Below are 576,716 nucleotides of genomic sequence, written 5' to 3'. Positions count from 1 at the left end.
GACTGTGAGTGATAATGATGTGTCAGTGTTAAGTCCATCCACTGTTACAAATGTCCCATTCTAGACAGGACAGTTGACAACATGGGCAGCTCTGTGTGTGCTGAGGGGTGGGGAGGTGGTACGTGGGAATTCTCTGTATTTTCTGTTCAATTTTTCCGTGAATCTAAAACTGCTTTTAAAAAAAGTCTTTATTTTAGAAAACTGAACACATTTTTAAGAGAGTTATGGCATTTAATTAAGCATGTTTTAATGGGTAACATAATCCCACTAAACATGCTAAAGTAATTTTTACATTGCAGAAAAAATAATTTATTGCCCCATCTAGAGCAGAAATCATGTACAGTGTTTCCATGAAGGTAAGGGACAAAATATTGACACAACTAGGGCCTAAGACATGGTCCCGGAGACCTTAGTTGTGTTTATGGTTGTCAGTTATTCATCCTGTGAATATATATTTTCCACCAGGGTTAAATCCATGTTATAGAATCATTTCCTGAGTCATTCTATCAAATCTTGTCTACTTGATGTACTGTTCCACTATCTTACTGAAATGCAGGTACAGGCTATTTGCCAGTCTAGAAATTGTATCAAAAATTCCTGTTACTTCTCTGCTTTTCTTCAGTGAGCCCATAATGTGGACAGCTAGCTACTAATGAGCACTTTGCTTCTCAAGTCCAGGTTAGGTCAGCAAATGTTTACTGGGGGACAGGCAAGTCATTGTGATCATTGCCAAAAAGTCAAAATAATCCTTATCTTCATGGGAGTTCTAGTCTATTGGGGGCAGAGATAATCCTTGTATTATTAATTCTAGGATCTTGACAGGATGAACTTTATAATCTCCGATCAGTATTTGGAGAGCCACGTCTTCATTTCTGTGTTAAAAATCTGTCTTCCAGGGCTCCTGATCACCTTACACCCCCAGTCCTCAGACCGGACCTACAGACTTAAAGATCTCTTGGATATGCCCTGGGCCAGATGACTTGCTCAGTTTCCTTCTGTCTAATATGGCTAGAATTTCCTCTTGTCCATTTTATTTCTACCCAGTAGGACTCTGAGACATTGACCAAGAAGCTAGATAGGGAAGAGAGGTAGAAAATTTTCTTCTTTAACGTTTATTAACATCTTCAAGCTCAGCCCATCAACTTGTCCATAACTTTCATTTCCCTTGTGTTAAAAATAACTGACAATTAGTCACTATTTTCTTTTTTTTTTTAGTCACTAATTCTCACATCAATTGGATTTAATTTTGACTGAAGCACATTACTTAAAACATCAATTTTTAATTCAACTTGTTAATATGTTGTTTAGGATATTGCATCCTCATTTATAAGTGAAATATGTTTGTAATTTCCCCTTTATAATAATATATTTCCTCCAATTTTAATATCAGGTGTATCCAAATTAAGTGGAATGATTTTGAAGTATTTCTTCTTTTTCTATTGTCTATATGATTTGGCATGATCTGTTTTTTTAAATTATCTTTTACTTTTATTTATAAATATTAGTTGTCTATTTTTTGAGACTTTGGAAAAACAAAATAAGAAGAAGTTAACTGATGACTCCATACTGAACCTCAGAGTCAAAGCATTCTATAATAGACATACTCTTATTTGACGAGGTGAATGTTACTTTCTTTGCATTATCATTATTATTATTGCTTAATATTTCGATGCAGCAATTGTCTGATTTCTTTTCCGAATGTATTTATCTTCGTTTGTTCTTCACAAGGTTTTTGTTTCTAGTCCTTATCTTAGACATTGTTATTAAATTTTAAGCCTTTTTAATTTTGTGAAGGCAAAAAGTGGAAACCTAATAAACACATGTGTAAAATAAATAAATAAATAAATAAAATAACTGACAATACCCCACCCAGCTATCCTTAATATACTCCTGAGCATCAGTTCCTCTTCGGCCTTAGAATTTCTGAAGACATTTTTCTATATCCTTGCCCTTTCAAGGAGAAGGCATATAGGAACAGAGTGTGGGTTTGGTTCTTGGCTATGATGTTTATCTGCTGTGTGAATCTGCAAAATTACTCAATGTTTTTGACCCTCAGCTTCCTTCTTAGGGATGTGGGTATCATAATGATTATGCTGGGTACCTGGTTGTGTTCACTTAAAAGTCAAAACCAGGGACCATAAATGTTAGACTGTCCTTTGAAATGATTACTAAGTTTATGTTATTTCAGCAACATAGTTAAGTTGTATAACAGAAATTGACCTTCACAGCAGCATGTACATAAATTAGTGTGAATCCAATTGAAAGGTAATGTTCTGCTATTTGGATTCCTCCCTTCTAAGATCAGAAAGGCAGTTTTCTTCATGAACATTCTTGGTTACCCAACCCACAAATGGGTTCAGCCTGGGACCTAGTGCTGGCCATTTGAAGAGCGAATTATCGAAACAATGAGGATTGCCTAGGAAGAAAATGTGAAGGAGGTCTGTGAAAGAATAGGAGGGATAATCTCAAATGTGTCTCCCCAGCTAACTAAGTGCAGGGCTCTCACCGTCGGCTGCGGAGGGCAGCTCAGGTTGTGTGGGGGTCAAAGTCACAGGGCCTCAGGTGGTCTGATTCAAGAGTCAGGTGCTGGTGATGGATGGTGAGGCCTGTGATAGGCTAGTTAAGTGGCTTGCGTGGTAAAGTCTGAGGGACCAAAAACTAACTTAGGGAAGGGGGCATTTTGCAAGGATGATTACAACCCCACCCCCGACCCTGATTCATTTATTCTCCAGCCTGGAGAAATCAGAGTATCTTTATATCTGACTGCTTCTTGCTGATCTGGGATGTAGCTGGATGTGAGGAAGAACTAAAGTGTTGGACCAGTGACTTAATCTTCTTGGTATGTGTTGTTGAGCTGCCGCTCTTTCACCACCAAGGCAGAAAAGTATATCTGAAGAAGTACCATGCCCTCTCGGGTCCTTTCTGGGGAGCATTGGTCCAGGCTCCTCAGATGGAATCTCTGTCCAACTTTCCTCTACTTACTCATGAAAACAGTTTCAGGGAGCTAGTTTAATGGGCAACTTCTATCCTGTTATGGACTAAAAAGTAGGCAGTATACTTATTTTTTGTGAAGGAGTAGCCTTAGGCTCTCCAAAGCTCACAAGCCCACTCTTTTTTCTGGCTGCTGAATTGCGGAGAGTTTTCTGGTGGTGGTGTTTTGACATGAGTGTGATGAAGCTGTGGTTTCAGTCCTGTTAGCTGGACTGATGAGTGTGTGGTCAGGAGCACCTCCAAAAGGCTGATCCTATGCAACTTTGGGTGGTCCTGGGATACTGGTTCCACTGAGTTTTAAGCAATACCTTATCTCCTAGTCTCAAGGAATAGAGGGGTACATATGTTAGAAACCAGAGCCTGTTGGAGGCAAGCTCAGAAGCGTTTTATAGAGCTGTTTCACATGTGACTGAGCCTCCATTTCTAGGGGCAAGAGGTCATTGAGTAAATCCTGATTAGAGGCCTTTGGGAAGGGTCTCCCACAAAATGTCAAAGAACTTAGGCGCCAATTTATTTCCAGGAGCACCCAAATTCTCAGCAGGGCAGGGGATAGTGCTTTCTCCCATGTCAAGCTGGCTTCTTGGCAGATTCTAGAGCTCTGTTAACCCACTCTTCTTCACCTTGAGGACTGGGGTCTCCCTGATGAATATAATTCACCATCAAGCCTCAAAATTCATGCTATCTCCTGAGTCAAAAACGGCACCATGATTACTTTGGAGAGTCTAGGGAAGTCCAAACCTGGGAATTACTTCTTTTGAAAGAACTCCAGTGACTTTGGAGGCCTGTTCCCTCCTGGGTGGATAGGACTCCATCCATCCTGAAGGGGCATCAAAAACAAACAGATAATGAAAATTTCTAGTAACTCCCAGTATCATGGTCAGACCTAGTCACTGATCCTCTCCCCAGTGGTTTCTCTTTCTAAGGAGGCAGCTCTGAGTCACCCACAGGTTTGGGTTGTTTCTCACACATACAGGGAAATCCTGGATGATAGACTGAATGGTCCTCTGCAGATGGGCCGAGTGAGATAAGGCTGTACCCACTGTGAGGGGCCTCAGCCTGCAGATGGATTTGCTCAGGTACAGGCTTCATATGGGCCTTGGGAAGGAAGATTCTGTTTTTTAAGCCATTTTTTTCATGGTTTTTAGCAAATCCCCATTTTATAGTGCCTTCAATATCCATTTCAGAATATTTTGGGTCATGATTATCCAACTGTAGGGAGAGATTAAAGACAGGGGTTAGACGATTGCCAGGCTGCTCTTGTGACCCTCAAGTCTGCCATGACATTTCCTTGAGGTATATCTGTCTTCTGTTGCTCCTGGCAGTGCATAATGGCCACCTCCTTAGGAAGCTTTTGATAACTCAAGAACTAATGGTGCAGGTTTAATTTCCTTATTTTCAGACGGAGGTTCCCCTTGCTCTTTCCAGATATCTCCACAAACATGTACCAACAGTAGAGGCATATTTAGAATCAGTATAAATATCAATACGCTTGTTTTTCCCATGAGCTCTTGCTAGTGCAATTAATTCAACCTTCTGGGCAGACATCCCAGGGAGTAAGACTTGTGGCTCAATTACCTGCTGGCTGGTAACGCAGCACATGCATCTTTGTACTATGCTTTGTCCCTGTTCCATAAAGCTGTACAGAGCTGTACAGAACCCTTGTCCAGGTCAGGCAGGGCTGATCAGTCAAAGCTGTTTAATTAGAATACACTTGGTCAATGATTTGCTTGCAATCATGGACTGGGAAACCAGAGTTTATAGGCTGCAGGGTGGTTGGATTTAATGTGGACACAACTTCCAAAGTTATACTAGGATTATTTAACAAAGTTGGGGCAGTGCCTGTGGCTCAAAGGAGTAGGGCACTGGCCCCATATACCAGAGGTGGTGGGTTCAAACCAGGACCTGGCCAGAAAGAAACAGAAAAACCAACAAAGTAACCTGACATTTCCCTAGCCAGCCTGCTATTAACAAAAACGAAAAACAAAAAACACCTCTTTTTTGGTCTTATAGAGGTAACACATCATATATTATGTGAATGGTTTGCCTGAGGGTAAACTTTTCAGCTTCTTATAAAGTATTGCAACTGACAGCTACCCCTCTCAAACAAGGAGGCCATCCTTTTGTTCATCAAACCTTATAGACTACTTCAGCCATGTGAAATATTGGCAAGGATAAGCTGCCTTCTAATTTTTGTACTTTTGCTGAGTATCAAGTATGCTTTGACCAGCAAAGTTTGAGGTAGTCTGCCTTAAGTTTTCAGGGCTCTGCAGGTGTACATCTGTACACTTATAAAATTCTTCCTAAACATGCCAATGGATTCCCATTTACCTTTTGTCTTATTTCTATAAATCCACATTAGTCCAGTAGGCTGTCTGTTTTCAGACCATCAAAGGCGATTGTCCTATTGGGAATGGAGGAGATCCTCAGTCAACGGTCATACAGGAAAGGAGACCATAGCCCAGGTTTCTCAGGATGGCCCTTAGAAGGAGGAGAGCTAAATCAGAGACTTTATTGAGTTCTATAAATATGATAGAAGTTTTGGAACACATACTGATTAAAGATGTTAACTATTTATTTTTCTAAAATACCAACATTCCGAAGTAAACTTTATTGACACGACATCACCTGTCATTAGTAAGTACTGAGTGAGTCTCCAACATCAATCCTTAGCACTTCAAATAACGATCAAAATCAAGGTACTTAAAAAAACCATCTAAATCAGCAGTTTTCAAATGGTGTGCCATGAAAGTTTTCAAAGATCATTAATTAAATTATGAAAGAAGGTCAAAACACAATAAACATATCTTTGTTACTCCCTGTTTTTGATCAACATAATTTAAGTGGGTCATGGAAGTTTAACTATCAGTTCAAGTGTTCCATGATATAACAATAGGTTGAAAAACACCTATCTAAATATCTCAAAACATTTGTTCAAAACAGAATCAAATGTCACATGGACCTCCAGAAGAGCTGCGCCACGACCCACGACCCATGATCAATGCCTGCCCGAACCTCCGGAAGAGCTGCACCTTGACCCACGATTGGCGCCCGCCCAAACCCCTGTAAGAGCTATGCCACAACCCCCAACCAGCGCCTGCCCAGATGTACGTAAGAGCGGCACTGCGACCTATGATGAGCACCTGCCTGGACCATGGTAAGAGCTGCACCACAACCCACGCCCACTAGGCCTCTGCATTCCCTGACCAGGGACACTGGGAGCTACGCAACCCCACATCCTCCCTCCTGAAACCTCCCTGCCTCTACACCGGCCTGCTCATCTGGCCAGGGAATCTGGTAGCCAAGTGCTCTCCAGAGCTCTCCCTGCCACTGAGCAGAGACCTGCTCCTGGCCAGAGACTGCTGGAGCCTTAGGGCCTCTGTGCTAAAGTCACTGGGTGCAAGGCATTCCCAGAACCACGTGTACCACACCCTGCCCTGTTGCTGGATCTGGGTGTGTCACACTCTGGAGCTGCTCCCACAACCAGAACTCCCTGGCTAGGGCAGCCCAGGGGAGGTGCACAGGGTCACTCCCTACAAACATCGAGCAACAATAGAGTGATCGTGCTGGGGTCTAATCTTGAATAGACACCTCCCCAACTATGAGGATGGCCAGAAACAACAGTGAAAAACAATCATGAGGCGAAATCAATGGAAATACTATGGCAATATGAATAATCAGAGTAGATCAACTCCCCCAAAGATCAATGGGGCAGACACAGCACAAGATCCCATGCACAAACAAATAGCTGAGATGTCAGAAATCGAATTCAGAATCTGGATAGCAAATAAGATCAAATTAGAATTCCAAGCAGTAACCCAGAAGATGTCTCAAGAAGATGTCGCAATGAATTCAAAGACCAAATGACCAAAGATTTTGACACATTGAAACAAGAAGTTGCAGCCCTCAAAGATCTGAGAAACACAGGAGAATCCCTCAGTAACAAAATGGAGCAAGCAGAAGAAAGGATTGCTGACATTGAGGACAAAGCTTTTGAACACTACAAACCTTTCAAAGAGGAAGAGAAATGGAGGGCAAAAACAGGGCACTCTCTCAGAGAGCTCTGGGATAATTTGAAGAAAATCAATATTCATCTTACAGGGATCCCAGAAAGCGATGAAGTGGCTTCACAAGGCACAGAGTGTCTTCTTCATGAGATTATGAAAGAGAACATTCCAGACATGCCAAGAGATACCGAAATTCAGATAGCAGTTTCAGAACTCCAGCACGACTCAACCCGAATAAGACATCTCCCAGACACATCATAATGAATTTCACTAAAGTTAATATGAAGGAGAAAATTCTGAAAGCAGCCAGACAAAAGGAAACCATTACCTACAAGGGGAAGAATATTAGAATAACTACAGATCTCTCTGCTGAAACCTTTCAAGCAAGAAGAGGATGGTCATCAACTTCTAATCTCCTAAAACAAAATAACTTTCAACCAAGGATTCTGTATCCAGCTAAACTGAGTTTCATTTATCATGGAGAAATTAAATACTGTAATGACATTCACATGTTGAAGAAATTTGCCATAACTAAACCAGCTCTCCAGGATATTCTCAGACCTATCCTCCATAAAGACCAGCATAATCCTCTACCACAAAAGTAAACCCACCCAGAAAATTTTGATCAAACTCCAACTTCCACAGTCACAAAAGGATTAAAAATGTCCACCAGACTCTCAAAAGGCTTATCAATATTCTCAATTAATGTGAACAGTTTAAATTGTCCTCTAAAAGGCACAGGCTGGCTAACTGGATACAAAAACTCAAGCCAGATATCTGCTGCATACAAGAATCTCACCTTACATTAAAAACATATATAGACTCAAGGTGAAGGGATGGTCATCATACTCCAGGCAAATGGAAAGCAGAAAAAAAGCAGGCATTGCAATCCTATTCACAGATGCAATAGGCTTTAAACCAACCACACTTAAATTACGTTGATTTTAAAAAAAAAGAGTAAAGAAACCAAAAAGAGTATACTTACTGTGCTTTGAACTTCTTTTGAAAATAATTTAATTAGTGATCTTTAAAAATGTTTGCAGCACATCATTGTGCCATGGCATACCAATTGAAAATCACTGCCCTGGACTGTGCTTATAACACCATCAACAGCAAGTTTAAAGTGGACAGAAAGAAAGTAGAAATTGCTAAACAGATTCCATGTTTACATGTCACACACCGACACAGATAAATACTCAACAGAAAGAGAGGTTTCATAGAAATGAACGGCAGTGCCACCTGCTAAGCCTAGGGAATACTAAATAGAAATATTTAGGTCAATTTCTACTATCACCAAAGGTTGGGAGGCTTATCCAATCCAAACAGAAATTCTCAGATTGACAGGGGCATCCCCACCTGTGCAGTATCTTTAAACAGGACTCACCTATCTGGACACAAAAGCCACAATTCAGAGATCCATTCTTCCAAGACAATTGGAGATACATCTGAAGCCAGAGATGGCTGAGCCAGGAGGAGAAACTGAAACAGCCTCCAGCAAAAACACAGCAGGGCAGCTGCAGCGGAGGCTTCCAGAATTCTCCCCACTCTGCTGTCCTAGAGTCATGAGCTACACAATCTCAGGTGAGCCCCCCAGATTGTTTCCCAGGCCACAGAGGGTTGCAGCCTAGGCTCTGTTGCTCACTGCAGCAAGAGCCAATTACTGAGACAAGGAGGATTGCCAAGGGAGAGAAGGGATTTTAATGGGAAAGACATCTGTCAGGAGTCTTTGAGAACTAGTCTCACCCCAACCCATGAAGGGCAGGGCTTCTAGGGTGGGTTGGGGAAGGCAGGTCAGTTGCTTGGGAGCTGAAGTCACAAGGCCTCAGGTGGTCTGATGCAGGACTTAGCTCACAGATGGTGAGGCCTGCAGAGAGCCTGTGAAGTTTCTGGTTCTGAGGCTTGTCTGGTAAATCCTACAGGGACACAACCAACTTAGGGAGGGGGGTCACCTGGCAAGGCTGATTACATTTACGCTGCACTTCACTGGGGACAATCTCAGAGACACAGTATCATAGGAATCAAAGTGAATCACTGGAAAACGTGACGTTCGGAAGAACAGGCACGCCCATTTTCCCAGTTTTATTTGGTTCGTGTTTGTCCCTTTGACAAAGTGAGTCAGAAAATAGTAAATGTAAAGTTCATTTGGGAGCTGTGTGATTTATTTAGAAATGACATACCAAATAACATCACAGGTCTCTGATGACATTTAAAAACATCTTTGTTCTCTCTTTTCAAAGTGAAGGGCGAGAGAAGCGTTCACAGTGTCATCTCATCAGCTGGTGGGGTGGCGTTCCCAGGGAAGAGCGAGCCGCATTCTCATGCTGAATCGAGACCTAAAACAACAAGCTCACTGTCTCTGTTTTTGCCTCATTGTCTTGGCAAGTTAAGTTCCCAGCTGTTTCAGACAATTCCTGCCGTAGGTTGACCTTCATTTTCCCTGCAGTAGGCATCCTTATCAAGATCACCACACGGCCTCCTGCTAGTTTAATGTATTCGTTCTCAGCTACATTTCACTCTGTCACTCCATTTCTGGAGATGTGGCCTCTGTTGATTTTGTTTTTATTGTGTGTACAAGGGTCCGTCAGCAACTGCAAAAGTAAGTTAGTGAGAACCTGATGGGGGGAGAATTTGCAAGTGACGTACTTAAACACCAGAGAAAATAGAAACTCCTCATAAATATTGATTATGATCGCCAAAAAGATAGGATGCTGAAAAGAATGACAAATGATACTTCGTATCTTAAGTGGCTGGTGACATTTCTGAAAGATTACTCTCTTACCCTTCCTTACTTGCTGGAAATGCTGGAAACTCCGTCCTGGGAATCCCATTGAGCCACTCAGACCTATTTTTGCTCCGATGCAGGTCATATGCATGGTAAGAGACATTCTCACCTGCATGTAAGTTCTTCCATCAATATGTTCAATATTTTTTTCTGGTGATATGAATCAGAATTTTTTGGTACTTGGATATGTGCTATGGAAAGAGCCTTGAGAATCTTCTAATGTTCTCGGCATTGCTAACAAGGCAAGTACCTCCCAGAGGTGACAGCCTGGTGCCCACACTGGGTCCTCCCAGAGGTGTCAACCTGGTGCCCACACTGGTACCATCAGGTTCCGATCCTGGTGACTCAGCCCCTCTGTGCTCACTTAGCCTAGTGACAACTCTTCAAGCCTTACTTTTCCTGACAGTAAAATGGAAATGTCCTTGTAGTCTCCTACAAGTCCGTCTCCTGTCCTTGTAGTATGACTTGGATGAGACCATGAGTGGGAAGTGCCTGGCGGGGCCAGCAGAGAGCTGGGTGGGCATTACCTGTGCTTCTGAATGGGCAGCACTTCCTGGTCTTGGCTCAGTCAATGACATCGTGGCAAAGCTCGCGTCCTCCACACTGCGGGCACACCTGTCAGTTTGACCGGATCTGAGAACTGTGTTTCCTTGCCTTTGTCTCTTCCTGGTCTCTTCCAAGCTTTGTTTCAAAAGCCTGTTACCTATGGCACCATTTTAGTCCCTTCTAGTTTTCCCCAAGAGCAGTGAATCTCCTGGCATAGGTAGGTCCTGAAATTCTTGAGGTTATAAAACAGTTATACAGAAATAGCTCACTGTGCACTGGCATTGTGTAGAGAGGGAAGTTCATATCTGCGTTTATTTTTTTCTGTCCCAAATAAGGTGAGATTCTTTCAGCTATGCATAATAGAAAAACCTCAACTCAGTCATTTAAGAAATAGGAATTTATTATTATACCTTATATGACAAAAGAGCTGGAGGTTAGAGGACCTTGGGCCTGGCTCATGCAGGGACTTAATAACATAATCAAAGATTCCCAGCATAACCCTTGCTACTGGGCTCCCTTTCAACCATGAAAGTGACTATAACTCCCTCTTCCCCATGCAGAACCAGGACCATGAAGGCAGGAAAATGACCTTACTGTCTCCTGAGATAGTTGTGACTCCAACCTTTGGGATGCCTTCATTCCATAGCGTCCCTCCTGGGACCCTGTGTACACGTCTACACTAATATATTACAATTATTAAGTTGTTTATCTTGTTGACTGTATGGTGATCTTTCCTAAGGTCATAATCTATGCCTTATGTATATATAAAATCACTTGTCCCTTGCAAAATATAAGGATACCTACTGCCATATAAATCCCTTTTTATAAGAAGAAAGAAAGAAAGGCAGGTGAGAGAGCTTTTGGGGAGATCTGCTCAATGGTTTAGAACTGAGCCTCTGGGAGGGGGAGATTCTCTGCGGGAGAGAATCTCTTTGTCTCCAGTGATTAGCGTCTTACTCCTAAACCTTGACCTGGGCTCCCTGGTTGACTCCCTGGGTCTGGTCCCTACCTTTAGATCTGAGTGTTTCCAGACAGGAGGAGGAGCGGTGTGTTCAGAAACGTGGTTGCCCAGCACAGCCTGCTGCAGAGAAACCTGACTTGGAGCGGCTGCCACAGGAGTGTCTGGAATGGGGTCTGTCTCTGAAAGGTAAGGTGTTCGAAGGACCTCAAATCTTTTTAGATTTGTTTGCTGCTAACATTTTCACTCTTTGTCTTGGATGGGTGGGGGCAAGAGCTTCTCTGCGGAGAAAGTGGTGAGTCCCAAGTCATGCATGTGAGCAGGGGACATCCCTACTTCTGTGTAAATGGGCAAGTTATGTCATCTTCTTGAGCCTCAGTTTCCTATTCTGTCACAAGAGATGGCAACACTCAGGTTTAGAGAACATGAATCACGTCATCTGTGTCAGGTGCTAGAGCATGGCAGGCACCCTCCTCAACATCAGTCCACCCACTCTCTCCTGGCAGGAAGGGGGAGCTACTCAAGACGGACATGCTTAAGTGAGGGGTGCGCAACCCATGCGTGGGCCACAGGTGGCCCAGGAGGACTGTGAACATGACCCAACACAAAGTCACAAACTTAAAACACCGTGAGATTTTTGTGTGTGTGACTTTTTTGGTGGAACTCAATTGTGCATTTCTTGAGTGTGAACTTTGTAGACAACAGTGTTGTCACAATGTCACATAAAACAAAAGTGCTCGCACTCTCACTATCTGTGTGCCTGTGGGGCTTCCGGGGTGCTGTCTTCTAGGCAGACGGTCAAATGAACACCATCAGATGTTACTTGGGCTTGTGGTGACTTGGCAACCAGCGATTATCAATGATATTCCAACCTCCCTTTGCAATGTTAGGCATTTCGTGTTATTTAGAAGTCAGGTGAGCATTCTCCCTCAACTGTTAAGGGACATCCACACCCCAGCACCTCACGTGTCACCCACTGGGCTTTACAATCAGCCCCCACCTCGCCCTGCAATGGCAGCCAAGACGTGCAAGGGCCGGACCTCGCTTTCTATTTTCCTGTCAATTAATTTTCATAATAAAAGTAAATATACTCCCTCATCTAATATTATTTTTTAGTCTCGGCATGGCCTCTACAACGTCTCAAAAGAAAACAACCCAGAAAAAGAAAAATTAAAGATGAAAGAAGATTGTTCAGTGAGAAGCAGACAGATGACTACTTTTTTGTCAAGGTAGAATGGAAGGTGCTTCACCTAATTTGCTGGGAATTTGTGCAAGTTTTCAAAGGCGATAATTTAAAAAAGCATTATATGCAAAATCTTGCTGTCAAATTTAATGTGTATGAAGGATTGTATAGTACGGGCAAAATAGCGCAACAGAAAAAGAGTCTGTCTTCTTGACGAAAAATTTGTTTTAATTAAAACTCAGGTGGATTTCTATTATAAAAGCTATGTGATAGCACTTTTAACAGCAAAAACATCAAAATCATTTACAGATGGTGAGATGATTAGGCAATGTATAGAAAGCATGACAGATATAATTAGCCCTGGAAAAAAGGAGGTATTTCTAAAATCAGTTTATCTCACCAGACTATAGTCAGGAAAATTGAAGAAACTGGAAAATCTATTCAAAGAAGTTTGGAGAATAAAGACGCTAATTTTAAATTTTGTACTTTGGCAATAGATGACAACACAGATGCTACAAATACAGGTCAACTTGCCATTTTTATTAGAAGTATTAATGATGAACATGGCACCAAAGAAATAGCTTCTTTAGTGCCATTAAAAGACAAAATTAAGTCAAGGGATTTGGCAAAGCAGTAAACAGTATGTGATTTTCTTTGTCCACTGTCAACGTATCTGATGTAGTTACTGATGGTGCCCTAGAGATGATGGGTAAAAGAGAGGGACTTGTACAATTAATACAGTATGATGCAATTGCCACCCAAAACTGATGTTTGATGAAGTATCATTGCACAGTGCCTCAAGAAAATTTATGTACAAAAGCTTTAAAAATAGATAATGTCAAGCAAATCATTATCAAATCTATGAATCTCGTAAGGGCTGAGGGATCGAATCATTGCCAATTCCAGGAACTCCTTAAAGTATTAATGCTGACTATAGCAACATTTTTGGAAGTAAGATGGTTGAAGCCAAATGTTGAAAAGATTTTATGATTTGTGACATGTTCTGAAGTCATTTATGGTATCAAAAGCCAAATTTGTGCCAGAACTGGACAATGAAACTGGCTTACGTATTTAGCAATTCCAGTAGACTTAGCTGCTCATTTAAATGGATTAAACATGCATCTCAAGGTGAAAACCAACTTACCAATGCAGTGTTTCCAACCATAACAGTCCTACAAACAAAACTGAAATTATGGCAAACTCAAATATTTTATGCATTTCCACTACATTGGCTAAACACAGTCCTGTGAACAGAGAAATTCAGTCTTTCTTTTTGATTTGATACAAGAATTTGAAAACAGATTTCAAGATTCAAATCAATATTTTGGTTCATCTGCAACTTTATTTTCAGTCAATATAAATATGTTACCTGTCAATCTTCAATGAGTGCATAGAGCTGCACTCTGATATTCAACTTAAAGAGAAGTTGACAATGTCTCTTTACTGGACTTTTATTATAGATCCTATCTGCCCAGAGATAAATATCCCTCCCTTCACAATCATGCCCTATTCATGCTTTTTGGCAGCACACATTTGCAAGCAACTATTTTCAGGAATGAAGCACATTTACAATGTGAGGGTACACAGCACTCCCCGTGGGTGAAGGGCTCAACTACAGCTTGAATTTTACCTTAAAAATGAAAACAATGACCTGGGCATGGTGGCTCATGCCTATAATCCCAGCACTTGGGAGGCTGAGGTGGGTGGTTTGTTTGAGCTCACAGGTTCGAGACCAGCCTAAGCAAGAGCAAGACTCCATCTCTCATGAATTTTTTTTTTTTCATTGCTGGGAGTTCATTGAGAGTACAATGTACCAGATTACACTAATTTCATTTGTTAGGCAAAGTCCCTCTTGCAATCCTGTCTTGCCCCCAAAAGGTGTGTCACACACCAAGGCCCCACCCCTTCCCTCCTTCCCTCTCTCTGCTCTTCCTTTCCCCACCCCTCCCTCCTTCTTTCTCTCTCTCCTCTCCCCTTCCCCCACCCACACCGTGACCTTAATTGTCATTAATTGTCCTCATGTCAAAATTGAGTACATAGGATTCATGCTTCTCCATTCTTGTGATGCTTTACTAAGAATAATGTCTTCCACTTCCATCCAGGTTAATACGAAGGATGTAAAGTCTCCATTTTTTTAATGGCTGAATAGTGTTCCATGGTATACATATACCACAGCTTGTTAATCCATTCCTGGGTTGGTGGGCATTTAGGCTGTTTCCACATTTTGGCGATTGTAAATTGAGCTGCAATAAATAGTCTAGTGCAAGTGTCCTTACGATACAAGGATTTTTTTCCTTCTGGGTAGATGCCCAGTAATGGGATTGCAGGATCAAATGGGAGGTCTAGCTTGAGTGCTTTGAGGGTTCTCTATACTTCCTTCCAAAAAGGTTGTACTAGTTTGTAGTCCCACCAGCAGTGTAAAAGTGTTCCCTTCTCTCCACATTCACGCCAGCATCTCCAGTTTTGACATTTTGTGATGTGGGCCATTCTTACTGGGGTTAGATGGTATCTCAGGGTAGTTTTGATTTGCATTTCTCTAATAGATAGAGATGATGAATATTTTTTCAGATGTTTATTAGCCATTCGTCTCTCTTCTTTAGAGAAGGTTCTATTCATGTCTCTTGCCCATTGATATATGGGATTGTTGGCTTTTCTCATGTGGATTAATTTGAGTTCTCTATAGATCCTAGTTATCAACCTTTTGTCTGATTCAAAATATGCAAATATCCTTTCCCATTGTGTAGGTTGTCCATTTGCTTTGGTTGTTGTCTCCTTAGCTGTACAGAAGCTTTTCAGTTTAATGAAGTCCCATTTGTTTATTTTTGTTGTTGTTGTAATTGCCAAGGCAGTCTTCTTCTTTCTCCAAGCCAATATTATGATTATTTTTGCTTATCTATGGTGGTGGATATCATGAAAATTACAAAGGACCCTTCACTTTTGTTCATCTGCTTTCCTCAGTGTTTTTGTGTTTAATGTGTGGCCTGAGACAGTAATTCTTTTTTTCTTTCTTTTTTTTTTTTTTTTTTTTTTTTTGCAGTTTTTGGCCAGGGCTGTCAAAGCAACCATGAGGAGATGGATAAACAGCTGTGTCCTGCTGACTCAGGGGCTGTGCCACCAGAGCCTGAGTCCCCAGTCCCCACGGCACCTGCATGGCTGTGATCCCCAGGCCCACGATGCAGGCACAACATGGGGCCTGGGGATTGTGTGCCCAGAGCCAGGCACACCCTATGCTTCCCCGATAGGCAGGAATCAGAGGAGCTGAGCAGCTGGTGGCGAGGTCAAGTCCGCATCAGTTCAGTCGTTCCCAATAGGGTATTCCTCTTACCTCATGTGGAATAAAAAGAAGTCCTTGAGATGTGGCTGCAGAGCAGAGCTTGTCCCGCAGGTGCTGAAGGACATCTAGATCAACTCTTTCGGGACCTGGGAACAAGCAAAGAGCCTGCACGGTGTTGGACAGGGTCCCACCAAGCCTCCTCCATGGTGGGTGGCATCCTCATGATTACCTTGAAGATGAGCTGGCTGTACATGGTGCCTGTTCATGGATGGCACTGTGTCCCTCCATCTCTACCCTGCACTGCCAGGGATGTCCTTCCAACCCTCCTGAGACTCCCCGAGCCTGTGGGGGTGTCAGTCAGCAATTACAGGTGATACTTTCCAAGCTCTTACATCTGCTAGACATTGTGTTCAAGCACTTATGTAATTAGATGTCATTTAATTTGTGCAAGAGCACAATGAGATAAGTGCTATGGTCATCTCATTTTGTAGATGAGAAAACCGAGGCTTTGGGGGGCAGGAGGGTCAGTAAATGGCCCAGTGTCCTCAGACAGAACAGCAAACCTCAACTGTCCACTTCCACAGCTCTGAACCCTGGCCGCACATTCACAGGTTCTCTTTAGACACCTGTGTCCGAGTTCCCCTGCCTCTGTGAACTTGATCTTGGCCTGAGCGCAAGCACAGGGAGACTGAGCTCCTGCTATGAGGTCTGGGGCGAGAAGCCTGGTCTGGCTGGTGCCCTCTCCTCACTCCATGCTTCTCTTGACATTCTTGCCTGTTGCTGGTCCCTTTGGCTCTAGCCAAGGTCAATGTCACAGGCCCAGGACAGGATCAGCCTGTGATGCTGCACAGTCTTAGCTAAGCTAAGGAAAGTCAGCCAGAGGGAAATGCAGGCGCCCGGGGGAAGAAAGACATTCACTGTTTTTGTAGCTCATTTTCCATGCCAATTGCAAATGTTTTTCTATTTTCTTTAGAAATTGTCTTTCTTCTCTTATTTTATGGGATCATTGACCCTTTCTCTAATCCAGCTGTGCTGTGTCCTTCATCTAAGTTCAGGACTTATCTGTGCAGTACTTAGCTTACTACTTCATAAGGCAAAGCACGTCTCATTTTCCATTAAATGTTGATATCAGTGTAATCAAACTAAACCATCAGAGTTTTTAATCATCTCACTTTCGATCATTAAATCCCATTCTGGCTCATTGGTGGTGTCAATAATATAAAAGTTACATTGCCCGAGGTTCCAGTGCCACAAGTAAATTCCATCCCACTGTGATTTTACTTTGTAATTTCCATGTTTACTCATGACATAGGTGAATAGATCTGAGTATAGATTTTTGGATAAAATCCTATTACTATTGGAATGTATGCAAACCCATCTTTGAATTCTATCATCAGTTACAAAGTAGAAGTCGTGGGCTGTTCCTGACTATAGAAAACTGCTGATCATATATGTCAATCTGGAGTCGTTTTCCCTCATTAACGGTATTGGAGCTCGTAAACTCTGAAGTTTTCATGATAAAGAAAATGTGACAAAGAATAACAGAAAAATATGAAGAATAATTCTGTGGTAAAATGGTGAAAGACCTAAAAATGATCTCTGACATACCTTGATCCACGAGAAGCTCGTGTGGAAGTTTTAACATTGACAGTAGTTTCAGCTCAATCTTGGATGTAGTGTTAGGTTCACATAACAAAATACCACATTTAAAAAAGAACATTTGCATTTTGGGGGGTCAAACCAGAAGGAAAGGATTGTTACAGAACTCTTTGGACAGCAAGTCAAGCACAACCCAACATCTTACCAACAAATGACTTTAAACTCCAACTGGCTAACCATTACACAGCCCGACCCGGGAGCTCCAATGGGAAGCTGCACAGCGTGAGAATTTGAGATGATAAAAAATGTTAAAAATATCATAGCCAGTGAGATCCAGATGACGAGCCCTCTACTTGCTTCCAGATATTATCTGTGAATAATACAGTTCTTCCAGCTCCTTCAAAACCAAACTGCTTCTCTGGGGGTTGCTAAGGGAGAGTTGAGGGAAAAGATAGCATAGCAACCAAACGACAAATTGATGCCAGATTTTAAACGTGATAAAATTCACCTGTCAAAGGATAAGGAGGCAGAGAATAATGGAGAGAAGACAGTTTTTAGAGATAGAGCACCATGGATTTGCTATTCACTTTGCAAATAGATGCCAGCTTTGCAACAGCGTGCCTGCTTTCTTTCCTCCCTCCCACCTCTCTCCCTGCCTTCTTCCCTCCCTCTCACACTCCTTTCTCTTACGGACATTGAGTGCTGAGGACAGGCACTCTACAGGAGTGGGTATCCTGCCTAAAGTATCAGCGCCAAGTTAGACAAACATGGCGGCTGTCTCATGCCACTCACATTGGAGAGGTGAAGAAAGACCAGAACAAGAATTTAGGAGCCCTGACTTTTATTTTTACTTGTCTCACTACACAGGTGAATGTTTGATTTTTAGCTGAGATTCTTAGCCAACCAAGGCTAAGTTTAAAATTTGTTATGGAGAAAATAAGAATAAAGAGTTGCCAACCTCTCTTAGAGACTCGTTGCTTGACCAAATGCATATGAAATAATGTGAGATAGTAAAAGCTATAATTTGTGGGTGAATCCTGACTGACCAAGATTTGCTCACCTGCTATAAATTAGGGGCAGTGGGAGTGATGGGAAACCAACTCTCAAAGCAATCAATCGAAGCTTACAGGAGGGGGGTTATGTGATGTAACTGGTTATTTTTGTCCCCCCCCCACATGTATCTGTTGTGCTAGGTTGTGGTTTGACATGAAGCTCTGTGCCTTGTTGAGATTCTTGAAAGGTACAAGCAACTCTGCCTTTTAGTGGGGAGAAGGGAACTAGGTTTTGGGCTAAATACAAAAGAAGGCCCCATCCACTGTTGGGAGAAAACAGATGGCAGGAAGATCATACAAATATCCTGTGTCTTGGGCTGTTTTTTTTTTGTGGATTTAAACACTCTGTGGGCATCTTTTGTTATGCCCCTGAGATTGTGCCTACTCAAATAGTGTTTGCCAAAGTGAGGTGCTAGTTCAGCTGAGCATATGAGAAAAGGTATTTTATTTCAATGACTATATATATTAGAAAAAGAGTACCTTGCATGTTAACCCTATATATATTAGGAAAAGAGCAACTTGCACATTGACCCCAAGAGCTCAACAGTACTATTAAATAGAATAGAGCTGGCTGGGAAGTGGGGGCATGTGAAGAAAAAGGGCATGTAACTTAAACTTACAGTGTGCTACTGGTACATGAGCACACCACTTCCAATGCTTCTTGCCACAAGCCACTAAAAGTCCACTGCATTCTGGGTTATTTCATGCAATTGTTTTGGTCCAGGTCACTAAATTCCAGAAACAGCACAGGTGGCAGACACAGGTGGGTCCACAGGTGCCTGGTTTGTCAGGGCAGAAGCTCTGCCTTTGGTGACTTTCTCAGCCCTGCCTTCCTTTAGGCCCCATGTCACTTCAGGCTGACTCACTTCTGAGAGCATGACAGCTCTCAGGGCTCCAAGAGCCACAAGCTTCCTCAGCCTCAAAGACCAAGAATCTTTTCCCTCACTTGCACCAACTAGAAATAAATCTTTGGTCCTCCAATCCTTCTGTTTGGTTACTCATAGCACTTGATGTATCTGTTGCCTAACACCTACATTTCCAGGGTATCTCTGAACCTGGGTGAAGAATGACAAGATCACCCTTTTTGTAGCGGATCCATTGTGACCACCCTCAAGTTGAGAGTGGGGCAGAGATGATGGACATCACATAGCTGGGAGTTTCAGGATGGTAAAAGTTGTGAGGAGTGGAGCAGCTGACATGTCCACAACAGCAGAACTGGAAAGGCTGTGAGGATTTCTGGCCTAAGCAACAGGAAGAATGAAGATGGCATCCACAGAGTAGTAGGACCAGATGTTTACTTAGAGCAGATTTGAATGGTTTTAAAAGAGACCGGGAAGAGAGAAATCGGTAAGACCTGTGTCCAGACAAGTGATCGGCGCCTGCCGGACCTCTGGAACAGCTGCGCAGTGACCCAGGACCTGCAATAGGCATCCACTCTGACCCCGGTAAGAGCTGTGCCACTACCCGTGACCTGCCATCGGCACCCAACTGGACCCAGGTAAGAGCTTCGCTGTGACCCATTATGCCACCTGCCGAACCTCTGGAAGAGCTGCACCATGACCCACGAAACACGATCGGTGCATGCCAGGACCCTGGTAAGAGCTGGGCCGTGACCTGTGAGCCGTGCCTGCCCAGACTTCTGTAGGAGCCATGCTGAACCCAAAACCCGCGCACACCCGGCCTCTGCACACCCTGACCAGGAACTCCGGGGATCGCGCAATCCCACGTCCCCCCTCATGTACCACCCCTGCCTCCATACCAGCCTGCTACTCTGGCCAGGGACTCTGGTAGCTGCATGCCCTTCAGAGCCCTCCCTGCCTCTGCGTGGAGCCCTTCTCCTGGCCAGAGACTGCTAGAGACTTGGGCCCTCTGTGCCAAAGTCACTGGGAGCCAGGCAATCCCAGAACCGTGTGCACAATCTGTGTGTGTCACACTCCAGAGCTGCTCCCACAACCAGAACACCCTGGCTGGGGCAGCCCCAGAAGAGCTACACAGGGTCACTTTCTACAAAGATCGAGCAACAACAGAGTGATCCCGCTGGGGTCTAATCTTGGAGAGACACCTCCCCAATTCTGAGGACAGACAGAGGCAATGGTGAAAAACAATTATGAGCGAAATCAATGGAAATACTCTGGCAATATGAATAATCAGAGTAGATTAACTCCCACAAGGAACAATGGGACAGACACACCACAAGATCCCATGCATGAACAAATAGCTGAGATGTCAGAAATCGAATTCAGAATCTGGATAGCAAATAAGATCAAATTGGAATTCCAAGCAGTAACCCAAAAGATGTCTCAAGAACTCAACAAATTCAAAGACCAAATGACTAAAGATTTTGACACATTGAGACAAGAAGTTGCAGCCCTCAAAGATCTGAGAAACACAGTAGAATCTCTCAGTAACAGAATGGAGCAAGCAGAAGAAAGGATTGCTGACATTGAAGACAAAGATTTCGAATGCTCCCAAACTCTCAAAGAGGAAGAGAAATGGAGGGCAAAAACAGATCACTCTCTCAGAGAGCTCTGGGATAATTCTAAGAAAACCAATCTTTGTCTTACAGGGATCCCCGAAAGTGATAAAGTGGCTTCACAAGGCAGAGTCTCTTCTCCATGAGATTATGAAAGAGAACTTTCCAGACATGCCAAGAAATACTTAAATTCAGATAGCAGACTGTTTCAGAACTCCAGCACGACTCAACCTGAATAAGACATCTCCCAGACACATCATAATCAATTTCACTATAGTTAATATGAAGGAGAAAATTCTGAAAGCAGCCAGACGAAAGGAAACCATTACCTACAAGGGGAAGAATATTAGAATAACTGCAGATCTCTCTGATGAAACCTCTCAAGCTAGAAGAGGATGGTCATCAATTTTAATCTCCTAAAACAAAATAACTTTCAACCCAGGATCTTGTACCCAGCTAAACTGAGTTTCATTTATGATGGAAAAATTAAATACTCTAATGACATTCACATGTTGAAGAAATTTGCCATAACTAAACCAGCTCTCCAGGATATTCTCAGACCTATCCTCCATAAAGACCAGCATAATCCTCCACCACAAAAGTAAACCCTCCCAGAAAATTTTGATCAAATTCCAACTTCCACAGTCACAAAAGGATTAAAAATGTCCACAGGACTCTGGAAAGGCTTATCAATATTCTCAATTAATGTGAATGGTTTAAATTGTCCTCTAAAGAGGCACAGGCTGGCTGACTGGATACAAAAACTCAAGTCATATATTGCTGCATACAAGAATCTCACCTTACATTAAAATACTAATATAGACTCAAGGTGAAGGGATGGTCATCTATACTCCAGGCAAATGGAAAGAAGAAAAAAGCAGGCATTGCAATCCTATTCGCAGATGCAATGGGTTTTAAAGCAACCAAAATAAGGAAGGACACGTCACATTTGTTACTGTATGTGAAGAGATTTCAATTATTAATATTTATGCACCCAACCAGAATGCACCTCAATTTATAAGAGAAACTCTAACAGACATGAGCAACTTGATTTCCTCCAGTTCCATAGTAGTTGGAGATTTTAACTCCCCTTTAGCACTGCTGGATAGATCCTCCAAAAAGAAGCTAGGCAAAGATATTTTAGATTTAAATTTAACCATTCAACATCTGAACCTAATAGACATCTACAGAACATTTCATCCCAACAAAACTGAATACACATGCTTCTCATCAGCCCATGGAACATACTCCAAAATCAACCACATCCTAGGCCACAAATATAACCTCAGCAAAATTTAAAAAATAGAAATTATTCCTTGCATCTTCTCAGACCATCATGGAATAAAAGTTGAACTCAATACCAACAACAGGAATATGCATACCCATACAAAAACACGGAAGCTTAATAACCTTATGGTGAAGGATAGATGGGTTATAGATGAGATTAAGAAGGAAATCACCAAATTTTTGGAATGAAACAACAAGGAAGACACGAACTATCAGAACCTCTGGGATACTGCAAAGACAGTCCTAAGAGGGAAATTGATAGCATTGCAAGCTTTCCTCGAGAAAATTGAAAGAGAGGAAGTTTATAACTTAATGGGACATCTCAAGCAACTGGAGAAGGAAGAACATTCCAACTCCAAACCCAGCAGAAGAAAAGAAATAACCAAAATCAGAGCAGAATTAAATGAAATTGAAAACAAAAGAAGTATACAACAGATCAATAAATCCAAAAGTTGGTTTTTTGAAAAGATAAATAAAATAGATAAACCTGGGGAGCGCCTGTGGCTCAGTCGGTAAGGTGCCGGCCCCATATACTGAGGGTGGCGGGTTCAAACCCGACCCTGGCTGAACTGCAACCAAAAAATAGCTGGGCGTTGTGGCGGGCACCTGTAGTCCCAGCTACTCGGGAGGCTGAGGCAAGAGAATCGCTTAAGCCCAGGATTTGGAGGTTGCTGTGAGCTGTGTGAGGCCATGGCACTCTACCGAGGGCCATAAAGTGGACTCTGTCTCCACAAAAAAAAAAAAAAAAATAGATAAACCTTTGGCCAACCTAACCAGGGGAAAAAAAAGTAAAATCTCTAATTTCATCAATCAGAAATGGTAAAAATGAAATAACAACAGATCCCTCACAAATTCAAAAAAATCCTTAACGAATATTACAAGAAAGAGTTAAAAGATCTGAAAGAGATTGACCAATAACTTGGAAGTACGTCACCTACCAAGACTTAGCCAGAATGAAGTACAAATGTTTAACAGGCCTATATGAAGTTTTGAAATAGCATCAACTATACAAAATCTCCCTAAAAAGAAAAGCCTGAGACCAAATGGCTTTATGTCAGAATTCTACCAAACCTTTAAAGAAGAACTAGTACCTATATTACTAAACCTCTACTAAAATATAGAAATACTACCCAACACATTCTATGAAGCAAACATCACCTTGATCCGTAAACCAGGGAAAGACCCAACAAGAAAAGAAAATTATAGACCAATATCACTAATGAATATTGATGCAAAAATACTCAATAAGATCCTAACAAACAGAATCCAACTATACATCAAAAAAAATTATACACCATGACCAAGTGGGATTTATCTCAGGGTCTCAAGGCTAGTTCAATATATGTAAATCTATAAATGTAATTCAGCACATAAGCAAACTAAAAAATAAAGCCCGTATGATTCTCTCAACTGATGCAGAAAAAGCTTTTGACAATATCCAGCATCCCTTCATGATCAGAACACTTAAGAAAATTGGTATAGCAGGGACATTTCTTAAACTAATAGAGGCCATTTACAGCAAACCCACAGCCAATATTGTATTGAATGGAGTTAAATTGAAATCATTTCCACTTAGATCAGGAACCAGGCAAGGTTGCCCATTGTCTCCATTGCTCTTTAACATTGTAATGAAAGTTTTAACCATCACAATTAGGGAAGAAAAGGTGCTCAAGGGTATCCACATAGGGTCAGAAGAGATCAAACTTTCCCTCTTTGCAGATGACATGATCGTGTATCTGGAAAACACTAGGGATTCTACTACAAAACTTTTAGAAGTGATCAAGGAATACAGCAATGTCTCAGACTACAAAATCAGCACCCATAAATCTGTAGCCTTTATATATACCAACAATAGCCAAGCCGAAAAAACAGTCAAGGACTTTATTCCTTTACAGTAGTGCCAAAGAAGATGAAATATTTGCGAGTTTATCTAGTGAAAGATCTCTATAAAGAGAACTATGAAACTTTAAGAAAAGAAATAGCTGAAGATGTTAACAAATGGAAAAACATACTATGCTCATGGCTGGGAAGAATCAACATTGTTAAAATGTCTATACTACCCAAAGCAATATATAATTTTAATGCAATTCCTATTAAAGACCCATTGTCATATTTTAAAGATCTTAAGAAAATAATACTTCATTTTATATGGAATCAGAAAAAAACCTCGAATAGCTAAAACATTACTCAGAAATATAAACAAAACAGGAGGAATCACGCTACCAGACCTGAGACTGTACTATAAATAGATAGTGATCAAAACAGCATGGTACTGGCACAAAAACAGAGAAGTAGATGTCTGGAATAGAATAAAGAACCAAGAGATGAATCCAGCTACTTAGTGTTATTTGATCTTTGACAAGTCAATTAAAAACATTCAGTGGGGAAAAGATTCCCTGTTTAACAAATGGTGTTGGGTGAACAGGCTGGCAATCTGTAAAAGACTGAAACTTGACCCACACCTTTCACCATTAACTAAGATAGATTCTCACTGGATAAAAGATTTAAACTTAAGACATGAAACTATAAAAATACTTGAAGAAAGTGCAGGGAAAACTCTTGAAGGAATTGGCCTGGGTGAGTACTTTATGAGGAGGGCTCCCCAGGCAATTGAAGCACTATCAAAAATACATTACTGGGACCTGATCAAACTAAAAAGCTTCTGCACAGCCAAGAACATAGTAAGTAAATCAAGCAGACAGCCCTCAGAATGGGAGAAAATATTTGCAGGTTATACCTCCAATAAAGGTTTAATAACCAGAATCCACAGAGAACTCAAATGTATTAGCAAGAAAAGAACAAGTGATCCCATCTCAGGGTGGGCAAAGGACTTGAAGAGAAACTTCTCTAAAGAAGACAGATGCACGATCTACAAACACATGAAAAAAAGCTCATCATCCTTAATCATCAGAGAAATGCAAATCAAAACTACTTTGAGATATCACCTAACCCCTGTAAGAGTAGCCCATATAACAAAATTCCAAAACCAGAGATGTTGGCATGGATGTGGAGAAAAGAGCACACTACTACACTGCTGATGGGAATGTACACTAATACATTCCTTTTGGAAGGATGTGTGGAGAATACTTAGAGATCTATAAATAGACCTGCCACTCGATCCTATAATTCCTTTACTGGGTATATACCCAGAAGACCAAAACTCACAATATAGCAAAGTCATCTGTACCAGAATGTTTATTGCAGCCCAATTCATAATTGCTAAGTCATGGAAGAAGCCCAAGTGCCCATCGACCCACGAATGGACTAGCAAATTGTGGTACATATATCATGGAATATTATGGTACATGTATATCATGGAATATTATGCAGCCTTAAAGAAAGATGGAGACATTACCTCTTTCATGTTTACATGGATGGAGCTGGAGCATATTCTTCTTAGCAAAGTATCTCAAGAATGGAAGAAAAAGTATCCAATGTACTCAGCCCTACTATGAAGGCAATTTATAGCTTTCATATGAAGGCTATAACCCAACTATAGCACAAGAATATGGGGAAAGGGCCAAGGGAGGGAAAGGGAGGGGGGAGGTTGGGGTGGAGGGAGGGTAATGGGTGGGACCACACCTACGGTGCATCTTAGAATGGGTACAGGTGAAACCTACTAAATGCAGAATACAAATGTCTACCTACAATTACTAAGAAAATGCCATGAAGGCTACGTTGACAGTTTGATGAGAAAATATTTCAGATTGTATATGAAACCAGCAATTGTAGCCCTTGATTGCACTAATGTACACAGCTATGATTTAACAATAAAAAAAAATCTGTGAGGTTCTGGCTTGAATTATTCAACTTGGTGAAGTGTTTCATTAACACGTATCCCTCCTTCTAATTCTGGGTTTGGGCTCTTCCAGATTACAGTGTTCTCGCAGAGATAGTTGGTGGGATGCTACTGCAAGGTTAGTTGTGTTTGTCTGTTTTATTTCTAAGAGATGAGCAATTTCCCTTGCTGGAGGGAACTCCCGTCCTCTTCACCATGTGGTGGACAGAAAAACCTGTGAAGAGTCCTCCTTGGACTGGGCTGCTGGGCATCCCTTGGGCTGGACTGTCATTGGTGTCCTGCATGTGGCTATCCCAGTCTGGCCTGGACAGCAAAGCACAGAGTGCCAGGCAGACCCTGGTGTGGCAAGCAAGCTGCGGCCCCAGCCTGGCACAAAGCCTTCTTCTTCTCCGCAGGGACATTGCAATGTGTTTTCCTGCAGAGGACGAGAACACCTGCTATGTTAAGGGTTGACCTCCTGTCTCTCCACATGTCCCTTTCCACAGGCTGTCCTGATTCCCCACTGGAGTTGAAGCCATTGGGATTAGGCTCCTCTTCATTCTGGGAATGAACTGTGCATGCTCAATAAGTGGTTGAATAAATGAATAGCAAAGAAAGAAGGGAAGGAGGAAGGAATGATCGATTCCTGCCTTGATATGGAATGGAAATAGCTCAGAATGTGAAGCCCCATCCCATAATTTGAATTTAAAAAGGAAGGGTAGCATGCTTTTGTAGTCACAGGTGTGTGAGATTTGGGACAAAAAGGACAGGTCTATTAAAACTCAAATATCATGGAGTGGAATTGGGCATAACATTGAATTTTTAAGATAAAACTTCAAAGAAATTTCAAGCTATGTCAGCCTGTGTTGAATTTGATTTCAGATGATTTCAGATCCTGGGGGTTGCCATTCAGATTGTATTTTTTGTTTGTCCTTTATTTTTTATCAAGATCATGCCTGCAAAGAGCCAGACCGTTCCACGAGGCTTGCTATGAAAAGCAGTAACATGCACGCTCTCTCTACTGCTACCATTTCCTGTTCAACCAAATGAAACGAACGGCTTTAACTTCTTTATCAATCCTTTTGATAAATACATTCACATCTTTAACACTCCTGTATTGCTTCTTGTTAACTTTTCACTTTTAGGTGTCATGTGTTAACTTCCTATTATGAAAGATGAGATTTAGTGTTACCCTGACCTCTGTATACAAGGTAACTCTATGCCTCTATCCACCCAACCGGTACGTCATAATTTTGGTAGGATAAATACTTAGTGCCCCCCCATTACCAGGCTCTTCTACAGATTATGGTCAGAATCTTGTTTTTCTCAGAGTGATAATTTTCTTCTCCTGTTTGTCTTTGGTCACTCTGGGATCCTGTCCTGGGCTTTTCCTTTCCCACTACCTGAGTATTCTCATTTCTTCTCCCCTGTCCCTCATGCGCTCTTCTTTCTTGATTAACTCCACAGGTCAGAAAACTGTGGCCCCCTACCTGTTTTTGTGAATAAAGTTACTTGCACACGGGTGTGGATGCTTTCAGCCTACAGAGTTGAGTCATTGAGACAGAGATAGTATGGCCCATAGTGCCTGATAGATTTACCATCATGTTGTTAACAGAAAAAAATTACCAGATCCTGATTGATTCTATTATTTTATATAACATAACTTCCCAGATTCTCTGGAAAATTTACAGGGGAGAGTACATAGATTTTTGAGACATCGTAAGCCTTTGTCTTCCCCCCCCCCCTACTTTCACTGGTAATTGCTGGTTTGGCTGTTAGGGAATTCTAGATTGGAAAATAATTTGCTCCAAAATCTTTGAATAAACATTTTATTGAAGTGATTATAGTGATATGCACTGAACATAAAGTGTAAAGGTTGATTTATCAAACATTCATGTTTGTATAGCCATGGCCCCAGTCAAGATCTAAAATAGTACCAGGACCTCAAGGATTCTCAGGGGCCACTCAGAGAAACCCTCAAGCCATTGTCCTTCCTTTAAAGGTTACCTTTATTCTGACTCTATCCATAATGTTTGGCCTCATAGAAATTTTTTTTTTATTAAATCATAGCTGTGTACATTGATATGATCATGGGGCATCATACACTCGCTTCATAGACCATTTGACACATGTAGTGCATAGTTCTTTGGGTCTGTCAGTATAATATTTGGCATATTTGTCTTAGTTCATTCAGGAAGCTATACTAGGCTTAGTAATTTACTAACAAGATAAAGTCATTGCTCATAGTTCTGGAGGCTGGGAAGTCCAGGCTCAAGGCACCAGAAGATTTGGTGGCTAGTGAGGGGTCAAAGATGATGCCTTCTTGCTGGCTCCTCACATGGTCAAAGGGGAGAACACACTCTTTCGGGCCTCTTTTTTTTACAACACTAAACCCACTCATGAAGGCTGCGCCCCTATCTCCTCCCCAAGGTTCCACTTTTTAATACCACCACAGTAGAATCAGGTTTCAAGTTTTAAATTTGGGGTATAACACACCCATTCAAGCTGTAGCAATGTTCATTCATGATGTTGTGTTCATTCATGATGTTTTCTTCTAAGTTGTGCAACAGACATTGCATTCATGTATCAAACTAATTCATTAATTTTATTTTTGATGGATTTTTAGGTTTTTTCCAATTGGGGGCTGCAATAAATGGTGCTATGATATACATCCTGCACACGTCTTTTAGTGCATTTCTAGGCGTTTGTATTAGTTACATAACTAGCAGGACTTTCTGAGCACTAGGGCTGCACTTTCACAGCTTCAGTAAATGCTATCAAAAGATTTTCCCATGAGATTGTTCCGACTGATTTTTCCATCAGCAGTTTATGGCAGTCCCAGCTCATCTATATTCTCCTAACACTAGATATTGTCCCAATTTAAAAAAATTTTAATCATTCTGATGGTGGTGTTTTTTATCTCATTGGTTTTATTTTGCATTGTCCTGATAATCAGTAAGGTCAAGGCCCTTAGCACATGATGACCATTTGAATACCCCCTTATGTGAAAGATTTAGACAAACTGTTCACTGATTTTTTATTGAGTTATATGTGTTTTTTGTTGACATGGTGCGTCTCTTTATGTATGTGGTAAATTAGATGGCCATTTAGGTGAAGCAGTTTCTGGACTCTGTTCCATTGGTACAGTTTTCTATCTTTGCATTAATCTCACAGCATTTCATTTAACTGCACTTTATGAAAGTCTTGCTGTCTGGTGGGATAAGGGCTCCAGGCTTATTTTTCATTTTCACAGTTGTTTGCCTTTATCCAGCACTTTGGATTCCCACATGAACTTTGGAATCTTATCAATTTCCCCAAAAGAGTCCCCTGGGATGCCAGTTGAGATTTCACTGAACGTGTACTGTAGATCAATTTGAGGATAATCGACTTTTGTTTAAATCTTTCAGTTCTTGAATGTGATTAAAATCAATATTCGTTGTTTATGAATTCTGTATTTGTGAATTCAGCTACTTGCTAAATATTTCTTTACAATCCCAGAATTAACATTTGTGGTCCTTTTGTGGTTGACTGTGCATACACAGAGTGCTGAAAATTTTATGTTACCTGATGGGCATGTTCCTGGCTGAGGTAGAGCAAGACGCTCACATTATATTAGTCATAAATAATTGTCTTTTTAATGGCTTATGCTTTTATCGTTTTGTGCTTTTTCTTTAATATGGCCTCCACATGCACTGCTGAGGGGATGTTTAGAATACCTATGTGCAGGAAAGGCTTGATGCCTTATGGAGAAAATACATGTGTTAGATAAGCCTTGTTAAGGTGTGAGTTGTAATGCTCTTGTCTCTGAGTTCAATGTTAATGAATCAACAAAATACATTAATATGTCTTTAAAACAGAAGTACCCATTAAATAAGGTTTGTATTAATCAGTTGACCAGAGAGCTAACCCTATTTGTCCCTTAGGAGCAATGGTCAGTATTGGCTAATTCAATGATCATGTTAACTTTATAGAACAACTACTGTGAATCGTAAGTATTGACTATATATTTCCCTCTATAAATTTGGGACGTTAGTTTCTCTTAGTAATCTTTAGTCTTTTTCTGTGTGGAAATTTGCTTGTGTTTGTTAGATTTATTTCTAGGTGACTAATTTTCTTGATACTATTTAAATTTTACTTTCTATTTGTTTGCTGTTAATACATACAAAGACCATTTATTTAAGTATATTGGTACTGTATCCTGGGACCTCAACACTTTTATGGATTAATTATAATAGCTTATGTTTTATCCCCGTATTTCATACATACATAAATACACACACACACACACACACACACACACCCTATTGGTTCTGTTTCCATGGAGAACCATAATACCATAGATAGCCTTGTCTCATTCATGATATTAGGGAGACTAAATGTGATATTAATTGTAGGGTTTTCTGTTTTGGTAGGTTTACTTTATCAGGTTTAAAATGTTCTTCTCAGTCCTAGTTTGCTATTTTTTAAAACAAGTTATTAATAGGTATTGAATATTAGCAAATATTTTGTTTATTATTAATTATGGTATCTGTATGGGTTTTCTCCTCTAGCCTATTAATGTGGTAAATTATGATTGATTTTCAAATGTGAAACCAATTTTTTATTCCTGGAAACTTATTCATGACATATTAGTTTTTTAAATATATGGGCAACTTTGATATTTTGTCTCTTTATGAGAAGGAGTGACCATCTCCGTAATGTCTTTGTCTGCAATCGCTACCAAGATTATCCTGGGTCAAAAAATGAGCTACTATGAAACTAATTTAGGGCTTTCACATGAAAGCTATGACCCAGTTACAACCTAAGAATAAGGGGAAGGGGGAAAGCGATGGGAGGGAGTGGGGAGGTGGGTGGAGGGAGGGGGATTGGTGGGATTACACCTGCGGGGCATCTTACAAGGGTATATGTGAAATTTGGTAGATGTGGAATACAGATGTCTTGGCACAATAGCTGGGAGAATGCCAGGAAGGCTGTGTTGACCAGTGGGATGAAAACGTGTCAAACAGTCTATGAAACTAGTGTATGATGCCCCATGATCACATTAATGTACACAGCTATGATTTAATAAAAAATAAAAATAAATTAAAACAATGAGCTGTTCCTTATTAACTCTTATTCTCTAGAAGAGTTTGTCTAGAAGTTTGTTCATATTTCTTCTTATTATTTTAATATCTCCAGAATCTTTATATCAGTATGCCTTTTAAGTATAGACATTAATAATAACTTGCACTTTCATTTTTTCTTGATGAGTGTTGCTTAGAGACTATCAATCACATTAGTCTTTTCTTGGAAAATATTTAGGCTTTCTTATTTTCTCTACTGAATGCCCTTCCCCTCATTTTTCTTGTGACCTTTTTTGACTGGTACTGTTTTTTCCCCTTTCTTTAAGTTTAATTTGTTCTTTGTTTTCTAGCATCTTGAGATAGATGTTAGATCATTGATTTTCAATCTGACTTTGTTTTAGCCTTTTCCTTTAAAAAAATTTTTTTAACCTATAAGATTATCAACATCCCTGTAAACTTACCATGGCAGCGTCCCACCAAGTTTGGCACATGACATTTTTCTTATTACTTAGTTCAGTATGTTTTCTAATTTTCATTCTAATTTAGTTTTTGATACATGAGTTATAAAGTATTGCTTAATCATAAAATGTTTGGGAAATTTCCTTGTTATCTTTCTATTTTTGATGTCTGGCTTAATTCTTCCAAGAACAGAGGCTCTGTACTATATAACTTTAGTCTTCTAAGGCCTGGTATATGATTTATCTTAGTTAATATTTTATGTACACATGAAAAGAATGCGTATTTTGCGATTTGGGGCTATAGTCCTCCATATAAATCAAATAAATCAAGTTCGTTAACTACATCAAGTGTTAAGAGCTTCTGTACCATTGTTCATGCCGGGGCATCATCACAGCTCACAGCAACCCCAAACTCCTGGGCTCGAGCCATCCTCCTACCTCAGCCTCCCAAGTAGCTGGGACTGCAGGTGTCTGCTACCATGCCTGGCTAGTTTTTCTACTTTTAGTGGAGATGGGGTCTTGCTCTTGCTCAGGCTGATCTCAAACTCCTGGGCTCAAGAGATCTACCCATCTCAGCCTCCCAGAGTGCTAGGATTACAGGCGTGAGCCACCACACCAGCACCTGTGTGTTTTTATTGAGCTTTCAGTTGATGGAACTTCTTGGATCTGTGGTGTTTAGTTATCAAATTTGGGAAAGTTTGGACCATTATTTTTTCAACTATTTTTTCCATTCCTTTCTCTTCTCTCATTCTGAAAAATCACGACACAGTGATTAGACCATTTACTATTTTCGTACTGGCCACAGAAGATTTTTTTCTCTTTTTTCCTTTTCTATCTTTCCCTCCCCCTTTTTACTCTTTGGTTTAGCTCCAAGTTTCTAATGCTGTGCCTTCAAGCTAACTGATCTTTATTTCCCTTTTTTTTTTTTTTCCTTTATACCTTTGTAATCTAGGCCACAAAATAGTGGTGAATGATACTAAGCAGCATAGCCCACGGTAGAGAGGGGCCTTTTCTTTATCCTCCCAAACAGCTCAAACTGGTAGAAGTTATTTTAGCCACCTCTCTCCCACCAAATTAATTTGATAAATCCTTGTTTTTTTCAGTGTTTAATTTGCTTTTAATCTCATTTAGTAATTTATTTTACTCCATATTTCATATATTGTTTTCTTTCTGGATGTCCATTTGGGTCTTTCTTATATTTTCTGTTTCTTTCCTAATTATGTTTTCCTTTAAATCTTTAAGCATATTTTAAAAAATCTCTTACAGCTGTTTTAGGGTTTTAATCTGCTTATCCTATTTTTTTGCTGGTTTGTTTTTGTCTGCTTTCTGATTCTGTTTCTAGTGACTGGTTTTTGCTACTTCATAAATCTAACAATTTACTTACTAAATTCTAAACTGTGAATTTTGGTACCACTTTTAAGTCATGAATCTTTCAAAGTCACCACTAAACATCCAGGTATTCATTGAGGGCTCTCTACTTTGGCTGATGGGGACTGAGCACTGTGTAAGTGCTGGGAATTATTTCACTTGGTGCTCCCCAATTTTTTTTTGTTTGTCTTTTTTTTCAGTTTTGGGCCGAGGCTGATTTTGAACCTGCCACCTCTGGCATATGGGGCCGGCGCCCTACTCCTTTGAACCACAGGCACCACCCACTCCCCAGTTTTTTGAGTAGTTCTCCTTTGCCTGACCATCTGAAATTTCATCTTTGCACACCTGAGTCTTTATTAAGCCAACAAATCAGGGGATGCCCTCTTTCCATATTGCTGGAATTTTTCTCTGTTTAGCTCCCCTCTTTCTGGTGCTCTGCCTTGCAGTTTTTAGCTGCTTTGTCTACTGTGAACTTTAATCTGTTTTTTTCTACTCAGGAAGATTACCAGTCTGTTTTGATTCTTCCTCCCTGTTATGCACCCTGAAAATTCCCAACACACAGAAAAACATGATTATCACAGGAGTTGCCTTCTTTCTACTCCCTCTCCTGTCCACGAAAGTCTTTCAACATACTGTCCAGTTTTCTAGTTGCTTATAGAGGGGAGGTAAAAGGGTCCTCCTCCTGTGATGAAGTGGAAATCATACTACCTTTGTGCTAGTATTGATTGATAGATACTGTTTGTTAACATGATGCAGATTGTATTAAAAAAGAAGAAGAAAAGAAAAAGAAAAAGAGAAATTACCACCAAGGCATTCCCAATTGACTTATGAAAAAGAACCTGATCTAGGTCCTGTCCTTCTAGGTTTAAATTTGCTGTCAGAGTCTTTAACCCAGGATTTCCGGGAAGGAGTTCTGAGATTCTCTCTGATTGTACAGGCTCCCTATCTCTGTGGCTACAGGATGGCAGTGTGTTGCACACTCAGAGTTGGCTATACGCTTTGCTCCCTGCACTCAGAGTGCAGAGATGGAAGCCGAGCAAGAAACAACCTTAAGATAAAATTAAATTTGTTATTATTGGAAGGGGCCAGCATGCCGGCCAGGCAAGCAGCAAGTGGTGGAGGGCACCCAGGCCGCGCCTGGGCAGCTGAGTGAGAATGGACACTCTGAGTCACCTGTCTTCTGTAAACCTCCGTTGTCTCATCTGCACAATCCTGGGAACCATGTGCAGATTTGGAGAGTCTCTCCCTCTTCCATTTTTCCTGGTTTGCATCCTCCTGTGCTATCTCCTGAATTAAGACATGACCACAAGGACAGCACTGTTAAAAAACAAAAAAAGCCTCTTTCCATTTCTCCATTTGTTTAAGGGCCGCCTTCTCCCTGCCCCCTGTCCCTTCATCCCCTGGCTATCTGACAGGGCCTTTAGAGGCGTGGCAGCCTCCCACCTCAGGGCGGCAGGCATGCTTCTCCTTTGTCCAGAGCACCTCTCCTTTACCTCTTGGGCAGCCTAACAAGGGTCAGAGTCCCACGTCAGTGCTACTTGTTCAGGAAACCTTTCTTGACATCCCAGTCCTGGCTATGAGATCTCCTTAAAGAGCTAGAGTTGCCTTCTGACTGTCTGCATGTAATAACTTGGCAGCCCCCAGCTCTGATGTTGGCTTGTTTGCTAGGCTGCAAGTTCACCCGTATGACAGGCCCAGCATACGTGCTGCACACACTGGATGCTTGGGGCGTGTCTAGCCCCCAGATGGATTAGTGAGGCAGCCATTGTAGCAGTGAGTGGATTATGACGCAGTGGCTAAGAGGGCAGACTGCTGGCTCAAATTCCAGTCGTGCTGTTTGATAGCTTCATAACTTGGGCGAATTACTCAGCTCTGTAACCCTCAGTTTCCTCACCTGTAAAGGAGGACCGATAACAGTATCCAAGTGCTGTGGGTATTAATTAAACATCTAAGGGTTGAGAGCAACCTGCCTCCTGTCCTGTACTCCGCTGTTCAGGCCTTTGTAGGTGGCTGCCCAACATGCACAGTGACAGCAGACAGGAGCCTGGTGGCCTCTGGTGTCTCCCAGCTCCAGTTTTATTCTGCAGATGGGTGGGGATGCACATTGCTGTGTTTCAACAATGACATAGGGCCTTGTCTTTGTCTCAATGGTGGTCCCTCTACATGGGTCTAAAACTTCAAAGCTCAGACTTGCATTTTACCCTATGTTCATTTTCTCACTTACCACATGTCTGGCCCTGAGCTGGACCTGCACACTGGCATGAGCATGATCCCTCCTCAGGTGGAGGAGGTGGGCGGGTCGGACAAACAGGCCCTTCTCCACTGTGCCTGCATCGGGCAGGTGGAGCCCACTGTCCTCAGGGTACCAGGGCCCTGGTCCAGTGGCTGCTCCTCATTAGCTCTGGCAAAAAGGCTTCTCTAACATTTCTTTTTCCCATGCCATGTATTTAAATTCAGTGCCCACATTTTAAATGACAAATTTGAAATTCTATCTGATAATAAAAATACCTGGATTTAGAACCTTATCCAGTGTGTTAAATGGCAAGGGCATGATTGGACATTTCCCAGCTACACATTGTCGCTTCCATTTTGATGGAGTCTTCATGCGCTCACACGTGCCTGGTAACCTGTAAATTTGGGCCTTCTCATCTCCTTTCCTAACGATTAGGGTGCATTATCACAGTTTGACAGCAATCGGATTTTATGCATCTTGTCTCTAACAACTGCCAAAAGTTTCTAATTTATATTTGATGGCACGTTTCAAAGAAAGGTTTTGGAAGATACAGTCACCCCACTGCATTTGCCTTAAGATTCATGTCACAGCGTAGGCCGGAATTTGGTAGTGACTATTAATATAAATCTACTTTGGAGACAGAGCCAAGTAGCAACTGCACAATGTCAGGGCACTATTTGATTTTGAATGTTTTTTTTTTTTCTTTTATAAATAATGAGGGATGCTGAAGGTGGTTCAGCATGTTTGATGGGATATAATTAAAATCCCAAAGGTTGTGGTTTATAAAAGCTGTCTCTCCCTGTTGCCTGCTGGGATTTAGAGGTACTGGAAAGGTTTAAGGGTTATACTTTGTTTTTTTGTCTCTTTCCTAATTTGTATTTTTTTAGAATAAAATAATTGTATGTTTTAGAATAAAATAATTATTTTTAAAGATAAGGCAATTTTTAATTAAAAAGAAAACACTCCTCCAAGCATGAATGTTTACAAAAATGAGCCTTGGACCCCGCAATACCCACCAGGACTCTCTATTTTCAGCCACAGCAACCACCACAGCAGGGCCACTGCCCAACCAAGGGTGGCCGGTACTGTCCCAGAGCTGCAGGAGAAGCAGAAGCCCATCGCTTGGAGTGCCCATCCAGTCACGTCACAAGAATGAGGTGTTTCAAGGCTTTTGTTCTTATGTGCAATTCAAAATAGTTTCCCCAGCTGCCCATTTGCTGAGCCCCATAACCAGCTGCTTTCCTCGATCACAAACTTGAAATTCGACTCTGTGGAGGACAAGTCCACCAGTCACTAGCAGCTGTGGAGCATCACTGTGCCACATCTGACCCTAGACGTGGTCAAGCCATGGGCAGGCTGGCCCAGGAGCCCATATGGACAGAGCTGCTGACCTTGGCTCTCAGGCAGAGACCCATCGTGCAAGGGCAGAGCTGGCAGTGGTGGAGGCCCCAGAGCATCAAAGGAAGGGCTTAGTGTGAAAAGGTCTCAGAGGTGTTGCCCATTGCTTGTTACCAAAAGATTGCATGCAAATCATACCATTATTCAGGAAATATGTCTAGTAACACTGGGCAAACATGCCCTTTTTAAAGAAAACATTTGGAAAATTCGCCCCTTATCCGTTTCAATGTACTGCAGAATTCGGTCCCAGGGAAGGAGCAGAAGGATGACTGAGGGGGTTGAAGATGTCCTGTGATGTCCGTAACAGCAGGAGCTTTCCCAGGCTCTCTGAGGCCTCTCTCTCTTCCCGGTCCAGGTGCCAATGCGGTAGGAGGTGGGGTGTCCACAGAGGAGGCCTGGGTAGGGGAGGGAAGCATCATGGCCCCTAGATGCTGAAGGGCTTTGGGGGGCGGGGGCAGCTCTCTTGCTCCAGCTGGGCTCTACCTTAAAGGAATCTTGTCTATGGAAAACCTGCTGATTCCCACCAATCCCCACGCCGGCTCGTGTCAGGATTCTTTGGCCTCTTCCCTCTTGTTGTTTTATGAACAGCACGCCTCCAGATTAGTAACTATTTCAGGGATGCCTGCCTCCTCCCTCAACAGAGAGAAGCCTTGAAGGCATATGAAGCCTTCGAAATAGCAAAGGCACAGAACCCTCTGCTGTTATTTTATCTCTGGAGTCAAGAATGTGGCCAGTGTTCGGCAGCTGTGAGCTCTGGCAAGTGCTAGGGCAGGAAGAAGGTTCAAACTATGGGGACTCCAGCTCCCTGTCTTCCAGCAGGGGGTGGCGGGGAGGCAGGCACATGGCTCTTCCCACTCTGTTGTACCCAGAGTCTTGGGTTCTTAAAAATGTCTGGGGCCTTCTACTTGGCCTTTAGTCATGGTCTACTTTGTCTTTCTGGACTCAACGTGAGGACAGGGTCGTCTCAGGCCTTGGAAGATGTTCTGGGTGAGCTGCGTGGCCTCCACTCACTGCTCAGACACAGAGGTATGGCTCGGGGCTCTGGAGCTTCCTCAGTTGGGAAGGGAGAACAGAGGTATGACCATGTGATGGGGCAGTGGCTGAGCCACTGAGGCTGTCCTCAGCCCTGTGGGGCAGGAGCAAAGATGTTGTGATGCTTAAATGGCTGGTACGTAGGTGCAGATCTTGGCCTAGTGACTGGCAAGAGAGGGCTGACTAACTGCTGGCTCCGTGCATTTATTCAGTAGATACTATCCTGTGCTTAGGCACCAGCAAGACTGCACCAGACAAGACAAACACCCAGCCCACAAGGAGGAAGCCTTCCAATAAAACACGCAGACCAGTGAAGCATTCCAGGTAAGCGACAAGTCACATGGTGCACAGGTGCAGGTGGCTGGGTTAGGGTGTGGAGCAGCCCCGGTGACATTAAGGAGGGCAGTGGGGAGAGGCCCTGAGGAGAGATCCCATCTGCACTGGCACATTCCTCATACGAGAAGGACAGTGAAGCCCCTGGACAGTCCAAAGGCTGGAGAGGAGGCAGTGACTGCAGGGCCGCAGACAGAGCTGACCTCTAGTGGAGTTCAGCACACACGTCCCCTCATCTAGAGCCCCTGGGGATCCTGTGGGCATCCATGCAGGACCTGTCCCTCTGGTGGCCCACTAGGGTGTCACTCCACACACTTCTGCACCTCAGTCTGGAACATTTCAGAATCCTGTCGCTAGCTTAATCAAAGGATGAGAGCACATTAAGAATGTTAGATATTTAGGATTTAGAATATGCCTAGGAATCCTTTGTGAATGAAAGTTTTGAGGATATAATCCAGAGAAAAAAATGTTAAAATTCTACAATGCTTGCTGATGTGTGCCATGACCAGCAACTGTCCAGGGTGCTCCTGATGACTGAACATGGAGGAAGTGCGGCAGGGACCGGGAGGCAGGCAGGAGATTATGTGTGGACCCAGCAGGAACTCTTCTGCAGCCCTCCCAAGACCTTCTTCTCCAGCCTTCCCAGACACCACAGGGACCACGGAGAGCTGTGGGTCCAGTCAGAGCTGTGTCATCTATGTTGGGCAACACACCTTGACTGATGAAAAATTAAGAAATGATTCTTAGGGTTCAAAAAGGCATAATGTAGAAAAATGTAGGGCTAAAATTTTAGACAGTTTCAAGACACTAGAGTCAAGTGGGGCAGGAAAAAAGAAAGTGTGATAAGATTCTTATGTCACAGGGAGGGTGGAGGAAATAATCAATTATGACCAATTCTCAACATGGATCAAAAAGTAAAGTCTTAGCTAGGTTGTTGAAATATCATATATAAACACAAGCAAAAAGCATTCCAGGTATCAAAGTGGTCTTTTCTGTTGATGAAAATGACATCAACAAATCTATAAAATTTTAATCACCTAATAGAATGGCATGGAAATCTGCACAACTCAAAAGCTCAAAAAAAAAAAATAAAAATATAGAATATAAAATATTACATTTACATCACATTTCAGAACATAACACATGTAATACACCCAGGGAATATTTATAAAAACGTACAATGTCACAAAGAAAAACTCAACATAAGCTCAAAAAAAGCAGAAACCAAACATTTAAAAAAAATGAAGACAAGTTAGCTAATTATTTAATTAGAAAGGTGTTTGTTTTAAATGAACAACAAAAATAAAACAAAGTCAGGTGTATATGTGTAATAAAACAGAACAGTAAAAATATAATAGACTTTATCAAGAAAAAGATAAGTAAGTTCTTGGAAAGGATCTGTGAAATAGAAAAATCCTTGGCTACTCTAATAACAAAGCTGAAGAGAGACAGGAAGAGAACCACAAATGGTGACTATCAGGGGTAAGAAAGGTGTTTTAGGTGTTTTAGGACAGCAAGAATTTTCTATAAAGAACCAAGTGGTAACTATTTGGATTTGTAGGCCAATTATAGGTCTGTGTCTTAACTACTCAACTCTGTCAGTGTAGCTAAAAAACTGTAACAAACAATAGTAAACATAGGAGCATGGCTATGTTCCAATAAAACTTTATTTACAAAAGAAACACCTGAGTGTGGCTATATTCCAGTAAAACTTTATTTACCAAGCAGATGATACGTTTGGTTTGGTATGTGGGCCACAGTTCATGGATCCTAATTCAATCAAGTGTCTGCATGCATACAACTTGTTGTGTTCCATATAATGATGAGGAAAAAAGAAAACTAAGACATTCAAATTCCAAACAAGATGAACATTTCCATGAACCAGGGGAAAATCAGCAAGATTCCAGGTGAAGCGGACAGATACACAGAGCATTGCTGGGCTGAGTAGGGCTGTGGTAGAGGTGTGCTGCCCTCTGAATCTGAGTGCAGGTAGATGTGGCTGGAAATTTGGGGAATTCCTGCAGAGAGCTGGAATCCTTCCACCTGACATGAGCTGTCTGAAGTGAGTGCTTTTCTTTTTTTTAACTGTGTACAATTATAGGGTACAATGTGCTGATTTGATATTAAGTTTGCATGCTTAAATCAAACTCATTAACATAGCCATCATCTCACGTACTTATTTGTTGTGATAAGATATTTGTACTATACTCATAGTAGTTTTGAAATGTACCATTGCATTATACACATTATTCAGTGAGGTACCACCGAATTCCCTCCCCCTACTCACCCTCCCTTTTTGAACTCTTCTATGGTTCAAAAAGGCATAATGTAGACAAATGTAGGACTAAAATTTTAGACAGTTTCAACAAGACACTAGTTCTCCTCTCCGCTCCTTCTTCCTGGACTATAGTTATGTTTTATCATTTGACAAAACATGAATGTGTAGGTGCTGATATTGGTTTCATAATAGTAATGACTACATTGGACAATTTTTTTTTTCCATTCTTGATATACTTTACTAAAAAGAATATGTTTCGGTTCCATCCAAGTAAACATAAAATTTGTAAAGTCTCTTTTTTATGCCTGCATAGTATTCCATGATGTATATATACCACAATTTGTTAATCCATTCATGGGTTGATGGGCTTTGGGGCTGCTTTCATCCAATTATGAATTGGGCTGCAATAAACAATCTAGTGCAAATGTCTTTGTTCTAAAATGATTTTTGATCATATGGGTAGATATCTAGTAGTGGAATTGCAGGATCAAATGGTAGGTCGACTTTTAGTTCCTTACTAGTTCTCCAAACTCCTTTTCAAAAAGGTTGTATTAGCTTGCAATTACCCCAGCAGTATAGAAGTGTTCTCTTCTCTACACATCGACACCATCTGTAGTTTTGGAATTTTGGGATGTGGGCTAATCTTACCGGAGTTAGGTGATGTCTCAAAGTGGTTTTGATTTGCATTCTCTGATGATTAAAGATGTTAAGCATTTTTTCATGTGTTCTTTGGCCATTCACCTGTCATCTTTAGAGAAGTTTCTGTTCAGGTCTCTTGCCCACAAGGAAATGGAGTTGTCTGTTCTTTTCTTATTGATTAGTTTGAGTTCTTTCTGGATTCTAGTTATCAGATCTTTGTCAGAAACATAACCTGCAAATATCTTCTCCCATTCTGAAGGCTGTCTGTTTGGTTTACTTACTGTGTTCTTGGTTGTGCAGAAACTTTTTAGCTTGATCAAATTCCAGTAACATATTTCTGGTGCTGCTTCAATTGCCAGGGGGTTCTTCCTCATAAAATATTTTCCCATGCCAATATCTTCATGCATTTTCCCTGCACTCTCTTCTAGTATTTTTATAGTTTCATGTCTTAAGTTTAAATCTTTTATCTAGTGAGAATCAATTTTTGTTAGTGGTGAAAGGTGAGGGCCCGGTTTCAGTCTTCTACAGGTCACCAGCCAGTTCTTCCAGAACCGTTTGTTAAATAGGGAATCTTTCTCCCAATGAATGTTTTGGAAAGACTTATCAAAGATCGAATGATAAGTGGCTGGGTTCATCTCTTGGTTCTCTATTCTGTTCCATATTTCTACCTCTCTATTTTTGTGCCAGTACTGTGCTGTTTTGATCACTATAGATTTATAGTATAGTCTGAAGTCTGGTAACATGATGCCTCATGATTTGTTTTTATTTCTTTTTTTTTTATTTATTATTTTTTTTTTATTAAACCATAGCTGTGTACATTAGTATGATCATGGGGCACCATACACTTGGTTCATAGATCGTTTGACACATTTTCATCACATTAGTTAACATAGCTTTTGTAGCATTTTCTTAGTTATTTTGCTAAGACCTTTACATTCCACATTTACTAGGATTCACATATACCCTTGTAAGATGCACCGCAGGTGTAATCCCATTAATCCCCCTTCTTCCACCTCCCTCCCCCCTCCCTCCCCTCCCTTTCCCCTTTCTCCCTATTCTTAGGTTATAACTGGGTTATAGCTTTCATGTGAAGGTCCTACATTAGTTTCATAATAAGGGTGAGTACATTGGGTACTTTTTCTTCCATTCTTGAGACACTTTACTAAGAAGAATATGTTCCAGCTCCATCCATGTAAACATGAAAGAGGTAAAGTCTCCATCTTTCTTTAAGGCTCCATAATATTCCATGGTGTACATATACCACAATTTATTGATCCATTCATCGATCCACGAATGTTTTTATTTCTAAGTAATGTATAGGCTATTTGAGGTTTTTTCCTGATTCCATATAAAATGAACTATTATTTTTTCAAGATCTTTAAAGTACTGTTAAAGGAGAAAATTGTATGAACTCTGCTGCGTGCTGTACTATCCTTGCTTCTCAAAGAGGTGAGTGCATCCTAGTTGTTCTTCTAGAAAATTGGGGCTATTTTTGGTTGCTGTGATGATTGGGGAACCCTTCTGGACAGGCAGTATCGACCTCCTGCCACTCACGAGCCAGCTGTGCACAATGCAGAACTGACCTTTTTTCAAAGTCCCAACAGATTTATATCCATATGTTTATAAATTAATGGTACTTTACAGTAAGATAATACCAAAAAGTTTTTGTAAGATATTATACAAAAGGTACATCAATGTTGGAAAAGATTATTATGGAAAGAAAAGTTTATGTGGAACAAAAATATTTTCAATCTTTTTTTTTAAGTGGCTCAAAAGAATACACAGCTATTTTCTCTTAGCGCTCCATGGGTCAGGAGTCCAGGCATCATGGCTGGGTCTTCTTTCTGGTCAGGATTTCATTAGACAGCTATCCAGGTGTTGCTGAGAATGCTTTCCTTTCTGGAGCCTGCGGTCCTCATCTCAGCTTGGATAGTTGTTGACAAAATTCAAATTCAGTTCCCTCAAAGTTGTGGAACTGAGCTTCCTATTTTATTGCTGACTTTTAGGGGCTTCTCTCAACTCCTAGACCCTTGCTTACTTACGATGTGACAACTTACTTCTTTTAACTTCTTCCAGACAAGCTAAAGAAACTCTCTATAAACTGATTTTATAAAATAAATATATTTTCTCTTTGAAATATACTTTCATCAATGGAACAAGGAGAACATGTGTGCTTACCTTCATTCCTGTGCACAGGATTATTTAGATGACCATTCCTGTGTCATGTCATCTTTTAGAGAATGACTTTGACACTATTCTTACAATATGACCCAGCTCATTTGCGAGACTATCATGATACTTCTTCTCTTTTCACTCCAACCACCTGTATTCTTGATGTGTTTGCATTATTATGATTAAAGTCATTACCTCTTTTCTCATCTGCACAAATAAATGTGACTTCTTTTTATTTATCCTGTCAACTATTACTTATTCTGTGTTTATAGCTCCATTATTCTTTTTCTGTACCACTTATGCAGAAATGGTTTGTATTTTTTCTACTTTTTCTCTCTTTTCTTTTTCTTTTTTTTCTCCCATTCTCTTGTTTCTTACCTAAAGGTAAGACTCTAATTACATGCATGTTATAATTTTTGATATTGTCCCTATGGTGGTATCATTTCATTTTCAATCTTTTTTTCTCTTTAGTTTTAGGATTGAGTAATTTTTTATTCCATCTAAAAGTTATATGAATCTTTCTTTCATTCTGTCTAAAAGTTACATGACTCTATTCTGCCAAAAAAGATTCCATCCAACGTTTTTTTAATTATAATTTCAGATATTGTATTTTTATGTTAGGGTTTCTATTTTAACAAATAATTTCTATTCACCTGCTATAATTTACTATCTGTTCATTAATTGCCATCATATTTTCACTAAAGTAATTGAGAATAACTACTATAATATCCTTGTCCACTGATTTCAATATCTGGGTCAACTCAAGCAGGTCACTATAGATTTTCTTTTCTCTCTTAATTATATGTTGAGTAATTTTGTACTGTAGCCTGGACATTGTGAATGTTGTGTTGTGAAGACCCTGGATTTAATTATATCCCTTCAAAGACTGTTGACTTTTTTGTATAGAAAGCAAGTGACATGATTAGATTCAACCTACAAACCATCTCTTGGGAAGCAACTCAAATCTCAGATGGGTTCTTTCAGACTTGGCTGACCTCTTTGAAGCCTCCCCTGCATGTATGCTTTTGGAGTCAGAGTTTATGTACAGGATTTGTAGCTCTCTTCCTCTGGCTCTCTCCTTCTTGAATACTCTCTCACTTTTCAAACAAAGGCAGTGGTTGTCTCAAATTTATCCTCTGGTTCTTTATTCGAAAGCTAGTATGCAGGTGTTTTCTACTGCAGTTGTAGCTATTCTGTGCCATGTAGACAGGGACCGCCCTCGGGCTAGAAGTTGTGAAAATAAGAAATTCAGATTATGAGGACAGGATGACCTCTTAGAAACGTCTAGTACTCATATCCCCCCTACACACAAAGATGGTCAAAACAATGAATAACCTATTACTTTTAATGAAAATAATGAAGGAGAGTATCAGAGTACATCAAAGGAGTAATGGAAAACCTGGTGAGCACTGACACTCAGGGTGGCCACATAGAGAACAAGAGCAAACAGTTGGCCTCCACCACCACATCCCCCAGCCAGGATCAGCTGGTGACCAGGAGGAACCACTTCCTATGGGAAAATGTAGGCAAGAGGATCCCAACAGGTCCCAACACCTCACATATTAACAGTCCTCTCCACTGGAGACCTCTGCAGTGCTCACACTCAGCCCAGCTGAGGGAGCTTCCAGGAGTCCACACAGCAGTGCCCAGCCCATGCAGTTACTATATTACCCCAACTTGGTACTGGAACTACTGCTGTAATGTGTCTTGCTGCACAGGTGAGTGACCATGGCACCCTTCTATCCCTGAAGCTAAGTTGCTGCCAAACTACCTCTGCTGGTGGCCTGACATCCCCAAACCCAAGCTTTGTGTGTGTAGTTGTTATACATTTCCCCATGGAGCCAACCAGTGGTGGAGCTGTTCCACCTACTCTCCTAGTTATAGCTATGTCCCTGCACTCAGACCAGACCTAAAGCTGTACAATCCCTCCTGGGGAATCGGGCCTTTGTCAGAGCTGCTCCAAAGCCTCTCTTAGTTGCAGCTGTGCCCAGCCCTATTGGACTTAAGGTGAAGCTGCACACAGTCTTCTAGAGAAGTGTGCTTTGTTGTAACCTCACCATACAACCGTCCCAGTCACTGCTGTGCCCTGTGCTAGAGCATAAGCAGGACCTGGCATCCTGGGGAAACCACTTGGTTGCCCAGAGCAGTCATGATCACTTGTACCTCAGCTGAAATTGCTCTCTGCCTCTCAGGAAAACAGTACCTTGCCCTCCCATCAACCCCCCCACCCCACACACACACACCTGAGCAGGCACATATCCCTGGAGGCTTAGTTGAAGTAGCTCCTTGCTTCCCAGGAAATGGTCCTTGGCTGCTCAGAGCAATCACATACCCTAGTACTAAAGCTGAATCCACACACTGAATGCCAGGAAAATGGGGCCGGAGCAACGAAGAGCAGATGCCCCCTGTCCTGAGCTAAAGTGGTACATTACCCCTGGGAGAACTGGTACCTTATCTGAGCTAAGCAGCTTTGCACCCCAGAGGTGAGCTAACATAGTACCTTGCATCCCAGGGAAACAGAGCAGTGGTTGAACTGACATGTTCCACCCTACAGGCTAAACAACTCCGGTACCTGCCCCTCCCCAACACACACACCTTCACTGAAGCTGCATTAGCCTGAGCTGCTAAGATACACCTCTCCCTGGGGAGTGATGTCATTGCTATGCTAATCCCTTCCCCTTAGGACTTGAATGACAGCTGTGCTCTCTTGAGGTCATTGCTACCACTTAGTCTGACCTCAAAGGGTCTAGAATACTGCCATATCCCACCATCCTGGGGTCTAGAATCATCACACATGGTGCCTCATACCCTGGGACACCTATGAGATCAGGTTCCCAAATTGCAGACATATCCTGCTCCCCAACCTCCAACCTCCAGCGTACCAGAGTTTTCAGGACAGGGAATGAAGAGGTACATCCCAGAATCATAACTATAATCCAGCTCCTTGGTCCTGAGTTGCTAGGGGGTAGTCAGAGTAACAGATCCTGGTGTTATGTGGCAATTACAACTAGCTTTGCCATAGAAAGCAAACCTGTAGTCTAAGACTTATGTGCCACAGTAAGTTCATAAAACTCCAACCATAAGATCTTGATGTCACAGCTGCTCTGAGCACCTGCACCTGAAACCTAGAACCACTAAGCCAAGTCTGGCAAAGTCAGACTTGAAGCCAAGAGGAATCCTCTCAGCTAAGTATCCTCATTGTGGAGAAAATAAGAATAGGAGGACTACAAAAGCCCTTGAAATTTAGGACCATGATACCTACACAACTGCCACCACTACGATAAATTTCTATAACTTAGGCCACTGAAGTGCCTGCAGTTATTGCTGATGTTGAACACAGCCAATGAAGCTGGCTGAATATGCCACAACTACTTGGAAACAGAGTTGTCACACTCTTCCAACCAGCATGCTACAAAAGCCATTCTAGACAATTAGAAGAAGTGATTATTTTATCAGATGTACAAGCATCAATGCAGGCACAAAGGAAATACAAAATAGAAAAATAAGGAACACCAAAAGAATATAACAATTCTCCAGTAATGGACATCAATGAAAAAGAAATCAATGAACTGACAGAAAAGGAGTCAAAAATAATGATCTTAAGGAAACTGAATGATATACAGGAAAATACAGATAGCGATTCAATGATATCAGGAATAAAATTCATGATATAAAAGAATGTCAACAAAGAGATAAAAATCATGAAAAAGAATCAAATAGAAATCCTGCAGATTAAAATTCAATAAATGAAATAAAAAATATGATGAAGAGCTTCAACAGCAAACTTGATAAAGTAGGAGAAAGGATATCTGAACTTAAAGTTTGTTGATTTGGAATTACATAATCAGAAGAAAACTAAGAATGAGAAAGAGTGGGACTAAAGCCTACAAGACTTATGGGACACCATTAAGTGAACAAATATTCATATAAAGTTAGTTTCAAAAGAAGAGGAGAAGGAAAAGGCAATAGAAAAACTATTTAATAAAATGACAGCTGAAAATGTTCAAAGTCTTGGGAAAGATATGAACATCCAGATCCAAGAGCTCAAAAGTCTCCAATTAGATTAACTTCCAAATGTTCTTCCTGAGGGACATTATGGTCAAATTGTCAAAAGTCCAAGATAACAAGAGAATTCTAAAAAGGGAAAGAGAAAATTGTCAAGTCATATAAGAGGACATACTCATTAGACTAACAGAAGATTTCTCCAGAGAAACTGGAAGAGGATGGAATAATATATTCAAAGTGCCTAAAGGAAAAAAAAATTGGCAGCCAAGAATACTATTATCCATCAAATCTATCCTTCAGAAATGAAAGAGAAATAAAGTCTTTCAGAGACATCCAAAACCTGAGGGAATTCATTACCATTAAACTGGCCCCAAGAAATGTTCAAGGGAATCTTATATCTGGAAGTGAAAAGATGATGATGAAAATATGTAAAAATTTATAATTCACTGGTAGAGTAGACTCACAGGAAAAAGAGAAAGGAATCCAACTTTATCACTACAGAAAATCACCAAACCACATATCCTCTTTTTTTTTTTTTTCCTCTCACTGGGATATAAATTGGCTAAATGGAGGTGGAGGCAAAAAAACAACAACTATATGCTGTCTACAGGAAACTCCCTTTACCTGAAAACACATAGCAACTGAAAGTTAAGGAATGAAGAAGAATATTCCACACAAATGGAAGCCAAAAGCAAGCAGGAACAGCTATATTCATATCGGATGAGACAGTCATTAATTCAAAAACTATAAGAAGTGACAAAAGGTCATTATATAATGATAAAGGGATGAATTCAGCAAAAGAATGAAACAATTATAAATATATATGCATCTAACACTAAAGCACTCAGATATTTGTTATTTCATCCAATATTATTAGATCTAAAGGGAAAGATAGGCCCTAATCCAATAACAGTCAGGGACTTAAATACCATATTTGCATCATCAGATCATTTAGACACAAAAACCCAAGAAATATCAAGGTTGGTTTGTGTGTGTGTGTTTTATTTTATTTATTTATTTATTTGAGTCTCACTCTGTTGCCCCAAGCTAGAGTGCTGTGGAGTCAGCCTAGTCAGCCTAGCAAATACCCCTGTAAGATGCACCACAGGTGTGATCCCACCGATCCCCCTCCCTCTACCCACCCCCCCTTCCCACGTCCCCCTATTGTTAAGTTGTAACTGGGTTATAGCTTTCATGTGAGAGCCCCAAATTAGTTTCATAGTAGGGCTGAGTACATTGGGTACTTTTTCTTCCATTCTTGAGATACTTTACTAAGAAGAATATGTTCCAGCTCCATCCATGTAAACATGAAAGAGGTAAAGTCTCCATCTTTCTTTAAGGCTGCATAGTATTCCATGGTATACATATACCACAATTTATTAATCCATTCGTGGATCGATGGGCACTTGGGCTTTTTCCATGACTTAGCTATTATGAATTGGGCTGCAATAAATATTCTGGTACAAATATCTTTGTTATGTTGTGATTTTTGGTCTTCTGGGTATATGCCCAGCAGAGGAATTACAGGATTGAATGGCAGATCTATTTTTAGATCTCTGAGTGTTCTCCATATATCTTTCCAAAAGGAATGTATTAATTTGCATTCCCACCAGCAGTGCAGAAGTGTTCCCTTTTCTCCGCAACCACGCCAACATCTCTGGTCTTGAGATTTTGTGATATAGGCTAGTCTCATTGGAGTTAGATGATATCTCAAGGTAGTTTTGATTTGCATTTCTCTGATGATTAAAGATGATGAGCATTTTTTCATATGTCTGAAGGCCTTGCGCCTGTCTTCTTCAGAGAAGTTTCTCTTCAAATCCCTTGCCCAGCCTGCGATGGGATCCCTTGTTTTTTTCTTGCTGATGCGTTTGAGTTCTCTGTGGATTCTGGTTATTAAACCTTTGTCAGAGATATACCCTGCAAATATCTTCTCCCATTCTGAGGGCTGTCTGCTTGCTTTGCTTACTGTGTTCTTAGCTGTGCAGAAGCTTTTTAGTTTGACCAAGTCCCAGTAGTGTATTTTTGAAGCTGCTTCAATTGCCCGGGGGGTTCTCCTCATGATATAGTCACCCAGACCAATTTCTTCAAGGGTTTTCCCTGCATTCTCCTCTAGTATTTTTATAGTTTCATGTCTTAAGTTTAAATCTTTAATCCAATGAGAGTCTATCTTAGTTAATGGTGAAAGGTGTGGGTCCAATTTCAGTCTTCTGCAGGTTGCCAGCCAGTTCACCCAGCACCATTTGTTAAATAGGGAATCTTTTCCCCACTGGATGTTTTTAATTGGCTTGTCAAAAATCAAATAGCGGTAAGTAGCTGGATTCATCTCTTGGTTCTCTATTCTGTTCCAGATATCTACTTCTCTGTTTTTGTGCCAATACCATGCTGTTTTGATCACTATCGATTTGTAGTAAAGTCTGAGGTCTGGTAGTGTGATTCCTCCTGTTTTCTTTTTATTTCTGAGTAATATCTTGGCTATTCGAGGTTTTTTCTGATTCCATATAAAACGAAGTAATGTTTTTTCAAGATCTTTAAAATATGACAGTGCAGCTTTAATAGGGAGTGCGTTGAAATTATATATTGCTTTGGGTAGTATGGACATTTTGATAATGTTAATTCTTCCTAGCCATGAGCATGGTATGTTTTTCCATTTGTTAACATTTTCAGCTATTTCTTTTCTTAGAGTTTCATAGTTCTCTTTATAGAGATCTTTCATGTCTTTTGTTAGGTAAATTCCCAAATATTTCATCTTCTTTGGCACTACTGTGAATGGGATAGAGTCCTTAACTGCTTTTTCAATTTGACTGTTGTTGGTGTATATAAAGGCTACCGATTTATGAATGTTGATTTTGTAACCTGAGACGCTGCTGTATTCCTTGATCACTTCTAGGAGTTTTGTAGTAGAGTCCCTAGTGTTTTCCAGATACACAATCATATCATCTGTGAAGAGCGAAAGTTTGATCTCTTCTGACCCTATATGGATACCCTTGATCACCTTTTCTTCCCTAATTGCGGTGGCTAAAACTTCCATTACAATGTTGAAAAGCAATGGAGACAATGGGCAGCCTTGTCTGGTTCCTGATCTGAGTGGAAAGGATTCCAATTTAACTCCATTCAATATGATATTGGCTGTGGGTTTGCTGTAGATAGCCTCTATCAGTTTAAGAAAAGTCCCTTCTAGACCAATTTTCTTGAGTGTTCTGATCATGAAGGGATGCTGGATATTATCAAAAGCTTTTTCTGCATCAATTGAGAGAATCATATGGTCTTTGTTTTTTAATTTGTTTATGTGCTGAATTACATTTATAGATTTATGTATATTGAACCAGCCTTGAGACCCTGGGATAAAACCAACGTGGTCATGATGTATAATTTGTTTGATGTGTTGCTGGATTCTGTTTGTTAGGATCTTGTTGAATATTTTTGCATCTATATTCATTAGTGATATTGGTCTATAATTTTCTTTTCTTGTTGGGTCTATTCCTGGTTTGGGGATCAGGGTGATGTTTGCTTCATGGAACATGTTGGGTGGTCTTCCTTCTTTTTCTACCTTTTCAAACAGGTTGAGTAATATAGGTACTATTTCCTCTTTAAAGGTTTGGTAGAATTCTGACGTGAAACCATCTGGTCCCGGGCTTTTCTTTTTAGGGAGGTTTTGTATAGTTGATGCTATTTCTGAACTTGATATGGGTCTGTTCAACATTTCCACTTGATTCTGGTTAAGCCTTGGAAGGTGGCGTGCTTCCAAGTATCGGTCAATTTCCTTCAGATTTTCATATTTCTGAGAATAAAGTTTCTTGTAATAGTCATTAAGGATTTTTTTGATTTCTGATGAGTCTGTTGTTATTTCGTCTTTGTTGTTTCTGATTGATGAGATTAGAGATTTTACTCTTTTTTTCCTGATTAGGTTGGCCAGAGGTTTATCTATTTTATTGACCTTTTCAAAAAACCAACTTTTTAATTTATTGATCTGTTGTATTATTCTTTTGTTTTCAATTTCATTTAATTCTGCTCTAATTTTGGTTATTTCTTTTCTTCTACTGGGTTTGGGGTTGGAATGTTCTTCCTTTTCCAGTTGCTTGAGATGTCCCATTAAGTTGTTAACTTCCTCTCTTTCCGTTCTCTTGAGGAAGGCTTGCAGTGCTATAAATTTCCCTCTTAGAACTGCCTTTGCGGTGTCCCAGAGGTTCTGATAGTTTGTGTCTTCATTGTCGTTTTGTTCCAAAAAATTGGCGATTTCTTTCTTAATCTCATCTCTGACCCAGCTATCATTCAGCATAAGGTTATTTAACTTCCATGTTTTTGTATGAGTATGCAGATTCCTGTTGTTACTCAATTCAAGTTTTATTCCATGATGGTCCAAGAAGATGCATGGAATAATTTCTATTCCTTTAAATTTACTGAGGTTAGACTTGTGACCTAAAATGTGGTCAATTTTGGAGTAAGTTCCGTGGGCTGGTGAGAAGTATGTGTATTCAGTTTTGTTGGGATGAAATGTTCTGTAGATGTCTGCTAAATCTAAATATTGGATGGTTAGGTTTAAATCCAAGATTTCTTTGCTCAGCTTCTTGCTGGAGAATCGATCCAACACTGCCAAAGGAGTGTTGAAATCTCCGACGATTATGGAGCTGGAGGAAATCAAGTTACTCATGTCTGTTAGAGTTTCTCTTATAAATTGAGGTGCATTCTGGTTGGGTGCATAGATATTAATAATTGAGATCTCATCATATTGAGTATTACCCTTAACATATATGAAGTGACCATTCTTGTCCTTCCTTACTTTTGATGGTTTAAAGCCTACTGTATCTGCAAATAAAATTGCAACACCTGCTTTTTTCTGATTACCATTTGCCTGAAATATGGATGACCATCCTTTCACCCTGAGTCTGTATTTGTCTTTTAAGTTGAGATGTGACTCTTGTATGCAACAAATATCTGGCTTGAGTTTTTGTATGCAGTCAGCTAACCTATGCCTCTTTAGAGGACAGTTTAAGCCATTCACATTGATGGAGAGTATTGATAAGTCTGGTGGAATTTTGGGTATCGAGTTTTTCAAAGGTGTAGTGGATGTTTTTAATCCTTTCGCCAGTGTGGAAGTTGGAGTTTGATCCAAAGTTTCTGAGTGAGTTTACTTTTGTGGTATAGGCTTGGGTTTTTCATTGTGGAGGATAGGTCTGAGAATATCCTGAAGAGCTGGTTTACTTATGGCAAATTTTTTCAAGATATGGATGTCATTGAAGTATTTAATTTCTCCATCATAGATGAAACTCAGTTTAGCTGGATACAAGATCCTGGGTTGAAAGTTATTTTGCTTGAGGAGATTAAAAGTTGATGACCAGCCTCTTCTTGCTTGAAAAGTTTCAGCAGAGAGATCTGCAGTTATTCTAATATTCTTACCTTTGTACGTAATAGTTTTCTTTCACCGGACTGCTTTGAGAATCTTCTCTTTCATGTTAACTTTAGTGAAGCTAATTATGATATGTCTGGGGGATGACTTATTGGGGTTGAATTGTGCTGGGGTTCTGAAGCTGTCTGCTATCTGAATTTCAGATTCTCTAGGCATGTCTGGAAAATTTTCTTTCATAATTTCATGCAGAAGGGCCTCTGTGCCCTTGGAGGCCACTTCATCGTTCTCAGAAATCCCTATAATTCTTATATTGCTTTTTTTCGAATTATCTGAGAGCTCTCTGAGTGAGTGATCTGTTTTTGCTCTCCATTTCTCTTCCTCTTTGAAAGATTGGGAGCGTTCAAAGACTTTATCTTCAATGTCAGAAATCCTTTCTTCTGCTTGCTCCATTCTGTTGCTGAGGGATTCTACTGTATTTTTCATATCTTTGAGGGCTGTAAATTCTTTCTTCAGTGTGTCTAAGTCTTTGGTGTTTTTGTCTTTAAATTCGTTAAATTCTTGAGACAACTTTTGAATTTCTCCTCGAATTCCTAATTCCATTTTATTAATCTTGTCTGCAATCCAAATTCTGAATTCAATTTCTGACATCTCAGCCAGTTGTTTATGAATGGAATCTTCGATCACATCTGCCGTATCTTTTCTTGGGGGGGTTGATCTATTCTGGTTATTCATGTTACCAGAGTTTTTCGGCTGATTCCGCCCCATGGTTATTTTACTCCCTTTGGTTTTTCCCCTGGGGCTTTATCGAGGGGCCGTACAGTTTTGTGGCCTGAGAAACTGGGGCCCTGTCTTGTGTGGTGGGGCTAAGTGGTTCTGTCTTGTTTTCAGCTGGTTTCTGTTCGATCCTATTGTAACTTTCACCCTGGCTTGAAGTCTCAGCTATGTGGAAAAATGAGCAATTAAGTCACCCCGCCCGCCCACCTCTGGCCCCAGTTGGAAAAGGAGAATCAAACCTTCCTACAACTGCACACCCAGGGCACCGCCTGAAAAGTCCTGTCTATTAGCCCAGTTCAAAAGGTCCAAATCAACTGTCTCAATCGGCACCTGTCTCGGGTGGGAGAGTTCAAGAGGTCTCTGGGAACTGGATCACAGGGGACTGGTGACTCCTCTGACACGGCTCACCCCAGTGCAGCGTGGAGTCAGGAGGAGCCACCCAGCAAACAGAGCAGTCTGGGAAGGTTGACGTCTCCTTCCCCACTTTGCCCCTCCGTCGGACCCAGTCACTGGTATCTCTGCAGATGGCTAACCCAGTTGCCTGTAGTGAACAGACACTCCAGGGGTTTGCACCTGCCTGAATCGCATGGAAGACTGCCAAGCCCCCGCAGACTGCCGCTATCTAGCAGGAGGAGATGGGGCCTGACATCTTTGAGTGCTTGATGCAGGTGATGGGAAGGAGGTGTTCACTCAGGCTTAGCCCAGTCCCTGATGGATGCTGCTAACAGAACAGAACAGACAACTTTGCGGGGTTCTGTCTCTGTTCCTGCCGAAATCGCCTACAGAAGACGGGCTGTTCTGAGTTCAAACGTCTTTGCTGCTGGAGGTTTGTGTCCTCTTTGCTACTGGAGGTTTGCAGATCACCTCTCTGGGTCGGCCCGCCCTGGAAGCTTCCCAGGTTTGTGAGCAGTGTCAGGAAATCCCCCGCTTACCGGTGGCCTCCTCTGGTTGCCCAGGGAGACAGGGGGTGTGGCCTCAGAATATCCGGAATGAGCATTCTTCCGTTAAAGAAAAAACGGGTGTTGATCTACCTCCAGGGAACTGCTGCTCTGGTGTGGGCAATCAGCCGATCCTTTTCTCCTCTGTCTCGCGCCCCAGAGTCAGCACTGAGCGGCCGCAGTTTATGCTGGGTCCACACCCCTCAAGAGATCCCCCAAGAATCCGAACTCTTGGGGGATAGGCCCCAGACCCCGATTGGGGGTGGGGGGGAAGCTAGAGTTTCATTCAGTTTTACGCCCGCCGGGGAGGGTTGTTGCACCGCACCACAGGGAAGTGCCGCCAAGGCTTGATTTCCCCTCAGCAGAGTGCCCTCTCCTTGCTCACGTGTCTCAGAGTCAGCGCTGACCTGACGCAGCTCGGGCACTGTGCACTCCCCTCGAGAAATCACCCAAGGATCCGAACTCCTGGGGGATAGGCCTCCAGACCCCGAGTGAGAGTAGGGGCTCTCAGCTCTCAGCGGGGAAGCTAGAGTTTTATCCAGTTTTGTGCCCGGCCCCGTAATGTTGCCCGGGGAGGGCTGCTGTACCTAATCCGCAAGGAAGTGCCTCCGAGGCATGACTCCCCCTCAGTAGAGTGCTTTCTCCTCACCCGTGTGTCTCAGAGTCAGCGCTGACCAGTCGCGGCTCGGGCACTGTGTGCTCCCCTCGAGAAATCACCCAAGGATCCGAACTCCTGGGGGACAGGTCCCCAGACCCCGAGTGAGAGTGGGGGGGAAGCTAGAGTTTCATTCAGTTTTATGTCTGGCTGTACTGATGCACGGGGAGGGCTGCTGCACCGCACCACAGGGAAGTGCCGCCGAGGTGTGACTCCACCTCAGCCCGGTGCCCTCTCCTCACTCACGTGCCTCAGAGTCAATGCTGACCAGTCGCAACTCAGGGACTGTCCACTCCCCTTGAGAAATCACTCAAGGATCTGAACTCCTGGGGGACAGGCCTGCAGTACTTAGTGGGCAGGAGGGGAGTGTTGGGGATTCAGGGTTGCCGGCAAAGGATTTTTAAAGTTTTATTCAGTTTTATGCCCGGCAGGAGAACGCCACAGCACCCCAGTAGGGGAGGTAGGTCCAGTTTTTAGAACGTCTCTCCCGTGGAGTGTAGTGGGAGGGCCTTTAATTTCCACCCGCTTGTTTAATTGTGGGGCTCTTGAGCCGGTCTCATGGGGGAGGAGGACTCCCTTCTGCTTGGTGGTGGATTTTGTACCTTTTGTTTGCGTCCTTGTGATCACAGCTTGCCTCAGCGGTGTTGATGTGCGTTCTTCAACCTTCTCTCTTGGTGAGGCTCAAGTCCACCAGGATACTTACTAAATTCCTGTCCCTTAACTCTCCTTCTGGACGGGAGCCTCTGTTGAAAGCTGGGTTCAGTCCACCATCTTGTCCTCATCGAGTACTCATTATTTTCATCACCACATGGAACATTCTCCAGGATAGACCACATGGTAGGCCACAAAACAAATCTCAACACATTTAAAAGAACTTAAATCATATCAAGTATCATCTCTAACCACAATGGAATAAAACTAGAAATAATAATAAGAAGAATTTTAGAAACCATACAAATACTTGTAAGTTAAACAACATGTTCTTGACTATTATAATTTCTACAATGGGTCAATGTATAAATGAAGGAAATTAAAATTCTTTTGTATCAAATGAAAATAGAAACATAATACTCAAAACTTATGGGATGTGCCAAATGTAGTATTAAGTTTACAGCAATCAAAAAGCAGAAATATTTCAAAGAAACAACCTAATAATTTGTTTCATAAAACTAGAAAAGCAGGAACACTCCAAACTCAAAATTAATAGAAAGAGATCATAAATATCTCAGCAGAAATAAACAAAATTGAGACTAAATGAACAAAAGATTAAAGAAAAAAGTTGTTTTTTAAGGCGTTAAGTAAAATTGACAAATCAAGAAAAAAGAGAAAAAGTAAAATTAGAAATAAGAAGGGAAACATTAAAACTGATGCCACAGAATTACAAAGAATCCTTGGAGACTATTATGAACAACTATATGCCAACAAATTAGAAAACCTAGAGGAAATTGATAAATTCCTAGACACATGCAACTTTCAGGAAGAAATTTTAAAAGCCCCCCAAAGACAAATTATGAGTAATAAGATTGAATGTATAATTAAAATGTCTCCCGTCAAAAAAAGCAATCCAGGGCATAATGGCTTCACTGATGAATTTTACCAAACGCTTAAAGAAAAAAATTATACTAATGCTTCTCAAATTCTTCCAGAAAATTGAAGAAGGACTTCTTCTAAATTCATTCTGTGATGCCAGCATTGCCCTGCTACCAAAACCAGATGAAGACACAGCACAGAAAGCAAACTATAGGCCAATATTCTAATGAATATAGTTGCAAAATTCTCAATACTTGCAGACTGAATCCAGAAGCACAATAAATAGAAATTCACTATGATAAGGTGGGACTTATCCCACTGATTCAAGAATGATTCAACATATGCAAATCAATAAATGTGATACATTACATCGAAAGAAAGACAAAAACTATACAATCATCTTGATAGAAAATCATTTAAAGAAATTAAACATCCCTTCATGATAAAAACTCTCAACAATTAGATCTAGATGGAATGTACCTTAACACATTGTTGACTGGCGATTTTACGCAGAAGCTATAGCATGTCACTAGCTATTATTCTGTAATTGAATATGAAAGTGAAACAAAGCTGATACATCCTCTATATTGTACCATTGCTTCATCTAGGAATAACTCCTGTTTAGGTACATACAAAGACTGAAATTTTGGAATAAAGTAATCCAAAAGAAGCCTAATTTTATAAAATAAATAACGAGAGGAATTTTAGAAACCATACAAATACTTGTAAGTTAAACAACATGTTCTTGACTATTGTAATTTCTACAATCAGTCAATGTAGAAATCTAGTCTCTATCACTAGATCTAGCTTGTAAATTACTACTAAGATAAAAAAATGTAAGGATTTGCTCAAACCTCATTCTGGTAGTAGTTTTAGGAAATACTGGTGTTTCAAGCAAAGGGTCCATTGAAAAATAATCCCTCCAATGTGATATTTTTGTTTGTCCCATCAATATCAATACACCAAGAAACTTCTTCATATATGACCAGTGGTAACTTCCATCCATGGTAAAATTTTAGAAGAGTTTTTATAAAATTGTTCCATTGTGTTAAAACCTGAATATCTAGAAAAATTATTTTCTACTAATAAAGTGAATGCAACTGTACACAATCAAGAAAGCTTTTACAGTATCCTACATTATCCTGTGTTTTAAAAATTGCAATAGCTAATGGTAAGTGCAAATACAAATTAACTAGTGATTCACCAACTTTTGGGTATGAAAACATGAGTTAACATGTGACCAGTCAACAATGTGTTAACAAAATAAAGGCCATCATCTTAGTCCATTTGTGTTGCCATTAAAGAATACCTGAGCTAGGTAATTTATAAAGAAAAGAGGTTCTGCAAGATGATCAAAAATGAGCATTTGCTTCTGGTGAAGGCTTCAGGCTGCTTCTACTCATGGTGGTGGGGAAGCTGCATATACAGAAATCACATGGTAAAATAGAAATTGAGAGAAAAAAGAAAAAGTGCCATGCTCTTTTCAATAGCCAGTTCTCACAGGGACTGAGGGTGAGAACTCACTCACTCCCATGAGAACGGCAGCAAACCGTTCATGAAGGACTCACCACCATGATCCAGGCACCACCCATCTGAACCCATCTCCAACACTGGGAATCAAATTTCAACAAGAGACTTGTGAGACCAAAAAAACCTTATCTGAGCCATAGCAATCAGACATGACAAATTCACAGCCAATATCATACTGAGCAGGAAAAACTTAAAAGATTTCCCCTAAAATCTGGGATAAGACCAAGTTGTCCACTTTTGCCACTTGTCTTCACTATATTATTGGAAGTCCTAGGCAGAATGATTAGGCAAGAGAAAGAAATAAAGAACATCTATGTTAGAAAAGACAGATGGACTGCTGTTATTTATAGAAAACCTTCAAAGCTCTACCAAAAATTTTTCAGAATAGATATAGTAACTCAGTAAAGTTATGGAATGTAGAATCAATACATAAAGTCAGTATTATTTCTATATACTAACAATGAACTAACAGAAAGAAATCAAGGAAGCAATCACATTTATATTATCTCCCAAATTATCTAGAAATAAACATAATCAATAAATATAACCAAAGCTCTCTACATGAAAAACTATAAAAAAACTGATGAAAAAAATTGAAGAGGACAAAATAAGTGCAAGTATATCCCATTCATGGAGGGGAAGAATTAACATTGTTAAATGACTACACTACCCAAAACAATGTACAGAGTTAATGCATCCCCTTTCAAAATGCCATTCTTTGCAGAAATAGAAAAAAGAAATCTTAAAGTTTATATAGGACCACAAAGAAAACAGAATAACCAAAGTAATCCTAAGCAAAAAGAACAAAGCTGAAAGCATCACACTGAAGCATTAATAACAAAAATGGCATGATACTGGCATAAAAACAGACACATAGATCAAAGGAACCATCAAGAATCCAAAAATAAATCCACATATTTATAGCCAACTGTTTTTCCACAAAGGTGCCAAGAACATTTATTGAGGAAAGGACAGTTCTCTTTAATAAATGTTATACTGGGAAAACTGTATATCCACGTGGAAAAGGATGAAAGCAGATTCTATCTCTCCATATACAAAAATCAACTCAATATGGATTAAGACTTAACTTTAAGACCAAAGACTATGAAATTATTAGAATAAAACAGGGGTAACATTTTAGGACATTAGTCTGGGGCAAGAATTTTATGAATAAGACCTCAAAAGTACAGGCAACCAAAGCAAAAATATACCAATGTGATTATATCAAACTAGAGCAAGAAAACAATCATCAGAATGAAGAGACACCCCATAGAATGGGAGAAAATATTTGCAACTATTCATCTGACAAGGGATTAATATCCAGAATATACAAGGAACTCAACTCACTGATGAAAATTGATTAAAACATGAGCAAATGAGCTGAATAGACTGACTATTCAAATGGCCAACAAATATATAAAAAATGCTCAACATTCATAAATGTCAGGGGAATATAAATCAAAACCACAATTGACCTATCATCTCTGTCAGTTAGAACAGCTGCTATCGAAATGATAAAAATGAATAAATACTGGTGAGGATGTACAGAAAAGGAAACCCTTGTATACTGTTGGTGGAAATGTAAATTAGTACAGCCATTATGGAAAAACAATAGGAAGGTTCCTCAAAATATTAAAAATAGAATTACCATACAATCCAGCAATTCCAATACTGGGTATAGAGCCAAAGGAATTAAGATCAATATGTCAAAGAGACATCTGTACTCCCATGTGTATTGCAGCACTATTTACATTATCCAAGATACGGAATTAACTTAAGTTTCACCCGTGGAATAATTGATAAAGAAAATGTTGTACATATACACAATAGAATACTATTCAGACATAAAAGAGATTAAAATTTTGTCGTTTGCAGCAACATGTATGAAACTGGAGATTATTATGTTAAGTGAAATAAGCCAAGTACAGAAAGATAATTACTATATGTTCTCATATATGGAAGTTAAAAATATTGTTCTCAGAGAAGTAGAGTGTATTTACCACTAGTACAGTAGTGGTAAATAGTGGTAATTAGAATCTGGGAAAGGTAGGGGTTATTCATATTATAAAATGAAAATGTAAGTTATAAAATTATTATAAAATTCCTTCCTTTTATGTTATAGCTATGTCATCATATATATTTCTTTTAAATTATACTTATTTGTAGATTATTTACTGAGAGACATGTTAGGAAAGTAGGGTGGCAATTTAAAAAATAAACTCTATAAAATGGGAGTGGACGATGGTGTTGAGAAAAATTAATGTATGAAACCTCATGCCTACTTATGATGAATAACACCACACACACACAAAAGATAACATACACACAAAATAATCAACCAGCTGTTTCCTGAGTCAGAGATTTCTCTATTATCAAAACCAGCAGAAGTCTTGAACGATCAGTAAGAGGTGTGTTCTGAACGACTGTGGGTCCAGATTATGGCAATGACAAAACTATTAAATGGGAAGAGAGTGAGGAAAAAGAAAAAGAAAGAGAGAGAGAAATAGAAAAATCCTTCCAACTCAAAATGTATATGAAAATGCAAATTTAATAGCCAGGTGTTGTGACAGGCGCCTGTAATCCCAGCTACTTGGGAGGCTGAGGTAAGAGAATCAGTTAAGCCCAGGAGTTGGAGGTTGCTGTGAACTATGACGCCATGGCACTCTACCCAGGGTGACCAAGTGAGACTCTGTCAAAAAAAAATGCAAATTTCGAAAATCATAAAGAAACTTTATGACAGAAAGCTCTTCTAATCAAGTCAACTGGGTAAAATTATCTAGATGGAATAAAAATAATAGAATAGTCTGACAAAGACTTTAAAGTGAGCTTTTTAAAACTCCTTAGAGTATAAATCAGATCTACATTAACAATCCAAACTATGAATAAACCAGATAGAAATGGCAAAAATATTATCACATGCAAAAAAATATTAATTAGATGTCTTGTGAATGAAAAATATGGTTACTGGAATGCTTTGTAATGAAAAGAGATACAAAGGCCGAAAACCCAGAAAAATCTATTAAAAAGAGAATGTGTGTGAAACCCTAACCCTCGTTGTCAATTTATTCCTTGTTATTAATATTTAGAATTTCTGCTATAGCAAACAGTTTTCCCTCGTTAGGAAATTGGTTCTAAAAGCAACCGTCCTTTCCTGAGGACATGCAGCTCAGCCTTCTGTGCAGGGGTATGACATCTAAACACCCTCTTTCACCATTAAAAACGTGGGCTTTGGAGTTGGGCAGACCTGGGTTTGCTTCCAGCTTTGCTTTTTGCTCAAAGCCCAGTTGTGGGCCATACTTATACACACTGCATTTCCTCACTTATAAAATGGGAACAAGGTCACCTGCCATTTAACTTGCAGAGACACGGAGAACCACCAAGGTAATGCACACGAGGCATTCTTTCTCGGAGTTACTTGCCAGGATGCCTTGGGCATTGCCCCCTGCTTGAGGCTTTCATGGGACAGGAATTGAAGCCAGCATTTTTCATTTACCTCTTGCTACGTAATCCAGTCCTGCCAAGGACTCCCTAGGTCGAGGCAGCCAAACCAGCCTGAGAAGATGCCGGCTGAATAAAGCCCTTACCGTCGCCTGCACGGTTTCCTATTGTTTGTACTTTGATAACCCCAAAAGCTCAGTACAGACTTTCCCTGTTTAAAAAGTGCTCTATTAAGCAATAAGAAGTCACATGCACCTTCGAGGGCTGCTTTTCAAAACTGAGAGCTGGCCGTGGGTGTTGGCACTGGCAGTGCAGACGTGGACACAGGTACCTGCTGGGTGGGAGCGCAGCTGGCCGGCCCCTGCTCGTGTGACTTCGTGCAGCCCCCTGTTGAGAGGTGTCATCGCATTTTGATCACCACCACACTGGCTTGGCAGCATGTAAAATAAAAATGTTTTTGCGAACTGGAAAGCATACTGGTGGTTGAAGTCTTCTTTGAAAAAGAAATTCTACAGTGCCTGGAGGGAAGGGACATTTCCAGCTTCCCACAGTGCACCACATTGCAGGGAGAGGCATTTCCCGGAGCTGTGCTGGGAGCCTCAAAGCACTGAGAATGGAGGGGTTTTTCCAAGTAGAATTAGGAAACTTTTATGGCGGGGGGAAGGGGAGGAGTCTGAGGTTACATCCTTGGGCATGAGAGGAAACTTTGAGAAGCCCCTCCACTGACTGCCCTTTCTCAGGCTCCAGTGTTGGTAACATGGACAGGGGTCTTCCCTCCTCTTCATCTGGCTCTGCCAAGCCCTTCTTGGCCGGACTCTGCCTCCCCACACCACCTGGGGCTGTCTGGACTCCCAGAATGTGGAAGAGCTTTGCCACTTGCCTTGCAGAGATAACACAAATAAAATGTTTTCCAAAGCAGACACTTGGGTAATTCTATTGGAACACTTAGTTCATGGTGTTCCAGTAAACTGTTGCATCAGTGGAGAATGACACAGCGCATGAGTGAAAACTCAAAAAAAAAAAAAAACTGTACAAGAGTGAGTTTAGCAAATGGCAGAACAGCGATGGCCAACGGACAGCCACGGGTCAGCATCAGCCTACAGACGGCTCAGCTGCAGAGGGAAGGACGTGTTACGTGCAAGTCTGCCCTGCTGTGCAGACTTCTAGGGGTGGTGTGGATGGGGACAGGAGGGCAGCTCTTTTGCCTACATGATGAAGTCACTGAAAGTCTAAGACATACACAGTGGGACACTCCAGCTCCTCTCCAGCTGGAGGAAAGGACTGAGTTAGATGGTCTCTTAAAATCTTGAATAAACTTACATGGCTGCCCTTAATCAACAGCACAGGTGTGGGGCGGAGCGAAGCAGGAAGTACTGTGCAGGCCCGAGTCCCCGGCATGCTGCAGAGCTAGACAGTAATACCCAGAAGGAGATAGACGTGACTTCTATGGATAGGGAAGCTGGTGTCAACGGCTTGTCCAAGGCCCCATAATTAGTGAGTGACCAGCTGCAGACCATGGTCAGCTTGACTGCCCTGCCCCCGACCCCAGGCCTTACTCACTACAAGGGTGGGTCTGGCAGGGAAATTAGGGCCTGGTCATTTTGCATTATTTGGTTGTTGCAATGGGTTAACACAAGTCTCCCCAGACACTTTTCCAGTACACTTTGTGTGAGGGTTAACAGAGTATCTTTGGATCATTTGAAGAGTCACTGAGTGATTTCTACTTTGACATCAGGCAAAAAAACTTTGATTTCTTGTGTTTCAAATGGAAAGAAACAGGCTAATAAGGAAAGAACATTTCAATCTCAGACCTCTGCTGCCTGTCCGGCAAGTACCCAGTCCCCCTGCAGGCCACCTGGGCCAGCTGTAGGGGCTGTAGGCAGAGCCAGGAGAGCACTGAGGACAGAGACTGGGAGCCAGACACCAGGGCTCCCCACTCTCAGGCTGGGCAGTCTGGGGTGTCACCCCATCTCTCCAAGTCTCCCTTTCCTCGCTGGAAAATGTGAAGTGTATAACTGCATGTATCACCAGGGGGTTGGGAGAGGTGAGTGATGGAGCTTAGTCTTATTCTTGGCCCTCAGCCAGGCCGGGGTATGAGCTCTATTATTAGTGCTGATAATCATATGAGTATTCATATTTACACGGCTGGGGATATTTTACAGCAGCAAATTCCCAATTCTGAGAATACGACCCTCCAGGAGCCCTCCATGAGGTTCTATCCAGTGATAACAGTGGGGCGAAGGTCTGGCCCAGGAACAGGACCAGATGCTACAAAGGAGCACCAAATGCCCTCACTGTGACCCACGCCCAGCTTCAGGCAGGCAGGACCTTCTCACCTCTGCTTTCCACTTTATGTCACAAGTGCCTGAGAGCCCCACCAAGGAGGCCAGGCAGACGAGTCAGCTTGCCCTGTGCTCTGTCTGCAAACCTGTTAGATGGACATCTGGATCCAGTCCAAGAGAGTCCAATCTTGGGTTCCCTTGGCTGACCCCATGGGTCCCACACAGGAGGCCGGGGCTGAGGCTGGTGCAGGGGGAGCTGAAGAGGACTCAGCAGAGAAGGTTTCTGTAGGAATAAAGGAGAAATGGGAAGATAAAGCTCTAATTACGTAACACACGTAATTAGACTAAGGTTCACTTTAAAGACTAAAAGGAAAGATTGGGTGGTATGTAACTTTAAAAGGACACAAATACTTACCCCAATCTCCACATGACTAAAGGAATTCAATAAAAAGTCACAGAATGTGATTAGAGAAAATATACTCTTTATTCTGTGAAAAAAATAAGTGAAAACTTTAAATTCCTTCAACCTGTTGATGAAAGTTGTCCCTTCCCTATGCAGCTTTTTAATGTCCACACTCTCAGAATCTCGGTACATCTTTCTGGGGGTTCCAATTCCCCAAGACTTTGGTAGACTCTGAAGAGGCAACAAAATTCTGACAAAAAATTAAGATATGCGCTAACAGTGACTCTCATTCAGAGGAGTGAGGGGAAAAATATTTCTTAGCACAGAGTAGCATGGGTTTGGGGTATCAGGTTAGGTAAAGATGTTCACTACTCAGATGGCTGCATAGGTGGGGTCACATGGGTGATTCTGAGACTGACTTTTATCCATAACTTTATGGCTGTTGACGCGTGTGGGTGTGTGTGTATCTCCAGATAGATATAGGTAAGCAAAGGCATTTCAACCACAGAAGGAATTCAGTGGAAGGTTGGCTAAGCAGAGTCTTCTCCCAGAAGGGTCCCTTTATATTGTGACTGCCCCGGCCAGGCCTTGCTGTTGGGCATGTCTGAGCTTGCAAAAGTGTGTCCTCTTAGTGACGATTCTTGGCTGCAAGCTGCGGTGACAAACCTTGGGGCAGGGTAGGACCTGCTGGGAGGACAGCACCTAGGAGAACCAGACTCAGGCAGTGGGCAGAATTAGGGTGTCCTGGGGCCTGAGAGCACCAGTAACCTCTCTTCCCAAAGGGTGGGACACAGGCAGGTGAGATCATGCTGCTGGTGGCTGCAGGAGTGGGGGTGGCAGCGGCAAGGCGGTGGCAGGAAGCTGCTTCCACTGCTGCAAGACACCTCTCCTGTTACTGCCCTGGGTGCCCAGGGGAGTGGGGAAGAGGGAGGGGCTGTGTCCATCTGGCTGACCTGTGTCAGGAAGTGGAGGACAGAAGGACCACTCTGCCTTGACCATCGAAGCAGGACTCCACTTTGTCCAATCCCACAGGAAATAGAGAACTTCTCCAGTGAGGAAGATTAGAGGTGATCAGAGGAAAAACTCAGTAGAAGCTACAGGAGGGTATACACCAGGGTGTCCAACCTGCAGCCTACAGGCCACATACTGATTTTGCGGGGACTTATTTGCTTATCTGTACTGTCACACGTCCTGAAACGTATGCACAGATCCTTTTTTGCTAATCAGCTTTCATTAATATTTGTGTATTTAATGTGTGGCCCAAGTCAACTATTACTTTTCCAAAGTGGGGAAGAAAAGAAGAAAGGCTGGACACCTTGGCATATGCCCCAAGTTACTTTCCAATAGTGCCGGGGCATTGGTACAACTTGTGGGTCTGTTCTTTTCAGTATTTTCCAACCTTGACTATGCACACTTCATTTTTCTTGTTTAGGAGCAAGAAGGAACAGCACTCTTCCCCAGTCATGGTCACACCTGGCAATGCTAGTTCCGGAAGTGATGTTAGAGTCTTTTACTTCAGGTAACATAATGATTTTGCCCAACCCCATACTTCACAAATGAGAAGACAGACTCCAGATTTGTCTAAGAACGCACAGGGTCAGAATTACGTTCCTCCTTGTTCGCCCAATTCCAGGGCATTTTTTTTTTCATGCCAAAGCAATGAAAAGCTTGGCACATGTTATAAATGGGTATTTTCAATAACACTTAACATGTCTGCAAAACTTCACCCTTCATCAACGACTGACTCCTTTCTCTAACGGTTTCAGAGGCACGTTATCTTTCGCCTTCTACAGGTTCACAGTGATTTGTGTAGGTGTGGACTTCCTTAATTTTTCTGCTAGGGATTCACTGGGCTTCCAAAATGAAAGGGTTAGTGTCAATGTTGGGTGGAATTATGTCCCCCCGCCAAAATACATGTCCACCTTGAACATTAGTATGTGTCTCTTTAGAGGCCCTATCTCGAAACACTGTCACACTGGAGGATAAGCTTCACCATCTGAGTTTGGGGGTGGCAAAATTGAGTGTCTAATGGGCCCAGAGGGCTTGTCACGATTTGTGTTGCCAGGCACACCCCAGAGTCTCTGAGGCAGGATGTCTGAGACAGGCTCTGAGAAGCTGCCTTTCTGGCAAGGTCCGGGTGGTTCTCATGCTGTTGGTGTGAGGATCCCACTTTGAGAAACATGTGAACATCACAGAGAAGGCTGCTGAGGCAGCTGCAGACAGAGCCTTGGGAGGTGGCAGGGATGTGGCTGGGAGAACAGGCGGGAGTGGACCCACAGCAGCCCTGGGCAAAGCCAAGGAGGCTGGCGCTTTCTTGGAGTGGTACAGGAGACCGTGGAGGTAACAGACATGGGTGCATTTTGCAAAGCTCCGTGTCACAGCCCTATAGAGAATAGATCATGGGGACAAGGAGGCATAGATGGGAAGCTGTGACAAGTTGTCCGAGCCTATGAGGCCAGAGCCTTGGGGCACACTTGGAAGACAGAAGCCCAGGGACTACTGGTTTCCTGGCTGAAAGTGGGAAGTGATTAAAAAGGGAGAACTAAATGTGCGTTCTGGGTGTGGGGCTGGGACGACTGAGCAAATGTGGATGCTTTACCTGCCCTGGGAAGGACTGGCATGGCCACAAGTGTGGGGGAGTCTGGGGACGTCTGGCATGGGCGTGCCAGGTCTGGGAGATCACAGAGGATGGCAAATAGGCAGATGATTCTGAGTCAAGGCTGGAGGGGCTGCTGGGAGGCTCTAGGGAAGGGTCTGAGCAAGCAGGAGCACCAAGGCAGACAGTGATGGAAAGAAGGGCCAGAGGAAGCACAGGGCGCCCAGCAGCGAAAGGCTGAGCAGCAGAGAGGGCCTGGTGAGAGAAGCAGCCGGTTGCAAGGAGGAAAAGCCAGGAGTGTCATGTCAACCAGCAAAGCTTTTCAAGAGGATGGGAGTGGCCAGAGGAGTCCCAGGCCGCTCGGGGACAGAGTGGAACGTGACTGAGGCCTGGTCCTCCGGCTGCACACCAGCAGGTGGTCTGGACTGGCTGGTGGCCAGAAACCTGGGCTTTGGTATCACACAGATCCGTGTGTAAACACCGGCCTCAGTTCCTGCCAGCCACCTGATGGGGGAAGTTATGTAAATGACCTGAGCATTATTTTTAACAGGGAGAGCATCACATTCCCCTAGAAGCAGAGGTCCCCCAACTTCACCAGGAGATTGAACAACTACTAACACCTAGAGCTTTAAAACAAGTGAAATGTGTCCCTGCATGGACTCTTCTCTGGGTTCCAGAGTGTGCCTCTGGCAGAGCTGGTTCTGAGTGGCCCCACTGCTCCAGGCTGCCTCCTTTTCCCAGTAGTGGCTGGATGGGAAAGGGGTGCTGAGTGTCCCCACCTCTGCCTTGCGTCCTGGGCTGTGCTGAGTCACCTCCCCCTAGGCATGAGGCTCTTGGAGGTGCTGCTCCCTGGGCCCAGGCCAGCCCAGTTTAATTGCTTCTCCTCCACTTCTGGAAGGTTTCCAGCCTTTGTTCCTGGGCTTTGGTCTCTGCAGGGAGGCTCCGGCTGCCTCTTTGTCATCAGCAAAGCCACTCAGGCCTCCTCTGCACCCTCCTCCTCCTCCTCGTTGCCAGGTTTTGGGGGACTTCAGATCTCCTTTCTGAAGAAAGCGGGGCTGGGCCGACCTCTGCAGGTGGAAGGCACCAGGTAGGGAGAAGTTTGGACAGCCTGGGGACACAGAACAACTGAGGTCCAAATTGTGAACACTTTCTTCAAACCGATGTTTGAGGAGTGACTACAGAGGCCACTCAAAGGGATGGAAAGAATATGGGGCTGGGGGTTGCAGACACCTGGTTTCAGGCCCCAGCTAGTTCCACCAGGACCTATGACAGAGGACTTCCCCACAGCGATCCTGAGTTTCCCCACCAGGGGGCCAGAATAGCATCCATGTGCAGGCTGTGGAGAACTACAGATGATGCGTGAAGAGCATAGAGAACAAGGGTTGGCTCTAATGGTTCAAAACATGTTCACTTTTTCTGAAAACTTTAATTTGGAAATAATGTCCAAGTTACAAAAGCTATAAAAATAAACATGGTACAAGTACAAGGAACATACCTGTGTCTCCTCTAGACAGAGTTCCCCTTCCTTCTGAGGTCAAAAAATGGTAACTGTTGGTAGGGCATATTTTTAATATTTAAACGATCATGTTGCAAAGTTTACATGGTGAATTCAGGCATGTCAGTTAATGTCTCTGAGCTCATTTCTGCTCATCTGTAAAGAGAAATATTTTAGCATTTGCACTATGATACCTGAGTGTGACTGACAGCCGTGATAATTAATACGCTAACCTGGGACACAGCCAGAGACCCCTGCCAGGATTTCAGGGAAGACCATTTCTCTGCTCTGAAACAGAGACATGTACTTAATGTTTGTCTAAATTAAGAATTGAGACTTAATTGGCTATGGAATTGACTATGTTCCCCTCAAATTCATAGGTTTAAGTCTTAATCCTCAGTATGAAAGTATTTGGAGACAAGGCCTTAGAAGGTGAACAGGGTTAGGTGAGGTCACAAGGGTGGAGCCCTCACTATGGGATTAGTGCCCTTATAAGAAGAGGAAGAGATCTGGAGAAATTACTCCCTCCTCGTCCCTCCCGTCCCCCGCCCCCAACCAGGTGAGCAAGCAGGGAGAAGGTGGCTGTCCATAAGCCAGGAAGAGAGGCCTCACCAGACCCTGACTATCCAGGCAGACTGATCTCTGACTTACTGCCACCAGGGTTGTGAGAAATCCGTCTGTTGTTTAAGCCACAGAGTATTCAACCAGAGCTGACTAGTGCACACTCTCACTGTAGGCCCCTCTCCCTTTTGCTCTCAATGTGCCAGCAGTGTTGGTGGCTGTTCCCACCTCCAAGTCTTCTGCTGACAACATCTCTCCAGTCTTCTCACAGTTTTTTTCATTCTCCTCCTATCACCTCCTCAAATGGATTTCTTTCCTGACCACTTGATGAAAATGCCCCATCATTCTTTTTCTGTTTTCTCCTGTGCAAGTGGCCTCCCAACAGATTTCCTCCTGTAGGTAGGGCACTCTGAGACTCTGTAGGGATTGGCTGGTGAGAGTTCTTCCCATACCTCACCTTGAGCCAGGAGATGGCCAATAGGGGAGCATTCTGGGATGGGGATGGAGATTGTGTTGTTTGGGGCCAAATAGGAAAGGGCTTCTCCTGGGAGGCTCAGTTCCTATGTGGGTGACCCTGGGCTCTGCCTGGGAAGTGTCCACACCCTGGCATGATTCTCTAAGCCTGGGCAGGAGGTGGGGGTGGCAATGTCAGGGCAGGGAAGTCTCTAAGAGGAGGCAAGGTTGTGTGGGTGCAGGGGTGCAGAGGAACTGATGAGGTACTGGGGGTGCAACTCTGATGGGTGCGGCCTGAGTTACTGGTGTCTGCCGTGTCCAGAGCACCTGACCTTCTGTCGCCCACCCCAGAGCTTCTCAAGGTGGCACTTTTCACAGCTCTGCTTCTCTCCTCTCCTGCTGCCTCCTGCCCCCCTCACCTGCACTGAAACGTGCATCCTGCGAGCAGCCTGAGCTCCAACCACTTCTCTAAAAGCCCAGTTGAGGTCTGTCTTTGGGAAGCTAAAATGCTGCCTGGTTCTCAGCCACACATAGGACTAGGAAGGAGCCCTGTGGTTTAGTGCGAAAGGCACTGGGTCCTGAAACAGTAAGTGTGATGTTTGCCCCCTCTCTCGTGTGCAGGAAAAAAAAGTTAAAAGGAAATGGCCCATATTTATAAGCAGATTAATTATCCCTGATCACAGGATGAGGAAGGATGTTTTTCTTTCTATACATTTCGTATGTCTCAAGTTTCCCCCACATATATATATATAAATCATGACAAAATAAATGTCATTGCTGTAGAGGCACCCTGTAGCAGGAGCCAGTCTAGTGTAAGCAAAGCATGGACACCTACCTGCCCTAAGGAACATTGCTAGAAGGAGAAACAGCTTTTCCAATGAGGTCTGCAGAGACATCTGCAGCAGCAGGCGCATAAAACCAATGGCAAATGCCTGAGAGGGAGCCAGGTTTGCAGCAACTCTTGGGTGGGCCTGGACCTTTGCACAGCTCAACGGTATGATTTGAACAAATCCAACAGGTGTCCTCCATCGGAGAGGAACTCTTTCGGGATAACACATTTGCTTCAAAACGTCCCTGCAGAGTGTAGACATCTGGATGGAGTGATCCAAAGAGCTTTGGCTACTTGTATCTTTGCCATGGTGGCATTGGGTGGAAAGCCACAGACACTGTTCAGAACCTGGATCCTTCCCACAGTCACATAAACCCAGAGGGTGCCAGAAAGGGTTTGGGCTCTTCTGCGGGACAAGCAGAGGGCTTTGTGCTGTCTATTCCTAAACACTTGCCATGACAGTTTTTGGCAGTTTATGTGACAGGCATGCAGAAAGTCTAGCTCTGTCATCAAAGGGGAGTGGGCTTAGGGAGACAGGAGAGGGGAAAAAAACTTCAAAACTTATAGAAAATTTGCAAAACTAAAAACAACATAAAGAACATGTGACTATCTTTGCCTAGATTCCTAGTACTACATTTGTGATAAGTGTAATACATGCGATGTACGTAGTATGATGTATAATGTAATAAATGTAAATAATAAATGTTCCTGCTATTACATTTTCCCCTTTTGCTTTATTGACTGTGGGCGCTCTCTCTCTGTATGTGTGTGTATATATACACATGCACACACACACACACATATATATATATATATTTTTTTTCTGAACCAGTTGAGAATAAGTTACATACATCACAGCTCTAAACACTTTGGTGTGTATTGGCTGGGAGTAGGGATATTCTCTGATATAACCCAAAGTGCAGACCCAACTCAATGTATTTAAATCGACACAACACTCTCATCTGCCATCTGCATTTCATTCCTGTCACTGTGCCCCTTTATGTCTCTCTGAGATCTTCCCTGTGGGCGAGTTTAGAGCAGGTGCTGTGTTTTCTGGTCATGCCTCTCTAGCCTTTATCTGGCACATCCCAGTCTTCTCTCCTCTTCTACAGTGCTAACGATTTTGAAGAACACAGTCCCAAGCCCTCCTTTCCTTGTAAATAGGATACTCCTTTCCTTGTTTTGGCTTCATCTGATGTTTCCTTGCACTTGGATTCAAGTTATGCATCTCCCGACACTTCTGGCCCTCAGCAAGAGCCCCCATCCTCCTTCATTGACTAAGTTATTAGTTAATCAGTGTATTTATTATTGGACTGGACTCCTCATGTGCCCAGTGGGCTATGATTCATTACTTACCTGATGGCTTTGAGGATAAATCTGTGATCCAGATTTGGCCATCAGGATCCCCTTCCAGCTGACCCCCATGTCCTTCCAACAGGTGTCCCCCTTCGTTGGAGCACATTCTTACCTTTTGCTATAACAAGTTGTTCCAGACTGGACCTATAATTTCTCCAACCATTTCCCAAGGCAGTGCTGGCTCCTTTGGAGATAAGGATTGGACCCTGAGTGTGTTTTAAGCTTCCTGACCATTTTGTGGGCAGAACCAAGGCCTCCAATTCCAGTCTATTGCCTGGGGTCTCTGTGCCCCTCCCTATTTCACATTGGGGTGTCCTTTTCTTCTTGCACAGCAAGAACCCCTATCTCTTATCAACTCTTCACAGTCATTCCTATGTTCACACCTCTTCCACCCCTAACCAGCTTCAGGCAGCTCTGCACACACCACTGCCTCAACTGCCCAGAACTCAGGTGTGTCTGCAAGGCTGCCTCCATCTTCCCTGTCCATGCCCCCTGCCCTAGCCAGATGGAGAGAAATTTAACAACAAACCAAATAGTGATAGTAAGAAATAGGATACAAGTGGAATATGAAGATTATTCCAATATTACTTCTAGTTTGATACCAATCTGCAGAGAAAGTAGACAGCCAGGGTGGACAATGGCAGGGAAAAACTGGAGATAGGGTCTAATGATGAGCCTGCTCCCATCCCAGTGACACACTGGGACTATACTACAACCAGCACGGGTGAGTTCCTTGTGGTGACAACCTTGTTCTTTATCAGAAAAATAACTGGGCTTTGGTATGGTGCTCAAATGAACAATTTCAGCTGATTTTGTCCAGGAACAAGTACAAGTTATTGGTGTCAGCTGTACTAATACAATTCACCAGCGGGACAAGGCTGTGTGAAAACAGCCTTGTGGATGCCCATGCTGTCGACACAGGTCTTGTTTCCTTCTCACTTCCAGTGCCAAGCTCAAGGCTGTGAGCTGACTTGGGATTTGCTGTTCTCACCATACGTGCCCCCTCAGCTGCCTCTCGATGGGTCTGGCAAACATTCTTAGAAGCGTTAGACCCAGTTGTAACAGCACCATCAGAGGATCCCCAGGAACACGCAGAGGTGCCAGGCGGGCAGCCATTCCCACAGAACAAAGCTTGCAACGTGGCCCTTCACACACCAATCAGTCTCCATCAGGCCCCTTGCAGTCTCAGGCCCTAGAATTTCATGTATTTTTAGTTGAGAGCTGGCCTGTTGTCATTATGGGAGGCGCACAGATGAGATTTTACAACAAAACCACAGGAAGGTTTTCAGCAGGGCAGCTCAGGCAGATACGTCTAACAGAAGCCTGGGGACCGAGCCCCCTTGCCCCACTGCCCCTGGGCCTCTCCATCTGCGCATTCATTCAAGACCTATCTATGTAGGTTGTAGGGTCTGCAAGGCCCAGGCCACATGCAGGGTGCTGAGGGGCAGGGACTGAGTGTGCATTGGGACCCGGAGCCCAGCTGAGTGGAAGATACTGAGCCAATGAGTAGAAAAAGCATGTCCCACAGATGGCAGAGACTTGGGGGGTCACCTTGAGGAGTGATTGGAGGGGGGTCAAGACCTTACAGCCAGAAACAAGAGAGGTATAATCAGTGGCCAGGTGAAGTGCCTGGCGACCAGAACCAGGAGAAGTGTTCCCATGTTATCCTGCTTCATCCTAGGACCACAGGAAGGCTCTGAGGGACTGTGAGCAGAGGCTCGGGGCCTGCGGGGACCTCTTAATGCTGCACGGCTGGCAGAGCCCTGTGGGTGGAGCATGGCAGGGAATGGAAACAGGACAGCTGGTAGGACCCATGCCTGCTCTCTGGATCTGACAATGGTTTGGGCAAAGGCAGGGGCTTGAGGAGGTGGGAAGAAACCAAAAGAGCTTTTGTGGGATACTTTCCAATGCTCATCTGCCTCAGGTGATATATTTTTTGATACAATAAAATAAAAATATAAGTGTGCATTATAATTCTTTAAGATCATAAAGAACATGACTAGAAAGGGGGAATAACTCATTTGTTTTTTAATAGGATTTGTTCTATAAAATTTGGATTCAGTCAAAAGGCTGCACTCACAGATTCTGAAGGTGGCATGTGGTCCCCAGGCTGCATATTCCCCACCCTGCAAAACTCTTATCACCTTACTGATGTTCAGATGTGGATAAAGTTGCTTGGATACAGTATCTTGGGTGCTGCTCTTTCTGGCCTGAAGGCCCAAGACATCTAAAAAGACAGGTGATCTGTACAACATCTAACCAATAGGTAACTGTGGACATGCTCAGGAGAATCGCTACAGTGAATTGAACGGTGGCCCCAAAAGATATGTCCAAGTCCTAAACCCTGGAATCTGTGATTGCGATCTTATCTTATAAAAAAGTTTTTGCAGAAGTTAAGGATCTCAAAATGAGATCATCCTGGATTTAGGGATGCTCCCAAATCCAATGATAAGTGTCCTTACAAGAGAAAGTCAGAGAGATATTTGAGACTTAGAGAAGGAGGCAGAGACTGGAGATTTGAAAGGCAGAGAAGACCCCTAAGCCAAGGAATACCTGGTGCCACAAGAAGCCAGAAGAGACGGGAACGGGGACATATCCCTGCCGACACATTGATTTTGTACTTCTGGTCCCCCATACTGCAAGGGAATGAATTTCTCTTGTTTTAAGCCACCTGTTTATGGTAATTTGCTATAGTGGCCTAGAAGACCCATAGACGTCTGTGAAGACTCTTGTTCAAGTGTGGGCTGTCACTGGCCCATAGCAATTCTGAAATCCAGCTGGGCACAGATCTCCAGACCTTCACTAGGGCCCGTCCTGCTTCCTGGCACTGACTTGCTGTGGCTCCTGGCTCTGCCCTTAAATCATCCTCCCCTTCAGTCCTGCTGGCAGTGAACTAGTCTTTGTAGACAGCGTCCTTACTTCACTACTTAGGGATTCCAAAGTCTTCCTTTCATTATGTATTATGCTATCTCTGGGCCTGTAAGTCTAAGGTGATACAGTTTCATTTTCTTTTTCCAATCATGTCACAGGAAGATTGCAAAGGCATAAAAATATAAATTCTAAGAGTGAGATCTTATCTAGAAACTCAGGAGGTATAAGAGGTAAATCATGATAGAATTTCTGGTAGAAGCTCAGGAAGAGAAAAATTAATGCAATTACATTAGAAAATTTTTCATTAAAATCATAAAAGACTTTTGACTTTTAAAAAATATGGTTAAAATAAATACAACATAAAATGTATCATCTTAATTATTCATAAGTGCACAATGTGGTGGCATTAAATACATTCATCGTGTTGGGCAGCCATTCCCACCATCCATCTCCCAAACTTCTTTCGTCTACCCAATAAACAACAACTCCTTCCTCTTCCTGCTCCATCCCCAGGAAGCACCATGATACTTTCTGACTTTATGTATTTAATTACTCTGGATGCTTCACGTGAGGGGAATCATACAGCATTTTTGACTGGCTTCTTAATATAATAGCCTCAGGGTTTATCTATGTTGTAGAATGTGTCAGAATTTCCTTCCTTTTTAAGTGTGATTAATATTACATTATATGTATATAGCATATTTTGTTTATCCACTTATCCACAGATGGACACTTGAATTGCTTCCACATTTTGGCTATTGTGAATAATGTTGCCATGAACATGGGTATAGGAATATCTGTTCAAGTTTATGCTTTCAATTCTTTTGGATAAATACCCAGAAGTTGAATTGCTGAATCATATGGTAAATCTATTTTAATTTTTTTTGAGGAACCCTTTTTCATAGTGGCACTGCCATTTTACATTCCCGCTAGCAATGTGTTAGGGTTACAATCTCTCCATGTGAAAGACTTTTCAAAAGACTTTGTAAAAAAATACAAATATAATAATTATTTGCATATCTCCATTATAAGATAATTTTCTCCTACTTTCTTTTTCAACAAGAGGCACATAAGGAAACATATGTATTAGGGTTTATCCTGCCTTGCTGTCCTCCAAACCCATTTCCTTAATACATCCAGTGAAAACTAAAAAATTTCAAGTGATTCCTTTAGACTATGTTAATAAAAGTTGCAGTGAAGTTGATGGGTAAGACAAGTTCATGATGATGGTATACAAGTTGGATCTTCTGGCTAACTCATCCATAGTGATTATATAAGGAACATATAAGCTGTTATACGTGATGGTACCCAACACTGCGCTTGACCAGAGGAAACTCTCTAAATATTACCCAACACTGCGCTTGACCAGAGGAAACTCTCTAAATATTATTTCTTATCTCTCAGTACCTTGAACCAAAGTCAAGTAACTCATAGCATTTACAACCTTAAGCCATTGATTTTTAAAAAACTTTATGAGCTAAAGAATGTCACTTAAAAAAATTAAAATGAAAATGGGTCTCTAAAATAAAAGAGAAATAGAGGAAAGAGAAGCTGCTATCATTGCCCAAGAGATAAAGTGAGGTAACGCTCCCAATTCCTTCTCTTACCAGAGAAATCTCTCCAGGATATAGTTTAAAAATTAATGTCCTAAAGACAAAGGTTGCAAGCTATGGCCCATTAGCCAAACCTGGCTCATTGCCGGCATTTGTAAATAACGTCTGTGGGAACTCAGCCATTCCCACATGTTTACATATTGTCTGTGGCTTTCCTGATACAATGGCAGCATTGAGTCATCACAACAGACCATATGGCTCACAAAGCTAAAATATTTACTATCTGGCCCTTTACAGATAAGAAGTTTGGCAACATTATTTCTACTAACTGAGCTCAATTGACAGGGAGATTTATGAATAACCATAATAATCAGAGCTCAAGCTGCAGCTTGTTCAGGGATGTGGTTCTCTAACTAACCAGCTGAGGCACTTGCACTCTCCTGCAGTAAAAGGATAGAGCAGGATATTAAAAGGCCAACCAGGAGCACCTGAAGAAGGTCTCCCAAAGGAAAAAGAGTGCTATTAGCAGAAAGAAAAGGATATAGGGCAAAGTAGAACAAAATAGGGACAGTACATGTCTTTTTAAAAAATAATAGAAAACTAAATGAAAAAATAACCAAATTTTAAAAAGAACAGAAAATAATATATTCTTAGTAGAGATTATATTATCAGTATGACCAAGTCTTTAAAATGGAGGCAAACAGAATGAACTTCGATCTTGACACTGGCAGACACACAGAGCACTTTTTATTTATATTATTTTATTTTTTAGTGTTTTGAAACATCATAGTAGAAAGAGGATATTCAAAATTTCTAATGATTGCTCCAAGAACATATGGTACATATTTCTAACCAATAAAATTAAGATGTTCTACCATTAGGTTGTGGAGAGCAGTAGATCCTGGACTTATGTCCAGATCTTCAGTTTCCAAGTCCTTACTCTGCTCTCCACTATAGCATCACTGAAATGTTTTGCATAAGAAAATTAATTTATCCAAGTGTCATCATGTTTATTCACTTATTATTGTATCAATGTGTGGGATACAAGGTCAATTTTGTGACATGAGTAGACTGTCTGCAGGCCCCATCTGGGCTTTAGAGTGTCCTCACATTTCACCCACTAAGTAGCTTCTCATCACCCACTTCCCTCCCACCTTCTCACCCTCCGCAACCCATTGTCCATCATTCCCCTCTAGCTCTCAGATGCCTGGGCTTTCAGACTCAGTGGTTTTCTCTGTGATAGACACTACCGTCCCATGGCATTCCTTCAGCTTACAGAAAAGCAGGTGGAAAATCAACGGGCTCTCATACTTAGCACTCCAACAAACCACAGCAGATGATGCCAAAATTTGAAGATACCATTAAAAATCTGAAATCCATTTCCATCTTGTCTTGAAATCAGTAACACGAACCAGTATATGATGACTAGGGTTTGACAAAGATTTCTGCACACTTCCAGTTTAAAAAGAAATAAATAACAAGGGTCTCTCCATCTCCACAACTGCTCTTTGTGTTGGCTGATGCTGACAAGGCTTTTTGAAGCTTTCTGGCTCAAAACCCTGCTGAGATCAAAGAGCTTTCAAAAGAATCTGGCTGCACCAGTGACACTTACATACATACTCACTCTTTTCACACTATAATAACCCAGGCACTCTATAGTTTATTCCAGTGTCCCACAGAGTAATAAACATGTTCTGTGGAGATAAAGAGAAATTTGAAATGTTTAATTTATTGTGATATCACTCCTTGATTATGTTCATATTTTCTTCTGTAATTAGTAGTTGCCAAAAGGGATTACGAGGAGGGGACGGAAATGTTACACAGCTGACAGAATGAATTATTCCTTCCTCCAGTGTATGTACATTCAAATATTTATTGGATTTTACCTACAGTATCATTATGGTGCTCTAAAGCCATTCTGTTTAATTACAACACAGCCAGGTCATAAAGGAAATTTAGCCAAGTTTTGAAATAGATTGTTGGGGGTTGGCAGTTGACTTGATTCTATTCCATAGATTGGCCATGGTGACTCGACCGGTCATGGTCAATGCTGCTGAGATAGATGTACCATTCCCACAGGTCTCTCGTGGGCCAGTCAGACTCAGTGCATTGGCCATGTTTAATTAGTGTCACCCATGCCCACGTTCAATCCACTCATTGTCAGATCTAAAGTAAGGAAAAAGTCAAGGGCAGGAAAGGTGTGGGGGTGTGACTGAGTCTGTGCCTAAGCTCAAATCCTACCTTGCTCCCTGGAACCTGGAAGGGCACAACAGCAGGGCTATCTTCACACTGACCTTTAAATGGCCATGAAGCAGCTCCTGGTATCACACACAGACGCTGCCAGGAAGAGTGTTGTTAATGGACATCACCATTCTGCTGAAGACCATAGCAGAAGTTGTCACCACCGTTAGTTATTGCTAATTGGATACAACAAACATACTGGGGAAGAGATTTTTCTCAGAACTACATGATATGTAAGTGTCCTAATTTATTTTCTCACTTCATATTTTATAATACCTTTTATTTAAATATACATTTCACATCATGTTCAACGCCTACAGTCTTCTTTTGTATAAATAAACCATAATTTATTTTACCAATTCCCTATTATTTATTAAACATGTTATACCTTTTCATGCTCTTATATTGTCACTTGAATTGAATTTTAAAAATAAGAAATGCCGAGTCAAAGGAATGCTCATTGCAAGAGCAAACTAGATTTTACAATTGTGATGGAAGGACTGTAAGAATGTATATTTTCATTAGTAGCTACATGAGATGGTGCTTATCTCCCAATACCCTGAGTGTGTAACTTTTTCTGCCTTAAGTAATTTTAAAGGTAACGCTCTTCTCTCACTATTGTTCTCATTTGCATTTTCCAAAAACCCTAGAGAACCAATTTTTCACTATTAACACCTGCAAACGTGGGATTTCCTCAACTGCCTACAAGGTCACCAGGCTTTGATCTCATTTCCTTCCATTGTCCTGCACTCCTCAGGGTGTGAGACTCTGGTCCAAACCTCTGGCCGCTGTGGATTCCTGACTCAGCCCTGAGGCCCCCAACACCCCAGGGGTTGGCATTGTCTCCAGGGTGGTGTGCATGCCCTGCCATGGCTTGCAGGCAGTGCTGGCTCCCAGGAGCAGGCCCTGACACCACGGAGAGCATCCCCGTGAGAACATCGTCTCACCTGTCTTCACAGCTTTGGCAACCAGACCCTTGCTGTAGATTATCTGCATCCTTTGCCTGGTGATCAGTGTTACTGGAAGGTTCTACAAATAGTCCTCACATGTTGGAGAGTTTCTACGAACTTAAATCCTGAGGCTGCCAAGTTCTAAAGTTTATATTCCCCTGTTCCACGCCAGCCATCTGAATTCAGCGTAAACCTCTCTTCTTGTGATGCCCCAGACTTTTCAGTGTCCAGTTCCTCTAAGAGAGGATAGATTGGTAAGTGTGGCAGGTTCCAGTGGGTTCTGTCTTTACCATTGACTGGCCATACCACTTACCCTTCTTTGCCTCTTTCTTCATCTGTAGAAGGCAGGCAGTGATGCTCCCTGCTCTGGGTCTCTTGTGAGCTTCAAGTGCTACATGACCACATCACCTTTTAGCATTATCAACAATATCGATGAATCCCATTGCCTGTTCTCTGAATACGTTTTTTTCTCTGAGCAGTCTTGGGTCTACTTTCTCCCCTTGGAAAGAGGATGGCCTGAGGTTTTGAATGTGTGTTTTCTGCTCCCCGCTCCTTCCCTGGACCAGGGCCCTCTTCTGGGTTACAGCCTCTGGAGTTATCAGCGACACTCCATGAGGATGAAGGCTCCGCCTTATGGAGCCCCAGGAGAGAATGTGGAGAGGTTTCCCGTTAAGCCCAGCTTGAAGAACTCCATCTGTGAGGAGGACAGGGAGCTGCCCCACTGCACAGTGCCTGTCTGTCCAGCTGCACCAGTTACAGCCCACAGTGCTGGCAGTGGGTACCACATGGAGACCAAAAAGAGGGCGCTGCAATTGATTCTGTTGCCCACCATGAAAATGCTGAATAGTAAGGACCCCATCTGGTGACTATGATAGCTTGCTTTAGGGGTCAAATGTGACTAGTTCACAGGGTGCCCAGACAATTGTTTCAACATTATTTCTGAGGGTGTCTGTGAGGGTGTTTCTAGATGAGATTAACATTTGAGTCTGTATTGCCTCCCCAGTGTGGGTGGGCCTCATCCAACCCATTGAGGGCCTGAGTAGAATATAAGGCAGAGTAACCAAGAGTTCTCTTTCTCTGCCTGACTGTCTTCTGGCTGGGATGTTAGTCTACTGCCTTTGGACTTGAACTTGAACTGAAGTTCTACCACTGGTTCTCCTGGTTCTGTACTTCTTAGCCTCCAGAATCCTGTCAGCCAATTCCTCATAATAAATCTCTTTGGGTTGGGTTCATGCTAAGAGCTCAGTAAACCCTGGCTTTTGACGGGAGCTTTACAAAGCACATTAGACTGTGTATTGCATTTTTGAAGACATTACCTCACTGAAGCCTCACTCCAGGAAATCTCCGGCCTCCCTGTCACAAACTTGCCTAGGGCTGCACTGACAGGGCTGCTCAGCGGAATCTCTAACATGAGGATCTTTTCTGACTCAAACACTGTTTCTCTTGTTAGATCAGTGCTTCTCAAAGTGCCGTCCTCACACACACACACTAGAATTACCTGTAGATTTATATGTAGAACAAACATGCAGACTCTTGAATCCCACCCAGACCTACTGAATCGGAATACCTTGGCAAGGAGCCAGGGAATTTGCATTTTTAACAAGCTCCCTGGGTGATTCTAATGCAATTAAAGTCTAAGAGGCTCTGCCTTATGCCCTGCTGAGTCCCCTTACTCCACACAGACATAATTAAGCCTCTTAATTACACTTTTTGCCAAGAATTAACAGAGTCTTAATTATCTGAGAACACTGATTGACAATAAGAGGCAGGAGATGATTTGCGTTTTCTTTTTTTTTTTTTTCTTTTCAAAATGAAGGCAAGACTTGAACATCAATGATGGTAGCCGTCTTGCGGTCCCACTGGATACTGACTTTGTGAGAATGCCCTGACGGTTCAACAATTCTCTCTGATCTATGTGGTGTCAGTGCTGGTGGAGCGGGGCTCACCATGATGCTTCTGTAGACCTCTCAGTGGGTTCATGAGCAGGTGCTTGTTAAATCTTAGTCTCAAGTGAGGTCGGGCATGGTGGCTCATGCCTGCATTCCTAGAAGTCTTGGAGGCTGAGGGGGGTGGATGGCTTGAGCTCAGGAGTTCTAGATCAGCCTGAGCAAGAGAAAGATTCTATTTCTACTAAATATAGAAAAACTAGCCAGGCATTGTGGCAGGTGCCTGTCATCCCAGGTACTTTGGAGGGTGAAGTAAGAGGATCACTTGAGCCTAGGAGTTTGAGGTTACTATGAGCTAGGTTGATGCCATGGTACTCAGAATGCAACTCTGTCTCAAAAACAAAACAAAACAAAGTCTTGGTCTCCAAAACAAAGGAACAATCCATCCCTGAAGTGATATGTATTCGGGCATCTGTAGGTGTGACTCAAGAATTCTGCTATCTTCTCATACTTCTATCCACTGGCTAGTCTGACCATTCAGTCTGTAAAAACCATGGCCCTGGTGAGCAGAGTAATTTTATCAGCCAGTCACATAAAGCCCACAGTGGTGGACCATTGCTGTCATCTTCATTTCACTGGTGTGGAAATGGAGGCAGAGAGAGGTTGAGTTGAGCCTGTAGCATTTTTAAGACCAAAATCTAGGTTTTTGATGCTGACTATAGAGCTGACTGGGCCTCTTCTCCTCCTTAATCTCCATTATTGTCAAGTGTCTGTTCATATTCACTCCAGTCCTTTAGGCCTCACTGAGTAAGAGGCACAAGGAAAAAAATGGGCTCCTTGGATCCTGCTGCAAAGGCCATGGTGTTGGAAGCTCGTCCTCTCCAGAAGCAAAGTACTGATGATCTGCACACTTACCATCAGCAGCCAGCTCCTCTTTACTATCCTGTTATTATCTTATCACCAGCCAATGGCTTTTGACCTCAAGAAGGCAGCTGAGTTTCCTGGGATACAGGCACTAAAGTATTGAGCGTTATGACTTGCTTTGCACATTTTGTACATTATTCTTATTGAATAAATAAATTACCATGCAAGCCTCTTTAAGACTGAAACACACAGAGATTCACTTAATGAGAGCTGGGAAGAGCAAGGAAGGCACTGGTTTCCCTGATGCACGAGTGTAGGCTGCCCACAAGCTGGAGCCAGGGCAGAAGGGGACAGAATGGGGCTAGAAGGTAAGCACAGAGAGGAGGAAACACAAGCTCCCAAGATACCTGCCAATATTCTCAGGGATTCTCCTGGTCTCCCTTCCAAGGATGAACAATGTTGAGGGGTCATTATGATGGCTTACTGAACTTGGGAACATTTTACACCTGGATTATTGGATTATTTAGGTTTCAAACTTGTAATTATTTTTTCCCCCAAATCCTTGTAGCTTCTCTATCTTACGAGGACAATATAAATCCATCAATTAAAACTAACCCAGAACTGATGCAGATGCTTCAATTAGTAGGCAAGGATGCTAAGATAGCGTTATCTATTTGCTATTGTTTGTTAAAAAAAAAATTATCTGCAACGTCAGTTTCCTTCCAAGATGAAGAAACAGGGACTGGATTCATCTTCCTTTCTGAAATTACCAAAAATAAAGAAAAATATACGAAACATTGGTGTTTAATGGTATCCAGCTGAGTACTATGTGTGAGGAAGCTATCCATGTCAGGGGACAGAGCCATCCAGAAGGATTTGAGGAGCAGTACACAGCACTCACAAAGGGCAAGGAATAATACCCACCACCTAGGCTAGAAAATCCCTATATTTACAGGGAAGTAGGTGAAGTAGGAGCATGGTCTTGACTGAGTAGGAAAAAAGTTATTAGTGACATACTTAGCACTCTTATTTCCACCTAACAAGTTTTAAGTAGCTTCTGTATCTTATAAGGACAATATAAATCCATCTTAAAATTAACCCAGAACTGACACAGGTGCTTCAATTAGTAGGCAAGGTTGTTAAGATAGAATTATAAATTTTTCCTGTATGTTTAAAAAAGCAAAGTAGAATCATAAAAGACTATTTAAAAACATTAAAATTTTGAAGTTGAAAAGAAGATCATTTTCATGAACTTAAAGAATAGAAATTATTCAAAATGAGATTTGGAAAGAAATACAGAAATAACAGATAATAAATAAATGTAACAGCAGTGAATTTTGGGACAACTTCAAGAAGCATATTCAATATATATGCAATTGGAGTCCTGAGAAATAGGAGGGAGAATGAGAATAGCAAAAATGTTTGAAGAAATAGTGGCTCATAAAGCACCATAAATCCAGTCAAGAAGCTCAAGAAATACCAAGTATCAGAAACTTGAAGAAAACTACACTAAGCCTTAGCAAAACCAATCATAAATAGAAAACCTATCAGCCAGAAAAAAAAAAAAAAAGACATTTGTACTGAGGAACAAATACATGGATAACAAGCAGATTTTTTTTTTTTTACCACAAACTATACAAACAAGAAGACAGTATGCAGAAGTATGGAATGGGAAAAAAAAACAAAAAACTGGTAACCTAGACTTCTATACTCATGAAAGTGTCTTCAAAAAATAAAGCAAAAGCAACGCCTTTTCAAACATATTATACAAAAACTGAAAAAGGTCACCATAGGCAGATCTGCATTGTGAGAAAGGTTAAAGGAGGTCCTCCAGGTGGAAGGAAGGTAATCTGAGGGGAAAATAGAGATCAACACAAATGAGTAGAAAGTTGTGGAAATGGTGATTATGTAAATAGGTTTTTTCTCCTTATTATTCATCTGGAAAAGATAATTAATCATTTAAACAAAAATGATAATATAGTGTAGACTTTATAACATACATATGTAAAACTAAAATTTATGACAAGAATAGGGAAAGGGTGAAGGGGAAAATGGGAGTATACTAATGTCACATTATACTATATGTAAAAAGGTATAGTAACAATTAAACACAGACTGTAGTATATTAACAATATATATTATAACCCCTAAAGGAACCTCAAAAAAAACAAAACAAAGTGTTGTGGCTAATAAGGAAAAGAAAAGAGAGAATAAAATCATAAAATATTAATTATTATTATCTATTAATGCAAAAGAAGGCAGAAAAAAAGCAGAGATTACAGATCACATAGAAAAGCAAGACTTGGAGAAAGCAGAGCAGGTGCTTAGAGAACTATGAGACTCCATGAAGCATTCAAACATACGGATAATAGGAATCCCTGAGGGGAAGAAGATTGTCCCAAAGGTATGGAAGCCCTACTGGAGATCATCATAAATGAAAGCTTCCCAAGTTTTACTAAAGATCCTGACACACTCTTTTCAGATGGAAACCAAACCCTGGGTCATCTCCACTCTAATACAGCCTCTCCAAGACACATTGTACATCGTAGTGAACCTGTCCAAAGTCAAATGAAGGAGAAAATTCTTCAAGCAGCTAGGAATAAGCACCAATTGACCTGCAAAGGCAGAGCCATTAGGATGATAGTAGACTTTTCAAATAAAACTTTCCAAGCCAGAAGAACATGTTCATTCACCTTCAACATCATTAAATAAAATAGTTTTTAGCTCAAAATCCTGTATCCTGCCAAACTTAGCTTCAAAATTGATGGAAAAAAATAAATCTTTTGCAGATATACAAGCACTGAGGGAATTTGCCACAATAAGACCTGCTCTCCAGGAAATACTTAGACCTATTCCCAATACTGAACACTACAATGGACCACCAACAAAGTAAACACCTAGAAACCAAAGGCCACAGCTTAGCCTCCACAATGGCAAAAAGGATAAAACTATACAACAGACTATTTTATAATAAGATGAATAGAATTCCACCATGGAAGAGGCACAGGCTGGCTTCTTGGATTAAAAACACAAGCCATCCATATACTGTCTCCAAGAGACACACCTAGCCCTGAAGGACAAATCAAGTCTCAGGGTTAAGGGATGGAAAACACTATTTCCAGCAAATGGAAATCAGAAGAAAGGAAGGGTTGCAATCTTATTCTCAGATACAAGTGGATTAAAAGAAATTTCAGTTAAGAAAGACAAAGATGGACACTTTATACTGGTCAAAGGAACAATACAACAAGAATACATCTCAATTTTAAACATTTATGCACCTAACTTAAATGCTCTCAAATTTATGAAACAGACCTTGAGGTGTCTGAGGAATATGATATCCCAGAACACCATAATAGTTGGGGATTTCAACACACCCTCTGACAAAACTGGACAGATCCTCTAAACAGACTAAACAAGGATACAAAGGACTTAAACATGACCCTAGAACAAATGGGATTAATAGACATATACAGAACATACCACCTCAAAGCAAAAGAATATATATTTTTTTCTCATCGGCTCATGACACATACTCCAAAATAGATCACATCACATCCTAGGATACAAATCAAACCTCAGCAAAATTAAAGGAATATAAATTATACAATGTCTCTTCTCAGACCACAAGGCTATAAAGATGAAGCTCAACTCCAACAAAAATATTCATCCCCACACAAAGTCCTAGAAATTAAACAACCTCATGCTGAATGATAATTGGGTTCAGGAAGAGTTAGAAGAGAAATTTGTTAATTTCCTCAAACATAACAACAATGAAGACACAAGTTACCAAAACCTCTTGGATACAGTAAAAGCACTCCTGAGAGGAAAATTTATTGTGCTAGATGCCTACATTCAAAAAACAGAAAGTGAGCTCATCAGTACACTCACAAACCATCTTATGGAATTGGAAAAAGAAGAACAATCTAACCCTAAACCCAGCAGAAGAAAAAGAAATAGCCAAAATTAAATCAGAGATTAATGATAAAATAAAATAAACAAAAATAAAAATTCAGAAGGGGCAGCGCCTGTGGCTCAAGGAGTAGGGCGCCAGCCTCATATGCTGGAGGTGGTGGGTTCAAACCTGGCCCCAGCCAAAAACTGCAAAAAACAACAACAACAAATTATTATTTTCAGAAAATTAACAAAACAAAAAGTTGTTTTTTTGAAAAAGTAAATAAAATAGATAAACCTTGGGCCAGACTAACTAGAAATAGAAAGGTAGAACCTCTTGTAACCTCAATCAGAAATGATAAAGGAGAAATAATAACAGATGCCACAGAGATACAAGAGATTATTTCTGAATACTACCAGAAACTCTATGCCCAGAAATTTGATGATGTGGAGGAAATGGATCAATACTTAGAATCACACACTCTCCCTAGACTTAATCCAGAAGAAATAGATCTCCTGAATAGACCAATTTCAAGTACTGAGATCAAAGAAACTATAAAAAATCTCTCAACAGATAAATGCTGTGGTCCAGATGGCTTCACATCAGAATTCTCAAACCTTCAAAGAAGAGCGTATACCAGAACTGCATAAATTATTCAAAAAAATTGAGAAGGAAGGATTCTTCCCCCACATGTTCTATGAAGCAAACATCCCTCTGATACCAAAACCAGGAAAAGATCCAACTAAAAAGGAAAACTACAGATCAATTTCACTAATGAATATAGATGCAAAAATTCAATAAAATCCTAGCCAATAGATTATAGCTTATCATTAAAAAAGTCATATATCACCTATCAAGTAGGTTTTATCCCAGGGATGCAAAGCTGGTTTAACATACGCATATCCATAAATGTAATCCATCATATCAACAGAAGCAAAAACAAAGTCCATATGATCCTCTCAATAGATGCAGAGAAAGCATTTGATAAAATTCAGCATCCTTTTCTAATTAGAGCTCTGAAGAACATAGGCATAGGCAGCACATTTCTTAAACTCATTGAATCTGTCTATGACAAACTCACAGCTAATATTATAGTGAATGGAGTACTGAAAGCTGTTCTGCTTAGAACTGGAACTAGACAGGGTTGTCCTCTATCGTCACTACTGTTCAACATAGTGCTGGAAGTTCTAGCCAGTATAATCAGGCAAGAGAAGGTAATAAAGGGCATCCAAATGGGGGCAGAGGAAGCTGACCTCTCCCTCTTTGCTGACAATATAATCTTAGAGAACCCTAAAGACTCAACCACAAGACTCCTGGAAGTGATAAAAAAAATAGAGTAATATCTCAGGATATAAAATCAATGTCCACAAATCAGTAACCTTTATATATGCCAATAACAGCCAAGATGAGAAGGAAATCAAGGACACAATACCCTTCTCGGTAGCTTCAAAGAAAATGAAATACCTAGGAATACACCTCACAAGAGAGGTGAAGGACCTCTATAAAGAAAACTATGAAACCCTAAGAAAAGAAATAGCAGAAGGTATTAACAAATGGAAAAACATACCATGCTCATGGCTGGGAAGAAAATCAACATTGTTAAAATGTCTATACTTCCTGAAGCAATCTATAGATTCAATGCAATCACCATTAAACATCATACTTTCAAGATTTGGGAAAACTAATCTTTGTTTTGTATGGAACCAGAAAAAAAAAAAAAAACAAAAAAAAACATATGGCTAAGGCAAGTCTTAGTAATAAGAACAGGGCAGGGGGCATCACCTACCAGACTGCAGGCTGTACTACAAGGCCATAGTGATCAAAACAGGATGGTATTGGCACAAAAATAGAGACAAAGACTTCTGGAATCGAACAGAAAACCAGGAGATGAAACAAAAATCTTACAGCCACCTAATCTTTGATAGATTAGATGGAAAGAATCCATATTCAATAAAGGGTGCTGAGAGAACTGGATATCCACATGTAAAAGACTGAAACTGAACCCGTACCTTTCTCTGCTCACAAAAATTGATTCAAGATGGGTAAAAGACCTGAATTTAAGGCATGAAATGATAAAAATCCTCAAGGAAAGCATGGGAAAAACACTTGAAGATATTGGCCTGGGGAAAGACTTTATGAAGAAAGTCTTTCTTTCATGGCAATCGCAACAACAATAATAATAAACAAATGGGACTTAATTAAACTGAAAAGCTTCTGTACAGCTAAGGAGACAACAACCAAATCTCACAGGCAAGCATCAGAATGGGAAATGGTATTTGCATATTATGAATCGGACAAAAGCTTGATAACTAGAATCTATAGAGAACTCAAATTAAACAACAACAAAAAAGCCAACAATCCCTTATATCAATGGGCAAGTGAGATGAATAGAACTGTCTCTGAAGAAGACAGATGAATTGCTAGCAAACTTATGAAAAAATGCTCATCATCCCTAATTATCAGTTAAATGCGAATCAAAACTACCCTGAAATATCACCTAACCCCAGTGAGAATGACCCACCTCACAAAGTCTCAAAGCTGCAAATGCTGGCATGGTCGTGGAGAGAAGGGTATACTTTTACCTTACAGATTGGACTGCAAATTAATACAACCCTTTGGAAGGAAGTATGGAGAAACCTCAAAGAACTCAAACTAGACCTCCCATTTGATCCTGCAGTCCCAATACTGGGCATCTACCCAGAAGGAAAAAAAAATCCTCTTATCATAAGGACATTTGCACTAGACTGTTTATTGCAGCTCAGTTTATGATGGCCAAAATGTGGAAACAACCTAAATGCCCACCAACCCAGGAACAGATTGGTATATGTAACCATGGAATAGTATACAGCCACCAAAAGAATGCTGACTGTGCATCTTTTGTATTAATTTGGATGAAGTTGAAATACATTCTTCTCAGTAAAGCATCACAAGAATGAAGAAGCAAGAATCCAATGTACTCAATTCTGATATGAAGAAAATTGATGCTAGTATATAGTGTGGGAAGGGCGAGTGGGGGAGCAGAGAGAGGGAAGGAGGGAGGAGGGTGTGGGGCCACAGTGTCTGACACATCTCTTGCGGGCACATCACTGTTAATAGAGGGACTTCACCCTGCAAACACAAGCAGTGTAACCTGGCTCATTGTACCCTCAATGATTCCCCCAACAATGAAAAAAGAAAAAGAAAAGAAGACCTGACTGTACAATGCTGTGGTATAATAGAAATGCATACAGCTGCGCTTCAGTGTTCATGGGGGGTTGGTTCCAGGAGCCCTTGCTGGATACTAAACCATCTCTAGATTACTTGTAATACTTAATACAATGTGAATGCCATGTAAATGTTAGACTGTATTGTTTGGGGGATAATGACCCAAAAAAGAAAAAGTCTGTGCATATTTAGTACAGACACAATCATCCTTTTTTTTATTTACTCCTGAATATTTTTGATTCAAGGTTGGTTGAACCCATGGATATGAAACCCATGAATATGGAAGGCTGACTGTGTCTTGTCCCTATTCCTTGGCAAGAGTGCAGAAAACTCTTGGGATTTCCTGAGTGAGGGGGCTGATAGATGTACTTTTGTGGTTCATTATAAGCCCCTTTCACCATGCCTAGATTTATGCTAATGAAAACTGTTGGAGGGCCCTGGGGAGCTTCAGGGTGTGGGCTAAACCCAGAATGGCCAAGCCTTGATTATACAGTTGGAATTTTCAGCCCCATTTCCAATCCCTGGGGGCAAAGAAGCACCAAAGGTTGAGTTGATCATCAATGGCCAATGATCTAACCAATTGTGGCTACATAATGAAACCTCCCTAAAAGCTCTAAATGACAGGGTTCCTTGAGCTTCCAAGTTGGCAAAGACATATGCTGAGAGAATGTCTCAGCCTGGCTCTACGGGGAGAGCAGTTCCTGGGCTCCTACTTTGCTCTAGGGACCTTCTCGCCTGAGCATTCATTTGTGTCCTTTGTAATAAATTGTAATAGCAAGTATAGCATTTTCCTGAGTTCTATGAATCAAGCAAATTATAAAACCTCACAGTTAGGGCAAGGGGAGATTATGGGTACTCCCAAACTTTCAGCCAAGTCAGACAGAAGTGTAAATAATGTTGGGACCTGGTACTTGTGGTTGGCATCTGATGTGAGGGCAATCTTGTGGAGCTGAGCCCTTAAACTGGTGGAGTCTGATCCTAACACCCTAGCTGGTCAGTGCCAGGTAGGATTAAATCGCAGGACAGAAAGTTGGAGAATTGTACTGTAAAAGATATAACCAGGTGTCACAAACAACCTGAGAGTTGCCTGCCGAAAATCCATGTCAAATATACAGTAGAACCTCTCTCTACATTGACCACCTCCTTAAGTTGACCCAGTTTTCATAGAATGGACTTGTACTACATGTACTTGCCAGTACAACAGGCCTAGTTCCTTATGTCGACCACCTCCACAAGTGGACCAGCGTGTTACAGTCCCTTGGATGATCAACTTATAAAAGCTCTATAAATACACAGATACACAGGTTAAAAGTAAAAGGATAGAAAAAGTTGTATAACACTCATACTAAAAAAAGAAGAAAATTAAACCAACAAAAGAAACCAAACCTGCAATGGCTGTATTGATATTGGCTGAAGTAGGTGTCAGAGTAAAAAATATATGTAGGGATAAAGAAAGTCATTTCATAACAATAAAGAGGTTAGTTTATCACAAACGCATAACAGTCTTAGAATTTTATGGATGTAATAATTGAGTTATTGATACTGCAAGCAAAAACTGATGTAACTGCACAGAGAAATAGACAAATACACAATTTATTAAAAAAACTGTAATCTCCATCTCTCAAAAATTGATAAAAAATTGGAAAAAACAAGAAAGAATACCAAATATTTAACAGCACTATCAACTAAAGTGACCTGACACTTATAGAAAGTTGGACGTACAGTAGCAGAATACACCTTCTCCTCAAGTGCACACAGAACATTTACCAGATGAACAGAAAACATCCCTAAATAAGTTTTTAAAAATGCATGTTATGGATGGCACCTGTGGCTCATTGGGTAGGGAGCCAGCCCCATATACCGAGGGTGGTGGGTTTGAACCCAGCCCCAGCCAAACTGCAATAAAAAATAGCCAAGTGTTGTGGAAGGCACCTGTAGTCCCAGCTACTCAGGAGGCTGAGGCAAGAGAATCGCCTAAGCCCAGGAGTTGGAGGTTGCTGTGAGCTGTGATGCCACGGCACTCTATTGAGGGTGATAAAGTGAGACTGTCTCAAAAACAAAAACAAAAACAAAAAACGCACATTATACAATTATGTTCTCTGACCATAATGGAGTTAACTTAGAAATCATTTTGTAAAATCTCCAAATATTTAAAAATGATGTCACACATTTTTAAATAAAATCTGGTGCAAGAAGGAATCAAAAGTGAAATCAGAAAGTATTTTGAACTGAATGAAAATGAAAACAATATAAAATTTGTGAGGTTCTTCAATAGTGAAATTTGTAGAACTAAAACTAGGTTGCAAAGAAGAAAAGTCTCAATTCAGTGATCTCAGCTTCCACCTTAGAAAAATATTCCCAAAGGAAAAGGAAGAGAGAAAATAATGAACATGTGAGTGGAAAAAAATAGAGGAAATCAAGGAACCCAGAACTGGGTTTTGATACTATCAATAAAATTGATAAACTTGTAGACAGATCAAGAAACAGAGAAAAAACTCCACAAAGTACAGAAATGAGTAGGGGTCGTCACTACAGATTCTACAGATAGAAAAGAATAATTATAGAATATTATAGAATAATTTTATGCCAATAAACTTGACACTGTAGATGAAATTGATCAATGCTTAAAACATAATGAAGTGTCAAAGATGACACAAGAGAAAATATCTTATCTAATTAGCTGTTTCACCTATTAAAGAAGTTGAATTTACAATGAAAACGTCTTCTTTTTTTCTATTTTTTCATTCTTTTAGCCATTTGCTTACCAAGACAGAAAACCTCCATAAGAAAAAGGATCAGATGGCTTCTAGTGAAATCTATCAATCTTTTCAAAAGACATAATAGCAATTCTACATTAACTCTTCAAGAAATTTAAAGAAGGAATATTTTTCTTTTTTTTTTTTATTAAATCATAGCTGTGTACATTAATGCGATCATGGGGCACCATACACTAGTTTCATAGACCGTTTGACACATTTTCATCACACTGGTTAACATAGCCTTTCTGGCATTTTCTCAGTAATTGTGCCAGGACAGAAGAAGGAATATTTTTCAACTGATTCCACAGAGTCACTTTTACTTTGGGGATATTTTTTCCAAGTTATCAATACAATTCTCCTTGTTAACACATTAAAAAAAGAAAAATAACGTAGTAGATAGAATCATTCCTGCTAAAAATTTCTCAGCAGTGTGGGACTAGAAGGTAACTTCTTCAGCTTGACCAAGGGCATCTGTTTAAAAAACCTACAGATAATGTCATGCTCATCATTGAATGACTGATGCTTTCCTTAAGGAGAAGGAACAGTAATGTCCACTGCTATTATTCAGTCAGAGCTGAATAAATATAATACAGTAAAGCAAGATGAAGAAATAAAAGGCATCTAGATTGGAAAGATGGGAATAAAACTATCTTTAGTCATGAATGGCATGATTATCTATATGAAAATCAGATAGAATCTATAAAAATGCTACCAGAACTAGTGAGTGAAATTAGCAATGCTGCAAGATATAACAGCAATATATGTGCCTACAACAGTTACTTGTCTTCAAATATTGTTTACAATAGTAGCTAGAATATGTAATACTCACAGACAAGTCTGATAAGAGAAGTAAAGACACGGATCTTGAAAATTCCCACAAAATCCCACAAAAAAATTCCTGACAAAAATTGAAGAAAACCTAAATAAATGGAAAACAATACCATACTCAGAGTCCCAAACTGACCAAATTGACCAAATAGTTTCAAAATAATACTAATCATAATCTTAGTAATCATATTTTGTAAAAACTGACGAGCTCATTCTAAAATTTATATGGCAAATCATATGACCACATACAGCATTTAATACAAAATAGATCACAGAGAAATGTGAAATCTAAAATGATAAAAGTTCTAGGGGACAAAATAGGAGAAAACTCTTGCGATTTGGGTTAAGCAAAGATGTCTTAGATACTACACCAAAAATATGACCTATGAAAACATAGGTCATGAAAACATGACCAAAGAAAATTAATAAATTCAACTTTATCTAAGTTAAAAACATATGCTTTTCAAAAAAGAAACTTGAAAGAAGGAAAACACAAGACACAGATTGGGAAAAAATATTTGCCAGTTATCTCTGTGGTTAAAGTGTTATATTCAGAACGCAGAAATAATTGGTCAGCTCATTCAATAAGGAAATTCAGTTAAAAGTGGGCAAAAATTTGACCTCACCAAAGAAGATTATTCTAACAGTGATCTAGATGTTTCCCTGAGGGTGCTTTTGGAAGAGATTAGCATTTAATGTGATGGGCTTTAATTAAAGCAGATTGTCTTCCATAATGTGGGTGGCACCCCATCCAATCAGCTGAGGGCCTGAATAAAACAGAGAGACTCTTACAGGAAACTCTTCACACAGGCTGAATGTCCAGCTGCCAGCTGACCCTGCAGACTTTGGACTTGGCAGCCTCCATAATCACACGACCTAATTCTTAAATATAGTCTTTTTCTACATATATACGTGCACAAACATCTTATTGGTTCTGTGTTTATAGACTGTGACTAATACACTCCGTACCACACACATGCACAGAGTGGAACGGCTCTCCACCACGCATGTGCGCGGAGCGGAACGGCTCTCTTAGTGCTGATAGAAAGGAAATGGGGTGCGAGTGCTTAGGAAATCTTTGTAAGTTTCTTAAAAAGCTAAATATACATCTACTGTATGAACCACTTTTTCTATGCCTGGGTACTGAGCCAATAATAAGGCAATCACACATTCACTAAAAGAATTGTACACAAAAGTGTATAACCATGTTATTTATAATCTCCCAATACTTAAAGATCCATCTACAGGTGAATGGATAAACAAACTCTAGTCCTTTATCCACATGGTGATTATTATACAACAAAGGAGACGAAACTATTGCTACTTCATACAATATAGATAAATTTCAACTTAATCACGATGAGTGAAAGAACTCAGACAAAAAATACTGTCTGATTAATTTTATCTAATAGTCTAGAAATTGTAATCTTATTTATAGTAGTAAAATACTAAGCTGGGTGAGGTGGCTTATTCTTGAAATCCTAGAATTTTGGCAGGTAGAGGGAGAAGGGTTTCTTGAGGCCAGGAGTTTGAGATAAGCCTGAGAAATGTGGTAAGAACCCATCTTAAAAAAAAAAAAAAAAGTGTTAGCCCTGGGCGGTAGCACACGCCTAGAGTTCTAGCTGCTCAGGAGGCTGAAACAGGGATTGTCTGAGCCCTGGAGTTCAAGGCTGCAGTGAGCTAGGATGAGGCCACTGCACTCCAGCCATTGCAACAGAGTGAGACCCTGTCTCAAAAAACAAAAATAAAAATCCTGACCAGTGATTGACTTGAAATGTGAATTTCGGGGGTGGTGAACAGGAGGGATTACAATGGACGTGAGGAGAGTCTAGGGTTGCCATCTTTATTGTGATGGTTTCACAAATGTATACACACGGCAAAGCTTGCCAAATTCTATACTTTGAGTCCACTTTATTGATGTCAATTATACCTCATAAAGGAATTACAGATAATACATCTTTCAATTATTGAAACATAGCTGTTGCTAAAGATTAGGTGAGGACTAATAAATACATGCAGACAAATCTAGAGGAAAGTCAATAATTTGAGGAAAATACTCGAGTGACATATGAACTGGACCAATCTTAGGGACTGAACCGAGTGAGAATACAGGAGATCAGAGAGGACAAAGAAAGGAACAGTAAAAAGTGAGGCTCCCTTGCAAGGCGTGCTGGCCTCTGCTCACCCATCTTCCCCACGGCCAGCCCTCCGGCCTTCCTTCTCTGAATGGGACTCACCCCATCACGTGTGTCACAGGTGGCACAGGTGGCACCTTCTTGGTGAGCCTTTCTCAGTCCTGCAGTCAGCAGAGACCACTTCTTCCTCTGTGCTGCCCAAACCTCTTTTCTGGGCTCAGACATCAAACACAACCTACCCTGGCTTCCTGCAGCTCTGTCCTCATTCCCCTCTTCAACCATAGTATAAATGTCTCACCAGAAGGGCAATCTGATCCAATGAAGCCCAATACTCAGGCGAGAGAAGGTGAGTGCAGAATGAATGAATAAAGGAAAACTTCCAGTTGTTTGGAGATTTCCCTCAAACCATTTCCACAAATCCATTATCTCTAGCCGCGGAGAATTTGTTGGAAGCAGATATCCAAATCAGCATGGCTCTATCAGACACCTCACAAGCACCCCTTTGCCAGGCAAGGAAGGCACAGAAATGACAACTTGTCCACAAAGAGCTTGTGGTCTGAGGAAGGAGCCACAGCCTTAACTAATGGGCTTGGTGCTTTGTGCAGCCATGTGCTGCTGCACGCCAGGGAGGCAGGTTGGGGACAGCGCCCTGGCTCTCACCTCCAGGGCCACCTGAGCTCGGCCTTCCTCCAGTAGCTTCCTCCCTCCCTTCTGTGGGCCACAAAGTCGCCCTTGGCCTCCTCTTGCAGAGCTCAGCGTCTTCCGCCAATAGAGGCCACGTTTTTCCTAGCATCATTGACAGCGTCTGTCAAATGGCGCAGCTATCATTTGGGAATGGAAAATGAGACCAGTCAAGGAAACTTAAAATGATGACTTTGTCCTCAAAGCTCTGAGGTTGCTTCCAGGGGCACTCTTGATGGGAACAGAGCTTGGCCTGGAGTGTCTGAGCTCACGAGTACTGGCCCTGTGCCTCTCCTAGTGGGAGCAAAGCACGATAGGTGCTCAGAATCTGTGTGTCGAGTAAGTGGACGAGGACGACAGAAGGAAGGCTGGGAGTCCAGGCGGCAGCAGCCACAGTTAGGCTTCAATAAGGCTTTCTCAATATTTCACAGAATGATGATTAGGGGCCTCTTGTCCCCTTGTTCCCTTCCAACCTGAATAGTGTGTGATAGTGACATATTGTGTATTCTCTTTTTTTGAGACAGAGTCTTGCTGTTACTCTCGGTAGAGTGCTGTGGTGTCACAGCTTACAGCTCACAGCAACCTCAAACTCTCGGGCTTAAGCGATTCGCTTCCCTCAGCCTCCTGAGTAGCTGGGACTACAGGCACCTGCCACAATGTCTGGCTATGTTGTTGTTGTTGTTGTTGTAGTCTTTGTTGTTTGGCAGGCCCCGGGCGGGATTTGAAACTGCCAGCCCCAGTGTATGTGGCCGGCGCCCTAGCCACTGAGCTACAGGCGCCAACCCTATATCGTGTATTTTTATTATTTCTGTCAGTTTTCCTTTAGTGAGGACAGATAAGAGTTGAACATTTTATATTCCATGAGGCTGACTAATAAGAAGTCTTTTTCTCCTGGTAAGATTTTTATGACTTTACTCCCACCAACTTTTCACACAAAAAAAATTTTATTATTTTTTAAAGGTATTTTATGTATAGTGCATCATAGGTGATGGCAGAGAATGATCTTTGTAACAACAAGGCCTATGGCCCAACTAAAGCAGCATCCCTACCTCTAAAAACCATCTACTTAAGAATCTCCTCCTCATTTTCATCAGTTGCCATCACATTATGTATACTTCGTAATGCTGCACATCAGAAGAGGAAAATTTGCAAAAAACATCCAATTGTGCCTGGCATGGTGGCTCACACCTGTAATCCTAGCACTCTGGGAAGCCACAGTGAGAGGATCCCTTGAGCTCAGGAGTTTGAGACCAGCAAGAGAGAGACCCCGACTTTACCAAAAATAGAAAAACTTCGTGGGCATTGTGGCAGGTGCCTGTAGTCCCAGCAACTCCAGGATGAAGCAAGAGGATCCCTTGAGCCCAAGAATATGAGGTTGCTGTGAGCTTGTTGACACCATAGCACCCTACCCACAGTGACAGGGTGAGACTCTGCCTCAAATAAAGAAGTACAATCATTTCCTTCAAAGAGCAAAATGGAATGATGTGATGACAACATCTGACTCAGATTTTAATTAATAATCATATATTTCCATCATATTATCATTCCATTTTAGGCATTCTATTAATGCGCTTTCTCAGGTTGATGGTGTATGTCATCTGAAAGAATTTTCTTGGTGAGAGTCCACTGAAATGACATTTTTCAGATAGGCAACATTTAGGTAATAAATATGGCCATATGTACCCAGATTAATGACAACATTAAAATATCTAACCACTTCATTAATTTCTACCAAATATCAATTCTTTTAATTTTCACCTTCAGAATAAATTATCTGTCACTGTTAGTCTCTTAGGTCAATTATTTTTAGCTGAGGCAAAGATATCTCTAATTCTATTAAAGAAAGAAGAATTTCTCTTATATTCTTTTAGTTGAATTTATAGAAGTAATTACAGGATTCAAATGACATGAGACCAAGAAAGAAAAGTTCTGGGTGAAATGAACATTCTCTGACATTGGTGAACACAGAGCTGGTCTCATTTTGGTAGAGAGTCTGATATCAAACGTGCTTCTGTGAGAATTCAGACACAAGCTCTTCTTTTTTTCCTTCTAATCAAATTACGTAGTTAGTAGGCAAGTTCATTGATTGTGATTTATGAGCCTTGAGGCATCTCTAATGCCTAATCAACGTAATACCTGATCCATGATGGAAGATAAACTACCCACCTGCAGGGAATTTTCAATCTAATGGGAGATAAAATACATATACGTGAAAAGATTAGAAAACACTTTCAGAGGGCATCTGTGAAAGTGAGCTAGCCCTTGGCAAAACCACTTTATAGGGGATGGGAGAGTATCTGACTTTTGTTCTTTTTTTTTTTTTTACAGTTTTTGCCCAGGGCCAGGTTTGAACCCACCACCTCCGGTATATGGGGCCAGCGCCCTCCTCCTTTGAGCCACAGGCACTGCCCTGACTCTTGTTCATTTTTATGGTTTTATCTCTTGTGGGTGCCTCCCCCTTACTTAAGCCAGAGGCAAAGGTGTCAGACAATGCTGTCCATCAAGGTCAAAGATCCTATGACCGAAAGCAGAGCTAAGAGCGCTTTGGAGGGGCAAGTGCAGAGTATACAGCACCAGCCAAACCTTCCTTCCATTAAAAAGTCACTGGAAAACAGTGATAAACGTCCAAGAACTCGAGAGAACATTGTTCCCGTCAGCCACTTCTGAGGAGTCGGCTTGATGCGCTTCTGACAATCATCATAGATTCTGGGGGCGGCACTGACTCCACTGCAGGGCTAAGATTAAATAACAGTGATAGAGGGGACAAAATAGTACTTAGATACTACATGTTCTGATTTGACAACTGTTACATCTAGCAAAGGTGGACCAGGGAGGGGAGAACTTAAAAAATAGAACAAGCTTCCTGACTGCCTCACAGGGATAAACTGGGAATAAAAGCTCATCACACACATTCAGTCTGATCCTGAGAGGAAGGGAAGGAGAACCACACGGACTCATTTAATTGGATTACTGCACATATTCAGGCACCCACAGATAGCGTCAGCAGTGAGGAATGTAAGTAAGCACTTGTCATTAAAGTGAAAAGCAAACTTTCTTAAGTACCAAAAATAGACATTTAAAAGTATTAGAAAACAAATCTACAATAATAGAGCCCATGAGAGCAAGTGTGGCTGAGGACTTGGGCGAGCTGGACTCTCAAGCCTGCCGGTGGGAGTAACATGGCGTTAGCACTTTGGAAGGCAGTTTGAAGACAGTGTCTCATAAAAGCTAAATGTATGCCTGCCTTATGATCCAGCCATGCTACTCCTGGACATTGACCCAGGAGAGAAGAAAGAGAATGTCCGTCCAAGGACTTGCACACAAATGCTTACCACAGCTCTAGCTATAATCACCAGCAACTGGAAGCAGCCCAGACGACCATCAGTAGACAAAGGAGTAAACGCTCCCATGTACCTGTATGGTGCAGTGCTTTTCAGTGATAAACAAAGAATGAGTTATATGCTCATTGATATGCTAGATCATAGATGAACATCAAAGTCATCATGTTGAATGTCTTATATTTAGGCTAATGATCCATTTCAAGTTAATATTTCACTACAGATTAGTTTGTGGTTTCCAGATTAATTATTCCATGCAACTGAGGCAAGAGCCTTTTGCACACTCTACCCAGGATCCCATGAGACGTAGGTTTTAGGGTCTAGCTCATGGGGACAGTTACTCAGCCTTGTGTGGGGGTCCAGTAACGAGCTCTCTAATCCTTTAGGATGGTTCTTGTTCTAGCCTCAGGTAATTTCCTCAATGCACTCTGATTTTCACTCAGCTCAAGGTACAGGCGATTGCACTAATGTACACAGTTATGATTTAACAATAAAAAAAAAAGAAAGAAAACAAAAAGAGGGGCTCCTGCAGAGCTCCGCAGTGTCCTCTGGGAACTCTGGCGGCCTCAGTCTACTTGAATTCTCAGCACCATCTCCTCTACTCAAGGAACCCACCAAGCTCTGCCTTGGTTCCTTCTCTGCTTTCTCTTTCTGGAAATTCTCCCGAAGCCAGAAGCTGGGCAATTATAGGGATCGCCTACTTGTTTTCTTTCTGTCAGGGAATCATTTAATTGCCAGACATGCAATCTCTAAAAAAAAAATGTGTTTTATGTATTTTGTCTGGCTTTTGTGGTGGTTTCATTTAGGAGGACATATCAATTCCATGAATGCATTATATGTAAATGTAAAATACATATTTAAATGTAACAAACCATTTCAAAGATCAAACATATTAGCTGAAATAATAGTATAAACTGACTTGCCTCACAGAATAAAAAAAGGTAGACTAACAAAGCAAAACCCAACTCTCTGTTGTTTGTAAGACAAAGCTAAAATAAAGATTCAGAAAGTTCAAATTAATAGACGATGATGTGCTAGTTAAATAGAAACCATAACCAAATGCTGACATGTCAGCCCCCTGCTCACATCTTCTTGCCCCTCTGCCTTGCTGCACACCACCTCAAATTCCTCTCGTGCCTTTGCACGATGGTTTTCTCTGGCATCTATAGTCTTTTTGTTCCCCATGTGGCCGACTGGAAGTGCTACAGAGTTAATACCCTCTGGGAGCAGTTCGCTGCTCCCAGTCAATGATGGCAGTGGATACAGAAATACCCAGCACCCTCTACCCTTGGATGGAATAACTCTGACTCCGACTGGGATGTCCATCCCAAGGCCTGCAGGCTGCATGTGGATTCTAGGAGGCCTTTTTGGCTTATCTGTGTTGGAAGATTATCATGAAAATCATGCACAGACCTTTCTTTTTGCTCATCAGCTTTCTTAGTGTCTGTGTATTTAAGGTGTGACCCAAGACAACTCCTCTTATGCCAATGTGGTGCAGAGAAGCCAAAAGGTTGGACACCCGGGTTCATAGTAATAAGTGGCTTTGTAATGCACCATTTACTGATGCCCCACCTTCCCCAGATTTTACTTTCCCATCTCCTTATCAATGTTCTCTTCACTTTCCAATTAAACCACTTGTTTTCAAATTCTTGTCTTGGACCTACTTCAAGGGAAACCAAAACAGGAGGATAACAGAAAAGAAAAAATTCAGGTCCCCCCAAACAAACCAAAACACAACAAATGAAACATCAATGATGCTAAGATTAAAATTCACAAAGAAAATGTTATGTCTATGTATTCAGTTTCAGATTGATAACTTTTATGAAGCAGAAACTAGAAAAGACGTAAGGAGAAATAGATTAAAACACTTGTGTAATAGAAAACTTCTCAAACTAAGAACTAAGACAGATCAAGTAAACAAAACATTTGATCAGGATATAAAATAACTAAGCAACAAATTTAGTAGGTTAAGTTCTATAGATATACATGGGACTCTAAAATCAGTCTGTAAAGAATACACCTTATTTCATATACAGATGGAACCTTCTTAAGAATGGATCATATTTTAGGACATATGTAAAAAATCTTATGTAGTTTGAAAAAAAATAGTATTTACAGCATTTATGACAATAATACAATAAAATAAAAATTACTAACAATTTGTAAATGTCTTCCAATAATTTAACAACAAGCACACAGCAGTAAAACTTCCTTAGAATAGTAAGCCAGGGCAATTGTAGAACTCACCCTCTTTGTTTCTTTCTTTTGGGGATTATTTCATAGGCAACTATTAAAAGAATTGTTAACATTTTTTCACGTCTGTAGGCCATGTGCTTATCTTCTTCAGAGAAGCTTCTGTTCAAGTCCCTTGCCCACAATGAAATGGGATTACTTGTTCATGTCTTATTAATAAGTGTGAGTTCTCTGTGGATTCTGGTTATCAAACCTTTGTCAGAAATATAACCTGCAAATATTCTCTCCCATTCTGAGGGCTGTCTGCTTGCTTTACTTACTGTGTTCTTGGCTGTGCAGAAGCTTTTTAGTTTGATCAGATCCCAGGATAACTACGTAAACGAGATGAGGTATATCTTAACCAGTGTCATGTAAGCGTTCCTAATTCTATATGAAATCAGCACATTGTACCCCATAAATGCATTAATGTATACATGATCTATGTGTTTATGATTTAATAAAAATGAAAAATAAATTAAAAATAAAAAAATAAAGAATTGTTGGCTCAAATGGGAAACGCAAAACTAAAGTTTAGAATGTCAAGAAGATAGCAAGAAAGGAAACATATCAAAATCTAAAATTCATAGCAGAAAATACTTATTAGAATAAAATGAAAATATGTGAATAATATGCCAAGCCAAAAAGTTAGGAAAAATCCAACAAAGTAAAGAAAAAGGAGAAAAAAATCTGTAACAATAAAATCAGATTTAAATGTAGGAAAAAACCCACATCAAAATTAATAAGAAAATAAAAAGCTTCTTTTTTGAAAGCTATTACCCAGATTAATAAAATAAACAAATGAGAGAAAGTGTAAGTACACAAAAAAAGAGGTAACAAGAAAATAGCCATGAAAAGAGAGGAAATTAAGAAGTTACATATGTGTATTGGGTAGAATATTCTGCAAATAAATTTGACAACTTAAATAAAATAGGCAACATTTTAGAAGAATATAATTAACCAAAACTGGCCCCAGTAGAAATAAGAAATTTTAATAAGGAACAATTCTCCCCCCCCCAAAATAGAGAAAGTTGTAAAAATGCTTTTTTACAAACAAGTACCATGAGCACATAATTTCACAGAAACGTTTTACCAAATCATTAAAAAAATCAGAAAATTGTGGTGCTACTTAAAATATTTTAGACCTTTAAATAGGGAATGCATGAAGCAAGTATCATATGAATATCAAAACTTAACACATATAACATGAAAAGATATTCATAGGCCAATCTCATGTATTATTATCAACACAAAAATGTTAAATGAAATGGTGGGAAATAAAATCCAGTATCTCCTTTAAATATGAATTCATTGTGACCACATGGAGTTTATTTCAGAAATGAAAAGGTGATTCAATACTAGAAATCTATTCATATAATTCAGACTATTAAAAGTCTAAGGAGAAAAATCTAATGTCATCTCAATAGGTGTCAAAAAAGCATTTAACAAATTCGACACTTATACCTGTGGTGCATCTTACAGGGGTATTTGCGAAACTTGGTAAATGTAGAATGTAAATGTCTTGGCACAGTAACTGAGATAATGCCAGGAAGGCTATATTAACCATTGTGACGAAAATGTGTCAAATGGTCTATGAATCGTGTGTATGATACCCCATGATCATATCAATGTACACAGCTACGATTTAATAAAAAAAAATTTTTTAAAAAGCTTAATGAAAAAGAATGGATAGACTCTTTAAAAAATTAAATAACTCCTGGGCAGCGCCTGTGGCTCAAAGGGTTAGGGCGCCAGCCCCATATGCCGGAGGTGGTGGGTTCAAACCCAGCCCTGGCCAAAAAAAAAAAAACTGCAAAAAAAAAAAAATATTAAATAACTCCTATCAAAAGCCAGCTTCTTTTATTGGAGAAACCTAAGAGGCAGTTTCAGAAAACAAAACAAAACAACCAGGATGCCTACAATTTATACTATTATTTAACATTGTATTGGAGGCATTCAAGCAATGCAATTTGGTGCATAAGAATTCGAAAATAAGAATGAAACTATCTCTATTTACAAGTGACAGCATTATATATCTGCAAAATCAAAAGAATGGATAGAAAATACTACTACAAACAATAGAATGATTTATAAGGCAATATCAACAATCTTTAAATATACAAATAATACTTTTAGCAGATAGATGGAATAGCAAATATGTATAATTTAAACAGCAAAAATTTGATGAAGTAAAATAGGAAAGAATAAACCTAGCAAAGGACTGTGCAGAACTCCATTTTCCAAGAAAATGAACTTGGACAAATAGATATCTGTGTACATCCAGAAGTACATGTATGTATAGCATGACTATTTTGTCCGATTGAATGTATAATTTATTGGTATCTCAATAAAAATGTCATTTTTTTCCTGAAGCTAAGAAGTTGATTTAAAAATTGGGAAAAATAATTGATCTAGATTAACCAGAAAATCCTGAGAATGAAGTGCTGTTTTGGTGGCTAACCCTTCTGTACATTAACATATAATAATTAGTAATTATTAATATCTATAATGAAATGGTGTGTCATTTACGTATAGAGAGACAGATAATAAAACAAAGATGGAAACCCAGAAATAAATACAGTCGCGTGGACATGCCAAGTGTCAGCAGCTGAGGAGAAGAACAGACAAAGTGAAGCACTGTGGAGCCGGGTGAGTGGTGGGGACAGGTGAGCAAACCAGGGGACGAGAGCAAGGTGTTGAGAGTGCCTCTCGGGCCTCTGCCCACACCGTGGGTGGCATGGCCAGAGGTTAACACTGGGAGAAGCGCTACCTCCTATCCCATGTTAGTTATCTCTGGGATACTGGGAACGCAGTAAAAGCTTCCTTACAGTTATAAGAAAGAGTAATACAATAGAAGGAAACACAGGCCATCTAGAATTATGTTAACTGTGTTGACTTCATAGGACAATCAATGGTGCTGACCATCCACATGTATTGATTTCATGATGGGAAGGAAATCTTGTAGCTTGTTACACTTTATCCACCTTGTCTGTTACTGATGCTTGATTTATTGTATGGGATATCTTGGTGAGCCTGTGCCTGTTATAGCTTCTAACACTTTCCAGGTCTCTACTGCCGTCGGTAGCCAGGGACGCCCTCTCACTGTCACCTGGACAAACTGCAGTTTTGCCTCTCTCCCCACTCACTTCCTTTTTTGGTTTTCTTTTCTGCCTCCTTCCTGTTCCTCTGATACATCAGGTATTCTGTGGTCAGAGTGATCTTTCTAAATTAATCTGGTTAACCCCTCCTTGAAGACTTCAGCGAATCTCCATGGCCTTCAGGATGAAGTCCAAGCTTGTGGCTTAGAAGGCTCCAAGGCATTCCTTCACCTTGGAAGGCCCATTTTCTGAAATTTCCTTGCCCTGTTTGGCTCTGGCTTTGATGAATATCCTCTCTCTGTCTAGAGTGACCAGCCAAGTCTTTCCATTCCTTGGTCACCTTCTCCAGAAGCCTTCTCGACATGCTGGGAGTTGGGTCCTATATTCTAGCCTCATTAATACTCTTTGCCCTTCTAACATCTCTGCCACTTCTCTTCCTTCCTGGCGGGCTGAGCTCCTTCCGAGGAGGGGCTATGTGGCTCAGGCGTCTCTGTCTCCAGCACGCAGCCCCATGCCTGGCACATCGTAACCCCAGCAGTTGCTGAATTTGAGGAGGAGGAAGGGTACGGTCCTGTTAATGTCCCATTCCTGTCTAACTTTGCTCAAGACTTGTTCTCTTCTCCCTTCATTCTCAAAAATCTCTTGAGAGTTCCCAAGCTGATTTATTTGTCACATAGCCACGAAATTACTAATTGGAAATAGCTGGTGCCCAATTCATCCTGTTGGCACCTTCTCGCCTGTCCCATTTCAGTCCCTGGAAATTCCACTTGACTAGTGAACCACTATCCTTTGCAATAAAACTGCAATTCATCAATATTCTCTGTTTTTAATCATTTTTTTCTTGGTATTGGGTCATTTCAGGTCTCTACGGGACAGGGACAAAGTAGCTTGCTGAAACAAAATGATTAAAATACGAGACTTTGCCTTTTATCTTCACAGGCAGATGAGCTCACTAATTGCAAAGTAAAGGTGCAGCAGCCTTGGGCTTCTTGGCCACGTGTGGTGTTTAGGAAGGGAAGTGAGTTGCTCTAACTTTCGGTAAACGAGAGAAGTGGAGGCACATTTCCTCTGTTGTAATAAAGTAAGAGGAAAAAGGAAACTGCTAACCTCCAACTGGTATAAAGACAAATTAAACCCTGTTTTACTTGGAAGAATTACAAACTCAGATTGAATGCAGAGGTCACTGGTGTGGTGAATTCGAAGTCATCCTTTGCATCTTGAAACACCACTGCTATGATGACATACTGAGGTTTTATTTTCTCTGCCTTTCTCTCCTTAAGGCACTGGGAAGACTATTCCATTTGCCCTTCCTGAATTTCTTTCTTTCTTCCCCCACCACTCTGCCCCAGGAGGCTGACCGCTTTGGACTGCCTTGACAAGTCCCCTTGCCCTCTGAACTCTGCTGGGGTCAGGGGATCGGGGAACACTGGAAGAGACAGGAGGAAGAAGAGGGGTCAGGGGACTCATTGCAGCCGGCTCGTGGTAATGGCTGTTCCGCTCACAGGCTCTTCTCCTGTCTGGCAGCCTCCTGTACAGATGGAGGAGTTGCTGGGCCCTGGAAACTGCCCCTGCCTTTTCCGATGACACCCTCCTGCTGGCCAGCCCTTGTTGGTTTCCTTTAACCCTGCCCCACCTTAGTAAATAATCTTGGCATTACATTTTCCTCTAATGACCCATTTGAGTGGCTGTTTTCTTCCTGGGACTCCAGCTGAGATTCTCATCTAAGATCATTCTGCCTGAAAAACACAATTCCAGAACACCAGGTGTTTGGAGATCACTTACTACAAGTTCTTCACGTTACAAAGGAAGACTCTGAAGATCCCGGAGAAGCAGTGGGGACATCCAGGCCACCCCACAGCCACGTGCGGCACAGCCCAGATTAGAACCCACAGTTCTCACTGCCTCACACCACGCTCTCACCCTGGTGCCAAGTGCATGAGTTAAACAACCGAGCTTCCTCATTATTAGCAGCAACTACCGAGCTATCCTGGTTAGTGCTTACTGACGGCTCCCACATGGCAGGGGCCGTGCACGGTGGGTGGGTGCACCATCTTCAGTTCTCTCCCCCTGCTGACGTGGTCACTACCCTCAGGCCAATGTGGTAGATGGATCCCACCTGGGTCTTCTTGACCACGTGCAGGCCACTCTGTAGTGTGCTTCTAGCCAGACCCATGGTGCGGACTGAATCTGAAACCAAATAACGTTTAAGCGGGCACAATGAATGTCCTATGATGGTTAAGCCCAGAGAGCTGCTGTGAGGACTGCAGGGGGGTCACTTAGTCCGTGGGCAGGTGTCAAGTTTGCTCCCACCCTTACCACCTCCGGAAGCTCACCCAAGTAAAAACAGCCGTTGCCATGGGACAGATCATGCCAGAAAGTGCTCCCCCCTCAGGTAGGAGAAAACAGAGAAACAGGTGCCAAGGGCTGACAGGGACAGCCCCCATTGAGAATCCCTGGGAGGTGCTCAAGGGTGGCCTAGGGTCAGGAGCCAACTGTAGCCCAGTGTTGGAACCAGGAAACTGTCACAATCGTGAGTACCTGGAATCAGGGAATCCAGGAGCACTCAAGACATGATGCCACCAAAGGCCATCTCTCTCACCCACGGAGGCTTAAAGAATTACACAAGGACAAGTCCATGGCCATTTTTCACATAATCAAATCAACACTTGCTTAATAAAGAAACTCTAGTAGAAACAAGAAGTAGAGAAAAGAAAAAAACTTTTCCAGCTTGGGAATGTCACCATGTTCAGCACAAGAGCTTGTGGTCTCGGACATCCATATCTGGCTGGGAGAAGGGGCTGCCCTGGATGGAGGTGGGGGGTGTCCAGCAGAGAAGCCAGCAGGGGTTCACTGCTGTGTCCCTCCTGGGCCCTCCACCCAGGCCTGCTGCCTCTGGTCTCTGAGGGCCCCAGAAGTCGCAGGGGATGGGGCAGCAGCTCCCTGGCCACACACCAGGCAGTCCTGTCGTTTCTGAGCTTCCTTTTCCTCATTTGTGATCAGGGTGTGGTAGGCTTTGCCTGAGCAGGCCTAGCCACCTCGCCATGCCTGTCTTACAGTGACTTTCTGCGGGGGGAAAAAGCTCTGCAGGGCTGTGACTGGGGCACAGTATACTGGGGTCCCCCATTACCGCCCTCCAGGCCTTCCTCTCATCTCCTCTGTCTGTGGCTCAGCTTGTAGAAGGGGGAGAGCAGGTGTCATGAACCCACACATCTGAGCTCCTGGTCCAGCGTCTTGGCATTTGCGAGGGGCTTGGGAAATGTAAGTGTTACTCAGCTGAACGAATCATCTGCACTTTTAGGAAGCCCCAAGTTACTAGACCTGTTAAGGTGAATTACTCATGTGGCTCTGGTTTGTGCCAAAGTGAGAAATAGCAAAGCAAACTAGCAAAAGAAGAGGCCTGTGCCCCTGTACAGACAAGGATGCCGTGTGAGCCGGGTAGACCCTGGGGGCAGGAAGGTGCCTTAAAAGCCCACCACTCTCATCACAATAGGGAACAGCACCCAGCACAGCCACTCTGCCCTCAGTCCTGTGCTGCTGGAAGGCCTGTGCTCTGACCAAGCCACAGGGGTATCTTGGGTGGTAAATTCTGTCCCACCCGCATTCTGGCCTGGACACATGAGCTCCTGGGCTCACACCATTTGGGACGAAAAGCTCCTATCTGGTTTGTAGGTTGGAGCCTCTCTCACTCATGCACCTGACTTCCCACTGTGCTGTGCGTGGGAGGCCAGGCAGCCTCACTGCTCACAACCCCTCACCTCAAGCTGCTGTCCGCCCACCACAGAAACTCCTGATCCTCTGTCACTGCTTTCTCTGGCTGTTCGCCCAGGCCTGGGGTTTGGCCTGCTGTGCCCTTGGCCTGGAAGCCTGCCAACAGCTCCATTCTCCCTCTATCCACCCCCTGCACTGCAATTTGGAGTCTTTCCAGGGCCTCAGAGATGCCTCGGAGGAAAGCTCTGGCCCTCCCCACAATGGGGCACGTGCTTGTGAGCCTGGGTCTGAGCTGGCCCCTAGGAGTTCTCTTCCCAGGGATGATGTGTTTCACCACCTCAAGGCTTAGCAGGGCACACCTGGCTCTTCCTGCACTCTGGTCAGGTGTTCAGCCAGCCACCTGGGCACATGACTCATGCTGGGGTCCCAGGGCTTGTCCTGATGTCCCACAGTTCACCTTGGGGTCCCACATAGAGGCACGGATGGGGAGAGATGTGGGTAGCCTTGTGGGTGCCCAGCCTGTGCTGGCAAACTCCTCTTAAAAGCAGACTTCTTAGCATTTAGGGTGCTGGTCCAGAAAAACACCAAGGAGCAGAAATGGCACTGCCCTGGCCATGGGGTCCACTTCCCTGGCCATGAGGTCATATCGCAGGTCTAGGAAATGAGCATAATATAGGGAAGGAGGGAAATCAGCTTGGCCTCCCTCAGTAATGTCGTGAGAGGAAAGCAGTGAGCGTTGGTCCCACAGCCCCCAGGGCAGGCCTGGGCACCAGGCTCCCTCTGTCTCCTTTGTCCCCACTCAGGGGAGGGTGGGAGTGGTAAACGGAGCCGTTGCCTCCTGAACTGGAGGAGGCGGCCCTACCAGGCACAGGGGACTGATGGTGGTATTTATCTTTCACTTCCCTCTTCTCTTTCTTGTTTTTGTAATGGATGTGACAACCATGCACCCTTTTATTCTTTCCAGTCCTGCACCAATTGAGAATAAGGGGAGTCAGAATGGTGAGGCTCGATTTACAACACAGCGTAGCATGCAGGGTGAGCATCCCCCAGTGAAGGAGACTTTCAGCTGTGCACAGCAGCCTTCCTCAGGGTCTGTGAAGGCACCTGTTTGGGGCTAACTTTGAGGTCAGTGTAAGGAAGATGTTAATAGTAAGAGTCTTTTTTTTTAGACAAGGTCTCACTCTGTTGCCCAGGCCTGATCACAGCTCAGTGCAGCCTCCAACTCCTGAGCTCAAGTGAGCCTCCCACCGCAGCCTCGCATCTGGGACTGCAAGTGTATACGCATGCTTGGCTAAATAAAACTTTTTTTTTTTTTTTTTTTTTTTAGGGACAGGGTCTTGCTGTATTGCCCAGGTTGGTCTCAAACTTCTAACCTCAAGTGATCCTCCTACCTTGGCCTCCCAAATGCTGGGATAACAGGTGTAAGCCAGTATGTCTGGTGAGACCAAGTTTTCAAGTTCTCTAATGCTCAAGGAGCTGGTATAATGTGAGGGTGATAAGAGGTATTACCGAAGTAGAAGCAATGGATTAGGAAGTGAAAAAATAAGCATTTGGGGGAGAAGGGTGGTTTCATTTGTCTTACTTGCTGGAGGACACTGAGGGGGATGCCCAGGAGGTGTGGGCAGCTGGCTGGCTTCCAGAGTGAAGCCTTCCCGAGCACTGTGGTTTCTGAGGCCTTCCCAGCACCCTCACCCAGCACCTCGGCCGTAGCTGCTGCCTTGTCTAAACAGGGCAGTTCCATTTGCCTGAAAATTTCACGTGGCCTCTTCAATATTGGCACCATGAAGTCCCTCTCTGGGCATCAGCAGGTAGTCTCAGACTGTCCCTTCTGTGCTGATCACACCCACCTTTATCCCTGGGTGGACTTTCACCTACACGCCTGGTCTGAAATTTTAGTTGTCTACAAAATCTTTCACTTGTGTGTTCTGCTGACTTGACGTGTCCAGCCATGACCCAGCCTAGCTATGCAGGCTGTGGGGAGACACAGAGGGCTGTTCCAATGAAGGCTCAATCTCCTTGGTTTGTGGGGTGCTCATCTGCTAGATGGTGCCTCAATACTACTTGGGTTTGCTGAGAAGACAAACCAAGAATAATCACAAAAAAACTCTGCAGAGAGACTAAAGCCTGACCCAAGAGGCTGTAATTATTCCATATTCCACATCTCAAAGCCTAAGGCCTCTGCACAACTTTAGATGCCGAATGTAACACAATTTTAAGCAAGAATAAATTCATTACAAAATCTGTCCCTTCCCTATGAACATCCGTCCACAAAAGTCCTTTTCATGATACTCCAACATGCCGGGCAAAGCCCTGCCTGGGGCCTTCGCACCTGCTCTGCTCTCTGCCAGTAATACATCTGCCCTTGGTGTGACCCTCACTCCTTGCAGGATTTTGCTCAAATGTCACCTCCTTGAAGCCTTTCCTCATCACTCTCTTTGACTCTTCCGTGTTCCTTTCCTGATCATTTTTCTCCTTTGCACTTACCAGCATCTAAATATCCTCAACACTTTGCTTATTTATCTTGTTTACGGTCTGTCTCCATGGGGCTTCTCCTCTGCGTGGCTACCTGCTGTATATGACCCAGTGACAGACCAGAGAGTCGGGAGTATCCAGGAGTATCTTTTGACTGAATAAGTGAATCCCTTTGTCCTATTTTTGAGGTGGGGTATCCAAACAAATGGCAGATGAAATTCACACAACACCTCCAATTTGATTTCCTTTTATTTGTGGCACTGAAAGACAAATAATAGACAGCTGTGATTAAGAGCAATTGGCTGGTAGCTCTGGCCTCACTGAGAGAGGTGAGTAACATTAATCCGAGAGTGGAACAGAGCTTTCATTCCACCTGGTGCCTGGATATGAGCTAATAGTGAACATTAGGATGATCTCGCCATGTTTGTTTTATACTAAGGTAGAGAATTTACTTCATAGACTTCTTGATTTCTAGTACTCATCTTTAAGAGTTTTTTTTTTTTCAATATAACAAAATGTTTTAGAGATATACAGTACATGAAAAATCACTGCTGCAGTTAAACTTCATTATAAATACTGGTGGCTGAGCACCATGCACTGGGAGAAGATGCTATAAACACTAGGGGGCCACTGAGTTGTTGGACGAGAGCTTTGAGACTGAAAAACCTGTTAAACACTCAGCACAACTTTGATCTGAGCTGTGTGGCATGGAGCTCTCAGTAGCCCTGCTCCTGGGCCTATGTGGGGTCTCAGTGGGCTCTGAGGAAAGTCAGCAGGCTCCGCACACAAGCCCCTTCAGGGAGGCCTGCTCCACTTCACAGCCTGCTGGAGAACAGCTGTCCAGGTGGGCGCCAACTACCTACTTGGTGTCACTCTGATCTCAGCCACCTGCCACCTTTGGAGGACTCAGAAATCCCTGGCCACACAATCACGAGTGATTGTTTTCTAGATGGCCGTAGGTGACATTTTAAACTCTTACTTGGTTAGATCACGGTCCCTGACTCTCTGTGAGGTGTTAGTGCCAAATACATGGGTCATTATGAATGTTTTGAGACACACAAAAATCAAGAAACATAAAATCCATGCAGATGAAAACAAATGAAGCCCTCCCAGCAACACTGGTGAGCTGAGCAAGTTGAAACTTGCATGCATGAATCAGAAAGGACACTGTCGACTGTGTTTTTTAGAGGTACAATAATGGACCATAACACAGTCTGTCTCAAAACTTTCATAGTGACCCATGCATTTGAGGAAGAAGAATCAGTAGTTTAATTACCCAGCAAAGTCAGCTTTGAAAAGCCCCACCTCTTTTTATCCTACTACTCAAGCACATAGCATCATGTAACATTCAGATTGCTTCCACTGATTTACATATTTTCTCTCATATTCAAAGACCTTAAACCAGCAAATGGTTTAACATCTACATGTGGAAAAAAAGTCTCAAAGGTCCCAAATCAGTCTAAGGCATGTTTCTCTATACACTTTGCCCATAAATATAATTAAGTGCGAGTGCTGGGCTCCGGAATTTATATTCCCATCAACCTGCCAACAAGAATAGTTTATTGGCAGCCTAAAATATTCAGAGGCAAAACACATTTCCTTGGCACACGAGCCGTGGCACAGCAGCATTTTCCCCTCCCTTTGAACATACTGAAAATCAACCGCATGCGTTTTGGTCAGCTGATGAGAAGGTCATGGCAGATGTGATGTTCCTGGCCACGGGAATCCTCCAGTGTGCTTGTCCTGCAGGTGGGTGCTGCAGTTCTCTGGCCGCTGCTAACTCACACGAGCAAGGGCGTCTGCAGAGGAGAGAGACCCACAGTCACCCAGCGTCAGTCGATAAGCCCAGGCTGGGATGCCATCCTATTAACATTCCTGGAACAACTCGGATTTCGCACAGACACCTATCCCACTTACAGTTCCAAGGAATAACTTTCCTAAAACAAAAACATAATTAAATGTTTTCAGTGACTTGTTATTGCATTCAGACAAAAAAAAACAATGAACAACTGGAGCACCTGTGGATATACTGGCAGGCCCTTGCCATGCTCCCAGAGCCACCCCTCCCTCAGGCCTCCCTAGCTTGCTGTGGTGTCTGACTGGCTTGTCTCTCCCAGCCAAAGTGGGGCCCTCGAGGCGGGTCCCACAGTGGACTCGCCGGCACATCCCCAGTGGTACCCGGAGCTTGCTGGTGCCAGGTATCTGTAGGGTAAATGGACAAGATCCTATCCCATTGGCTGAGAAAGCTCAAACCTTTACTGTGAGTTCAGACTTGCATGGTCCTGTGACTGATGTGTAGAATTCAGGAGAAAATATTCCAGTGTCTCTAAAGGCAAAAGTCAAACCATACTTTCAAGCAAAGGGACAGACATGAAGCAACATAAGAAGGAACGTGGGATTTCTTGCTGATGTTTCACTGAGTTCGACACATTCTAAACTGAGCTGGGCCAGTCCCTCCCCTACCTCCAGAGGCTCTCTGGCCTCCAGGACAGAGTGCAAGTCTCTGGCACAGTGTGCGGGACCCGCGCAGCCAGGTCCCCACTCCCCTTGAAGTCCCATGTTCACACATTCGCAGTCCTTTGAGGCAAACACCCTCACCCTTCTGCACACAGGGTCTCTCTGGGGAGCTGCAACAGCAACCCGTGCTGAGGTGAGGTGACTTGGCAGTGCTGGTGGGGATGGAGCAGGCCAGAGAGAGGCTGAAGGCGCCATGCCCACCACGGACCCTGCACGGCACGCGCTCCACAGGCATGTGGCCTGAGGGAGGGTGGATGGCTATGGCTGTCACTGAGAAATGAAACACAGGTAAGGAGCGGGGCTCAGAGGTGTCGCACAAGACGCCTCTGCTCTGGGGCCCCCTGTGGCTGCTGGCAGGGACCGTGGACCTGAGTCTGAAGCAGAACAACTGGGCAGAGGCAGAGAGTCTGTGGCACTGGCAACTGGGTGAACAGAGCCAGAGAGGAAGGCAGGTCTGCAGTGAGAGGAAGTAGATTTGGGAGAGGTGAGAAGGGAGGCTAAACTGCAGAGGCCACGGGGAAGGGTTGGGGCAGGGCAGACACCGCCTGGGGCCCCTGGGGAGGCAAGGGTGAGAGGGCAGGGTGTGGGTATCAGCCAGGCTGAGATCTAAAAGTGTTATGAAAGTTGGGGAGCAAATGTGTCTTCATGGAGTATGTTGATTACATTTTCAAGTAACAGGCTCAATGTGTTTTTCTTCAGACTCTACACAGCTTCACAGGCCACATTCCTCTGACTTTGACACAACGGTTTTAATTGGTAATCTGACAAAAAGCACAAAAAAATTCATTAAAAGATGTCTAAAATGTCAAAAATAGGGAAAATTACATGTTGGTAGGTTGAAGAACATCATATTGTGCTGCTTCTTTGAAAATGCAGCCAGCATGCTGTCAAAACTAAGTCCCCCAACGTCCCCTGCTTCTTGGAAGCCTGCAGAAAGAAGGCCGAGCCCCGGGCTCAGCACCCCAGCATGGCAGCAGGAGGCAGCTATGTGCAGAACGCGCAATTTGGGCAGTTGTGGGGCTGCGGCACATGGGAGGATGGAGGCCTTTTAAAATACTTCACTGCTGTTACAGTAGAACCTCTGTAAGGTGACTCCCCACAGGACTGCGACAAACCAGGCAACATACAGAGGGCGTCAACGTAAGGAACTGGGCCTACTGTCCTGACATGCGCGTGTGGTACACGTCCTGTCTGAAAATCAGGTCAATTTAAGATGTTACAGGTCGACAGGTGGAGGTCATCAACTACGGAGGGTCTACTGTTATTTTCACAGTGTCATTGACATATTTAAAGTGTAAAATTTGATGTTCTGATAAACGTACATACCCATGAAATCACCATCACCACCACCACATCACTGAGCCTCTTCTCATTCCAAGAGTTTCCTCATCACCCTTTTTAATCCCACTCCCCTCCTCCTCCAATCCCCAGACAACCACTGATGACCACCTATCACTAGAGATTAGTTTCTATTTTCTAAAATTTTATATAAATGGACAAGACACTATATACTCTTTGATTTTGGCCTGGCTTCTTTCACTCGGCAAATACTTTGAAATTCATTTATGCTGTTGGATGTATCAATATTCTTTTTATTCTATGGAAATATTGCAATTTGTCTATTCATTATTCTGGCAATGGGCTCACAGCTGTTTTTAATTTGGGGGCAATTACAAATAAAGCTCCTGTGGACACCGTATGTGAATACGTCTTTGTGTGGACGTGCGCTCTCATTTCTCTTAGCTAAACACCAAAGACCAAAATGGCTGGATATGGTGGTTGTAGGTTTAACTTTTTAAGACTTTGTCAAAACTGTTTTCCAAATGGTTGAGCCATTCTACATTCCCACAGTTGATGAGAGTTCTAGTTGCTCCATATCCTTGTCGACACTCTGCATTGTCATTTTTAATGCAAGTTTTGCCGTGTGAGTGGTTATGTAGGGGAGTCTCACTGTGGCTTTGATTTCCTCTCCGTAGTGACCAGAGGTGCTGAGCATCTTCCTCTGTGCTGTCTGCATCTTTTGTCTTCTTGAATGGAGTGTCTACTCAAATCTTTTTGCCTTCTCTGTTGGGTTATTTGTTTGCTTATTATGGAGTATTGAGTGTTCTTTATGAATTCTGAATGCAAGCTTTTTATCAGATATATGCTTTGCCAGTTGTAGTATGTGGCTAGTATTTTTGTCCTCTGAACAGCATGCTCTTTTGAAGAGCAAGAGGTGCTAATTTTAATAAAGTCAAATTTATCAACTTGTGCTTTTATGGATTATGTTTTTGGTTTCAAATCGAAGAAACTTTTGGCTTGAGCCAAGGCCATAGGAATTTTTTCCTATTTTTTTTTTTTTTACAGTTTTACATTTAGATCTATAATTAATTTTGAGCATACGATGTGATGTATGGATCAAAGTTAACTATTATGCATATTCATGGCTGCAGCACCATTTGTTGAAAAAAAAAAAAAACTGACTCTTCTCCACTGAAATGCCTTTGTATCTTTGTTAAAAATCAGTTCCCATATACGTGGGTCTATTTCAGGACTCCCTAATCTGTTCCGTTGATATCATTATCTAGAGTGAGGTCAACAGTACACGGCCTTACTTACCACAGTGTTAATTATTATAAACACTGAAATCAGGAAGCAATAGTTCACCAATTTGGTTCTGCTTTTTCAAAGTAATTTTCACTACACTAAGCCTCTTGCATTTCTATGTGAATTTTAGAAGCTACTTGACAATTTCTATAAGAAGCTTACTTAAAAAAAAAATGCCTACTGGTATATTGATTAGGATTAATCTGAATAGATAGCTCATCCTGTGGAAAACAGACACCTTTTTCAAAACAAAGTATATATATGTGGACTGTATATATATATATCTACTATATATGTATATAGTATATATGTCCACTTATTTAGGCCTTTTAAGAAATTACCTCAGCAATGTTTCATGGTCTTGCATACCCTTGCTCAAATTTATCCTTAAGTAATTAATATTGTTGATGCTTCTGGTTTTTGTAATTGTATTGCTGTCTCCTGCAACTTTGCCAATATCTCTTGTTAAATTTGGAATGTTTTATAGATTGCAATGGGTTTCCCACTCTTAGGTCTATAAATAGTTTTCTTTCTTTCTTTTTTTTTCAAGCTGAATTCCACCTGCCTTCCTACCTTCCCTTTTATCTGATTGCAATGGCTAGAATTTCCAGCACAATGTTGAAGGGGAGCAGTGAGAACACATTTCTTTACATTGTCTTTGACCTGGGGCAGCACTCACCTTTCCCTCAGTGGTGGCTGCCTCTTGCCACTGATGCTTTTACCAGTTTGGGAACGTTCCTTTCTTTTCCTACTTTATATAGATGGAGGTTGGATGTTGTCAAATGCTTTTAATAGTCAATAGAGATTACCATGTCTTCTCTTTTTTAGTTTGTTAACACAGGGAATTAATTGGTTGTAAATGTAATCCAACCTTGTGATGTTGAAATAAACCCCTCTTGGTCTGGATATATTATCCCTTTATTATATACTATTAGGTTCAGTTTGTTAAATTTCTATTCATTTTTTGGTCTATGATTTTCTTTCTAGTAATGTCTTTGGCTTTGGTATCAGGTCACAGTGAATGAGTTGGGAAGTCCTCTCACCTCTTCAACTTTCTGGGTGAGTTTATGCAGCTGTTTGGCAAATATTATACATTTGGTAGAACTCACTACCAGTGAAACCACTTGAGCTGGAAGTTTTGTGTGTGTTAGGGGCAGGGTAGGAGGATTTTTCACTTACAGTTATGTTTCTTTAATAAATATAGAGCTATTAGATTACTACTTTTTTCTTTGAGTAAGCTTTGTGTTTTACAATTCACAAAGTTTGGTAGTTTGTGCCTTTCAAAGAATCTGTCCATTGCACAAGGCTGTTCACAGCAGCCCCTTATTACCCTTCCAATATCCGCAGAACTGCTGTGATGTTACTTCTCTCTTCTCTGATATTTGCAGATTGTTGTCTTTTTTCCTGGTAAATCTGACTACAGGTTTATCAATTTTATTGGTCTTATCGAAGGACAAGCTGTGGGTTTAACTGGTTTCCCTTTTTTATTTGGTGATCTCTGCTCTCACTTTTATCACTTACTCCTTCTGTTCACCGTAATTCTTGCTCTCCTTTTCCCTCTGAGCCCTTTCCTCTTGTCTGTCCACTTTCCGTTGGTGCTGTGGAACTGTACGCATTTTATGTAGTTTTTAAATTTACATTCAGCTCAGAATATTTTCTAATTTCCCTTTGATTTTTTTTCTTTGACCCATGGATTACTCACAATTGTGTCATTTCACTTTCTAGTATTTGGAGGATTTTCCAGAGATCATTTTGTTACTGGTTTCTAATGTGATGCAGCTGTGGTCACAGAATATACTTTGCATTACTTGGATCCCTTAGTAGAGAGATACCTTCTGTTTTGATACCCTCAGCCGCCAATCTAACACCTCTGTCCATTTGGGGGCAGTTCCGTTGATTTATTTCTAACTTGTAATGTTTCACATCGTTCTCCCTTTTGCTTGCCTGATAATGTGGTTGGAAGTCAGATACTGTCGGTTTCACCTGGGTGGGTGCTGGCTGTTTCTGTATTCCTACAGACATTCTCGAGCCATGTCTTGGAACCCAGTGGAAACAGTCTGATCCTTTCAGGTGACACTTTTAAGATGCGTTGGTCAGCACCAGAGCCTCGCAGTAACTGAGCCTAACTGCCACCCGTCTCCTGCTCCCCGCTGAGGAAACCCGTCTGAACACGCTGTCCAGCACCCCAGAGGCAGGAAGGTTCCAGTCTGGCTATGGGAACAGGCCGTCATCTTGGCCATGTTAACTCTCGCTGCTGCTCCATCTAACCCTGCCAGTTGGTTCTATCCCACCCCACCTGGCACGTGCTCATCAGGACCCTGCTGAACGCTCCAGGCGATTCTGCAGGTCTCTGGAATCCTCTCTGAGCTCCAGTGTCTGCAGACGTTAGCCATCTTGGCCCCTAGACTCTCTGCTCTGCCCCTCAGCTCAGGAGGGCTGCTGGTCTCTGTCGAGATCCCCTCTGCCTATGCCACAACCTGGAGACTGTTCCAGACCTGACGTTGGGGAATCGCAGGCCTCACCCCGTGCTTCTTGCATCTCAGGGATTGTTGCTCTTGACTGCCTGTCCACTAATGCAAAAACCATTGTCTCTTGTATTTTGTCTGAATTTCTGGTTGTTTTAGTTGGAATGGTAAATGAGTCACATAAACTCCGTTTTGGCCAGAAGCAGTGTTTCCCGGGGATAGTTTTTAAGCAGGTAAAAATTGAACCCATTTTACATGCTTGGTTTTATTCTTTCTTTTCCTTATGCACCGTCAGCAGCATTGACTGTTCCATTCCCACCGCTCTGGGTGAGCAGGGCGTCTTCTAACTTCTCCACTCTGCCCAGACTCTCCCTTCGTCAACCTCCTGACACGTGTGCACGTGCACCCCGGAGCCTGAGAGCTGGAGCCCCTACCTAACTACTTCAGGTTCATCCTTCCCCTAATACTTGTCCAAAACCAAATTCAAACTCACTGGTGTGAGACCTGTTAGGAGGGTTCTGAACTTATCAATGGCATCCTTAGGGTGTATTTCACTGTCTATAAATCTGTCTCAGTGTCAACTACAAAATACTAAACTCTAGTAACATGCATACTAAATTACTCAGGAGTAAAGTATATTAATGCTTAAATTGTACTTCAAATATGTAGGAAATAAAGCTTTGCGTGGGTGGGCAGAGGGGCGGATGGGTCAGCAGATATGGGATCAAACCAGTATAACAAGAAGTTATTATAAACTCTTCCTGGGGGTAGACGTAAGGGTGTTTACTGTACCCTTTCCGCTATCAACTTTTCATTATTTTTGACATTTTTCATTAAAAATGATGGAAAAAGTCCTTTATAAAACAGGAGTGACAAAATGGGCTTTGCTTTTAAACTGAATTTATCAGAGTCAGAGCAAGAGATAGTTGTGAGGCGTAGCTGGACTTCCTAGCAGATGGCTTTGAATTTCTGACGAAAGAAACCACAAATCCACCTGGATTTAAAACAAGAACATGTGCATAACAGTTATGAGTACACACTCTGGCATGCGGATCTGTATCCTGGCGGGGTGGTCCTGCAGAGCTGCTCCTCCCTCTGGCCCCTACTTCCTGTGAAATGGGCGTGACGGTGTTCACAGTGCCGTTTCCAAGGGGGCAGCTCAGAACCCCTCTGTGCAGGCTCAGTGGAGCATAGGGCTTGCAGTGTGCCTCCCACATGGCTGGGCTTAATAATGGCTCTGATGAAGGTCTGGGGATGGGACAGTCGACTGCTTGGGAACCCTTGGCTCTCCTAAAGCCCAGCATACTGGGTTAGGTCTCTTTTCAGATGCTGTTATGAGCTACTAGGGCAAACCTCTCAGGGCACCCAAGGATGAGCAGGAGTCTGGGCTGGTGGGGAGGTGAAAGGTTAGACAGTGATTAAGAGAGGGGCCAAGCATCTTCTGCCCTCACAGTAGTGGCCCTGATAAGGAACGGCCTGGCACCTGGGGGTCAGTGCTGGTGAGTATCTGGGCTGGTGGCCGTGCTGAACACTGGAGGGCATGCTCACCACCAACACCAACAGGGCAGCTGAATCCAGGTCTTAGTAATTTAAGAAAGAGGGAAAAGGAACAGTTCTGAAATTTGGCATAAAAAAGGAAATTGCAAAAGGAGAGCCCTGAAAAGATCTGGCCAGGCAACGACTCAACAAAAAGAGGTTGGTGATGCCACCAAGCCCCACAGCAGCACAGACCTATCCTGACACCAGGAATGCTGCCCTAAAGAGCCATGCTGCTAAGTGCCTGACATCTAAACTGAGGAAACAGATAGCTCTGCTGCCCTTACCAGCCTACCAGGATGGGTCTGACCTAACAGGGAGGAGGGTGGGTACCTGTCCGTGGAGGACAGGCCACAGGGCACAGCTTGGAAGCATCGCACCCAGAAGTCCCCTGGCATATAAAAGGGGTCAGGCTTCCTAAAGATCCTCTTTTTATTTTGGTTGAACAAAAAGAAAAATCGAAGAAGGAATAAGGCTCAAGTTTGAGTTTGCTTCCTTGCCTGCCAAGAAAAATAAGCTTCATATGGAAAAAGGTAAAATGTGCAGTGGTGATAGGGAAATGGTGTTTGGGGGAAGCAAAGAAATTGTATGAAAGCACCACCATTTCTGTTTAAGTTCCTGTCTTCCAGCCTGGACAGATTTGATCCCAGGCACTGAAGAGTGGCATGGGGCCCATGGCGGAAGCCTAGAGATGTGCAAAATCTCATCTTATTTCCAAGGAGAAAGGAAGGTGGGTTCTTGGCAAAACTTTATAATGATCATGAAACAATTGTGTTAATGTGTACACGGACACTGAGGTAGCGGGCCTGCAGGTGCACTGGTTGTGCAGCACACACACAAAGCCTGGGCTTGCATGTGCTCTCTCCCCGCCTCTCCTTCCAATAAACTACCCTGGAACACCCACGCTGTGCCGGGGAACTATGTGAGGTGCTGGTGATACAAGGGGCAAGACTCACAACCTGGAGGCCTGGAAAGGAAGGGAGGCATTGGGCAAAATCACAACAGTGTTGAGAGAAATCAGAGCTGGGGTTTGCACGATGAAGGAAGAATTACATGATGCTGTGACCAGAGCTGCCTGAAGCTTTCTGAGGAAGAACAGGATGGTGGCAGCAAGCACACTGTCCAGCTTTAGCCAATCCCCCACTGCGTGTGGCTCCTAGGGTGCCTGGGCCCCTCAGTTCCTAGGAAATGCGCCTGAATAGGCAGCTTGGCCCACACTCCAGGCACTCTAAAATAATGCGTCATCCAGAACAGATCAACACTGGCGGTCAGTGCTGTCCCACCAGTAACGGGACTGCGGGGCTGAGGGAGAAGAACTGAGTGGGTCTGCGCGGGGCTCCGGGGGAGTGGAGGTTCTGGGGGATGGACAGCAGAGCTACACGTGCCCTTATTTGGAGCTGGAAGCTTCTCTGACAGCCACAGACACTGAGGCAGAGATGGGATGATGAAAGCAGAAGGCAGATGAAATAGGAATTGCCTTGAAAAGCGGCAAAGTCACTGCTAAGGTGATCATTCCTCTGCATCACATGCCCCCTTTTGTGTGTCCTCACCGGCAGCACTACGCCAACACAAACCATGTGTGCACGTTATGGGGGGGCAGCCACCACTCCAGTCTGCCCACACTGTCCTGGTTTTTAGAACTAGAAGCGCCGTGTCCTGGAAAACCTCTGCGGAATAACCAGGCACCTCAGTGAAAGGAGGGAACTGTGCTGGTCAGAGAAACAGTGGCCTATGGCCTCCCACCTTGCAGCCCTCACAGCAGCCTCGGGGATCCCCGAGACCGAGGAAATTCTTCATCTGCTGAGCGTCTACGGAGAATCCAACCGACACTGCAGGGGTCGCAGAGCTCCTGCATTTATTGCATTCCTCAGGGGTAGCACAGCTCTAAAAGTCCAAGAAGTATAGGAAGCTACAGAAATAGTGAGAAGCAAAGCTTACATAATTTGATGTTCAAATGCTATAAAATCCACCAAAGTTTATTTCTACAAAAACAGCATAAAGCTCCATGGTCCACGCATAGCAGAGAAGTGCCATCTAACGGAGCTGGTTAGAAAAATTATAATGTATTGCCTGAACTGCATAAGTTTCCCTGATGCCACAGGTCCACTGCTCAACCCAAGTGAGCAGACAAGGCAGGCCGCCAGGAAGGAAGTCAGGCCGACACCCAGAGAAGAACCATCGGTTACACATGAGGCCACATCAGCCCCGCTGTACCTGCGCATCCCTGGGAGACGCTGAACAGAGACTGAGGGGCGAGGAGACCACTCAGTCCCCGACCTCCTGGGTCAAACTTTTTTCAGGTAATTCTGTGATAAAGCATGCAAGTAGGGGGTCACCGGGCAAAGGAGAATTGTAAGAGTTATGGGGACATGGTCTCCAATGTTGGGCTCAGTAACCCTTGTCACTCAGCACACAGGTTCCCATCCTGGCCAGCACTTTATGGCTGTAGTGAACTTTCCTGCAAGCACGCACATGTCCCGGGCACTGCCTCCCCATCAGCACGGCCCTGTCCCCGCTGCCTGCACAGCTCTCCCCACCTTCCTTCCCCAGCATACCTTCCTCTATTCTCTCAGACTATTGCCAAATTTTTTGTTTTTTTCCTTCTGGAAAGTGGAGGAAGGCATTTCTAGAGGAAGAAATCCTTAATAGCAAGGCTTAAGCCCCACCAGGCAAGGAGAAGAGAGGAAAAAGATCCACGAATCCAGGAAATGGTTGCGGGACAAAGTCTGCAGAGCAAGCAGGGGTCCTCAAACTTTTTAAACAGGGGGCCAGTTCACTGTCCCTCAGACCGTTGGAGGGCCAGACTATAGTTAAAAAAAAAAAACTATAAACAAATTACTATGCACACTGCACATATCTTATTTTGAAGTAAAACAACAAAATGGGAACAAATACAATCACACCGCCTCATGTGGCCGCGGGCCGCAGTTTGAGGACCCCTGGTAGGGAGTGCGGTCCTGGTCTTCACACGATTCCATTCAGTGCCACTCAAAGTGCAGCAGTGGCTGAAGGGAAAGACCACGTCGCAACCTTCCTGCGAAGCTACTGAGAAAACCTGTGAAGGTTGCACCTTCATAGGCTCAGACCCCTGAAAACTGACCCAGGACGCAGGTGTCCTGCAGACTTCATAGTGACATACAGCATTAGACTCAGAAACACGCCTGGGGACCCACCAGGCCATCGAAGTTGATGGGGACCATGTTGCTTCTGACGTCTCCAGAAAGGCTTTGAGCCGTCCAGCCCTTGAAATTTGCTACTGCCCCATGTTTGGGGCACAGAGAACGCCCCGCAGCCATGTCCCTCAGACCTGTGCTCTCAGGACGCTTTTGAGCCATTTGCCCCAACTTCCTCATTTCCCCCTCATTGTACCTAAGTACATAAATTCATCAACACATACATTCCATAAAAATACAACAGCATAAATAATGTCAAAAGCTCTCAAAAAATTTTAATTGTCCCCCACCGTCTCCCAAGGAGACAGTGTGACATTTGCCACCATCCCTCCTCTGTGGCTAAGGATAGTCATGTTCCGCCATCCAGGGTAAGGCTGTGCACTGGACGACCTGCTGGCCCCGGGTGATGCCTCAGGTCCCTGCTCAGAGCCACACTCACAGCTGTGTACACTTCACTCCCACACCAAGGCAAGTTCTAGGGGGCTGGAAACAATCTGTCAGAAAGCAGGCTCTCGCTGCCTCCCCATCATTAGCTTAGCTCCCCAAACCCGCAACAACAGAGGGCTAGGCCACCCATTGAGTCATGCTGGAGCTTAACCAGGTCTCAGAAGCCACTGGGTCCAAGTGTCCTTTTAACGTGGGGATCCCAATGCAGGGGACACAGACTCTCCACACTTAGGGACCAGGCGCAGACCAGTGTGCAACTGCACAGAAGGAACCAGGAAGCACCAGCTCTGCCGTGGGACTCGGGCTCACAAGTGGCCTGGCAACATGCACGGGGGAGGAACGGAAGGACAGCGAGGGCCTTTGCATCTGCAGCGTGCGCTGCACAGACTGTCCATAAGGTCCCTGGCACAGCACAGCTGCAGGTGCCTGGCTCAGATTCCCCTTCTGTCACCCAGGAGCTGAGGACCGGGGTGGGCACCTACCATGCGGAGGCTGACTTTGTCACCTGCAGAACAGAACCTGCATGTGTCTCTGGCATGTGTGAGGGACGCAGTGCCACCAGCTCCCCTACCTCATCCCATTGCACCCTACCCGCCTGTGCCCTGCTCCCGTCATGGGCGGGTGCACTCCTGGATCTGAGCTGCACCACCTGGCGCTCCCTCAGCACCCCCGGCCCCCGCACACAGGCACCATCACCTTTCTCAATCTCGCAGCCCCTGTGCCAGAGCGGATGGCATCCATCAAGGCTTGCCTGGCGTCCACTGGGTTGCCGAGGGTGCCCATGTTGAATCTGGAAGCCGTCCTAGATGTGGACAAAGCCTGGGAGGCTGGCGGGGGTGAAGGGGGCACAGCTGGTGGGGGCACAAGGCCGAGGTCATTTTGCGGAGGATTTTCCATGCTCTGCGCAGACAGCGTGGCATTTCGGAAGCTTCGGAGCTCCTCAGAGGTGAAGGATGACACCTGCCAAAGAGATAGTTAAATGGCTGCAGCAGCGGGAATGCTCACGCCTCCCAACACACACGTGCAGTCCTGATGCCCAAGGTGATGGGCAAGGTAAGCACTTGGGGAGGTGATTAGATCCTGAGGGTGGAGCCCTCAAGGATGGGATTAGTGCCCTTACAACATGCAACGAAAAGGACCCAGACAGCTCCCTGTCCCTTACACCGTGTCAGGGCTCAGAGAGAAGGTGCTGCCCATGAACTGGAAGCCATGGCCTCACGGGACGCCACTGGCTGGTGCCCTGAGCTTGGGCTCCCAGCCTCCAGAACTCTGAGAAATAAATTCATATTCTTTATATGCTACCCTGTCTACAGATTCTGTTATGGCACCCCAAAGACTAAGGCAGTGATGATGTCCCCAAAGGTCCTTTCTGAGAGGGCAGGGCACAGCTGGTCATCTTAGCCTTGGACGTGAAACAGTTCTTTTGCAACAAGCCAGGGAAGTTTGTCTGTTCCATGGCTGAGCTATTTGCCCTGTGCTTGGTCGGCAGTCAAACCACTGATCACAGGGACCGGAATTTGGCAGCCCCTTACTGAGAACTCTCTGATCTTGCAACTTTTCTGGCATGTGAGGATAGAAACCGAGGCTGGACATGCACACTCCACCAGCTGCTGAGGGCAGAACACATACTCAAGTTCTAGTGAGGAATGTTCAAGCCCTGTTCCTCAATCTCTGTGGCAGCTGCACTCTGCCTCTACTTCAGGCCACGCTGGCTCCCAAGGGTGTGTGGAAACCAGTACTATTAACACGGCAGCTTCATTCCAGCAAGTGTGTGGCTGGCTACATAGCTGGCTGTCTAGGCCTAGAAGCAACGCTGGGTGTTGAGTGAATTTGCTGAAATGCCCAGTTCCAGGTTCAGGAGGGAATCGCACCCTTCAGAACAGAGTGGGAGTGTGATAGGAGCACTCACTTATCCTTTGCAGTAGCTACAAGGCCAATGTCCCAGGCAGGCTGGGACAACAGATATGAAGATGCTCTTCCATACACCCAGAGTAACTGAACCTTGTACAGCACCCACCCAGGTCCCGGGGGAGAGGGGGCTGGGGCTGGGTGCACTGGTGCCTCTGACAGTCTCCTCTTACCTTCCTCAGGCTGCAGGCCCCGCTGTGCCCGCGGATGGCTGCCAGCAGCGCGGACCGCTCACTCTCTGACTCAGTGTAGGACGGCTTCTTCGGCCGGCCCTCCAAGGCGTGCTCTGCAGTCTGCAGTATTAATAGTGTGAAGACATTTCATGCAGAAGATGGAGAAATGCTAATGCTAAACAGCTCAAAAGGAAAGCAATTCACAGCAGTTAAGGCCCATGGGATCAATTTTACAGTCCCTGGCTGTCAAGAGGTGTGTACAAGGACCAAGGCTATTTGTGTGGGATCATCCCTATTAGTCCCCTTGGTTTTCCAGAGTCCCCTTGGTTTTTCAGAGCTGATATGTGAGCTTAAGTCTTGCAGACCTGGATGAGACTCTGGGCTCCCCATTAACTAGTGTGTGACATTAGACCCTTTACATTCCTATGATTCGGTTTCCCCATCTGCAAAAGACAGGAACTCTCTGCTCATCAGTGTTGGTGCAGCGTTTAAATGACACAACAGTGGCAATGTGTTAAGTGCGAGGAGTGTCGTGAAACGCTCTTGGGCCACTGAAGAATGATAGCACACTACTGCACAAATGCACGGGGAGGGAGAGGCCTTCCTGCACTCTTCACTTGCCCACTCCAGCATGCCGGGACCAGTGCCCGCACAGCCCCACACCCCAGCCTCTCCACTCCTCTGGCCCAGTGGACGGGCAATATTGGCCAACATCTTTCCCACAGGGGTGCCAGGCTGAATGCAGGCACTGACAGAGCGTCGAGTTGGGATGGAACCTGTGTCGACCGCTTGTTATCCTTGGCCCATCTGATCCTATTCTAAGAGTCTGGGCCCAGAGCACCTGAGTGGAGAGGCGTGCAAGGTCTGACCAGACCTCCCGGAAGGGTGCTCCACAGGCTGCCGTGCTCACCTTGCGGAGTCTGTCCTTCCCGCCTGCGGAGTGGATGGCTTCCATCAGCGAGGTGTGCAGGGAGGTGTCTTTTGGGACTGGCCTCTGGACAACAGGTCTGAATTTTTTCTTTGGCCCAAAAATGGATGACAAAGTACTGTCTGCTTCACGTTCATCTGCAGAGAACAAACTGGGCTTTTCCTCTTTTTCTAGAATAATGCGGCTGTTGGTGCCAGACTCTTCGGGAGAGCGAGGAGGCTTGCTGCTGCCAGGGGCCCACGCAGAGCCATTCACCAGCACTCTGCCTGGGGCCCGAGTGTCTGCTGAGTGTGCAGGGTGCGGATCTGTCCTGTCCAGGGGACATTTAGGGTCACACACTGAGCCCGTCTCCTGGTTCTCTGTGCTTTGCTTTCCACTGAAACCACAGCTTTGTCCCACAGAAACATGACACCTCTGGGAAGATGTGAATGGTGGGAAATTAGAGCTTTTGTGGATGCCAGCAGGACAGTCCTGAGCAGACAACTTTCCACATGGGCCACTGGCCTCCCCTCTAGGATGGGCTCCCACTGCCGGCACCTCCCCAGGGCTGTTGGGAAGGGTGGCGCAGGGCTGCTGTGCACCACCATTGCGTCCTTGTGTCTCTGAACGCAGGCTGGAGGCCATACTGCCCTTCCCGCCGAGAGGCTGTCCAGTGGGCATGGGCATCCTGCCTACATAACCCTTCTGGTCGTGATCGCACCCCACCATGTTGGGGTGGGCCTTCAGGGGTCCTATCCTCTTGGCAATAGCAGAGGCCACATACTGGCTGGACGTCCTTCTGTGAGGCTTGAGAAACGAGACTTCTGTGGCGTGGGCTGCCGGCACTTTCGAATGAGAGGCGACTGCCGTAGGTGGCCAACTGCTCCCCTCCTCCCGGTGACTTCCACTCTCTTGGTGGGCAGACAGGTGCGGGGTTGATGCCGGTGTGGGGTCTGCATGGGGCTCACTCTCCACCTGCTGAATCCTGGAAGGTGCAGGGGTGGTGGGGGGCCCATGGGCCAAGGGCTTCTCCATAGAGCTGCGCCTCCAGAACTCCTTGACTGTCTCAATGGGTTGAGTTTCTGCTTCAAGATGGGTTGACAGCAGGGTGATGGTCCTGCTGGCCGGGGTGCTCACCAGGTTCCCCAGCTCATCGATCTCAATGGCGCCTGTGGAAAGGGACACGCCTCTATCATAATGCCTCATCTCTGACTTTGGAGGAACAATTTTGTATGTCGTGAGGCCGTACTTAAGGCCATAACTACCAGCTGGGTTTTGGCCTCGCTGACACCAGGATGGGGTTGCCGAGACAGCACCTTTGTCCCTGTCGCCCTTTTCATTCGTGGACAGGGTGCTGGCCTTCTGCACAGCCTGCGCCTTCTCCCTGGAGGGACAGCCACGCCATGCATCTCGCCCCTTTGTGTCTGCAAGATCTTCTCTGTGAGCATCTGAAGCAAACGCAGTCACCTTGGGCCCCGTTTCCAGCGAGTTCCTGTCCATGCAGGTGTTGGATGAGCCCAAATGTGCTCCTCTTCCCACGTTGCGAGAGGGAGGGCAGTGGGCAGCTGCATCCTCTCTTGTCCCATGGTGCTGGTTGGGCCCAGCCTGAGGTGGTACCAGGTGGGCTCTCCTGCCCACAGCATCTTCTGTGTCAGAAGAACCAGCATTGTTGTTTTTATTGGAAAAAGACCCCAAATCCTCAGGATCGTCTGAAACCTCCCCGATGAATGTTACTGGGATGGTGTCTGCGTTGCTTTGGGGGCTCACGGCATCTTGTGTGCAGAGGCTGGACATGCCAGGCATGGAGCTGGTCAGGGAGCTGGTGTCCGTCTCATAACTCTCTTCCATTTCTGCAAAGAAGGACAAACACCAGTGACAGACTGGCAGCGTCTGCCGGGTTCTCCACCAGTTACTCACTCTAATTGCAGCCCTGACTTTGATCTCCCGGAGGGTACCCGGGACTAAGTTGTTTACATGCATTTTAGAATCTTCTCCTAATAACATTTTAGAATGTTATTTTAGTTTTAATCTACATAACATGCCTGGGGCCAGGATCTCAACTTTCATCACTCAACACAGGAACTCTTCAGAGCCACAGTGTTTCAAGGTAAGGGATCCAGTTACAAAATTTGGCCAACATTCTCCATTTAAGAAATAGATTTCTGGATCCAAGCCGCTAGAAAACTTCTCAACAAAGGAATGTGAAAGTGAATTTTGGGTTTTGACCTCCAGGACTCTCAGGCCCACCAGCAATGCAGCACCACCTCCTCCAGCTTTAACTCCCTGAGGAGGTGGATGACTAAGTCCTCAGTGCCTGGGAATTACCGCGGTGCTTCTGAGTGCTGACTGGGGATGAGGCTGTGTGGTCAGAGCCTGGGGGACACAGGCAGGCCCATCCAGATTCCTCAGCTCTGCCAGCCACATAGTCTGGGGACCGGAAACTGAACAGTGAGTCAGAAAAAACTACTGATCAGTTTTATAGTCTGTTTCTTCCTCCTTGACCTCCTTTTTGTTTTGTTTTATGGATGACAAATATCTAATTTCTAGTTTATTTTCAGTATGTGCCTCAGAGAACATAACTCCTTTGTCTGAGAGACCCTCTTGTTAACTGAAACGATTGCATCTGCCTGGGCCTTCTAGTATTATTCCCTCATTATATGTCGGCAGAATAACAGCACCACGAGACGATGCGTTACAAGGCGTGCACTGTGGGTGAAGGGGAGCACCTCTCATTGTGAGACAGGTCAGATGTTAGCGAGGAAGAGGTGCAAGTCTGAGTGAGGAAACCTGCTTACCCTGGGGCCATCTTTTGCTCCCCTATAACGTGTGCGCAGTGCTTTTTAATGTACAAAATTAGTATTATGCGGAGCACACGGTAAGCAGCTGTCTACACATTTCCACAGCTCTGCTGCAGCCAGAATGAGAAGACGGCAGGAACTGAGGTCACCCGAGAGCTCGGCCCTTGAGTCTGGGCTTTCTCTAAACCAAGTCGTGTTTCCTTCTGAAGACTTCGCACATAGTCACACACATGTAGATGCTGTGACCTCTACTGTCACACAGCATGACACTGAAGTAGCAGCTCGGGGCTCTTACCTTCCAAGTCTCCATCCAGCTCTGCAAGGGTTTCATGGAACTGTCCGGTGAACAGGTCTTCATCATCCTTTGAGGCAGAGGCAGCCTTTTCAGTTCTAGGGAAAACCAAAGAGGAAAGCAGAACACTCATTTCTCTGATTATCGATTTAATGTACATAGTTCCAGAAATATCTATGCATGAAATGGCATACATTAAAATTCCCGCAATCACATACTCACTGGACCGCTGCTGTCCTCAGAGCTACTGAGCACAGTGTGTGTGCACGGGCGTGGTGAGTGTGTGTAAGTGGTGTGCATGTGATACATGGTGTGTATGGGAACCCCAGGTGTTAGCAACACTCAAACCACACACAGCTCTCATTTGCTCTGAAGATCCAAGTTTGAATCCCACTGCACAGAGACAAGTTTATGAGAACACAGGACATGCCTGTGTCTGCAGTGCAGTACACCAGTTACCTGCACCTTCGCCTGGCAAGAAGGGGTGAGGCCACGCAGAGACTAAGCTCACCCACGCGCACATGCCCCACCTCACCCCGCGACGGCGCACAGCAAGCTGCTCCTGAGCACGCAGGGAGTTTGCATGCACTGCCCCTAGGGGCCCAGTAATGAGGGGCAGAGGATGCCCTTGGGGAGAGGCGTGCAGGGCTGTGTGGAGAGTGTTCTCAGAAGTCTTACCCACTTTATCAGCTCAGGCTCCACCTGTGCCCTCCCTAGCAGTGACCTGCCCTGCTAGGTTCAGAAAAGGAGAGATGTTTCACTCTTCTGCAGTGAATGGCTCTTACAGATTCTCCAGTATTTTCCTTTTCTATAGCTTTACTTTGACTTAATCCTTGCCTGGGGTTGGTGATAGAGGGGATAGTGCCTTGGGGGCCTGAACATGCCACCTGCAGAGCTGTGCTCCCTGGGATCTTTAACTGGGAACAAAAAGACAGCAGGGATGGTGACAACAAACATCATACCACAGAAATGCAATAACCTCACCCACTCTCAGCCCTGTGCACATCCCACTGCCTCCTATCAGACCCCACAGGAGGAAGCTCCCAGAAGCAGGGTCTGCTAGGAGACCGTCCGGCCAGGCTCTGGACAGGGCTCTTTTGCACAAGTGATCTCATTACAACTCTCATAGGCGACTTGTCTGGTGGTGTTGCTATTGTCCTTGTACAGAGAGAAAACTTCTCAGAGGAACTGGCAGAGCTGCCCAGGCCGCACTGGCATCTGCTTCCGAGCTCGGGAAGACCAGTCTCGACTGAGGCCAAGAGGCACACGTGGCCCCCACGGCACAGGGCGTCCAGGAGGACGCTGACCTGCCTGGTCAGGAGAGCCGGATCTTGCCTGATTTGTGTCACGGGAACAATGGGATCTGTGAGACAGCTGCTGCCAAAACAATTTGAAAGCTGTCTTTGCAAGGGGCTCTTGCCTCTATTTTCCTATTGTGCAGAAAACACAGAGACATGTCTATGGCAATTGTCTATCTTCAGTGAAAGCTGAAGGTTTGTTTTCAACTTTGTTTTCCACTGTTTGTTCAAATTGAGGACCAATCTCCATCATTGCTAATCAGGCCCAGATAATGATGCATGAAATAAGTTTTGTACAATCCTCACGTAGCAAAGTTTTTATTCTGATAAATGAGTCTTTCTTGCTTGGTGACTATGTCCATTTGGGAGCCAGGAAGTGGCTTGCAGATTAGTCTCAGCTAATGTCCTCTGACAACCCAGACAAAGGCCTCTGGCTGGAGATGTGTGTGCATGTGGACCGATTAATAAGGACCATGAGAGGTCCTCGGCTGTCTCTCTTCTGCTTTTGCCAAGGACTTTAATTATCTGAATGCACTTTACTAAAGTGTTTTTTTCTTTCATGAAATGTGATGGTTTAAATACACTTCAATTTATGTACTTAATAAAACGTATGGCAGAGAAAAAATGGAAAGTGTTATATAAAGTAACAATTTGAAATGGGAAACTCTCTTTAAATGCTTATAAGTTTAAGAGGCTTAAAAATCTCAGCCAAAGAAAATCATGTAAGTATTTTTACTTCAGAGTACGCAAGAGCACATCACTCTAGGAGACAATGAACACAGTATCAATAAAAATTAAAAAATATTATGTAAGATAAAAGTTCCACTGATGCTACCATTTTGTAAATGTTAAACTAGTAAAAAAAAAAATCCCACCAAGCTGATGAAGAGGAGATGAGTCCGTATCACCCACACTTGCTGCTCCTGGTTTTAACTGGAAGACAATGTGAAAACACACACCAAGAAGTAGATAAAAGTCACTTTATCTTTCTAAGAATTTTGGCCCATCAATCTGTCTTTTAATAATTTGCTTTTAGGAAGTAATTCAAAACAAGGAAAAATATAAACACAAGAGTGTTCATCGTGTTCACGTAAAGGACTCTACAAGTTTCGGTGTGAACGTCAAGGGGCATTAAAATCAGTGTCTGTGGTGTCACAAATGTTACACAGAAACATGAATCCATGTTTAAGCGGGCACGTTGGGTGAGGAAGTCAACGCACATGTACAGGATTATTCTGATGATATAAAAATAGCAAATCCTTATAGGCAGGGGTGAGACCGAAATCCAGACGGCAGGTGTATGACACACCTTTTGGGCGTGGGACACAAGCACAAGAGGGACTCTCTTTAACAAATTCAAATATTGTGACCTGGTTGTTTGTACCCTCATTGTAACTTAAAATTTAAAAAAGAGAGAGAGAGAGTTACTAAGACTACCGGCCTCCAAAATGTTTCTTTAGCAAAAAAAAAAAAAAAAAGAAATCCAGACAGTTAACCAGCCAGTGTGATTTTCCTGCAAAAGATAAACCAGGGTAAGAGTGTTTTATCCTTTTTCTTTAGAATGGTGCTTTAGTACAATCTAGCTTGAATGATAAAGCAATTTTTTTTTTTTTTTGAGACAGAATCTCACTATGTAGAGTGCCCTAGTGTCACAGCTCACAGCAACCTCAAATTCTAGGGCTTAAGCAATTCTCTTGCCTCAGCCTGCCGAGTAGCTGGGACTACAGGTGCCCACCACAATGCCCTATTTTTTTTTGTAGTTGTCCTTGTTTGGCAGGCCTGGCCTGGGTTCAAACCTGCCAGCCCCGGTGTATGTGGTCGGCACCTTAGCTGCTGAGCTACAGGCATCAAACCGATAAAGTGAATTTTTAATAATCAAAATTTAAAAGAATATTTTTGCCCTCTAGTTACTAGGAATTATTTTTTGCAAAGAAGTTTGCAGTTTTCTCACAGTGTGCACAGCATGTACTTAATTTTGCTGTCACATGCCTTGGTAGGTCCAGTGTGTGGCATCCCCCTGACAAACGTAAATGGAACAGTGTGGTAAGGTCTGACCCGTGCCAGCCTTTTGAAATCTTCCTCCTACTGGACGCAGGCCTCAGCTGCCCTGTGGTACCCAACAAGAGCCCAGTCCTGGGGGCCCAAGGCTGCATCTTAGCTGGTTTCCAACTGTCCTCTAGTCCAGGCCAGCTTTCTCAAGTCTGGGACCCATACTCTCCCACACTCGGGGTTACTCCCTCCTATCCCTGTCCTCTCCTGCCCTGCAGCCTCCGTTGCAGGCTTTGCAGGTATATCCCTTCTCCGCCCCTCCCCTGGCCTTGCTCCCTGGCACTCCAGGGTGGGGCTGGCTCCTCAGGGCCCTGCTTGCCCAGGAGGAGAGAGTGGACACAGTGCTAGGAGCCCCTGGCCTTGGATGTATTGAGGAGCAAGGGAGGGTGCCATCATAGCAGCCCAGGTCCTGGTGTGGTGTTTTTTGGGAAGCCGCCAAGCTCCAAATAATCTCTGAGGACGGCAAGAAGTGAAGCCTGTAAATGGCTCCTGCAGCTTGCTCTTCTCCTGATGCAACACAGGGCTGTGTTCTGAGTCCTGGATGTTTTCATGAATGGATTATCTAGCAAAAGCCAAAGCCAAGGGCAACATATCAATTTTACTTTCCAATGGAACTACCAGGGAAGAGGTTTAGAGATATTTGCTTTTCTTCCCTCCAAAAGGTATTGGATTATAGACATTCTTCTCTTTTTGCAAAACCACCAGACTTATGTACTTTGTCCCTGGGTTTGGAGGACACTTCCCTATGGGCTTAGCCCTAGGTATGTACCCAGAAGACTCAGCCGTCTGCAAGAAGCATGTGCTCTGTGGGTGTAAAGTGGCCTGCACAGATGTGCTTCCTCCAGGGCTTCAGCCCCATCCCCAACACACCCCACTTTTTAGACATGTTTCTTATTGATAACTGACAGTCTGTTTGGGCTTAAGACCAAGACAATAAAAAGCAAACAAACACAGGCAGACATTGCGATCTCAGGCTCGCATGTGCAGAGTGACTATCACCAGAGCTACCTTCTCACATGGAGCTGGTGATTCTGCAGAGAACATGGTAACATTCAGGCCACTGCCACATAAACTATCAGGGACAAACACAGCACTAGCAAGTTTCAGACCAGAGTAAGCCCAGACCTCCTAGAGTCCAGCACCCTGCGATGCTTGGGGTCAGGGGTGAGGAGTTCCCACCTGCCGGGCACGTGTGGGTGCTGGGCTTCCCCACGCCCCGCTTCTAGCAGAAGCAGGAAGTTTTTGTTAGCTATGAGAAAACAAGAGAAAGGGCTGACTCTGACTCCACTGAAATTTGTAAGACGAGTTCATTGCACATAAAGTCATTTTATCTTTTTCATGAAGCTAGGACAATTTAATGTTTACAATGGTAGAATCAACGAAAAAGGGGGAAGAAAAAGAAGAGGTTGATTTTAGGTAGAAATTCAATGCTAGTAACCACCTAATCAGCCTCTGCAATTTCGGAATGATTACTTGATAGACTAAAGCCAGAAGCCTGGGGAAGTGTGCAGTTGGTGACAGTCACATGTGCTATGGGTATGCTCGGCCCCCATTCAGTTTGTAAATGTGACTGTGTAAAGATTCAGAGTTCTGGAACAATGGTACCCAGTGTAATATGAGCCTCACATATAATTTAAAATCTCATAGTCACATTTTTTAAAAGTAAAAAAAAAATATAGGTAAAATTAGTATAAATCAAATAATTATATTTAACTTTAGTTATTTCTACATATAATTAATATAAAAATTATTTCTCTTGTACCAGACTCAGGACATATTTTACATTGATAACACATTTCAGTTTGGAGCAGCCCCTTGCCAAGGGCTCAGCAGTCAAACATGTTCTGACTGTGGCTCTCCAAGATCAGACATGTGATGACTGTGGTTCTCCAAGGTCAGACATGCACTGACTGTGGTTCTCCAAGGTCAGACACGTGATGACTATGGTTCTCCAAGGTCAGACATGTGCTGACTGTGGTTCTCCAAGGTCAGACATGTGCTGACTGTGGTTCTCCAAGGTCAGACGTGTGCTGACTGGCTCTCCAAGGTCAGACGTATGCTGACTGGCTCTCCAAGGTAAGACATGTGCTCACTGTGGCTCTCCAAGGTCAGACACACACTCACTGTGGCTCTCCAAGGTCAGACATGTGCTGACTCTGGTTGTCCAAGGTCAAATATGAGCTGGATGTGTGGATCTCCAAGGTCAAATGTGCTGGATGTTTGGCTCTCCAAGGTCTTCTGTGAGTCTTAAATGCTCTTGTGTAAAGGTAGTTACAAGGCATTAGGGTTCTAGGCGTCTAGTACACATAACGTGTTTCTCAATGCCCGTATAATCACAAAGTTCTTATGCAGTGGTATCTGAGGGGAGGGGGTGTGTTCGAGCACGCCCCATGGGGGGTGCTCCAGCTCTGTACAAAGTGGCACAGTGTCTGCACACAACGTGGGTGCATGTGCCCTGCAGTCATGTGCTGCACAAGGACAGTTGCGCCAACCAGGAACGAGGGCACAGCACTGGCCCCAGCAGAGCATGCAGCAGGCAACGTGAGTACATGCTGGTATTTGCACAAGAAAATCACCTCATGACTCACTTCTCTGAACGTTATTTCCATCATTAAGCCTGGCATGACTGTAATCTAAGTCATCTCTGGATTCCTTATGGTTCCTAATACAAGCTGAATGCCAAGTAAAGAGTTCTTACATTATATTCTTATTTGTATTATTTCCACTGTAGTATTGTTATTTTGTAAGTAATTTTTTCAAATATCTACATCCACGGTTGGCTGAATCTATAGATGTGGAACCTGCCTATGAGAGGGGCTGGCTGTACTTGGAAGTTTCAGGAACTTCGGGTGGCACTGAGAGTTTCCAAATGCTCCTGTGGCCACTGAGTTCCTGCTGTTTCCAGTTTCGGGGCTTCAGAGGCTGGCTTCCCTGGTAAGGGCTTCTTCCCAGCCTCTCTGCCATGGGCTCTCTGAGCCCCAGGCTACAGGTGACAAACAGCCTCTCATCAAGTACACCTCCAGCCACCCTTCCCACCACTGGCTGACAAGAGGGTGGGGGCAGCAGGCACCATAGGGAGGTCCCCCTGCACTGCAGACCTTTGCCCTTTACCAGTGGTGGCTCTGCATACAAGTTCAACTTGGCCCTATTGTCAAAATGGAAAATAAAAAAGCCTGAAACCCACACATGCAATCTCTCATTTCCTCCTTACAGCATTCCTGCAGAGCTGAAGTTCCCAAAAGCAACTTCAGAACTTAGAGTGTCATGGTATTTATACCCAAATAGATAAACGGCCTGATTATAGCAAGACTACTCTCGGTTTTGGGGCTTTAGAAATACTGCTAGGCCCACTGTCACTCCCGAAAGTAGGAGGGGGCCATCCTGCTCCCTCCCCCTGCCCCATTTATTCACCTATCATCTATTATTCCTTTTCAAACAAAGATGTAGTTTACAGAAGAATATTATCAGAACTAAATATGAATTATGAAGATTCCCAACAAATTAAATTTCTCCCTTTCCTCAGTTACTTGTTGTAATGAACAACATCAACAATAATAATAGTACCAGTTGCCTTTTTAAAGGCAGGGGATGTGCCAGAGACTATTCTACAGTGGAGGCACCATGTATCTCAAAGTCACTGACAAGAAAACTGAACTGGGAGGTGAGCGTGGGCTGTGGTAACCCCAGGTGATTTTCACATCCAGTTGGTCTCCACTGGGCGTGTCGGCCAGGGCCAAACACAAAAAGATGCCTCCGGGAAAAGCTCTGTGAATCGGTGCGGGCCCAGGGCAACCTGTCAAGGAGGAGCTGTGCCTGAGGCACACAGGACCGTGCAGAGGGCCACTCCTGGTGTCCCCAGATTGAGGGGCCATCACCATGGGCAATTTCTCTTGTTCCTGGTAAGCCCCTAGGCTGAATTTTTCCTTAAATAGTTTGTTCTCCAGCTATACTAAGTTTAGAGGAAGACTCTGGGAGTTTGGGTCTCCACTTACAACAAGGTCAGGTTTGAAGTGAAGGCACAGACATATTTTACAGTGAAAAATTATAATTGGACCCAATCAAATGACTCGCTAAACAACATATCCTTTTCAGATTGCAGCACATACAACACTAAGCATGCCCAGCTGCAATTTTAGAAGACATGTATTTCTTCGTGGGCCTCCTGGGCATTGGATGGAGCCCAGTACTGCTGTTAGGGGGGCAGCGGCGGCAGCAGTCGGGCTCAGCCTCACACACCTGCGTGAAACCAGAGCAGTGCCTGCTGCGTGGTAAGACAGCAGAGGACTGTGCGCTCTCCTTGGACAGGTGGCAGGCTCTTGAGGAAAAGGCACTGCCGCCAACTTGTCAGTGTAGGAACCCAGGTGATGCTAGCCAAAGAAGCCTAGATGACTTAGAACTTTAGGGTATGGAGAAAGGAGAAATAGCCAAGAACCCAGAACTTGGCTATGAAGACCTCACATACTTGGGTCTTTTCAGCTGATGGAGGGTCCTACCACAGTTCTCCAGCAGTGTTCACGGAGTACCCAGGTCACAGGGGCAGCAGGATGTGCTGGTCTGCAGCACGGAAGACGATGGCTGAACAACCCTTACTGCAGCGCTCAGTGGCTCCAAGCTGCAGGCATCTGACTGCAGGCACAGCTTCACCACCTGTCAGCATCCGCCCCCAGCCTAGTACCCTTTACTACTCCTGGCAAAGGGTAACTTCTGCTGTGCCTTAACCCCTGGGGTCTGGCACCTCACAGCCTGACCCTGGATTGTTGGGGTTCACCATGTAGGGTGAACACCGGCTCTGGAAACACGACTCGCCACCTCAGGATGAGCTGTAGCAACCAGAATTATTCAGTGTACAGCCAGTAGGCTGGACTCAGGGACTAGGCCCAGCGTCCCTACTTTATCAAGGGGCCACGGGGCCTGTTTGTCGGGGCACAGTGATAAGGGAGCTCTCCCTGCTGAGTGAGGACACTCTCTGGCCTTCGCTCATGCTGCCCATCCTCCCTGGGAGTGAGGGCTGTCTGAAGCCTGCTCTGGTCCCCTGCTTCTCTGGATCACTAATGTCTGATCCTGGGACACCGCTGCTCAGAGTCCTGATACAGTGTTCCTGTGTGGGTGGCCACAGTGCAGCCACGACCCTGAGGACAGACGTGGGTTCTGCTGAATGTCTGCGGTGGGCCTGCTCCATCCTGCCATAGCTCTCTGTCTGTCCAAAGCCCAGTCCTGCCTTCTCTAGCCCCCACTGCCCGCCTGCTGCCCGGGCTCTCAACGTGGTTTACTTCAGATGTGAGCACAAAGCTTGCCCCTGGAATGCACAATTTCCATCAAAAGAGGCAGTTTCTCTGTCCGCGGAACAGCCGCACATCTCTGTACAGGCTCTAAGTGTGCCGGGTTCAATACGTGACAATATTTCCCTAGGAGTGCCATCAGCAAGCTCACCAGAGAATGTCAAGAGACGTCTCACAGAAGATGCATGTAAAGCAGTTTCTATGCTGCAGAATTTGTAAGATCTTTTATTATCTCACTGGGCCTAAGAGGGAAGCTATGATACCCTCCTAAATTTATGTGCAAATAGATCTTTTTCTGGCAGTATAGTACAGTAATTACCAGGGTAGCTGCAACTATATCCCAAAATGAGAGAACAGGCAAGCAGGGTAATACTGTTTTCTCTGCAGGAGTGAGCAAGGCGGCTTCCCCTCAGGAGGTGCAGGTCTGGGGCAGGCCACTTTTAGCCTGCTCATGTGCTCACTTTCACCTCGAATGTTTTAACTGGTTGCCAACATTTAAAATTCACATGAAAATCTAATTTGTATTTCCTTCTTCTCTTCAAAAACTGCCCTACTGGGGTCTGTAATCCGTGAGCAGCAGGAGCTTCTGCCACCCCCGAGGCTGTCACCTGTGTCCTCCCTCGTTCTCACCTGGCTCCCGCCTGGCCCCTGAGCACCCACGTATGCAACCTCTCCTTTGCACCACAGGCACTGATTTTAAGTAAACCCAAAATTTGTTAACAATTACGTATTTGGAAATAAATATGTAATATACCTTGGTGAAATTTGAGTGTGCCTAATTTGTCAGTTAATTCTTGTTAAACAAAAACCAAAAAGGCCCAAAACTATATTCATTCCATGAAAAAGAAAAAAAAATAACTGTAGTCACTGATACAGGGTCTTTTCCTCTGCCAGAAGTTCTGGTGCTTTTTACCTCTTCTGCATTCCTTTCTGTCTAATAAATTCTATCTTACCACTCGTCTGTGGTCTGTGGGTTTAATCTTCGAATCCTCAAGACCAAGGACCTACTGAAGAAAGAAATTCCGGTAACATCACTAAATGACAGGGTAGAGTTGATCCCAACTCTTTGGCAAATAACTTAGAAGACAGGCAGGGCTGAGGGGCTCAGAGATCATCTTCACCCTTGATGCACTGTCCCCATCCTCTAAGCCGACAGCAGCAGTTCCCACAGTCGATACTACTTAGCTCTGCAATGTGCCCAGCGTCCTGCCGCGCCAGGCATTTTGTAGACACATGACAACTCCCTACCTTACCACTCTCCAATTCAGTGGCACCCCAGAGAGGAGGACAGAAAAACATGCCCTGTTCCCTGTTTGGATAAAGCGTCAGGTTCCAAAGACTCAATGATTATCCTGGCTGTGGCCACAGTCAACATTAACTCCCATATTTGGATAGAAATCACCGATACTGCACATCGAGGGTCAGCCCAGCGGAGTAAACTCTGAGTCTCATGGGCCGTGTCCCAAAGGGTGCGGCACTAAATGTGTCTGATTAGTTTCAGATGCTGAGCTCAAACATATACAACCCCGCTGCAAACTAGCAGAGCAGACCTGGAGATTTCAGTAGAAAGCAATTTTTCTTTATGTTAAATGATAACAGGGAAATGCCTTAATATTTCTCTGCTCTCACAGATGCAAACAACATAGCCCAACCCCAGTTATACGTATAATGCGTGGAGTGGAGGTAGAAAGAAACCACTTGCTGTCTTCTATTTAATAATTTCCTTTCTGCTGAAATATCAACTTGGCCTTGGTGTTGTCCTTAGAATTGCAGAGCTACACTTTAAAATTAGGGAGTGCATATAATAAAGTGGGAACGTGTTTATGTAAACTGTTAGATACAAAGAAAACTAAATAAAATATTAGTGACAATACCATTGCATTAACCAGATAAAGGGCTAGGGATTCATACAGATAGAGTCAGAACAAAACATGAAAAATTTAAAAGCATTCATTTCAGTAACGGACCTATGAACTATTTCTTTTGTTACTTTACCTTATTTCGATTATACTTTATACAATGTTATTTGATTAGTTTTTAAAGTTATCTAAAAGGTACAAATAGGACCAGGCATGGTGGCTCATGCTTGTAACCTTAGCACTATGGGAGGCTGAGGCAAGTGGACTGCTTGAACTCAGGAGTTTTGAGATCAGCCTGAACAAGGGCAAGATCCCTGTCTCCAAAAAAATAGCTGGGTGTCATGGTGAGCACCTGTAGTCCCAGCTACTTGGGAAGCTGAGGCAGGAGGATCACTTCAGCCCAAGTATTTGAGGTTGCTCTGAGCTGTGATGCCACAGCACTCTACCCAGGGGATAGAGTGAGACTCAGTCTCAAGAAAATAAAAGGTACAAATAATTAACAGGTTAATGTGAATTAACATGTCTTTCTATGTAAAAGTATAAAAGGAATCACAACAGTGTGGGGGTTAGACACATAAACCAGTGTTGTGGAAAAAGTGTTGAAACAGACAAATGCACACACAGAAACCTGATATACAACCAAGGTGGAAGAAGCCATCAGTGGGAAAAAATAGGTTCTTTCTTCACACAACATTTGAAAATAAACCCCAAGTAAGGGAGAGTGCAAACGTGAGAAAATAACACTAAAAGTTTTACAGGAAATTCAGGCTATCTTTAATCCTTTAGGGTGGGGGAAGAATTTCTCTCTCTCTCTCTCTTTTTTTTTTTTTTGAGAACAACCTCAAACTCTTGGGTTTAAGCGATTCTCTCGCCTCAGGCTCCCAAGTAGCTGAGACTACAGGCACCTACCACAATGCCTGAATATTTTTTGTTCTTGTTGTCATTGTTATTTAGCAAGCCCAGGCCAAGTTCGAACCCACCAGCTCCAGTGCATGTGGCCAGAGCCCTAACCACTGAGCATGGATGCTGAGCCAAGGAAGGATCTCTTAAACATGCATCACATACATTTCAGGAGAAAAAGGAAAAATTAAATGATGTTACATTAAAAGGAAATCATTGTACAGTAAAAGCAAACAAAATTGAATTTAAGCCACAGACTTGGGAGACTCTCCATGTGCAAATGATGCAAAGGCAGTGAAAACACAACTCATAAAGAGACCAGAACTGCTAATCGGCATAGGGCAAGATGCTAGTCCCTCCTAATCAGGATTGAAAACTGAAGCTACAGGAGATGCCCTCTGATGCCTGAAGGACTGGCAGAGCTAACATGTCACTAATCTTCAACCCGGGGGTATGTGGCCTGATGGGACGTGGCTGCAGGCGCCAGTCAGACGGCCTATCAAATGGACAAGTGTTTGCCAGCAATTTGTCAACATTCCACAAAGTGGAAGATGAATCTTTCCGATGTCTAATAATCTCTCTTCTAGAAAGCTTTCTACATGTAAACAGTGACATATATAAAACTTGCTCATTGTTTCTAAGTCCTAAAAAATTGGAATGACCTAAATGTCCATTAAAAGGAAAATGGACAGATACGTGGATGAACAACCCAGGCGTCATTGTGGATAAATCTTAAAAAGAATGTTGAGCAGGAAAGAACACTCGGAGTATGGTACCACTTACGTCAAGAGTCAAAACAAGTGAGGCACTAGATACAGCCTGTACAAGTACCTGCCCCCCTATAAGCAGCACAAAGACACACTGTGGATTACAAACCCCACATCAGAGTGTGGAGACGTCTACGGAGGACCCTGGGGGACAGGGATGTGGCTGCACGTGGCTGCCCTTACCGCCAGTCCCACAACTCACCTCAAATGCAGGTTCTCACAGCCATTCCTCTCCCAGCAGGGGCTCTTTTGGGGATCCAGTTCTGGGGTACCAACAAGGTCCTGGTCACTGCAGTCCTCCTGATCTGTGGCCCACTTGTCTTTGGATTTCACGCTGTCATGTTGAGAATCCAGAGAGACAATATCGGAGGGGGAGCTCATCACTCCCGAGTCCTCGGTCGTGTCTTCTGATGCGAAGCAGCTGCTGACAGACACTGTCTCCTCGGCCTCAGACAGGACCTTTGGTGCTCCGTCCGGGCTGCCATGGCTGCTGGGTCCCAGGGGCAGGCTCACTGGACAAAACACGGCAAGGACAGGTCAGCCCAAATCACTTGGCTTCCACACTGGTTAACAAGTCAGCATCAGTTTATCTGACTCCTCTAAAATTTGAGATTCAGGGTGTTAAAAATGAGGAAAGATCCTCATTCAAACATAACTGCTTCTTCCCCAAACCTTTTAACTCAGAAGAGGCCAGATGTGTATGTACGATTGAGAGCAAATTTTTTGCTCACTCATTAGTATTTGCTTAATTAGCCTTATTAAATTTGTATCCTCTCTAACACTATGGGCATTTAAAAATTCAGAGTAATGATAAATGCAATGGTTTCCAGTCTGACTTTCAGTGTAACTGAACTTGTTTTAGAAAACATTAAGAACAGAGTTTTTAGACATATAAACAAACTTAGAAATAAAGAATACTGGTTTGGAAACCTCTGACAAATGCTCCAGTTACATTTGAAACTGGACTCTCTCCTCTTTCAGCTTCTGGCTCCCCCTCAATTTTCCTCCAAGAGACAGGTGTCCTTGGTGGGGACTCCCTGGCCCCAGAGCACTCAGTGTGATCGGCCATGGAACACGCACGGCCGTCTGGCCGCTGGGGACACACTGAGTGCAGAGAGGAAGTCACAATGTATTTTCTTACAGTCTGACTTTCCAGGTTCTCTAAAGACACAGAAAGCTCTATGCAAGAGCTGGAGTTTGAAAGACTAAAGTATACAACTCTAGGACAGATGTACACCAGAGTTGTTTTTTAATGCAGAAATCGATTTTAAACTTCACGATAATTGGAGACATATGCCTAAGCACTGTTTATGACAGTGTAGGACTGAGGACCTTGTTTTGTTGCTGTCCCAGTGTATTTTGTCTTAAAATCACTCTTCTGCTGAGTTGTTACTGGATGGCCAGAGCAGACAAACGTCTGGTCGCCTCTGAGAACACACTCCATGTAACCACTCACTGACTGGGAAGTGAAAATCCCTTCTTTCTTTTGTTTTGGTTTAGTTGAGATCCCGAACAATAAAACAAACAAAAGAGCAAAAGAACATACATTTCACAGAGGAGTTCAGCAGAAAAGAATAGAAGGAAAAGGAGAAATTGTTCAGAGAAGCACAGAGGCGCAGGTGACACGCTGAATGCAGCGAGCGCTGGTCGGCAGGAGCCGCCACCAGTCCTCCCAGCTTTGGCTGCAAGACTCTTAAAGGACAAATATGGAGAAGAAACCCCGCCCAACACTTCAGACAGCCCAAAGCTCTTTCTGCGAGGGTTGATAAGCTGATAAGCTGCCCCACCAGGGATGGCTGGCCACTGTCCCCTGCCGCAGTGTGCACATCAGCCCCATGATGGCAAACCGCGGCCACGCCCACTTCAGACAGCTGATCCACTGCTGCAGCCACAGGGCACTCCCTGTTCCCACCACTCCTCTCTCCCCTTCCCTCTTGCCATCATCACTGAACAATAAAACCAACATTTTTTTTTAGTCTGTGTGTAAACAAACAGCTCGATGTAGTGAAAAACTGCTTGCAGCTTTCAGGTCACAGAGACCTGGATCCCAATCCTGGCACAGTGCTGTGTCCTGGCAGGCGGGGGATGACGCTGGAGGTTTTGACGAGGGAGGGTGGAATGTCACCGTCAGGTCTCCTCTCTCTCTCTCTCTTTTTTTATTCGATCATAGCTGTGTACAATAATGCAATCATGAGGTACAATGTGCTGGTTCCATATACAGTCTGAAATATTTTCACCGAACTGGTTAACATAGCCTTCCTAGCATTTTCTTAATTATTGTGTTCAAACCCTTATACTCTTCACTTAGTAAACTTCACCTGCACCCTTCCAAGATGCACCCTAGGTGTGGACCCACCAATCACCCTTCCTCCACCCTACCTCCCCTCCCTTGCCCCCTTCCCCATATTCTTGTACTGAGATTGGGTTACAGCCTCTGTATGAAAGCTATAAATTAGTTTCATATTAGGGCTCAGTACATTGGGTACTTTCTCCTCTCCTCTCTTTAGGGCACTGTGCGGGGACTCCAACCCTGCCCTGATGGTCCCCAAGACTGGACCTGGGGATACAGACTTCAATCCAAGTCTCTGGCAATTCACAGTTTTTGCAGGGACAGATGTGTACACAAAGAATGACAATGCCTGACAGTCCTGCCAACTCTTGGTGCCCTTCCAGAGGCAAAGGGGGGAGGCAGGTGCAAGGGAGGTTGGTACACAGCGGGCACCAAATACTATGGAGACGCTTGTCCAGGCTGGTGCCCCCCCCCAATCCCCTGTAGGTATCACTGGAGCGTAAGGCAGCCTTAAGAAATCTGCCCTCAGCCATCCTCTCACCTGCCCCATGAAGGCTTTGGGGGCACCAGGCAAGGAGGTTAGCCTGGCACAGACACCTTGGGGGATCAGAAGGCATCAATGTGAGGGGACTCCAACCCTGCCTCCAGCACTTTTCTATCCACTCATAAGATGGGGGTGCTCATCTACGCTTTTTAGCTATCCCTCAGAAAGTACAAAGCAACAACAACAAAAAAAAAAAGGTTAAGAGTTGGTGGTCTAAATGAAGGCAACTGAGAAGTCCCATGTTCAGCACACATGTGTGACGCCATCTGGAAAACACCTAACCCCAAGAGCTGTCACCAGAGCTCCCTTGCTCAGATGAGCCCCTCCAACCCCCACTCCCATGGCCGTGTGGCTCCATCTACACCAAGAGCTGGGCAGGTCAGTCGCGGCCCTGCTGTCAGGGGTTTAGCAGAGATGAGGGAGGGAGTCGCCCAGGAATGGAAAGGCCACTTGCATACACGCAGCACGCAGCGGAAACACAGGTGTGGGGCCCTCCCACCAAACGCAGCGGAAACACGGGTGTGGGGGCCCTCCCGCCATACACAGCAGGAACACGGGTGTGGGCCCTCCTGCCACAAGGGTGGGACCTTAGCAGGGAAGATGGGGCCAACTTTTCACAAGGGATGCCTGAACCCAGCTCAGAATACATCCCCAACAAGCCTTCCTGACCTGACAGCTGGACTGGAAAGAGCTGGAAGAGAAGCTGGAGTCCCCACACCACTAGCGCCTGAGCCCAGCGGCTGCCTGGGGCCCAGTGAGCACAGGCTGAGCAGGGGAGCTGGGCGAGCAGCTTATGAGAGAGGCTTCAGGTGAGCGGTCAAAGACAGCACAGGTCTGAAAAGAGGAACAGATACTCCTGTGAGGCGCCAACCTGGGTTGGTGTTGGATTTCTGGTGAGTTCCAGTCACTCCTTCCTGCAGTCAGCACCCCGCGGTCAGCACTCCGTGTGAGAACCCTGTGTCTGGAATCAGGCATACCCATGTAACTGGCCCCGCACTGCCCAAATCTCTTTTCTCCTTTTGGTGGTTCCAATGATAAACCCCATGACTGTTGATAATTCTCGAATTAGATCATGGTACAGGAGACTTTCTTTCTTTACCAATTCTAAATGGAAACTCAGATCACAAAAGAAAACCTTAGAGCCACTTTGCTTGACAAGGGTGGCAGCCCATATCCTGTCCCTCTTCAGGCCCCTGTGGGTCCTATTTCTCACCCTTCACACAGCCCCCCGAGGTGCTTCACAGGGCCAGTGGATCCAGGGCCAACCTGAAACCCAGGAGCACCAGCAGAATGAGGCGGACTGAATTAGGAGTCCCAACCCCACAGTCCAGCCCAGCTCCCCTCTGAACTCAAAACGATCCTCTCCCCTTTCTGTAAAATAAACAAGTTGGTTCTAGTAAACTATAAAAATCCCTTCTAGACCTAGAATTGTATCAGCTTTTGACATTCCAAATAAAAATAAAAGATATAAACACCTGTTTGACAACTGACTGGTGACTAATTAGGAATCTGACAAGGAACATGACGTCCCCTTCATCCTTTCTGCTATTTTGTCTTCCCTAAGAGTGTAAGTCATTATTTTTGAGTTGATTAATACATGGGCAACTTTGCTTTTCTTTTAAGGCATGAACAATGTTTTGAACTAAAAAAATTATTTTGCAGAATTTTTTCAAATGTGACAAAACGTACTTAATTTGTCTTCAGCAGAAACCTATTATAAATTCATGATTAAATGTTCCTCCAAATGAATAGCCACAGAGCTTAAGTACAGAATATTAACCCTCCATTGTCCTCCACCTAAATTATATTAATATAATCCCACAATATAGTTCTAATGCCATAATGTGTCTCTAAATGAGAGCTTTGGCAAATTCTCCAACTCAAGTATAAAGGAGAAAATGCTAATGTAGGGCTACTACTAGCTCCTCACATTGGATGCAATCTTTCTCAGTTTGGTACTAGTTCGTTTGAGTTTTATTTTTACAAAGTCTGCAAAGAAAATTTCATCATTACATATAAATAAAGTATTTCCAAGTACTTTTGTAATGGATTCATTTTTATTGTTGTTTTATTAAATGTGGATTAAAGACCTTATATCCTATGATATTACTTTTTTGTGGTTAAGAAAGGCAATTTCTCAAGAGGCAATTTTCACCAAGTTTATGCGGCTTAGACAAAATGTTTCAAAGGAAGACAAAATACCTCCCTACTCCACATTGACGGCTGTGGTTTCCGGACAGTGCTCACAGCCGACAAGCAAGGCTCATCCCTCATCTCCAGCCTACAATGATTAAGTTCTCTATTTCTAGGCCCTGGGAATAAAATAAAGTGTTCCTGAATGAGGAGCACAAACTTACCGGGTGCATTTCATTAAATTTTGTATACATAACTCAAGTAATTTTGAACAACCATGTACCTTTCTCTTTTTAACTGACATCTGAAAATTTCCATCACTAGTTCAGTTGATCAGAACAGATATAAACTTTACTTGAAAGACTGAGTTGTAAATACTAATATTTTTAAAGTAGATGTTTATTTTAAAGATAAAATAAAAGAATCTGGGTATATTAGACTCTTCATGTCTCACACCCTCCATGTAAAAGTGAGTGACCGATTCTTCCTTCAGCAGGCAGAGTGCAGGGCACGGCTCTTTCCCCTGTAAACTTCCTCCTGTTCTACCAACAGAGTCTCATCCTAATTGAACATACATTGTGTTTGAGAGTTTTTAATCAAGATTCTTCATAAAATATGTATATAAATTTAAATTGATTTTTTTATTGCCTCTCACCAGAAGGCAGCAGTATTAAACCCTTTTTATACTCTTGTCATTGTGATAATTACCATGATATTCTGTATATAATGAGCTCCCGTGTATAATGTGTATCCACATTTTTTCAGGAAAAAACTTTCAGGAAAAAAGTCAAATCTTTCTTTTTAATTTGTCGGGAGTCCGGTGGACACTGACCTGGGATGGTAGTCAACAGGGAGATGGCCCTGGAAAAAACAAGAGACTTTACACCAGTCCTCTAGCATAAAGCCATAAAGTCCATAAAGAATCCAGCCTGCCGCCTGCCTCCGACATCAATTGTTTAATTCAAAGTTTTATTTGTTCCTGTAGATACTTGTTTTTTCTATTAGAATGAAATTTTAGCATTTTAAAAAACATACTGTGATACAAGAAATTTTATGTAACAAATAATTACAAAACACAAGAACAGATCCAAGGTACAAGAAGTTTTATGGACTGAACTAATTTACTACATGTATCTATCATGGGAGGCCCAGAGCATCACTGTCTGTGTCAGAAGCATCCTCCCCAATTTCTACATTCCTGGTGTCTTCTGAAGAGGCACTTTCCTCTCCTGACAAATTTCACCGTCCTCAATTCCATCCACAGCACTGATGATGTCACATTTTTTAACCGATTTCATGACAACTTCCTTCTTGACACCATTCCACAATCTCAGGATCCAATTACCAACCTGGGAGTTGGATGCTTTCTTGAGTCTGCTCCTAGGTGTAAAATCATGACCGACTGGACCCACTGCATCAACTCTTTCTTCATTAGGACCTGAAAGGGCTTGTTTACTGACACATCAAGAGGTTGCAGGTGGCTGGTGAGCCCACCAGGTACCTCCACAGGTTGGGTTTTTAAGCCCACTGTGATTGCTTTTGTGTAAACATGGGCTTTGAAGTGATCACAATAAGCAAAGCTGTTTTTTTAAGTCATCTTCCAGGCCTTCATGACCAGATTTTGTTAAACGAGATTTTCATGCCTTCTTTCTTCACCCATCCTTTGTAATGCACATTGATAGTAATTCCGCTTGGCATCTTTTCTTTTGGAAACATTTTTCTTTTAGAAGATGATTATATGTGGTAGCTTTGTCCCATCTGCGTAACAGGCCAGAACAAGAGTGAAGGTTTTTCTCATGTCCACTAGTTTTAACAGCCACGTTTTTTCTCCTCTGAGGTCCACAGTTCTGCTGCGTGGCACACCAAATGTGAGTGGCGATTTGGGACAGCTCCAAGCTGTAAGTCTCTTAAAGACTGATTGTTCTCACAGGCAGCTGGAAACTTGGGGTCAGGTTTTGCTCGTGTACTCGTGATCCAACTCTCTCTCTTCATAACGTCACAGCACCATTTCAGGTGTCCCTGAGAAATCATTCATGTTTTTTTCTTGTACAATGCTTTACCATCTTCTTACATAATCTTAGTTGAGATGGAGATCCCAGTTTGATATACTTCAGGACCCAAGTCTCCGTCTCCTGCTCACCGTCAGCCCTGTGCGGTTTCCCCCACGTTGTGCTTTTCTGTGTCTGCGTCTGTGGACTCCACAGTCTGATGACTCTCTCCGTGGGAGGAGGCCTATGTGTCTCTCGGCGGTTATGTTGCCAAGCTCTTTAGCATATTTCATAAGTGTTAGCTTAAAGTTTGCAGTGTATGAAAACCATTTTGACATTTCCAAAATTTCCAGTAGTTTCTATACAAATATTGGCTAGATTGCTAGCTTCTGTCTAAAGTGTATGAACAGAAATACGTTGCTCTCTGTTGGCCAAAAATGCTTTCATTCCAAGTTTCAAGTTCATTGTAAGTTCAGCAGAACAGATTCACCCCACTCCAGGTATTATTTTGCATAAAAATATTGTTATTGCTTTCTAGAGTTGCACTTTTAATGTATAAACATAAATAAAAGAATTAAAATATGTATTTAGATATGGAATTAGTCCTACCCCTGAAAAATGTAAATCCTCATTTTTTTTTCTCAAAAATTTGGGAGAAAAAATGCACATTATACATGGAAAATACAGTAATAGGAAATAAAAAAAAAGTTGCATAAATATTCCAGAAACTCTGACATTTGTTAAACAAAAAGTTAAAATGACATTGGAAATGTATTTCATAATGAAATAAATGAGGATTACTTATTGCTAGAATGAGGTAGGGTTTGGAACAAATTCATGTTTTTTATTCTTATAGATCTAAGCACCAGAAAACCTTGTTCACGTAAGTAAAAAGAGGCCAATTAAGAGAATTTTGTTAGTTACATTATTCCATTTGTTTAAAAAAAAACAACTTTTCCTCTGATACTTGTCAAAAATCACTTAATTGATCTGTCACAAAAATTATGCTTCATAATCTGTAATCTGACAACTCAATTAGGTCCTTTGTCATTTGGTTGGAAAGAAAAATTGGAAAACCACCTGATATTCAAAAGGTTTCTCACCAAGTTGTTAGAGTCATTTACTGCTCAACCTTGTACCAACATACCAGTATTTCCATTGGTTCTTTTATTTGGTATTGGGAATAATGTTTATCTACCTAAGTAGACTGCACCCCATGGAATTTCCTGACAGGTAAGGGTATGTCTGTCTTTGTGAGGGAGCAGAAGGGCATCTGTAAAGCTGGCACTGGGGATGGAGACTTAGAATGACGCCGGCCACAGCTGCCAGTCCTCTGGCAGATCAGCTCTACGGAGACTGGAGCACCTGGAAATGGATTCCCTTGGAAGCCCTGTGCTCTCCCAGAGGGAAGCATGCTTCAGGGTCTTCCCACTGAGGGACACTGTGTACTTCAAGCAATTTAACAGGTGGGGCGGTGGAGCACACGGAGACCACCACTGAAACACACAAGAAGGGTCACTCGTTCTAAGAGAAAAAAAGGCCCCCATGGAGCTGAGTGCTGAAACTCGCGTGATTTGGGCGGATAGAGAAGGCCAGCTGGATCACAGCGTGCAAAAGCACAGAAGCAGGAAAGGCCGCAGGGGAAGTGCCAGATTCCAGAGTGGCTAGCATCCCCGCTGCCCCGTGTTGGGCAGGTGGCTATGTCTGTGTGTGCACACTAGTGCCCACGTTCAGGGCAGGGTTCAGGGTTAGCCTCTGAGACACTCTCCGCCACCAGCATTATATGGATTCTGCCACAACTAGGAGCCCCAACCAGAGGCACAGTTTCCCCAATATTCACTCCTCTTCAGAGTCGCAGCCTCTTCAGTTTGGTAAGCCTTATTTAGTACTTGATATTAATATGCTTGCCAGAAAGCTCCATAGCCCTGGGCCCCTCAAAGATACTACACGATGAAGGGAACAGGACGTCCAGCTGATTCCAAGGCGCTGCCAGACATACACGGCTACGCATCTTTTCAAGAAGGAAGATAATGAAGATTGAAAAGCATTTATGGATCTAAAAATAGGCCTTCATTCTCTTAAGAATCAAGTAACATATTCTTGGTATCAATCAACCCCTATTTCTTCGCAGTATGAATCATAACTCTAGTCCCAGAATCCTAATGTGCCTGGTAGTGTCTCTGGGCAGAGAAAAATCCTGACTTATCCCATTGTAAGATGGAGCTGTGTTCCAACTGCCTTCTTTCAGAAACATACGGGGAATGGCCGCTGCTTTCATCTGGCCAGCACCATCTCTCTCTGCCCATTTGTGTTAAATGAATTCCGCAGGAAATGCCTATTTCTCATTATCTGGGTGGTCCACCTGCCCCTAACTATGCCTGGCCACAGGACAGGAGTAAGGTGAAACTAAATCTGGTCATTGTGAACCCACAGATACAACAACAGAGCCAAAGATGGGCCTGGGTCTTAAAAGCTGGACCAACCAAACCCTCCACCAGACCTACTATAAAAGGTGGTCTTACTGGGCTGGAATAAACAGACTGTGAGAGCATGTCCGCTGGCTGAGAGGAACACAGCAGCAAGACAGTGTGTCAGTCAGCTCCTGGGCTCGACCATAAAGATTTGTCTCTTGGAAATGCCAGTTATGTGACCTTAACAAACATACACAAACCTTGTGGGTGCAGGACATAGCTATGAGAGGACTCTACCTAACAAATTCAAATATTGTGATTTGGTTGTTTGTACCCTCAATAAACCTGAAATAAAAACATAAATGAAATAAAATATAGGAAAATAGAAAAAAAAAAAAAAACACAAACCAATTTTAAATAACAGGACCAAGACATATTTCTGTTTCTTGGAACTGAAGAGTCTTGTTTAATATAAGTCTAAATTTCCCCTGATTTTAAACATGTACTTATTTTACATTATGGTGTTTCTATTATCTTTAAAGCTATACAGGGTGGACATAAAGTTCGTGTGCAACTTAAAATAGTTTAACATAGTATATTGCACACAAACTTTACAGACTTTAACTTTATTAAGTTTGAAAGAGACATCTGAGCTGTCGTTCCTTTCCTAGATTTACTTTCCATTATTTGAATTATATCCTGAAGCTAAACTGTGTCTGAAGGTTGGCTCCATTTAGTTCATCCTTAACTGGCAGGACGGCTAAATCCAAGTGAGATTCAGACGACAACCCTCCTTCTTCCATACTGTGTTCCTGGCTGTCCTCCTTTCTGGCATCTTAACTTATAGATGAGAACCACGTGCCACCATGACTGGTTTCCAACTACATATAACCTGTCTCTAGATGCTGGTAAGATTTTCTTCTTCACCTGTGCGTATCCTAAACTGTATTTATGTCTTAGTGTGCATGTTTATGATATGTATTAATTTCCAAGAACATTTTGAGGTTTGCTTATTTTTCAATAATAGTCTGTTCTTGTTTTATGTATGTGATTATCTATTGAAATTTTCTGAGGCAATGACTAAAAACATTTATTTTAAAGTTTTGTGCTATTTCCCAAGTTAACTTTACTTCCTCTGGAGTAAGTTCTTCTGACAAATTTGTTGTCTCTCCCCTGTGAATTAAAAATACAGTCTAGTGATTCTTGGCTATTTTTCATGTGTTTAAGTCATGCCAACAATGGTAGGAGGACACTGCCTTTGCACGTGACCATCACCGTTCAATTACCGTGGAGCAGAAAGCCTGACCACAGCAGCCCTGGGTGTGGCTGGGTTCCCTGGGCACAGAGACAGAAGTTTGCTTTCTGGGGTTAAGGCTCCACATGGATAGGGTAGCTCTGTAGCCACAACGCTTACTTTGGGTAACGGTGCTTAGACTCAGTGCAGCCTCCCTGAAATTTTGTTTTTAATGTGCCCTTTTTAGCGAGTAGGTAAATCGGAATCCTCTCCTATGCTGATGTCATGACTTTTAAGACTAGTCTGCAATATTAGACTATTGGCTTGTTACTATCAGACAGTGTATTATTTGAAAGCCACATAATGGTAGCTGGGTTTTGAATTCTGCACTGTTCAAATGGATAATAATTACCTCCCTCTTTATTTAATCCACATGTCCCTGCAGTATGGATATCATTATTTCTATTTTGTCAATTATAAAAAAAAGCCCCAGCCCACAAATTATTTCACCTTTCACCTACCCCTGAGGGTTTGTGTTATAGAAACATACTCTGCCAGGCTCATGAAAGAGGCAAGTCCATTCACAATTAAAAAAAGACAAAATCACTTGTTAGGCAAGTGTGAAATTAAGGTTCTTTAACAACAACAAAAATCTACCATCAATCTTACTGCAAACATCTGCATTTAAATTTTTCTAAGCCAAAAGATTTTCTCTTATGTTCTCACATGAACAAATCTTTGTTCCACTTGTCTGAGCACTTCATTACATTTGAAACTACTTCTTGAGGACGTATCATCTGTCCATTCTTAAACGTTTCTTTGGCTTCACCTTTGAAGGGGGTGGGAAGTACAGAGGATGTGGGACGGCAGCCCCTGGAGAGAACAAAGCTAATCTGTTAGTTTTCATCCTCAAAATGCAAACCCAGTCTCTAGGTTGACTAGTATATTAAAACACAAGAATTACTGAATCAACACCTCAGAAAACTGGACCTTCAGGGGCTTGCCAAAGGACTCGAACTCATCTTGACCATGCGTCGGGCCTGGCATGGTGGGGCAGTCACGAGCAGGCCGCTTCCTCTGCAGACTTCACAGCTCCGGAGCACGAAGTATGTGGCCGACTTCTACTCAACTTCCGATACACTATTTGGTTATTAATCTCAGGCTTACTAAATGAATGAGGCTTTCTGACCCCATGTCCTCTGACCCCTTTTGCCTTGGTTCTAAGGTCAGGATCAGTTGTGTCTTTATTTCTACTTCTGCAGGGATCTCCCCTTCTCCCCCCAGTTCTTCCCCTTTCCATCCCTTTCTGAGCTCTCCTAGTGTCTATTTTTAGCCATTTAAGGAAAATTTGGGTTTTTAAAATAGCATTAATTAATACGTTTTTATTTCCAATCACTTATAATAAAATTTATTCCTTTTTCTGGATTTTTATAATTTGGATAGTACTCATACTCCCAAAAAACTGCCTTGCATCCCCTTTGAAAGTCACTGTGATTTAAATTTGAAATAAAATAGATTCTTCATGGATTATAAGGGAAAGAAAAGGGGTCAGGCCATGCTCTTGCCTGACCCAAGTGTGTGGCCTCACCCTGCAGACGCTGAGGATGTCTGGGGCCCGAGGCCTCTGGCCCAGCCAGGAAGGCCTCATCACGGCAGCCACACTGTGATATGACTGATGAAACCATTAAGGTTTTTAGTATTCAGTAATAGAAAAGAGTCACTCTTTGACAAAATCTGAGAAGCCAGACATCAGAGCCTCACCTCTGTCGTGACATAATCTCAGAGACGATGACCTGGAATGCCACTCTGTAAAGCCAGACAGCCCAGTGCCCATCCCTGTGCCAGGCCCACCTCAATTGCCCCAAAGTGCCCCCTTGACGGTTCTCATCTTCAGGCCTCGGCCCACCTTCCTTTGTTCCACACGGGTGAGGTCGATGGTGACAAACAACGTCATCACTGTTCATGTGTAATACAAGATTTTATCAGGCCTTTTTAAGAAATACTGAAACAATAAAAAAGAAACTTCTTGCTTTTTGTTTTAACGTGGATTGTAACATTTTTATCTTGGACAGTTCTGTCCTTTTACTTCCTTAAAGCTGGAGTTTTCCAGCCCAGAATCACCTAGCAAAGCGGCAGGTCATTTCCAGCTGGTCAGCCCATGGCTCCCAGCTCGGCATCCAGGCTTCTTGGACTCACGTGGTGCCCTGCCCACAGGGCTGGCTGGCTCACCAGTATACCAGAATGTTCCAGCTGAACTGAGCCTATTATAACCTTTTTCTCTTCTGAATGGTTCGTCTAGAGATGTGTCACTTTCGAGGTTTTTCCCTGAGGTTTTTCCCTCCACGGCTTCTCCCTGTGTGGGGGCTGCTGCTTGTTGAGGGTTCCAGCCTCTGCCGCTGGACAGGTCCAGTGCCTCGTCTGCACCTCCCAGCACAGGCCCCTGGGTACTGAGACCAGCCTCACTCTCCTTTGGAGCCCGAGGCCCACCAGCGCGCCCTCATGCTTCCATTTTATGATTTCCTCCTTACTCTCTATGTGACACAATTTCATTTAAAATGATGTCCAGTATATAAAATCCAGTATTTCAAGATGCTTGGTAGAAAAAGGAGTTTTCAGGGCACTTAATGCATAATTTGGCTGTGAATATAAGGAAATGGACCTTACTTTTAACTCACAACATCTTGTTTCCCTTCCAGCCTACCCCGTTTCAACTGTCAGGGAAGGCGGAGGCCCCACCCAGGCTCAGAACCTTTCCTCCTTTCAGGGGCAGTGACTCTGTGAAGCAGCTCACGAGAGCTGCAGGGGACAGACGGAGAACCAGGAGACAGAGCCTCTTAGGCATCCAGAGAAGAGACCCCTGGGGGCTATAAGTTCTTACACAGCCTCTAAGGGCTGGCTATTCCACAAGATCGGCTATGTTAAATGTAGGTTTCAGAACACATCTTCTCTTCCCTCTGGAAAGTGCTCATCTTCCTGTGAGGACCAGGCCAGCCCTTGCTGCCTCCCGAGGTCTCCTCCAGCAGCCTGGCTCAGGATGCCCACACCACTCTCTCCTGCTCAGCACAAGCCTCAGGGCCCGAGTGAACACACACCTCCGAACTCCAAACTCCTCACCCATAAAACTGGATTCCTCTCTCCAAAGTCTCAGTGAAAATTAAAGGACATGGCCTTGGTGGGGGAGCCAGCAGGGCACAGAGGTGGCCCTCAATGAACATTCCTGGCCACAGGGCCTGGCTGGCCAGCTGGCCACAGACTCTGAGAACCATGGTTCTCACACGTGACCTGCATCAGCATCCCCTGGAGGGCATGAGAAACTATCCAATCACCTCCCAGGACCCTGCCACAGGTTTCTGGTTCAGGGATCTGGGTGGGGTACAAGGACCACAAGTCTCTCATGGTCCCAGGTGGCAAGGGGGTTGCGGTCTGCCCTGCAGCAGGCAGCTGTCCTACAGTCCTTGCCAGGTCCCTGGCCAGCGGCTCTTTCTCACCTAGCTGAGCTGTCACTCAGCATCGTCCACATTTAAGCTCTTCAGCCTCATGTGGCTTCTTCCCTCATCTCACTAAAACCTATTCCCTCCCTACTTCAAAGGCAGTAACTTTCCAACAACCGGCACTGGAGCTAAGGAATGGGCCAGTTGGAATGGGCCAGCTTTAAGGCTCCCACTCTGTCCTTGCTCTCAAAAAGTAGGGGTATTTTCCTCCTTTTAAAAGTATCAGATCCCATTTCCCATCTCTATGCTCTTCACACATGTCTCATTTATGGGACGTTACCCCCAAATGCCCTCAAGTTAAAAGTGACACTTTCCTCTAGATGAAAGAAGAGCTGAAGTAATTACTTGTGGAAACTATAACAGAACTGTTTGAGAAAGACAGAATGAGTAAATTACTCATAGAAACAAAACACATTCCAAATGTTTGTAAAATATGCCAAAAACAAGATGAAAAGAAATAATATTGGGGGGGTGGAGCTGAGCAGAGCAGGGGCCCAGGGGTCTGGGAAGAGGTGGAGCATCACAGAGGCGAAAGCAAAATGGGGTCCCAAGACACCCCAAAATGAATGAGAAGTGACAAAGGGATTCCAAACTCTCAGCATCCAAAAGGCTGTGTGATGCTATCAAGAGAGGCTTCTGGAAGTTACCTGGAAGACAGAGTTGAGTCTGAGCCTCCAAGGATGACCTGTCTCATACTCCACACCAGTGACTCCACCTGTAGCTTCAGCCCTGCCAAGGTGATTACTTTTGCCTAATTAATTATTTATATACATTTCCTAAAGTTGGGACGGAATGCATAGCAAAGATTGTAAAGATGACTTATTCAGTTACCTGGGTCAGGAATAGCAAATCAAACATAATATATTTTTAAAATATTGACAAGATTCTCTCCTAATTTCTTGTTCCAAATAATTTAGGAAATCACAAAATAATCACTCATATATCATAAAGCGAACACAGCACAGAGAAGTGACTAGTAACCACACCACGTGCTCCCCTGAGACACACGTGATAAGAGTCCTTACATCCCCTCAGCTCAGGTTTCTCCTTCCTCGGTACCCATTATCAATCTCAGTTTGAAAACATGAACTGAACAATTCCAGAAATGAACAACTCATCAGTTCTACACCGTGCAGCCTTCTGTGTACTCTGATGAAATCCCATGCACCAGGAGATATGTGTTGTCTTGCTCCCACCTGGGCGCGACCTCACAGCAGGCCTGGTTAGCAGGCCGACTGTGGCAGGGTCTCAGCGCCTGTGCTTGAGTAACGCTTACTGCACTTAATAATGACCCCAACGTGCAAGAGGAAGGATGCCGCTATATTGTTACACTTCTATCTTATCATCAGTATTGTTGTTAATCTCTTGTGCCCAATTTATATATTACACTTTATCATACATACATTTATACAGAAAAAAACATATAGTATACATAGGTTTCAGGCATCTCATGGATGTCTAAGGATGCATCTCTCCTGAAGAAGGGGGCTACTGCACCTATAAGTTACTCAACCCCTGTAGAGCCCTTCGCATACAACACCAAACCTGGACACTGCGGTTCCTTCCTTGAGCCCGCCCTGCTAGAATCCAGCCAGCCTTGGGAAAGTGCATCTGCCCAAAACAGTGACAAGATCGGCACCAAGGCCCATCATTTTGGGAAACTTGTATAGAACTGTTTCTAGCCTCATCCAAAGTCAACAGACTACACAGCCAGTAAATTAAACGTTTCACACACAAACCACCTGTTAACTCACAATTATGGTGGCCCAAAATAACTTGTCTTTATTGACCAGAAAACACTCACCTCAGCAAAACCCAGCAACACCCAAAATAACCTGCATGACGTGCTGAGGCCCCAGCCATAGGTTTTCAGGATCAGTCCCCGAGCTGTGAAGCTGGAAACTGGGCACTGGGAACGTGAGGAACCCGCGTTTCTGTCCATTTCACAAAAGGAAAGACAGCTACACCCCCACTGTTCCATTCCACTTAACAGTCAGAGACATCCTTACTATGACCACATCTTACCAGGGTTTTCTCATAGGACTAAAAAAAACCCCTAATTATTAGGGCTTCTAACCCTGAATAATTAGGATTATTTGGATTTTAAGTTAAAGTTTATTACCTTCTTTTTTAGTACAGAAAATCAGGAAAACACAAACAATTGGAATGTGAATCATCACTCATCCCCAAGATAACCACGGTTTACACTTGGTTTCTTTTTTGGGGTAGTCTTTCTTGTTTTTAGCAGCTTTTAGGATAAAGGCATAACAAACTTCTTAAATGTGGGAAGAAAATGAGATGCATCCCCCACCATGCTCATGTGCTTTCTTTATTACTCAACAGACTGAAGACGCAATTTGTGTTTGTCTTTTGTGTTGACTTAAACAATTCTGTGACACTGTGCTGATTCAACTGTGTTCTCCAGCAAAGTCCTGTCTGGAGATTTTGACTTTCTTATTTGAAAAATGGTGAGAACAACAGTGGTCACTGTTCACAGAGCTGCCACAGAGACGGACGTGACAGCAGCATCGGGACAGGCTGAGGACTCAGCAGTGGGGGCTGTTGGGATGAGTCTGGTTATTGTTATTTTGATTTGTTATCAGTCTATAGACAGATAGAGCAGGTCCACAAATAAGCTCATTTCATTCAGCAACGCTTCATCATGACGTTGAGGAGGACAAAAAATTGATTCCTGGCGGAGGCCCCTGTCTGCAAGGAGTCTGCGTGTTCCTGAGAAGCCAGATGTGTGCAGGTTTCCTCCGGGTGCTCCGGTTCCTCGGGCCCCAGGCTGCGCATGTTAGGCTCCCAGTGTGGGTGCATGTAGCGAGCAGGCCCTGTGAGGGGACGGCCCTCCCGGGAACCCCCCCCCCCATACACACACACACACACACACACACACTGGGGTAGGCTCCAGCCACCCGGATCTTGGCCTAAAGCAACAGAATGAAGCATTACCTTGTTTTCATTCTTCTTTCTTAAATGTACACATAGTTCACATCTATTCCAATATTTATTATTAGGAGTGTTTTATCTTTATTTAGAAGTCTGGCAATGTCTTTGCAACCAGACAAGTATGCCATAGGAACTTAACTCTTGTTTATATTTATTTATTTTTATTAAAATGTAACTGTGTACACTGACGCATTTATGGGTTTCAGTGTACTGATTTGATACACAATGTGAAATGCTTACCTTGAACTGATGAACACATCCATCACCTTGCTTGCTTATTTGTTGTGGTAAGACAATTACACTCTTTTCTTAATAGTTTTGAAATGTACCATTGCATCATGCACTTTAGGTGAGGTCCCCCCACTTCCCCTCCCCTCCCTCCTCTTCCCTGCTACTTTCTGGACTATAGCTGTTAGTTTATGGTCAAATCAGTTTCCAAGAAGCTATCCAGGATGTTACATGAGTGCTTTCTGCATAACTATGTTAGTGGTCATGACCTTTGAAAATACTGGGAATTGAAGGACTAACATGAGTACATGGGGTTGGAGAAGCTGCCATCTGAACACTGCTGGGAGCCTTCCCCACGCAAGTGCACCTCCATGTCCCGCGAGTAGGGCGGAGGAGGAGAGGGGAGAGCAGCGAGCCCTGGGCAGCCTGGCGGGTGGGGCGGCTCACCTTGCTGGTCGCCCAGCATGTGAGCCAGTCGCCACTGCTCTGCTGCCAGGGCGGTGCTGTGTGGGCTCCTCTGTCCTTTTCCCGACTACCTGGCCACCTGTTTTTTCACCTCGCTGTTAACAACCACTCTATCTAGAAATACAGCCCAAGATCATCGTCTTCTATTGGCTGTTTTCTCTAGTGCCCAGGAGAGCTGGATTTCCACTGCTTCCCCGCATCGTCCATGGCCTGCTCTTGGCTCGCTGGCCACCCGCCCTGAACTCTCATGCACACCCCCCACCACGCAACCTGGCCGTGTCCTCATGCGCATCCATCTTTGCTCTAACCTACCTGAGAGCCAGTGCTGCCCTCGGTATGTTCTGAGGCCCCTCTCCCCAGGTTGCCGCATACACAAACGCCAGCCGAGTACTCATAATGGAATGCTCAACAAGCCTTTTTCTGCAGGGTTATCAAAGCCCAGGCTCCCACCTGCAGGAAGCAGAACTAGTTCAAGGGAAGATAAGGTTGCCACTTGCTCCTTCATTCTTACCAATACGTGCTTCAGCCAAAGCTCCTGTCTGAGGACTCAGGGATACCTTACTGCAGGCATGGTACTCCTCACAGCTTTGCAGCTGAGCAAGGAACTCAGCTCCCAGCTGAGACTTGGGGCAGAGGGCTCATGCTCATGGAGCTCACTGTGTTCCCCAATATCTGAGGCACTGGTTTGACAGAAAGATGAAATGGCATTTGAAGACACAGTGACAGAGCCAGTGAGGTGGCAATACCTTGCAGGGCTAGGCAAGGCTCCCAAGGAGAGGCACGTTCTGAGTCAACACTTCCATGGTCTGCTTCTCTGGTGGCCAGACGCACAGGCCCAGGAATCAAGGAATACAAACAGGCGTGGCACTGCCATTGTCCCAAGAGACCCACTAGTTAAATTTGGGCTTCCCTGTTCCAGTGACTTTTATGTGCTATTGGCTTAGACATCTTAGTTCTTGAGAAACAAGTGATTCTACCAGGAGACAAGACAATTCCACTGATTTGGGAGTTAAGAATGCCCCCTAGGCTCAGGCTGAGAATCAGGCACCGTGTGGCTGGGGTGGCTGACCTTGAACCCCAGGGACACAGGACTGCTACCGCAAGTTTGGTAAAATGGAGTATCTCTGGGATGCAAGACAGCCCTAAGGTGTCTCCTGGTATGACCAATGCCCAGTGACTAAGCTCAGTGGAAAAGCACAGCCCCCGTCTCAGCAGGACTAGGAACTAGACTGTTCAAGAATAATAGTCTGGGTCACTCTGAGAGATAAAGAGAAGAGTTTTCTCAATGAAAGCAAAGTGAACACACAACAGTAAAAAAAGGTATTATTATACACACCAGCTACAACGATGGGATTAGTTACAGAAATGGGAACTGTAATTGTCATGAATATTTCCTCCTGATGTTACAAATGCATTTGTGTTTATATAAAGTAAATATTGTTTTCTTCTCTTATTCCCTTAACTTGTAACATAATTAACTTTATATCAGTATTTAACTATTGTAAACATCATACAATTTGCAGTGGTTCTCAACCTGTGGTCTCGACCCCTTCATCACAATGAAAATACATCACGGCATTAGGAAGGTTGAGGACCTTTGAGTTAGAGGGTATCAAAAAAAACATCATTTTAGGATTTCACCTTCTCTTCTGGGGAAGGGATTACCATTCTCACTGTACACAGGAGAGTTGTATCATTTTTGTTAGAATTACAACTTTGTTTTTGTCTTTATTTAGGGATTGGGTATAATTTAAAGACAGGCATAGATGGCAAATTGGCAAGTGGCAGACTTGTGATGACAGGGCTAAGTAAGGGACGCCTGGAGAGCTGGTGTCTGCAGCTGCTTGTGGAAGAATCCAGCACTCAAGTGGATGGACTGAGCAATGTGAGTCCACTGTCCGTCTGTGAGGGTCTGGATGGAACAAAAGGGCAGAGGAAGGGAGACTTTGTCTTCTGCAGTGGAGCTGGGACCTCCATCTTCTCCTGGCTTTGGACGCTGGAGTTTTAGATTTCTGAACCTCCCTGTTTGGACACTCTGACTGAATTACATCACCAGCTTTTCTGGGGCTCCAGCTTGCAGATGGCAGATGGTCTGACTTCTTGGTTTTTATCATCATGTGAACCGATCCCTGATAAATCTCTCCCCTCTCTCCATACACATGGCCCCCCGGCTCTGTTTCCCTAGAGAAGCCTGACTGATATGGATTTTGGTATATATGATACATTCCATTAGGGCTACTCAGTAGGGAGGATTAAAACAGCCCTAATTTTAAGAAAAGCTTCATTACCTTTCTCATGCTTTGAAATTCTTCAGAAAATAGAATACATTTGTCAATGGTCTAATTCTTCATTACTCTAAGGCTGCTGCAGATCTAGCATGGATGCTGGGGCAGCCACCACCACAGGTCCTCAGCGCCTCTCCCTCCCCCCTCTCTGATTTGTGCCTGTGAGAGGCGGCAAGGGACACATGTTAGAAAACTTGCTAGAAGGTCCAGCTGCCACTCTGAAGCCTCCATAATCTTGAGCTGTGGGTCAGCCCTGAGTCACAGCACAACGCAGGGCAAAGGCTTAAATCAGAGCTGTGGAATCCCAGCTTGTGGCTGGTCTGTGAGACTCGGACAGAGGCTTCCAATTAGCCCCAGTGGTTTCTCTGAAGTGGCCAATATGCGGCCACTCCAAGTGTCTCAATTTAACTGGACCAGTGTAAGACCAGCACACTGCCTGAAGCGTTCCCAGACAACGCCACGGCTTGTTTACTTCTGTGTTTCATCATCACATGGAAACGTGGTCACTTGCAGATCTGCAGGGGCTGGAGGAGAAAATGATCTTCGCCTTGTCAGCCAGGGGCGCGGCTCAGCTGTCATCTGAGCCAGCTCTGAGGCTTCCCATCTAGGAGTCGTGCCTGTCTGGCACCAAGGATGGCACCTGCGGGTCTGGTAGCAACAGCAAGCCTGATGGTTCCAGCGTGGCTGTTCAGAAGGCCCCGAGATGACCACGGAGGGCTCTGTGGCACCCACAGAAGTAACCACAGTGAAGTTCTGATTCCTATATCTGCATTTGCTCAGGACCTGTGACCCAGCAGCCACTGAAACACCGAAGACACGTCAATGTCAGAGAACCCTAAGGTGGAGGGTGCCCCATTTTTATAGGCTATCCAAGGCCACATTTTGAGAAACCTCTTAAAGGCAATATGAACAGTTCGCTAATATCCTAAGGAAAAGGAAGACAGAAATAGCTCTGTATCACTTGAGTGAGCATATGCAGTAGAAAATTAAACGTTTTATTTAAGCCTTAGACAACAGAATCTTACATGTTTCTTTTGATTTTTTCAGATGAGGGTTTGAGTTACTTTCTCTTTCCGGTTGGATTAAATCAGGAAACCCAAGCTGACACATGTGCAGAGGTCAGGGGGCATCAGCAAAAGGGAGGTGTAGGACCTGGTGTGGCCCAGCAGGGGCGAGAGGGGACCCAGGGTGCCCAGGCCTGTCTGTTTACAGAAGCAGCTCCTAGTGCAACCCTCACTTCCTTTTGCCCAGAAAAAACTAGGGTTGCCATCTTTCTCTAACTTTGTGAAAAAGCAGAAATCAAGATTTTAATGCATGATTTAAATAGTGGCCATTTTCATAATGATAAGATTTGTTGAGCACCAGTAATTGTTCTATATGTGTTTTATATGTATTCGCATGTGTAACTCTCAAAAGCACCATTTCTTCCAGTATAAAGCAGCTCAGGCACACAAGAGGTTAAGCAGTGTTCCTATAATCACCTGTACCAGAGCCAAGACTGAGCCTGAGCAGCCTGGCTCCAGCCCCTTGTTACACACTTCCTTGGACGAGGTCAGGTTCCTTAGCATCCTTTCTTGAGGCCCTTTCCATTTGTGGAGCAGCAGGTTGTCTGGGACACAGACCTTGATCAGTCACTGGAACATGGTCATCCTGGCTTCCTTGCTGATGACTGGTCTGGGCGTTCTGGGCTGAGCTAACAGGTGTGTGGCACTCCCTCGGCCACAGGGAATGGCTCAGGAGCTCACATGTACATGTGACTGACCTTGGGTAAGTGAACCAGCCCAACCTCTACAGATGCAGTCACAGAAACCTATAAATGTCCTTGTGAATTAAGTCAGCTTGAGCTGGGTTTTGCTTGTTTTTGTAGGCAGAGATATACTAACAGATTCACCAGCAATCCCACTCTGGATATGTATCTCCAGATAGAGAGAGACATTTTCTAAGCAGGATCTCAAAGAGATGTTTGCACACCCATGTGCACTGCTATTCCCGATAGCCAAGAGGTAGGAACAACATCAGTGTCCACAGATGAGCCAATAAAAGAAGCTTAGCTACACATATAATCAGGTGTTACTCAGCCTTAAAAAGGAGGGGAATTATGTCGCATGTTACCACGTGGAGGAATCTTGAGGAACTAAGCCCGGGGGGTTTAGTGAGAACAGAGTGGCAGACCCTCAGGATGACGACATCCTAGGGATGTTTCCCTGCATTGCGAATATGCTTAACTCTACTGAACTGTACATTTGGAAATGGCTAGAATGGTACATTTTATGTCATTTTTTGGAAGTCACAATTTTAAAAAAGCATACGATCTGATTCAGCAGCTTAGTCAAACAATCTAAAGAGTCCTGCATATGCTGAACAAAACCAGTCTCAGCAAAACGCTGAGTCTCCCGGGCCCTCCTGCCTGGAAAGTCTGCAACACATTCCGCAGTTAACGGTTAAGATGTGGGCTCAGTTTCCCCAGAAGCCTTATTAGCAAGAAGAAACCAGTGACAACATGGCAGGCTTCAAGACAGATAGAATTCATTATGTTAGAATTGCATAAACAACGCTGATTTCAGAAGGAACATTTAGCAGTCGGTACATATGAAATAAGTTCACAGCACACACAGAGATTAGAAAAGGAAAAACATGAGCTGAGTTTATTATGAATTATCTCCAAAGGCCCCATATTGCAGAGGTAGCTAAGACACAGCCAGGCTTCACAGTGTGTGTGTGTGTGTGTAAGTGTGCCTATGCAACCAGGCTTCGCCGTGTGTGTGTGTGTGTGTGTGTAAGCGTGCCTATGCATTCACAAATGCTTAAAAGATGATCTAAGGGAAGGCTGGGGGGTGTTCAGGGAAATGGGGTAGGGGAGAGAAATGGGAATGCTGTATTTCAGGACTAAAATCACAGTATAGGAAACTGCAGCCCTTGCTCCCCTGAAGGGGAAGCTTGTCTTGCAGGGATTCTCAGCTGTGCCCTGCTTCAGGGACCTGCTCAGAAGTCTTCAGTGGAAGCGGAGCTACTCCACACGTTGTGGGGGCAGGAATGGAATTCAAAGTCAGGGCAGACAGAAAGTGCACAGAAGAGGGGGGCTCACATACATAGGGTTCTGGGGTGGGGGGCAGGGGCCACAGACAGCTTTGGGCACAGCTGGCACAGCCGGCAAGAGAGCTGGTGGGGCTGGGGCGAGAGTCTGGCTGCCAGCTTCCGCTTCTACTCTGGTTCCACAGAAACTCTCCAGCTGCCAGCTGCTGTGGGCAGAGCTGTGTTCCCTAAAAATCCACGCAACGAACTCTGTACCTCTAGTACCGCAGAATTTAACATTATTGGGATAAGGTTTTATTTTTCTTGAGACAGAGTCTCACTATGTCACCCAGGGTAGAGTGGCATCCTCAAACTCAGCAACCTCAAACTCTTAGGCTTAAGCGAGTCTCTTGCCTCAGCCTCCCACGTAGCTGTGACCACGCACCCACCACAATGCCCAGCTATTTTTTTTTTTTTTATGTTATAGTTGCCCTGTTTAGCAGGCCTGGGCCGGGTTCGAACCCACCAGCCCCGGTGTCTGTGGCCGGCACCCTATCCATTGAGCTATAGGCACCAAGCCTGGGATAAAGTTTTAAAAGGTGTTATTAAGTTAAAAGGGAGGTGGCACCATCTAATCTGACTGATGTCCTTAGGAGATGAGGACATGGGAAGAAGTGGCCATCCACAAGCCAAGGAGAGAGGCCTCCAGAGAAACCAGCCCCGCAGACACAGCACCTGGTGGACGTCCAGCCTCCAGGACGTGAGAGAGCGCGGATCTGCTGTTTGAACTGTAAGGCTTTTATAGTGAGATAACAAACATTTTTAGCTCATAGTTTTTCAGTGAGGACTAAGTCAATCTCTCTCTGCCTGCTTTCTTTCCCTTCCTCTCACTGGCAGTCCCCCCCCTGCACGCTCACAAGCCAGCGTGGAGACCAGCAGACCAAATGGAAACGTCCAGACTTCTCCCTCTTCAGGTTTCATCAGCTCCCCTGCAGAACTTGTTCTTTTAGCCCCAAATAGTTCCTGAGTGTCTGGGATAAACAATGGGACATGTCTTCTATCTTGCTGGAGGACAAACAGACATGGCACTCACCGCACCTTGTGAATTCAGCTGCAATTGCCTTTTTGCCCCCAATGAATTCAGCTGCCGCCTGACCTCAATGGCAAACCCTCCTCTTTCCCTTGGTTTGCCGTGCCATCTCCCTGCTCCGTTCTCTTCCCTTCTTTCCCTTCTCTTCTCTTCCCTCCCCCTATCTCTTTATAAGATAAAATAAACCCTAATCTGGCCTAGAGAAATTCTTTCCCATCTGGTGCGTAGCACCTACCCAGGTTCTTCTGCCATCATGAACCACGCGGTCTGGGGCATTTTGCCACAGCGGCCTTAGCAGGCATCGCCTAGACAGCACCTGAGGCTTGAGGGGTAGTAGTAACGTAGAAACCATCCAGGCCTACCCTTGAGGTCCCTGACGCCCTTCCTGGCATTCTTGTGCAGCCCCATACTTGCTCCTGGCTGTAGACTCACTGGGGAGGCTTCCATGTGGAAGAAGATCACCCCCAAAGTTCAAACAGTTCCTCCTGCTGCCCTGCGCGAGGCTTCCTGGCCCAGACTAAGAAAGGCCTGCAGGGAGAGGGTGTAGCGGGAACCCAGCGAGGACTCGGGGCAGTCTTGGCTTAGCTATTAACTTGCTCTGGTCTCAGACAAGTTTCTTATTGTCTTTTTGCTGCCGTTTTCTTATTTGTACAGTGAGGAATGATAACAATAGCCATGACCTCATAGGCCTGTGGTAAAGATTAAAGGGCTGCTCCATAAAAAGTGCATGGCAAATGCAGTATTAGCCATTATCACCTCCTGCTCACACCTGCTGGGGGTGAGTCTACGAAGACTCAGGCCTTTGACCCCTCGCTGGGCTGGGCCTCCCGAGACCCCACTGTGCAGCCAGCACCAGAAGCAGAGGCCCTGACTCTGTGGCAAGTTGCTCTCTGGCTAATCAACAGCCAGACAGACACAGATGTGAGTGCAGACACAGAAAAGTGGAGCTGAAGTTCACAAATGTGGCTGACTTGGATTTCGACCCTACCCAAATAGGGACAACCATCCATTTTAACAATTAATTAACCTCATTCTCCATTTCTATTAATAAGGCTCCTCCTAGTTGTAAATCAGGCACTGAACAAAGGGCCTGACAATGCCTCCTAAGAGGGCAAAGTGGACAAGTTCACAGTCCGTGCAAGCCTGACAATGACTTCAGCACCAGGTTCAGGAACATATATTACGTGGTGGGTGGGAGGAAGGAACGGGTAGCAACAAGGTGATACCACCACATATTGAGCTGACTGCACACCTTCACACACGTGTGCACACAGGACATGTCATGCACATATATAAAGTGTGTACACACGGATGTGTGATGTGTGTCCACAGTGTACACACACATGCAAAAATGTGTACACATGGGCAGCACCTGTGGCTCAAAGGAGCAGGGTGCCGGCCCCATATGCTGGAGGTGGCAGATTCAAACCCAGCCCCGGCCAAAAACTGCAAAAAAAAGTGTACACACCACACACTTGTATACGTGTGTACACGTTTATAAGCACACCAGGTATGCACGTGTGTACATTTGTGTATGTATACAACACATGTATGTCTGTGCATACGTGTGTCCCCCGAGTATACATGCGTGCACCTGTGTGGCTGTATGTGTGCATGTATATATGTACACATTCTTTTTCAGATCCATTAGTCACACCAGTGGATGGGGACTGAGCAGACCCTCCATCGCTGTGTGATCTTAGCCATGTCACCAGACTTCCTGACTCACTTTCCTCTCCTTCCCAACAGAGGCCTCATCCATGACTGTAGTCAGAGAAGCCACACCTGCTATGTGGCTGGGACAGCAGAAGCCACAGGCCTGCAATGCCCTGAGTGCTTTCCTTCTGTCCATCAGTGGGGTGACCCGGGTTCCCCCTGGTGGCTGAAATGGATGGGTAAAGCCGCTTCTAGCATCTGAAATACACAGCCCCTTCTGCAGCACCCTGGCCCTGCGTGGCCCCAGGTAGGTGGCCAGGCTCCTGCCTACAGCAGCCCTCCTGGTCAACAGTCCTGGGGCAGAGGAGGGGGCCAACTTTCCCTCAATTACTTTCAGCAAACACAGCTGATGAACACACCCTGCAGGAGGAGAAAGTTCTGCAATGGAGAACAATCTTTTGTTTCCTCTTGAAAACCTGTCTAGAGGAGAAATGGTCCCATGGCTTGTGTGAGCACTCACACACCGACATTTACATTTCACAAGTAAGACATTCAGATTACTGCTCTGAGAATAAAAACGCTGTGACCAGCCTCCTTCTCCTCAGATTAATATGCAACTTTATCATTAACGTCACCAATTCTAACACTTAATGTTTTCCAGCTAAACAATTTCTTGATTAGCTATAATGAAGCTTTACTTCTCAACTTACAATTTGTTATTAAAAGTTACATTTTCCTAATTTCTCCCATTAGGTTTACAGCAGTGCCATTATATATATATATATATATATATATATATATATATATATATACACTCACATACACACACACACACACATAATTGTGTGTGTTTTATTTCTATTATATATAAATATACACACACATTAAAGACAATTACAAAGGGAAGTGAGGAAACTTTTGAGGGTGTTGCAATGTGTTTATTTATCTTGATTGTGGGTGATGAGTTTCACTAGTGTCAAAAATAACCATACTATATACATTCTTTGTGTATATAGTTGTTTTGAGTGTAAATTGCACTTCTATAAAGTTGTTAAAGATAAAAATAACATAAAACTCACTAATTCCCATCCATGTTCCCTCTACACTTCTACTTGTATTAAATACAGTTGTATAATTACCCTAATAGAGACTGAACATCTCAATCAAAACTTAATTTACTATTATTTATATTCCTTAAACTTAATTAACTCATAGTCTTCACACATAATGTTTTTGTCATGGGGCCCAAAGATTGCAAACAGAGACCATCAGGGCAGGTAGGGACAGCTCTGGCTGGTGAAGCCTGGCCCTCAGTGCGAAACACCGTCATCATGGGACTGCCATGATGGGAAGGGCAGGCCAGGGCCACACACACCACAGGGAACCCGCCTTCCAGAGCACGCCCGGCCCAGCTCTGGGGATGTGGCAGCTGTGGGTGCAGATTCAGGCTCTGCCAGTGGGAGAGGAGACGGGAGGTGGGAGAGAAACCAAGTGTCTTCTGCGGGGTTTAGGCAGAAACAGGCTGGAAGCATAAATATTCTACACTTGCACCCCTAACTACACTTTCTTCTGTGGAAACTGCAGCCCTGTAGGTTTGGGTGCCATTTGCCACTTCTGTCCACTTGCAGGCAGGAGCCTGACAGTAAGACGCAACCAATCTCCCTCTGATTCTCTTACTGAAAAGAGAACCCAGGGATAATGGATTCCCAGCACGAGTGTGGGACATGAGGCTGCTGGGGTATGCGGTGCGTGCTGAGCACCACTCTGTGCGAGGGAAGCAGCCACAGCCCGGCCACACTCAGCGCTTCCCTCAAGAAGCCTGAGGCCACATGGGAGGCCCCTTCCTAGTTCCAGAAGGAACCAGAATTTCACGTTAAATCTGACTTTTACTATCGGCCACTTTACCAGTTAGCAAAGAGGGCACGTGTGTGGGCCAGACGCTGGCAATCTGCTAGCCATTTTCATCCTTGGGTTCAGGATTCGTGAGATTCGGGAAGTCTTTCAGTTCCTGACCACTACTTCTTACCTACACAAAACACACAAAGAGGAGATGCGATTGCTCTCCGGCCCTCATTCTTTACATGCCTAGGAAAAAGTTTGATAGACAGTGGCTATTCCATTCAGATTCAGGTTATATGTTGGGTTAGGTTCTCTCCTCACTTTCTTTCCTTAAACCCCACAGCAGATTTATCACCTGGAATCAACGTATCCAGTCTCAGTAATCTCAGACCCGGAATCAACGTATCCAGACTCAGTAATCTCAGACCCGGAATCAACGGATCCAGACTCAGTAATCTCAGACCCAGAATCAACGTATCCAGACTCAGTAATCTCAGACCCGGAATCAACGTATCCAGTCTCAGTAATCTCAGACCCGGAATCAACGGATCCAGACTCAGTAATCTCAGACCCAGAATCAACGTATCCAGACTCAGTAATCTCAGACCCAGAATCAACGGATCCAGACTCAGTAATCTCAGACCCGGAATCAACGGATCCAGACTCAGTAATCTCAGACCCGGAATCAACGTATCCAGACTCAGTAATCTCAGACCCGGAATCAACGGATCCAGACTCAGTAATCTCAGACCCGGAATCAACGTATCCAGACTCAGTAATCTCAGACCCGGAATCAACGTATCCAGACTCAGTAATCTCAGACCCAGAATCAACGTATCCAGACTCAGTAATCTCAGACCCGGAATCAACGTATCCAGTCTCAGTAATCTCAGACCCGGAATCAACGGATCCAGACTCAGTAATCTCAGACCCAGAATCAACGTATCCAGACTCAGTAATCTCAGACCCGGAATCAACGTATCCAGACTCAGTAATCTCAGACCCGGAAGCAACGTATCCAGACTCAGTAATCTCAGACCCGGAATCAACGTATCCAGTCTTAGTAATCTCAGACCTGGAATCAACGGATCCAGACTCAGTAATCTCAGACCCAGAATCAACGTATCCAGACTCAGTAATCTCAGACCTGGAATCAATGTATCCAGCCTCAGTAATCTCAGACCTGGAATCAACGTATCCAGACTCAGTAATCTCTATCTCTAGTCTCTTTCTGAGGTTTTGTCTTTCATTTTTTTCTTCACTGAAGGCTATGGGCAGATACAGCGTTCGGACTGTCAGAGGGCTTCATTCACAGTGGTAAAAATTTATTTTTTCTTAAGGAAAGGGGAAAGAAGGGTTATCTAGGATTTAAGGGTAGAACAAACAAAGAAGTAATAATAAATTTGGATCTCATATCTTCCAGTGAGAAGAGTTATTCAGTGTAAGGATTACCAATTCCATGTTGCTACTGGTGACAAATAAAACATAGAATCCCAAAATACACAGATAACTCCAAGGCTTCCTTTTTTAAAACTTCACCCTTCGTCTTCACTGAAGTGTCTGAAGTTTGCTTGTTGTTGTTTTACCATGGTGACTTAATAAGGTGCAAAACTATTTTGAGTTTTTGCCCTGCACCACTTTGCTTAGTTGTAAATGATCTCACACACGGAGTTCAGAGGAGGGAAAAGAAGCAAATCCTTCCTAAATGGATTAATTCCTTTTAATTAATTAATTAATTAATTCCTTTTAATTAATTGATTATGGACTATCCATAATTGGTTATGAAGGTGATTCAATACTTCCTCTTGTAATTTTTATTTTTATTTTTTTTGTGACAGTCTCACTATGTCACCCTCGGTAGAATGCCATGACATTACAGCTTGCAGCAACTTCAACCTCATGGGCTTAAGCAATTCTCTTGCCTCAGCCTCCCACGTGACTGGGACTAGAAGCGCCCACCACAATGCCCAGCTATTTTTTGGTTGTAGTTGTCACTGTTATTTGGCTGGCCCGGGCTGGGTTAGAACCCACCAGGCTTGGCTCCGGTGTATATGGCTGACACCTTAGCTGCTTATAATTTTTATCCCTACAGGAGGAAAGTTTGCTTTGCTATGGGAAATGATAGTCTACATGTAGAAATATTCTGAATCAGATTACATGAGCTATGAAAGTTGTGAACAAATTGTATCGTATTATAGATCCCAATTAACATGAAAACTGTAAAAATTAGCAGTTTACGAGCATCACAAACACAGATGTAATATGTGACTGATGATAATGGTTGCTAAAATTAATTACCAGTGAGTAAATAGTTTTAAGATTTTTCCAAATTGTTTTATCTATAGAACTGAGAGCATTCATTTACAACTAAATAATTTTAGAATCTTCATATGAAAAGGTCATAAGTACCGGCGAAGTGAGATGGCAAACGGTGTCATATAAACTAGATTGGTCTTTAGAAATCACAGCATGTGCCACTGTCCATTGCTGACATGATATTTAGGGCAAATCTCTAAGAATTTGAGCTAATTTAGTTGAAAAATAATACAGAGTTAATTTTTCTGTTACTCTAGCATTTGCCATACAATTGGTATTCCCAAGGACTCTGCATCCTATGAGCTTGCACGGATACGGGCCAGCCAGCAGGTTTGTTTCAGAGACTGTGAACCACCATCAATTGTGGGCAGCATTACAGAGGGGAAAAAAAGACATGGATGATAAGGAGGCAAAAACACATACAAGGAAAAATGGATTTTGAGGTGAGTCAGAAATGAGAACCTTTCTGAGATGCTAAGGCTCTAGGGGAAGAAAAGTTTCATCTAATAATTTAACTGATTTCTAGAAGATTCTAAAACCTGTTACAGTGCCAAGTCATATGTAAATACGAAAAATGTGTTCGTCAAATTGCCCTGAGATTTACCTACCCCCGTGTGAGGCCACCTCAGGGATCTGTCTCAGAGTTCACTAAGGTGGGGTATCAAAGCGGAGCCCCATGTTTCTGGCTAGCTTCCCGACCAAGCACTCTGGGAGAACATGCTCAAGTTCTACTTGCCATATAAGCCACTGAATTTGTTTTCCCTCTACCGTTTAACTATGCTCTCTATTATTTAACAGAGTTTGAAATACATTTGCATCACATTTTCTGCCTCTCTAACCAATAATTCTATGTGTGGTATCACATTTCCCTGTTCTCTTTAGCTTCTGCCTTGAAATTTTCAGCGGCCATCTTTCTTCAGCGTAATAGCTACTTCTTACATAAATGCTTATTGCTGTAATTATATACAATCTTCTACAATCTTTAATGTCTGGGTCATAAATCCTGATGCTTTTCCCAACATTTAGGTAAACATTACCTTTTCTTGTTTAGACTTTCCCCACTTAATGATCTGAGGTCAAATGACTGCTACTTATCAGACAAAAGTCCTTTATTTCAATGCAAAAAAAGAAAAAAAGAGGCACTTTCTTTTTCTACATGTCATTGTGAGTGATTTTTCTAACTTTTATGTTTTTTTCACCAACATATAGCACTAAACTGGTTACATATGGCTTTGGCTTATTGGCCTTTATTACTAACACTAACATAAACTGTGAGAATTCCCTCATTGATCACGGAGCTCAATCAGACAACACTACTACATGGTAAGAACACTTGCTGCTGCTTTTTTCTTACCTTGAGCAATAACATTTAAAGAAGTCTTCTGGAGAGAAACAGAGTAAAGCCTATCCAATTCAAAAGTATCTGCACAACAATAAAAGTTAATCAAAGCAAGCAGGAGCTAGCTGACTTTCTATCTAAGCCCTGAATCTTGTGATTATTTTGTGTACTCGGCCTTGAGACAGACACCACTGAGGTGACTAGTTCTTGGCAACAGGGTGAGTTTTCTCCAGACTGCAGAGAGACCTTACACTCAAGGAGGGGCTGGCAGCACCCTGCACCCCGCGCGTCTTTACCGCGTGTACAGGCCTGCAGACTGGCACTTCCATGCGGAACCATCATCGCTTCTTTTCACGTACACGGGAGACACAAGTAAGAAAAATCTGAGGGTAGACAGCACGTGGTGGTCACCACTCTTACACCCCCCAAAGTTGGGACATTGCCGAACGTCAGGTATGTACTCGACCAATGTTCGGGGAGTAAACTGGTGCATAAATGCATGAACAATGCACAAATGAAGTGAAATGCTCCCTCCTCTCCTCTTCTTTTATAAACTACCTAAATGGCAGGACATGAGAAAACCTGAGAAATACAAAAAAGCTGCGTTCCAGGAATCCCTATATGCACAGTCTGTACCCCAGGCTGTGCGTTCCTGCAGGCTGTATTTACAGCTGGTGTGTCAGGCACTTAGTTTGACCAGGTGGACAGAAAATTTCAGTTCTATCCAAATGGGTTACACTGGTCAAGATATGGACACCATCTAATTTTAAAGAAAGTAGAAAATAAACTCTGGAACAGAAATGTCCACTAAGAAAAATGTGAATTAATAATGAATTAAAATAAAGCAGAGTTCTTCACAGAACACAGTCATATATCAATGAATTTCAGACAGGTCAATATCACCAACCTAGAGTTTCCATATCAAAGTCTTTGCTTCCTGCAAAACAAAATGTAAACCCAAGTCAAACAAATCTCTGTTATTTATGCATTTGTGTGTAAATTCTAAAGAAAGTAAATCATGGGTGTACAAATGAGCCCTTTTATCCTGAACGGTGGAGGAATGACAGGAAAACCACAGCCAGGACAGAAGAAGACACAGGAGAGGCCAGAGGTCAGGAAGAGGCCGTCCGTCAGAAGCGCTTGGCCTTACTAGGGAACGAGGTGCAGCACACTGTGGGGGGAATAAATGGTGAGATGTGAAAGCAAACCTTGGAGAAATAAACGTCCACCATTCTTACTCATCGTGAAGACCCTGGAGATTTAACGCTGCGTAGTGAGCAATCTGCTGGCCAAATCACATCACTGTTGCTTCTGGTTCCTTTCAGTCGTTTCCTATGTCAGTTGCTAAAAGTGTCTATTGAACCAGCAGATATGATGCTGTGTCCCGTAAGAACTATTTCATAAACACCACTTTCTCACTGCTGGGCTTTCAAGTTGCCAATAATTATTTGCATTTGTTCTAAAGTTCTGAAGTTCTATAAGCAGAGATGCTAAATAGCTGGTAGGCAAAAGCCACTTCTTAACCCTTTCAAAAAGAGTTCTAAGTCTCCTGTAGAACTCTGGGGAAGAAGTCAATATAGCCTGTGATACCCTCAATTTCAGGCAGTCCAGCCACCCTGACAGTGTGATACTGGGCGGGGATCCCACCTACGCTCAGGAGACTGATTTACGAAGCAGAGCCAGCAAAGAGAAACTCTGTTGTCAAGGCGCAAAGCCCTCCTGAGTCCTTCTGCTTGCTCTAATGAGAGACTGACCCGTGGCATAAGGGGACACTACCGGGAAGTAGCTTGACATCCCTGAAAGCCTGGAGGGATAGGGACTAAGAAGGGCGGTGCCTGAATTCACAGAATCACAGAAAAAGCCCTGAAGACAGACAGTTTACAAAGATGACCATCAGTGAGGGAAGGCTTGGCTCAGGATTCATATTTACTTTTTAACTGGTAAAGTAATACTATTTAATGAAAATTTTGAATGATTCTTGAAATCTGAAGATGTCCATGCTTTGTTTCTGGGAAGAATTTAAATGTGCATGAACCCAGAAAGAAGTTCTTAAAAATGGTTTTCACATCTAACCTGACTTCAAGCTTCACAAGGCGGAGACGCCAGCTGTGGCTGGGTGTCTGGTACCTCAGCACGGACTTGCAAAAACCAAAGAAATTGGTCCTCAGTTTTCTTCAGTAAGTAATTCCATTCTGTTCAGTATCCCTAGGCATGCCTGTTACTCCTCTGCAGTGCTATGCTGGTAAACGGTCAGTAACCTGCTCTCTGCAGGAAAAAGGTATAAATAGATATAATCAGTTTTAAGGATGTAAAGGATGGGTAGCACAAAATTTGTAAGTAAAAATACAATATAAAATACCATTTTTTGTAAATCCTATGTAACCAATTCTCACAGAATGTTTCCTTAACGTTTGCCAGATTTTTTCATTTGTAACTGGCCTATTATTATCATTGACAAATAAGCACTGTTTCTACACAAATGTGTATGAACATTTTAATGTTAAACAGTAAGATGAAAATGAAGTCAGGAAGACGTGTGTTGGAATTTTACTCATTTGTCAGGTACATGAATGACTCTGCTGAACTGACAATGGCTTCTGAAAAATGGAGGAACAATTTAATCTTCTGTGCTATTCACAAAGAACTAGCTACAGATATGACATGTCTTAACATTTAGTCTGCATTATTAACATTGCCCAATCACCATCTTACATCCAGACAATTAATAAACCAAGGCCTGACTTGTAACCTTTGCCACTTTCCCTGGTGTAAATCCTTCCCGCATGGCTGACTCTCACTGCTGACGTCAGCCTCTACCTGTGCTGCCCGGCAGGGACGTGCAGGGACGTGCAGCAGGAGCAGCAAACTGCCACACGGCCTCTCCACTGTTGCACAGGAGGTAAATCGTACACATCCAATGTACGTTACTAGTTTGAAGAACACAGGAATAGTAATCAGGAAGTGGGAGGTTTTTAGGCAGGAGGTTTTGTTGCCTTTGTTTTTAATATTATTTAATTATAAGCTTATACAGGGTGACCATAAAGCATGTGCAACTTAAAATAGTGGGCTAATTTCAATGGCACACAAACTTTATGGATACCCGTATAATACACTTTTTAATAATGGTTCTGCTTAGGAATTGGTTTTCATAATTCCTAAAATTTTAGCAATCTGCTTTTATGAGATGGCATAGTGTAGTCCTGGTCCATCGAGTTGTCACTAAGTTATTCTATTCTTTCAAGTCAAGGACATAGTACCTTGTAAAATAAAAGGCTCATAAATAATTAGCAAAAAGAAGTAAGTTCATAAGTTTTTTAAAAGTGCTATTTGTAGGCAGAGTATGACACTGTTTTACTTCTAAGTAGCATCCAGTCTTTAGTTCATAGTGGGTAAATTTCATTGTTTTCAAGATATATTTAGGCTAAAAGTTCTGCTCCACTTTTTCTAGTGTACTTTTGCATAAGGACAGACTCCGCTCCCATAGTCAACAGTTTCCTTCCATTTTATACAAAGGCCCATGTGCTTGTGATCCGCTTCCTGTTTTCCTGAACCCTGCCTGCTCCCATGGCAGTGGGAGCAGCTGGGAGGCTGGCTCTCCGGCTGCAGAAGTGGAGGGGCAAATAAGCCCCAGCCAAGGGCAGCAATGCTACCCTGGCCTTGCTCTGAGCTCCACACCCCTGTAGGGTGTCGTGGGTGCTTCCCACGACAAACAGGACTCACAGGAGTCTGTGTGTGTCACAAGCTTGAGAACTAACTGCTCTGTTTTGAAACAGGGAAAGTATTTAGTTGGGTTTAATTTTAGAGCAGGCATTAGATGATTCTACAGAGGACTGGTCCAACCTCAGGGGCTTTAGCTGTGTTCCTCTGCTATCTTCTGAGCTCTCTGCTCAGGCAGCATATGAGTGAACATCTGGCCCCTGAAGGTAGGGACCGAATTACAGCACCAAATATTTTCAGCCGTTCCCCTAACATGGTTAGGTTCTTGGCTTTTCAGTTGCCAATAATTCACTGAGTGAATTATTATTAACTCTGCATTGATCAAACTCAAATAATAACTTCTAGTTCAAAATGGATAGCTCATTCCTCCCATTTTATTTCTCTATTTTAGAATATCCTTCACATTTTTTAGAATGGGACACTTGGTTCATAAGTTTAAAATCAATCAGCTAGAAATAAAATGACAGCTGTCACTGGTGGTGCTTAGAACAGGAGAACATGAGCTGTCTTCCCTTTATGCCTTTACAATCTTTTGCCAATTATTTTACATATAACCCCACCCCCCAAAAGATTTATTTGTTCAAGCCTGGAGTAGGAAACTATGTTAGAAAATGATAGTCATTGAATATTTTAATTTAAAAAATATAAAGCAAATTGAGGGTCCACGATTTGAGCTCCATATGCACTGATCTTTATATCTCCAGGGTCTTCTAGTTAAAATATATACTTAACAAATTATCAGTAGCCCACTTATAAGCAGTACTGCAAATCTTGTAAATAAACAATTCAACACAACTAATGGGATAGGCTCCAACACTAGGATTCCCAATACAGTTTCAGCTAAAATCAAAATGTCAGCAGAGAGCAATCTGGTTAGACAGTTACAGGAAGTTACAGGGTTACGGGGAAATGCACACGTGCCCCAACACCCTTGTTCAGACGTGCACACAGCACACCACACACGTGAGCCGAGCTCTGAGGTTACAGGGTTATGGGGAAATGCACACATGCCCCAGCACCCTGGTTCAGACGTGCACACAGCGCACCACACACGTGAGCAGAGCTGTGAGCCTAACAGGAAAGCTTATTCCTAAGATACGAAACGTTTGAAGAACACAGAGAAGAAAGCCATTTTTCTTTCCACTGCTTTTACAATTTGCTAGAAAAACTCAAATACATGCCAAAGCCTGCCTGGCAATGGCTGTTGTGACTTGAGGCTGTGAGAAGTGACACAGTTTCGTCACTCTTCACCCACACACACCCTAAGCATGGATCAGCTCAGACTCTGCAGCTGACCTGACTGTGACGGCGGGAAGAAGCGGACAGCGCGCATCAGGCCACAGGACTCTCGGTTCTACTCAGGTGATGGCAGAGAGCAAGTCCTTCTTCTCTGGCCACACAGAGCTTAGCGTTGGCCCGAGATGGGTTTCAGAAGGTTGCATTTTGTGTACTGCAAACTCACGCTGGAAGACACAAAATTACGCTTTCTACACAGGGAGTAATTTTAAGTGACAATTCCAGATTGTTAAGATTTTTATGGTGAACACAGTTTTACCAGCACTGCTCTGCTACTCTTTTGCTCTTAATACCAACAATATTGGGAAACCAGACCTTTCAGTGCCCGGACACTATATGGGCATATTCTAACCCTAGGAGTGTTTCTAATAGCTGCTCTGCTCTGCAAAGGAGAAGAGAATGAGACGGATAGGCCAGGCCTGAGGTAGCTAGGCCTGCGCTGCCGTTAAGCTGAGCCAGCCACTTGATCTTCAACACTGGCACACCATCCCCTCTCTGCACCTACTTGTAACACGTCTTCTGGCCTCCAGATGACTACCATGCTGAAGGCTGCAACCAGATGCAGTGGACACTGCTGGCCACTGCACATCCCCAGCTAATAGGACTCCAGCACAGACCAGTGATGTGCATGCAGCTCAGGGCACACGGGCCCTATCTGTGGGACACACCTCGCTCACAGAAGGTGCTTCATTCTTGCCAGAGACAGGGCCTGTGTATTGCTCAACTGTCACCAATGAAACTCTTCAGTGGGGTTTCTAGGAAAGGTTTCCTTTCTCCTACAAAACTATTAGAAGAGTTGTTCTCTCTTCCTCTGCTGAAAGTTCCACTGTCTGGATGTGATGCACAGAATAGCCAGACTCCTTGCTACCAGCCTGACAGGAAGTCAAACCCCAAGATGACAGACATAGAGAAAAGATGGAAAGAACCAAGAGCCTACGACAGCGTTAGGCTTCAGACTAAATTAACACAAAGTCCGTGCGACACTGGGAGTCCTGTTCCCAGCTATTGAGGTGGGTTTGAGATAGCTTTCTCTTACTTGCAACTTGTATTAGTTTTCTCTCTCTGCATAATAAATTACCCTAAAACTCCGAGGCTTAAAACATAAAGCTTTTGATATTCCACATTTTGTAGGTCTAGAATCCGGACACAGCCTAGCTAGATGCCTCCAAAACGAGGTCCTTTACAAGGCCGTGCTTCAGGGGCTGGTCAGGGCTATGGTCTCACCTGTAGGCTCCACTTGGGGGGGGATCAGCTTCCAGCTTCACTGGGGTGGCTGATAGCAGGAGGCCACACTCACAGCCAGTGGATGAAGGGCCTCAGCATCTCACCGGCTGTTGGCTGGAGTTCCTCCTTAGTTGCTGGCCTTGTGATCAGCTCTATCTCCTATAGAAAGCAGCTGGCTTTCTTCAGAGTGAAAAGTGTGAGAGAGGGGCCACAATGGAAGCCATGGTCTTTTTCTACTTTTTCTTTCTAGTCTTGGAAGTGAGAAGTGGCATCCCACCACTTCTGCCATATTTTATTCATTAAACATGGGTGGCTACATCTGTCCATGCTCAAGGGACCGGGCTACATGAGGACGTGAATGCCAGAGGTGGGGACACTGGGACACATTAGAGGTGCCCCCCCCACACACACACACCAAGCACATCCTACCCTACAGACCAGATTAGGAAACCACTCAGGAAGAAGGAAGCAAAGGCTCGGTTGCCGAATTCCCAAGATCTTCACGTCTTTCCCAAATAAAAGAACAATAGGTCTCTGAGGGCTGGATCTTTTCAGGCATCCTAAGGACATACTGGAAGTGTGGCTACTAGATGTCCTTTAGCCTCGCACACGTCACAGTTTGACGAAGCTAAACAGAATGGTGTGTTCCACTGTAATGTGATACCTGCAGTAAGATATACCCTGGTGCATTTCTTTATTGAGTACATTTAATAGGCCAGGCCCCACTGTGAAGGATTGATCCTAACATGAATAAGATCTTTACAGCCTGTGAGCAGCTTAGACTGGCGGAGGCGGGCACATCACAGTGCATGTAATATAATGTGGTGAGGAAAGGAAAAGATAACACCCAGGGAGACAGTCACACTGCAGGGGGAGGAGGGCCTGCTGGAGACAGGCTCCTGAGACAGCAGTGGGGTGTGCACAGGGGACCCCTGTGGGCCTGTGGCTTGAGCTGGGCCTCCCAGAGGGTGAATGGGAAACCGGCTGTGTACAGGACCTCATAGAACCAAATACACATGAGTGGATGGTTAGACTACTCTCAGAAACTCCTGGCTACAAACCACACATTTGTTCACAAAGACGTCACGAGCCCCAGGAGCGTGTGGCACTGAGCGGAGCATACAATCTTTTCCATTTTGCCGTTGTTTCGGGTCAGTGTGGTCTTCATACCATGTGCCAAGCAACAATGACAGTTTCAGCATTAAGATGGGAGTGGGGGCTGTGTCCTGGTCCTCAGTTCTCAGGCCACTTGCTGGAGGCTGGCCTTACAGGGAGACTGGCAGCTGCACCGGGATGCCGGCCGAGCCAGCAGGACTGGGACTGGAGCAGAGTCCTACAGAGTGCAGGTGGGGGGTGCAAGAGAAGGGCTGGGGCAGGAGGGCCCAGAGTCGGAGTGATGGGAATCCAGGCTGGAGCTGTAGAGGCCTATTGTGTCTCCTCATCACGTCCTCACATCTGAATGCAAATCTGCTATTCATTAGCTTTTTGAATTGTTTTATGTTCTGAAGGTTAGCTGTGCTTACTGGTTTTCAAGAAAGTCTATTTTATCCTTTTTAGCAGTCTAAGTGGAATACAGCATCTGCTCTACAGACCACGGTGATGCGTCAAAGCCAAACACAGCCGCAGGGGCCTTTGGCATGGCTGGAGAAAAGTACAGGGTGGCTGACGAAGCAAAGTCCCCAACTCCAGACTACCCATTGGACTGCCCGTAGGGGTGAGGCCTCCGTCTCACTGTCCCCATGATGACGGTGCCTGACCCACCCAGCTGGGTGTGGGCCGCATGAGACCTTCTGTGAGATACCAGCTACACCAACCTGGCCCTGGTAGGTGGAAGGTAAGTTCCCACCATAAACCAGCATTTCTTGTTCAAGGAACACAATTTTAAAATTGAACTCAGGGGGAGATATGCAAGAGCTTGCAGCAGGCAAAATTGCTTCTACTGAACTTCCACACAGCCAAAAAGAGCCAGGAGTTTGACCAAGAGAAGGGAGAAGGCTATGTCAGGGGACATACACGCCACCCAGCACTCACGCACCGACAACCTACGCCTCCCTGGAGGAGGGCACAGGAGCCCTGAGATTCAACAACACATGTATGTAAAAATGTAAGCCAATGAAAAGAAGGGATCCATTTTCCTTCACGTGTTTCCGATCCTGAAGGTGAGCTGCACTCTGTGTGCTAGGAGGGATGATCCTAGTTTCTCCAGCTGTAAACAACAGGCAGACCAATTCAGCTAATAAGGTAAAAAAAAAATCTCTGAGCTGGATGCATGGACCCCATGTAGTGGGAAAGAAGGGCAGGAAGCTGGGACGGGGGCATGTGCTGAGCCTTAGGCCTGCAGGGCTCCAGGCCACTTCTGAGAGGGAGGCTGTCTGACACCTCCCAGGGCCTCCCTGCTTCTAACCTGACTGCTTCGCAATCTTGACGGCAGCCCGAGGCCGAGAGAGGGCATAAGGGTGAATTATGCTACTGAGGGCAGAGGGAGTCATAGGGGATGGCAGGGAGAGCTGCAAAAGGCACAGGGGGTAAAGGAGCCACAGGCCAGAAGAAAGTGAGTCTGGCCTTCCACCTGCGGCTTTGCTTCCTCTCCACCTGGACTCTACGGGAAGCCTGAGGGCAGCGTGGGAAATGCTCTCCCAGCACCATGCAGACCCAGGAGGACGAGTGACGTCTCCGCCTGACCAAGGCCTCGGGGAGCACCCCTGCCACACCTCATTTGCAGTCAACCAGCCAGCACTGCTCCTGGACAGTGAGATCCTGGAACACAAGTAGGCCAGGGCTGGAGGCGAGGTCTTGGGCTCTGCATGAAGTCAGGTGTGGGAGGTACAGAGGGCCTTTCACCTGGCTCCTCTGTTCCACACAGGCTGCCACAAAGCCACTGGTCCTGGGGCCTCTGTTCCCTGCGTGCCAGGGCTTTACGCAGCTTCACCACTTCCACTAGGCGCTTTCTCCCTCACCTCTCCCTAGAGAGGAGCTTCTGTGGGAAATGACAGCAGCTGGAGTGCTCACCAAAGCTGATGGCCTCAGTGTGTGGGGCTTAAACCCCATCTCCTTGGAGATGACACAGCTCCAAAACCACCTGGGCTGCGGCCATAGCCTTCATCTTTCTGATAAGCATTGACTCTTAAGTTTTGAACACCCCATCAAAATTCATTTGCATTCAGACGCATGTCTAATGCAAGATGATGAAATGTATGTTTTAAGGATAGAAAAGAAGTATTTCTTCAGAAAGATAAAATGAATCGTGATTATTTCACTGAGAGAAAAATCAAGAAGTAATCTAAGGGTTAATTACCTCCTTTACCAGAGCTGGCGGGCAGCCAGTCATCATTTGCATGGAAGACAGAAAAAGGTAAAGTGGTCCAGCGGCAGAAAGTCTGCACCTCCACCCAGAGAGCTGAGCACACTCCTGTGGGTACCAGCAGGGCCCTGGACTGAGTGCAGAGTGACACTGCAGGGCCACACTCATGTGGTGTCACTGCATAGTGGAGACACATTGAAGGGGGCCAAGCAAGCTCAGGCCTGGCGTGTGCACTTTGCCATGGGAATACACAGCTAAATATAAGGAACTGCCAGCTGCTGGAGGTGGGAATGCTCCGTATGGTGCTTACTGGGGTCCACTGACCCCCCAGGAAACAGCTAGGACAGCCCCATCTCACACAGGGAATGCCAACAGATAGAAACTAAACAGAACTTTAATTCTGGCTAGTGGTACACTCAAATCAAGCTGTTTCCCCACTTCCCGTGCCTCAGTATCCCTCTCTGCAGAGTAGCAGTCCCAATGCCTGGCCACCGGCCATATGGTTCAAAGGCTCACATACAAATGGAGTCTTCCCAGCCATGAGCACAGCACCTCGCAGCCTGCCTGGGAGAGCTACGGGCAAAACCTGCGTGCTGCCGGGCTGGACAGCTGCTACTCCATGGACATTCCCGACTTAGTTCTAAGGTGAGGAACAGCTCCAAGCTGACCGCCTCCACCCTCAAGGCCCGACTTCAGGTGCAGCACCACTACAGATAAGAACAATTAGCTGGTGGAGTCGTTCAGAGTGCATCCTCTGTGCAATCAGACACACTGCAGCCAGCGTGGAAAAAGCAAGCTGAGAAAGAAAGGCACAAACACACAAAGCCAAGAATGGAAAGTCTGGAAACCCAGCCCTGCACCATCAGTGACAGAGACAGGAACGGGCAACACACAGTTGGAGTGGAAACGAGAGGCACGTACGTCTGCGTCTCAGGTCTGAGGCCTTGGGATCAGCACCTTCCCCAGGAAAGCTGAGAGGCTCGGCCTCACCCGTGTCTGTGTCAGGAGGAGGGCAGGGTGGGGGCGGGGGCAGCACCAACTGAGGGGGGCCACGAGCGGCGCCTCTGGGAGGCTTCTGTGGCACCTGCCGTCCACCACCTACACGGGACCAACAGGGAGTCACTTCAGAAGGTTAAGCCAACAGGTCTCCTGTCTTCCCATGGAGGGCACACGCCACTTCTCCTGGGCTCCAAACCCAACCTCACTGGGCACCAACTCCAGCCATTCCCAATACCACAGGCCACGCCCAGCACCACTCCAGCCACACCCTGCGCCACATCCAATCTTGCCCAGCACCTACTCCAACCTCACCTGCTTACCTGGCGCCAAGCACACCCAACCACACTCACGCGTGGACACTGCACATACATGTGTCCTGTCACCACCCAGTTTGTAAATACCTGCTTGGCTGCAATTTGTTTCTGGAAGACACACCTACATACATTCTGGGCTTGAAAACTATTCTTTTTTTTTGCTTTGAGACAGACTCTCTGTTGCCCTGGGTAGAGTGCAATGACATCATAGCTCACAGCCACCTTGAACTCCTGGGCTTAAGCAATCCTCTTACCTCAGCCTTCTAAGTAGCTGGAGCTACATGTACCTGTCACCACGACTGGGTAGTTTTTTTTTTTTTGTTTTGTTTTGTTTTTAGTGAGACCAGTTCTTGCTGAGGCTAGTCTCAAACTGCTGAGCTCAGGGGGTCCACCCGCCTTGGCCTTCCAGAGTATCGGGATTATAGGCATGAGCTACTGCGCCCAACCTGAAAACTGTTCTTAAAAGGTCCCTGAATAGCTTTGTGGAGTTAAAAGAAGCTCCTTTTACTCCTGCTGGTCTTCCTCAGGCTCACAGTTTTGTCTCTTAGCATACTCTTCCTGCCTTTCTATATCCACTGACCTACTGTGGATGGATCAACAATGGAGTTAGCTCACCTCCCTTCAGCCCATTTGTACCTTCAACCTTTTTGGTTGTTCAGGGCTATAGTTTAAGAGTTTACGCTGGAGGGGCAGTGCCTGTGGCTCAGTGAGCAGGGCGCCGGCCCCATATGCCGAGGGTGGAGGGTTCAAACCCAGCCCCGGCCAAACTGCAACAAAAAAATAGCCGGGCGTTGTGGTGGGCGCCTGTAGTCCCAGCTACTTGGGAGGCTGAGGCAGGAGAATCGCCTAAGCCAAGGAGTTGGAGGTTGCTGTGAGCTGTGTGAGGCCACGGCACTCTACCGAGAGCCATAAAGTGAGACTCTGTCTCTACAAAAAAAAAAAAAAAAAAAAAAAGAGTTTACACTGGAGAGTGCTCTGAACTAAGGAAAGCTCTGGGTCTATGCCTAGCTGCAGGTCCTCTCTCAAGCAGGTAGGAACCTTTCCCCTCTGTCCACACGCTGGGATGCACTGACTATTGTATAATAGAAACAGCTTTCCTATGCTCATAAATTTTTTGAAAGTCAATTATAATGTAATAAATGACACGAATCATTAGTGTCATAACTCATGATTACCATTATTCCTTACACACTTTCTTCAAGCTTTACAGTTCTAATAATTAATAGATTTCATGTTTCATGCCCTTTGCCAGATTATTAATAAAAATACTGAGCTACCATTTTTTCATCAAGATATATATCCATTCATTCCTTCTCTTGGTTATTCTCTAGATGTGGAAAAACAGTATTTCCTGTATCAAAGCATCATTTATTTCCTCCAAGGGCAAAGAAGCCAGAATCAGCATGGGCTTGGCTGTCACCACAGAAGTGGTGTCACACAGAAGCCCCCTGGGAGCAGGCATTCAGGAAGGACGGCTTCGCCACTCTTAGGCATATTTTTGTTTATCAAGAAATTTAGGTTGATACCTAAATCCAACTAACTATGATACTATTTTAGTGCAAGTTATAAGATAAACTTTCCTTTGTATAGTTAATGTCTAAATAGAAAAGTCACTCAGCATTTCGTTGAGGGAAGGGGCTACATTCTTCTCCTTTTGTTTTGAACCTAGGGCTTAGACTTCAGTAAGAAATTCTACTGTGGAGCTATTTGTGCACTTTTAACACATGAGGATTTCTGACAGACGCACTCTGACGTGAAATTGCCACCAAGACCTCCATGCCCTGCTCCCCAAAATAATTCACTTGTAGTGAATTATTATTATTCGTGCCTCTGCTCATGTTTCTTGGTGAGGCAATTATTCCTACAGTTTCACTTTTAAAAGATCCACCCCAATCTCCACTGCCACCTGTTGGGCTCCAGTTGACCCTACGTATCCAGGCGGGGTTCTCCAAACACACCAAGCCTGAGGAAAGTCCTCTAGGGCCAAATCAGAGGTCCTGCCCTGGGTTGAAGTGGGTGGTCCAGCCTGAAGGTTGGCATGACTTAACCACATCCATACAGCCACTTAAGTGGGTGCTTAGAATGTCAACTAAGGGTTTCTGCCCCTTTAAAAAGCACAGGGAGAGCCTAGAAGAGGGAGTGGGGGTCTCTTCATGAAACAGAGAAAACTGGGTTTATTTTAATGATCCACTGAAAATGTTTTCTTTAAATTGGATAGCATTTTCCTTTGGCAAAGATGGTGAACTGCCATGCAATATAGGTTATTGTTCCTTAGGGTAATTGATTACCAGGCTGTGAAATGCTAAGACATTCAAAGTGATGTATTGACTAGGGGGGAAAGTGCTGACAAACAGCCAAATAATTCTTATTAAAGTTTTAGATACTGACAATTCAACTGCTTATCCTTGGGAGTATTTTCCCTCCTGGGGCAATACACATTAGGTCAAAGGCAAAACGAGAGGCTGCTAAGTGATTAGGGGGCACTGTGCATGCTACTCTGGTGGCTTCAGCACACGCTGATGCACAGCATTCGGGGGTGTCAGGCTCCTGAGGGTGCGGATCCTAGGCTGCCACCTTCCAAAACCTCTGCGAGACATTTCTATTCCAACTTATGTGAAACGCTAACACTGAATGATTTTAAAGTAACAGTAACCATCCTCAGCTTGTGGGCCTGGGACCTCATCATTCAGTCTCTGTCCATGTCGCCTATCACACAGGGGTGGGGCAGAATGTGCTAACAGGTCTCTTTCTGCTTAGAGTATTATGGGTCCATTCTCTTCCCGCTGTCTGGTTCTCTTCATCTCAATGACTATCAGTGTCTTTGCTAAATACATACCAGGTATACAAGTGGAGGGCAATTTCAAACACGACAGTCAAAACTGAACTGATGTCAACTCATCGTGAATCGCACGGGCCCTGCACTGTCATTCCCTTGCCAGATGTCTTTCAAAGCGACTTCCCTGGATGGCATCCTGAGACCTTTTCCCATCAGAGACGTGTACCACACACTCACGCTCACTCACTCCCTCTCCCTGGTGGCTTCTCCCCACAGCTTCTTTAGCCATTATCCATTCCCCCACCATTCCATCCTTGCAGTGCTCACGTGATGTCCATTTATTTCCAGACTTTCTTTCTTTAGCATTAATAGATTCTGTGTTAATGCCATTATGGACAAGACCACTCCAAGAGTTAATAGCAGGGCCGACATTCCAGGCCCGAGCCAGCCCCCAGCATGAGGACAGCCGTGCCACACTCACCCACTGCGCTCTTCCTGTGCTCCTCCTTGTCCTCCAGGCGGCTGGGCACCAGGGGACTTGGTGGAGGTGGCTGTGGTGACAGTGGCTGCGGTGAAGGGGGAGCAGGAGCCCGCCGCTTCTTCTTCTGTAAATCAACCTGTGACCCCAGACAGACCTAGAGAGTGCAAAGGGAAGACAGGCAGCATTAGGGACGTGCTGGGGGTGGCACACACATGGGCAGTGAGCTCAGTGGCAGACGGTGCAGTGAGAGGCTGGTCCTCTGGAGGCTGGTCCTCTGGTCCAAGGGAGGCAGAGAGGTGAGGACCTGCAGTATTTCCCAAATGAGGTCCTGACATAGCCCCCTGATGCTTGCAGACACTCCCGAGACTCCGAGATGGACAGGACCTCTATATCTTAGGGACTCCAGGTGAGTCTGGAGAGTCAGTAAATCTCCCTGTACCACTGAGGACAAGATCCCTTGGCTTTTAATTAAAGGTAGAAGGGAACCACTCCTCTGGAAAAGCATGGGCTGCCATGATTTGTGATCACACCAAGGAAGACAGGATGGGAGCAGCTCACCCTCACCCCTGCTCTGCAGCGGAGAGGACAAGACTAGCTAAGTGTGCACAGACTGAACAAGCACCCTGTGTCCAGAGCTGCAACAGGGTTCCTCAGTGTCTGGGATGCTAGGTCAACACATGGCACATCCATCTCCCGTCCAGAGCAGAAATCCAGCTCCTGCTCCAAGATTATAAACGGTGAAAAATTCATAGCTTCTAAAATTCACAGCCTGTCAATACCAGTTAAGTCTGTTTGCTGAAGATGAAATCTGGTATGTTTGTATGACTAAATACCCTGATTCCAGTTCTTTGAAGAACTGCACAATTCTCCTCTTTTCCTCTTTACAGTCAAAATTTTTACTTGTCCACTCTCAGTGATTACAATTCATTTAAAGAGCTCTGAATTATCTACAGGACGTGCAAAGGGAGGAAAAGAGGCCCATGGCCTGCTCCTGCCCTCCAGGAGCTCACAGACAAGCCCTGTGCCTCCAGGCCGCGGCCCCCCTGATCTTTGCAGGGCACACCTTGGGGATGGCGCCTACCAACATCACCACTTGTTTCTTCAGGTTCTGACCTTGGGGCTCTTTTGTTTCTTGTCAGTCTTGGCACCATGTGTACCAGAACTGAACACACAGCCCCAGGAAAGACGCTTCTTTTCCTGGACCAGATGTGGTACTTCATACGTGTGTGTGTGTGTGTGTGTGTAGTCTCCTTTTAATTTTTATCAGTAGTACATATTACTGCAAAACTTTAAAATATATAAGTTTAAAATATATATGTGAAAGGAAGAAAATAATCATTTTAATAGTGCTAAGAGTAAACTTTTAACCACTGGCATGCACTGTATTTTTCTAGTCTTTATTTTTTCTTTTAAAAGCAATTTTTTCTTTCTGTTGGCTACAGTGTATTATAACCACTTCCTATACCTTTAAAATTCTGTAACATATTTTATGTTAAACGCGGACATAATGTAAAGTCAAATAGTCCCACAAGGCTTTTCTTCAAAACCAGCCACTACCTGCCCACCACCACCACTCCAGCAAGGACCACTGCAAACTCTTTTCTTCTTTTGGAATTTACTCCATTTTTCTAAATAATAAGTTTACTCTTTCTGGATTTTTCCACGTTTTCTACTCCAGAAGATAAGGATTTAGTTGGGATACACACACAAACACACTTTTCCTCTCCGTTTTCCCAAACATTACAGCAATAGATTTCGTTAAATTAACATGTGCTATTTAGTTATACATAGTCATAATATACATTATAATTATGAAAAATTCTTGAGCAGAAATTTTCTCCTGCTGAGATGCATAATATGTATGATAATTACACTTTCTTTTTAGATTGCCTCTTTGTTTTCCCTGAACTTGATAATTGGATGATTGGATTTCTAACATTTATCTTTGCTGAATTTCTGGTAAATTCTCTTTTCCACTAGTCAGTTCTGATCCTTTGTTCCCTAGATCCTGTTTCACTAAATTCACTCCCTCATTTCCGTGGTAGACTGTCTCCAGAAGCTTTCTGAGACAACTTATGTGTAATGAGGGAGATTTTGAAACCTCGAAATTCTAAGAATTGTTAAATTGTCTTACACTGAACAGGCAGTATGGATGCGGCAGAAACCTAGGATGGAAATAAGTGTCCTTCAAAATGTTGAGCCATCTCCCCCCCACCCCTCCCCCCCCACACATACTACAGGGATGGACTCTCCATGGGATCTGCTTGGAGAAGCCTTTTTTACGCCTTCCTGCCCTGAAATGCTGTGATGGTGACCCTGGCATGGGGCTCTTTTCATCCCTTGTCTGCATAAGCTTCAATTCTGCAGAATTTTCTAGTGCTATTTCTTTCAACTTTTTATTTCCTCTGTTTACTTTCTCTGAGACTTCAATTAGTTGCACTCAGGCATTCTAAATAAATTGGCTAATTTTACTTGAATACTCTTGCCTCATTTTGTTCCCTCTTTCTTGGAAATTTTCTTCGCTTCACTGTAAAACTCATATTAATTTTAAAATGTGTTATTGTTCTTTTAATTTCCAAGGGCCCTTTCTTATATTTTTAACATAGCTCGTAGTCTTGTTTCCTGGATACGATATCTTTTCTTTCCTCACTGAAGCTATTATGTGTATCTTTCTTAAAAAATGTTTTCATTTTCACTTTCTTCAGCAATATGCATGGTATTTTCCTCCAAGACCCTTCTCCCTACACCCCCCTCTCTCAATGTGACCTTTCCTCACATTTCCAGCAATCCTTGGCTGATAGTTCATAATCTTGTGTGTTTCTGTAGATAGGTTCTGTTCACACACCACACACTTGTGAGATTCCCTACAGGAGTCTGGGCAGGAATCTGGCTAGCTCTCTAGGGTTCCCCAAGTACCCGCATCTGCAGGACTTACTCTTAAGTCAGCACCCTGTACATAGGGGAACCAGCAGCCTTGTGCCTGAAGGTGAAAGCTAGTCTCTCAGAGTCTAGGGAGCATGAGACTCCCTAGTGTCACGCAACATCTGAGTTTTCACTATCCCTGTGTTGGTGCAGACTTGGTTGTGCCTGATGTGCTGGGATCTGAGATCTTGGTTCCACCACTCCTGGGTCAGTAATGCAGATACTCGGTGTGGCGGACAGGGGGGATCTCGCGGTCTTGCTGTTTCACATGTAAAGTTTCAGCTAGCCCTTTGTCATCAGCTCATCTCATGCTCTGTTATGCACAGGAACATGTACCCAAATTCCTATACATTATAGGGTCTGATCTAAAGGGCCTCTCCCACCCAGCAGCCAGGTTTCAACTTCATTGTTTACCACAATGAAAATGCACCCTAGTCCCCACAGTGTCTGCTGACAACACTCATCACCTCCCACTGCTGCTCCTTCCCTTCTCTTTGTCACGGTAGACTAACATTTTATGTTAGTGAGGTTCCAAAGGAGAAACATAAATTTGTTTACTAGCCACATTTTCCTATGTTTCTTTCACCATTATTAGGAATGACTGACAAGAAAACACTGTGTATATACGGAAAAATATATATTACAGATGGTGTACAACTGATTATGTAGTATGCATACACTGTGAAATAATCACCCCAATTAAGTTAACTAAAATATCCACCAATTTACACAGTTACCATTTTCTCTTTTTCCTTTTTTGTGGTGAGAACATTAAGGTCTACCCTCCCTCTCAGCAAAATTTCATATACATTTTTAATGGCTGCCTAGTACTCCATTGTACTGATGAGCCACAATTAACTAAATTAACCCCATTTGTGTTTAGTCAAATATTAAGATTGTTTGGTTTTGCCTTTTACAAATTTAATTTCTCTACAATTTTACCTTTTCTCCACATTTTTTCCTTCACTAATTTTTTTCCTCTTTGAATTTCCAATAAATCCATTTATTATAATTCCTCAGGTAAAGAAAATGTAAAATCTAGAGTGAAGATGCCAGATCCTAAAATTTCTCTCCCCATTTTAAGAGTCCTTGTCATGGGGGAGTGACATCAGCAAGATGGCAGAATAGGAAGCCCCAGACTTCATCTGTCCATGAAGGCACCAACTTCACAATTTATAGTCCAGAAAGCATTCACAAGAATGCTAGAGACAAGTTGCAGTACTCTAAGCAAGCTTAAAGCCAAGAACATTGAAATGGGTAAGAAAAGTCATTCCACTTCAATGGTGACAGCCCTTCCCCTGAGCTAGTACAGGTCAACATGGTCAAGAATAAAAATACCTAAAAATAAAAATGCATGGATTCTCCCTTGGGAAGGAAAGAGAAGATGAATATATATCAAATTCCAGCTTTACAGGGGGGCTACCTGAGGGACTGGTTTCTGTTTTTATTGACTGAGAGCACTTGTTGGGAAGTAGCACACTTTGAATGCTTTGGGACCACGGAAAAAAAAGGTCTCAGAAGCTGGTTGTAACACAAAACATCTGGCAATGCCATAGACAAAGATCAGCCAAGCTGGGTGCATTCAGAAGAAAGCACACCAGCACAGCTCAGTACACTCAGGAGAACGTACACACTTTGGATGTCTGGGGCTGTGGAGAACAAAACAAGTTCAGAGGCTGGCCGCAATGCCAAAACATCTGCAGTACCATCGAAAAACAAAAGGAAACAAGAGATTACAAGTTCCTGAACAAGAAATCAACAAATTTTTCTAATTGGAAATTACACCAACAAACCCAGAGAAGATGCATCATAAGAAAATATTTGGGAGGCCCCAAGAATCAGCAGCTGGGCTAACTGATGGCTGAAGAATGTTGTCCTACACTTTAAGAAGCCAGTCTATCAAGGAAGGAAGAGGTGACTGTTTTTATAAACATACAACTTATAGTTAAAAAAAATATGACAGGGTACACAAAGAAACAGGGAAACTTGGCTCAACTAAAGGAACAAAAGAAATCTTTGGCAAGGAATTAAATGAAATGGAAATCTGTGACCAGAAAAGAATTAAAAATAATTATCTTGGGCGGCGCCTGTGGCTCAGTCGGTAAGGCGCCGGCCCCACATACCGAGGGTGGCGGGTTCAAACCCGGCCCCGGCTGAACTGCAACCAAAAAATAGCTGGGCATGGTGGCGGGCTCCTGTCGTCCCAGCTACTCGGGAGGCTGAGGCAAGAGAATCGCTTAAGCCCAGGAGTTGGAAGTTGCTGTGAGCTGTGTGATGCCATGGCACTCTACCCGAAGGGCATCAAGTGACACTCTGTCTCTACAAAAAAAAATAAATAAATAAATAAAAATAATTATCTTAAAGAACTGTAATGCAATGCAAGAAAATACACAGACAACTAAACAAAATCAGAACTAGGCATGATAACATCGACAAAGAAATAGAAAACATAAAAAAAAGGAATCAAACAGAAATTCTGGATCTCAAGAATAAAGTAACTGAATTTAAAAATTCACTAGAGGGGTTCAGTTCAATAGAAGACTTGGTCAAGCAATAGAAGGAATCAATATTAAGTCAAAGACAGATTAATGGAAATTACTGTGTAAAGGAATATTTTTTTAAAAGAATGGGAAACGGTGAGCAGGGCCTAAGGGACTTACTGGACAATACTATGGGAATCAACACTATGCATTATGGGAGCCTCAGAAGAAGAAGAGAGAGATAGAAAGGGGCAGACAGTTGAAACGAAGAAATAATAGCTGACAACCCAAACTGGAGGAAGGAAATACACAAACAAAATCAAGAACTTTGATGACTTCTAACTAAAATGAACCCAAATAGGATCATACCAAGGCTCATTATAATGAAATTGTCAAAAATCAAAGAGAGTATATCAAATTGACATACTGTGTATAAAAGAGTCTTATAAAATTACCAGCAGATTTCTCAGTAGAAATTTTGCAGGTCAAAAGTAGGTGAGATGATATATTCAAAGTGACAAAAAGCCTTGTCAACAAAGAATACTAATCTAGCAAAGCTATCCTTTAAAAGTGAAGGAGATTTATATAAGTATCACCCACTAGACCAATGTCATGAAGCACTTGCACTATCTTTTCTTCTAGTAGATAGTTTTAGGCCTTACATTTACATTTTATACCATTTAAGTAAATTTTTGTATATGTTGTGAGATAAGGCTCCAATTTCATTCATCTGCATGAATATCCAGCTTTCCCAAGACCTTTTATGAAAGAGACTCTCCTTTCCCCACTGTGTCTTCTTGGCACCATTGTTGAAAATCAACTGACTATAAGTACCTGAGTTCATGTCTGGGCTTTCTATACTGTTAATTGATAAATGTTTCTTTTTTTATAACAGTACTATGTTATGTTTACCATTAACAACTTTATGATATATGGCAGAGCCTCCATAGTTGATCATGTCCCTACACTGACTACCTCCTTAAATTTAACTAATTTTCATAGACTGGACATGGCACCACATTTTCGTATCAATACAAGAGACCTAGTTCCTTAGGTTGACCACCTCCATATGTTGACCAGTTTGTTAAAATCCCTTGGGTAGTCAACTTACAGAGGCTCTACTGTATTTTGAAAGCATGGGTGTGAGGCCTTCAGCTTTGTTCTTTTTGTTCAAGATTGCTATGGCTATTTGGAGTCTTTTCTGGTTTAATTTAAGGAATTGTTTTTCTATTTCTGTGAAAAATGACAGTGAAAGTTTGGTAAGTATTGCATTGATTTTGTAGATGACTTTGTATCGTATGGACTTAATAACAATATTAAGTCTTCCAATCCATGAACATGGGATATCTTTTCAAATTTTTGTGCCTTCTTCAATTTCTTTTATCAACTTTTTTCTTTTATCAATTTATCAATAAATCTATCAATTTATAGATTTTAGTATACAGCTCTTTCACCTGCCTAATAAAATTTACAAAAGAAAAAAATGCACAAATACAATTGTACCAAACTAAATAGGTTCTGCACAGAAAACAACAGAGTAAAGAGACAAACCATGGATTGGGAGAAAACACAATACAAACTATATCAAAAATACATAAGAAACTGGAACAGCTCAACAGCAAAAAAACAAATAAATTGATTAAAAATAGCAAAGTAACAGACATTTCAAAAAAGATACAAATGGCTAATAGATTCATGAAAATATACTCAGTATTTCAAATTATCTTGCAAATGAAAATTAAAGCACAAGGAGATATCGTCTCACATTTGTTATCATGCTGCTATCAAAGAGATGAATGATAACAAGTGTTGATGAGAACGTGGAGGAAATGGCAGAGAAAATAGAAATGGTTATTAGTATAGCCATTTTGGAAAACAGCTTGGCTGTTCCTCAAAAATCTAAATGTTTAACTACCATATGATTCAGCAATCCTCATTTCTGGATATTATACAAAAGAATTGAAATCAGCATGTCAAATAGATATCTGCCTGCCTATGTTCATTTCAGCATTATTCATAATCACCAAGATATAGAATTACCCTAAATGTCAATCAACAATAAACAGCTAAACACAAATTTGGTATGAATACTATATAGCCTTTTAAAAAGGAAATTCTATCATTTTAGACAACATAGCTGTAACTGAAAAACTTTATGCTAAGTGAAATAAGTTAGGCACAAAAAGACCTCATTGATACGTAGAATCTGAAACAGCTGATCTCATACACAGTGTAGAAAGTCGATTACCAGAAGCTGGGGGGAGTGGGTAGGAGGAGGGACAAGGAAAGCCGTCAAAGGGTGCCAAGCGTCAGTCAGCCTACAGGAATAAATTTTACTGCATATAGCATCATCACATGATGATCACAGTTCATACTATCATTAATAGAGTACTGCATAGTATTATGCATTCCAAAATTGCCGAAAGAATAGATTTTTACCATTCTTATCACATACACAAAAAAGATACAATGGTGAGGTGACAGATATGTTAACTAGCTTGATTATTTCCATAATGTATACACAGATCAAAACATCACATTGTACTGAATAAATATATTCAATCCCTATTTGTAAATTTAAAATATTTATTTATTGATTGATTGATTTTTACTTTTGGCAAAATATTTTTTAATGAATAGGAAATAAAGATCATGCCAGATAAAAGTTCAACCATCAGTAGACCTGTTATCGTAAGGATTGGTAAAGAGAGTCCTCCAAGTTGAAATGAAGGGATGCTATTTAGCAACATGAAAATGTGAATATAAACCTCTGTTAGAGTAACTATACATACAAATGCAGAATCCTGTAATACTGTAATCAAAGTGCGTTTTAATTCTGAATAGAATTCAGAATTCTGGTATAGAATTTAAAAGATTATAGTATAAAAATTACCATAAGTATATAATTATGTTAATGAATACAAAATGTAAAAAGAAGCAATTTGTAACATCAATAACAAAGCACTGGGGTGAGTGCAAGGGAATAGGCAGTTGTATGTTATGGCTCAGTGAGTAGGGCACCGGCCCCATATGCCGAGGGTGTCAGGTTCAAACCCAGCCCCGGCCAAACTGCAACACAAAAATAGCCAGGCGTTGTGGCGGGCACCTGTAGTCCCAGCTGCTAGGGAGGCTGAGGCAAGAGAATCGCGTGAGCCCAAGAGTTAGAGGTTGCTGTGAGCCGTGTGGCGCCACGGCACTCTACCCAAGGGCGGTACAGTGAGACCCTATCTCTACAAAACAAACAAACAAAAATTTATCCATTTAAAATAGCTTTTTATAACTACTTTTAAATAATCCCTATGGTAAGCACAAAGAAAATAACCTACAGGTGATGCATAAAAGATAAGTGAGAAAGGTAGGCCAGGCATGGTGGCTCATGCCTGTAATTCTCACAGTCTGGGAGGCCACGGCAGGAGGATCCCTTGATCATCTTAGAAGACCAGCCTGAGCAAGAGTGAAATCCTGTCTCTACTAAAAATAGAAAAATTAGCAGGTTGTTCTTGTAGGTGCCTATAGTTCCAACTATTTAGGATGCTGAGACAGGAGGATTGCTTGGGCCCAGGTGTATAAGTTGCTCAAAAAAAGTTGCTGTGGGCTATGATGCCACCACAGTACTCTAGCTCAGGTGACAGGGTACTGTGGTGGCCTAAGTGAGACTCTGTGTCCATTTAAAAAAGGGGGGAGGGGAAAGGAGGGAAAGGGAGAGAGAAGGGGAAGAAAGTGGGAAAGGGAAGGAAAGGAGAGTAGGAGAGAAAGGAAAAGAGAGGAGAGGGGAAGGGAGGGAAGAGAAGGGGAGAGGGAGAGAAGAGGGGAGGTGAACAGAGAAGAGGAGAGGGGAGGGGAGGGGAGAGAAGGGAAAGAGAGAGAGGGAAAGAAATCAAAGTACATAACTATGAAAGTCAGCAAAATACAAAATAGGGCGGCAAAAGAATAAAAGAACAAAACTACAAGACATACCGAGACCAACAAAATACAAGAGTGAGTCCTTTACATATAAATGGATTAAAGTTTCCAATCAAAAGATACAGACTGGCTTAAATGAATAAAAAAACTAAGATAATAACTATACACTATAAGACACTCATTTTAGATGCAAGGACATAAACAGACTTACAATGAAAGTTTGAAAAAAGATACTTCATGAAAATAGTAAATGAAAGAGAGTGAATATGGCCATAATTATAGATAAAACAGACTTTGGGTCAAAAACTACATAAGACAAAGAAGGACACTGTATGATAAAAGGTCCGTTCACCTTATGTTTGCACCTATCAGCAGAGTACTCAAGTATAGCAAACGAGTGCTCAAACACAGCAAACACTGACAACATTTCAAGTAGAAAGAGGCAGAAACAGAGCAGGCTATTACAACACCCCACTTTTAATAATGGACAAAGTGAGACACGATCAGTAAGCCCCCCAGGACTTGAACAGCACTGTGGGACCCAGACACATCTGCAGCTTTCTCTGTCCCTACTATATACATAAATACGTGTTAGACAGTATGTTTTCCAGGAAAGAACACATTTCAGGCCACAAAATAAGTCTTTACAAAATTAAAAAGCCTGAAATCATACTGCGTGTCTTTTCTGACAATAATAAGATGAAACTAGAAGTCAATAGTAAAAAGGAAAACTGGAAAAGTCACAGATACATAGAAATTAAACAACATATTCTTTTTTTGTTTAGTAGGCCCAGGCCAGGCTCAAACTCATCACCCCTGGTGCATTAAGCTACGGGCACCCAGCCTAAATAACATATTCTTGAACAACTAACAGTTCAAAAAAATCACAAAGGAAGTTAGAGAATATCCTCAGACAAATGAAAATAAAATCCTAACATACCAAAGCTAATGGGATATGGCAAAAGCAATTCTAAGAAGATATTTGTAATGATAAACACCTACGTTAACAGTGAAGAAAGATCTCATCAGAAACCTAATTTTACGCCTCCAGGAAATAAAGAAGAACAAACTACACCAAATCTAGTAGAAAGATTAGAGCAAAAATAAAATAAAAAATAGAAAGAAAAAGGTTTTTTTTTTTTTTTTTTAAATCAGCAAAATTGACAAATCGTTACCTAGACTAAGAAAAAATGAGAGGACATTCAAATAACAAAAATCAGAACAAAAGAGGAGACATTACAACTGATGACATAAACAGTAAAAGGATCATAAGAGAATACATCAATAAGTATGCATCAACAAATTGGAAAACCTAGAGGAAATGGATAAATGTCCATAAACATACGTCCTACCAAGACAGAGTCATAAAGAAGTTACGAAAGTGAAAAGACATAACTTGCAAGGAAATTGAATCAAAAACCTCCCAACAAAGGAAAGTCCACAACCAGATGGCTTTAATGAAGAATTCTACCAAAAATTTAGAGAACTCATACAAATTCTTCTCAAACTCTTCCTTAAACACTGATGAGGAGGGAAGACTTCTAAACTCATTTTACAATGCCAGCAGGTCCCTAATAACGAAACAAGAAACATACTACAAGAAAATTGCAGACCAGTATCCCTGATGAACACTGATATGAGACTCTTCAACCAAATACTAGCAAACAGAATTCAACAATACAACAAAAGGATTATACAACAAGACTAAGTGGGATTTGTTCCAGGAACGTAAAGATACTTCAATATACAAAAATCAATCAATGTAACATACCACAGTGAAGACAAAAACCACATCATTGTCTCAACTGCTGCCGAAAAAGCATCTGACAAAATTAAACACCATTTTATGATAAATAAAACACTCAATAAACTAGAAATAGAAGGAAATTGTCTCACCAAAACAAAACCCACATGTACTACATAAAATCACACAGCTAACATTATACTCAATAGTGAAAAACTGAGTTTTCCCTCTAAGATCAGAAATAAGATAATGATGCTATATCTTACCACTTCTATTCAAGATAAAACTGGAAGTCTTAGCCATAACAATTAGACAAGGAAAAAATATATATATGAGGTATCCCCATATGCCGGAGGTGGCGGGTTCAAACCCAGCTCCGGCCAAAAAACCACACACACACAAAAAAAAAAAGAAGTAAAATTACTGCTTTTGCATATGACATGACCCTAAAGATTACACACACGCAAAACTGGTAGAACTGATACAAAAATTCAGCAAAGCTGGAGGACACAAAATCAATACCAAGAAATCAGTAATGTTTTTATATACTAACAATGAATAATCTAAAAAGGAAATTAGGAACATAATCTAATTTACAAGAGCATTAAAAATAACAAAATGCTTAGAAATAAACTTAACCAAGATTAAAGATTTGCACCCTTAAAATCATAAAACTTTGAGGAAAGAAATTTAAAAATGCACAATAACTTGATCAGATCCCATTTACATAGATTTATTTTTGTTACGGCTGCAAAGGGCAGTAAGGTCTTCATAAATTCTTTCCCAGGCTGGTAAGTTTAAGGGTTTTCCCTACACTTTCTTCTAGGGTTTGTATAGTTTTGAGCTCAGATTTAAATCTTTTATCTACCATGAGTTACTTTTTAGAATCTTTCACATGTGGCTAACCAGTTCTCATAGCACCATTTATTGATAAGGGATTATTTTTCCCTGTGTATGCTTTCGTTTGCTTTGTCAAAGATCAGATGGTGATGTGAGGCTAGTTTCATCTCTAGATTCTCTGTTCTGTTCCCTAGATCTGTATCTCTATTTTTCTGCCAATAACACACTATTTTGATCACTACAGACCTATAGTATAAACTGAAGTCTGGTAAAGTGATACCTCCAGATTTGTTCTTGTTTTGTAGAATTGGGTTGGGTACTGGGGTTTTTTTCTGGATCCGTATGAAACATAGAGCTTTTTTTTTCAAGATCTTCAAAGTATGACATTGGTATTTTCATGGGGATTGCATTAAATCTGTACTTTGCTTTGGGTAGTAGAAGACATTTTAACAACGTTGATTTTTCCCAGCCACAAGCACGGCATGTTCTTCCACCTGTAACATCCTCTTTTATTTCTTTTCTCAGTGTTTCGTAGTTGTCTCTCTAGAGATCCTTCACATCCTTTCTTAAATATATTCCAAAGTATTTAATTTTCTTTGACACTGTAGTGAAGGGTACTGTATCTTGGATTGATTCTCAGGTTGACTGCTGCTGGTGTAACCCCAGTGAGAATGGCCACATGGCAGAGTCCCAACGCAACAGATGCTGGTGCAGGTAGATGCAGAGAGAAGGGAACACTCATGCACTGCAGGTGGGACTGAAAACTAATACGGCCTCTAGGGTAGTGGTTCTCAACCTTCCTAATACCGCAACCCTTTAATACAGTTCCTGTTGGTGACAACCCACAGGTCGAGAGCCTCTGCTTTAGGGAAAGAAGTATGGAGAATCCTCAAAGAACTAAAAGTAGACCTGCCGGCCTCACGCCTGTAATCCCAGCACTCTGGGAGGCCAAGGTGGGTGCACTGCCTGAGCTCACAGGTTCAAGACCAGCCTGAGCAAGAGCGAGACCCCACCTCTAGAAATAGCCCCTGGCCATTGTGGCAGGCGCCTGTAGTCCCAGCTACTTGGGAGAATCACTTGAGCCCAAGGGTTTGAGGTTGCTATGAGCTATGACGCTACAACTCCACCGAGAGCAACAAAATGACACTCTGTCTCAAATAAATAAATAAAACAAAATAAATAAAGTAAAAGTAGACCTATCATTTGATCCTGCAACCCCCTTACTAGGTATCTACCCCAAAGCAAAAAAGACATTTTACCACAATGACATTTACACTGGAATTACAGCAGCCCAATTTACAATTGCAAAGACGTGGACACAACCCAAGTGTTCTTCAACACATGAATGGATTAAAACTGTGGTGTATGTATACCATGGGGTACTATTCATCCATAAAAGAGATGAAGACTTGGTATCTTTTGTAACAAGCTGAATGGATTTGGAGAACACTCTCCTAAGTGAAGTTTCATAAGAATGGAAAAACATGCATCCTATGTACTCAACTTTAACAACTGAATATTCACATAAGAGAAAAAATTAAATTCAAGTGGGTAAGTTCCCACCCAGCAGGCATGTTGCACACATACACACCTACACGGCACACTTCCTGGGTGGACACAGCTACAACTTGGACTTGAAGCTTACAAAAGCAAACTATGTGACCTAATCGTATGTGCCCTCATGTCACTATGATATTAAAAATAATAATAAATTTTGAAAATTTTTAGCCATTAAAATATTTGACACATTGTAATTATAAATATTTAAGAAGTGTAATGTGATATCGATATTTGTGTGCGAGGTGGAAGAACAGAATCAAGCTAATGAAGATGTCTGCTGCCTTACATACTTCTCCCTTTCATAAGGGGAACAGTGTACTCTGCTAGCGATTTTGAAAAGTACATTACTATTTTTAAAAAGGCATAGTAATTGAAAAGATACCCCATTTTCATGATTGGAAGATTTAATATTGTTAAAATGTATGATCTGAAGCAATCCACAAATTCTGTGCAACCCCTATAAAATTCTCAAAGTCAGAGTTCTTTCAGAAATAGAAAAAAGAAATCCTAAATTTCATATGAAAGCGCAAGTATTCTGAATAGCCAAAGCAATCTTGAGAAAGAAAAACAAAGCTGGAAATCTCATACTTTCTGGTTTCAGAATATATTACAAAGTTACAGTAATTAAAACAGCATGTGCTGACACAAAGAATGGTGTACAAATCAATGGAGCAGAAAAAAGAGCCCCAAAGTAAACCCTATAATATATGATCAAATCATCTTCGTGCCAACACAATGAAAAAAGGATAGTTTCTTCAACAAATCGTGCTGGGAAAACTGAATATCCAAATGCAAAAGAATAAAGTTCGACCATCACCTTATACCAGATGTAAAAATTAACTCAAAATGGAAAAAACATACAATGTAAGATCTGAAACTATCAATTTCCTAGAAAAAAACATGGTGGGCGGGGGGAAGCTTCCTGTCATTCAAGTTGGCAACAAGTTTGAATATGACACCAAAAATACGGACAGAAGGAAATGTAGATAAATGGGACTATATCAGACTTTAAAACTTTAGCATGGCAAAGGAAGTAATCATAAAAATGAATAGGCAATCTGTAGGATTGGAGAAAATACTTGCAAACCATATATCTGATGGTTAGTATGCAAATATATAAATAACATCTATAACTGAACAACAATAAAAAGCAAATAAGCTGATTAACAAATGGGCAAAGGATTTGAATAGACATTTTTTCAAGACGACATACAAATAATCAAAAATTGTGTGAAACGATGCTGAACATCAGGAAAATGCAAATCCAAACTATAATGAGATATCCCCTTACTTTCATTGGGTTGGCTACTCTCAAAAAAACAGAAAATAATAAATGTTGGTAAGGATGTGGGCAAAGTGGAACTCTTATCCACTGTTGGTGGGAATGTAAAACAGTGCAGCCACCATGGAGAAAGTATAAAGATTCCTTGACAATTTAAAAATGTAATTACCATGTAACAGTGCTAATAGGGGGTGTATATCCAAAAGAAGTGCAAACATGATGTTGAAGAGATGTGTGCACACTCATGTTCACTACAGCCAAGAGGTGGAAGCAGCAGAAATGTCCACTGATAAATGAATACAGAAAACGTGACACATGCAACCAAACCTTATTCACCCATAACATAAAAAGGAATTCTGACACATGCTGTAACTGGGGTGAACACTGAAAAGATTGTGCTAAGTGAAACACTCCAGTCACAAAAAGAAGAATAACGCAAGATTCAGTTTATATGAGTTATCCAAAGTAATCAACTTCCAAGGAACAAAATGTAGAATGGTGGTTGCCAGGAGCTTGGGGGGGAGAGAATAAGAGCAATTATTGTTCAAGAGGCATGAAGTCTCAGTTCTGCAATGTGCAAAAGTATATCTGTTGTGCAGCAAGGTGCATATGTAACACTACTATACACTTAAACGTGGTTAAGGCTATAAATCTTATGTGGGTTTTTTAAATCTCGATAGTAATAATAAAAGTCCTTGTCAGGTGGTTTGTTCACTATGAGTTTGGAATCTTTAGGACTTTTTAAAATACATGCATAGCAAACCTTCCGGTTTTTATTTTTGTTTATTAATGTCTAACCTCACTTTGGTTCACTGTTCTAACTTGCAAGACTTTTCTGGTCCTGGACGCTGTTGTAGTACAGTGACTTTTGCACTCAAGAGTCCTAATGTGGACTTTATGCCTATCAGATTGTTCTTAGCTAAGAGAGGGGATGGTTGGCCTTGCCACCACCTGCCCAGTGCTAAGCCTGCCTCTACTTTCCATCCAGCTTTCTGCTGCTAGCACTGAAAGCTTTCATGCATTGATGTCAGCCCTAACAGAAGTAGGGCTGGTTAGGGCTGACATCAATCTATTAATTAATTGGGGTTATTCAAGTGGTATGGGCTTGCTCACTTGTATTAATTTCTAGTCCACATTTATCAATCTCTTAAGATTATGAGAAACTTTGTTAAATGTCATTATATCACTTATTTCTTCAATTAACCAGCAAATGGTTCTGTAATGGGAAGTACAATAGGTCTGAAGATACACAATACTCCTGAGCTTAAGTTGTCCACAGTCTAACAGAGGAGAGATAATTCTCTAACACTCGCACAATTTTCTAGGCTGGAAACAGTGCCCCAAACTGTAATTTGTAGTTTATTTGGGGATCTGGTTTGTTCTATGGGTCCACACTAGTTAACTGAAGTCCTGAGAGCTATCATTGCTCTCTGTATAAAAACAACATATTCCAGAATTCTGTTGAATGTCCATAGTTAAGCTGGAGATAATTAGGGAACACGGAAGTAGTTCTGGCTTACTCAATCTGAAAAAGCAATTTCACCTGTTGAAAGATAGTTCTGGCTCACTCTTTGTTACAAGATTTGGAGAAGGATTAGACTCCTTGAACCTTTGCCAACATTGCCCAGCTTGCCACTGGCAGCTCTTCTTCCAGAGTTAACAACATCCACTCAACGAACATACACTGAATGCCACAATGCTTTCCAGTCATGGTGCTGCTCCCGGTAAATTAATTAAGGCAATTAATTTGCACTTAAAAGTGTCTGGCAAATTTTGAGACCCTCTGCAAAAGATAAGATCTAGAGAGAGTTTGTGTTAGTGTAAGGTGCTTAACAAAAGGATTCCAGCAGATGCCTTCACAGACTTCAAGAAAATATTAACATTGAAAGCAAGCAACAAAATTTCTTAAATATTTACTGAGGGTGCCAATTGCATCTCACACAACTATCTCAAACTTCACCTTACAAATGTAATTTTACTATTTCTAATTTACAAAGGAAGAATCTGAAGATTATGAAAGATAATATGTCCAATGTCATACAGCCAGTAAGTGAGCAGAGTCAGGATGAACCTTGGTTTGAATCGAAGCCCATGCCCTTAACCTGCTATCCTCATGTTCTCTTCCCTGCCTCAGGCCAACAGGTCAGGAAGACACCTGCATTTAAACGTTTATATCAGCACAATTCACAACTGCAAAGATGTGGAAACAACCCAGGGCCCATCAACACATGAGTGGATTGACAAAATGAGAGGATTAACAAAGTGCATGACCACCTCTTATATTAACCTGGATGGAAATGGAGACTGATCAACACTTACGTGCATGTGTAGAAATAATACTCACTGGAAATCAAAGAGAAGGGAGGAGGAGGGAAAGGAGAGACACCGTCTGGGTGACGGGCACACTCTAACTTTGACTCAAAGTGTACAAAAGCAATTTATGTAGCCAAAATGTCTGTACTCCCATGATATTCTTAAATATAGAAACAACAATAAAAATAGGATGTCACAGCCCACAACTGCCACCGCTTGTCAGGGCCTGGGCCTGGCCAGGTCTCGGCCTGGCTTAACTAGGTTCCCAATGCAGACCACTAAGCTGTTATCTCGCTCAGGAATTGCTCTTAGATGCCTGAGGGCTTTACTTTAGCTGGGAGTGGGGGATGGAGATCATCTTTGAGATAGTAAAGCCATCTTAGACTACGTAGATCTTAGTCTTTAGTAGAGCTTGGTAACCTTCAGCAGAGAGACGCTGTGCTGGCGTTCTGCAGGCAGGAGAGGAGACAGAGTCAGAGTAAGCAGGTCCGTGATAGAATGCGCACGCTCCCGACTGCCTGCTCCTCCAGCCTAATATAAGGCTGATCTTGCGCCTCTCAACAGCACAGGAGTAGAGACTGCCAATTCACCACTGCTCTCACCTCGCGAGCTCTCATGCTTGTTAGGAGAGCTAAATCCCTCTCCATGCCCTTTTCACCAAGGTGTTCCATTATTGAGCTATACAGGTATTTCCTATAACTCTCACTCCTCCCTAGCCATAGGCTATATGGGCTGCTACAATAGGAGGCAAACCAGGAGACAGTGGTACAACAGAATGTAAGGAAAGAGAAAATGAATAAGCTGAGTGAGTGATGAGTCTTACAGCGGCACAGCACACAAGTGCCCACCCTGTCTAGTTCCTTAATTTGACATTGGAGAACTGAAATGCTTGGTTTTCAGAGGATTAGTTTTTTCTTACTTCCTCATAGATTTGGTTTTGCTATATAGTAGTTTATTCTAACTTGTAACTTGTATACTTGTAATGCTACAAGTGACTAAGGTCCATGGAGTTCCTGTGTCCCTCATAGTAAAGCATTCACCTGCTGGGACCCAGACACCAGTCTAGGCTTGAAAATATCACTTCAGACAACATTTTAAAAACCCATTAGTATGATTCTTAAAGGAACACTTAAAATCTAGTCCTGTTAGCTTTCCAGAGCTTGGCACTGTTCTTCTTTCCCTCCCAGAACCAGGAAACACAGTGCCCTCTCATCATGCACCAAATGTTTTTATCCCCCAAAACTCAGATGTTGAACTTCTAACCCACACAGTGATGGTACTAGAAGGTGGGCCTTGGGAGGCGATTTGCTCATGAGGGTAGAGCCCTCTGAACAGAATGAAATGTGCTTATAAAAGGACCCCCTCCACCAAAGCTCTCTAACTCTTTTCTGGCTATGGAAGGACACAGCAAAAAGACAGTTGCCTGAAAACCAGGAATGGATTCCTCATCAGTCACTACCCCTGCTGGTGCCTTGATCTTGGACTTCTCAGCCCCCAGGACTGTGAGAGATAAATATCAATGGTTCAAGTCACCCAGTCTGTGGTGTATTTGCTAGAACAGCCCCGATACCTCTTGGGTTGGTCAAGGCTGATTTTACAATGCTTTCTATCTGGTGTGTGGTAGCAAGGAGCTGTTCCCCACTAGCAGAAAGATAGCTGCAGATTTCTCAGTCTTTTTTGAAAACATTCATTCCACTGAATCTCGCTGTGCCAATTATGTGTAGCACCAGACTCAAGTCAGGAAGGGTCTACGTGGGAGGGAAGTCTAAGCACAGATGTGACTCTCATGAGACACGCAGCCCATGTTCTTGATCCCTCCTTGACCCCACACTTGCTCTGGATGTGGCATTTTGTAGGGACTTCATGAAAAGTAACTAGATGACTATGAGTGTGTATCCCTTGCACATCCCTTTACACCCATCTGCACACGTATGTTATGTTCACATCACTCTCAGGGAAGTAGATACATTCCTCGCCAACTCAGGCACTGAGCTAAAGCAGAAGGCTGTCAACAGAGCCTCCATCTGAAGGTTGTGAAGATGAGCAAGGCTCAGTACCCCGCATCCTCTTCCATGTTCCTTCATTCACTCGTTGGCTCATTCATTCATTCAAACACAAGCGCACTTGGTGCCAAGCTCCATAGAAGACTATGGGCACACAGAGTGAGCTAAAGAAAAGCTGGGTGCATTTCTTTCTAAAATAGTCAGACTCACAGAATCAAAGAGTGGAATGGTGGTTGTCAAGGGCTGAGAGGTGAGGGAAATGGAAGCCGTTGTTCAATGGGTGTAAAGTTTCATTTATGCACAATGAGTAAGTTCTAGGGATCAGCCTCACAGCCTCATTATCAAAGCTCTCACGCATCTAAAAACTTGTTTAGAGGGAAGATTTCATGTTATGCGTTTTTACCACAATAATTTTTTTCAAAAATGTGATCCATGTTGTCAACAAGATTTCAGAAAGGTTGAGTTTATTTTTTTGAGACAGAGTCTCACTATGTTGCCTTCGGTAGAGTGCCCTGGCATCACAGTTCACAGGATCCTCCAACTCTTAGGCTTAAGCGATTCTCTTGCCTCAGCCTCCCAAGTAGCTGGAAATACAGGCATCTGCCACAATGCCCAGCTATTTTTTTGTTGCAGTTATTATGGTTGTTTTAGCTGGCCCTGGCTGGGCTCGAACCCACCAGACTCGGTGTATGTGGCTGGTACTGCAACCAGTGTGCTACGGGCGCTGAGCCAGAAAGGCTGTGTTTAAACCCACATCAACAGCCTCTGCCTCTCAACCGACAACAGCATTTAAAACCATTGTTTTAAAATGTACATATTTTTAATATTAAGATTAGCAATTTTTAATGATTATTGCATATGTTTATGAGAGAAAGAAAATGAATGAATTGTTCACATCCATTAAGGATTTTTTTCCCCTACCATGGTGTTGATCTGTTATCAGCAATATCCTCTAAATTACACACATATTGTAAACATTTTCCCTAGCTTGTCATGGCCTTTTAGTTTTCTCTACTTTACATTTTTAGAAGGTAACATTCTATCTAATTCAATCTGTAAGCCATCCCCCTCCCTGCTTTCTTGGTGTCTAATCTTATGGTGAACTACAAATGGCCTCTTGATTCAAAAATTTAAAAATTACTATTGTTTTTAAAATAAATTCACGGTTTAATTTTTTAAATTTTTACTTTAAATCAACCTGGACTTGATTTTTCTACGGGCCCTACATTTCCTCAAAATGGTAAGTGTATAAGAAATATGACGTTTATTTTATAAATCTGCAGATATGTATATAACCATAAAACATAATATTATGAACAGAACTAGGTATGAAAAACTAGTGTTATCACTGATGTTTCCTTTACTAGCTAAAATATAAAGTGACATCTCATCCACAGAAAAGCTGGTTAGATGGAAATCTTACCTTTTCAGAACTCAGACCCAAACCACGCAGAGCTCCGCTGCCTCGACCCCCTGAACTCAAGCCAGCATGGCCTCCAGCAGGACAACACCTGCCCCGCTCCTGCCCTGGCTCCCGACAGCCCCTGGGCACCTCCTATCACCAAACTTATCTGATTCCATCTTCGCTAATTAGTAAACCCAAAATACCCTGGGGAACAGTCAGGGTCAAATCTGAAAATTCAGAAAAGTTCACGATTCATTTTATAGTGGGAAACCTTAGGGATAATTTCTTAAAAGAGAGGTTCATACTTAAAGGGATAAATGGTCAGTCATCTAATATAGTTCTTTCTTTATCATGTTCTCATTCTCTAGATTACCAGGAGGCTGATGTTTCTTATAATGAGTACACTCTGGATCAAATTTACATTTTAACCCATTAATCTTTTACATAATGATTATTACATGTAATTTCTTTTCAATACACTGGTATTTTTAAGGATAGGACCACAAAGATCATATGCCAGAACAGACTAGAAGAGTATATCAAGAAAAAAGAACACAGTGTGGTGTTAACAGTTGGGCTCTGTAGCCAGACTGCAGGACTTGGGAGTTACGAGTCCACCATCAGCTGAGTAATACTGCACAAGTTGCTTAACCTCTCTGTGCCTCAATTTCCCCATCTGTAAAATAGGAATAAAAAATAGTACTTGTCTTTATTGTTTACTATGAGTAATACAAGAAGTAAAGAAAAGAGCACCCTCACTCACTGCTGGGCAGGTACTCTTCCCATTGTCCTGAACACGCCCCTCTTGATACGCAGATGGAACCCCCAGAATCAGACCTGGGTTGATGCAAGGTTTCTGAGGCTAAATACATTCATAATATCACTCTGCAGAAACATGAGGCAGCCCAGATTCCAAACTAGGCTGCCTTGCCCTGCTACCTACTGGCTGCACAAACTTGCTCAAATACTTCACCTCTCCACCTACTTCACAGGGTTGATGTACGGTTTAAATGAGTGCTTAGAAATGTCCCCAGCTGCCGCAAATGTTTAAAAATGATATATATGTATTTGCTAAATAAGCAGAAATCAAGCTGAATGACATAAGGGATACAAAATCTTAGAGCCAGAATTCTAACTCCTTATTTTGTAGATGAGAAAACAAAAAGCCAGAAATGAAATGACATTTTTAAGACCAACCCTACTTTATTCACCTCCACTGGTAAGAGAAGAGAATGGTAATAATAAGCAAGCTACTGTCTGGTGACACCGATGACGAGCCAAGGGCAGGATCCATCTGGGGTAAGGGGTCACACATCATCAGATCTTGCTGTCTTGTCGCTGTTCATTCGTTCGGGCTGGGCTCTCTCACAATGTGCCTCAGCTCCAGCCTGCACAGTCCGTCCGTCCTCTGTACTCTCTGGATCCTTTCCTAGGTTGCAGAGAGGCCTTGTGGAAACAAGGCTCAAGTCCTAACAGGAACAATGACTTTAATTCCTGGGAATTTAAGGAGGGATAGAAGGAGCTGGTAACATCCTACCCTCATCTTAGAGGAATAAGGTGGGAGCACCTACTACCCTTGCAGGGCTCCCTAAATCACACCACAAAGAACACATCTGGTCACCAGTGAAACATAAAACGTGGTGAATCCAAATCTTTGATTTCCTTGTATAGTCTTAATTTCAAAAGTTAATCTTCCTGTCAGAGGACATGCCCCCAGTTTATTCTAGTCACTAAAAATAAAGTAATATTGATCCACGCACACAAATGCCATATTTGATGGAAGCAATACCCTAGTAAATTTTAATTTAACTAATATGTAGCCATTTCTATCCTAAATATAACACACACACACACACACACACACACACACACACACACGCACAAGTCCTATCAGGAAACAAAGACGTACATACCTACACCCACAGGACATTCCTATCAGCTGTTTGCTACTGTTAGATACATATAAAATCCCATACTTTCTGCTGTGAATTCTACTTTGTTACTTAGACTCCCAAGAAAGCTTGAAAAGACTCCCATCAAATCCTGATGCCTACGGTCAACTAAACGATTCCTTCTGTTGTTTGTATTTCGTTTCCTAAAATTAAAGCCCTCATCACAGGTGGGCACAGGCATGCTGGCAGGAAAAATAATTTCTATCATCACAATCTTTGGTAATTACTGAAAGAAAAACACTGGGCATGTTTCATGCAAAGTCAGGAGGCAAAACAAAAGCTGCTGTGTGAGCAACTTTCTACCTGACTTATAAGAAAATGCCTTAAAACAAGATACTGATGTGCTCCTGTTTTTATTTTTATTTTAAATCAGCAGTTTATATTCATATAAGTTTTGGGGACACAAAGTAAAGTTATAATTAATGACTATAAATGAGGAATAATTAAATCCAGCTAATTAACATACCCCTCACCTCAAATACTAGCACATCCTGTGATTCTGGTTTGAGTGGAGATTTCAACACGGAGGTCTCATCTGATGAGAACTCTTTCTCCACGTCCCTCATACTGTTATTTCAGCAAATATTCATAAGGGTTAATTTTTCTGTTTGAATTATTTTGGCTAGAAATAGATGCAGAGGTTTATAATCCTTTTACATTTTAAAACAATGGGGCAAATCCTCCTTCTTGTAACATTTTATACTGATGCTGTGTCAAAGTTGCCTGCTAGCAGCAATGGCGCACGACGGACGGACCCTCGCCTCTCTGAATGCCGACTGACTGAGCTCAGGCCTGGAGGGCTCAGAGCCCCAGAAGGCCCTTAGAGGCGGGAGCAGCTCCTACCCCACCCTGACCATGCAGGAAGGCCGAAGATTTCAAAAGCAGCCCCTGGAATACAGGGTGCAGAAGCAGCAGGGCATCTCCCTAACAAACGGAGACGCTGACAGGTAAATTGAGCCAGGACACTCAGCAGCATCTCCCACTAGTAGGGAACCGTCCTCAGTCCTAGAAAATAGATTTCCTGTTCTCCGTCCAGCAAGCCACCATTCTCCTGCGGCCGCCCCCAACCTGCAGTGGAAACCTGTGAGACGTCTTCCTAGGAAAAGTGAGGCTCCTCTGCCTGCACATTCCATCCCGTAGAGGCCTCTCATCACGACCGCCTCACCTGAGCCCTCACACCACCAGACTCAGGCACTCCTGGCTCTGCTCTCCTCCTTCCCTGGCCTCAGTGGCCAGTCCCTGCAAGGATCCTCTGGCCAGTGTCCTAATTCTCTCCCGGCTCCAGACAGCAGCTGTTCTCCCAGAAGTGAGAGCCGAGGTTCATTTTCCCTGTCCTTGTGCTCCTCGTAATTATGTCAGCTGCCCCCTCGCCAGTGAGTTTTGCCTGCTGGCCAGGGCTTGCCATGAGAATGAGCCGCCATTTATTTGCCCAACTGTGGAAAGGTCTTCCATTAGCATCCAGTTTGGGGCTGATGTGGGCCCTGCTGCCGCGCTGGGGGTGCCTGGGTCATGGGGTACGTGTGTGGCTACAAGCCTCCAGCAGTCTCCCCAGGTGACTGTTTAGAAATCCCCAGTCTCATTCCTCGGTTTGCTCTCCCCATCTGTGCACCTCCATGGCCCTGCCTTCACTCCCTTTCCTGTTAGCAGAGAATCTTACCACATTCCAGAAAAAGCAGAGGTCCCCAGGCAGAAGCCAGCTCCCTGGACACTGTGCCCCACACTAAGGAAACCTTCTTCCCCAAGCTCACCCCCTCAGGGTGCTGTGGCTGGCCACAGGGAGTCCACCCAAGCTCTGTGTAGATGGATCTCCAGCTCCCCTGGCCCATCACCCCACATCTCCCACACATGAACACCCAGTCCCCACTGGGTGCCCTCCTGCCTGAGCAAGGAGTCTGCAGGCTCCTCTCCTGCTCCCTGTCTGCTCCCCACGGCCGTCCCACTCCTGTTTGTCACATGCCCTGTGCCCCCGACCACCACTCACGTGTGCTGATTCTCACATCCTGCACGCAATTGGGCTGCCTGTGACCTTCAGGTACGATGGCCAGTGCTTCCTCCATACGCCACCTCCTGTAGGCGCTCAGTCCGAACTGGGTCGGATCTCAATCCCCACAGATGTATAGGAACTTTCAGATACAGTGGGACCTCTGTAAGGTGACCGACCAGGGGACTGTAACACACTGGTCAACACACAGAGGCGGTCTGCACAGGAAGTAGGCCTGCTGTGCTGATACGCACACGTGCTGCACGTCTGGTCTACGTAGAAATTAGGTCAACTCAAGGAGGTGGTCAGTGTGGGAGGGGTCAGCTCTGGAGGGTCCATTGTGTTCTTTAAATGCTGGATTTTTCCAGCTACCACTGGCCCTCACACCTCAGTTCTCACTGTGAAAGTTGCAAAGCTGCATCTCTGCCTGGCCCCTCCGCTATTCCCGCCTTTATCCCTGCCCTTGTCAGTCCTGCCTGAGTTCCCTGAAAGGCCTCCTACCTCCCTGTCTGGTCGGTATCTCCCTTCTCTGAGTCAGCATTCACAGTGCCCCTAGGTTTGGTCACTCATTTGTTTACTGAAAATGTCACTATTAATAAATACTATGTGCCAGGCACTGCTGTCCACAGGAGAATCTCAGAAAAGATACCAAATCCCTTCGCTCTGCTCACACACCTCTGTCCCTCTGTGTGGGAAGGCAGAGATAAACAACTGGATGGGGCCACGAAGGGCCACCTTCTATTAAAAATGAAACATGGTAGTGACATGTCCCTGTGGAGTGAGGACAGACAGCTGACGCAGATGATGGAAACAGCAGGGTCACAAAAGGCCCCTGCGTAGCGGATGGTGGACGTGAATGGTGAGAAACATCGTCTGTGCAAAAATACAGGGGAGGGTGCTCCAGGAGAGAGAGAACACATGGCAGCCGCTTGGCCTTTCGTTATTTTTTTAATCAATATAATTGTTCATATTTATGGGCATGGAGTGGTATTTTGATGCATGCCTACAATGTGTAACGATCACATTGTAGGTAGCTGAGACACTCCTATCCTCAAATACTTATCATTTCTTTTCCTGGGGTAGCTCAAATCTCCTCTAGCTATTTTAAATATAGAATGAGTTACTGTTTACTACAGTCACCCTCCTGTGCTAGGGAACAACCTCTTGTGTTCAGTCTCACTGGATGTTTGTACCTATGAACCTCCTCATCCTCTCCTCATCCCCCACCTTCATCACCCTTCCTAGCTTCTGTACAATTCCCAGCTTCTCTCCTGGAATATCCTTCCCTGTATTTTTTCCCACTATTCTACTCTCTACCATCATGAGATCAAACATTTTAGCTCCCATATGTGAGTGAGGACATGAAAGTTTTCTGTGTCTGGCTTATTTCACTAAACATCAGGGCCTCCAGACCTATCCACGTGGGTGCAAATGACAGGATTTCACCTGCTGTACGGCTGCAGTGTCCCATGTGCACACAAACCACCTCTTCTGTATCCAGTCAACCACCAGTGCACGCTGAGGTCGAGTCCATGTCTTGGCTCCTGTGACCAGTGCTACCATGGATATGGGAACCCAGCTATAGCGTCATCTCTGCAACTACCAGCTTCCATTCCTCCCATATACACCCAGCCATAGGGCTGCTGGATAACATGACACTTCTATTTTTAGTTTTTTGAGAAACCGTCCTATGGTTTTGCATAATAGCTGTACTAATTTACATTCCTATCAACAGCATACAGGGCTCCCTTTCTCCACATCCTCCAAAGCATTTGCTATTTTTTGTCTTTTTGGCAATGGCCATTCCAAGTTGGCCTTTCATATACCACAGGAGAAATGGACATCAGGCCACTGTGGTATTACTTGGGCTACAAAGGACTTTGGCTTTCAGGCCCTGTCACTCCCTGTCATAATCACAAGCAGGGTAAGAGCGAGACATTGCGCACAGCACTGCATCCCACTCCTGCACGGCCCCAGCTCTCTCACCGGCCTCCTGCATCTCTGCCTCAACATGCACAGTGGCCCCTCTTACTGAGCTGCCCTGTCCTCATGTTTAGAGGGTTCTGCCTGATTCCTCAGGGCCCCGGTGTCAACACCACATTTCACAGAAAACAAGCTGCTGCTTCTCCCGGCCCCTGGGCGCTGGACGCTCCTGGCCATGTAACAAGGGCAGTCCTCCCAAGGCCGAGGTTACCTGGACACAAGGAGAAGCCGCAGCCACCTGCTGCTGCTCAGGGCACATAGTGGCCCCACAAGTATTCACAAATGGGAAAAGGAATGAGCTCGTCTCAGAGCAGTGACATTGGACAGAAAGGGCCTGCCTACATAATGTGATTTATTTCTATTACTCTTAACACATGTTTCACGGGGATACACGGTAAGGTGTGTTCCTTGGAAGATGTGGAGACTGTGTATCCTCATCAGAAAAATCACAGAAACCCCATTCTTATGCACCGGGAACACTGTGCGTGCCAGGTCATTAGCCTGCATCCCATACAGACTTTCAGATGGGTGTCTATTTCCATTTTTACTAAAAACTCCCACGCACCTAGCACTCAATTGTGCATGGCTTGGAAACCATTCAACAATTGCAAATGTATCAGAGAGAAAAAGAAAAAGACTATAAGGTGGATTTTGTACCCCGAATAATTATCCTGCTAGACATAGCGTGTCTATTCCAATTTATCATCGATGGAAATTGGATAGTTTTCTCAATATCATGTGGATTATTTTTTTCTTCTGTCCCTAGAAACAGTTGGAAGTAAGGACTACAAAGAAACCCTAAGACATGAACCATTAAAAAAAGTTTGCTATTAACATGTAACTTAAAAACTACTTATTGACATGACATCATCTCCTGAGGCAAACAGCACTCCCTGCTCAATGAGCACGGCTTCCTCCCTAAAATCCCCATTAATCCTGGGGTCTAAGTCACAGCATTCACTCTGGGCACACAGATCCCCTAAGGAGCGTCTCCATTCCCCTTCCCTGGGCACCAGCGTCTGACCAGGGCCGGACCTTCTCAGGCCAAACGTGGGGACTGCTTTCCTTTGCCCCTGTAAGTGTCACATGACGTGAAACCACCGGAGCACTGCTTTCAGCCCACACAGAGGGGGCCTGGAGCCCCATGCCAGGGCTTAGGCAGACACCACAGGCATTAAGGCATGTCCAGGCTTGCCCTGAACAAGTTCCTCCTTGGCTTCAGCGGCCCTTATCCAGATCTGCCATGAACATGATAAAAGCACACGGAGGATTGATGCCAACAGCTTCGGACTATCTTAGACAAGCACCCCCAAGCATTATGCTCCCTGCATAGGCAGCCACCACAATCAAAATATAAAAATGCCTAGAACTGAAAAATCCATTTATTACTGTTACAGTTCTTCACTGAGATGTGGGAGACGCAGGCATCTTAACCTTCTGGAGATGATGGGGGTCCTTTGGCACAGGCCTAGGGTGTGAAACGTATTCACTCCATAGTAACAGCCTGTGGGAAGTGCTGTTTCCTACACACACACGCACTCAGGATAGACCCCACGCAGCTGACAGCTTGTCTGGAGTGCTGGTGCCTCATCACAAGCTTATTAATTTTAGGAACTGGATTCTAGCAATATTCTTAAGAAAATGGCAAAAGCAGATGTGGCAAATGAAATGTCACTCAGAACAGATGCAGGAAATAAAACATGTGCCACAGAAATAATGACGACTTAGTTAAACTTATGATTCTATCAACCAGTAGAACTATGTAATGAAAAGTATTGTTTATTAAGTTTCCATTAAGAAATCAGACTCTTAAATTTGTCTAGTCTCTAATAAAACATTCTTTCTTAAGAAATTTTTTAGTCACTGTAAACTTTTAGGGTCAACCAATTCCATGGATTAAAATTACTAAATTGGTTCCTTAACATTTTGTTCCTTGGCAAATATAGAAGGCTAAATAGAAAAACAGAAGGGAAAACACAAAGAATATTGAGCTTCTTTTCTTATAATTGTATCTACCTAAAACGGCAGATTTGGGGGGAAAATTTTTTCTGTGCTTGAGTCCTTTATAAAAAGAAATTAGTCCTTTTTCAGTATTATTTGGAAGAAATTTCTCTTCCATATCAGAAATGTGCCATTGGCTGTTCTCAGCACTTAATGTTTTATTTTAGTAGGAAAATGAAACAAACTTGAATATTTGATGGAATAAAGTGTGCTTATCGTCCCATAAGACTTCCTATTTCGTGTTCATTGTCAAAAACTGATCCGGGGGTAAGATTGGGCTGAAGGATTTCCACCTACCCTAAATGCACACACATGAAGTGCTCTTTGCCTTTGGAGGTTGCAGGCCAAACAAGATATAAAGAGCAGCCTCAGCAAACGTGCATGTTTTCTAGTTATTCCTGCTGGTCTGCCCAGTGCCAATTAGATATTTTTGAAACATGGCCCATACTCTATTTGAAAGATCCAAAACCTAGACTCTGGGTCTGTATAAGAGATGTCCAGCTTGTCATCCCCAGGGTACTTGCTGGCAAAGAGGCTCACACAGGTGTGTCCTGGCCACTCGGCTGGCACCAGGACTGGCCCGTCAAATGCAGGAGGAGGCACCCCTTGTGCAATGGCCACGCCTGCCAACCTGACTCTCCTCTGGGCTCTGTGCACCCAAGGCTGGTCAACGTGAGCAGGGTTCCTCCCGGTGCAGCTGTCCTTTCCTCACCAGCACACACAGCTCTGTGTATTCCAGACTCAGAGATATTAGGTGTTTCAAATTGGGTATTTAACACAAGGAACATTTTCCAAAACAAAAACAAAAATTTCACACTTAGAACAAAATTTTAAATGATCAGGGAAATCGTAGCTATGCAGAACCTATGTTAATACTGTTTCTACAAGACAGTGAGCCTAGAGTCTTATGCAAGGTGATCACGGAAAGATCTGTGTGTTAACTGCATTATGGGGCTCCACCACGCTCAGAACTTCCGTGGGGACCCCGTTGGGTTACGTTTCAGTGAATTTTCCAATTTGCAGAAAATACACAAAGTTGGGAGAGCAACGAGCCAGCTCATAACGTGCCCCATCTCCCTAAAGAACAAGGCCGGACCTAGCGTGTATCAAGGGCATCCACCATTACAGACTGACGGAGCCGTAGCTCCACACAGTTCTCTTGCTACAGAATGAAGTGTGGGCAGTTCATTTTTATTAGAGATGTGGAAGAAAAGAATGCCAATGAGGGACAAACAGGATCATCTCGGTTCTTGTTTTTCATTACACACGTGACAAAAGAAAAAAAATTGACCAACAGGCAGCCTTAAATGGAAAAGTTCTTACAAATGATACTACACATCCACCATTTTGTGTCCTTGAACATAAGTCTGTTCTGACTTCTGGCCTTGGCAATAGGGGTTCCTTAGTTTGGAGTGTTTCCCTCAGATTGTCACCTGGCGAGTTTCTTCTAAGCATTTAGTTTTTGGCATGAAGAAAAGTCCTCAGCCTCAGAATCTAAACTAGTCACCCTATCACAGCACTGTCAACTATGTCCCCAGTTTATTTTTCCTCATTCTTACATCTGAAAACATTCTGTGCATTTGTTTGTTTGCTGATTTTCTATGACCCACCACCAGTGCCACTGGGGCATGTTAGTACACAGCACTTATGTTATTTGGCTGAATGAATAAATGCTTACACTAATGATAAGTATTCACTGCAATTGCATCAACACAATTCAGATTTTTTGGTCAGACTTTTGTCAATTTCAGGAATTTATATTTTTCAAGGAATTTGTCATTTTAAGTGTTTAAAATTGTTGCTTTTAAGTTCATGACATTTTCTTATTATCTTAATGTCCACAGAATCATATTAATAAGCCATCTTTTACTCTTGATATTGGTAATTTACGTCCTCTCTTTTTTTCCCCTCGGTCAATCTAGATGTAAGGTTGATCATTTCAAAGACAGAACTTTGGTTTTACTGATTTTCTCTCCTGTCTTTCTACTTTCCCTTTTATTGATTTCTGCCCTTATCTTTACTCTATCTGTCCTTTGGATTTACTTTGTTATACTTTTTTATTTATTATCTTAAGGTGGATCCTTAAGTCATTGATTCTTAACCTTTATTCTTCTCTAATATGACAGTTAAAGTTACAGATTTCTATAACTGCCTCCCAAAAATGTTAATATGTTCCAATTTCATTTAATTCATTTGTTCCTTCATTTCTGGAAAGTGATCATAGCTCACTATAACCTCATAGACTCAAGTGATCCTCTATCTCAGCCTCCTGAGTAGCCCAGCTAATTTTTTTTGTAGGGACGGGGGTCTCAATGTTGCCCAGGCTGGTCTTGAACTCCTGTCCTGCAACAATCCTCCTGTTTTTTTTGTTTTGTTTTGTTTTGTTTTTATTAAATCATAGCTGTGTACATTGATATGATCATGGGGCATCATTCACTAGCTTCACAGACTGTTTACCAAGTTTCACATATACCCTTGTAAGATGCACCGCTGGTGTAATCCCACCAATCCCCTTCCCTCTACCCACCTTCCCCCTCCCTCCCCTCCCTTTCCCCCTCAATCCTCCTCTCTTAGCCTCCCAAAATGCTAGGACTATAGGCATGAGCCCCCAACACCAGGCCTATTTTCCTTTTCATTCAGATCAAAATAGTTTCTAATTTCCTTTGTGATTTCTTCTTTGATTTAGATTATTTAAAAGTATGTTGTTTAATTATGAAATGTTTGGTATTTTCTTAGACATGTTATTGTTATTCACTGCTAACTTAATGTTCTGTATGGTATAAATCCTTTTAAGTACACTGAGATTTGCTGGTGAACATACCATATTGTACTTAAAGAGAATGTGCATTTTGTAGTTGCCAGAGACAGTATTCTTTACATATAATTTATATGGTAGTGTTGGTCACATCCTCTCTTTCCCGATTGTTTTTTGTCTAGCTATTTGGAGAGTCTGTTCCATCTGAGTTGTGCTGTTCTCCAATATGACTGTGGACGTATCTATTTCTCCCTCTAATTCTGTTGGTACTTGTTTTGTGCATTTTGAAGCATAGGTACACACACAAACATGATTATTTACTCTTTCTGATGTATGAAGGCCTTTATCATTATGAAACATTCATCATTAATTCTGATAATATTTAAGTTTATCTGCTACCTATATAGCCATTCCAGTTTTCTTATGCTTACCATTTACATGGTATCTTTTCCTATCCATTTGCTTTTAATCGGTCTATGTCTTTTTTTTTTTTTTTTTTTTTGTAGAGACAGAGTCTCACTGTACCGCCCTCGGGTAGAGTGCTGTGGCGTCACACGGCTCACAGCAACCTCTAACTCTTGGGCTTACGCGATTCTCTTGCCTCAGCCTCCCAAGCAGCTGGGACTACAGGCGCCCGCCACAACGCCCGACTATTTTTTTTTTGTTGCAGTTTGGCCAGGGCTGGGTTTGAACCCGCCACCCTTGGCATATGGGGCCGGCGCCCTACTCACTGAGCCACAGGAGCTGCCCATGTCTATGTCTTTTTACTACGTATTTAAAACAGGTTCTCATAGATAGCATTTTTATCCATTCTGCTAATCTCTACCCTTTAACTGGAGTGTTTTTAGTCCACTGACATTTAATATAATTATTGACATGACTGAATGTAGGTATTCTAATTGATTTGTTTTTTGTTTGTCCCTTCCATTTTGTGTTCCTTTGTTCCCACTTTACTTCACTTGTACTTTTTAGCTGTATTTCTTGGGTCACTGGCCTAAAGGCTGCTCTGAGGAGTACAGTATGTATGCTTAACTTTTTAAGTCAACTTAGATTAAGTATCATAACACTTCACATAAAATGTGGATACCCTGCAATATATTGTCCATTTACCCTGTCTCTCCATCCTTTATATTACAGTTGTCCTATTTATTACATTTACATATGATAAATCCCCAAAGCAACATTATAATCTTTATTTTAAATAATCACATATACCTGAAAGACATTAAAAGAAAAACTAGGCTTTTACATACGTACGTAACATTCGTGATGGTCTGTGTTCCTTTCCAGGAGTCCAGATTTCCATCTTGTATCATTTACCTTCAGCTTCAAAATTGTCCTTCAGTATTTCTTTTGTGGAGGTTGAATGTCAACAGACTCTTTATCTTTATCTGAAAATTTATTTTGCTTTATCTTTGAAGGACATTTTTGCTGGATATAAAATTCTTAACTGACAGTTTGTCTTTATCAGTATTTTAAAGATGTTGTTCCAATATTAACTGGCTTTTCTATGTTTCAAAATTCTTCTCTCTCTTCTTGAAATCATATATTTTTAATTATCTACTTTCAACTTCATTTTCTTTTTCTTTTGTTACCTCCAGCCTATTGGTAAGCCCATATAGTGAAATTTCTACATCAGCTATTGTGCACTTCCATTTTAGAATTTATACTTGGTTCTTTCATATAGCTCTTATTAATATTATGAGACTTTTTTCACTCATTATAAGCATATTTCCCATTATGTCATTAAGCATAGTTAAAAACAGCAGTTAAATTCTGGACTAATTCCAATGTCTGGGTCATCTAAATATTGGTTTCTGTTGGCTTTTTTCTTGAGAATAGGTCACATTTTCCTATTAAATAATGTTGCCTTAAATCCTTGTCATTATGAACTTAGGCTTAGGAGATTCTACATTCTCCCACATTCCTCCAAAGAGTATTAACTCTTGTTTTACCAGGCGATATGCTAACAGGACTGACACTTAAAATCTTGCTTTTTGGGCAGCAATCAAATCTTAGTTTAGTCCTTTAATTCTTGGCTAGGTGACTTGGTGCCTGTCCCTTTCATGTGTGGTTTAAGGGTCAGCTAGAGGCCCAAGCAGAGTTTACCACAGACTTTATGGCCATCCCCACGTGGCTTCTGCCTTTCTTGTATGCTTCCCACACCTGCAGAGGCTGGCTGCTGTCCTGAATTCTGGCTCTGGTTCTTTAGGTCAGAACGACTAGTGACCACAGGTTACTTCCTTGAGTTTATGTATAATCTACTGAGTGCTGTATTAATTTCCTATTGCTGCACATCAAATTACCATAACATGGTAGTTTAGACATAACACATATCTGCTACCCCCCAGTTTCCATGGATCCGGAGTCCACGCACCACTTAGATGGGTCCTTGGCGCAGGGTCTTAGAACTCTGAACTCAAGGAGTCATCCAGGCTGAATTCTCATCTGATCCTCAGATCCCACATGTCCCCTAGATCCCTATCACAAGGCATTCTTCAAAGGCAATTCATAGCTAAAGGGCAACTGTTCACTTCCTTGAGGTTAGCAGAAGGAGTTCTCTCTGGTCTGCTAAAATAGACTCCCTTATAATCTTTTATAATCAAAGGAGTGACATCACCTTTCCCATATTCTGTGGGCTAGAAGCAAGTTCCAAATCCCAGTTTACTTAAGGAGAGGAGCTCATATGAAGATGTGAACCACTGAGGGGGGATGGAGATCACACTTGGTTACAAAGAACACTGTCCTCTGATCTGGGGACTTGGAAGTTCAATGTCTCCCCAGGGCTGTAGAAGCTAGTGTTGGTGAAGCTGAGGATTCAAACCAAGGCAAAGCCTGTGTCCTCCTACTTCCAACAAGCCGACTGCACTCTACACTGTTGGAGTAGACTGCAAAGATGTTGTGCAAAGAGGTATACAACATCTCCAAATCGATGTTGCCCAACCTTTCTGAGCTGTAAGGGATGTCAGACCTGATGTCTGCAGCTCAGAATAACCAAATATAAAATTAGTTTCCTAAGTCCTAGAGTTGCTTGAAAACACCTTACTTCCTAATATATAATTAAAGTCACCAGAGATTGCATCACATAGGAAAGTTCTACAAATGACACAGTTGAATTCAGAGAAACAAACATCTTAAGACATTCCTTCCAAAGTTACAGGGACATTATTTGGCAAATAAAGATTCTCTAACTTTGTTATAAATTAAGTTTCCCTGGTGATTTTATTATCTTTTGAAGTTACCATAGCTCTCAGGCTATGCGATCTAGGATCTAATCACCACATATATACTAATGGTACATATAGTGACACAATTTCTAGTAGTTTATATCAAGAAGCAGCTCAATACTAAAGGAAACATTGGTTTCATAAATAACAGTTGTAAAAGAACTGTGACTCACAGCTGGCTTATGGGAGAAGTCCCATAACTAGGAAGTAAATAAAGTTTCTAAGAGGGGAAAAAGATTATGTATCACAACTGTGTAGGTCAACTCACTGTCGACCTCAAGTCCCTGACTGCATGGCCCTCCACGTCAACAGAGCAATGGGCGGAGTCTGATATTATTTAGATGTTCGCCACATTATTCCCATGACAAGATCAGTCACTTAAAAAGAATATTCATCTTAGCCACGCGTTGTGGTGGGTGCCTGCAGTCCCAGCTACCTGGAAGGCCGAGGCAAGAGAATTTCCTAAATCCAGGAGCTGGAGGTTGCTGTGAGCTGTGACATCACAGCACTCTACTGAGGGCAACAAAGTAAGACTCTGTCTCTAAAAAAAAAAAAAAAAGAATATTCATCTTTATATATTTGCCTTTTCATCATGAGATTATTCCACTTAGCATAACGTCCTCGAGGTTCATCAATCCTGATGCGCACGTTAGAATATCCTTCCTTTTTAAGGCTAAATAATATTCTGTTGTGTGTAGACCACATTTTCTTTATCTATTCAGCCATCTATGAACATTTGTGCTGTTTCTGTGTATCAGCTACTGTAAATAATGAACATGGATATACAAATACCTCTTCAACTCCCTTCTTTCATTTCTTTTGGGTATATAATCCAAAGGAAGCAAAACAGTTGGATCATATGGTAATTCTAGTATTTCAATTTTTTTTTTTTTTGTAGAGACAGAGTCTCACTGTACCGCCCTCGGGTAGAGTGCCATGGCATCACACGGCTCACAGCAACCTCTAACTCTTGGGCTTACCCGATTCTCTTGCCTCAGCCTCCCGCGTAGCTGGGACTACAGGCGCCCGCCACAACGCCCGGCTACTTTTTTGTTGCAGTTTGGCCGGGGCTGGGTTTGAACCCGTCACCCTCGGCATATGGGGCTGGCACCCTACTCACTGAGCCACAGGCGCCGCCCAGTATTTCAATTTTTTGAAGACCTGTCGTACTATTCTCCATAGTAGAGTAGTTAAGACTGCATCATTCCCTGTTCCCACCAAAAGTGCACAGAGGTTCCCAAACCTCCACGTCCTTGCCAGCACTTTTTTTTTCTCTTGACAGTACCTTCCTTAATAAGTATGAAGTGATACCTCTTTATGGTTTTGATTTACATTTCCCTTATGATTAGTGATACTGAGAATATTTTCATGTGCTTGTTGACCCTTTACTTTCTTTGGAAAAATGTCTATTCAAGTCCTTTGCCTATATCTTAACGGGTAGTTTATTTTTTGTGGTTGATTTACAGGAGTTCTCTGTACATTCTGGACATTAACTGCTTATCAGATGTATGATCTGTACATATCTTCTTCCCTTCCATAGGTTTCTCTTCTACCTGTTGATTGTGTCTTTGATGCACAGCAGTAAATGCATCACAGAAATGTGTGAATCTGGTTGAGGAGTAAACTAAAGGTCTCTAAACATGGAAGTCAGTTGACCACACTGAAGCAGAGCAGCCAGCACAGAAGGTCAAGACGGGACGGCCCTTGGTACACTCTGCACTTGGCTGAATAGAGTCTCAAAGGAATTAGGATCTTTAATGTTATAAATTTAAAATGCTGATTTGTATTCAAAAATCTACTTTTCTGACTGTTGATTATCAAGTGCCTGGACAAAATCATGAATATACCTGGATATAAAGAAGCAAAATGCAAAGGCCAATTTCACCAATTTCCCTTTATAAATAGAAACATACTGTTGACGTGATTGACAGGCAAAGCCAATGTGGCAAAAATGACAAAGGATGAGGATAAGAACAACACATTTAGACAGTGGACATTTAAACCTCTAACACAAAGTCCAGCTTTCCACGTCCTTTGTGTTGTTAAAATGTCAACATACAGGGAAGAGGCAGCTTACCTTTCATTTTGGTTTTATCTAAGAGAACCTCCAGAAAATGGCACACTCTAATGGCAGCTGAAAACACCTAAGGATCTAATCTCCTTCAAACAACACTTGCTGCTTTAACCACAAGTATCAGGGAGAAAACGAGCATAAACAAAAGGTAGATGTTAGGCCGCTAAAATAGCCTTGCTTCCTTCCTCTGCAGGCTGTCCTTGGGAGCTGCCTGCTGTTTCCAAAGGAAGCTCCTTTGCATTGTGGCTGTTTTCACAGGCTCTGCCGTGGGAGAGGCCACAGCTCTCAGGAGTGTTTATGTTGGAAAGGATCCCCGCTTCCCGTGCACCTCCTAACACAATGCCAGCCTCTTCCCCACCATCTCCAGGCTGGCAGGAAACACCCCAAACACCAGAGACAATCTGTTCAGCACCTCCACTTCCCAAGCATTTTTAAAAAGACTGTTCCGTAATGTCATCAATGTGTCCATGAACACACTGTAGAATATACACAAAACCTGCTGTCAGCTGTTTATTACAAAAGGAGTCAGCACAAGCCCAGCTCCCTGGCTTGGCACTAGCTTTGCTTCCTGAAAGGGCAGATCTACTTTAAAGTGCAAAGGACACAGTGAGTTTTAGAACGTGTAGATTTGAAGACAGTTTGGTTAGGTCCAAAAGAATCCTACTTGTTTCTTTTTTTTTTATTTATTAAATCATAGCTGTGTACATTGATATGATCATGGGGCATCATACACTCGCTTCATAGACCATTTGACACATTTTCATCACATTCTTCATTCCTATCAAGACTTTTAAAGTCTCATTATGAAGAGAAAAACAGATTTTTGGAAATAGAGTAGAACCACAAAATAAAGGAGAATCTCAAGAAAAAAAATAGGCAAATATCCTCGTGTAAGCTGCGCTGACAGATGTATTTACAGTGTTGGCCATGACTATAGTGACACTTTGGGACTTCATCCCTTTGAATATGACTCTAATATGATGCCAGACTTCAAAACTTGCAAGCCAAAATGAAGTTAACCCCATCTCCCGAGCAGGCTCTATCAATCAAAGAGTGTGAAACAGGACAAAAGCCAAACATCCCTGGTCATTATCACGCCAATTCTGCTTTATTTTTTTGACAAAAGACCATGTGTGGATGTGAACCAGTTCTATCCTGATTCTCCCTGATGTGTCAACCACAGAGTTACTTCCAGGAAAGCAGGACAGGCTGTCGAGAAAGAGTTCCTTCAAGAGACCTCATCAAGAAACTATGCCAGTGAAAATTCCAAAGACGCGGTAAATGACAGAGCGTGAATACATGCCTCCTTCCAGATCAATACAACTGGCTTTAATCTTTGAGTTTTGATTCTCAAGCAGCAAACAAGAGCTCTGCCTGTCAAAGAAGGGAGCCCTTCCGTTTCAGAGTCTCCATGTCAAACAAGATCATACAGAAGTTAATTGCCACAGCCCTGCCAGCTCACCCGCATCAGCCCTGCAGAGGCTGCAAAGCGGACTCACCCCTGCCTGTCTCCCACTCCCCACAACCCGTGCTCTCTGACCCAGTCAGCATCAGGACTCCATGACCCCACACAGGAAAGATGTCAGACAGGTCTATGTTCTGTTGTTTCCTATGAGCAGCAGCAGTAGCCCAGGGACCTACGTGTAGATCACAAGTCAACCTACTTTCTAAGGGGATCGTAAAGGTTAAGTAGCAGGACAAGGCATGTGAAGGTCCTGGCATGGTACCTAGAGCACACAGGGAACTGAACTGCTCTTGGGCCCCTCTAATTGTTGTTGAGCTTGCCGAGGACAGGACAAAGGCACCTTCCTGCCTGGCAGCCACGGAAAGGTCTCCTACTGGCCAATGGATTCTACGTGTAGTCTGTCTGGCACAACGGCTTCCACTGATTTCCCTTCTCTAACTCATCCAGCAGTTAAAATGTGTCCAGCCAAGATGAAGGACCTTTCTCTGCTTGGACCTGTCCATGAGTTGCGGGCCACCCACTAAGACTGACGCCTTCACCCAGCATCTCTCTGGCCCCTGAAGGGATCAAAGATGACCCTTCCAATACTGATGGTTTCCTTGGCCTGGGGTTAGTGTGGCATCACAATAATTAACATTCCAAGCAAAAGTTTCCTGTGGGGTTGGCTGCTGCCACTGCCCTGAATCCACACACCACAATCCACCCATGAGAGGGCCATTCTGTGTATTTTGGGGGCACAAATTCCTCCAAGTAAATGCTGAGACGTTTTTCAAGAACAAGTCTTATATGTCCCTGAATTCCTTATGACCAAGAAACCTGCTTTGTGCACAGGCAGAAACTCAAATTCTCTTGGTTATGGTCTGAATCTGTGTCCTCCCCTGCAAAATTCTCGTGTTGAAGCCCTAACCCCTAATGTGACTGTATTTGGAGAGAGGGCCTTTGTAGAAGTAATTAACATGAGGTCACTACGGTGGGTTCTAGTCCAACGTGGCTGACCTCATGAGAGGAGGAAGGTACACAGGGAAGCTGTGCCAGGGAGGCCGTGTGAAGACACAGTGAGGACATAGCCATCCGTGAGCCTGGGGCCACCCCCACCCTGCCCCACACAAGAAACGAGCTCTACAGACACCATGACCTTGGACTTCCAGCCTCCAGCACTGTGAGAAATAAATTCTGCTGTTTAAACCACCCTGTCTGTGCTATTTTGTTAATGGCCACCCTAGAAAATTTATACAGCCATTATCTTAACTGATAAAGCAATAATTATGCTGTAACAATTCAGACTATGACTGATTCTACAGAGGCTTTCCTCAACTCTGCGCCTTGCTCTTTAGTTTGGCTAACTGTCATGGCCTTGGGCAGGTCTCTTAGCCTCTCCCTGCCCTCCTGCCTATAAACGGAGTTAGCAGTCTCTATCTCAGGGGGATTGGGGAAGAATTAAACAAGCCCATGTGAGTAAACATTACCTAGGACTGACACATGCTCTTTCCCCATCGTAGCTGTCTCACCCTGACTCTGCCTGATCAAAAATTCTTTCCTATATTTGATTAAAATAAATGTTTTCATAATATCCACATACTGTCCCAAGTTCTATCTTCTGGGACAATGGTATTTTGCCCCAGTGTCTCAGGAAAAGAACCGAAACTTCTGAATGTAATTATCATGTTCCAGTGAATCTTTTTTTCAGCTAAAATATTCAATTTCTGCTGGGTTTTTTTTTTTAATAAGTGACAGTAAACTTGCAGATTTTTTTAATTCCAAGAATGTTCTCCCTGGTACCACTTATTTTTTTTGTCTTAAAATATAGTGCTCAGACATCCACTCACTCCAGGCACAGACTTAACAGCCCCCACCACTTCCAAGCATCACACCTCTGCTGGGACAAGCTGAGAGAATGTACCCTGCCCAGCACACTAACTGGCCGCCAGCACCACCAAAGTCCCTGGGCCTCTTTCTTTAGTGAGGCCCTTCCACTGTGCATCCCTCATCTCCCATTTGGAATCCCCAGGATCCTGGGGTCAGCCTTGGACTGGTACACTGAGGAGACTGGATGGACCTGGCAGGCAGTAGGGTTACTCTTGTAACCTACTGTGATGCACAGTCTACATCACACTGAGCAGAGAAGGGACTGATCCAGAAGCCACTAGAGACCCTGACAGCCTGAAACACCTTCCCTACAACATTTCCTCTCACCAAGCACCTGCCCAGCATATGAACCATTCTGGGTCCCGACTCCACCCCATCTGTTTAGCTTCCAGCCACCTGAGCCTGCAGTCAGCACGTCCTGCCAGTGGCACCAGACACCTCCATCCAGAAAGACAAAGGTTCATCCATCACGACTCGCAGGCATGTCCCGAGCTGTCTCAGCATCTGGCCTGCATCCATCTGGTCATTGCAGGCCCATTGCCCTCCACTGTGTGCCAGGCACATGCTTCCAGGTGGGGACATACAGGGAATGAGTCAAGGTCTGCGTCAGTCAGTCAGCCAAGCTGATGGCAATTACGGGCAGTGTGCTCCAGACTGTGTGCACAGGACGGGCTGCAGACCCACCTGGACTCTGTCCCCACCATGTACTGGTGTATCGCTGCCCTCTGCTAAGAAGTCCTCTGAGACAGGCTCACGACAACAAGAGCAGTCGAGACACAGACACAAAAATGGGAACCACAAATGTACAAAACATCCAGACCCAGGAATTCTGGCAACAGCTCATCCCACCAACGGGGAAGAGGTGGGGGCAGTGGGTGGATGTGGCTCAAGCCCCAAGCTTATTGGACTATTGTTTACAACTGAAAAGCAGAGGATGACTTGTGCCTTAGGAAAGAATTCTGTTAGTATCTTGAGGGACCCATAACAGCAGGAAGCACATCCAGAAGAGGAGTGCTCTGCCCGCAGCAAGGTGCAGCCCAGAGGGCAGAGGTCTAGTGCTTGGGTGTTCTTTCTATAGGTCACCTGCATCCTGCTTTGGACACAAAAAACCAGGGACCTCTCCTGTGGTGAGAGCATGCTCAGCCACCTGGCGTTAAGTCAGACTCTGAAGTTCCCAAGAAAGAAACAAACTGGTTGGAGGTGAAGAAAATTCTCCTTAGTAAAGTACCACAGGAATGGAAAAGTATCCAATGTACTCAACACCAACATGAAACCAGCAGATGAACAATCTCATACCCAAACAAGAGAAAAACTCAACTAAACTCAAATGGGGAAGACGGTAAGAGGAAGGGTGATTGGCAGGATCTCACCTAATGGCACAATGTGGGGGTACCTGGCACATCTGGGGTGAGAGGCTCAACCACAACCTGGACTTTGCCTGACAAACACAAGGTAACCTAACGTCTGCACCTAGATGTTAACCTGAAACTTACAAAAAAGAAAAAGAAAAGAAAGAGACTCTTGCAACAGGCCCCCGAGGCAGAGAAACGAACATAGAATCCAAAAGGTCTCAGGACAAGATGGCTGCGGGGAAACCCCTGAGCCAGCAAAAGCGGCAGCGAAGTCGCAGGGGAGTTTTACTTTGCTGCACCCTGAGAGAGAAGCGGATCCTTCCCGCTCTGCCTGGCCAGAGACAGAACCTTCTGTACTGGGGAGTCACCAGCCTCTGGCAAAGGCGGAAAGGTCAACTCGAGCACGGGTCCTGACCTTCCGGGGGTGGGCAGCAAAACATGAACAGGAAACATGGCCGGGCTCAGTTCCCTGGCTAGGGAGCCTCTGGCAGTTCAGCCTGATTGGTCTGAGACTCAGTTTCCACAACTCACCTGAGGAAGGAGCATCACTGTTAGCAAACTTACCAGGGGAGTATGGGGATCAAACAGTGCATTAAGCATTTTACAAATGGCAAAATAAGTAGGACGTGCATCTGTGCACACGTGAGTGTGTAGGTGTGTGAGATTTTGCAGAAACATGGTTAAGAGATAGTGAAGACCAAACTGGGTGAAGGTAATTTAACAGGACATCCAGACAGCTCAAGGGAACATGTCGGCTGCAGAAAAGTACCAAACAGAAAGGAGAGGAGAGTTCAGAGGGAGGGACAGAGAGAGGACAAAGGCTGGAAGAGAAGAACAAAGAGCCCTGCACTTCGGTTACGCTTCAGTGAGCGCCTCCCCTCTCCCCATCAGGGTGGGAGAGGCCACTGCACCCACTGGACAGACCTGAGAGCAGAAGCTCGCTCTGGCTGTGTAACACGGTGTCAGCGTCCAGCCTTCAGCCTGCCCTGGCTGCTCCCTCCGCCTCCCCTCTGCTATCAGGCCTGTGGCCCTCGGACTGGACTAGACCGCAGGCCTCTGACACATGCCCGTTCTGCTCTTGCCTCCCTAAGGGAAAGTGAAGCAGTGACATGTGTCCAGCATCGTTGCAGGGCCGGCGCTCCCTGCAAGCCTCTGTCTGCACAGCAGGTCTGGTCTACACTGCCTGCAAGTGGCCCACTGTGTGCTTCCCCCCATCTGTCTCTAGGCAGACTGTCCCTACCACCTCCCATCCAGGCCGGTAAGACACACTTTTGTCCTGCACATGCACTATCTGTGACTCATTTTCAGCTCCTTCCACAGTAAAAAATAAAAATCCCAAGTACTGGCCAAAGTTGCAGCCATTTATTCCCTAAATACTTATTTGCATATACAATCTGAAATCACTGTTTTTTACCTAGAAATCATCTCAGTCTGATTTGGGCTGCTGTCACAAAATACATAGAGTGGGTAGTTTATGAACAACAGCAATTTCTCTCTCTCACTTCTGGAGCTGGCAGCCTGTAGATTCAGTGTCCAGTGAGGGTCTGTGCCTGGGTCACAGGTGCTGCCTTCTCACAGTGCCTCACATGGGGGTAGGGGTGGGGGGGTGAGCCAGCGCTCTTCATAAGAGAACTAATCTCTTATCCGAAGTCTCTTCCTGAACAACTTAATTACCTCCCAAAGGCCCCACTTCTCAACACTATCACCTTTAGGGTTAGGATTTCAACATGAATTTGCCGGGGGTGGGGGCACAAACATTCAGACCACAGCTGAGATGAGCCACAATCTGCCTGGCAGCCAGTGCAGTGGCGGGCACCTGTAGTCCCAGATACCCAGAAGGCTGAGGCAGGAGGATTCCTTGAGCTTAGGATTTGAAGCCTAAGCGACATAGCAAGTTCCTTTTATTTTTTGAGACAAAGTCTCAAGTTGTCACCCTGGGTAGAGTGCTGTGGTATGATAGCTTATAGCAACATCCAAGTCGCGCTCAACCAATCCTCTTGCGTCAGTTTTTCTATTTTTAGTACAAATAGGGTCTCACTCTTGCTCTGGCTGGTCTCAAACTTGTGAGCTCAAGAAATCCATCTGCCTCAGCCTCCCAGAGTGCTGGGATTACAGGTGTGAGCCACTGCACCTGGTGCAAGACCCATTTCTTAAAACCAATTTTAAAATATGTGCTTGATAAATCGTGTATATATATATATATATTTTAGTATAGTATTAGACATGGGAGGTACGTCAGTGAGCAAAAAGACAAAATTCTCTGCCTTTCAAGTTTAGGCTGCTGGGCTAGAAAAGACAGGAAACTAAGGAAGGGGCACAGTGACCAGGCTGGAGGTGTCAGCGAGACCTCGCTGTTGCACAGACCTCCAAGTAGGGTGCAGTGAGAGACGTGAATGGGGACACTGAGAGAAGGCTGGAAACAGGGCATGGGCACCGGGGGGGAAGAAAAAAAGATCAGAGATGCAGCCAGCCCAGAGCACACAGGCCTAGGAGACTCAGGTTAGAGCTGGGTTGTACTCAAGGGTAACATGAAGCCCCTGGAGTGACAGGACAGGACAGGACCCTGCTTCTGCTTGGATGTGCAACAGACTCTGCAGGGGAGAAGGGAACAGGAACAGAAGCACGGCCCATGAGTAGCCCACTGCACCAGGAGTCACCTCAGGAAGACCCAGGGTACCTGAGCCAGGGTATGCTGGTGAAGGCAGTGGGAAGATGCTGGATTCCAGATACACTTCAAAGAAAGAGAGTGACAGGGTGAGCACGGTGTGTGAGAGAAAAGAGAGGGGTCCAAGTGTCTTGTCCTCACTGTCCCTGCTTGGGGGCAGGCCAGGTGGGCTTCCGCCTCCCGAGATGTGGCTTAGTGGACTCCTGCAGGGTCCCAGCCGACCTCAGGATCCTTCCTTCTCAACAAAGCACCCCAGGAAGCCAACTGGTCCTGCAGTGGTCCTGACAAACAACTAACAAAGATGAGAGATCTTTGATTAGTGGGAAACATAACTTTTAAAAAGCCTCCAAGCATCACCCACTTTACCAGAAATGAAGTAACCACCAGCAGAAGGCATAAGACGAGAACCCTAAGGCAGGCTGCAGCCGGGAGAAGGGCACGACTCTCAGAGGCTGGGAGCCGCCTTGACCGAGGACATGTGCGTGTTCATCCTCGGGAATAAAAACATCAGTCCTGAGAGGAGAGAGGAGACTGGAGGCTGAGTCCTGCTGCACCCTGCAGATGCCCCCTGTACAGGGGCCGCCAGGCCTCCTCCACCCGGGGTGTCCTCTGAGGAGCAGAGTCAAGGACTTGCCAGAATGACCAGACACGTACGGCCGTGCAGACGTGGACTTCAGTCTGACAGTAGTCAAGTGGACACCGCAGGTCCTGACGGAACACATCTTTGGGAGTCTAGTCGGCACAGTCCTGATTTCCTGTAATGTTCTATTACTAGATCCAGGAAGTGGCGCCAGGCTGAAATGCTTTCCATTACGTTTCTGCCACACACAGCTCATCCCGAGCCTCTGCACAGCACAAAATGCTGCATTACTATGTACACACAGCTCTGAGCTATCACCCATTATTACAGTAATGAATATCAATCCACGCTTTCAAGTGAAGGGCCCTGGGTGTAGCAGCAGCTGTTCACCAATATTTATTGAATATATAAGCAAACTTTTCATAGAAAAATCTATTTGGGGTTATACCAATAACTGATCATAACAGAATCTCCATCCTCTCTCATTTTCATAGCCAACCCCACTAGTCATTTCAGTCCCAATGCAATAAACTTGGGATAATATAGAAATGTACTTACCATCTTGGAATTGTATGGTGTTGAACATAATGAATGCAATAATTCAAATAATATAAACTAAAGGAAAGCTTGAATAACTTTAAAAGACTGTATTTTTGGATTACTTTTTAATCACAATAAAATGGATTAACAGTTGTAGCAGGAGAAAAGTATGTAATGAGATATATTGACTGAATAAATAAATATATGTTTATTATACATTTTTGGAAATAACTAAAATTAGACAACATAGCTTTGTCTGGTAAACAAAGTTACTTATTTTTAATTACTCACCAGAGATACAAAAGTGAAGAAAGTTGCTCTGTAACATGTAAAGTGCTTTGCAAGGGAAGACGTCAGCATGGGTGATTGAGACAGAGTATTATTTCAGTCTTTAATGAGTAAACTGAGTCACCTCAGTAAGGATGACTTGAGTATCTTATTCTCTTTTTTCTTAAACAGAGCATCTCAGAATTTAAAGGGATGAAGCTTCTCTTCTCTGAAAGGTGTGAAATAGTGAGTGGGGTGTTCAGGTCACGAGAGGGGACAGGGCACTGGCACTGTCACACAGAATGAGCCTGTTCCACAGTCAGTGTTTGCAGCAAGTACTGAATTAGATTTTTTTTTTTTTTTTTTAGAGACAGAGTTTCACTTTATTGCCCTTGGTAGAGTGCCGTGGCATCAAACAGCTCACAGCAACCTCCAACTCCTGGGCTTAGGCCATTCTCCTGCCTCAGCCTCCAGAGTAGCTGGGACTACAGGCGCCCGCCACAACGCCCGGCTATTTTTTTGTTGTTGTTGCAGTTTGGCCGGGGCTGGGTTTGAACCCGCCACCCTCGGCATATGGGGCCGGCGCCCTGCTCACTGAGCCACAGGTGCCGCCCGTGAATTAGATTTTTAAATATAATCTGCAGCTTGGTTAATGCAAAATCCTGCCTGGGCCACAGCGGTCTCCCCACTCCTACCCTCCCTTCCCGTCCAGCCCTGCCTGCATCCTGCACACTGGCTCTTCCCGGCCCCCACCTCGCTGCAACTGGCTCTGTCTCCCTCCCTCATGCACAGTCACACCCACAGACACTGGCACGAAGGGCAATCTCAGCCAAGTCTCCATTTCTAGTACTAGCTGAGCTGGAATCTGAACCCAGGAGAGCACTGCCAGGTCCATGCTTTGACCAAGACGATGAACACTTGTCAGTGCAATTCCCATCACTCTCAGTTTACAGAGGAGGAAGGTGAAGACCAGAGAGCGAGGGAGGTGTACCCAGGCATCTACACCCCCCACAGTCTCTGCTGGTCGCATCACTCTCAGTCCACAGAGGAGGAAGGCAAAGACCAGAGAGTGAGGGAGGTGCACCCAGGCATCTACGCCACCCACAGTCTCTGCTGGTCGCATCACTCTCAGTCCACAGAGGAGGAAGGTGAAGACCAGAGAGTGAGGGAGGCGCACCCAGGCATCTACGCCCCCCACAGTCTCTGCTGGTCGCATCACTCTCAGTCCACAGAGGAGGAAGGCAAAGACCAGAGAGTGAGGGAGGTGCGCCCAGGCATCTACGCCACCCACAGTCTCTGCTGGTCGCATCACTCTCAGTCCACAGAGGAGGAAGGTAAAGACCAGAGAGTGAGGGAGGCGCACCCAGGCATCTACGCCCCCCACAGTCTCTGCTGGTCGCATCACTCTCAGTCTACAGAGGAGGAAGGCAAAGACCAGAGAGTGAGGGAGGTGCGCCCAGGCATCTACGCCACCCACAGTCTCTGCTGGTCGCATCACTCTCAGTCCACAGAGGAGGAAGGTGAAGACCAGAGAGCGAGGGAGGCGCACCCAGGTATCTACGCCACCCACAGTCTCAGTGCTGGTCCCATCACTCTCAGTCCACAGAGGAGAAAGGTGAAGACCAGAGAGCAAGGGAGGTGCACCCAGGTGTCTACGCCCCCCACAGTCTCCATGCTGGTCCCATCACTCTCAGTCCACAGAGGAAGAAGGCAAAGACCAGAGAGCGAGGGAGGCACACCCAGGTGTCTATGCCACCCACAGTCTCTGCTGGTCACATCACTCTCAGTCCACAGAGGAGAAAGGTGAAGACCAGAGAGCGAGGGAGGCGCACCCAGGCATCTACGCCCCCCACCGTCTTAGTGCTGGTCCCGGAGCAAGCAGAAATAAAACAAACTCTCTCCCCAGGGAGGGGCTGCTGAAGATCTGGTGTGCAGAGGAGGCTCTGACCACAGTGCCACAGCAGCAAGGACAAAGGGACAGGCCACCTCTGCACAAGACAGATGGGGAAAAGAAAACACCTGTTCAGATGGACAACTCCTTCGTCCCCGCGTAGGAGTGCTCTCGGAGTCCTAGTGGGAAGACATGGAACTCTTTACCATTTTTGACATATATCTTTAGCCCTCAGCTAACTTCATGGGAAACTGAATATCATTAACATTCTGCAGCACAGATTTATTCATTTTTAGGTCACTTTCCGGCTGGAGAATCTCAGCTGAGGAAGGTAGCAGTCTATGGAGTGGTGCTTCTCAAAGTGGGGCTCTCCAGAATAGCAGTGGCGGATGAAACGCAAATTCTCAGACCCGACCCCAGACCTACTGAGTCAGAAGTCTGGGGAGGGGCCCAGTAAAAAACATTTTAATAAGCCCTTTCTGGTGACCCTGGTGCCTGTTCAGATCTGAGAAATGCTGACTGAGTTTACGGTCCCTTGACATATGTCATCTATCAGCCTGTCTGAATGTTCTTCCCAGTAGAAACGACAATCACAGCACTGTGGAAGAATGATGAAGGCCTGCAGGGGCAGTTCTGTCGCCCTCCCGAAAGACGGCACGCCCCTCCACCCACTCTCCTCACTGCTCAGCTGGCACAAGGGCACCTGTCATCTACCTCTGGGAAAATCTCTTTAAAAAAAATAGTTTTAGAAATAAAGGGGGAAAAAAGATCAAATTATGAGTACATAATTAGGCAACAAATACTTTTTTTTACAATGTTTTGGATGAACTGGAAGACAGCTAAAATTATCCCACCTTTAAGACCCAAAAAAATATTCAATTTTTTAAACTAGTCAATAAGAAAAAATACCTTTGAAAATGAGAGAACCTTAGCATTCTCATTTTCTTATAAACTGGTCATGTCCTTGCAAATAAACCTTTCCTCCTCATTCAGGATAACGGTGTTAAGAACAGTTGCACAGAAATAAGGTTTCCCAGACAACCATCTTATCTCTATGTGGAAGGAAGTTCATGAAAAAGGAATTGACGTTCTTCCCCACCAACGACAATACATTTTGGATTCCTTTCCCAGAAATTAGTAAATAACAAAATACCTTTCATTTTACAAAAAAAGCATGTTCATAGCAAATGCTTAAATCTAATCCATATGCCACTCATGTGCTTAAAAAGGGAGACAGTTTCCATGAGCCAATTTCTCCACTCATTCCCTGCCAAGTAAGACAGATTTTAGCAAAAAGCTTTTACTGCCTCAGAGGGAACTCTGTTCATTCTACAGGGTATAAAAGTACTATTTATTCATTCAGAATTCCCAATTCTCTACTTACGTACATTTTCCCACTCACGCAGGCCTTATCCACTGTGGGTAAGCACATTAAAGGCAGAAACATACAACATCTTCCTTGGCTGGAAGAAATTTTTTAAATGCTGGCACAGTTCAGCATCTACATTCTACTGTAGTAAGAAAATGCAATTCTTACTGAACAAAAAAAAGCTTACATAATATTGATCCTGGAATTCATCTTTTTCATTGCTAAAGGAACACCTATCCCAACCCAAAGCAGAAAGACATCCCCAGGGGTCTGTAGTCGAAAATTTATGGTCTGTGTGCTAGGAAAAAGTTCAGAACACACACCCAAGATATCGCAGGAAATAGCTTCATGTTCCATTTACATTATTTAATCATGCAAGTCCAGGCAGTCCCCAGGTTACGAGAATGATAGGTTCTGTTGGCTTGCTCTTAAGTGGAACGTGTACGTAAGTTGGAACAGATACATTCACCTATTAGCTGCTATTGCCTCCATTTGTAAGTACAGCTGTATGTCCGTCAGATGTTTGTACCTCAGGGACTCAACTCTAATGGGTTCCTTTCATAAGTTTGAGTTGTAAATAAATCAGATGTCTATAATTCAGGGACTGCCTGTATATAACAAAATGATCTTCCATTTTTGCATCTGAACGTCTTTTTATCAAAACACAGCTAATGTATGGAGAACTCAAAATAAATGAATAGCATCCAAAAATATTTAAGAGACAAAAAAAATCAAAAATTTTTTTATAAAATGTGCTGCATTTTACACTTTTCAGATAGATTTCTAGGTATATGAATGAAAATGTCGACAGAGGGAACACAGTGGTCTCTGAGACCAAGGGATAAGGAACACCCCTTCCGGAAAAGAGACAGATGACCAGAGAAGCACCAGAGATGACAGACAGACTGATAATTGGCCTAACGAGAAAATTAAGTGAGACTTCTCTGGCCATCGAGATCCACTACTATAACCTGGGATCGAAATCAGGGGTCAAGCCTCAACTTTGGGAGGTACAGAATTAGTGTCTAGAATATTTTAAGGAAAAGACACTTTATGAATGAACAAAAAGAGGTTGAAGCCTCAGACTAGCAGGGCTATAAAACTCTCAGACCTTATGGGGCTGGCACCAGTCACGTAGGACAGAGGCAGCAGCAAAACCCAAGGAATAAAGTCAGGGTGCCTTGAACGCATTTTCTTGATCCTTAGAGCTCTTCCCGTGGTGTCTCCTTGGGAAGTGGGGTGCAAGTCACTCAGAAACATCTCAGCCTAAGGAAGAATAACCAGCCTTACCTTACACCTGCAAGGTGGATCTGAGATCACAGGGGGTGTGCGATGCATCCTGCCTGCCTCGGGGACTTCAGCTGTCAGAGTTGAAACCAGGAGCCCACCCTGGTCGCCCCAGTATTGTTCTTGCCACACCCCACCCAGGAGGAATAGGTTTGGGAAAATTAAAACTTCACACTTTTCACAGTGCCACATTCTAGGCTGGGTAAAGAACAATTGCTGCCAAAAAGTGGCCTGCCCCTGGAAAGGGAGGATTTTTATTTCAAATGATATCTCCAAGGGTCAGCAGGTAAGGAAGGGAAAAGGCCCAGAAAGCACCAGAGAAGCAGCTCATCTGCAGAAGACAATGTCTGTGCTAATCACTCCATCTCTTCTCAAAGGCACTAAGTTGCTCTGAAGATAAACATTAAAAGGATGCTTCTGAAATGCAGGGGCTCCCAGAGTAACTGTTATATCCTATCGCAAGCAAGGTAATGTGTAAAAATATTGTCCGCTGTCCTATGAAAATGAATTTTGGGGGGGGTGTCTCTATATTACATATTATTATATGTGACGCTCCTATCTTAGACCTAAGTTCCAGATTTCTTAAAGTCCCTTTACCCGTGCAAATTTCTCACTAAGTAATCATAATAATGCCCAAAATTTCAGTGCTAAAATAAAGTACATGTTAATCAACAAACACAGGGCTTTAAATACTAAAGGACCAAAACAGTCTCCCTTCTTCAGTAACTGAAGCAAAGTGGCATTTCACCTTTACTTCTAAATAAAGTTTAAATGTTTACCCTAAACATGCTGGTTGCTAAGGCACAGACGCCAAGGACTCTCTGAGGAGTCAACTAAGTCATTTAAAAGGGGCTCTACCTTTTCCGATGCCTTGGCTTGTGCAGGTGGCCCTGAACTGGGAGGAGGCGGGGCCCGGCGCTTCTTCATCTCTGACTTCACAGAGGCCCCCGAGATGCTGCCCAGCGACAAGGACGGACCCAGCATAAGGGAACACGAGTGCAGGGACGGGGAGTTGGGTGTCGTCAAACAGCCCTGCTGGGGAAGACAGATATGAAGGCTGATCAGCGCAAGAAGAGTGCCCAGGCAGGTTCACGCCAACCCCACCAGCACACTTGGAGCAGCCTCTGTTTCCACTGACAGGCTGGAGCGACCTCGACAAAACCATCGCGTGACCTCCCTGGGAAGCTGCACAGGTGACTCAGGACAGACCCTAGACCCATGCTGTAAGGCCTGATGATGAGCAAAGGGTGGGCTCTCCAAACCTCTGAGAAGAGCACTTAGTGGTTACAACCATTCAACCTTCCTTACCAACCTGCAGGTGTGAGCTAGCCTCCTTAAAACGTTAGCCTATCATCAGAGTGAGCTCTTAGGTGTGGAAAAGAGGAAGGAACAGATCAAGGAATATGTTTTCCTCGATTTAACTGAAGTTGCAGTGAGTGGGGAGAGAGGGACGGGAGGAGAGAGAGGGATGGGAGTAGCCCCCACAATGGGCACAACATAAGGGTATATGACACACCTCCTGGATGTGGACACAATTACAACAGCCACTTTACCTAACAGATGCAAACATTGTAAACTAATGATTTGTACCCTCATATTAATCTGAAATTTAAAAAATTTTAAAATTATGTTTTCTTGCGGAGGAGACCAACAGTCTGGCCATCTTGGGGAGGACGTCACCTATTGCCAGGAAGCAGCTTACATTTCTTTTAATTATCAGAAACAGTGAAAAAATGACTGTTGTGTAAGTAACATGCTGCAAAGACCCCTGTGCCCACCCAGGGAGTCGCTAGCCACAGACACCTAGCTAATAGAAAGAAATACAGCCCAACACACTCACTGTTCTGAAGGAACATTTCTACATGGGGAGCGGAGGAGGGGGCTGAGACAGGCTAAAGGACTCATAAATGTCTTCCATCTTTCCCTCCCTAGGATCTGCTTCATAGACTCACGTGTTAGGCAGAAAGAGCATTAGAGAACCCGCACTCTCATTTCAGATGGAAAACTAGATGGCACACCACTCTGTGTCCTGAGCTCGTCCTTTCCCGTCTTGGCAGGTCATCTAACATAGCACGTATAGGCCTGGGCGCCGTCCACACCACGCTGAGGGCACGTAGTAGAGAGCAGAGCCCACAGACAGAAGACACTGCCAGGTTTTATTCCCACCTTTGTCACTTACAAGCTGCATGACCTTGATGAAGTTTACATTTTTCTCTGCCTCTGTTCATCTCCCCTAAAACTGCGCCTGTAAACAACGGTCCTGCATCACAAGGTACCAAATGAATTTAATGGCGGCACAAGAGCTTTAAAGAGCCCTTGGCACCCAGTAAGCTGCCAGCAGGTGCCAGCTGCATGTTAACATCTTTCCCCACCATTAAAATGTGAGCTCCGCGAGAACGCGGACCACGGCCCACTTCTACCCTCCAGCCCTGGTGGAGGGCCCTTGAGCCCACAGCTGTGGTGCGGCAGAGAGAGGAGTGGGCCCAGAGGCCACTCGGCCTTCATGTCCCACATAATGAACCTGCGGGTGAGATTTCATTCCAACTACGGGTTCTTCACATTGAAATACATTTTTAAAAACCTGTCATATAAAGCAATGATCAGTATTAATTGTACTTGGACACAAATTATATTATGTTCTGCCAATTAATACCATCATTTCATTTCCTGAGAAAATTTCTGAGTCACAGATTTTCTTGTGCTTAATTATTTATTAAAGCTTAAGGACAAAGCACTGCACGTGGCTGCTCCCACTGCCAGACCTCAAAGTCATCCAATGCCACGGCCATCAAATACACAGTCTCCACAAGAAACAGGTGAGGGCCTTTACAGGAGACAGCTCGACACACAGGAAATTCATCAATGCCTATTCAGACATACAAAGACATGCACATCCCTCCCCCAGGCTGGAGTTCTGCAGCCACTGCACTCACTGCAAAGCAGATCAGCCAGTGTGGAATAAACTGTTGCGTATTTTCCTCTGCCTTCCATCTACCTCCATAGCAACCGTGAGAGTGCCAGGAGACAGAACTCAGATTCACTTAACCATGCAGGGTCTGGATGACTAAGTACTTGAAGCAAACCAGAAAACAGGTCTTGTTAATCCACGAACCAGCACTGACCAGGTATTTCCTGGGTGGCTGCTCTGCTCAGATACCCCAGACTCAGGGGGATGCAAGCCCCATCTCTCCTCATCATCAGGGCCACAACATAGACACTGGGATCCTGCAAGCTGCCTTGTTTCCTTCTTGGTAAAGCTTGCTGACAGTGTGCGCACACACACATATATGCACATACACGCAAGTGCACGCATGCACACATATCATGGAGGTTGATCAAAGGTGCAGCCTGCATGAACTACATGGCTATACCGCGCTATGCCACTATCTCTGAAGTGCGCATGAGGTTCACAACAACGCATTCCGCAACCCTGCACCCGACCGCCTCTCCTCACTCCACCCTGTCTAGACATAGGACTCCCAGTTCCTCTTCAGTCCTCACCACAACTATGCATGGCTGGCCGCTCGCTCAACCCTGCCCTGAGTCTACCTCTGTCCTCTTGTCTCCCTGAGCATCTCACAGAGCTGCACAGATGCTCCCCTAAAAGTACTCTCCCAGCCCCCCTTTCATGTTGATTCGGGTTTGTATTCTGTGAATTTTTCGCCCTCACAAACCTCCTGATACCTTGAATTAGCCACTCCTTGCAGCAAGGAAGGGGCACATATCTTATGCAGGGACATCCCCATCTGCAAACTGGGAGAAATTCCACTGACTTCAAAGCTGGTATAAGGATTAAACCAAGACCCTTAGATAAAGCACTTAGCATATTTCTGCCGCTTTAAAGCGTCGAACATATGGTTCCCTTCTTTTCTGATAAGCATCTTTTGGTAAGAAAGACCACATCAGGCCCACAGTAAGATGGTATTAAGTAGCAGGAAGCCAGAAACACAGAGAGTGCCCCACCCATGTCCCCTCAAGTTCTGACACCCATTATGGTGCCCATCCAAACAATGGGCTTTTCACATCCCCACACCTGCATCTCTGGAGCACGGTGGGTGTTGTTCACCCATCATCCGTTACTGAAGGCAGCAAACTTCTCCTCCCGCCTCGCCCTAGGTAGCATGCTGTGCCCTCGGCCCCCAAACCCTCTCTGAATTCTGCTGCTCAGCAGTATTTCCCAACCTTCAACCTTGGGCAGCTAAAAACTTCCTGCTGCTCAGAGAATATCTGTGGTTTAACACTTACAGTCCTTCTTTCCCTACTTGTGGAATTTCTGCACAGAATTTAGAAACAAGGCACAGAATAACTGATAGGGGAGGAAGCGCTGTTCAGTGCTGGGTTCTGTAAAATACTGACTGATATTAATACTGAAATGGACTGAGAGTTTAGTACATGCAGTCTGGAGTCAAAAGAGCTTGACCTTGACCTATTACTCCAGTTTCCCTGATTGTCTTGTGCTACCTAGTGGCAATGGGGCGCAGGTCACTGCTTGCCTGTAAGAGGGGTTTGGTTTGCCTTTCCCTGTCCAAACAGGTTGATTTCTTTCTCTCTCTCTCTCTCTCCCTCATCCCTCATCCCTCTCCCTTTTAATATCAAGACATTTTCTCGTAGGGAAGTAAGACATACACTTCTCCAAAGATTGGCACCCAAATTGACAAAGATTTTGACAATCTTATCAGATTTCTTCAGGAGTTGTGAGGACACCCACATAAATCATTAATAAAAAACAATGGTTAGCAGAACCTTCTATCTCAGACTCCATGGGACTTTGGTTGGGGGGGATGTACACTTTTACCGGGAGACTGCTGTTGGCTGGAGGAAAAGTCCCATTAGATACCACTCTCTAGAGACAATACACAATCCTGTATCCAGATCACCACACCATTGATAGCTGATTAATTCATATATTGCATTCAATATAAAATGTCATTGTTTGGGGCCAGACACAGTAGCTCATGCCTGTAGTCCCAGCTTCTCCAGAGGCTGAGGCAGCAGGATGACTTTAGCCCAGAAGTTTAAGGCTACAGTTAACTAGGAAGACACCTCTGTACTCCAGCCTGGGTACAGGTGGCAGCGCGACGCTTGCCTCTTAAAAAAAAAAAAATCACTGATTTGATTGTATCATACACATCCATCTTGGGGGGAGGGGGGAACAGGAGTAACAGGAAACTAATGAAATCTAGATTTGAGCATATGATCAAAATAAAATCAACATACCTGCAACAATAGTTTTGCCACAGGTACTAATTTTATTATATATATATATAAAATATATCTGTATATGTATGTATAGGTGTGTTTATATATATAGGAGTGTATGTGTGTGTGTATGTATGTATGTAATTGGTTGTTTCTATTTGAAATGTCCTCATTATCTTAGCAAGTCTTATTTTCCTTGTATTTGATTTTCATTGAACTATGAAACACTATATTCCTGGCAGGAACAAGGAGCCAGGAATACACACACCTGCAATCAACAACAGGAGCTTCTCTGAGGGGAGTCCACGACTCTCCCACCACAGGCTTACCAAGGAGTTCCGAGCCTCCTAGGAGAGCCCAGAGCTCCCAGGGGGCTGGTGGATGGACTGTCGTAGGCTTGGTCTCCAGAATTAGATGCTGCCCCTAAACCATTCTTGAACCTTGTACAGGCACAGCACTGTCAGAAAAACCAAGCAGCAGGGGCACTCTATGACATCTCAAGTGACCCCGAAAACTTGGGTGCAATTAAGATAATTCTGGGATTCACAGGGAAACATTCACATGTTCTGCAGGGAAGAAGTGTTCTCCCTTACTTGCTGACGTCACTGATCAGAGATCAGTCCTGGACAGGAAGCTGAGTCCAAGGTAAACATTACTGAGTTAGATGACTGCCATGGTCTCACCCCCTTTCCCTGAACTCTCCACCTGCAGCCTCACAGAGCTGCTTTGCAAGCACATACTGAAGATGGCTCGTCCTCATGAGCAGCGAGCAAACAGCCTGACAAACTCGACTCGACTTACCTCCAGATACAAATGGGTGGGTGCTGGACTTGAAACCTTTCTGGTTAAGACAAACTGATTTTTAAGATAGTCATCTTACTTCCATTTCTCAAAACTGTCCATTCTGATGTATAAAACTACCCTGTGAGAACACATCATTTAACTAATTCTACCAGAAGTCTGAGCATATCTTTTGACATGGCTGGTGAAGGATTCAGACACAGATTTTTGTTTAAAGGTTATGCAAATATTTCAGTTGCAACAAGTACACTCTGAAAGAGCTCTCAAGAATGCTATCAGGATAGACTCTTCCTAATTTACTCAGATACTTTAAGGATGGCAGAATGTTTGGCGTTTTAATGGTGAGAAAAACTAAGGCCCAAGGACTGATAGAGCTACTCAGGATGGCTCAGCTCCCTGGTGATGGAACAAACCAGAAACAGGCTCTGGGATCTGTCTGCAGCCTCCTCTCCTTACACAATGCTGCCCCCTTTTGAAAAGATTTTATAGTCTTTTTTTTATTATTATTTTTATTTTTGTAATTCTTTGTCAGTCAAGCAGGACAGATGATTCAGTTCAGAACCTGTCATCCACGTCACCCCACTTTGGATACAGGTGTTGGCAGGACAAGACATAAACAGATCACGCAGATGACACCTTCATCCTTGCCTCTCTCCCCAGGATCTGAGGGGCAGAGATGCCCACCTCTATCACAGCTCCTGATGCAGGTGAGAAAGGGGAGAACACATGGCTTTGGGCAAGAGGACAGACTATTTCCTTCTCTGGAGAGCTGCACTGAATCCCTGAGCCAGATCCCCCACTGTCCTCCCACATCCTGAGACCCTCATCGATTTAGAGTAAATGGCAGGCCCAGAGGCACTACCGGCCAGCCTCATGTGAACTGACCACTATGATGGGCAAAAAACAGAACTAAGGAATCTCAATTCTATTGAGTGAGATGAGTAGGAGCCAGGCATTGTCTTTCGGCCAAGGTCCTCCATGGAATGCCTGCAGCATCATTAGGAGCCTTTAGAAGACGAAAGACGCAGAAGCTACTGGCCTGGACACTACTCAGCTGACGCAACGCTGTCGTGTAAACTCTCTGATGGGTGCAAGTAGCAGAGCGGTTTGGATCCATTTCCCTACTGGAAGATCTTTTCTTAAAATGAGCAAGCAAAGGGTATCCAACAGTGGGCACTGGATTTTTTTCCTAACAAAACTTGACAGTGACACTGAAGGTGAGCCACGCGCTGTATTGAGGGCTTATGAAGCAGGGCCACCTGGAAGGGAAGACCCCTTGGTAGGCACACGAACGTCTGCAATGCTTAATCACAACTGTAGGAAGCCAAGTTTCTGACCCACCAGCAAGGAAAAAGGCTTCCAATTTTTCCACATCTTCACCAATATTTATTTTCTAATTTAAAAAAATTATGGCCATCTTTATTGGGTGGGACCACACTAGTTATTAATGAGAGGGAGCACATTTGTGTGTGCCCATTGCCCGCTTCTGAAAGAAAATCAAGGCTCAGAACCATGGCCTTAAATGCTGTCCCCAACCCCGGACCACCACGCCTCACTGCCCAGGCTGGAGGGGCTCAACATTCGTCCTCTCCCAGTAGTGCCTTAGAGCACCAGCCGCCAGCACCTGTCTAGCCCAGGCTGCAGGATTTCATAGGCCCACATTTCACTGCACAGCACCCACCTCAGCTCTCTGCCAGCCTGATGCGCCAGCACCCCCCCCAGCCCTCCTCGTCCAGGCTCAGAAACCCTCACTGACATGGGAGTGGGTGACGGGGAGGGAGCAGGAGGGGGACACACCACTCTCTCCCTTCTGCTCTGCTTTGTCTCTCTTAGAAATTGAGCCCCATGGGCGGCGCCTGTGGCTCAAGGAGTAGGGCGTCGGTCCCATATGCCGGAGGTGGTGGGTTCAAACCCAGTCCTGGCCAAAAAAAAACACACACACAAAAAAAAAGAAATTGAGCCCCACATCAGCACCTGTTAGAGCCTTCTTTCATTGGACCCTAAGGCACAGCTCCATTAGCTTTTAAGTACAAGTGCCAGCTCTTTTGGATGCCTCCTGCTTACGAAGTTGGGGGCACCCCCTGAGCTGCCCACCAGGGCCCGTCCCCTTCATCTTCCCTCTGACACAGCTACTTCTGAGCTGAGACCCAGAGACGCATCCAAGGTTTACTCTGGCCTCCTTCCTGCTCAGCCAGCAAAAATGCCCTCTGGCTTCCCATGACTCATTTTCAAATCTCCCCAGACCCTTGCCTGGGCACCCTACCAACTGGAAATGCCTCTCCCTCTATAGCCAAGGATAGCTCTCCCTCCCATTTTTCTGGCCCCACCTGTCTGGGACCCGCTCCCCCATGCAGCAGGCCTAGTGAGTGGAGCACTGTGGAATGCTCTTCCCAGGCCCCAGGTCCACCTCCTCTCTGTGTAACACACACACACACACACACACACACACACGCACGCACGCACGCGCGCGCGCACGATAACCTACTTTTGCCACAGAGAAATCTCATCACTGAAAATACTCAAATCCACAATTCCAATTTTAATACAGAAACCATAGCCCCTACTTCTGGATTATTTTTCCAAGTCTCTGAGACAAACTCACATTCCCAATGCCAAGGTTTGCGGCAAACACAAAGCTGAGGGAGTCTGCCTTCCCCTAAACAGCTCCTGCAGCCGTGCTGCTGTTGCCGGGCTTGATTTTGTCTCCACCTTCTGTGAGACGAAGTGAAACACACTGTCTGCCACTTCCCATGAACACACTCATCTCTTGATGACTGTGGGAGAGGCCCCGCATGGCTGTGTTTTGAAAATCACAAAGGGGGTATGGTTTCTCCAGAAAGCGCAGGAGCTGTGGCCGAAGGGCGCCCTCCCCATCTGCAGCCCATCCAGGCCACCAGTTCCTGCACCTCTCTCTGAAGGGCAAGCAAAGCACCACTCACTCCCCCTCTGGCTCTGATTTTCTCTGTCACTTTCTGAGCAATCTTTAAACTGGCTGATACACTTGCTAAAGAGCAAATAACCTGCTTTTTCTTGTTACTTCTAGAATGTCTGGTAGATTTGCTATTGCAGAGATTTGAGCCACTGCCAAATTTATAATTTCACTATTTTTCTCACAGTGTCTAGGAGAGGGATACAAACATGACCGCTCCCTTTTTAGAACGGCTCACATTTTCAGTATTTCCATTAAAACCCTGGCAGTTGGCATCTCTAGGGAGACACTTCCACGCATGCGTGCACATCTGTGGGCATATTCACACTTTCACACAGAAAACAAAACATGTATCACCTACATAGAAATTATAGGCACCAGGGCAGGTGGGGAGCTGAGCCCTAAACGATGAGTGTGTTCACTGGACTCGGTGATCAGCCAAGTGGCCTGTGCACCTCTTAAGCCCTCAGGGGAATAGCCCAACCAGAGGAGAAGCTGACATGTGGGTCTTGTGCTTTCATTCAGCAAGCCTGCAGGCTGGACAGCTTGCCACATCCCTAACACAGGGTGTGGGTGAATGTAGGCCTGAGGGAAAGGAGGGGAAGGTGCCCACACGTCTCTCATGCTTATATCCCACACCAGGACAGCAGGACCCAGTCAACCCCAGAAACCTTCTCCATTCAGCCTTCCCCAAAACTCCCCAGCACACAGAGCTGCCACCGATTATCACGGTTACCTTAAAATTGTCACATTCCCCTTGCTTTATTTTGATCATCCTCAGCATGAATTTAACATTTCCCTTGATTTCCCAGACAGACTGCAGTAGACAGCTTTTCCCATCCTCCAGGAAAAAGCAGAAACTTAACTGGCCTTTCAGTCTGGACAATGACACACTGGTGACAAAACCATAGGGTGCCTTCCAGATAACTCTGGTTGTTTTCACCATCCAGAGAAAAACCACCTATGGCAATGCAAGGCTGGACAGAGACAACAAGCTCCAGTGTCCACCTCTGCCCAGGGGCGCTAAGCTTTGGGGTAGAGCGCTCTGCCTTTCCCAGCACAAAACAACAGAGCCTTACGGCTGGAATGACATGTGCTCGCCCAGACAAGAAGCCCACCTGTAACCTCCCTTTACATGCTCAGTTAGCTATTTTGGAAGAAGAGTTACCCACCAATTAGTACTGGCAATTCTCTTACAATGCTGGTCTGACCACTGACCACCTCAGGGTAAAACGCTGTGAGTCTAGAAGGACCCGGGGCTTATCGTGGCAGACAAAACCAACCGATGTCTCAGATGTTGGTCCTTCAGCCCACTAAAGTCCTTGGCTTTTCCCACATAAACCATTATAAAACCTGTACAGCTGCTGTACATTTGTAAACTTTTCCAATCTTAATGTGTGATTTACATTCAAGTCCTCTGGCCTTGAATTACAGACAACCACGATAGCTAGAAATTTAGCGTGTCCACTGGCATCCCACCCAGTGCTGTGTCACCTGCCACCTGTGGCCTACAAGCATGTCACGTTCCTAAGATGCCCATGGACATCTCTCCTCCAGGCTCTTACAGAGCAGAAGAATACCAACACTGGCCAGAGCAAGCCTGCCGTGCATTGGGGTTGCAGCACCCACCCTTCTCAGAGTTCACAGGATTCTGGTAATTGACTAACACAGCCAAGAACTCTACTAGAAGGGAACTACTAATGTTCTAAAATTTTTTAAAGATAGTTAAGCCTTCTTAACAGTTCAGAGTACATTCTTCGTGACATGACATCCTTCATAAAGCCATACAAAAAAGAGGAAACATTCAGGGTAAACCGTGGCTGAACTAGAATAAAGTCCACCCAGTCCTGTAATTTCTCTGTCCAGAGGACGCTACAAGGTTTAAGAAAAACTGAAAAAAAAAAAAAAAAAAATCATACCAGCAAAAAATTCTGTGGAAGATTTCTTGGCTTATTTGGTCAGAACAGGACTCTGAATCATTTCTTCAAGAACAGAAAAGGACCTGTGGGCCTGGTGCAGGCTGGACACAGCCTCACACCACCCAGTGGACAGGTCAGGATCACTCCACCACCTGCTCACTTAATGGCCAGCACTTTCCCTGGCCTGTGGCTGCTATTCCTTAATTCAGATGTTTTAGCAAAATATTTCTTTAATGATCTGATATTGGATTGCTAGTCACTTCCTAGTCACATATGATCTCAGGACAAGTGATATTCTTATTCAGAAAGTTGTACTTTCTAAGGCACATACTCTGTAATTATGCTTTAAAGATTTAAATACTGGAGTATTAAAGGAAACTGCTAAGATACACTACTCCCAGGTTAGAAGAGCAACACTCCAGGGAGGACTGGCCAGCCACGAGACAAATGAGCAAACATGACAAGTGTTCCAGAGACAACGGTTACTTTCTGATGTAAGAGGGGACCATTTTAACCATTTTATAAGTCAAATAAAAAACAATTACTTTAGCTGGGCATGACAGTTCACCTGTAATCCTAGCACTCTGGGAGGCTGAGGTGGGTGGACTGCTTGAGCTGTGGAGTTCAAGACCCGCATGCGCAAAAGGGAGACCCACCTCCGTCTCTAGTAAAACTAGAAAATTATCCAGGCATTGTGGCAGGAACCCATAGCCCTAGCTATTTAGGAGGCTGAAACAAGAGGATCACTTGAGCCCAGGAGTTTGAAGTTGCTGTGAGCTGTGATGACGCCATGACATCACAGAGAGAGTGAGATTCTGTCTCCCCCCCACCAAAAAATAAAAATAAAAATAGAAAAGCAATTACTCTGCAATACTAGAGAAGTCCTTGTATCTGTAGCTTGTTATCAGCGGGCCTCACTCCCACCCCTCAGATTACCAGGTATTCAGCGCCAGTCAAACTCGGTGCCATGGTTCTCTTTGCTCCCATCCTCTGGGCCTCAGGAATCTCCCATTCCACGTACTCCAATGTTCACATTTGCAGGGATGACTAATTCTTATAGAAACCATCTCTGCCCAGCATTTGTTGTTAGTACATTTGCCAGACTGAAAGCAAAGATATATTTATATACATACGCATACACACATGCACATATGCAACAAAGCATGACTTAAGATTTCCAAGGCTTTGCAAGTGTTCCTCTCCCTTAGGAAACCCACTGCTGGGAGCTTTCTCATAGGACTCTGTTGCTTCCTGCAGCCCTAACTCTGTTTTCTGTTATTAAGGAGGAGTTCATAAGGCATGTAATAATTTCACAATTAGAAGTGGCTTCATACACAAACTAACGGCCAGCACAGACAGGCTGGGAAGAGGCATCTCTGCTTCCCCTTGTCATGTGATCTGCCTGTGGGTTCAGGGGCACCGTGGGGCCAGGGGCTGGCAAGGGTCTTAGGGATAGTCCCTTCTCATGCCTGAGATGGGATTGTTCTGGTTATCTCTGCTGGACATTCTCCAACACAGCTCTTCCAGCCATGGCCAGGCCCTAAGAGTCCCTTGAAAGGGCAACCGCTGAGCCAAGCTCAAGCCTAAAATTGTTCTTTGTGATAAAGACTTTCATTTTCACATGTGGCTAAGAATTACTGATAAATAGCCTAATATTTTGTATTCATGAGATTAAATTCAAACATCGCTGGAGTTTACTCTGGATTCTGATTTTGTCCTCTTCTGTGGGTCCACAGAGGATGGTACAACTCTATTTTTTTACAGAGACAGAGTCTCACGATGTTACCCTCGGCAGAGTGCCGTGCTGTCACAGCTCACAGCAACCTCCAACTCCCAGGCTTAGGCGATTCTCTTGCCTCAGCCTCCCGAGTACTTGGGACCACAGGCACCCACCACAACGCCCGGCTATCCTTCCTGTTGCAGTTTGGCTAGGGCAGGGTTTAAACCTGCCACCCTCGGTATATGGGGCCAGCACCCTACTCACTGAGCCACAGGCGCCGCCCAGGATGGTACACTCTTATCTAGTGTGTGCCCACGCTGGTGAGAAGCTTCAAAGCATGAAGAAAATATGCTTTTTTATTATCACATCTCTGACATCACACACAAGCTAGCCTAGGCCTTGAAGTGCCATGACTTTCATTTTTAATAACATATTACTGTTAATTTTGCTTTGTTGCTACTAATTACTGCTAATAATTAAAGGGATCTAATAATTAATGTTTAGCAAATAATTTTTAAATTACTAAAATAAAAACAAGACAAAATCATCCATACTCTTACCCTAAAGCAACTGTAAACATAAGCTCCCCCAATTTACTTGTATATTTCATCACTGAGATGCTGCCTGCAAATGTGTATTATTTAAATAAAAACAGTGGTTGCTGTTGCTTTGGTTAATAGCACCTCACCGAAGAGCCTACTTCCTCCCGTAGAGTAAAGGGGTGTGTGGCTGTGCACAGCCCTTCCGTAGGTCCTCGCCTTCCTGGCCGCCTAGGAGGACAGGAGAAGGTGGGCTCAGCCATGGTAAGGAGGTCCCAGGGTCTCTGGCCTCACGAAAAGGCCAATGAATGTCAGGGCTGTCATCCAGTCTCCTTTTGACTCTAACATCAGTGCTGTGACATGGTGGCAGCTAAATGCTTTTATTTCCCAGGCTCCTCTGCAATTGTTGGTCACGTCCCGACGTTCTCACCAACAGAACAGGAGGTGATGAGCACGTGGCTTCCAGACTGGCCTGAAGAAAACTTATGGGCATGTCCTTCCCGGGCCTCCCTCTATCTGGTGCACGGCAGGAGCCACGTCTCGGGAGCGCAGGCTGCTCAGAGCCCTGCACCTCCAGTCCTGATGGCAATTCCAAAACCTCTGCGAGGGACCAAGAGCTTCTGGGCTGAGAATGTTGAGGGCTTCCTTGCTACAGCACCTGAGCCCATCCTCATAAATATGGTGGCCAGAGTGAAGGTGGGTTGAGTTCCATGAATAAGAGCCCCAAGCAGAAGAAAGGCAGGAGGAGAAAGCGCAAGGCAGCTGAAAACGTGGCCTGCGGCAAGGCCGCCGGCGGGGACAAGGGCAGCTGCAGACTGGCACAGCCCACCTGGGCACTACAGGAGGGGTCTTGACAGCCTCCAAGGAAAAAGCACCCAGCAGGTACATTTCACAGTTCCCCAGGGGGAGGCGGCGTTTAAAGGGGACAGAAAAAACTGATTTGAAGGATGACTGTATTTAAAGAAAACATCACTGTGACTCAACAAAGCACTGAAGTGAAGTTCTCCCTCCTCTGCTGTGGAGCAGTAGGGCTCCAGAGTCGGCATCCTCGTGGAGCAGCAGGGCCTGGGGTCACTGGCACGTGTGCAGGTCATCCCCATCCCAAACCAAGTGTGGACCCAGCAGTTTGGGGAACAAAATGCATTGACAATTTTCCACGTGATGGGACTGAGCACACGGCTCCTTCTTTCCAATCAGAGTGAATCACCACTCGAAGCTCTGCATCAGAATTTAGGGTGCTCAGCAACTGGGCCATATGCAGCATCGATCCACCTTAGTTTTTCTTCTGTATATAATGTAACTGTGCTTATCCTATAGGGAGCTGTCGGTCTTTAGCATGGGATATGAAGTATTAAATGACTGAACCAGAAATCAATTCTTGTGGGTGGTGCTTCTGAGCAGGTGACATTCTCATGGGGCATGAGCACCGGCAGGCTCCCTGCTCTGCCTGCTACTCTTGGTTATAGGTACTGAACTAGTGAATAGCAGCCACCAGAAATAATAATGACAATGACAATATGGCTCTGCCTTCACAAGGCTGCAAGTCTTTTCTCCTCCCTACCAATTAACTCCGAATGTTTCAAAAAAACCAGGCTGCAAATGCTAAGTCAGGAGACCAAAAGAAGCAGCAGAGGTGGCTTCTGACACAGCCAGAACAATTTAGATGCCTGGACAGAGAGTGTTACACTCTTTACCAGTGTCACACACACTACACAGTATTTAGAAAAATCACAAGTTCTACTTGGTAATAAGAAGTCTTCGCAGTGCCTGAGGCCCAGTTTAGGTACCCCGGGCTTCATGTCTATAGATGTCAACCTGGATATTAAAAGGCAGTATGTGTTAAACAGATTGGATCAGATTTGATGTAGTGGAGCCTACAGAGAGGACACCATCTGCTTAGTAACATTTAAGTAATACTCTTCGAATTGTTTAGAACTGATCTAAAGCATCTACTTTAGGGCCCATTATGATAACTTCTTTCTTTTCTTTTTTTTTCTTCTTTTTTGAGATAGAGTCTCACTCTGTCACCCTGGGTAGAGTGCCAGGGCATTGTAACTCACAGCAACCTCAAATTCCTGGGCTCAAGAGATCCTCTTGCCTCAGCCTCCCAAGAAGCTGGGGCTACAGGCCATTATAATGATTTCTACAGAGGAGAACCTCAATTCTCAGTAATGAAAATGCCAAAATTCACTTCTGCCAATCTGCAAGCAAACAGGATTCATATCACACCGAGAGAGATCAAGGAAATTCAAATGCAAATGAAAATCCTTCCTTTCTGTAATGACTGTTATTTTCAAAGAGATAAGCTTCATGACTATCTGCATTTATAATTTGCTTATATTTTTTGCTACAAAGCTAGAAAATCACATAGAGAATACAGAATAGAAATGTATTAAGCTAGAAGAAAATAAATATCAAAGACAAGACAATCCACTTAGGATATATCACTATGTATTTTTGTAGTTCAATCAAAAATACATATGTATAACATATAAATATTATTTTCAAGCTAGGAAGGTAAAATAATTTCTCTCTTACCCGTTGATTTTTCTTGGTTTTTCTTCCTTTTTTATCAGCCCATAACATCTGGGCAGTAGTTACTGCCCAAGTTTATCAGATTATCTCAGTACACGAAGGTCAGTGCCAACACCTCTGTAATGTCCCTTCCTGAAAGCTCATCTGAGCTTCACTTCAAAAGGAGACACATCAGATTCCCCAGGGGGTCACCCAGCAGAAAGTGTCACCCGAAGTATTTGGGTTTATTGGAGGCTGTAGTTTAAAGGAGTTTCGCTCACTATGTAATTACAGGCCCAGAACGTATCATCTGGGGCCACAGGCATTCCTAGCCAAGCAAATAAAAGAATTCTCTGATCCTTCTCACCACAGATTGAGGGTCAAATATTGGGAAGTTGTAAGTCATTTGTTCAGTCTATTTCTAGATAGACATGTTACTAATGTACAGTCAATAAAAACTGCCCTGCATACACACACACACACACACATTTGCACACACTTCACAAACAATTTAGGGCACACTTTCAAGTCACAAAATAGGACTGTTGAAGAGCTGGAACTTTTAGTTCTAATCCCTTCTCCTCAGTCTCCCCCTGAAACTATTTTGTAATTGAATGAGAAGCACAGACCCGCTCAAGCTGGAGCCCCTCCCTGGCACACCCTCCTCTGCAGAGACCCTCCTCGACCTTCCTCACAGTCACCTGCCCCTCTGACTACCTTGTCACCAGGCTTTAGGCCTCAGTCTCCACAGCTCCCTAGATCCTCTGAATCAGGATTTTAACAAGGACCCTGGCAATGCCTGTGCACTTGGGGGCTCGGTGGGAGGGTGGGGTGTCTCCCGAGGGCAGGAGTTTGGCGGGCTCCTCTATGTCCACAGTACCGCCTCCTACAGGACAGGCTCAGTCAGTGCACAGTGAGTGCAAGGGGCCAGGCCAGGGAGGGGCGGAGGGCAGGGGGCGCCAGGAGCGAGTTATTGAAGAGCAGACACTCTGCTCTTTTCTTTTCTTCTCTTTTCTATTTTCCCTCTTCCTTCTTTTCTTATCTTTTCTCCTTCAACATTAAGTGTTCATATTCTATGTTTCCAGATTCAGACTTCAGAAAATAAATAATCACTTCCCGAGATCTATTTATTGTACAACATGGTGACTATGGTTAATAACAACATATTGTATACCAGCTGATACAGTAGCTGTTAAGCATTTTCACCACAAAAATGAGTGTGTGAGTGAATGGGTAAGTTAATCAGCCATTCACAATGTACACCAGAGCGTCACGCTGTACACCATAAATACACATATTTGTCAATTAAATAAATGAAACAAATCATTACGTACATTGTTAAAAAGTACACAAATGATGTGTACTGTTTATGAACAGATGCCTTTTCCCTACACATACATATCTTAAAATATAAAACCTTCCACCGACTTGCTATTCCTGAGGAAGGAAGGAGAGAACAGGCTCCGCAGGATGAGAGATGCATCTGTGTTGCTGGGCTTCTTAGAAGTTAATAAAAAGATATGAAAGAGAATTCAGCTAACCACCAACATTTGTTAATTGCAGGTGATTGATAGGTGACTATTTTATTCTGCAATTTACTATACACTGCAGCTATGCAAGAATGGTTGCAATTTTGAAAGGAGAAGAGCCCCTCAAGGTATCAAGGTACGGTGTGCGTTTAAGGAGTTGAGCTCCCTCCCCCTGGCGAGACCAGCAGTCCCTTGGCTCACGCCCATAGCCAAGGCCACTGCTGAACAGGAGGAGAAAGGAAGAACGGCAGATCATGCGGGACGCATCTAAGATGGAGAAATCAAGAAACATGGCTGGGGCTGGGAAGAGAGAGCAAAGGCCACCCCATGGGAGGAGAGAACAAGGGAGCCCCAGAACCTTGGGATTCTGGTCCCCAGGGCCCAGAAAGTGCAGCAGGATGCACGGTAACCCTGCCCAACAAGGCCGGAGAAGCTGGGGGAGCCAGCCAGAGCAAGAGCCAGAGGCAAAGGCACATTCTGGGAGAAAAGACTCATTCTAACTGAAATGTGTTATTTTTTGTATGTTATCAGGGGGAGATGAGAAGAATGTCAGGGACGGATGGACAGCTGGCCTTGCATGTGGCTCTGGTCCTCCTGGGGGAAGGATTGGGAATGTGGCCAGAGGTGGGTACAATGGCAGCTGGGGACGTGATGGGCAAATGTTGTGAAATAGTGTGGAACGAGGATTCCATAAAAACCTCAAAGGACACATCCAGTGGACAGTCCTGGCACAGGGAAGCCCACCTCACCATCGATTTCCTTTTTAACAATCTGGACCAAGACACAAGAAGGTGTGTCTAGAAGCGTAGAGGAGGCTACCATGAGAAGAAGTGGGGTCAGAGGGCTGTGCATAACAAGCCAGGGAGCTCCAGGGGGCCACCCCATGTGGCCTGGCCACTCAGAGCCGCATGGGGCACAGGACTCGCCTCCTGGCAGCCCCCCTCCAGTAGCCCAGGGAGCTGGCAGAACCAGCACAGTGGGATCAGGAAGAGGCTTCTGAGAGGGCACCTGCTGGGAAGAGGAGCCTGGGGAGGCCCAGAGGAGGTGACAACCATGGGGGTTGGGAAGTGGTGAGACTGTGGAGGAACCCTCAAGGTGGAAGATATTTGAGTGGAAGGGAACGGACCCCCAAGGTCCCAGCCGCAGCACCCAAGTACAGTGCTGCCCTTTCCCACCTAGGAAAGACGCCTGGGGCTGAGAGCTTCTTGCCCCCTCACTAAAGCGATCCACGTGCAGGCAGGGGAGTGAGAGTCTTTATACTTGGAGAAGTCCATAAAGGAAACTGAGGTAGAAATAATAGATACTCGTGTTTTACGTGAACATTAAAAAAAATCCATTTGAAAGGAACATTTTCTACTCCCAGTATCCCTACCAACACCACATTTCCAAGCAAGAGATTAAAAATTCCTCTGAGAACTAGTATTGGCATTAGGCACGGCTGAACTGCTTATATCATTCCCATTATAAGAATCAAGTGCTTTGGGAAAAAAAATAATCGCCAGAATTTCAAAAACAAAACCCTCCTCTTGTAGTTTCCAGGTTTGCATTAGAAAGCACGTGATAGTATTTAAAGACTCCTTTTAATGGCCAAACGTGTGTGAGGAACCTCAGGATTTTTCTAAATTACACATAAATCTGCTCCAAAATTTATCGAAAGCTTCAATTTGTTTTTACTATTTGATAGGAATTTTATATACCAGGCATAAGAAGGTGCTGTCATTTGCTGCGGGCTGGCACAGATTCAGGGAGACAGGGTGGGGACGCCACACAGCCAGCAGGTGCAGTGCAGATGCACCTGAGAAAGGCTCAGAGACCAGAGTGCGGGCGCCGATCCTGAGAGCATCTGGGTGATTCTCCTGCTCCACTCTTTAAATGTGCCACCTGCTATTTATTTTATGTCTAATTTTGAATATAAAACACTTTCTAAAGGTACAAGCTGCAATTTTTAAAAATCTCTACAAAAGTGACTTAAAACAAAAATTAGTTTTACATCACAAGCGCGTGGCTTAGCCCTCAAGGCACACTTTCCTGGGCTGGATCTGCAGAGCATTCTAGAAAGAGCCAAGCTTTTCTAGGTTTGTCTTTGTGATTCACTTGCTTGTGACAACACTGACACCCCGTGGTGGAGCCAGCCCCACAAACTTCTCTGTATCATTTTAAGCTCTTGGGCCAGCCTGGTGGGTAGGCAGGCATAGGCTCTCTGGTAAGCAGGGGACTCAGGGCAGCTAAAATTACGGAATTTATAGTGTAGTATTTAGCAACGTTCTCTGAAAGTGTCATTTTGCTGGTGGGCTTCCTGTACATTTCTGGGCTCCTAAATGCCTGACCCCTCTACTGCAGCAGCCTCCAACAGAGCCAAGGCTAATCTGTGGGAAACACTTAACCTGGATTCCAGAAACTTTCTTAGGGCTTTTGATACGGAATCACTTCAAAACCCAGTGAGGGACTCTTTCCATACCAAGAAGCCAATGCTGCAGTGAGTGACAACTATTTCCCTCTGTTTCCCCTAAGCAGGGAAATGTCTCCAGACAGCTTTTTGGTTTGTTTTTTAAGGCGGTGACTTTTTCTTAAAACCATTCATCAAAAGACTTTAACTTTATGGCAGCAAGCAACGCAATGGAATCTGATGAAGTGCATGCTAATAAACTTTAGATCGACCAAATACATGGAATTTGCTTTTGTTTTTTAACCAAGGAACAGAGGCCATAAAAGGCAAGTTGCTTCTAACAGCTCATTCTCCAGAGAAAGGCCTACTGCCCAGAGTCACTGAGTAACAGAACCAGGATTAGAACCCAGGCCACTTCACCCCTACATCAAAGCGTTTCTACTGCAGCAGACTGATAGATATTTTTGTTTGGTTGGGGTTTTTTTCTCTTCATTTTTGCGGCTGAATGACAAACCTGCCTAAAACCTTGTTCCGCCAATGTGCAGCGCTTATTAAAACTCCTGTCCTGTGACTTAGGAGACACAGACCTGAGAGCTGGCCCACAGCTCATTCTCAGATCAGCACCTCTCACAGGCCACATGCCCTCCGAGTCCTCTGCTCCAGACACAGGGCTGAGGTAACCGTAGTATAACCTTCCCTGAGCTCTAATAGTCCCCAGGCTGAACTGGAGGGCAAATAAACACGGAGCCAGTTGCCAGTCCCCCACAGCCCTGAAGCACAGTTCCCCTTGTGGATATACAACGAAAGCTTTCTGGAAAACGTGAAATTCCAAGACTACTACTTGAAGTTATTTGAAAGCTCAGTAGAAACCCTATGACTCAAGCATGTTTTGATTAAGAAAATGAAGATGTGACCTTGGAACAGGGTCAACTTCAGTTTCCATGAATTTAACTGACTCCTCCAGGGGAGGTCCAGTTACTTGACCAGCTACTTACTTTAGGATACATTTTTTAAAAATGAAAATCTATTCTCACAGACTCTTTAGGTAACAGACACAGTGAACTGCTTACATTTTCTCAAGAAAAAAATAATAGGCTGTGTGCAGTGGCCCACGCCTCTAATCCCAGCACTCTGGGAGGCTGAGGTGGGTAGATCGCTTGAACTCAGAAGTTCAAGTCCAGCCTGAGCAAGTGTGAGACCCTGTCTCTACTAAAAATAGAAAACATAGCCAGGGTGGTGGGGCACCCCTATAGTCCCAGCTACTCGGGAGGCTGAAGCAAGGGGATCACTTGAGCCCAAGAGTTTCAGGTTGCTATGAGCTATGACACCACGGCACTCTACCAAGGGTGATAGGAAAGAAAGGAAGGGTAAGGAAGGGGAGGGAGGGAAGAAGGAAGGAAGGAAATAATAAACCACGTACAAACATCCTAGCCAAGTTCTGGTCAAAGTCACTCATTTTCAGACTTCCCGGTGGGTTGCTGTGCGCTGGCTTCCCCTCTCCAGACACCCCAGGGCAGATAGAGGGCTGCAGGGCTGGGTGGGGCTCAGCTCAGCACCTGTGCTGGCCTCCCCTCCACTCAGCTCCTTGAGAGGTCCCACTGGACATGGGGCTAGCCTGCTGCCCCTGCACAGAAGCCCCGCAGAGGGAGCTCCAGGGAGGCAGTCACCTGGGGGCAGCGCCCAGCATGGAGGAGGAAGGAAACACTGGCACGAAGTGACTGCCTTTTCTCACTGAAGAGCACAAAGGTGCCCACCCCACCCCACCCCGCAGCCCACACAATGCCACTGAGGGAGGAGTAACTGCCAAGTGCTCAAAGCAGAATGCCACCAAAGCAGCAAGAGGACAGCGTGACCCGGGCCTGCAGACGCTTTGCCCTCCACCTTCAATAAGATTAAGGAGGCACTGGGGTCCACACTTGCAGCCTAGAAGTCAAAGGCTGGGGGATACTTAACAGATGTGTCCCATTGTCCTCATGTTGGTGAAATACCATATCACCAACATGGCTTGATGGAAGAGAGGCTCCTAACTAATTTAAGTGAACATCAACAGATAACATCAACTGACCTTTACAAGTTGGAAATGTTCTGTGTCTACACAAAGAAGATGACATGAGATCACCAAACTCCACTCAGTGCCAAGGACAGACAAGAACAGTAGCCCTCTTTACTAAGGACGGCTGCAGTGCTCAGAATCCAGTAATTCTCGTTTCTAAGCCAGTTACAAACCTATCATATTAAAGCTTCATTTATTAGCTTTGATTTATAGTAAAAGCCACCATTTATTTTTAAAAAATGGAAAAAAATACATCCTAACCAACCCTCCCTATCAGTAAATAACCAGCTTCTTCCTTCCCTTTCACAGCTTCCTGGCATTCAGCCGTCTGGATGCACCATGGTTTCATCTGCCAATTTCCTACTGATGGATATGTGGGTTGTTTTCATCTCTTGCTGTTACAAATAATGCTGCAATAAATCATTTTTGTTGCACATGAATCATTTTATATTTTTGCCAGTGAGTCTTTGGGACAGATTTCTAAAAGTAGGATTTCTGAGTCAAATAGCAAATACTTGTATATAATTGAGCTAAGTATTGTCAAATTCCCCACCGTTCACATGACAGCATTTCGCTAGACAATACATACAAGGATCCTGAGCTTCAGCAACACAGCATACTGAAAAACGTTTGGATTTCTGCCAATCTAATAGATGCTAAATAGAAGTTCATTGTAGGTTGAATTCATTAAGAGTAAGTTCTCTTCCTTTCTTTCCTTTTCGAGAGACACTTTTGTTTTTCCTGAAGTCAAATTCATCAGCGTTTTCCCTTATCACATATGGCTTTTGAGTCACAGGAGAGTATTTCCTACTCTCAGTCTGCAGACGAATTCACGCATACTTTCTGCTAGCACTTACATTGTACATCTAGATTTCTGACCCATGTTATTGTTTTCCTACTATACATTGTACAAATACACAGTTTTATCTTTATGGCTATTCAGTGATTCTGATTCTAGACCAGGCAGAGTGGCTCACACCTTTAACCCCAGCACTCTGGGAGGGTAAGGTGGGAAAGACCCCTTGAGTTCAGGAATTTGAGACCAGCATGAGCAAGAGTGAGAACCCATCTCTATTAAAGTAGAAAAATTAACTGGTGTGTGAGCAGGCACCTGTAGTCCTAGCTACTTGAGAGGCTGAGACAAGAGCATCACTTGAGTCCAGGAGTTTTAGGTTGCTGTGAGCTGTGACGCCACAGCACTGATTCCAATTCCACTCATAAGTTTATTTCCCTCCACTGATTTGATATGTTGACTACATTGTATACCATATTTCCATATCTAATTAGGTCTGGATTTTCTATTTTCTTTATTAAGCTGCCTATAAATATTTGTTTTAATCACACAGTGTTAAAATCTGTTTCAAAAACTAGAAAGGCTTACCCACCCTTCATGTTTGTCAGAGTTTTCCCAGCCAGTCTTGCTTATTTTTCCAAATAAATTTTTATAAACAACTTACTTAGCTCTAAAACAAAACCTGATCGAAACTTTGGTATATATATACAATGGAATGTTTTTCAGCCTTTCAAAAAAGACGGAAACCCTGTCATTTGTCTGACAACGCAGATGAACCTGGAGGACAACACATTAACACACAATGCAGGATCTCATATGTAAAATCTAAAAAAGTTGATCTCACATAAGTAAACACTGGAGAGGGGAGAGGCTGGCCAGTAAGCACAATGTTACAGCTGAGAGCAAACCAGCTGATGCTCCATGATATAGTGGAGTGACTACAGTTAATAATAATGTTAACAATAATGTGTAGTTTATTTCAAAATAGCTAGAAGAGAGAATTCTAAACGTTTCTTCCACCAAGAAATGACAAATGTTTGAACTGATGGATTTATTAATTGCCCTGATATGGGTATATGTGTTCCAACATCACACTGTACCCCATATAATACATACATTTATTAAATATGAATTAAAAATAAAACTTAAGCATCTTTTTTAAAAATTCACTGCCAAATCCCCGTGATTAAAAGAGTAATGAATATAATTGTCATTTGAAAAATCTTAATACAGCATTTTTCTTTTACCTCCCAAAAGTGGGTAACTTCAATATAATTAAGAAACAAATTACTCTGCAAGTCAAATGGCTCCCAAAGTTTAGATATTGACAGATTTGAAAAATAATCTAATTACATTAGATCCTTTATCTATATAAGGGATCATTCAAATTATTTTTGATGGTAAATCACTGTAATTTTTGGCATGTCATCCAGAAAAGCTTAAAAGAATTGAAAGGCACTTCTATAACAAAATTTTCCATTCTTAGACATTGTTCATTTAAAATGTTTACTGGGCACCTGCATCAAAAAAAATGGTGAGAGGCACAGAGTTAATGTCAATAACTAGTTTTGACAATGTCAATTTCTAGTTTTGTCAATAAATCATGTTCATCAATAAATACATGGGATAAATGAAAAAAATGCCTTCAATATTATTAAGAAATGACTTCAAGAAAAATTTAATTTTCCTCCTTAATAATTATATATGAGTAGTTGTAATATATTTACATTGTTTTGCTTTACTTGACAATTGTCCATAAGAATATTTTCTTACAGCTTTATGATCAGATGACGTTAAAAAAAGAGATATTTTTATTTTATATCATATTTTATTTCAAGTCTTTCTTAAAGACTTTTAAAACATAAAATATATATTAATAGAATAAAATTTTATACGGGGAAATGTGAATTCAAGAAAAAAAGTAGTAACACAGGGGCAGCGCCTGTGGCTCAGTCGGTAGGGCGCCGGCCCCATATACTGAGGGTGGCGGGTTCAAACCCGGCCCCGGCCAAACTGCAACCAAAAAAATAGCTGGGCGTTGTGGCGGGCGCCTGTAGTCCCAGCTACTCGGGAGGCTAAGGCAAGAGAATCCCTTAAGCCCAGGAGTGGGAGATTGCTGTGAGCTGTGTGAGGCCACGGCACTCTACCGAGGGCCATAAAGTGAGACTCTGTCTCTACAAAAAAAAAAAAGTAATAACACAAAATTTCTTACTAATACAGAAGTTGCCCATGTAATTTTTAAAAGATGATGGTATTTATTAGATACATTTAAAATGTTAATATTTGTAAGATGTAATGAATTACATTATTTCAAGTATTTAAAACTATGAAGAAACTTTATGCCAGCTTTGAAATATGAGGGCATAATAATCCAAAGCTCTGTCCAGGGCCCCATGAGCAGAGAGCAGTCACAGAGTCTAGTGAGTGACTGAGAGCTCTGCTGGACCACAGGGCTGTGTGGCTCCGACACCTGGGATACTCCTTATAATGTAGGAAGATAAAATCAAGAACTGTAAATTCAACTAACCTAAATGCAGGATTCTTTCGATCCTGTAGACTGGTGAAGAGAAAAGTAGAAACTAAAGGATTCCACATACTCCGAAAGTAGCAAGGGAACTATTAAGGAAAAAGAAGCTATATGCAGCTTCTGAATCTACCCAGCCTACAACAGACTAAACTAATCTGTAACGTCACGACCTGAAAGGTCATGCGAAGCAGTGAGAAGTTCCAATCAATTAGCAGAAGCACCTGCTGGGTGTTAGTACTCACGTTCAAACCCCTTCCCGACACTGACTTTGAAGTGTCCTCATCACTGTCTGTGCTCGACAGTCCGAGCTGCTCAGCCTAGAACACAAGCACGCAAGCCACCATCAGCTCCAGGGGAAAGGAAGTTCCAACAGAAAAGGCTGTCCTTAGCAATCATTAATGCGAAAATGCCAGTGTGGTCAGATTTCAGGGTAGCACACTCCTCACTAAATAGCTGTAATCCATGCCACCCCTCTCAGCATATGAATAACCCCCAACCAAGTGCTCCTTGATTTAAAAATCACAATTTTGAAATCCACTGTCAAGGGAATGAGTCTTCTTTTTCCCCAAACCATCTCTTTAGCTTGGAAAATATGCAAGAACTATCACTTGAGGCCAGGAGTTTGAGACCAGTCTGGGTGATAGTGTGAGACTCCATCTCCAAAAAAATTTAAAAAAATTTTTTACACACACCTGTAGTCCCAGCTACTTGAGAGACTGAGGCAGGAAGATGGCTTCAGCCCAGGAGTTTGAGGCTATCCTCATACCACTATATTCCAGCCTGGGTGACAAAGCAAGACCCTGTCTTTATAAAATAAAAACCAAACAGTAGTGGCCTGAACTGATGGAGTTAGGTCTACAAACCAATTAATTAAGTTTTGAGGATTTCTAAGTTTTAATCACTGCCTAATCAAGTGATTGGGTGTACACAGAAATAATTCACCAAATATCTCACTGCTTATCCATAAAAGAAAAACAGTAACATACTGTTAGCCATGTATCACCTGAGTGTAATTAGAAAAATTCAATTCCTGGGCCCCAGTGTGGCCTCCCAAATGAGAATCTTTGGGGACATGACTCTAAAATCCAATTTTTAAAGTAGGCCTGAAGATGATTCTTGGGTAATTCTGTAATGAGGATAATGTCAAAATGATACAAAACTATAATGAATGCTTTAAAAACATCAAAACAAAATAGCTTTAAAACAAAGAAATTTGCTGTCACTTACTTCAGCTAAAATGATATCCCTTTATAAAAAAGTATATCCTCTATTGAGGTTTTGTATATACACATTCACAGACGTACACATAAATGCATGTTATTTTTTTTTTCCTTTAAAGTGATCCAGTTTAGAGTCACTTTAATTTTAAATGCCTCAATAATTCTCCATTCTTAGTGTCTGTTCACGGAGGCATTTGCAAATAATTTTTAAAATGTTTTCTATTCGTGGATCGATGGGCACTTGGGCTTTTTCCATGACTTAGCAGTGATTGGTGGGATTACACCTGCAGTGCATCTTACACGGGTACATGTGAAACTTAGTAAAAGTAGAATATAAATGTCTTAACACAATAACTAAGAAAATGCCAGGAAGGCTATGTTAACCAGTGTGATGAAAATGTGTCAAACGGTCTATAAAACCAGTGTATGGTGCCCCATGATCGCATTAATGTACACAGCTATGATTTAATAATTAATAAATAAATAAATACAAAAAGAAAAAAATAAAATGTTTTCTAAAATAATTTCTAAAAATTTAAAATAATTTTTAAAATGATTTCTAAAATGCCTCAGTGAACAGACACTAGGAATGGAGAATTATCACTCCCACGGAAAGGGCACATTGGAGGGTGGATGGCCCACCTTCTGGATGTGGGACACAACCACAAGAGGGACGTTACCTAACAAATTCAAATATTGTGACCTCGTTGTATGTACCCTCAAATTAACCTGAAATAAAAAAAGAAATCGTTTTCTCCAATCCTTCTTATTTATGAAGACCTGGAAATCACAGGTGTTAAGCACTGTACAATGTAGATCAGTGATTCGCGGCAGGATGTTGGAAAGACAGGCTGGAGTATGAACTCTGGGGGTTGGATTCTGATGCTTACTTGCCGCATGATTAGCTCAGAGTTGCTTTGCCTCCATTTCTTCATCTGGAAATGGAGCTGGTAATAACCTCTCTCACCAGGAAGAATGAAATGAAGCTATATTTAACACAGTATCTCAAATATTAAAAATGGAAAGGAGAGAAAAGCATACACAAAAATTAATCCAATCAAGTGTGAGCTTAAAATCTTAACTGCCCCTGCCCTCCTACTCCCATGGACTTCTTCTTGGCCTAGGGAACTTCAGAAAAACCTTCAAACCGAGTTCCTGGCCAAGAAGAAAAGGGTGGTAGGACACAGCACAGTTTGGACAGTAAGACACTAAATTAATAGGACCTAAGGCCACGCAGAGCAAAGTTTAAATCACCTGTAGGCCATCAATTTCCTTAGCAGATCACTTGAGTGGGTATACTGTGGCTTGTCTCTGATTAACAGACAACTTTATTATAACTTAAAACACTTAGACAAAGCTTCATTTCTTTATCCAACTACAAACCAAAGAATCTTTAACCCCACCGATGACTTGTAAAACCCCATTTCCAGGTATACCACCTTTTAGGCCAAGCAATCATATAGCTATTTATTTATGATTTTACCTGCAATTCTTGTCACTGTAAGATGTCTAAAACCAAAGTGTAACCTGACCCACTTTGGGACCACTTGCTCAAAGCTTCTCAAGCACGGCTCCCCAGGCCATGGTAACACATTCTAATAAACCTCTTTTAATTGTTTTACAAAGAGTTTGGGGTTTTTTTCCATTGCCAAAGATAAGAAGAAAGAAGAGGTGTCTAGAGTAAAATGCAATAAAATAAATAAGAAAAGTTATACATGAGAAGTAATTCTGGCAAATTCAGGACAGTGAGAAAGAAAATAAACTTTTACTCTAAGTTAATTATCAAACCCAGAGAGGCATTGAAAATATAACAGCAGCGACATCTCACTTTCCTTTGAGCTAAATAATTATCTCTTGAAGACATTTGCTATGTGGGTTCTAGACTTAATTCCAAGTAGCTATAAAATGCTGTACACCCTTGTAGTTCGATGTATAGCCAATCACTAGTCAATGTTATTTCTGTAATCCAGTGAGAATTCCTGCCAAGCCATTTTTGGTCACTCTATTACTCATCCTTTTTTGCCCATAAAAACCTGTCTGTAACAAAGGCTGAACAAAGCACCTCCACCCCACCCCAAGGCAACCTGGAAGTTTGTCCTGGGCTGTAGTCCTCAACACTGGCCCAAATAAACTCTCTAAAGTAATTTTGCCTCAATTCTGTGAACTAAAATAAAATTTTAATCCTCCCCCCACCAACTAGGAATGAATCCTACCTCTTGGCGAAGGGGACCCCAGAAATACCTTCCTTGAGAAGGGAGGCCAGACGTGCCTGCTTATCCCTGCCTTGGAGATGTCCTTTGTTACTCTTTAACAGGCCCAGGGCTTTGCAAGATCACACCTGCAGGTCACTAGCTTCCTGCACCAGTCTCTGTAGGTCAGGTATCTTCCAGTGTCTTGTCTCTGATTAGCAGACTTCCTTAGTTTAAAAGGTTCCAAGCCTGCTAGAGAGCTTCATTTCTTTAACCAATTACTGCACCCTAACACCCACCTATAACCTATGAGCTACCCCTCAAGATGTCCCATCATTTTGGGCCAAATCAATGCCTGCCTTCCACATTCCGACTTAGGATGTTACGCATAATTCTTGTCTCTGTGTAATGTATAAAACTAAACTGTAACTCAACCAGAGAAAGACCACTTGCTCATGGCTTCTTGGAGGTGGCTCTCCAGGTCATGATCACACATAAACCTCTTTATGTTGCTTTACAGAGTCTGGGTTCTTTCCCATCGACAGCTCCTCTGTTTCGGCTGACACACCTGCTGGAAGTTGGCAAGATTCAGAGTGACCCATGACCACCCACTATTTTCTCTCAGATTCAGGGCTGGATCCCAGCATGACCCAGAGGTATCCCTGGACCCAGAGGTGAGCAGGTGCGAGGGGTGGAGCCTTCTTCCTTTTGAGTGAGGCTATACTTTTTTTGGGCTGTTCTTTCCAACCTTTCCATTCCTGAATAGAGCTGTCTTTGCCTTGCAGGCCAGAGATTAGGATTTCAGGGGGAAAAAGAAAACTGCCAGTTCAGCTGCGCCTCTTGGCAGGAAGGTCTGCATCAAGGTCTAGGCGGTTTGTCCGCCAAGGGCATATGAAGTGCTTTCACTTTGTATAGCATGCTTTTAAACCTGCAGCTGCTTTGTGCTGTTTGTAATACAGACTTTTTTTATTTGTGACCATCCTGTTGGTTTTAGACTTGAAAGATGAATGAAGGTGAGTTTTCTAGTACTGAAGTTGACAATTCTGAAAATATTTTTAAGAGAAAGCTTTCCTTTAACTCCCCCTAAAAAACAAAACAAAAAAAACTTCATCTATTTCCCCTAACAACTTATAGGGATTTTCATCCCTTGGAGATGAAAATCTTACCAAATCTTTGAGAATTAGCTAAGGAGCATTCCAGCTGACATCAGGTTTGAAAGACAGCTAACTTTCTTTAGGCACACCACCAATTCCTTTCCTCAATATATACCTTTAGCTCAGTAAAGAAACAAGAAACTAGTCTGAATTATTTGTTTTCACCTTTGAAAGGTACCCATGTGTAGTTCTTTGCAGACGGAAACAGAAACCAAAATATTCCTCTGTAAAGTGCTGGGGACTGTCAAACTGAAGAGGTTAAAATGCAGGGAGACACTCTGCCCCTTCCCCTGCCAGTCCGTAGCAGGACAGCTACTCACAGAGACAAAGGGTTTCCTGCCTGCCTTCCCACCTTTACAAAGCTGGCTTGTCAGCTCAGAGACAGCAGTGTCCAGAGCAGATTTCACTCTTCCCATAAATTCACCTTCCCACATTTTCCTGCCTTTCCTAACCCCATGCGCAGCTTTTTTGTTTTCCTGTTTTACCAACCATCTCTTTAAATCTTCTCTTTGGACTGTGTGTATAAATGGTCAACTGAGGAGCTGAGACCCTAGAGAACCTAGGGCCATATTCCATTCCAGGACAGCTGAACTTTCTTCTCTTTGCTGCCTTTGAGGTGTTTCTGCATCTTGTGAGGACTGAGCTGCACTCTCTTTGGAGATGGCTATTGAGTCCCTGGTTAAGTCATAACCTTGGTTAAGGTTTACTGGTTTTAGTGAGTCACTTGGAAAGGTCTAAAGGAGGAAAAATTTCACAAAAGCAAAATACACAACAAACCACTTGGGTCTGGGTATGCGTCCTATAATTTGTCTCTGATTAACAGACCCTTATCTTAGCATTTTTTTTTCTTCTCAGACTCCTGGTTTATCAGAAAAAGTCTAACTCTTTCTACCAATTGTCAACTAAAGAATCTTTAAACTTACCAATAACCTTTGAGCTGTCCCACTTTTGGGGGCCACACCAATGTACATCTTCCCCATACTGGTTTTAGACTTTACTTATAATTCCTGTATCCTGGAAATGCATAAAACCCACTGCAAGGAGTCCCCATGCTCAAGGCTTCTCGGGTGTGGCTCCAGGTCACAGTCCTCAAACCTGGCTCAGAATCAACCTCCTTATTTTACATAGTTTGGCTTCTTTTCCACTGACAAATGTAAATTCGCTACCTTGTTCCCTAAAACTCAACAAGGCCAGGAGAGACAGATAAATTTTAACTTGTTCTACTTACAAAGACACAGTTTGAATCCAAATGTGGCTAGTAACCTTTTCCTAACCTGTGGCTAAAATTTTAAAATCAAAGCTATAAAATCTTTATGCTTGTCTGCATTTTTATACATATATATGTACATGCCTGTGTTTATATATTGTCTATAAGGTTCCAAAATGACTTATAATTAAATGTATGCACATAAATTAAGTAAATATATCCAAATGTCTTTCAAGTTCATATGACTTTTGATAAAGCTAGTTTTTAAATTGGTGAAATAAAAGCGTCTTTCAGAATTTAATTTAGATATTTTTATAATATCACCTATGTCTACCAGTGAGATAGGTTTAGGCTATCTCTGTTAGATGTTTTAAGGTCATAAAATAGTTGTTTCTGTGACCTTTTTGATCCTTGCTTATCTGTGAGCTTATGACCTAGGTTTTGAACCATTAGCTTCTGGGGTCTACACAATGGCCACAGTAAGACCTGGAACGCTGAGAAGGGGCACTAAGAAAGGGCTTCAAAGGGGATGGGAGGAAAGTCTGGCCTGCTGAACCAGGAAGTCTGGAGGGCCCATAAGAATGTGGGCATGAGGTAACCTAGGTAACCAGTGACTAATAGAGATAATAATCAGTGACCAATAGGAAAGGGTGATACTACTTGGAGATGCAGAGAGACCAAGGAAAGACATGCAACCGATTTCAAACAGAAAGGGTATTTATACCTCTGCACAGCCTTTGCATCTGTCTCTCTCTCACCTTCTCTCCATCATGAGAGGGACCCACTTCCAACTCTCTTTGGAAGTGTTCTATACTTCCTCTTTGTTGTTCTTAAATAAAATCTCTCTTTGCTACCCTGAAACTTGTGTGGGTTTCTTTTGTCTACACGGCTTGTGGCACTCCAGTTTTTTGTTTGCAGTTTCCACTCTCTTTTGCTTATGATTATCACAGTTGAACCACAGTTGAACTTTCTAGCTCAGCCGAGTAATTGAACCAGGTCAACCAGGTTCAGGGAACTGGGACCTGGCTCCCAGCAGACACATGTGTGCCCACCCGACATAGGCTAAGAGCTGCAGGGGGGCCAAGCCAGCAAGTCTTCCCTGGCCAGACTTGTTGTAAGGGTCAAGTCCTCAAGGCACTGTATTTATAGCTCTATCCTTTGTCCTACAATTAAAATGGCTTATTTCCTACAATTTTCACTAAATATTAGGGTTACTGAGAATTAACATTGTAAAAAACATTTAATTAAACTACTAAATAGAACAGAAACAATACTGTATGCAAAGTGTATAAGAAAAGTAAGATGTGTTTTTGGTTAAAGAAAAAGGTTACGAAAGACAAACTTGGCAAACTTCCAACAGCACAGGCTCCAACACAAGATCCTGACGGGCAAGAAATGGGATGTCCAGCCTTGGGCACAGCGCATGAAGTAGGCAAGAGGGCCAAGAAGGTTCGTGAGCAAACAAGAGTTCCACATACCCCTTCTAAATCTGTACAGCTGAAGAACACTTTATTTTTCCTTTTTTTTTTTTCTTTTTGCAGTTTTGGCCGGGGCTGGGCTTGAACCCGCCACCCCCAGTATATGGAGCCGGCGCCCTACTCCTTTCAAATCCATCTAGTGGGGTTGCAAGCCTAACATTCATTGGAAGAGTTTTTTCTTTTTTTTTTTTTTAGTGTCATTTATTAGTAAGAAAAATACTATATATTAGTAAAATATACTTGTCAAAGAGGGATATACAACATTTTCTTTTCTTGGTAGTTAGAAGGCACTTAGAGTTTTGATAACCTCATGACTAATTATAAAAATCTTCATTCATTTTTATTCTGTGTAATACGACTTTAAATCACTCTGTAACATTGTATCTAAAACCTGACCTTGGGCAGTGTCTGTGGCTCAAAGGAGTAGGGCACCAGTCCCATACACTGGAGGTGGGGGTTCAAACCAACCCCGGCCAAAAAAAACTGCAAAAAAAAAAAAAGAAAAGAAAAAATAAATAAAAAGAAATAAAACCTGACCTTGAAGTGTATTTAATAAAGGCCAAAAAAAAAAAAAATCAATAAAATTAACTTATTGTGTGGTATATTCCCTGATCACAGAGGAAGGACCAGAGAACACAGGAAAATTACTAGCAAATAGGCCAGTTTTGGCAACTTTCCACTTCAAAGTCCTCTTAAGCACCTCAAGGCTCCATGTGTTAATTAAGTTTTGAAACTGTAGCTCATTTACAGTGATACTGGCTATTTCATTTAAACTTAACTGTAGCAGGCATTCACTCATTCATCTATACCAACAGTATTTACTGAGTCTCAACCACATGCAGGGTTCTGTGTGTGTGCTGGCAGGAGGCTCACAGCCTGGCTGTCAGGAGCCCACAGGTGAGTGGAACCCCATCACCCGAGACAGCTGATCCGGGAGTAAGTGTGCAAGCTGAGTCAGTCATCTGAGTGCTAATGACAAGCCCCCCCCACTCCTTTACTTGTACGAGCTGATATTCCTAAATATAATTAATTAGAAAAATTCTAATATAGGTTGAATATAAGTATCTCAAGAAATTATTTTTACATTATACAAAGTCGTCTGTGCATTTAATCCATTACCTTACTAGTGCTTCTTCTGTTAACTTTGAAAAATCCCAGAAATTTTTTCTTCTCTTTATCTGTCTCATCATTGCCAAGTGATGATTTTCTAAAAGTTTCTAGAAAAAGAGAAAAAAAGTACTAAGTTATTTTTCAGCATTTGAAACAAGAGATTTAAGTATTTCACTTTTAAAATCTTAATAAAAGAATCTTGTACTCTTAAAGTTCAAGAGTAATTCTTAGAAGAAATCACCCACTATTTCTTTTGGAGCCTTCTGAGCCATGTGAAAGCTTTTAGGCCCATTTAGAGAATTGCTACAGCAGCAGTTCTCAACCTGTGGGTCCCGACCCCTTTGGGGGGCTCCTGTATATCAGGTATTTACATGACGATTCATAACAGTAGAAAAATTACTGTTATGAAGTAGCAACAAAAATAATTTTATGGTTGGGGTCACCATAACAGGAGGAACTGTATTAAAGGGTCACGGCATTAGGAAGGTTGAGAGCCACTGTGCTACAGGTTTTCACACGGACTTTTAGTGATTATGGTGGCATTTTCTCTGGGTGGGGGGCTGTGCCCTTTTAGAGAATGACAAAACAAACACGTCAATTGAAGTTCCAGAGTAGCAACACCCAACAGAAAGCAAAGAGGAATCACATACGTAATTTAACATTCTCTACAAGCTGCATTCAAAAGAACCAGGTGAAATTAATTTTAGTAATAGTTTCATTTAATTTACCTAAAATACTGTGCTATCCCATCACCCATGTTAAAGTCACAGGTGAGACATTTCACAGTGGTCTTGGTGCCGGGTCTTCAAACTCCAGTGTGTGCCTCTTGGCTTTCAGCACATCTCACCCTAGACTGGCCATGTGTAGGGCCCAAGAGCCACGTGTGGCCTGTGGTCGCTGAACTGGACACCACAGTTTTAAGAACTGTGACATTAGTACAAAACATCTGTTTTAAGACTAATGAGCGAGGTACAAATGCTAACTAATAAAATAACTCAGCAACCTCTCTGCTCATTACCAGAACACCAAGTGACAGTGAGCAGCAGCCAGAAGGAATTTAAAACCATCAAATCGGATCTCCCAGGATCATGCTCACGTTTCCACTCCTCTGCTGCATCCAGGACGTTTTCCTCTGTAGGAACATTCTCTAGTAGGGCAATTATTTTCTTTTTTTAGTTCTAAATTCCCGACCTCCTTTTTATGGTGTTTTCATCAGGATTTTAGAACCAAGATGGGTCCTCTCAGGTTCCAAAGACACTGAAGCCGACACTGGTCGGGTGTCTAACAAGGCAGCCAGCGTCTCAGTTCCCAGAGTCAGACAAGGCCGCAGCAGCATCACTGTGAATTTGTGAGAGGTGTGAACCCTCAGGCCCCCCACATTTCCAGAGGCAGGTCCAGTGTTCTGCAGTTTATCAAGCCCCAGGGATTGTTCCACTGAGTCTTGGAAAGAAACACACATGGGAAGCTGTGGTGGGAGGCTGAGAGGAATACACACACGTGTGAGGCATACTCGGGCAAACTACTCAGCCTCTGGAAGCCTCCATGCCATCCCCTGTAGATAGGGTGACCGTGTTAGCAGCCAGGGACAGTGCTCGGGGCCTGGCGCGCACAGCTCCAGCATGACCGCTGACTAATGTCATTCATTCACTGGGGCTTGTGAAGGCCACTCCAGGCCTTTGCCACTAATTCACTCATTTTCTTTCTTCTGAAGCATATAGATATGATGAAAGGGGGGAAATGTGAGTGTTTCGTGGAGGATAAAAATTGCATTTCCCCACTCATCACTGCCACCTGCTGGAAAGCCAGGGTTCTATTCCACTGATGGGAAAAATCACAGACTGGGATTTTACAAACTGCCATCATAATATCAACCTAACAGGCACAGATCAAATAACTCTTTATTTGCTAATATATAATTTCATATCTGAGTTACAGAACAAACAAACGCCAGTGCATTGATAGCATAGTCACAAACACCAACAGTGTCCATCCAACAAACAGAAAATCCAGCACACACATTCCTTCCACCATTCTGCAGGAACGAAGGCTCAAGTTCTGGTCCTGAGGCCCAGGTCTCACACGTACACACACAAGGCTCTGGTGAGGAAATGAGTGAGCCCCACATCACACAGCACCCGGGCCAGGGAGCCCACCTGCAAGGGTGCAGCTGCACAGACGTGCGCACACGCGCACTTCAGAGTCGGTCGGACCCAAACCCTCTATCAGGTGGAGCAATAAGAGTAAGATATGCCACACACGGAGCCCAGCCTTAAACCGCAGTGTGCGCTCGCACGCACACCCAGTACCTACAGTGTGTTTAGAATTGAGTGGTACGTTACACGGATATAAAGATGCTCTTTGACTTACGACGGGATTACATCTTTAACACACCCATAACCCGTAAGTCGAGGAGCACGATGAAGGCTTATCATTTTTGCACCATGGTAAAATCGAAAACTCCTAAGTTGGGAAACTGTATGAAAACGGATGATATTATAGTATCCATAGAGAAACAAGATACAGAACATATTTCTGGGTACACAAACTATATCACATTGACCACAAAAATGATACACTGAGCCTCCTATTCTGGTCACCAGCCCTACAAGACTGAGGCTGGCCGCAGTGATGCAAGCGTAGGGACAGCCCTGGAACCATCCTCTCCTACCCCATGGCAGAGGCCCACAGCTCACACCTCCGAGGTAGGCCTACAGCGAAGGCTTAATTAAAGGCAAACCTTTGCCTCATACTGAGAGGGGCCTCCTACAGAGCCTCCTGGGAGGGCTCTGAGGTTCGGCAGAAGAACTGGCTTGAGAACAAAGTAAGAGGACTTGGTGATGGCATCAGCCAAAATCTTCACAGGATGTCTGACAGTGGTCAGAGTGGCAGAGGGCAGCAGTGCAGGCCCGGGGCCTGCAGAGCACACACAACTGGGATTGAGAATCCACAGTTTCAAATGTATCAGATGTTGCGCATAAAATCCAGTTTATTTGAATTTACTCTCATTTGTAAAAAATTAAAAATTAATAAGAACTTGGGGGTTCCAAATTATAAGAGAGCAGTATTTTGAAGCATGATGAAGATGAATTGAAGGGTGCGGAGCAGTGGAGCAGGATAAAGGTCAGCCAGGTCAAACCACTCACTGGTCCAGGAGAGGAAACTGAAAATAACAGCAGTTCAGTGACTTGAGTGAGATCACCCAGAGAGCAAACAGGAGAGGAGGACCCGGATGAGTCTGCAAATGCAGGATGGAGACATCCTCGCAACAGCAGGTTTTCAAGTTCCAGTCCCATCACTAGACTGCACACACGCAGGGGGTGGAGGCAACTCACTTGTTGCCTAATCTCAGTCAGATCCCCAGATAAAATCGGCAGGGACTGACAAAGCCTTCACGTATGTGTGCACCCTCCCACGTCCCCTTCCTGTGATGGAGCAGATCACCACCAGTAAGGCTCACTGAGGCTGGTCTAGGCCAGGAAATGCCACCCTCCAGCTGTGCCCAGAACAGTGCTAAGTTTTTCTTTATTTTCTGGAAATAATATCTATTGTTAAATATTTAATAAACATGGACAAACCTTTTTGTAAAATACAGACTCGCTGGATACACACATAAATACATACGCACATATATATATAAAATATGGATTTTAATGAACCCTTTGAAGTCTATGTATCTCCAAAATGTTCATTAAAACCCCAGTATATATGTGTGTGTATACAGAGTGGACATGAAGTTCGTGTGCAATTTAAATAGTAAAGTAATTTAAATTGCCCACAAGCTTAGTTTACTATTTAAATTGCACACGAACTTTATGTCCACCTGGGTATGTATATGCATGTGTGTGTCTGCCTCTACATATCTATACACATGCACGTATGTATTGAGAGAGAAAGAGAGCAAAAACTTGTAAGAAATAGATGTCAGACATGTGCACAGGTATCTATTATACAGAAAGGTAAATCTCAAACTCAAATGCTGCAGCATGCGGGTGAGCCCAGGCAGGCAGGCACAGGCAGACAGAGGGAAAGAGAAGTGCCGTCTTTTCTGCACGTACCATGCTGGCCTGTTGCGAAATTCTGACGAACAGAATTTGTTTTCTACAAAAGTCTCTCGTATTTTTTACCAATTAGAGCCACACACTAAATTCTCACACGAAAACATTCTTCTCTGAACCAATCAACCAGGAAACAAAGCCATAACCTTTTGTCATCTCGGCAAGCCCCCCAGGGGTGCTCCAAGCCACACCTGTATTGCCTTGGATTTGGCACACAAATGTCACCTCTGTGCATCTCCTAGCCCAGAGCCATGCAAAGTGCAGCCGCAAAAGGGGGCAGGAAGTCCTGAACACACCATACCTTGGCAGCTCAAGGAAGGCTCAGACTGAGTTTTGGTCAGAAGAACTGGAAAAGGCAGGTGATGAGAGTGTGAGGACCAGCCTGGAGGTCTGCAGGAGCCCCTGCCCCAGGCCTCGTGCAGGCCGGCTGCATCCCTGGGCTCGCCCTCCTGCAGGCCGGCTGCATCCCTGGGCTCACCCTCCTGCACACCGGCTACATGCCTGAGCTTACTCTTCTGGAGGCCGGATGCATCCCTGAGCTCGCCCTCCTGCACGCCGGCTACATGCCTGAGCTTACCCTCCTGCAGGCCGGCTGCATCCCTGGGCTCGCCCTCCTGCACGCCGGCTACATGCCTGAGCTTACTCTTCTGGAGGCCGGATGCATCCCTGAGCTCGCCCTCCTGCACGCCGGCTACATGCCTGAGCTTACTCTTCTGGAGGCCGGCTGCATCCCTGGGCTCACCCTCCTGCACACCGGCTACATGCCTGAGCTTACTCTTCTGGAGGCCGGCTGCATCCCTGGGCTCGCCCTCCTGCACGCCGGCTACATGCCTGAGCTTACCCTCCTGCAGGCCGGCTGCATCCCTGGGCTCGCCCTCCTGCACGCCGGCTGCATCCCTGGGCTCGCCCTCCTGCACGCCGGCTACATGCCTGAGCTTACCCTCCTGCAGGCCGGCTGCATCCCTGGGCTTGCCCTCCTGCACGCCGGCTGCATCCCTGGGCTCGCCCTCCTGCACACCGGCTACATGCCTGAGCTTACTCTTCTGGAGGCCGGCTGCATCCCTGGGCTCACCCTCCTGCACACCGGCTACATGCCTGAGCTTACTCTTCTGGAGGCCGGCTGCATCCCTGGGCTCACCCTCCTGCAGGCCGGCTGCATTCCTGGGCTCACCCTCCTGCACACCGGCTACATGCCTGAGCTTACCCTCCTGCAGGCCGGCTGCATCCCTGGGCTCACCCTCCTGCAGGCCGGCTGCATCCCTGGGCTCACCCTCCTGCACACCGGCTACATGCCTGAGCTTACTCTTCTGGAGGCCGGATGCATCCCTGAGCTCGCCCTCCTGCACGCCGGCTACATGCCTGAGCTTACTCTTCTGGAGGCCGGCTGCATCCCTGGGCTCACCCTCCTGCACACCGGCTACATGCCTGAGCTTACTCTTCTGGAGGCCGGCTGCATCCCTGGGCTCGCCCTCCTGCACGCCGGCTACATGCCTGAGCTTACCCTCCTGCAGGCCGGCTGCATCCCTGGGCTCACCCTCCTGCACGCCGGCTGCATCCCTGGGCTCGCCCTCCTGCACGCCGGCTACATGCCTGAGCTTACCCTCCTGCAGGCCGGCTGCATCCCTGGGCTTGCCCTCCTGCATCCCGGCTGCATCCCTGGGCTTGCCCTCCTGCACGCCGGCTGCATCCCTGGGCTCGCCCTCCTGCACGCCGGCTACATGCCTGAGCTTACCCTCCTGCAGGCCAGCTGCATCCCTGGGCTCACCCTCCTGCACACCGGCTGCGTCCCTGGGCTCGCCCTCCTGCAGGCCGGCTACATGCCTGAGCTTACCCTTCTGGAGGCCGGCTGCATCCCTGGGCTTGCCCTCCTGCACGCCAGCTACATGCCTGAGCTTACCCTTCTGGAGGCCAGCTGCATCCCTGGGCTCGCCCTCCTGCACGCCGGCTACATGCCTGAGCTTACCCTCCTGCAGGCCGGCTGCATCCCTGGGACTGTCCGCAGCCTGCTAAGTGCTGCAGTGTACACAGGTGGCAGCAAAGCCATCCCTTAGCTTTGTCAGGCTGTGACTACCAGGGACTCCAGGAGAGTGGACCCTGCCTAGCAGTGCCTCTTCCTGTTCTCCAGCAGCTACGGGGCTCAGAGAGGGGACACCCCTCCCCTCCATGTATAAACCAAGAGGGGCAGAAGATGGAGCTCCTCCTGCAGTACCAAGCAGGCCTGCCCAGGTCAGCTGCAGGGGAGGAGGGATTCTCAGCGACGTACTCGAAATGAGCCTCTTCCCAAATGCAGGACAGTGAGTAGGATGGGATGAAGGCATTTGGCAAATCAAACACGTCACATCTGGCATGGCACAGGCACGGTCCAGGGGAGAAGGGTGCTGGCCATGGGGCTAGAGCAGAGCTCCCATAGCAGAAAGACTCGTAGGGTCTGGGGGGTGGGGAGAGGAGGGCCAGGATGCCCAAAGCAGTGGGAAGGGGGACTCAGGGCCTTGGGAACAGCTGGCTTACACCAAGGACAGCAGAGCTACAGACCCCAACAGCAAAGCTGGCCGCAACAGTGTGCTCTGGGCTCTGTTCTGCATGGGGATCAGAAGAGCTGCACTGGGCCCTGACCCCACGGAACACTTTATCCAGCTCCTGTGTGCTCACTGGAGACCTCTCCTTAACAGAGATTCAGGTTTACATGACTTCTCCCAGGAAGCAGGTTCAACTTCTACCTTTCAAGATGTATCCAAGTGCTCACATGTCACAGAAACGCTCTTCTGTAAAGCTTTTTCCTTTGTGATATCTAAATGTGGGGCCGTTTTTTCTTTCTTTTTTTTTTTTTTTGTCTTATCCAATGAAAACCATTTCCAAAGAGTCACATAAACCACATATAAATAGGGCTGATGCATCCAGACAGTCCCTCCCACTGCAAGCAGGCCTGTTGCCTGTGGTGATGTTGAGAGTATTTTTGTCTGTATCTTAAAAGGAGACTGTATAAAACACAAGATGCATTATTCTCAAATGTCATAGTATTTTTTGTGAAGGGACAAATAGTCCATGTATCTAAAACTCAATGGACCCAAATCCTCTCTTGAATGTCAAATCAGATCTAGGGCCCAGATTGCCAGGAAGACAAAGGCCAATTAGGGAAGAGGGACAGGGACTCACTCCATTGTGGTCATGAGTCACAATAAATTTGGTAATTAAAAAATACATTTTTTATTGGAAGAAGTTAGAAAAAGAAGCTATAGAAAAATAGGAAAAACTTATTCAATATTTTTGGAATAAATAAACAGAGATAACAGGTATCAAATAAGGCTCATCAGAACAGAAAATTTTTGATTCTAAACTTTTCTAAGTCTGTTTTAATAATTCTAAGGCCAAGAAATATAAAGTTTTCTTTTGCCAAACAGTTGTTTAAATATGCAGTTAGCCCTTTGTATTAATCCAAGAATCTATCTACTTATACAATGTATCAGTCTCCGTAACAACATGGTCTCTGGGGCCACCACTGGGACCAGCGACTGTAGCTGTGATCTCAAGCTAAGGGCCAGATTCCTACCATGAGTGAGATGTCTCTGGCCAACAATGGTGAGAAAGCCTAAGGTGATACTGAACTTGTTCCATTTTAGGGGACAGCTGAATGCCTGCTGCTACTAGTTTTGGATATAAGCAGTGTCTAAAACCTGGGAGAAGCTAATGGCAACAGAAAAGGAAACTCAAGGGAATATCACCTGTGGTTTTTGAATAGTCACGTTAGAGCATAACCTCTAATCTCTGCTATTCCTCAACTCACAAGAGTGTGCAGGGTGACGAGGAATAAAGGACATATTGGGGACCAGGACAAAGAGGCAGAATTACAATCGAGAGGAATGAAAACAGACAAATTTCTTTCTTTGCCTATATCAACACAGTTTGGACAAAATTGGTGTTGCTTTGAAATTCACGTATCCATTTCTCCCCAGAGCTGAGAAGACCTGCAAGGAGAGCTCACAGGTCACGCGTGTGTACATGTGCATGTGTGTGTCTGTGTGTGTGTGTATGGGTGTGTGTGCAGGGTAGGGCGTGTGGGGCACGGCCTGCCTCACCTCTCCTGTTGTCCCAGGCGTACAGCTCCTTTATCCCCAGCTCACTCAGAGACTTGGACAGCTCCAGCTCCTCTCCAGCAATGTTGTCCCTCAGCAGAACCACGTGCTCTGGAGTGACCTCACACTTCGCACAGATGACTGGGAGAATATTCTGGAGAGGTACCTCAGGGCTCACACGCACAACAGCTTTTTGTGTCCGCAGGTAATTCACCACCAAACGCACAGATTTCTAGACGTACACAAGGACAAAGAGAATTCTGTAAGTACACCTTCCCACAATGGCTTCAACTTATATGTCAATTCTAGAATTGAATGTGGCAGGATTTTGTGTGGCCCCAATCTTTCTTCTATAAATTTAGTGATTTATGAGGGAAAATGGCATAATGAAAAGTGAAAAATAAATGCCTGGAATTTATCTCTGATAAATTTACTAATGAACAAGCTGCTAACAACACAGGAAAATGAACATCCGTGAGGCCTCTAAATTTAAAATCCAATACATATACCATCTTTTTGAGGATTCTGGCCAGACATGCACATAAGGTGCTTACATATTATTTTCTAAAGGAAAATAGTTTGGAAGTAGTATGGATAATTTGAAGAAACCCCCCCAAAAAACATGGTATCAAATTTTTGTTTAAGCAGTCAAAATACGCACATAAATACATGAATATCTGTATATATGTACATGTGTCCATATAAACACACGCTGAACAAATGTACTGTACACACATACATAAAGCACCATGCGCACAGACTCATATGTGATTATATATACACTATCAAAACATATTTTATGCTACAAATACAATTTTTTAAAAAAATAGTAGATATACGGGCGGCGCCTGTGGCTCAGTCGGTGGGGCGCCGGCCCCATATGCCGAGGGTGGCGGGTTCAGACCCAGCCCCCGCCAAACTGCAACCAAAAAAATAGCCGGACGTTGTGGCGGGCGCCTGTAGTCCCAGCTACTCGGGAGGCTGAGGCAAGAGAATCGCTTAAGCCCAGGAGTTGGAGGTTGCTGTGAGCTGTGTGAGGCCACGGCACTCTACCAATGGCCATAACGTGAGACTCTGTCTCTACAAAAAAAAAAAAAAAAATAGTAGATATACAATAATCAGAAAGAAAAATAATCAATTTGACTAATGCTGATTCTAAGTGACTACAGATAAAGTGGTCTATCAAAAATTTTAACACACACAGTTTCATCCGGCCAACTTATTCAGCCTTTATCGATCACCCAAATGGTGCTAAGATGCTGCAGAGGAGGTCATGGTAAAGGTGGACTGAACAGGCCTCGTGCTCCCTTCCAGCCTGAGGGCCAGGGCTCAGTGGCCGTGGTAAGGACGTGCTTTAGGACGGGAGAGGGAAGCCACTGCTCCTTATCAGGCCTCTCCAGGAGGCATCATATATACTATACCTAGGCTCACCTGCCACTGGGGCCAGAAGTCCAGAGAAGCCACAGGGCAGACACAAAGTTTTTACTTGCAAAATGAGGGAAAATCCTCTTTGGACATTATACAGAAGGGAAAAATTAGAATCTATGAACCAACCAAACCTAGAAATTCACAGGACATGGACCATTTGCCAGATTACCATTTTTAAAAACAGAAAAATTCATCAGATCTTTTAAAAATCTAAACGAATGAAGTAGCATTTAGAAAGTACAAAAAGGTACTTGAATTAGTTTTAGTCAATATCCAAAACCCTGGAATAAAGCCAGAAATATGATAAATATTCTCCAAATACAAGAATGAGTAAATATTTCTGACATTAATTTTTCAAACAGAAAAGTTCTCTGTGTCTAGATGCTCAGATCCTCTAGAGATCCTCAGCAGGCAGCACTCTGTAACTGCACTGACCCACAGGGTAGCTACCAGCGACTAGCAGCTATTTAAATTAAAATTAATTTAAATTGAATAAAATCTCTGTTTCTCACTCACACTAGCCACATTTCAAGTGTTCAGAAGTCACATGTGTAAATTAAAAATGAAGACAAGAAAAGAGCTGGGAGCAACGGCGTGTGACTACAGTCCCAACCAAGGTAGGAAGATCCCCGGGACAACACAGTGAAAATCTGTCTCAGAAAAAAAGAAAGACAAGAAAGAGAAGGGGGGTGGGGAGAAAGAAAGGGAGGTGGGAAGGAAGGAAGGAACAGACTGAAATTAATTTAAATACTTAAGTTACGATAAACATCCAAAAAAGCACATGTGGCCAGTGACTATCATATTGGAAAATACAGAATTGCAGATAAACCATGTCTACCTTTGAAGAAAGTTTTAGTAGACAGCTCTGATCTAGAGCAATCCCCCTTCTATAATACGTAAAGGAACAATGTTAAAATAATAAATACTTTTAAATGCTATAAATTATCTCCTACAATAAACTCAATCAGTGCCTAGCTTTGCCTAGCACAGAAGTAGAAAGCTCAACCACAGCTTTCTCCATATGGTACTCAAATAAGAGCAAAGCTGGCCTCTCCTTGGTATCTCCCACACACTCAGACACAGCTGTCCATGTGTGGGCACCTACAGACCTCAGGCATCTTAGGTGGCCCAGGCTTAACCTTCTCTTCAGGAACTTTTTCTTTCAGAAGCACAGTGTGCACATTCAGCGTCCCAACCAAAGTATTTGGTTTAAAACTCAAAGGCTGTTGGGTCTCCGAAGACCGAATCTCAAGGGCATGGTGAGATGGATTCAGGTGATTCTGAAGGCAAAGATCTACAAGTAGGTCCATCATTGCATGGCTGAAAAAAAGGAAACAAACCATGATTATTAGGAATGTCTGCACTCTCCCGTCTGCCTAGCTGAACGAATAGATGAATGAGCAAATTAGATGCACTTACAAAGAAAGACAACAGCAGCCCATTTATTTCTTATGCATGATTGTACAGCAATATGGTAACACTCTCGATACTAACAAACACAACACTACTGAAAGAGCAAACTCATAATGGCTGATCAAAATTATAATGGCTTGGAAAATAGCTGTTCTAGTTAAGTCCATTAGCACACTGAGTTAAATGATCTAATGTTTGTTAGCACAAATGATAATTCTTATGAGTGTAAGACATCAAATTTTCAGTTATTCATAAATATAATGTATCTTAAACACTAAGTTTTAAGTTGAAGATGTAGTATAGCTTTCTTTTAGCTAAAAAAAAAAATGCCTTTTCCCTAAGACAAAAAAGTACCACAAAATAATTATCTTTTTCAAATGTCAAAAATTTTCACAACATCCCCCATCACAAGTAATTATTATTACCGTAGAAGGGGAGTGATACTTCAGATTATCCCAAAGAACTAAAAATTTCAGTGACATGTTATATTTTCATGGCAGAAAGTTTTTATATTTAAAACTGACACCTCTTTTCCTACCAATTTCCCAAGAAGTTGAGCCCAATTTTTCTCCTATGATCTTTTTTCTTAATAAGTAACTTGCATGGCAATTACTGCAGACGATAATGATGGTTTCCAGGTGTCACCAAATGGATATCTAAAGATCAGGAACTCACAGGCATGCGTAAACACACACGTGTGACTGACATTAACAAGATGGTGGGTAGAAAAAAAGGCCTCCAGCTCACCACCCCCACAGAAAAGTTCCTTTGTAGTAGGTGTAGAGTCCAAATAGAAGGCGGACAAGTCTGGCCCATACCCTGGAGGAAGGCTCAGTTGTGGACTGAAAGTAGCCTCACAGCCCTGTGGACTCGGCTCAGCCTTGCACTGCTCCCTCCCTGCCAACAATCCCATCTGCCATTTCCCAGGAGGAGGTACAGAGGTCCCAGAAGAAACCTCTCGCAGTTTTTGTTTCTCAGGAGACGCTAGGCGTTGAGTGGAAAGACTGGAGAAGGGTGCTCTCCCGAGCAGAATGTGGTGGCCAGATTGGGGTGCTGTCTGGAGCGGCTCTGCTACGGTTTGGCAACAGGTGAAGTATCCACAGGGGGAAAGTTCTCAGACAGGGGGGCTCCATCCTGTAAAGGACGCCGGTGGCTCCTGGAGAAAGGCCTCTTCCTGGGGGCTGAAGGCACCACGGTCTGAGTTCCGCCTGCGTGTCAGGCTCAGGCACGCGGGAAAGACTGGAGAAGTGGGCACTCCACGCAGAACTGCGGGGCTAGCTCGGGTGCGGTCTGGAGCTGTCCTCCTGTGGTTCGACAGCAGGTGAAAGATCATACAGGGAAGATTCCCGGCCAAGGAGACCCCACTGTGGTGAAGGACGAGGGGCTCGGGTACGCGGGCCTCTTCGGGGGCCAGAGTTCTGCCTGCAGGAGCCAGCAGACCCACACCCGGGACAGGCCCAGGGACTCCACGGGAACAGTTGTAGGCGAAATCTGTGAGACCTGTCTCTGAAGAACTGCGGAGAACTGCGGAACCCCAGGTCTACGGGGGGTGAACGGGCGACCACCGGGAACAAGTAAGCTGCCAAACTGCTCTAAGCCCGGGGACGAGAGAGGGGCCCACAGCTGTGTTGTTTGCCCCTCAAAGTCACAGCGCCACCTGGTGTCCCGGAAGTATATTGCAGCATAAATATATTCCTACCCAAGGTGAGTCCCTACATCATGTATATATATGTGTATATTTATAAATATACATAAATTGTTTTGGTTGTTGCTTTTTTTCTTCATATTTTAATCTTATTTTTATTTTTCTCCTTTCCTTGCCCAATTGGTTGCTGACATTGCTTCCATCAGGCTATTTTAGAGGGTTTTCTTGTTTCATTGTTTTTTAAATCTTGCTTCAACATGCTTTGCTTTTGCCTAACTTCCATTTTTATTCAACAAGAGCAAGGGCTTCTGTATTTTTGTAAAATTTTTTTAATAGTGGTTGCAGAATTTTAGCTTGAATTCTGTCACCCTAGTACCCTCCTCTGCATTCTCTCAGTTAATAGAGACTCTTCTACTCATTTCATGTCTCCCACATAAAGTGCTTCAGCATCAGCTGAGATATTCACCCCTCCCCCACTTTCTTGTTTTTTCCTTCTATTTTTCTTGGTTTATTGCCTTTCTTCTTTCTTTCTTTATCCCTCTTCCCTTACTCTCCTTAATTTGATTCAAATAAAAGTTTAATTTTCCTCTGTCTTATTCTTATGTATATATTTTTTCTTTTCATTATTTTACCACTCTATCCTTGCTGAGGGCAAGGGTGACACAGTGGTGGTCTAGTAGGTAGACCTTAGCAGTAGTCAGCCTCAAGAAGGCCCAGAGAACTTTCTACTGTTGGCCCCAGGAAGAAAGTAGTAGAAATATCACGTAGCAGAACTTTTCTATTTTTCTACCCCCCCTTCTTTAATTTTATTTTTCATCCTTACTCAATTTTTCCTTCTTGGTTTTTGTGTTTGCTCTTTTTCTTCTCTTCTTATTTTTGGCAGAGTAAGAATCTCGCTGTATACAGACAAGTAAGGAGTCCCTTATTTAGAGGAACCCACCCAGCCCAGCTTCTCATAACCCTTGAGCTATAGGGGCGGACTTAGCACCGTGATGAACAATAACATTTCTTCTATCACTCTCATCCTCCTTTCCTGTCCACCTTCTCACTCGTACTTCAATTTTCTCCTGTTAGTATGCCCTCCCTCCCCCCTTTTTGCCTTTCTTTCACTTCTTTTTCTTTCTTTTGCTTATATCCTACTCTTTTCCTCCTTTTATTTTTTTCTTTTTCTCCTTTCTTCCTGCTTTGCTCTAACCTGTCTCCACTTTCTGACCCCATACCAAGAGACCTCTTCATCACCTAAACTCTGAGACAAGCTAACTTGAAGCAAAGGAGGAAGTGAGAAAGGAAAAGGTGAACAAGAAGAAGGCGCACATGAGGAGAAACCGGAAGAAAAATTCAGGCATCATGAATAACCAAATTAGAGCAACTCCTCCAAGAGACCATGAGGCAATTTGTAAAGAAGACTCCTCCTAGAAAGAATTAATGTACTTGACAGAAAGGGAATTTAAAATATGGATAATTAAGATAATAAAGGGAATAGAAAAGAAAATGTAAAGACAGAACCAAAAGTCAGATGAGAGGTATAGAATATAGAATATAGAAAAGATGTGGATGAGCTTAAAGAAATGAAATAGACAATCAGAGAATTTAAAGCAGCAGCAGAAAGTATCAAAATTGATTAGACCACAGAGAAGAGAGAACATCAGAGCTAGAGGATAAAGTCATTCAGTTAACACAGGTAGTTACAGAGTCAGAAGAGAGAGAGAGCAGAGCAGGCGTGTAGAGAACTATGAGATGCTAGAAAGCGTTCAAACATACAGATAATAGGAATCACTGAAGGAGAAGAAGATTGTCCCAAAGGTATGGAAGCCCTACTGGAGACTATCATAAATGAAAAGTTCCCAAGTTTTACTAAAGATCCTGACACACTCCTTTCAGATGGATATCGAACCCCAGGTCATCTCAACTGTAACAGAATCTCTCCAAGACACCTTGTAATGAACCTGTTTAAAGTCAAGATGAAGAAGAAAATCAGGCAAGCAGCTAGGAGTAAGCACCAATTGACCTACAGAGTCAGAGCCATTAGGATGACAGCAGAATTCTAACTGAAACTTTCCAAGCCAGTAAGAGCATGGTCATCCACCTTCAACATCCTTAAACAAAACAATTTTCAGCCCAGAATCCTGTATCCTGCTAAACTTAGCTTCAAAATTGATGGAGAAATCAAATCTCTTCCAGATATACAAGCACTAAGGAAATTTACTACACCAAGACCAGCTCTACAGGAAATACTTAGACTTATTCTCAACACTGAACACTACAATGGACCACCACCAAAGAAAACACCTAGAAGCCAAAGGCCAGAGCTTAGCTTCCACAAACTATCTCATAATAAGATGAATAGAATTCCACAACACTTATCGATATTCCCAACAAATGTCAATGGATTGAATTCCCCACAAAAGAGGCTCAGGCTGGCTGATTGGATAAAAAGAACACAAGCCATCCATATGCTGTCTCCAGGAGACAGACATAGCCCTGAGGGACAAATCAAAACTCAGGGTTAAGGCATGGAAAAGTCTTTCAAGCAAATGGAAATCGAAAGAAAGCAGGGGTTGCAATCTTATTCTCAGATACAAGTGGATTCAAAGCAACTTTAGTTAAGAAAAAGAAAGATGGACACTTCATACTGGTCAAAAGAACAACATAACAAGAAGACATTTCAATTTTAAAAATTTATGCACCTAACTTAAATTTTCCCAGATTTATGAAACAGACCTTGAGGGGTCTCAGGAATAAGATATCCCATAACACCTGAATAATAGTTGGGGATGTCAAAATCCTTTGATCAGAACTAGACAGATCCTGTAAACAGAAACTAAACAAGTATACAAAGGACTTTAGCGTGACCCTAGAACAAATGGGATTAATAGACATGCACAGAACACAACATCCCAAAGCAAAAGAATATACTTTTTTCTCATCAGCTCATGGTACATACTCCAAAATAGATCACATCCTAGGATACAAATCAAACCTCCACAAAATTAAAGGAACAGAAGTTGTACCATGTCTCTTCTCAGACCACAAGGCCATAAAGGTGAAACTCAACTCCAACAAAAATGTTCATCCACACACAAAGTCTTGGAAACTAAACAAGCACATGCTGAATGATAGTTGGGTTCAAGAAGAGATTAAAGAGAAATTTGTTGATTTCCTCAAACATAACAACAATGAAGACACAAGTTGCCAAAACCTGCACTCCTGAGAGGAAAATTTATCGTGCTGGGTGCCTACCTTAGAAAAACAGAAAGTGAGCACATCAGCACACTCACAAACCACCTTATGGAAGTGGAAAAAGAAGAAAAATCTAACCCTAAACCAAACCAAAGGAAAGAAATAGCCAAAATTGAATCAGATTAATGAAATTGAAAACAAAAAAAATTGTTCATAAAACTAATGAAACAAAAAGTTTATTTTTTGAAAGGTAAATAAAATAAATAAACCCTTGGCCAGACTTACTAGAAACAGAAAAGTAAGATCTCTTGTAACTTCAATCAGGAATGATAAAGGGGAAATAACAACAGACGCCACAGAGATACAAGAAATTATCTCTTCACACCAGAAATCTACCAAACCTTCAAAGAAGAGCTTATACTCATACTGGAGAATTATTCCAAAAAATTGAGGAAGAAGGAATCTTCCCCCAACACATTCTATCAAGCAAACATCACCCTGATACCAAAACTAGGAAAAGATCCAACTAAAAAGGAGAACTACAGACCAATTTCACTAATGAACACAGATGCAAAAATTCTCAAGAAAATCCTAGCCAATAGCTTACAGCTTATCATTAAAAAAGTCATACATCACGATCAAGTAGGATTCATCCCAGGGACGCAAGGCTGGTTTAACATAAGCAAGTCCATAAACATAAGTCACCATATCAACAAGAGCAAAAACAAAGACTGTATGATCCTCTCAATAGATGCAGAAAAAGCATTCGATAAAATTCAGTATCCTTTCCTAATTAGAATGCTGAAGAATAGAGGCATTGGTGTCAAATTTCATAAACTGATTGAAGCCATCTATGACAAACCCATAGCTAATATTATACTTAATGGAGTAAACATGAAAGCTTTTCCACCAGGACTAGACAAAGACAAGGGTGTCCTCTATCCCCACTACTATAGTAGTGCTGGAACTTCTAGCCAATAGAATCAGGCAAGAGAAATAAATTGAAGACATCCAAAGGGGGGCAGACGAAGTGAAACTCTCCCTCTTTGCTGATGACGTGATCTTATACTTAGAGAATCCCAAAGACTCAACCACAAGACTCCTGGAAGTGATCAAAACATACGGTAATGTTTCAGGATATAAAATCAATGCCCACAAATCAGTAGCCTTTGCATATGCCAATAACAGCCAAGATGAGAAGGAAATCAAGGACACAATACCCTTCTCGGTAGCTTCAAAGAAAAAGAAATACCTAGGAATACACCTCACAAAAGAGGTGAAGGACCTCTATAAAGAAAACTACGAAAATCTAAGAAAAGAAATAGAAGATGTTAACAAATGGAAGAACATACCATGCTCATGGCTGGGAATAATCAACATTGTTAAAATGTCTACACTTCCCAAATCAATCTACAGATTCAATGCTATCCCTATTAAAATACCAACATCATACTTTCCAGACTTGGAAAAAAACAGTTCTTCATTTTGTATGTAACCAGGAAAAAAACCATATAGCCAAGGCACATCACTTTTATTACTATGTTCTTAGTAATAAAAACAAAGCTGGGGGCATCAGCCTACCAAACTTTAGGCTGTACAACAAGGCCATAATGATCAAAACATCATGGTATTGGCACAAAAAATAGAGACATAGACGTTTGGAAACAAATAGAAAACCAGGAGATGAAACTAACATCTTACAGTTTGGTTATCTTTGATAAACCAAACAAGAACATACACTGGGGGAAAGAATCCCTATTCAATAAATGGTGCTGGGAAAACTCGATATCCACATGTAAAAGACTGAAACTGGACCCACACCTTTCTCCACTCAGAAAAATTGATTCAAGATGGATAAAAGACCTTAATCTAAGACAGAAAACAATTAAAATCCTCAAAGAAAGTATGAGGAAAACACTGGAAGCTATTGGCCTGGGGAAGGACTTTATAAGGAAGACTTCCTGGCAATCTCAACAACAAAAATAAACAAATGGGACTAAATAAAACTGAAAAGCTTCTGTACAGCTAAGGCGACAACAATCAAAGCAAACAGACAACCTATCTGAAAGAAGAATTAAGAATATGATCCCATTTACAATAGCAACAAAAACAACACGTAGAAAGAAACTTAACCAAACAGGTGAAAGACTGGTACACCAATATTACAATACATTGAAGAAAAACTATATCAAAAAAGATACAGATAAACAGAAAGACATTTTGTGTTCAAGGACTGGAAGAATGAATATTGATTTGTTTAAATATCAATACCAGACAAGGAGATCTACAGAGTCAATGTAATTCTTGTTGAAATCCCAATAGCATTCTTTACAGAAATAGAAAAGAAACAATCCTAAAATTCATATAGAACAACAACAAAAAAAAAAAAAAACTGAATAGTCAAAGCAACCTTAAAGACAAAATTTGAAGCACCACACATTCTGGCTTCAAAATATCTTGCAAAGCTACAGTAATCAAAACAGCATGGTACCTGAGTAAAATCAGACTGATCAATAGCACAAAATAGCCCCAAAAGAAATCTATGCATTTAGAGTCACCTTATCTTCACCAAGGAGGCCAATACGACGGGGAAAGCAGCTGTTCAATAAACAGTACTGGGAAAACCAGATATCCACAAACAGAAAAATGACATTAGATCCTTATCTCACTCCATATACAAAAATCATCTCAAAACGAATTAAGACTCAAATGTAAACCCCCAAACCAAAAAATATGAGAAGAAAACATAGGGGGAAATGCTTTATGACACTGGACTGAGCAATGATGTTTTGGGTACGACATGGGGAACCAAGGCACAGACAGACTAACGGGATTGCATCCCACTAAGAACTTTCTGTACAGCAAACAAAACAATCAACAGGGGAAAGGAAAACTTTGGAATGGGCAAAAATACTTGCTAAGCATTTATCTGATAAGAGGTTAATATCCAAAGTCAATAAAGGAACTCAAACAACTCAAAAGCAAATAACCAAATTTAAAAATAGGCTAAGGACCTGAATAGACATTTCTCAAAAAATGACATACAAATGGCCAACAGGTGCATGAAAAAGTGTCGATATCACTATCAGGAAGACACCATAGTATCACTCAACACCATAGTATCACTGCACAGTGGTCAGAATAGCAATTACAAAAAAAGACAAACGATAACAGGCTTCAGTGAGATTGTGGAGAAAATAAAAATCGTGTGCACTGTTGGTGGGAATGTAAATTGGTACAGTCATTAAGGGAAATAGTATGAAAATTCTTCAAAAAATTAAAAATAGAATTACATATTATCCAGCAACCCTATTTTCGAGTGTATTTCCAAAGAAAATTAAATCTGAATCCTTAAAAGACATCTGCATACCCATATTTATTGTAGCATTATTCACAATAGCCAATAATCTAAATGCCCTTAATGCATAAAGGGATAAAGAAAATGTGGTACATACGTACAATGGGATTATTACTCAACCTTAAAAAGGGGAGGTTTCTGGCTAACGCCTGAAATCCCAGCACTTTGAAGCAGGATGTTCACTTGAGCCCAGGAGTTTGTGCTTGCAGTGAGCTATGATGATGCCACTGCCCTCTAGCCTGGGCAGCAGAGTAAGACTTTCACCCTCCCACCTCCACAAAAAGAAGGGAATCCTGCCATATACGACAACATGGATGAACCCGGAGGATGCTATGCTAAGTGACATAAGCCAGACACAGAAAGACAAACACTGCAAGATCTCATTTACATGTGGGATTTAAAACAGTTGAACCCATAAAAGCAGAGTAGAATGGGGGCTTCAGGGGTAGGGGATGATGAGGTGCTCAAAGTGCAAAGCTTCCCTTTCACAGGTTGAGTAAGTTCCAGAGTCTAACAGGGGACTACAGCTGCAACACTGCCTGTATACTCGTAACGTGCTGAGCGGGCAAAGGGTCAGTGTTCTCACACGCACACACACATGCACACACGTGTAGGAGACTGAGCACCAGGCTTATAGAAGCAGCCACTGGTTCTTGAGGGAGGCACTGGGAGCGAAACAATCTCCTAGCCGGCATGGAGATGTTTGGCAGCCCGGAGACAAGACTCAAGCAACTGCGTGCATTAAGGAGATTAAGATCGGTCATGCATGCAAGCAGGTGTTATACTTTGGACATTTGTGATGCAACAGGGTGGGAATTGAGCCCGTGGGGAAGGAGCACATAGGGATGATTAAGCACGTAGCTCCAGTACATGGGGTCCCCACACCTGCTGTATAATGCTTCAATAAAAGGCCACAACAGAGGTTACCCAGGGCTCTCTCTACACCTAGGGGAAGCCTCCCTCTTGCAGGCTTGTACCTCTAATCCGTGTACTGGTTGTTTTTATTTGCACAGGGACAGGGTGCCTACAGTGGGGCCCACACACACATGAACACACACCAGGTATCTATGAGGCAATGGATATGTTAATGCCTTTATAGTTTCACAAAGATATCTGCATATCAATATCATGTTATACACCTTAAATACAGGGTAGCCATAAAGCTCGGGTGCAATTTAAAATAGTGTGCTATTTAAAATTGTCCAAGAACTTTATGGCCACCCTGTATATACAATTACTATTTGTCAATTATACCCCCAATAAAGCCGGGAAAAAAAAAGAAAACAAAAAAAAGCAGAAGAAAATCAGTCTTCCTGATAGGTACTTGAAAAAGGAGCTACTCATTTGTGGTCAATGCAATGGAAGGAAACTGCCATAAAAGTACATATTTAATTCAACAAATTATTACAGGTCACCTACCAGGGGCAGTGCATTGCTAGGGCAAGTGAAATGCTCTGAAATAAATATATCCTTGTCTCTGAACTCAAAACAAGTAAAGCCCTGGTGCCTGCCTGGCTATGGCCCCTCACTCACTCCCCTCCGATGCTGGGCATAAGCTGCTGCCAGGGCCTGAGCGCAGAACAACAGACCCACTGGCAAATCCAATCCTCAAGTATTAGCTAAAGTGCCTTATTCTTCATCTGAGTACTACAGGAAAAGAACATCAGTAACGTTCTGATTGATAAGATGTTCAACGCTGTCTCCATGACAATGTCCAGGAAGTGATTATGAGCAGCACGTGCCAACCAGGAGACACAGGGACCCCTGCCCCAGGGAGCATAGGTTGAGGCCACGCACTCCAGCTGGGCCCTCTGGCTACCAACCACCGTGATCTTGATTCTTCCAGCTCCTGGTTAAAATCTATCTCAACAACAAGGCTGTGAAGCCAAGCAGGAACACTTGAAGACATGTAGCTCCACTGAAAACCCTCAGCACGGCCATCAGACTTCTCCAAAAATGCCAGAGACATCATGCAATTGATCCCACTCACTGTCAACCTGCAGTGGCCTTTCCCAGTATTTTCTCCAGTCCATGTGACATCTGAGACTGGAACGGGGGTCCTCGGGTTCCCACCCAGCTGGTCTGATGCCCCTTACTCTCTCCCTCTCTTCTCCTTATCCAGTGACTGCCTCCACCAAATAACAGATACAAATCAATAGTCAAAGAACACAAAAAAGTATACAGAGGCTCCTAACATTCCTTCTGCTCTTTTAGACCAGTAATCGAGACAGGTGCCAGGAAAGGTGGCAGGTGGGCCAAGGGTCCACAGCTCCTCCCCATCACAGAGAAGAAATCCGCCTCTCACAGCAGTCCTGGCAAGCGTCCAAGACAGGGCCTTCACACACACCCCACATCCCCGATGAGGGGTGCAGCTCTGCCAGGGAGCACCTCAGCATGAAAGCTGTAGCCTCTTCTTCAACAGTCAAAGGTGCTAGTAGTTTATCATCAACTTAACTGCTCAAATTTACCACTAAATTTGCAAGGGGGAGAGAAGGAGGCAAAACCCCCTACCGTACCACACTGTAAGAACATGGTATTGAATAGCAACCTGCCTGGGCTATCATAAATGCTCACATTACTAAAGAGCACAGAACCCAGTCCCCTCCACGCTGGAGGACCACCTGGGACACCCCCCCTTCCTGGCAGCTGGCACCTGCTTCCAAGCCAGAGGGCTTCAGGTGACAGTGAGGAAGCTCGGGGTCAAGAGGGGCTAAGCATGGTCGTGGCACTGCTCCCACACTGGCTGCCTCTGCCTGAGCGCCTGTTGGGCACAGCTTTCTAGCGAGGGCACACAAGCCCGAACATGTGAGGACACGGTTCCAGAAGCGTGGGCTCATCCTACAGTGTTTTCTGCAGAGCCTGACGCTTTGTGGGACCTTCCAAGGCTCACTTAAATGTGGCTTGATTTACCACTTTTCCATTGTACCCTTTCCTGGGCGTGCCCTTGCTCAGCGAGGTGTGAGAGGCACGCCTGCACTCTGCCCCACATCCTGCAGGCTGCTACTGGCTGACATTTCAAACGCCAGTCAGCCAGTTCTTTTAAGGCTCCTTTGATGCTGATGGAGAAATTTACCCAGACAGAAAGAGGCTGGCAGCCCTAGGTACAGTGACAGCACCCACAATGGACAGAGGTGCTGGGTGCTGCCTGCTCCCCTGCGGGTTTTCTTTACAGATTCATTAGATCCCAACTGGCCTCCCATGTCCCGTGAACAAAGCAGTAATGATTCTCTAATTGGGCATATGTGTACCTCTCCAAGAGAACGCAGGGTCCCTGTGTAGAGGGACCACACAGGTGACAGGTGACATGTGACAGCCATGGGCTGGTTAAGGAGCATGCATTTGGGACATTTAACGCCAGAGAGGCCAGGTCCTGTTCCCATCAAGCTGTGGCCAATTAATAAACTGCCCTCTAATTGAGGGGCCTTGTATCTTAATCACAAGCTGATGATCCTACCAATCCTCGGAACTGGGTCAGGGTAGAAATGGACTGACAATTACTCAGTGTCTGTGACCTGGAGGCTGCCAGGGACCCTTCTTGAGCTGCTTGTGCTCATCTCTCCCACAGTCCCCTGATGATACCATCACACCTGTGAGGCTCAAGGACCACATGCTCTCATCTCTCCCACAGCTCCCTGTTCACATCATCACACCTGTGAGGCCTGGAGACCATGTACTCATCTCTCCCACAGACCCCTATTCATGCCATCACACCTGTGAGGCCCATGGACCATGTGCTCATCTCTCCCACAGCTCCCTGTTCACACCACCACACCTGTGAGACCCAGATACCATGTGCTTATCTCTCCCACAGTCCCCCAATCATACCATCACACCTGTGAGGCCCAAGGATCACATGCTCATCTCTTCCATAGCTCCCTGTTCACACCATCACACCTGTGAGACCCGGGAACCATTTACTCATCTCTCCACAACCCCCTGTTCACACCATCACACCCATGAGGCCTAAAGACCACATGCTCATCTCTCCCACAGCTCCCTGTTCACACCATCACATCTGTGAGGCCCAAGGACCACATGCTCATCTCTCCCACAGCTCCTTGTTCACATCATCACACCTGTGAGGCCCAAGGACCATGTGCTCATCTCTCCCACAGCTCCTTGTTCACACCATCACACCTGTGAGGCCCAGGGACAATGTGCTCATCTCTCCCACAGCCCCCATCACACCATCACACCTGTGAGGCCCACGGACCATGTGCTCATCTCTCCCACAGCTCCCTGTTCACACCATCACACCTGTAAGGCCCAAGGACCATGTGCTTATCTCTCCCACAGCTCCCTGTTCACACCATCACACCTGTGAGGCCCAGGAACACGTGCTCATCTCTCCCACAGCCTCCTGTTCATGCCATCACATCCATGGGGCCCAGGGACCACATGCTAATCACTCCCACAGCCCCCTGTTCACACCATCATACCTGTGAGGCCCAGGGACCACATGCTCATCTCTCCCACTGCCCTCTGTTCACACCATCACACTTGTGAGGCCCAGGGACCACATGCTCATCTCTCCCACTGCCCTCTGTTCACACCATCACACTTGTGAGGCCCAGGGACCACATGCTAATCTCTCCCACAGCCCCCTGTTCACACCATCACACTTGTGAGGCCCAGGCACCATGTGCTCATCTCTCCCACCACCCCCTGTTCATGTCATCACACCTGTGAGGCCCTGGGATCATGTACTCACCCGAGTGCCCCCACTCTGACGTGCAACGGCACCAGTGACATGCAATACAGCAGCACCTCAAAGTGTGACAGGCAACCTGAACCCCTCCAGGCTTGTTGGAACCACACTGCCTGGCCCTATCTCAGGGTTTCTGATTCAGTAGGTCTGGAAGTCTGTATTTCTAGCAAGTTCTCAACTGATGCCAAAGCTGCTGTTCCAAGGACTCCACTTTGAGAACCACTAGACTCTAAGTACTCAAAATGTGCACATTTGCTACATACGTGCTGAATGGGTCAGTCACTCAGTACCAAGTTTACAAACTACGTTAAGGTAGCTATTTCCTGACGCAACATCAAAGGGAACTTAATTTGCAAGATCTGTCACATCTTAAACTGGTTCACCACAGCCTAGTTTCTTGTGGGACCAAGGCCAGCAGGTAGCTAAGCTCTGGGTGAGGCAATCTCTAGCGTAACAGAGTTAGAGGAGGCTCTGAGAGAAAGCCTGGTCTGGCTGCTTCAGATGTGATCAGAGAGGCTGGAGAGAGAGAGCAGGCTCTCCACGTCCATTGACACTGTCAAGGCCCCACACAAAGTGCAAACCAAAGAAAGGCCAATGACAAGACAGGTGAGCCAGAGAAGCCTGCTGGTCACAGCAAAGGCTCCAGGTGCAGGGCTGGGGTCTTCCTCAAATAGCCGGGGCTCTAGGCTTGTTGAACGAAGCAGGAGGAAGCAGGGCAGCAGCTAACAGCCTCGTAGCCATAAGGCAGATGCCCAGCCATTCACAGGACAGTGAACCAGGCCAGAGCCACAGCCAGGATGACCACGTTAGAGTCCGGAGCATCAGCCGTACCCTATAAAACCGAACTGCCTCTGGGGCTAGAAGCTGCCTAACTGGCAAGACCTGATGGTGTGAATACAGGGAGACAAGGGCTACTGCGGCCTGGGAATCCCTCCTTCTCTACACGCACTCAGACGTAAAGCTGCTTAAGACCCTGGAGAAAGGAGACGTGTAGAGGCTGGGAACCCAGGAAAACCCAGGCCATCCTGCCCAGAAGTGATGCCATGAGTTATCTGCACAAGTGCAAAAAGGTGATCTCACACGCACGGTGCGAGGAGGCAACCTCACATGCCCAGTATATTTTGGTTGGTGTCAGGACAAAAGGTATCCCTTTCCTGACCATAGTAACGTGTGCTTTTTCTTAACTCTGCCTCTTCATCTTTGGACCTATATCTGACCCTTTACTTCAGAATCTAGATCTTTCTGTGTCCATGAGCAAGTTGTGTTTTTTACATGATTCTCACCTGGTAGATGATTCAGCAGGTACCCTTGGGAAATCTGGACACAGTCTAACTACGTTAAGTCCCCTATAGTGTTTCTCTTTAAAAGTTTTGTTTTGTTTTTTTTTTTTTTTTGAAGATAAGATCTCACTCTATTTCTTGGATAGAGTGCAGTGGCATCATCATAGCTCACAGGAACCTTAAACTCCTGGGCTCCAGCGAGCCTCCTGCCTCAGCCTCCTCAGTAGCTAAAACTATAGGTGTGCACTGCCACACCTGGCTAATTTTTTTATGTTTTTGTAGAGATGGGGGTCTCACTACATTGCCCAAGCTGGTCTCAAACACTTGACCTCAAGAGATCCTCCCACCAGGCTTCTTAAAATACTGGGGTTATAGGCGTGAGCAACTGCATCAGCCTTGCATGCTACTTTTAATATAAAACAATTTTACTCCATGTTTGAAAATTAATACCTATGATGCTCCAGTTGGCTCTAAAAGAGCGTGCTGTGGCAGATGCAATCTCTGGGATAGGGCCACCCCAGGAGTCCAGGCCCAACTTCTTAGCCTAGATTCAAGCAATATTGAACTGCTTCTAACATAAACCAGTTATTTCACAAATGCAATTTATTTCCTCTGCTTGCTGAGAAGTGCTTTGCCCAGTACCACAAGGTACCAAGTAATTCAATATATATTTTGAACAATGAATAGATATTTTCATGTTTTAATACTTCAAGATTATGAGACCTGTCCTATATATGAGTAGTCTATGATATCAGTATCAAAAACAACAACAGCACCTTGTATAAATTTATTAAACAGGGGGGTTAACAAGAACATTCTCACTTTTCTGGGGGCAAAGAGTTTATAATTTATAGCCAGCCCCTTAGCTTTGTCAGCCCTCATGAGAAAGATCTTTTAAGAAAATATTAGAGATTGGATGCTGGCGATCCCATTCTGTACATCACTGGGGGCTTTTTTTGCTAGTGTTTTATTTTTAGCTTCCCTTGGATTGAGCCCAAACAAAGCCTTAAAGAGGCAGCAACAACTTGGGGAAGGTGTGGAGAGGTCATTAGGAATGGTGAGTTAGGACCCAGATGACCAAACTCACTACCTGTGCTGATGTGCAAGGCTGCTTGGTGAGATTCACCTTGAGCTCAGATTACCAATATGGGCTCCATGCCCCAGAAATTTACTCTATTTAAAGGTATTCCTCAAACAGAAACATAAACACAGCTGACTGTTAACCCTGTTACTCAGAGAACAGCCTAGAACCATCTGGCCTATAGGCCAGTACATGGTGTCCAAGCTGCCCATTCTCACTTTCCTCCCTGTCACCCCCTGGGCCAGGAGCTCACTGTGGGAGCAAGGCCACAGCCACTGCCACTTAAGAGCTGCCAGCAGATACACACAGCTCTGCTGACACCTTCAGGGACAGATCAGGGCTGGAGGTCCCTCCTAGCCTCCTTCCCTCACACCTGAAAACAGGTGAGCTTTCTACAGGAGTATGGACGCTCGATGCCTGACACTGTAAATGTCCTGTGCTGGCTTACAAGGCCTGACACCTAAAGCTCCCTGCACAGGACTCAGACTGCCTTTTGTAAAGTGGAGAATTGACCCACAGAGACAGAATGGCCAGACTGAGCATTGAGGGCAATTTCCTCTCCAAAGGAAAGGCCTGTCTTCTCCTGTCCCCAGCCCTAGGCTGTGTGTGCCAATATGGCCATGGCAGACTGACTACGGCAAAGTGACCCCACCTGGCATCTAAAATTCCTGACACCCTCTTACCAGATCCTTTCTGGCTTAGAGCATTGTCTCTTCAAAGATCTTTACTTGTGCCCCAATTAATGGGATGGGACGGTGGCCTCTGTCCAGCAGCCAGGAGGGACACAGCCAAAACATGCCCCGCATTGATTCTCCAGTCTTAACCTATAAGACTATTATTTATGTTTCTAAATTCAAGGGAAGCTTAAAAATATCACCGAATCATCAGCATCCAATTACTAACGTGTTCTCTTTGTGAGAACCTTTCATGGCAGGGAACAGTGTGGGTAAGGGGCTGGCTATAAATTATAAACTCCTTGTTTCCCCTACAGAGCAAGAAACTACACGGACAACATATCGGTAAACCCATTTTGTCAGGAATTTCATGTCTGCCCACTTTTATATCATTAAAGAGTACAACGTATAAAGGCCGTCTTTAAAGAAAGAAGCTGCTGTGTGTAATAGTGATCACTGGAAGACCCACTTCAGGCAGCTTGCAGGCATCTGCTCTCTCTAATCCTTCCACTACGTAGAAAGGATAAAGTTATTTTCATGTTCCATCCCTAAGGTTGTATCTTTCTCAATAACTACACTACAAACCTGCACGGTGGTAACTTCCACTTTATAAAGGGGAAAAAAACCTATAGAAGATAATTAGAAGAATGTGCTCCCTTTAAAAGCAATTTTCAGGATGTTTTTACTTTTCAGCCAAGTGTCCCACCTTCCCCAGTGCATGTGCGAAGCCAGACCCATGTATCACATTATTAATATATAATCCTCAATGCCATTTTATTAAAAAAGAAATGTACCTAGAAATTGGACCAAAATGTAAGAATGGTGAGTAAACCATAATACCTTCGCTGAAAAAATTCATGAGTATTCCAAATTTTTTTTTACTATATGACACACTTCTTAAGTTATAAAATTATGTAGGTAGACCCCACCTTGGCCAACTGCCCTGTAGCACAGAGAAACGGAGAGTGACTCGTGTAGCCCCAGTGTCCGGGGCGTGGACCTGGGGAGGCAGGCCTAGGAAGCTGCCCCAGGAGACAGTGTCTTCCCATGTGCACCCAGGGTAGATAGCTAACTACACCTGCGCCCTCGTGCTGTGACAGGAGGACCCCCACTGACTAGCAACCCTGATGGGTGGTGGCACCATGTCGGAAACCAGCGGGGCCTCCCCAGTACAGTCGAAGGTGGAGTCTCCCCAATCCAACAGTTCCAATCCTACGTACATTTGCAGCCCTTGAGCAACATCCCTCAAGTTTCTGTTCTCACGTCCCCTACGGTAATTCTGAAAACTTAGGTACCTCTTTGCCCATTAAACTATCACCTAGAATTTTCATCATAAATTAATTAATAATAATTAATAGAACAGTTGCAAGGGATTAGGCAATTTCGGGGAGAATCTAAGTACTGGTATTTTAATAAAACTCCTGCAGCATTTTTAAAATGTATCTATGAGGATAAAAGCACCCAGAGGGATGGGATTTCCACCATTATCCATTTTAAAATTACTTGAACAAGCTGCTTTGTAAGAGTTAACTATTTTGTATCATTTCTTATTCTCCTTGTTTTCGTATAAATGCTACTTCTGTTCTCTATACGTCAGAATCACACAATACACATTTATGCTTAATTTTATAATTGAGCGTCCTATCTGACTTCTCTACTGTAAGAACAGGTATAAACATCTACATTTAGCTTTTTTCTTGTGCCTGTTGAAATTTTTTATTACAGATTGAGTTATCAGTAAACCATGAGCAACGGTGGCCCAAAACTGGTCAAACAACATAATAGTATTTAGATCAACATCAAACACAGTATTTGAAACTATATTGGCAATAAATCTGGAAATACTATGATTGAGGGAGGCATTTGCCAATGTTTGGTGGCACCTTTTTTGACATGGCCGGTGACACTTGGTCAAGGCCCCCACACAGGCAGAGCAGTCACAAGAAGTGTGTGTGTGAGAACTGAGGGTGTAGAAGTCGATTCCCTTAAATTAAAAATCCATGCATGGAATTTTATTCCATAATCTAAGCTTAAATTGTTTTCACTTTAAAAGGCCAATTGCTAATAATATCTATCTGCACTTGAACAGGACAGTTTGCAAGTGGACGACGGAATGGCTGACTCGGAAGGCTGCCCTCCCAGCAGCTCCAACCTGGGCCCACTGGCACCTCTGCAGCTGCCCTGCCCCATGAGCATTCTACTAACAGGATTGAGCTATGCAGCCCTGGCTCTCCTAAGGCCAGTTATCCTCAGCTCGCTCCAGGTGAGACAGCTGGGGCTGTCCTAGCGTGTTACCTGGGCCCCATCACATCCAACCTGGATTCTCCTATTACTTGCAAACAGAAGCACCGTGACAGTCCCCAGGAGCCCGCCTCTCACCTGCCGTTGAGCACACTCCGTTTCTCCAGCCCACTGGGCAGGACCACAGTGACATCCACAGTGCTGTCCCTCAGCGCCTCCTTCATGTGGACCAGGTTCTGCTGTGGGCTGAGGGCCACGTCTCGGGGAAGCTTCTGCTCACTGTCGGTGTTTGAGGCAGGCTTTCCAGGAGGGGGGGGAGCACGGGCCTTCATCCTTCTCCTTGAAAAACAACAACAGAGAGCACGGAATGCAGGGGCGGTTTCCACACTTTCCTCAGAATGATTCCTTCTTACCCGTATTATGCCCCTTTCCAGAAATGCTTTCTGAGGGGTTGGCCTTTCATAGTCAGTGTTTTTGGCACTCTGCAATGCTGACAGACACAAGGTCCTCCCAGAACAAGTGAGCACTCAACACGGTAAGAATGACAGAGCAAGCGTTTCTGAAAGGAAGCACAGCTGGAAAGAAACTCCCTAACAACGTGTGCGCCATCTGATAGCAGCAAAGCTTACTTTCCACAGGTCCCCAACCCAGGGAAGATGGGTGTAGCACAGTGTGCGGGGCCCAGCCAGGTGGACGACACATCACAGTAAGTCAACTAATTCACAGCAAATTAGGTGGACTCCACGGTGGTCTGCACGCTCCAGTCTAAACCCTGCCCCAGCTCTGGATGCAGGACCAGTTCTGCGGGTCTAGACTCCCTGCACCCGTGATCCTGAGGATGTGTGATGCTAAATTAGCCAGAGTCCATGCGATCAGCACCCATCAGGGCAGCCACTATGGACAGATGTGGCTGTCTGGCAGGGAAAGAACACAAGAGAGATTACAGGGCCAAACACAACCCCTCTCACGCTGGTTTCCACTTTAGTTCAGACCACGCTTTGAATGTTCAGTCAGTCACCTTGCGGGAGATTTCTAACTACCTGATGCTGAGTCACCTGCTCTGCTGAATATTTTTATGTTCTTATTTTCTCCTGATTAGTCCAGGAAAGCAAAGGACCTTATTTTATATAGATATTTTATTTTAAATATAGAATATAGCATATGTATATGTGTGTGTATACTGTTCACGCATGTGTGTCTATATGTAGGGATATATGTACTTATTTACATAAAAGGACGTTATTTTATATAAGCCCTGGGCATTTTATTATAATGATAGTATTTACTCAGCTAGGATCTAGGCTAATTATAATCTTAGCAAGTCTGCTTTTCGTTCAGCACCCAAAATATTTTACAACTGAGAAAACTGAGTCTCAGACACCTGTAGGTCACCCAAAGGCACACAATTATTTGGTGTCTGGGCAGAGATGGAAACCAGATCCGCTGACGCCAAAAAGCCTGTTCCTGCCCGTCTCCTCCCCCAGACACAACTCTACTTAGAGGATCTAAAAAGAGGCAACGTGAGCCCTCGACACACGTTCTCTCTGCTGCAGAGCCTTCTTGGAGGCACTTTGGCATGCGGTATTTAAGACACGGGAATTGTATTTCTAGAAATGTATCCTAAAGAAACAATCCCACAAGACTACATTTTGGGAGGTTCGAAGATGCTCATCGCAACATAATTTCTCATGGAAAACAAACAAAAAAGTAAATACATCAATAAAAGATAATGTCAATAAATTACACGACAGTGTTACATTGGCACTAATTTAATATGCCCTAAAAATATATATAATTTTATGTGCAAAAATCCACAACACAGACTTTAAAAAACAAACTTTAAAATATTATTTAAGAAAATTCCATTTTTAAAAAGCGGTCTATATAATAACTATAGATCATAAAACAGTCTAGACCAGGTGTCCTCAAACTTTTTAAACAGGGGGCCAGTTCACTGTCCCTCAGACTGTTGGAGGGCCGGACTATAAGTTTTAAAAAAAAACTACGAACAAATTCCTATGCACACTGCACATATCTTATTTTGAAGTAAAAAAACAAAACGGGAACAAATACAATCACAACGCCTCATGTGGCCTGCAGGCCGCAGTTTGAGGACCCCCGGTCTAGACAGATACAGGAAAGAATTAGCCACAATGACCTCTGTGTGGTGTGTGACATGACATGGGTTTTGCTATTTTTATTTCTATACATTTTCTAATTTTTCCATAATAACACCTGTATATGTATTACTTATAAAAGGAAAGAGGCAATTTTAAGAATGCGGGAAAAGAACAACAAATGTCGTTCTTACTGATGTCTGTGTCACACTGGTTAATACGAGACTTTCAGAATAACATTTGGGTCTCACTCTCTGTCATGGCTTTCTTGTTAAAAGCCCTACATTTGAATTCTATTTATAATTTTACGCTATATTCTTATCCATTACATACTTCTTTATTTTCAATGTATAGAATAGTAATATTAATAGTCAACATAATATGGCACCATTTTAAGGTCTATTTTTGAATCCCCTTATTCCCCACTACACCACCACTCTGAGGGGCACTGCTGTTGTCCCATGTTATAGGTAAGGAACGTGGGCAAACCTCCCAGTGCTACAGACGAGCAAAGCTAACACAGAACTCAGGACAATTGGGTCCCAAAGCCTGAAAAAAATTCAAAAAACCATGTTATTCAGTGTCTTCTAGGATGTCACACCATTTCTGAGACAGAAAAATTAGGGCAGAGAAATGAGTCATGGAGTGTTTTAATCAGCCAACCTGTGGTCTAGGGCTAGAAGCTTAGTCTCTGAGCAGCCCATGTGCCATTAGCATTACCCCCAAAAGAGGTGTTCAGCACAAAGAAAAATGTGTTTTACAGTTTTTAGAAAAAGAACACGTCTTTCAATTAGCTGGCTTAAACTCCTTCAGAACACACTGAGTCCAACAGGAAGCAGCTATGATACATTTGCTATCATGTCATCGCCCTTCTCTCCCCACACCACTGTCACCACCCTCTTCACTATGGCACACACGAATGCAGAGTCACCTAACACAGCTCTCGTCCTGCAAGCCAGCAGGAAGCTCTGCACTAATTCTACCACCCGCTTAGACACCTTCCTCCCACGTACCACTGAGAGCCGCCTGGGAGGGGTTCATCTGCTCACACACCCGGCAGGGCCCACTGCAGTGGCCTCAGCTGCAACCCAGTACACTGAGGGCCCCATAGAGTTTGTCTCCCCAGCACAGTCCAGTATGTATGCATATACACACATTTAACTCAGCCAACATTTAAAATATTGGAATCTGTCACACCAACAAAAGAAATGAGCTAATTTGGGAGGGGGGGGGATTTGATAAGGCCCTGAACACTTTCACAATATAAAATAGCTGTGTACTTTCCTTTGGATCCACTGATCACTGGACCCACTGGCTCAACATCACACATCTACCCTCTACAGGGCTGTAGACCATCAAAGCCTCCACTGACCCTTGGTCCTGAAGGGCTCTTCAATCTCCTCCACCCTCCAGCTGCTGATGACTGGTGATTGTTCCTGGAGAGCCCCCACCCCGCCAGCCTGTGCCTCATAGTGCCCTCTGCTTTACATGCTTAGTGCTCGAAGACCAGCTCAGAACAGAGGGTTCTGAAAACCCATTTCAGGGGGCTCCATGCTGAGCACACTGACGCTAAGATCAGTACCACCTACACTGGCCGCACTGCAGAGGATGCCTGTGGGAAGCTTAAAAAATGCCCATGTCCTATCATAGACCAGGTAAAACCAAATATCTGAAAGTTGAGTTATTTTAATAGATTGCAACATTTCATTAAAATAAAGACCCCTTTTTAGACATTAAAATGGTCCATAATTGTAGGTGTAATTTTGTATCATTTGATGAAAGCAATTAATATGTTATTTAAGTCTATATTTAATATATGTTGATACATTTATGAGTTTGTGGGTTTGTTTTTGTTTTTTTTTGTTTTTTTTTTTTTTTTTAGAGACAGAGTCTTACTTTGTCGCCCTTGGTAGAGTGCCAGGATGTCACAGCTCACAGCAACCTCCAGCTCTTGAGCTTAGGCGATTCTCTTGCCTCAGCTTCTTGAATAGCTGGGACTACAGGCACCTGCCACAACACCTGGCTATTTTTTTGTTGCAGTTTGGCCAGGCCAGGTTTGAACCCACCACCCTCAGTATAAGGGGACAGCGCCCGACTCACTGAGCCACAGGCGCCACCCTGAGTTTGTTTTTACTTCACAGAATAACGACTAAATATTCTGTGAGGTACACATGAAATATTTTCATACCAAAAATGAGATATCTGACATGGCAGATGTCAAGGACCTACTAGGCAGCTCTGCGCTTGTGAGCAAGGAAGGGGTACCAGGCTGGGCAGCTCCGCGCCTGTCTGTCTGTGAGCGCAGGGACGCTGGTGGCTTCAGGCCCTGCTGGGTGGTTCCGTGCCTGTCTGTGAGCGCGGGGAGGCCAGGTTGAGCAAACTGCCCCACATCATGCCCTGGACACAGGGCACATACACCCACTTCATGCTCACATAAGCTCCTTACGCAGCAAGGTAGGCACCACACTTCCTAAGCCACCATTCAGCATCTCAGGAAGGCACCTGTATGTACTCTCCGTACACAGCACAATGGAGTTCATGTTGGAAGGTCCGGTCCTGTGCAGCATAGCAAGGTCTCCAACTAGGACAGGCCACATACACAGCAGTGGTCCCCTCAGGTCATATGTCTCCTGTGCCTTGTCCTGTTTAGATATGTGCAGATACACATTGATGTCAGGCTGCAGTGTCCTGCAGGCCACAGTGCTGCCAGGAGCACGGGGCCGCACCACACAGCCCAGGCTGTGCAATCTAGGTGTGTGAGTGTGCTGCATGAGGTTTACACAACCACAAAATCACGAGCTGACACATTCCTTAGAGCACAGCCTCACCATTAAGCCGTGCATGACTGCTTCACAATGCTGACTGGCGATACTGACACAGCTGAAAGTTATAGACGGTTTCTGCCCACAAGACACATTGTGGAGTTTATAAAAGCTTGAGACAGAAATGAAAGAGGGCAGAATAAAAAGTGTTTCCAATGAGCAAAGATTCCTGAGGGAGAAGAAATAGGCCTAGACTTCTACTGCAGGGCATCCACCTCAGGAGGCTGTAAGCAGTCTTAAGATTGAACAGAAATCAAGACAAGAGAGAAACAGGGCAGGGAGAGAGAAGCCTCAGATGGAAGGAAGTCAGACAGGCTGTAACACACAGCCCAGGAGCAGAGGCTACACCCAGGGAGCTGCGCCCACCTGCCGGGCACAGCAGGGGGTCAGACAGGCTGTAACACACAGCCCAGGAGCAGAGGCTACACCCAGGGAGCTGCACCCACCTGCCGGGCACAGCAGGGGATCAGACAGGCTGTAACACACATCCCAGGAGCAGAGGCTACACCCAGGGAGCTGCGCCCACCTGCCGGGCACAGCAGGGGATCAGACAGGCTGTAACACCCAGCCCAGGAGCAGAGGCTACACTCAGGGAGCTGCACCCACCTGCCGGGCACAGCAGGGGGTCAGACAGGCTGTAAGCCCAGGAGCAGAGGCTACACCCAGGGAGCTGCACCCACCTGCCGGGCACAGCAGGGGGTCAGACAGGCTGTAACACACAGCCCAGGAGCACAGGCTACAACCCAGGGAGCTGTGCCCACCTGCCGGGCACAGCAGGGGGTCAGACAGGCTGTAACACCCAGCCCAGGAGCAGAGGCTACACCCAGGGAGCTGCGCCCACCTGCCGGGCACAGCAGGGGGTCAGACAGGCTGTAACACACAACCCAGGAGCAGAGGCTACACCCAGGGAGCTGCGCCCACCTGCCGGGCACAGCGGGGGGTGAGGTGGGGGGGGAGGGTCAAACAGGCTGTAAGACACAGCCCAGGAGCAGAGGCTACAACCCAGGGAGCTGCACTCCCTGCTGGGCACAGCGTGGGGGCGTGTTCCCCCAGCACACTGTTTCACTTATCCTCCTGACCTAGGGGATAAGCCTTCTGCTCTCACTGTCCTGGCCAGGGAACTATGCTCAGGTGGTTCTAAACAAACGCATATGTGGCAAATATTTAGGAAGTGATTTTTCACCAAGGTTGTCCCACCCAGGAGCCAGACAACCCTATAGCCGACAGGAACCCTCCATGACTTGTGAGAACCAGCGCCTAGGGACATATCTGGAGGGCATGAGAAGGACAGGGACAACCAGAGGAGTCAGTGGGAGCAGTCCGGCCTCCACCCCACCGCACGGTCTAAGCTAAGGGAACACTGGCGTAGGAGGACGCAAGGAGAAGCATGCCAGAGGACCAAGACCGAGGAGGGCGGCGGGGCCTGGAGAACAGTCAAAGGGCTTCATGGTGGTGCTGGCATTGTGTCTCAGAGTCTAGCACAAGACTCAGAACAGGGAGAGGACCTGGGCAGACAGAAAATGACCAGGTGGCTTCAGGTGGGTGAGTCTCACATGACAAGGACAACTTCAAGTGGAGGTGAGTGTGGGCAGGAGGAAATGAGATAGCAGAGCACCCTGAGCTCACACTCTCAGAACCAGGTGCCCTGAATATGGTCCTCCTGCATGGAGTCTGGGACTGCTACAGTTGAGGGAGCAGTGCCCAAATGTGGTCCTACTGTTCAGAGTCTGCGTGGACTCCTATAGTTGGGGCAGAGGAGCAGTGCCCTGGACGTGGTCCTACTGCATAGAGTTTGCATGGACTCCTACAGTTGGGGGGGCAGTGCCCAAATGCAGTCCTACTGTTCAGAGTCTGCGTGGACTCCTACAATGGGGACAGGGGACAATGCCCTGGATGTGGTCCTTCTGCATGGAGTCTGGGTGGATTCCTACGGTGGGGGTGGGGACAGTGCCCTGGACGTGGTTCTACTGCATAGAGTCTGCGTGGACTCCTACAGTTGGGAAGGGGGCAGCACCCTAGACGTGGTTCTACTGGGTCCACGGGGCCTGTGTGGACTGGACTCCTCTACAGTGGGGGGCCGGGTGCCCTGGATGTGGCTCTACTGCATAGAGTCTGCGTGGACTCCTACAGTTGGGAAGGGGGCAGCACCCTAGACGTGGTCCTACTGGGTCCACGGGGCCTGTGTGGACTGGACTCCTCTACAGTGGGGGGCCGGGTGCCCTGGATGTGGCTCTGCTGCATGGAGTCTGTGTGGACTCCTACAGTTGGGGGGGGGGGGGCAGTGCCCTAGATGAGGTCCTACTGTCCAGAGACTGAGTGGACTCCGACAGTTAATGGGGGAGGGGACGCCCGGTATGTGGTCCTCCTGCTCAGGGTCTGTGTGGACTCCGACAGCTGTGGGGGAGGCAGTGCCCTGGACGTGGCCCCTGCCTGAGCATAGCTTCTGACTAGTCCCAGGCTGGCAAGCTGATTTCATCCAATTCCACCTCTGTACGGACTACCTAACGCGTCTGGAGCATGGCATTGTCATGGGCTCACAGGCCACATCTGGACTCAGAAAGGAACAGCTCTCCTGACCTGTGTGTCCAGCATGTGCCACCCTCATCATCATTGTTTCAGGTGAGCAGCTTCTTTCTGGGTCTCAGCTCCCACAATAGTGAGAGCAGGGGCTGGACTGTTGGGCCCTTCCTTAAGTCTCTTCCAGCTCTAATGATCTCGATCACAGAGATAAGCAAGTCCAGAACTACCACATCACAGGAAGGTAAACTATAGTTAAGTTAGGATGGCCGCTATTCACAACAGCAGAAAGAACCCAGCAAGGGCTGGTGAGGGTATGAGCTTAAGTCTAAGTCACACCCTCGGGCACTGGGGGTGGGAGTGTGAAATGGAGCAGCTCTGTGGAAAATACTAAGGCAGTTCCTCAAAAGCACAACTACCGCATGGCCTAGCGATGCCACTTCTGTGAATGTGCCCAGAAGAGAAGCAAGCGGGGCCTGGATGTTTGTCCACCCGTGCTCACAGCAGCTTTGTTCACAGTAGCCAAAAGGGAGAGGCCACCAAAGTGCCCTGCGAGGGGTGAATGGATAAACAAAACGTAAAGAGCAAGACGAGAGCTCATTCGGCCTTACAAGGGAAGGCAATGCTGACGCACGCTGACGCAGGGATGAACTTCGAGGATGGGAAGCTCTCAAACAAGCCGGTCCACACCTGTAGGATTCCACTTACGCGAGGGACGTAGAGCCTTCAAATGCACAGACACAAAAGGGAGAGAAGTGGGAGCCAGGGGCTGGGGGAAGGAACCAGAGTCGTCACTCCGTGGGGACTGAGTGTCAGTTCTGAAAGGCAAAAGGGCTCTGGGAATCGGCTGCACAGCAGTGAGAATGTACTTTACTGAACTGCACATGCAAAAATGGTCAACACGGTAAATGTTACGGATATTTTATCACAATTTTTTAAAAATCAGGATTACATTTTCATCCTAACAGTTTTACCAGCTGCCACATCCACACGTCTTCCCGTTGGGCACTCCGGTCCATATGCTTCAGCATCTCCTTCTCAGGAATTCCCCCAGCCTCCACCTCTCCTGCCCCCCACACCCATGTGAGGCTGCAGATGCTGAGCCCGAGGCAGAGGAGGCAGACACACAGCTGAGCAGGCCTAACAGGAGAGGCGAGGGGGCGAAGCCTGCACAGGGCCAGCAGAGGCATGTGGTGGGCTGAGCAGGCTGAGCCCTGCTGTGAGCAGAGCAGGATGGAACCTCGACCCAGCTCGCCCTTAAATCCTCCCTCCAAGGGCGCCTGCCCATACCTTTGGAGTCAGGCCATGTTCGCCATGGAGGCCTCAAGGAAGAAGCTCATGGCTTAGACCTGGCTGGGTCCTACGGCTTCATGGTGCCTGCAGGCATCACTTCTCTGTGCATAAGCACCGTGCTCCATATGATATGGTCACAGTGAGAAACTGAGAATTCCCAGTTTCCTCTACCCATGAGTGGCTGGGCCTGGGAAAGAACTGATGCTGTTCACACAGGGGCCCTGAGCATCTTTCTTTAGCAATGAAAAGTCTACAGTGCCACGAGCAGCTGATGCCTTTCTAGAAGCTCTGTGTTGATACTGCACAGCTGAATCTGAGACCAGGCACAACTTCTGCACCAGTCGAAGGAAGCCACTGGAGCTGGGACCTCACCCGGCTCCTCCTGGGCACACTTTAGCAGGTGCTCTGGCTGGTGGCACTCAGGACAGATGACTCCTCCCAGCAGGAAATGGGCAGATCCCTTGGCCTTGGCAGGGAACGGATCACCACGCTCACAACTCAAATTCCCTTTGCTCTCTCCACATTAAAAAGGTTGGGTATGCCCTGGCAGGAACTCCCAGGCCCAGAGTCCAAAAGCAGTCTGCAGGGTGTTTCTTCTGTCATCCCATTAGAAACCTTCATCAGTGGACCAACACTATCTCACTGTCTAAGAACAGTGGGTTCCAAAGTCTGTGGCTATGCTGAGATCAGCTCCCCTGAATGGCATGCCACGTTCAACATTCTGTCTGGCTGCTGGAAAACAGTGTGTGCTGGGAGGGCATTTCAGAGAAGCCAGGCACACCCCAGTCTCTTGGTTACTGATCCAGCCACAAGGCACGCCCTGGCTAAATGGGTCTGTTTATGCTGCAGGCAGAGGAGTTGCGAAGCCATCCTCTCCCCGAGATTCCCAAGCAGTAGAATGCTTGCTTCATCCATAAGGGAGTCATTCTGCAGGTTATAAAGAAGCTGCCTCTGTATTTGTCAGGGTGTTTGTTACAGTCACAGCTCTAAACAAATCCCCCACACAGGACCCATGACATTCTTACTCATCACTATAGTGAAGTGCTCAGCCCAGAGAAGGTGACATGGAAAACACCTGCATGAATGAGCATGCAAGTCAGGGAAACCACGTCCGCACTCAACTTTCTTAGCAAAGAAACAACAGGAAGATGTCCAGAAACTCAAATAGCCAGCTGCCACTGAAGGCAAGCAGGACAGGTGGGCAACGAGGCCGAGGAGGCGTTCTCCCATCCTGTACCAAGGCCCACATCTCTAAGTCCAGCATTAATCTGGTTGTGATTTTTTTGGTCCTCATTTTCTAAACACCCCTGAGCCAGCTGCTATGCCACAAGGTATCTGTTCACTTCTCACATCATCTAAGTTTGCTCTGCCCATTTTACAGAAGGGACGACTGAGGATCCAACTGGTTAAGTAACTTTCTCAGGACCATGCTGTTGGAAAGACTTGAAGTCTAGCTAAGGTCTTTCTGAGCCTAGGACAGCACCCTAGCCAATATGCACCAAACAAGGCCCCCAGGTACTGCGGCATCCTGAATGCTGGCAGCCTGCAGAGGCAGCTGAGTGGGACAGAGCACCCTCAGCTCCGAAACCGGGTCCCAACAAGGCTTTTTTTATAAACAGAGCTGGGCCCCCATGAACTCCAGTGCCCAAGGTTCCAAGTGGCTCAGATGGGATGATGGGCAGTATGCTCAGCTGCCTCTGAGAACAGAGGGAGGAACGGAGTATCACCGGGAGAGGGAAGGACATGCCCGGGCGGCTGTCAGGTCACTGGGTGAGGTGGGACAGGCCCCAGTCCTGAGGGTTCCTAAACGCCTTCAGGGTCAGAGACGTCTTCGAGCTCCCAATGAAGGCTATGAAGATACTAGGCAGGATGTACCAGGCTCCCTCCTGCACACATGGCTTCTGTAAACCAGGTTGCCCAGATTAAGAATCCCTATAACAGAGCGGTCCCCAACCTTTCTGGCACCAGGGACTGTTTTCATGGAAGACAATTTTTTCCACAAACCAGGGGATTTGTGGGGGTGGTTTCAGGATGATTTGAGCACATTACATCTCCACCTCAGACGGTCAGGCATTAGATCCTCACAGGAGGCACCACCTGGATCCCTCACGTGCCATTTACAGTAGAGCTTGTGCTCCTCTGAGAATCCAATGCCGCCCTTATTGGACAAGAGGCAGGGCTCAGGCTGTGATGCCAGCCATGGGGAGCAGCTCTAAACACCGATGAGGCTTCACTCACTCGCTTGCCCACCTGCCACTTGGCTGTGTGGTTCCTAACAGGCCACGGACTGGTAGCAGGGGTCGGAGATCACAGGTGTAATACATTCTTTCTGAGCTCAGCACCTCCCAAGCTCATGACAATGTTCCTTCTAAGGCAAGAATGATTTCTGATAGAGGAGAAATCAGGAAAATTCTGTCAAAGCTGTTCCTACTATCTTTGTCCCTTAAGAACAAAATATAAAACTAGAGAAACAGTCAACAGAAGATCCAGAGAAGTAAGGTCTAAAATATGATCTATGAAATGGTCAAACTAAGAGGCCATAGTCACACCGCAGTGTACAAGAGAACTATGTCATAAAAACATCCAAAAATATACTGGTCCAATAAACTGGGGAGGAATGGCTTTACCCCCCCGCCCCCAAACACTGCACTTCAGGGCACACAAAGGCACTGTCTTTTGGAAGTCTGCCCCCATGACACCCTCTCACGGCTGCAAACCATCTGCCGGTACTGGTTACATGCTCTAGGGTCAGAAAGAGGGAAAGTCAAACTAGGCTAAGTATGGCCAAGCTCTGCATCCTCCAGCAGATAGCTGTACCAGGTGAGCTACTGTAATTTGTAAGCCTCCGTCTCCCCAGAAGCTGAACAAAAGGAGAGTTCAGTTTATCAGGCTCACGGAAGGACGAGATAAGATGACTCTCACAAGGGTTTCGGAGTGGTGCTGAGATATACGCCTCACTTAGTGACTGGCAGCTGATCACATTTATTTTTGCTATTGCTAGCATTATTATTGTTCTTGGCGGTTAAAAAAAAATAGCCTCCCCGGCTCCAAATAGGTATGGTAAAATAGAAGATCGCTCTTCAAGTTGCCAAATAAAAGCTCATTTATGCAGCAAATGCATTCAAAATTGACTAAGAAATACTATTCATAGTGAATTTCACAGTTTTGACCTGGGGGTGGGGGAAGCTTTTAGTAATTCAACATAAAAAGATTAGCTTTCTAGATAGGATTCTCTAAGACATAATAACAAAAGATATCCGTAACAGTCACCAAACTCTAAACTCTGGGGCCCCTATGTATGGGAACGTAGATATCGTACAACACATCAAGTAAATATTCAAAGAGGAACATTTGAGAGCTGAGTCCCACAGTTATTACCCCGGCGCCGTAAGTGAAGAAAGCCTGCGGGTGTGGGGCACTTAACTGTCGGCACACATTGGTGCTCAGGCAGAGCACAGCTGCCTCTGCTCCAAGTTCCAGATAAAAACACGGGTTACTGCACTGTTGAATATTACAGAAAAAGGTATCTCCTTCCCAAAAGTAAGCAGCGTTAGTTTACTGAGGTTTGAATATTCTTAACAAATGAAACAGAATAAATCAGAGGAGAAAACTTACTGAGTCCCAAACCACCAGGCAATGTTCGCATACATCCCAAGCAGTCCCCTGTCCTTGCCTGCCACAGGCTTGCTTTCCCCAAAAGGAGAGCAAGGGCTCTTTCTACTGCACGTCCAATGCCATCCCAGAGGTAAGGACGGACACTGCTCCCTAAGCGTACCTGGTGAGGAGCTCAGAGGCGCGGCAGGGCCCTGAGAGCCAGCAGAGGCATCTGATCCACTCCAGCTCGTGACTTATTCATCAAGGTGCCACCTGATGCAGGCTTCCCAGCGAGCAGGCAGCCCGGCACTTGCACTCCTGACAAGGGCAATCCCAAGTCGTTTTGCAAAAAGAGAGGGAGTGAACTGTCTTGGTTCACTTGTTCAAACTTATAAGCCCTCTACACCTGGATACTGAGACTGAGGACTCGAGAGTTGGAGGAAGGGCAGCAGCCGCTTCCTTCTCCCCAGGTGTGTGCACCTGCCACCTTCTCAATTCTGCCAGAGTGGGCAGTGCAGACCGTTCCTTGGGGAGAAGGCCTAATTATTACTGGAGAGCCACGCCAGCTCGCTACCTTAGCTAACCGGCCTTGTGCACCTGAGCATCCGTTTAATTTGTATGAACCAATTCTTTTTGCTACCTCCCAGGCATGCTTTAGCATCTTCCGTTCCTGAAGGAGTTTTGATTTTTCCTTTCTTCCCCTCAAAAACTATGCAACCAGAAGCTCAGTATTTTCTTAAAGCCAGTTTCTATGTGGCAGTGGGGTTTTTCAAGCGTGAAAAAGCTATTATTTGCTTTCTACTAAATAGCAGTGTCCCAGGACACAGAGTATGCTACCAACTGATCAGTGCATGCAGACAGACATGCCCATGAGCCCAACAAGCCCTCAGCTCTCCTCTAAGCAAGGGCCACACGTTCCAGTGAAGGCAGGGCCAAATAGGGTCAGAGATGAGGGAGCTGGCCACCCCTCCCCCACACCTCTGCTCCTGCAGTCTCCTCTGTGTGGGCTGCAGTCACCCAGGTTTAACCTCCTTGTTGGCTGGGAGCCCCCAGAGTTTGGGTCAACCTCCCTTTCCCATGGGGGAAGCATGGCCAAACCAGCATTGCCCTCAGGAAGCAAAGACAGCCCCCAGCTGTCCCCTTTAAGACTCAGACCACCTCTGAGCTTCTTTACTGCATGGACACCAGACCGTCACCATGCTACAACCTCGCGCCTGTGACCTGAGGGGACTGCACAGGTCTGCTGGTCCCGGGGCCCAAACACCACCCAGCGAGGAGCTCCTCTATGCATGCAGCTCCTGCCTCTCTCCCTCCAGACAAAGAGCTCATCACTCTCCAAGGCCTCTGCCCCACCGTCTTCCTCTTTCCCTTCCTCCTACACACTCTGCCAAGGCTCATACCTCCCTTCTTCTCCCCCTTCTGCTGCCCCACTGCTGTCCAGCCTGCTGTCCCCTCTCTCCCAGGCTCTCCCAGCAGATTCCAAGGCCCTCTTCCACCATGCCCTCCTTTGAGTACCACGTCCACAGGCTGGGGATGAATACTCCTCCAGGACACCTCCACCAACCACTCTCCCTGTACAAATACCCCTTGGTGATCCCCACAGCCCTCTGGGCCTGCACCTGACCAGCCTCGGACCCCTGGGCAGTTTCTACCCCAAACCACATCCTCACGCCATGGTCCCCAGAGCCTGGGTGTTTCTGCACATGAGGTGGCTCTCCGGCCTTTCCATCTCCTCCTGTCACCCTCCAGTGGAGATCTCCAACCCCCTTCAATCAGTGAATGAAAAGTCACACAACTCGACTGTGGAGGTGTCCCATGGGAGGTGGGAGTCAAAGGGGAAACTGGAGGAGAAGACCCTTGGGAGGTGACCGGGAAAGGGAACCCCAGGGAGCTGACCTGGAGAGGGGACCGCGGGGATGTGACTGGGAGAGCGGATCTTGGGGAGAGGGGACCCTGGGGAGAGGAGACCCCGGGGATGGGACTAGAAGAGGGCACACTGAGGAGAGGGGACTCCAAGGGGGTGACCAGGAGAGGGGACCCTGGGAAAGTGACTGGGAGAGAGGTTAATACTGCCTGGTTCAAATCTCAGCACCACCACCCACTAGCCAGTGACCCACCACAATGTATTTAACTTCCTCTTGACCCGCTTCCTCACCTATGCCAGGGGACAATGACCACAGCTTCCCACGGGGTCAGGCAGAGATGGGGTGTAAAGTCCCAGCCACAGTGTCTGTGGCCTAAGCCTCCCATTAGTACAACTGTTAGGACTCAGTACGGAGTCAGAATGAGACATTCGGTTGTTCACATTTGCAGGGCCTCAGGCTGAGTTGAGGATCCTGCAGGCCAGACACTAAACACAACCCTGCAAGCACTCTGACCTCCAGCAGAGATCAGCAAGGAGATGATGCATCTCCAAGGCCAGTACATCCATGTAGTAAGGACATCGCAAGTCCTTCTGCCCTTGCCTGGTGTCTGTGTCCCTCCATCTTCCCTCCCACCCCCACATGGGGCTTGGGAGGGTGGGGACTGCAGCCCACGAGCACCAGGACATGAGCTAGGTCTGGGGACGTGCAGGAGCTGTCATCGTGCCTATTTCCCGCCTCAGGGGTGCTGGAGGGTGGCCGGTGAAGACGGGCACACAGAGAGGTCAGAAGTGCCCTGCAGCAAGTGGATGGCTCAGGATTCAGATGACCCCAGAGGCCTCGGTGGGATCCTGGGTGCGAGGGCTGCATGCAGGGCAGGGCTGAGCCCAGAGAGGCTGCAGGTGCACCTGGCAAGGCTGGAGGACGGGAGTTCCCACACCCAGACACACCCCTGGGAACTTCCAGCACCAACTGACCAGCAGCAAGGGGGCCATGGAGACCACCAGCAAAGGACAACCTGGCCCTTGTCACAACTCGGGCCACAGAAACAGCATCTCAATGGGAAAGAAACTCTCAGGAACAGCTGGACAGCGGAGAGGGGACCAAGGTGGGCAGCAGGTGCCGGAAGGCGAGAGTTCAGCTGGATGAGGGATTGAAGCTGTGAGTAGGCTAGGCTAGGCTCTTAACATCTGAGAAATGGGACCATTCTGGTGTACGACACAGAACTAAGTCTACAGGGTCTCCTCACACCTCCTCCAGGATAAGAGAATTGCTAGAAACGTGACTGTACCTGCTGAGTCCCACCCACTTGGTAAGCAGGCTGTGGAGCTTCACGTTCATCCTCACCACCATTTCCTTAGTGAAAAGTGGAAGACCCTCTCCAATTCCCCCCCCCCAAAAAAAGAGAAGAAGAGAACAGTAAGAAAAGTGAAGAACCACTCTACAAAATCCAGTTTCTTCCTTTTTACCTTTTCCGGAAGACCACAATGGGAGGGCAGAGTTGTGGGTTCCTAGGACCCATCTGCCTGTGGGTTCTGGAAGGGGTGGAAACAGTCTCATAGGGGACCACAGAGCCTTGGAGAAGCCTGGCCCCCGCTGCACCCCTAAACTGAGATTCAGGCAGCATGGGACAGTCTTATTTCCTTAAGAAACAACAACCAGATATTTCTGACTTTCCCCTGAGTGGTTTGATTTCTCCCTGGGCTGTCCGACTACCAGTAGTCATTTCCCATTAAAGTACAAGAGAAGCTGTGAGCTCACTGACTGAAGCATTAAATAGTAAGAACAGGTAATTATGGAAGTGACAAGGAGTAAATGACAAACAGTCTGCGAGAGGCGTAAGAAAAAAATAAATACAAACAATAGTTAAGTTCCTGAAGGTGATGGAATGAAATTTTATAGACATCAATTCAAAAGACATTCTTTAATGTCATCCCCACATTTGGACGTAGAACAGGCATCTATTTACAGTGACAGCAAGCGCTTTGGTTCCACGTTAGCACTGAGGAGACAGTCTGACCAATGGACGCTGATTTCAGCTCAAAGAACCTGTGGCAAAACCTCCCGTTTTCCCCTGGATTCACTAAAAGAACTGCAAGGGGCAAGAGAAGTCAACAGAAGAGAAACACCAGACCCAGGAAGCAAGAAAATATTAAGGATAGTGATTTGCTTTCAACAGAGCCACATGATATGTTTTTCTTTTTATTCCCCTGCAATGGGAAGAAAAGGAGCAAAGCTATATTAAGTTCCTCCAGCAAAGTGTGAAAAAAGAACCAAACCGCAAAGCAAGGAGTTAGCCAGGATGCAGTGCCCTCTGAAATGCACCAGCCCTGCTCACAGATAAGCCTGGTCTATTTCTATTTACTTTTGTGAATAACTGAAAAGCCCGTGAAATCTGACTAGCCAGCTCTCCACACAGCCAGTAACTGATGGGAACACAGCAGAGCTCTGAGAATTTCTCAGGAAAATGAGCCCAGCTCCCTGTGCTTGGGGCCACAGACTCACATGACATGGTTCAGGGAAAAGTCCACACTGCCCCACCCCTGCAGCTTACAGAGAATGTCTGCAATCCGGCTGCTTCCCCCACTCCAAATGACAAACTCTAGACCGAGTATTTACTCCCTTACCTTGAAATCACCTCACAATCTTATTTCTGCCTCTGTTAATAAATAGAAGTTTCCCTACCTAAAATAAATGGAAATGACCCCTTTTTAGAATGGCATTATCACCTAATGGAAGACACCTTCAGCAAAAATACCAGACAGGCGTGGAGACTTGAAATGTGCAGGCACAGAGGCCCCACTCAGCCTGTTTGGATACCGACGTTCTCTGGGCTGAGAACTCAGTGTCGGGTGCCTTTAAATCTCCCTTGAAAATATGACACTTAATAACCTCATCATGAACTGGTTCTCAAAATAGAGACTGGGCCTCCCAGTGTATCCCTAGACTGGTGAAACCTGAGCTGGGCAGCCAGGACAGGCGCTGACGGCAATCAGTGGTGCGCCCAGCCCTTCCCATCCTCCCAGACCTGTAGCCACTCACCCACCACAGGGCACAGCCAGGACAGGGACCCTGGGCTCAGCCCAGTACCCAAACACCTCCATCCAGAGCTATAAATGGGCCGGGCACAGTGGCTCACACCCACAATCCCGGCACTCTGGAAGGCCAAGATTGTCAGCTCAGGAGTTCCAGACCAGCCTGAGCAGGAGCAAGACCTCATCTCTACTGAAAATAGAAAAATTAGCCAGGCATTGTGGTGGGCACCTGTAGTCCCAGCTACTTGGAAAGCCGAGGCAAGAGGATCACTTGAGCCCAAGAATTTGAGGTTGCTGTGAACTGTGATGCCACAGCACTCTACCCGGGTGACAGTGAGACGCTATCTCAAAAGAAAAAGAAAAGAAAAAATTCTCAATGAAGAACAAACTGGAGAGACACCAGGAAATACCATGCTGATGAGGCCAAGGGCACATGGCTTGGACTTGCTAATCAGTGCGACCCGTGGGGCTTTGAGAGAGATGACAGACCTCCAGGCCTCAGCGACCATTGAAAGAGAAGGGGAAGCCCCAGGGGAAAAGAAAAAAGAGATGGGACCTTATCTCCAAGGCTGCTCCACTCTAAAACCTAAACCTCTGTCTCCTCTACTGATGGGCATTTCCAACCTTCACTATTCTCGTAAGCCTATTAGTTCAATCTGTTCACTACCCACCAACAGGCCATCTTTTTGTGCATCCTAACATGCATTTCCCTAAGTTAATTTCAGCTTCCATCACGGCCCCCCCAGCCTGCAGGAATGGTGGTCCTTGCTGTACCCATGCTGGTCCTGATGTGACCAAGGTGACCCAGGTCTGAGATCAGCAAATTCCGTGTCAGGTGACAGGGCGAGGCTCTGAGTTAGCTCTGCTCGATGCTGCTAGGTGAGTAAGGTGCCCGGCTTTCCTTCCCTGCCTTCTAGGGCCCCCAGACTGGGCCCTACCCAACTGCCTCAAATATAGAAACGCAGTGGTCGGAGGTTTCATTGCACAACTTTTATATGCAGAACTTGTATCGCAAGTCCCTGATTTCCAGGGAGCAATTACATCCCCTCAAGCTACACCCAAACACTTGAAACAGCCTTGGACACCGTGACCTTGAGAGGCCTTCCCTTCACCCACCACCCAGATGTTTCACTGGTCACACCAAACCACCTACCCCCAGGGACAGTTTCTTGTTTGGAGGGGCTACAAGTTTATACAGGGTGGGGACCCTCTTAAGAGAAAAACACATAAAGCACAATAAAACTTTAGAATCTGGCCACGAACTTGGCCCAATACGGGAGCCCCTGGCTTTTCAGCCTCAGCCCACCCGACTTGCCCCCACCCTGCATTCTCCCGGGCCCACCATGGCCTCACTGGGCCTCACAGTCCACCTTCTACCTCCTCACAGGCAGAGCACTTCAGTTTGGCTGCACAAGAAAAGCCACTTAGTTCCTATATATCAGAACAAAAACTTAGCAGAAACTCTGACATTCCCTTCAAAAGGGAACTCCATTGTGTTTCCAAATAAGCCCTCCTTGCTTCTATATGCACAGGCCTAACTTCACTCACTGCGCCCTCAGAAGGAAGGAAATTCAAGCCTACCCAGAGAGACTCAAGCACACCCACGGGCCGGGCCTTCAACAGCAGCCAGGCCGGGAGCTGCCATCCCACTCAACAGATGAGAAAACCGAGGCAAGTGACTTAAAATGTGATGGGGGTTCAGGTAAAGAAATAATAGGGCACCCGGTACAGAGAAATGAAAATGGTTAAGTAAGAGGCGTGTAAAAGGAAGAGACAATTTTCTAGACAATTTTCCCAAACAATGACAACTACAATAAAAAACTAGCTGAGCATTATGGTGGGCACCTGTAGGCCCAGTTACTTGAAAAGCTGAGGCAAGAGAATCGCTTAAGTCCAAGAGTTTGAGGTTGCTGTGAGCTGTCTGACTCCACGGCACTCTACCCAGGGTGACAGCTTGAGACTGTCTCAAAAAAAAAAACAGCATGTTGTACCCCATAAATGCATTAATGTACACAGCTATGATCTAATAAAAAAGTTTAGGGTGGTGCCTTGGGAAAGAGCTTGGGTGCTAAGGGGTCAACTTAGGCTGAAATCCTGGGCCTGCCACTTACCAGCTATCCATGATGTTCAGATTCCTTACCATAAAGGAGAATCAAAACACCCCTACCCAGGTGCAGAGCGCAGTATGTAAAAATAACGTGGTCAAGGCATCAGGCACGCGGATACACTCACAAAACAAGGCCTGTCGGCTCCCTAAAACCTCTCCCATCTCTGTCCTCCCTCCCTGTACCCTTCCAGGCTGAGCTGGCCAGGACCCTGCTGGGAGCCCAGCCTGTGGTCAGCTGGTCCAGCAAAGCATGAGCAACTTACCCTTCCTCGAAGGTTCTCTCAACAACCCCACGCCTTGATGTTTTCTTCCTTCAAATCAAAACATAAATGAAGACATGAAATGCTCCACTCAGGGCCTGGCCCGTGGAAGTCCCCTGACCGTGTGGGCTCTGCTGAGCCTCCCCGGCCCCCACCCCGGGACTCTGGATCTGCCATGCTGTCCCTGCTGGCCTAGTCTGTTTTAACTGCACTCAGCAAAGAAACCTGTAACTCTTTAACAACTCTTACAAGTTAAAACTTAATTTTTTTAAACTCAGTTCTAACCTATTAAGAAAAACAAAGATTTTAGGCAAATGAAGCAGTGCACTCCTCCACAGCCTCACAATCTTTCCACAGATAGTATTTTTGCTTCCTATGTTCAACAGAAAGCTACACTGGAACTTTACAAAAATCATTTTAAAATACAAATAGTATCAATGTTGAAAAGTTAAGTTCAACTACAACATAACAGCTGAATTTACTTTTAGGCTTTGCTAAACATATAAACTCTATCAACATCAAATAAATAACTTGAACCAATGATTTAAAAAAAACCCCACAAAACAGAAGAGGCTACAGCAATAAATTATGCCACATTTTTGCAATTTTGCCTCTAGCTTTTGAAATCAATGTAGTATTACTTTAAAATACAGAAATATTATTATATTATCTCCGTTCTAGGATTCCTCTGACCATTCCTCTACACTTCTTTAAAAAGGAAAATACAAACTTAAAGGAGGGCATTCTAAGAGCCATGGCTATTTCAGAAGGTTGAGCATGTTAGTAATGAAAATAAAAGATGTTTCAGAATAAAGCTACATGGCACAGCAGTATTTACATAGTGTCTTATACGGTCCCCGCGAAGGCATGACAGGGCTTCTGGTCCTGAAGGCTGGGCTCCTCTCTCTGAAGGCTGGGACTATACTGACCCCTCCAAGCCCAGCAGGAGGTGATGCTGATGTCACAGGTGGCTTTGTTGACATCCTTACACGCTGCCAGGGCGAGGCCCCCGTGGAGCCCAGCCACCATCCTGACACCCAGGGGGAGCCCCGTGTGGCTTTGAGGATCTCTCCCAGCCGCCTTCAGGCCCTCAACTGTACTGGTTGGCTCTTACCATGGTAGATTTGGTCATATAACATTGGCGGCTTTTAAAACAAGGAATATATGTGACTTTCACAATTGGGCACATTTGGGCACTCAGAACAAAGGTCACCAGGCCCCTCCGAGAGTCCTTTCCTCCAGTTCTGTGCACATGCTGGGTCCCAGAGGACGGGACCCCTGCCCTTGCCTGGGCTTTCTGCAGGAAGCCCTCAGCAGATGACAGCAGACGTTGGAATGCTCATCTTCCCTGTGAAACCCCTTTGCAGAGTTTCAAAGCGGCATCCCAGGGCAGGTGAGCTGCAATTTGTACTGAAGCGATTCTCCGCCTACCTGCCAGCTCGGGCAAAGTACCTCCGTCCACTCGGCTTTCCAGGAGCCTTTCTCATCCTTGGGAGGAAAATGATTTTCCTTTTCTTCTTTTGTGTGTATATATACACAAATATAAATAGTTGTAACTTTAAATTGCACACAAACTTTATGTCCACCCGCTGTGTGTGTGTGGTTTTTTTTTTTTTAGAGACAGGGTTTCAGTCTGTTGCCCAGGCTGGAGTGATATGGCATCATAGCTCACAGCAACCTCAAACTCCTGGGTTCAAGCAATCTTTTTGCCTCAGCCTCCACACCCACTACAATACCTGGTTAGTTGTTTTTTTTTGTTTGTTTGTTTGTTTTAGTAGAGACAGGGTGGTCTTGAACTCCAGAGCTTAAGGGATCCTCTTGCCTTGGCCTCCTATTGCTAGGATTACAGGTGTGAGCCAGCATATCCATCCTCTCCTTATTTTCCTAAGAGCAGGCTATGAGTACATGTAGCACGCAGCAGGCAGGCCAGCCCTCTGTCTCTGCCACCTGGAGCCCCTTGGAGTAGAGGAGAGGGCTCTCCCCTGCCCACCCCGCCCCGCGTTCACACAGCACAGCATGTCCACAAAATGTCAAAGTGGTATCTTAAGTCAAAAAGCAAAGGAAAGGCTCGGCACCTGTAGCTCAGCCAGCCACATATACCAGAGCTGGCAGGTTCAAACCCAGCCCAGGACTGCCAAAAAAACAATGACAACTACAACAAAAAAAAATAGCCGGGTGTTGTGGTAGGCACCTCTAGTCCCAGCTACTTGGGAGGCTGAGGCAAGAGAATTGCTTAAGCCCAAGAGTTTGAGGTTGCTGTGAGCTGTGACGCCACAGCACTCCAGAGAAGGCAACACAGTAAGACTCTGTCTCAAAAAAAAATCAAAAGAGGGTGGCACGTGGGGCTGGCTCAAAGGAGTAGGGTGCCGGCCCCATATGCCAGAGGTGGCGGGTTCAAACCCAGCCCTGGCCAAAAACTGCAAAAAAAAAAGAAAAAAAAAGCAAAGGAAAAAGATGTCGGTTTTGAATAGACACCAGCCAGTCTTTTCTGTGTTTTTATTCAAGCACTCGGTTTAGGAGGAATCCAGCAGCCTCCCATTTTTACTCAAGCACTCAGTTTAGGAGGAATCCAGCAGCCTCTTGTTTTTATTCAAGAACTCAGTTTAGGAGGAATCCAGCAGCTTCCTTGGGCCCCTGTGGTGCTCAGGCCAGTGAATTGTGTGACTGGCTCACCAATACCCTGATATCTGCTCTCTGCTCTGCAGAGAAGTCTCACCTCTCAATTCCCCTGCCCTAGCCCTAAAGATGCAGGTGGGGCAATCCTTCTCCCATGGCCTCCTCCAGGCCCTCCAGCCTGATGCCCACCTGGGGCCCCAACACTTGATTATGCAGGCTCCTGAGAGCCAGCTATTAAATTTTCTGGAATGTTAGTAACATACTCATTTTTAAAAAGTAATTACATTGCTTTATGATTAAATACACTATCTTAAATACTAAGCACTTATCACTTCCTAGTTATTTCCCAGGCACTGATGCCCTTGGGATTATTCAGACAGGCTCTACCCATGGGCAGAACACCCTACAAGGGCTGAACTCTCCCCCCAGCCCCGCGTTCACACCACTCTGCAGCTGGGTAGAGTCACGGCATTTTCACCATTGAAACGAGCAAATGCTTACCAGGCAGGGCACACTTCATTGGCTTACTGATTATCTGGATCGGGGATCAGCAAACGTTATTCCATAGATAGCTAGAAGTAAATATTTTACTGCTTTATGGGCCATATGGTGTCTGCCAGAGTTACTCAGCAAGGGGCACGAGCACCTGAGGGAACTGGGCTGCGCTCCAATACAGCTGCACTTACAATGAACTTTGAATTTTGTGTCATTTTTATGTTATAAAAATATTATTCCTGTTATTTTAAAATACACTTTAAAATGGTAAGCACCTTTCTTAGATTGCAGGCTGTACCAAAACAGGACCAGTTCAGCCCTGAGACAGGTCACATCCACCGTGTCCTGAGAACAATGCCTGTCCAACACAGGGGCTTCCCTGTCAGGAGCCACCACGCTGTGAAACACACACACACACACAGAGAGAGAGAGAGAGAGAGAGAGAGAGAGAAATGCTCTCCCAGGGCTCACTTCTGACAAAAGGACGACACCCTGACAGGCTGGCCCGGGAAGCGAAACCTCCTTGACAGCTGTCAGAAGCTCCTGGCACTGGGAGGCTGCGGGGGTGCAGCCCAAATTAACAAGAGCACCTGTGACCATCAACTGGCTTTATCAGATTTGCATTACAGAGGACTATTTTATTATGATTTTAAGTATTTACTATGCATCCATTATATAAGTAAAATTTATATTACAACTGCCACTTCTTCAGAGAGTTGATTGTAAGGTACTTCTCAGCCCACGTCCTTGCCCTGCTATAAGGAGGTGACACTGGCCTGTGAGAAGTAAGGGAGTCTCGCTGCCCCTCCTTCCAGGCGGTGAGAACCTCAAAGGCAGGGCTGCATCCAGCCTTCAAGTCCCACCCGGAAAAGGGCCCGGGAAGCCCTGCTGCTGTTCAGGTTGACTAACAAGCAAATGAGGGAGAGCAAAGCATCCCAGTCCTCCACCAGCTCATCATGTAAAGGCTATTACAGAGAACTAACCCAGCCTTGATCATGGAATTATTATATAAAAACACTTCCGTGAATTCTCAACACTTCCCTTCAATAACAAGTAGACTACATGTAAATCTTTAAAAATCATCCTACTAAACGGTACTTAGTGTATATTTATTTGCAGTCTAGCATATTAATCTTGAAGTCCCTGTTCAAGACAACACTTCCAGGTCTAAACTCACTGCAGAACACGAATAAACCCATTGCGGGTGGCTGGGGTGGACTCAACACCCTCAGCAGCCCTGGGAGCACCCACAGGGCAGAACCCGCAGGCCACGCGCCGATGCTCACCTGCTTCCATAATTACTGGCTCACGTTAATTTAAGTGAATGGCTCTGTTCAGGAGGCAAAGAAATAGCCTACTCTCCTATTTTTTTAAAAATAAAGTTAAAAAAAAAAAAGTATAAAAGGGCGGCACCTGTGGCTCAAAGGAGTAGGGCGCCAGCCCCATATGCCAGAGGTGGTGGGTTCAAGCCCAGCCCCAGCCAAAAACTGCAATAAATAAATAAATAAATAAAGCATAAAAGTCACTGTAATTAGAAGAGCAGGTTTATGAAATGGAAGTCCACATATTTGACAAACTAAAGCCTACGGCAAGGAGAGAAGAGACAGGACAGCCTAAACGCCCTGGCAGCCACACACCTCCCACCCCACGCCAATGTCTCCACACATTTTTTAGAGGTAATGAAGTCCTTGTTCCTCAGGGTCCCGGGAGGCCTGCCCTGTACAGAAGTCCTTTAGGATCTTCAGAGAATAATTCTCTCACACAGGAAGCAACAGGCTCTCTCCCTGGACTCATCTCCAATTTGAACAGTGAACTCTGAGGTCACCTTCTTGATGCTATTTAATGTTTCATCTTCAGGTTTTGTAAGACTCACAACCCCTTCCTGGACCTCCCCCAGTAACATTTTGTAGGTATTGGTGACTGGAGTTCATGCCACTGTGCCCCGCAGCAGAGCAGGGGACAGAGCCACAGCCTGACCCCCTGCCCAGAGCAGGTCTCCACTGTGGGGTTGGCAGGAGCTTCCTCCCGGGGAGTCCCTGTGAGGGACTCCACCTCCACGTGGACTGATTCTACCAAAGAGGCACCCAGCACAGGGGAAAGTCCTGGGTCACCACCACCGAGGCAGGCCCTGGCCCCCAGGATGCTTCCCAGGGTCACAGGTACCTGGGAGGGAAAGACTGGATACAGAGGGACCCAGGCTGCAGACTGGATCAACTTTCTACACTTTGGCAAGCCCACGTGGTGGCACCACAGGGATGAGGGCACTGTCTCTGCTGGCCCCACTCAGGACATACGGGCAGAACACGGCATAAACTGACGAAAAAGACCGAGAGTAAAGGGTTGAGCAATGGCAGAGGTGGGGGAGCTGCTCTGGGCAGTGCTCAGCAAAGCATCCGTGGTTCTGTGGCTTTGTGCTTTTCTGTGGGGACTCTGAGAGGTGGGGGTGCCCTCTACCCTCACTGTGCACCCCTCACTTTTCTGTGCCTCAGGTTCCAGGGACAATTCAGGATGACAGTGCAACACCTCTGTCCCGGGGCACTGAGCACTGACTGATCACCAGCAGCCACAAAGGGTGTGCTGGAAATTCAAAGTCACCTGCCCACCACGCAGACCAAACACGAGACTGCAGTGGAGAACAGACCAGGTTCAAGAGAGGGGAGATCACTGCTGCGTGGCCTTTTGGCCAAGATCAAGCAAAGAGAGGTGAGATTATGGGTGATTATTTGTCTTTATTTTATAAACTGTCTATAGTTTCACATGGTTCTTACAATTACAATTTAGCTAAGGTACAATCTTACAAGTCTACAAAAACATGATGCGGGGACTCTGCCAGGCAGTTTAAACTCTATTCACACCCAGACACGGCTCAACAATGAACATGATGCTGAATGACAAAACGAAAAATCTCAGAAGTCACACACCATATGATTCCATGTATGTAAAATACTCCAAATGACAGAAATTATAGGGATGGCGAATAGGCTGGTGACTGTGGGGGTCAGGACAGTGGGGCAGGGGTGTGTCCCAAGGCGCGCAGGGGCGTCTGGGATGCAGGGCAGCTCTGCGACCAGCCACTCGCCGCCAGGCCTGCCAACGTCACACACGCACACAACTGTGCCTGCTGCCTGCTTTTGCTCCCAGAGTTACAGACAACACAACCACGGGGGAAGGAGGGGGAAGGCGCCAAGGACCTCTGTGCTATTTTCCAAACTTCCTTTGAATCTTCAAAATTAAAAATTATACAGAGTAAGCTGAGGAAAGAAAAGGAATAATGAGAAAATGTGTGGTGCTGCCTGCGCCCTCCTCCGTGCGGTGGCTTTCTGACCCCACGTGTGCTCCAGAACAGTATGCCACGCAAAGCCTGTCAGAGATGCCTAAGGCTGCAGTGTCAACCGTGTCCTGGTGCAGAAAGGAAACATGAGAATAAGGCGAACACCATGGACATTCTGGAAGATTCCTGCAGATTTCCAGACTAACTTTTTGAACACTTTATGGCTTCTTGACTTGTTCAGATCACATGGCCTTCTTCTCCAAGCTGCTGTAAGAGCGACAGAAACAGCAATTCATTGTCCCAAATCCTTAATATGGAAATTCTTTTTTGAGACAGTCTCACTCTGTCACCCTCGGTAGAGTGCCGTGGCATCACAGCTCACAGCAACCTCCAACTCTTGGGCTTAAGCGATTCTCTTGCCTCAGCCTCCAGAGTAGCTGGGACTACAGGCACCCACCACAACACCCAGCTATTTTTTGTTGCCTCTGCTGTTTTACCTGGCCAGGGCTGGGTTTGAACCCACCACCCTCGGTATATGGGGCCAGTGCCCTACCCAGGCTTCTGGCCACAGATTCCTAGTGGGACAGTGTCCCCAGACCTCACTCCTCCCCCTGCTACCGCTGAGCACACAGAGGTGCTTTCTCCCTTTCCCATCACAGTGTGTTCAAGTCCTTCAGCCCAGGTCCCTCACTCTCTCCCAACCACAGGCTGGAGGAAACAGGCTGCCCAAAATCAGGTGCAGTGACCCAGCAGGGCCCCAGGTGCACCTGTTCACCGCTGCCTCCCCTTACAGCATGAGTCGCTGTAGCTCTCCCGCGTCCCCGTGATACAGGGTTTCCCAATCAAGGCTGGACAGGAGACCCCAGTTTTCCTAGGCTTGAGCCATTTCATGTAGGGAACCTCCTGACCTTTCGCCCTAATCTGGAAGAACTACATTCATTCCTGCGTCCATAACATTCATTAACATTGAAAACATGTTTCCATCTGCCAAGTTCTGGCCAAGTGTAATTCTCAAGACCTAATATCCCTAGTTAAAGAGCCCAGGTAGAGACTCCCCACTTGGTCTTTCCCCATTCCAGAAGCTCTAGTGCCTTTTACTTGTTCTGTATTCCTTTCTAATAAAATCCTATCTTACCACTGATCTGTGATCCGTGGGTTCATTCCTAGAATCTCCTAGACCAAGAACCAACTGAGGAGAGAAATTCCAGTAACACCCACAGACCTCACCAACATGTTCCTGTCCTGAGCTCGCACAGGGCCCAGGAGTCTGTGCGCGGGACACTGGTCCCCAGGAAAGGCCCAGCTCACATCGCTTCAAGGCTTGGCCAGGTCCCTCTCCTCTCTCCTGTCTTCCACCTCCCCTCCGGGACTGCCCTCGCCTTTTCTCTTCCACACCTCCTGCCATCAAAAGGGAAACCTTGCCCATAGGATGGCCCTATGCTCACTGCCTCAATTTCCTCACAACTTTCCAAAACTGGGGTCTTTAAAGCCAAACTGCCACCTCCCTGCCTTAACTGACCATACCAGCTCTGCAGCTCCCGGCACCCCTGCCTTCACACCATCAGGGTCTTGTGAAGCTGGCCCCCCACCTGGAAGGCCTTTGATGTCCAACACAACACCAGCTCTTCCTGAAGACCATCCCACCCAGCTGCACCTCCTCTCCCTGACCCCGAATCAAGAGGACTTTCTGCACCCTCTAAATTCCAATTCCAATTCCTTGGTTCTGAACACTTTCTCTATAGCTGTACAACATTTTTCCTGGTCCACTCCCTCCTTCAGAGTAGCAGCTTCTGTTCTCCCACCGGACTAGCTAAGAGCTGCGTGTAAAAATGTGAGCTTAACACGTATCTGTTGCATAAGTGAATTACACTCAGAAGAAATAATATAGAAAGAATAGAAAACTCTAAACACAACTTTTCGCATTCTGTAAACATGTATCAGGACCTTACAACTTACAGGGTATTTCCCAGGACAGTTTCCTGAACTGTCTTCCTACAGTTTGTGGTCTCAGATCTCAAGAAGCGAAGAATCTCTTAGAACTGGCAGACACGTAACTATTTACACCAGAAGAAAGCATGCCACAATTAAATATGCAAAAAGGCACTTTGCAAGCCCTAAGGCACTATTCAAAAAACCATGAACAGATTTAATCTGGTATTATGGCAGCATTAAACTATGCAAAACACAGGTGGGTAAGAGACAGTACTGGAGAGTACTTGCAATTTGGTGAGCAAATAATTTTACCAAAAAATAATATATTATTCAAAGACTTAATTTTCAACACAGCAAAGATCTCAGCAAATGCAAAATTAGGTATCTATGAATTATACCATGTGGTATGTATGTGTTAATTTACTTTTACTGAGTAGCGTTTAAAAAATACTTCACACTTGGGCAGCGCCTGTGGCTCAGTGAGTAGGGCGCCGGCCCCATATGCCGAGGGTGGCGGGTTCAAGCCCAGCCCCGGCCAAACTGCAACCAAAAATAGCCGGGCGTTGTGGCGGGCGCCTGTAGTCCCAGCTGCTTGGGAGGCTGAGGCAAGAGAATCGCGTAAGCCCAAGAGTTAGAGGTTGCTGTGAGCTGTGTCACGCCACGGCACTCTACCAAGGGCGGTACAGTGAAACTCTGTCTCTACAAAAAAAAAAAAAAAGAAGCATTTGATGCTTTAATTTAAAAAAAAAAATACTTCACACTTTTTAAGCACTCCATGAATTTTAAACTAAAATAAAAAAAACAATAATATCCTAGCCTTAATGCAGAAAAGCAAGTAAAGTATATAAATTCCCTACTTGAAATAAAAGACTGTATCAAGAAGGTACCATTTTGCCATATAACTTAGACCCAGGGGACAAATGGCCTGCAGCATGACTGTCCAAGGCAGCCCCACCAGCAGGGCTGGTGACAGTTCCGGAGCCCTCTGCAAAGGCCACGTATTGTCAACAGGGCATCAAACAACTTGGGCTTCCCGCTTGTCTCTCCTTCCACCTCCAATCCACGCTCACTCCCCAAAGCTCCACAGCTGAAACCCCTCCCACCCCTGCATAGAGCCCAGCGTCCCTGCTGCCCTCATGGTCAACCTCGGTGGGGCTGCACACTACAGGTTGTGCCATTAGACCAGGGCCATCTCATCCCAATAAAATGCATTAAATGCTGATTAATGAAGGATTAACATGTCTATGAAGGAAGAGTTACTGCAGTCACCACTCTGTCATGTCCCTGACTTGAAGTCCCATCACTTATACACAGACTGTCATCTTGCAGACACCTTCCAAAGTTAGGCAAGAACAAATGGGTTTGTATGTGCACATGACTCCTTTACATTCTTATTTATTTTTAAACTACATAAAAATAAATGACTGCATTGGTAAATTGTTATAATAAAAATTTAGCTGTGCTCCCTGAAGAGCCCAGAGGGAACACCTCCCAGAGGGAACTGAGTCCCGAGCATCAGGGCCCAGCATGGCCCAGTGACTCATCAAAGCCAACTCAGAGGCAAGCCCTGCAATCATCATGCACATCAGGCCTGCAAGCCCAGGGGCCACAGGACCACTGCACACTGTGAACATGGTCTGTACCTTGCTGTGACTGTACCCTCCAGTCCTGAGCCGGGGCATCACCTCCCTTCCATCTCCCATCTACCAGGCTCAACCACAGGCCTGGGTCTTAAAGACCAGAGGCCCTAAACAGAGTTGAGTCTTCCAAAGGCCTCCCAACTGAGACAGGCCCTGACAGTGTGAACTTGGAGTCTGTTCTTCTGGGGCCATTCTGCCCTCTCTGGGGTGTGTCTCTTCATGCTACCAAAGCCTATGGGTGGTGTTCGCTCCTCCTCCTCAACTATCAAAATGGACCTTTGGTACAAGGTGTCCCGAGGTTGTTGCTAGCAAAGTCTAAATAACAGATAAGACTACACTTTCCCTGGGAGAGTCAGCAATTGTAAAGGAAATAGGAATTAGCTTTTAAAATCTTAAAACATTTTTTTTTTCTTTTTGCAGTTTTTGGCCGGGGCTGGGTTTGAACCCGCCACCTCCGGTTTATGGGGCCGGCGCCCTACTCCTTTGAGCCACAGGCGCTGCCAAAAATCTTAAAACTTTTGAGACAGGACTAATTGGCAGGATGGAAGAAATGGTGGCTTTGCTTTTCTTTTGAGGGAAGTGCACAAAGGTAGACACCAGGGCAGATGGAGGGAAGCATCCAGAATCCACTCTCAGACAAAGCCCCTGCAGGCTCCTGCGAGGTCTGCGTCGCTCCGGAAAATAGTCTCCAAGTTGACTTTTGCTGTATTTGACACTACTGTACTTATTCTAAGGCAGACTTGCCCTGAATTACTATTGAAATAAGACCCAAAAGGATTATTTTACTTAGTTTTGTTTTTTTTTTAAGGAGTGTTTGCACAGAGAATTTTAGAGTCCACCACCTTAAGGCATATAAATATACAAGAATTTGATGTAAAGAATGATCTTCCCACTGCAAACCCCAATTATGAAATGGCTCGTACCTCAAAACTCCCTTATAACTAGGTGGCGTGGTTCATGTCCATAATTGTAGCACTCTGGAAAGCCAAGGCAGGAGGATCCCTTCAGCTCAGGAGTTCAAGATCAGCCTGAGCAACAATAAGATCCTGTCTTTACTAAAAATAGAAAAACTATCCAGGTGTAGTAGTGGGCACCAAGCAGTCCCAGCTACTTGGGAGGCTGAGGCAGGAGGATCACTTGAGCCCAGGAGTTTGAGGTTGCTGTGAGCTGGGACTCCCAGCACTCTACCCAGGTGACTGAGGGAGACTGTCTCAAAACAAATACACAGACAAAAGCAAAAAAAAACTTCCTTATAAAGCATGACAGCTGTGTCCCCTGGATTCAGACATGATGTTACCGGAAGAACTCCACTTGTGGTGCACCCTGACCACGGGCTTTGTAGCTCTTCAAGGAGACACCAGAAAAACACGTCCGAGGACGAAGCTGGGCACAGACACCTCAAAATCACTGTCAGTCTGCTGGCTCACGACTCACCGTCACAGTCAGTTAGATGGTCAGGATAGAGGGCGAGCCTCTGAACACATGTATTGTGAATGTACATAACTGCACACATGATTACAGATAGGGAACTAATGATTCTTTGTTGCTGAGACAGGGTCTCACTCTGTTGCCCCAACTGCAGTGCAGTGGTACCACTACAGCTCATTGCAGCCTTGACCTTCTGGGCTCCAGCAATCCTCCTGCCTCAGCCTCCTAAGGAGCGAGGACAAAGGCACATGCCACCATGCCCAGTTGTTTTTTGTGGTTTTTTTTTTAAGAAACGGGGGTCTTGCTGTGTTGTCCAAGCTGACCTTAAACTCCTAGCCTCAAGTGATCCTCCTGCCTCAGCCTCCATTAAGTGCTGGGTTATAGGCAAGAACCACCATGCCTGGTCTAAAGATTATTTTCTAATGACACAAAACATTTTCAGTTTACCTCAGTTTTAGTGATTCTTTTTTTTTTTTTTGTAGACACAGAGTCTCACCTTATCGCCCTCAGTAGAGTGTCGTGGCCTCACACAGCTCACAGCAACCTCCAAATCCTTGGGCTTAGGCGATTCTCTTGACTCAGCCTCCCAAGTAGCTGGGACTACAGGTGCCCGCCACAACGGCCGGTTATTTTTTTGTTGCAGTTTGGCAGGGGCTGGGTTTGAACCCGCCACCTTCGGCATATGGGGCTGGCACCCTACCCGCTGAGCCACAGGTGCCACCCAGTTTTAGTGATTCTTAACTTATTTAGTCTCACGTAAGTATCTAAATATGAGTAGCTGAAACTTAGAAGAGATAGGAAAAATACCTTTCATGACCAAAAAAAATTTAATAAAAATAAAAGAAGCCCCAGACAAAATAACAGTGATATACCCAAAAATGATGACTAGTTATTAGACCAGATTTTTAAGAAGAAAATTATTCAGTCATCCCCAATGTATTGAGAAATACCTCAAATAAAAGTTTAATTAGGGGGAACTGTAGAATCTTTATCTCCCAGACAGAATTTACTTTTTCTGAGCCCAAAAGGATATTACCCATTGGTAATATCCCAATGACCTAAGGATTTTAAAATGTAACTAGAATAAACTGGGTTAAGACTTGTTCTGAACATAGCCTTTCCAAAAATAAAAACAGATAAATTTACACACATCTGCCTTTATACCTCTGCAAGAAGTTTAAAGGTTAGAACTTCCAGGCCCACTATCTGCCTCTTGTCGCTCAGGACTGCTCTGTGGAAGCTCCAGACGGATGGTGCTCCAGGGGGTGTCTGTGAGACCTGGGGTGTGAGGAGGCCCATCCAGGGAGATGCCAGGATATGCAACACCAAAACTGAACCTTGGGAAAGGCAGGGAACGAGTTGTACACAGCACACACACACACGTAATATTCTGCTTCACCTTAAACATGAGGCATCCCTGGACATTCTCTCTCCCTTCCTTCCCACGGGACATGTGCCTGGAGAGACAAACGTGACCTCACTGCCATACAATGGATCAGGTTCCCACTGAGGGCAGAGCGAGGGGTCTAGTTTCTTCATTCCTTCAATGACAAATCACCTGAATTCTAAAAGAAAGGACTCCAATGTCACTCCCTTTAATTATGCCTTTATCAGTGCAATAAATGTGGTAGCTTTTCTCCAAGCAGAGCCCACCCACATTTCTTTGTAACTTCCTCCCATCGCATTTTCCTTTTATTTTACTTTTACTCCTCAAGAAATGCTTTGTTTTTCCACTTTCAGCTCTCTACCATTCTTTAATTCATCAGAATGACACTGAGATTCCCAGACAATGCTGCCAAGAGGCTCATCCTGCCCGGTACAGATTCAGCTCTGTGAAAATTTCCTTAAGGATGAGGAGATGAACACCAAATCCCACAAATAAAATGCAGAGTAGACGCTCCCCCAACCAACCTCAGGGACAGCCGGCCTGAGAAGCACAGCTCTCTCTCTCTCTGGCAAGCAAGGCTTGTGCCCACCCCCCACTATACAGCTCTGCAGTCAGAGGGTAACAGGGCCACAGTCTGAGAACTTTTCCCTCTAGTTGACTTTTACAGATTCCCAAAGCAAAGCAAATTTACCACTGTCAGTTGCTGATATTACTATGATCATATAATTTAATTCAGTATTATGTAAATGATGAAATTCAAGTTTGCCAACAGTTGACGGTCCTATGAAAACTTGGTAAAATGCTAAGGACACATTTAATGAAAAAGTTATTATCTTTATTTAAAAAAAAAAATATTCTTTGATTGGCTGTGGGCCAGAAAAGTATAAAGGACAGAATGGAGCAGTTATAAAATGTAGAGGCAATTACTACTCAGATTTTTGTGCAAGTATTTTTTAATGGCCCGGTAATTTAAAGAAACTGAACCTGAAATTTCTAATTCATATATTAATGAAATGGTTTGCAAAGTTGCTCTTGAAGCTTAAACAGTGGACCCACATATGGCTGGAAGTGGCCTGGGAAAAGGTGGCCATCCTTCAAGTACAATGTTCCTGACTCACGGTGTGGTGAGCGGAGACAGGCCGGACTGCATGCGGCCCACTCACTCTCCTGCCTGGGCTCCCAGATGCCAGAAACCCCAGCAAACCCACAGAGCTCTGCCTACAGCCAAGTAAGGGCCTGAGCCTACATCGGAGAACTGGCCAAAAAAGGTACTCTACATGTTTTCATTAAAATAAAGTAATTAAATCATATTTTATGATTTCCTGCTTTAAAGTACTTTTTCCAATATTTGACTGATTACAAAAAAGCTTACTTGCAATTATTTTTATAATGCAATTAAGTTAACTTAATGACAACGACATTCTTTGTAGTACACATTCCAAATTTTAAATGATTGATAACATTTTTGGGGTTTTTTGAGACATAATCTCCCTCTGCAGCCCAGGCTAGAAGGCCATCGCATCAGCCAAGCTCACAGCAACCTTAAACTCCTGGGCTCAAGCCATCACCTGCCTCAACCTCCCAGGTAGCTGGGATTATAGGCACCTGCCACAACACTAGGGTAACTTTTCCATTTTTATTAAAGACTGGGTCTTGCTTTGCTCAGATTGGTCTCAAACTCCTACGCTCAGAAGATCTACCTGCCTTGGCTTCCCAGAGGGCTGGGATCACAGGCGTGAGCCACCACACCCAGCAATCAATAACATCTTGAGCCATGACTGGTAAAGGAGTGCCAGGGTCACACCTGCTAATTGTAGTACACAAAAAAATACAAAGGAGAGGACACCAAGGAATGTATATGATCAGATGTCTTGTTTCCTATAAACAGCATAGCTACTAACTCTAGGAGCCCAGAGAACAAAATATATCACGCACCATACTAACTCACAACATGCCAGGGGTGAAGCTGGAATAGCAAGAGCTCTGTGTCACTCACCGGGCACCCTGGTGACAGGGGATTGTGTGCGCCCGTTTCAGGACACTGCCACCTACATAGCACACAGCCCGAGTATGACCATTTGTAAATGACCTATGCCAAAGCCATCTAAGCAAAGCTACTAGTGGCTTAAAATAGCTTAGATTCACTTAAAATTTGCTTTTTTTTTTTTGCAGTTTTTGGCCGGGGCTGGGTTTGAACCCGCCATCTCCAGCATAGGGGGTTAAGTGCCCTACCCCTTTGAGCCACAGGCACCACCCAGAATTTGCTTTTAAAAATAGTTGTCAGATAACATCTGTATCATGATCCTTATGTTGAATTCTCCAAAGAAAATGTTGCTTAACATCAAACATAAACTCAAATTTCCTCAAGTGTCCCTAAATCATCTCTTATGGCTTTTTTTGATCCAGGATTCAACAAAGGTTCACGCTCTGGATTTCGCTGTCACGTCCCTTTACTCTCTCTTGTATTTTTGTTCTGTTCTACTGTTCAAGACCTTGACTTTTAACAACAGCTTTATTGAAATATGATTCACTTGCCATACAACTTGCCAGAATATATAGCACAATCCAATAGTTTTCCATATAGTCACAGATTGAGGTCCATAACCACAGTTGATTTTGTAGTATTCTTACCATTCCCACGAGCAATCACTTTCCTTTTCTCTCCCATCTGCTCAGCCCTGGGCAGCCACTAATCTATTTTCCGTCTCTCTGGATCTGCTTATTTACTCTGGACATTTCCTATAAATGGGTCCATGTAACAGGTGGCCTCCTGTGAGTGGCTTGCTTCACTCAGACAGTATCTTCAAGGTGCACCCACGTGGTGGCACAAGCCCATCTTATCACTAAACTATGTTCAGCCGTATGAAGACGCCATACTTTGTTTACCCGTTCAACAGCTTTTAGTCGTTTCCATTTTGGGCCACAATGAATACTGCAGTTATCATGTGTGTAAACGTTTCTGTGTGGACATGCCACCGCATGTTTTTGGGCAGGAGTGACACTGTCGTGCCGTATGCTCAAACACCAGCCACGTTTTGAGGAGCTGCTGAACTGTTTTCCAAAGCGCCTGCATCGCTCTGCATTGCCATGGGCAGCGTAGGAGCGTTTCCATGTCTCGACATCCTCGTCGACACGTGTTACTGCCTTTCCTTCCTATTACAGCCATGCTAAAGGAGCTGAAGTGGTGTCTCACTGAGGTTTTGACTTGGGTTTCCCCCAGGATACTCAACATCTTTTCACCTGGCCATCTGGATATCTTTTTTGGAGAAGTGTCTGCAGAAATCCCTTGGCCACTTTTCAATTGTTTTATTTGTTTCTTTACAGTTGAGCTGTAAGAGTTCTTTATACATTCTGAATACAAGTCCTTATCAGATACTAAATTTGCAAATGTTTACCCCATTCTGTAGGTTGCCTTCCCTTTTTTTTTTTTTTTTGCAGTTTTTGGCCGAGATTGGGTTTGAACCCACCACCTCTGGTATATACAGCTGGCGCCCTACTCCTTTGAGCCACAGGCGCCACCCTGCCTTCCCTTTCTTAATGGTGTTCCTTAAAGCAGGACAGTTTTTAATTTTAATGATATCCAATTTATCCTTGTTCTCTTTTGTCTCTTGTGCTACAGGCCTTGTCTAACCCATGATCAGAAAGCTTTATTCCTATGTTTTCTTCTAAGAGTTCTATAATTTCAGCTCTTACATTTTGGGCTATGACCCATTTCAAGTTTATATTTGTGCACAGTCTAAATGAGGGGTCCATTGTTCTTCTTTTGCAGGTGGATATTCAGTTGTCCCTGCACCATCTGTTACAAAGGCTATTCTTTCCCCTTTGAGTGGACTTGCACCCTTGATGAAAATCAACTGACCATAAATGTAAGGGTTTACTTCTGGACTTTCAGCTCTGTTCCACTGTTCTAAGTCTATCCTCAAGCTTGTACCACACTTTCTTAATTACTTACCTTACAGTAAGTTCTGAAATCAGCACGGAGGAGTCCTCCAGTGTCGCTCTTTTTCAAGACTGTTTTAGCTGGTCTGGGTCTCTTGTGTTAGTAATTCCACACAACTTTTAGGATCATGAAAGTGAGTTTTGTGAAGTCTTCACTGCAGTTGTTTTAAAGAATGTTCTCAATTTGTTCAACCATTTCTTTTTTTTTTTTTTTTTGTAGAGACAGAGTCTCACCCTATGGCCCTCAGTAGAGTGCTGTGGCCTCACACAGCTCACAGCAACCTCCAACTCCTGGGCTTAAGCGATTCTCTTGCCTCAGCCTCCCCAGTAGCTGGGACCACAGGTGCCCACCACAACGCCCGGCTATTTTTTGGTTGCAGTTTGGCTGGGGCTGGGTTTGAACCCGCCACCCTCGGTATATGGGGCCGGCGCCCTACCGACTGAGCCACAGGTGCCACCCTGTTCAACCATTTCTTATCATTCAATTCAGATTAAAAGTATTTCTTGGCAAAAATGCTACTATGCAGTATAGATGATTTCTCACAGCATTACACAAGGAGGCGTGTGTGGCTGGGCTGCTTCAAAGCGGGAGGGGGTGAATTATAGCACTAGCTTAAGAAGCTGGCCTGAGGACTGTGTCATGGTAAGGTTATGTTTTTTTCGTTTCATAAGTATTAGATAATCTGTGGGATGATACTTGAGAATGCATAATACTCAATTCTCCAATATTCTTTCACCCAGTGCTAAAAGCATCCAAACATGATTCTTGCCTAGGTCAAGGTTGCAAAACAGTGATTTTTAAAATGCATTATTTCATAGGCATTTATTGAACTGACGTTTCTTCTTTCTCTCTCCTCTTTATCTGAGAACACTGCACAGATTATTTTTTTGAAAAATCTTTTCATTTAATATATTATCATCTATCACTATGCTTACTCTTGCCAGAAGGCCCTGCAAGTCAACTCTCAGGCCCGTTTTACACCCCCACCACAGGCCTCTGAACACCGTCTCACTTCCTGACACAATGAGCCCCAGGCTCATCTTCCTCTAGACCTGGAATCAGCCACTTCTCCAAAGTCCCCCGTGGAAATTAGAGTGAGAAACGTGTCCTTGCTCTGTGTGTGTGTGTGTGTGTGTGTGTGTGTGTACTCAGAGAGAGAATTCACACTGCTTGTAGCAGCTAAAACTTCGCTTCCCAACATCATCAGTATAATTTGTTCTTCTCTACTATCCTACAGTGCTTGAAAAATAATTTAACAGTTAGAACACCAAAATCACTATTAACTATAATTGTACCAGATAAATCTCAACAGTTTTTGCCATTTTTTTGTTGTTGTTGTCCTTAAAGTATATTCTGCTAAAGATATAAGGTCAGAGGGAGGCACCTGTGGCTCAATGGGTAGGTTGCCGGCCCCATATACGGAGGGTGGCGGGTTCAAACCCAGCCCCGGCCAAACTGCAACCAAAAAATAACCGGGCGTTGTGGCGGCGCCTGTAGTCCCATCTACTCGGGAGGCTGAGGCCAGAGAATCTCAGGAGCTGAAGGTTGCTGTGAGCCGTGTGACGCCATGGCACTCTACCAAGGGTGATAAAGTAAGACTATCTCTACAAAAAAAAAAAGGTATACGGTCAGAAAACTATTCAAAATTTTCAGCACTAAGTCTTTATTCTGGGTAGTAGTGTCATCAACTTAAGGCAGTTAGTTTCATTGTTTCTGTTTGTTTTCAAGCTTATGATTTACTTTTTTCAATTTTGATCCTATTTTGTTCTCTGAATATGTAAAATACTACGGTTCAATTCAGCTAATTTGTGTGGACTTTTACACGTTCCCCCTCTGGGAACAGCCACACATTCCTCTGTCTCCTCTTTACAAGATAACTGTGGATTCAGCTAGAGAAATAATGTGAGATGACACCAAGGGGACCTCCGATGTTTGTCGGGAGACCACCGCCCTTATTCTCAGGGCATGTCTACCATGGGTGAGGAGGGAGTCTGCACTTCCAGGAGGCTGGAGGAACATGGCTGGACGTTTGGCCAGCTGTGGGTTCACCCAGGAAAGAGAACAAATAAGAAGACTGAGCATGTGCTCAGAGTGACCAGTGGCTTCACTGATCGATCCTCCTGCCGAGACCCACTTGCTACTGGCAAAAACAAGGGGTGCACAAGTCCTGTGATGAACAGGAGCGGGACTTGCCAGGAATCATCGCCTGCAGGGAGCCGCACGAGGTGCGTGTCAACGCCCAACATTCTGATGACTACACGACCAGGTGGGCAGAATCATCCCAGGACAGACACAGGAGCAATGAAGGCTGGCCGGGCATGACACCGCCCTGGCCCTGCGGTCTCCCCAGGCTCCACGCAGAGCAAGACGCCCACCCTGTGCGTGTTTGGCTGGTTCTCCATGTCCAGCAGCCTGGACTCGGGGCTCACACATAGCCCTCTCTCCCCCAAAGGTCTGGTGGCTGTTTTGACTCCTTGTTCGGGAGACCCTGGAATCTTAGGCCGCACTGTCACAACAGCTGCACACTAGTGACAAGCACAAAGATGGAGGGTTCCCAGGCACAACCAAGACTCTAGTCCTTTAAACTGACTCTGTGTCATATTGCCCCGAGTACTTTGTATGACCAAGAACAAATGAGCATTCTCAACCTACATATACTTTGGAGCACTACGTTAAGGCCCCAAGTCAAGGCACAAAGGGTCGGCCACAAAATTCCCTATAGGAGCCAACTCCAAATGCTCTGTTCCCAGGATCGTTTGAAAGCTAATGCTTCAGGGTCATGAGCACATCTTTGTGTGTCCAGAAAGCCCACTGTCAGGGCCCTTCAAGCAGTGCCCAATTTTAGAACGCAACAAAGAGGCAGTGACCACACCAGCATGGGTCTGGGCTTTTACTTAGAAGCCAGGATCTCATGGAAAAGCTCCCAAGGAGATGGCTGGGAGCAGCAGCACAGACTCACACCCGTGACACCTTCTGTGTTCACAGCCCAGCCTCACGCGGGGTGTGTGTGTGTTCCGTGCTCACAGCAAACCCAGGGGAAGAGGGCCAGTGTTCTAGTGAAATGGAAGTCTGGAGAAGCCATGAGACTTGATGGAGATCTCCAGCTGTTAAATGATGACATTGGCTCTGATGAGCAGGTTTATTATCTCACTATATTGTTTAACTCAAATGTATTTCCCGTAGGACAGCCTGCTTTCCCCAGGTACTGCCTAAAATACACGAATGCCATATTTTCTAGACACCGGATTTTTACCCATAGCATCAGAACAGAGTTAAAATTTCCTTCTCTAACCTCCCTTCTTCGTTCGTTGCATTTTATATAACACAGACACGATGGTAACACGGAGCAAGGAAGCCCGGAAGGCAGAGGCTGAACCCGTCCAGGTAAGGCTAGTGCACGATGCCAAACCGCTGTCTGCTCTCTATGCAGAGCCACAAGACAAACTGAGCTTCCCCTAGTCCTGGCAAACACGGAAAGTGATGCCACATTCAAAGCTCACAAGTCTCCGGTAAGGACATCAGAGCCCAGGAGGACCAGTGTCCTACAGACCCTCCCTCATGGTGAGGACATGGTGTGAAATAGTGAATTATGTCCCTAACCACATGCTGAAAAAGAAAATACTCTGACAGTTTCCCAGCTTCTTCTTCCCTCAGTAAAACGGATACAACACCAATGTTTGACGCATAGAAGCTATTACATGCAGAGACCAAACGACGCAGGCAGACAGGGAACTCTCTTCTGGTTTAACCTGACCAGGGACAGACGATAGATCAGCTGCAGAGAGTAGAGGGGTGCAGCCCAGTGGGCGCAGGCCCTGAACTGTATACAGCACCGTATGACTTTATAAAGTATGAAGTTAATTTATATATTCATAATACTAAATATTGTTAAGCAATATACATAGGTCACTAGGAAAATTTTGAGACAGACTTAGTTATGGTCCATTTTTTTCACTTCCAAGAAACACAGCCGAGCGTCCTTTCTGATTCACCTGTGCAAGTTCCAACTTGCTGGGCCTTATCAGTGTGCTGGGAGGGCTTCATTTGCTCCAATCCATGCAGATTTTACTTTTCTTCATTTTCGTGTATCTCAAAACTTTCATAATGATCCAAGAAAGATTCTTTCTTCAAAAGAAAGGAGGTTTATGAGCCTAATGTTTAAGGTGAAAAAGCTTTATTTGACAATAAGTTATTTACTTTAGGATTACCTAGATAAATCTACAAAACATACACATACCTGTAAGATGTATAGATAAAATACACTTCAGTTAAAATTATGTTTTTTTAAAAACATTGCTAATATTTGGCATTAATCACACAGAATATGTAAGAAAAGAAACTAGAGTGATTTTAATGTTTAGCAGAATAACCTGATCTAAAGAAAACCAGATGCATTAACAAAAGCACTCCCAATACACTCTAATTTTATGAAATTTCCATTCTCAATTCCTATAAGAAAAGACTTATAATCAATGAGAAAATGTTTTGATTGATGAAAATAAATGTTAAAATGAAGCTCTCAGGACACTGTATATTTGCCATAACTAAGGGAACATTTTATTTATTTACCTGTAATAATGTTCTTATTCACTAATTTAAAATTAGTTCCTTGGAATTAAGATGGCTATTTTTGAAATCTGTTTTTTATAACTGGAAGCAGCACTTACTTAAGATAGTTATAATTTACTACTATAAAAATTAATAAACAATAAACATGTTATTATTTAAAAGTGTGCACTACTTCAACTAACGGTTAAAATTATGTATTATAGTATTTTTAAACACCTGAAACAAATCACAAAATGGATCTTGCATAACTTATTTATAGAACTGCACTGAAAATGAAATGGAAGAAAGACTACAACTTTTCTGCATTTCTTCACCGCTCAGGGACCTTGGCTGCTTCTGTGGTCAGTCTCTGGGACACGTTCTGACCACATCTCTGGGACCATCCACAGAGCAGAGCAGAGCGCCAGAGCAGGCTGGCGCTCCCAGCGCAGGTGCACTGCTGGGAGGGAACATGGGCAAACCAATGCTGCCAACGACATAGCTCGTGATGCAAGAAAGGCTCACACAGGACACCCTGGGAGCTCGAGATGAGAGCATGAGATCTTTCCGGATCAGGAAGAGGGGTGGTGGCCTCAAGGGATGACCCCCTAGGCGAGGGCTGAGCTAAGTGTTGAAAAACAGGACCAGCACAGAGGGTAGACCTGTGTGAAGAGGAGAAAAGGGAAAGGGTACAGGATGTATCAAGAACAGGGGGAAGTGGGAAAGGGGGGGGGGTGGTGGGTAGAGGGAGGGGGATCGGTGGGATCACACCTGTGGTGCATCTTACAGGGGTATTTGCGAAACTTGGTAAATGTAGAATGTAAATGTTTTGGCACAGTAACTGAGATAACGGCGGAAAGGCTATGTTAACCATTGTGATAAAAATGTGTCAAATGGTCTATGAAGCGAGTGTATGATGCCCCATGATCATATCAATGTATACAGTTATGATTCAACAAAAAAAAAAAAAAAAGAACCAGGGTTGCAGGGATGTCTCAGAAGGGCAGCCGTGGACGGGGTACAGGGACCAGCAGCAGAGCCTGGGCCGTACCGTAGAGCCAGGGAGGACGCCAGGCAGGGTAATAACAAGATCTCATCTGCACCGAGCCACGACTTCCCTAGAGTGTGAGGAGGTGGGTTCAGGTTCCACGCCCACTTCAACCCGGCCTGCCTCTCCTTCCACACCACCAGCCACCCTCCCTAGAGGCTCCTGAGGCACTGCCTGCCTTCCTGCCCCAGGACACCTGTACATGCCGCCAAGCACCCAGCACAGCTCCTCTGCACCCAGCCGTGTGCGCAAAGAAACCTCCACCAGGTGGCCCTTCTGATAGTAGCCCTCCAGGCTTCCCTTTCACCTCTCCATCATTTCTTGAAAGGAGTCTGAGAAAGCAGCAGGAAAATGAGGAGAGGGCCCCTGACCTAGGACACCAGGAGGGGAAGTTTCAAGGAAGAGAGAGTTAACTGAAGTCACAAGCTGAAGAGCGAGCAGGACAGTAGGACCGGGTGGGCAGCTTCATGGGTCTGAGACATTAGGGCAGATGCCCCATTAGGAAGGGACACTCGCAGGCAGCCAGGCTAGGGAAGTGCAGAGGACACAGCCAGGTCTCTGTGCCCGTGAAACAAGAGGGCCCTGAGAGTGACAAGCTCCTACTTACCGTCACATGGAAGACTGGGAGAAAAAGTCCAGGCAGTTTGGGTGACAGGGTTTATTCAGACATGCCTGCACTCAAGCAGCAGCACGTGGCCAGCCTGCCCCAGGGTACGTGCTCAGGAAATGCCAAGTGGCGAGCTTGGGAACACAGGGTAAAAAATGGGGAGGTAAAGACAGACGCAGGATAAGCAGTAGCTCACCCTGCCTCGCAGCAGGCCTCAGGCAGCAAGGCTGAGAAGTGGGCCTGGCACCCCGTAGGGGGATATGCAGGGTACAGAGGCACGTGACCAGTCTGCCAAAGAGCCTAAGAATAGGTGTCAGGAGAGAGGAGCCGGTGTGCAGGGGAACGGGGGCCCCAGGCAGGACGTGGATGAACCACACCGAGGCAGGCAGACCTGGCGTGTCGCTGGGATCTGCAGGCAGGGTGTCAGAACACACTGGGGCATTCCTACTAGGAACAGTAGCACATGGAGCGTGGAGTCCCCACCAGGTCACCAGAAGTTCCCCCAAACCCAGAGGGCGGCCCTGGGAGAGGGTCCTGCTGTGAACTGGATCTGTGCAGCACTGGGGAAAAGGGGCCAGAGGTGCGTTCAGACCAGGGCCCCGTGAGCGCACTGCAGTCAGTGAGGCTGAGAAGGAGATGCCTGGCGCCGCCACTAGAGGCAGGATGGGGCTGGGTGCCTGCGCTCAGCCGTTAGGGCGCAGGCCACATGCTCCAGGGCAAGTGGGTTCAAACCTAACCTGGGCCTGCTAAACAACAACAACAACAAATAGGCAGCGTTGTGGCAGGCACCTGTAGTCCTAGATACTAAGGAAGCTGAGGCAAGAGAATCGCTTGAGCCCAAGAGTTTGAGGTTGCTGTGAGCTGTGACCACAGTACTCTACCAAGGGTGACAAAGTGAGACTTTGCCTCAATCAATCAGTAAAAGTAGGTGGCTGTGAGGAGAGGCAGCAAATGGAAGGCCCTCAGCAGGGGATGAAGGGTCAGAGGGGTGTGTTTCAAAAATTATACTTTTGGCAGCAATGTGGAGGGTGGATGAGAACTACATGGGGCTGGACCAAGGAAATCAGATGAGCATTTCAGGAGCCTGAAAACAAGCTTGCAAGAGCTGAGAGCCAAGGCCATAAAAACTGGCACAGGGAGGATGGTGGCCACTCCAGCCTCCAGGAATCTGCTGGGTTGATACCTGTGGTAGGGGTGTCCTGCACGGAGACAGGGAAGGGGGTGGAGGGGCAGCTTGGAGGACTACTGAGAGCCCAGGAGGACATGCCAACTCCCCAGCACAGTCAGGTCCCTGTGCTGTGGTCAGCACCCAGGGACCAACTGCCCATGTGCAGGCAGGTTCGTGAAGTCACTTTACCATCTGGGCAACAAAACCCAGAGGCAGAGCCAGTCCCCGAGGGTGCTGCAAATCCAGCCGTGGGCTCTGGTCTGCAACAGGGCCTGGGTTGCTGCAGCACCCACACAGGGGAGCACGGTCTGCCCTGAGCTCAAACTAGCCACGTGATCAAGACTTCTTCATGACTACAGACTACCTGGAAGCTGAAGGATTTAAGGTTTAAAGGGGCCAATGACAGAGACATGCTGAGAAAATGTCACAATGACATTTATAACTTCTTCATGGGCAAAAAAATATTTGTTTTCATGCAGTGAGGTGGAGGCCCCTACTTTGGTGGTAAGCATGGAGCCCACACCTCAGTGCTTTTGGCTGAAACTCCAATACTGTAAGGACAGAGAGCTCCCAGGTGTGGCTGCCTGGCTCCCTGGTTTCAGGGCCAGCCAGCCTTACTGTAAGTTCAAGGGCTACCCAGCAAGGCCTGGGAGAAGAAACCGGCTAGACCGGTTTTGTTGGGTTGTACTGCCGTCAATGACACAATCCTATGTCACTGAACTTCTTGGCAACTACCAAACATTTTGTAATGATTCCTTTACACAAGTAGTTGACACAGGGAGTGTGTCCCCTCTCCAACAAGGCAAGCAGGTGACTAACACTGATGGAATGCTAGCTATGAGCTGGACCCAGGGTGGACTGTCCCAACCTACTCTTATGGCAGCCCACTTTCACAGACAATGAAACTAACTTAGATTACGTAACTGTCAAAAGGCACCATAATGGGAAGGGGAGGGCTCCTGGACCCCACCCGGAGTCTATCTGAGCTCCCCCTGTCCAAATCACAGCCCCTAGACTCAGAATCACAGGATCAAATGGCAAGTGGGTGCAGAAGGCCATGTGTCACAGAAGCAGAGCAGAAGTAACTCGAGAGCCCCTCCTCGGGGGGCCGGCAGGACACATCCACGCATGGACAGGGGCGTGAGGACATGCTATGTCGGGGTTAGGGCAAAACAAAATACAGGATGATACAAAAGCAGTCCCTAACATGTGAGGCAAATGAAGCAAGTGTTGATAAGTGGACATTAAGTTGGACATCACAGCATAGCAGTCATGTGTGCCGTGTTGCAGGTCTCAGGGCGCTGCCCTCTGTCACAGGCATGTATATGAGACAAATTTCACAGCCGGGCAAAATGCTCTGTGAATAGATGCTAGCTTTTAACTGTGGGACTGGAAGGGGCTTAGACGCCAAGCCCCAGCTTCCTCCTAGTCCCAGAGTGTCCTGAAGGCAGCTGACGCCCCAGCAGGCCAGCCACGCTCTTACTTCTGTGACAAGGTACCTGGCAGCAGCCCGATGCCTGATACCCCTCAGCAGCACTTCTGACCCCTGACCACCAGAGACGACTCACAGCAAAAACACAGGGCATGTACTCTCTTTTTATTTGCTGGTTTGGTTATTTTTTTGAGTCCCCATGCCCACCGTGTTCAGCTTCAGGGCAGTTTCCCAAGGCTAGTGTGGCATTTCTGTCTCTGCCCCTACTTCAAAGACCTGAGAGAGAGGTCAGGGGCCAACAGCTCAGCAAACACAGGAGACAACCGAAAGAACCAGGTTCCAGAGAAACCCAGGGCAGGGACAGCTACCCAGCTGCTGACCCCAGCCACCACTGGGACCACTGAGAGGTTTAAGGCAGAAGGCTCCCCTGGCGGGGGCTGGATGCCAACAAGCCTCACCTTTGCTCCAGCAAGGACCCAGGTGGAGGGGAGGCCGGTGACTTGCAGCCACAGAACAGCACTTACCTCAGTCCAAAGGTCCAAAGCACACGTGCACAGAGAGCGGACCGGAGAACACAAAACTCTGCTGGAACCACCGCAGAAGCCCAGCAGTGGCACGAGGGGCCACTGGCATGGACAGGACGCCCAATGTGCCAGACGAGAGAAGAAGGATGGGGCAGGGAGGGCAGGCCCAACCTCCCTCCCAGCTGCCCATGCGAGTGGCCTGTGTATAGTCTTTCTGAGGCCTTCCCTCCTGCCCGGCTCCTGGGCTCTCAGACAGGTTCAAAGTCCACGTGGATCACCTGTCTGTTTGGATTGGCAGATTTCTTTTTTTTTTTTTTACCATGTAAGAAAGTATACACCCAGTAACATCCTAAATAAACGGCCATCGTGAGATATCCATCACATCTCTGAACACACGACAAAAATTAGGGCCAGATGCAAGTCAGCGGGCCAAGGTTTCCCTGGCTGCTTTTCAGTTTTGTTTTGTTTTTTTGACTCAACCACCCTATTCATAGTAATATATAACTCTACAACTCTCTGGGTTAATATTTAATAATATTCATCAGACAGACAAGTTTTGACATTTTTAAGTAATAGTGATACATGCTGATACAATATTTTAATTTTGTGAGAAATAATCCTATATGCGTGCTAAAATAATTACAAAATGATAAATTATTTCTTTTTTCTTTCTTTTATTTATTTATTTATTTATTTATTTTCAGTTTTTTTTTTTGGCCAGGACTGGGTTGGGTTTGAACCTGCCACCTCCGGTATATGGGGCTGGCGGCCTTCTCCTTTGAGCCACAGGCGCCCCACCCCCCACCCCATAAATTATTTCATTTTCTGCATGGAAACTAAATGTATAGCAAAATACAGATTGAAATTTAACTATCAGTTATGGGCAAAAGCTGCTCTCGTGAACTGATTTTTTATCTTTTTTTTTTCCTTTAAAGATTAATTGGCTCTTAAAATAATGACAAGGAGAGAAACGGCTTTTCCGGCTGCTACTTAAAAGTACTTCTGCATAAATAACATGGTGTGGTAAGGACAGTCTCTAATCCCTGCAAATGTAGAGAAGGAAAAGATGTTAGGACACAACACTGTCGCAGAGGTAACTTACTGACTTTGTTTTTGAGCGCTACAAACACCTAATACCAAGAAACACCATATTTAGGTAACACAGCTTAGTCGTCTCAGGAGGAACTCGGAAGGCAAAGCACGAAATCAGTCCCCTTCTCATAATATTTCCTGTTAACTTGCATGTCAATACCAATGCCCTCTGCTTCTTAAAATTTATACGACTACAAATGAAAAGCCTACAAAATTCTGTATCATGGTCAAGAATTCCAGAGGGGGTTGTGATGAACCCAAAAGGTGTCACAGACATGCTCTTGATTTTTAGAAATCTCCAATCTTCCTCTACACGAATAAAGAGGCCACACACAGGCCAATGCTGGAGGAAAACCCTCTAACAAAAATAATACTTGTATTTACTTATGTTTCATTTTTAGTAAGCAAAAAATTGAAAACATTGTTACTTCCATGTTTTAAATGATGCCAATCCAACTACACTTCCCCAACTCCCTGTTGTAAAACGCTACATGAAAGAGTTCCACCTACCCAGGTGTGTGCTCTGGCCTGAGGGGGACGGACCCTTCTGAGCCACAGACAGGTGGGAGACAAGATCGTCACCATGTGGCCGTGTAAGGACAGAGGCCTTGCTGGCTGGTGAGCCGGGGTGCCCGAGAGACAGCCTCTGCCACAGGGCACCCTCCACAGAGACACCAGCACTATGCCTCCAGTTGTGTGCATTTATTTATAAATTTTATATATATATATATATTGCTGGTATATTTATAACATTTCAGAAATTAAACAAAAACAGAATTTTGGAAAGAATAAGATAAAAAAAAGTATAAGAATTCCCCAACTCACTGGCTCCTGAGGCACACACACATAGGGCCCACACCCCCCCTCTGGAGACCCATGTGCTGAAAACTGCCTGCTCGGGGATTCCTGGAGAAAGACAAGGAGGAGACAGCCTCGCTCCCTCCCCCATGAGCGCAGGGTGTCCACCACTGGGCACAGATCCACAGGTCACTGTTTCTGCCCATACTTAATGAAGAGACATTTTCCGCATCATTCCAGGAGGGCAAGTGACCTGATTCTGAGCAAGTGTCACAGAGCCAGGACTAGAAGGCAGCAGCAGCAACATCCTAGATAATGTTCTAAAAGGAAAACGCAGTAAGTGTTCCCTACAGCACAATAGTAGACAAAACTGCCCCTGCCAAAGCTCCACCTCTGAACCACAAGCTCCTTGGCCATCTGTCCCACTATCATCCTGGAAGAGCAGGGAGCGCCTGGACCCCACGTCCCTCCTCACCAAGTCTATCCTGCCACACCTTCTCGTGACGGGGAATGCTGACCAGAAGGGCCCCACATCATTAAGTGTTCATCCTGTACGAGGTGGTCACGTATGCCTTAATTACTTGAACTTCACAGCCCTACGTAGGAAACTGGTGGATTCTCTTTCACAGATGCAGAACTAAGAACACGGAGTTCTCATCAGTTTCTCCAGGAAACGGAACTTGAGCCATGTGCCAGCTGGGACAGCACCCCAGGAAGAGTTGTAGGGGAGAAAGTTGGACAGAAGGTGGACCAGCATCCCACTGTCCGCTGCCCAGGCTCTGCAGCAGGCTCTGGACTGCTGCTCCATCTCCAAGCGTCGGAGAGGAGGGCTCATCCTCCCAACAGCTGGGTCCTAAGTGACATCTCCTGTCAGCGGCCCAGGAAAGGCGCAGAGACAAGGGAGGCCAGGGCCAAGCATGCTGGGCTGCTCCTCGTGGCACAGGGACTAGAAGCAGCTGTCTCTTGGGATCCTGTCTGTTCAGTGAGGCCAGAATGCAGTCTGGTGGTGGCACCTTAGCGGGACGTGGCGAGCAGGTTCTAGCTGAGGGCTCCACTCTTCACCTGCCAGCCCATCTCTGCTTCCCTGTGCCACTGCTATTCTGTGTAGACACAGAAGAGTGACTCAGCTCGGCCCAGAAGAGCAAACGCCTTGGCTGCTCGGTCTTGCTGTCACAACCCTTTATTTTGTGAAGCCAGAGTCAAGAATCAGAAACTGCTTTCCACAGGTTCCCTATAGATCCTTTTCATCAGTTTGCTGAGTGATTCAGCTAGAAAATTGATGTTCACAGACCCAGCACTCCCCATCCGACAATCTTTGGTCAAGATACAAGGCAAGCTCTGTCTCTCTGCCTGAACTGTGGCAGCGAAGAGCCCCAAAGCCGACCCTGCATGCTGACAGCGGTGCCACCGTGGGCCCCACACCCAGACGTGCGGCTTCTCCTCCTCCTGGCTGAACTTGGTCACGTCAGAAAACTAAGAAAACAGAGGCTCCAAAATGTCCCCAACAGACATGTTTCCATCTGAGTCTATTTATTCTCCCCTAGAATGGACGCAGGCTGGACCACACCTGAGTGGATGCATAGCCTGTGACAGCGGCTGCCTCTGCGCACCTGTCCCAGCACACAGGACTTGGCTGGACCAAAACAAAAGGTACCTTTTAAGAGAGGAACAGAAGGTGTTGACTCTGGAAGGCTTTCATTATATGGACCAAATGTAACAAAACTCAAAGCCGGGACCTGCTCTGAGGTGGCAAATAGTAGTAATGCCTTCTGTTCAAGAAAGAATTCAAAACAAGACTGCCTTCAAAGACGCAGATTCCTGCTTAGAGGCCTGACGGTCTCCAGCATCTCCTTCCCTCGCTGATCTGTTACGTGCCGAGTTCATGCCGGGCACAGCTCTTGGGAGTCTGGCGAAGAGGGTGAGGGAACCCAGAGTGAATTTGGACAGAAGACAAAAACACCTGGTTTCCTTACCCAAGTGTAAGAGACAGTGCTTTACACCGGGTAGACCCCTGCAAATGCAAATATTCCTGGGAGAAAGAACACATTAATGTAAACTTAATAAGCCCTGCCACATCCTATCATGAGACTGGAATTTACCAGGAGGCTATTATTTCTAGAGAAAACAGGGACCAAAGGGGGAAAGAGTAAGTTTTGAAACTAAAGTTATAAAAAGAGAGACCTGAAGGTCTTTTTCCTCAGTAATGATTTGATAGCAATTTACTCAATAATGACCACGTGCCCAAAATACAATTTGATATTCAACTTGATTTAAAAACCAAGAATATATCAGATTTTACAAGTCTGTAAATATGTATGTTTGTTCCAAATACACTGGCACTGAAATATTATTTTGTTTTTGTTCTGTTTAATTTTTTTTTTTTTTGTAGAGACAGAGTCTCACTTTACTGCCCTCGGTAGAGTGCCATGGCATCACACAGCTCACAGCAACCTCCAACTCCTTGGCTTAGGTGATTCTCCTGCCTCAGCCTCCCAAGCAGCTGGGACTACAGGCGCCCGCCACAACACCTGGCTATTTTTTTGTTGTTGCAGTTTGGCTGGGGCTGGGTTTGAACCCACTACCCTCAGCATATGGGGCCGGCACCCTACTCACTGAGCCACAGGCGCCGCCCTGTTTTTTTTTTAAGAGACAGGGTCTTGCTCTGTTGCCCAGGCTAGTGGTGTGACCATAGGTCACTGCAGCCATCAACTCCTGAACTCAAGTGATCCTTCTGCCTCGGACCTCAAGTCGCTGGGACTACAGGTGTGCAAAGCACACCTAGCTAATTTTTTTTTTTTTTTTTTTTTAAGAGACAAGGTCTTGCTACGTTGCCCAAGCTGGTCTAAAATTCCTGGACTCAAGGGATCCTCCCACCTCAGTCTCCCAAAGTACTAAAATTATAAGCATGACCACCACTCCCAGCCTGATTTAGTTATTTGTAAATCAGATGAAGTATGGAGTCCATTAGTTAAGGAAGACAGACAGAGCAATTTCCCTCCTCATCAGCCTAAATCCTACTTGTCCTTCAGGGTTCTTGTGAGTCCTGCTACTCCCAGGAATCCTATTATGGCCAGTCAGGTCTGATTAACTTCTGTGCTGTGTTGGTTCACAAGGTGTGGTGCACTTTATTTTGTACCTAGAAAGCTTCTCATAAATGCAGACTTCCAGGTATATTCTCATTCCCGGATATTTAAAAAGCGTCCTAGGTGCTGCTGAGCACTGATTTGAGACAACAGGAAGCACGTGCCAAGGAGATGGTAGAACAGCTCTTCACTACAGGGCTGGTGTACTTGGTAATTTCCACCTCCTTTCTGGAACACTTAAATCCAGGTATTCAAAGGACTGGGATAGACATTTCTCCAAAGAACACATAACACATGGCCGGGAGGCATATGAATAGATGCTCAACATCACTAATCATCAGGGAAATGCAAATCAAAACAGCAAGCTATCACCCAACACCTGTTAAGATGACTATTTTGGAAAAAAAAAAGATAGCAAGTATCAGCAAGGATCCGAAGAAATCCAGAACGCGCGAACACCATGGGTGGCCCTGTAAAATGGTAGAGCCACAATAGAAAACAGGATCCTCAAAAACTAAAAATAGAAATGCTATAATTAACCAGCAATCTCCCTTGGGGGTATTTACCCAAAAGAATTGAAATCAAGATCTCAAAGAGGTATTTCACGGCTGTATTATTCACAACAGCAAAGATGTGGAAATTACTTAATGGCCGTCAAGGGATGAATAAACAGACGACACGGGTACGGACCTGCGTCACTTAATGACAGGACACATTCTGCGCGATCCGCCCCGTGTGACACAGCAGTGAGCGTCTCCAAATGTATCTAGACATAGGAAAGGCACAGGAAAAATACGGTATTAAAACTGACAGGACCACTGCCATGTATGTGGCCTGCCCTTGACTGAAACATTGTCCGGGGGAACACGACGGTATAGACACACAAGGGAACGTCATGCAGCGTTTCCAAAAGAGGAAATCGGCAGTGTCCCTCGGCAGACAACACACAGGAACCTGGAGGACACTACCCTAAGTGTAATAAGTCCTCACAGAGGGACAAATTACCGCAGGATTCCATTTATGTCCTGCAGGGCACAGGAGGCGCTCCAGGGTCTGCCCCCTCCATTCCTACTTCCCATAGTTCTTTCTGTGAACACTACTAAGCCACTCCTCTGCTCCCTCCACTTAGAGGATACTCTTGCTAGGAAATACCACCATTGTCCCAAAACTGCTCATGCCACCAGTGCTCAATCCTGAGAAAGCACAGAATCATTCTCATGAAACGTTAAGTTAAATGTTTAAGAAAAAGGTGAGTTGCTATAAATAAATAAATGAATGTTTTCTACGGTGATGGAGGGACAATTAAAAAAAGATTGAGCAGGGGCCAGGCCCAGTGGCTCACACCTGTAATCCTAGCATTCCGGAAGGCTGAGGCGGGTAGATTGCTTGGGCTCAGGAGTTCAAGACCAGCCTGACCAAGAGCAAGACCCTGTCTCTACTTAAAGTAGAAAAACTAGCCAGGCATCGTGGTGGACACCTGTAGAGCCAGTTACTCAGAAGGCTGAGGCAGGAGGATCACTTGAGCCCAGGAGTTTAAGGGTGCTGTGAGCTAAGATACCACAACATTCTACCCAGGGCAACAGAGTAAGACTCCATCTCAAAAATAAGAAAAGAAAAAGAAAGAGATTGAGGAGGAAAAAAGCTGTCAGCACCGGATTAATTTTGCACTCAGGTTTCATCAAAATTGTTTAGAAGTCCGTAGCTGATTTTAAAGAAAATGAAACTGAAAACCTTAGACCATAAATTCTGGGTGTGGACCTTTATCAAAAGACTGCCAGACACGTGTGCACGTAGATGCACGTTTTTAGCATTTAACATTTTGAACTAACTCAGGTAAGTGAGTGAGCCACCACTGGTGCACAGCCCCTGCTCCATGCAGCCTGGCAGTTCCCTGTACTCCTGGTTCACGTGTGTGAGATCTGCTCCCGTTAGGACACTCACTGTCCAGTGGGGCCCCTCTCATCTCATCATTACCTTAGGTAGGACAGAAAATTGCTCACAGAGGAACCTGCAAGGTCTGACCGCTCACATTCAGGAAGTCCAACTCCGGGATGGCATCTTCATCCCCAACTATTCTACCATGCACTCCAAAACAGCCAGAACTACAAAATATTTTAAATTATAAGAATTATAAATATTTTGGCCTATTTAACAACCTGTCAAGGGCTAGGCAAGAAAATAAATCATTTAATTTTGGAACTTTAAAAAGGAAAATTCAGATTATTGAGAATAAACACACTCAGGAAAAGAGATTAATCCAAGGAACTGAAAGCTCCATTCCCGATGTGAAAACATCAGTGGGGAGACATCCAAAACCCTCCAATAGACAAACGCTGCACTGTTGGACAAACAGGGCTCAAGACATCCACTCAAACAATGTTTTTCTGATATTCCCACACCAAAGCTTATGCTTTGGGAGTCTCCATGTGTCTGCATTAAAGCCAAGGACAAACTGTGGGCCTGTGCTTCACAATGCAAGGGTCACAATCTGTGCAGGTGCAGACGCAGAAGCCTGGCAATGTAACATCACGGAGGTCTGGCCGGCCACCTCGCCTCCTGACGTCTGTGGTTTCCTCTGTGGAACGTGAAGCCGCCGCACCACACAAACTACCATCACAGAAGCCAACGCTTTCTCAGGAATAAAAGTTAAATAGTAAGCAACTGAAAAGTCACCTGAACATAGAAAGCTTTGTGAATTTCTGATGTGTATTCTATCTTGTTACAAAGATATTTAGGGCAATACACCAGGGCCCATTATCTGAAATTCCCCATTCGCTAACGGGCAGTGGCACTCCTGAGGACAGCACCACGGATGGTGGAGGTCAGGGAGGAGGCCTGAAGCTGCCTTACCTTCTGACACCTGCTTCTGCTTTCGAGCTAAAATCAAACCCCGGCAGTCAGCTCTGGCCTGTCTGAGTGACCCAGTAGCTGCGTGTGCAGCACATTTATAGGGCTAGATCTAGCTAGCGTCTCAAAATCAAGATTCTAAAAATGAGTACGTCTCACCAGACAAGCAAACTAATTTTACCAATTCAGTTAACTTGGGCGGCGCCTGTGGCTCAGTCGGTAAGGCGCCGGCCCCATATACCAAGGGTGACGGGTTCAAACCCGGCCCCGGCCAAACTGCAACCAAAAAATAGCCAGGCGTTGTGGCGGGCGCCTGTAGTCCCAGCTACTCGGGAGGCTGAGGCAAGAGAATCGCTTAAGCCCAGGAGTTGGGAGGTTGCTGTGAGCTGTGTGAGGCCACGGCACTCTACCGAGGGCCATAAAGTGAGACTCTGTCTCTACAAAAAAAAAAAAAAAAAAAAAAAAAAAAACTAGTTAACTTGCCTGAATAGTTTAATACTCAAACATGATTCCCAAAATACATAAATACTTCAATGGTTTTGGAATGCCAACACCCCATAAAACCTATTTTAGGTTTTTATTTTTAAAAGTGTCACTGAGTTATTCCAATTCATGCCTCCAGTACTCTCGGCCCTGGTGCTGCCTCCGGCTGCAACCTGGCCTCCATCGCTGCTCCCTGTAGCCCTCTCCTACCTGACAATAGTATCCTGGCCTCAAATGCCAGCTTACTCACAGCTACGCCCATCTGTGCTGACAGTGGGGCCACCACTCCCCTGTCCAGGGCAAGAGCTCCATCTGCCCTCTGCATGGCCACATGGGCTGCCCCCCTACCTTCCTGCCCCACCTCCCACACCAGGGCTTCAAACTCACAGTCATCACAACACCCTCGTCTCTCCCAGGCGAAGACCAACACTGCCTTCTCATCCCCACATCTGAAAAGCAATCAAGGCCTGCCAATTGTACCACTTCAAGAACCTCAAGGGTGTCCCTTCCTGCCCAGGTGCCCACTGCAATTCTAGCTGAGCTCCTCTTTATCAGATTGCTCCACTATCACAATAGGGCCTGTGTTCCACTTATCAGGTTTTCTTTTTTTTTTTTTGCTTTCAAACAAGGCACCCAAGTAAAGACCATCAATTACCTGTGAAAGAAGGAAAGAATGGTACCTTGTGGAGGGGGGGTCTGGGGCTGGGCAGGAGAAACAATTTTTACATAATTGCAGCGACTTTACTTTGGAGAGCTCAACAGCTCAGCTGAAATACTGTTGCCAGTTATTACACACTCTTTTGTGCAGAGGCTCAAAATTGTTTCACATTTGCACCATATAGGACTTTTATAAAGCAAATGACTTTCAAGTAAAAACTCCCAGCTCACAGATCAGCATTCTAAGGGACTTCTGAGATACTTTTTGTTAAAGAAAATTCTTCGTGGCTCACGCCTGTAATCCCAGCACTGTGGGAGGCTGAGGAGGGAGAATCGCTTGAGCTCAGGAGTTCGAGACTCGCCTGAGCGACAGTGAGACCCCCGACTCGTGAAAAAAATGGAAAAACCCAGCCGGGCGCCGCAGCGAGCGCCTGTAATCCCAGCGGCTTGCGGAGGCTGAGGCAGCGGGGTGCCCGCAACCCAGTCTGAGGTTGTGGTGAGCTACCACGCCCACTGCACTCTGCTCAGGGGCATAGGGTGGGACTCTGTCTCAACAAAAAAAAAAAAAAAAAGAAAATTCTTCTCTGATGCAAATCATTGGACTTTGACATGAGTTCTGTGTGTTTATGCCCATGGTTTTGTCTGGTATGGGAAACACCAATATTAACAAATAAAAGCTCAAACAACCTGGCTGTGCAGTGAATCCAGCTTCCTGAGAGCGTAATAGCAGTGAGAAGCTGTGCAGACCTGCTGAAGGGAAGGGATAGGACCTGGGAATGGCGACCCTCACCAGGACCCAGGTGAGGAAAGCACCCAGCACTCAGTGGCTGTCCACTGGGGTGGCTGGGTCCAAGGAGAGCAAGTGTCACTGGCAGGCCAGGGGAAGAGCCAAGAGCTGACAGGGGGCACTGGGCTGCAAGACTCCTGCCTCCCTCCTGTACAAGCAGCTCTGAACATTAGGGAGAGGCAAGGACCAGGCCAACATTGTATCCAAAGGCGTAGGTCAGTCACAGGGCCCAGAAGTGCCCTTTGACAGGTCCCCCCAGTCTGAAGGTCCCCCAAATCTGAAGGACACAGCACCTTACCTGAATAGCACTAAGCTCCGCCCCCAGGCAGCTGTGCACAAGCTCCCCACAAGGCAGCAACCCCCAGCCCAGCTACCTTCAACATAGACTTCCCCAGAAAAAAACTCTAATAAATCCCTGTAAGAAGGGTTTATCAAACTCTCTGCCCCAAGGTCATTGGTCAAAGAGGGAAACAGACCAGCAACCACACTGATAATGACCTGCCTCTAGCATGAAATTATTTGGCTGCTTTTTGCATCTTAAAATTTCATGGAGGCTAGGTACAGTGGCTCACACCTGTAATCCTAGCACTCTGGGAGGCTGAGATGGGTGGAATGCTTAAGCTCCGGCGTTCAAGACCAGCTGAGCCAGAGTGAGACCCTGTCTCTACTAAAAAAAGAAAAACTAGCCAGACGTTGGGGAGGGGGTGGGGGGGAAGGGGTAGGGTGGAATGCCTGTAGTGCCAGGTACTTGAGAGGCTGAGGCAAGAGGATCACTTAAGCCCAAGAGTTTGAGGTTGCTGTGAGCTGTGACAGACACCATGGCACTCTACCCAGGGTGACAGAGTGAGACCCTATCAGAAAGGAAAGAAAGAGGAAAAGGAAAAGAAAAGGGCAGCACCTGTGGCTCAGTTAGTAGGGCACGGGCTCCATATACCAGGGGTGGCAAGTTCAAACTCGGCCCAGGCCAAACTGCAACAAAAAAATAGCCAGGCATTGTAGCAGGCGCCTGTAGTCCCAGCTACTCCGGAGGTTGAGGCAAAAGAATCACCTGAGCCCAGGAGTTGGAGGTTGCTGTGAGCTGTGATGTCACAGCACTCTACCGAGGGCTGTAAAAGTCTTGTCTCTAAAAAAAAAAAAAGAGAGAAAAAAAGAAAGAAATTTCCTTATTTTCAAATAAAAGTTATAGCTACATTTTTCAGTTTAGTAGTATAAGTGAAAAGGGTTGTTTTTTTTTTTTTCATTTTTCTCTCTGGATAAAATAATATTTATTTTCTTTTATATGTGGCCTTTTTTCCCTTGTGGGTCAGCCGTCCTTAATTAAAAGGACAACTTAATTAACTGGCCCTAGCATATTCACCTCATTGACCTATATGTACATAACTACTTACAAATGACACATGGGCAGACGTATGGAAGGACCTACAGTGTAGACTAACCTTTCTCTACAGCAGTCTCTGCACTGTCAAATGGCTGAGTCGGAGGCTGGCAGGTAGGAATACTCAATAAATGACAGCAGATGGGCGAATAATGTCACTCGCCCAGGCTCTCACAAAACACTTTTTGAACTCCAAGCAATATTCCAAAGCTGCCTCTCAGGAACTTAGGAAGTGAGAGAGGATGTATTTGTCAACATCCCAGGCCAGATACATTCCACGTTATTTACGGATCTCTGGGCCTCCAGGAGTTGCAACAGAGAGACACATCCCAGAAGCAGCTGGCCCCTGGGGACTTTCTCAACGACAATCCTATCTCGGTATCTCGGTACTAAAAACATAGTGGCCAGCCCTGACTGCCAGCGCCGCCAGTCCTAGAACGTAATACCCCTATCAAATGTTAAATAAATTTAGAAGCTCCACATTCACAGATACTCCCACACACACTGGCACCAAACAGGGCGAAACTGATCCGGAGAGGACCCGTGGGGAGCGCGCCCCGCCCCGTCCCGCCGCGCCCCGCCCTCCCGTCCCGCCGCGCCTGACGCGCAGGCGCCTCCCGCTCGCTCCTCCCACCAGAGACGCCACCGCCCTGCACGGGTCCCCTGGGGGCGCCGCACCTCCAAAGACAGGACCACAATAAACAGGGCAACCATACGAAAACCACAGCTATGATTTAAAGAACGGGAAAATAAAAACCCCTCAACAGGCACTGTCTGCTTTTCTAGATGATTTCAATTTGGAGATAATTGGCAACTACAGAAACAGCAGAGCTGGGCAGGCGGGGCACGCGGCTCCCCAGAGGACGCGCGCTGTGCCCGAGCCCAGCGCCCCCGCGGCGCAGGACGGCAGGCCCAGCCGGGAAAGCCTGCCCTCCGCAACACTTGTGGTCCTGATACAGCTGCTGTCATTCTCAAGTTACCCCCAGGCCCCCGCCCTGTGTGCCGGCCCAGCAGGGAGAGATGAATCCCACAGGGCTCAGCTTCTCAAAACCTAATGACACGCGGACAGGCCACGACAAATGTATGGGGAAGGCACTGTACAAATTTAAAATTCATCACTAAGTTTCAGCATCTTGAAAATTATCTGCTAAATCCCTGATAATTTTAGTGAGGGCTATAAGCCCCAAAAATGCATGGAAGAAGCTTATTAAGAGCCATGCCCTAACTACTAAAGAGTGAAGGGAACGGTGGCATTCACACGTACCTGGTGCATTATACTTTGATAATTTTATTTCCTTTCTGTCTTTAAATACCTTGCCAAAAATTTCAACTACATTCACCAAGCCCTCCAATTATTATTTTTTTAATTTTGCTTTCAATTTTTAGTTTTAATTTTTTTTAATTTTCTTTTTATTTTTTTTAATTTATTTATTTAGACAGAGTCTCATTTTGTGACAGTCAGTAAAGTGCAGTTCCATCATAGCTCACAGCAATCTCAAACTCTTGGGCTTAAGCGATTCTTTTGCCTCAGCCTCCCCAGCATCTGGGACTACAGGCGCCCACCACAAGGCCCAGCTCTTTTTTTTTTTTTTTTTTTTTTTTTGTGGAGATGGGGGTCTCACTCTGGCTCAGGCTGGTCTTGAACTCCGAGCTCGGGGCAATCCACTGGCCTCGACCTCCCAGAGTGTTAGGATTACAGGCTTGAGCCAAAAAGGAGATCTTTGGCACTTGCGTGGGGTTCGTTTGTTTGATTGATTGAGACAGGGTCTCAATCTGACCAGCTTAAAGTGCCTTAGTGGTCTTCATAGCTCACAGAAACCTCCAATTCCTGGGCTCAGGAGACCCTGAGTAGAAGTAGAGAGCATGGAGAGCCTGCAGAGATGGAGGAGGAGCAACCCCATCAAGTCACATATGGGCTCCTCATAAGTGGACATCCCAAACTGAACAGGGGTGGATCTTACCACAGGCTTTGGGAACTGAATTAGGAGACAGGTCCAAGTCCAGACTAGCCCCTGGGGGCACAAACATGGGAAGATGTGAATAGCTCTGTAAAGGCTTTTCAAACGTAATTACTATTGAAAGGACAACCAGAGAAGGCTTGGGGAAAATTTAACACTGAGCTCAGTTGCCTGATAAAAGAAAAACTATCAATATTCTCCAAAAAGATGTAAGTAAGAGCCACAGCATCGTTTAAAAAAATAGTCAAAATGGAGGGTACAGTGGCTCATGCCTATAATGCCAGCACTTTAGGAGGCCAAGGAAAGAGGATCACTTCAGGCAAAGAGTTGGAGACCAGCCTAAGCAAGAGCAAGACTCCATCTCTCTTAGCTGGGCCTTGTGGCGGGCGCCTGTAGTCCCAGCTGCTCGGGAGGCTGAGGCAAGAGAATAGCGTAAGGCCAAGAGTTAGAGGTTCTGTGAGCCGTGTGACCCCATGGCACTCTACCCGAGGGCGGTACAGTGAGACTCTGTCTCTACAAAAAAAAAAAAAAAAAAAGACTCCATCTCTCCAAAAAATAGAGAAATTAGCCAGGCATTGTAGTGCATGCCCATGGACCAGCTTTTCATGAGGCTGAGGCAGGAGGATCACTTGAGCCCAGCAGTTTGAGTCTGAAGTGAGTTATTTAGAGATCCCTACACTACAGGAACGTGTGTCAAAAACAAACAAAATACTCAAAATGTCTACAAAACAATTAGACTCATACAAAGAACCAGGAAAGCTTTAATTCACAAGGAAAAAGACAACCCTACTAATGCCACAATAAGATCACCCACATGTTAAAATTGTCTGAAAAAGAGTTTAAAGCAGTGGTTCTCAACCTTCCTAATGCCTCCTTCTTTTTTTTTTTTTTGTAGAGACAGAGTTTCACTTTATCGCCCTCGGTAGAGTGCCGTGGCCTCACACAGCTCACAGCAACCTCCAACTCCTGGGCTTAGGTGATTCTCTTGCCTCAGCCTCCTGAGTAGCTGGGACTACAGGCGCCCGCCACAACGCCCAGCTATTTTTTTGTTGCAGTTTTGGCCGGGGCTGGGTTTGAACCCACCACCCTCGGTATATGGGGCCAGCGCCCTACTCACTGAGCCACAGGCGCCGCCTCCTTAATGCCTGCTGCAACCCTTTCATACAGGCCCTCATGTTGTGGTGACTCCTAACCATAAAATTATTTTCGTTGCTACTTCATAACTGTAATTTTGCTACTGTTATGAATCGTAATGTAAATATCTGATATGCAGGATGGTATGTTCATTGTTACCAAGGGGTCACAACCCACAGGTTGAGAAAATGTCCTCAGACACAAGAGCATGCACTCTTGAAACCAATGACAGCACAGCATGTCCCAGCAAAGAAAGAGGAGACATGAAGAAGAACCAAAAGGAAATTTTAGATTTGAAAATCTAAAACTTGAAATGAAAAACTCACGGTATGGGCTCAAAAGCAGACTCACTGAACTGGAATACTTGTCAACAGAAATTAGGCAATCTGAACAATATACAGAAAAGTGACAAAAATTAAAAAATGAATAGGCTCCAGCGACTTATGGGGCAATATCAAGAAATCTAATTTTCATTATCAAAGGGGTCCTAGAAAGAAAAAAAAAAAACTCATACACAAAACACATTTCAAGAATTAATGGCAGAAAACATCCCAAATTTGATGGAACTAAACAAATGAAATAAACGTGCAGGTTCAAGTTGTTCAGCAAATCCACTCATAAAGTGCTTAAAACTGAAGCCAAGGAAAAATCCTGACGGAAACTAGAGAAAAACTATTTCTTACACGGAAACAATCTGACTACAGAAACTACTAATATAATGACTAGAATCAAGTAGAAGTATCTTATCGTACTGAATGAAAAAAAAATGAACCCCAGCTTCGATATCCAACAAATACACGCTTCATGTATGAAAGTGAAACAAAGACGTTCTCAAATGAAAGCGAAGAGAATTCATTGAAAGTGGGACTATTCTAAAAGAACTGCTAAGGTAAGTTCTTCAGATAAAACAGAAATGATCTGGAAAGAAAACTTAGGACACAAGGAGGAACAGACCGGGTAAAACATCTAGGCCAACAGACCCTTCCCTCCTTGAGGTCCTACAGTGCAGACCCAACACATAAATAGGAAGAGACCTCCATGATAGTAAATTACACTCTACACAAATGGGAAAGGGTCAATTCCAAAGAAACTGTGAAGAGTTTAATTATTTTAACCCCCCACCCCCAAACGGATACGCTTTAAAAAGTACCACGGCACTCTACCCAGGGCAACAGAGCAAGACTCTGTTTCCAAAAAAAAAAAAAAAAGTTAACCAATTTGATGAAAATATTTCAAATGGTATATAAAACCAGCACATTGTACCCCATGATTGCATTAATGTACACAGCTATGATTTAAAATTATCACTAAAGAAAAAAAAATTATCACTAAAGAAAAAAGACATCTACCTAAAACCTACGGCCAACATCAAACTTAATGGTGAAAGGCTGAGTGTATGTACCACTCCCTACGCATGTTCAACTTCTTACTGGAAGTCTGCATTGTACAATAAGAAAAGCCATAAGTTTTGGACAGAGAGAAGTAAAACTACACCTGTTTTCTAAACATACACAGAAAATTCCAATGGATCTGCAAACAAAACAAAGCAAAAATCCTCACAGAATTAACAAACTTAGGAAGGTCACAGGCTACGAGGCAAAAAAGAAACATCAATTATGTTTCTATATTAACAGTCAACAACTGGAAATGAAAACTTCATAATAGAATTAGCAAGCTTAGGAAGGTCACAGGTTACCAGGTGAAAAAGAAACATCAATCATGTTTCTATATTAACAGTCAACAACTGAAAATGAAAACTTTATAATACCATTTACAAATATATAAATATTTAGGCATAAATCTAAATGCTTGATGTGGATAAGATTTGTATGCTGGAAACAACAAAATAGTGTTGAATGAAATCATAGATGATACGGAGGAACAAAGAGACATATATTCATGGGTGGGAAGGCTCAAACTGATTTACAAAGTTAACAAAATCTAAAATTCCCACCATATTTTTTTTTTTGTAGATATAGAGAAACTAATTTCAAGATTTATAAGAAAAGGTAAAGAAATGAGGAATAGCCAAAAAAGTTTTGAAAAATAAGAATGTTGGAGGACTCCCACTATGTAGCTTTATGCTACAGTATTCAAGACAGAATGGAATGGTGAACCCCTAGTTATAAATCAATAGACAGTAAAAAAAAAATACATCCACACAAACATGACCAAGTGATTTCTCATGAAGGTGCAAAGCCAGTTAAATAGAAAAACGATAGTCTTTTCAACAAACGGTGTCAGAACAATCTGATGCCCTGTGCCAAAAATAAAAAAGAAAAGGAAGAGGAGGAGGAACTGGAAAACTTTGACTTAAATCTCACACCTTACACAAATTAACTCGAAATGGACATACATCCATACATCTAAATGGAAAAGTAAAGCCACAAAGCCTTTAGCAGAAAACACTGAAGAAAATCTCTGTGGCAAGAGTCCCGAGACAGGGTACCCAAAGTGTGTCTAAAGCATGAAGTCCAAAAAAACCCCCAAACTGGACTTCCTTATGGTTAGAAACTTGTATTTTTTAAAAGATACTGCTAATGAATGGAAACACAGGCTATGGAGTAGGAAAAAGATGTTTGCCAATCCTATCTATGACTTACGAGTTGTACCCACATTATATAAAGAGCCTTCAAAACACAGCCTGAGAAAACTATACAATTAAACAACAGGAGGAACACTTAAAACAGAGATTTCACCAGAAAAGAAACATAAATGGTGAATACAAAAAAAAAAATGTTCAATGTCATTAGCCATTAGGTAAATGCAAGTTAAACCCATAATGTAATGTTTACACACTTGTAAGAACAGCTAAAATAGAAATTCTTGATAATTCCAAGGGCTGATGAGGGATACAAAGCCACTGGGCTCTCATGCGTTGCTATGGGAAAGCAGAATGGACCCGCCACTCTGCGGAACAGTCTGGCAGTTTGCTACAAACTCTCATTTACCATCTGACCCAATGATCCGCTCCTAGATATTTGCCCCCCAAAATGAAACTTTTAAGTTCACATAAATACCTGTAAAAGAATGTTTAGGTAAGCTACCTGCACACCCACGACAACCGAGACGTCCTTCACTCAGTGGAGGGGTGAACAGACTGGTGGCCCCACAGTAATACTCAGTAATGAAAATGAATGAATTCCTAATACAGGCCAAAAGTGGAATCTCAAAGGCAGTATTCTCAGTGAATGAAGCCTGGCTGAACATGACACATAACCACGTGATGCCTTTCATTCCAGATTCTCGGCAAAGACTTACGGCAGAGGAGACCAGCTCAGGGGCTCCCAGGAGGACGACAGAAAGAAGCGTGAGGGAGTTGGGGGACAATGGGACCGTTCTGTGTCCTTTATGGTGGTGCTGACAGATCTGTACACATAAGAAGTCAACCGGACTCCATATTGGCTTAAAAAATAAAATTTTAGAATTTGAGTGCCAGTCTTCAGATGGATGTGCACGGAACGCTCTCCCCACTTAATTGTGTGCAACTATTCACTCACTCGAGCTGTCCTAGTTAAACAAGAACAATATAAAACCATCAGGGTCAACAAACACTGCTTCCACACAGACACTGGCACACACATCCTGCCTGGGTGAGAGCCAGGAGGGAGCACAGTCTCAGGGAGCCGCCCCCCGCCCAGCGTGCCCACAGCGTGGAGGCTTTGGATCTGATAAGCAACAGAGAGCAACCAGTTGGTTCATGTTAGCAGATCTTTTCTCTTGCAACTGTTCGTCCCACATACAGAGAGACTGCACCATTTGATTATTCTGCAAGCTGTTCTACTCTGCCTTTCTCCTTCCCTCCCCATCCTCTCGTTACCTGCTCTCTAAACCACCTCCCCATGTGACTCTGGGCTCCCTGAAGTCACAGGCCTCCTCTCGGCCCCGCCTGGATCCCCTGTTCCTCCGTTCCCTGGCATGGCCCTCACACAGATGCCAGAGCTGGTTTTCTAAAACAGGAGCTAATGGTCTTCCAGGCTCCTCAGCTGCCTATGGGCGGGGCTTCCAAGAACGGCAGGTGCCTGCCCTGTCCATCCGCACTGCCCCTTCTTGCCTCCCTTCCTGGAGTGCTACCTTGTTCCAGAAATAATTCTCCTTCTCAAATTCCTCTGTGCCTTGCTCCTGCTGTCCTTTACATGGAAACACTGGGCACTCATTTCCTACCTGGAGTTCCTGTCCTGGGAAGGTGCCGCTCCTAGGCAGGTGCACCCGCTGAGTCGCAAGCTCAGCCTGTACCCTGTACCCACAGGAATGTGGTCCCCACCAGGTCCCTCCACTCTCCCAGCCACTGGTCCCACTGCACACACAGGAGGGACGGCATAGGTGCCTGCGACTCACACATGAACACGTCCAGCAAACCACACAACGTACGTGGGCAGCAGTGACCAGAACCAACTACGGCAAGTAATTACCTTTCAGTGCCAGGAAAAACGAAACCTCCTCCGAGGAAGTGGAACTCGTCCTACTTTCATAATGAGAACTATGGAAATTACTGCTTCCCTTCTGCCCGCTTGTCAGAAACATAAAGACCAAATGATACTCGTTCGCAGCACACAGATTCGCTTTCACAGTTACAGCCTCTCCTCCCTGTCTTGTGGGCTGGTTTCTTCTATTTTTATTTCTCTTTCTGCAGACATGCCCTATACCAACACCTTTGGAAAACAGATGAGATACAGAGAAAAATGTGTGTTCTGGCAAACTAAAAGTTCTGCCCAGTCGACCACCAGGGTTCTTCCCGGCAGAGAAAATGTGAAAACCACAGCAAAGGTCACTGGCTTGGGAAAGTTTGTTGACACTGTAAGAAGAGTTCTGCTCCAACAAGAAGCTGAGCAAAGAAATATTAGATTTAAACCTAACCATCCAACATTTGGATTTAGCAGACATCTACAGAACATTTCATCCCAATAAAACGGAATACACATACTTCTCATCAGCCCATGGAACTTACTCCAAAATCGATCACATCTTAGGTCACAAGTCTAACCTCAGTAAATTTAAAGGAATAGAAATTATTCCATGCATCTTCTCGGACCACCATGGAATAAAACTTGAGCTGAGTAACAACAGGAATCTGCATACTCATACAAAAACATGGAAGTTAAATAACCTTATGCTGAATGATAGCTGGGTCAGAGATGAGATTAAGAAAAGAATCGCCAATTTTTTGGAACAAAACAACAATGAAGACACGAACTATCAGACCCTCTGGGACCCCACAAAGGCAGTTCTAAGAGGGAAATTTATAGCACTGCAAGCCTTCCTCAAGAGAATGGAAAGAGAGGAAGTTAACAACTTAATGGGATATCTCAAGCAACTGGAAAAGGAAGAACATTCCAACCCCAAACCCAGTAGAAGAAAAGAAATAACCAAAATTAGAGCAGAATTAAATGAAAATGAAAACAAAAGAATAATACAACAGATCAATAAATCGAAAAGCTAGTTTTTCGAAAAGCTCAATAAAATAGGTAATTCTTTGGCCAACCTAATCAGGAAAAAAAGACTAAAATCTCTAATCTCATCAATCAGAAACAACAAAGATGAAATAACAACAGACTCCTCAGAAATCAAAAAAAATCCTTAATGAATATTACAAGAAACTTTATTCTCAGAAATACGAAAATCTGAAGGAAATTGAAGGAATCACGTCACCTTCCAAGACTTAGCCAGAATCAAGTGGAAATGTTGAACAGGCCCTTATCAAGTTTGGAAATAGCATCAACCATACAAAACCTCCCTAAAAAGAAAAGCCCGGGACCAGATGGTTTCACGTCTGAATTCTACTAAACCTTTAAAGAGGAATTAGTACCTATATTACTCAACCTGTTCCAAAAGGTAGAAAAAGAAGGAAGACTACCCAACACGTTCTATGAAGCAAACATCACCCTGATCCCCAAACCAGGAAAAGACCCAACAAGAAAAGAAAATTATAGACCGATATCACTAATGAATATAGATGCAAAAATATTCAACAAGATCCTAACAAACAGAATCCAGCAACACATCAAACAAATTAGACATCAAGACCAAGTCGGTTTTATCCCAGGATCTAAAGGCTGGTTCAATATACGTAAATCTATAAATGTAATCCAGCACATAAACAAATTAAAAAACAAAGACCATATGATTCTCTCAATTGATGCAGAAAAAGCTTTTGATAATATCCAGCATCCCTTCATGAACAGAACACTTAAGAAAATCGGTATAGAAGGGATATTTCTTAAACTGATAGAGGCCATCTACAGCAAACCCACAGCCAATATCGTATTGAATGGAGTTAAAATGAAATCATTTCCACTCAGATCAGGAACCAGACGAGGCTGCCCATTGTCTCCATTGCTTTTCAACATTGTAATGGAAGTTTTAGCCACCGCAATTAGGGATGAAAAGGCGATCAAGGGTATCCATATAGGGTCAGAAGAGATCAAACTTTCGCTCTTCGCAGATGATATGATAGTATATCTGGAAAACACTAGGGACTCTACTATAAAACTTTTAGAAGTGATCAAGGAATACAGCAGCGTCCCAGGTTACAAAATCGACATTCATAAATCAGTAGCCTTTATATATACCAACAACAGTCAAGTTGAAAAAACAGTTAAGGACTCTATCCCATTCACAGTAGTGCCAAAGAAGATGAAATATTTGGGAATCTATCTAACAAAGGACGTGAAAGATCTCTATAAAGAAAACTATGAAACTCTAAGAAAAGAAATAGCTGAAAATATTAACAAATGGAAAAACATACCATGCTCATGGCTGGGAAGAATCAATATTGTTTAAATGTCTATACTACCCAAAGCAATATATAATTTCAATGCAATCCCTATTAAAGGTCCACTGTCATACTTTAAAGATCTTGAAAAAACAATACTTTGTTTTATATGGAATCAGAAAAAACCTCGAATAGCCAAGACATTACTCAGAAATAAAAACAAAGCAGGAGGAATTACGCTACCAGACCTCAGACTATACTACAAATCAATAGTGATCAAAACAGCATGGTATTGGCACAAAAACAGAGAAATAGATGTCTGGAACAGAATAGAGAACCAAGAGATGAATCCAGCTACTTACCGTTATTTAATCTTTGACAAGTCAATTAAAAACATTCAGTGGGGAAAAGATTCCCTATTTAACAAATGGTGCTGGGTGAACTGGCTGGCAACCTGTAGAAGACTGAAAGTTGACCCACACCTTTCTCCATTAACTAAGATAGACTCTCACTGGATCAAAGATTTAAACTTAAGACATGAAACTATAAAAATACTAGAGGAGAGTGCAGGGAAAACCCTTGAAGAAATCGATCTGGGCGAGTATTTTATGAGGAGGACCCCCCCGGGCAATTGAAGCAGCTTCAAAAATACACTACTGGGACTTGATCAAACTAAAAAGCTTCTGCACAGCCAAGAACACAGTAAGTAAAGCAAGCATACAGCCCTCAGAATGGGAGAAGATATTTGCAGGTTATGTCTCTGACAAAGGTTTAATAACCAGAATCCACAGAGAACTCAAACGCATTAGCAAAAATAGAACAAGGGATCGCATTGCAGGCTGGGCAAGGGATTTGAAGAGAAACTTCTCTGAAGACAGGCGTGCGGCCTTCAGACATATGAAAAAATGCTCATCATCTTTAATCATCAGAGAAATGCAAATCAAAACTACTTTGAGATACCATCTAACTCCAGTGAGACTAGCCTGTATCACAAAATCCCAAGACCAGAGATGTTGGCGCGGATGTGGAGAAAAGGGAACACTTTTGCACTGCTGGTAGGAATGCAAATTAATACATTCCTTTTGGAAAGAGATATGGAGAACACTTAGAGATCTAAAAATAGATCTGCCATTCAATCCTGTAACCCTCTACTGGGCATATACCCAGAAGACCAAAAAGCACATCATAACAAAGATATTTGTACCAGAATGTTTATTGCAGCTCAATTCATAATTGCTAAGTCATGGAAGAAGCCCTAGTGCCCATCGATCCACGAATGGATTAATAAATTGTGGTATATGTACACCATGGAATATTATGCAGCCTTAAAGAAAGATGGAGACTTTACCTCTTTCATGTTTACATGGATGGAGCTGGAACATATTCTTCTTAGTAAAGTATCTCAAGAATGGAAGAAAAAGTACCCAATGTACTCAGCCCTACTATGAAACTAATTTGGGGTTTTCACATGAAAGCTATAACCCAGTTACAACCTAAGAATAGGGGGAAGGGGGAAAGGGAGGTGAGGGAGGGGGGGAGGTAGGTAGAGGGAAGGGGATTGGTGGGATTACACCAGCGGTGCATCTTACAAGGGTATATGTGAAACTTGGAAATGGTCTGTAAAGCTAGTGAATGATGCCCCATGATCATATCAATGTACACAGCTATGATTTAATAAAAAATACAATAAAATAAAATAAAATAAAAAATAAAAAATAAAAGAGTTCTGCTCAGCCTTCCTTTAAATCTTGTCTTACTCTTAAAGTTAGTTTACCCCTCACATAAACACAGATACAAAGACAAAGGGTTCAAGATAGACGTGCACTCTCTTTTTCAACTCAAAAGGAAGCCCATTCCCACCCTGCCTGGACCCTTCTGGGGCTTCCGACTGCCCTGACGCCCTCCTCAGCTTCTGGCCACATGACCTTGGCTTTAGGAAGACTGAACTGTTAAGATGATAACCCTAAATACTGACATGCCAAATCCACCTTCCCCAGATACCTGGGTCAGCCACTCTCTGCAAGCGCGCGCCCTCCCTCTGCATGTGGAAGCTCTGGTGGGCACCACTCTTCCCACAGGGCCTCCCCTGGGGTGCAGCCATTCTCCTAGGCTGTGTCTATAGTAGACATCAACTTCCACTGCACTGCATGGCGTCATGCCTCTGCCCCCTCCTCCTCCCAGGGGACAGTGGCCACAGCTTTAGGTCTCCAGCACTCCACACAGCATCTGCCTCCAGCCAGGGCCTCAGAGTAACAGTTGGGCTCAAATGAGTGAACAGACCAGTGACCAGCCAAGGAGAGCGGGAGGCCCCAGAGGGACATGAGGCACAGCACACATGCCCCACAGTGAGGACAGAGCTGGGGGACCCCAACTCTCAACTCCAACAAGGCCGAGGCACACTGAAACGGACAGGGTGGGTTTGAACGAGAAGACACGGGAACCCGAGGACGCGTTCACAGAGGAAAGGCCCATCTCTTTGTCTTGCACAATCCTAGCCAGAAGTTCCGGCATACCACGGCCCATTGGGCTTCTGCATAAAAATGCCCAAGCCAAAAAAAATAAATTGGGAGGATACAGAAAACAAAATCGGCAAAATGCTACAAATTATTAAAATGAGTGCTTGGGGTTCTGTCCCTATGTTCTCTACCTTTATGTATGTTTGAAATGTTGTGTGATACATTTTTGTCATTTAAAAGCACCTGCTGGATGGAATTAAGTGAATCTTCATATCAATGGCTGTTTGGATTTGGAAAAGTACCTTAAAAGTGATCTATTCCAAAATTACTAAATTTCTAAGAATAGCTTAAAAGAATAGCTCAATTGGCTAAGGCGCCAGCCACATACACCAGAGCTGGCGGGTTCGAACCCAGCCCGGGCCTGCTAAAACAACAATGACAGCTAAAACAAAAAATAGCCAGGCATTGTGCCTGGTGCCTATAGTCCCAGCTACTTGGGAGAGGCTGAGGCAAGAGAATGGTATAAGCCCCGGAGTTGGAGGTTGCTGTGAGCTGTAATGCCATGGCACTCTACCCAGGGTGACAGCTTGAGGCTCTGTCTCAAAATAAAAAAAATAATAATAAAAAAAAAGAATCTGGTCATTTAGAATGAATAATATTAAAACATGAGTAATAATGATATAAAAAAATTACCAAATCAAGAAGGTGCAAAAATATTAGACCAATGTCACCCAACTGTTTTTCAGATGTTCCCTTTACTTTCTTAAGCCAGGAATTAGAAAGTAAACAATAAAACACTACATGGCACCTGCTACTGCAAACAGCATTCCTGCAGCTTCCAGAGCGCTGCTCTACTGGTGGTGCCAGCCCTGAGAGAGACCTCGCCCAGCCCTGCCCATTGGGGAGGGACCTCCAGCTCCAGGACCTTCTCTGTCCCTTCTCTCTCCGCACTCCCGAGCCTGCAGAGGATGCTCTTCCAGAGCCCAGCAGCTTACTCAGTGCCAACTTTGCAGCCCAAGTGGAGAGGACCTGGAGTCTCCAGGAAGGCCAGTATCCCAGGCCCAGGCAGACAGGTACAATGCTGCCCTGGGTGCTGGGATTCCACTACCCGCCCCCTGCCCCCTCGGACCCTAAGTAAGACAGTGAAGGAATTTAGGGAGTAAGTTATTAAATATATGCAATGTCCCAAATCACGACATTTACACTCAAAACGTTCAATAAACACAAAAGATGTGAAGTTGCGATCTTTTTTATAGCTCAATAGTACCCCATGGTACACACAACAGTTTATTAATCCATTCATGGGTTGATGGGCACTTGGGCTGTTTGACTTTACATCTTTCATATTGACCTGGATGTAGTTGAAACACAGTCTTCTTAGAAAGTATCACAAGAATGGAAAAGCAAGTATCCAATGTCCTCAACACTAACATGAATCTAACAGAAAAACAACTATATGCCCACACAAGTATGTTCAAGCGGGAAAAGGGGACAGAAGGGAAAGAGAAAAAGGGGGGCGGGAGGGTCTTGGTAGGCCCTCACCCTGGTGGACACATCATGAGGGTGCACAGCACACCCCCCAGAAGGAAGGGCTCAACTGCCTCAACTACTTTGTGAGGGGCCTGTGGTTCAAGCAGCTCAGGTGCCTTAGAAATGAAACAATGGGCTTGGGGCCTGTGGTTCAAGCAGCTAAGGTGCCAGCCACAAACACCTGAGCTGGCGGGTTCAAATCCAGCCAGGGCCTGCCAAACAACAATGACAGCTGCAACCAAAAAATAGCCAGGCATTGTGGCAGGTGCCTGTAGTCCCAGCTACTGGGGAGGCAGAGGCAGGAGAATGGCTTGAGCCCAGGAGTTGGAGGTTGCTGTGACTGTGATGCCACAGCACTCTACCCAGGGTGACAGCTTGAGGCTCTGTCTCAAAAAAAAAAAAAAAAAGAAAAAGAAATGAAACAATGGGGAAAGCTGTGTGCTGAGGTTGGCAAAGGGACACTAAAGAAACCATCCAGGCATGGTTCTGACCGTGGTGAAGCTGCCCTCCCTACCCTGAGCTGCCTACCTGCACTTTAGGAGGAAAAAAGGAAACCTGACTTGCTAAAGGAGGCTGTCTGGGGCTTTTGCCCTGATTCTGCTGTCTACCTTGGAGTATTTTAATTGGAGAGGCATGCAGTTTCTGTTGTGACTATTCAGCTCTGCCCTGACAGTACCTGGAAGAGTGGACACTGCTGTGCTCTGAAAACATATACTGACCTTTGGCACAGAAAAATAGTCATCTGGGCTTTGGACACATACAGGCTTGGGTTAGAATCCCTGGAATCCCAGCTATGACATTGGCAAAGTGGTAACTTTACTATCAAAACTTTGAGGAAGAGCTGTGCCAGGACCTGTGATCGGCACCCTCCCAGACTCCGGTAGGAGCTGCGCAGGGACTCGGTACCATGCCCACCAGGCCTCCTGAACAGAAACTCCGGGAGCCAATCAACCCCACGTTCTCCGTCCTAGACCCTCCCTGCCTCCACACCGTCCACTCATCTGACCAGGGAATCTGGTAGCCGCGTGCCCATGGGAGCCCTCCCTGCCTCTGCACGGAGCCCTTCTCCTGGCCAGTGACTGCTGGAGCCTTGGGCCCTCTGTGCCAAAGTCACTGGGCACCAGGCACTCCCAGAACCGTGTGCACCAGAAGAGCTACACAGGGTCACTCGCTACAAAGATCTAGCAAAAATAGAGTGATCCCCCCGGGTCTAATGTCAAAGAGACACCACCCAAACGCTGAGGATGGCCAGAGGCAACAGTGAAAAACAATCATGAGGCAAAATCAAAGGAAATACTCTGGCAATATGAATAATGAGAGTAGATCAACTCCCCCAAGGATCAATGGGGCAGATACACCACACGATCCAATGCACAAACAAATAGCTGAGATGTCAGAAATCGAATTCAGAATCTGGTTAGCAAATAAGACCGAATTAGAATTCCAAGCAGTAATCCAAAAGATGTCTCAAGAATTCAATGAATTCAAAGACCAAATGACCAAAGATTTTGACACATCGAGACAACAAGTTGCAGCCCTCAAAGGTCTGAGAAACACAGTAGAATCCCTTAGTAACAGAATGGAGCAAGCAGAAGAAAAGATTTCAGACACTGAAGACAAAGCTTTTGAACACTCCCAAACTCTCAGAGAGGAAGAGAAAGGGAGGGCAAAAACAGGTAACTCTCAGAGAGCTCTGGGATAATTCGAAGAAAACTAATATTCGTCTTATAGGGATCCCAGAAAGCGATTAAGTGGCTTCACACGGCAGAGTCTCTTCTCCATGAGATTATGAAAGAGAACTTTCCAGACATGCCAAGAGATTGTGAAATTCACATAGCAGACAGTTTATGAACTTCAGCATGACTCAACCCAAATAAGACATCTCCCAGACACATCATAATCAATTTCACTAAAGTTAATATGAAGGGGAAAATTCTGAAAGTAGCCAGACGAAAGAAAACCATCACCTACAAGGGGAAGAATATTAGAATAACTGCAGATCTCTCTGATGAAACCTTCAAGCTAGAAGAGGACGGTCATTGACTTTTAATCTCCTAACACAAAATAACTTTCAACTGTTAATACCCACCTAAACTGAGTTTCATTTATGATGGAGAAATTAAATACTTTAACGACATTCAAATGTTGAAGAAATTTGCCATAACTAAACCAGCTCTCCAGGATATTCTCAGACCTATCCTCCATAAAGACCAGCATGATCCTCCACCACAAAAGTAAACCTACCCAGAAAATTTTAATCAAATTCCAACTTCCACAGTCGCAAAAGGATTAAAAATGACCACCAGAATCTCGAAAGGCTTATCAATATTTTCAATTAGGGCAGCGCCTGTGGCTCAGTGAGTAGGGCGCCGGCCCCATATGCCAAGGGCGGAAGGTTCAAACCCAGCCCCGGCCAAACTGCAACAAAAAAATAGCCGGGCATTGTGGCGGGCGCCTGTAGTCCCAGCTGCTCGGGAGGCTGAGGCAAGAGAATCGCTTAAGCCCATGAGTTGGAGGTTGCTGTGAGCTGTGTAAGGCCACGGCACTCTACCGAGGGCCATAAAGTGAGACTCTGTCTCTACAAAAAAAAAAAATAAATAAATCAATATTTTCAATTAATGTGAATAGTTTAAATTGTCCTCTAAAGAGGCACAGGTTGGCTGACTGGATACAAAAACTCAAGCCAGATGTCTGCTGCATACAAGAATCTTGCCTTACATTAAAAGTCAAATATAGACTCAAGGTGAAGGGATGGTCATCTATACTCCAGGCAAATGGAAAGAAGAAAAAAGCAGGCATTGCAATCCTATTCGCAGATGCAATAGGCTTTAAACCAACCAAAATAAGGAAGGATAAGGATGGACACTTCATATTTGTTAAAGGTAATACCCAATATGATAAGATTTCAATTATTAATATTTATGCACCTAACCAGAACGCACCTCAATTTATAAGAGAAACTCTAACAGACATGAGCAACTTGATTTCTTCCAGTTCCATAGTAGTCGGAGATTTTAACACCCCTTTAGCAGTGCTGGATAGAGCCTCCAAATAGAACCTAAGCAAAGAAATCTTAGATTTAAACTCAACCATAACATCTGGACTTAACCGACATCTACAGAACATTTCATCCCAACAAAACTGAACCCACATTCTTCTCATCAGCCCACATAACATACTCCAAAATCAACCACATCCTAGGCCACAAATCTAACCTCAGCAAATTTTAAAAAATAGAAATTATCCCTTGCATCTTCTCAGACCATCATGGAATGAAAGTTGAACTCAATAACAACAGGAATCTGCATACCCATACAAGAACATGGAAGCTAAACAACCTTATGCTGAAGGATACATGGGTTATAGACAAGATTAAGAAGGAAATTACCAAACTTTTAGAACAAAACAACAAAGAATACACGAATTATCAGAACCTCTGGGATACCGCGAAGGCAGTCCTAAGAGGGAAATTTATAGCACTGCAAGCCTTCCTCAAGAAAACGGAAAGAGAGGAAGTTAATAACTTAATGGGACATCTCAAGCAACTGGAGAAGTAAGAACATTTCAACCCCAAACCCAGCAGAAGAAAAGAAACAACCAAAATCAGAGCAGAATTAAATGAAATTGAAAACAAAAGAATTCTACAAAAGATCAATAAATCCAAAAGCTGGCTTTTTGAACAGGTCAATAAAATAGATAAACCTTTGGCCAACCTAACCAGGAAAAAAAAGAGTAAAATCTCTAATTTCATCAATCAGAAATGGTAAAGATGAAATAACAACAGACCCTCAGAAATTCAAAAAATCCTAAATGAATATTACAAGAAACTTTACTTCAGAAATAAGAACATCTAAAAAAAAAAAAAATCAACCCATACTTGGAAGTACGCCACCTACCAAGACATAGCCAGAACGAAGTGGAAATGTTGAACAGGCCTTATTAAGTTCTGAAATAGCATCAACTACACAAATCTCCCTAAAAAGAAAAGACCAGGACCAGATGGCTTTATGTCAAAATTCTACCAAACCTTTAAAGAAGAACTAGTACCTATACTACTAAACCTGGAAAAGCAGAGAGAGGGAAGGAGGGAGAGGGGTGGGGCCTTGGTGTGTGCCACACCTTCTGGGGGCAAGACATGATTGCAAGAGGGACTTTACCTAACAAATGCAATCAGTGTAACCTGGCTTATTGTACACTCAGTGAATCACCAACAATAAAAAAAAAAAAAAAGAAAAGTAAGGAACGGTACCCAACAAATTCTACGAAGCAAACATCACCTTGATCTCTAAACCAGGGGAAGACCCAACAAGAAAAGAAAATTATAGACCAAAATCACTAATGAATATTGATGCAAAAATATTCAACAAGATCCTAACAAACAGAATCCAACAAGACATTAAAAAAATTATACACCACGACCAAGTGGGATTTATCCCAGGGTCTCAAGACTGGTTCAATATATGTAAATCTATAAATGTAATTCAGCACATAAACAAACTAAAAAATAAAGACAATATGATTCTCTCAATTGACGCAGAAAAAGCTTTTGGTAATATCCAGCATCCGTTCGTGATCAGAACACTTAAGAAAATTGGTATAGAAGGGACATTTCTTAAACTAATAGAGGCCATCTACAGCAAACCCACAGCCAATATCATATTGAATGGAGTTAAATTGAAATCATTTCCACTTAGATCAGGAACCAGGCAAGGTTGCCCTTTGTCTCCATTGCTCTTTAACATTGTTATGGAAGTTTTAGCCATTGCAATTAGGGAGGAAAAGGCCATCAAGGGTATCCACATAGGGTCAGAAGAGATCAAACTTTCACTCTTCACAGATGACATGATCATATATCTGGAAAACATTAGGGATTCTACTAGAAAACTTTTAGAAGTGATCAAGGAATACAGCAATGTCTCAGGCTACAAAATCAACACCCATAATCTGTAGCCTTTATATATACCAACAATAGCCAAGCCGACAAAAACAGTCAAGGACTCTATTCCTTTCACAGTAATGCCAAAGAAGATGAAATATTTGGGAGTTTATCTAACAAAGTATGTGAAAGATCTCTATAAAGAGAACTATGAAACTTTAAGAAAAGAAATAGCTGAAGATGTTAACATATGGAAAAACATACCATGCTCATGGCTGGGAAGAATCAACATCGTTAAAATGTCCATACTACCCAAAGCAATATATAATTTTAATGCAATTTCTATCAAAGCTCCATTGTCATATTTTAAAGATCTTGAAAAAATAATACTTCATTTTTTACGGAATCAGAAAAAACCTCAAACAGCCAAAACATTACTCAGAAATAAAAACAAAGCAGGAGGAATCACGCTACCAGACCGGAGATTGTACTATAAATCGATAGTGATCAAAACAGCATGGTACTGGCACAAAAACAGAGAAGTAGATGTCTGCAACAGAATAGAGAACCAAGAGATGAATCCAGCTACTTACCGTTATTTGATCTTTGACAAGTCAATTAAAAACATTCAGTGGGGTAAAGATTCCCTGTTTAACAAATGGTGCTGGGTGAACTGGCTGGCAACCTGTACAAGACTGAAACTGGACCCACACCTTTCGCCATTAACTAAGAGACTCTCACTGGATTAAAGATTTAAACTTAAGACATGAAACTATAAAAATACTTGAAGAAAGTGCAGGGAAAACTCTTGAAGGAATCGGCCTGGGTGAGTACTTTATGAGGAGGACTCCCCAGGCAATTGAAGCAGTATCAAAAATACATTACTGAGACCTGATCAAACTAAAAAGCTTCTGCACAGCCAAGAACATAGTAAAGCAAGCAGACAGCCCTCAGAATGGGAGAAAATATTTGTAGGTTATACCACTGATAAAGGGTTAATAACCAGAATCCACAGAGAACTCAAAAGTATTAACAAGAAAAGAACAAGTGATCCCATCTCAGGGTGGGCAACGATTTGAAGTGAAACTTCTCTAAAGAAGACCGACGCACAATCTACAAACACATGAAAAAAAACTCATCATCCTTAATCATCAGAGAAATGCAAATCAAAACTACTTTGAGATATCACCTAACCCCAGTAAGAGTAGCCCACATAACAAAATCCCCAAACCAGAGATGTTGGCGTGGATGTGGAGGAAAGGGCACACTTCCACACTGCTGGTGGGAATGCACACTAACATGTTCCTTTAGGAGGATGTTTGGAGAATACTTAGAGACCTAAAAATAGACCTGCCATTGGATCCTATAATTCCCTTACTAGGTATATACCCAGAAGACCAAAAATCACAATATAACAAAGACATCTGTACCAAAATGTTTATTGCAGCCCAATTCATAATTGCTAAGTCATGGAAGAAGCCCAAGTGCCCATCGACCCACGAATGGACTAGCAAATTGTGGTACATGTATACCATGGAATATTATGCAGCCTTAAAGAAAGATGGAGACTTTACCTCTTTCATGTTTATATGGATGGAGCTGGAACATATTCTTCTTAGCAAAGTATCTCAAGAATAGAAGAAAAACTATCCAATGTACTCAGCCCTATTATGAAGCTAATTTATAGCTTTCACATGAAGGCTATAATCCAACTATAGCACAAGACTATGGGGAAAGGGCCAAGGAAGGGGAAGGGAAGGGGGAGGTTAGTTTGAAGGGAGGGTAATGGGTGGGGCCGCACCTATGGTGCATCTTAAAATGGGTACAGGCGAAACTTACTAAATGCAGAATACAAATGTCTACATACAACAACTAAGAAAATGCCATGAAGGCTACATTGAACGGTTTGATGAAAATATTTCAGATTGTATATGAAACCAGCACATTGTACCCCTTGATTGCAAAAATGTACACAACTATGATTTAACTTTAAAAAAAGAAATGAAACAATGTAACCTCATCATCTGTACCCACATATTAATCTAAATTTAAAAAAAAAGAAAAGTTCAGTAAACCTCATACATACACTAGAATGGCGAAACTTACAAACTGACCAAAACTTAAAGCAACTGTGACTCTCACCAGTACAACCCCTGTGGAAAACAGTCTTCAGTTTCTTAAAACAGTCCACATATACCCCCCATGTGACTCAGTCATTTCACTACCCAGTATATATTCATAAGAAAGGGAATATATGTCCATACAAAGACATACATTGTTCATAGTAGCTTTTTCTATAATAGCCAAAATCCAGAAACAACCCAAATGTCCATCAGCAGAAGACAAGGACAAGTTACTGTAAATGAATGAGTTCAGCACTGCTCATGATAAAGAGGGGTGGGCGGCAGAAACATCACGATGTGAGTGCATATCAAGATCATCAGAGTGAAAGGACTAGACTGAAAAAGAGTCCTATGTACAATGCCATTGTAATTTATTTTTTATTATTTTTTTTTTAAATAGAGCCTCAAGCTGTCGACCTGGGTAGAGTGCCATGGCATCACTGCTCACAGCAACTTCCAACCTCTAGGCTTAAGCGATTTGCTTGCCTCCACCTCCCAAGTAGCTAGGACCACAGGTGCCCACCACAATGCCCGGCTATTTTTTGATTACAGATGTCATCGTTGTTCAGCGGGCCCTGGTTGGATTTGAACCTGCCAGCTCAGGTTGTATGTGACTGACCCCTTGGCCACTTGAACCATAGGTGCCGAGCTCCCATTGTAATTTAAACATAACATCAGCGGTGGCTGGGCCATGGATTGCAGAGGAACACAAATATTCTTTGGCAACACTGCTCAAAACCACTTGGCAGCAACAGAAAAACTTCTGTGGCAGCGCCTGTGGCTCAGTGGTAGGGTGCTTGGCCTTGGCCCCATATACCGAGGGTGGTGGGTTTGAACCTGGCCCCGGCCAAACTGCAACAAAAAAATAGCCGGGCATAGTGGCAGGTACCTGTAGTCCCAGCTACTCAGGAGGCTGAGGCAAAAGAATCACCCAAGCCCAAGAGCTGGAGGTTGCTGTGAGCTGTGACACTACCGCAGTCTACCAAGGGTGACATACTGAGACTCTGCCTCAAAAAAATAACAATAAAATAAAATAAATAAAAAAAGAAAAACTTCCAGATCTCAATTGTAGTGATGGTTTCAAGGTGCAAACATATCAAAATTCATCCCTGTGCTTACGTGCAGCTTACTGTACGTAAACGTACAGCAATAAAGATGTTTTTAAAATTCAGTATAGTTTCTTAATCACAGGAAAAGAAATTCCTTTTTTAAATTTTGTTGATTTTTTTAGGTTTCCTTTTTTTTTTTTAAAGTCTGAGATGGTGTCTCACCCAGGCTGAAATGCAGTGACATAATCGTAGCTCACGGTGGCCTCAAACTCTCCTGCCTCAGCCTTCCTAGTAGCTAGGACTACCAGGCACACGTCACAAAGACAGATATGTAGATACGGGGTCCAGCTATGCCCAGGCTGGTCTCACACTCCTGGTCTCAAGGGATCCTCCCACCTCGGCCTTTCAAAGTGCTGGGATTACAGGCATGAGCCACTGCACTTGCCCACAAGAAGTATCTTTAGAAAAATGTTATCTTCAAAATAAGGAGATCAGAATGAGCAAGATAATAAATAACAAGTAAGAATCAACAGGAACCCTTGCTAGTTCTTCTGCACCCGCTAAGGGGTGTGGGTCTCACAGTGTTCTCAGCACATACACAACAATTCCGCAGTCCATAGCAATCTGCCTAAATTGTTCATCAGTCAAAAACTACTTTAGTCCTATCTAAACAAAAGTTTAGTAGTTGTCTGTCTTAGCTTCTGGGTGTTTGCAATTTATGTAGAATTAAAAAGTTTTACCGGTATCACGTGTTCAAATTTTCTAAATTGTTTTCTTCTGTTTTCTGCTTTGAGACAGGATTGGACTCTGTTGCTCAGGCTAGAGTGCCATGGGGTCACCCTAACTCTAGCAACCTCAAACTCCTGGGCTCAAGTGATTCTCCTGCCTCAGCCTCCTGAAGCTGGGACTACAGGGCACCTGCCCAGTGCCCAGCTAGTTTTTCTAGATCGCTCTTGCTCAGGCTGATTTCAAACACCTGATCTTGAGGGCTCCTCCCACATTGAACTCCAAAGTGCCAGAATTATAGGAGTTGAGCCTCCACGCAGAGTCATTTTTTTAAATACTGCCTAATTAAATGGAACCAAAGAAATAACCCTGGGGATGCCTGGATGTGCCCACAGTGAGGGATGCAGACCTCTCCTTTCAGACAGGGGCTCCTCCGTAAGGCTCAGGACCACCCAGCAGAGCAAACAGGATGTCCTGGGGAGAATGGGGTATGTGACACCCTCCTGGGGCCCCCCTCCTGTGCCGCTCACTTTCCCCAGCCCTATGGACGATGGATCCAAGAACTGCCACCAAAGTCCCAGCAACTGAAGGGCAACCTCATCTCCTCAACTTTCCTGTTAACCTTGCTGAAAAGCTTCTAGTCCTCACAGACTCACAGATGTCTGCTTTTCCACACCTTTTCACTCTTCTAATTGAGCAATTCTTTTAAAATCTCTATTAAATAAACCCTCACGTGTCTGATAACATGAGCTAACCTTAGCGGGATGTTAACAGACACTCTGGCCTGGCCGTGCTGGGTCTGGAAATACTATATTTAAGAACTGCTTCAGCAAAACCACTTTCTGAGAAGACCTTCCATAAAAAGAAGCTAGACTTATCTTAGCCCCACCCTCCAAGAACGGCTCCTTCTTTCCTGGGAGTCTCTGAAGCACTCTGTACATATCTCCATCCCACCGTCTGATGTGTATGTTTAGAGCGCTGTCCTCCGCTATACATACATGACTTTATTGTATAGCTTGTCCTAAGAGGGTAGAGATTTGATTAAACTAGGGCAATAAAAAAATGGGTTTTTTTAATCAAGCTTAGCCTCACTTGGTCTTTTTTGTTTTCTTCTGATTAATTTTTGGCTTTGCTTTTTAGCCAAAGCATTATTTCATACAAGTTAAAGATTTCATGTCTTTCTTGATCAGCAACTTTTTTTTTCAGGCAAACAAATTGTATCTGCAGGAAAACAATTAGATAAATCACCCTGAAAGTATTTTGCAGAATAGTTTTATGTCACAGTAGACATTTGCTTGGGAGGATTTATAGCCATTCTGATGTTACTGATCACTGCGTCAGGTGCTAAGTATAGCGCAAGAGCTTGGTTGCAGTCTGGACTTGACAGCCTTTTCCCAAAGCAACTTAGTGTAAAACATGTGACGTGCATTAAAAGCACACGTTTTTTTGGAGAGGAAGTTTTTGCACAGAAAACAACTGCACTCTATGTACACAGACTTTTTTAGACTAAACAAAACTTCCAGACTGGCCTCCTTGAGAACCAGAACACCCTCTTGATCAATTCCACTTCTAGTGGGTAAACGGATGGAAGAATGCATCCATGTTTAGTGGACTGGATGTATGAACCACACACTCTGGGAGTCCCACCCCATGCTGGCTCAGTCGGAATCACCTGCGGATGACTAAGGCCTACCTTCATTCCAAAGCTTTCAGGTGATTCTGACGGACCCACAGCTCATTCTTTGTGCTTATTGAGACAGACTCAGCATTCAGGCAGAGAAATCATAGTATTTATAGTCGAGACGGGGCAATTTGATGAGTAAAATGGACATTATTAGGACAAGGTATAAATGGGACTGCCTCAAACTTAGACATGTGGTCACTTTTCAGTACCTAAGGTTTATTTTTAAAAATAGCAAAACTTTCCATTATTTTGAGAATCTTTATATAAATAAGCATACATACTTACATCAAGAAAATGGCCACATGCAGCCCTGGGTACATAAAAAGTCAATCATTAGAAAGGTTTGTAGCAGTTCCACCTTCACTGGAACAAAGTCCCCTCTTCAAAAGCCCTTCGATGTATAGCTTTTTACGTGACTTCATGAGGAGTTTAACAAGTTGGCTGGGAAAAGGACCCAGATGGCCTTGTGATAGGTCCAAAATACGACAACCAATGTTTTATACTCATCTCTTCAAAAAGTGAGCCCTAATTTTTCTCCTGTGAGTGTGGGCTGGACTTAGGGAAAAATAGATTATGAAGCCAGTGACAGTATGTGACTTCTAAGGCAAGGTCACAAAAGGCCTTGCAACTTGCTCCTTACGCCCCCTTCTCAAACACTTGCTCTCCAGAAGTCGAGGCCATGTTGTGAGGACACTCAAGCAGACATAGGGAAGAACACCCCGTAGCAAAGAGCTAAGAGATCCTGACAAAAGTTCATAAAAACTAATCCATCAGGCCGAGCACAGTGGCTCACAACTATAATCCCAGTACTCCGGGAGGCCGAGGCGGGTGGATTGCCTGAGGTCACAGGTGCGAGACTAGTGTAAACCAGAGTGAGACCTCGTTTCTAAAAATTAGCCAGACGTTGTGGCGGGCTCCTATAGTCCCAACTACTTGGGAGGCTAAGGCAAGCGAGTCACTTAAGCCCAAGAGTGAAAAAAAAAAAAAAAAAACTAATCCATCTTCCAACTCTTTTGTGTAACTCTAAATATAGCTATGCAACCTCAACCTCATGTCAGAACCAATAAAGCCATTCCCATTCCCACACCAAAGCAGACGCAAGCAACCCTGCCATGTCCTCCCTGCTCCTCAGCACATGTACCAGCCTCATCTGTAAAGTAGGGAAAGAAAGGCCCGTCCTGCAGGCACGTGAGCTCACTGGGAGGTGCAAATGAACATGCTCGTGTCCAGACTCCACATGAACGGTCACTAAGTGGACTACACAAGCCCTGTGTAGTCGTGTAGTCTCAGCCTCCTTCTGCAGGTACAGTGACAACGGCACCACCCATGTGGACGGAACATGTTCTGTACAACAAGCATGACACTGTACCCAATGGCACCCACAACTGTGAAGGAGTCTGCAGAGGACTTGCTGAAATGCAGACAGCACCAAGGCCCTGGGTCAAATCCATCGGCTCTCCCCTCCCACCCCTGCCCCCAGACACTCTCCTTCCAGACTCTTCCCACCAATTGGCCCGAGAAGTCAAGGAGGCACCATCTGAATGGTAATCCCTAAACTGAGGATGGCCTGGGCCAGGCCAGGGAGGTGACACAGCGCAGCTCCAAAGACCAGCTGACACCCCCTCCACAGAGCACACACGCGCAGGCCAGGGAGGTCACACAGCGCAGCTCCAAAGACCAGCTGACACCCCTTCCACAGAGCACACACGCGCAGGCCAGGGAGGTCACACAGCGCAGGTCCAAAGACCAGCTGACACCCCCTCCACAGAGCACACACGCGCAGGCCAGGGAGGTCACACAGCGCAGCTCCAAGGACCAGCTGACACCCCCTCCACAGAGCACACACGCGCAGGCCAGGGAGGTCACACAGCGCAGCTCCCAAGACCAGCTGACACCCCTTCCACAGAACACACAGGTGCAGGCCAGGGAGGTCACATAGCACAGCTCCCAAGACCAGCTGACACCCCTTCCACAGAGCACACACACGCACACACTCCTCAGGGTGGGGCATGCTGAAGGCAGGAGGAACACAGCGAGGCTGCAGGCAAGGGCCACACACAGCAGTGTCCCCTGCCTGGCTTCCTGGGAGGTAGGGAGCTGGCTGTTAAGAAAGTATTATATTCCAAAGAACTTGTGCAAATCCTTTGCTTCAACACTGCTGTGGAACAGAAAATAGATAAATCAGTGGAGAGCACGGAAATCCAGACCTTGCCTATGTGCTATCCCTTGCTCTCTCTTCCTCTTTTCAAACGAGCTGCAGGATTAATAATCCCCAGTGCACTAGGTACAAGCCTATATTCCAGGGCACGCTGGACCACGCAGATCCAGCTGGAGTGTTCTGAGAGGATGAGTCCTGCAGCCCCGTGCCCAGCAGCAGAGGCGAGCAGGACACAGCACTGCCATGGTGCCAAAGGCGTGGGCTCTGTGACCCTGAGCAACCTCCTTCACCTGCTGAGATTCAGTCCCCATCTCCAATAAAGTGACAATGATGTCACCAATGTACAGGTGTACTGATAGAGTAAGGGCATGATGCACAAAACGCTCTTAGCACCACGGGCCCTGCCAGCTCCCGAAGACAGGCCACCTATGCCCTGGGCAGCAGGCACCTTTGCTGACTGTGCATGGATACGGCAGCAACTGCAAAGTGCCGTAGAGGGTCTGGAAGCTGCTCTCCCCTGCATACTCAGCCTCCTACAGACAGAGCCACAGACCTCCTGGGTCTAGCGTGGCCTTTAGAACTGCGGCCAGCACGGGCCACACGTCTCTGGCCCCCAAACCCCTTAACTGGCCTTGCCTTTTCCCCAGTTTATTGTTACAAGTGTTCACACCTTCAATTTCAGACTAAAATCAAGGTTATTAAAGTATGGCAACCCTCACGCCTAGCCAGGACTGCCCACCCTTCCTGCTGAGCACGTCACCAGATGTGGCAGCAGAGCAGTAGGCCCCCACAGGGCCCTGTTACCACCCATGGGACACGGGAATGCTCTCTGGGGCTCACGGTCCCTGTGGGTCAAATGGGTGGTGCCTTCTCACAGCAAGCTCTGAGGTGAAGTGACAGATTGCCGCTACCGCCTACCCAGGAGCTGAGCCCCACCCACAGCGACTTCTGCTTTCCCTCTGGACACCTGCACCTTTGCCCCCTCGCTCCTGCTTCCTAGAAAGCCCTTTCCACACCTCCACTCACACTCAGAATGTCCACCAGGCCCAGCATCCTCCCCACAAATCCCAAGTTTACATGGCCGGGCTGTAATAACTGGGTCTGCCCCACCAGCTGCCTTCAGCATGCCTCACTTTTAAAAGTGGAGGCAGCCAGCCCCAACCCCAGGGGTTACTGTAAGGAATGAAGGCAGTGGCGTGGACAGGACAGGGAGCAGCACCTGGCCCCCGTGCCACCCACCTCACCACACTGACTGTGGCTGGGCAGGAGGACCACCGACTCCGCTTCCTCCTCCCTTTCCTGCTCTGAGCTTCGCAGGCCACCCCACCTCCTCCACAGGACAGAAGCATCTGGAGGACAGAGTCCTGTTCACTTCCTCTTTTATCCTCTCCTCAATACGCAGCACACTCAATAGAAATATTCAAGGCAATGAATAAGGGAAGACATTTCTTCCAACTCCCACCTGCCCTCCCCTTAGCTCCCACCTTCCTCTCTGGTCAGAACACCAACCCCGCCCCCATTCAGACTGGGAAGCTCATGGCCACACTCCCTCCTCCCATCTGGGAATGATGGGCCCAGCTTCAACGCCCCTTCTTCCCACCCTGCTGCTTGCCGGGGAGAGCTGTTGTCCCCCAGGCCTGGGCCACTGTCATGCCGGCTCCCCCCCAGGTTTCCTGCCTTTGTCTGTTGCTCTAACACCTGACTGATCTGTCAGTTTTCAAAACGCAAACTCTCCCATTGCCGGCCCACGGCAGTGTGGTCCAAGCCACCTGCCATCCTGAGCACCCGCACTGGCAGACTCCAGGCGTGTCCACCCTGGTGTCACCACAGCGTTGCCCATGGCAGTGTGGTCCAAGCCACCTGCCATCCTGAGCACCCGCACTGGCAGACTGCAGGCGTGTCCACCCTGGTGTCACCACAGCATTGCCCACTGCAGTGTGGTCCAAGCCACCTGCCATCCTGAGCACCCGCACTAGCAGACTGCAAGCGTGTCCACCCTGGTGTCACCACAGCACTGCCCACTGCAGAGTGGTCCAAGCCACCTGCCATCCTGAGCACCCGCACTGGCAGACTGCAAGCGTGTCCACCCTGGTGTCACCACAGCATTGCCCACTGCAGTGTGGTCCAAGCCACCTGCCATCCTGAGCACCCGCACTGGCAGACTGCAGGCGTGTCCACCCTGGTGTCACCACAGCATTGCCCACTGCAGAGTGGTCCAAGCCACCTGCCATCCTGAGCACCCGCACTGGCAGACTGCAGGTGTGTCCACCCTGGTGTCACCACAGCATTGCCCACTGCAGTGTGGTCCAAGCCACCTGCCATCCTGAGCACCCGCACTGGCAGACTGCAGGCGTGTCCACCCTGGTGTCACCACAGCGTTGCCCACTGCAGAGTGGTCCAAGCCACCTGCCATCCTGAGCACCCGCACTGGCAGACTGCAGGCGTGTCCACCCTGGTGTCACCACAGCGTTGCCCACTGCAGAGTGGTATGATGACACAGCCATGGGAACAGCCTCTGAAACCCTCCATCCTTCATGGCAGGCGGCCATTCCTTCCTCTCTGCCTCACCACATTTTACCCGACTTTCAACCCCCAGCTGGGTGCAGTGGCTCACACCTGTAATGCTGGCACTCTGGGAGGCTGAGATGGATGGATGACTTAAGCTCAGGAGTTCAAGACCAGCATGAGCAAGAGTGAGACCCCATCTCTACTAAAAATAGAAAACCGGCCAAGAGTTGTGGCAGGTGCCTATAGTCACAGCTACTTGGGAGGCTGAGACAAGAGGATCATTTGAGCCCAAGAGTCTGAGGCTGTGAGCTGCCATGATCCCATGGCTCTCTACCCAGGGCAACAGAGTGAGACTCTGTCTCAAACAAACAAACAAGAACAAATAATATAGTAACTTTCTACCCTCAGGTCAACATCTGACAACCCTTTCTCATCCCCAGCTTCAAACAGCACCAACTCCTCCAGGGTCAAGGCAGAAGCCTTTCCTCTCCAGTACTGTTGACTGGTTTTCAGGGCCCTAGCCCCATCCTTGGCCTGCCTGAGGGCAGCCACCCACTGACCCTGGGATGCACATCTCTGCAGCCTCACCCTGCCTAGAAAGTGCTCAGGAAGCCACTGAGGACTGTCTGTAGCCTTACCCCAGCCTCACCCCTATAATACCTTTGGAGGGGTCATAATGACACCATCATTTCCTAACAGTTGCATCTGGTTAAGAAATTCTACTCTAAGACCTTCCACTGCAAAAGTAAACTATAAGACCATTATTTTTTTTCTAAAGAATAACAATTATGGGAAGAATTGTGCTTTCAAAATATTAGAACTCAACCTGAGTTCGCTTTCACTCCTGAATAATGAGCCACTGCTGCTATCTACACAAAGCACCCAGCACAGTTATCAGAGTGTAAGAGACATCTTACCCCACCCCCACCGACATTTGGGGTGACTCATTTTTTGGCATGTGCTAAACCACTGGCTCAATCTGCCCAATGTAATGCTGCAACTATGACAACACACAGCACTCCAGGGCTGCATTCTTAGACACAAGCTACTGTTTTTATCCCTGTAAGAGAAAATTATCCTCCACAAATTAGAATGTTTTAAAATTCAACCATACCCTGACGGTTTTCCCAAGCCTCATGACTAAGTGAATACAACAAACCATCATTTCAGGTTTAAGCTTTTACATTCACTCGTAAATAATAAATGTAATTACTTTATTTTACTTCACTTGCAAAGATATATACAAATGTTTTATAACTTTTTATAAAGTCTGGGGACACCAAATCCAGTGGGACACAGATGCAAAGTCCATCACAAAACCAGCTACCGTATCACTGTGCACATCTACTTTAAAATGGGTGGTGAGGCGGCCCCCACTGCTGCAGGGAGCAGTGACAGACTGTGTCCCCGGGGCCCCAGACAGAAGAAGCCACAGGAACAGAGGCAGCTTACTTTTCTTTAGCAAAAGTAGACTCGTTCCAGAGGAATTTTCTCAAAGCAGCACAGACATAGGCTGAGCAGCCATTTACAGGCAGGTAATACGTTTGGGGTGAGGATTTCACCAAGCTTTAACTGTTACAGGAGACACACACAGACACACATAGAACTTTAGCCTGTTGACCCATCCAACTCCAAACAGGGAACACGCCATGTCCTCTAGTCTACCGTTTGGATCGTTTCCTTACACTTTTCCAGTGGGTCTGCGGACTTGCTCAATGTTTTATCCAATATCCAGACATTATATTTAGGGCAATCATCCCATGTTATTATTTCTCCAAGTTGTCTGTGAGGCTGCTGACAGAATATGTGGGACAGATTGCTGACTGCACACACACCAACACGGAACTCAGATATTTATTTTCATATTCTATCCCTAATGGGATAAGGACATCCTGCAGGGATGCTGGAGACAACCCAGAGTTCAGAGGGAAGTCCCCACATGCTGGTCCAACAGTCATGAGATCCAGTCCCAGGTTGCCACCAACTTGGTAAAGGGGGCAGGCACACCTGCCTCACAGAGGGACGGTGGTCTTGCCCTGGTAACCTCCTGGGAATGCCAGAGAGCAGGCACACAGCACAGCACAGCGAGGCCTCCCGCTGTAGAAACAGTGAGGCAGGGGCCACCGGGGTGGGGATGATCGCTGGGCTGAGGTGAGGGGCCTCCCGCACCCAGCTTTCTAGCAAAGCTCTTCAAGAGGGACGGCGACCCCGTAGTTCTCCCAGTAGCCCCCACCCATCCCCAACCCATCACATCCTCATTCACTCGACAAGCCTCATCCTGGTACAAGCTTATGTTGACAACACCTGCTCAAAAGCGATTTATGAATACAAGCTATGATTTTTATTATATTTCTGTTTTAAACTAACAGATTCCTTCTGACAACTGGTTTTAGTTTCCTATCAAGTTGACACTGGCTGCATTCCTACCGTAAGAAAACATAATGGTAACAGTAATATTTCCAACTGGAAAGGCCAGGCAAGTCTTCATTAGAACATGTCTCAGGCTAGAGTTTTGTGTGTTTTATATGATCTTGGTCCCGACTGATGGATTATTAATAGAAAAATAATAGGAAAAAATAACAGGACCTTCCATGAGGTGACAGGCACCCTGCTGGGTCCTTCCACTCCTCTCTATCTCATAAAACCCTGTCACCCAGGCCGTCCATGCTGGTCACAAGGGAACTGGCTACGCCACCCTCAGAGTCCCACAGCTCCCAGTGGCAGAGAATGGAGGTGAAGGCCTGGTCTTCTCAAGCCACCGTCCTAAAACCCTCCCCACAGCAGGACTAGGAAACTGCACAGGATCATACCCCTCAAAGCACACCCCTGCCCTTTTTGTGACTAAACCTAGAGGGATACCAGCAGAGCCCTAGAAACTTTTTTTCCACTTTTAAAATAAATGCAAACATATTTTCAGGCCAGTGAATATTTAGCATCATAAAAACACTGCCAGCCTAAGTAAGAATGTTATGCAAGTGCCATACATACCCCTCTGGGGCACAGGGAGGCATCCTGGAAGCCAACCCCACTTACAGACAAGCCAGCTGTCCTTCCCACTAGGCTCTTCAGTCTTACCCCTGACCCTAAGGATGCTGTATAATTTGAACTCAGAAAAGGAAAAAGAAACATCAAGAAAACATTTCAAACATGTAATTTTCCTCTGAGGTTGCCATTCAGAGGCTTGTCTAAGAAGCAGTGTTTTCCACAGACCCACGGTAAGAGAGACAAAAGGTACATTCTACCAACTTGGCACATGTCATTTCCAGCAATGGGCTGAAACAGTCGGAGAGGAATCTGCACAGGTAAAAACACCACCAGAAGGGTAAATCATTTTTGTAAGAGTGATTAAAACCACAGCTTTTTAAATAAAATAGATTGAGGGATGTTCCACTTACATAAGCTCTGGAGGAGCTAAGAACACACGTGGGGCGTTCACAACACGAAAAATTCCACAAGCAGCTGGCGTGGGAGCTTAGCGCATCATAGACAGTGATGCTGCTTCCGCCCAGTGTCAGTGTCTCAGTGCAACCCCAGGCAGGATGTCCGTGTCATAACACCTCTGAAGGGCCACACCCCCGCTCCCTTCTCCCCAAGCTCAGCTATCCCTGCTTCAGACATTCACCTGCCCCAGCAAGCAGAGCCCCCTCACCTGCAGGGAAGAGGCAGTTAAAGAATCATTCAGCTCCCTAAAGAGGTGAGGGAGGCCTGCCTAAGCTTAACCCAAAGAAAACACAATTAGCGAATCTGGGGTCTGGATCCTTGTAGCTTCTACTTTGTTTTTTGTTTGTTTGTTTTTTATTTATTTTTATTAAATCATAGCTGTAGCTTCTACTTTGAAGGAAGCTCATTTATTAGCCCAAGCATTACATTTATCAGCCAAAGACACAGGGGGCTGAGTCAACATTCAGTACAAAAGGAGAGGCTTTAAATGCTTTATTAATAGCAAAGCAGAAAATCTTGTGTTGGAGAAGGAAGAGACTGGATTTGACTCCTTATGTTAATTCATAAATGTTTAAACTATGCCCAGCAACAGCTGAGTTCGGTCCTCTCCTATCACACACTACATACTTCTTTCAAAAAATAAATCCTACCTGGCAGTCTCAGAGTTACACCTCCTAGAAATGCATGAGTGCTGTCACAGCCCACATTCTGAGCACCCAGAGTGAGGATGAAGTCATGCAGGTGTCTGCGACTACTATTCAGCAAAATTCTGATGAGAAATTCAGGTTGCTGGGAAGAAAGACAGCAGAGCAGCAGCACCTGCCACCCTGCAGGAAGCCGGAGAGGCACCCAGGATGGCCAGTGCGTGGACACGAGACAGAGGCTGGACAATCTCACCTGCGAGACTCCGCCAACTTCAGAGGGCCAAGGGGGGAGGTTCAAACCTCCTAGGGCAACAAGCAGACTATGACCACCTCTGTCATCTAGGAAATGGCATCAGGAGAGTGACTAAAATGCAGAATTGGGCGGCACCTGTCACACCTGTGGCTCAAGGAGGAGGGCACTGGCCCCATATACAGGAGGTGGCAGGTTCAAACCCGGCCCCGACCAAAAGCTGCAAAAATAAATAAATAATAAAAATAAAATGTAGAACTAAAGCAGGTCCTTGTAGAGAACAATTTTGTTTCCTCCTTTTAGAAATATTCAAAACAAAACAAAAAATCATTGACCCCAAAATGTGAACCAACATGGCAGGTAAAAAGAAATTAACAAATAATGACTCTTTCTAAATTAAAACACTGTTTGCAATTTAAATTGATTTCCAAACTAGTTTTCATACTTTTCTTCACACTGGGCAATCCACACATGGACCTCATTCAACACCAGTCTTTGACTGTGGCTTGTCCCATAAAAACCATCAAATATCTCTGAGCAGGGGTAAAAGGTAGCATTTCGGGGACATGAGAAACACCCTGACTCCATCACCCCAATTAACACTTCTGAAATCCAACTGGGTGAGCTGGCTCTTGTCAGAGATCTGCAGTTCACTCTTCTCAACTGTGATATTAAACAGAGTTAACCATTATGATTCATGGAGAAAGCTGTGCTTCTACCCAAAACCAATTCGGCCTGATAACATTAGACAGCAAGACAGACCGACTGGCGGAGTAACCGGGAACCCTGGAAGGGGCTGCTCAGAGGCAGTCAGTTCCTCCCAGCATTGAGTATTAGTGGGGTTTACTCTTAATTAAGGGGTTCTAGCTAACAAAACTGTCCTCAGACTAAAAAGTTAGCCACATAAAAAAAAGTATGTGTTTCAGCTGTATTATCACTCCCACCCAAGACTATTTTTAAATACAACTGTCAAGCCATTAAGTTTGTAAAACACTCACACACACACACAGAGCCAGAACTGATTTGGGGATCTCCAGCTTTGCCAAGTGCTACAAAATTTAACTCCCTGCTTTCTCACACATTCCCACAACTGGTTTTCCCACCTAGTTCCCAGTTTTACTTTGCTACTTAAGTATTTAACTGCCAGGGCCATTCACATGTAATTGTATTTAGCCCAGCCTCTGACTTCCCAGGCCACACAGCACTTCAGGAGGAGTCAATTCCTTTGCAAATGCCTTTGCAAAAGCAAGTTCTCCCCCACCTGAATGCCTCCCATAAAGCCAGGGGACCACAGGAAGCTCTGTCAGTCCCTGGGGCCAGGTGCTACTCTGGGGGCCAGGGTCCCGACCCCTCCCCCCGTCTCCAGGAAGGCACCCATCTTGAATGAGGGGAACTGGCTGTGCACGTTGGAGTACAGACCCCATGAACTCCAAGAACACGAGCCCCACAACACATAGCATAGGAGAAGCCCTGGATCCCACCTTCCTTTATGTAACAGTCTACATGCCACTTCCTCCCCTGGGTTTCCAGACGCTGGCTCTGCAGGTCAGAGCTCTCCTGGACAGTGGTAGGTTGTGAGGGGGGTGCCCAGGGGGTCTGGAAACGCCAGCCTCCAGACAGGCCTGCATGGAGTATACCACAGCCGCACTGTGAGTTACGCCAGATGCAAATTAGACCACTGTCTGTGAATTATGCTCAGAAGCAAACTGAACAGAAACTGCCAAGGGTATCCCTTCCCAGAGCCCTGATGGGGTCCTGAGGGAAGGGAGCCACACAAACACTGGCCCACCTGGCCCCCACCAGTCAAAAATGCAGTCACGTTGGCCAAGGCCTCTGTCCCCTAACCCCACGCCCCTCTTAATGATCACTAGATAGGCTGGGCCAAAGGGAAACTTGCCAGAGCAAGGAGTCTGTCTGCCACTCAACAGAGAAGCAGATGAGAGACTAACAGTTTTACTTTTATTTATAGAAAAGCCAGTGATTCTGGAGAACAGCAAGCATGTCTCCTCACAGAGCTGTTCTGCTCTCCTGTTTTTCTGTGACTTCTATACTTTCACAGGAAGAGTAATCATCAGCGATGCCATTACTCATCATAGCCAAAGTTAAACAGATTCCTCCTCACAGGTTATGAGTTACATAATACCCTCTTGTCGGAAAGTGGTTATCTCTTTAAAGCATTTTTATTCTAGACTAAATGTACAGCTAGTCAACACTTCACTGAGTGCACAGAGTGCCCTGAGCGCTTGACTAAGACCAGGCAGTCCACTTCCCAACTTAATCCATGATAGTAGCCTTGGAAGTGAATAAACCACCTCCAGGTGTCAGCACATGGGCTCATCCGGCCTTGTTAGGGCCTGACCAGCAGGGCCCTGCATGAAATGGTCATTCAGGCTAACAGTGGCTGCTAACAACATGAGCAAAGGAATCTGTGTGACTGTGGGCTGGGACCAAAGGGACAAGGCACCTTTCCTTCCTCAGCAAGGCTGGGGCAGAGGGAGCCACGCACTTGCCATGGCACTGCGACTGTCAGAAGCCAGTCAGATACCATGGCACCTCCACACAGCCCTGGATACGGGTGTGGACTTTAGTTAGGAGAGGGAGACAGCTACCTTCTCTTTAAACCACTACCACTTATGTTCCTCAGAAAAACAGCTCTTAACACCTCCAAATCTGCAAAGAACTGGGCTGCATGGCTGGAAAGCCAAGGCAAAGCATATCAGTTCCAGTGATTTTAGAGCCAATTGATCTGTCTGGCAATTTAAGAAATAGGTGATTTTTTTTTTTTTTTAAAGAAGGATCTAGAATAGTCTGGGAACACTTTGAGTCATATGAGATTCAAGCTCCCTCCACTAACCAGCAGGAAGCAGGGGTTATTCTAACTGTCTCACAGGCCACAAACAGGTGACACAGAAGCCTACAATGTAGCACCCCCTGGGCAGCACCTGTGGCTCAGTGGGTAGGGCACCCGCCCCATATACCAAGGGTGGCGGGTTCAAACCCAGCCCTGGCCAAACTGCAACAAAAAAATAACTGCTGGGCAGCACCTGTGGCTCAGTGGGTAGGGTGCCAGCCCCATATACCGAGAGTGGCGGGTTCAAACCCTGCCCCAGCCAAACTGCAACAACAACAACAACAAATAGCCAGGCATGGGCTGGTGCCTGTGGCTCAGTGAGTAGGGCGCCAGCCCCATATGCCGAGGGTGGTGGGTTCAAACCCAGCCCCGGCCAAATTGCAACAAAAAAATAGCCAGGCGTTGTGGCGGGCGCCTGTAGTCGCAGCTGCTGGGGAGGCTGAGGCAAGAGAATCGCATAAGCCCAAGAGTTAGAGGTTGCTGTGAGCCATGTGACGCCACGGCACTCTACCCGAGGGGGGCGGTACAGTGAGACTCTGTCTCTACAAAAAAGAAAAAAAAAAATAGCCAGGCATTGTGGTGGATGCCTGTAGTCCCAGCTACTCAGGAGGCTGAGGCAAGAGAATCGCCTAAGCCCAAGAGCTGGAGGTTGCTGTGAGCTGTGACACCACAGCACTCTACCGAGGGCGACAAAGTAAGATTCTGTCTCTACAAAAAAAAAAAAAAAAACACAAACTAGCACCCCTATCTCCAAGGAGTTCAGAAGTCAGTGGGTCAGAGGACACTGACCCACTGAATTCTGAATGGAAAATCCCACCCTGCGGTGTGAAGGTGTCTCACAGGGGCAAGTGCAAGGTCACGAGGGAGCCAGTCCCTGAAGAAGGCCCTAACAGGACACCTCGCTGCAGCCTGAAAAATCAGCAGGCGTCATTCTGGGACAGGATAGAAGCAAGATGAGGAGAAACGCTTGAGACTCAGGGTGAGGTCACATGAGGAGAGACCCGAGCCCCCCCATCCACTGCCACTGCCGAGCTACTTAAATGTGAGTGGATAAAAATTAAATAAAGTGAAAGACCCAGTTTCTCCAGTGCACCAGCCTCCTGTGGAGCTCAGGGGCTCCCAGTTGGGCAGCACTAACAGGGAAGTTTCTGCCTTGCAGAAGTGTTCTCAGTCTGCCCTGTTCTCGTGCAGCAACGCCAAGAAGGGTAAGGTACAGGGCCCCAATCTTCTTATTCCTCAGCCAGTGTTCTGTCTACTCACTCTCCCTATCTTTGATAGGAGAAAGTCAAGTAGGATTAACTAAGGAGCAAAAGGCATTCTGAATTGCGGGAGACACCCTGCTGGGCCCAGGGGCCACTGACTATGTCTGTGCCAGTGGGGCTGTGGGCAGGTTCCTGTGTGTCCTCAGGTAAAGGAAGGTGGGTTCCCTGGCCGTCCCTGCCTAGGAAGTGAGGGCATCCCTCAGGCAAGGGCTCCTAATGGAGGCTCTTGCCCAGGGGACACTGGAGGGGCACCCAGGAGAGAAGATGAGAGGTGGGAATTTGTATCACTTTTTTTTAAGGGACAAGAACTTCAATGATTTCTCAAAATCAATCAGTGTCTCTTTAAAGGCATCCCTTGGTTTGCTGGAGGCAGAAAGTGGATCTACCAATGTATTTGTGCAAATACGTTTGGGAATCTGTCTAATCAAATGTATCAAAGTAAAATACATTCTGACAGTCGCTTTAACAGCTTTTTCTCTTTTCTTCTCCCCCACCCCCACCCCCCGGCTAGAATATTATTCTAACTGGACTTGGCCTACAGAAGACAGGACCCTGGCAAGCAGCACTTTACCACCTGAGAAGGGAGACCCTGCTAAAACCGAAAGGTTATCACCTAGCTGGGGAAAGTCATCTTTCCCTGGAGCAGCCTGCTCAGACGCACAGGGAAAATCTCTGAGATGGACAGTAGATAGTACAGAGTACATAGCAAACTGTACTCTAGAATAAACAGCAGCAACTCTTGAAAGCAATCACTATTATTATCTTTGCAATAAGCAAAGGAATTCCTATCAAGTGTGCATAAGAAAAAGAAGTTTCATACTGCTCCAGGAGGAGACAGATGAAAAAGAATCAATGGAAATGAAACATGAAAGAAAGGTGATATACGCTACCCATCAATTCACGTACAAAAAACCAGAAAGTGCCCCAGAAAATACAGAAACACTTGAAGGACGAGGCAGAAGTGAGAAAGCAAAGGTATGAAATAGGGGAGGTACGGAACTAAAACTTACAACTCAAATAAATGAAAATCATCAGACCACAAAAAGCCGTTATCTTCAATATATCAATGCATTTCAATAATGTAAATCAATATGAAATACAGTATTTTCAGTAGGAAAAAAGTACAAAGATAGATGCATAAAATCCTTCAGGCGGTCAGGAAATAACCCCCTCCATGTTCTGCTCTACCATATGGAAATGGAAAAAAGGCTATCATTAAAATTAACCAGCAAACAAACTCCACAGACGTCATAATTAATTGTGGACGGGGAGAGAATGACGGTACGGGGGGAAACACGACATAATAAATACAACCTCTCTGTTCAGTGTTTTTACTGAGCTCAAGCCTAAATCCAAACCAATCGTTAACTGGGTTCAGATCTCCATGTCTTTGATCTAGACATTATTTTAGTATCAAATATTTCTGCTAACTTTTTTAAAACTGTTGATGAATTACAAAATTAAATTCAATCATAAATTTAATAACAAAAGCACAAAAGGCCTAGAAACCTAAACTGCTTATCGTGGTATACACATACGTCCTGTAATCACTGTTTTCTCAATAATTATGGGAGCACCCGCAGGCATGCACACATTATGACTTCATTTTCCAGTTCCAAATTATAAAGAGTTCGTGAAGGTCAGGACTGTGGCGTGTATGTGGGGGCTGTCACTCACTGCCCAGGTCATGGTCCCACCCAATAATAATCCTCTCCACGGTGCAGTGAGGAAGGTCCAGAGAGAGCACGGGAGCACTGCAGCCTGGGCTTCCGGGAGGCCAGAGAGACTTCACATTTACAAAGACCTTTAAGCCAAATTTTAATCATTCTTAAGTTTCATCATCCCTCCACAACCATTCAGAAATAAAAATGCTCTGAGATTATGTGATGTTATGACAGAGAAATATGTAAAATCTCTAATTTCTCAGTAAAAATTATAATTACCAAAGAATAAAATACCTGGGCCTACTCTCTACTTTCCATTGAACAATCCCTTTTACGTGCTTCAATGAATTGCCAAAATAAAGAATGCTCTGAAGAAACATCTTTTAAAAATAGTGTGCAAATTAAATGGGAAAAGTTTTATAAAACATAATTATACATGCTCTCGCGTGACAGAACGTAAACACATTCACCAACACATTATCCCGAAGCAAAACCACCTAAAAAACTAAGCTTCGTATTATGGTGTACAGATGTTAAAATTTCCTTAATACTTGCATGCTTATAAGAGTTTAATACAGAATGTCATTGTGGCTGGCCCATGTTATTATCAAAAGCAGCAGGCAGTCTATACTTAACGTTCAGTGTTGACAGGACTGGAGTAGCTCGAGTTACCCTCTTTGATTAATTTTTTAAAATGTCTTCTTATTGTAATAACTTGATTACATAAATATAAATGTATGCAGAGAAATGAATAACATTTATGTCCTTGCAAAGACTGTTTCTTGCTGAAATTGATCAGCAATCTTCCACTGATTTTTTTTTACATAAACCAACTGCCTGAATGCAGCCATTGATCAAATGTACCACCTGTTTTGACATTCCATGTCCTTGGAGATTATTCTACACTACAGAACTGTCTTTCCTTCATAAAAAAAAAATAAAAAAATAAATTAAGCACTATCCTGCCAAATACTAAGCCTTCTGCCCCTTATTGATGTAAGGTCCAATAGGAAGTTTAGCCCTGTGTTCCCTAACAACTGACTACGGGGTAGAGCCCACAAACCAACCAAAAGCAAAACATAAAAAGTATAGCTTTAAATATATTTTAAAACGTCACTAAAAGGCAATTTGCCTTTGTGTTCTAGAATCTTATATCAATTATTACACTTCAGTTGAGCTCTAAAACTCCCTAAAAAGTCACTTCAAGTCTGACCTATTAGAATACTTTTCCCAGTTAATCATAAGTCACTCTTTTAATGAAATTAATTAAAACATGTAATTTTAATCCAAGTAAAAGTTTATACCTACATTTTTAGCAATACAGGTATAAACTTTAGGATAACTAATAATTCGCAATAATTTAGTCAAATATACAATTAGCGAATATTATTCATCAACCTTTCCCCTGGGTAATCCTCAAGAAGGGTGTTTGTAGCCCTTATTTTAATGATGTACAATCTCCTTAATTCATTACCTAGTCTATGCAATTGTCACACAAGAATGAGTGGCAGTTTCAGTCAACAACAACAAATTCATCACACCAGTTGTTCCTTATTATGTGGGAAAACAATAACCTTCAGAAAGTTTGATTTTATAATCAACTGTTGCAGAATCAGAAAACAGACCTTCAAGCAACACTGCAAAACAGAGCCGTGTTCTCACAGGACAGGGGAGATGATACCAAGAACAGAGCCAACAGAATGTGACTGCCACCAATAAAGTATTAACACCGTTAATTTCACAGCAATATCTATCTTTTTTTTTCTTTTGAGACAGTCTCACTTTGTTGCCCCCAGTAGAGTGCTGTGGCGTCACAGCTCGCAGCAACCTCAAACTCTTGGGCTCAAGCGATTCTCTTGCCTCAGCCTCTCCAGTAGCTGGGACTACAGGCAAATATCTATCCTTTATGATAGGGAAGCAATACACCTAAATTATATAAATATTCAAAAATCTAATGCCCTTTCTTCCCTCAGATTTTAAAACAGCTTATCATTTTAACATGTAATTCTTGTCTGAAAAATATAAGCACACTGAAATTTTCTCAATGCCTCTTCACTAACATTATTAATAAATAACAAATGGTAAAATAATTGAGAATAATAAAAGTTAAAAACAGTATGTTTACAGGCCTTGGACAAAGATGTCCAAGCAAACAAACCAGATACTGTAGATAGGAGTGAGAGGGAAGAAAACTAAAATGCTCCGGTGATAACAGTTTCATGTTTTCCTCTCATCTCCACAGCAAAAGTCCTTAGCTTTCCAATGCGACTCACACGGGAACGCCAATCAGGGCCGGCAACCAGGGCCTTGTAATATGTTAGGGAAGGACCCATGGCTTATCTCTGGGAAGAGTGCCACTCTCAGAGGGGTCTCCTATTCACTTCTATAATCTAACTCTCTTAAGATTTCACAGAGGGCCTGTGGCTCAAAGGGGTAGGGCCCCGGCCCCATATGTGGGAGGTGGAGGGTTCAAACCCAGCCCCAACCAAAAACTGCAAAAAAAAGAAAAGAAAACGATTTCACAGATACTCTTTTGACAAGGTTTTGCCAACCATTTAAATATTCTCTTCTTCATATTTACTTATAAGGTGATGGCAAAAACATAATTCAGTCTCCTTAAATACGTTCATTTAATAGAGTAGAAAAGCCACAGATTTAAAGATACTTCTATTTCAACATTTCTCTATGCTATTTCGAGACACCTATTACCATTAAAAAGGGATTTCCCACATTTTTCTCCCAATATTTTCTTATTGGGAGATTTGTTTGTTCAAAGGGAATTATATAACCACCACTAAGTGCCCTGCAAAAAAAAAAAAAAAAAAAGAAGGAAAAAAAAGAAAAGTTCTTTTTTAACATTCCTCGCCTTCAGGATTATTTGATTTGCTAACCTGGCTCACTTTTTCCTGGCATTAAAGTGAGGCTTCAGAAAAAAATCCCAGTTTGAAAACTTTACACACTTGGACAACACAACTGCCTATGGCCACATGGACAGCGTGAGTCAGTGGGACACAAGTGCAGAAGAAAAGAGATTTGTTGTCCCCAAAGCTGCCTCTTTCACATCCAGTTGCTACAGCGGAAAGTGAGCCCCGTTGGGTAAGCAGGTGCAGGGCCCACCCCAACCGCTCATTCCTTTTGTAAGACTCATAACACATTTGCTCCAGCAGGCACCACGGAAGTCGGAAGGTCTGTCCCGCAGCGCGCTGAAACCCACATGGGCAGCGCGCGACCCTGCGGTCCAGCGGTACGCGGGCTGGCGGGATGACCATGGTTCAACCTGGCTCAGGAGGCGATTAATGGGCAGGACTGTCTATCCTCTATTAGGGAAATTACTGTTTCTGCAACTAAAATCCTAAATGTGACATGTAATCCTACACGCAAGGAACGAGAATAGCAAACAAACGGGAAAGGTTTGGGCAGCGGTGGAAGAGCGCAGACCAGGCTAGCGCCCTGGCTGGCCGGCCTGCAGCGGGGATCCGCACCTGCGGCCTGGTCCCACCTCCACGCCCGTACACTGTAAAGGGACACCCGGGAATAAAGCAGGGAGGGGAGCAGCTGTCACGGAAACCTCGGGCAAGCCCTCTCCACACACCTCCCGAAAACGCGGGGCCCAGGCGACCCTCCGAGTCCAGGAACCCTGCTCTTCACGTTGCGGGAAGGGCGGACCCGACTCCTGCGGCGGCCGGGTAGGGGGCGACCTGTTTGGAACCTCAGCCACAGGCAAGACGGTGACACGGCTGGAGACTGAAGCCCGGTGTCTCACCGCCTTCCTCCGCAGCGGGGGGTAAACACTCGGGGGGAAGCTCGGAGCCGCGGGGGGAGCTCAGCTAGCAGGGACCCCAAAAAGGCTCTCGCCCACAAACACACCCCACGGGAAAGTGCGCTCCGGCCTGGGCCGACTCGGTTACCTGGGTAACGACCCGAGTGCCCAGCTACACAACCCTCCCCGCCGCCACCACCCCCGGCGGCCGGGCGCGGGCCCCGGGGCTGCGGAGACGGCGCCCCCACCCCGAGAGCGCGCGGCCGTCCCCGAGCGCGGCCCGCGCCCCTGCCCGGCGCGCCCGCTTACCCGGTCGGGGGCCTGGCGGCCGAGGCGCGCGGCGCGTCCATGCTGCGGCGGCCCGGGGCGCGGGCGGTGCTCTGGCCGGGCCAAGTCAGGCGCAGGCTGCGGCGGCCGCCGCTGCCGCCCTCATTCACTTTTTCCGCGCTGACCCATGGTCCTCCCACGAGGGCCGGCGGAGGACAGCGGCGGGGCGGAGAGGACGGAAGGGGCTGGAACCGTCCCGGGCGGGCGGGGGCGCCGGCCGCACGGGGAGGGGCAGGCAAAGGCGCGGGGCGGGGGCGCCGGGAGAAGGTGCGCCGCGCCCCCGCCCGCCGGTCCCGCCGCGCCCCCGAGCGCCGCCCCGCCCCGCCCGCCGCGCGGCTCTGGGGAGGGGGCGGCCGGCACCTGCGCGCCCGGCGGATTCGGGCGGCTGCCGCGGAGGCCTCTTGCCCGGCTGCCCCATACGGGCGGGAGCGCTCCCCTTTCCCGGAGGCCGGCCGCTCCGGGGGCAGACGCGGGGGAGGCAGCCACCTGGCCTCCCCGGTCCGTGCGAGGGAGGACAGGCAGTTAGTGTCCGTGCCACTTTCTGACCTTTACTTGAGGTGCGTGGGACCCCACTGGGGTCCCTGACCAGCAGCGCCAGTAGCACCTGGAAACTTGTTAGAAATGCAGGTTTGGGGCCTACTGAATGGGAAACAATGGGGGCCAGAGCGCGGCGGGGCTGAGTTAGAGAGGGCTCCGCTCAGGCTGGGTGCCCGCACGAGTTTGCCAGCCGGGCCGGCCGGGCGCTCCAGCTACACGGACTGCGGCTCCAGCGCGGGCGGGCGTGGGGGGCCCAGAGCGTGTCAGCCAGCGGTCCCTGAACTGATCTGCCAGAAATTCACCTCTGCTCTCTTCCTAATTCACCCCAAAACATGAAAGAGAAGATGCTGGTTGGTATGAAAGTCTAACATATAAAACCCGGCAATTTCATAAGGTTCCAACGACTAGAATGAAAGGCCCATCGGATGTAAGATCCAGCGCCCCGCAGAGTGCTCAGCGTTGGAGGTGATGCTTCCCTTGGCAGCCCAAGGCCTGCTGAGCCTTTCTCCCCGCCCCGACCCACAGCTTCCTCATTAACAAAGTGGAGAAGGAGACCAGTCCAGATAGAAAGTGTAAGTCCTCGCTATGGCTTGCCAGCCTTGGGTGCTCCGAGCCTGGCTCCCACCCAGAATGGTTCTCCCGTCTCCACGTGGCCTTGTGGCTCAGCTCAGCTCACTGCCCTGCAGCCCAACGTCCCCTCTCCCTATGAGCTGAGCTGGTCCCTTCACTGGTCCAGGATTCTCCCCTCCTCTGGCTCCTCACCCTGTGGTCTCTGCTCAGGGACTAGCTCCCTCTCCAATCCTGGACCCTCGCTCCAGCCCAACTGCTCCCCTGGGGCTGCCTTATTTTCTTGTATTATCACTATGTTTGTGTGTTATCACATTCATTGTTTATTTGCGTTTAAGTTTATTTGTATTTGTAAAGAAATGTGTACAAGTACAATGTTTACAACTAATCAGTATGTGTATATGTATATGTGTTTTATTGACATTTATGTAAACAGTAAGTAAAGGTAAATGTATACCTTAGGTGTAAATAGAATAGAAAGACGTAAATATATATCCAGCATACATTTTGCTCCTATGTTTGTCCCAGTCTTCTCCCCTGGAACGTGCTGTGGGTAAGCATTGGACCTGTGTCTGTTTGATTCCTCACTCCCAGTGTCTAAGACAGCACTTGGCCAGGTGGAGTCAGTGCACCGAATGAATGAATTTCTGCAACTCTCTCCACCCTGGGTGTGGGTATCAGAGCGTCCCTGCCTGAACTGGCTGAGCCCCTCCTTGCTTTGGACACTGCTGTGGGAAGGACACCCAAGGAGGGACCAGAACTGAGAACTTGACTGGCAGAGCAGGTCTGGACCCCACCCAGGTCCCAGAGAAGAAGTCCTGCTCACAGGAACATGTAAGTCAAAGGCCTGGTCTTGTGGGGACATGGGCAAAAGCAGCACAGAATGACCACCACCACCCTACAACCCCCATGTCTCAAATGGTGAGCCAGAAGCACCATCAGGAAGGCAGAAGCAGGTGTTTGGTAAAGAGTGACTCTGACAGTCAAGGTCTCAGGAAAATGATCACAAGGAGATATTCCACCTCCATGCTGAGGTTCAACTTGATCTCCTAGGAGGAAGGCCCAGGTGGCCTCAGGCCTGGACAGATTCTAGGAAGGCCATCAAACATCTCAGACTCAGAAACCCAACAAGGACCAGTTTCCAGAAATGAAGTAAAAGGTTAAGACTGAAAAGAGTTGTCTCATTAAGAGGATATGGGTCAGACTTGCCACCAGAGAGAGGGGCTGAGCCATGGTTGCCTGAGACCTATAGTTCAAGAGGGCTAGACCTGGCAACAGCTTGAGTCAGCTGTAGGGGAGGAGCACAGCTTAGGAGACACCGGAACCCAGTTTGTCTACTTATTACAACCCAAACTTCCCTAACTGGTAAGGATCCCAAGAGACCTACCTGTGTAGAATTGTTTTCCAATTGTGCAGTTAACAGATCTTTTGGAGCAGCTTCTGTACGCCAGCCACTGTGCTCACTGTGGACACAACCACCTGATAGGTGCAGCTAGACGAGTCAGATGGAATAGGCCAGGGCTTAGCTCCTCCAGACAGTGTGGGAAATAGTAGGTGGTGGGCTGACAAACAAAGGCCTGGGGGGGGCTGTTAGGGGTGACCCAGCCTTTCTGGTCACTGACCAGGACAGTAGAGAAATGGCACAGCACACATAAGGGCATTAATTCAAATGCCCTTTACTGGCTGATCTTTACTGGCTGTTCCCTACACATACTTTTTTTTTTTTTTTTTTTTTTGAGACAGAGATTCACTCTGTTGCCCAGGCTAGCTCTGGCCATCAGCCTAGCTCACAGCAACCTCAAATCCCCGGTTCAAGTATTCCTACTGTTTCAGCCTCAATAGCTGGGACTACTGGCACTTACCACAACACCTAGCTAATTTTTCTATTTTTAGTAGAGATAGAGTCTTGCTCTTGCTCAGGCTGCTCTTGAACTCCTGAGCTCAAGGGATCCACCTGCCTCAGCCTTCCAGATTCCTAGGATTACAGGTACGAGCCACCATGCCTAGCCTCCCTGCAAGCACTTTTAAATGTCCTCAATGAAACTAGCACACTTTCAGATATTAACCATCACCAAGTGATCTCTCTTACGGTGTTGTGAACATCTAGGAATGTGCTGATAGGTGTTTAGAAATAGCTCTTTAAAAGGAAAAAAAAAAAAAAAAAAAGACCAGGCATGCTGACTTACACCTGTAATCCTAGCACTTTAGGAGGCCAAATCAGAAGAATTACTTGAGACCAGAAGTTTGAGACTAGCCTGAGCAAGAGTAAGAGCCCATCTCCACAAAAGAATAGACAAATTAGTAGATTATGATGGTTCACACCTATAGTCCTAGCTACTTGGGAGGCTGAGGCAGGAGGATCACTAAAGTTTAAGGTTGCATTGAGCTATGATGATGCCATGGCGCTCTAGCCTTGGGTGACAGAGCAGAACTGTGTCTTAAAGATCAAAAACAAAAAGAACTCAATTTGTAGTGTTTGCCCATTTTCATAGTGTAAATAGTGCCTCTTGGTGAATTTCGAGCTGGCATCATGAAGTCACTGAACAGCAAGTTACTGAGGGATTGAATCTGACTGCAGGTCTCCATCTCACCTTCCTGCAGGCCTCTGAAAGCAGCGCCTCTGCTCCTCTTAGCCACAGAGCATAGCTGAGCACTGGTCTGCTTCCAGAGTACCAGTCTGTGGCCTTGTACCTGCTGGAACTGGTGACCCTGGCTGCTGGTCTGGACTACAGTCTTCAACTCTTGACCCACGCAGCAGGAGCTGTCACTTGTGCTGAGGACCAGATGTAAGGCCACCTGAGGGACATTATCACCTTGCTCTAAACCATCCCCTGCTTTTGCTCCGACTTCTCCTCCCAGGCCTCACCTTTCCCCTTGGCAGGCCCACCTGGGGTCTCAATAGCCTCTGGGAGATTGCACTCAGCCCTTCATGTAGTGAGGCACTGCGCCTGGAATGGCCTGAGAGTCACTCGAGCTGCCTTTGAAGGGAAGGGGCAGAATGGAAGTAAATATGCATGTCACAGTCACAGGTGGAAGCAGCCAGGGTGGATATGCACAAGATACTACTTGGGATATTATTAAAACAAAGTGAGTGTGAGGTAGGACCTGAGAATGTGCATTTCTAACAAGCACCCGGGTGTGCCGAGGCTGCAGGTGCAGGGACCACACCTGGGCTCACACGTGCACTTCTTCAGGCCTGATCCTCCACTTACTGGTGGTATTGCCAAGAGCAAATTACTTCACTCTAGACTTTCATCTCCTCCTTTCTGAAATGAGGATTATCAGGGACGAATCCACACCTTATAGGGCCTGGTTCTTGTACATTATAGGGACTTTTTAAATAAATAAATGAAGCATACTATATGATTAATACAAATTTAGATGGCAAAGTAGATAAGTGGATCTTTATTCTGATTGTGTTATGGCTTGAATCGTGTTCCCCACAGGATTCATAGGTTGAAGCCCTGACTCCCAGTGTGACTGTATTTGGAGACAGAGATGTTAGGGCAATGATTTCAACTAGTGTGCCATGAGAGGATCTTAGTTGTGCCGCAGAAGTTTTTAGAGATCATTAATTAAAGTGTTTTTGAAAGAAGTTCAAAGCACAGTATTTTTCTTTTTTTACTCTTTTTTTTTTTTTTTGATCAACATAATTGAGTGTACTGCGGAAGTTTCAATATAGGTTCAAGTGTGCCGTGAAATTAAAAAGGTTGGAAAACACTGCGTTAGGGACATATTTAAAGCAAAAAATAATCTGACAAGGGCTGATGTCCTTATACAGAGAGGAAGACACCAGAGCCGCCTCTCTGTCCTCCAGTGCACAGAGGAAAACCCAGGTGAGGACACAGAGAAGGCAGCTGCGTGTAGGCCAGCTGGGAAGAGAGCCCTCTCCTGACACCAACACCAGTGTCACCTCAATCATGGGCTTCCAGCCTCCAGAACTTCTGTTCTGTACCGCCCTCGGGTAGAGTGCCATGGCGTCACACGGCTCACAGCAACCTCTAACTCTTGGGCTTACGCGATTCTCTTGCCTCAGCCTCCCAAGCAGCTGGGACTACAGGCGCCCGCCACAACACCCGGCTATTTTTTGTTGCAGTTTGGCCGGGGCTGGGTTTGAACCTGCCACCCTCGGCATATGGGGCCAGCGCCCTACTCACTGAGCCACGGGCACCGCCCTGAATTTCTATTGTTGAAGGCCCCCCTGGCTGTGGTATTTTGTTAGGTCAGCTTCCTCAGACTAACAAAGATTTAGAAAATAGATTATTGCTTTCAAAGCTGACATACCAGGACTAGTGAGCAAGTAAGTGAAATAACAATTCTGCCTCCTGGAGGGAAGAATAACACCTGCTTCACCAAGCCCACAGTGAGAATTAAGTGGGATGAGGTGCTCAACTGTGGGGGGATGGGGGGTGGGTGATGCCTGGCGCTTCCAGGCACTCAATCTATTCCAACCCTTATCATTCATACTTGATTTTCACTTGCTTTTGGTGGCTTCTCACTTCATACCCATGCAGCTGGACTCCTGGCTCCTTAAAAAGTCCTCAACCTGGAAACAAAAGCCAAACACCTACAGCTGTGCTCCAGCAGGTGTGCATGTTCCTCGAGCTGGGGCACAGCCGCCAGTTCTCGGGGTGCCCTTCCCACTATGTCAGTGAAGGGACACAAGTTTTCCAAGGCAGTGAGCTGTAGTGCTCAAAGTAACACCACTGCTCTAGAACCACTTTCCTCGGCACAGAGGCCCTATGTTTCCTGAAACTCCTGAGGAAGATGTGACTTATTCAGCTAAGGACCCTGCTTGGCACTTTGTGGAGCCCATGGCTGAGGACAAGCACACCAGGCTGGGACTTGCTATGAGGAGTGGCTGAGTATAAGCCCACGGAGACCCCTCAGAAGAGGCTTGAGGAATCCCCCTTACATTCTCAATTTTGCTTTAAGGTGAGGATCGAATGATTTTCATTCTAGGATGGTAGGTTATTTAAACAGGACATATTTTAGGTGGGGGTCATTAATAATAGTATAATAACTCCAAGAAATATTTCTGTAGCTGGGCACACTGGCTAAGGCCTGTAATCCTAGCACTCTGGAAGGCCATTGGTGGGTGGATCTCTTGAGCTCAGGAGTTCCAGACCTGCCTGAGCAAGAGACCCTGTCTCCACTAAAAGTTGAAAAACTAGCCAGGTGTCGTGGTGAGCACCTGTAGTCCCAGCTATTCAGGAGGCTGAGGCAGGAGAACCACTTGAACCCTGGAGACTGAGTTTGCTCTGAGCTATGATGACACCATGGCACCTAGCCTGAGCAACAGAGTGAGACCCTATCTCAAAAAAAAAAAAAAGTATATAGAATGATACTTTTTAATCAAGATATAATTCATATAATATAAAATTTACGTCTTTTGAGTATACAATTTAATGGTTTTTTGCGTATACACCAAGTTGTATGACCATCACCACTACCTAATTTCAGAACATTTTCATCACCACCAAAGTAAAATCTGTGTCTGTTAGCATTGACTCCCTGTTCCTTTCTCTCTCTAAACCCTGAAATCCACTGTCTGGACATTTTGTATAAATGGAATCGCGCAGTACGTGACCCTTTTTGACTGGCTTCCTTTATGAAGAATAATATCGTCAACGTTCATTCACGTTGCAGTGCGTATCAGGACTTCATTCCTTTTAACAGAGGAACAATTTATTGCTCAGATAGACCTTGTTTATCTCTTTAACACTTAGGTAGTTCTCACTTGTTGGCTATTATGGATTATACTGCTAGGAACAGTCATATGCAAGTTTTTGTGTGCACATGTTTTCATTTGTGTTGGGTATACATTTAAGATTGGAATTTTGGGGTTATTCCTTTTGTTACTGTGTGTGTGTGTGTGTGTGTGTGTGTGTGTGCGTGTGGTTGTTTGTTTATTTATCTTTGAGACAGAGTCTCAAGCCCTTGTCCTGAGTAGAGTGCCCTGCGGTCATTGTTCACAATAACCTCCAACTCTTGGGCTCAAGTGATACTCTTTTTTTTTTTTTTTTTTTTTTTTTGGCCGGGGCTGGGTTTGAACCCACCACCTCCAGCATATGGGACCGGTGCCCTACTCCTTGAGCCACAGGCGCCGCCCTGCCTCAGTGTTTCTATTTTTAGTAGAGACAGGGTCTTGCTTTTGCTCAGGCTGGTCTCCAACTTGTGAGTGTTATGCCCAGATCACAAAGTCCCCAAAGACCATCAGGGAGCTGATTCCGATGCAAAAACAAAAGAGCTGTTTTGTCGCAAGCTCGAGCTTGGGCTCCCAGGGACTCCGCTACAACGGATCCAAGCCAGGAGCCCTGAGCTCTGTAACAGGAGTATTTTATAGTGTAGCACAGCAAAGTGGGCTTATACAATTTAAATAAAGGGACTGCTTCTGGATTGGCTGCCACTGGTCCTGCCATATGGCCCAATCCAGAAGGCAGTTTCTGATTGGAAGCCAATGACTCAAGGTGGAAAACTGGCGACTCACAGTGACTCATCAGTTTTGAACAATATAGCTGACAAAATGGCTGAACCCCTAAGATGGTGTCGGTCAGGTTCTCTCAGTGAGCTCAAGCAATCCACCTGCCTCAGCCTCCCAGAGTGCTGGGATTACAGATGTGAGCCACTGCGCCCGGCCTGTTACTCCATGTTTAATGTTTTGGGGAACCCTAAACCATTTTTCCAAAGTGGTTGTAACATTTACAACCCTACTAGCAATGTATTAGGATTCCAGTTTCTCGTGTCCTTGACAGCATTTGTTATTGTGTGTCTTTAATTATATATAGTGGGTATGAGGTAGCGTCTCATTGTGGTTTCATTTTGTGTTTCCCTAATAGCTAATGATGTTGAGCATCTTTTCATGTGCTTATTGGCCATTATTAACCACTCTTCTTTGAAAAAATAGTATTCAACTCCTTTACCCATTTTTATTCTATTTAGTTATTTGTTGCTTCAACTTGTCTTTTTATTATAACATGAGTTAAGTTTAAGAAACAACCCTAGTCTTCTAACTTTCTTGCTAGGTCCAAATGACAGTATAATTCATTATGAAAAAATTGTGAAAAGTACAAGAGCTAATGTAGGCTCGGCGCTTGTAGCTCAGTGGCTAGGGTGCCAGCCACATACACTAGAGCTGGAGGGTTCAAATCCAGCCCAGGCCTGCCAAACAACAATGACAACTACAACCAAACAATATCTGGGCATTGTGGCGAGTGCCTGTAGTCCTAGCTACTTGGGAGGCTGAAGCAAGAGAATCGCTTAAGCCCAGGAGTTGGAGGTTGCTGTGAGCTGTGACTCCATGGCACTCTACCCAGGGCTACAGCCTGAGGCTCTGTCTCAAAAAAAAAAAGAAAGAAAGAAAGAAAGAAAAGCTAACGTAAAATAGCAATTAGAGTTCCGGTTATCAAGGGATTAGAGGGACTAGAGAATAAACTCTGCCAGCCGGGTAGACGCAGAGTGCCCCACCGAGTGCACACAGGAGGCTGTATTTGTGGTGATAAGTCAGCCTGAGAAATGTTTCTTTGGGATGATTTCCTATTTTTTTTGATTTGTAAGAGTTTCCTTTCTTCAGTAACTTAGTTTTCTCTTAAACTAACATTTCTAAATTAAAATCATTCATCAAATAGGAGTCATTTTTATAGTTAAGGTAAATCACAGGATAATATATTGGAATGATTTTGTTCTTTCTTAAAATTAAAAAATCCATAAATATACAATCAGGGATTGGTGGAGTCCTTTAACCATTTTTAAAATTAGGTTATTTACCTTTTGATTTTTGAGTTGTAAGATTCTTGATATATTCTGCATTCAATTCCCTTATCTATATATGTATGATTTACAAATTTTATCTTACATTTGGTGAGTCATCTTTTCATGTTCTTGGTATTCTTTGGAGCATAAACATTTTTACTTTTTTGTTGTTGTTGAGATAGAATCTCACTATGTTGCCCTTAGTAGAGGCTCTGGCATCACAGCTCACAGCAACTTCAAACTCTTGGGCTTAAGTGATTCTCTTGCCTCAGCCTCCCAAGTAGCTGGGACTACAGGCGCCCGCTACAATGCCCGGCTATTTTTGTTGTTGTTATTGTTGCAGTTGTCATTGTTGTTTAGCAGGCCTGGGCCGGGCTTGAACCTGCCAGCTTCGGTGTATGTCACTGAGCTAGGGGCTCTGAGCCAACATTTTTACTTTTGATGAAACTCAATTAGCCTATTTTTTCTTTTGTTGCTTGCATTTTGCCCAAAGGCCTGTTATACATAATATTATGAAGTATGAATTCTCTTTTTAAAAATTAAATATATTTACAAAATTACAGTGGTAATTTTTGTGTAGGACCATGCACGGGGGTATTAGGAAAGCAAAGGTAGCTTATCTCAGAGACACTATCCTCTCAGCCTTTACCCTGTTCTTTGATTAGGAACTCTTAAAAATAACTTGTTGTATATTAATCTGTTGCCCCCTGTCAGGGCTAATTACATTTAATAGGGATGGGCTCCACAGGCCAGGGTCAGGTATTAGTGATGTAGGAGGACAGGCAGGGGGAGGTTCTGATTTCCAGAAATCCTCAAACCTGTGTCAGGAACAGGAAGGGTTGTGCAGCCACATTGCTTCTGAGTGTGAGGGTTCCCGAGTGGAATAGAAACTAAGATCAGCTGGGGCCATGATTGAGTTAAGTAGGAGGGGGCTGGTTCTGGGCTTTGCCTAGTTGAGCCTCTGAGAGGAGTTCATATGCTGGGTCTCAGAATCCCACCTCTGTAAACGGAATCACCACCCCTTTCTCGGTTCCCTCCTCTGCCCCCCGCCCCACCAGCAGTGGACATATATATAAACCTCATTCATCTCTCCCTCTCTTTTAATAATGATAATGATCAACTTTGTGTACCTAATAGACAATAAGCCTATGTTGACTGAGTTATTAACTACATTAATAGTTGACATTTAAGGATAGTTATTAGCTATCAAGCACCATGCCAGACGCAAAGTGACCCAAAAGATAGGTGCTACTGTTGTCTCTATGTTACAAATGAAAAAAGGGAAGAGTCAGGGAACTTAGCGAAGGCTCCCAAAGTTACACAGGGCAAAGATCTGTGCCTGGGCCACCTCACCTGAAGTCCTCTGTTCTCTGCCCTCATGCGTCACTCTGATCAATGCCGCACTCGCTCCACCATGAACATTCAGGGCAGACACAGTCCCAGCATGGAGGGTTTGTCAGCCACTGTGTGCTGTGCTCGCTGCCAAGTGGCAAGTGGGGAGAATGTGTAGGTGTGGCTGTCCTGACACTTTGTCGTGAGGCTTTTATTTAGCTGCCAGCTGTCACAGCGTTCATCCTGGTGAAGCCCACCGCGTGTGCTTCCTGCGGGGCACCCTGGCCCCTCGGTGCGGGGGGGTGCAGCCTGTCTCTCCCGTGACTCGCTCCTACACCCTCAGCCCACAGGCAGGTTATACAACAGCACGGAGGATTCTGGCCGTGTTTTCTGGAAATATGAGCCTCTTTAGAAAACTCATCCACACAGTTTTGACGGAAGAGGATTTTCTGACCTGAGCCGAGATTTGCTCTGTCTTTATATGTGATTTTGCCTTAAGAGGAGATCCCTGGTTCTAAGTCAAGGGAAGGTTAAGGGCACATGAGTCTGCAAATAAGACTATATCCTTCGCGTTTGTTCACTCTTACTTAATTTAGATGTCATTCCAAAAGCCAAACCCGGATTTAGCAGTGTTCCGTATTCTTTCACACTGCCCCATGTATTACAAACTCTGTTATCTAACATGGTTCAAAAGCGGAGAGATTGGCGGATGGAATATAACTCCAGATCTAAATGTTTAATTTATGTTTTGAATATGGTAGCTTTTTGTGGCAGCCAACGGCCTCCGCCACCCTCCCGAGTGATAATTTGATCTTTTTAGTGAGCCAAAGGGTGATATTTACCAAGGAGAAGAAAGAGAAGGAGATAAGTTCTATATTCCTGACTTCCCAAATATTTAATATTTCAAAGGGCTCCCAGCTGACACCAGTGCTATGCTAGGTGGGCAGAGGAGGTGGGCTGCCAGGACCCACACCTCACACGGTGTGCAGTGCCTCTGAGAAGGCTCATCCTGGGGGTTAAAGGGGAGGCCAGGACCAGCGGGTCTCTTAGCAGGAAGAGTGGGGAACTCGAGGCTATAGCACCATGAGGATTGGGACCTGCTTCCACCTCCGGGGACACTGCTACCCCTGGGAAGTCCAAGAAGGAGCAGCCCGTGAGCCACATCATGTGGGATTCAGTGAGAAGAAAGGCCTGAGGCCACCAGCAGCTAAGGTGGTATCGGTCAGCAGCAATGAGGGACAGAGAGCTGAATTAGGGGGACCTAGGGGTGCCTCAGGGCGTGACAGGGCGCTGAGCTGGGCAGAACAGGAAGAGCTTCCTCGGGGGAGTCCTGGGGCCATCTGTGGCTTGGAGTTCCTTAAGGATGGTGGGATAGAAGCAGAAACATTCTCACTCGCTAATAAGGTTGGCCAGTGTTTTTACTTGTGGGGTACTATAGCCTAAGAAACCTCACTTATATAACAAATATATTCCCCAGCCTGGGTGCGGCGTCTCACATCTGGGTGGTCCTAGCACTCTGGAAGGATGAGGCAGGATTGCCTGAGGTCAGGAGTTTGAGACCAGCCTGGAAAGAGTGAGACCCCCATCTCTACTAAAAATAGAAAAACTAGTCAGGCATTGTGGCAGGTGCCTGAACTCCCGGCTATATAGGAGGCTGAGGCAGAACGATGTTTTGAGCCCAGGAGTTTGAGGTTGCTGTGAGCTAGGCTGATGCCATAGGACTCTAGTGTCTCAAAACAAACAAAGAAACAAAAGTATAAAAAAATATATATTCCCTAGGAATATTTTCTGAAATCTTCAAGAATTTGCAGGTTGAAAATGGTAGAAACGTTAGTGCGGGCCCTTTCTAGAACAGTGTTTGAGGACAGAGGCCTCTGCAGCCTGTGCACACCTCTGCAACAAAAGTTTACTGTCCATTGAGTTGGTACATCTTCTCACGAAAAGAACAGACGTTCATGCAACTTTTAACTCCCAAGAGCAGCTGCCTCCTACCTGCATCAGAAACACCACAGCTGAGTGGAGATGGGGCTGCCCAGAGGTGACAGGGTATCTGCGCCTGCCCAGGGCTTCCCCGGCTGTGTGTCTCACACCTCGCAATCACAGCTTTCCCTTCCGAGGTCTTCTGAGCTATTTTTAAAATAAAAAAGGAGATCAAAATATCAGATCTGTGAATGCCACCAGGCTACTCTGTTCAATTTTCTAATCCCCTATTTTTTCTTTTGTTTTGCTCATTGAAAGAAATGCCAGGATGGGGGAGGGCCTTGGAGAGGCCATGCCCAGATGAGTGGGAATGCTGGCACCCTGCACAAGGAGCACATCCCCACACCCCCTGATTAAAAATTCACCCGAGGGGCAGACCTCTCAAACCAGGCACCTCTGGAATGTTGTTCCTCTGCAGGTATTACTTTTGTTTTTGCAACTAATCACTTGAGCGTCACATGCCTTTTGGCAGAAGTCAGCTCTCCATCTTGAGGCCCCCACCACAGTTGAATGAGCCAAGAATCCCAGAGGGTAAAGCAGGTCAGACCTGATCTGGCTTGGCGTCAACCGCAGAGGGAGCTGGAGCCTGAGAAGTTGTGACTGAGCTGCCCACGTGTGCAGAGGCCCTGCTGGCCACCGGGCCTGTCGGAGGGGTGCTTGGTGAAGATGCTTGTGTTTACACTCACCAGGTTGCAGCTTTTTAAAAATAACCTGCTCCTAGGGCACATACCAGACATCAGAATCCTCCCTGGATTAAAGAGAGGATTCTTGGATTAAAGAGAAGAGGGGCCCAAGACCCCCCCTTATCCCATCCCCAGCTCCACTCCACTCCACTCCTACCAAGCAAAACAATAGATTGAAACCATTCTTGCTCTGGTCGCCCCCTCTGGGGCCAGAGCCACCTGCTTGTTTCTCATTTGCACAATCCATGGAAGCGCTGACAAAGTTCTGAGAATAATGAGGCAAATCGGTTGTTGGTGGCTCTGTGCCTCTGCCTGAACCCTGCTGTGGCTGTCCCCTGGTGGGGGGGAGCCAGAGTCACCACTGTCACTCAGGGATGGGGGAGCAGGGCGGTGGTCAGTGGTCAGGTGTCCGCAGCTGCAGCGTAGGCATGAGAGGGAAGCCAGGCTGCAAAAACTGCAGAGGAGAGGGGTGATAGAGTTTACTCACTGCACGCCTACCTTTGTTTCCTCAGTGAGGAGCAGTAACCTGCTCTTTGAAAGGAGCTTTCCTGCCTTGTTCTCAGTTCCCCGTGGTCCAGCTCACAGGACGCCCCCTGCAGCCATCCTGAAATCCAACACAAAGTGAAAGTGAAGGTCCCCCGGCTCAAAAGTCAGGAGAGGGGGAGAGACGAAAGCGCCATTGGAGGCACAAAAGTGTACCACTTTTTCCTTTTTTCTATGATTCCTATCTCAATCTGTCACGGTGTTTTTTACTTGCTGCATTCTGTCACTTTGTGCAAAGAAAAATTATAATTTTAAATCCGTAGCATGAATTGTGCCATTCATATTTTTATTGAGCAATGCCAGTTTTAACTGGAAGTAGAAGAGAGTTCAGCTCTTATGTGGAATCACAGAATGACACAGTTTGAATTGGGTAGCTCATGTATGTTTGTGTATCTCATTCCTATCAAAACAGTGAAAACTGTACAAAACTCAGCTGCTTTTATTTCGCTTCTCGACACACATTCTACCAAGACACAGTCAGGCAGAGTACAGGGAGGAAGGCGGGGCTGAAAGGAAAAGTTACTAGGGGCTGCCTCACCTTCCCCTTTCCTCTGTGTCATTGTTTTCAGTGTTAAGAGGCTGATTAACACATAACTACCATGAAAAGGTAACTCAGTAGGCATTTCCCAAAAGATAAACCTAATGGCTTCTGTAGTGGGCTTGCAGGGAGTGGAGGATGGGGGTGAGGGAGTGTCTTGTGGGTCAGCTCACTTATCTTATTTACTTATATATTTATTTACTTTTGAGACAGTCTCTCTGTTGCCCAGGATAGCCAGCTGTGGCATCACCTTAGCTCACAGCAACCTCAAACTTCTGGGTTCAAGTGATCCTGCTGCCTCAGCCTCCTAGCCCAGTTACTCCTAGCAAGGGAGTGTGTGTGTGTGTGTGTGTGTGTATCTTGCTCCCATCAAAACAGACACATGGAAGGGAGAGTGATTTGAATGGATGTTGGTTAAGGTCAGTTTGATAAAAAGAGCACAATTAATGCTAAAGTTCAGCACAGGTGTATCAGCAGGGGTGTGACTATAAAAAGTATTTATTTCACATGTGAAAAATCTATCCATCTGAAGTTACACCCGCACATGTTGTGTGTTGCACAATAGCATGAAGACTGAGCAGAGAGGAACATGAGAGGTGGATTCCTCTTGCAAGATACAATCTCTATGCAGCATCTGAACAGAATGCAGAGAAAGCTGGCTAGGTAGTATCCCAGGTGCTAGAGCCGGGAGGAAGGGAAGCTCTTTTCCCAGGTGCAGAAGTGGCTTCCCTGCACCACATACACCCAGGTAGGGATAAAATAGAGTGTTTGTGGACTGGACTGACTATGGTGACTGCAAAATGACTGGTTTCCAGACCATTACTAATACACACACAGACTGGTATGTTCAACTGTTTATCATCTCAAACTACTTCCACATGTGCTTAAGAAGTATACTTAATATTGGCATATTTCACTGTGGTTACTATATATAGAAAAGAGAAGACTGATTGGAGAAAGTCTAAACTCCTAAGCAGTGGGTCATCAATTCCAGACACCCTTCCTGCAGTGGATGATCAATTCCAGACACCCATCCTGCAGTGGGTCATCAAGTCCAGACACCTTTCCTGCAGTGGGTCATCAATTCCAGACACCCATCCTGCCTTGGGTAGTCAATTCCAGACACCCGTCCTGCAGTGATCCACACTCTCTTGGCCCCATGAGTTAAAACACAAAGTGTCAAGTGGAGTTGTCAAGTGCAGTGAGCTCCAAATCACCGGCCTGGGTATCTCCTCCCTCTTCATTGTTCTGCTCCTTCAGCAGCTCCAGCTGGTGAGAATAAACATAAGAATGATGGTTTTATATCCAAGAAACAAAAACAGAGCCCATTTGGATCAACCTTGCTTAACCTGCCTGACCTGTCTAAGGAATCTATGGCCATAGAACCAAACAATCTCCCATTCCAGGAACTCTGTGGCATATAGGCACTCATCACTTCCCACCTGCAGGGTGGCAGCAGCCTCCTCGCTGCCCCCACAATACCATTCCCACTGTCTCAAGATGCAGCGTCCCACCTCAGTGTACCACCCAGTATCACTCTCCCCACACCCTTAGGATCATCCTCCCACTGCCTGGAAGTGTAAACATAGATCTGTGAAGTCCTGGGCCCTTTGTAAGTTTGACTTTCACTTCATCCTTTTGTTTTTCAGTGGGATTGCTCAACCCAAACGGTCATTCAGGGTTAGGGTCTATTTGGGTCTTACGAGCCAGAATTTTGACAGGGAAGCCCCTCCAATTTTTACATATTGAAATTGTTTAGATATCTGAAGCTCGGTGTGAATTAAACCAAATGTATCTACAAGTCAAATGCAGCACAGAGGCTTCCAGTTTTCAACTTCTAGGAGACTGACGAAGACCAAAGTCTCCTACTTACAAGTTTATTGCTTTTCTAAAGAGCACTCTATCCCGACAGTGGTGGGGTGCATGTTCTTAAATGCACAGACCACATTTATCACGATAAGGAATGTTATAGGCCATAAAAGAAGCCTCAGAAAACATAAAAAGACTCATATAAAGTATGTTCTCTGGTCAAAATAGAATAATTAAATTAGAAATCAATAACAAAATCAATATCTGGAAAATCCCAAATATTTGGAAACAAATGCCACACAAATAAATAATCCAAGGATTAAGTAAGAAGTAAAAAGGGAAACTATTTTGGATGGAACGAGAATGGAAACACGCTCTGTACATTCTGTGGGACGCTGCAATTGCACTTCTTGAGGGAACTCAAAGCACTAAACACCAGTATTAGAAGTGACAGAAAGAGAAAAAAACGTAACATCTTGAACCAACAATGTCAGTTTTCACCTTAAGAAACTACAAAGGAAGGACAAATCCAATCCAATCCAAGTGGATAAGTAATAAAGATCAGAGAAGAAAGAAATACAATAGAAAATAAATAAAACTGGGTGGCGCCTGTGGCTCAGCGGATAGGGCGCCGGCCCCATATGCCGAGGGTGGCTGGTTCAAACCCAGCCCCGGCCGAACTGCAACAACAACAACAAAAAAATAGCCGGGCGTTGTGGCGGGCGCCTGTAGTCCCGGCTACTTGGGAGGCTGAGTCAAGAGAATCGCCTAAGCCCAAGGATTTGGAGGTTGCTGTGAGCTGTGTGACGCCACGACACTCTACCGAGGGCGATAAGGTGAGACTCTGTCTCTACCAAAAAAAAAAAAAAAAAGAAAAAAGAAAATAAATAAAACTTTAGAAAAAACTCAATGATACCATCTTTTTCTTGAGATGATCAATGAAATTGGCAAAACTCTCTATATAATATTCAGGTAAAAATATGAAAAGATACAAATTGTCAATATTAGGAATGAGAGTTGTCACATCACTATAGATTCTACAGATGGGGAGATTTAAAAATAAACATGAGGCTTGGCACCCATAGCTCAGTGCTTAGGGCACCCGCCACATACACGGGGGCTGGCAGGTTCGACCCTGCCCTGGGCCTGCTGAACAACAATGACAACAACAACAACAGCAATAACAAAAATAGCTGGGCATTGTGGCGGGCACCTGTAGTCCCAGCTATGCAGAAGGCTGAGGCAAGAGAATCGCTTAAGCCCAAGGGTTTAGGGTTGCTGTGAGCTGTGATGCCACAGCTCTCTACTGAAGGCAACATAGTGAGACTTTGTCTCAAATAAATAAATAAATTAAATAAAATAAAAATTCTAATAGAATTGACAACTTAGAAAAACTAGACAAATTTCATGAAAGACACAAACTACAAATGGACACTCAGGACGAAAACGCTCCTTAAATGTGCTAAAGACACCAAAAACGAGGCTAAAAACCCTCCCCCAAGGAAAATTCCAGGACCAGATGGTTTCCCTGGTGAATTCCACAAAACCTTTAAAGAAGAGGTAATATCAGTTCTACAGAAACTCCTCTGGAAAGTTGAAGAGCAGGGAGTATTTTGTAACTTATTCAATAAAGTTAGCATTACCCTGATAGCAAAATCAAAGACACTGCCAGGGGGGGAAAGAAAGGACAATCAATGCCTGTCATTAACATAAATGTGAAAAGTCTGATTAGTCCGAGCTCTCCAGAGAAAGAACCAGTGGGATATATATGGATACAGAGAAAGAGATTTACAATGAGGAATTGGCCCACGCTCTGATGGAGGCTGAGGAGTCTCTGCTGCTTAGCTGAGGCGCCGCAAAGCCAGTGGTATGGTGTTAGTATAAGCCCCCAAAGCCTGAGACTAGAGCAACCAACATTCCGAGTCCTATCTGAGCCCCAAGGTCAAGAGCCATGAGCATCAGAGTCCAAGGGCAGGAGAAGAAGCTGCTCAACTTAAACAAAGAGAGGAATTCGGCTCTCCTCTCTCTTTTCTTTTGTTCTATCCAGGCCCTGAATGGATTGGATGGCACCCATTCATAAGGGCAAGAGCAATCAGGATTACCCTGGAGATGGCACCATCAGGGCTCAGTGCTGGTCTCTGCTGCTGGCAGATTGGGCACTCAGAAGTGGCCACTTTCCCATGACCCTTTGGGAGATGACCTGGGAAGCTGGGACACTGGCTGGTTTCATCCTACCTGGGGGATTATTTAAATCATCCTTGGCTGAGATAACGCTTTGGTGAGCATTCATATGGGACACAGATACCGTCAAGTCTTTTTTGCTGTAAAGGGAGGCCCATCCATATATATCTTTTATAAACCTCCTTGTCACCGGTATTTTGATCATATGCCTTTCAAGTCCATGACCATCCAGCCAAACCACTGGCTACAAGCCATGAATTGGTGTATAATCACTGTCCATTCTTCTTCCAAATAAAGTCAATAAACAGGCGTCCTGCCTGAAACTCTTCTGCCTGAGAGGATTTCCCTTCGCCACTGTCCTTTTAAGTGTCCCAGGATGCCAGGGCCATCCACATCTGGGTGGTGCCTGCGTGGGGTGCAGACCCATCTGCACAGTAGGCCTGTGTCGTGTCTTCCTTTGCAGTGAATGGCAGGGCACTCCTGGGAGGTGGCAGATGTGGATGGGAGACAGCAGGCAGGTAGCAGGAGTGGGGGCGGCAGGCACTTAGGTGACTTCCTCCTGCAGCTTACATGTGGCCCCACGTCTGCCGTGTGACAATGCAGTGCTGCTGCCACACGCAGCCTCTTGGCTCGATGGTCCAGACACCAGCCAGTTCCTGACGGGCAGCTCAGGTCCCATGGCAACTCGGTGGTCTGCAGACAGCATCCTGCTTCTAAGAGGGCACAGCAGCAGGCAGGTCAAGCAGTGTCTCTCAAACAGAGAGTAGTTGCCTACAGACATGATGGGACCTTACCCAAATCCTATGGGCCTGTGCTGCGGCTCAGCTCTGGGTCTGCCAAAGGCTCCAGACAGCACCACTCTGCCACCAAGACCGTGAGCACACTCCATGCTGCTCACGTGGTGCAGAACAGAGCAGCTGCCACAGCACCTGGACTTGTCATAGGGCCTTCTCCTGCTCTGGACCCCACTCAAAACCAGCAGTATGTAGACCGGAGGAGCACACACCAGTGAGCAATGTGTTGCTTCCAAAATCTGAAGAGTCTCACCAGGCATTGCGCTTCTGTCTTGGTATAGGAGCGGCCAGAGGCAACAGTGCATTCCTTATCTCAGAAAAAGTATGGTGGCACCCTCCACACCCCTGGCCGCCTAGATATTTCACTGAGGTAGAAAGCTCCTGAGTTTGGGTCTGATTTACATCCCCTCCTTTGGCACGTAAATGTCTTACTAATAAGTCTAAAGTACTTGCTACTACTTGCCCACTAGGTCCAAACAGTATAGCATCACCAAGGTAACAAACTGTTACTTTTTGCGGCAGAGAAAGGCAATCAAGACCCCCTAAAACTAAACTGCGACATAGAGAGTTGAGGTGGAACTTTCCGGCTGAAAGCAAGCTGCTTCTGGTCTTCAGGAACAGGCGATGAGAAAAAGGCACCTGCCAGATCAGGAGCTGCACAGCAGTGTCAAGGGATGTGGCAATTTGCGTAAGCAACAAAACCACATCTGGCACAGCAGCTGTGATTGGAGTCACCACCTGGTTAAGCTCGTGATTAATCCCCTTTCGCTCTCCAGGTTCCATCTGTCTCCTGCACAGGCCAGATAGCAGAGACGAATGAGGAGGTGGCAGGAATCACCACCCTGTGTCTTCCTTGATGGTGGCACTAATCTCTGCCATCCTTGCAGGAATGTGTGATGGCTTCTGATGTGCTGTTTTCCCAGGCGGAGGCAGTTCTAGTGCATGTCACTCGGCTTCCCCCACCATAACAGTCCTCACCGCAGAGGTCCTGAGACCAGTGCAGGGACTGGACCAGCTGCTCCGTGTGTCGGGTGCAATGATGCATTCTGGACTGGGGAATGACCACAGGGTGAGTGGGAGGACCTGTTCACAGATGGGATGGACCTAACACTGACCTCCATGGGTCCCGACTCTGACCAGGGGCCCATGGCGATGTGTTGGGTCTACTGCATTAAAGTCAGGGCAGAGTCAGTGCCCAGTCGTCCCCAGACTTCTGATTATTTCCTTCTCCCCAGTGTATAATGACCTTGGTAACAGACCATAGGTCCCTTGGGGAAAGACTGAGAGAAAGATTAACTGTCTACATTTTCAATACTGTAGAGGGTCCTTCCTCAAGGGGATGGACTCCCCTTCAGTCAAGGAGTTCCTGGTCTATAAATTATATTTGTTGTTGGCTTTGCAACAAAACTGGATCAAGTTTAGCAATTGACTGAGAGGCTCCCTATTTTTCCTACAGATAAAATGAAATGAAAATGAAAGATTGATTTAACATTCAATGATTAATGGATGCATTTTAACAGAAAATATTTTTTAAATATTAAAAAATAATAAAATAAAAAATACCGTGTCAATGCAGGAAAAAAGTGATAACATTCGAATATCCATTTCTCATTTAAAAAAAATACTCAGCAAATCAAGACAGGCGCAAACTTACTCAAGTTGATAAGGGGCATCTGTGGAAAACCTTTAGCTAGCATTATACTTATTGATGAAGGAATGAATACTTCCTCCTTAGAATTATGAAAAGACAAGACTATTTGATATAACATCTTCTACTTAACCATGTAGCAGAGGTTACAGCCACTCCATTGAGGTAATGCAAAGACAAAGATTTCTTAGAGAACTGTATGATGACAAAAATCCCATCTGTAGAAAAAAGTTATAAATTAGACTTTTTTTTTTTTTTTGGTGGTTTTTTGGCCGGGGCTGGGTTTGAACCCGCCACCTCCAGCATGTGGGACCGGCGCCCTACTCCTTGAGCCACAGGCACCGCCCATAGACTTTATAAAAATATAAAAAATCTGCTCATTGGAAGACTCCGGAGGATGAAAGTTCAAGCCACAGGTGGGGAGAAAACATTGCCCATGGATATATCTGACTCAAAACTTGTCAATAAGCAAAAAGGCAACCCAATGAAAACACAGGCAAAAGATTTGCAGAGATAGTTCACAAAATAAGACATAGGGATTGACAATAAGCAATGGAAAGATCTTCAAAATCTTTGTTACTCATTAGGGTAATACAAATTAAAGACCATGAAATGATACTAATGATACTACACATGTCTTAGAATAACAAAAAATGGGGCAGCGCCTGTGGCTCAAAGGAGAAGGGCACTGGCCCCATGTGCCGGAGGTGGTGGGTTCAAACCCAGCCCCAACCAAAAACTGCAAAAAAAAAAAAAAAAACAGAGAGGCTGCCCACACTAAGTGTTGGAGATGGCGTGGGGAAATAGAACTCTCCTTCGTTTCTTGTGGGAATGTCAAATGATGCTATTTAGAAGTTTGGAAAACAGGCAGGAATATTAAATATTTGCTTACCATATGATCCAGCCAATCCACTTAGGTATTTACCCATGAGAAATGAAAGTATATGTCTATATGAAAATTTACAGAGTAGGCTGGGTATGGTGGCTCACACCTGTAATCCTAGCACTCTGGAAAACCGAGGCGATCCCTGGAGCTCAGGAGTTCAAGACCAGCCTGAGAAAGAACGACATCTCTACTAAAAATAGAAAAACTAGCCAGGCATTGTGATGGGTGCCCATAGTCCCAGCTACTCTGGAAGCTGAGGCAGGAGGATCACATGAGCCCGGGAGGTTGCTGTTGAGTTAAGCTAATGCCACAGCACTCTAGTCTTGGTGACAGAGTGAGATTCTGTCTCACCAAAAAAAAAAAAAAAAACCAACCAAAAAAACCCCCCTCACTGACCAGTGTTCAAAGCAGCCTTATTTGTAATAGCTCCAAGCTGGTAACTATCCAAATGGACTATTGGTAAATGGAAAACTAATCCATACATCTAGTCCATACATTGGACTTGTCAATAAGAAGTAGCTATTTATACATGCAGTGATATGAAAGAATCTGCAAATAGTCGTACTGAGTGAAGATGGCAAGACAGAAAAAGAGTACTTGCTGGATGAGTTTGTGTATATGAAACTCTAAAAAATGCCAATTACTAGATGAGTGGCTGTCTAGAGGTGGAGATGGGGATAGCCAGGCACAAGGGCAGGGAGGGGAGCAATTAAAAGAGGCAAAGGCTGGCCCCTGACCTTGATGGCAGCGGGCGTGTTATGGTCTCAGCATGTATATATATCATAACTTATCAAAGTGTACAAGTGAACTGTGTGCACTTTATTGCTTGTCCATTATACTTAATTAAAGCTGTTTAAAAACTCTGGACCAAAGCAGATGTACCTATGAGCCAAATAGACATGGTATCCCAAGCTGCCAATTTCCGATCCCTGAGAGAGCAGAGTGCTGGAGACAGGATGCCCACTCTAGAAGTTATCGTTCCTCCACATGAAATCATGCCCCCCCACCCCACCCAAGGACAGACCGCTCCGGGCAGGAGGCTGGTTCTGAGCAACGCAGGCGCTTGCATTCCTTCTGACTGCCTCATGTTCTTGGATGTTTTTAAATTTTTAAATGTTTTTGAGATAGAGTCTCATTTTCTTGCCCTCTGTAGAGTGCTGCGTCACAGCTCACAGCAACCTCAAATTCCTGGGCTCAAATGATCCTCTTGTCTCAGCCTCCCACGTAGCTGGGACTACAGGCACCAGCCACAACACCCGGCTATTTTTTAGAGACGAGGTCGCGTTCTTGATCAGGCTGGCCTCGTACTCATGAGCTCAACAATCTGCCCACCTTAGACTCCCAGAGTGCTGGGATTATAGGCATGACCCACTGTGTTGGCCCCGCATATTCTTGGACTCGCTTGAGCAATGAACCCCTATGAAGGATTGATATGGCCCAGCTCAACATAAACATTAGGTTTAAACTGATTCTAAAATATCTACTGCTTATAGAGGAGGGAGAAGGAACAGTCTATCAAAGGCCAGTCGGCCCTCTGTGGTCTTGACCTCCTGTGAGCTCAGAGACCTCCGCTCCTTATCTCTCAGTGGGCAAGGAGCTCACCCTTTAGATTTTCTTGTGTGCTCCGCTTCAAATCTATCATGCTGTTCTTTTCATGGTATTAGCTGCGAACAGGCAGGGCTACGGTGAACTTCTCAGTTGCCCTGAGCTGCAGCCTCCTCTGAGGAGATGCGGGCCAGGACACTCGGCTGCCACAGAAACGCAAAGTGAGAGGCAGAGCCCTGCAGGCCTCCGTGGAGATGCGGGCCAGGACACTCGGCTGCCACAGAAACCCAAGGTGGGAGGCAGAGCCCTGCAGGCAGGGTGCAGCCAGTCTTTGGCGTCACTTGAATGTGTAGAACACCTGCTGATGTTTGAATTCTAACATGTTTAAAATTTTTCATATGAATGTAAGAAAATATGAGAATCAAGTTCATGCATCCTAAACGACATGGATTTTGGATTATAAAATCCAGAATTACTGGGAAGGGGGTTGGATTACAAAGCCCCTAGTTGAGGCTCACATGAAGTCTTCACCCACATTTCTTACCCTCCACCTTAGAGGGGCTAGTCTGTACAGTGCTGGCCATGTGCCCCACACCTCAAGGTGACTGTCCTCTGCCCAGAGGGTCCCTGGCTTATCTCATGAGGATGTGCACCCATCCCCAGAGGGCTACCCAGGCCCAGCACACAGTTCACACTTGAAAACAACCTGCCACCTGGGCCAGGGAGTGAGCTAGCCGTGGACGCCTCCTGGGCGTCTCTGCCAGCTGCCCTCTTTAGCAACCTCTTCCGAGCCCGTGTCCTCGTCTGTGACTCTGTCACGGTGGCAGTGAGGTAGGCAGCAGCAGTTTGCGAGTTCTCAGAGGCAACACTTTTAGGTTTTCTCTGTAAGGGTTTATAAGACGCATCCCTGTGTCTGGTTTCACAACGTTTTTTTTTTTTTTTTCTGCTGGTGACGTCCATGCCTGTTGAGGCACCTTTGATATCTTCTGTTTTCTCATTACTGGCACATGGCCCTTGGCGTTCTGTCATTGCTGCGCCCAGTAGAGTGAAAGTCTAGAAGAGGGGGGAGCTGGGTTAGCACAGGGCCTGGTGCATGGTCACCCTTCACAATCCCATAGAACCAGGCACCCCAGGGCTCTCCATCTGGAGAGCCCAGCAGGCCTCATAGCAGGTGGGTGAAGACACCTTGGAGAGGTGGTCGCGTCTGGGGACACCAGGATTAACGTTCTTAGTGACCAGGACCGAGGAGCGCCACTGGCTTCTCAGGGGCTTCCTGCAGGAGAGTGGGGAGCACTGGCCCCCTGAGTGTAGAGTGTAGGGTGTATGGTGCCTGCTGTTGCCTCCAGGAAGTCTCCGCCTCCGTCCTGAATCTGATCCAGCCCCAGTGGCTCTCAGCACTAGGGCTGTAAGAAACCCTCACAGGAGAGCAGTTGGGGTGCCCACTTGGGTGACTGAGGCATAAGACCTTGCTGCCCACACCAGTGTCTCTAAACAGTGACTTTGGGAAGAACAAACAGAAGAAAATGCCCAGAACCAAGAATTTCTGTGGTTGCCCAAGAGAACACCTGCTCCATTAGAGTTCTGCCAAGGGAGGAGGGGCACGTGAACTTGGGGTCCCAGGGATGACTCTGGGTGGGGATGCAAACCAGTGGTTGTCTTCTCTGCCCTGTGGTTGTTCCAAGGCTGATGTGGCCCAGCGGAGGAGAGGCGGACCTGGGGGAGAGGGTGCCCATGATAGTGCATGGTCCCTCATCCCCTTACTCTCCACCCATGTGCCTGCTGCTCTGTCCCACATCCTCGGCAGGTGTGCAGGCTTCCTCCTGGCCGCAGCTGCCGGAGATGACCCACACTCACGCTTACTTGTTTGTCCACGCAGGAAAACCTGGGTTGCCTGGACATTTGCTCTGATGTTACCCCAATGAACTCTGTTCCAGCAGCTTCTGTGTTCTTTCAACAAAATGTACTTTTTTGAGACAGAATCTCACTCTGTCACCCTAGGGAGAGTGCTCACAGCTCACGGCAACCTCAAACTCTTGGGTTCAAGTGATCCTCTTGTCTCAGCCTCCTGAGTAGATGGGACGACAGGCACCTGCCACACACCCAGCTATTTTTCTTTTTTTTAGAGATGGGGGTCTCATTCTTGCTCAGGTTGATTTCAAACTCCTGCCCTCAGGCGATCTACCCACCTCAGCTTCTCAGAGTGCTGGGATTACAGGCCTGAGCCACTGTGCTTGGCATCACAAAAATGTACTCAGAATGCCTGTCACATGTCAGGGGACGTAGTAAATGACGGAGACAAAAGAGAATTGGTAATTGCCTGTCTCCTACTCGAGCAAAGCTGGTCTCTGAGGGAAATAAGACCCAAGTCATGACATCTGTTTGAAGTATGGAGTTGTGAAGTCCAGGTCATCTGAGAAGTTCAATAATTCAATTCACTGGGGATCTGAGTAGAACAAAAAAGCAATGGAGAAAAGGTAGATTTTCTCTGTCTCTCTCTCCCTGGTTGAGCTGGGACATCCATCTTCTCTTGTCCTTGGACATCAGAGCTTCTGGTTCTTAGGGCTCAGACTTATACCATTTCTCCTCCCCTCGCCTTTCTCAAGCCTCTGGGCTTGGTCTGAATTACACCACCTCCTTTCCTGGGGCTGCAGCTTCCAGACAGCAGATCATGGGACTTCCCCTCCTAACCACAGGAGCCAATTCCCATTATAATTCAATCTCTCTCTCTCTCTGCCCCTCTGTATCTCCTATCAGTTGTATTTCTCTGAAGACCTCCAATTAATATAGCTGGTGACGACCTGGTCATCCCTTTCCTGGGGAAACATAAGCAATCAGAACAGCGTTTTCTCACTACTCCTAATCTCTCACCCGACGTGCCTCTGCACCTGTGAAGCTGCCTTCCATCTTGTTAAAGTGGTAACGGGTTTCGGGTTTCTGCTCCTTAGGCCCATCCCTCTTCCCACCCCGGGCACCTCTGGGGGAGACCCATCCCCTACTTCTCCCACGCCCTCCTCCCTCCCCTCTGACAGCCTCCTGCCCGTGGGCAGAGCAGGGCCGGTGGAGACCAGCATGGGGGACTCTCTTCCCCTCTGCCCTCTCTAAATTGCATGTGTTTAAAATGAAATGAAGGTTAAACAAGGCATCAAAACAGGAAGAAGTAATACATTATACTCACAGAGTCTGATTTTTTAAAAAACTAAATTGAATTGTAAGAGTTTATTTCATATGAAAACAATAGTCTGAAATGTTTTCAAATTACTTTTAGGCTTACAGAGAAGTTGCCAAAATAGCACAGAGAGTTCTTGTGGAGCTAACAAGAAATACCTGTTACCTCTGGGAACGTGGCAAGCAAGGAAGACAAACAACTTTCTCTACATTAATATCTCAGCCTTACCTAACAAAGGCACCATGATCAAAACCCGGAAATTGACATGGTATGACATTGGTGATTAAGCAGCAGAATTTATTTAAAAGTCACCAGTGTTCCCACTGGTATTCTTTATCTGTTCCAGGATCCAATCCAGGTCCCTTTCTGCACTTAGTTGGCATATCACCATCATCTCTTCTGTGACAGCTAGAATGTCCATCAATTCAGGCTTATCTAATGTTTTCTCATAATTAGACTTGTAGAATTTTTTTTTTAGAGACAGAGTTTCACTTTGTCACCCTCCGTAGAGTGCTGTGGCGTCACAGCTCACAGCAACCTCCAGCTCTCAGGCTTAGCCAATTTTCTTGCTTCAGCCTCCTGAGTAGCTGGGACTACAGGGGCCTGCCACAACCCCTGCCTAACTTGTAGAATTTTTAAAGCTGGCTCTACTATGTGACCAACAATATTCTAAGTGTTTTAAAAACTTAGCTGGCCGGGTACAGTGGTTTATGCCTGTGATCCCAGCACTCTGGGAGGCCGAGGTGGGAACTCCCTTGAGCTCAGGAGTTCAAGACCAGCCTGAGCAAGAGCAAGATCCTGTCTCTACTAAAAATAGAAGAAAAAACTAGTGGGGTATTGTGCACACCTGTAGTCTCTGATAGTCAGGAAGCTGAGGGAAGAGGACTGTTTGAACCCAGGATTTTCAGGTTTCTGTGAGCTGTGATGCCACAGCACTCTAACCAGGGTGATAGAGTGAGACTCTGTCTCAAAAAAAAAGAAAAATATATATATATATGTACACACACACAGGCTTTCTTAAAACCTTCAAAATGTTTACACAATGTCACATTCATTTTACAATTTTATTGATGAAGACACTGGGGATTTTAATAATTGTTTAAGTTCACATCATAGGAGGGCATACTTGGGACCCGAGCGCCAGACCCTGTAATTTCTCCAGGTGGTGGTAGTGTGTCAGGCAGGTGTGCCCCAGACCTTAGGGAGGCAGCTCTCAGTGAAGGAAGGAATATCTGAGGAAGCTTTTCCAAGAGGGGCCGAGAAGCACCTTCAGGGGCTGGGAATTCCCCAGCATGACCGCTCACAGATCCCAACCCACTGTGTGCCACTGCGTGAGTCCCTCATACAGTAAAAATAGATGCTCCATGGTATCGTTTAGGCTACACTCTTTCTTAGGACCTAACTTTTCACTTTGAGTTTCTTTTGTGTCTAGATTATTTTAAGGTAGGAATTTTAACTGGAAAAAAAAAAAAAGCATGCTATTGAATCAGAAATGTTTAATTACAAGCTGCCAGATATAAAGCAGTATCAAATATGAAAAACTAGCGCAGAGAGAAGTGCAGAGAGAGACTGTTAGTGAAAGCTATCAATTCAGCGCTACCCTTGAGAGGTAATCGTGACGTCATGATGTCGTGACGACCCCCCGTATCCTGCTGCTCAGCCTTGGGGGCTTGGGGATAATCGGAGAGCAAAGATGCTACTCAACACTGCTTGATGATCATTTTATTTTCTTTTACCTGCAAGACACATTCATGAGTCCTCCATAGTCTTTATGTAGCCAATGACTTAACATTTCATTAACTATTGGTCTATAATTATAATTGTGCTTGTACCTTGGCTATGAAACAGCACGGAACAAGTCATCCTATCCAGATCCATTAAGTTTCAAGAGGAAAACCCACGGCAGGCATCACAGTTTAAGCCACGGGAGTCTGTGCCGATAGCAGCTATCTAGGGATCGGTGATGCCTGGAGTAAGAGAACAGGTGTCCTCCAGCGGCTGGGCGGGGCCCTGGTATTGTTTAACAGCTTTATCAATGACCGGCTGAGATGGAACGGAAAGCACGCTTGCTTCCTGCCTTTGCAGCTGACTCAGAGCCAGGTGGGGACAGATCAGGCTCTAGGACAGTTCAGACTGACCTTGGCAAACGTGGCTCCCACAATTCTGCAACGTGTATAGACTGGACTTGTGGGTAGAGAACAATCTTAAGGGAAAGAGAGATTATAAAGGAAGTAGAAAACCTTTTCTGTTCTTCAGCAGATTTCCAGCTGACGGGGAGCGAAGGGCAAAGGTAGTAGCCCCAGAGAGCAAGTGGTGTCTGGTAAGCATGGACAGTGCTGGTTACCTAGGACTTTACAGGGCTTGACACTCATCGGAGGGAGGGAAGGGAGGTGTGGATATTTCAGCAGCATCACAAGGTTAGTCTGGAAGGAGCAAACTTCCCACAGGGGCACTCACCAAAGGGGCCTGACTTTATCAATGGCATGGAAAATAAATAACAAAGGCAACCCAAATGAAATCTGTTCTTAAAGGTCATGTAAAGTAAATGCCAACATAGATAAAAAGTAAAATTATAAATATCAAAAATGCCGAGCTATGTGTCGGTAAGAAAAAGCGACAGATAAGAGTCATGTCACGTGGGAGAACATGAGGCCGGGCATTTGGAGGTGGAAAGGTGGAGAAAGGCTGCCATGGCTGTCAGGCGGCCTTTGTGTTACGCGCATGCATCGTGTGTCCTTGGGGATGAAAAGCCAAGAAAATGAAGTAGATCACACATGCCTGCTTACAGGAGGAAGGTGCACGTGAAACATAATTATATGTTCACTGAAACATAATTCACGTATCAGGAAATTCCTTCATCAGAAATAATTAACAAACTGGATGTGTTTAACTTGAAGGGCAGAAAAGCTTTGCCCCAGAACTTGGTGGAGAGTGTAAATTATTTCCAGAATGGAATGATGGATTTTCTGACTATAAAGTTTGCAAAAAGAGGTGGTGAAGTATCCTCTCTAATAAAGACCTTTGAAATGATAACTTCTGGTCTTTCTGGTAAGGTGTAAATGTGGTGTTCCATGACAATAGATTATGCCTTCAGATCTTAGGCCTTTGTGCCTGCTTTACGTGGTTCTGGTGTTTGCCAATTCTCTGATAGTGTTATGTTCAAACTTGTCAACTCACAGAGAGGAACACACCAGAAGAAGGAAAACAAATAGTCATTAGCCATGTGGGCCAGTGTAAAAAGTAAATATTTTCTTAGATTTCGACAAAATAGCCAAATAAGCAGCTGTGTATCTTCTCCTATTTTTTTTTTAATTATTGAACAGCACACTGTTCCGTGTCTGATTTTTTTAATCAGTTGTCATCATTAAACCAGATGGCATAAAATGGTGCAATTCTAAACACCGATTTTCCTGCCAATGGGGCGAAGAGGGAGCCACTGTCAACCTTCAGTTAACCAGAAGGACAAAAGACACTTTCTGGTGATCTCCTGCACCCCCTGCGGTGACCCTCCTGCCCTGTCTAACTGTGGAGAGGCTGCCTTCTCACCTTGAAAAGAAGGGAAAAGAAGGACATTTTGCTTAGTTATCTGATAACCATCTCAGCATCCCCTTTTCTCCCACCTTCCATGGAGGGAACAAAATAGAATGTGGACAGCAGCTGTGAGGAGCATTTCACAGATGGTGCTAACCGACTCACAAAAGCCCTTTGTTTTAGGTACTCTGCCATCTGACAGGTGTTAATGGTCCGAGGCTCAGGGATCTGCTGGCTGCCATCCTACTGTCTCTGCTCCTTTCAGGCCAGTGAGGCTCCAACCCGGAGATAAGGAGCTCTTGGAAGTGATCGCACCTAAGGTGAGCAGAGTGCACAGCCGTTTACTTGCCTCATACACAAAGGCGAGTCCCAAGTTATATGTATTTAGATGGATCGTACAAAAATGCATCAACATTCTCGAGATACTGCGGTGCATCTTACAAGGGTACATGTGAAACTTAGTAAATGTAGAATGTAAATGTCTTAACACAATAACTAAGAAAATGCCAGGAAGGCTATGTTAACCAGTGTGATGAAAATGTGTCAAACAGTCTAGGAAACCAGTGTCTGGTGCCCCGTGATCGCATTAATGTACACAGCTATGATTTAATAATAATAAAAAAACAAAAACAAAAATGCATCAACATGTGGATTAGGCCAGCACCTGAGCCAGGCAGAATTTGCATTTCTCAACTACATTTGCAGTCAGCAGCCTTAAAGTCTGCCCTCTTCCAGCACTGCGCCACCCGCCGCCGTGCACCTGGTGAGCTGGAAGAATGCAAGTGTTCGCCTAGGGGAGGCATGCCAACTTCTCTCTCCACTGCAGGTGTCGCTGAAACCAGCGGAAATGAACACAAATGGAAACAATTCTTCTCTGCCTCTCCAAAGGGAGAGGACATCTGGAAAGGGGGCTGAGGAGGCCTGGCTGTAGATTTAGGCTGCTCTTCCAGGAGAAAGTGGTCTGCAAAGTATCAGCAGTCAGCTGTGGGGCGAGGGCAGAACTTTCACCGTCAGCTGAGGTGCTGGCTGGTATTTTTAAGTCATTAATTAATACTATTCAATTATACCTACATGTACATTTCTGAGGAATATTAGATTCTTCCCTTTCTATACACTATTTATATCTAACATAACATCTAAACAACTTCTTCAAACAACTACAGATAGGAAATGGTTGTGTTATGTTAAACAGAAGTGTTCTTCAATCTTTTTTTAATCTCAGGGCATATTTGAACTTTAGCTAAACTTCCAAAAGAAGTTCAAAACACAGTAAGTATATTCTTTTTTTCTTTTTTATCAATAATTTAAATTATTTTATCAATAATTACTTAAATTATTTTATCAATAATTTAAATTATTGATTAAAAAAGAGTAAAAGAAGAATATACTTACTGTGCTTTGAACTTTTGAAAATAATTTAATTAAAGATCTTTAACATTTTTTCAGGCAAACCAAGGATCCTCTCACGGTACCATGGCACACAGGTTGAAAACCACTGGGTTATGGCCTCAATAATAAATTCCCATTAGAAAATTTTGCATATGCCATTAGAATCTAAGCTGAAATCATATGTGTTAGCATCAAAGTAATGTCACTGCCCAGGTATCTGGGCATTTAATAAGACTTTTTGGGGCGGCGCCTGTGGCTCAAGGAGTAGGGCGCTGGTCCCATATGCCAGAGGTGGCGGGTTCAAACCCAGCCCCAGCCAAAAAAAGAAATTAATAAATAAATAAATAAACTTTAAAAAAAAAAGAAAACATCAAAAAAAAAAAAAAAGACTTTTTGCATGCAGAACTCTTCCATTAAATTATTTTAATGATAATATCCATTCTGCCTCTTCTATAACTTGGAAAGGTTTGACCCTAGCTGTCTACGCACAGAGAAGTGGAGACACATAAAATGCAGGTAATTCAACAAAATTGTTGAGAACGCTCAGTTCTGGTCATGATACTTGAGGGGGGTTTTAAGCTTTTAAAAATTATTATATTGGCTTGGTGCCCGTAGCACAGTGGTTGTGGTGCCAGCCACATGCACGGAGGCTGGTGGGTTTGAGCCTGGATTGGGCCAGCTAGACAGCAATGACAACTGTAACAACAACCATAAAAAATAGCCGGGTGCTGTGGCAGGCCCCTGTACAGGTCCCGGCTACTTGGAAGGCTGAGGCAAGAGAATTGCTTAAGCCCAGGAGTTTGAGGTTGCTGTGAGCTGTGACGCCACGACACTCTACTGAGGGTGATATAAGTGAGACTCTGTCTCAAAAAAAAAATCATTATATTGTTTGATACATGATACATACACACACATCATGCAGTATATCTTTTCTCACAAAATTAAAGATACTTAACATTATTTCAAAATATCATATGAGAAATATATGTACTTCTTCATTTTTATTTTTTCCTCTCGTGGTCTCTCTCTGTTTCCTAGGCCTGAGTGCTGTGGCCTCAGCCTAGCTCCCAGCAACCTCAAATTCCTGGGCTGAAGTGATCCTCCTGCCTCAGCCTCCCCAGTAACTGGGACTACAGGTGCCCAACACAGCAAGGCCTCATGTGCCTCGCTGGAAATGGTGGCTCATCCCTGTAATCCTAGCCCTCTGGAGGCCAAGGCAGGTGGATTGCTTGAGATCAGGAGTTCAAGACCAGCCTGAGGAAGAGTGCGATTTCATCCCTACTAAAAATAGAAAAACTAGTCAACAAGTAGGCCCATCTAAGTGGGAGGCTGAGGCAAGAAAATTACTTCTGCTCAGGAGTTTGAGGTTGCTGGGAGCTACAATGCCACTGCCCTGACCCAGAGTCAGATTTTTGTCTCAAAAAAAAAAAAAAAAAAAGTTAAGTGAAAGAAAAATAAGATTATAATGAAAATTTAGCTATAATATGTTTGCTTTGTATTCCTTTATGTGAATACAAATAAAGCATTTTCTTCAAAATGTTAACAAATGAGAAAGTAGGCAAACCTTTTTTTACTTGGAAAACTAAAGGTAAAAAGAAAAAAAAAAAAGAGCCCTGCAAGTGATGATTCTTGAGATCTGTCTTGTTTCCGCCGTTTCTGTCCTGACTGCACATTGAATGAGAAGATTTTCCCACCCCAGACCTCACTCATTTGTCAGACGAAGCCTGGTCTTGGCAATCATCTCCTGTTCCGTGAAAAGAAATTGTATGTTACGATTACTACCTAGGGAGTACTCGGTGAACCAATTCTTTTCAAATGGAAATCTGATACTCTTGTATAAGAGACTCTTCATTATCAATTGTTAAATGTAGATTTTATTTTATATGTGTACTTGTAAATGGGCACATGTTACAAACTCTCTCTGTTCCTTTCTGTGGAAGGAACTGGAGAAGACATCAGAGCGTAGATAACTCCGGCTTCTCTGCTCCAAGATACAGTAATTAAACCCTGTTCTTCTTTCTCAGATGCCATTCAGGCACATTTCCAAAGAAAAGAGAAATAGATTTGATTGCATGGAAGTAGTTATTAATTGACCAGTTTACATTAATGATAAGTAAAAAGGAGGAAAACGTTCACTGTCTGCATCTTGCTTCAGCTACACCTGCCGGGCGACACTTTGGGTTGGGTTTTCTCTGACCACAAGGGAGCTGCCCTCAGGCCCATGGTCTCCACCTCAGAGATTCGTTAAACTGGGCCTCACAGAAGAATAATGGGCACATAAGTGCTCCGAGTGTCTCTGGATCTGATGTTCTCATGACACACGATACAGTCTGCCCAGCAGCAGGGCTCTCGAGTTTCAAGTGTGAGCTATGATAGCACCTCCCAAATAGGGGAAGGACCAGCACACCTTGTGAAGGCAGGTGTTGGGTTTCAGTCCGTGAGGAAGAATGGATGGGATGCCTCGTGTCGAGTTCGCCTTGGCATCCTTCCCTTCTGGAAACTCCAGGGCCGCTGCAGCAATTCCTCATTCCATTAGTGAGTCTTTCCCCAGCACAGAGCAGCCCCGCTTCTGGGTTGCACACGGAGAATGGACCCTGAGGTCTGTTGTGCATGTTTGGTGTTTAACTCTTCCTTGCTGCATATATGGGTGATACTGATTAAAGCAGTGTTAGAGGAACAAATGGGGCTGCAATTGTCTGTAGAGGGTAGAAAGGCAAATAGATGTGAAGGGGATGCACCATGTTTACTGCCAAAGCTCTGGATCTGAAGTCAGAATTCTCCTGGTTTGATGCACAGCTTGTAATTACAGGGGCTAGAAACCAAAGCACATTATTAAAACCGGTAAAATAGAGATAAGTAATAATGAGTACCTTATTTAATTGTTATGAAGCAGAAAAGTTTTGTAGACTCTATGTTTGGAACCATTATATGGTGAGAGGCATATTTCTTCACCTGCAGTGATTTAACTGACTGCTAAAGAGAGTCTGAGCAGAAAACTCGAGGAATTGTTCTGAGAAGAGGCTTGGCGACAGCTTTAGTGGTCTCTATGCAAATCCCAGCTCTATGTGTGAATCCTGGGGTGTTAGGCTCACTTCCCCTGTGGTTGGAAGTAATCTCAAGAAGCCACTTTGTCTAATTCCTTCCGTATATGCTAAAAGTTTGTAGATTAGATAGCTTGCGTCCAAAAAGGCCAATTGCCTTGCCCAAGATTGCAGAGCCAGTTAGTGTCCAATTGTACCTGAGGTTGTGGGTAGGATAGAGGTGCTGCTATTGGGAGGTGTGCTGAAGAATTTGCAAGTTATATATCCTGATAGTTCAGCAAGTAAAATCAGTGCGTAATGGGTGGGCCTGAGTGCCTGCAGAAATTGCCCTAAAGGATGGACAAGATGTCTGGATGTACAAGAATCTGGGGCCATTAAATTCTGTGCACAAAGGGTTAGCAGAAGCAGCCAGTATGCCCTTCATGGTCTATAAGAAGGCTGTCAGGGAGTCAGACTTGGGTGGATTTCTCCAGCTCTGTACAGAAGACAGGGCGTCCTGATCAGCACGCTCAGGATCTCAGCCTCCAGACTGACCAAATGTCTCTGATTCCATTTTTCTGGCTGTAATTTGTTTTCTATGTAGACTTTCCAATAGGAGCAAAGCATATTCTTCATGAATATGGTTAATATCCCTTCTCGGTATTGATGCATCTCATCGTAATTAAGAAGTCTATATCTGAGGGCAGTGCCTGTGGCTCAAGGAGTAGGGCACTGGCCCCATATACTGGAGGTGGTGGGTTCAAACCCAGCCCCGGCCAAAAATCGCAAAAAAAAAAAAAGAAAAAGAAGTCTTCTACATTTGGTTTTTCCATTTGTCTCTTATAAATTTGATTAAATGAGAATCCTTTTCCTTAAACAAATTAGTGTTGGGTTCAAACACACACACACACACACACGGAATCTTCTACTTGAAAGCTGATGAAAGGACTCTGCAGTGGTGAAGGAACCTTGAGAGGCCACACAGCACCGGCCACCTCCTCTGCAGAAGCCTCTCTGTGGGAGCCACCAGCAGATTCCAGCCACGCCCTCTCTGCACTACTAGGGATGACCAGAGGTGGTGCTCTCCCCCACCCAGCTCTCTGATTTCCTCCTGCAGGCAGCGCTAATTGGTCCTGCCATGCTCCCCTGTTTCCTGGATGAGGTCTACTTCAGGGGACACCACCAAGTGTCACCAAGGAGCACCAAGAGTTCATGCTCTTTTTCAGTGAGATGAGACCATTTGCTTGCTGTAGGCGCCCCTGTCCCTCATGCCCAGAGCTGACTGTAGAGGTGTGCTTTATGGGTGTTTACAGTGCAGATGCTGGAAGCTGGGAAGCTGGAAAGCCACGGATAAAATGTAGCAAAATGTAGCAGTGTCTTTTGCATAGGACAGTGCGGTAGCTGAGTGCATGAAGCTGTTGTAACCATGCTGTGTCATTAGCTGTGATGTTGTTTCTTTAAGCAGCAGCGTGTGGGAGGACTTACGGGGATTTCATTCCACCTGTCCTGGGTTAAATAACCATTTTCTGTAACAGACTGAATCTGGCAACCTGGGAGGATTTGCCATCCAAGTTTCCACACTTATCCTGCTAGGCAGGTTTCACCAAGTCCAAGTTTGAGACTTTAGACAAACTTTATCCATCACCCACAGTACTTTCAGCTTACTGTTGTTCATTTTGGTAGCGTCAATTTTTGGCAGGATTTTCTAGCTGAATTAAAACTAGCGTACGAGGTTTAACCAAATGTGTCAGACTTATAAAAAGTGAAACAAACTATATTTGAGGCACAAATATTAGCTTCAATTCCATCACAAACAATACCAAAATAAAGAAATACCTAAGGGTGAAGAGGGAGAGAGAGCGCTCACAGAAAGAGTGGTACCAAAAGTTCTATTTTGCTGTTGCTTCTTCTATTGGCTTACACACGTCTTAATCTCAAAATGCTGCTCCTTTGAGACATTCCTTTAGACCAGCTTTGGTTTATTAATCCTGTCTATTATACTAATTAACAGTGTATTAAGTGTGTACCATGTTCCAAAGCTCTCCTGGGCGTTGGAACACTGCATTAGATGAGAAATAGCTTCTGCCAGGAAGGGCTTCCAATCCAGCTGGAAGGTTCTGTGGTTCATCTGTTTGAAGTTCCATTACTCTGTTTTCTTCGAAAAACAGGCCTTTTGGGAATCTTTGCTTCACTCTACAACTTCCACTTATCTGATTAAGCTTTTTTTTTTTTTTTAGTTTTTGTTATATTTTTCACAGATTGTCAAGTGTACTGTTCTTATGAATAGCTTCCCGAATTTTAGAAATGTGTTCACTTGTGTTATCGGATCTAGATACAAACCAGAGGCCATTTCCAGCACACTGGAAGCACCTCCCCACCATTCATCCTGTGTGTGGCTTTTCTTGCTGTGTGATTCCTCCTCGCGGCTGGAGGCGGTGGCTGTTTGCTTTTTGCAGTGCGCTGTAGCCAATACATTACAATTTGCTTCATCCGTTCTTGCTGCCGTGCCCATTCTGGCACCTGTGATTTGATGGGCAGAAACATTCATTTCTCCATGTGTTGTATACGAGCTGATTTAATTCCTGAATCATACAGTGAGCAAGTGTTTTGCTTTAGAAGCTCCTGACAGTTTTCCAAGGTGGATGTGGCAATTTACATTCCCACCAGCAGAGATCAAATCGATCCACATTCTTGCCAACACTTGATACTGTTGGTCTGTTAAATATTAGCCATTTTGGTGTGTTTGCAGGGGAATCTCACTGAAGTTTTAATTGCACTTTCCTGATGACTCATCTTATCAAATTGAATAAAGGGATATTCTGGTTTCTACATCTGGCTCTTATGAATTTATTTAATGTGAATCCTTGGGATCAAATCAGTGCCAGGCTCACAGAAGAAGTTGGATTTCTACTTGAAAAGCTGAGGCTAACACCCTGAACTGAGATGATGCTACAGTGGTAATGTGACCTTCAGAGGTTACACAAATGACGGTGTACTTCCATTGCAGATATAATTCTTTATATTTACCAGAATTGCACTTAGCCAGTTGGATATCTACCCTTTCTGTTTTTTCCTTTTGTTGCACAACTTCAACAGGTGGTCTCCAGATATGGACTCATATTTCTGTGTGTCTGTCTCCCTTCAAAGCCTCAGCACGTAGACCCCCTCTATTATACTGACACTACTTTATATATGAAGCAAATTTGAATGCAATGAGGCCCAGTGGCCTTTCGTTTTACTCTGTTTTCTTCATCTATCTTTAAACTGAACACTGTCGATGCTCTGTTCACTGAAACCTGCTTCTCTGCCTCCTTCACTGAATCCAGGCTTTCCTGGTCTTCCTTTTTGTAGACTCACTGCTCATTCTTTACCACGGAACCCCCAGATCACAGAGCTCGGCCCTACTTTTACCCCATTTAGAGAGGCTGATGTGAGAATGAAGCCCGGAACTCAGATTTCATGTTGAGCCTGATAATCCTTAAACGTGTACCTCCCTCATAGGTCCAAGGATGGTTCTAAAATATCCTATGTAGTTATACAAAATTTATTAATAACTCCTTTCCGAAAGCAGTAACGCAGTGTATTTTGTGTGCAATGTATCTATGGCTTGTGGCATGCTAGAAGTTTCCACTGGGGAGAAGGGCTACTATAGGTGTGGCCTTATCAAGGTTGTAGGGTTTTAATTGGGTCTGGATGTGGAGATGGGTTGTGGAGAAGTAGGTAAGAGCAGGATATGAGGCTGGGAAACAGCATGAGCCCAGCCACAGGCGTGAGCAAGCGTGGGTCACTGAGACAGCCCTGTCCCCGTTCCGGGGGCCAGCACCTTCCTTCTGAGGCCTGGAGGTGGCACTGCAGCCCTTTCAGCCCAGCCTCGTGGCCTCCAGCAATTCCCCACAACACAGGCATATCTTCCAGCTCTCCTGTCACAGGTCTGTCTGGTCACATCTGTCTCCCGCAGCGCCTGGCTTCTCTACTTAGTTGCTCATTTCTGCTGGTAGGCTGGCCTGCCACACACCTTTAGAGGGGCAGCTCCATCCTGTCCTACATCTTCCCCTGTGGCCACTCCCCTTGGTCCCCTCTTCTGCCTTCACTCCCTCCTCTATTCTGTCTCCCCTCTTGGCCTTGGTCTCCTGGAGAACCATGCAGAGATTCACTGTGTCTTCACCTGACAGAGGCAGCTGTCCTCCGGAGTCAGCCCAGACTCAGGTCCCCTTCTGCTGGCTGTGTCTCCATGGCCGGCTTTCCACCCGTGTGGTCATGGCCAGATAAGCAGGACGGCACCTGTGGGACTGTGGAGTGGGCCACCTGGTCAGTAGTCAGCCTCTCCCTGGGAGATGGGACCCTCTCCTGGGGGCGGGAAGCACCAAAGACATCTAAGCAAGGGACTGATGTGACAGAGACGGTGTTTCAGGGTCAACCGCATGTGCAGGATGGAGAGTACCAGGGCAGGCTTCACGCACTGTGCAGCACTGGAAGGATAGGCGTCAGGGCCTGAGAGGACTGCAGAGACTGTGAAAGAAGAGCTGCCTGTTTATAGCCCTACTGACTGGCACAGAGAACCCAATTCCCGAGTTTGCTTCCAGGCGCAAATCTGTGACAGTGTTGGCCAAGGCCGGGCTGTGGAACAGACGGTCTGATGCCCCCTGTCTACTTACAGAGATGGAAACGCCTCCTGCTCCCAGCCCTGGTGCTTTGGATTATGAAATAACCTGTATTTTTCAAGATTAGATTTTATTTTTAAAAATTACCTTGGACATTAAATAGATTTAGTTTTTACTACAAACACACATTTCGTGGCAGGGGCCCAGGCCGCTGCCCACGCCAGTCCCAGCAGCAGCATCTCTATGAAGGGTGCACTGAGGGGCCAGGGGAGATTTCACTTGAAAACAGATTTTTCTGCTACTAAGGAAAGTCGGAAACAATTAGGGTAGTTGTTTATTACACATATCACATTTGAAAGCCCAGAGCAGTGGTCAGTACGCTGTTTGGTTTCTTGGGTTTGGTGTCTGTCCCTTGACACAGGTACCACATCACGACTCCCATGGTGCTTTCTCTGCTGCAATCCGCACGTCTTTCTGTACTCAGAAAAATATTCACACACACACTAGAGCTTCTTTTTTCTGAAGCACAAGGGAAGTGCCAGTCTTTTTGATTCTGCCAGTGAAAAGCAGGCCAACACATATAGGATGTGACTGACATGCTCTGGGACCTTTCAAGAATTTGAGAAAAACAAAGTTAATTTTACCAAGACAGCTTCTGCTTTTGTCCCTCTGATCCTTGTGTACCTGTGAGCCTTGTGACTGGGATCACAGAGCCACATGGTGGATAAAATGCGTCACTGCACCGTTCTCTTCCGTGTCAGCAATCGGAGACTTCTTGCAGGTGGCTGAGAGAAGGGTGCTGGTGACCCTGCAGGCTCTGAGCCCACGTGTGTCCTCCCCACTTCATGACAGAGGTACAGAGGGTGCTGGTGGTCCTGGAGCCTCTGCAGGACACATTGATCGTTACTGGGACAGTGAGCAGTGCAGAGCAGGCTGCTATTCATGGCTGCAGGAGGTGGCTCAGGGGCAGAGTGGCCTGGCCTGGGTGACTGTTCTCAGGACACCGTCTTGTGCAATTCGAGCTCATCCTTCCTTCGGCACCAACACGCCACAAATCGCACTGTGGTTGTGGAGCTTTCCCTGTCAGCACCTCCCGTCCTGACTCAGCTTTAACTTGCCCTCTAATGGGGCGCTCAGGGAATCCACCCCCTGCATGTGGCATCCTTGGCAACGTGCCATCTGCCCTCCACACCAGGTGTTTTCTTCAGCAAACTGTAACCAGGCCAAGAGGGGGACCACAGGGAGTCAACACGCTGACCTTGCTCTGCCTGTCTCAAGGGCAAAAGCGCCACCCTTGACCGTGTTCCCTTAGTATAGGCTGATGTGCACCTTGACTCACATAGGGATGAGAGGGATATTTTGCTTACCATTTGGGCAATACGATAAGTAAATAGTGGCCTAAGGTAAGTAAAGAACAACTTTTTCACTCATTTTGAATGTGTTGGTGTTCAAATCTCACCACGTGTAGCGGTTCCTGTGTGGGGGGACAGTGGCCCCGTCAAAGCCCCCTCAGATGCCAAGTACCTCCCTGGCTGAGAACATCTGCCTCTTTAGCTCAGTTTTCTCCATAGATTTATCAGACTTGCTTTAATCCTTACTTTTAAGACTGCCAAATAAGAGAAAATGTATTAATGTTTATTGCCCTCTAGTGACTCATGATTGCGAATATGTAATTGTATTAAAACCCTATTTATTCTGCACATCAGACTAATGCACACTTGTATTGGAAATACAGAACTCATCTCTGAAGGTCAGATGCATTTATCCAAGTGCCCGACCTGCAAGTCCATGGGCTTCAAGCGCCATCTCCAGCATCCATCACCCTATGAACCTGTCCACAAGTACTGCCCCCACCTTACCCTCCTGCTACCGGCTCCAGCCCTAATCCCTGATGTCTTCTTTGACTCCTTCCTGCCTCCCACATCCTCTCACCTATGCCAATGTTCCCACTTTGAAAATAAACCAACTAGAAGCTGGGTTCTTGTCAACAGCACTGCTTCTATTTTGTTGATCCAAGATGCTGTCACCTCTCACCGAATTCTGGCTGCAGCCTGTCGCTGGGCTCCCCATTCCAGCCTTATGCTATGGCCACGTGGTTGTCCAGTGAGCCATCTAAAACCAAGTCCACCAGGGTCTCCTCTCTCAAGGCTTTCCAAGGGGTCTCCTCTCACTCAAAATAAAAGCCAATGTCCTTTCAATCAATGTGGAAAGAGAGAGAGAGAGAGAGAGCCCAGGCACGCAAGCCTGGGAGATCCCTGCTGAGTAAATGTTTCCTCTCTAATGGTCTTGCTTCTGAGCAGAACAAAAATGAAGACAGTGTTTGTGAAATTGTAGGGAGGGTGGGAGGAGTGACTACGGGCACTGGGAGCCCCCCTGAACAGTCCTGCAGAACTGGGGGGCTGGGACTTGCAGAAGGCTGCAGACTCCAGCCAGCCAGGAAGGTGGTTGGGCATCTGGAGGCCGCCCCTGACATCGTGGAGGTCAAAACTCACCGGTCTGTTTGACCCCCAAAGGCACAATCCTGAAGTCTGGACACTGGAGCACTGAGGCTGGTCTTTTCTACCACAGCTGCCAGGCAGGACCCACAAAGCTCCTGGAGAGACTCTGACCATGACGGCCAGGTAGGAGGAGGCAGCTGAATATGGCCTCCCCTCCTTTCTGCCCACCCCATCTCATGTGTCTGATTGACATGGCTCGATGGTCACTCTGAAATCCTACTGCAAGGCAGACCAGAAAGTGTAGCTTTGGCCGTTCCAGCCTCTTTAGTACAGAAAGGTGTTGCTGTGGTCTGAATGTTTTTGTCCTTTCCAGATTCATATTTTGAAATCTCTTCCTCAAGGTGAGGGTATTGGAGGTGTGCCCTTTGGGGGAGTAATTAAGTTATGAGGATGAAGCCCTCATGAATGAGATTAGTGCCCTCATAAAACAGAGCCCTGAGAAGCCCTCATCCCTTCAACCACATGAGGACACAGTGATAAGATGGCCATCCCTGAACCAGGAAGCAGGCTGTCACTACACATTGCTGGCACCGTCATCTTGGACTCCTCAGCCTCCAGAACGGTTAGAAGTAGATTTCTCTTGTTGGTGAGTTTCCTGGCATGTGGTATTTTGTTACAGCAGCCCAAACAGACTGAGACGGCCATGCTGCAGGACTTTGGGGATGTGCACCAACCTGGGATAGGGTCAGTGTCTAGGGCACAGGCTTCAGCAAACTCTGAGCTACATGTACCCTTCACCCAGTGCAGAGCTGTGCTTACGCTGAAGGATGTCTAACTTCACCTGAAGCTTTATAGCTTCAAGTCTGAGCTCACTGAGCCTGGCCTGGTGCCGCTCCCTAGTTACTGTGGCATCTCTTTAGGTGCATGCCTTTACAGAACTGAGCCTGCAGAGTGGCTCCAACCTTCCTGGTGTCTGCAGTGCTGATGAGGGCAGGAGGAGCCCTCTAGACGTTTCCTGCTTCATATAGTCTGTCCTGGCAGCCTGGCTGTGCTGTGCCAGGTTCATCTCCAGCATTTGGTTAACTGGCAATGGTGCCATCTCTGGGACTGTGGACTCAGGGTCCACATGCACATCACCCTGACCTGACATCTTAGGGGCCCCTTCCAGGTGAGCCTTCAGAATATCCCAGATTTAGTGTTCTCCTGTCTACAGTAACTGTCTTTAATACCAGCCTCCTTAAAAATGAGAGAATAAATGCCGCATCCCACGAGATCCCTGAGCATTTTTCTAGCTGCTCGGTGAATCATGCTGGCTCTGGTTTCTGCGGTGAAGAATGGCCCCTGACGCCCAGCAGTGGATACTGCTGTCTGAGTAGGGGTACCCCATCCTCTGCTTATTTCCTGGGGTCTCCATCGCCGTACAAGACAGCCCGCCAGCTCCCTGGGTACAGAAACCACTTGTCAGCAGAAGCTGGAGTATGTTGAAAAGCTACGCTGACCGCAGCTCGGGGAAGCAGCAGCCAGCCCTGAAACTCAGCTCCCAACAGGCAGGTACAAACTCTTTTTGAAACTTTCATCTGTGGCAGGCAGCTGTGTTATCTGGGTGATGTCCTTGTCCCCCAGCAGACTTACCAAACAGTCTCTGCTCAGGGCTCCCAGATCTCCCCTCACACAGTCTTGCAGACCCTTACCTCCTGCCTGAGCACGCCAGCTGACCTGTGCAGGAAGAACGTCCTCATGCCGGCACTTTGGACTTACTCTTTTTGCCCTTTCCTCCTTTTTCTCAATGTCTTTCCGGTTGCCTCTGCTTCTTCCTGTTGGCTCCCTGTGCTCAGGGATCCGTGTACCGGCTGCTGTTCACCTCCACCCCACCCCGCTCCCCAGGCCCCAGCGTGGGCAGACTTCCTTGTAGTGGACGCAGATGATAGTAACCCAACTCTGCTGGGCCCAATGTGCAGTTTTCTGGGGTGACATTTCTTTCCGCTTGCAGGAGAGAAATAGGTGGGGGTGGGTCCAGGGTGGTGAGCCTGCTATGGGGCTCCTGGGGATACTTTCATGTTTCATTTGCTTCAAGTGCTGTTTGCACTTGGAGGGTGTCTATAAGTACATTGACACGTGCTGGTCTTAATTTTTACTAGAGAATTAAGAGACAATGTTGTTCTGTCTGATAGTCAATAATCTTCAACGGTAAAATGTCATGGAAGGAGAGGCAATCAGACATCATGGGTCTGTGGATGAAAACGCAGGAAACCATTTATGTATATTTACCAAAAAAACTCTGAATCAGATTAGGACTCAGATTCAATTACCCAATCATGGGAAGCATGGGGCCAAGGGCACTTCCTGATACCGCAGCGGATGTAGGCTATCAGTGATGTGCAGTCTGGAAGAAACTGCAGGAGAAATGGCCCCATTCCCTTGACAAATCCATTTCCAGGAATACAAGAGTGATGGCAGAGAAATTTATAGATTAAAAGAGATCCTGAGAGTGCTCGCTTCGGCAGCACGCATACTAAAATGGGAACGGGACACAGAGGATTAGCATGGCTCCTGCGCACGAATGACACGCAAATTCGTGAAGCAGTCCATAGTTTTTATTAGACAAACTAATACACACCCACACAAGAGAAAGCTCCGTTCAATTCAGGTTGGGGGGGAAGAGGGAGGAATGGACACAGCGTAAGGGTGTGTGGTACACCTGCTGGGTGTGGGACACAGCAACACCAGGGTCCTTACCTAACAAACACACACTTTGTAACATATTAGTCTGAAATTAAAAATGTATATGTAAAACAAGATAAAAGAGAACCCAAAGTGTCATATCAACCAGCTGTCTTGTGTAGACATTCTTGGGAGCTTATTCCAAAAAGAAGCTAAGAAAAAAAGAGACATTCAGAGATATTTGAACACTGGCTGGTATTAAGAAATCATTTTTAGTTCTGAGTTTTAAAGCTATGCTGAAATATTTGCAGATAAAATGACCTGACCCAGAGGAAACACTTCAGCATAATCTGAGGAAGAGATTGTTACTGTGGTGAGTTGCTAACTTGCAGGACTGGCACATGGAAATTTATTTTACAATTTTCTCTGTTTTTCTGTTTAAAAATGTCTGCATTAAAAGTAAGAGAAACAAGCAAACAAGAGAGAAAGGCTAGATGGAGGGTACAGACTTAACCTGTAATCTTAGAACAGGGACTATCATTCTGAAACGAAACACACACAAAAAAGAGAGAGAATAGATTAAAATCTAAATAATGACATGTGACATTAATGTCATTTAGGCAAGGTGGGACTGCTGTAACTTTTGTATTGACAATAGAATTTTTTTTTTTGAGACAGAGTCTCATTTTGTCGCCCTCGGTACAGTCCTGTGGAATCACCGCTCTTGGGCTTAGGCGATTCTCTTGCCTCAGCCTCCTGAGTAGCTGGGACCACAGGCGCCCACCAGAACGCCCGGCTTTTTGTTGTTGCAATTGCAGTGCTGTTTTAGCTGGTTGGGGCCCGGTTTGAACCTGCCACCCTCGGTATAAAGGGCGGGTGCCCCAGCAGTACTAAGATTATACATTTGGGAGCAAGAGAAAGAGATAGCAACAGTCCCCAGGGTTGGGCTGCCTGGTCTTCCCGCAGGCTGAAGCACCCGGCTGTGCCCTGCCCCTGGTGGGTTGGAAGGAGGCCCTGAGAATGGGACAGTTACACTTTACTGGTGGAGGGATGCTTCCCTGTGTGCGTGGGGAGCGTATTTTATAAAAGGAGTGTTTTCTAAGAGGTAACTAAAGGATTTCAGATCACGGACACGTGGAGAAAGGAGTGTTGCTCTAGGGTTAAGCAGAAGTGGCCAGTCCAGGGAAGACTGGACGCTGTGGTAGCGTGTCGGATCTCATACATGGAAGGGGCGCCTCGGGCTTGGTACGAGTGTGGTCAGGCCTTCCTCTGGCCCAGTGAAGAGGCACAGTTGGGAGCATCTACTCAGGTCTGTGGTGGCCACAGCATGACCTGCCCCGCTTTGGACAACTTATCAGAATTTTTCTACAGGTGCACTGGAGTGGCCTTTTTAGGTGTATGGCAGGTGAGAGGCTGTGAGTTAAAATCTTGCCCAGTATGCGGTGGGTGGGCCAACCTGCCCCCGACATCCTCCCCTCTCCTGTACTGTCCCGTGGGTGGAGCTGAGAGCCAGGCCTGGGAGCTCGGTCACACAGGAGAGGGGACATGGCAAAGTCTGGGGAGAGGATGAGTGAGGCAGGAAGGAAACGCAGCGGCCAGGAGGGGAGCTGGGACTGGGAGGCTTGAGGGGCCGATAAAACACAGCTCCGCAGTGAGCCTGAAACTGGGCAGCGGGCAGGGTCGCCCTTGGGGACAGGGGCTCTGCGGGGATGAGTGGCAGGAGGGTCGTTGTGGACGAATCTTGCTTGCCTTGGCTGGGGTGGCCCGGAGGGGTCCCACTGCAGCCAGCCCCAGGCCGGGACCACTGTGGAATATTGCCCGCTCTGCAGAGGGCGGGCCGGACCACGCCGCCGCGGGACGGTGTCTGTGCGCCCTGCGGTCAGCCCCAGCCTCAGCGCGAGCAGCAGCCACGGCCCTACCTCCTGGAAGGCCGCAGCGGGGCTGTGTGAAGGAATGCAGAAACCGGGACAGGCACCTTCCACCCAGGTAGGAGGAGCGGGGCTCGGCCACGCAGCTCCTCAGGCAACCGCAGAGAACTCCAGCGGGTAAAACGCGCCCTGCAGAGCCCTTGGCACGAAATCCGCAGAAAACAGCCCCCTCCAGCGGCCACCGCGGGCAATGCAGGCGCTCGTAAGGAGGACCCGGCTGCGACCTGCAGGTGCTCCCGGGCCAGAGACAAATCTCACCCTCGCCACCTTCCCGGCGTTAAATCATCTTCCTGAACAACGGCCTCGGCCCGCAGAGCAAAGCCACCTGCCATCTTCAGCTTGAAAAAACTTAAGGGCAGTGCAGATTCTGGGGCGCCCTGACTGGAAATAAAAGTGGTGTTTTTTGGACGTGAGGAGAGGCTAAGTGTCTCATGTTTCCTGGGATCACGAAGCCACAGTAATTACAGACAGATACACAACAGACAAATGAATACATAAATCTAAGTGGCCTTCACAAAAGATTTTGCATCGGTTTATAAGCTAATCATAAATAAAACAGTCAAATCTACCTAACGGTATGACTAATTGTCTTAACCTGTCATGACTCTGCAAACATCAACATGCCGTATTTGTTTGGTCAGGGGGATATATATTAGTATTTTATTAATTAACTTGGTTGCTTTGGGTCTATCAGGGGAGAATTTCTATGTGCACCCAGCGTTATTTCTCTCTTCTTCCCCAGCTGAGCAGCCCACAGGGCCCAGTCTCCTCGCTGCAGGGTGTGGCTCCAAGACCTCTCTCGTTTGCCCCTTTACTCATCTGAAGACTACCCATTCTTGGCTATTGCTTTTTTACCCTTCTTCACTTTTTACTTTTCTTATTGCCAAACAACATACACATAGCCAATGACCTTTAGGGAATCATGAGGACCCCGCAGGGGCTTAGAGGAACATTCAGGTCACTACTCTTAACACTACAGTGAATCGCCTTTGCAGATCCAGCTCATTATAATTGATTACTATGATGCTTTCTATACAGATACAATTTATCCTTGAATCTCCCTCTCATGGACGAGAGATGTCTTCTCTTGGGTGGTGAAGGCTTCTTTGACTGATTGATATGAATGAGGAGCATTCCTCTAGTCTCTCCCAGATTTAGTCCTCCGTTTCTCTCCTATGTCCTTCAGCACTTAGCTATGTCCAAATAGTTAATTTTGTTTAGAAGACCCCCCTTTATTCATTCTGCAACCCAATGTCTCATGAGCCAAATATTTCCTATCTTACTCTTTTCCTGTGCATAACCAGATACGCGTTGATTATACAGGGTATAACTGGATAATTTAATTCCTCTACTGGGCATATACCCAGAAGACCAAAAATCAAAGCGTAATAAAGATATTTGTACCAGAATGTTTATTGCAGCCCTATTCATAATTGCTAAGTCATGGAATAAGCCCAAATTCCCATCGATCCACGAATGGATTAATAAATTGTGGTATATGCACACCATGGAATATTATGCAGCCTTAAAGAAAGATGGAGACCTTACCTCTTTCATGTTTACATGGATGGAGCTGGAACATATTCTTCTTAGTAAAGTGTCTCAAGAATGGAAGGAAAAGTACCCAATGTAGTCACCCTTATTATGAAACTAATGTAGGACCTTCACATGAAAGCTATAACCCAGTTACAACCTAAGAATAGGGAGAAGGGGGAAAGGGGGGGGAGGGAGGGGGGAGGTAGGTGGAGGGAGGGGGATTAATGGGATTACACCTGCGGTGCATCTTACAAGGGTATATGTGAATCTTAGTAAATGTGGAATGTAAAGGTCTTAGCAAAATAACTAAGAAAATGCCAGGAAGGCTATGTTAACTAGTGTGATGAAAATGTGTCAAACGGTCTATGAACCAAGAGTATGGTGCCCCACGATCATATTAATGTACACAGCTATGATTTAATAATAAATAAATAAATAGGGACATTTATCTCTCACAGTTCTGGATGCTGGGATGTCCCAGATCCAGACACAAGCAGATTTGGTGTCTGTGAGAGCACAATCTCTCTGCTTGCAAGACGGTGCCTTTTTGCTGTATGTTGCAGGGGAACCACTGCTGTGTCCTCATGGGGTGGAAGAGACAGAGGGCAAGGCAGGCCTCTGGGGTCTCTTTCCTAAGGGCACAAATCCCATTCAGAAGTGCAGGGCCCTCTTGTCCTGACCACCTCCCAAAGGGCCCACAGTCTAATACCATCATTTCAGGGGGTAAGTTTCAATATGTGAATTTTACAGAGGCAAATAATGTATCATAATCTATATTCAAACCCTAGCCTTCTTTCAAATGAAATTTCTTTTAAGATCTGAAAAATGGTCACAAGCAGTCTCTAAATAATTTATTCTGTATTTTATTTTATTTTTATTTATTTATTTGCAGTTTTTGGCTGGGGCTGGGTTTGAACCTTCCACCTCCGGCGTATGGGGCCGGTGTCCTACTCCTTTGAGCCACAGGCGCCACCCTTTTATTTTAGTTTTTATTATTTTTTGAATTTTTTATTAAATCATAACCGTATATATTAATGCATTTATGGGGTACAAAGTGCTGATTTTATATACAATTTGGAATGCTTACATCAAACTGGTCAATATTCTGTATTTTAAATAGCTGATGTTTCTTCTGAGTCTCTTTATAACGTGCCTTTTCATTCATGCCTCCATAGAACTTTAGAGACATCTTCCATAGAAAGGAATTCTATGGCATGTTCTTTTCCACGATGTGATGGACACTTTTACCTCCTATGAAATGTTCATGTGCTGCCCCACAATTCCCAGTTTACTGTAGACAGTCTGGGCTATGTGACTAGTTCTGGCTCACTGGATTTTTTTTTTTTTTTCTTATAATCATCTGCCTCTTTCAAACCTTGTGTCATATGCCCCTATTGCCTATTCAAAAATACTGAATAAGCAATGAAAGACGTTAATATTTCATTGAGGAATGGAACAACCCAGAACCCCTGGGCCATCTTGAGCTATATTGGAAACCATTAAAATAAAATTACGTTTTGTCTTACTAACCTTTACTTCTTGGAATGTATGTTTCCTTATATACTTTTGACTTGTTTTCTATCTCTTATAAAGAATGAAATTTTTTTAACTTAAAAAATTTAAATTGTGGGCGGCGCCTGTGGCTCAAAGGAGTAGGGCGCTGGTTCCATATGCTGGAGGTGGCAGGTTCAAACCCAACCCCGGCCAAAAACTGCAAAAAAAAAAAAAAAAAATTTAAATTGTAAAATACACATAACATAGAATGTAACATCCATGATGGATCGTTTTATTTATTTATTTATTTTTATGAGACAGAGTCTCACTTTGTTGCCCTCAGTAGAGTACTGTGGTGTCACAGCTCACAGCAACCTCCAACTCCTGAACTTAGGCGATTCTCTTGCCTTAGCCTCCTGAGTAGCTGGGACCACAGGCACCCACCACAATGCCCAGCTGTTTTTTGTTGCAGTTTGACTGGGGCTGGGATTGAACACTCCACCCTCGGTATATGGGGCCGGCACCCTACTCAGTGAGCCACAGGTGCCGCCCATATGATGGAGCATTTTAATGAGTCAACTTGACTGGGCCACAAGGTGCCCAGATATTTGGTCAAATATGTTTCTCGAAGGCGGTTTTTAAATCAGCAGACTGAGTAAAGCAGATTGCATCCCCAGTGTGTGTGGGCCTTATCTAATCCCTTAAAGGCCTGACTTTCACAGAATAAGAGAGAATCATCCTGCCTGATTGCCTTCAGACTGAAATGTTGGCTATTCCTGAGCCTCAAGCCTGCTGGCCTTTGAACTTACAGCATCGGCTCTCCTGGTTTTTAGGTCTTTGTACCAGAGGTCTCCAGCCTGCTCACTGCAGATCCTGGGACTTGTCAGTTTCCATAATCATAAAAGTCGATTCCTTATTTTTTATATACGTACACACAGATATATGTGTATGGGTAAGTTTCAATATGTGAATTTTACAGAGACAAATAATGTATCATAATCTATATTCAAACCCTGGCCTTCTTTCAAATGAAATTTCTTTTAAGATCTGAAAAATGGTCACAAGCAGTCTCTAAATAATTTATTCTGTATTTTATTTTATTTATTTATTTTATATATGTACATACAGATATATGTGTATGTATATATATATAATTAATTTCATAGTAGCCATCCTAATTGATGTGAGGGGATGGAGGCATCAGATATTTGACTTACAAATACATTTTCACAGGAATTTTGTGATGAATCTCTTCATTCCATTTAAGCCCCCGAAGTTTCACTTGTCTAATTAATTTTGCCACGAGTATGTCATAAATTATTTAGTTTAGGTCTTTGAAAGTGTTACAAATTTCCATTGAGTAAGAAATATGTGGAAGTGCTCAGCGTGACCATCTCCCGTCATAGAGTGTCACTCCTCTGTGAAGTGATGCTACATCCCTTCGCAGGTTCCAGTCTCCTGAGGGTGGCCAGCCAGCTTGTTGGTCAAACGATCCTAGGGAACGTCGATAATGTGTCTGATACTGCAGTAAAAAGACCCAAGGTCTCTGACTTTGTGGCATGTACTGTCTAGTGGAAGATGGATGTTAACATATATCACCCAGAGAGCGATGCAGGGTCACTGGGATTTTCCATCCGTTTACAGCCCGGCCTGGCTGAAACGCCAGTCCCACCTGCTCCTCGCTGTGGCCGCTGTTTTCTCTCCTTAATTAGATGAGGACATAATCCTGTTACTTTCCATACATTTCATCACATACGGCATTTTTGTGACTGTGCTAATGGCTTGTGCAATTAGGGAGGTTCCATCCAGCAACAGTTGAAAATGAAGTTGATCTTCCTTGTTCTCTTCCCACCGCTGCTGCTGGGAATCTCTGGCAGGCTGACTTCTCTGGCCTCCATTTCTTTCCACAATCCTTCACTCCCAAACACCTCCTTTCTCTCCACTGCCAACCACTGACTTGCATATCACTCCCTGAAATCCATACCTACTTCTTATGCAGATGATCTTAGCTTTCTCATTGTTTCACTGTTTCTAAATCATGTGTTAAGGAATTATCTTTGTGTACTCTCATAATTCTATAAATATATTATTTCCCCTAAAAAAAGTCTATCCTAAATCATGAAAGTAATCATTCAGAGGCCCGGTGCAGTGGCTCACTCTTGTAATCCTAGTATTCTGGGAGACTGACATAGGTGGATCCCTTGAGCTCTGGATTTGGAGACCAGCCTGAGCAACAGTGAGACTCCATCTCTACTAAAAACAGAAAAACTAGCTGGGTATCAAGGCAGGTACCTGTAGTCCTAGCTACTCAGGAGGCCGAGGCAGGAGGATCACTTGACCCCAGGAGTCAGGTTGCTGTGAGCTAGGCTGACACCATTGCTCTCTAGCCTGGATGACAAAGTGAGACTCTGCCTCAAAAAAAAACCTAATCATTCAGAATCAAAGATGGTATAGTCATTTGTGGTTTTAAATAGAAATTTTTAGTGTCGTAAACAAGTTCAATAGAACCTCCATAGGTGACCACCTCCTTAAAGTTGCCCAGATTTTCATAGACCAACATGCACCCTGTGAACGTATCAGTACAGCAGGTATAGCAGGCCCAGTTCCTTATGCTGACCACCTCCAAATGGTGCCCAGTTTGTTATAGTCCCTTACAGAGGGTCTATTATATAGCTGTGTAGGGTAGCCAAAGAAGGTATGAATTAGGGGCTCCATGGGGGATGCCTCCTGTGCAGGAGATGTCAAAGCTGACCCCCTAAGAGTACTGACTGGGACTCAGGAATACTGGCTGGCAGTTGGGAATGGTGACTGGAACTCGGGAATACTGACTGGGAGTTGGGAATGCTGACTGGGACTTGGGAATGCTGACTGGGAGTTGGGAATACTGGCTAGAAGTTGGGAATGCTGACTGGGAGTCAGGAATGCTGGTTGGGAGTTGTAAGGCATGCTGGTTGGGAGTTGTAAGGAATGCTGACTGGGAATTAGGAATACTGACTGGGAGTCTGTAATGCTGGCTGGGAGTCAGGGAGTCAGGAATGCTGACTGGGAGTCAGGAATGCTGGCTGGGAGTCAGGCAAGCCTGGCCGTGTAGGAAATGAGCATTTCTGATCCCCCGATGAGCATGTTGCAAGAGCTCTGGGGCCAGAGACAGGTGCATGGGCTGGGGGTGCCTGGGGAAGTCAAGTACAGTGAGGATAGACAGAGAGGCAGGTGCTGGGGGAGGCCTGGGTGGTACAGAGATCTCAGAGGCTCGTTTGACCTTGACCTGTGACAGGGGCTTATTTCCTATCTTTGCTCTCCCTGGGGGCAAACTGCATCCTCTTTGGCAAGAGCAGGGGTCAATCAGAGCAGTCAGGATGACACGCTGCTAACGTGCCAGTGACTCACACCAGCTCACATCTTCACCAGGAAAGCGCCCTGTGCCCTCTGTGGGTAGAGCAGGGACAAAGGGAGTCACACCAGCACAGTTTGTACGTGGACCATGGCCTAGCGGAGGTGTGAGGCACAGGTCCTGATCACAAGGCAGCTGGCAGCCAGCCAAGCCCTTTTCCATGCTGCCTTCCTTCCCGACATAGACTGTTCTCCAACCCCAAGGTGGAAACAGAGAGAAAATGTGTCCCTCTATCCCAGTCACTCTTGTTTCAGCCACATGGTATTTTTGTCCTCATGACATGACATGACATGACAGAACAGGCTGCTGGAGGAGCACCCAGTGGGCTTTCTTCATCCCTCTGTGATCTGGGCAGAGCCCCTGAGATGCTCTGTGGTCCGGGAACAAGGCAGCCCCTTCCTCACGGCCCCGTTCACTTCCCGCTGCCTCACCTTCATGGTTCCTGGAAATATCTGAGCACGTTTTCTACTAAGTGAACATGAAATGTCAAATATCCTCAAACTCATCTAGCCACTTTCAGAGCCTCTTACATGGTACACTCACTCGTACATATTATTTAACCTAACGGGTTATTTGCATTTCACTGCAATAAATGTCTCTCCCAATTAGTATAACCCACTGGCTGTGAGAAATCGTTCAACACATTTAGACAAGGAAACGGTTCAGTTTGTGTTACTCAGAGCTCTCCCTGGCTGTGGTGTGCAGAATGGACTGGGGGGAGGATGTCAGCCTGGGTGTGAGAGGTCAGTCACAGCTAAGGTGGGGGTTATGGTGACATGTGTCCCTGGGACAGAATGGAATGCAGATTTCAGGCTCGATGCCTGATTGGAGATGGTGCCGAGGGTAAAGTAGAAGCTGGTGGTTGCCTGGTCCTTCCTGGGTTCTCCTGTGCTCACAGAGCCCAGCACAGGGCTGGGATGCACAGGGTCCTGGGGGCGTGCACATTTTGAATCCACCTTCTCCTTGTATAGCACATCATGTGTCCAGGACCCTGTATTTCTGTCCCCTGGTGTCTCAGTGCATTTCCAAGGCCCGTGAAAGCCTCTGACCTGTTTTGTCCTGTAGAGGATGGGTCGTGTCACCTGTGTGAGAATCTCTGGCCTTAGTGTTGTCACTTAGTGATTTCAGCAGCTGTGGAAAGAGCTTGGACTTCCAAGCCTGGAGTCCCAGGTTGGTATACCAGGCCCCTCACAGTATGGGATGGAGCCAGGGGTGGGAAGAGATGGGAGATAGTTCAGTCAAAGATAAAGTCATCTGATAAGCCCTAGGACTATACAGGTCGTTATGAAGGTGCGTCTACCAAAGTCAGAGAATAGAACACACATTTTATTAAGGACTGTGCAGCCTTATCTATAAGCATCAGCATTATTGACAGCTGGTACTTGGGCCTCCCTCTGCGGAGATTAGGTTTTCTGGTTTAGGCAGTTGAATGATGTCAGTGACTGTGTTGGAGAAAAGAAGGAGGAGAAGGGGCAGTTTAGTTCCAAGCTCTTGTACCTGTATGTGGACACCCTCTCATTGGTGGCATTGCTGGGCCATAAGATTTATGGTGGGCTGGGGTTCCCAGGGCTGCCAGGAATCAATTTCCTGCTGCAGCATATCGGGCCTTAGTGTCTGCAGGGTGCCAGTGTAGACATGCCCCTCCTCTGTGGCCTGGTTTCTTGTCTTCAGGCAGACTCCTATTTATCCTCCAAGACCCAGTCAGCCTTACCATCTCCTCACCAACCTTCCCCTGATTATCCAGACAGAATTAACCACTCTTCTACCCAGTCTCCACACAAATTGCTTCAAACTGTGTCCCAGTGCTTTTTACTCCACATGGCTTTGCAAACATGCTATCATTTCAAACCTTGCGCCTGCCACTTTTCACGTCAATCCTGGCATGGAATAAGAAGCAATAGATATATGTCCACAGAATAAATAATTCGGGTTATTTTTGGTAGTATGCCAGCACAGTAGAGGGCATAGATTCCTAGGAAGATGTGCATTGCCAACACTGACGCAAAGAAAAAGAGAAATTGGGAATACCCTTCCAGCAAGTAGGTGGATGAATGAGTAATGTAAAGGCTTCTCTCTCTCTCTTTCTCCCCCTCCCTCCCTCCTTCTCACCCACACACACACACACACACACACACACTCTGCACAGGCACAGAAGGATTCATCGGTGAATTCTATACAACATTTAAAGAATAATTTACACCAATCATTCGCAAACCCTTCCAAAACACAGAAGAGGAGGAAACCCTTCCTAGCCTGTCACGTGGGGCAGTAGTCCTCTGATGTAGAAAGCAGACAAACACATTACAAGAAAGGACAATTACACAGTAACATCCCTTATGAATATAGACACAAAAATATTCAACAAATTATTAGCTAACTAAACCCAGCAATATATGAAACAAAGATATAGACCATGTGAAGCAAGATTTATGCCTGGGTGCTGGATCAGGTTAGCCTGTGAAGATCAATGCTATATTCCACATCAACACACTGCCCACTGTCACTGTGTGTAATGACAAAGACACATCATCACCTCAGCAGATGAAGAGCGAGCAGCTGACATAATACAGCATTTTTTCCTGACAAAAATGCTCTTGACTAATTATGACTGCAGTGACCCTATTTCCACATAAGGTGATATCCTAAAGCACCGGGGTTAGAACCTCTATGTACACATTCTTGAAGGTTGCAATTAAATTCATAACAGGGAGTGAATGTTAATGGTGATGGGACCTCATTTGGGGGTGAATAAAATGTTCCAAAATCCTAATATGGTGACAGTTGTACAACTTTGAATATACTGCGGATCACTGAACTGGACACTTTAAACGAGGGAGTTAATGGTATGTGAATTATGTATCAATAAAGCAGCCCATGATTATTTTCATTAGTGCCTCATTAGAGCTTTTACTTTTATTGTGTGATGAACTTAGAAAGGCTTTTTAAATTTTATTATGTAAATGACAAATAAAAATTGTATATATCTATGTTGTACAATATATTTTTGAAATGTGTATACAGTGTAGAATGGCTTTGTTTTTGTTTTAAAATATGTATACGTTGTGGAATGGCTTAATCAAGCTAATTACCATATGCATTAACTCACATGCTCATATACATACTTTTTGTGGTAAGAGTACTTCAAAGAGCGATTTTCAAGTATATAATACATTTTTATTCACTGTGTTTACCACATGGTACAACAGATCTCTTGAGCTGACTCCTCCTGTCTAACTGAAGTGCTGAGTCTTTTGACCAGGGCCTCCCCGTACTCTCTCACCTCCTCTGCACCTGACAACCCCCACTGTACTCGGAGTCCGTGTGAATTTATAGACTCCAGATAAAAATGAGATGAAATGATGAGGTATTTGCCTTTCTGTACCTGATGTGCTTCACTTAGCATAATGCCCTCCAGGTTCACCACGTTATCACGAATGACGGAGTTTCTTTCTTTTTTTAAGGTGGAATTGTATTCCATTATGTGTATACACCACACACACTCTTTAATGGGCAAGTGGGCTGATTCCTTACACTGGGCATTGTGATTAACGCTGCAGTGAACGCGGGGGTGCAGATGTGCGTCCAACATACATGTCATTTCCTCTGGATATATTCCTCAGTCGTGGGATTTCAGGGTCATCTATAATTCCATTTTCAGTTTTTTACTTCTAATCAACATGGTACTAAAAGACTGAGAACTTAGGCAAAAAAAAGAAAAAGCAGCAAAATTGGAGAGGAAGAAGTTAAACTGTCTGTGTTTGCAGACGACATGATTTTATGTGTATATAATATATGTAGAAACCCCTGAAACTCTACTAAAATTATTAAAATTAATTGAGTAATTTAGGAAAGTTGCAGGTTACAAAGTCAACATACAAAAATTACTAGTGTTTCTTTATACTAACAACTATGCAGAAAAGAAATCAAGGAAATTCCATTTATGATATCTAGATATGTAGGAATAAATTTAACCAAGGAAGTAATAGACTTGTACACTAAAGATTTCTGTAAAACATGGAGGAAAGAAATTAAAGCGAATACAAGTAAGTAGAAAGATCCCCTGTGTTCATGAATTGAAAGAATCAACAGGTTAGGCATCTGTAGCTCAGTGGATAGGGCACCGGCTAGATACACCAAGGCTGCTGGGTTTGAACTTGGCCTGGGTCTGCTAAAGAACAATGACAACTACAACAAAAAAATAGCTGGGTGTTGTGGCAGATGCTTGTAGTCCCAGTTATTTGGGAGGTTGGAGCAAGAGAATTGCTTAAGCCCAAGAGTTTGAGGTTGCTGTGAGCTGTGATGCCATAGCACTCTACCAAGGGTGACATAGTGAGACTCTGACTCAAAAACAAACAAGCAAACAAACAATCAACAGTTTCGATGCAATCCCTACCAAAATTCTAATAACATTTTTCATAGAAATAGAAAAACAGTCCTAAAAGCTGTGCGGAATCACAAAAGACCTTGTACAACCAAAGCAATGTTGAATAAGAACAAAGCTGGAAGCATCTAATTTACTGACCTCAAAATATACTACAAAGCCATAATAATCAAAACAGCATGACACTGATGTGAAAACAGACCCATTGTCCAATAAAATAGATTAGAGATCGTAGAAATAAATCCACACATTATGGTCAATAGATTTATTTCAGAATACTATGGGGGTACAAAAGTTTTGATCACACAAATTGCTTTTTTCTTTGAATCAAAGTTAGAAGTGTGTCCATCACCCAGATTTGTGCCATGTACCTGTTAGGGGTGAATTTACCATCTCTTCCTTCTCCCTCCTACCTACTTGGTTTCTGTTGAGTTTTACTTCCACGTGTTCCCATGAATGTTGAACAATTAGTTCCAGTTTAATGGTGGGTACATGTGGTGTCTGTTTTTCCATTCGTGTTGTACTTCACTTGGAAGAATGGTTTCCAGTTTCATCCAGGCTGTTGCAAAAGTTTAGTTCACCATTGTTTTTACGGCTGAGTAGTATTCCATGGTGTACATATACTACATCTTATTAATCCACTTCTATTTTGATGGACAATTGGGTTGAGTTCACATCAAAGATACCAAGAAAGTACAACGGAAAAGGATAATCTCTTCAATAAATGGTGTTGAGAAAACTGGATATCCACAACCAGAAGAACGAAATTGCACCCTTTCTCATGCTACCTATAAAAATCAACTCAGAATGGATTAAAGGCTTAATTAAACCTAACACTTGAAGTTATACAACTACTAGAAGAAAATAAAAGGAAAAATCTCCATGACATTGATCTGGGCAATAAGTTTTTGCATGGGACTCCCAAAACATGAACAACAAAAGCAAAAATAGACAAGTGAACTCTATCAAACTAAAAATGTTTCTGTAAAATGAATAAAATAATCAATAAGATTTAAGAGATAACTTGTGGAATGAAGAGATAACATGTGGAATGGGAGAAAATGTTTGCAAATCATACAACTTGTAAGTGTGTAAAATATTTGCAAATCATGCCCAAATGTATAAAGAAATTCAACACAATATCAAGAAAACAAATAAACCCATTAAAAAAATGGGCAACTGACATTTCTCAAAAGAAGCCATACAGATGGCTAATAGGTATATGAAAAAATGCTCAACATCACGAATCATTAGGTAGTTGCAGATTAAAACCACAATGAAATATCATTTCATACCTGTTAGAATGGTTATTATCCGAAAGGAGGAAGATGGGTGCTGAACGTAGGTTAGTACAGCCATTGTGGGTGACAATGTGGAGCTTCCTGAAAACAGCTGAAATGCTTTTTAAGACTGTCAAGTTCTCCTTCAGTAACAAGTACGGATATTTACAGGAAATGTACACACCTTCCTTTGTATTAAAACACTCCTAAATGTCAAGTTTTGCGTTTGATAAATATGAAACTTGGTATAAGTCTTTTCTCCTCTGAATTACCTCTTAGAAACAGTTTTGTAGTTCTGAATTCTAAGAATTCACGATGTTGTCTTAGTGCCAAGAATGTACTGTGAGGCAGAACAAGATGTCAAGGCCATTCATTCCGCAGTTTAAATACAGGGTGTAACTGTGTCGGAGGAACACAACTTACAAATCCTGAATCAAAGATGATAATATTATTAACTTTAGGCCCTTTATAGGAGAATATAATGTTTATTAAAAACGTATCTTTTTTTGTAAGCAGGACAAAAACAAGCTCCTTTAAAATTTTTTTTATTTTTCTTATTTTTGATATTTCAATTTTTTTCCTTTTATTAAGTCATATGCACATAGATCATGAATACATTTATACATTTGTTGGGTACAATGTGTTGATTTTTAAATACAATTTGGAGTGCTTATACCAAACTAATCAACATAGCTTTCACCTCATTTACTTAATTATTGTGTTAAGACATTTATGTTCTATTCTTGATAGATTTGACTTGTACCCTTGCAATATGCTCCCTAGGTGTGGTCCCACCATTTACCCTCCCTCTATCAAACTCCCCACTTCCCCTCCCATGCCCTTCCACTTCTCTCCTTCATCCTGGGCTATAGTTGTGATTTATCTTTCATAAGAAAGTGTGACTAGGATGGCACTTGTGGCTCAAAGGAGTAGGGCACTGGTCTCATATGCTGGAGGTGGCAGGTTCAAACCCAGCCCCAGGCAGAAACTGGGAAAAAAAAAAAAAAAAGAAAAAAGAAAGTGTGAGTAATTGTAAATTGGTTTCATAAAAGTACTGAGTACATTGGATACTTTTTCTTCCATTCTTGAGATACCTTACTAAGAAGAATATGTTCCAGCTCCATCCATGTAAACATAAAAGAGGTAAAGTCTCCATCTTTTTTTAAGACTGTGTAGTATTCCATATTATACATATACCACAATTTATTAATCCATTCAAGGGTCAATGGATACTTGGGCTTCTTCCATTACTTGGCAATTATGAATTGAGCTGCAATGAACAATCTGGTGCAAATATCTTTGTTGCAAAGTGATTTTTGGTCTTTTGGATATACACCTCATAGAGAAATTGCAGGTCTACATTTAGATTCCCTGAGTGTTCTCCAAACTTCTTTCTGAAAACAATGTACTAGCTTGCATTCCCACCAGCAGGGCAGAAGTGTTCCCTTTTCTTCACATCCACGCCAACATCTGTAGTTTTGGGATTTTGTGATGTGGGCTACTCTTACTGGAGTTAGATGATATTTCAAAGTGGTTTAGATTTGCATTTCTCTGATGATTAAAGGTGATGAGCATTTTTTAATGTGTCTGTAGACCATGTGCCTGTCTTCTTCAGAGAAGCTTCTGTTCATGTCTCTTGCCCACAATGAAATAGGATCACTTGTTCTTTTCTTATTAATAAGTTTGAGTTCTCTGTGGGTTCTGGTTATCAGACCTCTGTCAGAAACATAACCTGCAAAAATCCTCTCCTATTCTGAGGGCTGTCTACCTGGTTTATTTACTGTGTTCTTGGCAGTGCAGAAGCTTTTTATTTTGATCAGATCTCAGTAATGTATTTTTGATGTTGCTTCAATTGCCTGAGGGGTCCTCCTCATAAAGTATTCTCCCAGGCCAATTTTTTCAAGTGTTTCCCCTGCACTCTCTCCAATAATTTTTATAGTTTCATGTCTTAATTTTAAGTCCTTTAACCAGTAAGAGTCAATTTTTGTTAGAGGAGAAAGGTGTGGGTCCAGTTTCAGTCTTCTACAAGTTGCTAGCCAATTCACCCAGCACCATTTGTTAAATAGGAAATCTTTCCCCCAATTTATATATTTGATAGGATTATCAAAGATCAAATGACATTGAGTGTCTGGGTTCGTCTCTTGGTTCTCAATTCTGTTCCATACATCTACTTTTCTATTTTTGTGCCAGTACCATCCTGTTTTGATCACTATAGATTTATAGTATAGTCTGAAGTTTGGTAGCGTGATTCCTCTTGATTTGTTTTTATTTCTGAGTAATGTCTTGGCTAATCGAAGTTTCTTCTGTTTCCATATAAAATGAAGTACTAATTTTTCCAGATCTTTAAAGTGTGACAGAGGTGCTTTAATAGGGATTGCATTAAATCTATAGATTGCTTTGGGTAGTATGAACATTTTAACAATGTTGATTCTTTCTAGCCATGAGTATGGTATGTTTTTCCATTTGTTAACATCTTTAGCTATTTCTTTTCTCAGAGTTTCATAGTTCTGTTTAGAGAGAGTTTTATGTCCTTTATTAGGTACACTCCCAGATATTTCATCTTCTTTGGCACTACTGTAAAAGGAATAGAGTCCTTGACTGTTTTTACAGCTTGACTATTGTTGGTGTATATAAATGCTACTGATTTGTGAGTATTGATTTTGTATCCTGAGACACTGCTGTATTCCTTGATCACTTCTAAGAGTTTCATAGTTGAGTCCATGGGGTTTTCCAGGTATACAATCATATCATCTGTGAAGAGTGAAAGTCTGATCTCCTCTGACCCTTTATGGATACCCTTGTTTGCCTTCTTTTGTCTGATTGTGATAGGTAAGACTTCCACTATAATGTTAAAAAGCAGCGGAGACAGTGGGCAACTTTGCCTAGTTCCTGATCTGAGTGGAAACGTTTTCAATTTTACTCCATTCAGTATAATATTGGCTGTGGGTTTGCTGTAGATGGCCTCTATCAGTTTAACAAATGTACTTTCTGTACCTATTTTCTTAAGTGTTCTGATCATAAAAGGATGCTGGATATTGTCTAAAGCTTTTTATGCATCAATTGAGAGACTCATATGGTGGTTGTTTTTTATTTTCTTTATGTGATGTATTATATTTACAGATTTACGTATATTGAACCAGCCTTGAGACCCTGGGATAAAACTCATTTGGTCATGGTGTATAATTTGTTTGATGTGTTGCTGGATTCTGTTTGGTAGGATCTTACTGAAAAATTTTGCATCAATATTCATTAAAGACATTGGTCTATAAATTTCTTTTCTTACTGAGTATTTTCCTGGTTTGGGGATCAGGGTGCTGTTTGCTTCATAGAATGTGATGGGAAGTATTCTTTATTTTTCTATGTTTTGGAAAAGGTTAAGTAATATAGGTACTAATTCTTCTTTAAAGGTTTTGTAGAAGGATGATGGGAAGCCATCTGGTCCCAGACTCTTCTTTTTGAGGAGATTTCATTTAGTTGATGCTATTTCAGAACTTGATATAGGCCTGGATGCTATTTTAGAACTTGATATAGGCCTGTTCAACATTTCCACTTCTTTCTGGATAAGTCTAAGAAGGTGGTGTGCTTCCAAATATTTGTCCATTTCCTTTAGATGTTCATATTTCTGAGAATAGAGTTTCTTGTAATATTTGTTAAGGAGTTTTTGAATTTCTGAGGAGTCTGTTGTTATCTCACCTCTGTCATTTCTGATTGATGAAATTAGAGATTTTATCCTTTTATTTCTGGTTAGGTTAGCCAAAGGTTTATCTACTTTATTGACCTTTTCAAGAAATCAACTTTTTGATTCATTGATCTGTTGTATAATTCTATTTTTTATTTTTAACTTAAAAAAAAAATGAAATCATAGCTGTGTACATTAATGCAATCATGGGATACAGTGTGCTGGTTTTATATACAATTTGAAATGTTTTCATCAAACTGGTTAACATAGCCTTCACGACACTGAGTTGTGCTGGGATTCCGAAGCTGTCTGCTATCTGAATTTCAGTATCTCTTGCCATGTTTGGGAAGTTCTCCTAGATTATCTCTTGGAGTAGAGCATCTGAGCCTTTCAGAACAACCTAGTCATCTTTAGGAATTCCTATAAGGCAAATGTTTGCTTTTTTGGAGTTGTCCCACAGCTCTCTGAGAGAGTGTTCCATTTTTGCTTTCCACTTCTCTTCTTTGAGCGTTTATTCAATGTCAGAAATCCTGGCTTCTGCCCACTCCATACTGTTACTGAGGGATTCTACTGTATTTCTCATATCTTGGAGGGCTGCAAATTCTTTTCTCAATGTATCAAAATCTTTGGTGATTTTGTCTTTGAATTCATTGAATTCTTGAGACAACTTCTCCATTATTCCTATAATTTCTAATTCCAACTTTCCTTCCATTCTGTTAAACTTATTTGCCACCCAAATTCTAAACTCAATTTCTGACATCTCAGCCATTTGTTTATGAATGGGTTCTTCTGGTGTGTCCGCTTTGGTGTTCCTTGGGGGAGTTGATCTGCTCTGATTATTCATGTTGCTAGAGTTTTTCTGCTGATTTCGCCCCATGATTATTTTTCACCATTTGGCTAGATGAGCAGGTTAGGTAAAATTGGATTGGGGGCTCCTGGAGTTGTGATTCACCAGTCCTTTGCAAAGAGCTTGGACTGGTGACTGCAGCTTTTCTCCTACAGCTTTGCAAAGGACCTATACAGTACTACAGCCTGAGACTCTGGGGACCTGCTTCATATGGTGGGGGCTAGGTGGCTCTGTTTTGTATTTAGCTGTTCTCTGTCCAGTCCTAGTGAATTTGTGACTCTGGGTTGAAGTCTCAGCTGTGGAGATATACAAGCAACTAAGACACCCTGCCCCCTACGGGCAACAACTGGAAGAGGAAAATCAAACCTTTCCATTACAACACAACCAGGGTACCACCTTGGAGGGTCCTCGGGTGATTTGCCCTGGTCAAGAGTTCTAAAACAATTGTCCCAGTCAGTGCCAACTCTCAGGTGAGAGAGTTCAAAAGGTCTCCAGCAACTAGATAACAGGGGTCTGCTGGCAGCTCAAGTGTGGCTCACTCTGTTGCTCTGTCTCCACAGAAAGGCCTGCCTTGCAAATGAATTCATCTGGGGAGGTTGATGCCTCTTTCCCCATCTTGCACCTCTGTCACACCCAGTCACCGGTAACCCCGCAAGGCTGTGGCCCAGTTCCCTCCAATGAGCAAATGTGCCAGAGGTTTGCACCTGCCAGAGTCACAGGGAGATCAGTGTATCCTCAGCCAGGGGCTGCTGCACTCTGCCACCAGCTGTCAGGGGGAGCTGAAGCCTGACTACCTTGGGTGCTCAGTGGAAGCTGGGGAGTGTCACTCAGTTCCAGCCCTGCTCCAGACTGATGCTGTTGACACTTATATTCTCACAGAGTTTGTGTTTCTGTCCTGGCTGTGTTCCACTGTGGACCAGGCCCACGTTGAGTTCACAGAAGCTGTGACTCAGCCCCACCCTGTGCCGCCATGGCTGCGCCAATTCTCGTAGAGCTGGCATCTCTGTCTCTGCTGTACTCTGTGTTAGGGAAGGCATGATTAGGACTCACAAAAGGCTCTCAGTTCCTGCCCTGCCCTGGGCTGATGCCACTGCCACGTGTGCTCTTATCCCTGCTATACTCCACTGGGGGGCCGAGTGCATCTTGGGCTCAGCCCGGCCCTGGGAGTATGCCACCTCTGTGTGCACATATTCTAGTCTCAGTCCCTGCTGTGCCCCGCCTAAGGCATACCCTTTGCTCACAGGGGCTGCATTTCTGTTCCAGATCTGCTTCACCCGTGGCTGCACCTGGAGCAGACGCCTGGCTCCCTCTGCTTGCTAAGAGATATGGGAAGTGTTCCTCCAAAATATCACAAGCTCTATTTTTCCTGCAGCCACCACCACTGTGCTCTGCCATGGGGCACCATTTCTCCCTCTTCCATTTGGCTCCCTCACTCCAGAGTATCCACTTTACACCCCTGCTGCTGATTCAGCACAGACTTGTAGCAGCCCGCACCTTGCCTACGACTCTTGAGAAATTGCCCAAGAGTTTGGACTCTGTGGGGCACAGACTTCCAGACCTTGGGGTGGGAGTGGAGGGGAGTGGTGGGAGTTCAGAATTGCGGGTAGAGTATATGTTCAGGTTTTATGCCTGGTGGCAGAATGCCAAGGCACAAAACTGGGTCCTCTCTGTGGAAGGAGATTTGTTTTTTAGTGGCTGTCTCCCATGGGATAAAATAAGAAGTGATCTGAACTCTGCTCGCTTGTTTGTAGAAAGCACACTGAGAGCTGTTCTCATGGGGGAGGGGACTCCCATCTGCTTGGTGATGGGTTTTGTACCTATTGTTTGTTTCCTTGGGGTCGCAGCTCTCCTCAGCAGGGGGGATGTGCACTCTTCCATCTTCTCTCTTGGCTCAGCTCCATACCATTAGTTTACTCAATAAACTTTTGTTCTTTAACTTTCTTCTGGACAGGAGCCTCTGGGGAAAGCTGGCTCCAGTTGGCCATCTTTCCTCCAGAAATCAACAAGCTCCTTCTTTAGCCCTGATGTTCACAACTGAACTATGTGCTATTTTTGAAATGTTCGTCTAACCTCTCATATCTGTGGATTCCACTATCTGCTGACACATGGTTTACAGATGTGGTAAACTAGTCCTGGGCTTTAGAGACTGCAGGATGCCCCAGAGAAAGAAGGTGCAGAGATGGGAGATCTGCCAAGAACATGCCTGGTGAGAAGCTTTGCTCCTCAGTCGGCACTTTACTCTCCACTTAAACTGACTTAACGCGACAAGCCAGAAGTTGGTTACTGTGCATGATTACTGCTTTTATGTGAGTTTAGCAAATATTTCCTGTGTGCTCACTGCAATAGAAACTGTGCGGGAGAGCAATACAAATGGGATGAATGAGTGGGAAATTGACTTTGATAACGCTTCTCTCTGCTATGCATTTTGCTTGTTTTCTCATTTAAGCCTTAAGATTATTCCTTTATCTTTCCCAGTTTTCAGGTGAGGAAGCAGAGGCTCAGAGAATTTAAGTAATTTGCTTGAGGTCAAACACATCCTAGTGGACCAAGGACTTGAACCTTGTATGTTTGAAATCAAAGCTGAAACAGATGGAGACAGGAGAGAAGGAAGGGGTGAGGAAGAGGATCAAGAGCCAGTGAATTCTGAAAAACCTGCGTTTCAGGGGAGATTCAGTCAGTACTGCCTATTGTCTGATGTGATGTGAAGGAAATCTTAGCACTCTGGGAGGCGGAGGTGGGTGGATCGCCTGAGTTCTTGAGTTCAAGACCAGCCTGAGCAAGAGTGAAAGTCCATCTCTAAAAATAGCCGGGCATTGTGGCAGGCACCTCTGGTCCCAGCTACTCAGGAGGCTGAGGCAGGAGAATCACTTGGGCCAAGGAGTTGAGGTTGTTGTGAGCTAGGCTGACACCACTGCACTCTACACAGGGTGACAGAGTAAGACTATGTCTTTAAAAAAAAAAAGAGAAAGGTCAAGGAAGGTCAGAATTTGTGATCCTCTTGGGTCACTGAAGACCTTTCAAAGTGAAGTGGTAGTGTTTTCCAACAAAAGGTGGACCCCCAGACAGTGAAGAATTGCTGAATGAAATGTATAGAAGTAGGCATTGTACAAGTTGCTTTCTAACAAATCTTTTACTATAAAAATGGAGAAAAATGAGCCAGAAACTTGGGGGAAAATGAGGATCCAGAGAAGATATTTTCCACTTAGGATGAAAAAGATGCTAAGTTTCCTGAAGGCTGAACTTTGACCTTTTTCTTCTGCCCCTGAATTCCTTTCTAAAGGGGCGTGGTGAGTCATGCTTAAGAATGAAAAAATCTCACTGAACAGGGACTATTAACCCAATACAGCGTGGTTCACTCCTCACCCTGGTACAGCATCACATGAGTGATCAAGACGCTTGTCTTGACTTGGACATTCCTTCTGCTAATGCCTGATCTTTTAGGGAAAGCCTAATTCTTCCAGCTAGTTGTCAACTAAAGAATTCCTAAACCCACCTATGACCTGTGAACCCCCTACTTTGGAATATCTTGCCTTTTGGGGCCAAAACACTGTACGCCTTCCATGTATTGATTTATGACTTTACCTGTAATTCCTGTCTCCCTGAAATGTATAAAACTGAACTGTAACCCCACCATCGCGAGTTCACTTGCTCAAGGCTTTGTCGGTGTAGCTCTGAGTCATGGTCCTCAAATTTGGCTCAGAATAAGCCTCTTTAAGTTATTTCAGAGTCTGGATTCTTCATCCACATTTGTATGGCATGAGAAAGAGCCATACAAAGGGAAAAGAGAGGAAGAAAGACACACAGAGAGGTGTGGCCTGCTACTTGGGGTGGGTTGTGGGTTGAGTCAGCCCTGCCTGTGGGTCCTTCCCCCAGAGCTCTGCTGTGCAGGGGATGCTGGTAGTGCAGCCCAGGAGAGTAAGGGAGGGCAGGGTGCACTCTCCACAGCCAAGTCTAAGGGGACACAGTATTTGCTCCTTGACAACTGGACACGGCCCCCTGACTGCTGCCTAGGTTCAAGGGCATGCGGGGTGTAGTATGGGCTTTCTGGGCCACTCTGCTAAGGCAGAGATGCACAGAGTCTGGGAGAGGCACAGGTGGAGGCTATGGCTTGGCAAGAAGGTCTGGACAGGGCGGACACAGAGCAAAGGTGTTGGGCTGAAAAGGTGGCTGCTTCTAAGACCACAGAAAGTGAAGAAGGGCTGCTGTCATCAAGAAAGAAGGAGCTGGGGCATTTACGGCATATGACTCCAGCTGGTGGGATTGATCCATTTACAACATAAAATGGCAGAGAGAGAGAACAGGCTATCTAAGGATGTGGAGAACCTGGTGGAAATGTAAGACCAGGAAGGTATCTAATCTCAGCACTCTCCTAATGTGTGATTTCAGGAGCACCATTTTCCTTCTAAGACTGTGATTTCTCATCTGTGAAGAGGGGAAAGAGAATCACAAATGTCACACACCAGGGCTGTGGCTGGGCACGAAGGTCGTGGCAGGGCGGCTGGCAGATGAGGCAGCTCTGGGGGGATTATGGAGCCCCCTGATGTGCACATCCTTCAAGGTGGGGTCAGCCACCTTGAAGCTGGGTGGTGAGGGTGGTACTAGACAGGTGAAACCTGTCACATCACCTCCCTGGAAAGAACAGTCAGTCTAGTCAACTTTTCTGAGCAAAGAACATTATGCTGCCATGAAAATTGTGCTGAGAGATTTTTGTCACAATATTTTACTTTAGGCGGCCAGGTGTGGTGGCTCATGCCTATAATCCTAGCACTCTGGGAGGCGGAGGTATGTGAATTGCCTGAGCTTATGAGTTTGAGACCAGCCTGAGCAAGAGTGAGACCCCATCTCTAAAAATAGCTGGGTGTTATGGAGGGTGCCTGTAGTCCCAGCTACTCGGGAGGTTGAGGCAAGAGAATTGCTTGAGTGCAAGAGTTTGAGGTTGCCATGAGCTGTGATGCCATGGCACTCTACCCAGGGTGACATAGTGAGACATTGTCTCAAAAAGAGCCCCCTGAAAACAATAGTTTACTTTAGCCAAAGTACACACACACACACACACGCGCACAGACTCTGATCTAAACCTGATTGTCGGTCTGTCTGCCCTCCAGTTGTGTTGCTCATTGTCTTTATGAATGAGCTGCCTACATTGAGAGTGTTTTGTGATTGCCAAGGGTTCCTTTAACCACTCTCTGTTCATTTAAATTATTATTTAAAGACCTGATGTGTTTAATCACAGAGACTCTAATATGTATGTGCTCCTGTCCACCTAAGGAGCTTAGCATTACAGAGTACATTAAGGTGAGCTTAAACTCTTTGTACAAATGATTAATATTTCTATAGTATATCAGTGAGAGCGTACTCATGTGCTGACCTGTGCAACATATCACCCAAGGCCACTTTTATAACTTCTGATGAATAAGATAATTTTTTTTTTGAATTTGAAGAAATGGTCTCACTATGATGCTCAGGCTGTTCTCCAACTCCTGACCTTAAAAAATCTTTCCCTTTCAGTGTCCTGAGTAGCTGGGACTATGGGCATGTGCCACCACACCCAGCCTTGGATAAAATAATTGTAAAGGACATCACTGGGCTCTTCTCTAAAGAGAGCTTGGACAGGATGGCTCCTACATGTAATCCTTTGTCATATGGTGGATTTTGTAAATAGGAAAGAAATTGTCATTTTCTTTTTTTTTTTAACCTTTAAAATTTATTTTTTTTATTAAGTCACATATACATAGATCATGAATACATTTTTGCCTTTGTGGGATTCAATGTGTTGATTATTTGTGCAAATTAGAGTGCTTACGTCCTACTAATTAATATAGCTTTCACCTCATTTACTTAATCACAGTGTTAAGACATTCACGTTCATTACTTAATAGATTTGACTTGTACCCTTGCAATATGCTCCATAGGTGTGGTCCCACCATTAACCCTCCCTCTTTCGAACCATCCCTCTGCTTTCCCTGTCCCCACCCCTTCCCTCCTTCATCCTGGACTATAGTTGTGATTCACCTCTCATATAAAAGTGTGAGTGATTATACATTGGTTTTATAGTAGTACTGAGTACATTGGATTTTTTTCCATTCCTGAGATACTTTACTAAGAAGAATATTTTCCAGCTCCATCCATGTAAACATAAAAGAGGTAACGTCTCCATCTTTTTTAAGGCTGCATAGTATTCCATGGTATACATATACCACAATTTATTAATCCATTCATGGGTTGATGGGCACTTGGGCTTCTTCCATGACTTGGAAATTATGAAGTGAGCTGCAATGAACAATCTGGTGCAAATATCTTTGTTGCAAAGTGATTTTTGGTTTTTGGATATACCTTTTGGATATATCTTCTACCTAGTAGAAGAATTGCAGGATCAAACAGCAGTTCTACATTTAGATCCCTGAGTGTTCTTGAAACTTCTTTCCAAAAGGAACATATTAGCTTGCATTCCCACTGGCAGTGCAGAAGTGTCCCCTTTTCTCCATATCCATGCCAACATCTGTAATTTTGGGATTTTGTTATGTGGGCTACTCTTACTGGAGTTAGATGATATCTCAAAGTGGGTTTGGTTTGCATTTCTCTGATGATTAAAGATGATGAGCATTTTTTCATAAGTCTGTAGGCCATAAACCTGTCTTCTTCAGAGAAGCTTCTGTTTATGTCTCTTGCTCACAATGAAGTGGGGTCACTTATTCTTTTCTTATTAATAAGTTTGAGTTCTCTGTGGATTCTGGTTATCAGATCTTTGTCAGAAATATAACCTGCAAAAATCCTCTCCCATTCTGAGGGCTGTCTACTTGGTTTATTTACTGTGTTCTTGGCAGTGCAGAAGCTTTTTATTTTGATCAGATCTCAGTAATGTATTTTTGATGTTGCTTCAATTGCCTGGGGCGGTCCTTCTCATAAAGTATTCTCCCAGGCCAATTTTTTCAAGTGTTTCCCCTGTAGTCTCTCCAAGAATTTTTAGTTTCATGTCTTAAGTTTAAGTCCTTTAACCAGTGAGAGTCAATTTTTGTTAGAGAAGAGAGTTGTGGGTCCAGTTTCAGTCTTCTACAAATTGCCAGCCAATTCATCCAGCACCATTTGTTAAATAGGGAATCTTTCCCCCAGTTTATATTTTTGATAGGCTTATCGAAGATCAAATGATGATAAGTATCTGGATTCATCTTGGTTTTGAATTCTGTTCCATACATCTACCTTTCTATTTTTGTGCCAGTGCCATGCTAATAGACATGAGCAACTTGATTTCCTCCAGCACCATAATAGTTGGAGATTTTAACACCGCTTTGGCAGTGTTGGATAGATCCTCCTATAAGAAACTAAACAAAGAAATTATAGACTAAAACTTAACCATTCAACAATTGGATTTAACAGATATCTACAGAACATTTCATCCTAAAAAAACTGAATACACATTCTTCGCATCAGCCCATGGAACATCCTTCAAAATTGATCACATCTTAGGTCACAAGTCTAACCTCAGCAAATTTAAAAGAATAGAAACGGTTCCTTGTATTTTCTCAGACCATCATGGAATGAAAGTTGAACTCAGTAACAATAGAAATCTGCATACTCATACAAAATTATGGAAACAAATCTATAATGGTGCTGGAAATTTTTAAATTGGACAATGTAAGTTGGGAATGGTCTGTAATGATGAACTGATATATCCCAGGGGACACAATGGGCTATTACTGCCACCTGCTGGTAGAATTTTTCAATGTTGATGCATAAATGATAACTTTGGTTTGATAATGACATTGTGACTATCAAGGAGGAATGGATTGTACATGAGAATGCATTTGTCATCTTATAGATGCCACACTTCTTAGAAGGCAAGATGTGACCAATGATGAAGTGTGGACCTATTAGGGGATCAACTTGTTGGTTAATGTTTGAGAATCTCCTAACATGAGGTCTCCAACCATGAGGTGTAGTTTCTGAGTCTCTCTGGGTCAGCTTCGATGGAAGCAAAACTAATGTATGACAAAAGGAATCAGATGAGGTTGGATCTTAAATGCCAGTCAGGAGTTTACTAGAAGGGACCATGAGAGACCTTTTGCGGGCTGATGGTAATGTCTGTATCATGACAGGGCTCAAGATCCACACTTACTCAACCCATCTAATGGCTTACTTAAGATGGTGTGTTTCTTTGTATATGAACCTCAAAAATAAGAAAAGAATCATAAATAGCTACTGAACCACAGCTAATCACATGTCAAAATTAACTGATATCTGCATCTTTGAAATGCATCAAAAACAACACAATGGCTGATGAGTGGGTAGAGGATAGACAGGAAGGCAGTGCAGAGACTCTGAACTCTGGGGCCGAGACGCTGCCGTGTGCCCATGCGCTGGGTGGTGCTCTCACTCTTCCACATGTTTGAGAAGTTTCAGAATAAAGTGTCAGAAAGCAAATAATTTCATATTAAATCCTTGGCACTTTGAAGTTGCTAATATCATTAGTTTGTAATTATCACTCTCTCAGTTAAGTAGTAGTCAAACCTAGCCCCCGCCAAAAGCCACAAAAAAAAAAAAAAAAGAAAAAAAATATATTAGAAAACTGGGTTTCAGAATGTTTAAGGAAGTTAAGTAAACATGAACAGTTAACAGGCAATGGAACTAACACAACCATGTCATCAGGTCTAAGTTTACTGGTCTTTCCTTTGCAGCATCTTGCTTTTCACCAATTAAAAAACAAAGCATCTTTTTTTTTTTTGTAGAGACAGAGTCTCACTTTACTGCCTTCAGTAGAGTGCCATGATGTCACAGGACTCACAGCAACCTCTAGCTCTTGGGCTTCAGCGATTCTCCTGCCTCAGCCTCCCGAGCAGCTGGGACTACAGGTGCCCGCCACAACGCCCAGCTATTTTTTGGTTGCAGTTCAGCCGGGGCTGGGTTTGAACCTGCCACCCTCGGTATATGGGGCCAGTGCCCTACTCACTGAGCCACAGGCGCCAAAGTATCTTTTGAGAGTTAAGGAGCAGTGTGTTGGGGCAAATGGGTCCCTCTAGGCGAAAAGGTGCTCTGAGCTCCTTGATCTGAGTGAGGAGTAGATCTGCCTTTAGACAAGATAGTTTATTATCAAACGTGGCACCAGCTGTTGGGAATTTCCAAAACATGTCTAGTTTTGCCGTGTATCCATAGCCTCTGTGCCTTTTATTTAACTTGGAAACAAACCATGCCTAGCACTTGATTTTATCTCACTCCTGCTTTGAGATACATATGGAACTACATTAATTCACAAAGTTAAGAATTTAGTATTAGTTTAAAATCCTGCAGAGGTCAGAAGCACATTCTTACTTCTTCCCATACACATCTCTAGCGTCCCTCCAAATGTATCGACAGGGGCTTTGATGTCCCAGGAGGTCAGTAACCGTCCACTTTCTTTCCAAGCCACAGCGTCACTGGTGGGAGAGGCATGTGCTCTGTGCATCTGTTGTGGCTGTATCTGCACCGTGGAAAGGGTCTTGGTCAGCATGCATGACCTGCCACCTGAGTTTCCTCCAGTCCACTGCGTGCTTCTGCAGGACCCATGCTGTCTGGATCTACTTGGGTAGTTGTCACTGGGGTAGGCCTTGGTGCAGTGCTGATACCTGTTAACCTACCCTGTGTATCAGAAAGACCTGTTGCTTCTCTGATCACCTTGGTACAGGCCAACAAAGTGCTGTCATCGGGTCAGATGTCCCTGTCCCACCTCTACACATTTCTACCCACCCTGCACCAGAACCTTGCATTCCATGGGCTCTGTCCCAACACCTAGGCTCCAAAGACTCTTTTCCTACAATTTCCTGTCACTGACATGGGGCAGTGGAGAGATTTCTGTACCCGGAGGTGCCTCCAGCCACTGGGTGTCACTGCTGGACCACAGAAGTCCTAGGAAAGTGCCCCCAAAGCAGAACACATCATGGCTGTTTTCAAAGTGTTTTGCTTGGAAATACTTAATCCCTTATGAAAACACCCCCCAAAAACAAAAAGCAAAACTTTCCCTAAAGCAATCTGACTGTATGAAGAAGCTGTGGCAGAAACTTGTGTGTGGCCGTGGCTGACAGCTCTCCTGGCTGTAGGTCTTCACAAGGAGTCCATTAGTCTGACATAACTATATAAAAGATGAGTATGGGCATTTTAGTGTGTGTCAGGGTAAACACATTGACAATTATAGTGATTTTTCAACCTTAGTAACCATCATGCTGGGCCTCCTTAAGGCCGAAGGCTAAAAATTTAATGAATTTAAGCAATGAATAATAAAAGAAAATGATTCTAAATGATATATACTAATAATCCTAAATAATGAACTATTTGAATTATTTATTTCCTGTTTGTTGGAAGCTGCAGTGAGCCATAGAACCCCACTCCCATAAAAGATATCCACTTTGTGCATATCTTTTATGGTACTTGCAGTGAGTTCACCCAAAGGAAATGACTGAGTGGGTTTGGAAAAGACAATGATACTCATGTTTTAGCAACGGCATTGTTCTGAAAGAACTCACTTAAAAAAAAGACCCAAATGTGTACAGATTCAAATTGAATATTCAGATTCTTAGATGGATATTTTATTTCTTGGTTCCATTATTTTATTTTTCTAGTGTATTTTACTGAAATAATATGTGAGGAAAATATGCATGCATTAAAAATAAAAGATTATCTTGCTTTATACAGAATAAATCCTGGAAGCCTTCTAATTAAAAGCCCCCTACACTGGCTCTCTAGATTTGAATGTGGACAGTCTTAGCAAAAGTGCAAAAAGAACACTCAACCTGTAAAGATGAAAACCCATGGCCCAGACGTATATGTCAAAAATATACTTTTGGGTTAAAACCTTTAAAAGAAGTAGAGGGTCTTGCAGAGACCAGAGCAGCTTTTCGCCTAGAGGGACCCATTTGCCCCACCAGGAGAGGGTCTTACAGAGATCCTTGCTTCATGATTTCCATTTTATTACTTTCAGATAAGAAAAGGAAAGGCTGTGAATCAACAAGTGTGTAAAGAATGTGTGAAGGCAGGTGGGAATCATGCACTGTGTGCACAGCGTCCTGTTCTCGCAGGAGGGCCCAAAGAAGAAATCCTCCCAGGCGTGTGTGTCACCGTCAGGCCTGCTTTTCATCCTGGAGACGCTGGAGTCCTATTACTGTGTCCCTCTCCTCACCAAAGGAAAACCACCAGGTATCAGCTGGACGATGAGAACCAAGTATTTGTGGCCCACTCACAGGAACGGTAGCAGTTAAAAGATTAAATTCTATTGTCTTACTTGATTTCCTTCAGTCTCTCACACCTAATTTTAACCTATTTTATCTTGCTTGTTAAATCATTGCAAACTATGCCAAGTAACTCGTGTATAAGTCGGTTTATACACTTCAACTAATTCTTTTCTGAACTAAGGAAAGGTGTATGAACAAAACCACAAAGAGAGATGGCGTACGGGTGCAAAGTGGGCCACCGCCAGCGGGCATGACGCAGTTTGAAAGTGCTGCACATTTTCAGTCTGAGACAGTAGAACAAAGTGGCAGGTTTGTGGGAGGGGGGCCCTTTCTTTTTTTTATTTATTTTTTATTTTATTTTATTTTTTTTGGTTGCAGTTCAGCCGGGGCCGTGTTTGAACCTGCCACCCTCGGTATATGGGGCCGGCGCCTTACCGACTGAGCCACAGGCGCCGCCCCATGGGGGGCCCTTTCTTTTGTATCTCAGGAGGGAACACTTGGTTTAGAGAGAACAGAACAGGTGTATGGAGGTCTGTGTGTGGCGGGGACAGTGTCCCCCTCTGACGAGGAGCTGGCACTTGGTGCCCTGCAGTGAGGGGGATGACTGGACACAGTGTCTGTGCCAGGAGCTGCAGCTCCGTGAGTGTGGCAGGCGGCTTCTTTTGCCCTCCCCTCAGGCACCCTCATGGGCAGTGCTGTAGAATTTAGGCCTTTCCTGAAGAAGACTGTGGCTAGTTGTGATAATACCGGTGGTTGACACAGCTCCTCACACAGACCCCTCAGCACACTGTGGTAAGCAGGCCCTGACAGGTGTGAGCTCAGGATGGCAGCAGCCAGCCTTCCCTTCCTTTGTTCTTTATGTCAGATGCCACCAAAAGGGGACAACATCGGTGCAGATGCAGGAAAGACTGCAGGTGTCAGGCTGTGCCTAGTGGTTGGTGACAATTATTCCCCGTGACATGAGGGCACCGGTGGGTTCTGTATGTGGTCTGTGGGCTCACTGTGGGTGTCCTCCAGGCACATGTAGCACATCAGAGACAGTGTGCCTGCCCTGGTGGCAGATGGCGGCAGATGGGACAGGACGGGTGGCAGGAGAGTGAATGGAGAATGTAACCAGCAAAGTCCGGACTCATCTCAAGATGATCATTGTGCAGTTATAGGAGCACAGCCTTGTTAAGTCAGGAATGGGTATTGAGTAAATTCAGAAGGGTTTTGTAAGCCCATTGTAAGACATGCTAAAAAGAAAAAGGTAAAATCTCCAAGTATCCCGAGAGGTAAAGAAATAGACACAAGTGACCAAGAACTTGGGGTCACAGTGAGTCTTTTCATGGGCACGGTCATTCTTGCCTCCAGATGAGCCCTGACAGTCAGACTGTTACCTACAGCCAGTGGAGTTTAAGGCTGATTTTATCTATTTCATCTCAAATATTCTCTCTCTCTCTCTTTTTTTCCTTTTCTGAGGTAACTAACAAAAGACCTGATTCAGGAAGGTTTTATAGTCAAAAGAATCGATTTAATCCAATTGACTAATTAATGCCAGTAAGTCCAAGATGTTACACAGCGGAAATTCTGGCCTGGGCTCTCATATGCCTAAAAGGCAGAAAGCACTCGGTGGTGAATGAGCGAAGACAGGGGTAGAGCCCTCCACACCCAGCGTTATTACACGGCAGCATCCTAAAAAGGGCTGTTCTGCCCAGTGATGCTGCTCAGGGCCACCACGCCTGAGCCCAGCCATACGATCTGCCCTGCGCCATACGGTAAAACAGGAAGCATAAAGGGGACGGTCAGGGGACAGTTTTCAGAGGTCTCCATCTCTGTTACTGATGAGTTGCAGACTTGAGAGCCGTCACCCATGGAAGGGAAGGGTGAGCTCAGTTTGGAAGTTTGGGACACAGGAGCCCAGAGGAGGTCCCAAGACCCTTTCCTGCGGGGTAGCATGTGACCTGGGACCTGGGGGCATCTGACTAAAGGGTGTGTTTGTGCTTATGAGAAAATGCACGGGTTTGTGCACATTTGGTGTGAAGGGAGTAGAGGGATGGGAAGAGGAGGCGGCGGCCACGCTGACCCCTGGCCACCAGGCAGTGCTGGGGTTGCAGGAGGCCAGGCCCTGTCTGCAGGAAGACAGGAGCCTTGCTGCACCCAGGGGCTGGTGGTTGATGAGAATTACTGTCCATGACTTGAAGGCACCAGTCTATTTTATAGATGAGCTGTGGGCTTAAAGCGGTGTGATCCAGAGTCGTTAACACATGCTCCTTTGTGCCAGGTCTCACTGCGGCACTGGGAATACCAGAAAGAATGAGACACCACCTGCCCCGGGGGAGCACAGGCAGCGGGCGGGCGGCAGACTGCGCTCGCCTCGCCTGCACAATCCAGCGGGCGGCAGACTGGGCTCGCCTCGCCTGCACAATCCGACCTCCTGGAGCTCCTGCCTTCATGTGTGTGAAGTGAGTCTGTGGAGGATTGCACCCGCGTGGGCTGTGAACAGTGATGACAGCAGCCCGTGGGGGTACTCCGCAAGCATGGTGGGACCCAGGAAGCAGGATATGATCCACCTGCAAAAAGGGCCACAATTTAGGCATAAAATGGTGTGTTATGAAAGCCCTGAAGACGGAGAGATGGATTCCTCTGCGTGTCAGAGGACAGGGGAGACCCAGAGGGCCTCAGCTAAACAGATGGTGATGAACAGACCCTGGGAAGGCAGAGGATGTTGCCAAGTGAGAAGGGGAGACGTTACCTGAGACGTTCCCAAAGCACCAGCATCCCGAGAGGACTTGTTTAAAGATTTCTGGGCCCCCACTAGGGCTTCTGATTCAGGAGAGCTTCACTAGACCCAGGAATTTGTATTTCCATCATGTTTCCTGTCAGTGCAATGCTGATGTTGAGAACCAGGGTTTTAGGTGCAGGGTGGGTGGGCAGCTCTGCTGCAAGGACTTGAGTCCACACAGCTGTCTCAGTGCCCCAGCTAGATGGATGCACCTTCCCCGGGGTCCACCATGCACCTGCCTGAAGTGGCCCCCGCCAGGCACGGCCCACTGGAGGCTGCTGAGCTCTGTGGCGGGGCTGAGGGCCTCATATCTGTGACAACAGTACTTCACAGCCAGGCGGGCATGTGGTGTGGCCAGGGAGGGGCTGGCTAATTGCTGAGCCAGCTCGGTGCAGGGTCCCTGCTGCTGGCCCAATGGATGCAAGCCAGGCCACGAGAGAAGTGAGGTGCAAGCCCTGCCCTGGCAGCTGTGGAAGGTAGGAGGAGTGTGGATAGAATTCCTAACCTTGGCAAAGGGGCTGACTGCGCTGACTATACTTCAAATTGGGACCACAGATCAGAGTAGTGGAGGTAATTCCATCACATCTTATCTCTGGGCTGCAGGGTCACACTGCTAAAACTGCCGGAAATTGCAAAGCTCGGAAGCCTGGGGACCGTGGGTGGTGAGGACTGGCTGCCAGGCGAGCGGCTCCGGAGAGAGGGCCGAGGACCTGCCGCTTTCAAGGCCCGGGGGTCCCGACCCTGGACAAGGGCCTTTGTGCATATTATCTGATTAAGTTTTCCCAGTGGTCCCTGCAATACGTGTTAATATCCCCTCTTTACTGATGGGGAAATAGCCAGAGAGAGCACATCTAACTCTCCCAGAACCATAGGCAGCAGATCTGAGTCTTTTTGAAAACTCTCAAGCAGTCAGAATATTCCTGAGGATAACTTGGCTGTGAAAGTTTTAACAACCTCCTATCCCAGGCTCTCTCCACCCCAAAGCTGAGTTAGTGGAGATTTATTTGGGGCCTGAGGTCATTTTTTATTTTCTGTGCAGAAAATGCACACCCCAGTGCCTGGCAAATTATTGGTATTCAATAAATATTTGATTCTAGAGAAATGTACATGTGCATATACCTATACAAGGTATTGAATAAGACGTGGCGGTCCCCACGCTCCCTGAGGCTCTTTGGTGGTGCCGTCTTACGGGCCCATGTGCTGCAGGGTAATATACACTCCTGATTTAAATGGCTATACCTGTAGTCACTTTGGGGAGTTTTCTTTTTCTTTCTTTCATTTCCTTTTCTACTGTTGCTTTTATTCGTTTTGCAGTACTTGAATTGTGTGTTTGAACAGTGAGGAGTTGTTCTTGACTTTGGATAATGAGAGTCAACACAGCCAGGGAGCTGCTCCCAGACCCCAGCCCATGAAGGTGGTCTACTTAGGTCTGGCTCTGTAGACAGAACTTACGAGAAACAGAAAGGAAAAAAAAAAATAATTCGGGTCCCTTGGAACACAGAGACTGCAGTGCTGGGGAGTTCTGGAGGAGATCAACTCTAATCAGCCCAAATTACTTAAAATAGCCCTTTCACGCCCACATGAAAGTGTCATTAGCAGACTCCTGAGGGTTTCATAGGGAATAAAGATTGACTGTGACTCACTTGGAGAAGTGTCCACAGTCATCGACTTGGAACTTGGTCTCTGAGAGGGAGGCTGCTTCAGATACCTGCTGAATCCAGGTCTGGCCTGATGTGACCCCCGCCTCCTTACAGGCCTCTTCCTGTACCTCTTTCTCAGGGATCAGTGCAGACAGAGAGCACCCCTGTGACAGAGGAAGAGGTGAGGCCGTCAGGGAACTTCTGAGCTGAGACGGGCAGAAGCTCGAAGGGAGCCTGTGCTTAAAATGGCCTGGAGTAAGGCCTGACCTTCCAGATGGGAGGATGTAAATTTGAGCCAGCAACAGGCATAATTTGGAGGTTACAGTTTATGCAGGGAGACATAGCTTCCCTTTGTAAAGGGAAGACTGAAGTCACAAGGCAATTTCTGCAGGTGGGACCAGCTGCCTGATTTGTGGAGTCCAGTGTGAAATGTCCATATGGGGCCCATGTTGATAGAGAAGGGATAAGGTGCTGTGAGGATTTTGACATCATATAAGACATGGACTTGGTCTCTGCCACTTCCCGACACATAGCTTCCAAACCCTGAACAGTCCCTGAGTAGGGGCCCGAGGAGTCTTTGTGAATGCCTAATAAGCCCCTTCCAGCCGTAGCTGAGCTTGTGTTAATGAAGTGGCTCTTAAAGGGTAGGGGCTGATTGCCAGGATAACCACCCCTGCATTAGAGGCTTGGAAATCCCACCTCCAACCTCTGGGGAGGAAAGAGGGCTAGAGATTGAGTTCAGCGACTGCTGGCCAATGTTTAAATCAGCATGTCTGCATAATGGTGTATCCATAAAACCCTAGCAATGGGGTTCACAGGGCTTCCTGGCTGGTGAGCAACACATCCAGGTGCTGGGAGGCTGGCACATCTAGAGAGGGTGCAGAGGTTCTGTGATGCCCCCCCCCGGGGTAGGTAGAGCCACGCCTCGTGGGCCGTGGGCAGAGCTGGGCCTCAGAGAGATGGTCCACGCTGAGTCCAGGCTCTGAAAAGAGTGAGACGTGACTACTGCCCTCTGCTAGGCAACATGAAGCAGAGGCATCTTGGAGGTTGGGGTTGCTGTGGTACCACCTTTTCACCAGCACGCTTGCTTCCTGTTGGAGCTCCACGGCCTCTGCATTTCTGCAGCTGAAGCATCAGGACTGGGGATAGCCTGGCCCCTCCGGCCATATTTGAGTTTATGCTAATGAGGTAGAGGTCTAACTAAAGCCCCAGTGGAAGGAAGTGCCTTTCTTCTGAGTGACAGAGGCTGTTTGTTGACAGAGGCTCTTTCATCCCCAACATCTGAGGGCAGAGCCAACCCAGGGAACTGTGATACTGATTGGAACCCAGGGGCAGGTATGAGCAGCCAGGCCTCACCAGTGGGGCCAATGACTGGGACTCCCCACTTCTATGTCTGTTCAAGTTTGTCCCAGACAGGACGCATGAGGGTGAGCCAACAGCTTGCTTCCCAAACAGCCTATGACTCCTAGAACAAAACTACTGCCACCACCATTGAGAAACAAACACTGTTAGAGTTGGGGAATTGATCTAATACAGAGTCTGCAAACTAGAGCCTCTGAGGTTAGGCCTGCAGACATGTTTGGTATGGTCCACATAGTAAACTGAAGAACCGATACAGTGACAGCCTTTAAAAATTTAGAATTTACTGCAAGGTGGCTCAGACCCCACCCTTAGTGGAAGACATTATTCTTAGTAAAGCATCACAAGAATGGAGAAGCATGAATCCTATGTACTCAATTTTGATATGAGGACAATTAATGACAATTAAGGTTATGGGGGGGAGCAGAAAGAGGGATGGAGGGAGTGGGGTGGGGCCTTGGTGTGTGTCACACTTTATGGGGGCAAGACATGATTGCAAGAGGGACTTTACCTAACAATTGCAATCAGTGTAACCTGGCTTATTGTACCCTCAATGAATCCCCAACAATAAAAAAAAAAAAAAAAAATGAAAGAAAAAACAAACAAAAAAAACAAAAACAAAACAAAAAAAAAATTTAGAATTTACATACAGTAATCCTAAATTCCTATTTCTCTTAAAAAAAAATCCAGCAGATTGGGCTGCAGCACCTGTGGCTCAAGGAGTAGGGTGCTGGCCCCGTATTCCAGAGGTGGTGGGTTCAAACCCAGTCCCAGCAAAAAACTACAAAAAAAAAAAAAAAATCAGCAGATTTGGCCACGAGGTGGCTCATGCCTATGATCCTAGAACTCTGGGAGGCTGAGGTGGGTGAATCCCTTGAGCTCAGGAGTTTGAAACCAGCCTGAGCAAGAGCAAGACCCTGTCTTTACTAAAAATAAAAAAAAAAAATAGCGAGTGTGGTGGTGAGCACCTGTAGTCCCAGCTACTCAGGAGGCTGAGGCAGGAGGATTGTTCAAGCCCAAGAGTTTGAAGTTGCTGTGAGCTATGACACTACAGCACTCTACTGAGGGTGACAGAGAGAGAATCTGTGTGAAAAAAAAACCCAAAATGTCAGTGGATCTGAAGGTGTAGGCTCATTTCATTGTGAGGACCCTGGATGGCAGAGATGAGGCTCGTCTGACATCATGCTGGCTGTCACAGCCTGGGACCAGAACCTGCGTGCTGCTGCCTCCTGGCAGAGAGCTCCCCATCTTGCCTATCATCACTGCGCAGCCAAGGTCCTGTCTCCTGGCTTCCTGCCGAATGAGGTGTCAATGAAAATAATTGCTTTTTAAATTGGGAACCTGATTCTTCCAAACGTATCACAACCAATTTTTCTTGATGGTGTTTGACTATCAGTTCAAGACATTTCTTATAGTGGATGAGAATGGTGATTAAGAAAATAAAATTACCTTAAATATAAATAATTACCTAGGTGCAAAGACAACAGAAATGTGTATCATGGAAGGCTGGGAAAGATTGGTTCCAAACTAAAGAACCGTTTTGTTTTGTTTTTGTCATTTGAAGCCCCACTGTAGCACAACTTTATATCTATTGAAGTTGTGCTACTGAGCTATTACCTGACCTTGAACAATACCAATACTTTCGCATTACACCTTCACCCTCTGCAAAACAGACTTTAAAATATCCACTCCTGCTTTATTATACTGGTAAATTAGGCTGTGTGTGTAAATGCTTTCAACTTCTGGGAAGAGAATCAGTGTACACATTGGTGTTCTTGATATTATGAATAGGAACATAAACTGAAATGTTATTTATTCTGAAAATCTCAGGTTATTATTCCCTTGGCAATTGAATGCCCCTTTTAACTAAATCCATCTTTTTTTTTTTTTTTATGAAGCAAGGAAAGAAGGAAATGACGGCCTTTCATGTGGTGCAAATGCAAATATTTCAATGTCTGTAATGCTTGGCAATCTTACTGCCCTCATCGCTTTGAATAGTTCCAGTCATAAGGTAACAGAGTGACTGACTTTTTGTCTTCTGTTACAAAAAAATTGAAAAAGAAAAAGGAATGCATTCTGGTACAGATGTCTTTGTTATATTGTGATTTTTGGTCTTCTGGTTATGTACCTAGTAGAGGAATTATAGGATCAAATGGCAAGTCTATTTTTAGATCTCAAAGTATTCTCCAAACATCCTTCCAAAAGGAACGTATTAGTGTACATTCCCACCAGCAGTGTAGAAGTGTGCCCTTTTCTCCACATCCACACCAACATCTCTGGTTTTGGGATTTTGTTATGTGGGCTACTCTTACTGGGATTAGGTGATATCTCAAAGTAGTTTTGATTTGCATTTCTCAGATGATTAAGGATGATGAGCTTTTTTCCATGTGTTTGTAGATCGTGTGTCTGTCTTCTTTAGAGAATTTTCTCTTCAAGTCCTTTGTCCACCCTGAGATCTGTACCAGAATGTTTATTGCAGCCCAATTCATAATTGCTAAGTCATGGAAGAAGCCCAAGTGCCCATCGACCCACAAATGGACTAGCAAATTGTGGTACATGTATACCATGGAATATTATGCAGCCTTAAAGAAAGATGGAAACTTTACCTCTTTCATGTTTACATGGATGGAGCTGGAATATACTCTTCTTAGCAAAGTATCTCAGGAATGGAAGAAAAAGTATCCAATGTACTCGGCCCTACTATGAAGCTAATTTATAGCTTTCACATGAAGGCTATAACCCAACTATAGCACAAGAATATGGGGAAAGGGCCAAAGGAGGGGGAAGGGGAGAGGTTAGGGTGGAGGGAAGGTAATAGGTGGGGCCACACCTACGGTGCACCTTAGAATGGGTACAGGTGAAACTTACTAAGTGCAGAATACAAATGTCTACATACAATAACTAAGAAAATGCCATGAAGGCTACGTTGAATAGTTTGATGAGATTATTTCAGATTATATATGAAACCAGCACATTGTACCCCCTGATTACACTAATGTACATAGCTATGATTTAACAATAAAAAAAAAAGAAAGAAAAGAAAGAAACCCGAAAAAAAAAAAAAAAAAAAAAAAAAAAGAAAAAGGAATGCAGCCTGAGTGGGTGGCTATTAAGATAGAAAGAAGATCAGGTTGTCTTCTGAGATGTCAAACATTTGCTGTTCTTGTTTTCTTTCTCTCTCTTTTCTTTGCTGGCACCTACTTGAAATGTGTCCAGGGAGAGTTTCTATTCACTGCCCCAGATTTGAATGTGCTTTTTCTTCTTTAGGGTAAAAATTCTGTGAGATTTTGTGAAGCACGTGCCTTGTTCTTCCTCTTCCCAACTGGCTGGAGGGTCCACACCTGCTGGGCAGGTGCCCTCTGCTGTGCTGCTCCTCCCCTCCTCCCCGCCCTCCTCGCTCCATGGCCTCACCCCTCATTTCGCTGAGGAGATGTAGCTGAGTGGAAGAGGTCGTTCCCATTTCTGCAGCATCCTGCAGTTTGCATCTGCATTCCCTGTGGTGTCAGGGTGCTCGGGCTGCTGCTCCCTGTTCAATGCCACCCCGCCCCACCTGCCCCTCAATGCGGTGATCCCAAATTCTCTGGTTTTGGTGGATTTAACACAGCCCTTCCTTCCTTCCTTCCATTTTTGGAGGGGGCTGGGTTTGAACCTGTTACCTCTGGCATATGGGGCCAGCACCCTACTCCTTTGAGCCACAGGTGCCGCCCTTTGTATTTCCTTTCTTAACTCTTTTTCTCCGTTGAATCCACTGCACTTTTCTTTGTTCCCATCACATTATTATTGAGGACAGCAGTGAACTCTGTCTGCCAGGAGACCACCAGGATGGCCCAACTGTGGAAAGGAGAGCTTTGTCGGCAATACCAGTCTGCAGGCCAGGAAGTCGGTCTCTGCTGTGCACTAGAGGTGCCCTCTTGGTAGAGGGGAAAGGTAGGCTGGGTCTTCGCTATGTAGTACAGTCATATATGAATTCAGCAGGTTGGGAGAAGAATCTGTACATGTTTAGGATGGGAGAAGAGCATGTGTGCAATGAATAAACATGTATGTCACATACATCCATGATCATGTTGGGGTGGGGTTTAACATTAAATTGGATCTTTCCATTATGAGCTGAAATATAGGAACAAAACCAGTTTGTACATGGCCTCTATAAGGTGGCTGAGACTGGCATAGAGTCTGCAGATGCTTGTCAGAAAAGAACGTTGGTCAGGCCAGTCCTCTGTCCACCCCCAGCCTCAGAGCTGTTCCTGACGGGGAGCTTTGCAAGGGTCTGGCTTCGCTTGTAGTTACAGGAATTTAGAGCATTGCTACGTCCGCTGAACAAGCCCTAACCCCCTGACCCTTTGCTAAGTAAACTCTGTTTCCTTAACATTAGAGTCTGTCTCAGTTGATGACAAGTGTCTATTTTTGTCTCTTGCATCACAACTCTGTGAGCCCAAACCCAAGCTTTGTTTCTGTTGTTTCGTGGTCACCCTGGTGGCTCACTCTCCTCGCTGGCTCTGGCCGCTTCCTTCCTGCTTCTCTGACAGCTCAGTCTCCACCTCCTGGCTGGACTCCTGCTGCTGCAGTGTTAAATGCAGGGCAAGTCGACTGTGTTGGGACCGTTTCTCAGTTCTCTTCTTCGTATTCAGTCATTCTCCTGCAATCCCATCTTTCTTTCCCTGGTGGCTCCCAAGTTTCCCCTCCACCCCTGAGTGCCATCCTGAACTCCACATTTATATACGCCACCTTTTCACCTGGGTGTCTACCAGGCCTGCTGCGGTTCAGGACATGCTCCAAAAACATCGTACCTGGGCACATCATTTAAGATGAAGGAATTTGAAAAGGTGGTAGAGAAAGAACAGTCCTTCTCACCTTCCCCTGCCCTTCTGTGAAGAGGTCTTACAACCTAGGAAGGACACTCTGACCTTGCCCTGCAGCAGCTCTGGCGTGAGAGGGGCCGCCATGCCCATGGAGCACAGGCCCATCCTTATCTCTGAAGACGCAGGGATGCAGAGAAGAGTCTGAACAAACAGGACTCGCTAAGCACCATGCCCCCACCCCCAAGTTTATTACCATTAGCTCAGACTTTTTGATCTATTCAGACTTTTTAATCTATTCTGACTATTTACTTCTTTAAACTTAGCAGAAAAAATACACTGGTTCATCTGTTGCTCTGAGTCTTTGTTTACCAAGGCTCCACGTCACACAAGATTCGTATGCAGTCTGTGTGCAGTTCTCTCCTCTTGTTAGAGGGGCCTCAGCCCTGAGCCCAGGATGGGCAGGCTAAGGAGCTTCTCCTCCCCCACGGTCCCCCCTTTCGTCATGTCCACATCTGAGCTCCTGGTTTCCCTGCCAGGCTGCACTTGCCCGGAGTCCACGCCCGCAGCAGCCGGTGTCTGTCTGCCTGTTTGCCCTGCTCAGTCTCCACTTCAGGACCTGCAAGATGGTGCAAGGCCAGACAATTTCTCATCTTTTCCACCAGCACCCACCTCCTGTGAGCCCTTCTCCTCTCTTGCCTGCACGTCCCACTGGTTTTCTCACTCAGGCCAACCAGCCACACCAGAGTAGCATTGAACATTGCCGCATCCGAGGCTATGTCTCCAGGGCTCAGAGCAATGGCTCCCGCTGCCGCCATGAAGCCCTGGCTCCGACCTCCTCTGTGCACACTCCTGTTGAAGGACACTGCTTTGCCAGACTGACCACTTACTTGCTCCTGGCACCTGCCCTGGGTCTTTACAGCTAATGCTTTCTATGCTGGAGCTCTCTTCCTGACCTGCCTTCCTTCTTCCAACCCCACTCCAGTGCCCCATCCTCAGAGTCACCTTGTCTGACTCTGTGTGACAGCCCCTCCACCTCTCTCCATCCTAACACCACTCAGCACTCCTGCCTGGCACCTGCCCCTCCCTGACTATCCTTACTCGCTACTTCATGGGGCAGCAGTCCTGTCTTGTCATCAGCTGTGTCCCAATACCTTGTTCTGAGATGTGGGAAGCACTCAGTAGTTAAGTGAATGGTTATTTCTGGGTGCCCTGTGCTTCATTCACCAAAAATATGGATGAATTAAAAAAAATTTTGGAGTCATAGGAGGGCACAAACGATTAGGTGACATTGCTTGCACTTGTTAGGTAAAGTCCAAGTTGTGGTTGAGACCTTCACGCAGGATGTGTGCCCTGTACATTGCGCCCATTAGGTGAGAGCTCACCAATCTCCTTCCTGTCCTCTTCCCATTTGAATTTAATTGAGTTTTGCTCTTGTGTGGGCGTGTGGTTGTTCATCTGCTGGTTTCTTATCAGTATTGAGTACATTGGATACCTGCTTTTTCACTCTTCTGATACTTTACTAAGGAGAATGTTCTTCAGCTCCATCCAGGTTAATACGAAAGATATAAGGTCTCCACCTGTTTTATGGCTGAGTAGTAGTCCATGTTTAATAAACAGATTCCAGTTTATTAATATGAATAATATTTTAATTTTTATAACAGCACTGAGTTTGTGTTTTTAGGTGGGTTGGGAAATAAGGAGGCAGGTAATTCCAGAGGAAGTAGAAAGGATGTCTGGCTGGTGAGGGTAGCAGTGGACCACACGGGCTGGCAGCTAAGCCCTTGCCTTTCAAATCCTTGAGCCAACCATGGTTGGTTTGGCTCAGAGATAGAAAGTGGCTGAAGATTCCTAAAGGTGGGTGACAACTGGCAGGCCTGCGGCACAGGAAGTCCTCAGAGGCATGAACTGTGTCCAACTCTAATACTTGGGCAGGGTTCCAAGACAGAGCAAGGCAGTGCCTCCCTGCAGAAGCTCCTGGGAACCTGGATGGGGAATTAGTGCAGGGCCCTTAGCAGGTGCTGAGAATACATGAAGGGGAGGAGTCACCAGGATCAGTTAGGGAATATGACAGAAGACCAGTTGTCACAGTGGGGAAACAAGTGCAAGGCCCAGCCCATAGTCCTGGTAACTCAATGCTGAATCTCAGACTATGAGGCCAGCCATTCCTGCACCCACTCGTCTACTTTAGAATGAGTCCTGAAGAATCCCCCAATCTCAGGAGGATTTCAAGGGCTTCGGTTTTGTGAGGGGAAGGTTTCAGAGGGCCAGCGGCCAGGCGTGGCTTAGAATTGTGTGGTGTTATGGAAAGTCCTTGTGTATAAGGACACGTGTAAAAGTGAGGCGTGGACAGTGAGAACACCTCTCTCCTACGGAGGAGAGAGCAGTGTGGATTCAGAAGCTCTGAACTCAAGTCCTGGTCCATCCTGCACCTCCTGGGTGACACTGCGTGTGGTCATTGGGCTTCTTTGAGCCGATTTTCTCATCTGTGAGATGGAGGTGATAACGTTTGAATGTCCTCTGTCTCAGGGTGGCGTTTCTGCTGCTCTGTGAAATAGTGGGTGCTGGTTGCTAATACCTTTTGTGAAAAACAAGTTCAATCATTAAGGTCTGCAACAGATGCAGGCTTCTCAGAAACGGCTCAGTGGACACGCTTTTTGAATTTCCATAGGGGGATTTCATGCAGGGCCGTTCTCAACCATTTTTAACACAGAGCCCCCCCTCCTGGCTTGTCCTGCCACGTTTACCACTGCCTCCTGGGAGAACACTGTAAGGAATGTAGTTTGGGCGATGCAGACACAGAGTGACAAAGGGACAGACTCACTAAATGTGCGTGGGGTCCCTGCAACCTTTTCCTTCAAGCCCAAACAGTGGCGTGTTCATACTGCTGATGTTGTGAAGGCACATGGGGTGTGCTTGTTTCCAAGGGCAATGTGAAGCCAGTTGGCGGCAGCCCTAAATGAGATAAAAAGATAAGTCCTCAATAAAAAGATGTGTGCAGACAGTGGTGTTATCTGGGCCTTGGGGTGTCGTGTGCGGCCTCGAGGGCTGACCTTTGAAATATGAATGACCGCTCCTCTGGGAGCCTAGGGCAACCCCACTAGGTAGTCACTGGTACAGATAGAGCCCACACTTCCTGGAATGCACCTGGAGCTTGAATATGAGGAAAAGAATCTGAGACTCAAAGTAGGTCTAAGTTTCTGTATTTTTAAACAAATATTAAAACAAATAGCTATAGCTCTGTAATCGTAGCACTTTGAGAGGCCAAGGGAGGGAGGATCACTTGAGGCCAGGAATTTGATACCAGCATAGCAGGATCTTGTCTCTACAAAAATTAACAACAACAAAAAACCAGCTGGGTGTGGTGGTGTGCACCTGTCGTCCCAGCTACTCAAGAGGCTGAGGCAGGAGCATTGCATGAGCCTAGGAGTTCAGAACAAGACCCTATCACTAAAAAGAAAATAAGTAAATAAATAAACAAACAAACAAATAAAATGAATTGCTGTACAAAGTGATTTTATCCTAGATATCAAAGGCATTGACTTAGGAGAGGCGTTAGAGCTTATGGCACTCCCTTTCTCTTATGTGAAGTGGGGTTTTGGGGGGCAGCCATCCCATACTGCATGTCAGCTCCAGAATTTACTAGCTGTGAAACCCCAGATGAATTCAATAATGCCTTTGAGTCTTAGTTCCTTTATCTGTGAAATGGGGAAGATTTCATTAAGGTAGAGCTGTCTTTGGCTCCGTTTATGTACGTCTTAAAGCCAAGAAAGAGATTTAGGCTCAAGAATAGGGTCTGTGCGACCAGCACTTTGGGGCTAGACAGCATTTGCTGTGGAGGCTGCTTTGGGCACCGTGGGGTGTTCAGCTGCCCCCAGACCCCAGGAGCATCCCCTTGACAGTTAGGACAACCTGAAATGTCCCCAGACATTATCAGTGGCCTCTGTTGGGACCAAAATAGCCTCTGGCTGAGAACCACTGCTCTGTGTAAATATTGGAGACAAAGTACTTATCAGAACTATTTAGAAACAAGGTTCATGGAGAAAGGTGATTCAGAAGAATACAAGGACCAATGTTTCTACCATCATCCTCCTCTCTGGTTTTATGGTGAACTTGGCTTGACGTTTTGTCCCTGTAGACTAACAAGTAAAGCCAACAGTAGCAACACAATCTACATAAAAGGTACAGACACGGGAGAAAGGGGCCAAATCAAACCCATCTACAGATGTGAATAAATGCGGAGACGGGATGCAAGAGACACACTTGTCCTTGCTTCTGCAACTGCCACAGATTTCCTTAATAAGGGTACTTAGATTGTTGTAAGCACAGCAATAGAAACAGAATGTCCTTGACTAGACAGCATGTGATCCCAACTAGCTCCTGAGCAAGAGAATGGCTTCTCCCTCCTGGACACTGCAAGTATCTTCATTAGCAGAGGCTTCTTTCTCACACTCATCAGGGTCAAAGAATAAAACCACTCAAAAAAAGCTGGTGTAGAAGCTTGTTTCTGATAGCATTGCCCATCATTTTTTTTTTTAATTGTTAAATCATAGCTGTATACATTAGTGCCATCAAGGGGTACAATGTGCTGGTTTCGTATACAGTCTGAAATATTCTCATCAAACAGTTCAACGTAGCCTTCATGGCATTTTCTTAGTTATACAATGGGTACAGGCGAAACTTACTAAAGGCAGAATACAAATGTCTACATACAAATGCCCGTAATTTTTCTTACAGTGTTTTTTCTTCCTGTTATTTGATGCTGGAACTGACAGCTGCCCGCATCACTCTAATTCATCAATCAAATGATTGCATTCAAGGAACAAACATTTGTGTGTCATAAAATATTTCTATGACTCCAATCTGTCTGTTTGCATTCTCCTTGTGCAAATTCCAGCCACCATTGTCTTCTGGCCGCGGCTTCCACGTCGGGGTCTGTGCCTCCGTCTATCAGCCAGGCTGCTGTTGCCCATAGTTCAGCGAGCGTGATCTCTCCAGAGTGTAATCCTTCCCATTCCTGGGCTAACACACCTTCTGTGACTGTCTATTGCCCTCTCGGGCAATACACATTTTGAGGGAATGGCATGGGAAAACCCTTTATGGTTTATATTTGACTTTATCTTTTAACATTTCCTACCTCAGAATTGGTGCTCAACCGAGGCTGTACCATCTGTAATATGGGAGTGTGCCCTTTTCTCTTTTGTGTGTCACCTTTGGGAAAGCTATTCTTTCATTCCGGAATGGCCTTCTCTTTCCTCTCCCCTCATTCCTTTCCAGAGTAACTCTTACTTCTCCTTCAGGTACTAGCTTGGCCATCACTTCTTTTTTTTTTTTTTTTTTTGTAGAGACAGAGTCTCACTTTATGGCCCTCGGTAGAGTGCTGTGGCCTCACCCAGCTCACAGCAACCTCCAACTCCTGGGCTTAAGCGATTCTCTTGCCTCAGCCTCCCGAGTAGCTGGGACTACAGGCGCCCGCCACAACGCCCGGCTATTTTTTGGTGGCAGTTTGGCCGGGGCCGGGCTTGAACCCGCCACTCTCGGTATATGGGGCCGGCGCCCTACCGACTGAGCCACAGGCGCCGCCCTTGGCCATCACTTCTTTGAAAGCCTCCACTCATTTCTCAGCAACATAGTGTAGGCCCAGGAAGCATTTCCTAAATAGGAAAACGAACAAAGTAGAGAAAGAACCAGGGAAGGGCAGCTTACCCTTGTTCATGAACACTGGTGAATAGAGTGGAAAGTTTTAAGGTGAGGAATAAGCAACAAGGTTAATGATGGCAGAAATGCTGTCCCCAAGGACAGATCCAGGAAAACCTCTGTGTACTCGTTAACTAGAGGGGACAGCAGGAGTCATCTGGTAGAGTGATCTGGAGGAGAGAACTCAGATTACAGAGGGTTGGTGATGTGGGGTTAGGAAGAGCAAACAGCTTGTTTTTATCTGTTAGGGCTGCTGGGTAATTTATAAATAATAGAAATTTACTGCTCACACTTCTGGATAATTTATAAATAATAGAAATTTATAGACTGGGTAATTTATAAATAATAGCAATTTACTGCTCACACTTCTGGAGGATGGGAAGTCCAAGATCAGGGTGGTGGCATATTCGATGTCTGGCAAGTGCTGCTCTCTGCTTTCAAGGAGGAACCTTCCACGTGTCCTCACATGACTGGGGGGCAAGGCAACTGTCCTCAACCTCTCTTCTAAGGACACAAATAACATCCTAAGGCCACACCTCTTAATGCTATGATCTTGGGGTCCAGATTTAAATATTTGAATTAGGGGCCAAGGCATCAAAAGTCAGACCTTAGGATTGATTCTCATGAATTTTGCATCAAAAAGTGAGGAGACTGTGGATGCAAATCTAAGAAAGTGTTATAAACAAGACAAGAGAGAGAGTTGTGCATGTTTGTGGGGCTGGAGATAGGGAGAAACTCAGAGAGGATAGTTCTCTCTGGTTTTATAATGAACTTGACTTAATATTTTGTACAGATAGACTGAGTGAAGCTAACAGCAGCAATGCAATTTATATCAGAGACAGACACCTGGGGGAGAGGGGCCAAATCAAAGCCCTTTACAGACATGAGCAAGTGTGTGGCCAAGTGAGAGGCACGGTGGTCCTTGCTTCTGCACCTGCGACAGGCCCTGGTACCTTGACAGCCTCTTTCTGACTCAGCCCATTTTCCGTTCTCTCAGCAGCATCTGGACTGGTTGGAGATCTTTACCATGAAGTGACTCAGACTTTCTGAGGGGTTCAGTGCTTTGATGGGTCTGGAGGTGCCAGATTGCTGCAGTTCTCTCTGAATGTTTTCCTCTGCAGTGCCAGGAAGCTGCCCTGGACTGTGAGGTTCGGACATCCTCCCCCCACTCCACTTTGTACGTCCCAGTTCCCCCTTCATAACCACACCTAGTCATCCCAGCCAGCACTGTCAGCCTTCTTCGGACCCTTCTGACCTAGTGTCACCAGGGACCTAAATGCCTACCATGGTCTCGGCCTCTAAGTCAGTGGAATCATTTTTGCATCACTTGGTCAAAACATTTTTCCAAAGCTTGGAGCTGCAGAGGCAGGCAGGGCCCTCAGAAGGAGAGTGCTGAACCCACTCCGTCTTCACCTCCTGACGGCTAGACGTGTGTTTCTGGTTACAAGAGACACAGCAGTTGCCCCTCCTCTGGGAGGAACAGGCCAATGGTGGACCAGGGGATATCCCGTGTCCCCAGTGGTAGCATCACTGGTTCAGAGCCAGGGTCCCACAGTCCCTGATCAGTCCAGTTATTTCTCCTGTCACAGTACTTAGGTACTTTGGAAAACAGATGAGATTCCTCTGCAAAAGTCCAAGGAGAAGATCGACAGCATTTGTATAGCAGGGACTCCGTGGGCTTCCTTGGCCGGGCCAGGCCTCCCTTCCAAGGGGCTCGCAGTTCTCTGACAGTCCTGCTCCCTTCACAGGGCTATGGTACCAACCACGACGCGGCTGGCCAGCCTGGGAATGTTTCTTGCAGCAATCCGTGCAGGCCATGTGGCTATTTCTTAAGACTTTGAAGAAGCCTGGTCCCTCCCGTCTCTCTTTCTCCTGCTGCCAGCCAGAGGCAGATGCTGACAAGGCCCCAGGGAACGGCAGAGGCAGAGGATGGAGGGATCTTTGAATGAGGGCGTGGGGCAGGGCTGCCACCCCCAGGGGCCTTCTTGTCTGATGGTGTGTGAGTGAAGGAGGCCAAAGTTTGGGGGCATCTAGATGCTGCAGTGAGAGGTGAGCTTCCACCCATGTTGTGTGCTTTGTTGAAACACTGAGGTCGGAGGCTCGCAGGGCTGCTGCAGCCTCACCTGCTGTGACCAAGGCCGTCTGAGAGCGGAACCAGATGGAGGAAGGGAGCCGAGGGCCGTGTGTGCTTAGGTCAAGTCTCTGTGCAACATGTTTGCTGTAGACAGCAAGGAAGACATCAGGTTTACACTTAGGTTGTTCATCGGCTTCAGTTCTAGGGACCCTATTTAATTAAGCTTCTGCCCCCACTCCCACCCCGATCCTGCTGACTCTCGGGGTGAGTCCAGTCTGAGTCTCATCCCAGCTCTGCTGTCTTTTCTAGGAACAGGGTCTCTTGTCTATCATTCCTAATCCTGTGTCACCCGAAGGACCTGTAATTGCCACTGAGGACAGTCCACTAATGGGGTGTCCGCCCCTTCCATCTCTGGCTGCTGGAGACTCGACATCACTATTCCCAGACATGGGGGTGCTTCCTCTCAGATGTGTTTCTTCATGTTTCAAAGTTAAGGAAGAATAAATGTTCATACCTGATGAAAAACAACCCATCATTCTGTTCCCAAAGGCCAGGGTTTTATTATACACCAAAGAATGTCAGTATCTCATTTAGTGCAACTATTTTTCAGTTCAAATTTTAATAGACCAAACTAGCCAGTTAGCACACTGCCTCTCCCTGCTGAGCCTTGGAATTCAAAATATCAAGCAAATAAGTGTGTCTCTACCTTCAGGGTCCAGTTTCACATCTAGGGAATGGGTTTGTACAGACACTCGATGCCAAAATCATACTTGCTTGGGGCACCAGCCATTTCTGGGCTTTGCTTTTGGTCTCTGGAGCAGGTGGGACCTGAGTAGAGGCCTTGGGCGAGGAGAACTGGAGTTTACCTTTCAAGTGGAAGAGACAGGAGTGGAAAACGCAAGATCCTCCATCCCCTCAGAGGAGCTGCGCTCCTGGTGGGAAGGGCTGCCTCCACTGGCAGGTGGCACAGCTGGTCTGGGGCAGGGACCTGTGAATTACATTATAGGGGCGACCTCAGGATGGCTCGTGTGTCTCTCTACCTGAGGGCCCTGAGATAGACCCGACCTTGGCTCCATTCTGTAAAGTTTGTGCCATGGAGCAATGTCACCTGACTCTTTGTTACTAGGATGCTAATGACGGGGGCACGGGGCTGGCATCCCTGAGCATGCACGAGCTGAGCTGTCTATGCACAGGCTGTCCTGAAGAGAAGCATGGCCCTAAAGAGTGCTGGATCCAACAGTGGAATAAAAATAGCCCTGGTGGCCACTTTATGCAGACCATTACAGAACTGCGGTGGGCCTGCCTCTCTAGGCAGGGGGTCAGAGGCTGGGAGCCTGCACTCGGCTGAAAAAGAAAAAAAAACGACGGAAAGGACCCGGGTGTGTTTCTTCCTGTAAGGCGCTCCCGGCATTTATACAGACTTTGTTTTCATTGTGAGGTGGGGCCCGTGAGGTGTGCTTTAATAGCCCCTCTGGGGTAGAGATTTTCCTTGGCCTTGTTTGTTGGCTTCTTCCATCTCCCGCTGAGTTGACTCGGCCCCCCACTCCACATGCCTGCCCCAAGAGCGTCCCTCAGACCAAGCCGGCCTTGACTTTGTGAGTTTACCCCCTGTCAGAGCTCTGTAAGAAATACTGGAGACTTGGCAATGTACAAAGAACAGGAACGTGTTGCTGGCAGTTGTGACAGCTGAGAAGATCCAAGATCCAAATGCCGGCAGCTCGCACCTGCCAGGGGCCTGTCCTCATGAATGGCACCTTCTCCCATGTCCTCCAGTGGAGGAAGGGGTGAACAGTCTTCCAGGCCCCTTCGATAAGGGCACTGATTCCATCACTAGGTCCTCAGCATCTCATCACTCCCCTAAGGCCCCATCTCCTAAGCCCACCAGCCTGAGGGTTCAGTCTCACCACACGCATTTGGGGAGATGTAAATGTTAAGACCATAACACACATCAAGTTCCCCCGACATCTGTGCTGCGGTCACCACCACCACCCTCACAAAGAGTCTGGAGTCGCCCCGACTGCATCTTGCCCCCTAAGCTCTGTCCATGCTGTTTTTTTGTTGATTTTGTTCGCCTGGACGTTGCCTGATCTGCTGCTGAGGCTACGGTACTTATTCAGTGCTTCAAGTGCTCCAGGTATTTACAAAGCAGCAGAGTGACCTCCCCCTGTCACCACCTTGAGTATTCCTCATGGCAGATCGCAAGGAAGGGGCTCCCAGTGTTGCTGTGCTCTGACCTTCAGCCCCATGTCCAGGATGTCAGCCAAAGGGAAAATTAGTGACAGACACGTTCACCTCTGAGACTGCCCCATTGGTTCTTTTGGTTTAATTTTTATTTTGAAAACTCGGCTGTAATTAGCACCAACCATTTGGCATTTTTGTATCAGATGCCCCTATTATTTTTGCTAGAACATCGAGACATACTTCACCAATCAATACTTTGCTAGGAGTCTGTAGTAGACAGAGACTTCATTCTTAATATCATTATTACCTCTAATGGTCTCAATAACAATGTCTTAATTCCATTTTCACCACCCTGGGCTCAGTTTTCTCTCATTGGCACATCAATGTCCGCCCACATTAGGTTTGTTTGAATCAGGCTCCAAATGAGGCCCACACACCACAGTCCATGTGCTTTTGGGGCTCCTTTATTTCTTGTAATTGTGTAGCGAGGGGAATTTGCTCACAGGCTGAGTTTTGTGTATTTCTGTAGCAAGAGCTTCCTTGGTGGGGCTGTGTCTGACCCCACTGGGAGACATGTGATCTGCTTGTCCTGCTGATGAGGACACAGGTCAGAGGCTCGGAAGATGTCAGTCTGATTACCTGGAATAAGGTTCCCCACTTCCCTTGCACAGGAAGCATTCAGCAGTCACGTATGGCCATGGCCAAGACCCTGTGTGTGGGTAGGGTTCAAAGTGGTGATCTTTCCAATTCCAAATCTTATAAAATGGTTTCCCTCAAATTTCTTGGCTTATCATGAAATACAATTTGTCCAAGACAGGCAAGATAGTCGATTGATTTCCTTTATGTAATAATGAACCAAAGCCCTAACAACCTACAATCAGACACAAGAGTTTTTGTTTGTTTTTTACTTGTATTTTGAAATGTTTTTATTTTTCGAGGATAATTTTTATATAAGTGTTGTGTTTTGGTACATTGTGGTTATGATTATATTGGAAGGCTCGTGTTACCTCTTTTGAGTCCCTTCAGGGTGACTTTTCCTCTCTCTTGTCACGACCTCAGTAGCATTTATTAATGGCCTTGCTCTGGGGTGCAGCAGACTCTTGGGCTCTTTTTATTCATGTAGCTGCACCGCCCATTCCTCCCAGGCCCTGGTTTCCGAGGATGGGAAATATACACAGAAATACGGGCATTAGGGGTTGCTCATCCTGGGGGGTTGCTCATCCTGGAATGTTGCTTCTTCCAGGATTTTCCCTAGACAAAAATAAAGAATAAGCAGAGAAAGAGAAAAGTAAATGAGAAGTTCTTCCTAATATTCATGAGTCAAACCTCACGTCATGAAGGTTTTATTGACTTCTTGGATTGTTATACCTGCACCGAAGCCCATTTGAGTATCAGTCTCTAATGACAATTGACACACTTTTTGCTTTGTCCTATTATATTTATGCATCTATCAGTGCGGACATCAATATACCACCCTTCCTATAGCAATAAAGTGGGTGAGCTCCTCCTGTGATTTTTCCTAGTTCTTATTGTTCTGCTATGTTTCACTGAGGTTGCATAGTCAAATATCAAGCTTTCTAGTCCCTTGAGATGGTCCTACTTAGTATGGTCATGTAACTATGGTCTACACCACAGTTAGATGCCATTTATTTTCGTTTATTTTCCTGTTTAGAAATTGGGTTTTTGAAAATACATTGAGTTCTGCTTTTGTTAAATAGTTTCATGATTCTGAAGTCACAACTAAACAGATCCGGCTCCTTTCTCTGCGCTCCCTCTCCATGCCCGCACTACCCTTAAAGGCGGTCTCCATTTGATTTGTTTTTTTTTGTTTATGTTTAAGTTGTTATTAAGTACATAAAGTGTGTGTTTCATAGCTAATATGCCTTAGAATACCTAGTGTACACAGACACGCATGTGGATATTTGCATCCCTTATACAAAAGAAGGCAGGCCATACGCATCTTTCTGCGTGCCTCCTCCCTCCAGACCCACACGGCAACGGTTCTCTGCCTTTCCCTGACTGCACAGCCGTGCACGGGGTGGACGTGGGCGCCTGTACCGTCCTTTGTCACTCAGCATGCAATGACACTTAGCCTTGTGCAAGTACCAGCTCTTACTCTGCTTGTGTGTATTTGAGATGACTCCCTAGCAGGACGGTGGAGTCCAAGGGCAAATGTATTTGTAATTGTGCTAGAGGTGGTTTCTTACCTAAGGGCTGCTGCCTTCTGTGACGTGAGCTCCTTTCCAGGCCTCACAGGCTGTACGTTGACTCTTCGTTACATATCTTATATATGTGCGTCTACACAGACAGACAGGCACACGTTTTTACCCTCTCCTGTTTGTGTGTGTACCTGCATGTATTTTATGTGTACAATCTCCCTGTAAATGGCCTCATGTCATGGTTATGCCCAGACTGGCTGAATCCCAATGAGACAATTTAGGCTTCATTTAAAAACCAGTGACACTTGTTTTCTTAAAAGGCGAAGCTCAAGAACATGGCAATCAAATCTTGTAGAAACATTTCTTCCTTTTCTTAGTTTTAGAGATTGGTAAGCTGGGGACATAATACCCAGGCGACATGAAAACCAGATGAGCAGTAACCTGGCAACAGAGCCCGGCAGGCTGATAGAGAAATCTTCCTCCTCCCAACTGCTGCCCTCTCTTCCCCACTCGCAGTCTGCGGCGGGGGACGCTGGCCAGCCCTGCTCTGGAGGTGTGCACACAGCTGGCCCGAGTGTCCTCCCTGTACACCTTCCACTGCCCCGGCCAACTGGGCTCCGTGCTTAGGGAGAGCCACCCAGGCACCCTTGTCATGGTGGAGTGACTGTGTGTTGTCACCAAGTCACTCTGGGTTGGCGGGCTTTCCTTATCCCTGGTGGTCGGGGGGGTGGGGCAGGTACCCAGACCCCTGGGCTGCATTTGCCAGAGGAATCACCTGCTTCACAACTGAAAATGACACTGGGGACTTTCTATCTCCACCTCGCCAAGCTCCAAAGTCTCCAGAAACTTTTCTCCCTAGCCAGAAAGGAATGGCTTGTGGACTCTACACAATAGTAGCATGAGTCTGTGGCAGTTTTGGCCATGTCACATGTTGGGCTGCAGCAGCGCCGTGCCCACTCAAGCTGAGTTCATTTCCGTGAGTGCCTCCATGAGTCTGTTGTCCCATGTGTGGAGACCACACAGCTCCTTAGGCAGCGCAGTGTCTGTCATTCGGAGGCAGGTGTGAGAGTCAGCACCTATAAAATGGGGACGGTGCTATAGCTGAGGCCAAAAATTTCATAGAAACATAGGGAGGGCTGAAACAGACACATTTAAAAGAGAGGAAAAAGATTCAACAAGGAATCAAGTTCCTGGTACAGGACACGAGGTTTAGAGGCATGGCAGGGCTGGGCCTCCAGGATGAGTGCCTGGGAGGGTGGGAGGGAGGGAGGCGCCCGACTCCCTGAGTGCTCACTGGCCTGACCCCCCAGGTCAACCTGAGAACAAGCGACCCTCTGTGTGTGCCTGTGTCCTCATATTCTTCTTTTTTTTTTTTTAGAGACAGAGTCTCACTTTATCACCCTCAGTAGAGTGCTGTGGTGTCATAGCTCATAGCAACCTCCAGCTCTTGGGCTTATGTGATTCTCTCTCCTCAGCCTCCCAAGGAGCTGGGACTACAGGCACCCACCACAACGCCTGGCTATTTTTTTGTTGCAGTTGGCCCGGGCTGGGTTCAAACCCACCACTCTCAGTATATGGGGCTGGCGCCCTTCCCACTGAGCCACAGGCGCCGCCCTCCTCATCTCTTCTTACAAGGCTCCAGGCAGATTAGGGCTGGCTGTGACAGCCTCCGTTTGATTTATCACTTCTGAGAGGCTCTGTCTCCAGATGCAGTCACCTTCTGGGGCGCTGGGGATCAGGCTGTCAACCTGTGAATTTGGGGGCTCACAGGGCTGTGCTCAGCATGGCTGTTCAAGCTCTGGGATGGCATCCCCATCTTAGGAGGGAGTGGAGCAGGGTCTCGTGTGAGCTGCGCCACGTTCTCCTTGCTGCAGACCAGGAGGAAGATGATGGACCAGGACATCAGGTGTCTGCAGGGATCACACTGGGATGCAGCCACTGTGAAGGTAGAATAAAGTGTCTGCCCCAGAGGATGAAAATACAGAGTTATGTTAAAATTTAACCTAGGGATTTATCAAAATCCATAAAATCTTTGCAAGGATGGACATCTCTGGGTATCTTAATGTTTTTTTTCTCATTTATACTCTCTGATGGGCTTTGCAACTCCAAAGAAGCCAGTCTCTAGCCATGCCCTGGGTTCCAGGGTGGGAAGGGGTCTGTGCAGAGATGCTGGAAGCCTGGGGGCATCTGGGGACCGAGTCTGGGCTCCTGGGGGGCGGCTGGGTGGGAGGGAGAGGGAAGGGTCTATTTTCTTCCACTCCTGGGGCCTGGGGCCTGGGACCTGAGAACGCTGCCTTCCCTGGGCCCCCAGAGGAGTGGCTCTCTGGTTTCCTCAGGTGTGTATTTTAAGCCCCGACTCCCCTCCTGCCCCGGGACCGTTTCTAAAGTGCTTCCCCACAAGCCCAGATTGACATTCACACCGTGGTCGGGTCCATTAGCGCTCAGGCTGCCGGCTCCTCCTGGAGAAGAGGTCAGATCATGGAACTCAGCAGTACCGGCACAGGAGCAGAGGGAAAGCGTCCTGAGTGAGCTCAGCCCTCCTTTAAAGGTCAGGTAATAATAGAACTTTTCTGTACAGTGCTTCTGCGCAGTGGGCCCCCTGCCAGTTCCCCTCACCTGCTGGGTGGAGGCCGCCAGCCCTGGGGCTGCTGGTACTTTGTTTAAGTATCTCCTTGAAGAACTCTAAACTTACTCAGAGAATATTTTGAAAGGAGAATCGGCTTTCTGAAAGATGATGAGTGTTTCTACCACACCTATTTGAACAAAAGCCTGGAGGGAAATTATAACAGAGGAGTCATTACCTCTGGAGGAAAGGAGATAGGAAGGCCTAGGGGCTCGTGCACCTGCTGGGGAGACCACAGAGGCCGGAGGCTGGAAGGGGAGCGGCTGTGTGTCTTAAAAGAAGTCACAGGGCTTGTCTGAGGAGTGGCCATTTTCTCAACACAAGTTCAGGTGCTCTCCCCTTCCTGAGACTTTAGATAAAGCCACAGTGAACCGCGGAGTCGCCAAAGCATTCACAGAAAGTTTTAAAAATGAGACAGTTCCTTCACACATGGATAGGCGTTTGCTCTAAAAGAAGAGCTGAGGGCTCCAGGCCGCCAGTGTGGTAGTGCGTCCAGATGTGTGTGTGAGTGTACTCTGGGTGTGTGTCTGTGTGTGAGTGTGCGTATGGATTTGTGTGTGTACGGTGTGTGTGAATAATGTGTATTTGTGTGACAGTGTGCATTAGACAGTATGTGAGCCTGTATAATGTGTACTTATGAGTGTGGGTATGCAAGCATTGATTTGTGTGAATGAGTGTGTGAGCATGTTTTAGTGTGAGTATGTGTATATTTGGGAGTGTGCATTTGTGTCAGAGTGTGTATCTCGGTGTGTGAATGTGCATTTGTGTGTATTATGTGGTGTGTGACTGCATTTGTGTATTTGAGCATGTGCATGGTGTGTGCATTTGTGCATGAGTGTTCATGCGTGTGTGTGCAGGACGTGTAGTTGTGTGAGTGTGCATTTGTGTGAGAGTATGTATATTTGTGTGTGAGTGTGCATAGTTGTGTGTGTGTGCATTTGCATGAGTCTGTGTGTATTTGTGTGTGAGTGTGCATTTGTGGGTGTGAGTGTGTGTAGGGTGTGAGGGTGTATGTGAGCACAGGCATTTGAGGACAATGGCACAGTGTGAGTAGACACTGCGGCTGCCTGGGGTGCTTGGCCCCAGGCACACGCCGCGGTGGGGGGGGGTGTTTCTGGACAGAGGGCAGGGAGCGCAGCCTCTGCCCGCATTTCTGTTTTGGTGTCCCTTGTCCCTATTAGGCACTTTTCCTTTCCTTTTTTTTTTTTTTAAACCGTGGTTTAGTTTTTTTTTTTTGTTGTTGTTGGGGATGCATTGAGGGTACAATAAGCCAGGTTACACTGATTGCAATTGTTAGGTAAAGTCCCTCTTGCAATCATGTCTTGCCCCCATAAAGTGTGACACACACCAAGGCCCCACCTCCCTCCCTCCGTCCCTCTTTCTGCTCCTCCCCCCCATAACCTTAATTGTCATTAATTGTCCTTGTTTTGATGGTGGGAATGGAGCTTGTTGGCTTGAACCAAGGGAAATAAAAAGGTAGAAATGTGTGTACTCGACGGCTGCGGGCCCTTCAGGTGCCACTCGGCATGAGGGACGGCGTGCAGCAGTGAGGAGGTCGGAGGCAGGGTGGCAGCGACTGTCTCTGATCTGCTGGCTGCTCCTCTGAAGTTATGTGGCCCAGGGTACCCCGTCAAAGTCAGGCCCTGTCAGGTTGTCTGCGGGCTGGGGAGGGGATGAGAGTTCTTAATTTCTCAACTCTTCATCTTGAAGTAGGGTAACCAGATAAAATACCGGAGTGAGGCAGCCTTATTGCATTGCACTTAGCAACTTGAATATTTAAGCCATACTTATAGTAAAATATAATTTGGTGTTTAGTGAAATGCAGATTTAACTGTGTCCTGTGTTTTAATTTGCTAAGTCTCATAATTCTACCTTGGAGCCATCCTAACTCTGACTCTCTGGGAAACTCACAGGGCTGTTTCTATTACTCTGAAAGCTTAGATTACAGGCAACCATGGATCCAGCTCCGTCTTTCTGCAGGTGAGGTGGGTGTGGCTGGGGCATGACCACACCATGCAGCAATCCGTGGGCAGGTGGACTAGGTCAGAGTAAGGGGCACCTTTCCCTGACGTAGTTTGCAAAGCAAATGGTTTCTTTGTTAGGGAATGAAGTCAAGTATAAACACAATCCTCAAGACACCACAGCCATTCAGATAGTACAAGAGAAAGATTGAAATGAAACAGTCTTAGCCTAGAGTCAGAGCTGATTCCTCAGTGGGTATATGTGGAAGACACCAGGGAGGAAGGGGGGTGCGGCAGCTGTATTCTGGAGGGAAGGGAGAATGGACAGTTGTATGTCCGCATCAACTTGGGATCACATGGAAAACATTCCACCTACGGCCCCCCATGCTTCTTGGGTTTCCAAACTCTCAGTTCTCCACGGCTCTGCCTCCCTCCTCATCGCCTGCACTTCTCTGGGGTCTTGTGTGACACAGATTTCACCTCTGCACATTCAATTTTCATCCTGGTGAGTTGTTCGCAATTCCAATTCCGTCTCAGCTGGTCTGAAGGAACCCTACTGCCCGTATGATGGTGGCAGAAGTTTCTAGTATCTTTATTGACATTTTCTACTGGTGTTGTGAACAGAGCATTTGACTACCAGTTGAATATTGTTCAGACATTGATTTAACTCCCCACCTAAATACTGCTGGAAACCAAAACAGGGTGTCCGTTCTTCAGCAGGCTTGACCTCTCCCTCAGGGTCACTGTCTATGTGGCCTTCTGGTCTTACTTGTCCTGGGTATGAGAAGTGTCCGACAGCCTCAGAAGTTGCTTTGGCAAAAACTCACAATCCCTCTTGATTGGCAATTTTCAGATCATCCATACCTCGTTATAAAGATACAGAGAAGAATTCCTGCTTTCTATCTCGGTTATAGGGAGAAGAAGGTATTTTCACAGGTAACGTCTTGAAATGACTTGTCTGTTTTACTGGCTACAAGTTTGTAAAAGTCTCTCGTGCTGTGGAATACACACAAGCAAGGCTGTGGTTGGGTGGCACAATCTATTGCTAATCCTGTTTGTTCCGACTGTGAGTTAATGCAGTCAAGGCTTGGCAAGTGCAGTGATCCCCGCACACATTTATTTTATGCAATGATGTGAAATTATCTCCTAAACAGATGACCAGCTGTTTCAGATTATTCTGTGAATTACAGTAATTTTGGTAATTAGGAAAAAATACTCTGTTTTTTTCTTGGCAAGACCTCTAAAGGGTTGATACTCTCTGACTTTAGGGGAAAGCTCTATTCTCCCATCTGCGGATAACCCAGAAGGTGATAAATTAAGCCCAGTTAATACAGTCATTTCTAAAACAGCTACTCAGATGGCTCATTATCAAGCCTTTTGAAAGGACAGTGCTATTTCCTTCCTGTTTCCTGTCAAAATGGAAAGTCGAGTGCGGTGCAGGACGGGCAATGGGGAGTGTGGGTTTGCTATCACATGTCTGTTCTGGACTTGAGATCTCTTTGGGTAGGCTTCCTGCATGCAGACATTTCCGTCTGTGGAGGGAGGCCACTGAATTCAACTTCAGTTGCAAGAGCTCTGCCTTGGATTTTTACTCACATTTCACTATTTAGCCTTGGCCCACTCTTATTTCAACGCTCAGGAGTCACCTTGCCTGGGGCCTGTATTTCTTTGTTCTGTTGACCTTGGAGGAGCCCTTCAACCTCCAAGAGACTGGTCTGCAGCTGTGTGCACTGGCTACAAAAGGTCCTTCCCCATCAGATACTGAGACACTTACGTGCTTTGTGAACTTGGTGACATTGAACCATTGTGGCTGTCGGGTGAGCTGATTCGCCGTCCAGCGCCAGGTGTTAGAAGCGCTGCCCTTCAGTCGCAGCTCTGTGTCTTGTCCTTGGTGATGGAAAATACATACAGTTAGAGCTGGGAGGAAAAGATGTAAATCTGAATTGTTTGTATGCCAGAGCAGGCAGCAGCTACGGGTTTCTAAATTCAGATTTCTCAAGATGAATCAAAGCTAATGGATGTGAACCTTACAGCTACATCTCAATTTAAATTTACTCATCAAGTGCCTAATTTCTAAAAGTTTATTTGCACATTTCCAATGGACTGCCATTTGGAGAGGCAGGAGGCAGAACTGAATACATTTCTTTGAGATAAAACCTTCTACTTTGGGATTTTAGGTGGACCTATTTGTTATCAGAATGATTGACCATTTCCCGTGTGCTGAGGGCATAGCAATTCCAGTAATTTTACCCTGGGGTCTTGGATTTATAGTTTCACTTTTCTGACTTGTGGACGTCACACTCTTGTGTATTTAGACTGACATTTGGCGATAATTCTGTGGCGTATTCACAGCACAGAGTACCCTGGAAGCCACAGTGGCCACTGCATTGCCAGAACATTTGTCATCTGACTTGGATTTGTACCACAAGCTGGCCAGAGGAAAAAAAGGGCCATCTCAGTGAGGAGATGGCCACAGAGTGGTCTGTAAATAGAGCCTTTCATATATTAAAATTTATTGCTTTGTTTTTAAGAGTGTCAGAGTGGGAGTTATGAAGAGATTTTCCCCCCCAAAATATCTCATTTCACAAAACAGTTCCTATGAATTGGTTTCTCCAGAATGTTCATCTAAGATGCCTGGTCCACAGCCAATATAAACAACCATAATTTTACCATTTGTAATACAATTAATTTTCATAAGCCCACTGTGGAGTAGATGTTATCATTCCCACTGTATAGGTGAATAAACTGAGGCTGGCATGCAGTAAATAAAATTGTCAGAGTCGAAATTGGTCTGGCTGTTAGGAAGGATTCAAATCAAGGCCTGACTGCAAAGCCCATGACAGGGCGGGAGGTCATTGACCGGACAGTGCCCAGAAGCAGCAAAGGGTGAAGCTGTGAACGCCTCGAGGCTGGTCTGTAGGAGCAAAGGTTGTACAAAAGTTTGGGCCATTTAATCAGCTTTCTTCACCTCCCCCCCCAGTGTCATAACTTGGTTTTGGCTCAGCAACTCTCCCTTACTCTGACTGCTCACAGCAGGGCAATCTCGTGACAAACAGGAGGTTTAGACTTCAGACCTGCTCTTGCTTTTACTTGGGAGGTCACATGTCCCCAGGGATCTTAGCTGGTTTTATGGCTTCCCATGAGGACTGTAGATTACACCAGGTTCCTGATCAGTAGGACACCTCAGACTCACACTAGATGCCCCAAGAGAAACAAACCATCTTGTGAATATCCAGCGTGTGTTCAAGATGATGGCAATCTTCACATCCTATTGCAAATTTCTTAAAGCTTAATCACAAATAGAAGATGGCAAAAGAGGCAGCACATTCAGAAACAAAATTAAAGGAGCCAGGAGACTCAAAGGCCAGAATATAGGTCAACAAGGGGCGAGCCGTGCGGGCTCGGGTGAGCTGAGCAGACCAGCTCCCCTTACTGTGTTTCCCACCAGCCTGTTGCCCCCTCACAGGGGTCTGAGTAGTTCTCACAAGCCCTTCCCAGAGCTGTACCTCAATGTTGGAATAAAGAGGACCATTGTTTACGACCACCATGCAAACCCACTTGGAAGCATTCTTACCCAAGGTCAAGTTGACCTAAAAAGTAATCTGGTGAGTGATTCTGTAAGGAACTAGAAACAATTCACTAATCTCACTGAGGATAAAAGCAAATTGCATAAGGAAAAAGTTTGTTTTGGTTCTTTTTTTTTTTTTTTTTTTTGTAGAGACAGAGTCTCACTTTATGGCCCTCGGTAGAGTGCCGTGGCCTCACACAGCTCACAGCAACCTCCAACTCCTGGGCTTCAGCGATTCTCTTGCCTCAGCCTCCCGAGTAGCTGGGACTACAGGCGCCCGCCACAACGCCCGGCTATTTTTTGATTGCAGTTTGGCCGGGGCCGGGTTTGAACCCGCCACCCTCGGTACATGGGGCCGGCGCCCCACCGACTGAGCCATAGGCGCCGCCCTGTTTTGGTTCTTTATTTTAGCACTTACCATGCTGAGGGGCATTTTGAAAAGGCCAATGTTTCCTTCCTTCTGAGTCGGAAATTGGTATTTGAATACACAGTGCTCGCCCCTGCTCCACGGGGAAGGGATACATTTCAAGGCCTCCGTGAACTCCAGAAACTGCAGACAGTACCGAACTCTGTACACAGCGTGTCTCCTCTTGACAACTATGATAAAGCAATGTTAAGTTAGGCACAGGAGGAGGTTAGCAACAATAACTATCAATAAAATGGAGCAATCATTACAATAGGCTGTGACAAGAGCTATGTGAGTGCATTTCTTCTTTTTCTATTGTCTATAAGATTTGGCATGATCTATTTTTTGAAATTATCTTTTATCTTTATTTATAAATATTAGTTGTCTATTCTTCGATACTTTGGGGAAAAAAATAATAAGAAATAGTTCATTGATGACTCCATACGGAGCCTCAGAGTCAAAGCATTCTATAATAGACATACTTTTAGTTGACAATGTGAATGTCACTTTCTTGGCATTACTATTATTATTATTATTGCTTCATACTTTGTTGCAGCAATCGTCTGATTTCTTTTCTGAACGTCTTCGTTCGTTCTTTGCGAGGTTTTTGTTTCGGGTCCCTTTCTTAATCATTGTTATTGTTGTTAAATTTTAAGCCTTTTTAATTTTGTGAAGGCAAAAAGTGGAAGCCTAATGAACACATGCATATGTGAAAAGAAAAAATAAATAAATAAAAGCTCTGTGAGTCTGGTTTCACTCTCAAAGTATCTAACTGCGTGGTACACACCCTTCTCCTTGGTGTGGTGCTGGGACAGAGTGCGGGGAATGGCTCGGGCCCTGTGCTGTGGTGTGGGGCTGTGGCAGGCCTTCGACATTCCTGAGTCTGTGTCACCAGCTCAAGTGGTCCGGTGTCACTGTTTTAGGGGCTGGCTCTAGAGGTCTTCCTCCAGCCTCTGTGCTCTCTGGCTCCACTTGCTGCCATCAGTTGGAACACATTTCTGCTCTCGTCTTCCACGCGCAGATTGAACGCCTTTCCCATCGTCACTAAAGCACTTGTCACACACTGTGGCTGTAACTTTACCAGTTTGAAGTGTGACAGCAAGACCGGCACAAATCTCTCTCTTTTATTTTTAACTTCACAATTTCGTGGACAGAAGATCTTAGCAGCCTCAGCGTACCATTTTTTTCTTTCCTTATTAAATGCAGAAATTTCCCCTTTTCCTTTAAAAGAAACTCTTGGGCGTATCCCAAATTGCCTACATCATTACTGCCCTGCTCTGGGACCATTAATAAATAAAATAAGGGTGACTCTGATGAAGGGGGTGTCCCAAGGAAGGGAGGAAGCTCCTAAATTCGCGGAATTGGTTCTTGGCTTCCTATAGGAAAAGAATTCAAGAGCAAGCCAGCTAGCTCCAGGAACTTTTATGGAGAGAGATAGACAGCAGGTCCCATTCCACAGACAGAGACGGGGTCCTCTCCGGAGTGGGAAGGGCCCCTTATGGGGCAATGGTACCGTTTTTCATTGTTCAGATGCCCTGTTGGGAAATAGCTGTACATGACCAGTGTTGTCTTGAGGTCAGACCATAAAGGTTAATGATGGAGCTGCCACAGGAAGGTGGGCATAGCAGTTTGTAAGGCACTCAGCTTGGCAAGGCATCCATCTCCAGGGGTCCTGCCTGGGGACCTGCTGGTGACTTCTTTGTATAGATGGTCAGGGTGCAGCCTTATCCCTAGTTAAGCTGAATACAAGCACTGCAGTACCAGGACCCCGACTGATGGGCGACCTGGTCAGGGTGCAGTCTTTTTTTTCTTTTTTTTTTTTCAGTTTTTGGCCAGGGCTGGGTTTGAACCCACCACCTGCAGCATATGAGGCCGGCGCCCTACTCCGTTGAGCCACAGGCGCCACCCAAGGGTGCAGTCTTTTAATTTATTTTTATTTTTTTTTAAATTAGGTCTTTTGCATATAGATCATAAATACATTTATGCCAATTTCAGTGTGTTGATTATTTGTACAAATCATACTAATCAATATAGCTTTCACCTCATTTACCTAATTATAACATTAGGACATTTGTGCTCTACACATGATAGATCCAACTTGTACTTGCAATGTGCTCCATAGTTGTGGTCCCCCTACTATCAGGTTGTAGTCTTATCCCTAGTTAAGCTGAATACAAGCATTACAGTACCAGGACCCCCAACCGATGGGTGACCTGGTCAGGGTGCAGCCTTATCCCTAGTCAGCCTGAATACAAGCACTGCAGTCCCAGGACCCCAATGGGTGACCTGATAACTGAGAGGCTGCTGGGGTTGGGGCCTGTAGCATCTATAGCGTGGATCCACCACACAATGGGAGGCTTCTTATTCTGGGTGGGATGGAAGGGGATGATGTGAGATCTCATTACGCTGTTACACAAGTTTAAAACTTGCGAATTGTTTACTTCTGGAATTTTTCATTTAATATTTTTGGACTTTGGGTGACCACAGGTAACCGTAAGTTCAGCAAGTGAAACTGTGGGTAGTGGGAAGTACTGTGGTCTTTGTGTGGTGCCAGCAAAATGAGCTGAACCACCGGGGCTGGGGTGGGAGGTGGGGTGGGCCCTCTGCTTCTTTTACGTCCAGGTTCCCTGGTCAGTGGGCAGTTTCTATGCCCCTGCTTCAATCCAGCCTCCACGAGGGTGCAGAAATATCTGGGTAACACCAAGATCAAATCTTGATTTAAAAATCTCTACTTTCTCACATATCCTTAAAGATTCAGTTTTAAGGAACTTAATAGTGTAAAAGTCCATCAAAGATGTAGTGGAAACCCTCCTCTCCCACTGCATCTGGCTCTGACACTCGTCCTGTGCTCTCTAGGCCTCTCAGAAGACCCTGTTTCTGAAGGTCACTTTGCATATGCTTTTGGTGTAATGTCCTTTCCTCCCACCCTCTCCTGGAAAACTTCATTCTCTATTATGACCCAGTTTTTTTTTTTTTTTTTTTTGAGACAGAGTCTCACTTTGTCACCCTTGGTTGAGTACTGTGGCTTCATAGCTCACAGCAACCTCAAACTCTTGGGTTCAAGTGTTTCTCTCGCCTTGGCCTCCCAAGTAGCTGGGACTACAGGCGCCCGCCACAGTATCCAGCTATTTTTGGAGACAGGGTCTCACTATTGCTCAGACTGGTCTGGAACTCCTGAGCTCAGGCAATCCACCTGGCTCAGCTTCTGAGAGTGCTGGGATTATAAGTGTGAGCCCCCTGTGCCGAGCCCTATGACCCGGTTTGAATGTCATCTACTTATTGAGACTTTTTTCTAACGACGTCACTCCATAAAATGAAGTTATTTCTTTGTTGTTCTGTACCCTCTCTAGATCACACACCTTCTCAGATGCGGCTTAATGCTAAGCTCACTGCTTGACATTCTATGGAAACGTAATCAATTAAAAAAAATTAATGGAGGTGGGATTCCAGGGTTATATGCAGTACACTGACCCCACTGCTACAGATCTGAATCACTGCTGAAAACAGCCCAGCTTGGAGCAGGAGTTCTACCTGCTTTATGCTCCTGCAAATCTTTGATTCAGTGGAAATTTTTGTAGGTAGCTCAAACTTCACAGGGTGTCTACACCCTGCTGCAGGGATTGCCCTCAGTGTCTGGGACGCACTCTTCAGTCACACATAACTCTTGCCTGTCTGACGGCTGAGCAGCCAGATTGGATCTCTGCTTTGGGCTCCTTCCTGAAGTGACTGAGGATGGGAAATCCCACGTTCTTAGAACCTGCATCTCAGGACTGGGAACAGCACCATGTGTGACATCAGGACTTACATATTTGTGCTGGGAAACTCCTGCCCAGGACGAAAGGCTGGAAACCAATCAATCATTCAGTGTTTGCCTTAGGAATTTCCTGTAAACCAGTTTCTATGGGAAGATAATTTGCTCATGGGGGAATAGCTCTTCTCATAGGACTAGACAGTTTACTTACCAAGCAATAGTTTCACCACATAAAATGGTCACCTCCCTGTGTTCCCCAATCCTGAACCATGAACAACACTCCTTTATAATCTGTTCTTCACCTCACAGGCCCATCTTAACCACTGGCAGCTGCACGCCCAGACCATGTAAGCGCTCTCCCCTGAGCTCTCCCAGCTGGGTCACCTAAGATTCTTGCAGGCTGGTTTCCCTGGACTGTAGGAAAACCAGGCCAATAACCTTACATTGACTTCATGAATAGTTCATTCTGTGGGTCTTTCTGGGGAGCTGGCAGTGGACATGGCTTTGATAAAGCCAGCTATATAGAGGATGAAAGATTTTGTCCAGGATCCTGGAGTCTGAAGCTCCCGTTTCTGCTGGGTCTCCCCTGTGACCCTGGGCAAGTCGCTCCTTCTGTTTGAAGCTCAGTATCATTATGTTACCAGCCACTGTTAAGCAGAACGGCCATTTCACATGGGGCACTGCTGGTCAGGTCCTGACAAGGCCAGATGAGCCCATGTGCCAACCTCTGGAGATAGTTTATCCACTTCCAAGGCTACTGTCACAGATAAGTTGGGGGACTGGACTCCACCATACCAGTCAAGGACCCAGGGTACACCCAGAGAAGTTAGTATTATAAATTTACTCTAGGGTAAAAATGCTTTGAAGATATAATCACTTTAAGGTATGAGGATACTGTGTAGCCTTGTAATCTGTGAGGGGGGACTCTGATGTGTACTATGACGGGCAATAACGTCACCGATGTGTACCATGACAGGCAATAACGTCGCTGGTGTGTACCATGACGGGCAATAATGTTGCCGGTGTTTACCATGACGGGTAATACGTTGCTGGTGTGTACCATAACAGGCAGTAACGTCGCCGGTGTGTACCATGACGGGCAATAATGTTGCCAGTGTGTACCATGACAGGTAATAATGTTGCTGATGTGTACTATGATGAGTAAAAACAGATGGGTAATAACAGTGCTGATGTGTACCATGAGGGTAATAACAGTGCTGATGTGTACCATGACGGGTAATAACAGTGCTGATGTGTCCATGACGGGTAATAACATTGCTGATGTGTACCATGACGGGTAATAACATTGCTGATGTGTACCATGAAGGTAATAACATTGCTGATGTGTACCATGACGGGTAATAACATTGCTGATGTGTACCATGACGGGTAATAACAGTGCTGATGTGTACCATGACGGGTAGTAACAGTGCTGATGTGTACCATGAGGGTAATAACATTGCTGATGTGTACCATGACGGGTAATAACAGTGCTGATGTGTACCATGAGGGTAATAACATTGCTGATGTGTACCATGACAGGTAATAACAGTGCTGATGTGTACCATGACGGGTAATAACATTGCTGATGTGTACCATGACGGGTAATAACAGTGCTGATGTGTACCATGAGGGTAATAACAGTGCTGATGTGTACCATGACGGGTAATACCAGTGCTGATGTGTACCATGACGGGTAATAACAGTGCTGATGTGTACCATGACGGGTAATAACAGTGCTGATGTGTACCATGACGGGTAATAACAGTGCTGATGTGTACCGTGACGGGTAATAACAGTGCTGATGTGTACCATGATGGGTAATAACATTGCTGATGTGTACCATGAGGGTAATAACAGTGCTGATGTGTACCATGAGGGTAATAACATTGCTGATGTGTACCATGACGGGTAATAACAGTGCTGATGTGTACCATGACGGGTAATAACATTGCTGATGTGTACCATGACGGGTAATAACAGTGCTGATGTGTACCATGAGGGTAATAACATTGCTGATGTGTACCATGACGGGTAATAACAGTGCTGATGTGTACCATGAGGGTAATAACATTGCTGATGTGTACCATGATGGGTAATAACAGTGCTGATGTGTACCGTGACGGGTAATAACAGTGCTGATGTGTACCATGACGGGTAATAACATTGCTGATGTGTACCATGACGGGTAATAACAGTGCTGATGTGTACCATGAGGGTAATAACATTGCTGATGTGTACCATGACGGGTAATAACATTGCTGATGTGTACCATGACGGGTAATAACATTGCTGATGTGTACCATGACGGGTAATAACATTGCTGATGTGTACCATGACGGGTAATAACATTGCTGATGTGTACCATGAGGGTAATAACATTGCTGATGTGTACCATGACGGGTAATAACATTGCTGATGTGTACCATGACGGGTAATAACATTGCTGATGTGTACCATGACCGGTAATAACATTGCTGATGTGTACCATGATGGGTAATAACAGTGCTGATGTGTACCATGATGGGTAATAACAGTGCTGATGTGTACCATGATGGGTAATAACATTGCCCATGTGTACTTTTACTGCCAGCATAAGAAGTAACAAAGGGAAAGAAGGGGCAGAGCGGTTCTTGGAGGAGACACCCTCCCCGTCCTCTCACTGCCGCTTTTCTGTCAGTAAAAGGGAAACGGTTGTTCTAATGCCTATATTCTTCAGTGTTCTAATTAGAAAAGGATGCTGCATCTATTGAGAGGATCATATGGTCTTTGTTTTTGCTTCTGTTGATATATGGTGAATTACATTTATGGACTTGCGTATGTTAAACTAGCCTTGCATCCTGGAATGAAACTTACTTGATCATGATGTATGAATTTTTTGATGATAAGCTATAATCAATTGGCTAGGATTTTGTTGAGAATTTTTGCATCTATATTCATGAATTAAATTGTTCTGAAGTTCTCCCTTTTAGTTGGGTCTTTTCCTGGTTTTGGTATCAGGGTTGTTTGCTTCATAGAATGTGTTGGGGAAGATTCCTTCCTCCTGAATTTTTTAGAATAATTTCTGTAGTATGGGAATAAGCTCTTCTTTGAAGGTTTGATAGAATTATGGTGTGAAGCCATCAGTCCCAGGGAATATTTTTTTGTTGTTGGGAGATTTTTCTGTTGTTTCTTTGATCTCAGTGCTTGAAATTGGTCTATTCAGGAGGTCTACTTCTTCCTGGTTAAGTCTAGGGAGAGGGTGTGATTCCAAGCATTGATCCATTTCCTTCACATTGTCAAATTTCTAGGCATGGGGTTTCTGGTAGTATTCAGAGATAATTTCTTTTTTTTTTTTTTTTTGTAGAGACAGAGTCTCACTTTATGGCCCTCGGTAGAGTGCCGTGGCCTCACACAGCTCACAGCAACCTCCAACTCCTGGGCCTAAGCGATTCTCTTGCCTCAGCCTCCCGAGTAGCTGGGACTACAGGCGCCCGCCACAACGCCCGGCTATTTTTTGGTTGCAGTTTGGCCGGGGCCGGGTTTGAACCCGCCACCCTCGGTATATGGGGCCGGCACCTTACCGACTGAGCCACAGGCGCCGCCCAAAGGCTGTTTTTGTTTTCATTTTTATTTTATTTATTTATTTATTTATTTTTTTTGTAGAGACAGAGTCTCACTGTACCGCCCTCGGGTAGAGTGCCGTGGCGTCACACGGCTCACAGCAACCTCTAACTCTTGGGCTTACGCGATTCTCTTGCCTCAGCCTCCCGAGCAGCTGGGACTACAGGCGCCCGCCACAATGCCCGGCTATTTTTTGGTTGCAGTTTGGCCAGGGCTGGGTTTGAACCCGCCACCCTCGGCATATGGGGCCGGCGCCCTACTCACTGAGCCACAGGCGCCGCCCTTGAGATAATTTCTTGTATCTCTGTGGCATTTGTTGTTATTTCCCCTTCATCATTTCTGATTGAGGGTAGTAGAGATTTTACTTTTCTTTTTCTGGTTAGTCTAGCCAAAGGCGGTTTATGTATTTTATTTACTTTTTTAAGAAACCAATTTTTCGGAACGATACAGAGAAGATTAGCATGGCCCCTGTGCAAGGATGACACGCAAATTCGTGAAGCGTTCCATATTTTAAAAAAAAAAAAAAAAAAGAAACCAATTTTTCGTTTTGTTAATTTTCTGAATGATATTTTTGTTTTCAATTTCATTAATCTCTAATTTAATTCTGGCTGTTTCTTTTCTTCTGCTGGGTTTAGGATAAACATTGTTCTTCTTTTTCCAATTCCATAAGATGGTTTGTGAGTGTGGTGAAGTGCTCACTTTCTGTTTTTTGAAGGTAGGCATCTAGCACAATAAATTTTCCCCTCAGGAGTGCAGGTTTTGATAACTTGTGTCTTCATTGTTGTTATGTTTGAGGAAATCAACAAATTCCTCTTTTATCTCTTCCTGAACCCAACTATTATTCAGCATGAGGTTCTTTAGTTTCCAAGACTTTGTGTGGGGATAAACATTTTTGTTGAAGTTGAGCTTCACCTTTATATTCTGTGGTCTGAGAAGAGACATGGTGTAATTTCTATTCCTTTAATTTTGCTGAGGTTTGATTTGTATCATAGGATGTGATCTATTTTGGAGTATGTGCCATGAGCTGGTAAGAAAAAAGTATATTCCTTTGGTTTGGGATGGTGCATTCTGTATATGTCTATTAATCCCATTTGATCTAGGGTCACATTTAAGTCCTTTGTATCCTTGTTTAGTTTCTGTTTAGATGATCTGTCCAGTTCTGTCAGAAGGGTATTGAAGTATCCAACTATTAAGTTTTTGTGAGATATCATGTTGCTCAGACCCCTCAAGGTCTGTTTTATAAATCTGGGAGCATTTAAATTAGCTGCATAAATGTTTAAAATTGAGATTTCATCTTGTTGTATTGTTCTTTTGACTAATATGAAGTGTCCATCTTTGTTTTTCTTAACTAAAGTTGCTTTGAATCTGCTTGTATCTGAGAATAACATTGCAACCCCTCCTTCCTTCTCATTTCCATTTGCTTGAAACACTGTTTTCCATCCCTTAACCCTGAGTCTTGATTTGTCCTTCAGGGCTAGGTGTATCTCTTGGAGACAGTATATGGATGGCTTGTGGGGTTTTTTTTTTTTATCCATTCAGCAAGCCTGTGCCTCTTCAGTGGGGAATTCAATGTATTGACATTTATTGAGAGTATCAATGAGCATTATGGAATTTTATTCATCTTATTATGAGATGGATTGCTGTGTATTTTTATCCTTTGTGTCACTGTGGAAGCTAAGTTCTGGCCTTTGGCTTATAGGTGTTTGCTTTGGTGGTGGTACATTGTGGTGTTCAGTGTTGACAATTGATCTAAGTATTTCCTGTAGAGCTGGTCTTGTGGTGAATTTCTTTAATCCTGCACAAGATTTGATTTCTTCATCAATTTTGAAACTAAGTTTAGCAGAATACAGGATTCTGGGCTGAATATTATTTTGTTTAAGGATGTTGAAGGTGGATGACCATGCTCTTCTGGCTTGGGATGTTTCAGTTGAGAAGTCTTCTGTCATCATAATGGCTTTGACCCTGTAGGTTAATTGGTGCTTACCCCTAGCTGCTTGCAAGATTTTCTCCTTCATCTTGACTTTGGACAGGTTCATTTCAATGTGTCTTAGAGAGGGTCTCTCTGTTAGAGTTGAGATGACTTGGGTTTTGATATCCATCTGAAAGGAGTGTGTCAGGATCTTTAGTAAAACTTGGGAAGTTTTCATTTATGATAGTCTCCAGTAGGGCTTCCATACCTTTAGGACAATCTTCTTCTCCTTCAGTGATTCCTATTATCTGTATGTTTGAACACTTTATAGCATCTCATAGTTCTCTATGTGCCTGCTCTGCTCTCTCTTCTTTTCTGACTCTGTAACTACCTGTGTTAACTGAAAGACTTTATCCTCTAGATCTGATGTTCTCTCTTCTCCATGGTCTAATATATTTTTGATACTTTCTGCTGCTTCTTTACATTTCCTGATTGTCTCCTTCATTTCCTTAAGCTCAACCATATCTTTTCTATATTCTGTATCTCTCATCTGACTTTTGGTTCTTTCTATTTTCTCATCCATTCCATGTATTGTCTTAATCATCCTTATTTTAAATTTCCTTTTTGTCTGATCCATTAATTCTCTGTAGGATGAGTCTTCTGTAAAAGCTGCCTCATGGTTCCTTGGAGGAGTTGCTCTACTTTGGTTTTTCATGGTTGTTGAATTTTTCTTTTGGTTCCTCCTCATGTGTGCTTTTTTCTTGTTCACTTCCTTGTGCACCCTTTCCTTCTCACTTCCTCCTTTGCTTCAAATTACGTTGTCTCAGTGTTTACCTGATGAAGAGACCTCTTGGTGTGAGGTCAAAATGAGGAGAAAGGTAAGGAGCAGGCAGGGAGAAACAGGGGGAAAAGAAAGAAAGTTAAAGAAAAAGAAGAAAAAAATGGAAGGATGAATAACAGAAGAAAGAAAAGAAGAAAAAGACCTAGAGAATAGGAGAGAAGAAGGTCAGGAAGAGAGGCTGAGAGTAACAGAAGAAATAGTATTGATCAGGACGGTGCTAAGGCCATGCTTGTAACTGAAGGGTTTTGAGGGGGCTGGACTGAGAGGGTTCCTCAAAATCAAGTGTTTCTTACAAGCCTGAGCAGAAACAGACTCTTCCTCTGGCAAAACTGGGAATGGAAGGAAAAGAGCAAAAACAATAATCATCGAGGAAGAATTAAGTAAGAATGAAAATGGAATACAAAAATTCTGCAGCATGGTCTCGCCAAAACTATCTTCCTAGGGCCAGAGGTAGAATGGTCTCTTAGTCCCCTTGAGCCAGCTCACTGCTGTGGCATACCTGCCAGACCACAGCCATGTCACCCCAGCTCTCAGCACAATAATAAAAAAGAAAATCATGTTAAGATAAGAATAGATAAAGGAAATTAAAACTACCATTGTATGTAACAGAGGAGAGAAAGGGAAGTGGAGTAAAGAAAGAAAGGATACAAGAAAAGGGAGGGGATAGCTTAGTTGTTACAGAGCCGATTATTGTGGGAGAGATGAGAAAGGTAGGAGAGTCTCTGTCCAGACAGAATGGACTGGAGGGAAATAGGAGAGAGAATAAATGAGTCTAAAATACTGTAACCAAAAAAGACTGGAGCCCTTGCTCTTGATGAAAGTAAAAATAGAAGTTAAGAAATGAACCAACCATACAAATAAGCAAGAAACAAAACACTTCAATACAAAATAGGTAAAGCTCTAAATAACCCTAAATAAGCAATGTCAGTAACAAATAAATGAAAAAACAAACACAACGCCCCCTAGAAAAAGAAAAAAGAAAAAAGAAAATACAAGAAGAAAAAGGAAAAAAAATTAAGAAAACTAATTACATATATTCCTATACACATAAAAGCATATATATATATATATATATACACACACACACATAGTGGTGCAGTTTTAGGGGATGGACAGCACAACTGCTAACCTCTCTCTAGAACCCAGGCATATGCCACATCCCCAACTTAAATGTCCACAGCGATTGCCCTATTATTTTATCAGCAACCAGGTTCTGCCAGGTCAGGAACTCAGACCTCTCCTGTACGCTTCAGAGGCTGGTCTCACTTGTGCCCCAGACAAAAGTTCTTGGGGGGGGGCTAGAGTCCCTGAGCCTATCACGACTAGGGGACCCATTGTAGCAGATGGACTGAAGTGGCCATGTTCCTGCAGGGGGCCGGCCTCACGGCCTTGCCATAATGACCAAACCCTTGCACCAGGACCTTCCTAGACTGGCTGTCTCTACCTCTGCCAAACTGGTAGCAAATTCGCTCCATCCAGCCCTCGGTCTGGCTGCTCTATACTGCAGGCAACCCACTGCAGGCACTTCCCCTGAGAACTGACAGGTGCAAAAGGGCTCCCTCCGACTGCCTGCCCAAGACTGGCCTAGCCTGTCTGATCTCCCTGCTGCCCCGGTTCACATATAGCAACTAGCACCCTGCCTCCTTGCAGAGCACCCCTGAGCCGCAGCACCAAGCAGAATCATGCTCCAAACCATCCCACTAACTCTTGTTTCTCAGTTACTCCCTGTGAACGCTGCCCCCACAGTCTTCTTGGTTAGTCATCTTCTTCCACCTCCTCCATTTTTTCCAGAACTTTGTTGTTTCATGGCTTTGGAGGCCTTAAATCTCAGGTACTGGACAAGGGAGGGGTAAATTTCTAGTGAAGCCTCTTTCTGGGGGACGGGGAGGGAGAGGGGAGAGAGAGGTTTCCGGAGTTCTTTCCCCAGAAGGGCCCATGCATTGGGTCAGGGCCTACCCTTTGCTTCCTACTCCAAATACAGGCAAACTGTATAGACTTCAACATGTGAGTTTTTTTGGAGGCATAACTACTCACTCCATAAAAGACGTCCCACAGAGAGAGGTGCAGGGAATCCCCGACATGGCGGGGTGGAAGTCTGAGGACCTCAGCTTTATCACCCCCTGGAGCAGGGGTTCTCAAACTTTTTAAACAGGGGGCCAGTTCACTGTCCCTCAGACTTTTGGAGGGCCGGACTATAGTTTAAAAAAAAACTATGAACAAATTCCTATGCACGCTGCACATATCTTATTTTGAAGTAAAAAAACAAAACGGGAACAAATACAATCACACTGCTGCATGTGGCCCGCGGGCCATAGTTTGAGGACCCCTGCATTCCCTGGAGTATTTGATGTGCTTGCATGTACTGAGTTGGGACTTACCCTTGTGTGTGAGATTTGGGGGATGCCTTAATTGTAGACCAAAATTAAGGAATTTCTCTGTCCGCAGAGAGAGAAGCAGAGAAAGAGGTAGGGAGCAGGTTGGGAGAGGGGGTTATTTATCCTACGGAAAATATAAAGTTATATCAGAGAATAAACGTAACCATACTGTGTGGGTCATGTGTTCATGGAAAACGAAAGACCAAATGTAGCTAACCACAATTTTTCATGTAACTGTTGGGGGACTAGTGTAAGGAATACTCTGTCAGTGTTTCTGAGGTGGAATGTTAGAAATTTAAACCCTATTCTCAGTAGAATCTAAGAGTAACATCTGAATCAGAAATCTCAAAAAAGAGCAGTTGCATGCATTGGAGGAAACCTCATAATTATGGCTGAAACGCCACCAGAAAATATAAATGTTTGAAGGATCAGTTAAAGGCATTGAAGGGTTTTCCTCTCATCTTTGATTTTAAGGGGCAGGAACATGTTTGATACACACACATATTTACACATGCATGTGTGTATAGGTGTGTGTGTGTGCATGTGTGTGTGCACACATACACACCCACACCTTTGTGAAAAACAGGATAAGCAGCCTGCACTGACCCGGCTGCTCAAGGCCCTGGCAGGGACTCCACCTGCAGCGGTCGTCTTCCCTCTTACCTGCTTCCCACTGTGGCTTCCCCTTGCAAGGTGTTGATGGTGGTGGCTAGCATTGAACTTTGAACAAGCCTACAGATAATTACTAATTGTCTCCTGCAGAAACCGTTATTTTACATTGACTGGAATAGAAATCCTTGCAGACGCCAAAAGTTTACATGGGATTACAGCATTTTACATGAGGAAAACTGTGGCTGACTCTCCGGGCATTCAGATTCGTATGGAAAACATGAACTGTATCCAGTGGGCAGCCCATTTTCTACCAGGCTCACAGCTTGCTTTCTATTAAGTGCATCCTGACTTTTTCCTTGTTTAGTTTGGCTCCCAGAGGTTGGGCAGCCACCCTTTTATGGGTGGCATGGCTCCAGCAGATTATAAATGTGTAGCCCTGACCCATTTTTTTCTGGAACAAATCTAGGGTTTGTTTTCTTTTACTTCCTTGTTCATTTAATTCCTTATGGCTTAGGACGAGTCATCTTGAAAGAGGAGTTTGATAAAGCACCTCTAATTAAAAATTACCTTGCGGGCTCCTGCCCTTACCCTGGGTTTGGTTACTAGAAGGTCTCTATCAAACTAACACGAAGGTTTTGTCATCAGTATTTCAAACCTGCTGGGGTATTTGTGTACTCGGCTGAACTCTAATTCTTTAGAGACCGTCACTGTTTTTAATTTGTCATTCTTGTTAGGATTTCATGAGGAAGGTGGGAAGGAGGATGCGTGGCAGAGTAGGCTGGAAGGAAGTGGGTGAGGGGCCAGTGAACCAAGCCGAGGGGAAGGAGAAATGAGGAGGGCAGCGGGTACACAGGAAAGGGCAGGGGCCAAGGAGGAGTAAAGAGGGAGGGGAAGAGAATGGAGAGGGGCGGAAGGAAGTGTCTGGGCAAAAGCCATAAAACCAAGCAAGAGGAGAACTAATTTAAACCAGGCAGATAGAGATGAAGAGCCTGCAGTATTTAGGTCCATGAAATATGTGGTCTCTCTCTCTCCATTACAGACTCTATAGTGACTGAGGTCCGTGTCCAAAGAAAAGACTTGGTTTCATGGAGGTCTCACAACTTGAGCAACCCTGTGCTGCAGTCCACGCTTTGCCTCCCTATTTCCATCTCAGAGAAGGGTTAAATCATTCCTCATGCTCCCGCTTGCTCCCTCATTTGCTGTGGGATTGCCCAGCACCTTCCTGGACAACAGGTCCTTTTCTTCATTGCAGATGGTGCCCTCTGACTGGGTTGAACCCCCGAAAGGTCAGGGGCACAGTGACATAATCATTGCACCCAAATACTCTCAGTTTTGAAAGTTCAGCCCTACTGCAGGTGCACGTGACGCCTGAAATGAAGTCTAGGGAGACATCCTGGAGTGAGGCTGCAGGAGGCTGAGACTTTTTCCCTTTCTGTGGCCAGGGAAACCCAGGGGACTGCTCTAGAAAATCTCAACAATATTGTAAAGGCATTTTAAAATTTTTGCCACCCTTGCTCATTTTTGTAGTCAGGAGAGTGTAAAGTTCCTCCCTGTTTCTCTCATTGTTTTGTTTTTAAGATTGTATTATTAGGAAATTCAAACATGCGGAAGTGTTGAAAGAATCATGCAGCGCACATGCATATGCCTGGCACCTGTTTCCTTAGTTAACACATCTCACTCCACCAGCCTTACACATATCCATCCTCTGTCCACTTATTAACCTCAAGCTTTTTGTTTCCCTCTCTATGTAGAGCTCTGGCTGGTGTGTCATTTTCTCTCCTTAATCTGCTGATGACTCATCCACTTTCATCTGTAATCAGGCCACATCTTCTTCCTTCCAGGGCAGAGTCTCCCTTTGGTTAATAGTCGCCATTCATCACTTCCCTACTTGCTCTCATATCTTTCTAGACTCTATTTGAAATACAAAGAGACACTTGTGTTTTATTTTATTCTTTACTTTTTGAGTGTTTGTTAGTTTTCCATTTCTCATATAGTACTAGGAGAAGAGCCCAGAGACCCTCACTATTATATTCTCGGTAAAACCACTTATAGGAGCTGATTTGCTGTGGATTTTATTCCAAATATAGCATAAGCCCTCATTTTGCCCTCCTTCTGCTGCTGTTATCAGAACTTTAAGGAAATTATTCTGCTGTCTTTCGGCTTCCATTACTTTCCTGAGGAGAGACAGCGGTCACAGAAGCAGTAGCTGCCCTGTGTGCAATACGCCATTTTTCTCTGGATGCCTTGAAGATTTCCCCTCCTATCTTTGGTCCCTTTTAGTTTGACTGTGATATGCCCTTGTGTAGTTTTTTTTTTTTTTAATATTAATCCTGCTTGAGGTTGATAAGCTTTTTCAACCTGTACATTTCTATCATCACTAACTTTAGATGGTTAGGGGCGACTGTTTTTTCGAATACTTTCCCTACTGTCTGCTCTTTCCGTTTCTTCTTCCTGCCCGTCTTCTTCAACTACATGCATTTTAGACATTTGGGAATTTTCCACATTGGCCCCTGAGCCTCAGCCCATTTCTTCTAGTCTCTGTTCTTTGGATTGAAATACTTTTCTTCTCTTAATGGATCTGAGGGTCGACAGGTGCGCGGATGCACGTTTTCCTTTTCATCTTCATTCTCCTGCTCAGCCCACCGGGAGAGATACACACACATACAGACGTGAAAACTGACTTCAGACATTGAGTTTTCAGTTCTAGTATTTCTGTTCATTCTTTCCTTTAGTTTCTCTTTCTCTGCTGAAACCTATCTGTCGGTTTCTTGTGAACATGCTTTTTTTTTCCCTTTGTTTTTTCTGGGGTGGGGGCAGAATTTTATTTATTTTTATTTTTTATTGTTGGGGATTCATTGAGGGCACAAGAAACCAGGTTACACTGATTGCATTTGTTAGGTAAAGTCCCTCTTACAATTGTGTCTTGCACCCCAAAAGGTGTGTCACACACTAAGACCCCATCCCCTCCCTCCTTCCCTCTCTCTGCTCTTCCTTTCCCCACCCCTCCCTCCTTCTTTCTCTCTCTGCTCTCCCCTTCCCCCAGCCCCACCATGTCCTTAATTTTCCTCATATCAAAACTGAGTACATAGGATTCATGCTTCTCCATTCTTGTGATGCTTTACTAAGAATAATGTCTTCCACTTCCATCCAGGTTAATACAAAGGCTGTAAAGTCTCCATTTTTTAAATGGCTGAATATGTGGTATGGTATACATATACCACAGCTTGTTAATCCATTCCTGGGTTGGTGGGCATTTAGGGTGTTTCCACATTTTGGCGATTGTAAATTGAGCTGCAATGAACAGTCTAGTACAAGTGTCCTTATGATAAAAGGATTTTTTTCCTTCTGGGTAGATGCCCAGTAATGGGATTGCAGGATCAAATGGGAGGTTTAGCTTGAGTGCTTTGAGGTTTCTCCATACTTCCTTCCAGAAAGGTTGTACTAGTTTGCAATCCCTCGAGCAGTGTAAAAGTGTTCCCTTCTCTCCACATCCATGCCAGCATCTACAGTTTTGAGATTTTTGTGATGTGGGCCATCCTCACTCGGGTTAGATGATATCTCAGGGTAGTTTTAATCTGCATTTCTCTAATAGATAGGGATGATGAACATTTTTTCATATGTTTTTAGACATTCGTCTGTCTTCTTTAGAGAAGATTCTCTTCATGTCGCTTGCCCATTAATATCACCCAAGAAGATTAGGTTGTTATAAGATGTTAGTTTCATTTCCTGGTTTACTATTTGATTTGAAATGTCTATGTGTCTATTTTTGTGCCAGTACCATGCTGTCTTGACCACTATGGCTTTGTAGTACAGCCTAAAATCTGGTATGCTGATGCCCCTGGCATTGTTTTTATTACTAAGAACTGCCTTAGCTGTGTAGTTTTTTTTCTGATTCCATACAAAATGCAGAATCATTTTTTCCAAGTCTTGGAAGTACGATTTTGGTATTTTAATAGGGATGGCATTGAATCAATAGACTGCTTTGGGAAGTATAGACATTTTAACAATGATGATTCTTCTTAGCCATGAGCATGGTATGTTCTTCCATTTGTTAATATCTTCTGCTATTTCCCTTCTTAGGGTTTCATAATTTTCTTTATAGACATCCTTCACCTCTTTTGTTAGGTATATTCCCAGGTATTTCATTTTCTTTGAAGCTATGGTGAAGGGAGTTGTGTCCTTAATTAGCCTCTCATCTTGACTGTTATTGGTGTATACAAAGGCTACTGACTTGTGGACATTGGTTTTGTATCTGTAGACATTATTGTATTTTTTGATGACTTCCAGGAGTCTTGTGGTTGAGTCTTTGGGTGCTCTAAGTATAAGATCGTATCATCAGCAAAGCGGGAGAGATTGATCTCCTCTGCTCCCATTTGGATGCCCTTTATTTTCTTGTCTTGCCTAATTGTATTGGCTAGAACTTCCAGCACTATGTTGAATAGTAAAGGTGACAGAGGACAACCTTGTCTGGTTCCAGTTCTAAGAGGAAAAGCTTTCAGTTTTACTCCATTCAGTAAAATATTAGCTGTGAGTTTGTCATAGATAGCTTTGATCAGTTTCAGAAATGTGCCATTTATGCCTATACTCTTCAGTGTGCTAATCAGAAAAGGTTGCTGGATTTTATCAAATGCTTTCTGTGCATATATTGAGAGGATCATTTGGTCTTTGTTTTTGCTCCTGTTAATATGATGAACAATGTTTATGGACTTGCATATGTTAAACCAGCCTTGCATCCCTGGGATGAAACCTACTTGATCATGATGTATGACTTTTTTGATGATAAGCTGTAATCTATTGGCTAGGATTTTGTTGAGAATTTGTGCATCTTTATTCATTAGTGAAATTGGTCTGAAGTTTTCCTTTTTAGTTGTTTTTTTTTCCTGGTTTTGGTAACAGGGTGATGTTTGCTTTGTAGAACATGTTGGAGAAGAATAATTTTCTCCTCGTTTTTTGGAATAATTTCCGCAGTATGGGAATAAGCTCTCCTTTGAAGGTTTGATAGAATTCTGGTGTGAAGCTGTCCATACCAGGGCATTTTGGGGGGAAGATTTTTTATTGTTTCTTTGATCTCAGTGCTTGAAATTGGTCTGGGCTAAGTCTAGGGGTAGGATGTAATTCCAAATATTTATCCATTTCCTTCACATTGTCAAATTTCTGGGCATAGAGTTTCTGGTCGTATTCAGAGATGATGTTTTGTATCTTTGTGGCATCAGTTGCTATTTCCCCTTTATCATTTCTGATTGAGGTTACTAGATTTTACTTTTCTATTTCTAGTTAGTCTGGCCAAAGGTTTATCTATTTTATTTATTTTTTTCAAAAAACCAACTCCTTGTTTCATTAATTTTCTGAATGATTCTTTTGTTTTCAATTTCATTGATCTCTGATTTAATTTTGGATATTTGTTTTCTTCTGCTGGGTTTAGGCTAAGATTGTTCTTAATTTTCCAATTCCATAAGATAGCTTGTGAGTTTGTTGATGTGCTCTCTTTCTGTTTTTAGAATGTAGGCATCTAAAGTGATAAATTTTCCTCTCAGAACTGCTCTTGCAGTATCCCACCAGTTTTGGTAACTTGTGTCTTCATTGTTGTTGTGCTCAAAGAAGTTAATGATTTCCTCTTTTATTTCTTCCTGCTCCCAACTGTTATTCAACATGAGGTTGTTTAATTTACATGCCTGTGTGTGGGGTTGAACATTTTTGTTGGAGTTGAGTTCCACCTTTAGTGTCTTATGGTCTGAGAAGATACAAGGTAAAATTTCCATCCTTTTCATTCTGTTGAGGTTTGTTTCGTGTCCTAGGATGTGATCAATTTTGGAAAATGTTCCATCGGGTGATGAGAAGAATGTATATTCTTTATCTTTGGGATGGAGTGTTCTATATGCGTCTATCAAGCACAGTTGTTCTAGGGTCTCATTTAAGTCCCTTATATCTTTGTTTAATTTCTGTTTAGAGGATCTGTCCAGCTTTGTAAGAGGAGTGTTAAAGTCCCCTGTTATTATGGTGGTATAGGATATCATATTGCTTAGACTAAGTTGCAAGAATCTGTGAGCATTTAAGTTGGATGCATAACTATTTAGAATTGAAATGTATTCTTGTTGTATTTTTCCGTTGACCAATATGAAGTTACAATCTTTGTTGTTTTTTTTTTTGACTTTAGTTGCTTTAAATCCACATGTATCTGGAAATGAGATTGCAACCCCTCTTTTCTTCTGAATTCCATTTACCTGAAAAATTGTCTTCCAACCCTTGACTTGAAGTTTTAATTTGTTTTTTGACATGAGGTGTGTTTCCTGCAGACAGCAAATGGATGGCTTGTGTTTTTTAATCCAGTCAGCCAATCTATGCCTCTTCAGTGGGGAATTCAAGCCATTAACATTTATTGAGATAATCGATAAGTGTGGTAGTGTTCTATTCATCTTATCCATTACTTAGTTTTATCTTTTGCATCAGTGTGGAAGTTAGGTTCTGTCCTTTAATTTCTGAGTTTTTACTTTGCTGTTGATACATTGTGATGGTCAATGTGTAGAACACGTTGAAGTATTTCTTGTAGAGCTGGTCTTGTTATGGCAAATTTCTTCAATGTTTGCATATCAGTAAATGATTTGATTTCTGTGTCAATTTTAAAGCTCAGCTTAGCAGGATATAGAATTCTGGGCTGGAAATTGTTCTGTTTAAGTAGATTAAAGGTAGATTACTATTGTCTTCTTGCTTGAAAATTTTTATTATAGAAGTCTGCAGTCACTCTGATAGATTTGCTCCTGTAGGTCAACTGGTGCTTATTCCTGGCAGCTTGAAGAATCTTTTCTTTTGTCTTGACTTTGGACAGGTTCATCACAATGTGTCTTGGAGAAGCTTGGTTAGAGTTGAGGCAATCTGGGGTCTGAAATCCCTCTGAAAGGAGTGTGTCAGAATCTTTGGAGATATTTGGGAAATTTTCATTTATAATATTCTCTAGTATGGCTTCCATTCCTCTGGGGCATTCTTCTTCTGCTTCTGGGATACCTATAACTCATGTGTTTGAATGCTTCATAAAGTCCCATAATTATGTCAGTGAACATTCTGCTTTCTCTCTCTTTTTTTCTGCCTCTTTAACTATCTGAGTTATATCAAGAGCTTCGTCCTCTACCTCTGAGCTTCTTTCTTCTGCATGGTCTAACCTGTTGCTGATACTTTCCATTGCATCTTTAAGTTCCCTAATTGACTGCTTCAGTTCCTTCAGCTCTGCTATATCCTTTCTATATTCTTCATATCGTTCATCTCTGATTTGATTCTGTTTTTGGATTTCCTTTTGGTTATTTTCTACTCTATTAGCAGTTTCCTTCATTGTTTTCATCATCTGTATTCTAAATTCCCTTTCTGTCATTTCTAACATTTCTTTATAGGTGGAATCCTCTGCAGTTGCTACCTCATGGTCCCTTGGGGGCAGTGGGCATTGCTCTGGACTGGTTTTTGATGTTGCCAGGATTTTTCTGCCGATTCTTCCTCATGAGTATTTTCTTTCATCTGTTTCCTTGCCCTAATTTTTCTTTCACTTCCTTTTGCTCTTTAAGTTACCATGCTTCTATCCTAGGGTTTCAATGAGTCCTTTTGGTACAGGACTGGAAGGATGAGAAGATTGAAGAGCAAGAAGGGAAAAAGATTAAAAAAAAGAAAAAAAGGAAAACAAAAAAGAGAAAGGAGAAGGGGTGAATAAAAGGGAATATTGACAAAAAGAAGAGAGGCACAGAAAGAGGGAGACAGGAGCAATATAGGTATGCAGTAGAGTACTTTGACCCAACCTTAAAAACCTCCACCCTGTGGGGGTGCCTTCTCTCTGAATGCTGCTCTTCTGAGTTTATGTGCTTTGTAGGTTTTCCATCATCTCTCCCTCTATTCCAGTGTTCTTCCTTAAACACTCTGGTTGAAGTGTAGTTTTTGTTTTGTTGCTGTTGTTTTGGTTCTTCTCTGTGGCGGGATGAGTGTCAGGCACCTCTAGTCTTCCATCTTGTTCATGTCGCTCTTATTTGTTGTTGTTTTTCAAAAGTATTTTTCATACATTCATTGCCACCTCTCTTAGAGATTCTATACTATGTGCAAAGTGTGTATGATTTTAAAGGACAGTTTGATTTATTTCTAATTATTTTTCTTAATTTTTAAAGAAGTGTTTCTCATTGCATTAGCTAGAATATTTGGTGTAAAGTTGCAAAGCAGTGCTAAAAATGTGCTTTTGTTTCTTGTTTTGTTTCTGCATGAAATGTATCTGATGTTTTACCATTAGTTATGGTGCTTGCTCTGGGTTTCTGTTAGCTACCACTGACCAGGCTGTGGAAATCTCTTTTGTTTCCAGTTTTATAAATGTGTTTTTAACCATAAGTATTTGATTTCACCATTTTTTACATCATATGAAATGATTATAGATTTTTCTTCTTTGGTCTGTAAATATGGAGAATTATTAAAATTGATTTTTGAGGCTGAAACATCTTTGTGTTCTTTAGAGAAAACTTACTTGATCACTATGCATTTTTAGTACATTGTGGAAAATAATTTTTTTGTATTTTCAGTTATATTTGCTTATTTGTCTCTAATGAGATTGATTTCTGATTGTGTTCTCTTGAACCACTCTTTAAAAATTCTGATATCAAGCTCATAAGAGCTGCATAATGAGTTGAGTGTTTTATAGCCATTGTAAAATCTCCTATTTTAGTTTGCATAACAAAGAAATAACTCCTGATTTTTTTGTATGTGTTTGTGTGAGTGTTGAGGTATATGTATGTAGACTTTTGAATATTATTTCAATTTCTTTAATAATTTTTAACTTGGCTCCCCCTAGCTCAGTGAGAAGGGTGCCGGCTACATACACCGAAGCTGGCAGGTTTGTGTCTGGCCAGGGCCTGCTTAACAAGAATGACAACTGCATTGTCATTGTGTACATTAATGTACAATTGTCACATTAATGTACACAGCTATGATTTAATAAAAAAAAACATTTTTCTTTCCAAATACAGATTATCTCATGAAAAAACAAACAAACAAACAAAAAATAGTTGGGTGTTGTGATGGGCACCTGTAGTCCTAGCTACTTGGGAGGCTGAGGCAAGAGAATTGCTTAAGCCCAAGAGTTTGGGGTTGCTGTGAGCTGTGATGCGACAGCACTCTACAGAGGGCGGCATAGTGAGACTCTGTCTCAAAAAAAAAATAATTTTTAACTTATTTTATCTGTTTCTTCTCGGGTTAATTTTTAAACATTATATTATTATCAAAATTGTCCATTATGTCCATGTTTTTGAATTCATTAACAGTGGGTTTTTTACATATATCCTAATAGAATTTTAATGTTGATTGCACCTGTGGTTCTTTATACTTTATACCACACACTGTAGAAAGTGTTTGCGTTGTCGGCTGTCTCTCAGAGTCTTCACTGCACCTCTGAAGTTAGGATTATTTTCCCTATTTTTCAGATGAATAAGGAAGGCAAAGACATATTTACTGACTCCATCCAGGTCTCTTAGCTGGTAAAAACTGAGAGGAAGATTAGAATCCATGCTGGCACCTTCCAATCTGGTCTTCTCCGGGCCCCCTTCCGGAGTAACACAGGGTTGTTACTGGTTCTGTGCTTTTGACAGGGCTCTCTCCCTCTTTATTCCCTTTTGTTCTCTTGTGGTTCTCCTTCCCTCTGACTGGAGTATCCATTACATCTGAATGTCAATAATTCTGTGCAGGTCCCCACTCCATGCCTTCTTCATCTTATCTGGGACACTTTATTGGACATGTCTGAAGCTGAATAAAGGGATCTTGCTTCATTTAAGTACTTTGTGAATCTGAAATGCACTTATTCATTTTGCAAAGCACTGATGATCTCACCTCTGACGAAGAAATTCTTGTAAACAAGGGAAATATGCAAAGGGATACTGATATCTTATGCATTCAAATGAAGACATTCAATGCCAGCTCTCCTAGAAATCTTTAGACCGTGATGAGATTCTATTTGCATTAATGGAACTATGAAATTCAAATGTTTAGGCCAGTACTGGGGGTGTTGAAAGTGTAATGAGATGGATTAAGGAAAGAAACATTTAGTCTGATGAGGTAACTCTCTTAATGAGCTCTCCTAGACAGTGAAATTAGGAGAGAAAAATTAGCCTAAACTGGACAAATAGGAGTCCATAGAAATAGAGAACAAGGACCTTGTGCTTAACTCAAGGTTAAATGATCCATCACAACTTCCTATGCTCCTGAAATCATCAAAATGTACTATTGTTTGTAAGTTTCCTCTACACACAAGTAAAACAACTTGTATGTTTATAATTTTATAATAAACAACAAACATTTGGAATGTTAGGCTCTTTGTCATATAATTTTATTTTAATAATCGTGACTTCCTACATGAACTTTACACTTTTTTTTATTGTTAAATCATAGCTGTGTACATTAGTGCAATCAAGGGGTACAATGTGCTGGTTTCATATACAATCTGAAATATTCTCATCAAACTGTTCAACGTAGCCTTAATGGCATTTTCTTAGTTATTGTATGTAGACATCTGTATTCTGCCTTTAGTAAGTTTCACCTGTACCCATTCTAAGATGCACCGTAGGTGTGGCCCCACCATTACCCTCCCTCCACCCCAACCTCCCCCCTCCCTTCCCCTTCCTTGGCTCTTTCCTCATAGTCTTGTGCTATAGTTGGGTTATAGCCTTCGTGTGAAAGCTATAATTTAGCTTCATAGTAGGGCTGAGTACATTGGATACTTTTTCTTCCATACGTGAGATACTTTGCTAAGAAGAATATGTTCCAGCTCCATCCATGTAAACATATCAAAATTGTATTGATATGTTGTTTTAGTAATACTTTGTTTTCATTATTTGCTTAACTTTTTATCTTCCTGACCAGAATCTAAGTTCTGCAAGGCGGAAACAGGGCCTTTCTTACCTATTACTGTACTTGGAAGAGTTTTTGACATATGCGAGGCACTCAAGCTTTGTAAAATGTGTTAAATAAATCAGTTGCCAGCTATCTCTAGCTCCCAGCTTCACATCAGTGCCCACTCTCTGGTCCTCTGTAAACTTTAACAGTGTACAGCCTGAATTACATCCATGTATGAGCCCCCAAAGGTCTTTATTTTGTTCCCTCATTTATTTCAATGCCTATAACAAGATTTAATCTGTTATTTGTTAAATGCATAGTTAGATATGTGCATATCATGTTTCCCTCTCTTCTCTGTGGTTTCTTTAAAGGTGAATGCCCTCGTATTGTTTTTATTTATAGCTCTTAGCACTTGCCTGTCATATAAAACACAATGTCTGTGTGTTTTATGGGAGAGGGAGGCAGGGCTTAGGGACATTGGGATGAGGTTTCAGCATCCAGTAGATTCCAGAACCAGAAGGGACTTAATTTCTCACTTCTTGCCAAATTCTGGTCCAGGTTTTGAAAACCTAAGTAGAAGAAGTTACATTTCGTTTAAGTCACTTTCCTTACTCCTGTTTTGATTCATACTAGAGTTTTACTAAAATGTTATTTCAAATCCTGTGCTATTTCAAGGGTCTACATTATTTTCTCCCAGATTTATGTTAACTATCACCTTCTCTTATAAAGAAACAGTTCACACACTCCTTGTGAGAGCTGGAAACTAATCTGGCTGTCCTCTAACTCCAGTCCCACGCTGTAGTCCCATCAGCAGGAAGGCTGCAGCAAAGTGCTAGGAGGGGTCGCCTCTCTCACGGCATCGCTCGGTCTGCATATTAAATCTTTGGATTGGTGGACACGGTCATTTACCACCGGCAGTAAAGCCCACACTCCCAAGTATCCTGGCAACCTGCAGAGCAATCTAATCATGACTCCTAGATACGAGGGAAAGGAAAGACTTGTATCTTTTATAGCCATTCAAAGGTGAATTTCAAATGCTGGAAAACATAAAAAGATCTACTTTGAAATTTAATCTTTCTGGAAGGCCTATATTTCTCTCACATTTGAATAATTGGAACAGCTACAGAAACACATTTGTTCTAAATTTTGTAGGTGGCTATCACAGAGTAGCCTCCGGGCACACATTTAGAAGAACAATAATGATACAAGGAGGATTATACATCTGATATCAACCACTAACAGGAAAAACCCTTCATATCCATACAGATTACTCACCAGGATGACTACAGTTTTGAATGTCACCCTGTGTGGCCAACAGGGGCATTTATTTGAGAGGCAAGTGTGAATGAACGGAGATGGAAAGGTGTCTTTCTTCTTATTCTTTTTCCCTCTTGTTGGGCGAAGTCACAAACGGCTCTGCGAGGGCCCTTTTGCACATGGTGACTTTGGGATGTGCCATTAGAACGCTGAATGGGGGATCCCTATTCATGGGGCTTCCTGTTCCTCATCTAACAGTGAGGCAGGTGCATTGGAGGGTACTGAGTGAGGAACTGTTGTGGGAGAATTTGCTTCCCCCCAAATTTATGTGTCAACATTCTGCCCCCTAGTTCCTGTGAATGTGACCTTACATGGAGACAGAGGCTTTAAGAAGGAATCAAGTTAAAACGAGGCCATGAGGCAGGACCCTGATCCCATATGGCTGGTGTCCTTACGAGGGGAGTTTGGGCGCAGATAGGTACAGATGGACGACAGTGTGAAAACGCAGGGAGAAGACAGCCAACCACAGTGCCGGAGAGTCGGTCCTCCCCGCACAGCCCAGAACCCTGCTCCTCCCTCAGAAGGAACCAGCTCTAATGCCCCTGATCTCAGACATTTAGCCCCACAACTGTGAGGAAACACACTTCTGCTTTTGAAATCACAGGCTCTGTGCAAATTTGCCATGTGGCCTCAGCAGCCCCTCACGTAGGCCAGTGGCCAGCCCTGTTTTATGAAAATGTCACAGATTCCTTGGGAGGGTCTCTTCCACACCCCTGACCCGTCCACACTCAGATTGGCTGTTTCTGTTGGCAGAGTTCTCACTACCTTGTCAGACGTGGTGGTTATCTACTGCCCTGCCACCAGTTACTCCAAGACTTAGCAGAGAATGACAAACGTGCATTGTCTCACGCAGGTGTGAGGACCGGGAAGCCAGGAGTGGCTTAGTCTGATGGTTCTGGGTCAGGGTCTCTCACGAGGCCGTGATCAGCTGTGGGTCAGTGCTGTGGTCTCAGAAGAGGGCTTGGGGCTTAGGGAGCCACCAACTTAGTCACCTGACTGGGGCAGGAGGCTTCAGTGTCCTCCCTGTGGGTCTCCCCAGTGGGCTGGTCACAACATGGGTTTCCCAAGAGCTGGTGGTTCCAGAGAAAGAGTCCAGGGGGTGCCCAGGGCAGAAGCTGCAGGCCAGGTCTTCCATAGCCTATGAATGCCAAGTCCCATTGTGGGAGGGACTGCAGAAGGTTTTGAATGCCAGGAGATGGTGGTGGGGATGCTCTTGGTGGCTGCTTCCAGCATCAGGCCTCCTATAGTCTCTTGTGGAGCGGCTCAGCCTTGTATAAATTTAGCATGTTGATTTCTGCCCAACCCCCACGTTCACTCCTAGTAAACACCTCCAGCTATCTCCTTGGTCACCCTCCACCCTACTTTTCATTTCTGACCCTTTCCATTTCAGGCCCACTTACAGCCATTACCTCTCTGCCCCGGCTGGGCGAGTGGCAATGGGTCCTGCCTGCCCCCTTGCCTCAGCGAGAGTGCCGACCTCCTCACTCGTGTGCCGTGGGCACCTTCTGGAGTGGGGGTACTGTGCCCAGGGCTTGCCAGGCTGATTTCTACCCTCAGGTTCTCCCAGCTAAGGTCCTTACCTACATTTGGGTCACTTCAGTCCACAGGGCAGAGGCTATTTTTCTGTGGGAGGGGAGTCCCGATAAAGGGGCATGAACTTGGCAGGGAAATTCTGCTGCATGACAGAGGCTTGGTGGAGCTCTGCTGCCACTGGCTTATCAACCCATGCATCCTTTTCTCCAACTACCAGGAAATGCTAAGCCCTGTTTAACAAAAGCTTCTAAATACTTACTCCCTTATGCTTGGAGTTGGGGTGGGGGGAGGTGAAGCTGGTGTCAGGAAGTGGCCATCTTCTTTACCACTGGATCTGGAATTCGGAAGTTGTGTTTGAGAACCAGAGTCACTTAACTGCTTTAGAAAGTTTATTCCACTTGTCTTGAGAAGACTGTGGGAACATTTAGAAACAGACTCTAAGTGATGCTGGCAGGTGGACCGTCTCTCTTTCATTTTCAGAGAACATCAATTGCTGTGTCAGTGTCTGCCCGACTGGGGCTCTGCGTGATAAAACAGCCCCGTGTCATGATTACCATTTTGACAACAAGATGGATATTTCAAAGCTGCACTTCTGCATCCAATCAAATTTGAGAAGCACATTAAAATCAGTCATTTGTGTGGGGCCATTTCTTCTGCTAGTGGCTAATTAGTCAAGATGAACACAGAAGTGGGAGCTGCCTCCCTCCTAGCTCACCGCTGGCTGCTTCTTTATCATGGAAAAGGCAATTATCGTCAGAAAAAAGAAATAAATCCTTGATGCCAGGGGGGATTTAAATGACTAGGAGGATAGGAGTAATCAGGTTTTCCACACAAGGCATCATGGGATGGAGGTAAAACAAGGTATGTCAGGCGGCTGCCAACCTCTCCCTGAAGGGACCAGTGAGCAGGTCTGTGGCCAGCTGGTGCATCCTGCCAGGGGTGTCTAAAGTGCGACCCGGGGTGCATTTTGATTTAATGTAAAGGCATCTGTGGGGGCAACTTATATTGGAATAATACTGAGTTTGACCTGGTTAAAGTTACTTTCAAGAGGAACAGGGAGTACGGAAGACTGGAAAAGCCACCTGCTCAGAACATTGGTTTCAGCTTGCCAGCTGGTCTAGCTATGGTCTAGCCTGAGTCATCTCATCAAAGGGAGTCATTTCCATCTGTGCAGACCAGCAAATGAGCCCAGGTCTAATCATGCTCTTTGCAAACCTGCAGCACACCACACCAATCCTGTCATTCAGGAAGACAGGTGGGTTCTGGCCATGTTCATGAATGTCTCTTCAAGATTTTTTTGAACTCTAAGAATAGGTCAAAATTTTCCATTAAGAAAAGGAACAACATTCAAGGTAACATTTTCAAGGAGCTAATTTCCCAGTATCCTTCTCTCTGTCCATTGCTGAGTGCCCTACAGGTGGTGAGACCCACCCAGGTGACTGAGAAATCCTCACAGGCTCAGCGGCCTCCAGCCTTCTCTCTTGTCATGCCCAAGTAGCGGGGAGTGTCCTCTTGAGAGCTCTCTGCTCTCAGAGTGTCTCTTAGAACCATGTATTTGGGGGGCCTTGGTGTGATGTGATGCTGGGCATGTGTCTCTCAGCAGTTCTGAGGCGGGAGACTTGATGAAGACCGACCAAGTTCCTCAGTGCCTCCAGGGAGCAAAGACCGGATGGGCCAGCTGGGGCCAAACCTAGATCTCCTGCCCACACTGCAGTCTTGTTTTTACTGCATAGGGTCACCCCCTCCAGGAGGGCCTCGGTCCGCTGCTGGGGGCAAATATGTACAGCAACCTGAATGAGACAGATCCTGCATTCTTGCTAACCTTTGCTCCCCGCTCAGTGTGGAAATGTATCCGTAATAAAGAATTGTGGGAGGAGAAAGGGCTGTGGGGGTTCACAGGTCAAATGGACAGAACCGAGGACAAGAGCGGCTGCATTAGGAGGTGGGTAAGGAAGCTGCCCCAGGACTCAGGAGCTCTCCATGTAGGGAGTAGTGGGACCTGAGCAAACATGTCACTATTGGAGCTTAGTGATATATCCCTCATCTAGAAGACGTGCACTGTGTAACTCGCAGTGTGGGCGTGCTAGGCGCCTGACCCAGCAGAGGCACCTTGGGAAAGGTGGTTATTCTCAGAGCACTGGGTCGGACAGTGGCAGAGGCACCTGGGGAAAGGTGGTTATTCTCAGAGCACTGGGTTGGACAGTCTCGGAGGCACCTGGGGAAAGGTGGTTATTCTCAGAGCACTGGGTCGGACAGTGGCAGAGGCACCTGGGGAAAGGTGGTTATTCTCAGAGCACTGGGTCGGACAGTCTCGGAGGCACCTGGGGAAAGGTGGTTATTCTCAGAGCACTGGGTCAGACAGTCTTGGAGGCACCTGGGGAAAGGTGGTTATTCTCAGAGCACTGGGTCGGACAGTGGCAGAGGCACCTGGAGAAAGGTGGTTATTCTCAGAGCACTGGGTCGGACAGTCTCGGAGGCACCTGGGGAAAGGTGGTTATTCTCAGAGCACTGGGTCGGACAGTCTCGGAGGCACCTTGGGAAAGGTGGTTATTCTTAGAGCACTGGGTCGGACAGTCTCGGAGGCACCTTGGGAAAGGTGGTTATTCTCAGAGCACTGGGTCGGACAGTCTCGGAGGCACCTTGGGAAAGGTGGTTATTCTCAGAGCACTGGGTCGGACAGTCTTGGAGGCACCTGGGGAAAGGTGGTTATTCTCAGAGCACTGGGTCGGACAGTCTCGGAGGCACCTTGGGAAAGGTGGTTATTCTCAGAGCACTGGGTCGGACAGTCTTGGAGGCACCTGGGGAAAGGTGGTTATTCTCAGAGCACTGGGTCGGACAGTCTCGGAGGCACCTTGGGAAAGGTGGTTATTCTCAGAGCACTGGGTCGGACAGTGGCTGAGGCACCTGGGGAAAGGTGGTTATTCTCAGAGCACTGGGTCAGACAGTGGCAGAGGCACCTGCGGAAAGGTGGTTATTCTCAGAGCACTGGGTTGGACAGTCTCGGAGGCACCTGGGGAAAGGTGGTTATTCTCAGAGCACTGGGTCGGACAGTGGCTGAGGCACCTGGGGAAAGGTGGTTATTCTCAGAGCACTGGGTTGGACAGTGGCAGAGACACCTGGGGAAAGGTGGTTATTCTCAGAGCACTGGGTTGGACAGTGGCAGAGGCACCTGGGGAAAGGTGGTTATTCTCAGAGCACTGGGTCGGACAGTCTTGGAGGCACCTGGGGAAAGGTGGTTATTCTCTGAGCACTGGGCTGGACAGTCTCGGAGGCACTTTGGGAAAGGTGGTTATTCTCAGAGCACTGGGTTGGACAGTCTGAGGCACCTGATTCATCTTCCATTCTCTTTTCTCTGTATTGGCTCATGTGAATGCTCATAATTGTTGATCTTTATCCCTTTCACATTTGAAAAAATATATGTCTCATCTTCTATTTAATTTTCTAAGACCTTCCAGGTAAAAAATATTATCCAGACATTGGTCCCAGTTTGTAGCGAGGACACTGGTGCTGAGGTGGCTGCTGTGGCTTGGGCTCTGGTGTAGGTGTGGTAGATGTCAAGCCCAGCACACTGATCTACTTTCTCTGTTATTTTCATTTAAAGCCTGCTCACATACCGTACACTTTGTAAAGTCAGCATTAGGCACAAAAACATGTTTTCATATGGAATAAAATTGAACAAAGACAGAAAGCATCTTAACCAAGAGAAAGCAGATAACTACATAACTCACTTCAATTAGCACCATTTGAATGCACAATACTATTTATTTTTAGTACAAAGGGTAAGCAGCTTGTATTCCGCCAGTTTTCCTTTATCTGTATTTCCAGTATTCCTTTAATTGCTCAACATTTTAAAGTCAACTTGCATTTATTTAATGCCCATTATTATACGTGAGGCCCTGTAATGGGTGTTTTCACATTTTATTTAATGTTTCTTAGCAACCTGTGAGAGGGGTATTATTATTTTCCTTCTATGCTTATGAAGATACAGAGACTTGGAATGGAAAGAAAAGAATAGTGAAACTTGGACCAATTCTGTGATGTCTGGACACATAATCTTTTATTTTTCCCCCTTTTAAATTTTGAAATAATTTCACTTATAGACAAGTTGCAAGAATGAATAAGGAATTCCTATATTCTTTCCATACAGATTTGCCCTTGTTAATGTTTTGCTGTATTTTTTTTTCTATATCTATCTGCTTATCAGTTTTTCTAAGCCATTTAAGTGTGACTCGCAGGTACCATTTATCTTTAGTACTTTAGTGTGTATGTCCTAAGAACAAGAATGTTTTCTAATATAACCACAATATAGTGATTGGAATTCAAGAAATTTTAAAATAACACATTAATATTAACAAAACTACAGCCCTCATTGTCATTGCAGTTTTCCAGTTTTCTAGCCATGTGGCCTCTGGTCTGGGATCCAGACCCATTGCAAACATTGTATTTTGTTATTGCTGTGTTTCTTTAGAACATGGCCCTCTGTCAGCTGGAAGGGATTCTCAGCCTTTATCCTTAGTCTCAATGACATTTTTAGAGAATACAGGCCAGTCACTTTCTAGGATGCTATAATGTTTCAGCTAATGCAGATTTGGGCCGAGTTTTTCTTTTTTTTTTTTTTTGGTAGAGACAGAGTCTCACTGTACCGCCCTCGGGTAGAGTGCCGTGGCGTCACACTGCTCACAGCAACCTCTAACTCTTGGGCTTACACGATTCTCTTGCCTCAGCCTCCAGAGCAGCTGGGACTACAGGCGCCCGCCACAACGCCCGGCTATTTTTTTTTTTGTTGCAGTTTGGCCGGGGCTGGGTCCGAACCCACCACCCTCGGCATATGGGGCCGGCGCCCTACTCACTGAGCCACAGGCGCTGCCCTTGGGCCGAGTTTTTCATAAGTGACATTTTATTAGTTGGCAATCTATTGTAAAGATTCATTGACTATTTATAGCAGTTTTGTGAATTAGGAATTTTTGTCACCATTTTTGGACATGGAAACAACCTTATGGCCACACTATTTCTTGGTGAAGTCAGCCTTTGAATTTAGGACTGTTAAATTGTACTTTTTTTATCCTCAACAGAGGTTATTTGTAATTAATTATAGCTGTGACACTTCATTTATTTTGGTTTTAGCCTTCTTTACCCAATAATTTGACACCAGATGGACTACTGGAGAGCCAGCTTGGCTTACTGCGCTGGGCCTCAGCGTCACGCTCTCACCTTTTGACTGTTCACACCCTGAGGGCAGGGTCCAGGGGTTCCCTGCTGCCTGCTCAGAGCCCAGTGCCAGGAGGCGGCCAGTATCTACTGCACAGATCAATGAGCAGGTCAATAGTGGTTTGAAGTAATGTTGGCCGTCTGTTTTTGATCATAGCCCCCACTTGAAAACATTGAAGAAACTCAAGCAATGCAAATACATAACAGTTAATTCCAGCTCTCTGGAAGCCTTTCTCTCAAAGTGGGTGGGATTCTGGTCCAATCTCAATCCCAGCACGGCTCTCTGCCCCTGCTGTGTGTTGTAGGGGGCACTATCTGGTCTGCTCATGTGGGGAGGGAGCCTCTGAGTCTAGTCAGTAGTTAGTGGAGACTGCTCTCCTGCTTGTTGAAGAAAGAGGCTTTTTGGTTTTGTTTTTATGGCACAGCCATCTAGGAGAGCAAGTGATGTGTCTTTATTGCTGGGAGGCAGAGCCAAGGTTTGAGATCCAGGGGCAAGAGGGACAGGAATGGAAAGAGAGCAGGACCAGAGAAGACGGTTGTTCTGAAGCAAGAATGTCTGCACGTGTGGCTGAGGCCACAGCTTCATGCTTGATGCTGACGGGGAGAGGCCTTCCAGAGGATGCCTCAAGCCAGAACTTCACAGTGAGGCCGAAGACCCAAGGGCAGTCCCAGCTCACACCAGAAACGTATATCAGATGCTGGAAATTCTACTGGCTTTATATTGGCAAAGATGAACTAATTGCTTCCTTTGCCTGCAAGAGGAAACTAGGGGGGAAAGAGAGAGCGAGAAGAGGAAGAGGGAATATTATATTCCTATTTTGACCTTGAGTTTCTAACACCAAGTAGTAAAAAAAGATTGTTATAGCCTACCCTGCTTCCCTGAGGTCACTGGTACTGAAGCTCAATGCCTAATAGGTGAATGTGTTTTTCCCAACACGGTCTTGCAGTGTGGGGGACAGGTGATCTGGGCTCCAACACAGCAGAGGCAAGTGAAGATGTGTAGCCAAGGAGCAGGGTGGTGTCAGTGGATGGAAAGTGGCTAAGAGAAAACCTCTGGGGTCAGGGGGTTCTTGTCAGAGCAGCTGAACAGAATTCTTGCTGAAGGCCGGCCAGGGAGACAAGATAGCTGGGGTGGTCAGATACCAACCATGGGACTGTCGCTAAACTGACTTAGCAGGATTCTTGTTCAAACTGGATTCTACAAGGACAGAGAGGGAAGCCCAAGGAGGGCCCCATCAGAACGGAGTTAGAGGAACTTTATAAAACTTTGGCAAAGAGAAAGTCTTTGACAACAAAAAATTTTATTATTTTCTTTATTTTTTTTGATTAAATCATAACTGTATACATTGATATGATCATGGGGCATCATACATTCGCTTCGTAGACCATTTGACACATTTTCATCACAATGGTTAACATAGCCTTCCTGGCATTATCTCAGTTACTGTGCCAAAACATTTACATTCTACATTTACCAAGTTTCGCAAATACCCCTGTAAGATGCACCACAGGTATGATCCCACCGATCCCCCTCCCTCTACCTACCACCCCCCTCCCTCCCCTCCCTTTCCCACTTCCCCCTATTGTTAGGTTGTAACTGGGTTACAGCTTTCATGTGAGAGCCCCAAATTAGTTTCATAGTAGGGTAGGCTATAACAATCAAAAGTACATTGGGTACTTTTTCTTCCATTCTTGAGATACTTTACTAAGAAGAACATGTTCCAGCTCCATCCATGTAAACATGAAAGAGGTAAAGTCTAAAATGTCAATCTTCATTTCCCCGTGCTCAGGCCGTTGTTCTTCTAGAGACCACTCCCTTCTTCAAAACCTGTGTTGAGTATCTGTCCCCTTCTTCAGAGAAATTCTATGGTCTACTTTTTGTGGATATCCTAATCTAAGGTCCAGTCTTTCACCTCCAGGCCATTTCTGAGACATAGTAATCATAGGCAGCATTTATACAAGAATTTCATTGTCTAACATAATAGCCACCAGTATACGTGGCTATTTAAATGAACTAAAATTATATAAAATTGAAATTTCAGCTCCTCAGTTGATCAACAGTTCAATATAACTAGGGCATTGGACAGGGCAGGTATAAAATACTTCATTTGTTACCAAAATTTACATCAGATAGCACTAATTTTCCTAAGGCTAAGTGAAGTATAGTGAACAGGCCAGGCCTGGTCTAGCTAGCACCTGTTTTTGTGAAAATGTTTTCTGGGAACACAGCCGTGCCATTTATTGGTGTGGTGTTGTCTTGGATGCTACATCATCAGAACTGAATGGCTGCAACAGAAACCGTATGGCCTGCAAAGCCTGAAACGTGTGCTATTTGGCCTTTTACACAAAAGTCTGCTGAATGCTGGTTGACGAGATACTCCTGGTTTCTGTTAGAGCCAGAGCTCACGCCTGTAATGCCAGTGACCAGGGAGGCTCGGGCAGGAGGATTGCTTGAGGCCAAGAGTTTGAGATCAGCTTGGTAACACAACCAGCTCCCATTCCTCAAAAAAAATAGAATATTCTAGGTTTGTGTTGGTGTAGCAGGCCTGGGCTTTTTCGATGTTCCCTACTTTTAGGGGCACAAACATGGTTTCTAACCTTCCATCTGATGGCTTGGATCAAATACACACAGACACACACATAATTTCTTTCCTGAGGACAGCTATATATACATTGAATGGAAGCTTTTTACCTTTTCCCTAACCATAACATTTTTACAAAGAGATAACGTCTTATATTTGCTTGTTTCAAGACAGTGCCCTGGGTTCAGTGGTACAAAATAGACCCATTCAAGCACCTCATCAGTTTTCATACATAGCTGTGGAGACTCAGCTGAGCTTGAATTTTGTCAGTATTTTATTTTTAGTCCAGTTTCTGCAAACTTCTGGGGTTCTCCGATGCCTCAGGACAGGTGAAGATGCGTTCTTCTCTGCTCAGAGGTTTTGACTGGTCTGCGATCTGTCCTGTGTTTCTTGGAGCTATGCAGACTAAGAAGGGTGTCTTGGTGAGACACACTCAGGTATATATGAGTTAACCTGATTTCTTTAGCGCAGGTTGTCTCACCACATGCAAACACAAAGGTTGAATTTCTGAGAGATAGAACACGTAGGTCATTATGAAAGTTTTGAGATATACAAAAATCAAGAAACGCAAAATCCCTACAGACAGAAACAGATGAAGCCCTTCCTTATAATCTCTTTCTCTAAGTCTTTCTTCCTTCCCCCCCCGCTTTCATCCCTGTCTCTTTCCCTAAAATATCTATTGAAACTAGCACTCCTAGTAACACAAATTAGGAACATCAAAATTGCAGCTATGCACCCTCAAAACAATTTGGTCAAGGATGAATGTCATATATGAAAGTGATCCCATGAGACTGTAATACTGTGTTTTTGCTGTACCTTTTCTTATATATGTTTAGATACACAACTACTTAACCACCGAGTTACAACTGCCTGTGCTGTTCAGTGCAGTCCCATCCTGGCAGGTGTGCAGCCTGGAGCAGTAGGGCCTATCACACAGCCTAGGTGTGGGTCAGTTCTAAGGAAGTGTTTCTCAGAGCTTGTCTTAACTGTGCAGTGACACGTGACTGTACTTGAATGTGGGGGATGATGAATACATTTCACTTAGCAGGTGTGGAGATTTCAACACTGCTACAACCAACTAAAAAACCATGAGGACGGCCGGAGGTGTGGCAGACAAATGCATCTGAATGCAAACAGTGAGCAGAAAGACTGGAGGTGGGCGGTGCTGGGGCAGATGGTGGCTGGTGTGGCAGACAGTCTGCACCCATTTCTAACAGGGACAGCCTTGGAAATCAAGGCAGGAGAAGGCTTGTATTGCCTTAGTTCTTTCCCAATGGCGTTTTCTCCATGGAAATTGTTTTGAATTCAAAACATTTTGGAGACTCATATATAGTTAATGTTGCTATGCAAAAATAAAAAAGATAAAATTCCTTCCCATCCCTCTGTGCCAGAGCTTTATGTGACTGTGGTTGTTCAGTGCATCCATGGATGTGGCCCACCATGGCCCTGGCCCCTGTCTAGGGAGTGGAGGAGGCCCAGAGACTGGTGCTGACGTGGGAGTCACAGGGTGCTGGAGCAGGATCTGGCGGTGGGCTCAGCCTCAGCTGTGCCCTGATGCAGGTTTCAGGGGCTTCCTCTCCCCTCCCTTCCTGCTCCCTGCTGCCCTGACTCTGCCATCGTTTTTGACTGGGGATACAATCCTTTCCTTGACTCTGAGGCTCTGTGTGGGAATGAGAGCAGCTTCTATTTTCCTCGAAAAGCAAGTGCTTCTCCTCTCAGGTATTTCTTGAAGATTGTGTCTGTAATTGTTGTCCTGTGGGGGGCCGGGATGAGGTTTTCTTTTGAAATCAGGCTTTCATGAGAAGTGGTGCTTTTACACAAAGGAATTGTCTTGCTGAGGATCTGGCCCACCTCCACTGAGATGATAACAGAGTAGAAGAGACCGGTGATTAGCCTGCTGTGCTGGCCAGGGATGTGTCACTGCAAAGTCAGAACGAGAGAGGAAAACGGCACCTCCAAGAAGGCACAGCCCCGCTTTCCTTCCTAAGCAAAGGTAGGGAAGGGTGAGGTTAAAATGTATTGATAACTTGGTGAAAGAATACCTGAAAACCCTGTGAGGACGTTAGATAACTACCCTCTAGGAACTATGTTAATATGTTTTTTCAAAACAACAATTTTCCAACAGAGAATGGCAGAGCCAGTGAAGTTATATTGATAACAGCAACATTAATTCAGGACTGGCCTTTCTAGGTGCCATTCAGACATTTACTTCTAATCCCAGTGCCTAATCAGCAGGGTTTGTCTTGATGAGGATCAGAATATGCCACTTTAGCGTGAGGGTTATTTTGAGCTCAAGGCAATTAAGCAGCAGCAAATATCTTTGTCCTCTCTGCCTAAAAGCAGGATATAAATTTGCCTTTGGGAAGATCTTCCCCTTTCCCTACCCCATGCCAGGAGGAGAAACAACCACCATTATCTCTGGAGAGAGAAGGTTGGCACAGAGATGGGTCTGTGTAAACAGATCTTGTTCCAATAACCTTTGTCTTGTTAGGTTCCCCCATATACGTACATTTCCACAATTTACCATCCCAAGATGTCCAAGCCTCTCTTCCTCCATCTTATTACTTCTCCATAATTTATCACCCTTTGTTAAAATGGTATATAAATTCACCAACGTTAACTGCTGTTTTGGGGTCTTCACTTTTTTTCTGTGAAGGACTCTGTACATATACAAACTAAATATCAAGTCAAATGAAATGCTTTTGCCTTTTTTCTCCTTTCTTTTGTCAGTTTAATTGGTAGGGTCTATGTATAGTAACACCATGATGTGCCTTTTCTACATTGGGCTGCATGCAGGACAAATTTTGGGACTCGGCAGATCTATAGCAAAGTTTTTTCAGATCAAACTTTGAACACTGTCATTCTATTCTATTTTCTCTCACCACAAGATGACAGGATTGGGAAGCAGCTCTACGTCCCTTTCCCATGGTATCTCTCCTCAGTAGATCCTTGGTCTCGGGAATTCAAGGAATGAACCCACAGACCACAGATTAGTGGTAAGATAGGATTTTATTAGAAAGGAATACAGAACAAGTAAAATGCACCAGAGCTCCTGGCAGGGGGAAAGAAAGACCAAGTGGGGGTCTCTACGTGGGCTCTTTATCTAGGGGTATCAGGGCTTGAGAATTACACTTGGCCAGGACTTGGCAGATGGAAACAATTTTCAACTTAATGGTTAATGAGTGTTATCAACAAGCAAATGAATGCAGTCCCTCCAGCTCAGGACAAAAAGTCAGGCGTTCCCTTCATGAAATTGCCCAAGCCGAGGAAAACTGGGGTCCCCTGTCCAGCCTTGAATGGGAGAACCCTGTATCAGTATGATCAAGCACTTTGGGGTTTAGGCTGACTTAAGCTGGAATCTAAGCTTTCAACATTCATTATGTTTTGGAGTTTAGATACACAGTTGAATACTTTAAACCTGTTTTCTCATCTAAAGTAAGAGACGTAAAAGTCCTTACCTGATAGAGTTGAAAGAACTTAAACAGATACATTATAGAGCACCTGTTCATTCCAGGACTTAATCCTGTCTCTCGCTCTCTTTTTTTAATTTGGCTGCTAGAAACTTCAGAGCCAATTTGGTGGCCCGTCTGTACCAAAGGTGTGGGCCACAAAAGGGCCTTATTTCTATGACTTATTATTTCCTTCTTTTCTGGGCTTGCTGTTGAATTTTCCTTGGCCCAGAGTTTTTATGTAACATTTTACTATTTAAGTGCATGAATTTATGCTTGAAGCTTTAAAAGAAAAAGAAAAGAAGTAAGAAGAAATTTTGTGAATTATTAGTTTTGATATTCTGGAAGTTTTTATTACTTTATATGTGCACTTTGTTTTATAGTTAATTAAAATTATTTTTTGAGACAGAAACTCACTGTGTTGCCAGGCTAGAGTGCCATGGTGTCAGCCTAGCTCACAACAACCTCAAACTCCTGGGTTCACGTGATCTTCCTGCCTTGGTCTCCCGAGTAGCTGGAACTACAGGCATTATCTGTGCAATCTGGAAAAGCTATGTGGGTATTTGAGATGTGCTCTTGATATGCAGGATCAAGGGGTTATTTGGGATGACTGGATGGAAGGAGGCCTCAAGCTGTGGGGTGGGGAGTGTTACTTTCACAGAGCATTTGATGTCGCAGACAGCCCAACTCATACAGTGGGCTGTTGTGGTTTCTAACATTTTCAAAGATGTTGAATTAGATGATACTATTATTATTTTCTTCCAATTAATAAACCATCCCCATGATTCTGAAACTAATTTTGTTGATTTTACTTATCAACTTAGTCCTTTCTCTTTACCAAGGAGGAAATGTATCATTGTTTTTAATGGTGATGAATCAAAATAATCTTTGACTTCATATTGGGGTGATTCCTTGCCAATGCTCGTCTTGGAGACCATGTTCCTTTTGGGGGATCGCCGAGGAGCGGCTGCCGTGCGGAGTGGGGTGTGCCTGAGCGGTTCCTCGCGGGGAACTCTGTTGGAGGTGGGGCACTGGCTGGGAAGCCACCACGCCGGGTTTAGTCCCGCATAACCTTGGGCTCCCCGGGGCCTCTCAGACAAGACGCGGCTCTGGCTGGCAGCGCAGGGAACAGACGCAATGGTTTCAGGGGACATTATATGCATATATATATATATATTTTTTTTTATTAAGTCATAGCTGTGCACAATAATGCAATCATGGGGTACAATGTGCTGGTTTTATTTACAATTTGAAATATTTTCATCGAACTGGTTAACATAGGCTTCATGGCATTTTCTTAGTTATTGTGTTCAGACATTTATATTCTACATTCGGCAAGTTTCACCTGTACCCTTGTAAGATGCACCGTAGGTGTGGTCCCTCCCCCCTCCCCTCCCCTTCCTTGTGTCTTTCCCCATATTCCTGTGCTGTAATAGGGTTATAGCTTTCCAAGGGGACATTATAAATGGCACCGGGGAGGTGCCCTTTCCCTTGGCGGTGGCTCAGCGGCCCTGTGGGCTCTCCTGGGGTCCTGTCCAGAGTCCAGCCTGGGAAGCGTCTCCTGTGGAGCATTTATTTACCTTGCCCTCTATCAGGCACACTCCATTTAGTGGTCACCTGCTGGAAAACACCATTTCCTCTCGAGGACTTGTTAGAATGTGCTCTGATAGTTGGAGTGTGTTTCCCGCCATCTTTCCAGCTCCATCTATGTTTTGCAGAGGAGAGAGAGCTGGGAATGAAATTTAGCACCCATCCCTCATTAATCTCAGATGAAAATCTTCCAGGTCTTGGGTAAGCAAATGAGGATTGTTGGTGAGCTTGTTCAGCGCGCGGGAGGCCGCCCTGTGCGGGCAGACAGCGCCCTCTGCCGGCGAGGCTGCTCCTGCAGCGCGCTGTGCACCTGCCGTGCGGGCGCACAGTGAGCGCTGAATGAGAGCCTCTTACCCTAAACCAGGACATGCAATTGGTGAATGCTCTGAATTCGGCTAACTCAGGGCTCAGGATCAAGGAGAAGTCATGCAGGTTAAGGATGGGACGAGGGGAATTAATTTCCAGGAGGCTCATGGATTAAGAATCATTTCCTTAGTGACTTCTGCCCACACCGTGCGCCAGCGTTTGTAAATCATTTTCACTGGGGCTGGGGTGGGATTGCTGAGAAGTTGTTCTTTTTCCTTACCCCTTATTTCTATTATTTCTGTTATTTTACCCCTTATAACACTCCACATTTACCTACAGCCAATCTCAGCAATTTCTGGACCCCTTTAAAACAGTAGCTCCCAACCGTTTTGGCACCAGGAACCGATTTCATGGAAGACAATTTTTCCACTGACGTAGGGGGTTTTGGGGACGAGAATCTTCAGGAGTTGGAGCTCGGGTGAGGATGCAGGTGGCATGGAGGGGCTGGTTTTGTGAAGACATTTTTCCACAGATGCAGTGTGGGGGGGGGGTCGGGAGCAGGGATCAGACAGGGGGCAGAGCTTGAGCCAGCTGTGAGCTGGTGGCTACCGGCCACCGACAGTGGCCCATCTGTGCCCCCCAGGTTGCAGACTGCAGCTTTAAACTGCCCTGATTCTAAAGCTACAGGGCTTGCAAAGAACAGGTCACTTTAGGTGAGCTCTTTCTGGGGTTGCTGTGTTTCTTTCTCTATGTTCTTGTTTGAGGCCGCACCCAGATCGACTGCTCACTACCCGTTCATCTGGATCCTGATGCAAACTCTACTGCCTCCAGACCCTGGCACAGACCGGAGGTGGTGCAGGTTAATCCAATCTCACCCAACAAGACCCAACTTCCTTCAATCCAACAGGTTTTTGGAGTGCCAATTGTGTGGCAGAATATAAAGATAACTGGGTGGTGGTGTCCTTACTGACAGGTAGTCTGACCAGCAAGCCATGAGGATCAGGGCCTGGAGGGAGGGAGAGGGAAGCTGAGGTGCTGAGCCAGGAAGAAAGTGAGAATCTCAGATACAGAAGGAAGTCCCTGGGGAGTTACATTTTGAAAACAGGGTGATAGAAGAAAGATAGTCAGACCAAAGGCTGGAATAGAGGGGATGCCTAGAGCAGGGTGGTGAGCAGCAGGCCCCAGGGTAGTGGGAGGTGAGCTCCAGACTCTCTGTGTGTGTACCAAGAAGACTTGGGGAGCAGGGAGCTTGGGTGCAGAGGGAACCGGCTGGCTGGCCTTGCCATGCAAGGCTGCTCTTGGGCAGAGCTTCAGTAGGACTTTGGGTTTAGCCTAGGTAGGGTTGCGAGACGAACCTAGGAAGATTCTCGACTCTAGGGAGTGAGGCTGAAAGTTTAGATGGGTTTTAAGAACAGGCAAATAGGAATGATGGGTGCAAAAGATAGAAGATTGAAGCCAGAAGGTGAGATTTTCACAGATGCGTTTGGAAGTAAAGCCTGTCTGCGTTATAGCCAACTTCAGTGATGGGTCACTTAAAGGTGCCTAGGGGCACCTAGTAGGTTGAGTAACTGTGAAGCAAGTGTCACATACACCATCCACGTGGGTGCTGAGGTTATTCAGGGTCAGAGCAGGCGTAAGGGTAGGCGAGAAAGTGGGGCAAGAGCCCTTGGGATATGACAGCACCACATACAGGAAGGGCCAGCACAGAGTCCAAGGAGAGAAGGGGCTCCCGGAAGGAGGGTGGGGCTCCAGCACACCCTGTTTTTTCACTCCCTTTCCCCATTGCTTTCTGCTGGCTAGGGCTGCCAAACTCAGCGGCATCCCTCCAGCTCTCACCTCAGGAACAGCCAAGTGACCCAGGCCCGGGCAATCCTGGGCTCCTTTGCGAGTCACTGGTCCAGTGGCTGATACCCAATCCAAGCAGGGCCAATTGTGCAATGTGTATTTCAATCCCTGAAAGTTACTTTTTTTTTTTTTTTTTTTTGAGACAGAGCCTCAAGCTGTCACCCTGGGTAGAGTGCTGTGGCATCACAGCTCACAGCAACCTACAGCGACTGGGCTCAAGTGATTCCTCCACCTCCCAAGTAGCTGGGACTACAGGTGCCCGCCACAGCACTCGGCTATTTTATTTTTTGGTTGCAGCTGTGATTGTTGTTTGGCAGGCCCAGGCTGGATTCAAACCCGCCAGCTCAGGTGTATGTGGCTGGTGCCTTAGCCGCGTGAGCCACAGGCGCCGAGCCTTTGTTGCGGTTTTATTTTTGAGATTAATATGAGGATATAAATGATTAAGTTGCAATGTTTGCATTTGTTAGGTAAGGTCTCTGTTGCAGTTGTGCGTCTCAGCTAGGAGGTACCCAGTACCCTTACATTGTGCCCATTAGGTGGGAGCACACCCATCCCCCTTTCTCCTCCCTCTCCCCTCTGTCTCCTCCTCCCTTCCCCCAACTTGAATTGATTTTTTTCTCCTGTATGTATTATTAGATCGTCTACTGGCTTCACATTAGTATTGAGTACATTGGATACTAGCTTTTCCATTCTTGTGATATTTTACTAAGAAGAATGTGCTTCCACTCCATCCACGTTAATACAAAATATATAAAGTTTCCATTTTTTTTATGGCTGAATAGTAGTAGTTCATGGTATACACATACCACGGTTTGTTAATCCATTCCTGAGTTGATGGGTACTTGGGTTCTTCCTGCATCTTAGTGATTATAAATTGATCTGTGATAAACGCTCTCCTGCAAATGTCCTTATAATAAAGTGACTTTTTTCTTCTAGGGAAGAAGATTTTTCATACTTCTTTCCACAGAGGCTGTATTAGTTTGCAGTCCCACCAACAGTGTACAAGTGTTCCCTTCTCTTCACATCTGCACCTTTGGGACTTTGTGATGCTTGTTAATCTCACCGGGGTCAGGTGATATCTCAGGGTGGTTTTGATTTGCATTTCTCTGATGATCAGAAATGATGAGCATTTTATCATATGTCTGTTGGCATTTTGTTGTAGTTTGATTTTTGCCCCCCCCCCTTTTCTTCTTCTGTGGACATAGCCTAAGCACCCAGAACAGAGGCATTCAGTAAGTATTTCTTACATAGATGAGTACAGATATTGGAAAACAATGAAGGAGCTTCACTAAACCTGGGGCAGAATGCTGCGGCCACTGGCAGCTACCTTGTTATCCCATACAAAAGCTTTTCTGTAGAATAAAGTCAACCAGAGAAAATCAGAGAATGGAGAGGGGAAGAATGAGAGGGAAGGAGAGGAGGGGAGAAGACAGCTTGGCCAAGTGCTGTTTGCAGAAGACGTGGCCCCTTCACCGTTCTCTCTAAGTCTACCTCACTGTCCTTTCCAATGTGCAAGCAGAGCAAACAAACCCCTCCGGCTACTCTGATCTTTCTGTATTTGTGGTGGACACAGAACCAGTGTAACAGGTGAGCTGATGTCTCCGTGCCCTCCCCAGGAAGGAGGACATGTGCAGTTGGGGAAGTACTGCCCTGCTGCTGGGATCTGGGGCCGGGAGGAGAGGTGCCGCCTCCACCTGTGACCCAAGTAACACTGTGACCAGGCACTCAGCTGATGGTTGCCGGGCAGAAGCCCAAAGTGCAGACTTGCCTCCTTCCTGGACTTCTGGGCTTTGAAAATACAAATACTCGTGAGTATTGGGGGAAAGGCTTTATGTTTTATGAGGATTATTGTAATCAAGGGCTAGATAGACCACAAGGATTTAGCTTAATGATTTCATTTTGTGTTTCAAAAAGCCAAGAACTAGAGAAATGAAAAACCTGTCTTAATCACTGGATTAGCATGTTGTCTGGGGAAGCTAGATGCTGCCTACCCGCTTATTGCATGATGAATGTGTTCTTCTGAAATGAAGAGTGATGACCAGAAGGTAGAGACAGGACACCTGCTAACAGTTGGCTGGACTCAAGCTATTTGTTTAGTCAGGAAGAAGCAAGGTGTTGAGAGAAGGCCCAGGTTGGGCTGGTGGAGCAGGTCACAGGCAGCGGAGCCCTCTTCCCAGCAACGCCTTCAGCAGCTGAGTCAGCCTCACTTAGTTGAATTAGAGGCAAGAAAGGTTTTTTTTTTTTTTTTAATCTAACTGTGAGTGTTTTGTTCATCCTTCACCATTAATTCATATTTAATGAGAGTCAACTACATGCCAGGCTCAATATTAGCTCCAGTAGGGACCATGGTGATGAATCCCCCAAATAAAATTATTTATAATTAAAACAGAAAAGATAATCTTGCCATAAGGCAGAATCCAGCAGGTGCTGGCGATATCTCTTCTGCTTTTGCTCATTCTCTCCTCAAGAACCAGAGGGTCAGCCGTGTTCAAGACCCGAGGGGTGAGTGCTGAGCAGGTGATGCGAGAAAAAACGAGATTTCAATGAACTTGAAATGTGGACGTCTTTCCATAAATAATTATATAGTTTGAGACGTAAGATGGAGTAGTGCAGGAATAAGGACTAAAGGGACTGGAATATGTTTTACAGAATGCCAGATCTGAAAGCAGGTCTCAGCTGTGGAGTCCAGGCAGATGGGACACAGAGCAGGAACAAAGGGAGCCTCTCCATAGCGGTTGTTCGGCTTCAGAGATTTCCCACACCGCCCACATAAGTCATCAGAGAGTAAATACAATCTTGGTTAGCCCAGAAATGAGCCTCTTCCATGAGAAGTATCTGCTGTCTTTGTTTCTCTTTTAAATGAAATGCCTTCCCCAAATATGCTATATAGCTTTTTGTTTGTCTCTGAAAGAAACAACAACACTTATACCAGTAATGGTTTGGAAAGACATTGTTTGCAAATAAGCAGAACTGCAAAAAATGTTATTGCTTTCCCTGTGAATATGAAAGTCTACTTGTGGGAGACGGAGGGGACAGCTCCTCTTCTCTGAAAGCAAGATGCTGGGCTCTCACTAGGGATGAGGACAGGGGAGGTAAGGTGCGGTCAACATCGAGAGGGTGATTTAACAGATGGAAAATGCCAACTTTTTTCCTAGGGTTAATGTCTTTCATAACCCATTCAAGGGCTTTGACTGCATTTCAAATGAAAGAGAACTTTTTCCATCTTGTTTCAAATTACACTTGGGAGAGTTTCCTTGGCAATGAATTTAGAAATATATAGAAAAAATAAGGGAGGAAGTGCAGAGTTTGAAGTCAGGAGACGAGCAGCCATGGTAGGATTTTTGGACAATAGGAGAGAATTTTCTCACCTGTGAAATGGGGAGATGCAGATCTCCCTCATGTGGGGTTAAATGTCTGCACAATAAACGCTGGAGCATGACGTGAGGCTTGGTACCTGTGCCTGTCACTGTCCAGTTGATAATCAGCTACTGCCAAGGTTGGAAATTCTGAAGGCAAACTGTGATGGGGAGAAAAAAAAAAAAAAAAAAAAACAACTCATAAAAGCGTTTGGATTTATGTGCTGTGTTTAGGTGGCTGGACCTGAATTTCTGTGATAAAGACACAGAGAGGCTTTGGGCATAATTAGCTCCTTTGGTGTGTAAGTTTGGAACTCCACAGTTTGCATCCTAGTACAGTTCCCTCATAACATTGATTGTTAGTCACCACCCGCAATGGCTCTCTGTGGGATGGTGTCACTCAGCTTTTGCTCCAGGAGGCTATGAGGCTAAGAAATAAAATGGTGACTCTACCAACACCCCAACCCTTATTATTCAGACTCTGAATAAAGTTAAAATACGTACATACCTGCTGATAGGGCACGTGGTCACATCCTCCATGGCTCATCCTGGCCCCAGTGTTTTCAGGGTGGTGCTCAGAGCCTCTTGTTGCACCCATTGCCATTGTCTGAGAAAAACTCAGACCTCACTTCAGGTGCAAATCAGAGGGTGATTTATTACACCTGCACAGGGAGCCGCTGCCCTAAAGGGCAAACGGCCCTGAAATAAGGAGCAGGCTGATTTTTATACCATGTTTGCACTGCGTGGCAAGCTGGCAAGCACAGAAGCAGAACGTGGTGGTTAGCTCAGGACGGGGTTACAGTCTGGTAGTTGGCTCAGGGGTAGCTCAGGACGGGGTTACAGTCCGGTAGTTGGCTCAGGGGGTAGCTCGGGGAGGGGTTACAGTCTGGTAGTTGGCTCAGGGGGTAGCTCGGGGCGGGGTTACAGTCCGGTAGTTGGCTCAGGGGGTAGCTGGGGGCGGGGTTACAGTCCGGTAGTTGGCTCAGTGGGTAGCCCAGGACGGGGTTACAGTCCGGTAGTTGGCTCAGGGGGTAGCTCAGGACGGGGTTACAGTCCGGTAGTTGGCTCAGGGGGTAGCTCAGGACGGGGTTACAGTCCGGTAGTTGGCTCAGGGGGTAGCTCAGGACGGGGTTACAGTCCGGTAGTTGGCTCCCGGGTAGCTCGGGGCGGGGTTACAGTCCGGTAGTTGGCTCCCGGGTAGCTCGGGGCGGAGTTACAGTCCGGTAGTTGGCTCAGGGGGTAGCTCGGGGAGGGGTTACAGTCTGGTAGTTGGCTCAGGGGGTAGCTCAGGACGGGGTTACAGTCCGGTAGTTGGCTCAGGGGGTAGCTCGGGGAGGGGTTACAGTCCGGTAGTTGGCTCAGGGGGTAGCTCGGGGCGGGGTTACAGTCCGGTAGTTGGCTCAGGGGGTAGCTCAGGACGGGGTTACAGTCCGGTAGTTGGCTCCCGGGTAGCTCGGGGAGGGGTTACAGTCCGGTAGTTGACTCAGGGGGTAGCTCAGGACGGGGTTACAGTCCGGTAGTTGGCTCCCGGGTAGCTCGGGGCGGGGTTACAGTCCGGTAGTTGGCTCAGGGGGTAGCTCAGGGAGGGGTTACAGTCCGGTAGTTGGCTCAGGGGGTAGCTCAGGACGGGGTTACAGTCCGGTAGTTGGCTCCCGTGTAGCTCGGGGTGGGGTTACAGTCCGGTAGTTGGCTCCCGGGTAGCTCAGGGAGGGGTTACAGTCCGGTAGTTGGCTCAGGGGGTAGCTCAGGACGGGGTTACAGTCCGGTAGTTGGCTCAGGGGTTAGCTCGGGGAGGGGTTACAGTCCGGTAGTTGGCTCAGGGGGTAGCTCGGGGCGGGGTTACAGTCCGGTAGTTGGCTCAGGGGGTAGCTCGGGGCGGGGTTACAGTCCGGTAGTTGGCTCAGGGGGTAGCTCGGGGCGGGGTTACAGTCAGGTAGTTGGCTCAGGGGGTAGCTCGGGGCGGGGTTACAGTCCGGTAGTTGGCTCAGGGGGTAGCTCAGGGAGGGGTTACAGTCCGGTAGTTGGCTCAGGGGGTAGCTCAGGACGGGGTTACAGTCCGGTAGTTGGCTCCCGTGTAGCTCGGGGTGGGGTTACAGTCCGGTAGTTGGCTCCCGGGTAGCTCAGGGAGGGGTTACAGTCCGGTAGTTGGCTCAGGGGGTAGCTCAGGACGGGGTTACAGTCCGGTAGTTGGCTCAGGGGTTAGCTCGGGGAGGGGTTACAGTCCGGTAGTTGGCTCAGGGGGTAGCTCGGGGCGGGGTTACAGTCCGGTAGTTGGCTCAGGGGGTAGCTCGGGGCGGGGTTACAGTCAGGTAGTTGGCTCAGGGGGTAGCTCGGGGCGGGGTTACAGTCCGGTAGTTGGCTCAGGGGGTAGCTCGGGGCGGGGTTACAGTCAGGTAGTTGGCTCAGGGGGTAGCTCGGGGCGGGGTTACAGTCAGGTAGTTGGCTCAGGGGGTAGCTCGGGGCGGGGTTACAGTCTGGTAGTTGGCTCAGGGGGTAGCTCGGGGAGGGGTTACAGTCTGGTAGTTGGCTCAGGGGGTAGCTCGGGGAGGGGTTACAGTCTGGTAGTTGGCTCAGGGGTTAGCTCGGGGAGGGGTTACAGTCCGGTAGTTGGCTCAGGGGTTAGCTCGGGGAGGGGTTACAGTCAGGTAGTTGGCTCAGGGGGTAGCTCGGGGCGGGGTTACAGTCAGGTAGTTGGCTCCCGGGGTAGCTCCGGGCGGGGTTACAGTCTGGTAGTTGGCTCAGGGGTTAGCTCGGGGAGGGGTTACAGTCAGGTAGTTGGCTCAGGGGTTAGCTCGGGGAGGGGTTACAGTCCTGTAGTTGGCTCAGGGGGTAGCTCGGGGCGGGGTTACAGTCCGGTAGTTGGCTCAGGGGGTAGCTCGGGGCGGGGTTACAGTCAGGTATTTGGCTCAGGGGGTAGCTCGGGGCGGGGTTACTGTCTGGTAGTTGGCTCAGGGGTTAGCTCGGGGCGGGGTTACAGTCAGGTAGTTGGCTCAGGGGGTAGCTCGGGGCGGGGTTACAGTCAGGTAGTTGGCTCAGGGGGTAGCTCGGGGCGGGGTTACAGTCTGGTAGTTGGCTCAGGGGGTAGCTCGGGGAGGGGTTACAGTCTGGTAGTTGGCTCAGGGGGTAGCTCGGGGAGGGGTTACAGTCTGGTAGTTGGCCAGGGGTTAGCTCGGGGAGGGGTTACAGTCAGGTAGTTGGCTCAGGGGTTAGCTCGGGGAGGGGTTACAGTCAGGTAGTTGGCTCAGGGGTAGCTCGGGGCGGGGTTACAGTCAGGTAGTTGGCTCCCGGGGTAGCTCGGGGCGGGGTTACAGTCTGGTAGTTGGCTCAGGGGTTAGCTCGGGGAGGGGTTACAGTCCGGTCGTTGGCTCAGGGGTTAGCTCGGGGAGGGGTTACAGTCAGGTAGTTGGCTCAGGGTGTAGCTCGGGGTGGGGTTACAGTCAGGTAGTTGGCTCCCGGGGTAGCTCCGGGCGGGGTTACAGTCTGGTAGTTGGCTCAGGGGGTACCTCGGGCGGGGTTACAGTCAGGTAGTTGGCTCCCGGGGTAGCTCCGGGCGGGGTTACAGTCTGGTAGTTGGCTCAGGGGTTAGCTCGGGGAGGGGTTACAGTCAGGTAGTTGGCTCAGGGGGTAGCTCAGGACGGGGTTACAGTCCGGTAGTTGGCTCAGGGGGTAGCTCGGGGAGGGGTTACAGTCCGGTAGTTGGCTCAGGGGGTAGCTCAGGACGGGGTTACAGTCCAGTAGTTGGCTCCCGGGTAGCTCGTGGCGGGGTTACAGTCTGGTAGTTGGCTCAGGGGGTAGCTCGGGGAGGGGTTACAGTCTGGTAGTTGGCTCAGGGGGTAGCTCGGGGAGGGGTTACAGTCTGGTAGTTGGCTCAGGGGGTAGCTCGGGGCGGGGTTACAGTCTGGTATTTGGCTCAGGGGGTAGCTCGGGGCTGGGTTACATCGTGGCGGTTGGCACGGAGACAGCTCTTGGCAGAGTCAGTAGCTTGGGAAAGTTTGCTTGAGTAAGATTTCACTATTGTTTTACCTGTGGCTAGGAATCTTTGGGAACTCAGGGAACTTCCTTATTCTATTCTGAAACCTGTTCCTGGATTTTGCTGGGAGGGGAGGAGGAGGAGTTTGAGACGTGCGGGGACTCAGGCTGAGACAGTTAGGGACCTTTAGGGGTCTTTTGCTGAGTCAGTTATTACACTGTATGTGCCATAGAAGCCCAGCAGCCCTGAGTCCTTGAGGGCTCCCAACCCTCTTTGTCCCTTTATTTCTGCACGTTTCCAAAATGCTTTCCTGTGATTCATCCCCCTTAAAACTTCCCACTGTGTGTGTTATCAACAGGCCTCTTCTTCGTCATTTGGGTCCCAGCAAGCTTGCTCCCTTACTTGCCTTCATGGAAACCAGACCTTGTTTGAGGGACCCCATGATCATGATGGTCCTTCTGAGACGTCGATCACTTCTTGACCCTTCATGTACCCCCAGCCTGGTAGGGACAGCGGTGTCCTCTGTCTTTCCTGTGCAATTCCAGGATTCACCTCTGCTCGTGCAAAGACCTCTTCCCCCAATCTCAGAGATTCCAGCATCCCTTCAGCTCACTTGTCTGTGCTTATTAAAGATTTTGGAAATCTCCACCTCGTCCCATGTTCTATTATGTCCTAGGACGGTGTTTTTCAACCTTTTTAATCTCAGGGCACACTTGAACCTATAGTTAAACTTCTGAGGCACACTTAAATTATGTTGATCCAAAGAAAGAGTGAAAAAAGGAATATGCTGGCTTTGAACTTCTTTTGAAAATAATTTAATTAATGATCTTTAAAAATTTTCAGGGCATACCTAAGATGCTCTCACAGCACACCAGGGTGCCGCAGCACAAAGGTTGAAAATTAATGTTCTAGGGGAATTTCCTAGATTCGTCGCTCACAGTCCTTACTTAACTAAATAAAATAATCTTCACACCCACTTTCCCTCTGCCATCTCCACATACTTTGACCAGGTCATAATCCACGATGAGCCCACACCAGCACCCTTAGTCACAGGCAGTCCTTCTGGCCAATGTGTGGGCCTCTGGGAGCTGTGGGTCTCTGCCTGCACCTGTCACCAGGCCCTTTGGGTCCCTGCCCTGGCTCTGTGGCTCAGTTGTTGAAGCCCTGACTGTGAGATTCCTCATCCTCACCCCTCTGAGCCCTCGATGGGGCCTCCTGCACCAGGACGTGAGGCTGCTGCAGGCTCTGCCTGGCACAAAACCGCCTCTGCGTCCCCACCCAGCTCAAGTGTGGACTCGACACTCCTCTCACTCGCCTTTCTGAACCACTTTTCCTATCACATCCACCCCAAGACGGCCTAAGTAAAGTGACAAAGGCACTTTTGAATTATAGCATCATGGGCACATAGGACATCAGTAGCTGGTGAGATCAAGAGATGAAAACTGTCCTCCAGCCAGAGTGTGCCATCTTGCCATGTGCCCCTGCACAGCCTAGGCCACTCCTCCTGATCTGCAGGCACCTGCAGTTATGAAAGGTCAGCTCATCCATGTAGACACGGAACCTCAGACCCCACCAATCCTAATGTCCTACCATCATCTCCAGTACTGGCCACCTGGTGTGGCCATTATGGGGCCTGGCAGTGGGGTCGTCTCCAAGACAGCCTACTATGTACCCTATCTCACCCACACCCCACCTCTGGGCCCAATGCAGGGTCTGCGCCCCTTGCATTGTGGGACCAGCCTTGCTAGCTGGGAGCAGCCACCCACACCCCCAACCCTCCAGCCAGGTGAAGCCTTTGGCCTGCAGTGCAGCCACTTGACTCTCTGGGATGCATTCCGTGGCCTGGCGCCTCTCGCATTGTGGAGGGTCAGCTCACAGCACTCCCTTTGCTCCCCACTCCTTCAGCAGGCCTTCCCAGGGTCCCTTCTCCTGCAGGTGCACTGTCCTCCTGTTCTCTTAAACTCTCCTTTTGTTTTCAGGCCTAGCTATTTGTTTTCTGTCTAGACTTTATGTTACGGCTCCCCTGAAATGAAAACTGTGAAATCAATCATTTCTGGTCTATAGGGAGCATTCACCGTCCAAATCAATTACACCCATCTGCCTCTGCATTCCCGAGGTGGAGACACCACCCTGCGGTGTCTTCTCTGGGTGGCTGTGACAGTGCCCTTGTCCTGGTGACTTAGTCTGTCCCTCTGTGGTCTTGACAGCAGGTGGTGAGTGCAGGCGGCCCGCCTGCTCCTCCCTGTGCCTCTGCAGCCTGCCTGGAGATTCACAGCCCTCCTGCTATGGGAGCTTCTCCAGCTTCTCCTTTCATCTACAGCTGCCTTTCTTTGGACACTAAAGACAAAATCTAGGTTTAAATTCAATCCACCTCTCACTGATTTCTGAGGAAGCAGGATGCCTCGCAGCGCCATGCCAGTGACACCCCCTTTACAGAGTGCTTTAGCTTTCGGCTGAGTAAACAGCCTCACCCCAGAGGAAAAAGCATATTTCTGTATAATCTTATAATTGGTCCTTTGTCATTATCTGCTCTTTGATAATATTGATCGTTCCTTTACTGCTGAGCTCACAGTCCCAGCCCTTGAAACACAAAGAGAGTTTCAGGCTTATAAGTTGTTTATTTTTAAAATACACTTGTCCTGTAGATGCCTCACTGGGGCCTGTGACTTTAGGTGTCGGAGGACAAACCCCGTGGACCTGAGGTGCGGCCTGCTGCTTCCTCCCTCTCCCGGCTGTGAGGACTTTGGAATGAGGTGCTGGCGGTGAGAGAATCCGGAGGAGCCTTCTGAGTGGACAGCACTCATGCTTCAAAGCCAGGAACCTCAGTCCCAGGGTCTCTCTCTGCAGCGCTCCTGAATAGGAGCCACCCTTGCTTATTTGAAGCCCCTGCCTGCAGTCCTGGCTCAAAAACATTTTAAAGGAAGCAAAAATAGTTCCCACAGCAATGGCTCAGCAGCCTGTGGTCTGTTTTGAGGCAAGCCTTTAATCTAATTTCTGTCTCACCCGATAGGTTTAGGTCAAAGTCAGCAGTGGATGTTGCCTACCCTGGGTTGACTAATGTTTGTGCCTTTTAAAAACAGCCAGGGGCTTATTAAAGGCGCAACAAGATTCCCAGGCCTCTGGGCACAACTGGCTGCTGGGAACCCCCCACAGGCAAGCGAAGCCCCAAGCCTCCCTAACAACCTTCCTTCCTTGGCCACCATCAAGGCCTTCAATTTTCCACGTGATGTTGGTCCCGCCTGTAACTAGTTACAACGAAGTGCTTACTTTTCGATTTCCAGTTGAAACACTGTGTTGAAGCTTACAAGGACGCATAAGTCTCTTCTCTGGATTCAGAAACTAACAAGTTGGCTGCCATCAGAAGGAGGTGAGAACAGAAGCCCATAGTGGTAGCACCGGGCTGACCTGAGCATGAACTGGGTACTAGAGCCAGCTGGGCAGCCTGCATCTTCCTCATCCCTCTGGGTGGAGTCAGGCAGTGGGAATGTGCACGGCGCAGAGAAGGGCACCATTCTGGCCTTGCCCAGAGCGGGTGCTGCCTGGAGCTCTGGCAGCAGGGAGAGGGTGGTTTGGACTGCAGGTCCTCCACCCCACAGGGAAAGGTGGACATTTCCATTCTCCTCTCTCTGGGGAGGTGTCTGGGAACCCAGAGAAGCAGGTGAAGGCGTGATCCTCCTAGGTATCCTCACTCTGAAAGGGTGATCCTGAGGAGCTTGTTGGAAATGAAGACAGACTCTCCAATCCCATCCAGACCTAGGGAATCAGAAGGGTCGAGAGGGACCTGGAAACCCGAGCTTAGCAATCTGCTGGATGACACGGACACAGATAATTCTCAGCATCGGCACTGATGACATTCTGTGCCATGTGGTCTTTACTCTGTGAGTGTGTGTGTGTGCATGTGGATGTATGTGGGTACGTGTGTGTGTGTGCACTGTGTGTATATGTGCATACGTGTGAGTGTGTGCAGTGTTTGTGTCTGTGTGTTGTGTGTGCACACAGTGGTGTGTGCCTGGTATGCGTGAGGTGTGTATGTGCATGTGCGTGTGTGCCAACCCACATCCTGCATCCTGGACACTGCCGGGTGAAGACCAGCATCCTGGTCTCTGCTCGCTAGATGCCGGCAACACCCTTGACAACCAAAAGTATCTCCAGCATTGGGCAGTTTTGCCAGGGAGGCAAAATCACCTCCAGAAATTTCTTTTCTGAAATGTAGCTCAGCAGAAAAGCCCTTATAATACACAGAGAACAAAATGCTAGCAAAGAACTCACAGGTACTGACAGAGGTTATGTCCAGTCGGTGGGTCTGAAGTGATCTTTTTGTTATTTTTAATTCATCTTTTCTTTATTTTCCAAATGTACTAAAATGTTTTACTTTTATACTTCCAAGAAATGCACATTTGAAATGCTATTTTGGTAGTCACGAGGGACTCCTAAACTTCCTCTGTGGGTGCGCTGATCGAAACCCCAAGCACAGGTTTTCCACTCATCCCATACCTGGCACCTCATTAGGGTGTGTCCAGGATGCCAGTGTCCTCCTGGTCTGCTGTGGTGCTAATGCTGCCCCACGGCAGCCCTGGACTCACCAAATGCCTCTCAGGATGCTCAGCCTACAGGTACAGGAAGACAGAGGTGAGGTCCAGGGGGGTAACACCTGAGATCCCTTTTACAGAGATGGCAAATAATCTAAGAGTCCAGTGACAATGCTTGATCTGCTCAGAACACCCAGATGGCGAGTAAGTGTGGAGTTAATCCTGAACTAACACAATCCCCATAACTGCCACTCTGTGACTACCAATCGGAGACAAATTGAACATCATGAAATTGAAAAGGTTTTGTGCATCAAAAGCCAATATCAACAGAGTCAAAGACAACCCACAGAACGAGACAGAAGGTTTGAAGATCATGTATCTGGTAAGGTGTAAATGTCCAGAATAAATAGAGAACTTCTAAAACTGAATAACAACCTTATTAAAAAATGTGCAAAGGACTTGTACAGACATTTCTCCAAGGAAAGCATGTAAATAACCAATGAGCACATGAAAAGAAGCTCAACTAATAATCACTAATAATCAGGGAACCACAAATCAAACTCCAGTGACTAGGACGGCTGCTACCAAAGATCAGAAAATGACAAATGTCGGTGGGGATATGGAGAAACTGGAATCCACGTACACTATTGATGGAAATGTAAAATGTTACAGCCACTAAAATAGCATGACAGTTACTATAAGAATTAAAGATAGAGTTACCATATGATCCAGGAATTCCACTTCTGGGTCTGTACTCAAAGGAACTGAATGCAGGGTCTTGAAGAGATTTTTGTACACCTGTGTTCTTAGCAGAGTTATTCACAGTGGCTGAGCCATGGAGGCAACATGTGCCCATAAACAAATGGATAAGCAAAATATGGTCTACCTGTGCAATGGAATAGCATTTAGCCTTAGAAAGGAAGAAACTTCTGAGGCACAATCCCACTTGGATAAACTTTGAGGACATTCTGCTAAGTGAGATAATCCAGACACAAAGAAGCACCATACGATTCTGTTCATGTGCCTACAGCATCAGCTTCCTAGACACAGAAAGCAGAATGGGGTTAACAAAGGCTGGAGTGAGGGCGGGGTGGGCAGCTGGTGTTAAATAGGTTAGGGTTTCAGGTCTACAGGATGACGGGCCATAGGAAGATGGCTGTGGGTGACGGTTGCACATTATAATGAAGGTGGTTCATTCTGCTGAACTGACCTAACAAATGCAAACAACGGGACCCAATCATATGTACCCTTACAGTCATAAACAAAGTAAAATCGTGGAATGACACAGATCTGTGCTCCCATTGGGTGGCTGCTGAAGGGGTAAGCACATTGTGACTTAGCCATACAACGGCACATTGACTGGCTATAAAACTGAAGTAGTGACCCATCTCACCACATAGAGGAACTGTGAAAACAGGGTGCCAAGTGAAGTAAGCTAGACACAAAACATCACACAGCAAATGACTGTATGTGGTCATGTGATTCCAATAGGCAATGTCCACAACAGGCCCATCTGTGTAGACCGAGAGAGGATCAGTGGTCCCCAGAGGCTGGAAGGAGGGGACAGCCTGGGAGTGACTGCTAGATACAGGGACGATGAAAATGTTCTGGAACTGGATGGTGATGATCAATGCCCAACTCTGTGATTATACTAAAGAAAACTTTGAAAGAATGAACTTGAAAGTTACAAATTATATTTCAATATGCTATTATTAAAAAAACACAAAAATATACATGGTTAAGATAGTAAATTTTATGTTAGGTGTATTTTACCGCAGTAACAATTGTTTTTAAAAGCAAAAAGAAGTTATCGTGTTTCAATTACATCTCTCACCTTGATGGAAAAGGAATAGCTATGCCCTGTAGGTTCTGGAACCTCCCACCCAGAGTGACAGGAGACGGGGTGTAGGGCAGCAGGATGCCAGTGGGCAGCTCCTGCCCAGCCAGCCCTCACTGCACAACCAACATCCGACCTGGGCCTTGGTGGGGCTTTACCAGGCAGAGAGAGAATGCAGACCTGCCAGGGAGAGGGGCTCGAAGAACCCAGGCCTGCAGGCCAGACAGCGCAGGGGAGCTGGCAGTGAAGCGGGCAAAGCGGCTGGGCGTGGTGTGCACACTGGAGCCCACGGATTGCCACGCCTTTTCCATCTGGGTGTCCTCGAAAATGTATTGGATGCCTTAGCTTATAGAGTGGGGCTGGCTTTTTAAAAAAGATTAAATATGTTAAATTAAGTAAGGCCTTTTGCATGGTGCCTGCAGTGCTCCATCTAGGAGTGACTGGCTACACGGCTGCAAGAGAGCTCATCCAGATCCCATGGCGACGAGGCACAGGAAGGATGGTTGGAGGAAGGTCTTCGTCTGTGGTACGACTCCAATCTCGGGGATTAGACGTGGTCCCTTTCTGACAGATGTCTCCAGAGGTTGGGCAGAAGGTCAGCTTGAGGGGGCATAGTCAGCGGGCACTCTCCCGGCACAGGTGAGAGCTGGCCGGGGGCATAGCAGTGGCCTGGGGGGCAGTGTGGGACTCAAAGGATGCTCCTGTGTGGGGGCCGGCAGGATGCTGGTTTCACATACTGTATTTCTATTTTAAGATCTTAGTATAATGCCAGATTCTTGGCAAAAAAAGTACTGCTATGCTTACTAATTCCCAGCTTCTGGCTCGTTCTGTGTTATATGAATCACTGGGTCAACGTGTGCCCTTTTAAGGAACATAATGTTCTCATTCTCATGCCAGAAAGACCTGCCAGCTTTAATCTGCTGCAGTCTAAGAGACCTGCTCTTTCTGTTGTGTTTTCTATCTACAAATGCCCACATGACTAACCTGGCTGTGTTGTTGTTATTCCTGTCCACACTCACACAAGGAAAACATAGACCTGCTCCCTGCTTGAATGCTGAACATTCAAGGTGACATTTCCACCTTCAAACTTCAAATCAAAGCCCTCCTATGAGATGACCAAAGCCAAGGTGTAGGAGACCAGATGATTCTTCAAGGGAAGGAGAAGCGAGAGTTAAGCTTTGAACGCTCTGTAACTATAAGAAACACTTGTGATAGAACAACGCAATAACACATCGGTGATAAGGGCACGGGGAAGGGATTCGGCTCTCCTTAAAATGAGAGCAGGAGAGCTTAAGCATCAGAGCAGCCCTCTCTCCACACCTGTGGTGTTAATAGTAACGGGATCACGTCTGTAAGTAGCTGCAGGAGAGGCTAGTCTGGACTCACTTTCTTGGACTCTTTTGCTCCTCCTGCTGGGAGGGTGCCTGCCCGGGGCCCTTCTACAAAGACTGCTAAGGTTTGCTCTCCTACTAAGACTTTCTCTCCCTTGGAGACTGTTTTTTTTTTTCTCTTTCTCTCTCTCCTCTGGCACCTAAGAGGAGTTGATCCTGAGCAAGGTAGGACAGGGTCCACGTCCAGACAGTTTCTTAGGCCGGGAACAGAGACCTGGCGTCTGGCCTCGACACCAAGGCTTTGACTCCCACCTACAAACCCTGGGCTGTACCTGTGTGCATGGAAAATGCAGACCCGAATGTGCTTGGGGAGCTCCACTGTGTAAACCTTGGCTTTGCAGGGAGAAACCAGTGGCTGGACATGCTATGAGCTGTCCGGTAACAGGACTGCAGAGAGATTTAATTGGAAGTGGAGGACGAGTTAGAAAGAAGTGAGTGTGGTGACACGGGTAACTACATGCAGAGGTCACATGTGCACTTAATGACAAGGAAGTTGTAGATAATTTGCCTGTGGGAGGTGAAGCAGGGCTGTCTCCAGGGCTCATACAGCCCTGTGTTAATTTGCTGGTTATCTTCACTGGCCAAATTATATACCATAAAATTTACCCCTTTGAAGTATACAAGCCAGTAGTTTTTTTTCTTTTTTTTTGCAGTTTTTGGCCGGGGCTGGGTTTGAACCCACCACCTCTGGCTTATGGGGCCGGCACCCTATCCTTTTGAGCCACAGGTGCTGCTCTATAAGCCAGTAGTTTTTAGCATATTCACAGTATTGTGTGAGCATCATTACTACCTAACTTTAGAAAATTAGTGACCCCCCAAAGAAAACCAGAACCCATTAGTACTTCATTCACTCAGGCCCTGGTAACCACTAGTCTACGCTGTATCTGAGTTTTCCTGTTCTGGACATTTCATAGAATGGACCCCTACGATGTGTGGTCTTTTTGTGAGTGAATTCCCTCACTGGCAGGAAGGTTTCCAGGTCCATCAGGTAGCAGCGTGACTCACGCTTCCTTCCTTTTTCTGGCTGCCTGAGATTCCGTTGTACGCATACAACACTTACTTCCGGCTGTTCATACGTTGTTAGACATTTGGGTTGTATCCACTTTTTGATGACTGATGCTGCTTTACACATTCTGCAGAAGTTTTTGTGTGGATGTGTTTTTAATTATCTTGAGTATACACCAATGAGTAAAATTTATTCCAGTCCTATGAATTCTATATGTAACATTTTGCCGAGCCATCAAACTATTTCCAGAGTGGCTACACCATTGTACATCCCAGCAATGGCTTGAGGGTTCTGCTTTCCCCATATTCTCACCAACACTCGCCATCTTTATATTCTGTCTATCCTAGGGGGCATGATGTGCTGTCTCGCGATGATTTTGATTTACATTTCCGAATGTAAATGACTAACACAGTTGAGCATTTTTTTATTGTGCTTGTTTTCTGTTTCTATACATAATCTTCTTTAGCAAAATGTATACGCAAATCATGCGGTCCCTTAAAAATTACGTTATTTGCCTTGTTGAGTTGTAGATGTTTCTTTATATGAATCTTAGATACTAGCCCTTCTTTTCTTTTCTTTTTTTTTTTTTTTATTAAATCATAGCTGTGTACATCAATATGATCATGAGGAACCATACACTTGGTTCATAGAATATTTGACACATTTTCATCTCATTAGTTGACATAGCCCTCCTGGCATTTTCTTAGTTACTTTGCCAAGATATTTACATTCCACATTTGCCAAGGCTCACATGTACCCTTGTAAGATGCACCACAGGTGTGATCCTTTCAATCTCCCTCCCTCTACCCACCTTCCCCCTCCCTCGCCGTGCTTTCCCCCTTCTCCCTGTTCTTAGGTTCTAACTTGGTTATAGCTTTCATAAGTTAGTTTCATAGTAGGGGTGAATACATTGGATATTTTTTATTCCATTCTTGAGACACTTTACTGAGAAGAATATGTTTCAGCTCCATCCATGTAAACATGAAAGAGGTAAAGTCTCCATCTTTCTTCAAGGCTGCATAGTATTCCATGGTGTACATGTACCATAATTTGTTAATCATGCGTGGATCGATGGGCACTTGGGTTTTTTTCATGACTTAGCAATTATGAATAGGGCTGCAATAAAGATTCTGGTACAAATATCTTTGTTATGATGTGGTTTTTGGTCTTCTGGGTATATGCCCAGCAGAGGAATTACAGGATTGAATGGCACATCTATTTTTAGATCTCTAAGTGTTCTCCATATATCTTCACAAAAGGAATGTATTAGTTTGCATTCCCACCAGCAGTGCAGAAGTGTTCCCTTTTCTCCACATCCACGCCAACATCTCTGGTCTTGAGATTTTGTGATATAGGCTAGTCTCACTGGAGTTAGATGATATCTCAAAGTAGTTTTGATTTGCATTTCTCTGATGATTAAAGATGATGAGCATTTTTTCATATGTCTGAAGGCCGCTCGCCTGTCTTTTTCAGAGAAGTTTCTCTTCAAGTGCCTTGCCCAGCCTGCGATGGTATCCCTTGTTCTTTTCTTGCTAATGTGTTTGAGTTCTCTGTGGATTCTGGTTATTAAACCTTTGTCAGAGACATAACCAGCAAATATCTTCTCCCATTCTGTGGGCTGTTTGCTTGCTTTACTTACTGTGTTCTTGGCTGTGCAGAAGCTTTTTAGTTTGATCAAGTTCCAAAAGTGTATTTTTGAAGCTGCTTCAATTGCCCTGGGGGGTCCTTCTCATAAAAAACTCACCCAACCCAATTTCTTCAAGGGTTTTCCCTGCACTCTCTTCTAGTATTTTTATAGTTTCATGGCTTAAGTTTAGGTCTTTAATCCAGTAAGAGTCTATCTTGGTTAGTGGTGAAAGGTGTGGAGCCAGTTTCAGTCTTCTACAGGTTGCCAGCCAGTTCACCCAGCACCATTTGTTAAATAGGGAATCTTTTCCCCACTGGATCTTTTTAATTGGCTTGTCAAAGATTAAATAATGGTAAGTGGCTGGGTTCATCTCTTGGTTCTCTATTCTGTTCCAGACATCTACTTCTCTGTTTTCGTGCCAATACCATGCTGTTTTGATCACTATCAATTTGTAGTATAGTCTGAGGTCTGGTAGCATAATTCCTCCTGCTTTGTTTTTATTTTTGAGTAAAGTCTTGGCTATTCAAGGTTTTTTCTGATTCCATGTAAAATGAAGAATTGTTTTTTCAAGATCTTTAAAGTGTGACAGTGGAACTTTAATAGGGATTGCGTTGAAGTTATATATTGCTTTGGGTAGTATGGACATTTTAACAATGTTGATTCTTCCCAGCCATGAGCATGGTATGTTTTTCCATTTATTAACATTCTCAGCTATCTCTTTTCTTAGAGTTTCATAGTTCTCTTTATATAGATCTTTCACATCCTTTGTTAGATAAACTCCCAAACATTTCATCTTCTTTGGCATTACTGTGAATGGGATAGAGTCCTTAATTGTTTTTTCAGCTTGATTATTGTTGGTATATATAAAGGCTACCAATTTATGAATGTTGATTTTGTAACCTGAGACGTTGCTGTATTCCTTGATCACTTCTAAGAGTTTTGTAGTAGAGTCCCTAGTGTTTTCCAGATATACAATCATATCATCTGTGAAGAGCGAAAGTTTGATCTCTTCTGACCCTATGTGGATGCCCTTGATCGCCTTTTCTTCCCTAATTGTGGTGGCTAAAACTTCCATTACAATGTTAAAAGGCAATGGAGACAATGGGCAGCCTTGTCTGGTTCCTAATCTAAGTGGAAATGATTCCAATTTAACTCCGTTCAATATGATATTGGCTGTTGGTTTGCTGTAGCTGGCCTCTATCAGTTTAAGAAATGTCCCTTCTATACCGATTTTCTTAAGTGTTCTGATCATGAAGGGATGTTGGATGTTATCAAAAGCTTTTTCTGCATCGATTGAGAGAATCATATGATCTTTGTTTTTTACTTTGTTTATGTGCTGAATTACATTTATAGATTTACATATATTGAACCAGCCTTGAGACCCTGGGATAAAGCCAACTTGATCATGATGTATGATTTGTTTGATATATTGCTGGATTCTGTTTGTTAGGATCTTGTTGAATATTTTTGCGTCTATATTCATTAGTGGTATTGGTCTATAATTTTCTTTTCTTGTTGGGTCTTTTCCTGGTTTGGGGATCAGGGTGATGTTTGCTTCATAGAACGTGTTGAGTAGTCTTCCTTCTTTTTCTACATTTTGGAACAGTTTGAGTATATAGGTACTAATTCCTCTTTAAAGGTTTGGTAGAATTCTGACGTGAAACCATCTGGTCCTGGACTTTTCTTTTTGGGGAGGTTTTGTATGGTTGATGGTATTTCCGAACTTGATATGGGCCTGTTCAACATTTCCACTTGATTCTGGTTAAGTCTTGGAAGGTGACGAGCTTCCAAGTATCGGTCCATTTCCTTCAGATTTTCATATTTCTGAGAGTAAAGTTTCTTGTAATATTCATTAAGGATTTTTTTGATTTCTGAGGAGTCTGTTGTTATTTCGTCTTTGTCATTTCTGATTGATGAGATTAGAGATTTTACTCTTTTTTTCCTGATTAGGTTGGCCAATGGTTTATCTATTTTGTTGACCTTTTCAAAAAACCAGCTTTTTGATTTATTGATCTGTTGTATTGTTCTTTTGTTTTCAATTTCATTTAGTTCTGCTCTGATTTTGGTTATTTCTTTTCTTCTACTGGGTTTGTGGTTGGAGTGTTCTTCCTTTTCCAGTTGCTTGAGATGTCCCATTAAGTTGCTAACTTCCTCTCTTTCTGTTCTCCTGAGGAAGGCTTGCAGTGCTATAAATTTCCCTCTTAGAACTGCCTTTGCGGTGTCCAAGAGGTTCTGATAGTTCGTGTCTTCATTGTCATTTTGTTCCAAAAATTTGGCAATTTCCTTCTTGATCTCATCTCTGACCCAGCTATCGTTCAGCATGAGGTTATTTAACTTCCATGTTTTTGTATGAGTATGTAGATTCCTGTTGTTACTCAGCTCAAGTTTTATTCCATGATGTTCCGAGAAGATGCATGGAATAACTTCTATTCCTTTAAATTTACTGAGGTTAGATTTGTGACCTAAGATGTGATCGATTTTGGAGTAAGTTCCGTGGGCTGATGAGAAGTATGTGTATTCAGTTTTGTGAGGATGAAATGTTCTGTAGATGTCTGCTAGATCTAAATGCTGGATGGTTAGATTTAAATCTAAAATTTCTTTACTCAGCTTTTTGTTGGAGGATCAATCACTCACTGCCAAAGAAGTGTTAAAATCTCCGACTATTATGGAGCTGGAGGAAATCAAGTTGCTCATGTCTGTTAGAGTTTCTCTTATGAATTGAGGTGCATTCTGATTGGGTGCATAGATATTAATAATTGAAATCTCATCATATTGAGTATTACCCTTAACAAATATGAAGTGACCATTCTTGTCCTTCCTTACTTTTGTTGGTTTAAAGCCTATTGTGTCTGCAAATAAAATTGCAACACCTGCTTTTTTCTGGTTACCATTTTCCTGAAATATGGATGACCATCCTTTCACCCTGAGTCTGTATTTGTCTTTTAAGTTAAGATGTGACTCTTGTAAGCAACAGATATCTGGTCTGAGTTTTCGTATCCAGTCAGCTAACCTATGTCTCTTTAGAGGACAGTTTAAGCCATTCACATTAATGGAGATTATTGATAAGTTTGGTGAAATTTTGGGTATCGAGTTTTTCAAAAGTCCCAGTGGACAATTTTAATCTTTTCCCCATTGTAGAAGTTGGAGTTTGATCAAGAGTTTCTGAGTGAGTTTACGTTTGTAGTAGAGGATTGGGTTGCTCATTATGGAGGATAGGTCTGAGAATATCCTGAAGAGCTGGTTTGATTGTGGGAAATTTCTTCAACATATGAATGTCGTTAAAGTATTTAATTTCTCCATCATAGATGAAACTCAGTTTAGCTGGGTACAAGATCCGGGGTTGAAAGTTATTTTGCTTTAGGAGATTAAAAGTCAATGACCACCCTCTTCTGGCTTGAAAAGTTTCAGCAGAGAGATCTGCAGTCATTCTAATGTTCTTACCTTCGTAGATAATGGCTTTATTTCGCCTGATAACCTTGAGAATTTTCTCCTTCATGTTGACTTTAGTGAAGCTAATTATGATATGTCTGGGGGATGACTTATTGGGGTTGAATCGTGCTGGAGTTCTGAAACTGTCTGCTATCTGAATTTCAGAATCTCTAGGCATGTCTGGAAAATTCTCTGTCATAATTTCATGCAGAAGGACCTCTGTGCCCATCGATGCCACTTCATCATTTTCCGGAACTCCTATTATTCGTATATTTGCCTTCTTCGAATTATCCCAGAGCTCTCTAAGAAAATGATCTGTTTTTGCTCTCCATTTCTCTTCCTCTTTGAGAGTTTGGGAGCGTTCAAAGGCTTTATCTTCGATGTCAGAAATCCTTTCTTCTGCTTGGTCCATTCTATTGCTGAGGGATTCTACTGTATTTTTCATATCTTTAAGGGCTGCAAATTCTTGCTTCAGTGTGTCTAAGTCTTTGGTGGTTTTGTCTTTAAATTCGTTAAATTCTTGAGACAACTTTTGAATTTCTCCTCGGATTCCTAATTCCATTTTATCAATCTTGTATGCAATCCAAATTCTGAATTCGATTTCTGGCATGTCTTCCAGTTGTTTATGAATGGGATCTTCAATTACATCCACCATTTCTTTCCTTGGGGGGGTTGATCTATTCTGGTTATTCATGTTACCGGAGATTTTCCGCTGATTCTGCCCCATCGTTGTTTTACTCCCTTTGATTTTTCTCCTAGGATTTTGTTGAGGGCCCGTTCAGTGTTGTAGCCTGAGAGACTGGGGCCCTGTCTGGTGTGGTGGGGCTGAGTGGTTCTGACTTATTGTCAGCTGGCTTCTGTTTGACCCCAGTGAAGCACTTACTCTGGGTTGAAGTCTCAGTTCTCTGAGTCGGCCCTACCCTGGATGTTTCCGGGGTCTGTTAGTCACCTCAGGCAAATCGTATACTCAGGGGTGGCCTTCTCTGGTTGCCCAGGGAGGCAGGGGGTATGGCTTCAGCCACCTCAGGGAAATGCCGCTCTGATGTGGGTCTCCCCCAGCCTCACTCCTGTGTCCCAGAGTCAGGACCAACCAGCCGCAGTTCGGGTACTGTCCATGGCCCTACAAATCCCTCAAGAATCTGGACTCCCAGGGGACAGGCCTCCAGATCCCAAAGTGAGGGTGGAGTGGGGCTCTGGGAGCTCAGAGCCGCCAGCAGCAAGCTCACTCAATTCCTCCCAATCTTTGGTTCCACCGCACCGCAGCAGCCCAAGCCTCCAGGCTTCAGCGTGAGGGTGGGGTGGGGGGAGCGGCTGGAGCCCAGAACCGCCAGGCAGCGAACAGACTCAGCTCCACCCAGTTCCTTGCCCAGCCGCATGGCATGCGCTCAGGTCTCCAGACCACAGAGCGAGAGTGGGGGGGGGGGAGCGCCGGGAGCTCAGAGCCAGCAGGGGCTCCAAGCCACAGGGAGCCCTGTTGACAGCGAGCAAATTCAGTTCCTCCCAGTCTCTCGCCCAGTTGTACCGCTGCAGCTCAAGCCTTCAGGCTTCAGAGTGGGGATGGGGTGGGGGCGTGGCTGGATCCCAGAACTGCTGGGCAGCAAACAGACTTGGCTCCCCCCAGTTCCCTGCTTGGCCACATGGCAGGTGCTCAGGTCTCCAGAGCACAGAGTGAGTGCGGGGGTGCACCTGGAGCCCAGAGCCAGCAGGGGTTCCGAGCCGTAGGGAGCCCGGTCGACAGCAAGCAAATTCAGTTCCTCCCAGTCTCTCGCCCGGTTGTACCGTTGCAGCACAAACCTTCAGGCTTCAGAGTGGGGGTGGGGTGGAGGGAGTGGCTGGAGCCCAGAACCCCCAGGCAGCAAAAAACAGACTCAGCTCCACCCAGCTCCCTGCCTGGTCACACGGCAGGTGCTCAGGTCTCCGGACCACAGAGCGAGGGCGGGGGGAGTGCCAGGAGCTCAGAGCAGCAGGGAGCTCAGAGCAGCTGCTAGCGAGTTTGACTCAGTTATATGCCTGGTTGTATTGTTGCTCAAGGAGTGCTGCTACACCTCGCCTTGGGGTAGCACCGCCCTGGTGAGGGTCTCCCTCCGCTGACTGTCCTCACCTCTCTCCCGTGCCCCAGAATCAGCGCTGACCAGCCGCAGCTCGGGGACTGTCCTCTCCCCTTTAGGAGTCACCCAAGGATCTGAACTCCTGGGGGACAGGCTTTCAGACCTCAGAGAGAGTGGAGGGAAGTGCAGGGAGCTCAGAGTTGCCAGCAAAGGATATTTACAGATTTATACAGTTTTATGCCTGGCAGGAGAATGCCTAGGCATCCTAGTAAGGGAGGTAGGTCCAGTTTGTAGTAGGTCTCTCCTGTGAAGTGTAGTGGGAGGGCCTTTGATTTCTGCCCTTTTATTTGTGGGGCCCTTAGCCCATCAGGTGTGCGTGGGGGAACTCCCGTACGCTTGGTGATGGGTTTTGTACCTTTTGTTTGCTTCCTTGTGGTCGCAGCTCTCCTGAGCGGGGTTGATGTGCGTTTTTCAACTTTCTCGCTTGGTGTTGCTCGAATCCATCAGGTTACTTGCTAAATTTTCGTCCCCTAACTCTCCTTCAGGATGGGAGCCTCTGTGGAAAGCTGGCTTCAGTCCGCCATCTTCCCATCATCCCCTAGCCCTTATTTTCAAATACTTTCTCCCATTCTGTGGATTTTCTTTTCTTTTTTTATGGTGCCCTTTGAAGCACAAAATTTTAAAATTTTGGTAAAATTCAATGTATTCTCTTTTCAAAAATTGCCTGTACTTTTGGTGTCATACCTAAAACAAAAATTGTTCAACCCAAGGCCATGAAGATTTACTTCTGTCTTTTTTTTTTCAGGATGTTTTTATATGTCTGGTTTTTATATTTATATGTTTCATCCATTTTCAGTTAACTTTTGTATATGGTCAAGTCTACCTTTATTTTTTTGAAAGTTTTTCAAATTTTCTTCTATTTTAGTTCATTCAGTTTTCTTAGCACCATTTGTTGAAAAGACCATTTTCCTCTCCTTGATTTGTCTTGGCACCTCTGTAAAAAAATCAATTGATCATAAGTGTGAGAGTTTATTTCTGGACCCTCAATTCTATTTCTTTGATTGATATGTCTGTCCTTATGGCTGTACTGTGCTCATTGCTATAGCTTGGTTTTAAGTTTTGAAATCAGAAAATGTTAGTCCTCCAACTTGTTCTTTTTCAAGCTTACTTTGGCTATTCTGGTCTCTTGTACTTCCTTATGAATTTTAACAAATTTTTGCAAAAAGACAGCATAGAGATTGCATTGAATCTATAGGTCACTTTGAGTAGTATTGATATCTTAACAATATTACATATTTCAATCTCTGAAAAATAGATGTCTTTCCATTTTCTTAGGTCTTTAATTTTTTTCAAAAATGTTTTGAAATTTTCTGTAAGTTTTGCACTTAACATTTTTTATCCCTAAATTTTTTATTTTTGATATTTTTGCAATCAAAATTTTCATAATTTCTTTTTAAAATTACTAATTGATGATATATAGAAATGCAGTGATTTTTATGTTGTTCTTATGTGAATACATTAATTAGTTCTATTTTTTTGGTGGCTTCCTTAAGATTTTCTGTGTACAAATTGTGTTACCTGTCCCTCTCTGATATGGTCATTTTTTAATTTCTCTTTCTTGCCTAACTTCTCTGACAGGTACAATCTTGAATAGAAGTTATTACAAAATCTTAAAGAGAAATATTCAGTCTTTTGCCATTAACTGTAATGTAAACTAAGAGTTTTTAACAGATGCCCTTTTGCATATTGAGATTTTCTTTCTATTTTCAGTTTGTTGAGAGTTTGTCCAGTGCTTCTTTGGTCATGACTGTGTTGTTATTTAATCTAGTAATATGTTAAACTATATTGATTGACTTTTGGATGTTAAACTAGCTTTGAATTTCAGGGACAAATCCTATTCCGTCATGTTGTAGAAACATTTTATTTTATTATTATTTTATTTTTTTATTTTTTGTAGAAACATTTTAAAAAATATATTGCTGTATGCAATTTGGTAGTATTTTGTTGACAAATTTTATATCCATATTCATAAAGGATGTTGGTCTATAGTTTTATTTTCTTGTGATGTCTCTGCCTGGATTTGGTATCAGTAAAACTGGCCTCATAGTGTGAGTTGAGAATTTCTTCCTCCTTTTCTATTTTTGAAAGACCTTGTAATACATTGATGTTAATCCTTAAATATTCGGGATAATTCACCAGTGAAACCATCTTGTTCTGGGCCTTTCTTTGGGGTTTTTCTGATAACTGATTCAATCACTTTACTTCTTATAGGTCTAATCAAATTTTATTTTAGTCCATTTCAGCGGTTTGTACCCACCTTTTTAGAAGTCTGTCTATTTCATCTAGACCAATGGTTCTCAACCTGTGGGTTGTGACCCCTTTGGACTGTATTAAGGGTTCACAGCATTAAGAACGTTGAGAACCACTGATCTAGATTATCTAATTGATTGACATGTAATTTTTCATGGTGTTCCCTTAAAATCCTTTTGTATGCACAGTAGTAATGTCTCCTTTCTTGTTCCTTACATTAGTAATGTAAATTTCATTTTTTAAAGTCTACCTAAAAGATTGCTTATCAATTTTGTTTATCCTTTTAAAGAATCAATTTTAGGTTTCAAAAATTTTCTCTTCTCTATTTTATTTACTTCCACCATAATCTTTATTATTTTCTCTGTTCTGCTTGCTCTGAGTTTTGCTTGCTTTTGCTAGTTTTTGGAGGTGGATGGTTGTTTGTTTGAGATCTTCTTCTTTTTTAATATAGGTGTCTACAGCCATATATTTTCCCTAAGAACTGCTTTAGTATGTTGTTTTTGTTTTCATTTATTTTGAAGTATTTTTTAATTTTCCTTGTGATTTCTTCTTTGACCCATTAATTCTTTAGAAATGTGTTGCTTAATTTTCATATATGTATGTATTTTTGAATTTCACACATTTCTTTTTTTATTGATTTCTAATTTAATTTCTTTGCAGTCAGAGAATATGTATTTTATGATTTCAATCTTTTTAAACTTATTGAGGCTTATTTTATGCACTGACTTACGATCTATCCTGGAAAATCTTCTTTGTTCTCTTGAGAGGAATATGCATCATGTTCTGTATACGTGGTTTATAGTGTTACTCAAATATTCTATGTCCTTGCTGGTCTCCTATGTGTTTTTTCCTACGTATTATTATATTATTTTTCTACATATTATTGAAAGCGAAGTGTTGCAATTGCCAATATTATTGTTGAATTGTCTATTTCTCCCTTCTTTTCTGCCTTTTTTGCTCCGTGTATGTCAAAGGTCTATTGTAACTTGCATGTGTGTTCATAACTATTATGTCTAATTGATGGATTGAACCATGTTATTATAAAATGCTTTCTTTGTCTCTAGTAATAATTTTTGTCTTAAACTGTATTTTACCTTATGATAATATACCCTATCTAGCTCATTCCTGTTTTCCTGGTATCTCTTTTTAATATCCCTTTACTTTCTTCTATATGACTTTTTTTTTTTTTTTTTTTTTTTGAGACAGAGCATCACTATGTTGCTCTGGATAGAGTGCCATGGTGTCACAGCTCACAGCAACCTCAAACTCCTGGGATTAGGCAATTCTCTTGCCTCAGCTTCCCAAGTAGCTGGGACTACAGGTGCCCGCCATAACGCCTGGCCATTTTCTTGTTGCAGTTGTCATTGTTGCTTAGCTGACCCAGGCTGTGATGGAACCCTCCAGCCTCGGTGCTTGTGGCTGGCGCCATAACTACTGTGCTATGGGGACCAAGCCTTAGTGACTTTGAATGGTCTCTTTTACATAGCATGTAGTGAGACCATGCTTTTGTTTGTTTTCTTTACCTAGATGCAATATCTGATTTTCTCTGGGAGTGTTTATTTATATGAATGCAATTATGATGAGGTAGAATTTACATTGGCTATTTTACTTTTTGTTTTTCTGTGTCTTACTCTTTTGTTCTTTTATTCCTCCATGTCTGTCTTTTGTGGGTGAATAGATATTTATTTTCTAGTCTAATTTAATTTGCTTGTTGTTTCTTTTGCTATAGATGTTTTTTCGGTTATTAGTTAATGATTGCTCTGGGGATTATAATGAACATCTTAACTTTAACCAATCTAGTTTGGGATAATGTTAACTTACTTTCAATAAGTTTAATACCCAAACTTTGTGTCAGTGGTATTTGTTGTCCCCTCTTTGTACTGATACTGCCATAGAACTCATACCGTTATTTATTAAAGCCCCCCACACACAGTTTGATAACTAATGTTTCATGCAATTTTCTGGTAAATAAGGCAAGAGAAAAAAGAGTTACAAAGAAAATTCATTTATATTTTGTTTTAGATTTTCTATTACGATTACTTTTTATTTCTTCATGCACATTTCCTCTTCATGTGGTTTTCCTTTCATTTCTGCCTGAAGAACTCCCTGGAGTATTTTTTGTCAGGCAGACCTGTTAGTGAGAAATCCTTTCTCTCTCTCTTTCTTCTTTTCCTTGGTCCAAATCAGATTTTCAAATCACCTTCAGATTTACACATTGTAAATTGTACGCCAATACCTTTAGATATAGGTACAGAAAGAGAATTATAGGGCAGCAAGGGGAAGTCTACCAGGTAAAATGTTCTTCTTCAGTGAAATATTGTGATTCGGGCAAAACAGAAAAAACACATTCACTGATCCCAGGCCAGGCAGCAGGCACCTCTCTGAACACAGTTTTGTTGTGTCGTACAGGGCGTGGGTGTCAACACTGGGCCCTGTAAGCTGGTGTGTGGGTGCCTCTGAACAAGTTGCCAGGTCTCTAAATGCTTTCCCACCTGTAGGATTCGTAAAAGGCTTGAAGGAACAAGACTGAACCTGAATTATAGTATTTCTCATCCTATTGTTCTTTTAAAAGGTAGTTTAAAATTACTTACTTAATCATCTCTACTTCTTGGAGGAGAATGAGGTGTGTATTTTTTTTTTATTGTTGGGGTTCATTGAGGGTACAAGATGTGTCACACACTGAGACCCCACCCCTCCCTCCTTCTTTCTCTCTCTGCTCTCCCCTTTCCCCACCCACACCGTGTCATTAATTGTCATTAATTGTCCTCATATCAAAATTGAGTACATAGGATTCATGCTTCTCCATTCTTGTGATGCTTTACTAAGAATAATGTCTTCCACGTTCATCCAGGTTAATACAAAGGATGTAAAGTCTCCATATTTTAAATGGCTGAATAGTATTCCATGGTAAACATGTACCACAGCTTGTTAATCCATTCCTGGGTTGGGGGGCATTCAGGCTGTTTCCACATTTTGGCGATTGTAAATTGAGCTGCAATAAACAGTCTAGTGCAAGTGTCTTTATGATAAAAGTTTTTTTTTTTCCCTTCTGGATAGATGCCCAGTAATGGGATTGCAGGTTCAAATGGGAGGTCTAGCTCGAGTTCTTTGAGGATTCTCCATACTTCCTTCCAAAAAGGTTGTATTAGTTTATAATCCCACCAGCAGTGTAAAAGTGTTCCCTTCTCTCCACATCCACGCCAGCATCTGCAGCTTTGAGATTTTGTGATGTGGGCCATTCTTGCTAGGGTTAGGTGATATCTCAGGGTTGTTTTGATTTGCATTTCTCTGATGATTAGGGATGATGAGCATTTTTCCAAATATTTGTTAGCCATTCATCTGTCTTCATCAGAGAAGGCTCTGTTTATATCTCTTGCCTGGTGATATATGGGATTGTTTGGTCTTTTATTGTTGATTAATTTGAGTTCTCTGTAGATTCTAGTTATTAACCCTTTGTCAGATTGATACCCTGCAAATATCTTTTCCCATTCTGAAGGTTGTCTTTTTGCTTTAATCATTGTATGCTTAGCTGTGTAGATGCTTTTCAGCTTAATTAAGTCCCATTTGTTAATTTTTGTTGTTGTTGCGATGGCTGCTGAAGTCTTTGTCATAAAATATTTCTCCTGTCCAATGTTGTCAAGAGTTTTCCCCACATTTTCTGCTAAGATTTTTATCATTTCATGTCTTAGATTTATGTCTTTTATTGGATATTTTAATTAAGTTGATTTATGTGGAGTCCCTTGCCCAATACCAGCCTCAGCTCAACATGTTTAAATGTGGATGAGACAGCACCAGCCTGACAGGCTTGAGTGTAATCGAGTTAATATTGGGAGGGCGCTTACAACAATTCCTTGCATATAAGAGCAATGTGAGAAAAAAGCTAAATTTTTGTTTATTATTTTTCTTTGGCTGCAGACAAAGGGGTAGACAGCTGTGGGCAGTCAGGCTGCATGTTTTGCTTGTTTTTGTTTTTTGGTTGGGAAGCGGGGGACAGTGAGAGGTTCCCCAGCCTTCTCTCGGTGCTGGGACAAGGAAGGTCAAGGGACAGTCCGTGTCAGACCTCTACAGCCCCCAGGAGGGCAGAGGCTGCCATTGGGGTCAGCAAGTTTCTGCTTGGTCAGTGTGTAGGGTGGGAGAGGACAGGTCCTGCTCAGGCCCAGGAGGAATGTCCTGGGCTCTGCTGGCTGGGATGCTGGGGAAGCCCAGGGTTGGTGTTCCTCATCTGCTTCTCCACAGGGGCAGTGCCTTTGGGTGCCCAGTCCTGGGTCTTTCCCAGACCTGGTGAGTAGCAGGGAGGCAGCCTGCTCTGTGGCCTACAAGTCTTCTCAAGGATTTTGGTCTTCCAAAGTATCAGGGATCCTAGGGAGGAGGAGGAACTCCAACCAGCTCTTTAGATCATTTATAATAAAATTCTCTAGAGGAGGGTTTGGAGAGAGGGTGAAACTGGTACTCCCAGGTACCAGTTTCCAGAATCCATGCAACATTAATACTTAATGTTTAAGTGGAGAACATTTTTGGATATTTCTGGCACTGAGGACTGGGAAGTGGAGGCTGATGGTAGTAAGTGGCAGGCCTGTTTCATCCAGAAACCTTCCTGGGGACCCCTGGATGGACCCCACCATGCTACTTTGGTGACTAGCACTGCAGTGTGTGGTCACTCTGGGCAGTCTCAAACTTCCCTCAGCACCTGACTCAAGGCTCCTGGTGACACCCTCCTGGCATCCACACAGGTATGGAGGGTGGCAGTTAACTGCACATGTGTATTAACCACACCTGTTGTTTTCAGCATCCTCCAATGCTGTGTGAGCTGTGGGTCCTGCTGACCTGGGGGTGACAGTAAACAGCCCACCCATGATTGGCATCTCAAATGCAAACCATCTGCTGTGGGCTCCATGTTTGTGTACCCCCCCCCCCACCTGCTGAAAGTCTAATCCCCGATGTGATGGTATTAGGAGGTAGGGCCATTGGGAGGGGCTTAGGGGCAGCCCTCCTGATGGGATTAGTGAGCAATCTCTCCCTGCTCTCCACAGTGCCAGGACATAGTGAGCAAAAGCCATTGTGCAAATAGAAAGCAAGTCCTCACCAGACAGGAGGGCTGCCAGCACCCTGCTTGGCTTTTTCCTTCTCAGCCTCTGGAATCATGAATGAGACCCATTTGGGTTTGGGCCGCCCAGTCTAGGGTGTATTTCTTGTCAGCAGCCCACACCCACCTGGGTCTACTGCCTGCCTGCCATGATCACGCAGGGCCAGATGCCAGAAAAGGAGGGACAGCCTGTGCCCCAGAGCCCACTACAACTGTGGGCTCTAAACTAGCCCACCTAGTGTGTTCACACTGCCCCAGCCATTCCTTCCTGGGGATACCACAAGAAAGCCTCTTCCCACATTTTTATCACTCCCTCTACCTCTTGCCTGGCCAGGTGCTTCCCGGGGCAGTTGCCCACAAAGGGCTGTGCCCCTCCTCCTGTGAGTATAACAATGAATCTTTTCAGTGGTGGTGGGTCGTGTCTTGATCTATTGGCCTCACCATACCCAAATAACAATAAAACCTATCATAAAACAGCACACGTACTTGGGAGCGGGCAGGGTGTCCTCAGAGGCTGGGATAGCGGGCATCTGAGATTTAGAGATGTTCAAGAATACCTTTCCTATTAATGTTCCTGCAGTCGACCCAGGTAGGCAGCTTCTGTGGCTGGACTCCTTCCCACATGACAGTGATGTACAGCCACCAAGCTGGGCCCTTAAGTACAATCCTCTAAATCTATATTTCTTACGGAGCCAGCTTATTTGTCTTTCTGACAATATTAGGCCCTGGAAATGTAATTTTTTAAATTAAAGAACTTTATAACGTGCTTCTCCCAGAAGAGCTCCATCTAGCCCAGATGAGGACATTTATCTCCAGTTCTGTCCCCTTGGTGATATTTTAATATTGTATAATTCACTTTACAATGTGCCTATTAATTATAGCAGAATCTCACCACCACCATCTTGTGCTACTGCAAATTAGATAGTTTGAGAAAACTTTTCTTCTGTTAAAATGCTTGCCAGTTTAAAAAAAAATTGCATGGAATTATTACCAAATTAAGATGTTTTTCTAAAGGGTTTTCACAATTTAAACCATGTGCTATAAAGAATTTTATAATCCACAGGAAATAAGTTCCACTGAAATTCTATAGGTCTGTCAGACCTTGGGGTTGGCAAGGACTCTGGCATAAAGAGAGACGGACCGCCAGGCTGGCTGAACTCAGGGGCTCAGAACAAGTCACCACACTCGGGTTTTCCATGAACATCTCACAGCTGTCTCCCTTTTGAGTTGGCTCCATTCTCCACTGGGTGTAATTATCAAGGGCATAACCTTTGTCCTTCCCAGGTCAAATTGCAAGGGCGAGGCTAAAGTCTGCACCCCAACGGGTTCTAACATTCTCTAATAACCAAGAGTGTCATCTTTGAGCCAACCCCTGGCAAAGGGATCGTCTGATTGGCCCCCCAGAGAACAGGAGTCACGGGTCCAGGAGAAAACTGAGGAATCAACCCTGGAAGAAGGAAAATAGAAGCGGTTTGCAAAAAACACACATACTGCTATTAATTCTGAGAGGGATACTAGCCTAGTCATGGTGTTGAAAAATTGTCCGATATATATAACAATACTTTGCAATTCCATGTTTTGTAAATGTGTTTGTACACCTCATCTAGGCTACCCAAATGGGTCTTGTTATGCTCCAAAGGAAATACAGTGTAAATAGAAGTAGGAGGGAATCTTTCAAAGAAGGAAAGGAA

At 44.8% G+C, this 576,716-nt stretch overlaps 1 protein-coding gene and 3 non-coding genes across 13 annotated transcripts; 2 read left to right on the top strand and 2 right to left on the bottom strand.

Annotated features, from left to right (window-relative positions):
• Positions 1-32,393: 32,393 nt before the first annotated feature.
• On the bottom strand, positions 32,394-32,534 carry LOC128560602 (small nucleolar RNA SNORA4). Its single transcript, XR_008373083.1, has one exon. It is a non-coding gene; the product is annotated as a small nucleolar RNA SNORA4 (small nucleolar RNA).
• A 77,496-nt stretch (positions 32,535-110,030) lies between these two features.
• On the bottom strand, positions 110,031-398,334 carry COBL (cordon-bleu WH2 repeat protein). Of its 10 annotated transcripts, XM_053609587.1 has the most exons (16): positions 398,102-398,332; positions 298,380-298,580; positions 279,771-279,981; positions 277,237-277,465; positions 273,465-273,509; positions 269,118-269,215; positions 260,993-261,067; positions 236,700-236,873; positions 186,135-186,288; positions 182,486-182,662; positions 140,956-141,265; positions 128,605-128,699; positions 125,515-127,361; positions 124,605-124,724; positions 123,220-123,483; positions 110,031-111,598 (listed from the first exon to the last, which is right to left on the bottom strand). In XM_053609587.1, the coding sequence occupies exons 1-16, from the start codon at positions 398,140-398,142 to the stop codon at positions 111,581-111,583; spliced, it is 4,059 nt and encodes a 1,352-aa protein (XP_053465562.1). In that variant the 5' UTR covers positions 398,143-398,332; the 3' UTR covers positions 110,031-111,580. The 10 variants fall into 10 exon arrangements, with proteins under 10 accessions (XP_053465562.1, XP_053465563.1, XP_053465565.1 ...); XM_053609588.1 differs by lacking the exon at positions 273,465-273,509 and having other exon boundaries at positions 236,700-236,876; positions 398,102-398,331; XM_053609590.1 differs by lacking the exon at positions 273,465-273,509 and having other exon boundaries at positions 398,102-398,331.
• A 43,213-nt stretch (positions 398,335-441,547) lies between these two features.
• LOC128560558 (U6 spliceosomal RNA) lies at positions 441,548-441,654 on the top strand. The gene has a single exon (XR_008373052.1). It is a non-coding gene; the product is annotated as a U6 spliceosomal RNA (small nuclear RNA).
• Positions 441,655-510,443: 68,789 nt separating this feature from the next.
• On the top strand, positions 510,444-510,546 carry LOC128560538 (U6 spliceosomal RNA). The gene has a single exon (XR_008373035.1). It is a non-coding gene; the product is annotated as a U6 spliceosomal RNA (small nuclear RNA).
• The last annotated feature ends 66,170 nt before the right edge of the window (positions 510,547-576,716 follow it).

The sequence above is a fragment of the Nycticebus coucang genome, chromosome 11 (genome assembly GCF_027406575.1).
Source record: "Nycticebus coucang isolate mNycCou1 chromosome 11, mNycCou1.pri, whole genome shotgun sequence".
Lineage (NCBI taxonomy): Eukaryota > Metazoa > Chordata > Mammalia > Primates > Lorisidae > Nycticebus > Nycticebus coucang.
This window is presented reverse-complemented; position numbering and strand designations above follow the sequence as displayed.

Excerpts from the sequence above, each read along its gene's own strand:
- COBL (XM_053609587.1), bottom strand. The coding sequence starts at position 398,142 with ATGGACGCGCCGCGCGCCTCGGCCGCCAGGCCCCCGACCGG. Across the intron at positions 182,663-186,134 it reads GCACAGGAAGAGCGCAGTGG|GTGGTGGACGGCAGGTGCCA; the intron begins GTGAGTGTGGCA and ends GGTCCCGTGTAG. Across the intron at positions 123,484-124,604 it reads GGGCCTGCAGCCTGAGGAAG|GTGTCATCCTTCACCTCTGA; the intron begins GTAAGAGGAGAC and ends TCTCTTTGGCAG.